At 38.3% G+C, this 522,852-nt stretch overlaps 131 protein-coding genes across 131 annotated transcripts; 62 read left to right on the top strand and 69 right to left on the bottom strand.

Annotated features, from left to right (window-relative positions):
* Positions 1 to 7,027: 7,027 nt before the first annotated feature.
* On the bottom strand, positions 7,028 to 12,945 carry GCK72_005200 (uncharacterized protein; the record flags this gene model as incomplete). Its single annotated transcript, XM_053725081.1, has 9 exons — positions 7,028 to 7,186; positions 7,820 to 7,884; positions 7,928 to 8,033; positions 8,113 to 8,217; positions 8,269 to 8,347; positions 8,642 to 8,793; positions 8,838 to 9,164; positions 9,216 to 9,380; positions 12,871 to 12,945. 9 exons carry the CDS (start codon positions 12,943 to 12,945, stop codon positions 7,028 to 7,030), a joined length of 1,233 nt encoding a protein of 410 aa, XP_053589275.1.
* A 906-nt stretch (positions 12,946 to 13,851) lies between these two features.
* On the top strand, positions 13,852 to 17,469 carry GCK72_005199 (uncharacterized protein; the record flags this gene model as incomplete). Its single annotated transcript, XM_053725080.1, has 2 exons — positions 13,852 to 14,030; positions 17,271 to 17,469. 2 exons carry the CDS (start codon positions 13,852 to 13,854, stop codon positions 17,467 to 17,469), a joined length of 378 nt encoding a protein of 125 aa, XP_053589274.1.
* Positions 17,299 to 18,448, bottom strand: GCK72_005198 (uncharacterized protein; the record flags this gene model as incomplete). The annotated part of the gene is made up of 2 exons (XM_053725079.1): positions 17,299 to 17,464; positions 18,360 to 18,448. The coding sequence occupies 2 exons, from the start codon at positions 18,446 to 18,448 to the stop codon at positions 17,299 to 17,301; spliced, it is 255 nt and encodes an 84-aa protein (XP_053589273.1).
* A 14,572-nt stretch (positions 18,449 to 33,020) lies between these two features.
* On the top strand, positions 33,021 to 33,672 carry GCK72_005197 (uncharacterized protein; the record flags this gene model as incomplete). The annotated part of the gene is made up of 2 exons (XM_003117129.2): positions 33,021 to 33,309; positions 33,413 to 33,672. 2 exons carry the CDS (start codon positions 33,021 to 33,023, stop codon positions 33,670 to 33,672), a joined length of 549 nt encoding a protein of 182 aa, XP_003117177.1.
* A 4,474-nt stretch (positions 33,673 to 38,146) lies between these two features.
* Positions 38,147 to 38,955, top strand: GCK72_005196 (uncharacterized protein; the record flags this gene model as incomplete). Its single annotated transcript, XM_053725078.1, has 3 exons — positions 38,147 to 38,238; positions 38,731 to 38,808; positions 38,865 to 38,955. 3 exons carry the CDS (start codon positions 38,147 to 38,149, stop codon positions 38,953 to 38,955), a joined length of 261 nt encoding a protein of 86 aa, XP_053589272.1.
* A 2,389-nt stretch (positions 38,956 to 41,344) lies between these two features.
* Positions 41,345 to 41,605, top strand: GCK72_005195 (uncharacterized protein; the record flags this gene model as incomplete). Its single annotated transcript, XM_053725077.1, has 2 exons — positions 41,345 to 41,429; positions 41,481 to 41,605. 2 exons carry the CDS (start codon positions 41,345 to 41,347, stop codon positions 41,603 to 41,605), a joined length of 210 nt encoding a protein of 69 aa, XP_053589271.1.
* A 167-nt stretch (positions 41,606 to 41,772) lies between these two features.
* On the bottom strand, positions 41,773 to 43,384 carry GCK72_005194 (uncharacterized protein; the record flags this gene model as incomplete). Its single annotated transcript, XM_053725076.1, has 2 exons — positions 41,773 to 41,988; positions 43,340 to 43,384. 2 exons carry the CDS (start codon positions 43,382 to 43,384, stop codon positions 41,773 to 41,775), a joined length of 261 nt encoding a protein of 86 aa, XP_053589270.1.
* Positions 42,988 to 44,053, top strand: GCK72_005193 (uncharacterized protein; the record flags this gene model as incomplete). Its single annotated transcript, XM_003117245.2, has 4 exons — positions 42,988 to 43,034; positions 43,077 to 43,213; positions 43,257 to 43,524; positions 43,576 to 44,053. The coding sequence occupies 4 exons, from the start codon at positions 42,988 to 42,990 to the stop codon at positions 44,051 to 44,053; spliced, it is 930 nt and encodes a 309-aa protein (XP_003117293.2).
* Positions 44,054 to 44,144: 91 nt separating this feature from the next.
* Positions 44,145 to 45,652, bottom strand: GCK72_005192 (uncharacterized protein; the record flags this gene model as incomplete). The annotated part of the gene is made up of 4 exons (XM_003117414.2): positions 44,145 to 44,961; positions 45,010 to 45,295; positions 45,340 to 45,548; positions 45,594 to 45,652. 4 exons carry the CDS (start codon positions 45,650 to 45,652, stop codon positions 44,145 to 44,147), a joined length of 1,371 nt encoding a protein of 456 aa, XP_003117462.2.
* Positions 45,653 to 46,075: 423 nt separating this feature from the next.
* On the bottom strand, positions 46,076 to 47,597 carry GCK72_005191 (uncharacterized protein; the record flags this gene model as incomplete). Its single annotated transcript, XM_003117423.2, has 5 exons — positions 46,076 to 46,874; positions 46,923 to 47,208; positions 47,263 to 47,346; positions 47,390 to 47,502; positions 47,548 to 47,597. 5 exons carry the CDS (start codon positions 47,595 to 47,597, stop codon positions 46,076 to 46,078), a joined length of 1,332 nt encoding a protein of 443 aa, XP_003117471.2.
* Positions 47,598 to 48,973: 1,376 nt separating this feature from the next.
* Positions 48,974 to 51,961, bottom strand: GCK72_005190 (uncharacterized protein; the record flags this gene model as incomplete). The annotated part of the gene is made up of 6 exons (XM_053725075.1): positions 48,974 to 49,496; positions 49,550 to 49,835; positions 49,882 to 49,953; positions 50,647 to 51,306; positions 51,405 to 51,701; positions 51,772 to 51,961. 6 exons carry the CDS (start codon positions 51,959 to 51,961, stop codon positions 48,974 to 48,976), a joined length of 2,028 nt encoding a protein of 675 aa, XP_053589269.1.
* Positions 51,962 to 53,162: 1,201 nt separating this feature from the next.
* On the bottom strand, positions 53,163 to 55,690 carry GCK72_005189 (uncharacterized protein; the record flags this gene model as incomplete). The annotated part of the gene is made up of 5 exons (XM_053725074.1): positions 53,163 to 53,937; positions 53,986 to 54,271; positions 54,316 to 55,169; positions 55,220 to 55,541; positions 55,618 to 55,690. 5 exons carry the CDS (start codon positions 55,688 to 55,690, stop codon positions 53,163 to 53,165), a joined length of 2,310 nt encoding a protein of 769 aa, XP_053589268.1.
* Positions 55,691 to 56,327: 637 nt separating this feature from the next.
* GCK72_005188 (uncharacterized protein) lies at positions 56,328 to 58,015 on the bottom strand (the record flags this gene model as incomplete). The annotated part of the gene is made up of 5 exons (XM_003116912.2): positions 56,328 to 57,135; positions 57,185 to 57,509; positions 57,600 to 57,722; positions 57,772 to 57,914; positions 57,960 to 58,015. The coding sequence occupies 5 exons, from the start codon at positions 58,013 to 58,015 to the stop codon at positions 56,328 to 56,330; spliced, it is 1,455 nt and encodes a 484-aa protein (XP_003116960.2).
* Positions 58,016 to 59,112: 1,097 nt separating this feature from the next.
* GCK72_005187 (uncharacterized protein) lies at positions 59,113 to 60,378 on the bottom strand (the record flags this gene model as incomplete). Its single annotated transcript, XM_003117161.2, has 3 exons — positions 59,113 to 59,884; positions 59,935 to 60,241; positions 60,309 to 60,378. The coding sequence occupies 3 exons, from the start codon at positions 60,376 to 60,378 to the stop codon at positions 59,113 to 59,115; spliced, it is 1,149 nt and encodes a 382-aa protein (XP_003117209.2).
* A 1,081-nt stretch (positions 60,379 to 61,459) lies between these two features.
* Positions 61,460 to 62,995, bottom strand: GCK72_005186 (uncharacterized protein; the record flags this gene model as incomplete). Its single annotated transcript, XM_053725073.1, has 8 exons — positions 61,460 to 61,577; positions 61,627 to 61,838; positions 61,881 to 62,096; positions 62,140 to 62,383; positions 62,427 to 62,536; positions 62,582 to 62,718; positions 62,776 to 62,871; positions 62,917 to 62,995. 8 exons carry the CDS (start codon positions 62,993 to 62,995, stop codon positions 61,460 to 61,462), a joined length of 1,212 nt encoding a protein of 403 aa, XP_053589267.1.
* A 362-nt stretch (positions 62,996 to 63,357) lies between these two features.
* GCK72_005185 (uncharacterized protein) lies at positions 63,358 to 65,301 on the bottom strand (the record flags this gene model as incomplete). The annotated part of the gene is made up of 4 exons (XM_053725072.1): positions 63,358 to 63,384; positions 63,431 to 63,538; positions 63,586 to 65,194; positions 65,240 to 65,301. The coding sequence occupies 4 exons, from the start codon at positions 65,299 to 65,301 to the stop codon at positions 63,358 to 63,360; spliced, it is 1,806 nt and encodes a 601-aa protein (XP_053589266.1).
* Positions 65,302 to 68,523: 3,222 nt separating this feature from the next.
* Positions 68,524 to 70,443, top strand: GCK72_005184 (uncharacterized protein; the record flags this gene model as incomplete). The annotated part of the gene is made up of 9 exons (XM_053725071.1): positions 68,524 to 68,594; positions 68,638 to 68,838; positions 68,887 to 69,128; positions 69,271 to 69,397; positions 69,446 to 69,707; positions 69,754 to 69,866; positions 69,912 to 70,139; positions 70,189 to 70,294; positions 70,339 to 70,443. 9 exons carry the CDS (start codon positions 68,524 to 68,526, stop codon positions 70,441 to 70,443), a joined length of 1,455 nt encoding a protein of 484 aa, XP_053589265.1.
* Positions 70,444 to 77,901: 7,458 nt separating this feature from the next.
* On the top strand, positions 77,902 to 79,255 carry GCK72_005183 (uncharacterized protein; the record flags this gene model as incomplete). The annotated part of the gene is made up of 5 exons (XM_003117234.2): positions 77,902 to 77,964; positions 78,013 to 78,188; positions 78,233 to 78,314; positions 78,364 to 78,596; positions 79,168 to 79,255. 5 exons carry the CDS (start codon positions 77,902 to 77,904, stop codon positions 79,253 to 79,255), a joined length of 642 nt encoding a protein of 213 aa, XP_003117282.2.
* Positions 79,256 to 79,581: 326 nt separating this feature from the next.
* On the top strand, positions 79,582 to 81,848 carry GCK72_005182 (uncharacterized protein; the record flags this gene model as incomplete). Its single annotated transcript, XM_053725070.1, has 18 exons — positions 79,582 to 79,655; positions 79,769 to 79,813; positions 79,859 to 79,939; positions 79,988 to 80,071; positions 80,187 to 80,255; positions 80,305 to 80,340; positions 80,387 to 80,434; positions 80,479 to 80,538; positions 80,584 to 80,676; positions 80,722 to 80,823; positions 80,869 to 80,955; positions 81,028 to 81,066; positions 81,120 to 81,281; positions 81,330 to 81,371; positions 81,416 to 81,472; positions 81,515 to 81,592; positions 81,637 to 81,738; positions 81,785 to 81,848. The coding sequence occupies 18 exons, from the start codon at positions 79,582 to 79,584 to the stop codon at positions 81,846 to 81,848; spliced, it is 1,323 nt and encodes a 440-aa protein (XP_053589264.1).
* Positions 81,849 to 82,364: 516 nt separating this feature from the next.
* On the bottom strand, positions 82,365 to 83,155 carry GCK72_005181 (uncharacterized protein; the record flags this gene model as incomplete). The annotated part of the gene is made up of 3 exons (XM_003117317.2): positions 82,365 to 82,740; positions 82,790 to 82,921; positions 82,983 to 83,155. 3 exons carry the CDS (start codon positions 83,153 to 83,155, stop codon positions 82,365 to 82,367), a joined length of 681 nt encoding a protein of 226 aa, XP_003117365.2.
* A 359-nt stretch (positions 83,156 to 83,514) lies between these two features.
* GCK72_005180 (uncharacterized protein) lies at positions 83,515 to 84,371 on the bottom strand (the record flags this gene model as incomplete). The annotated part of the gene is made up of 4 exons (XM_003116796.2): positions 83,515 to 83,709; positions 83,756 to 83,971; positions 84,020 to 84,209; positions 84,262 to 84,371. 4 exons carry the CDS (start codon positions 84,369 to 84,371, stop codon positions 83,515 to 83,517), a joined length of 711 nt encoding a protein of 236 aa, XP_003116844.1.
* A 2,819-nt stretch (positions 84,372 to 87,190) lies between these two features.
* On the bottom strand, positions 87,191 to 89,368 carry GCK72_005179 (uncharacterized protein; the record flags this gene model as incomplete). Its single annotated transcript, XM_003117137.2, has 6 exons — positions 87,191 to 87,244; positions 87,582 to 87,644; positions 87,691 to 87,834; positions 87,881 to 88,046; positions 88,094 to 88,176; positions 89,318 to 89,368. 6 exons carry the CDS (start codon positions 89,366 to 89,368, stop codon positions 87,191 to 87,193), a joined length of 561 nt encoding a protein of 186 aa, XP_003117185.2.
* On the top strand, positions 88,756 to 90,469 carry GCK72_005178 (uncharacterized protein; the record flags this gene model as incomplete). Its single annotated transcript, XM_003117416.2, has 6 exons — positions 88,756 to 88,860; positions 88,917 to 89,587; positions 89,639 to 89,742; positions 89,786 to 90,168; positions 90,212 to 90,361; positions 90,410 to 90,469. 6 exons carry the CDS (start codon positions 88,756 to 88,758, stop codon positions 90,467 to 90,469), a joined length of 1,473 nt encoding a protein of 490 aa, XP_003117464.2.
* Positions 90,470 to 90,923: 454 nt separating this feature from the next.
* GCK72_005177 (uncharacterized protein) lies at positions 90,924 to 94,248 on the bottom strand (the record flags this gene model as incomplete). Its single annotated transcript, XM_053725069.1, has 5 exons — positions 90,924 to 91,809; positions 91,854 to 92,160; positions 92,208 to 92,365; positions 93,158 to 94,030; positions 94,094 to 94,248. 5 exons carry the CDS (start codon positions 94,246 to 94,248, stop codon positions 90,924 to 90,926), a joined length of 2,379 nt encoding a protein of 792 aa, XP_053589263.1.
* Positions 94,249 to 95,022: 774 nt separating this feature from the next.
* GCK72_005176 (uncharacterized protein) lies at positions 95,023 to 96,496 on the bottom strand (the record flags this gene model as incomplete). Its single annotated transcript, XM_003117248.2, has 4 exons — positions 95,023 to 95,845; positions 95,893 to 96,178; positions 96,229 to 96,410; positions 96,456 to 96,496. 4 exons carry the CDS (start codon positions 96,494 to 96,496, stop codon positions 95,023 to 95,025), a joined length of 1,332 nt encoding a protein of 443 aa, XP_003117296.2.
* Positions 96,497 to 96,738: 242 nt separating this feature from the next.
* On the bottom strand, positions 96,739 to 98,304 carry GCK72_005175 (uncharacterized protein; the record flags this gene model as incomplete). The annotated part of the gene is made up of 5 exons (XM_053725068.1): positions 96,739 to 97,546; positions 97,597 to 97,882; positions 97,927 to 97,995; positions 98,049 to 98,197; positions 98,246 to 98,304. 5 exons carry the CDS (start codon positions 98,302 to 98,304, stop codon positions 96,739 to 96,741), a joined length of 1,371 nt encoding a protein of 456 aa, XP_053589262.1.
* A 432-nt stretch (positions 98,305 to 98,736) lies between these two features.
* GCK72_005174 (uncharacterized protein) lies at positions 98,737 to 99,859 on the bottom strand (the record flags this gene model as incomplete). The annotated part of the gene is made up of 2 exons (XM_053725067.1): positions 98,737 to 99,527; positions 99,670 to 99,859. 2 exons carry the CDS (start codon positions 99,857 to 99,859, stop codon positions 98,737 to 98,739), a joined length of 981 nt encoding a protein of 326 aa, XP_053589261.1.
* A 358-nt stretch (positions 99,860 to 100,217) lies between these two features.
* Positions 100,218 to 101,730, bottom strand: GCK72_005173 (uncharacterized protein; the record flags this gene model as incomplete). The annotated part of the gene is made up of 4 exons (XM_053725066.1): positions 100,218 to 101,031; positions 101,076 to 101,385; positions 101,430 to 101,578; positions 101,678 to 101,730. The coding sequence occupies 4 exons, from the start codon at positions 101,728 to 101,730 to the stop codon at positions 100,218 to 100,220; spliced, it is 1,326 nt and encodes a 441-aa protein (XP_053589260.1).
* Positions 101,731 to 102,150: 420 nt separating this feature from the next.
* Positions 102,151 to 103,743, top strand: GCK72_005172 (uncharacterized protein; the record flags this gene model as incomplete). The annotated part of the gene is made up of 5 exons (XM_053725065.1): positions 102,151 to 102,209; positions 102,254 to 102,369; positions 102,419 to 102,520; positions 102,572 to 102,878; positions 102,930 to 103,743. 5 exons carry the CDS (start codon positions 102,151 to 102,153, stop codon positions 103,741 to 103,743), a joined length of 1,398 nt encoding a protein of 465 aa, XP_053589259.1.
* Positions 103,744 to 103,847: 104 nt separating this feature from the next.
* GCK72_005171 (uncharacterized protein) lies at positions 103,848 to 104,483 on the bottom strand (the record flags this gene model as incomplete). Its single annotated transcript, XM_003117193.2, has 1 exon — positions 103,848 to 104,483. One exon carries the CDS (start codon positions 104,481 to 104,483, stop codon positions 103,848 to 103,850), a length of 636 nt encoding a protein of 211 aa, XP_003117241.2.
* Positions 104,484 to 105,554: 1,071 nt separating this feature from the next.
* Positions 105,555 to 105,947, bottom strand: GCK72_005170 (uncharacterized protein; the record flags this gene model as incomplete). The annotated part of the gene is made up of 1 exon (XM_053725064.1): positions 105,555 to 105,947. The coding sequence occupies one exon, from the start codon at positions 105,945 to 105,947 to the stop codon at positions 105,555 to 105,557; it is 393 nt and encodes a 130-aa protein (XP_053589258.1).
* Positions 105,948 to 105,949: 2 nt separating this feature from the next.
* Positions 105,950 to 107,507, bottom strand: GCK72_005169 (uncharacterized protein; the record flags this gene model as incomplete). Its single annotated transcript, XM_053725063.1, has 5 exons — positions 105,950 to 106,355; positions 106,404 to 106,725; positions 106,786 to 106,821; positions 106,868 to 107,004; positions 107,500 to 107,507. 5 exons carry the CDS (start codon positions 107,505 to 107,507, stop codon positions 105,950 to 105,952), a joined length of 909 nt encoding a protein of 302 aa, XP_053589257.1.
* Positions 107,508 to 107,566: 59 nt separating this feature from the next.
* Positions 107,567 to 108,714, top strand: GCK72_005168 (uncharacterized protein; the record flags this gene model as incomplete). The annotated part of the gene is made up of 3 exons (XM_053725062.1): positions 107,567 to 107,659; positions 107,888 to 108,061; positions 108,112 to 108,714. 3 exons carry the CDS (start codon positions 107,567 to 107,569, stop codon positions 108,712 to 108,714), a joined length of 870 nt encoding a protein of 289 aa, XP_053589256.1.
* Positions 108,715 to 109,045: 331 nt separating this feature from the next.
* Positions 109,046 to 110,850, bottom strand: GCK72_005167 (uncharacterized protein; the record flags this gene model as incomplete). The annotated part of the gene is made up of 6 exons (XM_003116931.1): positions 109,046 to 109,174; positions 109,219 to 109,521; positions 109,621 to 110,029; positions 110,408 to 110,597; positions 110,646 to 110,718; positions 110,797 to 110,850. The coding sequence occupies 6 exons, from the start codon at positions 110,848 to 110,850 to the stop codon at positions 109,046 to 109,048; spliced, it is 1,158 nt and encodes a 385-aa protein (XP_003116979.1).
* Positions 110,851 to 120,179: 9,329 nt separating this feature from the next.
* GCK72_005166 (uncharacterized protein) lies at positions 120,180 to 120,620 on the top strand (the record flags this gene model as incomplete). The annotated part of the gene is made up of 3 exons (XM_003117039.2): positions 120,180 to 120,338; positions 120,388 to 120,446; positions 120,542 to 120,620. The coding sequence occupies 3 exons, from the start codon at positions 120,180 to 120,182 to the stop codon at positions 120,618 to 120,620; spliced, it is 297 nt and encodes a 98-aa protein (XP_003117087.1).
* A 1,042-nt stretch (positions 120,621 to 121,662) lies between these two features.
* GCK72_005164 (uncharacterized protein) lies at positions 121,663 to 126,461 on the bottom strand (the record flags this gene model as incomplete). Its single annotated transcript, XM_003116806.2, has 8 exons — positions 121,663 to 121,942; positions 122,015 to 122,088; positions 124,846 to 124,962; positions 125,007 to 125,143; positions 125,190 to 125,330; positions 125,383 to 125,460; positions 125,507 to 125,662; positions 126,344 to 126,461. 8 exons carry the CDS (start codon positions 126,459 to 126,461, stop codon positions 121,663 to 121,665), a joined length of 1,101 nt encoding a protein of 366 aa, XP_003116854.2.
* On the top strand, positions 122,711 to 124,807 carry GCK72_005165 (uncharacterized protein; the record flags this gene model as incomplete). The annotated part of the gene is made up of 5 exons (XM_003117163.2): positions 122,711 to 122,848; positions 123,227 to 123,454; positions 123,796 to 123,923; positions 123,982 to 124,479; positions 124,522 to 124,807. The coding sequence occupies 5 exons, from the start codon at positions 122,711 to 122,713 to the stop codon at positions 124,805 to 124,807; spliced, it is 1,278 nt and encodes a 425-aa protein (XP_003117211.2).
* A 1,023-nt stretch (positions 126,462 to 127,484) lies between the features above and the next one.
* On the bottom strand, positions 127,485 to 129,734 carry GCK72_005163 (uncharacterized protein; the record flags this gene model as incomplete). The annotated part of the gene is made up of 5 exons (XM_003117055.2): positions 127,485 to 127,588; positions 127,646 to 127,757; positions 127,812 to 128,681; positions 128,735 to 129,220; positions 129,411 to 129,734. The coding sequence occupies 5 exons, from the start codon at positions 129,732 to 129,734 to the stop codon at positions 127,485 to 127,487; spliced, it is 1,896 nt and encodes a 631-aa protein (XP_003117103.2).
* A 34,527-nt stretch (positions 129,735 to 164,261) lies between these two features.
* GCK72_005162 (uncharacterized protein) lies at positions 164,262 to 164,663 on the top strand (the record flags this gene model as incomplete). Its single annotated transcript, XM_003117153.2, has 1 exon — positions 164,262 to 164,663. The coding sequence occupies one exon, from the start codon at positions 164,262 to 164,264 to the stop codon at positions 164,661 to 164,663; it is 402 nt and encodes a 133-aa protein (XP_003117201.2).
* A 995-nt stretch (positions 164,664 to 165,658) lies between these two features.
* GCK72_005161 (uncharacterized protein) lies at positions 165,659 to 168,833 on the top strand (the record flags this gene model as incomplete). The annotated part of the gene is made up of 5 exons (XM_053725061.1): positions 165,659 to 165,816; positions 166,999 to 167,142; positions 167,529 to 167,823; positions 167,900 to 168,562; positions 168,609 to 168,833. 5 exons carry the CDS (start codon positions 165,659 to 165,661, stop codon positions 168,831 to 168,833), a joined length of 1,485 nt encoding a protein of 494 aa, XP_053589255.1.
* Positions 168,834 to 169,155: 322 nt separating this feature from the next.
* Positions 169,156 to 170,003, bottom strand: GCK72_005160 (uncharacterized protein; the record flags this gene model as incomplete). The annotated part of the gene is made up of 3 exons (XM_003117389.2): positions 169,156 to 169,725; positions 169,774 to 169,886; positions 169,934 to 170,003. 3 exons carry the CDS (start codon positions 170,001 to 170,003, stop codon positions 169,156 to 169,158), a joined length of 753 nt encoding a protein of 250 aa, XP_003117437.2.
* A 402-nt stretch (positions 170,004 to 170,405) lies between these two features.
* On the top strand, positions 170,406 to 172,935 carry GCK72_005159 (uncharacterized protein; the record flags this gene model as incomplete). Its single annotated transcript, XM_003117172.2, has 6 exons — positions 170,406 to 170,525; positions 170,580 to 170,882; positions 170,931 to 171,423; positions 171,473 to 171,732; positions 171,779 to 172,478; positions 172,523 to 172,935. 6 exons carry the CDS (start codon positions 170,406 to 170,408, stop codon positions 172,933 to 172,935), a joined length of 2,289 nt encoding a protein of 762 aa, XP_003117220.2.
* A 297-nt stretch (positions 172,936 to 173,232) lies between these two features.
* GCK72_005158 (uncharacterized protein) lies at positions 173,233 to 175,333 on the bottom strand (the record flags this gene model as incomplete). The annotated part of the gene is made up of 8 exons (XM_003116709.2): positions 173,233 to 173,483; positions 173,533 to 173,612; positions 173,660 to 173,720; positions 173,766 to 173,861; positions 173,909 to 174,216; positions 174,266 to 174,589; positions 174,904 to 175,195; positions 175,243 to 175,333. 8 exons carry the CDS (start codon positions 175,331 to 175,333, stop codon positions 173,233 to 173,235), a joined length of 1,503 nt encoding a protein of 500 aa, XP_003116757.2.
* A 1,774-nt stretch (positions 175,334 to 177,107) lies between these two features.
* On the bottom strand, positions 177,108 to 177,865 carry GCK72_005157 (uncharacterized protein; the record flags this gene model as incomplete). The annotated part of the gene is made up of 3 exons (XM_003117188.2): positions 177,108 to 177,433; positions 177,486 to 177,653; positions 177,703 to 177,865. 3 exons carry the CDS (start codon positions 177,863 to 177,865, stop codon positions 177,108 to 177,110), a joined length of 657 nt encoding a protein of 218 aa, XP_003117236.2.
* A 175-nt stretch (positions 177,866 to 178,040) lies between these two features.
* Positions 178,041 to 179,478, bottom strand: GCK72_005156 (uncharacterized protein; the record flags this gene model as incomplete). The annotated part of the gene is made up of 3 exons (XM_053725060.1): positions 178,041 to 178,848; positions 178,894 to 179,206; positions 179,253 to 179,478. The coding sequence occupies 3 exons, from the start codon at positions 179,476 to 179,478 to the stop codon at positions 178,041 to 178,043; spliced, it is 1,347 nt and encodes a 448-aa protein (XP_053589254.1).
* Positions 179,479 to 179,683: 205 nt separating this feature from the next.
* GCK72_005155 (uncharacterized protein) lies at positions 179,684 to 180,614 on the bottom strand (the record flags this gene model as incomplete). The annotated part of the gene is made up of 4 exons (XM_003117331.2): positions 179,684 to 179,742; positions 179,789 to 180,214; positions 180,260 to 180,427; positions 180,476 to 180,614. 4 exons carry the CDS (start codon positions 180,612 to 180,614, stop codon positions 179,684 to 179,686), a joined length of 792 nt encoding a protein of 263 aa, XP_003117379.2.
* A 197-nt stretch (positions 180,615 to 180,811) lies between these two features.
* GCK72_005154 (uncharacterized protein) lies at positions 180,812 to 181,242 on the top strand (the record flags this gene model as incomplete). Its single annotated transcript, XM_003117426.2, has 2 exons — positions 180,812 to 180,956; positions 181,004 to 181,242. 2 exons carry the CDS (start codon positions 180,812 to 180,814, stop codon positions 181,240 to 181,242), a joined length of 384 nt encoding a protein of 127 aa, XP_003117474.2.
* A 12,747-nt stretch (positions 181,243 to 193,989) lies between these two features.
* On the bottom strand, positions 193,990 to 195,844 carry GCK72_005153 (uncharacterized protein; the record flags this gene model as incomplete). The annotated part of the gene is made up of 10 exons (XM_053725059.1): positions 193,990 to 194,033; positions 194,081 to 194,223; positions 194,269 to 194,476; positions 194,520 to 194,629; positions 194,680 to 194,884; positions 194,931 to 195,052; positions 195,097 to 195,313; positions 195,360 to 195,469; positions 195,522 to 195,625; positions 195,671 to 195,844. The coding sequence occupies 10 exons, from the start codon at positions 195,842 to 195,844 to the stop codon at positions 193,990 to 193,992; spliced, it is 1,437 nt and encodes a 478-aa protein (XP_053589253.1).
* Positions 195,845 to 197,884: 2,040 nt separating this feature from the next.
* Positions 197,885 to 200,525, top strand: GCK72_005152 (uncharacterized protein; the record flags this gene model as incomplete). Its single annotated transcript, XM_003116707.2, has 7 exons — positions 197,885 to 198,097; positions 198,145 to 199,028; positions 199,082 to 199,195; positions 199,246 to 199,384; positions 199,433 to 199,855; positions 199,911 to 200,241; positions 200,425 to 200,525. 7 exons carry the CDS (start codon positions 197,885 to 197,887, stop codon positions 200,523 to 200,525), a joined length of 2,205 nt encoding a protein of 734 aa, XP_003116755.2.
* A 258-nt stretch (positions 200,526 to 200,783) lies between these two features.
* On the top strand, positions 200,784 to 203,012 carry GCK72_005151 (uncharacterized protein; the record flags this gene model as incomplete). The annotated part of the gene is made up of 6 exons (XM_003116878.2): positions 200,784 to 200,982; positions 201,033 to 201,303; positions 201,347 to 201,730; positions 201,832 to 202,235; positions 202,283 to 202,722; positions 202,797 to 203,012. 6 exons carry the CDS (start codon positions 200,784 to 200,786, stop codon positions 203,010 to 203,012), a joined length of 1,914 nt encoding a protein of 637 aa, XP_003116926.2.
* Positions 203,013 to 203,134: 122 nt separating this feature from the next.
* Positions 203,135 to 203,824, bottom strand: GCK72_005150 (uncharacterized protein; the record flags this gene model as incomplete). The annotated part of the gene is made up of 4 exons (XM_003116919.2): positions 203,135 to 203,272; positions 203,321 to 203,442; positions 203,487 to 203,566; positions 203,622 to 203,824. 4 exons carry the CDS (start codon positions 203,822 to 203,824, stop codon positions 203,135 to 203,137), a joined length of 543 nt encoding a protein of 180 aa, XP_003116967.2.
* A 2,489-nt stretch (positions 203,825 to 206,313) lies between these two features.
* GCK72_005149 (uncharacterized protein) lies at positions 206,314 to 210,353 on the bottom strand (the record flags this gene model as incomplete). Its single annotated transcript, XM_053725058.1, has 9 exons — positions 206,314 to 206,352; positions 206,644 to 207,090; positions 207,147 to 207,833; positions 207,921 to 208,091; positions 208,151 to 208,324; positions 208,370 to 208,549; positions 208,597 to 208,692; positions 208,791 to 208,946; positions 210,207 to 210,353. The coding sequence occupies 9 exons, from the start codon at positions 210,351 to 210,353 to the stop codon at positions 206,314 to 206,316; spliced, it is 2,097 nt and encodes a 698-aa protein (XP_053589252.1).
* An 8,739-nt stretch (positions 210,354 to 219,092) lies between these two features.
* Positions 219,093 to 225,380, top strand: GCK72_005148 (uncharacterized protein; the record flags this gene model as incomplete). Its single annotated transcript, XM_003116981.2, has 8 exons — positions 219,093 to 219,510; positions 219,559 to 222,353; positions 224,026 to 224,091; positions 224,355 to 224,443; positions 224,508 to 224,835; positions 224,885 to 225,046; positions 225,093 to 225,215; positions 225,267 to 225,380. 8 exons carry the CDS (start codon positions 219,093 to 219,095, stop codon positions 225,378 to 225,380), a joined length of 4,095 nt encoding a protein of 1,364 aa, XP_003117029.2.
* Positions 225,381 to 225,879: 499 nt separating this feature from the next.
* Positions 225,880 to 228,033, top strand: GCK72_005147 (uncharacterized protein; the record flags this gene model as incomplete). Its single annotated transcript, XM_053725057.1, has 5 exons — positions 225,880 to 225,996; positions 226,045 to 226,204; positions 226,260 to 226,566; positions 227,809 to 227,890; positions 227,938 to 228,033. 5 exons carry the CDS (start codon positions 225,880 to 225,882, stop codon positions 228,031 to 228,033), a joined length of 762 nt encoding a protein of 253 aa, XP_053589251.1.
* Positions 228,034 to 228,395: 362 nt separating this feature from the next.
* On the top strand, positions 228,396 to 230,246 carry GCK72_005146 (uncharacterized protein; the record flags this gene model as incomplete). The annotated part of the gene is made up of 6 exons (XM_053725056.1): positions 228,396 to 228,499; positions 228,559 to 228,750; positions 228,796 to 229,389; positions 229,438 to 229,552; positions 229,597 to 229,890; positions 229,935 to 230,246. 6 exons carry the CDS (start codon positions 228,396 to 228,398, stop codon positions 230,244 to 230,246), a joined length of 1,611 nt encoding a protein of 536 aa, XP_053589250.1.
* A 467-nt stretch (positions 230,247 to 230,713) lies between these two features.
* GCK72_005145 (uncharacterized protein) lies at positions 230,714 to 232,751 on the top strand (the record flags this gene model as incomplete). Its single annotated transcript, XM_053725055.1, has 12 exons — positions 230,714 to 230,865; positions 230,922 to 231,087; positions 231,137 to 231,273; positions 231,316 to 231,540; positions 231,587 to 231,656; positions 231,703 to 231,809; positions 231,852 to 231,960; positions 232,004 to 232,158; positions 232,203 to 232,281; positions 232,325 to 232,399; positions 232,480 to 232,587; positions 232,641 to 232,751. The coding sequence occupies 12 exons, from the start codon at positions 230,714 to 230,716 to the stop codon at positions 232,749 to 232,751; spliced, it is 1,494 nt and encodes a 497-aa protein (XP_053589249.1).
* Positions 232,752 to 241,685: 8,934 nt separating this feature from the next.
* On the top strand, positions 241,686 to 250,271 carry GCK72_005144 (uncharacterized protein; the record flags this gene model as incomplete). The annotated part of the gene is made up of 12 exons (XM_053725054.1): positions 241,686 to 241,771; positions 241,843 to 241,903; positions 242,223 to 242,444; positions 244,501 to 244,716; positions 245,025 to 245,113; positions 245,292 to 245,379; positions 246,312 to 246,443; positions 248,824 to 248,931; positions 249,008 to 249,099; positions 249,144 to 249,213; positions 249,726 to 249,848; positions 250,137 to 250,271. 12 exons carry the CDS (start codon positions 241,686 to 241,688, stop codon positions 250,269 to 250,271), a joined length of 1,422 nt encoding a protein of 473 aa, XP_053589248.1.
* A 487-nt stretch (positions 250,272 to 250,758) lies between these two features.
* On the bottom strand, positions 250,759 to 251,268 carry GCK72_005143 (uncharacterized protein; the record flags this gene model as incomplete). The annotated part of the gene is made up of 3 exons (XM_003116852.2): positions 250,759 to 250,857; positions 250,957 to 251,160; positions 251,215 to 251,268. The coding sequence occupies 3 exons, from the start codon at positions 251,266 to 251,268 to the stop codon at positions 250,759 to 250,761; spliced, it is 357 nt and encodes a 118-aa protein (XP_003116900.1).
* A 3,087-nt stretch (positions 251,269 to 254,355) lies between these two features.
* On the top strand, positions 254,356 to 257,380 carry GCK72_005142 (uncharacterized protein; the record flags this gene model as incomplete). The annotated part of the gene is made up of 12 exons (XM_053725053.1): positions 254,356 to 254,404; positions 254,455 to 254,736; positions 254,781 to 255,030; positions 255,078 to 255,188; positions 255,239 to 255,363; positions 255,408 to 255,632; positions 255,680 to 255,950; positions 256,007 to 256,292; positions 256,338 to 256,546; positions 256,614 to 256,866; positions 256,919 to 257,146; positions 257,195 to 257,380. 12 exons carry the CDS (start codon positions 254,356 to 254,358, stop codon positions 257,378 to 257,380), a joined length of 2,475 nt encoding a protein of 824 aa, XP_053589247.1.
* A 3,826-nt stretch (positions 257,381 to 261,206) lies between these two features.
* On the top strand, positions 261,207 to 265,627 carry GCK72_005141 (uncharacterized protein; the record flags this gene model as incomplete). Its single annotated transcript, XM_053725052.1, has 8 exons — positions 261,207 to 261,879; positions 261,983 to 262,362; positions 262,492 to 263,663; positions 263,716 to 263,878; positions 263,958 to 264,089; positions 264,280 to 265,070; positions 265,120 to 265,444; positions 265,499 to 265,627. 8 exons carry the CDS (start codon positions 261,207 to 261,209, stop codon positions 265,625 to 265,627), a joined length of 3,765 nt encoding a protein of 1,254 aa, XP_053589246.1.
* A 751-nt stretch (positions 265,628 to 266,378) lies between these two features.
* GCK72_005140 (uncharacterized protein) lies at positions 266,379 to 267,993 on the top strand (the record flags this gene model as incomplete). Its single annotated transcript, XM_003117068.2, has 3 exons — positions 266,379 to 266,505; positions 266,559 to 267,318; positions 267,366 to 267,993. 3 exons carry the CDS (start codon positions 266,379 to 266,381, stop codon positions 267,991 to 267,993), a joined length of 1,515 nt encoding a protein of 504 aa, XP_003117116.1.
* Positions 267,994 to 268,576: 583 nt separating this feature from the next.
* On the bottom strand, positions 268,577 to 271,307 carry GCK72_005139 (uncharacterized protein; the record flags this gene model as incomplete). The annotated part of the gene is made up of 6 exons (XM_053725051.1): positions 268,577 to 268,778; positions 268,836 to 269,174; positions 269,226 to 270,150; positions 270,198 to 270,818; positions 270,925 to 271,161; positions 271,211 to 271,307. 6 exons carry the CDS (start codon positions 271,305 to 271,307, stop codon positions 268,577 to 268,579), a joined length of 2,421 nt encoding a protein of 806 aa, XP_053589245.1.
* A 3,084-nt stretch (positions 271,308 to 274,391) lies between these two features.
* GCK72_005138 (uncharacterized protein) lies at positions 274,392 to 276,066 on the bottom strand (the record flags this gene model as incomplete). Its single annotated transcript, XM_003117296.2, has 8 exons — positions 274,392 to 274,482; positions 274,633 to 274,732; positions 274,777 to 274,837; positions 274,884 to 274,979; positions 275,032 to 275,561; positions 275,609 to 275,704; positions 275,753 to 275,888; positions 275,941 to 276,066. The coding sequence occupies 8 exons, from the start codon at positions 276,064 to 276,066 to the stop codon at positions 274,392 to 274,394; spliced, it is 1,236 nt and encodes a 411-aa protein (XP_003117344.2).
* On the top strand, positions 275,921 to 276,139 carry GCK72_005137 (uncharacterized protein; the record flags this gene model as incomplete). Its single annotated transcript, XM_053725050.1, has 1 exon — positions 275,921 to 276,139. One exon carries the CDS (start codon positions 275,921 to 275,923, stop codon positions 276,137 to 276,139), a length of 219 nt encoding a protein of 72 aa, XP_053589244.1.
* Positions 276,140 to 278,472: 2,333 nt separating this feature from the next.
* GCK72_005136 (uncharacterized protein) lies at positions 278,473 to 280,744 on the bottom strand (the record flags this gene model as incomplete). Its single annotated transcript, XM_003117415.2, has 10 exons — positions 278,473 to 278,791; positions 278,843 to 278,919; positions 278,971 to 279,102; positions 279,146 to 279,361; positions 279,415 to 279,647; positions 279,691 to 279,853; positions 279,903 to 280,113; positions 280,159 to 280,307; positions 280,352 to 280,527; positions 280,681 to 280,744. 10 exons carry the CDS (start codon positions 280,742 to 280,744, stop codon positions 278,473 to 278,475), a joined length of 1,740 nt encoding a protein of 579 aa, XP_003117463.2.
* Positions 280,745 to 291,900: 11,156 nt separating this feature from the next.
* Positions 291,901 to 296,420, top strand: GCK72_005135 (uncharacterized protein; the record flags this gene model as incomplete). The annotated part of the gene is made up of 16 exons (XM_053725049.1): positions 291,901 to 291,969; positions 292,061 to 292,195; positions 292,247 to 292,476; positions 292,525 to 292,696; positions 292,747 to 292,869; positions 292,925 to 293,043; positions 293,090 to 293,375; positions 293,425 to 293,898; positions 293,958 to 294,455; positions 294,498 to 294,590; positions 294,639 to 294,800; positions 294,848 to 295,162; positions 295,209 to 295,682; positions 295,727 to 295,927; positions 296,027 to 296,262; positions 296,312 to 296,420. The coding sequence occupies 16 exons, from the start codon at positions 291,901 to 291,903 to the stop codon at positions 296,418 to 296,420; spliced, it is 3,696 nt and encodes a 1,231-aa protein (XP_053589243.1).
* Positions 296,421 to 298,622: 2,202 nt separating this feature from the next.
* On the top strand, positions 298,623 to 300,673 carry GCK72_005134 (uncharacterized protein; the record flags this gene model as incomplete). Its single annotated transcript, XM_053725048.1, has 5 exons — positions 298,623 to 298,775; positions 298,820 to 298,934; positions 298,990 to 299,156; positions 299,461 to 299,608; positions 300,432 to 300,673. The coding sequence occupies 5 exons, from the start codon at positions 298,623 to 298,625 to the stop codon at positions 300,671 to 300,673; spliced, it is 825 nt and encodes a 274-aa protein (XP_053589242.1).
* Positions 300,674 to 301,086: 413 nt separating this feature from the next.
* On the top strand, positions 301,087 to 301,514 carry GCK72_005133 (uncharacterized protein; the record flags this gene model as incomplete). The annotated part of the gene is made up of 3 exons (XM_003116960.2): positions 301,087 to 301,107; positions 301,181 to 301,318; positions 301,371 to 301,514. The coding sequence occupies 3 exons, from the start codon at positions 301,087 to 301,089 to the stop codon at positions 301,512 to 301,514; spliced, it is 303 nt and encodes a 100-aa protein (XP_003117008.2).
* A 1,105-nt stretch (positions 301,515 to 302,619) lies between these two features.
* Positions 302,620 to 305,038, top strand: GCK72_005132 (uncharacterized protein; the record flags this gene model as incomplete). The annotated part of the gene is made up of 7 exons (XM_053725047.1): positions 302,620 to 302,754; positions 302,801 to 302,854; positions 302,904 to 303,159; positions 303,207 to 303,748; positions 303,793 to 303,902; positions 304,313 to 304,590; positions 304,641 to 305,038. 7 exons carry the CDS (start codon positions 302,620 to 302,622, stop codon positions 305,036 to 305,038), a joined length of 1,773 nt encoding a protein of 590 aa, XP_053589241.1.
* Positions 305,039 to 305,406: 368 nt separating this feature from the next.
* GCK72_005131 (uncharacterized protein) lies at positions 305,407 to 306,814 on the bottom strand (the record flags this gene model as incomplete). Its single annotated transcript, XM_053725046.1, has 7 exons — positions 305,407 to 305,499; positions 305,546 to 305,617; positions 305,665 to 305,777; positions 305,823 to 306,223; positions 306,270 to 306,359; positions 306,403 to 306,727; positions 306,772 to 306,814. 7 exons carry the CDS (start codon positions 306,812 to 306,814, stop codon positions 305,407 to 305,409), a joined length of 1,137 nt encoding a protein of 378 aa, XP_053589240.1.
* Positions 306,815 to 307,087: 273 nt separating this feature from the next.
* On the bottom strand, positions 307,088 to 310,865 carry GCK72_005130 (uncharacterized protein; the record flags this gene model as incomplete). The annotated part of the gene is made up of 12 exons (XM_053725045.1): positions 307,088 to 307,306; positions 307,361 to 307,470; positions 307,515 to 307,706; positions 307,751 to 307,947; positions 307,993 to 308,091; positions 308,148 to 308,365; positions 308,410 to 308,528; positions 308,867 to 309,654; positions 310,146 to 310,443; positions 310,491 to 310,562; positions 310,612 to 310,757; positions 310,807 to 310,865. 12 exons carry the CDS (start codon positions 310,863 to 310,865, stop codon positions 307,088 to 307,090), a joined length of 2,517 nt encoding a protein of 838 aa, XP_053589239.1.
* Positions 310,866 to 312,079: 1,214 nt separating this feature from the next.
* Positions 312,080 to 315,125, top strand: GCK72_005129 (uncharacterized protein; the record flags this gene model as incomplete). The annotated part of the gene is made up of 14 exons (XM_053725044.1): positions 312,080 to 312,289; positions 312,336 to 312,450; positions 312,497 to 312,623; positions 312,667 to 312,744; positions 312,787 to 312,865; positions 312,908 to 313,014; positions 313,071 to 313,235; positions 313,279 to 313,593; positions 313,637 to 313,851; positions 313,895 to 314,407; positions 314,458 to 314,629; positions 314,679 to 314,798; positions 314,845 to 314,976; positions 315,023 to 315,125. The coding sequence occupies 14 exons, from the start codon at positions 312,080 to 312,082 to the stop codon at positions 315,123 to 315,125; spliced, it is 2,451 nt and encodes an 816-aa protein (XP_053589238.1).
* A 1,028-nt stretch (positions 315,126 to 316,153) lies between these two features.
* Positions 316,154 to 319,446, bottom strand: GCK72_005128 (uncharacterized protein; the record flags this gene model as incomplete). The annotated part of the gene is made up of 13 exons (XM_053725043.1): positions 316,154 to 316,256; positions 316,738 to 316,857; positions 316,907 to 317,078; positions 317,121 to 317,630; positions 317,674 to 317,888; positions 317,932 to 318,246; positions 318,291 to 318,455; positions 318,512 to 318,618; positions 318,661 to 318,739; positions 318,782 to 318,859; positions 318,903 to 319,029; positions 319,076 to 319,190; positions 319,237 to 319,446. The coding sequence occupies 13 exons, from the start codon at positions 319,444 to 319,446 to the stop codon at positions 316,154 to 316,156; spliced, it is 2,316 nt and encodes a 771-aa protein (XP_053589237.1).
* A 2,117-nt stretch (positions 319,447 to 321,563) lies between these two features.
* Positions 321,564 to 323,123, top strand: GCK72_005127 (uncharacterized protein; the record flags this gene model as incomplete). The annotated part of the gene is made up of 5 exons (XM_053725042.1): positions 321,564 to 321,634; positions 321,954 to 322,275; positions 322,325 to 322,671; positions 322,717 to 322,990; positions 323,040 to 323,123. The coding sequence occupies 5 exons, from the start codon at positions 321,564 to 321,566 to the stop codon at positions 323,121 to 323,123; spliced, it is 1,098 nt and encodes a 365-aa protein (XP_053589236.1).
* Positions 323,124 to 323,528: 405 nt separating this feature from the next.
* GCK72_005126 (uncharacterized protein) lies at positions 323,529 to 324,806 on the bottom strand (the record flags this gene model as incomplete). Its single annotated transcript, XM_003117411.2, has 3 exons — positions 323,529 to 323,670; positions 323,731 to 324,503; positions 324,552 to 324,806. 3 exons carry the CDS (start codon positions 324,804 to 324,806, stop codon positions 323,529 to 323,531), a joined length of 1,170 nt encoding a protein of 389 aa, XP_003117459.1.
* GCK72_005123 (uncharacterized protein) lies at positions 323,534 to 328,312 on the top strand (the record flags this gene model as incomplete). Its single annotated transcript, XM_053725041.1, has 6 exons — positions 323,534 to 323,666; positions 323,741 to 324,091; positions 324,188 to 324,455; positions 325,294 to 325,517; positions 326,708 to 327,095; positions 327,997 to 328,312. The coding sequence occupies 6 exons, from the start codon at positions 323,534 to 323,536 to the stop codon at positions 328,310 to 328,312; spliced, it is 1,680 nt and encodes a 559-aa protein (XP_053589235.1).
* GCK72_005125 (uncharacterized protein) lies at positions 324,959 to 326,403 on the bottom strand (the record flags this gene model as incomplete). Its single annotated transcript, XM_003116741.2, has 4 exons — positions 324,959 to 325,385; positions 325,433 to 325,591; positions 325,640 to 326,233; positions 326,327 to 326,403. 4 exons carry the CDS (start codon positions 326,401 to 326,403, stop codon positions 324,959 to 324,961), a joined length of 1,257 nt encoding a protein of 418 aa, XP_003116789.1.
* GCK72_005124 (uncharacterized protein) lies at positions 326,645 to 327,273 on the bottom strand (the record flags this gene model as incomplete). The annotated part of the gene is made up of 2 exons (XM_003116810.2): positions 326,645 to 327,159; positions 327,204 to 327,273. 2 exons carry the CDS (start codon positions 327,271 to 327,273, stop codon positions 326,645 to 326,647), a joined length of 585 nt encoding a protein of 194 aa, XP_003116858.2.
* Positions 327,557 to 328,631, bottom strand: GCK72_005122 (uncharacterized protein; the record flags this gene model as incomplete). Its single annotated transcript, XM_003117036.2, has 3 exons — positions 327,557 to 327,752; positions 327,801 to 328,451; positions 328,498 to 328,631. 3 exons carry the CDS (start codon positions 328,629 to 328,631, stop codon positions 327,557 to 327,559), a joined length of 981 nt encoding a protein of 326 aa, XP_003117084.2.
* Positions 328,632 to 329,047: 416 nt separating this feature from the next.
* GCK72_005121 (uncharacterized protein) lies at positions 329,048 to 330,764 on the top strand (the record flags this gene model as incomplete). The annotated part of the gene is made up of 5 exons (XM_053725040.1): positions 329,048 to 329,122; positions 329,168 to 329,475; positions 329,532 to 329,756; positions 329,802 to 330,200; positions 330,731 to 330,764. The coding sequence occupies 5 exons, from the start codon at positions 329,048 to 329,050 to the stop codon at positions 330,762 to 330,764; spliced, it is 1,041 nt and encodes a 346-aa protein (XP_053589234.1).
* Positions 330,765 to 331,883: 1,119 nt separating this feature from the next.
* Positions 331,884 to 336,194, top strand: GCK72_005120 (uncharacterized protein; the record flags this gene model as incomplete). The annotated part of the gene is made up of 7 exons (XM_053725039.1): positions 331,884 to 332,162; positions 332,215 to 333,106; positions 333,154 to 333,434; positions 333,485 to 334,615; positions 334,661 to 335,797; positions 335,844 to 335,911; positions 335,960 to 336,194. 7 exons carry the CDS (start codon positions 331,884 to 331,886, stop codon positions 336,192 to 336,194), a joined length of 4,023 nt encoding a protein of 1,340 aa, XP_053589233.1.
* Positions 336,195 to 336,821: 627 nt separating this feature from the next.
* On the top strand, positions 336,822 to 337,961 carry GCK72_005119 (uncharacterized protein; the record flags this gene model as incomplete). The annotated part of the gene is made up of 3 exons (XM_053725038.1): positions 336,822 to 336,828; positions 336,874 to 337,500; positions 337,546 to 337,961. The coding sequence occupies 3 exons, from the start codon at positions 336,822 to 336,824 to the stop codon at positions 337,959 to 337,961; spliced, it is 1,050 nt and encodes a 349-aa protein (XP_053589232.1).
* A 201-nt stretch (positions 337,962 to 338,162) lies between these two features.
* On the bottom strand, positions 338,163 to 339,356 carry GCK72_005118 (uncharacterized protein; the record flags this gene model as incomplete). Its single annotated transcript, XM_003117093.2, has 3 exons — positions 338,163 to 338,447; positions 339,062 to 339,198; positions 339,302 to 339,356. The coding sequence occupies 3 exons, from the start codon at positions 339,354 to 339,356 to the stop codon at positions 338,163 to 338,165; spliced, it is 477 nt and encodes a 158-aa protein (XP_003117141.1).
* Positions 339,357 to 342,332: 2,976 nt separating this feature from the next.
* Positions 342,333 to 344,110, top strand: GCK72_005117 (uncharacterized protein; the record flags this gene model as incomplete). The annotated part of the gene is made up of 4 exons (XM_003117002.2): positions 342,333 to 342,380; positions 342,705 to 343,057; positions 343,117 to 343,401; positions 343,459 to 344,110. 4 exons carry the CDS (start codon positions 342,333 to 342,335, stop codon positions 344,108 to 344,110), a joined length of 1,338 nt encoding a protein of 445 aa, XP_003117050.2.
* Positions 344,111 to 349,112: 5,002 nt separating this feature from the next.
* Positions 349,113 to 351,146, top strand: GCK72_005116 (uncharacterized protein; the record flags this gene model as incomplete). Its single annotated transcript, XM_003116805.2, has 8 exons — positions 349,113 to 349,154; positions 349,252 to 349,368; positions 349,422 to 349,590; positions 350,034 to 350,156; positions 350,203 to 350,290; positions 350,453 to 350,702; positions 350,750 to 350,959; positions 351,006 to 351,146. 8 exons carry the CDS (start codon positions 349,113 to 349,115, stop codon positions 351,144 to 351,146), a joined length of 1,140 nt encoding a protein of 379 aa, XP_003116853.1.
* A 687-nt stretch (positions 351,147 to 351,833) lies between these two features.
* On the top strand, positions 351,834 to 357,873 carry GCK72_005115 (uncharacterized protein; the record flags this gene model as incomplete). The annotated part of the gene is made up of 9 exons (XM_053725037.1): positions 351,834 to 351,910; positions 352,391 to 352,612; positions 352,816 to 353,143; positions 353,191 to 353,462; positions 354,671 to 354,731; positions 354,787 to 355,113; positions 355,212 to 356,130; positions 356,177 to 357,441; positions 357,490 to 357,873. 9 exons carry the CDS (start codon positions 351,834 to 351,836, stop codon positions 357,871 to 357,873), a joined length of 3,855 nt encoding a protein of 1,284 aa, XP_053589231.1.
* A 633-nt stretch (positions 357,874 to 358,506) lies between these two features.
* Positions 358,507 to 359,851, top strand: GCK72_005114 (uncharacterized protein; the record flags this gene model as incomplete). The annotated part of the gene is made up of 3 exons (XM_003116718.2): positions 358,507 to 359,093; positions 359,144 to 359,720; positions 359,768 to 359,851. The coding sequence occupies 3 exons, from the start codon at positions 358,507 to 358,509 to the stop codon at positions 359,849 to 359,851; spliced, it is 1,248 nt and encodes a 415-aa protein (XP_003116766.2).
* A 498-nt stretch (positions 359,852 to 360,349) lies between these two features.
* On the bottom strand, positions 360,350 to 362,935 carry GCK72_005113 (uncharacterized protein; the record flags this gene model as incomplete). Its single annotated transcript, XM_003117270.2, has 7 exons — positions 360,350 to 360,412; positions 360,458 to 360,838; positions 360,889 to 361,155; positions 361,316 to 362,248; positions 362,325 to 362,584; positions 362,633 to 362,736; positions 362,784 to 362,935. 7 exons carry the CDS (start codon positions 362,933 to 362,935, stop codon positions 360,350 to 360,352), a joined length of 2,160 nt encoding a protein of 719 aa, XP_003117318.2.
* Positions 362,936 to 365,115: 2,180 nt separating this feature from the next.
* GCK72_005112 (uncharacterized protein) lies at positions 365,116 to 365,358 on the bottom strand (the record flags this gene model as incomplete). Its single annotated transcript, XM_053725036.1, has 1 exon — positions 365,116 to 365,358. One exon carries the CDS (start codon positions 365,356 to 365,358, stop codon positions 365,116 to 365,118), a length of 243 nt encoding a protein of 80 aa, XP_053589230.1.
* A 2,563-nt stretch (positions 365,359 to 367,921) lies between these two features.
* Positions 367,922 to 368,710, top strand: GCK72_005111 (uncharacterized protein; the record flags this gene model as incomplete). Its single annotated transcript, XM_003117424.2, has 4 exons — positions 367,922 to 368,071; positions 368,154 to 368,355; positions 368,402 to 368,608; positions 368,661 to 368,710. The coding sequence occupies 4 exons, from the start codon at positions 367,922 to 367,924 to the stop codon at positions 368,708 to 368,710; spliced, it is 609 nt and encodes a 202-aa protein (XP_003117472.2).
* A 1,945-nt stretch (positions 368,711 to 370,655) lies between these two features.
* GCK72_005110 (uncharacterized protein) lies at positions 370,656 to 372,761 on the top strand (the record flags this gene model as incomplete). The annotated part of the gene is made up of 7 exons (XM_003117326.2): positions 370,656 to 370,702; positions 371,174 to 371,239; positions 371,310 to 371,802; positions 371,882 to 372,197; positions 372,250 to 372,348; positions 372,397 to 372,506; positions 372,561 to 372,761. 7 exons carry the CDS (start codon positions 370,656 to 370,658, stop codon positions 372,759 to 372,761), a joined length of 1,332 nt encoding a protein of 443 aa, XP_003117374.2.
* Positions 372,762 to 373,370: 609 nt separating this feature from the next.
* GCK72_005109 (uncharacterized protein) lies at positions 373,371 to 377,561 on the bottom strand (the record flags this gene model as incomplete). The annotated part of the gene is made up of 10 exons (XM_003117381.2): positions 373,371 to 373,466; positions 373,511 to 373,714; positions 373,779 to 374,130; positions 374,183 to 374,578; positions 374,633 to 374,766; positions 374,815 to 375,622; positions 375,670 to 376,111; positions 376,155 to 376,755; positions 376,805 to 377,389; positions 377,439 to 377,561. The coding sequence occupies 10 exons, from the start codon at positions 377,559 to 377,561 to the stop codon at positions 373,371 to 373,373; spliced, it is 3,741 nt and encodes a 1,246-aa protein (XP_003117429.2).
* Positions 377,562 to 378,191: 630 nt separating this feature from the next.
* Positions 378,192 to 378,868, top strand: GCK72_005108 (uncharacterized protein; the record flags this gene model as incomplete). The annotated part of the gene is made up of 3 exons (XM_003116907.2): positions 378,192 to 378,258; positions 378,315 to 378,552; positions 378,625 to 378,868. 3 exons carry the CDS (start codon positions 378,192 to 378,194, stop codon positions 378,866 to 378,868), a joined length of 549 nt encoding a protein of 182 aa, XP_003116955.2.
* Positions 378,869 to 379,355: 487 nt separating this feature from the next.
* On the bottom strand, positions 379,356 to 383,154 carry GCK72_005107 (uncharacterized protein; the record flags this gene model as incomplete). The annotated part of the gene is made up of 11 exons (XM_003117457.2): positions 379,356 to 379,493; positions 379,546 to 379,806; positions 379,858 to 379,986; positions 380,080 to 380,235; positions 380,289 to 380,532; positions 380,700 to 380,864; positions 380,917 to 381,167; positions 381,235 to 381,411; positions 381,786 to 382,143; positions 382,192 to 382,390; positions 383,061 to 383,154. 11 exons carry the CDS (start codon positions 383,152 to 383,154, stop codon positions 379,356 to 379,358), a joined length of 2,172 nt encoding a protein of 723 aa, XP_003117505.1.
* Positions 383,155 to 391,828: 8,674 nt separating this feature from the next.
* On the top strand, positions 391,829 to 393,853 carry GCK72_005106 (uncharacterized protein; the record flags this gene model as incomplete). The annotated part of the gene is made up of 4 exons (XM_053725035.1): positions 391,829 to 391,896; positions 391,945 to 393,553; positions 393,601 to 393,713; positions 393,757 to 393,853. 4 exons carry the CDS (start codon positions 391,829 to 391,831, stop codon positions 393,851 to 393,853), a joined length of 1,887 nt encoding a protein of 628 aa, XP_053589229.1.
* Positions 393,854 to 394,732: 879 nt separating this feature from the next.
* Positions 394,733 to 395,867, top strand: GCK72_005105 (uncharacterized protein; the record flags this gene model as incomplete). Its single annotated transcript, XM_003116783.2, has 4 exons — positions 394,733 to 394,772; positions 394,823 to 394,950; positions 395,009 to 395,287; positions 395,331 to 395,867. The coding sequence occupies 4 exons, from the start codon at positions 394,733 to 394,735 to the stop codon at positions 395,865 to 395,867; spliced, it is 984 nt and encodes a 327-aa protein (XP_003116831.1).
* Positions 395,868 to 396,891: 1,024 nt separating this feature from the next.
* On the bottom strand, positions 396,892 to 397,556 carry GCK72_005104 (uncharacterized protein; the record flags this gene model as incomplete). The annotated part of the gene is made up of 4 exons (XM_053725034.1): positions 396,892 to 397,150; positions 397,214 to 397,295; positions 397,360 to 397,423; positions 397,470 to 397,556. The coding sequence occupies 4 exons, from the start codon at positions 397,554 to 397,556 to the stop codon at positions 396,892 to 396,894; spliced, it is 492 nt and encodes a 163-aa protein (XP_053589228.1).
* Positions 397,557 to 398,977: 1,421 nt separating this feature from the next.
* Positions 398,978 to 400,531, bottom strand: GCK72_005103 (uncharacterized protein; the record flags this gene model as incomplete). The annotated part of the gene is made up of 5 exons (XM_003117484.2): positions 398,978 to 399,055; positions 399,474 to 399,591; positions 399,639 to 399,868; positions 399,916 to 400,341; positions 400,388 to 400,531. 5 exons carry the CDS (start codon positions 400,529 to 400,531, stop codon positions 398,978 to 398,980), a joined length of 996 nt encoding a protein of 331 aa, XP_003117532.2.
* A 1,319-nt stretch (positions 400,532 to 401,850) lies between these two features.
* On the bottom strand, positions 401,851 to 403,397 carry GCK72_005102 (uncharacterized protein; the record flags this gene model as incomplete). The annotated part of the gene is made up of 5 exons (XM_003117182.2): positions 401,851 to 402,163; positions 402,206 to 402,367; positions 402,417 to 402,560; positions 402,611 to 402,750; positions 403,311 to 403,397. The coding sequence occupies 5 exons, from the start codon at positions 403,395 to 403,397 to the stop codon at positions 401,851 to 401,853; spliced, it is 846 nt and encodes a 281-aa protein (XP_003117230.2).
* A 635-nt stretch (positions 403,398 to 404,032) lies between these two features.
* On the top strand, positions 404,033 to 405,441 carry GCK72_005101 (uncharacterized protein; the record flags this gene model as incomplete). Its single annotated transcript, XM_003117116.2, has 3 exons — positions 404,033 to 404,221; positions 404,270 to 405,172; positions 405,217 to 405,441. The coding sequence occupies 3 exons, from the start codon at positions 404,033 to 404,035 to the stop codon at positions 405,439 to 405,441; spliced, it is 1,317 nt and encodes a 438-aa protein (XP_003117164.1).
* A 1,288-nt stretch (positions 405,442 to 406,729) lies between these two features.
* GCK72_005100 (uncharacterized protein) lies at positions 406,730 to 408,390 on the top strand (the record flags this gene model as incomplete). The annotated part of the gene is made up of 4 exons (XM_053725033.1): positions 406,730 to 406,844; positions 406,889 to 406,978; positions 408,107 to 408,315; positions 408,361 to 408,390. 4 exons carry the CDS (start codon positions 406,730 to 406,732, stop codon positions 408,388 to 408,390), a joined length of 444 nt encoding a protein of 147 aa, XP_053589227.1.
* On the bottom strand, positions 407,256 to 410,113 carry GCK72_005099 (uncharacterized protein; the record flags this gene model as incomplete). Its single annotated transcript, XM_053725032.1, has 9 exons — positions 407,256 to 407,294; positions 407,348 to 407,436; positions 407,485 to 407,743; positions 407,823 to 408,428; positions 408,472 to 408,749; positions 409,315 to 409,432; positions 409,478 to 409,602; positions 409,756 to 409,985; positions 410,067 to 410,113. 9 exons carry the CDS (start codon positions 410,111 to 410,113, stop codon positions 407,256 to 407,258), a joined length of 1,791 nt encoding a protein of 596 aa, XP_053589226.1.
* A 619-nt stretch (positions 410,114 to 410,732) lies between these two features.
* On the bottom strand, positions 410,733 to 413,994 carry GCK72_005098 (uncharacterized protein; the record flags this gene model as incomplete). Its single annotated transcript, XM_053725031.1, has 7 exons — positions 410,733 to 410,918; positions 410,966 to 411,040; positions 411,087 to 412,229; positions 412,282 to 412,667; positions 413,138 to 413,240; positions 413,293 to 413,514; positions 413,884 to 413,994. The coding sequence occupies 7 exons, from the start codon at positions 413,992 to 413,994 to the stop codon at positions 410,733 to 410,735; spliced, it is 2,226 nt and encodes a 741-aa protein (XP_053589225.1).
* A 1,123-nt stretch (positions 413,995 to 415,117) lies between these two features.
* Positions 415,118 to 415,725, top strand: GCK72_005097 (uncharacterized protein; the record flags this gene model as incomplete). The annotated part of the gene is made up of 3 exons (XM_053725030.1): positions 415,118 to 415,391; positions 415,453 to 415,605; positions 415,682 to 415,725. The coding sequence occupies 3 exons, from the start codon at positions 415,118 to 415,120 to the stop codon at positions 415,723 to 415,725; spliced, it is 471 nt and encodes a 156-aa protein (XP_053589224.1).
* A 9,522-nt stretch (positions 415,726 to 425,247) lies between these two features.
* GCK72_005096 (uncharacterized protein) lies at positions 425,248 to 429,072 on the bottom strand (the record flags this gene model as incomplete). The annotated part of the gene is made up of 6 exons (XM_053725029.1): positions 425,248 to 425,351; positions 425,943 to 426,150; positions 427,060 to 427,184; positions 428,078 to 428,318; positions 428,374 to 428,597; positions 428,928 to 429,072. 6 exons carry the CDS (start codon positions 429,070 to 429,072, stop codon positions 425,248 to 425,250), a joined length of 1,047 nt encoding a protein of 348 aa, XP_053589223.1.
* Positions 429,073 to 435,553: 6,481 nt separating this feature from the next.
* GCK72_005095 (uncharacterized protein) lies at positions 435,554 to 438,907 on the top strand (the record flags this gene model as incomplete). The annotated part of the gene is made up of 5 exons (XM_053725028.1): positions 435,554 to 435,701; positions 435,755 to 435,936; positions 436,120 to 436,221; positions 438,136 to 438,684; positions 438,740 to 438,907. The coding sequence occupies 5 exons, from the start codon at positions 435,554 to 435,556 to the stop codon at positions 438,905 to 438,907; spliced, it is 1,149 nt and encodes a 382-aa protein (XP_053589222.1).
* Positions 438,908 to 440,697: 1,790 nt separating this feature from the next.
* GCK72_005094 (uncharacterized protein) lies at positions 440,698 to 442,315 on the bottom strand (the record flags this gene model as incomplete). The annotated part of the gene is made up of 5 exons (XM_003117460.2): positions 440,698 to 440,823; positions 441,076 to 441,306; positions 441,366 to 441,897; positions 441,947 to 442,138; positions 442,182 to 442,315. 5 exons carry the CDS (start codon positions 442,313 to 442,315, stop codon positions 440,698 to 440,700), a joined length of 1,215 nt encoding a protein of 404 aa, XP_003117508.2.
* Positions 442,316 to 443,730: 1,415 nt separating this feature from the next.
* On the top strand, positions 443,731 to 446,323 carry GCK72_005093 (uncharacterized protein; the record flags this gene model as incomplete). The annotated part of the gene is made up of 4 exons (XM_003117470.2): positions 443,731 to 444,128; positions 444,176 to 445,151; positions 445,206 to 445,924; positions 445,978 to 446,323. 4 exons carry the CDS (start codon positions 443,731 to 443,733, stop codon positions 446,321 to 446,323), a joined length of 2,439 nt encoding a protein of 812 aa, XP_003117518.2.
* Positions 446,324 to 446,645: 322 nt separating this feature from the next.
* GCK72_005092 (uncharacterized protein) lies at positions 446,646 to 448,663 on the bottom strand (the record flags this gene model as incomplete). The annotated part of the gene is made up of 5 exons (XM_053725027.1): positions 446,646 to 447,002; positions 447,049 to 447,132; positions 447,180 to 448,410; positions 448,456 to 448,586; positions 448,637 to 448,663. The coding sequence occupies 5 exons, from the start codon at positions 448,661 to 448,663 to the stop codon at positions 446,646 to 446,648; spliced, it is 1,830 nt and encodes a 609-aa protein (XP_053589221.1).
* A 607-nt stretch (positions 448,664 to 449,270) lies between these two features.
* Positions 449,271 to 450,007, top strand: GCK72_005091 (uncharacterized protein; the record flags this gene model as incomplete). The annotated part of the gene is made up of 3 exons (XM_003117158.2): positions 449,271 to 449,516; positions 449,561 to 449,743; positions 449,792 to 450,007. 3 exons carry the CDS (start codon positions 449,271 to 449,273, stop codon positions 450,005 to 450,007), a joined length of 645 nt encoding a protein of 214 aa, XP_003117206.1.
* On the bottom strand, positions 449,624 to 451,178 carry GCK72_005090 (uncharacterized protein; the record flags this gene model as incomplete). Its single annotated transcript, XM_053725026.1, has 2 exons — positions 449,624 to 450,278; positions 451,129 to 451,178. The coding sequence occupies 2 exons, from the start codon at positions 451,176 to 451,178 to the stop codon at positions 449,624 to 449,626; spliced, it is 705 nt and encodes a 234-aa protein (XP_053589220.1).
* Positions 450,155 to 451,444, top strand: GCK72_005089 (uncharacterized protein; the record flags this gene model as incomplete). Its single annotated transcript, XM_003117249.2, has 4 exons — positions 450,155 to 450,487; positions 450,536 to 450,880; positions 450,961 to 451,191; positions 451,241 to 451,444. 4 exons carry the CDS (start codon positions 450,155 to 450,157, stop codon positions 451,442 to 451,444), a joined length of 1,113 nt encoding a protein of 370 aa, XP_003117297.1.
* A 282-nt stretch (positions 451,445 to 451,726) lies between these two features.
* On the bottom strand, positions 451,727 to 454,832 carry GCK72_005088 (uncharacterized protein; the record flags this gene model as incomplete). The annotated part of the gene is made up of 6 exons (XM_053725025.1): positions 451,727 to 452,072; positions 453,100 to 453,226; positions 453,278 to 453,609; positions 453,667 to 453,941; positions 454,307 to 454,563; positions 454,715 to 454,832. The coding sequence occupies 6 exons, from the start codon at positions 454,830 to 454,832 to the stop codon at positions 451,727 to 451,729; spliced, it is 1,455 nt and encodes a 484-aa protein (XP_053589219.1).
* A 6,860-nt stretch (positions 454,833 to 461,692) lies between these two features.
* On the bottom strand, positions 461,693 to 464,282 carry GCK72_005087 (uncharacterized protein; the record flags this gene model as incomplete). Its single annotated transcript, XM_003117434.2, has 6 exons — positions 461,693 to 461,910; positions 461,958 to 462,159; positions 462,221 to 462,575; positions 462,621 to 462,815; positions 462,957 to 463,127; positions 464,146 to 464,282. 6 exons carry the CDS (start codon positions 464,280 to 464,282, stop codon positions 461,693 to 461,695), a joined length of 1,278 nt encoding a protein of 425 aa, XP_003117482.1.
* Positions 464,283 to 465,101: 819 nt separating this feature from the next.
* GCK72_005086 (uncharacterized protein) lies at positions 465,102 to 465,728 on the top strand (the record flags this gene model as incomplete). The annotated part of the gene is made up of 3 exons (XM_003117362.2): positions 465,102 to 465,226; positions 465,276 to 465,447; positions 465,495 to 465,728. The coding sequence occupies 3 exons, from the start codon at positions 465,102 to 465,104 to the stop codon at positions 465,726 to 465,728; spliced, it is 531 nt and encodes a 176-aa protein (XP_003117410.2).
* Positions 465,729 to 466,017: 289 nt separating this feature from the next.
* GCK72_005085 (uncharacterized protein) lies at positions 466,018 to 467,442 on the top strand (the record flags this gene model as incomplete). The annotated part of the gene is made up of 4 exons (XM_053725024.1): positions 466,018 to 466,079; positions 466,127 to 466,245; positions 466,305 to 467,197; positions 467,245 to 467,442. 4 exons carry the CDS (start codon positions 466,018 to 466,020, stop codon positions 467,440 to 467,442), a joined length of 1,272 nt encoding a protein of 423 aa, XP_053589218.1.
* Positions 467,443 to 467,602: 160 nt separating this feature from the next.
* Positions 467,603 to 469,902, bottom strand: GCK72_005084 (uncharacterized protein; the record flags this gene model as incomplete). The annotated part of the gene is made up of 7 exons (XM_003117062.2): positions 467,603 to 467,842; positions 467,891 to 468,185; positions 468,232 to 468,598; positions 468,654 to 469,053; positions 469,108 to 469,612; positions 469,665 to 469,769; positions 469,814 to 469,902. The coding sequence occupies 7 exons, from the start codon at positions 469,900 to 469,902 to the stop codon at positions 467,603 to 467,605; spliced, it is 2,001 nt and encodes a 666-aa protein (XP_003117110.2).
* A 313-nt stretch (positions 469,903 to 470,215) lies between these two features.
* Positions 470,216 to 476,377, top strand: GCK72_005083 (uncharacterized protein; the record flags this gene model as incomplete). The annotated part of the gene is made up of 15 exons (XM_053725023.1): positions 470,216 to 470,295; positions 470,364 to 470,534; positions 470,586 to 471,036; positions 471,083 to 471,318; positions 471,529 to 471,642; positions 471,693 to 472,050; positions 472,104 to 473,168; positions 473,214 to 473,455; positions 473,501 to 473,712; positions 473,763 to 474,450; positions 474,497 to 475,220; positions 475,271 to 475,728; positions 475,784 to 475,889; positions 475,939 to 476,130; positions 476,180 to 476,377. 15 exons carry the CDS (start codon positions 470,216 to 470,218, stop codon positions 476,375 to 476,377), a joined length of 5,295 nt encoding a protein of 1,764 aa, XP_053589217.1.
* A 217-nt stretch (positions 476,378 to 476,594) lies between these two features.
* On the bottom strand, positions 476,595 to 479,210 carry GCK72_005082 (uncharacterized protein; the record flags this gene model as incomplete). The annotated part of the gene is made up of 4 exons (XM_003117139.2): positions 476,595 to 477,128; positions 477,925 to 478,105; positions 478,762 to 478,859; positions 479,169 to 479,210. The coding sequence occupies 4 exons, from the start codon at positions 479,208 to 479,210 to the stop codon at positions 476,595 to 476,597; spliced, it is 855 nt and encodes a 284-aa protein (XP_003117187.2).
* Positions 479,211 to 486,430: 7,220 nt separating this feature from the next.
* GCK72_005081 (uncharacterized protein) lies at positions 486,431 to 490,819 on the top strand (the record flags this gene model as incomplete). Its single annotated transcript, XM_003091128.2, has 1 exon — positions 486,431 to 490,819. One exon carries the CDS (start codon positions 486,431 to 486,433, stop codon positions 490,817 to 490,819), a length of 4,389 nt encoding a protein of 1,462 aa, XP_003091176.2.
* Positions 490,820 to 491,543: 724 nt separating this feature from the next.
* GCK72_005080 (uncharacterized protein) lies at positions 491,544 to 493,812 on the bottom strand (the record flags this gene model as incomplete). Its single annotated transcript, XM_053725022.1, has 10 exons — positions 491,544 to 491,666; positions 491,711 to 491,823; positions 491,868 to 492,060; positions 492,633 to 492,742; positions 492,791 to 492,877; positions 492,921 to 493,100; positions 493,147 to 493,278; positions 493,322 to 493,433; positions 493,481 to 493,583; positions 493,724 to 493,812. 10 exons carry the CDS (start codon positions 493,810 to 493,812, stop codon positions 491,544 to 491,546), a joined length of 1,242 nt encoding a protein of 413 aa, XP_053589216.1.
* Positions 493,813 to 493,823: 11 nt separating this feature from the next.
* On the bottom strand, positions 493,824 to 494,117 carry GCK72_005079 (uncharacterized protein; the record flags this gene model as incomplete). Its single annotated transcript, XM_053725021.1, has 2 exons — positions 493,824 to 493,976; positions 494,022 to 494,117. 2 exons carry the CDS (start codon positions 494,115 to 494,117, stop codon positions 493,824 to 493,826), a joined length of 249 nt encoding a protein of 82 aa, XP_053589215.1.
* A 702-nt stretch (positions 494,118 to 494,819) lies between these two features.
* On the bottom strand, positions 494,820 to 497,583 carry GCK72_005078 (uncharacterized protein; the record flags this gene model as incomplete). Its single annotated transcript, XM_053725020.1, has 9 exons — positions 494,820 to 494,900; positions 494,945 to 495,328; positions 495,383 to 495,643; positions 495,688 to 496,188; positions 496,235 to 496,411; positions 496,467 to 496,574; positions 496,693 to 496,851; positions 496,899 to 497,063; positions 497,500 to 497,583. The coding sequence occupies 9 exons, from the start codon at positions 497,581 to 497,583 to the stop codon at positions 494,820 to 494,822; spliced, it is 1,920 nt and encodes a 639-aa protein (XP_053589214.1).
* A 1,406-nt stretch (positions 497,584 to 498,989) lies between these two features.
* Positions 498,990 to 500,585, bottom strand: GCK72_005077 (uncharacterized protein; the record flags this gene model as incomplete). The annotated part of the gene is made up of 1 exon (XM_053725019.1): positions 498,990 to 500,585. The coding sequence occupies one exon, from the start codon at positions 500,583 to 500,585 to the stop codon at positions 498,990 to 498,992; it is 1,596 nt and encodes a 531-aa protein (XP_053589213.1).
* Positions 500,586 to 501,082: 497 nt separating this feature from the next.
* GCK72_005076 (uncharacterized protein) lies at positions 501,083 to 501,596 on the top strand (the record flags this gene model as incomplete). The annotated part of the gene is made up of 2 exons (XM_003116874.1): positions 501,083 to 501,089; positions 501,136 to 501,596. 2 exons carry the CDS (start codon positions 501,083 to 501,085, stop codon positions 501,594 to 501,596), a joined length of 468 nt encoding a protein of 155 aa, XP_003116922.1.
* A 213-nt stretch (positions 501,597 to 501,809) lies between these two features.
* On the bottom strand, positions 501,810 to 507,792 carry GCK72_005074 (uncharacterized protein; the record flags this gene model as incomplete). Its single annotated transcript, XM_053725018.1, has 9 exons — positions 501,810 to 501,952; positions 502,011 to 502,861; positions 502,908 to 503,508; positions 503,560 to 503,789; positions 503,842 to 503,990; positions 504,040 to 504,094; positions 504,698 to 504,796; positions 506,629 to 506,897; positions 507,739 to 507,792. 9 exons carry the CDS (start codon positions 507,790 to 507,792, stop codon positions 501,810 to 501,812), a joined length of 2,451 nt encoding a protein of 816 aa, XP_053589212.1.
* Positions 502,026 to 506,369, top strand: GCK72_005075 (uncharacterized protein; the record flags this gene model as incomplete). The annotated part of the gene is made up of 8 exons (XM_003117060.2): positions 502,026 to 502,140; positions 502,225 to 502,344; positions 502,407 to 502,645; positions 504,525 to 504,603; positions 504,650 to 505,073; positions 505,120 to 505,425; positions 505,474 to 506,130; positions 506,180 to 506,369. 8 exons carry the CDS (start codon positions 502,026 to 502,028, stop codon positions 506,367 to 506,369), a joined length of 2,130 nt encoding a protein of 709 aa, XP_003117108.2.
* A 1,551-nt stretch (positions 507,793 to 509,343) lies between the features above and the next one.
* GCK72_005073 (uncharacterized protein) lies at positions 509,344 to 512,380 on the top strand (the record flags this gene model as incomplete). Its single annotated transcript, XM_053725017.1, has 5 exons — positions 509,344 to 509,508; positions 509,772 to 510,049; positions 510,601 to 510,866; positions 511,754 to 512,141; positions 512,191 to 512,380. 5 exons carry the CDS (start codon positions 509,344 to 509,346, stop codon positions 512,378 to 512,380), a joined length of 1,287 nt encoding a protein of 428 aa, XP_053589211.1.
* Positions 512,381 to 512,628: 248 nt separating this feature from the next.
* GCK72_005072 (uncharacterized protein) lies at positions 512,629 to 514,731 on the bottom strand (the record flags this gene model as incomplete). The annotated part of the gene is made up of 7 exons (XM_053725016.1): positions 512,629 to 512,850; positions 512,899 to 513,021; positions 513,069 to 513,368; positions 513,598 to 513,714; positions 513,758 to 513,874; positions 514,210 to 514,338; positions 514,627 to 514,731. 7 exons carry the CDS (start codon positions 514,729 to 514,731, stop codon positions 512,629 to 512,631), a joined length of 1,113 nt encoding a protein of 370 aa, XP_053589210.1.
* A 2,145-nt stretch (positions 514,732 to 516,876) lies between these two features.
* GCK72_005071 (uncharacterized protein) lies at positions 516,877 to 517,735 on the bottom strand (the record flags this gene model as incomplete). Its single annotated transcript, XM_053725015.1, has 5 exons — positions 516,877 to 517,056; positions 517,105 to 517,171; positions 517,259 to 517,330; positions 517,383 to 517,534; positions 517,583 to 517,735. 5 exons carry the CDS (start codon positions 517,733 to 517,735, stop codon positions 516,877 to 516,879), a joined length of 624 nt encoding a protein of 207 aa, XP_053589209.1.
* A 918-nt stretch (positions 517,736 to 518,653) lies between these two features.
* Positions 518,654 to 519,572, top strand: GCK72_005070 (uncharacterized protein; the record flags this gene model as incomplete). The annotated part of the gene is made up of 4 exons (XM_003116736.2): positions 518,654 to 518,792; positions 518,840 to 519,007; positions 519,055 to 519,462; positions 519,511 to 519,572. 4 exons carry the CDS (start codon positions 518,654 to 518,656, stop codon positions 519,570 to 519,572), a joined length of 777 nt encoding a protein of 258 aa, XP_003116784.2.
* Between the last annotated feature and the right edge of the window lie 3,280 nt (positions 519,573 to 522,852).

Raw genomic sequence — 522,852 nt, 5'->3', positions numbered from 1 at the left:
TTTTGAGTCACTGGTGGCTGCTGATATTGGAGATATGGACTAGCGGTCGGACCCTGAGTCATTTGAGTTCTAGGTCTAACTGTTGGCTGTTGTTGGACATAAACTTGTTGTGCTGGGGGTTGCACATAAGGTTGTTGAGATGGTTGACTGGGTACTTGTGGTCTAGGTTGTGACACCTGAAGTCCTTGATCTCTATACCTTCCCCAATCTTCCTCCAGAATCTGTTCAACCACTACTCTTGGTGCCAAAGTGGAAATTATTTTCTCACTGAAATATGGCAGGACACAATCCAGAAGGCATGCTGGCATACATGCTGGGATACATCTTGAAGATGCTCCACCGTTTGCCAGTGCTGGTGGATTGTAGTGTTGAGGGGTGGACGGATTACTTCGGAGATATTGATAGGCACACTTTGGGTCACAAGCTGGACGGCACGCTTCTGGGCAAGAGATGTAGAGAAGAACTTGCATGGCAACAATGCAGTTCTGATTGCAAGCTGGTTGACAGGCAGGAAGACATTGATCTTTTTGAGGTTGACCTGGTGGAGGAAGTGTTGGGAGCAGTGGTGGATTGGTTAGAGTGCTGGTGGTGAGTGTTGGGTTGGTGGTGGTGGTGATTGGGGTGGATGGATTGGTTGTGATGGTTGGGTTTGTGCCTGGGTTGATTGTGGTGGTTGGTGCTGTTGGTTGGTCATATTGTGGGTAATCATAAGGCTCTACAGTTGTATACTCTATTGGCTGAGGGGTCTCAGGCTCTGGCACCGGCTCATCAGTCTCTGGTTCTGGCTCATATGGCTCTGAAGTTGGTTCATAACCCCCCGGAGTAGTTGATTCTATAAGCGGTGTTGTTAGTTCTTCATCTTCATATTCTGGCTCAGTGCTAGTGCTGTCTGGATGCAGTGTGGTGGTTTCAAACTCATAAACAGGCGGCTCTTCGGATGATACCTGTGGAGATGGAGTAGTAGTTGTAGTAGTGGTCGTTGTAGTGGTAGTAGTAGTAGCCTCTTGAATACATTGCTGTTCACACGATGGTTGACATTGGGGAATACATTGGGGAGGACTGAGGGTAGCCACTAGTTGGGGTTGGATGTATTGTTCCAGACAGGTTTGAAGACATTGTGGTTGACACGGAGGGATGCATTGATTGACTACGGGGGCAGGGGCTTGAGTGGTGAGTACCACTGGTTGGGTACAGGATGGTAGACACGCTGGCATACAGCTGGGGACGCATTGAATACGAATCTGGATAGGGGCGAGAGTTGGGATGATTGGGGTTTGGGTGGTAGTGGTAGTGGTAGTGGCGGTACAGGACGGTAGGCATTGAGGCATACACGTTGGTGTACACAACGCCCTCACCTCAATTGGGGTTGGATTCGTGTTTTGTGGTGCTGAGGGCACGGAGGCTCCAATACTATCACATGAGAGTTGACAGGCGGTGGAGCATGATGGTGCACAGACGGAAGGCTGAGTGGCGGTACACGTGGAAAGACAACGGTTCTCGCAACGGGATTGACACGTGGCTGGTGGTGCTAGTGTCACGGGGACTGTAATCTGCACCTGTTGGGGTTGAATCTGTTGAACTTGAGCTTGAACTGGAGCTGTTGGTCGTTGAGAGCACTTGTTCGAGCATTCATTGTTGCAGGAATTGGAGCAAGATGCGGCAGCGTTTCCTTGAGAAATACATTGAGAATGACAGGATTGAGTACATTTAGGAGCACAATTGGAGTCGAAATAGGCATCGTTGATATCAAGAGTTATTTTGATCGTTGGTGGAGAGGTTGGAGCGGTAGCGGTGGGTACTGAAACTACTATAATCTGAGATTTCTGGGAATGAAAAACTCACATTGATCATTGGTAGCACAACCGAATTGACAGGATTGTTTACAAGTCTGCTGACAAACTGCCGGTGGAGAGTTTTGAGAGACGCAGGCTCCTTGGCACACGTTTTGACACACATTCTGGCAGGAGTCGTCGACTGTTGGAGCAGAAGCAATTGGCACAATTGGTTGAGGATTTGGTGGAGATACCTGGAACAGTTTTGATGAAAATCTTAAAATGTTTGGGAAGTTACCTGAATGTGAGCGATTGCATTCTGAGCTGCCGAAGCGCAAGTCTTGTCACACGTGCTCTCACATGTTGTGGAGCATGCGAATGTATTTCCAGTGCTTTTTGAGCAAGATGGAATGCAGGCTCGAACGCAAGTGGCTGAACAGTCAGAGTTCTGGAATGGTAGAGTTCATATACAGTTCTGAAAAAGGAAACTCACGATTTCAGATCGTGGACATTGTGGTTGACAGATTGGAGCTTGTTGACAAGAACATGCTGGCAGGGAGATTTGTGCAAAGAATATTGGTTGCTGTTGACAGTTACAGAAGTTGGAGCACCCACATTGACGTTTCAGGCGGCGACTCTGAAATTAGAATTATCAAAACCGTTTAGTTTCAAGGTTGCATTTTCTACTCAGCATCTGTTTCATTTTCACACAAACCCATCTAATAATTGTAATTCTTCTCCCTCTCTCTTTTCTTCTAATTCACCCCATCCTATTGTCTTTGCTTTCTACCGCGCGGAAGGCATTTCGTCATGTAAACATAAGCAAAAACGATAGAAATCTATGTGTTGTTTCGTGAGAAAAACCACTCGAACATATTGTGAGTACTCAACAGGGGGGACACACTCATATTTTTGGAGATTTTGTAGGTGCTGGAGCTAACACTGGAACATGTCGGAAGATAGTGGTCATTTGGATGATTAGAACGAGTGGATCAGAGATTAAATGTTTTTTTCCTGTTGAGCGGAGAGAAGGAAGATCAAAAGAGCGGGAAGAAAATCAAATCAAGATGATACTTATGTTGTTCCTAAATTGATTGTATCTTGCTCTCGATCCGGATACCGGCGAGAAATCGGGAAACTTAAAATAGTAACGGATGTTTCAAGAAAGGCCACCAAAACCTGGGGAGTTAGACTAAAGTTAATCTTCTTCCTTAAACTCATCATTTCAACGAAACCTCAATTTGATCTTGATGTATTATAACACCCGGAGCACCCCAATACTTTTCATCTCAAAGATCGCAGATTCCAAATCCGTTACTATTCCATATACGGAAAATGAAGTGCATTCACTGTGTGAAACTCCTTGAAAAGTGTGGGAGTTCATAAGTGGGTCCCCCCTTATCACTTCCACCACCACCACCTCAACAATATTTCCTTTCCGATATCATTTTCAATATCGGATATCCGATTTCCTGTTGGTTGGTCATTTATTGACTCTTTTTGACGATAATCAAACACAGAGAGAGGTGTAAGATATCGCAGAAAAGGTGGAGAGGGTGGGTTTCGGCAAGTTTTGAAATTTTTTGAGTTGAACGAAAAAAGTAATGAAAGAGAAAATGGCTGGAACAGGATTGGTTTTTGGAGGAGATAAGGTAGAGAGCGCGCAGGACTTTGAACTGATTGATTTCAGAAAAAGTAGACAAAATCTATTAGATTTGTTCTTCAATGTGAGAAAAAAGAGATTCTAGACTGCTATGTTTCGCAACTGCGAAATTCAGATAAACTTATCTAAAATGGAATCAAAATGTTTCATGTTTCGTTAACTGTACCCAATTTCTTTAGAATTTCGTGAGCATCAAAAACTGACAAAAGCGTAAAAAAGACTTATCGGACTATATAGCTCCAAAACATTACAGTTTCAAAAATCAAAAAAGTTTTGCAAAGCCAAGTAAATTTGGTACGTAGCTCAAAATGTATTTGATTTTTAGATTGCCTTGAAGTCTCGTTTTTCCAAATTAGCTCAATTTCTTGGATTACGGTATCATCTTGAGTTTCAAACTATCCTTTCCCGACCCATCTCCGTTTCCTTCTTCCCTCTTTTCATTTCTATTTCCGTCCTTTCACCAACATCCATCCCATTTTTCCATTTCTCTTTTGTCATCACTTGTCCCACCATCATGAAGAAACATTCTCAATTTTCGAAACCTTCCACCCAGTTTTTGTCTCCAGACATTTTGTGTGTTGAAGGTCATGATGTTAAAGAAATGGAAGAAGAAAAACCGAAAAAGAGGTGGAATCGTGGCGTGTTTACTCTCTGTTTTCATTGTGTTCGACCATTCCTTACAATGGAAACAAACTCTTGCGTCCACCCCCCGACACAGTGAGAGAGAGAGCTAGAAAATGAACGGTGATCGAGGAGGAGAAGAAGAAGAATTGAAATAGAAACCTTCGTCTGAGCAGGCTTTTAGATGAACACAGACTCAATTTGGAATTCGGGTCGACGAATGGAATGAGAAAAAATAGTTGGGAAAAGGAGGAGATCAACGAGAAAGGGGGGCGGGGTTTCGAAATTCTGAGATTTTGAGTCCTCTGAACTTTGGCCGTATAAGGAGTGAATCAAAATGTTTCAGGGACCGGTTTAATGGTATCATGTCAGTTTGACGGGATGGCCGGATTGCAGCGGTTTTTATTTAAAGATTTGACACTAATCGGGTCTGAAATTAATCTTCATAATTATGTTCTATTTTTTCAATTCACTAGAAAATAACTTGAAAGTTTGACATAATTGAAAACGACCGAAAAATAACAGAGTTCAAAAAGATGTATTTAAAAAGATTTTCTGGATTAGGGGCCTTGCTCATGACAATCATGACTGAATTATAAAATCGAAAAATAGAGTTTTCATATTCGTGAAAAACTTATCATTTCCAGGTGCGAGAATTTTGGAAATAACATAAAAATTAACTAGTAAGTTTTACTTTTTGGCAGATCATCAACTTTGCACCATTAACAGATCAGGGCTTTGGCGATCATTCAATTTTAGATCTACAAGAAGGTCACTTGTCAGTCACACCATAAAAATCTCATTGAAAACAGTTCTGAACCAGATCTCCAGCTAAAATTTGATTAATCAGCTCGTAATCAGCTTGAGAAGTTCTCTATGAGTGTATAGACGGAATAAGATTCTGATAAAGCTCTAGCTCGAATTATTTTTTCTGCAAAACTCAGCCAATGAAAAACAAAACGGTTTTGAATACGGTGGCTAGATGAAAACTCCCGACACACAGTCTCAAAATATACCGGATCAGGGTTACGGTAGGTTTTTAGATCATCAGTTGGAACTCTAATTGAGATAGTCAGGTTCGGATGAATTAATTTGACAGTGTTACACAGATCGTCATTTTCAAAAACTAGTTATAAAGTAAAATCACACGCAAAATTTCAACAAAAAAACTTACGGCTGATGTGGAAAGTGCAACGAGAAGGCAGAATAAAAATAGTAACCGAAGAGAAGTTGGACGTCCCATCGGGATAGAATTTCCAGAATTTTCAGATCAGTTACAGTGGAAATCTCTCAAAAAGGATCAATGGTTTGAAAAGAGATAAATTAAGAATAAGAATACGAAGAAGACAAGAAAACGAATAGAATAATAATTGATAATAAGTGAAGAGAGAATGGGATGGATGCTGCCTGTATGTGCTCTGTTTCTTCTTCTTATTCTTCTTCAAAATCTATTTCGCACTCTCTTTCTCTCCTATCTGACTGCTTACTGCTTGAAGAGCTCAGGGGCGGTAAAAGCCTCCTCTCGTCGTCGCCGAATGCGCTCAGCTCGGAGCAAGAGGCGGAGCATTTCCGCGCCACCAGCCGGCAAAAAGGACAGCCTGACGCGTTGCTCGCCCCCCTTCTCGAACCACAAGCGGCAATATTTTTCCTGTTTGTTTGTATTTCGCCATGTACAAAATTTCAATTTCTATGTATGTTCGAATAGAGGGCGCCCGGGCACCGACTACGCCCCCCGACGAACTTTTTCAAGAGAAGAGGAAATCGGCACTAATTTGGAGCTCTCCGCAGGCTCAGAAGGGGGCATCCTCTTGTCTGTTCTCCGAGAGATGAGAGGGGTTGTTTGTTTTTTTATGGGTTAAAGGCATGTTTTGTTTTAAAAGAGAGAGGGAGAAGAAAGGGCATTGTGTGATTAAGCCGATGATTAGCTGATTATTGATGAGTGCCCCGGAATGGCAAAAAAAATGGGAAAGGACAAGAAAAGGCAGGGGTGGATACGGTTATGGAATAGGAATGGCAGAGCTTTGAGGTATCAAACGGAACCTTTTATCATCAAGATCGCGGCTGGAAGTCAGCTTGGAAGTCAGGCAGGAATTTTTTCTGAATTCGGAATTTGATTCATAAAAACATCGACGATATCTTAGTTTCTCCGCTTGAGTAGGTATTTCAGTAAAATTCTGAATCCTTTATCTCCTTTCCCAGTCTGATTCAATCACCATCTGCAAGTGAGCCATCTCAGCTCTTCTATCTAAACCCAAATGGTCCAAAACACGTTTCACAAAAAAAAACATTCATTGATTACTATGAATTCAGAGTTCTCTCTATTCGGACTTGTCGGTTTCAAGAGAACCACGTGGGGAAGCAGAGCTAACCATTGACCAGATTAGAGGAGATCCTCGTTGGCAGTGTCGACGGAGAGTCCGATCCATGCAACGGCAGTGTAGGCGAGAGTGGAGGCGACAAGGACGGCAGTGTAGATGACGTTCATGGTGGCTTCGGTTGGTTGGATTGGATCGATTGGATCTTGTTCAAACTGACGATTTGCTCGGCTTAAGTACCAATCGATTTGTCATCATTTTGATGATAACATCTGAATATCCCACGTGGCTAGGGCAAAGTGGGAGGAAATGATGACAAATTAACAGGCTCTATTCAGCCTTGTAAATTTCTCCTAAATGAAGCGTATTAATCTTCTTCGTTGTCTCCAACCCTGGTTTTTTGAGTCGAAGTTCTTCCAACTAAAGAAATCACAATTTATATCTATCCAGTCAATTATGAATAAAAAGAAAAGAAGAGATGTTCAACTTTCTTTTGGACGAAATGAATCTTTAAGTTTATCAAAGTTTTAAAGTTTTATTTCTCGGAAAAAGAATCGCAAAGTCAAGAAAAAGCATTGACTAATCGGTCAATTTGTACTCAAATCGAAATTAAATTACTCCAAATTTACAAATAAATATTCAGAAAACACATGAATTTATTGACGATGACGACGAGCAAAGTCTTCGTTAAGTCGTTCGGACTTTGTTTCTTTCATACGACGACGCATCTTCGATTGGCATACTGGATAACACGTGGTTTGGCATGCAGCCATACAGTTCGGGTTATTTGGAAGACATTGGTGCTCACATTGAACCTGTAAGAAATGTATCATCATGTTGTTCACACTATCTGCAAGCTCCTGATTTATCAGTCACTCTTCTTTTGCTACTTTGTTCTCCGTCATTTTCTTTGACCTGAGTTCAGTATTTTCTCTCCAAGAAGGTGCTTCCAAAACCTCTTCAAGACCATTGTCTCAGTCTCGAAACAGATTGAAAAAAAGGCAACAAAAACAAGAGAAGAAACAATAGAATTATGAGAAGTGGTGTGTGAAGGAGAGGGGACTGGCGAGACGAAACAGTACATTGGATATTTTGTATTTGCACAATGTTCTTCGGTTTTCTTGCAATGAAAGAGAGTTTGTTTCCGAAATAGCTGAGAACATGTGAAACGATTTGGATGAGAAGGGGGGAGAAGAGCAAGATTTCAGAGCTCTCAAGTGGATGGCCACTTGGCGGGCAGAACAACAAAAACGAACATGGATTGGGGGATTAACAGCTGACCTGCATGGGTGAATCAGGTGGAGAACTTGGGTATAGTTCAGATGCTGTAAGGATATAGGGCTCAGATGCTCAATTTTTTTTTCAGTTTTTGAGATATAACCTAATCTAAGTTTTATTTTCTAGGTCAAGCAGCCCAGTTTCCGCGATGGTTTTTCCTTCAAACGTACCAAGCACTCGTTTCTACAGATAGTTCCAAGAGTAATCACTGCTGGAGCGGCTGTTGTAGTCGTGGCTGAAAATGAATCTAGAATTCTGACCGACTATAAAATACTCACGTTCTGAAACGACGATGGAGACTGGAGCGATTGGAATCAACATAGCCTGAGCTGGTTTTTCAGTCGTGAGGGGATTGGATGTAGCTTGGGACAAGGCGATTTGCATCTGGAATCAAGAGTAGTTAAATGTTTTGTTCCAATTTTTCAAATTTTAAAGTAGTCACTTTTTCTCCTAAATGACCTACCTGTACAGTAAACATGCATTGTTGAGTGCAAGCTGGCATACAAACGGACACACATTGACCGCCAGTCGATGACGCTGGTTGAATTTGAGTTGTGGCCACGGCGACCTGCAAACTTTGCTCTTTTTTGTTGTGAAATTTCGTTTGGCACGTGCTTACCGGCTTCACAATAGTACAAGTGTCCTCACAGGCTGGCGCACAGTTTGATTGGCATTCGTTGCCCGGAACTCCAGATGAGCTGAAATATAGTTGATGAATATGGGGTAATAGGGTAAAGGAAGGGGTTTGAGCTTGAAATTTTTGATTTTCTGAATGATTGAAATTTCTGAGCAGAGTGTCCTTATTTTATTAGTATCTTTAGACACATAACTTCTGAATTTCAATTAGCAGACACGAGTTCAGAACACTGACCAGAAGCTCCCAGATATCTTTTAAAAAATCTATTCATTTGAACAATATACCCCACATCAGTTTTCTTCAACCAGGGGAGTATCCCTCACTTTTAATTCCACCCAACAGCTTCAAAACTTACGCGCAAACCGACAGACAAGCACTGCTACAACTTGTTCTACACGTGGTCTCATCAGTCTTCGAATCAAACATTTGAGTGATCACTTTCAGTGTTGGACGCAATTTGGTGCATACGAAACTGCAAGATGGCTGACATTCAACAGGACAGGTGATCTGAAATTCCTTGATTGTGCCTCCATATTCCACCCAACTCCTACCTGAATCTTCTGACTCAAAATAACTGGCGCTGAAGTGGTTGTCGTTGGTTTCGAGAGCAATGATCCTGCAGGAATCACGAATCGATATTCCTGAATATGAGGTGGAAGTGGAATCATTGCAGTGGTTGCAGGAGCTTGGGTTGTGGTTGCAGTGGTTGTGGATCCTTGTTTGGCACAAGTGAATTCACATGCTTCGTTACAAACTGTTCCACATTTCATGTTAAAGTTCAGTTTGTTACAGGAATCCAGACAAGACGATTCGCAAGTGGATACACAGTTATATGGCTTGAAAAGGGCAGGGAGGGATGGACCGGTGATGATGTTTCTCTGAAAGTGAAATAAAGATTTCCGAGGAATTCGTCTATTTCAAATACTCACAACATTTCCTTCGGTACAAACACATTTCGGTGGTACTGGTGGAGAGCACGTACATATCATTTGTCCGCCACCGATATCTGGGGTTGGCATAACTTGACAACCACATTTTGGTGCTTCTCCAGGTGTACAATCACAGTTTTGTCGTTTTGTTCGTTGGGGGATTGCCTGGAGAAGGACAAGGAAATTGTGTTGATAATTGGACTTACAGACTTTTCTAATTTCAGTTTATGTTCATGATGTCTATGCATACTGTTTCAATTTTCAAAATTCACTTTGTAGAAAGAAAAAAAGTAAGTAGCAGAAATCCGAACTAAAATACAACAGCAGCAAATTCATTAGTTGTTTAAAAACCATATCTTTTCGATCTTCAAAAAATTGTTTAGAATTGGAGAATCTTTAGAATAGTAAATTACCAGTCGGTTAACGCAGCCTAACGGCTGCTCAACCTCCTTCTCTACACCACCCTTCTGGGTGTTACAGCGCCTGCGGCGCTTCTTAAATGGTTCAAACTATCGAGGTCTCAGAATTTTCTCCTTCTCCTGGATCGTATTAATTTTTTTCACTTGTCGGTAGTTTTTGTTAGCTAAACAGCCCGTTCCGGTAGAGAGCAATTAAAACATCTCTGCTTTTCTGATACGATTTCGACAAATTTACTCGGTGACTTTTCTATCCTGAGGAAAAATGGATTTCAATATGAGCAGTTTTCAATTCACTAATCGAAACTGTATTCATTTTTTCTGCTTTATCTAACACTATTTCAAAAGAACAGGAACTTTTAACTCTCCTTTCTCCCTCCTCAAGAGGCGAGTCATCTTTCAAATATTAATGTCAAACTTCGGCGACAATGCTGTCTCCCTTCTCTGAATATGGCAGCCTGAGACCATGTTTTAACAAATCCTCATCCTAGAAATTATTACCTTTTGAAGGTAACTGATCAACGACAAAGTTACTTATTCACAAATCACCACCACTCTTTGAGTAGTGTTTTTTCATTCAATTTATTTCTATTAAACTTCTGACTGTTGCAACTTCTTCAATGATGGAGACGTCCGAAGTCTCAGAATGAATGGTACTAAACACAGCAAATGACTTTTTTGGCTTCAGACTGAGAAAGCCTTACCAACTCTTTTACTGAAGCTTAGAAATTTGGAAATTGTCCTATTCACATCTTTAAAAAATTAACCTAAAGTACTACTTTTAAGTTTTTGACTGATCGGCAGCGATGCCGCCTCCCTCCCCAAAATTTTTCAAGATTGTTTCTCATATACACGGAAATCTTCTCTTCAGTCTGGTTTGATCTGAACTGTTCTGCTTTCTGATATTTTTTTTCTCTGAAAGACTTCAAAGCTATTCTACATATTTCTAAGTGTGAAAGTTAGACAGCCGGTAAAAATTGAGTACAGTCATGGCCATAAATCGAACAACTTTGACCGTTTCTCAGTTAAAAATGTCCAACTTTGAAAGGGTGTCAAGAAAAGAGACTCTATTCCAGTTTAGATGTCTTTTGAAAACTCGAACGTCCCTTAAAACACTTAAACGTCCTTTAAAACACTTAAACGTTCTTTGGGGTCCCAAAAATGCTCAGAAATGTTTAGACGTCCCAAAACCGTTTAGATGTCCCTTAAAATCCCAAAATTTTATTTAACCAATTAGTCGTTCAAAAAATATTTGGACGTCGCTTAAACTTTCAAAACCAAGAGCTTGCTGTGGCACCTGGAAGTAGTGATTGCCTAAAAACAAAAACGTCCTTGAATCTTGACATGATAATGGCTCAGCACCCGGGAAGTAGTGGATTCCTTAACACAGAGACATCAACCATCTAGCTTAAAGTTATGGAAAAAAGTGCAAGCAAGCATCAGTGTGTCTATGTTTTAAGGAAACCACGTCTAAACATTTTATGGAACTTTTAAACGTTTTTTGGAACGACTGAATGTTTTTTGGGACGTTTGAACACTTGAAAGGACGTCTTAACTTTTGGAAAAAATTTAGGGCATGACAGGGCGTTTAAGTGTTTTAAGGGACGTCTTAGTGTTTCATGGAACGTTCGAGTTTTTAAAGGATATCTAACCTTGAATAGAGCCGAAAAAATTGTTTTAAACCCACGCATTTTTCCTGACAATTTAAAGAAATGAATTTATTCGAAGAATGAAATGTTTCCATAACTATTTTTCCCGTGAACTCCTATTTACCTATTTCGAAAATTAAAGGCAATGAAAGGCTTGAAAACCACATTTTTTCACGTAGTGACCTGGTTTCGAACTATTCTAACTAAAAAAAAATGACGGGCATCATCCGGGGAAAATTTCCAAGCGATCTGTGTAAGTTTCATTAAAAACGGTTCAGTACAGAGGGCGCTAGAGTCGGCGACAGACGGACAGACAAACGGATCTGCTGAATATTATTAGTAAAGATCGTAAGAATCTTGGAGCAAATAATTTGCAGATGTTGGGGATCAAATTAAAAAGCCGAATGTGGGAAAAAATTTCGGACGAGTAGAAAAATGTGATATTGATTTGAAAAGTAAAATTATAAGATGCCAGAAGAACTTAATTTTAAACTTTAAAAATGCTAATTTAGAAGTTAAACTTGTTGATTTCGAAAAGAATAGATTATCAAATAAGTTTTTGAATACTGTTTAAAACTTTAAAAAGTTACCTGAACACTGTAAAATATGCAAATAGCCACTAAAAACCCAAAACTCCTCATTCTTCACACACCGACTGACAAAAGAAAATGTGCCAAACTGTGCCATTCTCTGTCTTATTTAAGCTTTTCTGGGCAGTCCACCCAGAGCGGCATCCGGTCGGAGGGACGTTTTTACCCTTTTGCCGATGTGAACCTTGTTATCGCTTTGTTAATGAACGATAATGCGCATGATAAACAGAGACGAATAGGCGGCAATTGGACTGAGAGAAAGAACAGTTGTAAGATGGGCAAAAGAGTCAGAACACAATAAGAAACATGAAAAAAGAAGAAGAAGATGAAGAACTCATGGATTATGAAAATGAATGTTTGAACGTGGAATTACATGTAGACAGCGAACTACACTCTTTTGCAGTCGACTATTGTATAAGAATTCAAAAGTTTGAAGTGAAGGAGTTGAGAAGAAGAAGAAGAAGAGGGAGGGAGGGTTCTGAAATATGAAAATTTCAAGGGAGATGAATGCAGACGGCATGTCTATGAACGGATAAAACTTAAAGAAAGGTTGAGGAAGTTCATTTTTCTGGAGCCAGTTCGGTTATTTCGTCGGATTCAATATTCACGAAGTTTCTGAGTTCATCTTTATGCTTTTGAGTGAAAACTCTCCCAAAGTTTCGCATATCATTCTAGTTTACTGCTGGAGTCGACGCTTTTTTTTTGAAACACGGTGAACAAAGTAATTTAAAACCCATTTTATTTGCATTATCAGTTAAATTACTGTAATATCAGAATCAAAACAAACCAGAACTGAATCTCAGCTTCCTACCACATATCAGGTATTATTTGAGAACTTTTCAGATAAGAATTGGGATTTCTTCCATTTCAATAAGTGAAATGTTTCATTTCAATAAGTAAAATTTCAATCTGTTCAATTTTCAATTCATAGAAGTTATTAAATGACAAGTGAAAGTTTGATGTCTTCAGATATTTCAAGTAATTCCGTTTTCTTTCTTACCAAGTTCCGATTCAACTCATCATCTGAGAATTGAGATTCACCAATACATATAATTATTTTGGGTCCCTCGGTCATGCAGGAAACATTTCAAGATTACCAAATACTTTAATTCTAGAACTCAATCGCAGCTTCTCATATCTAATTCTGACGCACGATTCCTACCTAAAAACTCATTCCTTTGTCCATCTGTCTTCACCGTTTCCATCCCGCCGTTCCTCCAAATTCCACGTCAAAAACGAACAACGACCCTGCAAATTGCCACAAATCGCCTTGTTCATCGCGATTCCTGTCTAGGCACAAAAGAAAAAAAGAGCACTTGAGTGTAGTATGATGTGTTGCTCAACGAACTTGCATGCAAACAATCGGTCAAAACTTTTCGGTCGTTGAGCTTATGAACAATAGAAAAACATGGAGGTATGAAGAAGGAATGTTTATGTGTGTGTCTCGATTTTCTACAAGAAAATCCTTTAAATATGAAACATGCATACATATGAGGATTATTTGAGATGAATTGTTTAAACACGACAACATTGTGAACCGCAAGTTGAGTAACCAGATGAGCAGGAACACGAACTTCCAGAAGTTCCTGATTGACAAGGAACTACTAATGTTCTAGCAGTGTTACATGTGGATCGACATGTTTGTTGACATGCTGGAATGCAGACGTTCAGAGAAGATGTTGATGAACATGTGGAACGGCAGCCACTGTTACAGGAACGCTCACATGGAGTCTCAAATAATTAAATTTAGGTGAATTTGTCAGTTTATGTGTCTTACCACTACTACTAAATTATTGGTATTACTACTGTTGCAAGATCCACTGGAACAAGAATTACAAGATCCAAGACAAGTATTCTGACAAGTTTGACGGCATGTTGTAGTTGTACAGGCGGATGAACATTGCTAGAGAACTCAAAATAAATTCCACTCTACAAAAAAGACTCACATTTTGACACGTGTTCTGACAATTTCTTCCACTCGATGGAATCACGATTACGATTGGCTGGCTTCCTCCATTTGAGCAAGCGTTTGAGCAGGAGTTTGAGCAAGTATTGGAGCAAGATGGAGTCGTGCAGATTTGAAGACACTGATTATTGCAACGAGATGTGCATGAGTTCGATACGGAACCACAAAGAGATGAGCAGGAATTGGTTTGACAGGTACGAATGCAAGAAGGAGTTGTGCATGCGGAAGAGCAAGCGGATTGACATGATGAGCAAGACGGACCGGAGGATATGGAGATGATTCCACATTGTTGGTTGCATCTGAAAAAGCTTGTAAAGTTGAACATTTCTTATGTTAGCATAAGACTCACTGATTTCCACACTGTTGCTGGCAGATTGGTGTGGTGCATGAAGATTGGCACTGTGCCATGCAAACAGGAATACAGTAGGAGTTTGAGGAAGATGAGGAACAACAAGAATTACTGGAACCTCCACAACATTGACGACGGACTCGGCTGACTTGAGTTAGTGGGAAGAGCTAGAAAATGGAAAAGGAGGAATATGAATTAGAGAAATGTTGAAAATCGTTTTTTTTTCTCGCTATTTATGTACTAAAATACAAAAGGTTTGGGAAACTACAGAAATAGATTTTTCGACAGAGTTTTAGAGATTGAATATCTCAAAACTATAATATCTCTTTGTTCTCAAAAAGTAACATCAATATGACATTTGTTTACATTTTAAAAAAGCAATTAAACCTGGAACTTACCTCACCAGAAACCATTGGTATCGCCAAAAACACAAAAATCCACATTGTCATTTCTCTTCTTCTCCAACTCAACAGAATTCAATTCGAATCGAACCTATTCGTATTCCCCACTCACTTCAAAAGCCGACTCGTTCACTTCACATGTTTCCCATTTTATACATTTTCGACACTTCACCCATCGCTTTCCGGATATATTTCAATGACTCCACCTCTTCTTCTGGTGGACTCTGGTGGGTCTTGGTGCGAAAAAGGAGAGCACTTCGAGGGGAGAAACAAATAAACACAAGCTTCATTTTTTATTGCTTTCCCGTGCGGGTGTTCAGGAAATTGAGCTTCCGCGCGAAAGGAGATGAGAGAGAAAAAGAGTGAAAATTCGAATGAAATGACACTTTTAAAAAACGTCATGACCGGAATAGGGAAATGAGAAAATATATGTGTGTTCAGGCTGTGTAGTTTGATATGTTGAATAGCTTATACAGGAAATATTAGATTTTTGGTCGCCTGCAAAAGGGAATTCTTTAAAGTGCAAATTGGTCTTTTCGTGCTTTGAATGTGTCCGTTTTCCAGTGTTGTGTAGGTGTACTGTAGCCGTCGATCCAGTTTTTCAGAGAGGAAAACTACTACTTGATGACGTGGCAAGTCTAGACAAGACAAGTATACAGGATTCCCGTTATGAGAGTGTCAGTCATAATTATTTATTTGAAAATAAAAACGGTCAGCTTTTCAACTGAAGTTGGAGCAGTCTGTGTGTTGAGGTTGACCACTTGAGTTGTTCGATTTTCCATCTGAAAAAAGAAAAGTAATTCTCGGAATTTGAAAGAATCTAAGCACCGGTAAGTGTAGTATTTTGATTACCAGTTAACAAATTATTGACGATTTTTTTGGCTTGTTGATCTATCTGATTCGACGAGTTAGCACCGAGCTGAAATTTTGTACGGTGAAATTGAATCATGTGAAAAACCAACTTTAGAATCCCACTTATCATACGGCGGACCAGAAGAATCCATTTTGGAGACGAGTGATTGAAATGGAAAATAGAAGCTCTAAAGTCATATTCTTTCCATTATACTGTAGTTCTGGTTTCATTGTATTCTGTTCACGTAGAATTCCTAACTTGAAACTCACGGAAGTATTGTTCCCATATAATAGTTTTTTGGGTTTTCGAATTCTGCAAAAATCTCCAAAATATTGTTCATTAACCTTTCAGTAAACATGTATTTCCGTTTCATTCTTTTCTTCTTTTTAATCAAAACATCACACCACTCCCAATCAAAATCTGTCAGGTGAAAATTGCATCAGATGTTCCCATTCAACAAACTCTAATTCCAGTAGATCGAACATCGATGAGAGGATATCTCCTCGAATTACCAATTGTCAATTTTTTATTGCGTTTTGACAGCAAAACATCTCACCACACACTTCCTGATTGCAGGAGGAGATCTTTGAAAAAGAATGGTAAACAGATTGGAGTTTTTTGAGTTCTAAGGAGACATTTTCAGATTTTTAGATATTCTTCATAAGTGCACCATTTCAGAAATTGTTTAATACGGTTTACTCTTGTCGGCTACGACAACTGAATAACAAGTTTTCAAATCGGAAATCTTTTTCAGACGACATTTCTCTTAGCTCAATTATCGAAATCCCAATCCGAGTTTTGAAACCAATGACTCTCTCGAAAACGGAAAATTCCTTTGGAAACTATGCCCCAGTATCGAAGTGATTGTCTGCAGTTGCTTTGTAGTGGCTAAAACCAAAATATAATAATTCCAGCCGCAACAATGCCTTTGTAAACACTTATAATCATGTTTTTTGCTCCATTCCCCCCAAACTTAATACCCGGAACCCCTCTCTTCTTCAAGTTCAATTTATTTTCCATATCACTTTGTTGTTGCCATTCACCCTTCACCCGTCTTCTATCATCTTCTTATTCAATACACTCCAGCCGCATGACCTCTACGATTACAGCATTGAATGAAACGTAATAAACATTTGGAGGGCAAAAAAAGAAGCAAACAAACACAAAAAAGTTGCTCTCTTATCTTTCTTTATCAGTGTAAAAACTGAGAAGAACTACGTCTGAACCCCCATGTGTCGACGACACACAAACGGGGAGATCCCCTCCTGACTCGTGTGATCATGTGGGAAAAACCGGGAAGAGACTTCTCTTGAGAGCAGCTGATAACACGGAGAGAGAAAAGGTTAATATTGATATTCGAGACAATAAAAAAATGTCCGTTTGAACTCGTAAACAGACGAAAAAAAAACAGAACAGAGATCATGGACAGAAATGTCTGGAATTTTATGACAAGAGGTTATGATTGACAGAGTCTGACCCATGTCATGTTTACGTGTTGAAGACAGAGACATACGTCAAAGAAAAGCTGAAAACGACGGAAAGAAGCAGTTATGAGAAGCAAACATGCATAAGTTCAAATAAAGAAAACCGGAGATGTTGATCGCCTTTCTGCAAATTATTCCAGAAAAAGAACATACTTTTGATATTGTTGCAGAAAAGAAATGTCAGCAATTGATAACCTGAACTTTTAGGAAACTCCCTTAAACATGTGGATATCTCTAATTTCAAACTAAAATATCACACAATTTCTAATAAACATTTCATTGATTTCTCTCATTACAAAAATTTAACATAAAGTTCCCCATGGAACGGTTGATAGTGTTGTTTCCAGCCAGAGGGGGACGACGATTTTGACCACATTAGAGGAGATCCTCGTTGGCAGTGTCGATGGAGAGTCCGATCCATGCAACGGCAGTGTAGGCAAGAGTGGAGGCGACAAGGACGGCAGTGTAGATGGCGTTCATGCTGGCTTCGGTTGGTTGGATTGGATCTATTGGATCTTGTTCAAACTGACGATTTGCTCGGCTTAAGTACCAATCGATTTGTCATCATTTCGATGATAAAATCTGAAGATTCCACGTGGAGAGGTTAGATTTGGAGAAGATTGATGACAAATACTCTTTTTTATAAACTCGCGAAAAATTGATATTGATATTCGAAATTATTGAAAAAAAAGTTATCATTGAATAGTTAAGAATTTACCATCCAAAAACAATGAAACGTTCTTGATTTGTAAAACGGTCCAACTGTAATAGAGCCCAGTCTATGGAAACGTTACCAAAGCATAGATGATTTAATCTCGAAGTTAGTCTATTCCCTCCAACTTTTTCTAGGGACAGTCTTAGGTTTTCAGGTTCACAAAAACTTTGAGCCCTCAGCAAATTTTTAATGTTTGTCAGATCTCTGATTGGAAGAATGTCATGCGAAATAGTTTGATTTCCAAAAATAACTGAACCAATGAAAAGAAAAGCTTGACAGGTGGAAACGAGCTGAAAAATGGAAATTAGAGATATGAAAATCAGTGCTGACCTATTTTGACCTCTATTTTTGGAAACATCTCTAATCCTGATTGTCCAGCATCTCAGAATTCATCACTTTCATCACCTTTTCCCTGATTCACGTCATTTTCTCTTCCGATTACCCCATTGTGCACTTTGGCCGAACCCTTTCTGCAAACAAATACACACGCATAACACCTGTTCTTTTCTTTTTTTCACTCTAAGATTGTTTGTGAAAAACGAGACGTGACTCAATTTGATCTCTCGCTTGGTTTTTTTTTTCATTTTTTCAACTCATTAATTTCTTAACTTTTTGTCATAATTCCTCTGGTTTATTGTCATTGTTTAATTCACATGACACCCCCATTTTTCTCAATTCAAAACAGCGGGAATCACCTTGAACTTGACCGCTAGACTCTTACCGCACACATGTGATTGTGCTCTCTTTCTTGGCGCCATGCCATATTTTGATAAGAAAGAAGGCGCCAGATGGTATTATGTAATGTTGCATTTATGGCTGAAACTGTGATGTGAATCCTCGTGCCTGAAACTACTACCGATCATTGGAACATTGGGTTTGAGAGGGGTCTACGTGGTAATGGGGTCATGAGAAACGAGTGATAAGAAGTGAGTTGTTTGCTGGGAAAGATGATTCTAGAAGAGTTCAATGGTGGCAGAATAATATGAAGAAGAGTTATTGATTGCATTGAGTTACGAAATGATGAGAAGCAATTAACCAATACGGTAGAACAGGAGAGAGGGAGAATCAGGAGAGAATGACAAAGTACAATACATTGATGATAATGATTTATGAATGTGTAGGCTACTGTTTTGGTAGCAAAGTATATGAATATGTGGGACAGAAAAGAAGAGTGGAGAAGATTCTGAGGAAAACAAAAACAAAAATAGAACTGGCAAAGTATAAAATTTGAATAAATAGTTCGAAAAGTTTAGTTGCCTGGTAGATTTTCCTATTTTTTACTGATGCTAGTGGTTAGTTTTCGACGGTTTCAGCAGTCAGGTATTTTGGAATTTTTGAATATTCGTTATAGTTTTCCTTAGTTTTAAGATATCTCAGTTTTGAAGTGATCTAGGTAAGTTTTAGAACTATCTAGCACCCAATGTTCTGGCATGTTTGTTGGATTGATTCAAATTCAGATTCTTTTTTAATGAGAGCTTGTGGACAGCTCTGAACTCTGAAACTTTCACCTCAAGTTGGCTGAATGTCGCTTTTTTATTTTTGAATAGTTAGATCTGAAATCTCTTAAAACTGCAACATTTTCATTTTCAGATTCCGATAGTTCAAATTTTTTAAATTTGAAACACGTATACTTATAGTTAGAAATTTCAACCAAATTTGACTGAAATCTGCCGAGTATTCCCGAAGTTTCTTATGTTACGGTACATTTGAATTCTCCCAATTTGATTTTGTATGGTTTTAGTAAATTTTCTGAAAAACCCTATAGATTTCTATCTTGATTATTCCTTTTCCGAAATTCAACAATTTTTCGCAACTTCCTCCAAAATTCTTCTCCAAAATATTTACCACACCTCCACGGGGAAAATCTAAAATTCCAAACACTCCATCTTTTTGACTCATATATATTCTTTTCCGTGTTGCCAGTTCTTTTTCAACCAAATACACACATGATGCATCAGCAGAAACGGGCCTTGTTGCCAATATCTGACGCACGTAGAGACACGCAACAAAACTCGACAACGTGTTCCCTTTTCCGGTGGAAGTGAGTCGTCTTTTCTGTCAATATTTGCACATTTATGGGGATTTGAAAAAATCGGAAAAGGAGAAAAAAAAAGAAGTGAAAACGGGAGAGGAGGAATCCAGGAGTGAACGGAAATACACAGTTTTGGATTTGCTTTTGAAACAAATTTAGCAGAGAGTTCGATATATATTTGAAGATTTAAAACTGTTTCTCTGCAAAGTTAACCTGGTTTCCAGCTTTCGTATTTGAACTGGATGTGGACGTAAAAATGATTGACTAGGTAGGTCTAACTGGTTGGGGATATCTAGAAGAAATTTTTTCATTCTGGAAATTTTGGAAATTGTAGGACTCCTTCCCAACACGGAGATTCTCCTAAATATCCATCCAATTGCAGACAATCCTAACAACTTTTCCTTTCAATTCTTTCCTTTCTGAGATATTCCTTGCTCTTTTTCCCAATCTTCCTTTTCTTTTTCTACTCCTTTCCCATTAATTTTTCATTCCGTCGCATCTCTCGTATTCACCCCTAAAAAATTCCCGAAAATTCTCTCTTCATGTTCCTATGGCTCGGAAAGTTCGTTTTCTCCTTATGTGTTGTCGAAAATATTTTCTCATTCATTTTCGATCTTATTTTTTTTTCCGTGTGTACAGGTGGCGTACCTTAAGAAGAAAAGTTCTGGAAAACAAAAAATGTTTACGGTGGATATTTTTTGGTGGAAAGTGGACGACGAGTAGGAGGGAATAGTACAGTTTGAATGAACTTTTGGGAGGAAATTGGGGCTGGGGAGAAGACTCGGAGAAAATTTGAGAATCTGGATTGTGATGAGAATGGAAATGATGGTTATTATCTGACTTATCCCGGACCGGCCCGCTCGGCCCGTTTTGAAAAATCTTGAATTTTTTTTTTGAAATTAAAAATATTTTTTTGAAAAAAAGCATACCTTTCTACTGAACATTCAAAATTCCATCAAAGAGGGGAATATTCATGCTAATTTATCCACTTTTACTCTACATTTTCGAAAATTTTCAAAAAATTATGTAAAAAATGAGCAGCCACTTTTGGATCCAGGTCGACTTTTACAAGTCTGGTTATTAATCAAGCTTGGGTTTTTCAAATTTCCCAGTAATTCAAGAATTCCAATTTTGATAGTAATGTAGGTTATTTCTGGAATTACAGGATTGTATGCACTAATGATTTTATTTCAATTCAGAATATCTGATTTCATGAAACCACTCCTAATAGAGTAGAGATGTTCACATTTTAATAGCTATTATCGGTTGAACCTAGATTGCAGATATCTGGATATCTGGACACATATGTAGGCCGAGTTTCAGAACTATTTACATGTTTGTGCTCAATTTGAGAATCCAGCGACAGGTTGTCTAGATTCTAAGATTATATTATAACTTCGAAAGAGACCAACTTCCCTTCTAACCCGTTTTGAGAATATAATTTTATCGTTCCTAGTAATTTATTCCAGTTTTAACTGACCCATTCTCTAAAAACTCTGTCGTCCCCAGTCTAGACAAACTTTTTCTTTCTATCTTCCATTCTTCTTCTCTTCTTTTAATTTTCCGAGAAAAAACAGAAACAGAAACCCGAAAGTTCGTTGTAATTGTCTCCTCTCTTAGTTTCATTTCGAGTCTTCCCTCAAGTAATTTCCCATTTTCTCTTTCCCTAACAAACTCATTATTCCGCCCCTCTTCTCATGGATTTTCTGTTGTAATTGTGTTCTTTGTAAACCACAAAATAACCACTGGAATATTTCGTCATTTTCTTCCGGAAGAACCGTACGTAGTGGATGATAACTCTCTTTTATCAGCATCTGCAACCTTCTTTTATCAGTTTTCCGTGAAACCTTTTTTTCCCGAAAGAACGAGGTCAAAATGCAAAAAAAAGAGAAAAGCAGACACTGTTTCGTCACGAAACTCATAAGTTTTTGGTCGTGTTACGTCGACTTTTTCATTTTTCCTGCCTCGAAGACTCTGCAGAAAATTTTGGGGAAATCTGTGCTCCCTCTTTTGCACCACGCATTTAATGTCATTATTCGAGTTGGGAGATGTCCGTCAATTGATGATGACGTCATTGTTTTCCTCATTCAGTTCGTGACGTTTTCAGTCCAGAATTCGGGAATTTCTTTTTATTTTGGGAAGGACAATAAGCAATAAAAACCCCTCTTGAAACTCAATATTCTTGGACTCCAGATCCCAGAATCCCACACCTTGTGGTTACTGAGTTTTGAGTTTTGGATTTCTGCAAACATTCGCAGATCGGAATGAGAATGGGAATGTTTATGAAAGGGTTTGGATGGTGCAAAATCTATGTAAACATTCTATGGGATCAACCACGTGGATCTGGTGGAAATCCAGCGGGGTCATAGGGCTGGTGTTTGGGATTCGAGAGACTGAAAAATGAGGTGATCGGAGTAGTTTAATTAGAAAGACATCATAGACATGTCAATATTATTGTGAACGGGTGGATAATGTAGTATAAAAGTGAAGAACTCGAAGGATCATTCACCGTTTTTTGAAATTTCGATGAAGATTTCGAATTATCAAATTTGTTCTTTCAGCTACGTGTTTGTAAAATAATGCAGTGTCTGCACCTTTAGTTTCAAATGTCATAATTAGAGCACACAAGTGAGACTTTAGTGCTCCAACTAGAGATTTTTGGGACTATCAGTAGAGCTCACTTGCAATCAAACGTTTTGATCCCTTCACTTCCAGCTCTCTATTTTCAACTTTCGAGAATTTTTAATTATTTCTTTAACTCAATGACTCAGAGTCGTTGTATTGCATTGTTGATTTATTTTTTCCTCTCTTTTTTCTCTGCGTCTGCTTTTTCTTACTGTTTTTTCTATTTCTATTTCTTCAAAGAACAACATCGCTTTGAATTAGACCATGTCCTCGTTTGTTTGTCTTTATTATTAGATTCGAAAGTTAGTCATCGCTGGATCATAGCTTTAGGGATCATATTTGATTTCGTCTGTCTGGGTTGTGACCTGAATCAGGACAAGATCAAGAAAATGGTGTCAATCTAGTCTTGGTAGTTTCCAGTATTCGCCACTTGGACGAAATCAATAATCAGAGTCCCTGGATTCATCCTGAGAGAGCCCTCTCACCGACGCATCTCACCTGAATCTCAACCAAAACACAAAACTTCCGGGATCCCTCTTTTTCACTTGACCACTATCAAATTCCTCCCATTATTCATCCCATTTTGCAAACTGGTCCTCCTCGTCGTTTTTCTCTTTTCAGAATAGAAAACCAATTGAAATGTCAATTCAATTCTCGATTACGCCCTATATCTGTTGTCTTCTTACGAGAGCTCTTGCTCTTTTTGCAAATTCTTCTCATCCCAAACCCATTCTGGGAGATTCTCTCTCTTTCTCTGTTTCGCAATACCATTATTCTAGTACCAATTTATGGGTACTACTCTTCTTCTGCTTCTTTCCGCCTTCTTCTCCGTTTCTGACGGCGTCGGAATGAATTCGTAATGAAAAAAGAAGAAGAAGAGGCAAAACTGGAAAACGAAATTAGTTTGTGTTGTTGTGTTGAGCTTCGAAAGACAGAAAGAAGATGGGCTCTCTCAGTTTTTGTTTGTGTTTTTACTGGGTTAGAAGAAAAAGAATCCTAAGAACTTAACATTGAGAAAAAAGAAAATAAGGAAATAGAAAAAGAACAAGATGAAGTAGCCCACCAGAAACAAGACACGGCTAAAATTACCTTTAAATAGGTGGTCAGAGTTCTTGACGCAATGGCTGGAAATGAGATTTTCAAAAAAAGAAAGAAGAGGAAATTCTCAAAAAACAGGAGTACGGTAGTTTCAATTTTTCAAGCTCTGGTGTTTATAACAATGGAGTGACAGTAATCAAACGTTTTCAAATGACTCTCAATGTGAATCCACATGATTCTCCACGTGTCAATCCTCTCTACGTCATCAAAAAGTTTGTCTAATGACACTTGATATTCCATTCCGTAACATAATACATTCTCATAACAAACCACGGACAAATAAATACACAAACTTTTAAAAGTCATAAAAATCAAATTGTGATGCTATTATTCTTTTTTCAAACAGTCTGAAATATTGACATGAGTTTAATGTCTCAGTTCGTCGACCATTTGGTGAAGTTTGAATTGATAAAAGAAACTGAAAAAAAGAAGAAAAAAGGAAGAAAAAGTGAACCAGTTTGGTCATCTATTTGTGGTCAGAATCAACAAAAGAAGTGCCTAATGGGGGTGATAAAAAGAGAGAAAAGTTCGTCATTTTTGAAATTGAAAATTCATTATTTATGTGACTGAAAAAAATCATTTTTGGTAAATATTTGAATAAGTTTGACTTAAAATAAAGAACAGAATTCTTCGATTTTAACGTTTGAGCTGCATGGTCTTAAAAATGGTTTCTTCTTCCATAGTTCCAGTAACCCGCCAACTAATAATCGTTATGGAATTCCAGATATTCGTGATTCCCAATCCTAGAACACTTCCACCACACCCTTACCTCGAACTCTGAATTCCCTACTCGGGCGTTTCCCTCTGTTATCTAGAAAACTTCTCCAAAAAAAATAGTTGTCCTTCCGTCCATTTTCCAAATCTAAATTTCTAGTTTCTTTGACCCCATTTTCTGTTTTCCGTTGGCCCCCATTTATACAGCTTGCACCCTTTTGTTTTGCCATTCCATCTTTCTTCTTTTTTTCTTCCCAGTGTCGCCGTCCATCAGACGGACGGACACTATATAAATTTCTGGACGATGCTTCTGTCGTTTTTTCTTTTTCTTCTTCCAGGCGCCTTATTTACGAGAAAATAGTATTACTTTTTCCTTCCGGCTGAGCTACTGCAATTCTAGGAAAACATGAATGTACTGACCTCAAGATGCTGAGATATTTGGGAACTGAAGTGGGGGTGGGACCAGAAATTGGTCCTAAAACAAGAGCTTCGGACAATGTTTTTATTTTTGGTCAGATCCCCAAAAAAATACTGAGGAAACCCCATTTTCCAATGTTTTAAAGTTCAGAATAAAATGATCAAGTGTACAAAGAGTGATTCAGATTCAAAAATCTCTTATCAATCAATCATTCTTCCCACTTCTCCGTTCATTTTTCATCAATCCGTGACTCATTTCTGCAACTCTCATGACTCAGAGATTTCCATTCTTTTTCGACATTTTATTTATTTTTTTTCTGTTCGTTTTTTCTCAATTCTGCATACTATAGTATGAATATACTCATTTGTAACGCAGCCATTTTTCAAGTATATTTGTTATTTTGTTTGTCTAGTTGGAAGAAGGGTATCAAGAAGAGATACAGAACAGATAGACGGATTCTAGTTAGGAGGGAAAGGGTGGGGAGTACAACTATACGAATTGAGAATCAGGGGAAAAATAAGAATTATTATGTTTGGTTAGTGGTTTTTTATACATACCTAGAAGAAAAGGGCTTATTATTATGTTTTGTTTCTTCTGAGCACGCGGTGGCAGTAGGTCAGTCTACAGTAGGGCCAGGGCCTCTAGAATAACGGATTCAAGATATTGTCGAGAATTCCATCTTTCAGTTTCCGGTCCCTTTTCCAGAACATCGCCCCTCGCCCTATTCTTCCTTCTAATCTAATTCAGGCTCCGTTTGCTCCCCAATTAGAAATTTGCGTACAATTGCAAAAGATACATGACTTTTTAAAATTTTTCTCTTTTCTTAAAAAGTCAAGTTAGCATGATTCTCTTTTCTTTTGATTAAGTTGTTAGTATAGGTTCTACCTCCCCATTTCTTCTCCTTCTGAATCCAGTTTCCTCCCGTATGTACATATAATTTGCACACACACAAACTCACAACCTTCGAACTCTGTTCATCGTTTCTTCCGCGACAAATATATTGTTTGACAAATGAAACTGTGCTCTGTCTTTCTCTGTCTCTTTCCGTTTCTAGGTTAGGTTACGTGCAGGTTTCCCTCTGCGGAGTTCACCCAGAGCTCCGCTTTTAGCTACTATTTTTGTTGCAAAACGTTTTTTTCTCAGCTTTTTCAAAAATTGTTTGACACTATTTGTTTGCAATTTCATGATTGCTAACAAACAAACAAACATCTTGTTAATTTGAGTAAACCTGTGTGCTCTTTGGATGAAAAAGAGCAAAGGTTGGTTGCTCTTTTGTAGTCTGCAGGTACAGTAGGAAAATAATACATCTTTGAAGATCGAATACTGTATGTTTTCGGTTTCAAACTTGTTCTAGACTGATTCTACAAAGAATTTCACGTGCATCTGAGAAGGTCTTTATCGGTTCGTCAGGCCTCGGAATACTGCGTGTAAATATTTTCCAGCCAAATACAGTAGGATTCTCCTCATGATCATGTTTTCCTATAATTTCAGATCTCTGTCATTCACTAACTCTAGACATCATAAATAGACCATCTTCGGGGGATTCCCCTGTCATCACGACTTCCGATGTTCAATGTTCTTCGATTTGTCACTCGCAAAGTTTGAACTTGTGTCAACGACATCTGATTTCCCCCCATATGTTTACGGTCTTGTTGTTCCCGACAATTTGAGAGTATTTTGAATCGAGAATCGTCTGTCATTATTTTGGTAGAAGATTAAACTTCGTCACTTTTTTTGTGAAATACTGAAAGAAAGGGAAAATGAGTAATCGGAGGATTCATAGGAAGGTAGCAGGTGACAGATGACAAAGTTGAAAGTTTAGGGATATCTGGTTATGGAAATGGGGGATATAAAGGGGATTGGAATGGGGTTCGAAGTACAACGGTGGTGGCAGAATTTCTATTTTTGGAAACGTAAGTCGGGAGTCTATGATATAATGTTAGGAAGGCTAAGAATCTCTTCGGGAGCCCATTTTTGACTCTTTTGGGCTCTAGGTTACAGTAAGACCCTGACAAAAATATACCAACGAAATCTGAAAAAATTTTCCCATTCTGTTCTATCTAAAAGCTAAAATAGAACCAGACATCTCTTCACCACCCCAAATTTCAAGAATTGAAATTTGATATTCAACTTTGATAGAGGTCAGATGAACCCAGAGAGCTCACTATTTTTGGAATTTCGGGCTCAAAAATTAAGTTGAGACCCCTCAATCCCTTTCATTTTCATTAAGATTGCCTAACAACAGTATTTGAATCTGCCGGATCAGTGAAATGTGAAGTTTATCTTCTCTTCCTCCAATTCTCAAATCGAAACTACGATTTCCTGTAGATCTGTATTCTTGCCACGTCATCAGAATCACCCCACGTCTACATTTCCGTATCCTTTTCTTCTCACTTCGAAACAAAAATAGTGATGTCAATTCTCCATAAAAACTCTTTGTTATCTTCTTCTTCTTCTTGTCCCCTCCATGTGTCCATTGGCTACTACGACCAGACCAAAATACGGATTCTGAAGTGACGACTGTATTTTTTTTTGCAGAATTTTCTCATGATCTCTAGAGTCTCTCGTAGATCAATACTATCTCATATTGATAGACATAAGGAATTATTTGAGTACACCGCGCACCCGACCATCTCCCTTTTTCACACTTTTCCGACAGATAACTTAAGTGGATAGTATGGGAATCAGAGAGTGTTTAGATACATTCTTTTTCGATATTGCGGTTGGTGGGTTCTCTTTTTCACGTGGAGAAGACGATGAAGTAGAAGAAGAAGGAAAAATGTCCAGTTGAAAAGAAGAAAGAGAAAAGTGAGAAGAATATGGGGATAGGTGCTAGGCAGTGGTGTGTGTAAAGTTAATCGAAACAGTTTTTGAACTTGGAGACGACAGAAAATGATTGGAATTCCAAAGTTATCGAAATGTTGTCTAGCCGAAAAATATAAAACTTTGCAAAGCTGAGGATTAGATGTGTCATGCCCAAACAAGGCTTCGGAGTAGTAGGCACACTTTTGAACTGGAACATTCCATAAATCTGGTTCCGAGATGTCTTGGTTTCAGAGTGTCCCATAAGCCGGACAACCAAACAGCATTAGCTCTGAACTTCTAGACCGTCAAAAATGTTCTTGAACATCTTTTTTTCTCAAAAATATTTTCTATTCAAAATCCCATCCAAAGATCTTTAAGGATTAAGTTAGTGTTCCCTTAAACCAACGCCAATTTTTCAAAACTACAAGTTAGAAGAAAAATAACGAATTGTATCTTTTCGTCTGGATGTGTAGGCGGTGGTTCTGGTAACTAGTCATCAAAATTTCTAGAAGTTATGAACACACAACAAAAAATAATTTGATGACAGGTTATCCCATCTGGATTATCTGGAAAGTTGTGTTTTTTTTCTTCTCTTGTGACGTTAAATTTCATACGCAGACACTTATCTTCTTGTATCATGATGCCTCAAAACCCGGTTCTTCTAGAATAAGTGATCGAAATAGAACACTTCTTGACACACAAAAGTTCACGTTTCGTTTCTAGGCCACCTGGGTTGAGTATGTCAAACTATAAAGAATATCAGAAGGTCGAGCAGCTCTAATTGAATTCTGAATCTGCTCTCTACCACGTCATTTCTCTTTCCTTGAAATGAGCAATCAAATTTTCCAATTTCATTCTTCTCCAAAGGTCGAAGAGAACCAGATAAGTGCATTTCTTCACCACCCCCACCATCCTTTTTTCTAGAATTGAAATTCGATACGTGTCCTTGATAGGGGAGGTCAGACATACCAACATTTGGTTTTTTGAGCTCAAATTCACGTTGAAAAACCAATTTTTCAGCAGCTGCCCTGAGAGTTCTTCTTATTGAAAATGACAATTATTCTCTCTTCTGACGTGTTCCTTTTCCTTTTCTTTCTCCTTTCCTCTGTCTAATCTGCCATGAACACACATAACAGAGACATAATGAAAAAATCTACGCATTCTATTTTGACGTAGATCCTATTGGGTGACGTCTTCTGAGGAGTTCCCTTCGAAAAAAATTGAGAAGAGTTCGATGTTTTCTGGTTTTTCCAATGTTCGAGGTGTGGATGCATGTGACAGTTTAACGTCAATGAAGAGAAGAATAATATGATTATTCAAAATCAATTCGGAAATAGAGCGGCATTATGTAAATCAGCGTAACAATTTTGTGATTGATAAAAATGTTTTGAATACTCCAATCAAAAATATCAAAAAGAGAAGAGCAAAACGTTCAAAATACGACAAGTGGCCTAGAATTCCGCTTGGGAGATTCTAGGTCACTCACAAAACCTGAAATCTTATTTCCCTAAATAGAACTCGAACTTTTCACTTCCTCTCCTAGGCACTTTGGGTACTAACTTGTGTTATTTACCCTGGTATCTTGTCCCGGGTGCGCCTGCCGTTAAAAGGAAAACGAGGCGAAATATAAAATGTTGATCGAATTCTGTAGTGAGTAGTATTACGGTAGTTGTTTGTAGATATTCCACGTCATCTCCAGACAGGTGAGAGACCATATTTGTTGTGTATTGAGTGGTTGGATTGGACGGATCGGTCGATGATCGAGTAGAAAAATAAATACTGGTGGACTAGAATTCTCGGATATTCGGGAATCTAGGCCACGTCCTAATCCCAGACATTTTTTCCCATCATTTATGAGTCATTTCACTTTTTGCACACCCATTACCCAGTCACAATAGAATCCATTCTGGAAACAATTTTCGCTTCATTTCCCCCTCCCTCTGAATTTTTACTTCTTCACGTCATGAAAGTTTTGATCTTTAAAAATGCAGTTTACTTTTCACTACTCATCAAATATTTTTCATTTTCTTCCTTTAATCCGACCTGATTTCTAGGACACCAATAATCAATCTAGTTTGATCATCGAACGGAGCAACCAATAAAGATTACATCGGTGACCCTCCCAATCAATGTATGCATACATAAGAAGACGGTCTTTCCCATAAAGGTCTTCCCTAACAATATGCTCTTTAAAAGTACCAGGTGTCCCCCACTCTCTCTGCGTCTCTCAACCTTTCTCTCTTTCTAATAAATCTCTCCGTCTTCTCATTGTGTGGTCCATCATCGAATGACTTCTGATCCTCCTCATAATCCATACTATTTCTTCACTTCTCTCTTCGAACGTTCCGCGTCGTCCTTTCCGCAAAACAATCCGCGTTGTGTGGAGGAGGAGGAAGAGGACACTGAGAGAGAGAGAGTGCGTTTCGTATATCATTTTATTGTTGTTCGGTTTCTCATAATTTCTTATAATTTCTCTCCTTCATAATTTTGTTTGTGCTGACGGGCTACCCTGGTGTAATGTGTGTGTGTTCCAGGATTTCCAGGATTAGGAAGGTCAGGCTCTAAGAGAAGAGACGGACTCTACAATTAGGCCTAGGCCGTGGCCTATGACCCACTCTTCTCTTCCAACTAATCTTGATCTAGTTTGTAAATTGCCCTGAACCAAAATATTTTCTGATCTTCTAGATTCCTTTCCCATTTTATTCTCAAAGTTCTGTTTGTCCCTGGGTCATCCCTTGGTGGTCTGATAATTGATCTAATCGTCTTCTTCTTCTCGAATTTTTCTATTTTCAAATTCCAAAAGTCACACATCATCTATTGTTTCATCGTAGTTTCTACCTACCTTCGCCCCTCCTGATAATGTTTTTCAAAGATTCCTCTCTTCTTCTTTGAAGATGATATATTCTAAATACGGAATCAACTGGTTTAAAAATAGAACTACTTCTTGTTCTCACACCGGTTAGCGATACCTTCTATTCTCAGATACCCCCACGTTCACACGTCATCTTAATAGAGTTGGCTTGGTGAGAAAGAGGAAATTCCCTCTCTTTTCGTCCCGACTCATTTCCATTTGAGCACGCACTTTTTGATGGAGGAAGAAGCGGAAAGTGTGTGTATTGGAATGAAGTCGTTAACGATTCAAGAAAAGGAAATGGGAATTGAAATTGACTTTTTTCCAGGTTTTCTCATTCCTTTTCTGAAGAATTCGGAGGTTCAGTAACCAGAGGAAATGGTGTCGTGGTCTTCGATAAAAGGAGATGGAGAGCTCCTAACGAAGTTTTCCTGTTTTCTATTTGATCTATGGAATCTGACGACCGGATTCATGATCTGGAACATTCCATCTGGAATCAGAAAGTTTAGTTTAGAAACGTCTCACTTTCCCAGTACAGTTTCAAAACAGAGATCACATGAATTTGTCAACGACTTCTTCTTTTTCTCTTCTTGATATTTTGTTTTTGTTTCTGTAAGCCTCACTTCTAAGCCTCTCATTTTTTATACCACGCTTCCTAGAAGACGTTATGAATTCTTGTGAATTTTCTGGAACACGTGAGAATTCTGAACTCAGAATCCACAATCGAGAATTTCCTCTATTTTCTTCCTGTTGATCAAAATACGTTCCTTGTATCTATTTCTAGGTACATTCCCTTTTCTAGCTTGTCTGTGTCTCTTCTATCTCTTCTCATCTCACCTCCAAATAATTGTAGATGGTGTTAGAAGAAGTTGTAGATGATAAAAGAAAAAGACGTTAAGAATGTTTGATTTCTAATCTTCTCTTCACAGATACCCGATTCTTTTCCCTTCTTTTCCATCTTCTTCCAAATTTCGAGTTGAACATAAATTGGTACGATATCAAAAACCACAAAAACCAAATGTCCAAAATCGTTCCGAGAGAGAAAACATTTGAAAATTCGCATAAATAGCCAGAGACGAGAATTCCTGTTTTCATATTCTCTGTTTTTTCTTCTTCTTCTTTTTTCTCATGTGTTAATATCACACCTGCTTTGCCTTATAAATCTAATCTTGCTAATCTTTTTTCGTCAAAAATGAATAAGAGGGAAAGCCTCAATTATTCATTTTTATCATTTTTATCAGCTTCCTACAGTACTCCTGGAAGTCAAGCCGCAGATTCTGAAAAGTCTTATTTGTTCCCGATACTTTCAGACCATAACAGTAATTTTTGATATTTAACCTATCCAACAAATCTAGAATTTCTGACTTGACTCACATCCTCTACGCCATTTGATATTTTTGTTTTTCTTCTTGTTCTAATATCTTCTTGACTCTCGAAAACATGATCTCATCAAATGTTTTCCTTAATTAAGGAACTCTCCCCGTTTTCTCGATATCCATTCATTCCTTTCCTCTTCTTTATTCTTGCCCCTTCAACCCCATTAATCCATTCCAATTCCCACTCCCTTTATTCACATCACCCCCGCGCAAGTGCTCTTTTCTGCAAAAAATGCTCTTTTTTGTGCTCCACTTGGCGATTCTTCACGTGAAAAAATTGAGAGAAAAAAAGGGAAACGAATAAAGAGAAAAAAGTTTAAAAGCCAAGAGAAAATTGGAAAATGCCTTTGAGAATCCACTCTATCCGGGACAAAGTACAGTAGTCTGAGGCGTTGATTCATGCTCTTATGAGCAACCGAACTAGAAAAATTCTCAAGTCTGAAAATGAGAAATGGCTTCCTTCTGTCTCTCTGATTAATTGAACTTTTAGACTTTTTCTGTAAATGTTTTCTGTAAAAACTCAAACCGAAAATACAAAATATCAGGTGACATAAGAAAAACCGTCAGGGTACTTTTAGGTTTTTGGCCTACTATAATGCATAATTACAACTTGTTGCTCCAGAAGGATGAGTGCAGAAATGATAAGACGTGTGACGTTGGATGCACACGTTGCAAAACAATAATAACGTTGGCGGTTTGATTAGTACAGAAAGTTGTACCCGACGACGTATAAGGATAGGGAGTGGAATTGGAATTTTTGGTGATTGGATTCATAAACAAGAACTGTTCTTCTCTCTTCTATCCCTTCTCATCTTATCACCTGTTCCCCCACCTGTGTACCACATTTCTTCTATGATGGTTCAAATTCCAACGTGATCGTTCTACCGTGGTTCTCTATATCCAATTCAGTTCATCAGAATCACTTCTTCTCTCCTTTCTCTCAGCTACAGTATGCATCCATGTGAATCCCATGCCTTCTGAAACCGTTTCTGAAACTCCTCCCCTTCTCTTCTTCCCACCTGTGTGATATGGCGACAAACAAACCGGAGGTCACATGCGGCGTCCTGGCGCCAGTAGAAGCGCCCGCCCCGTCTCACTTTGTGAAAAATTTCTTTCTCTTTCGTCAATGTGTCTAATCCTCTCTGGGTTTAGACGTTGTCTCACTCCAGGACTCCGCCCACTTTTTTCTCTTCTCTCCCGTTTGCTAGTCGTTCTTCTCTCCAAAGAGAGGAGCCAACCCCAAAGCACTCTCGCGTTCTTTTTTCTTACTCGACAGTATATATAGGAGTTCATTCTTATACATTTTGGATTGCAGTTTCTTATTTTTCTTATTCTTCTTTCTTATTTATTTGTTTATCTTCCTTCTCTTATCATCATCTCTTCCTCATAACATCCTTCCTCATATTCATATTCTTACAGTATCCTCCTCTCTACTCACTTCAAAATCTTCTCTTCTCTTCAAAATGATGGAAGTTGCCTCCTCCTCATCTGCATGTCAATTCGACGCCAGTAATCTCATCAATAATAACAATAACGACGTGAAGCCAATCCGCCCAAAACGTGATTTCCGTTTCAAAGTCATCGAGGTTCAGAACGGTCCAAAATGGTTTGTGTGGCCAAGCCGTAATCGTGGAAGCTCTGAAGACGTTGATGAGAACGACAATAAGAAAGTGTCACAACCACAGAATAACGGATACGGAGCACTGAGACGTAGTGTTATCCGTCAGTCGAAGAGGAAACAAGATCAAGATGGTGAGTAGACACTTTTCGGTTTTCACCTAGATCTGGAACTCTTCTGGTCTATTCTGCATCCTTTGACCAATTGAAACTCAAAATTAATTCTCTGATTTTTCAGCCATCGCCACTCGTACAGCCTCAGAACCAGCCTCCGCTCGTCGTCTTTCCACGAAAAAGGAGAAAGCAGTGACAGAACCACTGAATCAAGTCTCCTCAATGTTCAAAATCATCTCGATCGAAAAGAACTGGGAAAGCTTTGACGCCACGGATAACGAAGATAACGACGATGATCTTGAAGACGGAGCCCGCACCGTCTCAGTCATCTCACTCACCTCAGTCATCGAAGGTGGTGAGCGTAGATGGACCACTTCCATCTAGATCTAGAGATCTACCATTACTTTTAATCTTGTTTTGCCTTCTCTTCATCTCCTCTCTCTCTCTCTTTCGCTTCGGGTTATCCTTCCTTTTCTCTTTAATTTCCTTTCTTGTCTTTAATTTTTCCCCCTTCTCTTTCCTCCTTTTTCTGCATTTTCATCCCCATCACAACACTACGTGCTTTATCATTTTCAAACCGAAAACAAAACTGTTGGTTCTGCTTTTTCTCGCTTACAACTGTTACTTGTACAATTTGCCTGTAATATAGAATGTGTCCCTCCAATATTGGTGACAGAACTGAAAGTGAATTTCGATTCACATAAGAACCCACAAACACACAGTTTTTGCAGAAGGAAATATGAAAAACACGGAAATTCTTTCTGGAGGATCAAAGCTTGCGGGTGTGTTTTTTGGTGTGTTTGCAGTGGGGAAAAGCGTGAATTTTTGTATGAAAGGTGACTATTATTCGTTCAAGTTGGAACTGTTTATCAACAACTTTACAGTCTGTGTGGTAGGGCTTGCCGTGTGCTGAAAAGATGGCCTAGTATTTTCTAGGTCTTGTTGGCCCAGTCTAGAAAACATGAATGTCGCTTTTCTCGTGTGGTATACCGAATTCACTCTAATAATACGGCACCTATAGATAATGTATGGCTTTCAGAATATATTTGAAAACATTTTCAGCATTCTTCTCCAAATTCTTCCTATCTATAATTTTCAGATTTCTGTACATCTGTCTAGTTTACTTTGCTTCACAGCTGTGTTTTACTCGGAGCATACTGCTCCGGTTCCCTGATTGAAACTCTATACCTAACCTATACCCGCTGCAAAGAGGAAAAAAAATCAATTAATTAAATAATTCTCTCCTTTTGTCTGTCCTCAACACAAAAGTGCAGCCCCCCTCTCTCTTCAAAAAGTCAATGTTAGCTTGTCTTCTTTAGCAGCCAAAAAGCAGAAAAAGAACCATTGAGACCATCGAATTCTATCGAACACACAACGTCTTACATCAATTGTTTTATCATTTTCGTCGTTTTCTTCTTCTCCATTTTCCACTTGTCGTACATACACACTACGGGCCGACAAATGATTAATAATCGTTCGTGTGAAAGCGTGAGGCGCCTCTTCTTCTTCTTCTTCGACGCCTTCTGCAGAAAATTGAGATGAAGACGTACTTCTTCTTCTTCAGATGTCCTCTCTCATCTGAATTCATTCTTTTTGTGGGTGGATTTATGAGATCTTCTTCTTCTTCTTCTATTGGATTGGTTGGAATTGGAATTGATGATTCTAGACACTCTTCACGTTCAAACCCAGAAACCACGTGACTGACCCCTCAAGCATTTTTTGTTTGTATACACATATTTCGGGTGGCTAAATACAAAGAGCTCTTCTTCTCTCCGGATGACATCACTTGTCACTGTCTTATTTGAGAAAAAGAACACTTTCCAAACAAATGTTCACATGTTTTCCATCCGACTCTACCATTTCTTTTTCACGGAATTCCTATCCGCCGTCTCACAACCCACGCAAAACGAAACAAAATACGGAAGAAGACAGACAAATTTGGGAATTCGATTATTTTTGGTTTTTTGACCTCCCCAGCTTTTCTGGAAATGGCACGAGAGCAGCAACTTTTTCTATTGTTAGTCACCAGAAAACATTTTCAGACTGGGAGATACCATGTATGAATCAGAAGGAATTCTGATACGGAAGGAGGAGAATGTATGAATAATATCGCATAGTTGTGAAACAAAAAGAGGGATGGATTGGACAACTTGGAATTGACAACATCAGGCTAAAAATATCTTGCAAAATGTCGAAAGTTTTCATGACAGTTCGCAGTCATAAAGTGACAAAGTTTTATACGAAAAATTTCATTTTTTGACAGATTTTATCTTTCCAACATTTAATAGTTTGTTCTCCGAGAGTGACCTGACCTAAACCTCACACGCCCTCGAAAAGTTTTTATGCATAATAAATGGAGTTGGAAACTCAAAAACCTAAAGATCTGTTTCTTTTGATTCAGCTGTCAACAAAAGTTTCTTGAAATTCAGAGAACACAAAACACAGTAGAAAAGACACAGAAAGCTTATGTCTTCCAGAATTTCGGTATAAAAACCACAACGGTCAGGAATCACTGTAAATGAGTTACAGATTTTCAGGTAAACGAGGTAAAAATGTGAAATTTATCTTAGATTCGGTAGAGCGCAGCTGAAGGACCCAAGTCAAGCTCATAAGAAATACGGTGGCATCAACTTGCTATATTTGGTAGTACCGTATCCCTGTCACTCTTGTATTCACCCAAAATCTCTGAATTTCAAAGAACAGATTAAAATTAGTCACGATGAAAATGCTCATCAGAACAAACATCTCGTTACAAAACACGGTTTCCCAAACACTGAATGTCGAAAAAATAAATGAAAAATAAATGAAAAATGTCTAAAAATTGCGAAATTCATAATTTAATAGCAATTCTTCATTGTTCTTTCTCAACTTTTTCATTGCTCTTGTTCTTTTGTCTTTTCCAAATTTTGCAACTTTTGGTTATTTTCTCTTTTCCTCTTTTTTTCGCTCGCGGTCAGTGCAACACACCGTACTGATAATGTCTGTATGTATGTGTGTGTGTGTTGAGTATTTAAACAAAAGACACAAATCTCGGAAGGGCTAGACTTTGGTCTGAAAAGTAATAAATAGTTTTTCTTTGCTGCTAGTGGAAGAGAAGTGACAAAAACAAAAACAAAAACAGTTTTCTGAAATTGTGAAATGAAATTCCCCCAAAAATACTATTTTTAGACTCTCCATTTGACCCTGGCACCGAGCCAGAACACTTGATCTTTTGGGCGCCGAGAGGGGGCTCTTTTAGAGATAACATGTTTCTGTTTTTTCACCAATTCACCATCATTTCCGGACGGTGATGGGGGGCTTCCCTTGGCTAATTTCAAAAGTCAGTTTGTGCCTGATAACATAATCTTTTTGTCTTTTATCATCTGTGTTTGAGTTCATTAAAAGTGTGGGGGAGGAAGGAGAAGAAAGAAAAGGGAGTGGACAATAGATGGTGGAAGACGTGGCACGTCTTAGGAATGTGGAAAAGAAAAAGAAAGAGCAATTACAGAAATCAGGAGAAGTGGAAAAATATGAATATTTGTCAGGCGCCTTAAATAGTTTACAAACGAGTTGGAGATTCTGGAGAAAAATTTATACGAAATACAAACGAAGTCTGCATGGATTCTGAAGTCATTTCCAAATTTTGGTTTATACCGAAACAGATCAAGTACTTTTCTACACGGAGGATGACTATGAGACATTAAAATTAATAAAACCTCTAGCTTTATATTCTGAAAGTCTACTATCTAGATTTTTTATGATGCGAAGTACAATTGAGAGATTCAGAATTTCTACGTCGTCATATGAAAATAAAATCGGGACTATCTTCTTCAAACTCATTTGCTAACTCCCTTGCCAAAAGAACTCTGCAAACATAATTTTGCGTATAGCTATTCTCGGCCGATCCTAATCTATTCAAGCTTTCTACTTGCTGCATTTCTGAAGACATTTGCAAATTCGCTCAGCACAGATCTTGCAACTGCGCTCCACCGAAATGCCCTTGAAATATGTATATTTTTAATCTACTCTAGCTGCCATCTCAAAAATCAAACACCCCATATCTCAACGTTCTCTGACTCTCATTTAGGTGATATCAAACCAAACTTTGTTCTTTTTCTTTTTTTCTAATCACCAGTTATCACCTGTCACTTCATGCAACTTTTGATCTCATGCCATTCCAACACACATGGGTGGGACCCCTCTCTCTTCGGCCAACGTGACTTTTTGAACTTTACTTTTTTATCTCATTTTCGACGTCCGGTGAGTTTATTTTTTGCTACGTCGTCTTCGTTATCTTTGTTCCGAAAAAAGAGAGATAAACACACGAAATGACGTGGTGATAGTTTCATATTTCAAGTTTTGTTGGGTTTCAAGTTGCACCGAGGGAGGTGAAAATGTTGCAGATATCTTCTCACGGCTGATTTTTGAGACGTTCTCTTTCTTTTCTGTGAGGTAAAATAACTTGAGATTCTTTTTTTCTTGGAGTTGGGGGTTGTGAAGGAACGAGGTCAGAAAGCATTATCTCAAAAATTTCAATTTCAGCAAAAGTCTAATAAGATTAAATCAAAAACTGAACAGGTTCCAACTAATAGTGATAAAAGACTTGTTACAGACATAGTTCTTAACGTCTTCTCCTGATCATGTTTACATTCATCAAATATCAGAATTCATACATCTTGATACCACCTAAAAGTGCAGATTTCGCCAAGTACAAGTTCTCTAAATAACACTATTTATTTTCCAATTAACACTTTCTCATGACAGGAACCATTTTGCGAGAACCATCAGATCTCAACGTAATCGTCCGCTGATTTTACATATTTGATGCTTCGTCTGCAGGTAAACTGAAACGGATGGCTGTTTTCAGACAGTTCTTCGGATGGATGACGTTGGAGATGATGTGCTGAGGAGGAGGAATCTAAAAGAAGAGGAATTGAAATGTGAAGAAGTGAATAGGCAGGAAGTGGGATTGTGAGCCAGTACTGAAAATTCTTAGAAAGAAATTTAAAAAATCGTTATACACTCGGCAAATGTCGCCAAGTCTAGGCCCAACTCTGCGGCTGTACAAGTCTAGGCGCAACCTTCCACCAGTCTTGGCCAAACTTTGGGTGATCAGAGCCAATGATAGAGGGTCACCAAGTATTGGCCCAATGTTGGATATTGATTTTCTCTTTGGCAGCCACTCATTTAAATTTATTTTATTTTTCTGTTTTTACCCATTTTTACTAGTTTTCAGTATTTCCCTTGTTACATTTATCATTCCGAACTTTGTTTCCGAAATATTCAGATTTATATGTTTTGAAACTTGAGAGAAACTCAATGGGTTCACACCGGAACATCACTTTCAGTGAAGAGGACAAATTGTTCCCAAAAAAACGAAAACTCGGATTCGCAAAAGTAGCAGTATTTCTCGGTGAGCTAATAACAATTTGTAGTTCCAGAAACTTATAATTGTATTTCTAGAGAACCTAGAAAGCTGTCAACTCTGCTCAATCATACGGAAACAACGGAAGGAAATTTCAAGAACATCGCCAATGGAAAGTTAATAAATGTGAGAATTATTCTTGAAAGTATGAAATTTTATTCTTGAATTTTAGAGCTCATAATCAATCGGATTTCTGGACAACGTCTACATCACCTATGTTATCATCCCCATCATCTTCACCTACATCAGATCCGAAGGAATAATAACTGACTCGTTCGAAATATGTAATTTTTCTTTGTTTTTAACATGATTTTCCTTCGTTTTTTATTTTAATAAATCTAATAAATTTATGAGTTCTAATGAATTATATTTAAGCAAAACAGGAGAAAATCAATAAGAAGCTATTCCGGGGCCTGGATCGCGCTTTCACCAAGCCTCCCACCAGTCTCCCACAAGCCTCCCACAAGTCTTGGCCTGCTTTTACGTAACACTTGTGGGAGATGTGCGCCTAGACTTGTGAGAGGCTCGTGCTAGACTTGGCGACACTTGCCGAGCAGTTTGACATTTTCAACGGACAGTACTATGTTACTGGTTTCCAAATGGTTTCCCACATTCAAGTGATATCAGAACATTATGTTTCTTGATAAATTCCAAGTGTTCTCTGACATGAACAATGAACTCTGATAACTGAAATGTTGACTTTCCTTCCTTCTAACGGTTCATTCCTGTTTTCCAAAACAGCTTCTTCCTGTTCATTTTTCTCAACGGAGCAAACAATCTGACTTATTTTTGACACAGTACATTCCATATTATTTATTTACAATAACTGTTTTTTTCCTCCTCTACTTGATCTCTAATCATGAATGAATCGACCTCGTGGCTCCTTCTCTGCAACCATATCTTCCCTTATTCTGTGTTCTGATCATGACACTTGGCACCAATCCAAACGCATCACAGATCTGACCAAAAGTACGTTGAGTGAGAAACCGAGAGAGCCAATTGAAGAGCTCTATGCAGCAGGAGCAACACATGACGTGCTCTTTTTCCCGGATTCTCGTTGTCTCTAATCATATGGCGCCAAAACGGTTTAGCTGCGTCTCTCGTATCCTCCACAGTCTCTAATTGCTCGAACGGTTTGTGCCAGAGAGACACAGACACAAAAATCTCGGCTCATTTGTTCTCAATTTTTTGTTCTTTTTTTCTTTCGAGCAATGAGAAAGAGAGAAACGGGTGAGAGATTTGAGAAGAAAAATGCGGAATAAAAAACCATCATGGCGCCAATCGAATGTTGATTTTGGCGGCGATTTTGGACAGAATGTCGCGCCAAAATAAACATCAAAATTGGACTATCATCATCATTTTTCACCTGGTTTAGGATATGGGGATTTTCAGATTGAGAAATGGATGGATTTGATGTCGAGAGATGGGAGAAATCAGAATTCGCGGAATCTGAAAGTTCTTAACTTTGATTTTTCAGAAATTTAAAGACTCCTCAAAAAGACTCCTTCATATCTGTGGTTCCAAAAGGAAATTTCTTCAAGACGAACGTGTTTCAGACAATCATTTGGATATCTGCACAAATCGACATGAAAACAGACATGAAAACAGAAAATTTTGATGCAGATTTTTCTTTTTTTGAATACTAATTTTGAAGGTTTCGAATCATCTCAGCAAACTAAATACTATTTTGGTTCAGAACTTTGCAATTGAAAATTCCTTAATTTACCTTGTTTTGAGATCTCTCTGTTTTCATATTTTCCGAATCAAAACCATCTATAACTCGAAATAACTTTTGTCATCGTCACGAGCCAGGTCACAATTTTTGTGTCCCACTACAGTACCTGACTACAAAAAAAAGCGGATCTTTGTACCATTCTAGATCAACATCACATTTCAGACTGTCTCATCTCTCATCTCAAATCGTCATAACTTCTTTTTGCTCTCCTCTTTTTCAACACCAGATACACATCTCATATCTCCAGCAGTCATTTTTTACTGTTTCTGTTTTCCCACACTTTTCTCTATTTCTCTTCTGTACTCCATACTGTTTCTTGCTTCATATACCAAACCACATTCCCTTCATAACTTTGACGAGCGTCTGCCTTCCATTCAGTATCCCATGAGAAACTGTTTGTTCTCTTTCTCTCAAAATAACTGTTTTTGATGTCTATAACCCAGAATCTCTCGAATTCCTGTGCTATTTCATTGAGCTCGACCGCACCCTTTCTCAGTGAAGCTACCGTTTGTCTTTCTCTGCGTCTCTTCGGATCGAGAACTCTCTCAGATTTTTGGCTCCGCGAGGGTCAGTGCTTGCTCCGTGGCGAGCAACTACTAACTAGCAAACTGTTAAATTTTTTGGAATGAGGAAGACGGGGGTTTAAGATTTTCAGAAGATGAGTGTTAGCCTGGCAAAGCTATGGAGGTTATCCAAAGAATTCTACAGAGTTTTGGATTTTGTAACCGTAATATTCTGACGGAAAAATATTTCACTGGCTTCCAAAATCTTTCCTAGGTTTCAAAATACCCGGAACAACGTCATGTTTCTATTCCGTTAGACCAAGACACTCCAAAACAAAATGCATCATCTGAAAACGCACGTACAGTTGGTATAAAATGAAACATTTGCACCAGTCTCATGGATTCAAGAGCAACATGTCGAACTCCTCTCTGCTTATCGTTTTATCAATCATCTTTTTCGCTTCAGTGATATTGGCAAAGATTGATATTCATCAGGATGGTAGGTCATTCTTTTTTGTTAATCTCCTGAAAATTCCCAGAAGTATTTCAGGTTGGGGATGGTGTACCAACATCGAATGTAACAAATTCTGTGAAGATCAAAAATACAATTTTGGAACTTGCGAATGGTACTTGCTGGTTCGGTCAAAGTGTCTTTGTACCAATATCGACATCTGATCATTCCCGTCTCCATCATAAATAAGACTCATAAAAATGAAATATTTTTATTGACATCCGAGTTGACAACGTTATCATTCTCTCGTCACTAACCCATCATCTCTTGGAATAGTTTTTCATCATCTCCATCGCTGAAAAAAAATTGAAACCAGTTATTAATTAGTCAATTACCAGTAGAATCGTTTGATCTCAGTTTTGTAAGTTTTGCATGAAAGTTCGGAACTGTCAACATGAATTGAATCCATATTTTCATTTTCATAAAGGTAGCCGTATGGATATTTGGTGATAATCCATTTCGAATCCTCGCAAACAATTCCAAAATGTTCCACAAGATCTACATAGATACCTGTTTTATCAACACCAGGGGAATTGGCAATAATAGTCTGAAAGCGAAATTACAACTGATGATCCATTTGAATAAAATCAAACTATTCCACTCCACGAGGCCGCATCACTGGGTTTCTCAATACTTGTATTATCAAAGCTGGATACAAAATAAGTCATTGAAGACAATTGACATGTTAAATTCCTCGAACAACCCGGTCCGTCGGAAGCAAATAGACGTCCATCTGGATTTGGAGTACCTGACCATCCTCCGTTTGCTAAAATTAGTTTTTTACTGTTGTACAATATGAAAAATATTACAAACGTTCGTAATTATTTTTAATATCAGGACATGCGCATTCAGTGACGCACGAGCACGTGACATAGCTGATTGAAAAAATACAAGAGAGCAAGAAGGTCAGCTTCATTTCAAGTTTTACTTCAACTCTTCTAGACCAGCTTTTTCATTTTATAAAGGTTCTAAAAGTTTGAAAAAAATAGTTTCAATTTTCAAGAGTTTTGATGTTCAAACATTTGAATCCGGTTATTTTGTGATGCCAAAAAGTAAACAACCATTTTCAGAATAATGTCTTTCGTCCTGTATGAAGTCTTTTTTTAATGTTTCCATGGAATGTGTTCCGATAACATCAGACATCTACCGACTGGTTTCTTGATTCTCCTTCATGTAGAACTTTTTTTTCATATCACCTTTCGTTATCTCATCGAGGAAGAAAATCCCAATCAACACCTCGAAAAAAATGAAAAAATATCTGTCGAATGAATTTTAGATAACTGAATGGTTGGTCGTTTATCTTCTTCAGTGAAACGTTCTCGTGACAACAAAAGAAGAAAATGAGAGAGATAGAGACTCCAGGAAGACTTCTCTCTTATATACTTTTTCAATCAACTTTCTCTCATTCGACCAATTCATTTTTTGTAATAACGAGACTTTTACTTTCTGAAGGTGTTTCTCGAGGAACTTTTCGGTTTTTAGCAAATATTTTGCTGTCGGAATATCTGCATTTATTCCCTTTTACAGTAATCAAGCGCATCCAAAAATGGTCTACGAAGTGCTGGAATCCGTTGAACCAGAAGAGACTCCGAGGTACTGTAGAGGCTCAAAAACTTCTTGATTTTCAATTTACAGGACTCTCTGCCAACGCTTCAGATACTTCTCATTAGAAAGATGGGCATCTAGAAAGGAAACCGCTGGAAAAGTGGCTACTCTAGCCAGCGCCTTGTTGATTTTCCTCGCAGTCATTATGATATATGTTATATTTCATGGTGAATCTACATGATCCAAAATACAATGCAATTTCGTTTTCAGCAAAAGAGCCGTGCCATAGAAGAGTAGTGGCTGTGTTCAACAACTCCGACGTCTCATGGCGTATTTTGTCGCTGACAACTCACGTTGTGTTCTCCAAGCTCATCGTGGACAAGCATGGACTCGTCCATTTCGAAACTGAAGAATCGAAACGTCACTTTTTCGAGCTGAAGGACAGAATGGCATCATTGAAGCCAAAGCAAAAGTTTTTAATTTCCGTATCGGACTCAGGATTTAACTTAGAAAACATGAAGCCGTATCACATTATCGGGTAATTATTATAGAATAAAAAGCATAAAAACTATTACATTCTCATTTTCAGCAACTTTGCCAGCTCAACCGCGGATTTTGTTGAAAAGAATCAATTAGACGGTGTCCTCCTAAACTTCAAACTTCCAACTGATCCAGAAATATACGAAGTTCATTTATCGATTCTAGAAGAGCTCTACTACACATTTTCGAGAGAGCGTAAAGGAGATTATCAAGTTGGAATCACTTCATCCATCACTGACATTGAAAAATCTCCATATGAAATTGGGCAATTGATTGGCCACCTCGGATTCATTAACCTTCAAGTTCCAACGAAAGAAGTGGCTTCCAACTTCACTGAGACCTTTTCGGAAGTGCAAAGAGAGAAAATGAACATTCGATATCTCGAAGAGGATCCATCGCAGATATTGGATCTGGGAGTTGGTGGAGTGTGGGTTCCAGTAGACAGAAAAAGAGATCTTGTTACAATGGATAATGATTATGTATGTTATAAAAACCGTGAAAAAAGTCGTATTTATACTGTTGAATAGTTTACTCGCTTGAGTGGAGTGAAATAAATTGTAGTTGTTAACTCTTTATTACAAAGAACTGGAAACATAAAAAAATAGAAAATATATGAAATCAGCATTGATGTTTGACGTTGTTTCCACTTTTGGTTGAGCACAACTCCTTCGAAGAAACCATGTCGATAAGAGAGTTCTTATCGTCATCCATATCAATTGTCCAAATCCAAACGCCGCCCAAATTAGACTTGTTCACATAATCAATTTTCTCGGAAATGCTCTTTTCGTCTTCAAAAGTCAAATAGTTTTTGGTTTGTGGGTTGTAAATGTAAGAAGACTTTGATTCTTCATCCCACGTTGCAGGTGTCAATTCCCACTTTTGATCTGCTACAGTCCATCTTGACATATACGGATTTCCAACTGCTTTGTTGTTAGTCAATTTTGCTCTTCTGATGATTTCTTGTCCTGGGTCGACAGCTTCTTTCACATTTCTCCATAATCTTGCGAAGAAGGGAATGACAATGTTGAATCTGCTTGGCTGTTTCGTTTTGCACGCGAAATATTTCATAGTAGAGTCAACACAAAACTGCTTTCTGCTGTCGAGAGTAGAATATAATGGAGCAATTGGTCCAGCTGGAGTACCCCATTGGTTATCCCATGGTCCATGATAATCCATTGCGAACACATTGAAGAAATCCACGTCGTCCAATGATTCTTCCAAATCGTATGCCATTTCCCAATTAGCAATGTTTGGTGGAGGTAGAGTCAGAGAAATCAGATACGGCTTGTCTTCAGTTCCTTTTAATTTTTGGCGCAGTTCTCGAACGAACTCGATATATTTCCATTTGTCGTTTTCTGTAGCACCCTTCCAGTACAAATCGACTCCATGTATCTTGTGTTCTTTCAGAAATGACACGATTGAATGGATGAAAACTCTGAAATTTCAAACAGTCATTTATCCCAAGCCTTCCTATGAAACCTACTCTTTCTTTTCCGAGTCTTCTGTTACTGACGAAAAATGCTGCGAATTCTTTTGTCCACCGATTGAGATCATCACTTTTACATCCGACTGCACACTTCTCGATTTGTACTTCAAACTCATAAATCTATTCTTTGACATTTCTGTTTTGAATTTCAATTTCCCTTCGTGAGTCATTTCCACATATGCGAAAACTGCATGAGTGAGTTTCGATATTTGATGTTTCGTGATATCGACTGACTCGAATTCAGTGTAGTATCCGACTACTCGCTTTTCACATGCTAGTTGTTCTGAAATTTCAATATGTACTTGAGATTGTATTGTGTTTACTCACTGGGAGAAGTATCACGTTTTGATGTTAAGCTTTTCGGCTCCGCACGAACGAAATCATCTGCAGGACTCCGAGAACTCCGGTAATTTTGAGAAATAGAATAGCCTGCTGTGAAGAAGACTCCAACAAAGAAGAAAACAGCAACTCCATATAAATACTTGGTATTTCTAGACTTTTTTTCTTCGATTATTTCACCGTCTTGGTTTTCATTTCTGCAAAAAATTAATCATACAGTAACTTTCATCCTCTGAACTCACTCAGGAAGTTGACTGAAGACGACCTCCTTTTGAGGTGTCCTGTTCTGATGAAACGACATCTGTAAAATAAATTGAATTGATATGAAATCAGCTATTAGGAAAAAGTGGACAAGACCAATTAACTCAACTGATTGGTCTTTTTCATCTGATTGGAAATCAAATGACAGTTCTCATCGTAAAAGAAAAAAGTAGGCGTTGCTTCAGAAAAGATAAAGAAAAACCTTGTAAACAATCTATTGCTCATAGTTAATTTTGGAGAAGGGTACAAACCGGCTTTCTTGTTTGACTCATCCTCCAAATCGGAACAATCTATCTGTTTCGGTCATGTGAACCCAGACCAATTGAAAGAAGTTGTTGTTTACGGTCTGAAGAGAGAGGTCAACTTGTTGTGACAGCAAGGAATGAAACTACACATTGCATACGCTCAGAAATAATTTATTTAAAATATAAAGAATTGTTAATTTCAGTCGAACGACCAATAATCAATCGCAGTAATCATATTTAACAACATCCTCACTGCTAGTTTTGCAAAATTCCTCTGAAGAAACCGCATTCAGAAGACTGTTCTCATCGTCATCTTGATCTACGGACCAGAGCCAAAAGCCTCCCAAATTCATCTCATTCACAAATTTCACTTTTTCAGCTATGCTTTCTCTGCTTTCAAATGCAAAGTATGTTGCCGATTCGGGATTGTATATGAACGAACTTCTGGATTCTTCATCCCATGAAGCATTGCTTATGTTCCATCCATTTTGTTTCAAAGTTTTACGGCACATGCTGGGAATTCGATTTGACAGACTTTCCACCCTTCTGAATGCATCGTTTGTCGGCTCAACTGCATCTTTCACACTTTTCCATAACCTTACAAAGAATGGAATTGCGATGTTGAATCTACTCGGTTTTTTAGTTTCACAAACAAAATATTTTACTGTTGACGCCACATTGAAGTGTTTTCTCTCATCAACTCCGGAATACAGAGGGGAAATCGGAGCGGCTAGTACAGTTGAGTGATAAGGAGATGGTTCGTAATAATCCATTGAGAATATATTAATGAAATCAGCATACTTCAAAAGCTCATCTGGATCCATCAAAACTCCAAGTTCAGGTATTGGTAAAGTGATGGAAATCGTATATTTCCTGCCTTCTTCTTCATCCAGTTTTCGTCGGAGATCTTTCAGAAGATTCAAATGATTTCTATTCATTACAATTGGTTTCCAGAATAAATCAACACCGTCTATCTTGTATTTGTTTAGAAATGAGATCACTGAATTCAGGAAATTTCTGAAAGTACAATAAATTTGATTGAATAAATCATTACTTGCTCCTCACTCTTTTCTCTCTTTATTAATTGCAATGGATTGGAAATTCTTTGAATTCTCCTCTCCGCCAATCGATACCATCACTTTAACATCTGTCTTCATATTCTTCGATTTGTATTTCAAGCTCAGGAACTTCTCTGTCGACCGATCATTCTTCAAATCCAGATTTCCCTCCCATGTCATTTCCACATATGCAAAAATCGCATGTGTCAATTTTGACAGTTCCAATTTTTTCGCATCTTTTAATTCTCTTTCAGAGTAGAATCCAACAATTCGTTTCTCACAGGATAGAGGTTCTGAAAAAAAAACATTATTTCACGTTAAGAATGAATAGAAAAACCAGTGCTCACTAGTAAATGGAGATACCGTAACAGGGTATGAAGTACTGACCGTAGGAGTTTCAGTAGCGTTTGTAGTGCTGTCGGTAGATGTTCCTATTAAAATTAAGGAATGAAAAAAGGAAGAAAAAGTTATTACCTGTTGGATAAAAGAACAATATAATTGCTGATAATCCCCATGCCGTCAATCCGCAGAAGAACAAAACGAGTATTACTATTCTTGTGGTTTGACAACAATTGAACTCTTCTTGTCTGAATTTTACATCTTTTTACAATTAGCCAGAAAGATAGACATACCTGTTGCGAGAGTGTTTGTTCAAAGGACGTCTCTCGCTGTTCTTTGACATTTCTGGGCAGTTGTTGAAGTTACTGTCTAATTGGTTTTATGGCGTAATCTCAGAGATAAAAAAACGAAATGGAAGGTAGTTTGACTTGAATGGAACAAAACCGATACTTATCAGTTCGACGTTATGAAATTTTGTCAAAAAGTTTATAAATTAAAGTTTCTGTGATGAGGAATATCGGTGTGACCTAACAAAAACAACTGGGGGAAAGTGATTGTGAAGGTGAGATGAGAGGAAATCATTTCTTACAGACATGAGTCACATTTTTCTTTGAGAAAATCTAAGACGAAGTTATTGAAAACTTGTTTGGAGGAATTCTCGAAAATCGAAGATAAATATGAGATTTTATGAAGTTTTGCAACTTTCAGAGTCTACTTTTTTCTTGTAAAACAAACAATAGCTAGCTGAACTTTTGTTCTTTTTTGATAATCGGTTCTTATTTTTCTATCATGGGGGGAGGGGGGTCATCTGATTGCGAGTTACTTGTGAGATGTGGCTGAAGCGATCTCTTATCTTTTTCTATTTTTTGGAGAATTTTTCTTGGTTTTTATGTTCTTTTTTGGATACACTACAACGGGGATTTTCGCACGACCAAAACCATTCAATCCGATAGATTTTCTATATTTGAAATGAACGAAAATAAATAAAAACGTTCTGTACTGTCTCCAGATTACCTAAGGGCAACACAGAACTTATTACAATTTGGTTTCAAATTGAAAAGTTCAATGTCGAGCTCAAAAGTGGGTGTCAGCGGAAGGTCGAAGTGCCTACTAGACCGTTTTCACCCATCTGAAATATTCACTGTTTCAGAACTTCTAGAACTGCATATCTGTGATCCCATTACGTTTTCTGTAACTTTCCGGTAGAGTAGACCAAAGCTTCATAAGGAAAACTTGCAATGGATTCGTTGGAACATTGCTTTCCTGTAGAGTGACTCATTGATCGGGATAAACAAGAAAACAACATTTTTAAAATTGTTATTTTCGGTCTGAAGAGATAGGTCAGCTTGTTGTGACAGCATGCTTTATGACAGCAACTACACATTGCATACGCTCAGAAATTATTTACTTAAAATAAAAAGAATAGTTCATTTAAATCGAACGATCAATAATCAATCGCAGTAATCATTTTTAACAACATCCTCACTGCTAGTTTTGCAAAATTCCTCTGAAGAAACCGCATTCAAAAGACTGTTCTCGTCATCATCCTGATCGACCATCCGAATCCACACACCTCTGAGATTATTCTCATTAACGAATTTCACTTTTTTCAGCTATACTTTTTTTGGTTTCAAATGCAAAATAAGTCTCTGATTCTTGATTGTATATGAATGAACTTTTGGATTCTTCGTCCCAAGAAGCATTGACGATATTCATTCCTTATTGTCTCAAAGTTTTTCGAGTCTTCATTTTATAGGGATAGCCGCCGTAATATCTGAACGCTTCCTTGCCTTCCTCAACGGCATCTTTCACTTTTCCGTATAATCTAACGAAAAAGGGAATAACAATGTTGAATTTTATTGGTTTCTTCGTATCGCAAACAAAGTATTTCATCGTCGAGTTCACATTGTTGTTTTTTCTACCACGAACTCCAGAGTACAACGGTGAAATTGGAGTAGCAAAGGCTGACGTCTGTTCATAGTAATCCATCGAGTAAACATTGATAAAATCAGCTAAATTCAAAATGCCGAAGGGATCCATCGAAATTCCGAATTTTGGTTCAGCCAGCGTGATTGAAATTATAAAATTTTTATTATCACTTTTTCCTTCGTCGTCAAACTTTTGTCGCAGGCCTTTCAACAATTTCATATAACTTTCGTCCAATGTGTTGTCTTTCCAGTACAAATCAACACCGTCAATGTTGTGTTTTCTGAGAAATTCCAAACTGGACTCAATGAATTTTCTGTAATGAAAAATGATTAGTATTGCTAGTTTCAAGTTGACTATCACTCTCACTCTCGTTTCTCCTTTCTTTTTGTTATTTTATTGAACTCGTGTGAATTTTCGACTCCTCCAATTGATATCATCACTTTCACATCGAATTTCACACTCTTCGCTTTCTTTTTCAAATCTGTGAACCGATTCGTTCTGTTAGCACTGCTTAGAGTGACTACCCCCTCCCAATCAACTTCAGCATTAACGAATACGGCATGAGTAATTTTAGAGAGTTGCACTCTTGTTATTTCCTTCTGTTCACGATCGGAATAAAAACCAACAACTCGTTTTTCACACGATAAAAGCTCTAAATAAGTGATAGCAAAGTTGTAAATTGGAGTAAAACATCTTACTAGGCGTGGAAGTTGTAGTCGCCGGAGTTGTGGTTAATGTAGAAGTTTCATTTGAATTAGGAAGATATGAAGCTGTAAAGTATGAGAATTTAATTAATAGGAGAAAACATTACAGTATACCTTGTTTGAGACGAAGGAAATACAGTAAAACTTGTTGTAAACCAAATGCTATAATCGCAACAAAAATTACTTTAACAGTATTTTTGCATCGATCGTTTCGTCTTCTGTTGTTGTTCAACATTTCTGTACAAGCCTTATCTGATTACCCTCACAACGTCGCAGTCTGCCGATTCAACTGCTTGACAGATAAAGTCAGAGACAACGATGGAATTAGGAAGGTTATCAATTAGGGTTTTCAAAAAAGATGTTAGCAATAAATCGAATTGCTAATGATAAATTGTCAAAAACATCGTCATGTCTTTGATGTGATTTTTTGTTTTGTAGTTTTGGGAACCACTTTCTCGGTTGACGAAAAAACAAAAAGTCGAGTATTAATAGACCAGAAGTATGAGAACAATGTGTGGCTGAACTTTTGTCCCCGTCTCTCTCTTCTCTGTCATGTTGAGATAACCTGCTAGTGTACAGTATACGAAGCAATCAAACATTAAAAGTAATTTCATCAGTTTCATCAATCAGTAATACAAAATATATAGAAACAAGTCGATCGAAGATTAAATAAATCTTGAAAAAGTGTATTTTAAGTGAGCAGTAAATTTAGAAGTGTGTTATCTTCATCATCTGTATGAACAGACCAAATCCACACACCTCCCAAATTCTTCTCATTCACATACTGCATCTTTTCAGCCAAGCTTCTCTCATCTTCAAAAGTCAAAAAAGTCTTCGCTTCAGGATTGTATATATAGGACGTTTTTGTTTTTTCATCCCAAGATGCAGGTGTTAATTTCCATCCTTCATTCTTAGCAGTCCATCGATCCATATACGGTACTCCTTCTACTTTTCCATCTTTCAGTTCCACATCTCGATATACTTCGCTCTCTTTCAGTTTCTCTCCAACGTTTTTCCACAATCTCACATAAAATGGAATAACAAGATTGAATTTCTCGGGCTGATTTGTTTCGTCAATGTAATATCTCATTGTATAATCCACGTTATATTGTTTCCGAGGAGCGCCTCCTGAATACAAAGGCGCTGATGGACCAACTGGTTTTCCCCATTCATTTGGCCATGGTGCATAATAATCCATCGAGATAACATTTATAAAGTCGACATACTTTATGATTTCATCCAAATCGAATCCAGACTCCCAATTATCGATTCCAGGCCGAGGAGCCATAATCGATATCACATACTGTTTGTTGTCTAGTTTTCCTTGTGCATCTAATTCCTCTCTCAACGTTTTCAAAAATTGCGAATAATGGAATTTGTGGGTTTCGGGTGGTGTTCTCCAGAATATGTTGACTCCATCTAACTCATTTTTGTTGATGAACGATATAATTGAATTCACGAACTTTCTGAAAAAACAACTTTTTTCTGCAGTGTTCAAAATATTCACTTTTTCAAACTTTCCATAACCGATGGAAAGTGATTCGAGTTGTCCCATCCTCCAATTGACATCATGACTTTCAATTTCGATGATTTTTTCTTCATACTCTTAAGCTTGGCCTCAATATTCTCTTTGAATTCTAGATCTCCTTCAGAATTCATTGTAACACAAGCAACAATTGCATGAGTCAGTTTAGAAAGTTGAGATTTCCTAATATCTTGTGCATCGAATTCACTGTAATATCCAATCACACGTAATTTAGAAGACGCTGAATCTGCCTGGATAATGTCGAAAGTGTCAGGGGAAGATGTATCATCTGGAACAAATTTACGGTAGACACTGACAAGACACTGAGAAAATTTTGATCTAAAGGATGAGGGAATTACCGTTTCCAGGGACGTTACTATCCGGAGATAATCGTGTTTCCCAAATATCTACCAAAAAGAAAAAAGTGACAGCCATTCCAATCGCCACAACTCCACAGAAAAACAGAACAAAAAATATGATTGTTGTTGTTTTGATACAGCTCTCACTTTCCTCGTTGTCTTCCCTGTAAAGAATACGAGATTGTTTCATTATGAGGTTATTATGGGGTTATGACATGTAAAAGTGTATTTTTATACATATTTCTCCTTATTCACAAGCAGCAAAAAAATCTTTTTAAAATTTATTTTTCCCCCATTTTTCTACATAAGCATGTCGAGATGCTGTTAGACCAACAGTAAACTGAGATTTGTAAAAAATAATTTCTCGACGCTCGTAATAAGAAAAAATGTATTAAAATACAAAAAAACAAGTCCCATAAACCCCAAATCACTCTACTTGGACGTTTCTAAAAACGGCTGCCTATGTGTGGCGACTTCAGCAGTAGACAATGTTGAAGGCATCGATATGAGTGGAGCATATAGACGAGATCGTGACAATCAATCATTTATAAAGAGAACAATATGATGAGCAAGCTAATTTGATTGTTATTGTGTCCAAAACGTACTGTGTGTGTGGCATGAGACCACCCATGATTCATATACCGGTTCACCTGTTAACAATACATATCAACTTCCTAAGCGAGTTCAAAGGATGAAGGTTACTGTATGATTAATTTTTACGGAAGTGAAAACCAAGATCAACATGAAACCCCCTTAAACACATCTGTTCGGCACTTGTATGAAAAGCGCCTCCTGAAATTTCAGTTATTTTTTTTTAAATCAGTTATACAACATTATCCGTAGAAGTTCTGCATGCTTATCACTCAAGATTCTTGATTGGTGATTTGACTCTTGTCAATATTATTTCCGGCTTGTTTTTCCCGACGATGACAGTATTCCTGACTGGACACTGATCAAGGTTGACAAGAAAACCTTTTTTGTACTACTAAGTCATTAAATGTGAGCAATTTATTGTTGTTTTCATTATTCAAAGTTATTCCTCATTCTTCATGAAGCACCGCCCCCTTTATCAGATTGGATAAATACTGTCGCTTTATTATGTATCATTAAATAAGACCAATATTTGAAAGCACCAATCAAAGTACCTATCAAAACAACACCATCAGAACCAAACATCAAGAAAACGTTATTCATCATGCAATCTATATCCAGTAGATAGAAAAAAATCTTAATACTATGGATAATGATTATGCATGTTATAGAAACCTTCTAATCAGTCGTACTTATATTCATGAATAGTTTACTAGAGTTTGAGTGAAATAAATTGTGGCTGTTCATTTTTTATTATAAAGAACTGGAAACATAAACATAATAATAGAAAATATAAAAAATCATCGTTGATGTTTCACCATATTGATGAGCGAGTTCTTATCGTCATCCATATCAATTGTCCAAATCCAAACGCCGCCCAAATTAGACTTGTTCACATAATCAATTTTCGCGGAAATGCTTTTTTCGTCTTCAAAAGTTAAATAATTTTTGGTGTGTGGGTTGTAAATGTAAGAAGACTTTGATTCTTCATCCCACGTTGCAGGTGTTAATTCCCACTTTTGATCTGCTACAGTCCATCTTGACATATACGGATTTCCAACTGCTTTGTTGTTAGTCAATTCTGCTCTTCTGATGATTTCTTGTCCTGGCTCGACAGCTTCTTTCACATTTCTCCATAATCTTGCGAAGAAGGGAATGACAATGTTGAATCTGCTTGGCTGTTTCGTTTTGCATACGAAATATTTCATAGTAGAGTCAACACTAAACTGCTTTCTGCTGTCGAGAGTAGAATATAATGGAGCAATTGGCCCAGCTGGAGTACCCCATTGGTTATCCCATGGTCCATGATAATCCATTGCGTACACATTGAAGAAATCCACGTCATCCAATGATTCTTCCAAATCGTATGCCATTTCCCAGTTTTCAATATTTGGTGCAGGTAGAGTCAAAGAAATCAGATACGGCTTGTTTTCAGTTCCGTTTAATTTTTGGCGCAGTTCTCGAACGAACTCGATATATTTCCATTTGTCGTTTTGTGTAGCACCCTTCCAGTACAAATCGATTCCATCTATCTTGTGTTCTTTCAGAAATGACACGATTGAATTGATGAAAACTCTGGAATTTCAAATAATTGTTTATCCCAAGCCTTCCTATGAAACCTACGCTTTCTTTTCCGAGTCTTCTGTTACCGATGAAAAATGCTGCGAATTCTCTTGTCCACCGATCGAGACCATCACTTTTACATTTGATTTTACACTTCTTGATTCATTCTTCAATCTCATAAATCTATCCTTTGCAGTTTCGTTCTTGAATCTCAATGCTCCTTCATGAGTCATTTCCACATATGCGAAAACTGCATGAGTGAGTTTCGATATTTGATGTTTCGTGATATCGACTGACTCGAATTCAGTGTAGTATCCGACTACTCGCTTTTCACATGCTAGTTGTTCTGAAATTTCAATATGTACTTGAGATTGTATTGTGTTTACTCACTGGGAGAAGTATCACGCTTTGATGTTGAGCTGTTTGGCTGGGACCCTGTGTAGTTATTATCCCCCACTTGACTAAAACGGTTGTTCTTAACCAATGAATTCAAAAGTGTACCATCTTCATCATCTGTGTGAACAGACCAAATCCACACGCCTCCCAGATTCCTCTCATTCACATATTGCATCTTTTGAGCCAAGCTTCTCTCATCTTCAAAAGTCAAAAAAGTCTTCGCTTCAGAATTGTATATATAGGATGTCTTTGTCTTTTCATCCCAAGATGCAGGTGTTAATTTCCATCCTTCTTGCTCAGCAATCCTTCGAGCCATATTCGGTTCTCCTTCCACTTTTCCAACTTTCAGTTCCACATCTCGATATACTTCGCTCTCTTTCAGTTTCTCTCCAACATTTTTCCACAATCTTACGTAAAATGGGATAACGAGATTAAACTTTCCAGGTTGTCTGGTTTCCTCAATATAGTATCTCATTGTATAATCCACGCTGAATTCTTTTGGACGATCGTTTTCGCAGAATAACGGAGCTGATGGCCAAACTTTATGTCCCCATTCATCTGGCAATGGTCCGTAGTAATTCATTGAGAGAACATTTATAAAGTCGACGTTATCAATTATGCTATCCAGATCAAATCCACTTCCCCAACCACTTAATCTTCGTCGTGGAACCACGATAGATATCACGTACTGCTTGTCGTCTGTCCTTACTTGTTCAGACAGTTTCTCGCTTAGTGTCGCCAGAAATTCTGAATAACGAAACTTAGATTCAGCTGGTTTTTCCCAGAATATGTTGACTCCATCTATTTGATGTTCTGTGATGAATGAAACAATTGAGTCCACGAATTTACTGAAAATGATAGTAGAGAGTTGGCAACCAAAGGCGATTTTAGAGCTTACTTTCTCGAACTTTCCATAACCGTTGAAAAGTGTTCCGAGTTGTCGTAGCCACCGATAGAAATCATGACTTTCAATTTGTTTTCCATTCGCTTTGATTTATTTATTGTACTCAAGAACTCCCGCTGAGCAATATCATTTTTGAAATGAAGTTCTCCTTCAGAATTCATTGTAACACAAGCTACGATTGCATGAGTCAGTTTTGAAAGTTGACTTTTCCGTATATCGTCGAATTCGTTATAATATCCAATTACTCGAATCGGAGAATTCGTTGGAAATGGTTGAATGAAATCAACATTTTCGGAGCGGAGAAGTGAGGAACTTTCTGAAATAAAAGTTCGAAATTTTTTTTAATTGCAGAAGTTATTAGGTCTTCATTACTCTGTATTTTCATTACTAACCTCTTTCTGAGTATTCCGATTGTGGAGAAGCTGCTGTAATCAGCACATAGTCGTGATTGTTGCCCTCATTCATTTTTGAACACCGGCTTCGAATCGAAAAGAAAATAACTAAAAACAAAATGAGTTTACTACAAAAGAAACGAATGATAGAACTGAGGCGGGCTGAGCAAAGTAAACATTCTTCGGGACGTTTTATTTTACAAACAAGAGTGAGGAAATTTTGAACTTGAGATTTCGCTTACTTGGCTTATCACCATAAAAATTCCAAATGACAGCAGAAAGACCAAATGCCAAAACTCCGCAAACGAAGATAACTACAAGAATAATAGTTGTCGCTTTACAAAAACCACCACGAGAAAAATGTTCACTCTCAGCGAAGTCAGTCAGTCTATAAAACTATACATTGATTGTTGCTTAGAGGTGCAGCTGAGCTGAGTGCAGTTATTAGTGATTCATCGGATTGGAATCTGTTTTGTCTTGGTGCCATTGTTTCGAAAAAGAACTGTCGAGAAAAAAGATATATTGTGAAATAGTTGCGCTGATAAAGAGACAGAAAAACTCAAATGGTTTGTATGTTCTTGAGAGGAGTAAATACGGTTTGGTAGGTAGCAAGAGTTTATTTGATTAAAATATGTTGTTGTTTGAGAGATACAAGAAATTTCGTGGTAAGGTAGGTACATATAAGAGTATATTACTTTAAAAAGAGTGATTCAACATTTATAATTAACAATATTCTTCTCTACTGTCGAGCATTCTTTATGATTGAACACAGAACCCAAAAGACTATTCTTGACGTCATCTTGATCTACAAACCATATCCATACACCTCCCAAGTTCATTGATTTCACATATTCCATCTTTGCAGCTATACTTTCATCAGATTCGAAAGTCAAGTAGGTCTTCGCAACTGGATTCCAAATATATGAACTCTTTGTTTCTTCATCCCATGTTGCATTAGAAATCTTCCAATTCTCATGCCCTACAGTCCATCTTGACATGTAGGCGTCTCCTTCTGCTTTACTATTTTTTAGCTCGACGCGGCGGAACATTATATTTTCAGGTGATAATGCTTCTTGAACATTTTTCCATAGTTTTACGTGAAAAGGGATGACAATATTGAATTTGGAAGGCTGGGATGTCTCGCACACATAGTGTTCCATACTGTAATCTACATTCTTTTTCACGTCAACTTTAGAATACAATGGAGATGATGGTCCTGTTGGATTTCCCCATATACTGTCCCATGGTCCATAGTAATCCATAGTGAGAACATTGATAAAGTCCACATTTTTCAGAATCTCGTTTAAATCGAATCCGTTTTCCCATCCATCTATTCCAGGTGCTGGAGCAGTTACGGATACAATGTATTCTTCGTTTTTTAATTTCGAATTGTACTTAAATTCATTCAAAAATCTAGTGAATTCATGTTTTTGATACTCCTTTGGCCATTTCCAAAACAAATCGACTCCATCCAATTGATATTCTTTGAGAAACGATATGATTGACTCAATAAATATTCTATAATTGAATTCAATTGAACCACTTTTTCCCAAAATTGAAAACCTACCTTTGTTTCATAACATCCATGATAACTTTTGGAAAATTAACCGAATTATCCGGTCCACCTATGGAAATCATGATTTTCAGACTAGACTTCAATGTCTTCGATTCTTTTCTCAAATCAAGAAATCTTCGTTTCACTTCCTCATCTTTGAATTGAAGTGTGCCGTCAGCGTTCATACGAATGTAGGCAAAAATGGCATGAGTCAATTTTCGAAGTTGAGATTTCGTTATTTCGGACAGCTCGTTTTCAGAATAGAAGCCAACAATCCGTTGATCACAGTGGTTCGTAGTTGGATAGGAAACCGAGGCGCTAGTGGAAGTGACATGCTCTAAAAAAACACTTTGGAAAGCGTTAAAGACCAGAAACTAATACAAAAGAATTGTGTTTAAAATCCGTCAAATAATAGCCTTCAACTCACTTTTCAACACAACAACTTCTCCTGGGGGAGCGGAAGTTGACACGGTAGAAGAAGGTTGTGCTGTTAATTTTTCTGTGAAGACTTCTGAAGGAAAGTTTGAGGAACCTTCTGGAAATGATGAATCTGAAAAATCTTTTTAAACGAAGGAGAAAAATTCTTACTTTTATCTCACTTTTATCTAACTCTAACTTCTCGACTACAAAGAAAAAAGTAAAAGCGAGTCCGAGGGCCAATACTCCACAGAAAAACAATACAGAAGTAATGATTGTTGTTACCTTACAACAACCAGAGTATTCAATCGAATCCTCGTAATGTCTAAAGAAAGAGTTTTGTTAATAAATAGTAGCAAAATAATTCTACCTAGAAACTGGCAGTAATAACGGCTGTCTTCTATCCACACGTTCCGCAGAAGGCATCTTGTGAAAAATGAGAGAATTGTATCAATTCTAACAGAACAACAATTATCGTGAGGAAGATAGATAGACAATCGATTGAAATTCTCGATGAGTCAGTTCGTTTTCTGTTATATTTCTTTGTGGTAGTGATCGACATTAGATATTTTATAAAATGGATAGATTTCCCATGAAAAACCAACTTTATCATCTTCATGTAAAAACCAAAATATCAAAACACAAGCATCGAGAAAACTGTTTTTCTTCAATCCTAACCAGTTTATCTTCTTCACGTGATGCGTGAAAATAAGATGTACTCATTCATAGTACAAGGACGCTTTCAAACTTTTTGGGAGTTTCTTTGGAAATCATTAATTTTGTGTTTGTTTTAAAAATTTTGATCTTGTGCTTCAAATGAATAAATCCTTGATTACCATGTTGACTTCTGAATCGGATGGTTCCGTTTGATGTCATTTCGAGATACGCAAAAATTATTTGAGTCAACTGTTCCAATTGTACTATTCTTCAGAATTTTTAAAATTAAATTCAGAGTTAACAAAAATAAGTAAATTAATTCTATCACGAATCATTTATCCAAAATCATCACCAAACCATCACCAAAAAACTGACAGTATTCAATGTTTCGAGACAAACCATCAGTATTGAATACTGATGTTTCGAGTACATCTCCCAACATCCGTTCTAGTTTTCTTCTGAAAATGAAAACTGAATTGAATTATGGGTGTTCATAAAGCAACTCACTGCGACTCTGTTTTCTTCGATCCCAAAAGCAATAAATCGATTTGCTAATGATAAATTGACGAAAACATCGACATCTTCAGTATGATTTTTTATTTTGTAGTTTTGGGAACCACTCTGTCGGTTGACGAAAAAACAAAAGGTCGAGTATTAATAGACCGGAAGTATGAGAACAATGTGTAGCTGAACTTTTGTCCCCGTCTCTCTCTTCTCTATCATGTTAAGGTAATCTGCTAGTGTACAGTATACGAAACAACTGAACAATAAATTCCAAAGTAATTTCAACAGTTTCATCAATCAGTAATACAAAAATATATTTAAACAAGTCGATAGATTATTTCAAAATCTTGAAAAAAGGAATTTTAAGAGAGCAGTAAATTTAGAAGTGTATTATCGTCATCATCCGTATGAACAGACCAAATCCACACACCTCCCAAATTCTTCTCATTCACATACTGCATCTTTTCAGCCAAACTTCTCGCATCTTCGAAAGTCAAAAAAGTCTTCGCTTCAGGATTATAAGTGTAAGATGTCTTTGTCTTTTCATCCCAAGATGCAGGTGTTAATTTCCATCCTTCATGCTCAGGGGTCCATCGATCCATATACGGTACTCCTTCTACTTTTCCATCTTTCAGTTCCACATCTCGATATACTTCGCTCTCTTTCAGTTTCTCTTCAACATTTTTCCACAATCTCACATAAAATGGAATAACGAGATTAAACTTTCCAGGTTGTCTGGTTTCTTCAATATAGTATCTCATTGTATAATCCACGTTATATTGTTTCCGAGGAGCGCCTCCAGAATACAATGGTGCTGATGGACCAACTGGTTTTCCCCATTCATTTGGCCATGGTGCATAATAATCCATCGAGAGAACATTTATAAAGTCGACATGATCAATGATGCCATCCAGATCAAATCCAGACTCCCAATTATCGATTCCAGGCCGAGGAGCCACGATAGATATCACGTATTGCTTGTCGTCTGTCCTTCCTTGTTCAGACAGTTTCTCGCGTAGTGTCGCCAGGAATTCTGAATAACGAAACTTAGATTGTGCTGGTGCTTCCCAGAATATGTTGACTCCATCTATTTGATGTTCTGCGATGAATGAAACAATTGAGTCGACGAATTTACTGAAAATGATAGTAGAGAGTTGGAAACCAAAAGCGATTTTAGAGCTTACTTTCTCGAACTTTCCATAACCGATGAAAAGTGTTCCGAGTTGTCGTGACCACCGATAGAAATCATGACTCTCAATTTGTTTTCCATTCGCTTTGATTTATTTATTGTACTCAAGAACTCCCGCTGAGCAATATCATTTTTGAAATGAAGTTCTCCTTCAGAATTCATTGTAACACAAGCTACGATTGCATGAGTCAGTTTCGAAAGTTGACTTTTCCGTATAATAAACGTATCATAAAATTCACTATAATATCCGATTACTCGAATTGGAGAATTCGTTGGAAATGGTTGAATGATACCAACAGTTTCTGAAATAAAAACTGCGAAATTTTTTAATTTACAGATGTTATTAATGTCTGTATCTTCATTACTAACCTGTTCCTGAGAATTCCGATTGTGGAGAAGCTGCTGTCGACAGCACATAGTCCTCATTGTTGTCATTCATTTTTGAACACCGGCTTCAAATCGAAAAGAAAATAAATAAGAACAAAATAAGTTTATTACAAGAGAAACGAATGATAGAACGGATGCCTCCCGAGTAAAGTAAATATTCAACGGGGCGTTTCAAACAACAGTACGGACACTTTGAACTAGAGATTTCACTAATTTGGATTATTATTAAAAACATGCCAAATGACAGCCGAGAGACCTGAAGTTTTTAGTGATTCATCGGATTGGAATCTGTTTTGTCTTAGTGTCATTGCTTCGAGTAAGAACTGCTGATAAAAATATGTATTGTGAAATAGTTGCGTTGATAAAGAGACAGAAAAACTCAAATGATTTGTCTGTTCTTGAGAGGGGTAAAAACAGTTTGGTAGATAGCAAGAGTTTATTTGATTAATTCAGGTTTTTGTTTGAGAGATACAAGAAATTTCGTGGTAAGAAAAAAGTATTGGCCTCTCTCTTTACCGATAAAATATGTGTCTGTCGCCGATCCTACCACCCTTCCTACTGAACCGATTTTCTTCAAATTTGGACCAAAAGATCCGAAATTTTCTCTTAATGATGCCCGTCTATTTTTTAGTTAGTATAGGTCTCGACTAGGTCACTAGGTGAAAAAACGTGGTTTTCAAGCCTTTCAGTGGCTTTTGTTTCCGAAATAGGGAAATAGGAGTTCACGGGGGAGATAATTATAGAACATTTTCATTCTTCAAATGAATTCATTTCTTCAAATTTTCAACACGGGTGGTGTAGAAAAAGAGGTTGAGCAGCCGTTAGGCTGCGTTAACCGACTGGTAACCATACTCCCGCCATACTTGTGGGAAAGAGGGTGAAGAAAGGAAAGTGAGAAAGTGGTATGTATAAAAAAATTGAGCTTTTGACAACTTTTTTATGATACAATTAAAACATTCATTGAGAAGAGGACCATACGAAATATAAATGACAAGGCTATCATTATCCTTTATTCTCCCCAATCCCCAGACAATTCTTAAATTTATCAAAAATTCTAAACTCCCTTTGATTGTTTCAGTTTACCCCGAGTGTTGTTAAATTCAGAATTAACAAAAATTAATAAATTAATTCAATCACGAATCATTTATCCAAAATCCAACCATCACCAAAAAACTGGCAGTATTCAATGTTTCAAGACAAACCATCAGTATTGTTTCGAGTACATCTCCCAACATCCATTCTAGTTTTCTTCTGAAAATGAAAACTGAATTGAATTATGGGTGTTCATAAAGCAGCTAACCGCCACTCAGTCTTCTTGGATCTCAATCTTGGAATAAAAAACTTCCTGAATTTCCCTATGAACATTGTAATGGTTACAGCTACTATCATGATGAACAGATTGATTATAATGTAGATTCCTAGCAATGGTATTGATCCAGTTTTTGGAATTTTGTCAGCCATCACTCCGAGAATAAATGTCATTGTCATTATATTGGTAAGACCAACGTTGAGCTGAAATGTTTTTCAAATGGTACAGTTTTATGCATAATTTACCTTTGAAATTTTATCTGTGTTCTTCATAAAAACTCCAACAATCGACATAGCATTGATGACGAATGACGGAAATACTATCATATAAATGTAATACATGGGATTTCTTCGTATTTTAATCTCAAACGTAGCCAGTTGCATGTCACTCATCCCACCATCGTTATAACTCAAGACATCCATCCGGTTTGTCAAATTTGCGAGATCCCATTCAGAATTTCCCTGAAATCTGTTGAAGAAATACGTTTAGGAGGTGTACTTATACCATTTTCCCCCACATTGTCTTATTCTTGATTCCTTCATAAATTTGGCTGAACATCTGGATGTATTGAGTGAAAAACAATGGCATTGAGAACTGAATGACACAAGTTTGAGAGTCGAATGGAAACTTTGCAACGTTCAAAGGGCAGTTCAGAGAGACTCGAAGTGATAAAGATGTGTACACATGACCTGTGTTTTCTACAGTAACCATACGAAAGTCTTGGTCACGGAAGTCAGCGATATCGTTTCTGAAGTATTTTAAATCCCATGAGAAAGAATCTTACGTCTTACATCATGAACATGTTTATTGTCGGGCTCCAAACTCTTTCCTGTCGCATATGAAGCATTGAAATCTCATCGTATAATGAAGGATTCCAAGCAAGTCGGGGATCGTACCAATGCTAAAAAACTGGTTTACTGTAGCTAGTCAATCTTTGAATTCTAACCTCTGCCATTTCCATAACCACTGAAACCTTTTCCTCTGGCTCGACGACTTCCACTAGTTTCAGATAATAAAGAAAGATGGTGTAGTTGTATCGTTCTGGTGCAAGAGGGTTGTAACCGATTGGCTTAGTGATATCAACTGAAATTTGTTTAGAATTGGAGACGAAGTTTCAGAATCAGTACTAGAAAAACTAACTTTTTGAGTAAACTGGTGCAATAGTATCGTCGTATTCATCGAATAAATCTTTGATCAATATTTTTTGATGATTCAAAAAGTTACTCCATTCAGGAACTGAAAATTAGATTATTCAACCGGTATATGAGCCGGTTAACTTACCGTAATAAGATGCATTCTCATAAAAACATGTTACAAATCGGACAAGAAAAAGGGAAACATAGAAAAAGTAGTTTCTCATATTCCTTTTTATGTGAATGCACCATAAAAACGTTTCGCCGTCTGAATCCCAAAAAGCAGAGAACACAGTGAAATTCGATACTTCAAAAAAGGTTCGTTGATGTATATTGTGCTATTTGATCTGGTTACCCAAAAAGAATTTCATAACTTCTTTTTAAAAACCAGGTAAAATCATTCAGAACTCGCGATTTGCGAAAATTCGAACGGAACTGATAGCTAGCAGTATTCAGAACAAAGACAGAACAAATAGTACAATTTTATTTTATGACAATGACTTGAATTACAAAAGTTCATGAGCCACGAAGACAATTATTTGAATTGGAGAGACGAATCAGACGAGTTATCGGAGTTAGCAAAGTGATATCAAATTGGAGTCTCTCTGTTGTTGATCTGAAACAATATGATCAAAAATCATAAAAGCGTTTCAAACCCTTACGCTCTCCACAAGAATATCTCTCTGACGTTGGAGAACATCGATACGTTGAACGAGAAGGTTATGTTCAGAGATTGGACAAGATTTGCGAACGACCACTCCTCGATTTGTCTGGAAACTTAGGATTGACTTTTCCTAAAATCGTATTTAAAACTCACCATATCCATTACCTTTTCCTGGAGTGCCATCTTCTCAGTTTTCTCCGCCAAACACTTCTTTTCAGTCATCTTTCTGGAAATCTTCTCTTCTCTCAACGCGTCTTTCACTATTCTTTCCGCCGCCTTCACTTCATTTTCATATCTCTTTCTTTTCTCTTTTTCCAACTTTACTGAATTTCTCAGTGATTCCAACTGTTCGTTCAGCTCGTCAACTTTCTTCTGTTGCTCCGCCATTTCCAGTTGCAACTTCTGATTGTCTTCACTCTTCTCAGCCAACATCTGAATTCCACGTTTCTTCAAATTACTGTATTTTCTCTGTAACGTCTTTATTTCATCGCACTTCAGTTTTGATGATTGCTCGATTGCATTGAGTTTAACAGTAAGAGAATCACAATTTGATGTCAACTCGGCGATTTTGAATGTATTCTTTTGTCCTTCATCTTGAAGTTTCACTTTCAAATGGGAGATTTCTTCGTTTTGGCCAGATAACTTTTTAGAAAACTCTTTGATATTCTGTTCTAGCGATTTCTGTTCACCTTCAAGTTCATTGACTCTTTGTTGCTTATCTTCAACATCAATCTCCAATCTTTTTGTTTTCTTTTCCTCTTGCTCCAATTTCGTTGTCCACTCCTGAATGTTATCTTGGAGAAGTTCTCGTTCCGACTTCATTTTGACCGATTCCACCTCTGCCAGCTTTACCGCGTTCCCATATTTCTTCAACTTCTCCTCATAAAACCCGTCCAAATGCTTCAGTTTCTCCGTCAGTTCATGGATCTTTACTTCGAGAGCATCCCGTTCTGCCTCTAACTCAGCAACACTGGCGTTCTTCTCTTCCTCTTTTTTGTCCAACTCTTTTCTATGCTTCTCTTCTTGTTCCACCTTCATCATCAACTCTTCAACTACATTCTGAAGAACAATCTGATCCGAATCCCTCATTTCTTTCTCCTTCATTTCGTTTTCTAATTTCTTGACCAGCTCGTCATTCTTATTATACTCATCTTGCAATTTATTTCTCCAGTCTTGGATTTCTAGTTCAAGAGTACTGTAATTTCGAGAAACTATTGAAAAACACTCTTCCTGTTGTTTCATTTTATTCTTCCATTCTTCTTTCTCTTTCTCTTCTTGACTCAACTTCTTTTTGAGGTTTTCAATCACCTCAGCAAGAGCATCCATTTCAGATTTCAAACCGACTGTTTCCACCTCTGCCTTCTCCATTTCTCCTCTGTTTTGCTCCACCAGCTCCTCATTTTTCTTCTCCTCTTGCTCTAACTTCTTCAACAATTCCTTTATTTCTTTTTGAATCAATTCAAGTTTTGGATCCGATCCCTTCTTCTCCTTAGTCAATTCCTCCAACACCTCTTTATTATTCTTTTTCAACTCCTCATATTCAGACTTCAACTTCGAAATCTCCACATTCTTCTTATCATCTGCTTCCTTCTTCTCCTCAATCTTCTCCATGACAGTTTTCAACTGAACTTTCATTGTATTACACGTTGTAACCAGATCTTCGTACACATTTTTGTCAACCACAATCGTTGTTTCCTTACTTTGCGACGTGTCGTTATTGTCGACTTCACTGGAAATGTATGACTGTTCCAGGTTGAATGACCTACAAAACAACAAACATTCAAAGTTTTTTTTTTGTTCTTATAACTCACCATTCGTCTTCAAACTCGAATAAGCAGTCTGTTGCTTTGGTGGTTGATTATTTGACATTTTCGTTCAAAACTTTTATAAGTACAAGGAAAATGAGAATAATGAATGGAAAATTTGTTTTTGTGAACTTTCAGGTGCTACAGATGAAATGGTGCACGTGAAAAAGCATTTAAGTTTTTTTGGCGAGAAAAGAGTTTGCTTTTTTTATTCTCTGCAAAGATCCGGATTTGAAAGGTCCTGTGTTTAATTTGAATCTGAGATGAATTTTTCCAATTTTTTGTTTAATTTTCTGACCGTCTCAAGTCCTCTTAGCAATTCTTGCTCATCTTTTTTTCGACTGTTATAAAGGTTCTACTAAGCTAGATCAGAGGAAGATGAGTCATTTACTGTCCATTATTCCTCAGTGTTGGTCTATTTTTCATTCAGAAATTCAACGATTGCTTTAGTTCAGAGCAACTTTATTCAAAAAGTAGAAAAGGTTACAAGAAATCAAACGATCATTCTCTCGGTTTCAATTTCTTTCATCAAATCGTTTTCTTCTCCGGTCAAAAATTAGATTTCCTGTCATTTACGGTCTTCTTTATCAATCACGTTCGTATGTTTGTGTATGAGAAGATGTGGAGAGAAGCGAAGAAAACGATACATTTTCGATTTGTTTTTGTCAAATTCACTCTATTTGATTCACTTGTTATTTTCGTTTTTCAGGTGATTATCGATCTTTTTTCTTTTCTAGTTACATCTTCTTTTTTGTTATTTTTAAAAGTGTATTTTAGAATCATCAATTTTTCCGAATAAATGAAGTAATCAAATACAAAAGCCTCACAAATGATGTTCCATGGATTCTTGCTGTTTTTATTTTTCCTGATTATTGCTGTTTCTTCGATAACTACCAAGTTAGTAACTAAAATGTATCTGAATCAGATGAAGTTTTCCGTTTCAGAAATGGCACATCATCAGCATCTCGCAGATTCCTCCGGTCTACCTCTGAAAATGATACTGTAGAGAAGGAGCCACAAAACGGATCAATGTTCAAAATTCGAACAACTGTATTCTTCTTTATTTACGGTTTTTTGGTTCTTCTGGCTTTTATTGGATTTCTGGTCTGGAGACTGCGTAGATCGAAGTTTCAAGCACAAAAGAATAGCTCGTGAGGGATAAAATTACAAAAATGATTTCTTCAAATCTTGAGTTTTTCAGAGCTCTAGCCAATATCTACAATGACATGAGGGATACTGGAGAACCGATCCCTGAAGATCTAAAAAATTGTCCACTTAACGATAAACTTGAGTACCTTCCATATAAAAAACAATACGAAATAGCTGATGAAAATTTGGAGAAAAGTACTTTGTTAGGAAAAGGGAACTTCGGAATTGTGAGAAAAGGATTGTTGAAAATGGCGGATCCAAAAACCGAAGAGGAGGAGAAGAAGAGACTGACAGTTGCTCTCAAATGTGAGCTTTTCAATTTCAGAAAAGTTTAATTTCTGTAATTTTCAGCTGCCGCCAATCAATACGATATTGCTCAAACGAGCATGTTAGCTTCAGAGCTAAGATTGATGTGTGCAATTGGAAGATTTCCAAACGTTTTGGCTCTGGTTGGTGCGGTTACCGTCGATTTGAGAAAGTGAGTTTTTGATAGATGTAAGAGTTAAGTTTATATCTGTCAGAGGAAAACTACTAATTGTTACGGAGTATGTGGATTGTGGAGATCTTCACAAATATCTGAAGGATCACCGAGACATCTTTGAAGATCACTTGGTTGTGGATAAGAGTGAACCGAATAGTTACTTGACACCATTGAGTTCAAAACGGAAAACTTACATGTTCAAAACTGAAAATGGAGAACAGGAAAACATGATAAACGAGAGTTTGGAGTCACTGACGACATCAGATTTACTATCTTTCGGATTACAAATTGCTAACGGAATGCAGTACTTGGCTTCTATTCCGGTAGAGTATCTGACTAATTGCGTCATCCCCATCGTTATCAATTTTCAGATGGTTCATCGTGACTTGGCTCTCCGAAATGTTCTTCTCAAGAAAAACAAAACGATTCGGATAGCAGACTTTGGAATGGCTAGAAAATATGAAGATAACACCTCGTACTATCGGTAGCCACAATTCCAGTTTTCATTTTTCATACCCAACATTCAATTCCAGAACTAAAAAGACGAAGGATGCCCCGGTCCCAGTCCGTTGGATGTCTCCAGAAGCTTTCTACGGCATGAGATTCACCCAACAATCAGATGTTTGGTCCTTCGGAATATGTCTCTATGAACTTTTCACATTGGGTGGTCTTCCATATCCAGATATTCAATCAGAAGATGTGTATACCTATATGAAAAGTGGAAGACGATGTGAACAGCCTGATCATTGCCACGTAGAATTGTGTGTCGTGATATTTTATTAATTTCAACTTCTCTCGGTTTTCAGATATGATCTCATGAAGCTATGTTGGCAACAAAAGCCCGAACTCCGACCAACGTTCAATGTTATCGTGGAATATTTTATGGAGCATATGAAAAAGTCAGCGAAACAGGTACTCTACAATTGTCGCGGTTGTTCTATAAATATTTGTATTTCCAGCTCCTCGACTATGTGGAGGAAATGCTGCGAGTTGAAGCGGATACACAGAGGAAATTAGATGACTGGATAAGTACAGATCGATCGATAACTGCATTGTAGTTGTTATCTTTTTAAATGTTTGACACAATGAATTTGTATTTTTATATTGCAGAAACTTAATTGAGTTAGTGGGAAACGAAATAATACAAAAACTCGCATCATTTCTCAAAAATGCTCTAACATTAAAACAAACAAGAACACTCAAGAGAAACTACTGTTTCTCTATCTTTCCAATCGGTTTTCTCTCTGGTTTGCTCTCACTTGAGCCTTCAAATCACTCTTATGTTTGCTCGTTCCAATTTTACATTCACATCAATAAACTTTAATCACAAATCAGTTAGGCAACAACAACTATTTTCTCAGATTCTTCATCGCCTTTTTTGAAACAAGACAATACCATGAAATAGAAAAATTGCGAAACCGTTTTATTCATTTTCTGTGTCATATCAATTACGTCAAAAGGCATTGCTGATTACTCTCTTTGTCTCGACAAGGTTACTACAAGATTTCTTTTTTCTTTTCACTGTTTTCTATCTCTTCCTCTCTCAGTTCTCATGTTTTTGACTTGAAAATTTACTTTTTTTAAGACTGACAAGATCTAAAGTATCCGACATCAAGCGTGAATGGAAAACAGATCCTATCCCGAAACCACTCAATAATGAGGGTTTCTCATTTTCTCCTAGTTTTCACTATTCTAATTATTTATGTTTATTCGATACCAGTACAGAAGTGAGTTTATATTTATTAGCGTTCAAATTTCATATGTGTTCAGGACCCAAGAAAAGTCCGATTCTCCTAACTTTATCTCATCGCTGATAGAAAGATATCGAAGAAGTACAATAGTAGATGCACCAATGAAATGGAGATGGTTTCTGTTCATATTTCTATATGGTCTTCTGATTATGCTATCAGTAATTGCTTGTTTTCTATGGAAATATTATAAGTCAAAGAGGCGATCAGCTCCTCCTAATAGGTGAGTTCCCAAATAAAAAACTCACTTTACATGAATATTTAAATTTAGAAGAACCGAAGCAAGTGATGCAACTTCTGGTGGGCAAGAGCCTACACCTGATCAAATGTCTTTAATTTCAAATGATAGTTCAATTCTAGAAGAACACTTGAACAATGAGTTGGACCAAAAGGATTGTCCAGAAAACTTAAAAGAGCTTCCTATTCATGAAAGAATTTACTACCTGAGCTACAACTCCAAATACGAAATTGACGAGAAGAATTTGAAAAAAAACAATATTTTTCTTGGAAAGGGTGAATTCGGAATGGTATACAAGGATAGCCTCAGAAAAGCAAACGGAAAAAAACGAAAATGATCCGTCGGAGTGGATAGATGTTGCGGTAAAAAGTGAGTTTTTTCTTTCAGTGAACACTTTCTGATTCAATATTATTTTAGAGTGTACCAGTTATTTTGACAGGGAGAAAGTACAAATGTTTTATGAAGAACTGAAAATTATGTGTAAAATTGGAAGACATCCAAATGTTTTGGCTCTAGTCGGTGCGACAACCACAAAAATGGGAGCGTGAGTGTTTCTAGACATTTTATTTACTAAATGAATTACATTTTGAAGGAAAAGAACTCTCATTATCACTGAATTAATCGAAGGAAAAGATTTGTTGGAATTTCTGAGAAAAAAGAAAGAAGAAGAAAAATATGTGGATAAGTTTGTCAATTCAGAAACTGGGGACAGTGGATATTTGTTACCAAACAGCTCGAAAAGAAAGAAGGAAAGCAATATTCTGGACGACAATTTAGATGTTATATCTACTTTTGATCTACTTTCTTTTGCTTATCAAATTGCGAATGGAATGGAATATTTGGCGAAAGTCCCAGTAAGTGGTAATTCTTTATAAAATTCACTCAGAAACTCATTTCCAGTTAGTTCATCGGGATTTGGCACTGCGTAACGTTCTTATTAAAAACAACAAGATCATTCGGATATCAGATTTTGGATTGTCGAAACGTCACTTAGACAACAAGGAATATTACAAGTAATCAATTGCAACTCCCGACGAAACCAAAGTTTATGATTACAGACCAAGAGATATAGGGAGTACTGAACTTCCAATTTGTCACGTGTCTCCAGAATCTTTCAAAAGTAACAAGTTCACACAAAAATCAGATGTTTGGTCGTTTGGTGTGTGCTTATTTGAGATATTTTCATTGGGGAAAAAACCTTACGAAGGACAAAATAAATCTACATTAATCGAGTACCTGGATGAAGGGAATCGCTTAAAAATTCCCGACAATTGTCATCCGGATGTGTAAGCTCAAATAAACAAAAAGTATGTTTCAAGTCAAATCAAATTTTAGCGCTAACATAATGAAATTGTGCTGGCACTCTAATCCAGACATTCGTCCAGATTTTGCAATGTGCAAGGAATATTTTGAGAGTCATCTAGAGAAATCTGCAAGAATGGTGAGTTGATTTGAATAAGAAATAAACAAAAAAGATTGATTCAGCTGCTTACTGAAATAAAGCAAAAACTTCAAAACGAGGCAGTCGAACAAGAGAAGTTGGAAGACTGGATTAAGAAAGATGGTACACTTCACAACAATTCTAATTGATCTGAACATCTGTACAACTTTTTGAAAGTGATACTCTACTGATATTTTTGCTACAATTAAGAGACAATTTGCTCCGTCGGAAACATGTTTGAACTTGTTTGGATGGGTATGAAACTATCTTTTTCTCAGTTTTTTTTCATCACCGTTAGTCTCATTTCAATTTGAAGTACCGGTGGAACCATATCGTTATTTCCCTTTTCTGTACAAATGACATATACAGTCCTCCACATAAATATAGGTTCACCCCCCAAAATGACCCGAAGTTGAAAAAATTAAGTTTTTCAAAAAAGGTGTATACGGCAATGATAAGGAACTAGAAAGTCTATTTTGATGGTGAAAGTTAAAAATCTAGAAATTTCCAAGTTTTGAGAAATTTCGAAAAATTTCAATTTTAGGTATTTTCCATTCCACAAAATGATAGGTTCACTTGATGAAAATCTCAAAATTTTCGAAAAAGGACAACAAAAACCGGTATTTTTAGAATGGAACCGACCAAATAACTATTCCTAAGTAATTTTTTACTGATGAGCCACTTGTGTCTGTTGAGGGGATCTCGCAGCGAGTAGAATATCGCTAGTGACTACCCATTTTCCAAAAATCACACACCGTGGTGAAAATTTTTGGGAAAAACATCCGATTTGTCAGGGATGTGATGTGAAACACTTTTTTAGAGCATTTTAAATTATTTGGAGTCAATTTAGATTGTCGAAATTTATGGAATGTAGAAATTCTCCAATTTGAGGTTCGCATTGGTAAAATCGTCCGAGCTGTTTCTGACCTCACAAGAGTCTAGGCTCTTTTTTTTTGGATTTTCTCAAAAAATTAATTGTCACCAGCATTAAACACGTCATTTTCATTCATTTCAAACTCATGAAAACGCCGATTACCGTTGAATTCCTAAACCGAAAAAATTGATCTTCTGGACAATTCAACCTCTTATTGGCTAATCTGTTACTGGAGGATTGTGATGGTTGAGAAGTGTACAAGTGTCACATTTTGCATTGACGACGTAGTATGCATGATTTGAACATAAAAGTATCATGTTTGCATATGTCATGGCTACTTTACCCAGTTACTGACTAAGTCACCGATATCCAACGAATGAAATGAAGTTTATTTTGAAATTTAATGGCCCCCTCTCATAATGATAACTGAAAATTGAATGAAAATAACATGTTTGATGCTTGTGACAATTAATTTTTTGAGAAAATCCAAAAAAATTGAGCCCAGACTCTTGTGAGGTCAGAAACAGCTCGGACGATTTTACCAATGCGAACCTCAAATTGGAAAATTTTTACATTCCATAAATTTTGACAATCTAAATTGACTCCAAATAACTTAAAATGCTCTAAAAAAGTGTTTCACATCACATCCCTGGCAAATCGGATGTTTTTCCCAAAAATTTTCACCACGTGTGTGATTTTTGGAAAATGGGTAGTCACTAGCGATATTCTACTCGCTGCGAGATCCCCTCAACAGACACAAGTGGCTCATCAGTAAAAAATTACTTAGGAATAGTTATTTGGTCGGTTCCATTCTAAAAATACCGGTTTTTGTTGTCCTTTTTCGAAAATTTTGAGATTTTCATCAAGTGAACCTATCATTTTGTGGAATGGAAAATACCTAAAATTGAAATTTTTCGAAATTTCTCAAAACTTGGAAATTTCTAGATTTTTAACTTTCACCATCAAAATAGACTTTCTAGTTCCTTATCATTGCCGTATACACCTTTTTTGAAAAACTTAATTTTTTCAACTTCGGGTCATTTTGGGGGGTGAACCTATATTTATGTGGAGGACTGTAGTTTTCCAATACACTGCTCGACATAAGTATACAGCCACTTCATTTTTCAAATTTTTTTCATAAATGAGAAAGTCTCCCATGGAATCTCAAATGCAGAAAAATACTGCTCTGGAGGCATAAAATTATGCGATAGAAGAAATTAGATCCTTCTCTATTATCGGAATAAAAAAGTTCCGACATTTTTTACCGACGCACAAGGTTCGCGCCACTGATCTCCGGGAACGCCCACTCATCATAAACATTTCTTCTGCAAGATCAGGGCACAGTTTCATTGATTTCGCGGGTGAAGTTTTGTTTAAAAATACCACTTTTAAAATAAAATTTGACCTATTTCCTTTAAAATTTCATTTCCACCATGAAGTTTGAAGAAAAAAGATCAAATTTTAAAGGAAATAGGTCAAATTTTATTTTAAAAGTGGTATTTTTAAACAAAACTTAACCCGCGAAATCAATGAAACCGTGCCCTGATCTTGCAGAAGAAATGTTTATGATGAGTGGGCGTTCCCGGAGATCAGTGGCGCGAACCTTGCGCGTCGGTAAAAAATGTCGGAACTTTTTTATTCCGATAATATACTTTTCGAAAAAATTGATTTTTTGTGAAAAACAGCATTTTTCGACGCGACATAAGTATACAGCCAGTACCTGAAAAATGGCGTAGAAGTTCAAAACTGTGTCAAATTACCAATAATCATATTTACAGTCCAATAGTGACTGTTTTGATGCAGTTTTTGACATTTCAAGTTAAGAAAATAAAATATTTTTGGGCACAATATAGAGAAAAATGCAAAAAAGCTTGTAACGCATTTATGAATTTATTATCACAATGATATTTTTTGTTAGCAATAAGAAAACTACAGGATTTATCTGGAATTATGTTTTGAACCTGTTTTAAGAACTTCTATCACTCAATGAAATAGGGATTTGTGTCCTTTTATTGTTAATTCTTTGTTTTTCATGTATGTTTTCTCACTTTGGTTAAAAAAATAACAATCGAAGGTGAGATTCACGTTGGTCCAGTATAATTTTACAACTTTAAGATTCTTCATGAACATTTATTACACATCTTATCGGGATAAAACTTGGTTACTTGAGACCAGAGATGACATTTTTGTTAAGAATATTTGGATGTAAATTTGAAAACGGAGTCCTGGGTTAAACAACCGAATAACAACATTTTTATGGGTCTATAGGTTTAAAGCACCTATTACGCTATAGCTTTCTTGAATTACAATAATGTTTTAATCTTTCAAGACTCTTTTTTTGCTCATACTTATCTTGTCGTTTATCTGTATTTGTTGGCAGCTAGTTTCTTTTACTGACGCCTCTCCAGACATCGAGTAAGCAAGATTTATCCCGGTAAGATGTGTAATAAATGTTCATGAAGAATCTTAAAGTTGTAAAATTATACTGGACCAACGTGAATCTCACCTTCGATTGTTATTTTTTAACCAAAGTGAGAAAACATACATGAAAAACAAAGAATTAGCAATAAAAGGACACAAATCCCTATTTCATTGAGTGATAGAAGTTCTTAAAACAGGTTCAAAACATAATTCCAGATAAATCCTGTAGTTTTCTTATTGCTAACAAAAAATATCATTGTGATAATAAATTCATAAATGCGTTACAAGCTTTTTTGCATTTTTCTCTATATTGTGCCCAAAAATATTTTATTTTCTTAACTTGAAATGTCAAAAACTGCATCTAAACAGTCACTATTGGACTGTAAATATGATTATTGGTAATTTGACACAGTTTTGAACTTCTACGCCATTTTTCAGGTACTGGCTGTATACTTATGTCGCGTCGAAAAATGCTGTTTTTCACAAAAAATCAATTTTTTCGAAAAGTATAGAGAAGGATCTAATTTCTTCTATCGCATAATTTTATGCCTCCAGAGCAGTATTTTTCTGCATTTGAGATTCCATGGGAGACTTTCTCATTTATGAAAAAAATTGGAAAAATGAAGTGGCTGTATACTTATGTCGAGCAGTGTAAAATCATCGTTCTGTTTTGTTCATGTTTATTCTTTTTTTACTTCACACCAAACTAAGAATTCAAAAAAAAGAGAATAAGAAGAAGTACTAAATTGAATTTACAAGACAAGAAAAAAAGAAAAAAGTTTTCTTTTCACTCTCTTCGTTTTCCTTTTCAGATTATCTCCAACTCCCTTTTGGGAATTCAACACCCCAGAATTTTTTGTAAAATTCAACAAAAAAACCCGTCGAGTAGTAGGCGATGAAAGTTTTGCAATAATATCTGTGTCTTGAAGAAGTAAGAAGTTTGACCAACTAGATACGAGATATCTAGATCGTTAGTGGAAACGTATACGTGGTTTCTTAGTTTCTTCTATCTTCTTCTACACATTTTGTCCCCCGAGAGGATAGAACCCCGCCTTTCATTTCATCCAAATGAAGGATGAGCCATTAAACATTGTTTCCATTTCGTATTTCTCCTCCTTCATTTGCATATCTTGGTGCATTTTCGTTTTCTCCGACGGATCAAATGAGTTTTCTTTTTGTTTCTGGTGGTCTCGCCTAGTTGGGAGGTCGTGTTTTGAAATTTTGTTGGAACTTGAACTCGTATTTAATCAGTCTGAAAAGCTACAGTACCTCCAGATGATTTCCGATGCAATGAGAACTTTGAATCGTAGACTCTCCCTTCAACAACTCAAAAATTCATGAGCTTCCTGACCATCCTATTTCTATTTTTATTACCCATCTTTGTGAGACTCTGGCTGGTCAAAAAAGAACACATCTTCTTCTAAAGTGTCCCCCCGCCACTCAGTGCTCATTGAGCTCTCTAATTGTTAGAACCAATTGAGACGCTGACTCTGAAATAGAATAGAAATGGGTCGGGGTTAAAAGATGGGTCTTTGAAGGAAGAGAAGAAGAAAAAGAAGACGAATTGGTACTTTGTGAAATGGAGAGAGGCGCGAAAGCGGATTAGTGTACTCTTCAACAATGCCCCACATACACAATACAATCTAGTACCACTTCTCACTCGTTTCCATTTCAATTCTCACTTTTTTCGGTTTGAGACAGGGATTTATGTTGATGTTTTCGTTTTTTCGGGGGGTAAGAAAGTTCTCTTTTGAAACATCTATTTTAGTCATAGGAAAGATCCGGAACATCCAAAAAATGAGCCATATCTGTACAGTAAGGATTTGAAAAGTGCTGGTTTTTACAACCCAAATCGGCTCTTAATACTGAATATTTTTTATTGAGGCCGGCAAAGTAACAGCCAGTGGTTTTCTGTCCCATTATTTCATCTCATCATAGCGATTTATCCCTTCCTAATATTGCCCTTTGTCATCTGTCAAGTGTTAGTGTAAATGTCAATCGGTGCTTCTGCGGACCTCTTCCGTTTTTTTGTTGGACACATGAATAATAGTGGGCAGTGGTAAAAAAGAAAGGAAAAAAGGAGCCGAGAAATAGAGAATGGACGGAAGGCGTCGGACGCCAAAAACAACATGAGCCACCCACCCAACACACCATTCTCACCGACCTTCTGTTATTTATGTTCTTTTTGGCGGGAAGACAGAGGAAGAGAGAGCTTTTTGCAAGTTTCTGGAAAAAAGGAACCTCTCTTTTTGTTCCGAGGTGTAGTTGCTGTTTAGGAAATTTTCTGATAATGGTTAAGAATTTCGTATATTGTAACAATGCTAGATTTTTTAAAGATTCTACCAGGATCTTTTTTATTAACTTAAAGTTCAGTGTCCTCTTAATGGCTTTTACTTACGTCGTCTACATTAAAATCAGGTAATCCTACCGTAATCCTCCCTCTATTCTTTTAGATGTGAACCCCTCAAAAGACTTCGAAAATACCTTCTCCACCTTCATAACATCATCATAAGATCCACAGACTGTTTTCATCTCATTCAATCCATTGACAAACAAACTTCCTCTCTTTTTTTCAACGAATCGCGCAAAAAACGGGAACACAAACAGACATCGATATGTGTACTCAATATCGAAATCCATCAAACTCCTAAAATTTACTCTTCCAATATTTTCTTTTTTTCAAGCTGTCCACTTTCTCGTACTTTTTGTGAGAGATGATGAAAGTTCAATAACCAATAATTGCACGTTCCATTTCTATCCTGTTAGGCGGATCAGGGATGCATATGATTGGGTGTTGGAGATCGATCCGAATTGAGAATTCACAGGATAATTGCACTATTTCACACTTTCCCCGCAGTGTTTTCCGTTTTCAAGGTTGCTTTCTTCCTCTCTCGGCTGAACAGAATCTCTCAGTCTTCTAAACCTTTTATTAAAGTATTACAAAAAATTTCAGTTTTCTTGAATATCTCGAGAAGAGAAAAGACAAGAAATTGTAGCCAATTTGTCGGTTGTCGACGACAAGCAAAATGACAAATTTCCTCCATTTTTTCCGTTTCTTGCTTTCGGAACAAGAAAATCTTCTGCATTTCCCCCGTTTTGTTCCCTCTAGAATCTTAGACGGATTTTTGGTTTTTCGTTTGTTATTTGGTGTTCGGTGAAAATGAGAGTGAAGTCATTTGGAACCGGATTCTGTTTTCACAATAAAATTGAGAATTATTCAAGCTTTACAAATAGTTTTTACAGGGGTAAACTAACTGGATTTTGAAATATTTTGTCTTTAATACGTTTCGAATCTAAGTGTTTTCCAGTTAGCTGGCTTACTCAAATTACAGAATGTTTGGTTTTGTAATTTCAGGCTTGAAACTGTTACCTTCTAGATGAATATTGTATGATTCTTGAACATCGTAAAGCCTTGAGCCGGAGTTTCAGAAAACTCAATGTCCGATATTGCATGATCTAAACTAGAAAAAGATTTCCTAAATTACAGAAAGTTTGATTCAGAATTAATTTTCTGATAATGATGATCAAATGAATTAGTTTTAATGTATATTCAGTGATACTGATCGAAACCCGCTGCGAATAAAAAAACATGACTGAAACCAGGGTTGGGAAATCCCGGGCCAGGCTGACAGAAATTTTTTGGCGGCCCGGCCCGGTCGGCCCGGACGGCCCGGATTCAAAAAATGTGCACATTTTTTTCACACATTTTTTTTGAAATTTTCATTAAAAAATAATCAAAATTATCCAAAATTCTCGTACACTTCAGTTTTTATCGATATTCCTAAACATAATCGAAAATTCTACTTTTTTGCAAAAAATTCAAACTTTTTCTCAAATAATTTCAAATTTCTACAGTAGCCGGGTCGGGTTGAGGAAAATTTTTCAGTCGGCCCGGCCCGGAATTTCCCAACCCTGACTGAAACAACCAAGGTCAATCTCCATTAGAAGCGGCTCACTTGGTCAATCAAAAATGCCAAAGCGCTCATGAAACAGAGTTTGATTTGTATGTTTGAGCCGACTGTACTACATGAATACTATCTGGTAAACAGAGTATTCGGGAGTTTCTCTCCTCGTTTCTATTCTCCTATTTACACATAATTCAACACTCTTTTTCGTCTCTTCCTCCCGCCTGTTTCCTCCATCTCTTCCCGTTTTTGGGAAAGGCTGTCGACAGCCGTCCCGCGACATTTATTTGCATTTCTCCTACTTCTTCCAACATGCCCTTCCTCCTCTTCTTCTTTTTTTGTGCTTCTTTTTTTGGCACGACTCGAATTGAATCGAAAGAGCATCTAAAAGTTTTTCAGTAGACATCATGGGTGATAGTACGATAGGCTGGGTAGTCGTTGTGTCGCTTATGGTTGGTTTTGGAGCACAGGTGAGTCATCTGGAGACCGAAGAGAGACCAACTAGATGATCATTGCAGGTTACCAGATCAGAACCATCTCCATTCTGTGACGATTACATCAGATGCATGGAACAGTTGGAAATCAAGCAGCATGAATGTCTAGCATTGGATAAAAACATCAGGCTAAGGAGCTCCGATTCATGTAGTCGTCAGAAGTGGGATAAGAAACTTGAACTGAATGCTCTTCATATGCGGTATGTGTGAGTTTTCTGAAATTCTTCTTATTTAAAATTTTCAGACGAGCAGAAGTTGCACGAGATTGTGTTCAGAAAAATCATCGGGATGCATTGCTAGCAGAATCGACACTGGATGATGATACGGTAAGCATCAACAATTTCTGTTCAGTGAGTTATTTATCTGACCTTTCAGAGAAAATCCTGCTCTTCTCTTCATGAAAAGTTCCAATTTGCCAAAAACCTTTCATCTGAAGACTTCACTTCTTCTACAGTTTCATCTGGAAGTCGGAAGAAGAGATCAGCGAAAAGAACTAAGAGAGACGCTCGAAAGAACTCGAATTCGAAAGCCACGGAGTGCAGGAATGCAGCCAAATTATGGCATAAACAATGCTCGGCTCTAGCGAAATGTTGTCCATTGGTTGAAGAGTGAGTTTTTGAATTTTTATTTTTGAATAATATACAAAGAAAAATATGGTAACTTTGTTTTCAAGAAATTGACCACCAAGTAATTGAAAGCGTCCAGCCGGAATAATCAGATATTGTTAGATCATAAGAAAAGCATGAAACTTGTAAATCGAATTTGGAAAGAAGAGAAACTGTGGCCTAGTAAACACCGAAATGTAGTTTTCTGGAATTAGCCATGAATCCCAAAGTACTCCCCTTCTCAGTCCAAGTTTTGAAACTCGGATTTGGTATAAAAAACTATTCGGTAAATTTGTATTATGTCCTAAAGCTTCTGTAGCTGATCAAATCGATTAATGTACATTGAAACACAACAACTGAACAATTGAACTTTTGAACATTTTGTTCTTTTTCGGAAATATTCTTCAAAAAGTATAAGATATTTTGACGAAACTAGGATCGTCACTGACTGAAAGAAGCAAACACGGAGATATGACTCAGCTATATTTTGAACAAATTCGAATCAATTGTCCAACATTCACATCTGAATATCCTCAAAGTTTTCTTCCTTGTAACTCGAATTTCTTATTTTCAGCTGCAAACAATCAACGAATGAAATAATGGATCAAATCTACGAGGGTCGTCACAAACTTCACGATATGCACGTCAATAACTGTATCTAAAAACCTCCAAAAATTTTCCCCTGAATCCGAATTCCTTCTCCTTGTTTTTCATATTTTTTCTTCTCACTCCGCTTGCTCCTTCGCTAGAATTTTCCCTGTTTTAAGGTGCCAATATTTCTCAAATCACTTCACTTTTCCCATTTTTCCAGTGCTTTGTCTTTTCATTTTTTGCATGCAAAACCACATTATTCCAACACAATAATTATCATATTAACTGTGTAATTCACTGATTTCAATTTTCATAATGAAGCTATGTGATCATCAACCAACACTCAAAATTCGCAATATAAGCGGTGGGATCAGCTCATTTCAACCATCGTCAAGAGATGAAGTTCCAGAACATTCTATTCGTTTCCGCCACATTTTTGTTCACCGTCGTGACGGCTGATACCCTTCTCCGGTACGTGGATTACAGATTTAGGAAGCTCAGTACACTTAATTTGTTGGAAGTTATTGTAGTTTTGAAACTTTCAAGTGTCAATTTGGATTACAACAAGCAATTCCAATTTTCAGGTCACAACTTCTGAAGAAGATAGATAAACGTGACACACTTCTCAAGTAGGTTTCACTCCAAGATCAGAAATGAACAGAGCCAAGTTTCAGAGCTCTGCCAGTTAAGCAAAGGGAGGAAAAAAGAGTTATGATTGTTTTCAAGAATGGAGAAAATGAGAAAGCTGAGTTTGAGTGCGTTCACTAATTTTAAGGCACGGTCAATAAAAGAAACAATTTCAGAAATGCTCGTGGAAGACATAGAGAGGATAAAGCAAGAGTCATTGTTACTTTTAAAAACGGAGAAGTCTCAAAACAACATCATGAGTGAGTATATGTACATTTCTCCAAACGCTTATTTTTTTTTGGATAGTAAAAGTCTCATTAGAGAGACTAGGGTTTTTTTTATCTGAAAACCTCTCACTCTATACTTCAATTTCAGATCACTCCCAATCAAGCAACGGGAGGATAAAAAAGCTATGATTATCTTCAAGAATGGGATGGAATCAAAGTGAGTTTATTTTCTCTCAATAAAAAATGTGTAAGCAAATAATTTTCAGATTCAAGAAGATTGCCAAGAGAGACACACTTTTGAAGTACGGTGATATTCTAAATGAACCAATGATGATTATATCTTTTCAGATCCCTTCCAACCGGAGACAAGCGAGTTCAACAAGACGCTCTTCTCAAGTAGGAATATATTTATTTATATCTACACTAATTTCTTTATTCAGTGCTCTTCGTTCCCGTTACCACAACCTTAAAGGAATCTCCAAACGCGACACTCTTCTCAGGTACATCTTGATCTGTAGGTTCCCTTCAAACTTTTATATTTCCAGATCGCTCCACGGTTCTGACAAAAGAGCCAAAGTAATTGAGCCAAAGACATCTGTCAGAGTTTTTCTCAAGTCGGGTAAAGTTGATGAGAGAAAGTGAGGATGAAGATAAAGTATTTAATCGAAAATCGTGATTTCCAGACCATTGACTGTTGCTGAAAAGAAGAAGGATATCGAATTGAAAAGAGACGTAATGTTAACTTGGAGATCCGCCGAAAACAAGAATTTATCGGAAAAGCAGAAGTGAATCAGATGATAAAGCGCTTCTAGAAATTCAACTTTTTTCAGAGCCCTCCTCGCCGCTCGTCAAAGAGACGCCTTCAGAGCATTCTTTAAGAACAGAAGAGCCGTTGCTCAACATGATACTCTTCTCAGGTATTTAGTCATCTCATAAACATCTTGGGGTGACAAATGATTCTAGTTATTAACACGTCTTCTTAACTTTAGAGATGAAAATCAGCCGGAACCGCCACGCAAGAAGAGAGAGTGAGTCAGAAAGAGTACTGAATTCCAAACCATAAATCTAGAATAATTTCTAGCATTGCTGCCACTGTTGTCGGCGCCGCAGTCAGTAGTGTCGTTTCGAATTTGATGAAAAATGTGGAAGAGAGTGTTGTGAAAGCGGAGAATGACGCGAAGAAAGTGCAAGCTGATCTCGATTCCGATCAGGGCAGGATTATAGGAGAAGGGGAATTTATTGTGTTAGATGAATGGTTATTAGCGTCCTGCAAAGTTTTTTTAATTTACAGATCTCAAGACACTGCAAACTTTGCTCCAAATAAACCACCTGTGTAAGTTATTCCTTTTTTAGTAGAAAATTTCGAAGATATTTTAGAGTTCATGAAGTTGTTCCACTTCCGTTTGTTCCAGTCAAAGCTTATGATGCACCAAAGTGAGATGACCATCTGTTTTACAAAACTTGATGTAATTCCAGATCAAACGACATCGTGCCAAAACCAGTCGCTCCAGTTCATGCTGATGTCGAAGTCATCGCGGGAACCGACGTTTCAAGGTATGCGAATAAACCAATTTTAAGTCAAAGCATCTTATTTTTAGCAGCACATCCACTGCTAAACCAGCAACAGAGAGAAAGGGAGTCTTTGCAACTCTCTTCAATTCTATCAAACTTTTCTTCGGAACCGTCACTAATTCTGTCGGGTAGGAAGTGAGAGGAAACCACCATAGGAACAGATGATTTTTTCAGAGGATTCTTCATTGACATGGGATCGCGTATCACCAATTTTGTGGAGAAGCGCATCAAGGTCTAATTCTAATTGTATTTTGTTAATTCATTGAGTAATAATAAATTGGTTTATGGAAAGAAAGTGTGTTTATGTTTCTGCATTCGAAGTTTCAGAAAAATAACTTCTCAGTTTATCATTCTTTGAACTGAACCAAATAGAAAATACACATTTCTGAGTTGTCTGAAAAAAGAAACAAGTAAAGATTTCTACCAATACTCCTTTTAGCTCTTTTCAGATCTCCCTTAACTGATTAAACTGAAATAAATTCCTAACGTTTTGGAATTGGGTTTCAGCTCAAATCTCGATTCAGACCTGAAAAAACTAAGCAAACGTTCACAACTTTATTAAATTATTACTCGGGATGTTCGTTTTTTAAAGTTATTTACACGGTAACCACATTTCTAAATAATTATGTCTTGCATACTTATATCTACATTATTATTACCATTAATACTTACTATGTCGGAAATCCAACTTATTACAAAAAGATATGGCAAGGCGAAGTGAAGATTCACATAAAAGCTCAAAGGGGGAATCAAGTTAAAAGGCACGCTCATTAGCAATGAAAAGCATTGCGTTTCCAAGATAAAAGATGATACGAGAGACTGAATGAAGGGCTTTGGTATGGGTTTGGAATGAATTGATAAGGAGGAGGAAGGCACTCAGCCATGAGAGAATTGCTCCGATCAAACGAACGGTAGAGGCCTGACGAGCATCGTAATCTCCGTGTTGACCGTTCTGGCAGAGACTTGCAGAGGTGGCCAGGATGAGGACATGGGAGGCAAGAAGGATAGTGAGAATTGTGGCGAGGAATGGGATAGCAACGAGAAGATCTTGAATGAGGTGGAGAAATTGACCGAATGAAATGCATGCAGCAAGGAAGATGATTGGGGAGGACACTTTGGTAACGATGTCTCTGAAATACTTTGAAAATAAGGGTGAGACGGCATTTTTATGGAATTTACCTATATGAAAAATAATAGAAGACGTTGGCAATTGTGTAGAAGATTGCCGAAGTTGGTCCTGTTCGATTTACGGATTGGAAATACGTGGCAATGGCTGACATCAAGAATGACATAGCCGTCGCGAAACGGGTTCTGAAATTTATTGTATTGATGTATGCCCATCAATCCTGAAATTGAAAATAATAAAACTCACTTTGGATTCATCGTCGTCGCCAACGACAAGAGCGCCAGAATCACCAACGGAGCACTCAGAAGAACATGATGGTTCTTCTCGAACTTTGACGTTTCGATATACGCCAAAAGTGCTGACCCGCCGTAAATGGCCAGACACTGAGCAGGTGATAACATCTTTAAAAAGTTAAGCATGGTTGGAGAGTAATTAGAATTGTTTTATGGCTTTTCTGCTTTTTATAAGGAGGCGAAAATTGTTTTCCATATTTGTATTTTGAATAAATAAGGGATCAAACATTACTTCTGCACGTGAGAAATGATGCATTTTCAGTAGTTTTTGAGATGTGAACAATCATATGAAGGTATGTTAATAGGATCGTCTAGTACCAGTCATCAGACGTCTCTAATAGAAATAAAATTTTAGAAAAAAGTGTTTATTTTAATATAGTTAAAGCTTTTGGCAATAGTCTAGAATTTTTGGAAATTGAAAAAAGTTGAATAAGTAAAATATAAAGTGTAATTAATATATACATGTACAAAGATTCGAGTAGGTGTCAGTTGATTTTTACAGATTTTTTTGTTGTTTGAACTGCCATTGTGTTTCCATATAGGATGAAATATTGAGCAGTGTAGTAGGTGGAGAGTACACAGAAGGATGGAGCCAACTTCCAGTATCCAGTGTGAGAGAGCATCAGTACGGAGTCGGAAATGTAGAAAAGGAAGAAACCGATGGCACGGTATAAGAGACCCTGGAATGAGAGAATAGATTACTGTAGTGTATGCGGGGACTCTCACTTCTTCATTCTGAGATTTCGATCCATTCAGATATTGTGATACTGCTGTCAGAGTGCATGTTGATAGAAGTAGTGAGTAGGATGCAAATACAATAAGTGGTCCTCTGTGATCAGCGAGCATTGGTACGAAGCAAAGTTGTCCGATAACGAGTCCCCATGCCAACATTCCAAGAAGGAACTTGCTGTGGATTCTGGTGGGGTGGTTACGGTAGAGGCTCTGGAAAGTACGAAGTTCAGATTGGGAAAGTTAGATTGAATCACTTACCAAATAGAAAAGATGTCCAATTCCAAAAGCTAGAGCTCCCATAATAATTCCATCGTGTCTCATTCCAATAATCCAATCGCCTACTCCTCCAAAGAACAAACCAGCTGCCATCGTTTTCCGTTGCTCTTTTCCTAATCCACCGCCATTTAAATATGCGAATGCAGTCAGCAAAATGATTGGTGTTATTTTCCTGAAAAAATGAATGAACTAACTTTTCTCCAAACTAGTCCCCCTTCACTCACCAAAATGAGTAACTCAGTGTGTAATGATCATTAAATCCATTCGACTGGTAGTAGAAATTGGCGACCAACAGGAAGTAGGCCAATCCGATGGACGAGAACTGGGAACGCATCTGAAAAATGGAGACAGTTGAAAACAAATCATTCGAATTGAATTCACGATTAGGGTGGGACTATAAATTCACATTTGGATGAAGAAAAAATGATTCGAAAAATGATTTTTTTTTAATTCGAAGATGTATTTGAAGTGCGTAGTCACGTTCTAAGTGCACCAGTTCTTCAAGGGTTCAAGTCAATTACAGTCTTGAGTGGGTTGAAATAAGAAGAGGAAATGAAGCTTATGAGAAATGAATGACCTAGGTAACACGAACTAGAAAACAGCCTGATACTCAATCTCGAAAAAATAAAAAGACATCATTCTTGGAGATTCGTTCAAACTTGGTCATTGAGCGTTAGGGCGTGCTTGCCAAAAACGTGACAGATGTTGTAGTGTAGCAATTACTTAATACACAAGAAAACAGAAAGAAAATATTATATTTCAAATTACAAGCATTGAGATGAAAAACTGCGAATCCGGTTGCTCCTTTTTTGAAGAAAGTGAGAACTGAGTTTTGAGTTTCTGATTACGGTTCAAAATCTGTTATCACCACGATTTTTCTGTCAATGAAACACTGATAAAAGGAACCGAATTGATCAGGTCAGGTTATAGGCTATTGTCTAGTTGTGTGCAACTTGAATCTAGTAGTTTGTAGGAAGTTCGATCTTTTGATAATCGGTGAGCTATAGAGCGTAGTTGTATTCCCAGAGAGAACAAAAAATCATATTTTAGTTACAGGTGTAGGATACAATGACCATTGCAGAAAATGCGCTCTAATGACTATCACTCAATTCCACGATATGGTTCTCATTAAAGCACATTTAAAACAACAAAAATTCAAATTTCCTTACCTGCAACGACTCCATCTTCAAAAAAAAGTGAATTCAAATACAGTATCCTTCACTAAATTCGGTGAAGGTAAAGCTAGAAGTTCCAGTTGTGACCTCCTAACCTAATGACTTTTTGCAACCGAAAAAATGTTTTTTATTTACAAAAAATCCTCCCACCACTAAACCAGTTCCGAACGACCTCTTGCGACAAGAGGATAAAGCGGCGAGAAATTTTTTGAAGAAGAGAAGGAGGGGAGAGGTGTAACATGTAAATAAAGGTGTCCCCCAACTGAAAACGCACACCTTCTAGATACCCGTCAATAAGCTTCTGCATCACCGAGAAATATTACATGTTTTCAGTGAGACTATGTGACTTTTAATTTGAATATTCAGTGTGTCTTGGTGTCGAGATTTTGGAATCAGATAAATTGGAAAATTCAACAAAGGCAGAAGGAAAACTAGGTAGACTGAAACTCAATGCCTTCGGGTTTTATGACGTAGAAGTACTGAAGGAGCACTCTTTTTCTGGGTGGCCGTGTTATATCTAGACACGTGATGAGAGGTGAACATATGTTTGTTTGAACTTTTTCACTTTACTTCCGTGGTCACATTTTTCGTCATTTTTTTGTGATTTTTGCTCTTAATTGGCTGAAATTGAAAGTTGAAAATGATCATGTGACGGGAGTCAGAATATTTGGCTAAACAGGTTAGCTTAATTTCAATTCAAAACTTCATCTGATTGAAAATCAAAGACTCGTTCTTCCATTTTTCGATCAAATCAGGAAGAATCTTACTGTCACTTTTTAAAATTTTCCGTTACTTATTCTACTATTTTTTCAGCAAAACCGACACAGTAGGTGAATTGAAATGATTTCTTATCCGTTTCCAATATCAGATTAGTGAACTAATGGACATATCTATATTAGTTTTCCTGGAATTTTTCAAAAATTTGTTTCAGAAAAATGCCGAGTTCAAACGAAAACTGAAACTGTTCAAACAATCATATCAGTTGTCTTCCTCTCAAATAGGCATCAAATGACAAAAAGACTACAAAGCTCTGATATTCTTGAAAATATGTTTAAAACCTCCAACAATTCAATAGTAGTTTCCCGGAGCCACTTGAAACATTTTGTCCTCAAAACTCCAGAAAAAACTCGACGTCGTGCATGAAGCAGAATGAAGCGAAAAGTGGCATGAAAAAGATGAAGAGATGGGCGGTTCGAACAGAAAATGCGCAGAAAATGTGAGTGTTGTGTTCGAAAACATTGAATAAGACGAGACGACTAGAGCTCTCCCGCTTTCCACACCACACGCCGGATATAGACCATTTTTCAGAGGGAAAGCAGAGCAAAACTTATGGAAAACAACAGGAGATTTATTTTTCTCTATTTCTTAGAATATATTCTCTATCCTGGAAGTTCTTTCTATTTCACTAGTTAAAAATATATACAAAGAAGGGAAAGTTTCCTGAAAAGTGTAGCCAAGTCAGTGAGTAAGTGTAATGATGTAATGAACCAAACTGTTAATCGCAAGAACTAAAAAAAATAACCCGTTTTACCTCAATTTTCTGGTGATAATACGGAACCGCCCATCACCATCACCACTGTGTGTCCGGTTATCAGCTGTGTTTGGCCGTAATACCAAAAATCAGCTACGTTATGTAGCATTCTAAAATTTCTATTTGTTGAGCTGAAAAGGGAATCGAGGGGGTATGATTGGAAAAGATGTTGACAGGAGCGAAATGCCTGATTGACATAAAAATTTCAGAATAGACATCTGATAAAATTTACCTAAAAGTTTATCGATCTTCTCGTTCGCAGAACTTGTTATAAAACCGATATTTGAAAAGTATAAAAAAGAATAGACGAGAAAAAATGAAGAATTTGGGGATGGAGGTTTTCTGAGAAAAATACAAGTTTTGAAGAGAACGGGGGCACACACCTATACAACACATACTACGGTCGAAAAATATGAAATTTTATGGATTTAGACGATATGAAGACGTTCAATTCCCTTTGAGCACTTGTTGCCTGAAGTCGCCAACACATTTTTCGAACGCCTGGAAAAATCATGTTTTCAATGATATTTTTTGTCAGCTTTTCGGGAAATAAATAGTTTTTCAACATTAAATTTTGCTTCGTAGTTTTAGAAACAAGACGTTGTCTTAAAATATTATTTTTTTCAAGCCAGAAGTTTAGGAAAAGCCAATATATGTTGAAAATGAGTGACTGGGTTTTAAGGGGTTTTTAGGAAACAAACACTATTTATTCAGCTCAAATGGACAAATGTTATTTTCTGATTTTTCAAATTTTCCTATTTATTTGTTTCTTCACAGGAATTATTTTTAATCTCACAGACTTTTACTGAATTTCAATTTGTTATCTATCTTATCTTACCTCAGTAAGTGGTGCACACTTCAAAACACGTCCTGGGTTCTCCTGAAGACATCTCACGATTTCCTGCAAACCAAAATTGAATTCACTTTTCACAAATCTCGAAACTCACTGTTTCATTGTCTTGGCACACATTCTCACGATGATAAGCGAAGAATTGTTTCTGAACTCGTTCGACAGTTTCATCAAAAATCTTCTTTCTATCTTCTAAATCATTTCCGGAAAGTGCAACTTGTGGGGCAGAAACGCCGGCGGACTGGAAAATCGTTCATTCAATGCAAGGTTTAGAGTATAAAACTCACTTTCCTCTGTTGCAACTGGCTCAACTTTGCCATATCCTCCCTTAATCTGGCTTTTTCTTCACGCTCACGAGCCAATTCTTGCCTAAGACGATCACTTTCACCGTCGTTTCCGGCGACTCTGGTAGCATTGACACGTTTCACGACATCTGATGACACGCCGACAGTTCTGAATTAAAATTATTGAATTCTGAAGACAGAAAAGAAATTGTTTACTTGTATTCCTCTGGAATTTCGCTCCGATCGATGCGTACAACTTCGGGACGTGCTTCTTGGTCGGCACTCTGTGCGGCACCCATCTGCAAATATATCATTTAATAAATTTATTTTTAAGAAAACAATTAAAAAGCTAATAACAAAAAGCAACAAGCTCAAAAACGCTGTTTTTCGTTGCAAAATCTTGATTGATAAACAAAAAAAATGAGCGTAAAATAAACAGCTTGCGCGTTTCTCGGGCACTGGCCGGGTGCCAGTAATTCCTTGACGCATTCGAAAAATTCTCGCGAGAAATGGTTTTTGCTCTCAAAAACTGGCTTTTCCGGGTGCGAATCCGGTCCAAATCTACTAAAAAAGATCAAAACCACATGATGTTTCACTAGAAACTCTTTTCAAAGAGTGTCCCTTTTCTAGATTTTATCGAAAAACTAGTTGAATTCCTTCTTCTTACTGTTCCAAATTCAATCTAATCCTTTCGGGTCTTTTCCTCTCTCTTTGCTGGATAGAAATGATGACAAAACACAAAAAAGCACACGTTTCAAGTTTTGTCATCATATTTTCCAGTCTCACGTATTCTTTCGCTTCATTTTGTCATGTTTTCTCGTTGTGTTTTTCGTCCATCTCGTTATAAAACTTACCGAACATTTATGTTTTTTTCAAGAATGGCTCAAAAAGATGACCGGATTCTATTGTTGAATGCTCCCCGTCTTCCACTTCCTGATGATAAGGTGGCTGAGTTAATCGGTGATCTTCATGATTACGCTCATGTAAGATTTTAACTTGTTTTAAAGAAGAAATATTTAAATTTGAATATAGTTTTCAGGCTCATGGGCTCGTTATGCGGCTAGCCAATGACAAAATGAGCAGCGCTGTTTGCCAAACGACTCCATTGACACTTCTTCCTTCTCCATTCCCGAAAAATGTTTTCGATGATGCTGTTCGTATTCAGAATCTCTACGCTTCTCTCTACCATTACATTGCCTATGATTTCGATTTCCTCATTGATATTCACAAGAATGTAGTGAAAACCGACGAATTCACACGGAATATGGTAGAAATCTTGAAAAAAGTGAAAGCACAAGGTCTAAAACAACCAATTACTCTCGCGATTCAACGATCCGATTATATGTGTCATAAAGATCAGTTCTCAGCAGAGTACGGACTCAAGCAGATAGAAATCAACAATATCGCCTCGTCAATGGGTGCTCATGCTCAACGACTCACTGATTGGCACATCAGAGTCCTGAAAGCATTGGAAGTTCCTGATGACGTCATCAAAAGAGCGATTCCTGAAAACAAACCGATTGCAATGATTGCTGAGGCACTTTTCAAAGCTTGGTCTCATTTCAATAATCCATCAGCTTGGGTTCTTGTAGTCGTCGAGAATGTAAATCAGAATCAAATCGATCAACGTCACGTGGAATATGAGCTGGAAAAATTGGGAGTTCCAATGACATGCATTATTCGAAGGACTCTTACACAATGTTATGAGCAGTGAGTTTTCAATTAAAAAGATTTTAAAAATTGAAAAAAGTGAATTTTTAGATTGTCACTAAATGAAAGCAGCGACTTGATTATCGACGGACGACCGGTGGCTATCGTGTATTTCAGAGCCGGTTACTCTCCAGATCATTATCCAACTAATAAAGGTGAGAGTTCGTTTATTCTTTATTACTTAATTTTCATATTCAGAATGGGAAGCACGTGAACGCATGGAACTGTCCACTGCTATCAAAACTCCATGGATTGGATTACAGGTTGCTAACACCAAAAAAACGCAACAAGTTCTTTCCAAAGACGGAGTTCTCGAACGATTCGTCGGTAAACCGCGTGAAGCACGTGATATCCGAACATCTTTCGCTGGAATGTGGGCGTTGGAAAATAAGGATGAAATCACTCTGAAAGTTGTACAAGGAGCTCAAAAACATCCCGACGCGTTTGTTTTGAAACCACAAACCGAAGGAGGTGCAGCATTGCACACTGGAGACGAGATGGTTCAAATGCTTCAAGAACTTCCAGAAGAAGAACGTGGCGCTTATATTTTGATGGAGAAATTGAGACCTATGATTATTGAAGTATGTCAAATTGAAATAAGTCTGAATTAACTGAATTTTTCAGAACTATCTGGTTGTGGCCCAGAAACCTGTGGCATTTGCTAAAGCAGTCAGTGAGTTGGGAATATACGGATACGCATTTGGAGCTAAAGATGCCCCGGAACTCAAGACCGCTGGACATTTACTCCGAACAAAACCAGAAACTACGGCTATGGTATCGTTTTCTATTTTAAGAAAGCAATCAATAATTGTCTCTTTTCAGGGAGGAGTCGCTGCTGGGTACGCTGTTGTTGATACTCCATTCCTCTACGAATTCATCTGATAGTTGTGATTGTTTGTTCTTTTTTAACTTTGATACAATAACTGTGATACGAAAATTGATAAGTGCCGATACCTAGATGACTATAAATTCTAATTATATTGTAATTTATTAAATGTTGATAAACGGTTTTTTGGACCAAAGTGTTAGCAGTATAGGTGATTTTTAGTTTGGAAATGAAGAAGCTTTAAGCAGCCGAAAATGCTCATCGTCAAACCAAAATTCAATAATATTCTTAAAACCAGAACAAACATGGGAAAGGGAATTTTCGATGAATAGAGTCAGTTCTCAATTCAATAAGTTTTCAAAAATTATCTTTAAACAAAGACAAAAACTTCACAAGTATCAATACGCGAACTAATCCGCGGTGGCTCTTTCTCGTGGAATGATAACCAAGAACCTTGAAAACAGAAAATTAATTGAATTAAAATATTTCATTATTTTAAATTTTCAATCGTCAACATTTGTACATAATCTCGTTTTTCTTCTTTCCATCACACAATTCAGCAGACGATATCAAACTCAATGCTGAATCCTGCTCATCATCCATATTCAACGACCAAATATTGATTCCTCCCAGATTCTTCTCGATTGCATACTTGATCTTCTCTTGTAGTGTTCTCTTATTTTCATATGTAATCAGAATCCGATCCTCAGGTCTCCAGATGTATGCACTTTTTGAAATATTGTGCCATTTTTCTTCTGTTTTATTCCAAATCACTCCAACATCATCACTTTCCCTCTCATTCCAACTAATGAAACCTCCAAATCCTTTTCCTTTTTTCTTTTCTGCAATTCTCCAAATATCCGATATATCAACTGGATCCTCAATTCTACAGGATTCCTCTTTACACATCGTTTCCGTCTGATTTATTGGTTTCTCTTTCACATTTCTCCAGAATTTTCCATACAATGGAACTCCTAGAATCACTTGATTTGGCTTCCGCGTTTGACATGTATGAACTTTCATCGTGTCATCAATATTTCCACGTTTTCCTCCATAAATGGGTGCAAGAGGTCCAGTATATGCTCCCTCTTTTACATTCCAGGGACTATAATATTCATAAGAAATCAGATTCAGAAAATCAGCATGGTCGAGAATTCCTTTCAGATCATATCCATCCAATTGATTCCATATTATTTGAGGAGTCAGCATGCTTATCAGATAAGGTGTTTTGACTCCCTTCTTGTGTTCCAAATCTTTTAATGACTGACGGAGTTCTTTGAAAAATATTACGGTAGTGTTCTTGTCAACTTTATCGGCAAATGGATATGTCCAATCAATTTCGACTCCATCCACTTTGTGAGTAGAGAGGAACTCGGAAATAGATTTCACAAATGTTCTGAAAATAAGACCATTCACAAGAAATATTTCAAAATAGCTCACTTTCTCTTTTGAGTATCCGCAAATATTGAAGAGTAGAATTGGGAATTTCCTTTTCCGCCAACTCCAATCATCACTTTTATATCCGAATTCACCCGTCTCGCCTTCTTTTTCATATCAAAAAATCTTCCACTGTATTCAGAATTGTGGAATCCAATCTGACCATTTTGATACATTCTCACAGCAACAAATATAGCATGTGTCAATTTGCTAACTTGATTTTCAGATATCGTTCGACGTTCCCATCCAGAATAGTATCCAATTATTCGCTTCCCACATTTTGCTGCCGGTGGAAGAGGTATTGGGTATCCTTGAAAATCAACTGAAAGTGATATTTTCTCAGAAATGAAAACTTACTCGTGTCGTCCGAGCCATCAAGAAAATAGAAAAACACAGTTGATAATCCGAAAGCGACAATCCCACAAACTAACAAAACAACTACAGATACAGCAACATATTTTGAAACTCTTTTCCTTGTCCACGGTCTATCATGATGTTCATACTCATTGAATTTGCTGAAATATATCACAATTGTTTTTGGAATGAACACAGTTTACCTTAATTGGTATAATAGGAAATTATCCAAAACTGTTGACATCAGAATTCAGTCAAAGGGAAACATTATGACTTTTTAGGAAGGAATCAATATGTTTTCTTTTTTACCGTCATGATTTTTGAGAAGTAAAACGCTTGCAATTGTTCATAAAAATGGAAATAACCGGTTTTTTGGTCATTGATACTAGAGATTGTATTTGGTATTGTTCAGAAGGGACTATTGTCATTATTTATTTTATCCCGGGCTTTCGAATATACAGTACCGTCCAAAAGGTTGTGAACTTTGGCCGTTTTCAGTTGAAATTGTCCAACTTCGAAAGAGTGTCATGGTAATACTGATTGTCCCATGAAGTAGATTTTAATGAATTGTACAGATTAAAAGTAGAACTTCATTTTTGTAGTTGACAACTTTTTTGTACGAACACTCCCTAGAGAGTTGCGTATCGGCAAAGTAATTTCTCCCTCAAATCGACCAATTTTTGTGTAGAGTAGTGCAAATTTTGAGCTGTCGTCTTAAAATGACTATAACTTTTCAGGGAGTATCCGTAAAAAAGTTGTCAACTACAAAAACAAAGTTCTACCTTAGTTCTGTATAATTCATTAAAAATCTACTTGATGGGACAATCAGTTTTACCATGACACACTTTCAAAGTTGCTCAATTTCAATTGAAAACGGCCAAAGTTTACAACCTTTTGGACGGTACTGTATGAAAATCCTTTTATTTTGAAAAGAACGTAAATTCAGCAATTACAGCACATTCTGGCAATTATATTTAACTTCTTTGATCGGACTGCGTGAGCATAAATCAACAAACGACAGAAGTTCCAATAGAGATGACTCGTTGTCCATGTCAACAGTGAATCCACTGACTCCTCCCAGATTGAAGTCATAAGCATACTTCAACTTTGCAGTCACAGTTCTCATTGTCTCCAGAATCGACATAGTTCGCCTCTTCCGATCCCAGATGTATTCACTTTTTGATTGTTTATCCCAAGACGTTGATGTCAAATTCCACTGGTCTCGAATTAATTCACCATATTCAATATCAGATCCTTCAGGTTTTCCATTCATCAATGATACCATTCTCCAGATATTCGATGGTTGGAATGTATCGTTAGTTCTGCATTTTTGCATCGAGCATATTTCTTCGTACTCTGTCTGGTTGATTTCCTCTTTTACATTCTTCCAAGTTTTTCCATAAAATGGGATTCCCATTGTTAGTTTGCTTGGATCCATCAGTTTGCAAGTGTAATATTTCATCGTGTCATCCACATTTCCTCTCTTTCCTCCAAACAATGGAGCATTCGGTCCAACATAAATTCCATCAGAAGCGTCCCAAACTCCATAGTATTCGAATGATATCACGTTGAAAAAGTCGACGTATTGTACAAAAAATTCCAGGTCGAAACTATTCTGCATATCGAAAATCACTGGCGGCAACGGGATTGTCAGAATGTACTTCTCGCAGTTTTCACATACCATCGTTGTTAGTTTCTCTCTTACTTCTTTGATGAGCGAACAATATATTTCTTTCTCTCTTTTTCCGGACGGCCAAACCCAATGAATTTCTACTCCGTCCAAATTGTGCTTCAAAATCAATGAAGCAATCGAGTTGATGAAAGTTCTGAAGTCAGAGAATCATCAATAAATTAAAGTAAAAATCTGATTATTTAAAAATGAAACATACCTTCTTCTTGTGGTGTTTCTCAATATATAAAGAAACATTTCTGAATTATCGTAACCACCAATAGACGCCATAACTTTCACTCCGGTATTCGCTGCGTTGGCTTTCTCAGTCATTTCAATGAATCTTCTGTGTGCATCATTGGTGGGGAAACTCATAGTTCCTTCTTTTTTGAGTTTTAAAGTACTGAATATCACGTGAGTCATTCTTTTCAATTGGTCATCTGTTATCATTCCGGAGTTTATAAATGAATAGTATCCGACTACCCGTTTCCCACATTGTGCAGTTAGTAGATCACTTTTTCGTTTCTGATAAAAATGAACATTTTGAATGTTTGCTAATTTAATTAAAACTGACAGGATAGCGTGTTCTCAGTACGTTTGATGCCGATGAAACTCCAACTTAAAATTTGATATTTTTAGATTTCACACTCGATTTCTTACCTGAATCGTTTTGCGGAAAATCATAAACATACGATAAAACAAGAGTTATTAGCAATGCGAGAGCTCCACAAACTATCATCACTGCACAAAATATACCAATTATTCTGCATATTCTATTCCATGATGTATTGGAAACCTGATTTTTCAAAACGATTACAGAAAAAAAGTCACTCTTACCCATCTCAAAATCTTCGTTTCCATTGAGATCCAATAGTGGCAAAAATGTAACTTCTTGGACAAAAAATAAGTTGAAAACAGATAAAAACGGTGAAAAATCAAATAGATTCAACTAATCGAAGTATCAAGGTATCATTCTCTCTCCAACTGTTCACAAAAAGATAACATTCAACAGAAGTGACAGTATTAATCAATCAAAGTACCCAGCTGATGAATACGTTAGGTGAGACAACAAATGAAAAACACACATTCATGAATAAAATGTGTAAAACCACTTTCAGAAAACAACGAAATGATAATTTCAAGCAACAATCAACATTTATATTTCAATGTTTCGTCATTTTTCCCAGAACAAAAACCATTTGAAGTCAGAGAATTCAGCATACTGCTTTTGTCATCGTCCATATCTACCGTCCAAACCCAGAATCCTCCCAAGTTCATATCAATCACGTACTTCTTCTTCGCTTCTATGCTTTTCTCTGTTTCGAATGACAAATAGGTTTTGGCGTTGGAGTCGAAGATATAAGAACTTTTGGATGGCTCATCCCATGTAGAGTTTTTCAAACTGAACCCTTCTCTCTGTGCAGTTTGTCGTGACATATAAGAATTTCCCTCAACTTTGTTATCTTTCAATTCAGCATTCCTGTATACTTCCTTTCCATTTTCAACGGCACCTTCGACATTTTTCCACAATCTTACAAAAAATGGAACAACGATATTGAACTTCGACGGTTGTCTTGCTTTGCAAACGTAATATTCCATTGTCCAATCAATATTGAAATTCTTCCGGGCACCAACTCCAGAATACAATGGAGCAGTTGGTCCAGCTGGTGTACCCCATTGATTGGGCCATGGTCCATAGAAATCCATCGAGAAGACATTAATGAAATCAACAAATTCCAATGTCTGATCCAAATCGTATGCCACTTCCCAGTTCTCGATTCCTGCAGCAGGCAAGGTAATCGATATTATATAGTCCTTGTGTCCATTTTTATTATCTTTCAGTTTTCGTCGCAGTTCTCGGAGCATTGAGATATAATGCCATTTGTCTGTTTCAGCTGCACGTTTCCAATAGAAATCAACACCATCTATTTGATGATCGTCTAGGAAATTTGAGACGGATTCGATGAATGTTCTGAAAACTAATTGTAGGATACTGAATAGAAAAGATGTAATGCATACTTGAATTTGTCTGAATCAGCAGTCACCGGTGCGAAGAATTGTGAATTCTCCTCTCCGCCAATAGAAATCATCACTTTCACATCTGACTTCACACTCTCCGCCTTGCGTTTCAGTCCCAGGAACCGATTTTTCGTTTTTTCGCTCTTGAATTGAATTTTTCCATCCCATCGCATTTCGATATAAGCAAAAACTGCATGAGTCAACTTTTCGAGCTGGTTTTTCGTGACGTCTATTGATTCAAATTCTGTGTAATATCCAATTATCCGTTTGCTACATGATGGTGGTTCTGAATACAGATAATGAAGATAATATAAAGTTTGTGTAAATTTTACATACTTGCAGCGAATTTGGTGGAAGCAACTGAGCCTTGAACCGAATCGAGATCAGGTATGAACAAGAAAATGAAAGAAGTGAGTCCAAATGCTATTATTCCACAAACTACCAATACCGAGAGTGTACCTAAGGCATACTTAAAAACTCTTTTCGGTGTCCAATAGAACGCAGGATCATGATAATTGCTGAAAATTTGAAAATCCCAGTTTTCAGAGTTAATAGTAACTAACCTCAATTTATATAATAATTGGCTGTCGAAATAATTTGACATTGAATTTCAATCATATGGAATTGTTGTAGAGACAGAAGGTCAACACTGGACAACATGACAGTTGATACTAAGGAGAAGAATGTTTAGAAAAGACGAAAAGAACCTGTTTTTTAGATTTAAAGGAAATGATGATACCTAAATGATCAACAGTGTTTTGATAAATGAAAAATGCGAAATGAAGTATTTATGTATGAATTAAGCATTACAATCTTATTAAACGAGTTGTTTTTCATTGGTAGTAGTCAGCATTTATACTCAACAGTATCTTCACTTTCAACCGAACAAATATCATCCGATGTCAATGCATTGAGAAGGCTGTTTCTGTCATCATCCATGTCAACCGACCAAATCCAGAATCCACCCAAATTCTTCTCAACCACGTAATCCTTCTTGGCTTCAATACTCTTCTCTGTTTCAAATGACAAGTAGGTTTGAGCTTTGGAGTCGTAGATATAAGAACTCTTTGATTCTTCATCCCATGTGGCATTTGATAAATCGAATCCATTATGTTCGACGGTCCATCTTGACATGTATGGACTGCCATCAGCTCTATTGTTAGTCAATTCAACTCTTCTGTAGGCTTCTCTCCCTGGCTCCATTGCTGCTGTCACATTGTTCCAAAGTCTTGCAAAGAATGGGACCACGATGTTGAATTTTGATGGTTGTCTTGCTTTGCAAACGTAGTATTGCATAGTCCAATCAATATTAAAATTCTTTCGAGCACCGATTCCTGAATACAACGGAGCAGTTGGTCCAGCTGGGTTACCCCATTGATTGGGCCATGGTCCGTAATAATCCATAGAGAAGACGTTAATAAAATCAACGTATTCCAAGGTCAGATCCAAATCGTATGCCATTTCCCAGTTCTCGATTCCAGCAGCCGGTAAGGTAATCGAGATGACATAGTCGTTCCCCTTCATTCTTTGACGGAGTTCTCGGAGGAGTTTCAAATAGTTGAACTTGTCTTTCTCAGTAGCATGCTTCCAGTAGAGATCAACACCATCTATTTTATAATCTTCGAGGAATGTAATAATTGATTTTATGCACATTCTGTAAGTTTTCTCGTTATCAATGGTTTTCATCTCTTCTATCGAACCGACCTTCGTTTTCTTAAGTCCGCAATGACAGAGGCAAAGTACTGCGAATTCTCCTCTCCGCCAATTGATATCATTACTTTCATTGGGGACTTCACTCGTTTTGATATATTGATCAAAGACAAAAATCGGTTTTTGGCCTTCCAGGTTCTGAACGAAATCGACCCATCCCAACTCATCTCAACATTTGCGAAAACGGCATGAGTCAGCTTCTCGAGTTGAGTTTTAGTAATATGGAGGGATTCGAATTCTGAGTAGAATCCAATGATCCGTTTACTACATGGAACTGATTCTGGAAAACTTCTGTAATCTGTTAGATAGAGTGATTTGACAAACTTGTAGTCGTGGTTTCCAGAGCGAGGGATGTAGTTTCTTCGATGAGATGTACAGTATTCACACGACTGCCTGTAAATGAAAACGCGAATTAGGTATTTGACTTATTGTTTTAACAAATGCACTTTTCTCTCTTTGGAAGTGGAGCTGTTCCCCAATTGCCAAATGTTTCAACGTCAAAGCGAAGAAAGAAACAAAGAGAATCAAAATAAGAAGCACTGCCCTTGCGTAACTGATGTCGAGCTTTAATTGCTTACTGTTCCATGAGCCATACCTGGAATAACTCTTTAGTTTTAGATATCAAAACCTTTCAGATGGTTACCTTGGCGGAGAGTTCAACAAACTCTCATCAATTGGTGGCTTCTTTTCCTTGCAAAACATCAATAACCCACTGAAAAAATGAAGGTCAAGAAGAGAAGAGACAACCAAGTTTCGAAAAGAAAACAGAAACTGTGAACGGTATCATATTATAACAGTCGATGATGATGATGATATCTATCTCAAAAAATCAATCAAAATTGAATCAAAAAAGGGAGATGAAAGATAACAATCTTGTGTACCTGCTGACAACTTAAAATTAAATGTTCCGCAGTGAAACTAGTCGAGAAAAGAGATTGGTCGTTAAGAGAGAAATTTATGAGAAAAGTTATTGCTAAGCGATAGAAGAACGTGATGTTGACCAGAGACCTGTCGGTTTTTCCACAAAATTTGTCATCATGTGACAATATTGCTAATGTTATTTTAACAAGAAGCCAGGAAATGTAAAGTGATGGAGAAATGATTCATTCAGTGAGAAATACAGTGATTCGTTACTCAGCATTTGTAAACTGGTCTGCTTCCACTGCTATTCGAGCACAGTTCATTCGATGATAGTGCATTCAGCAAACTGTTATTCTCATCATCCATATCAACTGACCAGATCCATACTCCTCCCAAATGATTCTCATTCACATATTTCACTTTCGCAGATATACTCCTCTTATTCTCAAATGTCAAATACGTTCTAGTTTCAGGGACCCAGATATACGACGATTGACACTTTTCATCCCATGTTGCATTGTCCAGTTTCCATCTTGCTTGCTCCCCAGCTACCATCGACATGTAGGCGTTTCCCTCAGCTTTGCCATCTTTCAGTCCAACCCAACGAATCACATCAATTCCCGGTCGAAACTGCCCTGTTACATTTCTCAAAAGCATAGCAAAAAATGGTATTGCAATATTAAACTTGTTTGGTTTCTTTGATTTACAAACGTAGTATTGCATTGTATGATCCACATTAAAGTTCCTTCTTCCACCATATCCACAAAACAAAGGAGCAGATGGACCTGCAGTATCTCCATATCTATTCTCCCATGGTCCATAGAAATCCATCGAATACACATTTATGAAATCAACGTATTCGAGAGTCTGATCCAAATCGTATGCCAATTCCCAACCTTCTATTCTTGCGGCAGGTAATGTTATTGAAATCACGTATTGATGTTGATTTTCATGGTTCAATGCGTTGAACCTCGTTCGGATATCAGAAAGTAGATTGATGTAGTTGAACTTATCAGTTTCGTGTGCATATTTCCAGTACAAGTCAATACCATCGTACTCGTGTTCTTCAATCAAATTGATAACTGATTCGATGAATAATCCGAAATGATAAATAATTTTAAGAAAAAAACGTTAACAACAGAACTTACTTCTTCTTCGATGACTCTCTTGCCACTGACGAGAAGAATTTAGAATTATGCTCTCCACCGATGGAAAACATCACTTTCAAGTTCGAGTTGACACTCTTCGTTTTGTTCTTCAAACTGACAAACTTCTGTTTTGCCATTTCTGTCTTGAACCGTAGTGACCCATCCCAGTTCATCTCGACGTAAGCAATTGAAATCGCATCCTGGCCAGAACAGAAGTCTTCCTGTCTAGATATTAGGACAGTAAACATTGAAACACAACTTTATTTATAACCCACCGCCTTCTGCCTGTCTGCTGACTAGTATTTTTCCACTTAAGCATCAGTCAATTATTCGCGAAAAAGAGAGAAATAAAACAGTTTTAATTGATAAACTTTAGTCTAGCCAGCAATGATGGTCTGATATTGTCAAAAATGGGAATCAATCTACACAAAGTTGCTTTGAGAATTCGACCTGTTCTTATCATTCGTTCCATATTTTTCAGTGTTTATTTCATTTCCATTTATTAAAAATTAGGAATAAAGTAAAGCGTTTCAAGATGATATAATTTTTTTATTGAGACAATGTAAAAATTATACACTTCTTCGATGTTGCTATATTAAAAAGGAGTTAACAATTGTATTTAAAACTATCTTCAGTACTATCAGAGCACATTCCATCTGAAGTTATTGTGTTTAGGAGACTATTTTTGACGTCATCCATATCCACTGCCCAAATCCAAACTCCTCCTAAATTTTTCTCTTTCACAAAATTCATCTTTGCTGTTAAACTTCGTTCGTTTTCAAATGTCAAGTACGTTTTAGCATCTGCATCGTAGATATAAGAACTCTTGGAGTCTTCATCCCAAGTAGAAGGTGTTATTTTCCATCCCTCATGCTCGACAGTCCATCTCGACATGTAGGGATCACCTTCTGTTGTATTATCCTTTAAGTGCACATCTCTGAATGCTTCCTTTCCTTGCTCAACCGCACCCTTCACATTCTTCCATAACCTCCCAAAAAATGGGATCACAATATTAAACTTCTCCGGTTGTTTTGTTTCACATGAGTAATAATGCATTGTATAGTCCACGTTGAAGTTTTTTCTATCTCCAACTCCTGAATACAATGGAGCAATTGGACCAGTAGGAGTCCCATACTCGTTCAGCCATGGTCCATAGTAGTCCATAGTCAGCACATTTATGAAGTCTACAACTTCGACTATTTCATCTACATCAAAACCTGAAGTCCAGTGTTTAATTCCAGCTGCTGGAGCAGTTATGGATAGGGTGTATTGGTTTCCTTCTTCTTTCATAGTCTCTTTCAAATTCTTTAAAAACTCTGTGAATTGAAATTTATCGGTTTCTTTCGGCCATTTCCAGAATATGTCAACTCCATTGGTTTGTTGTTCTTTAAGGAATGAGATGATCGATTCTGTGAGTGTTCTGAAATCAACTATTTTGAGAAAATAAAACTGTCATAATCTTACCTTTGTTTCTTCGGGTCCATTATGACCTCTGAAAAGTGCTCAAAGTTATCCGGACCACCAATTGAAATCAAAAGTTTCACATTCAAGGTCGTATTTCTTGCTTTGTTTTTTAAACCAGAAAATCTTTGTCTTGCCTTGTCATTTTTGAATTGAATTGTTCCGTTCGGAAATAGTAGCATATAGGAAAAAACAGCATGCGTTAGCTTCTCGAGTTGAATCTTTGTGATGTCTTTGGTCTGGTGATTGCTGAAAAATCCAACAATTCTTTTATTGCAAACCGGAGACACTGGAGTAGTAGTTGTCGTATGGTCTGGAAGATGTTGTAAGATGTACCTAAAAATCCAGAACACTCACTTTTATCACCATCAAAATCATCATAAACTTTCCAAACGATTGCAGATAATCCAAGTGCCAAAACTCCACAAACAAACAGAACAATGAGAATTACTGTAGTTGCCTTGCAGCATCCAGCTCTATCGAGAGGGTCATTACTGGAACTGAAGCTGAACAAATTTCTGACTTGGTTCAGTTGTCTATAATTTAAAAATTATATCAAATGTTCGTATATTTTTTATCTGTCAATAATTTGATCAGCTTCATACCTGGTTCTAAATGGTAGAAGTGGCTCATCAAGTTGGTTTTCTCGAGTTGACATTTCAGTGGACAGTACCAAATTGAAGCAAATTTGAGAATGATAATGATACCAGAAGAGATTTGAGTAACAAACTGAAGAAATCTATTGCTAATAGTAAAATTAATCAGAGAGGAGAAAACCTGATTTGTGTTATCAATCACTCATTTCTTCCTTAGAGAACACTTTTGTTATTTGTCTTTTTCGAGTGGGTGATTCATTTTGACCTGAGATTTCAATAGGTAAGAGGTGAACGATTATTGACAAACTATATTTTCTTTTTCTAATTTTCGATGTAGACCATTTTCCTTGTTGTCAGCAAGTCGTAATGACTATCTTTCTTCGATTACTCTGGTCATTTATCATCTTTCATGACGGCCAACAATCGAATAGCACTTCAAATTTCTTTTATTTTCTATTTCTCTATTTCTCTCTTCAAAATCAATGCCATCTAGAAGAAATAATAACAATAGAGACAATCCATTGATCAACCGAACTGTTTCGTGAGTTTTTATTTTGTTGATGTTTTATTTACATGTTTTTTCAGAGATGATCAAAAATGTAAAAGTCGATGCTCAACTTGGCTTGTTGGTTTGGCGATTCTTGTCGTGTGTGCGCCGATTGATTTTGTGATTTCGGAAATCGTGATACATTTTTTTGGAAGTTAGAAGCTTTATTTGAAAAACTGAATAATTGAAATCAATATTTTCAGATCCTTTCGGATTTCAGGATAATGTAGAAACTGTTGCTTCTGTAATGCAGCAAGTAGTTATTCCAAGCAATGTTACTGACACCACATTGAGTTCACACACTAGTGAGTTCTTCTGTTTTAATATTTTATTAAAATTTATAAAAACAATTTCAGCAGCCCAACCAGACGAACCGCCTGCAGCTACATGTGGAAAACGGATTGTTGGTTACTATACTGAATGGGAACCTCGTAAAATAACAGATAAACAATTGAGAAAACTGACACATCTCATTTTCACAAACGTTACGATGAATGCTGCAGGAGAAGTGAACTATCACAGTAGTGAGCAGAGGAGAGACTTCTTGAATATGAAGAAAACAGCGAAAGGGAAGAATTTGAATATGAAGGTGATGTTTGCAATTGGTGGGCATTTGAATTCCCAATACTATTCGGAAGTTGTTGCGGATTTGGAGAAAAGGAAGTAAGCATGAATTGATTTTTTTGACTAACGAGTTATAATATTCTATTTCAGAACTTTCATAAATGGAATAATATCTTTCATCTCGAGATATCAACTGGATGGCGTTGACTTATTTTGGAACTGGCCAGAGGGAGAAGAAGATATATCAAATTATACTGAACTCATCAAGCAGCTCAGAACAAAACTAACAGAACTGTCAAAATCTAAATCTAGAAAAGATCCTTTTCTGTTGAGTGTCGTCGTACCAAGCGGGCCGAATAACTTTGAAAGTTATTTCAAGATCGATGGATTTTTGGATTATGTGGACTTCATAAATATTGTTGCTTACGATTATTATGGACCATGGGGTGGTCGAAGAGGTGCAATAGTCGGCCCAAACGCTCCATTGTATGGTGGACAACGAGGAAATGTGGATGAAACGATGAGATATCTGATATGTAAAACCAAGAAACCTAATAAGTTGAATATGGCAGTTTCATTTTATGGACGATATTGGATGAACGTAATTGATGACTCGAATGAAATGTGGAAGACTGCGGAGTTGAAGAATGGTGAAGCACGAGGAATGTTTGTTCCGTGGAAAAATTTGGGAAGAGAAGGTTGGAACAAGTCTGAAGCGATGTGGCATGAAGAAACAAGAATCCCGTATATCTGGAAGCCGAAAGAGAGAATGTTCTTCGTTTTTGAGAATGAAAGAAGTCTGAAAGAGAAAATGGATTATGCAGTTAATAGCAACATCGGAGGTGTTTACATGTGGGCTCTTGGAGCTGATGATGATGAAAATACTCTTTTGAATTTAGTGTCGTCGACCGAGTTATGCGAAGGAGGAAGTGGAGACACAATTAATTTCATTTGTGATTTTTGATTTGATGTTTACTGATCTCGTAGCATTTATTTTTTAATAAATAAAGTTATACAATTTACATTTGAACCAAGTTGTGGTGTAAAAAACCTTTAGAAGCGTTTCAACTAACATTCATATCTAATGTAATTTTTATCCTCATTTGTGCAAAACTTATAAGACGAAACAAGATTCAGAAGAGTGTCTTCATCGTCATCTGATCCAACTGTCCAAATAATGATTCCTCCGAAATTGTTCGTCTTCGCGTAATTCATCTTTTCCATCAAACTTCGTTCTCCTTCGAATGTCACAAATGTCTCTTTTTCAGGTATCCAAATATAATAACTTTTTGATGCATCATGCCATACTGCTGATGTTTTATCAAATGCTCCTGATTCAAGAGTCTTCCATGAAAATGTTTCTCCTTGAATTGTTCCATTCACTGGCTCGGATATCCTCCACATATCATCAGATTCTTCTATTCGTTCCTTGACATTCTTCCAATATCTGCCTACAAACTCCACTGCCATGTTCAACTGATTCGGTTTCTTCGTTTGGCATGTTAGATATTTCATCGTGTAATCCACATTACATTTTTCATTTCCTTTTGCTCCAGAGAATAAAGGGGCAACTGGACCGGTTTCTGGGTACCAAGTAGGTCCAAAATAATCGAAGGTCAGAACATTTAGGAAATCAGCATACTCCAAAACCTCATCTAATCGTTTCAGGTCCTCCAACAACGACGGTCTCCGAGGTATCACCATACTTATTACGTATGAGTTTGATCTGTTTTCCGACTGGGCTAGGATAGTTAGTCTCTCTCGCAGTTCTTTTAAGAATTCAACAATATTGTCACTATCTTTCCCTTCTGGCCAAATCCAGTAAATGTCAATTCCATCGATTTGGTGTATGACGAAAAAGGAAGAAATTGACTCGATGAAATTTCTGGAAATCAGAATATTTTCAACGAAGTTTGCTGAAAAATACTTACTTTCGTTTTCTGCTCTCTGATATCACCGAAGAAAAATGTTGCGAACCTCCAGCCCCTCCAATCGCAACCATTATTTTCAAATTCTTATTTACATTCCTTCCTTTTGTTTTCATATCCAACAGAGAAGCTCTCATTTGATTAGTTGAAATTGAGACATCTCCATTTGAGTTCATACTAACAAATGCGAAAACCAAGTGTGTCAATTTTTTGAGTTGTCGCAGTTCAATCGGAGCTTCCCATCCTCTTTGATAACTCATTATTCTCTTACCGCAAGCAACAGCTGGTATGACATAAGAATTCAGGTGTACATGTGATGACTGAGTTTCTGAAAATAGGGTTTTGCATAAAAAGTTAAGGTGTCTCGAACCTTGTGGATTCTACGCACCGGTTGTTTCTCCATAAAACAAAAACAATATTGCGGTTCCTCCAAGAGCAATTAGCCCAGCCATCACAAAAACAGTGCACAGAAAAGCGAGAGTACTGCAATGTTGGCGCAGAAATTTCATAGGTAGAGGGACATTTCTGACAAGAGAACAATTAATAGAAACCATTTCAAATATAATCCACTAACCTGGCCGGCAAAACCGTCACTTTTTCAGGAGCAGTATTCATGAGAACAAAAGAAAATAATTGTTTCGGTGGCTGTTTATCAAATAATCGGGTAATTTTGAAGATAATCAAACCGAATAACTGGTTTATTTTTGTTTTAGGTGACCAACTACCTTGAGTGTTGGTCGGAAAATTTCGATATGTTGTTCAGTTTCAGTCGGTGGTGTATGTGAATTGATACAAAAACCAAATAAAATTAATATATTGCAAATGAAAAAAAGTAGAAAAATGGAGTCTAATCATCACAACTATATTCCACTTCATTGAACTCCACTTTTAGGCATTTCGTCTCTTTGACAACAACATTCAGAAGAGTGTTTTCATCATCATCTTGATCTATTGCCCATATTGCAATCCCTCCTATATTATTGTCATTTGCGTACATCATTTTCAATCGTAAACTTTGTTCTGTTTCCAATCCGAGAAAGGTTCTTGTTTCTGTATTCCATATGTATGAAGTATTTGATTGTTCATGCCAAGAAATAGTGTTTGAAGACCATCCACTTCTTTTAAAATCTCTCCATGCTAGTTGATGTGCTGTGTTATCAGTCGGTGTCCATATATCACCAGTGTTGTCGAAAGGCAGTGATACATTATGCCAGTATGTTCCATAGAACAAGACTCCCATATTCAGTTTATTAGGTTTTTTGTTGTACATGCGTAATATTTCATCGTTTCGTCGACGTTTCCTCTATTTCCTCCGTATAATGGCGAAGTTGGTCCGATGAATTTTATTAACTTTCCATGGTTTAGACCGGGTAAGTTGTAGAAAAAAGGAGTGATAAAGTCAACATAGCTGATGACATTATTCAAATGATGTCGATATTCGTTATTTAGAATGTATGCAGGAAGAGCCAGACTTATAACGAATCGCTTCTGTAGTCCGTTTCTAACTTCAACTTTCGTCAGTTTTTCCCTGAGTTCGTTTATGAATTGAATGTGTTCAGATGGCCTCCGTCGCCATGAGTAAGTCCAGAATACATCAATTCCGTCGATGTCGTGAAGTGCAACAAAAGAAGTTATTGATTGTATAACTCTGAAATGAAAAATCCTCGTTTCTATCCATTCGACTACGACAACCTACCTTTTGGTTTCCTTGTTCTTGATCAGAGATGTAATTGAACTTTGAGATTGCCCTAGACTATCCCAATCACCTACTCCAATCATCACTTTTAATTGAGGATTCACCTTCCTGGCCGCTCTTTTGATCTCCGCAAATTTTTTGTCGGTTTTATCTCCGACAAATTGAATTGTTCGGTTTGGGTGAATTTTGACATAACGAAGTATGACATGAGTAAGTTTTCGTAGTTGGTTAACAGAGATTGTAGGGGTTTCCCAGTTGATGTGGTACCCCACGATTCTGTTTTTACAATCATTCGTGAATGGTTGATCTGAGACGACGCCGTCTGTAAAATACAGTAATACATATACATGACACAAAACCTTCTGTAAGAGAGTGTCGATACCTTCATAACTGATCTTCTCTCTGCTTGTATTGAAGTCTTAAAAAATAAAATAGGTAAATAGATTATCCATACATCAGAATACCTTCACTTTCAATGTATTTGAGAAATAATTGACCAAGAATATATGCTAACGGTGCACATACTGCCAGAATAATGAAGCAAAATATCAAATTGTTGTATTTTTTGAACTGAACGGCAGTGTTATGCTCAACATCCGAACTGAAATTATGTTTATTAGAACTCGCATCAGTGAAAACTGAAACTTAACAACTGGCTACTGAGAAGTGGTTGTGTTGATCTGTTCCTATCTGATGACATTTATCAATTGGAAAGCAGTGATTGATAAGAAGAAGAAGAAAAAAAAGAAAACGGTATCGCACAGTGAAAAAATGAAGATAAATGGCATACAGATAAATAATGCCACGGGGAAAGGAGGTCACAATAAAAACACATGACTCATCACGAACATCGGTTTGATTTATCAGATTTTTTGATTTATCACAAACTGAGATTTCTTTTGATTTATGTGATTTTTTTGATTTATGTGAGATTTGATAAATGAAAACATATGTGGAGAAAACTTTCAATTTATGACAGGGATTATGCGTTTAAGAACATTGAAATCTCAATAAAAATGTGTCAAAGAGTAGCAAACTATAAATTCATGTCAATCGAAGGATTGGATAACTACCATTTAGTAATTTTCAGAGTCACATTGCCATAGAACCACCAATAACTGACAATAAAAACAGGGATCTTCAAAAACAGAAGTTTTAAATAAATGAAAGCAACTGTGATCCAGGTCCATTTTTTAAGGAAGAAGCCGTTCGTTATAATATTGCAAGCTCAGAAAGAGAAGGAAGAAGCAGAACTTGTAAGATCTATTTCAGGTTTTTTCTGGAATGTTTTCAATTATTTTTTCAGAAAGCTCTACTTGATTAACAGCGTTTTCCGAGAATATGCAGACTTCCAAAACCAGAGAAAAAAGGTAAAAGAAGCAAAAAAGTGGAAGTAGTGTCATCAGATGAATAAGAAGAAGATCAGAACGATGAAGACTATGTGAGGAATTGTTATTAAAAATAATTCATTTTATTACCTTTAGGTATATCCAACTGCATATGGAAAACCTAGGAAGAAAGGTTCTGGAAAAAAGGAAAAAAATAGGAGAACAAGTTCAAAAAGAAAAGAAAAAGAGTCTGATGAAGTGGAACGTTATGAATCAGAATTCGAGGAGGAAAATATTCAATCTGACGAAGAAATGACAGATATCAGTAATGTATGAAATCTATCTTTTATCGAATAAACCTATTTATCTTTCACTTTCAGAATGCTCCGAGTTCTTCTAACTCCCAAACTCGACAAAGTCTGGTGAGTAGTTTAGCGGGTGACGAAGGAGCTTGTTCGAGCAATCCACGAGGTGAAAACTGGCAAAGTCGCAATGATGAAGAGCTCTACCATAAAAACCCTGAACCAAATCTCATGGATCAGCAACACCAAAACCCGCCACAACCAGTTTCTGTAGCTGAGGATAAGATAATCGACGGTGCTCTGATGGAAGCACACGGACGGAATGATCAAGTCGTCTCATCGGATCGTCGTCAATGTGAACAGTGTCATAAATCTCTTGAAAGTGAGGCTCTCGTTACCATGAACCGTCTCCAGGCGGCCGACAACCACGTCTACTGTCTCCAATGCTTCGTCCAAAAGAACAATCCGAAGTGTGCTGGATGCATGGCAACTCTCGTCGTCGGCAAACTCCTTTTGGCTCTGGATCGTTTCTGGCACCCCCACTGTTTCACTTGCTCGTCGTGTAAACGTCCACTTCCCAACTTAGAGTTCTATCTGATGGATGATAAACCATATGATTCGGATTGTTATAGGGTGAAATGTCGCGAGAAGAGAGAGCACATTAAGAAAGGGGAGCGTTAAAGAGGAATTAATTGTCATGGACCGATAAATGTCAAAAACATCGTCTGCAAATCTGCTGGTATTATTTTGAAAGTTTTGTTTTTTGATACCTTTTCCTCAACACTGATTTTGGTACTGTAAGAGGAAATCTGGCTGGAGTAGTATCTAATCGACATTGTTCTTCGTCAGGCTTTTATTATGATCCATTCCATTGTTCTCATTTCAGTTACCTTTTCGAATGATTAGTTACTAAATGTTTTCCAAAAGCGTTTATCGAAAATGAAAAAATGTGAGAGTGAGATGCATGCTAGATTAAAAAAACCAAGGTAGACGATATAATTCACAAGCAAAATCAATTGATGATCTTCAGTATTTTATCCAAAAGTGCTGCTTTAGTTGTGTCACTGATATTCTTAAACTCCTCTGTTGTCCGGATAGCTTTCACTTCTGCGACACTTTTGATATTTCGGAGACAGCTGTCCTGAAAAGATTGTGATAACAATTGTAGCCTGAGATTCTACTGACCTGCAGCTTTGCCAATAAATATTGATCCGCCCACATCAGTTTGGTGATTGGAACAATGTCTTCACTGCTAACAAGGAACCTTTCGCACTCATCCATCACGTATTGTATCTCATATTTGTCTCCTAACTCCAAAAGATATTCCACATTTTCTGCTGTAACTGGCTTATGACATGGATAGATGACATTGAGAAGCTCTCGGAATTCTTCAAGAATCACATCTTCAAGTTCGATTTGAGTTTTCTCTCGCTCTTGGAAATTGGAGAAGAACATTGCATAAAAGACGGGAGAGTAGAGAGCAAGGTACTGAAAGGAAACAATTAGTTGAGTTTATCAAAAGTTTCAATGGAGCATATTTACAACAGTCTATTCGTTCTAAATATGTAATTATGATTGCTGACTCACCGCCTTATTGACAAACAATTTCTGCTTATTGATAATGAGTGTCATGTCACAAATGTTCATTTGCATCTGCCCGAAGTCATACTTCGGCGTGTTCCTGACACCCAACACCTTTTGAACAACAACACGTGCAGTGACTGTCACTGTATCGTTCCGCACAAAATTTGAATTGTTCACTTCTTCCCAGGCCATGAAAGACGGAAAACCCCAATTATTTGAATTGTAGTTGAATTTGTTGGTGAATTGTCGAGAGAAAGCAGGAATTGTCCGATTCCGGGAAACTAATCGGAACTCCACGACAGCATCACATGACCAAAGTGTGGATTCTGAGTCAGGATTACAATCGATGTAAACTGAGAAGAACTTCGCGTCAGATGTCCGTTTGGATTTCTCGGTTTTGGCGGCAAGTCTCCTGTAAATATAGTTGCTTGGAAGAATTATTAAAAGTTGGACGTGTGAATGCGTACATTTAGGGAGTTTTCCTCACAGAAACAGCTACCCAACTAGATGTTCGTTCTGTACTATCAACAATTCAAAAGAATATTAATTCTAGGTAATAATCCGTTGCGTGACTAGTTTTTGTACCAGTTTTTTTTCTGAATTGTCAAAATATTGTTGATAGATTTTTAAGATGAAGTATACTCAAATTCTGAATATTGCCTGTTTTGAAAGATGTCAAGATTATAATTAGAACACATCAACTTGAAAAATTAGAAACATAATAGTTTCGAGAAAATCAGTTTTTTCCGCAATAACATTTTTTGTCTTTTTTATTTATAGAAAAACTCACCAAGGCAGACTCCCAATGTATTGAAAAGGTGTGCTAACTTTGGATTTCAAGTTTGGAAAACTCGGAATCTCCAATTTCAACATTCCTTCGGTCCGCGTTGTTCTTGGTTGAGTATACACTTGAAAATCGAATGCTGGAACATCAGCTGCACCATTATCGATCAGTTGGGGAGCACTATGCTTTGTGGGACCTTCAAATGTTTAGCTGAAGCTCAGAAATTGAAAAAATTAAATCGTACTGTCAAATAATCGGGTGGGAACAAGAGATGGTTGGTCACATGCACAAGAAATTGAGAGGGCGTCGAGTTCTCTCTGAAATAAATACATTTGTATTTTGGTTTTTCTTTTTTTCAATGATTCAATGCTCTAAATTGGAATAAAAATACTCACATCGAACTCTCGAATCTCCTGTGGATGCTCTGGCTCGGGAATATTATCGCTCATTTTGATTTGTTTACTTCTTGTTTAGCAAATGAATCAATGGATTACTTGTTGTGTTCTTTTATTGAGAAAGAATGTGTGACTCCCTGCAAACAACCATTCGTACTAGACGGAGATGAAGCGATTGGTACGAGGAGAGAGGAGTACGTAAACACTGTCACGCGCAAATACACAGAAGAATTGAGGAGAGAGAAAGAATAAGAAGAGGTGAGCTTTTAATTGATGAGTACGATTTTGGCATTTGGATGTTTATGAAAACAGGTATAGACAGAGCTCGAATAAGGCTAGACTATTGTGAATATCACAGCTCATATCAGTAGCTGAAGTATTTCTTAAAGTACCGTAAAAACTGTAATAGAAGCGCCCTTTTATTAGAGGCGCACCCTCTATTAGAAGCGCCCCTGTAATAGAGGCGCATCTGCAAACAAAGGTTGAAAAATAGAGGCGCAAGCGCCTTTATTACAGTTTTTACGGTAGGCTAAAACTGTAAATAAAAAAGGAAGTTTGAGGGCAGAGTTATATAGAATTATATTCCTATTTTCCACAAAAAATACTCACTAGAATGAGAATTTGAAAATGGTTTGCCTTATGTAATTCCAAACTGAAATCTGTCCAGTGTTTTGTTATAATTAGATAATTGAATTAAGAAGGTTGAGGAAGATTCTTGCTATAAATTTCATGTTCAGATTTTGCTGTGTTGATGAGTAGTGAAACAATAAACACAGTAAAATCAAAAACAGGATGAATCTACAAATAGATGCAATTTCATCCAAGTGCTCTCTAGAGAAGCACGCTCGTTTTTTCACAAGGTGTTATTATTGCGAGCATGCGGTTTTGAAGGCGTACACTGACACATGGGGATATAGAAAACAAGGAGTATTCAGGTGGGAAACTGCTCACTGAGATTTTGTTCACATACTTGAAATTAAAAATGCAATGTGATGCTGTAGAATGATGGGACCCGGAGTAAATAAAACTGTGTGTTTCAGAAGCCAAACTGAATGAAAAGTTTAGAAAGAAAATAATCTAAATGTTTGAAATCAGTTTTATCCACTTCGAATAGGACTGTACACTTTATTTGAAACACTGCCTAGTAACAGTATCCTACAGTCCTCTGATTTCTAGAACACTGAAACTCCAGAGAAATTTACAACATGTTACAAACAGGGAGCGACGGAAGAAAGTGAACGAATGTTCACGTTTTCCTGCAAATTGAGAGGCGGTCGGCGTTTAAATGAAATCGAAATGCGATTATGATAAAGATAAGAAAGGGTAATTAGTGAGAAAGGAGGATAGATTGGGTTGATGGATGTTTCCGTTATCCACAATCAAACGGGCGGCTTCTTTTCATTTTCTTCTCCCCAATTCCCCTTTCCCACATCATCATCATCTTTTAAGAATTCATGAGATTGTGAATTATAAATAAATCAAAAACGAAAGAAAAGACAAGAAAAAAGAGAAAGAATAAGGACAAGAATCTAGGACTAGACAGCAAATAGTTCTTGTTTTTCGAGTTCGACATGCCGAAGGAGAAACAAAGAAAGAGCAAGATTCTGTCCGATGAACTAAAAAAGAATGAGATTATCTTCTTATTCTAATCAACTTTTTATGAAAATCTTCAAGTTCTCACATCCTAAGTGCATGGGAATCTGGGTTATTTCAGTTTTAGAAAACAAGATCTTTGGAAGTTTCATTGAAAGATCTATGGTAGAAAAGAAGTACAAATGAAGGCTGTATGCAGCACGAGATTTTGAAAAGTGTGTAATTTCAGAATCTGTTCAAGACGTCATTCTGCCTCCCGTCAGGTAGTTTTACGAGCGGAAAGTTCTGCTGAATCACATGGTAAAGTCACGTGGAGCGCAGACTGTTTGATAGTTTCTTTAGTTCGGTGGGCGCGCCTGACTTCCGACTTTCAGATTAATTTGCACTCAAGGTGGTTACACAGTTTGTTATCGTTTAGAAGAACATTTGGTGCGGCAAAAAGAGAGGAAGACTGAAAGTTCAATGTTTATGATCTTATTAAAGTTGGCCGAATGATTTGAGTGGGACCATGACACCCAGCTCCAATGGGTCGGTTTAGTTCCTGATGGCATTCTACTTCCTCTAGCGATGTCTTGTAGATAATAGACCCGATCGGGAGCAAAAAGAACTAGATCTTAGTGATACCTGAAAGAAATTTGATGGTAATATATTCTTAACTTTGTTTGGCATTTTGTAGTTATCTACCCGGAATGTCAACATCCTCGAGATATCAGCTATTATGAGTTTTGATCTCTCTGACACATATGCTCTTCAAAAATTCCTCGCTATCCGCAACCATATGAACCTTTGATCTTCCCATTGGTCCGTTCTCTGAATTTCTTTTATTTCCTTCTTTATTCCATTCGAATTGCACGTTCCGATCCCAATCCAAACCCCATAGTTGTTGGTTTGTGCGGGGGGAAATTGTTACGTAGCAAGGCAATATAAATGTGAGAAAAAAGAATGTGCACCACATTAACACGATTAAATTTGAAAGCTGGGGATATGTTTTCTTGCTGGATACCTAGAAATGCATAAATAACATATTTGAAATGTTTCCTCTTCCTCCCACTTATCCCCAGTTTCCGTTTTCTAGTACAGTAGACGTAGAAGTTTTTTGCGGAAGAAGAAAAGTATTTTCATCTCCGTTGGGAGCATCGAGAGCAGTACACATCAATTGCTCCGAAGAACGGAAAGGAGAAGGAAAACACTTTTTTGGACCTTGTCTATTGAACATGAACATCTCTTCCTTTTCATATATTCCCGTCTCGAATGATGCATATAAAGAACTTATTCCAGGAATAGAAAAAGCTGAACAAGTAGAAAATAACATTGGAATTCGGAATTCTGTTTTGCAATAACTTCTCTTTATGGGTCAGTTGTAGTTAGAGAACTCTTCAGGTTTTCGGACGGTATACTTTTTAAATCCAAGTCGTCAAGTTCAAGTTCAAGTTTAATCTGACAACGGCAACCTCATCCATATATTGACCATCTCATCAACACGACGATCTATTTTTGAAAACTTCCTTATAGATTTTTGCACGTTTAACTACATTTTTAGGGGAACCGAGGCGTAATCCCTTACTTAGTTAGCTATTATCATCGTTATTCGGATGCTTGGATTGCCTAACTACCTGGTTTTGAGCTTTCATGAATAGAACTCATCTACGTATATTCTTTAGTCGTTGAGAAAAATGAAAGGTGTCTCGTCTTATTTCCAAAAGAGACGGTTCTGTGATCAGAACTTGATTACGGTATGTCCAATAACATGAATGACACACATAAATATGACTGATGGGCTTTGCAGCTAGCAATTCAACAATTATTTTTTATTGTTTCCTATGTGCCGTTTCCCGAGATAGTATAGTTATTCATATGAAATGAACAGTCTGAATTGTTAATTCTAAATAGAGTGAATTTTTCAACTCTGCCCTCAAAGGTCTCATTTGTAATTCACGTTTCGAAACTTCTTGAAACCTACTCTTCGATTCCTTATGAATCATCTTTTCTTCCTTTCCCCAACTCGATTCTAGATTCTTCATACAACTTTTGAATACCCACGTCGTCGTCTTTTTTTCCCCTACATCTTTTTCTACTTTTTCCACCAAGGATTCCATCATCATTCTTCATTCACTTCATGCTCGTAAAGAACTCAATAAAACTGTCCAACATCATCCATTCCACTTCTTTTTCCTCTGCGTATTCCCTTTTTTCAGTTTCTCATTCATTTTCTCTAAAAACTACCCATCCATTTGATTGTGCACCCTTCAAAAGACTCCGCCCATTTCCACTTTTTCGCTCATTTTCATCGCGTTTCTAGGTTCTTTTCTTGTCATCAATATATCTCGTTGACGCGTCAGAAAAACGAAATGTTCTTTGAAATTCATGAATTTTGACAATGAAAGTTTTGGTCTAGCAGCATCTCGGGACCACTCTCTCTCTCGTTTTTTTCTCGATCCGACCAAAAAGAGAAACGAAACAAAACTACATTTTTATGTAACAATCCACGACATTTTGTCCGTTCCAATAATACCAATAATAGTAACCAATTGTTGTTATTTATTAGTTACCCAATGAAATTGAACAATTCCTTTTGACGTCTTTGTTGGTTTTTGGAACTTGACTCAAAATAATAATCCGTTAGTATTTTTAGTCTTTTATTCCAAAAAGTGTCCGGAAATTGCGTGGATAATTGAAAAAGTATAGGTGAAAAGGGGGCGTGGAGTAACTAAACACCTATCTCATGATTGAAAAATAGGAGGGTTTGACGTTGTTAGGTGTTTATTGTCACGTCATCAGCTAGGGTCATTACTTATACGGGTAGGTCAGGTCTCACAAGCTTCAGAAGCTTACAATTTGGATCTGTTTTGTTTTGAGAATTATCTTTTTTGTTCATCAATTTCCAGAAATGTTAGAGTGCGTCTGAACAAATTCAGATCAAAACATCTCCATGAATGCTTTACTCTAACTGTAAGATACTGTAGGTTGCAAATCTTCGTTTGTGGCTGACCAGCCGTTTCCGATAAGTTGTTTCCAGAGTGATCTCGCACAGAAGATCTTTATTTCTAAACATCCTAAATCTTCCTTATCATGTTTCTGCATAACAGCTACAGTATTACTTCGCTTCTCCACGCCTCCTCGAGCCCCTCTTTCTCCCCACTTACTCCTAATTCAATTATAGGTTTGATCACAGTTTCTGTTCCAAGAATTCATTATCCAAATATCCGGTCCCGCTCCAGATTATCTCACAACAACCTGGAAACATGCCTTAGTCTTGAATCTATGACCCTTCTAATCCCCTTTCTGCTAATCCTTTTATGATTTTTCATGCTATTTAAGGAGAGTCTTATGCAAGATTATGCAGCATATTTAGTAAGGAGCGGACAGTAAAAAGTTGTCTGCATGGCGGACTAGAAATTCTAGTATTACCAAGAAGTCGTTCTGAAACCAGTCAATTTTACATTTTCAGAAATTAACATACAAGAGTAAATGTTCTTATTAAAAAAAGATAAATTTGAGGTCTTTTTTCGAATTACTTAATGGAGAGGTTTCGAGTTAGTCAATGATTGAGCAACAACAACTTTCCTCGAGCCGTTGCAAAGAATCCAGTTATCTTGAAAGAATGTTGGACGTAATATATACACTTTGTCGTAGTTTGTATTCTTTTTCTTGCAATGTTCGAACTCTGAACACGAAAGGTTAAGGTTCAAAACGTTGATTGATTTGTCCGTAGAGAGGTGACAACATGTACCACCAAACGAAATTTTGAACAATTGCCTCGTTTTTCACTTTCTTCCCCAAATGCAATGTTGTTCCATTTTTCTTTTTGTGTCGAATCAAATTGCCCTCTAAGGTTTCAAAGGTTCCCAAAAAACGTAGAAGACGTCGAGCTAAAAAGAGTTTCGTGTTTTATTTTAAGAGGGGTCAAATCCCAAAATAGTTGCCGTGTTTTTTAATTTCGTGGGCGAAGAGGAAATAGGCGAATCATCAAGAAGCAACAAAAATAAGAAGCTTTCAGACAACTTCCTTTAGAAAGAAATTACTATTTTTGAAACTCGATCCTTCTAATTTCCCCCAAGAGCGAACATTTGTTCGGATTCCATTTTTTCATTTCAAGCATCAGATATCAAATCTAATCTTTTTCGAGAACTTTCTTTCATAAAATCGAACAAAATTTTGATCGAAATAAGTTATTCTGACTTTCTCTTTTGTTATATTCTAGACATAATAAAAAATGGAAGAATGATGTATCTTCTTATCCATTCTTGGAGTTTTTTGTGTGCCCGAATGTGGATGAATGGAAAAAGGATATGGGACTTTTTTAATCAACGAAAAAATGAAAGAAGAATGATAGTTCTGTTCTTGGGAATGGTTTTAATATGATTTGAATTTCAAGTATTTTGATTTGTTTTGTTCGGAAATTTTGAAAATGGTAGATCGGCTAATCAAAGATCACTAAGAATATAGAGATATCTTAAGAAATGTATCACTGAATAAGTTTCCTTTTTTCTAACGAAAATAGTTTTAAAGTAGCATGATACTACTGTCCTTCTTCAATCGCGGTAATTGTCGCGGACTATCTCCTGATACCTTAAAAGTTAGGCCGTCGCCCTTTATCACTTTTCGTCATTTCAAAAGTATATTTTTAGACCAAAACAGGCCCATTTAACGGGTGCCCGTCTAAGTGATTTATTGCTGGTCAGTATTTCACTTTTTGCGTGACCACATACCAAGTTTTCGAAAGGAATTCGAAGAGCCATCTTTTTGGAATTCGAATTCGTTGGGGTTTTTCAATTGAGTCATGTGAACATTATGCAAAGTTAAATTTTTCTGAATATATCTGCCTTTGAGCTACTGCAAATATGGGCACACAGTGCACCTCCAGAGGTGCATTGTTTTATATCGTTTTCTTTTTTTTGCTTCGTCACCCTATTCATGATTGAATCTCGGCCAAATACCAAATCAGATACAATATGTCTTTCTCATATTTTCCATTTCCTCCATTAAGCCAAGATTACTTTATGTCACACCCCCTATTCAATCACCTCGCTAACACATTCTTCGGTTGCAATACACGAAAAAAAAGAAATCCTAATCTCCTTTTCCTCATAAATCCCAACCCAAATTCGCCTATATTCAATATGGAATTGGTTAGTATTTTGCATGCATTTCTGAACATTTTTTGTCTTTTCCAATTGTTCCTTTCGTCTTCTCCACCCATTCATTTTCTTCCTTCCTCCTTTCTGCTTATTCCGTTCGGATCTTCACTGTTGTATGATCATTTGACACGTCATACTCCTTAACATGTTTTGACCGTTTAGGCAGAATAGGAAGGTCATGTGAATAAGTTTTCGAAAACTTCAATGGGCGATAGTTCTTAGAGTATGGATATGGCTCAGAATCGAGTAGTCTGAAAGGAATTCTAATATTGAGTGTCTGCCAAAAAATATGTTGAATTATTACTTGTTTTTTTCAGCAGTATATAACGGAATGCGCCACAAGTATTAAAAAATATATCGAAGATCGATAGAAATCCCCCAACCCCAAAAATATTCCTAAAGAATTGAACCTCTCTCTCTCTCTCTATCCCATAATAATCTTTGTTTTCAGTCAGTGTTCATTGTATTTGACAAGGAAGTGAGGCACTCTAACAGAGCCCTGCAGAGAAAAAACTTTGCCCTGTCATTGTCTGAATATGACAGGGAAAATATAAAACAACATAAAAAGTAGACTAATATTATATGTCTAACTTTTCTTCTCTTCTAGATCATAAAGCTCATCGGAGTTTGCCAATTAGCGTGGGAGACTTTTGATCTGATCGTTCCAGGCTGGGAGGAAGCCCAGCTGTATCTGGTTATCAGAATGTGATCTTTAGATCTTTTGAGTGGAACTTTGATGGATCATCCCTTCCATGTAACCCATCAACTGACTTTTTGATGTCTTCTTCCTCTTTTTGTTCTACTATAGCCTCCTGATGGCTCTCCAACATTTCGACTGACGTCAAAAGACCTCCCACCCACATTTCCGATCGTCTCCGAAGATATTCAGAATTTAAAAGTTCAAGTGCCTTCTTCATTGGACCTCCTCTTCTTTCCTTCTTTTTCTCCCACTTGGTACCCCATATCGGATGTCCAATCAGTCCGGTATAATGTTCATTACATCTCATGTTTCACAACTTATTATAAAAGCGCCGCTTTCCCTTTTTGGCAAAAAAACGTCTCTCTGTATTTTTGATTCCTTATGGAGTTATTCAGGTCATGTAAAAGTGTATTTTAACACATTTTTTCCTTATTCACGAGCGTCGAGAAACTATTTTTTACAAATCTCAGTTTACCGTTGGTCGAACAGCGTTTTTCCCCTTTTTTTGCATTTTTCGACATGCGCATGTAGAAAAACTGTCAAAAAATGGGGGAGAAATGTAGAAAAATGGGAGAAAAATATGTGAAAAAATACATATTTTACCGTTCGTGAATAAGGTAAAACATGTATTAAAATACATTTTTACATGACCTGAATAACCCCATTATAAATTTTGCATTAGTTTTTAGTTTTTTAAAGAATAACAACACGTCTATAATCCCAATGATCCGATATAGAAAACGGATGATTTGGGTGCACTTATCCCACTCATAAAATGTGGAAAATTGTTGTCTTCCGTAGTGTTTTCACCGGTTTCTTCGGTGAGGTTCCTCCTCCACTTATTCGTCGGGAAAGGAAGATGTGCCGAGCACTTTATTCTTGGAAAAACGACAAAATGTTCTCAGAAAGTTTCTTGCATTATTGATAAACCTCATTTTTCAGTTTCATCCCACGCTCATCTCATTTTGCATGTGATTTCAGAAGTATCAGTTCTGCAGAAACTCATCTCTGTTCGGATCTAGATTGAAGATGAAATCTGAAAGGCTTACTTTAATTCTACAGTTAGATTTGTAAATATATATAATAGTCTAGAAATTCAGTCAAACCCTCGAGGCTGAAACTAATTATCGTTCTTTTCTGAAACGCTGCAATATCGAAAACGTAGGAGACTCTTTAACAGCTGATTCTCCTTCCTTAATGACATATGCATTGCTCTTGACATTTAAAAGTCTACATAAAACTTAGAAACCGATAATCAGTTTATCTTGTTTTGACATTCCCTTCAAAACCTACAATGCGTCAAAGCTCGACCAAACAGGATTGCCATTTACTTCCTAGAACCGCCTCCTTACTTATTTGACCGTCCTCCTTCTCCATGAATTTTAAGTTTTTGGCCAGACATTCTTCCCGAATGAAATACGTATTTATATTCTGGAAATGAATAGGAATCATATTCCTCTTTAATTATTCATACCTCTATTATTTTTGGTTTTTTTTGTCTTTTCTCCTTCTGCTTCTGATTTTTTCTGTTTGGAATGACTAGAACACATATTGCAAAAGAAAGTAATTTGATAGAATGCAGCGTTCTTTTCTCTTTGTTTTGTTGCTAAGTTTTTAGAAAAGTATATAGCTGGTCTCTGAATTTCTGGCAGATAAGATTTGATACAGTCTCAGATTTGTACCCGTCGAGTTTCAAAAACCAACCGTCGAGGCATAACTACATTACTCTCTGGAAATTATATGTCTACCAAATCTAAATATACAAAAATCGTTCTATTTTCACCCCAATTCGTTTTCTCACAGATTCGCTTACCCTCTTCGCTTCCAGTTACGTCATCTGAATAGGCTCCGCCCCCTTATTGTTCTTTGTCTCTCCTCCTTCTCTCTCTTAAAAGGAGCACCTGCCTTCTAACTTTTCATTCTATATTAAAGTTTTCCAGACGACAAACGACATGAACGCCTTCACCTCATCCTCTCTTAAAACCTTCCTCTTCTCGATTCTCTTTGCCACGTTGCTTGTTCTCACCGCGGGACAGACACCATCTTCTGGTGAAGACGTTGAGCAGATTGAGCAGCAGAAAGGGTTTGAAACTCAAGATGAGTACATTACAGTAAGTTGAAACTTGCCAAGAAGAATGTTTTTTATGGATTTCATTTCAGCCAGAGATCGTCGAGCAGACCAATAACTTCTGGCCCCCAGTGCATCTTCGTGGACTACGGTAAGTACTTTTTCGTTTTGGATTCTGAAATCATTTGTTGACTCTACTAATGACCCTAAATATCTTAAGATCAAGAAATCAGATCTAATTTTCAGATCATCAAACGGAAAGCCAACATTCATCAGATTTGGAAAGAGAGCCTCCCCGTCATTCATCCGTTTCGGAAGAAAATAATCGTCCTCCAATTACCATCTCAATTTTTGTCTGTAGTTTGATTCTCTCCTCACCCATCTTCTCATTTTTCAACACCACCATCCGCCATCATCACCACGTCACGTCTCAAAACTTGCACCCAATTTCATCTCATTTTGAAATAACTCTCTCAACAACTTATTCTCTCATGTCATTTTTCTATTCTCTTGTATTGATAAATGGACTGATTGTTATCCGAAATTAATTCGACAACTTTTTGTTTTTTTTTTCATCAAAAATTCAATTTGCGACAGACGAGAGAAATCAATCCCGGAAAAACCACGTAGACCCTTGGATCTACGTAATAGCATAATTTGTGCCCAGAGTTCACAACATTTCTTTATTATTGCAGGTGTTTTTGTCAAACAATTGTGGAAGAAATGAGTAGTTTATGACACATGTTGGACACCTGGAAAGCTGAAAAAGCATGGTTTTCAGATTAATTTTTAGTTTTTTTGTTCAGATTTTGCATCTTCTTATCTAAAAATGTTAAGACAGATGGAATTATAGAAGATAAAATTTAGTATCCTAGAAATTGGGATTTAGGATTGGTTGAACATTGAGACCGATGGTCTTTTGATCGGACTGAAACATCGCACAATTCGAATATCAGATTGAATATATGGAATGAGCTCAAGATCTACATTTAGTTGATTATATAAGGTGAATATATGACTGGCTAGTAGTGAATCCAGCCATGATAGCTTGAAAAAAGATGTAGTGTATTAAATTGACCCTTGAAGGTTTCACTATAATTAAAAATGGCTTGAAATTTCAATAACAAGGTTTCTGAATTTCCGAGATTTTTAGTCATGAAGTTTAGAATGTCACTGAATCCTTCCTGAAATAAATCTTCAAAACTTCCGTGATTGATAAATATCCACCTGCCAAAGCCCTGGAAGAATGAATACGTTTTCTATCCACCTGTATGTCTGAATTCCATCGTGAATTTTAAATAGCAAATTTCAAGATCTCACAGTAAAGAGGGTTGAATCTTCATTTAATTGAAAACCTTTATAAACAATCAACTCAACGACGGATACCCTTGTGACACTGGTATTGCGAATCTTCTCAACGGTTGTGACTTGGACGGTTGTGGAGGTTTTCTGATGGTTGACCTCCTCCCATTAAATGATATTTCACTTCCAGATCTTCCTTGTTCTGGTAAATGATTAAACGACTCTGCGAGTAGAGAGAACGATCCTTGAATTCCAGTTTTGTACTTCTGGAGGGCTCTATCAGATCCAGAAGTCTTGATCATTGAATCGAGTTCTGGTGGTGGTGAGTCAGCTGTTGTATGCGATCTAAATAAAGATGATGACGTAGTTGGAGGTGTACAGTGATCTGATATTTACAAATGGTGAAGTCTAACTCACCCAGTTCGTCTGTTAAATCGAGTATGTGAGGAGTCTGTCAGGATGCTCAATTGGCGATCATCCCCATCTGGTTTCTGAAAAATATTCTCTTGATTGCTGAAAGATTTTTAACTGAAATCAACTAATCAATAAAACTTTTAAAACTGGTTTAATCTGCCTATTTCTGTTTTTTTTCTTTGAAAATAAACATGTTGATTGCCATAATTTTTATTTTTATTGACTACTTCTCCGAAACTTTTTGATTCTTGATACTTCCTATCTTATTTCGTAGAACATTCCACGAAACTTTTCAACCGAAACCCTCTACCACTGTCCTTCTAATTCAATCATACCGAAGCAACGAAACATATCCTCACCCATTCCACTCGATCAATTTTTATGACCACCCTACAACTACATCATTTATCTTCCTTGTTGATTTTCAATACTACACTACATTCTGACTTTTGATCCCTTTCCCACCCACAACCCATCGGTACAACACACAAAAAGTTGCGCTGTACTTTCAATGATTTCACTATGAATTCTTTGAACGATTCAAAACCATCGAGATATTCTAAACTACGACATCGCACCAGATTCTTCATTCTTTTCTTATGTCTTCTATGTCTCGCAATATCTCAATCGAACACTTTGACACTGAATTTCACTATCATTTGTATGTCAACAAGTCACAATGTGACCTCCCCTTATTCAATGAGTGTACTGGATCTGATGTTGACAAGGATACTCCAGAAGACATATATCTACACAGCTTCTGAATCCAATTCATTATTTTCTGCAGTCGCAATCGGAGCGATGACTGCAGTTTATCCATTTATGTACATTATTCAGGTAAGAACCAACTAAAATTGTTTTCTTAATTGAGGGTCTAATCAAGTTTCGAAATTTTCCAGAAGCTTGAGAAATCTGACACTGCTACTCCAGTGCCCTTTGAAATAAGTAATTTTTGGAAGTGAACTACCTCCCAGCTGTTTTAGTCATAATCCCAAACACATCTGTATACGTTCTTTGTAGTGGAGGGATTTGTAGGAGATTTTGAAAATGTTAAGTATATGAGATGAGATTATGACTCGGATGCAAAGAAATTCTCGAAACGAATCACGATTTTTGCATGTGACTTTCGGAGATTTTTCGTAAAACAATAAAATGTGTTAAAACTGTGGAGAACTTCAAGACAAGAAGTTAAAAATAAAAGGTTTCAAATTTTAGAAAAAAGGATCACGATCCGTGGTAACTCTAGTCGGATTTTTCTCGGCAGCCACGACGGCTTTGATTCCGTGGATGGCATACTTGGGATTCTATCCGTTACTTGCTATGAGATTCTTACAAGGAATGGGATTATCAACAGGATTTACACTGATTGGAATCGTGACAAGGCAATGGTCAATGCAAGCTCAAGGAGCATTTTTCTTCGCTTGTCTCTCCTGCTTTTTCCAGGTGAGAGTTTGAATATTTCACAAAATTCCAGACTTGCCGAATCTCGGCCCGGTCGGCCCGGAGTATGAAATTTGCACAACTTTTTCACAAATTTTTTTCGAAAATTTTTGAAATTTTTATAAAAAATAGTCCGAAATCCTATATTCGTACATACGCTTGAGTTTTTATCGATAGTCGAAAACATAGTAGAAAATTCGAATTTTTTGTTTAAAAAATTCAAACTTTCACATTTTTGAACTTTGGGACCGGGCCGGGCGGTGAAAAATCTCAAATCGGCCCGGCCCGGCCCGGCCCTGACCTGCCCGTTGCAAATTTGTAAAATTCTGAAATCTGTTGTTCAGATAGGTCCAATATTCACAATGCCAGTCGCCGGAGCATTTTGCACTTCTTCTGTCGGATGGCCTGCTGTCTACTATGTTCACTCACTGGTCACTGTTCTCATCTTTTCGATGTTTTTTGCTTTCTACAGGTACTCAAGACAATGGAAGATTCAGTCGAAATCAATATATGTGTACCTCAAATTCCAGAGAAAATCCAGTATCCCACAAGTTTGTCACTGAACTAGAACTCTCGAAAATTCAACGTGGCAAAGGAGAGACAAAACGACAACCCGTCCCACTGTCTGAGATTCTGAGAGATCCTGTAGTCCTGAGTATCTGGACAACTGCTCTGGCTAACTTTATGGGAATTCAATTAACCATGCAATTCTCCCCGACATATCTACACAAAATCCTCGGATTTTCTGTGGAAGACACTGGTCCATTCAGTGCTCTCCCACAAGTTATCACTGCGTTTGTGAAGGTTTCTGCTGGATATTCAGCAGATAAATTGGGATGTTGCACTCCAAATATTTCAGTGAGGATATTCAACAGTCTAGCGTTGGGAGGAATGAGTCTAACATTCTTGGGACTCGCATTGATACCCACGAGCCAACCTTATTTCGGTTTATGGATGTTGGTAGCGTCGTGTGCTATTATTGGATTCAATTGTGGTGGATTCTTCAGATGTTCAGCGATTTATGCAGCGTGAGAAATTCTTTTTTGTCAACAAATGTCTCTACTTTTCAGCCAGCACAACCATTTCGTAATGGGGATGAACTCATTTCTCAATTGTCTCGCTGCCCTATTAGCTCCAGTCATAGTCAATTTCTTTGTGAAATATGACACTTGGGATGAGTGGTATTGGGTTTGGATGAGCCATTTTGTGATTTTGTTCGCATCGAATTTGGTATTCATGTACTTTGCGAATGGAACACCAGCTAAATGGACGAAACAAAATGAGAACTATGAGAAAATAGAACGATCTGACATTGGGTCGATATCAGGTGATGACGTCATTGTAATAAAATTTTAATTTATTTTTCTATTTTTATTTTTGAAAAAAAATCTCACTTTTTGTGCGTTAAAAGTCGCTCGAATCTTGTACCGATTGAAAGTTCTCTCATCTCGTTTTGCCATATAGACGATAATCGAAAAAAGTGCAGCCAGCTCGGTAAACAAAAAACTTGCCTGAAATATATTTTTATAAAGATTTCAGATCTTCAAAAACTGACCTTCAAACACCAGAATGAGAATCCATAAGACATATAGAAGAGGGGTTCGTCCATTTCACTTGCTGCGTGGATTTTGTTTCCGACTTCTTTGGAAACTGCTGACATGTAAACAATGATACATGAGAAATTGGCTATACCTAAAAAAGGAAACCGATCGTTCTTCGATTTTCTAGAAAAACAAACCTGAATTGATGTGCAGTAGAGATGAGACTAGCAACGATGCGTATGGATTTTTCAGACAATAACAAATAATAGCCATCATCAATCCGAATCCATCCAAAATCATTCCAACTAACATAAATAGGAATGCACGACGAACGGATTCTGAAATATAATTTTTTGTTGTTGTTTTGACTCCCAAAACAAGAATGATCACGTTGAACAGAAGTTGTTGTATCACTGGGATCCTCATCTGTCAAATAGTAAACTGTTGAGCAGTGAAACGGAGTGATAGCTGAACAAGTGTTCTTTTTTCATTATTTTTTAGAGTTTTGACTCACGATCCGCCCAACAAAACAGCCATGGTCCGATAGTGGCATTTTTAAAATAAACTGGCGCAGTGGCTGTCGAAGTGTCATCAAAGTTGAGTGTCTGATTCGGGAAAACGAAATACTTGAGCACTTCAGATGTGTAGAGCCAATGATTGGTGGATGAGCCTAAAAATAGAGAGAAAAGGTGATGTCATTTCCGGTAGTTTTTTGAACGGCTAAGAAGATACAGTTTCAGAATAAAAACTAGATTCTAGTTGCTCGATTTTCGAATTTTGACCCCAAGGGTACGTGACTTGAGAAGTTTCAATCGAAACTCAAAGACTCAGAGCTCAATTGAATAAAGTTGTTTTAGCTCAGAAAACATTATAGAACCTAACTTCCGGGAAGTTTTTTAAGGAAAGAGTGGAGAACTTTGATCAGAAAAAGTTAAAAAGAGTGGATTATATTAACCGGAACTAGTATTGGACGGAAGCCAATAACTCATTTCTATAATTTAAAAAGGTTTGACCAGTAAGCTGAAAGGCTGAAAATTTTGCTCAGTTTATTCTCAGTTTATTATCTTTAAGAGATTCGAATTGAATAACCGAGTTTCAGACTCATCAACTTTCTTTTCAGAGTTTTATCATCCCTTCCGAAATTTCTGAATTTTTCTGCCCCTCACAAGATAATTCTCTTTTTTGAACTTGAACTTCTTGTTGCAAGAAAAATTTAATCAAAAATTCCATTTTCAGATCGAAACTGCACTTTTCATATTTTCAGTCTCTTTGATTTTCTCTATTTCATTTTTCATTTGCCATCTCATTCCGTGAGAGAAAAATCAAATTACGTCACTACCTGAAAACTCACAAAGTGTATTACATCCGCATGCAATCGCCGAGCAAATCAACGCAAATTTCGTCAACCGATCACGATTAACTCGTCGAATTTTGATAAGTTTATGTTGACTGACAGGTATTACCATCATTTTGAATGTAATTGGAGTGGACTGGGGAGCTAATAAAAAATTCAGAAGTTGTAGAAGACGTGGCAGTACTAGATCAAGAAGAGAAGTGACTTCTTCTTCTCCTTCTCCACCTTAAGAATGCTCCGTGCAAACTCAATTTCGGAGACGTCGTTGTCGTCGTGAAGAAGCTGTGAAAAGAAAAGAAAAGAAAAAAAGTTCCATAAATATCCCTCTTTTATCGGTTGGGGCACTCAAAACGTACACATACATGTTGTCTCATAAATATCATTCCTTCTAGTAAGGAAAACGACAAAATGAGTAAGCGTTGATTGGAAATGAATGGAATTAAATAACAGATAAGAGACAATATATTATGAGGACTTGTTTGGGAGGGGGGAGGATTGTGATGATCAAATAAATTATTTTGGTTTTACAGTAGACTTGATGGGTAGTAGTTGATGGGGGATGATGAGGAGGTGATAGTGGGTGAAAGATTATTATTTGACAGATGAAAAAAGACCTAGTGAATGAGTATTTATGGCAGGTTGGCTTACTTTGGAAATTTATAAAAATTTGGAGTTTCAGAGGTTCGGGAAATGCTCAATAAATGCAGTGAAACGAGATCAAATCAATTGATTCAATTGAAATTTTCTCGCGGATTTTGGCTTCAGTTATAAAACATTTCAGGTCATCAGAAAGAGTAGAGAATTGGCATTTTCACACAATAAATTGGTTGAATTTCAGTTGAATTTTAGCCCGTTAGTAACTGGGAGAAAGATGGATGAGAGACAATCAAAAAGTTGAAAATTGGGAGAATTAATTTGAGTGTGAAAGAGGTTTGTGGGCGGCGCAGACTTTTACAATCGGAAAGAGGAAAAAGAGACATTCGGAGATCAAAAACGGGGCGAGGAAAGGATGAGGAGCACAAAAAATGATAAGGTTCTGGAACACTTTTTGTGGATTACCCATACAATAAATTGAGAGAATGATTCAGACTTAGATTCTATTTTATACGGGGGAAGAGGTACCACAAGTGGGACGGATCTAGGTTGATGCAGATGTTGGGAGAAGATCGAACACAATCTTTCGTGGTCCATCAATCACTGATCGCACTGGGAATTTGGCGAGGAACTCGGTAAGGAATTCACCTGAAAAAAAGAGAAAATCAATATTAAAAACTTGAGAGAATTTTAGTCGAAACTTACCACATTCGTCATTGCATCTGATCAAGAAGTTCTGTGTTGGGAACGGCTTCTCTGTGATAGCTCTGCTGACAAATGCTTCTGGAATCGATCCGGTTGGAGAGATGCTTCCGCTCTGAAAATAATAAATTAATTTTCCAAAAAATTTCTTTCAAAGATTTAAACTTACGGTATGTGAGTTTCGCTCATGATTCTGATTTCCAATCGCATTCTCCTCCTTAATTTCCTTCTTGGCCGAGTCATTCTTGAATGTCAGATTCAATGCAGCAGCTGATGAATCTCCATCGAATTGATTTTGATTCTGAACAACCATTTGAAGAGCTGCTTCTGTCGTGAACTTTAATGCGACGTCCTCATCCTCATCCGTCTTCATTTTTGCCTCAGACATCTTCTCGTGTCTCTCCTGATGCACTTCCATATTCTTTGGATCACGACACTTGTAGCTGCATTCTGTGCAATCCAAGAATGGGCTCAAATCTTTTTCTTCGCTGTTAGCATGAACTCGGTTGGCAGCTTGGTTCAGCATCGATAGAACTTGAGTCAAGTCTGGAGTTCCATTGGATCCTGCTCCAGCGACATTTCCCATGTGATCTTGAAGCACATGCAATCCCATCATGGCTGGAGAAACTCTCTTCTCACAATACTGACACTTGTCCTCGTTCATCGAGGCAGAGTTCGGAGTAGATGAGCTGTTGTTGGCTCCATTTGGCGTGGATGGGACGGACGTCTTATTCTGATTGTTACGTGGAGTTGATAGTGGCAACACTCCATGAACATCCTGTCGATGCTGACGAAGTTGATTTCTTGTCTTGAACATCGTCCGGCAGGTGTCACATCTGAATGTCAGCTCTCCTTCTCGCTCCTTGATGCTAGTGTCAATGTTGGCAATGACTGTCTTGTTCTCATCAATAACGATTCCGTGCATTTTCAGCATGTGAGTTCTGAGGAAATACTTGTTACACACTTCCTTGTTGCAGATGTCACAATAGTTCTTTCCATTTGATGAGTATTGTCTCTTGACTCCGCTTCCTTTGTTTGGCTGAAAATGATCGAAACGTTGGAATACCATTTTGTAACAGTCTAAAAACTTACTGTAGAGAGTGCAGACAGCGAATCAAAGTCTTGCATTCCAGCGAACTGCGAGTGAAGCTGAGAAGGGAACATTATTGGAAGTCCCATTGATTGTGGGAAGAGATGCTGAAGCATCATATCCTGGTTATCCTTCATCTGCTTCTGACTCTGCTGTTGAAGTGAATTCGGAAAACCCATTTGTGCCAAAAGTGATTGCATGAGTGCACTTGATGTCGGTGTCACTGGAGTCTCCTCTCCTGTCTTCTGTTTCTTTGCAGATGGTTGCGTCGAGATATCATCGTCATCTACAGACGACTGCTGTGCCACGTGTCCATTCACAATCACTGATGAGCCTGCCGAGTCGACTGAAGACGTCGTGCTGGCAGCACTGCATCCAGTTGAAGTGGAAGTTGTTGGGAGTACCATAGAAGCGAGGGTTGAGTTCAGGGAGACAGCTGGTGGAGGGCTGGGGGACGAGTCACGTTGGTCTTCAGTGTCGTTCTCGTTCTGAAAGAAAACGTTGATAGATGATGCACTATGTAAAAGGTGAGACTTTTAATCTACTAAAAATGTTTTTGATGTGTTCTCGCTTTTTGAGCATCCAAAATATTTCTCGAAACGGATTAACCCCATGTACGACACAACTTCTCAATCTGGGTACTCTAATACTATCTAATCTGGAATTAAGCGAACTTACCATTTTGTTATTTTGAGCGATTTGTGCGGCAAACTTTGCCAAGTCTCCATTTCCATTCAGAAACTCCATAATAGCTGCCGGATTCTGAATAATATCTGACAGCTCCGCCTTGGGTTTCGTTGGCGACGTCGCCTCTGTCTGCATATTCTGTTGCTGCTGTTGAAGAAGCATTGACATCCACTGGTTTCCAGCGAGCCCAGATTGAATCAGCTGATTCTGAAGGAACTGCTCCTTCTCATCAGCATCCGCCAGAATTGATGACGACGACGGTGCTCCGGATGAAGACGTCGGACTAGCGGATCCACCAGAGTTGGTCATCTTCATGACGTTGAACTGGTTGCTTGACTGAAAAATTGAAGACGTTGGAATGGGAAAATTCATGGAAAAGGATAAGATAGTTTGGAGAAAACATGGAAATTCGCTGCACTTGAATTAGGAGATAAAAGATCGAGAGAGAGCTTAGAAGGTGTCATTTGAATAAAATGTATTAAAAATATTTAAAAAGAAGTAAAGTGGTTTTCATCACGGATTATGTCTTCGACGACAAAAAAAAGAACTCGGATTTCTCTTTTTTTCCCGATTTCACATGACTTTTTGCTGCGAAATATATTCCCACACCCCTCCGAAAAGATTCCAAAATTAGATGAAAATGTTGCCAAAAAATCTCAAAATTCTCAATTCTCAGGATTGTTGATCAAAAATTCGAAAAAACAAGTGTTTGCACTCTGTTTTCTTAATTTTCAATATTCAATTTCGACAAAACGTCCAAAACAGAGCAAATCTGGGATTGAGACAAAAAATTATGAAAAGAAGGTGGAAGATGATCCGCCCATGGCTAGAGAGCCAATCCGATTGTGTCCCAGTTTAAAGAAATATTCTGAGCCGCCTAAGGAATGGTTTTCGTCCAATCTTCAAGAGTCTACGGTCACTATATTGTCTTCGAGAATTTCGAAATACGAGGAAACGATCAAGGTGAGAAGAGGGGATCAAATATACAATGGTACAGTAGGATTAAAGTGACAGTAGACTAGACAGAGAGAGAGAGTCCGAAATGACAAGGACCATTGTTTAATGAGGTGAGATTTCACAGAAGATTACACGTTCTACGTGAATAGAGTGGGGGAAGGAGAAGACGGGAGGAGGAAAAAATAAATAAAAGAATGAGGGTAATTTGGAGATTGAATGGTGATGACGGAGAGGAACTGTGTTTGCTCTAAATTTGGATCCTGGGAAGGCTCCTGGCAAAATAAGGGCGGAGCTTAAATCGAAAAATGAGTGATCTTTCAAAAAATCTTTCAAAAAAGAGAAAGACATTTCGAAAAAGTAGGAGATTTCAAAAACGAAAATGGGCGGAGCCGAGATTTTTGTAGGTCAAAATAAAGTTTTTAGTTTGAACTTTAGGCTCGCAAAGTTTTCAAAACTTTGATATAGATCTCATGTATCTAAAGTCTACAGTAACCCTAAACTTTGATCTACTTCTAAATCTAGCTTTACAACATCGAGGCCGACGTCGCAGCTACAGTATGCCTAACTTTCACACCACTCTTTAGTCTCCTATTCAATGAATTCTAGAACTAGCTCCAAGATCAAAAAAACAAAAGTTTTGAAGTCAGGTAAGAAACCGATAGTTCAATAAAACCTATCTTATCACTTCTACATTTCTGACCACTAAACAACTGTTTTATCAGTGATGACCACCAAGAGAGTACGCACAGGAACATCATAAGATAGAAAAAAGAAGAAACAATTGTCATTGAAAGGGAGAGAAAGAGAAAACCTCTCTCTCCCCCTTTCTGCCGGTCAACTGGTCACTCCCACCACTCCGTCGTTCGAACGAATTCAATGAAACGGACCAAAATAAAATGTGAAGAAGAGAGACACAGAGAAAGAGGTCCCCCGTTGCGGGAGGTCCTTCTCTTCTCGAGAGAAAAAAGAGGGGGAAAGATGATGTGTGTCGAAAAAAAAAGCGAACGTTGTCTTCGAGAGGGTCCCCTCTTATTTAGAAAGTGGAGAGAGAGAGAGACAGTACGAATTTCGAAGAGAGTCAGACACGAAAAGTGGGCGGGGAATGAAGTGTCCCGCTCGGGAAACGGGGTCGAATGGTCCATACTAACTAAACAAAACGGGAAGAGAAATGCAAAGAAGAGGAAGAAGAATGACTGTGAGTGGTGGTAGGTCAAATGAATGAATAGAATAGGAAAATGAAGAATATGAGCCTGCTATTACTTCGATTGGAACCTTCAAAATTGTTGAAAAGTGGGTGGAGCCTCGGTGGTCGCGGGTGGCTACCTACTCGTTTCTAGTGTCTCACTTTAATCGAGTAATCGTTTCCTGCGATTTTCGTTTCAAATATCGGAGCAACGAGGGCCTTGTCACACAGGCTTCCGCGTATTTTTACTAAAACTTCTTATTTTCTTCTTCCCGTTATTTCATTCCATTTCGAAGACGTGGAAAGTAAAAAGGAGTAGATGGAAATGGGGAGGGGGGACGTCGTCGTCTTCGAATCCAAGGAGAAGAAGATTATTCAACTTTTATGAAACGAAATGAATTATTTGCGAGGTGTGTGTGAACTCCAGAAGCCAGAAGACGTGGAGAGGAGGGAATTTAATGAATGGAAGTAATCTCGTTTTGAAGTCAACTCAAACTCACTCACTCACTCTCCCGTCTTAGCACCCAGTTTATCCTGAATCGGAATCTAAAAAGAGTCTCTCCAGACAAAAGATGGAAAGTGTATGAGAACCCCTCGAGAACTTATCTATTGGAAATCAAACCTTGACCACTATCGGAGGTATGGTCCGTCGAGTTTTCCCCCAGTTCTCTCTCTCTCGCTCTCACTATCGAAATTTTGTCTTCCCAAAGGACACCACTTTATGATCAATTAACTTGTCATATCTGTCATCGGTATCGTTTTGATTCTAGGGTTTTGTTTTATGATGGATTTTTGATTTTCGAAATTGATTTTGGAAAGAAGATGGGTATCTAGGGGAGATTAGTCTCTTAGAAAGTATCTTGATCTTGTTAAGGAAAGAAATATCCACTAGTGAGAAAAACTTCTTTAAAAAGCCCCGCCTCCCTGCCTACGGGACTTTCTACATCTACGGTTTGCCCTCTTCCATCCGTCTCTATTCATCCTATATCTCAATGAACTTTGTACAAAAAGACTATAGACTAATTAGATATATACAGATGTTCATCCAAGTCTCTACCCGTTAAGACGGATATAGAATTAGTGGAATTTGACCAAAAAAGAGGAAAGAGCACTGTGTTATGTTGGCTCACTGCCAACATTTGCTGTGTGAGTGAAGAGTGGATCAGATTAGCGGTATAGTGTCAAAAGACGAAGGAAAAAAAAAGAAAAGGATGAATAAATAATAGAATACAGTATTAAGTGAAGGGCAGATGTTTGGAATTTCTCAAAATGAGACGAACTGTTTGATTAGGTATGTGAAAAACGAGGGACAATTATAATCTCTTCTCTTTTGAAGAGACGACAGGGTCCGCCATTTAATGAGAAAAGAGACAGATTCATCAAAATGAATTGACAGGTTTAAGATGTGAAATCAAGATATGTGAACTCTAAATAAACTCCACATATTTTATGAGTTGTCATGGGAAACTAGAACACTAAATTCACCTCATCTCTGATATTGACCCAAATAGGATAAACGATCAGAATTGAAATAATCTGATATATTTTCATGAAGTACTTAGGCGGAATTGGTGTGCTTTTTCCTGGTTTTTCTAAGATCTCCAGTCTTATAGAGAAATTAAAATGGGAAGTGTCTCGTTTTTTGTATTGAAGAGGGTGGGGGATCATTCTAGATTTGAGAGTTTAACGAGAATGAAATAAATCTTGAGAAGATTATTTTGCAAAATTTCTACTACAGTAGCTAGACAAACAAAAACAGATGGTTAGAGATCATTCAGCTGGTTTAAATAGATTAAAATTATGAAAGGTATTGTTCTAAATGAAGGGAATACTCTCGAAAGAAAACAGCTGTTGCCGTCTAATTCTCATAATCGTAATCCATTGGACCACCCGGCTGCCCTAATATATCCTATCTGCAAACAGTCGTCGTCGTGGAATTGTTAACTATTCCAGAGAACTACAGTATCCTCTGTTATCTACAGTATACTCTATTCAACATACCGGATCCATTGACATCAGAAGTTGTTGCATCTCGACCGCGTTGGCCATCATTCGACACTCCACGATGTTTTCTTTTTTGTTCTTGTAGTCGAGTAGAATTGATTCTGGAAGACAAGTTGATTTAGTTTAGAATATTCTCTGGATTGTAGTTGAATATACGATTCAGAAGAAATATTAAGCTTCTAGACATCTATATACGAACTAATAAAATGAGAAGAAAAAAAAATTTCATTGAAATTTTGGAACTCTCAACGGGCTCCAAATTGTAGTTTTATTTTGCTCATTTCTTTTCATTTCCATTTTTCAAAAAACTGTTGATAACCGATAATTCTGAAAAACACAAAACACACAGAACTCAGAAATCAAAACGAATTTGTTTTCTTAGTTTTCAGATTTTCAGAAAAAAATTAGGACCGACAGCGAAATAGTTGGTGAAGCAGTGTTGTGCTCTCTTAATTCTGAGATTTTCGAAATCTGAATAACATGACTTCAGACCCCTTGCACATAAATATTATATATATTAATTTCAATTTCCAACTCCTTCGCCCCGGCCGCCGCCATGTAATCGTGTTTGGCCGTTTGCCAAGCACTTCTTCCTTTTTCTTTCAATATTTTGAAATCTAGATCAATCCCGGGGATACGTATTTCCGATTTTGAAATCCAGTGAAGGTTTTTTTTTCAAAATGAACGAATTTATTTTTATTTTCTCCAACTAGCCACCAGTGACACACACACTTTTTTCCACATTTTTCCAATTTTTTCCATTTCAATTTCAATTTCAATTTCAGCACCAGAGAGGGGAGGGGAGGAGTGAAATTGGCAGGTGTATGTATAACAATTCACGAGGATTTTTTTATATTTCATGCGAATGTCTGGAGGGAATTATCAGGAATATATATATAGAGGGTATGGAGAGAATGTTTTTTTTGAAAGTGGTCTGTTTTCATTTTCAGAAAATAGAAAGGTAATCAAAACAAGGTATAATAGTAGTGGTTTCTGAAATGGGAGAGGCTGAAATTCTGCATAAGGTGGTGTCGAGAACCGGGTTTAAAATTTCGGAAAAGTCTAGAATTCCACCTGCTTTCTGGAAACTAGTTTCAAAGTTGAAAAACAAAATGAACCAGGATCTAAATCTTATTTGAAGTTTGGGAGGACTAGGTAGACAGAATTTTGATTTCTACGCCATGGAGTCCTGATTGAATAATCTAGTTCACCCGCTAAGTCTACCAGGAGAGCCCGGTCAACAGCATTACAGGTTACGACGGTAAGACTGAATAGCCATGTCTCTAATCTAGAGGTAAATTACTTTGCAACGTTATAACTCGCTAGAACAGACTCCTACAGAAAAGTGGTCAACTACAAAAATGAAGCTCTGGAATTGTTCTACCAAACCTACTAAAACTTGAAATTACTAGACAATCCGTGAATTCGTAAAACGCTATCAAACTATAGACTTGCCCAGATTACTGTAGCAATTCCTAGAAATGTTAATGACTGAAATTCTTGCTAAACCAAATCCTGAATCACTAAAATTCCAAGAAGGAAGTCATAAAAAACTTTCGAGCATTTTATCACATCCGGAGCAAAAAAGGTGTGAAAAGTGTGGTGTTTTCGAAAGAGTTTGTCATGTGGTGCCTATGAAAGAAATCTAGAAAATTTGCTTAACAGAATTTTCAACGGTCTCTCCTTTTCCTTCTATTCGACTAATTCGAAAAAGTAATTCAAATCAAGTGACTGCTGGTCAGATATGAAAAGTGGGAGGGGGGAGAAACGAAATTCATTTTTGACTCTGTGCAGCACATAAAATCAAAATGGCCGGTGTAGAAGGGGCAAAAGCGGGGAAAAAACGGGCGGTGACTAGTTGAATTGGTGGAGGTGGAAATAATATTTTCAATATTTTCCACACCGCTTTCGGAAATATCAATTTAACTTTCATACCTCTTGACTTTACTGCCTCTAATTTCATTTCAGCTTCTAGTCACTGGCCACGCCCCCTTTTTGGAATATTGAAAAGTTCGTTGAAAATCCTACAGTAGGATTCGCTAATTTTTTGAAAGCCTTTTGTCGCCTGAGGGCAAGAAATACTTCTATTTGGAAATGTTTGAAGAAGAGAAGAGTCAAACTAATTTGGAGGATGAATGAAATTTATGAAAAATGACAAGTTTTATTTCTTCTTTTTAGTCGACACCTCTCGTATTTATAGGATCTAGATCAGATCTGAGAAGGATTTCTATTTCGATTCATTTAGCATTTTATCAACAGAATTCAAGTCAAAAACAAACGATACGTAACCAAGTCAATCGGATTGTCCTTCTGATCTGATCCAGAATTGAGTCAAGATTATGGACGGTTTGACTCGGAATATTTGGATAAAAAATGAAAAAAAAAGTGAGACGAGAAGAGGATAAAACTTGTAATCTTCTTAGCTTTAGCAGCTTTCGATTTTTGTTTTTACACTGATAAGTGAGAGGGAAAACGGGCAAAAAAAACGACTCAAGGGGGTAGAAGTGTGAGGTTTTTGATATGATATTTATTCCTAAATCTAATAAAATTTAGAAGTTTTTATATGAGCAAACAGAAGGGGAAGAACATACAAATTTCACTCATTTGAACATTCATTTGCTAAAATTTTGTACGGATTAAAACTTCTAGACTACAGTAGGAATTGACGACGACGACGCCAACCACGAGAAGATGAGGAGATAAAAGTATAAAAATTTGTTTGAAATGAAAACAAAACACAGCTTCAGCAGGATTTAGAGCGCAAGAGAATCAAAAAAGTAAGACTGAAATAAATTAGATCCGTTCTGTGGCCTAACTTTCCAAATTTGGAAACCTAGTCCTCGCTCCAAAACCGTTTCGAAAAAAGAAACGAATTCAGTTCATCATTTATCAATCAACATCAGTTCAATCACTTGTTTGGGGGGTTTTGATAATGTGAAATCGCGAAAAAAAGTGGTGATAACCGAAAATGATTCGGCGATCAGTGACGTCGTCGTGACAGATCCCTCGGTTTAAATTCGAAAATTGTGTGTTTCAACAGAATAAAAAAAGAAGACTGTACACAAAATTTTGTCTCCTCGTTTTTCGAAAAATATGCCCCGTCCATCACCATACACACATATCTTGCCGTTTATGCTGATGCCAATAGCGGCTTGTTTATCCGCTTCGGTGCGTTTATTTTGTCAACGAGATTAAAACAGCTTGTCGGATAGGGCGTTGGGTGGTGATGGTGATGGACTGAACCGGCAAAAACGATGATGTCTGGCCGATTCGGAAACACTTTTACGGTTGCAAAAGTTGTGGTGGGAGGAGAGAAAGAGAGAGTCAAAATGTGAAAATAAAAAACAATGCATGGTAATTTGTGTGTGAAAATCCAATGGCTTGCTAGCAGTGTTTATTATCGGTTCTGGGACCGCCCCCTATTCTATCCGTTCGAAAATTGTTCTAGTAGTCTGAATAGTAGTAAAGCCACTACACTACTTCCAACAAGTTTTTTTATATTTCGCGCCGTTCCTCCGCAATCATTCGGGAAAAAATGGGGAGGAACGGGTAATTTGCGTTTCTTTCTTGGAAAGGGAGGGCTACTCTCATAGAGATAGAGAGAGAGAGGTTTTGGAACATTATCCAGTTGGATAACGACTAATTTTTCGGAGAGAAGAGGCAGACTAAACCAATCAGCTGATCGTCAGAAGGAAAATAAATGAGTGAACGGAAGGAAAAGGAAACAAGTTGAAGAATTCAGATGATAGAGAATCAAATCAGAGTACTATCAAGTTTTGGAATTGTTTGGATAGTTTGGAAACTAACTGGGAGGTTTTAGACTGTTAACTTTAGACATCTTGGGAAACGGAATAAATGAGACAAGTAAAAACGGGATGAGTCTGAAAGGATAAGATAAGACGTAAAAAGTGAGCAATTAAAAAAATGAGCTAAGAGTTTGGAAAAAAGATGAGTAGATCAAATCCTAGGGTCAGATTTTGAGCGAACAGTGATCTTATTCCCGAGCTGATTCAATTTCAGAATTGAGGAGTTTAAAAACTTAGAGCAGAAACTAGGATGAGGACCTCCATAATTTTGAACTACGTAGATCAAAAGCCAGAAAAATCAGAATCTGATAAAAAACGAAAATAAGTATGACTCAAACATGAGAAAAATCGAAAAATCAAGAAGGAAAATTAAGGGAAACTGACGAAATCAGCTACTAGGAAAATCACTTGACGAAATGAACATGAATTGGAAGGAGATAGAGGAAAATCAAATCAAATTGGAAGATGTCGAAGGAGGAGAAGAAGCTTCAACAGGTTACGTCACCCGAATGAAAATGGCCCAAACCATTTCTCTCCTTTTTTCTCTTTTTACCCCCCTTTTCTTCCTATGTGTTCAAGTTTTAGGTGGGCTTTAGAAGAGGGAAAGGGCTAGATGATGTTGTCAATTTGACATCACCTAGGCAGAGAGAGAAGTCGTCGAAAAAAGATGAAAAAGGGAAATAAGCACTTCCAAAAACTGTCGGCTTCTCCCTTCTCTCCCACCGCAGGCTTCAAACAAATCATCTGTTTCAATGGCTAATCACCGAAAATCGTCTTCTTCGTTTTCCAAATTACAATCATCTCTATCTCCTTCTTAGCTGATTTTGTGATGGTTGGGTGTGAAATAAAATTGAATCACAAGCTGAACAAAAACCGGGTATTTCTAGAGAAAAAAATTCTAGAAGGAATGCGGTTTGCCTCTTTTTAGAATTTTTAGACTGCTTAGAGCATTTGATTTAAAAAATAAGATTCGGGCTCCAATCCGAAGATTCTGGGCTAAAAGCTCTCAATCCGAGAAAACTAAAACCATTAGAAGTTTAGTCAACTGATGATAACTCTGCCCTCCTCTTCATTCCTAAAAAAGACACGCCCCTTTCTCTGACGAGTCGAAAAATCTTGAAACCATTTGATTATCTGTTGTCCAATAGGATGGAGTTTGTTAAAAACAAGAGAGAATGATGAATAACTGGTCCATCTCCTCCTCATTTTCCACATCTCTCTCTATGAACAAATCGTAATTAGAATGAGAGAGATCCAAAATGTGTTCGAAAAATTCCAGTTGCGGTTTTTCGCAATGCCTTGGTCATACGCAATCCATTGCGGAGGCAACTAACAAAATAGAAGCATGATGTTCGACAAGTTTATATTATTGTTATTATCCCTAGACCATCCGCATACAATACAAAGCCACTCAAAAAAACTATACAGTAATCTCTCTTCATCGAAACCACGAAAAACTTTGCTTCTTCTTCTCAGTTTTTTCTGGCTTCTCCCCCCTTCTTTTTTTCGTTCGTCTCCTCCAATTCCATCATCACAAGGCTTGTCAATTAAGCGAGAATCAATCTGGTTTCGTGTTTCGTGGTGGTCTCTTCATCGCCTCTCCTTCCGAAGAAAAGATCCTCTCCAATTTTTTTGGAGACGGTTTCGGACATTCCAAGATACTTTTTCGCGCCCGTCTCGTCCGAATAAAGGGATACTGTCTCTCGAAATAGTCAGAAAAAGAGGGCTCTTGAGAAAGAGGATGACCGGCTCCGATGAGTCTACTTGAAACACTTTTTTGGGGGGTGATCTTCGGCAAAAAAATCAACGAAAGGTTCAATGTTCAAAAGGATATCTAGGGCTGGGATTGTTGAAAAAAGTTCAAGCATGAGGAATTAGGAACTATCTCAGAATTCTAGAGCTTTGAGATACAATTAAGGTCGCCTAGCAATTGAAAGTTGTTGACCTAGTTCCCCTAGTTTTGGTTTCCTAGGCCACGAATCACCTCTAGTTCCAAAACGTGTCTAATAAAGATTTGCAAAAACCAACAACACAATGAGAGATAGAAAATGAAAAAAATTAGGAATTACGGGCGGGTTTTTTCGAAATAAATAAGGTAAATACACACATTGCGGCGCATGTCCTGACTGATAAACCTTTCGTTTTTTATTTTATATTCTTCTAAATCGTCACACCGCCTCAACGAAAATCTTCTTTTTCTTTTTCAATTCTCTCTTTTGATTTCCTTTTTCGCACAAGGACAGTATCATCACAGTATCATTGGCCATCGCCGCGCCAGGCGGAGGCGTCTCCGAATATTTTTCGACACCTTCTACGATTTTTTGTTTCGGTTCAAATGATAACAAGGGGTGAATAGGAAATTGTGAAAATTGAACTGACTGTGCTGAATTCAGAAAAAAGAAGACGTGGGTGGTCAGAAGATGAGGAAAAATGAGAAGAAGGAGAAGAAGAAAATGAGAAGAATCGGTTTTCGAAAAATAGTTAGAGAGACATAAATCAAACGGTTGCATTTTGTATTTCTATGAAATCTGTGTTTTGTCTTTTTCGTCTTTTTTCTACACTAAATGATGAGAAATTGTCACTCACCGAAACACTCTTTATCTCCGGAAAATAACTAGTTTATTCCGGGAGAAGAAGCTACACCAATCGGTTGGGAACACTGTCAGCCGATCGACGATGATGTTGGACGACCGGAGAAAGTGGGCGGAGTCAGAAGGGGAGATTCTGAATCCGAAAGTGATCCGGCCTGGAAGAGTAAAAATTTTTGAAAAAAGAATTGAACAAAATTGAGGAAACGAGGGAATGAATGTACGAAAAAGACGGGGAAATACTGTGAAGAATAACAGAGAACACCGGGAATTGGAGCCAATTCGAAAACTTCACAACAGAGTTTTTGAATTCGTTGAAAGTTGGAAAATAAAAATATTTGTATACAGTTCCCTATACTTGGTCTCTGGGGTCTAGTCACCAATTCGTCCTTTCCTTATCAGTTTTCTCTTAGAACCCCAGCAAAAACGAACTTTTGTAAAAGTTCAGAACTGATAAGGGTAGTGTTTCGGGCAACTTCTACGTCACGTCTACAATATCTCAATGGAATTAGATCTGGTTTTAAACGGAAAATTGGCTACAGTAAGACTGGTTCGCAAAACTTGAGACCAGGAGTGAAAGCCTGAGCCAATGGCGTGTGGTGACTAACGTGGCACAGGTAGAGGGCACCCAATATAACACAAAAAACTCCCCCCTCTCTACACCACATACATCAGAAAGTAGAATAAGAATAAGAAGAGCCAATATACAAATTTCGATGGACCCCTCTTCCTACTTTCTAAGTCTCCTGCGCAGAATATACATAAAGGAAGGACCTCTCCCGCGCAGGAGGAGGTCCCACATACACATTCAATTCGTCTTTTCCTCCCCCCTCCGATTAGAAAAACGAACGGGGGTTAAGAAAAAAGAGATAGAAGAATAAGAATAAGAAGAAGAAGACACACATATAAAATTGCGCAACCCGTTGAACGAAGGACGTTTTGGAATAAAGAATCTACGGACCACTCACTCTCGAGAGAAACGGTTTCGATGGATTGGAAAACAGGACTGGCTCTCATTAGAATGTTCTTCTCTATCCCGCTTGTAAAAATTCAGACCGGGGGGTGAACGAGGGTAATTGAACCCTTTTGTATGCCTCCCCTAGAGTATAGAGCAGATTGAATTGATGGTGGCAGGTGGGAAAATTGGTGGTAGTGAAGGAGGGTGACATTGTGACAAGAAATGGATAAAAAACGGAAGCAGAAGGAGGAAGAGAGAGAGTCGAAATGAGCTCAGAAATGAGCAGTTTGACGGTGAGCGCGTCGAGGAAAAGCCTATTAGGGTCAAAATGGGGTTTGAAATGAGATTTGAGAAGGATTGAAATTCAAGGAAATTGGATAATTTTAGTGTAGAAAATTGATATCTCAAGAAGCCAGAAGTTCAAATTCATGGGGACTAGATTTCTTGAATTCTGAAGGTAGGAGGGACGGTTGCTAGGTGACGAAAATAGACTGTAGCTTTATAATTTCTAGGTTATAAGTTTTGGGAAATCCTTGAAATTTCAAGGAGAGGGATACAAGTATTCCGACCAAACTGTCAATTGATGGACAAATTGTGGAAGCAAAATTTATGAGCATCTGGCCAGATGTAGGTAATACCTTGAACACTTCACCCTAGATTCTTGCACTCACAGAGTCGACAATTTTGAACTGAAATTCAGGATCTACTCTGAATCAAAGATCTGGAACAAAACCAATCCCGGTCTAACCCTTCTCCTTGTTTCTCCAAAACCCAATAGATGAAATTTTTGGATTACGATAAATCTAGGCAATTCCATTTATCTCCTCTATACCTCGTCACCTTGTACAATTAACTTTCCAGATCTCATTTCTCTTTGTCCTTTCTTCCAGAGATTATTATCACTCAAGTTCATCATCTTCTTCTTCTTCTTCTTTTTCCCCGTTTTCCTTCTTTTCCTCCGTTGCCATTTGACCTTCATCACAAATTTTCTCTCTCTTCCCGAAACTATTCCGTTAGCCCTCCCGAGTGGACCACCCTTCCGCCACCCATTACAAAATGACATCATTTTTTGCCAATCGAAGAACGGAAAGAGAATCTCGTCTCCTTTCTTTCCGAAACAGAGGTCAACTCATCTCTCTCTTTCTCTCTATGTGTTCGTTTTCTACGTGGTCCGAACGAAAAATGCAAACACATGCGGTAGTGAGAGAGCGTCCACCCTCTTCTCCACTCACAACTGTTCAATGGCGGGTCAAAAAACTTGGCGGACTCTCTCTGACTCTCTCTCTTGGTCAGCAGCTTCGCCTAGATACTTTCTTCACTTAGGCACACATAGTGACCCGCAAAGAAAGAAATTGAAGAACGGCCGAACGGCAGTAGCCGCCTTCTTCCTCTATCTCTCTGCACCAGTCAATAGAGGAGACACACAGTTTTTTGATGGTGTTGCTCCAAGTTTGAAAAGTGCTCGGAGACGCAGAGACTCGCCGGTGAGTTCTCTGTCATAGGGGTCTCAAGGTAAAGAGGGTTGGCTCCGAGAGCAAAAGTAAACAGGTATAAGGAAAAAAGTGAATGGTGTAGTATTGAAAGGTGAGAGACAGAAGGGAATGGCGTGGCAATGTGTACATTTGTGTATGTGTATTTGTGCTTTCAACAGATTTTTTGATTGGAATATTGGAAGGGTCAGTGACGACGGTTCTCTCTCGACGGACCGTCGGAAAAAAGGAGAAGGTGAAAGTGGTGAGTCAGGAGAGAAGGAAGCAAGGAATGGAAAGGTGAGAAAATTGAAATATGCACAAACACATATGTGTGAAGGTGGGAATACGGTAGAGGAGAGAATGGATAAATAATGGATCGAGGAAGACAAAGTTCTAAAAGGGAACGATTTTGAATTGTTTTTACCAAGTATAAAATTCTCTGTGAAAACGGATTTGGAAGCCTACGGTTTCGAACCAGAATCCCAGGATCAAGGTAGAGAATCTCTGAGCTTTAGACTCTGTCAAATTCGTAAAGTTTTCATAGAAAAAGGTGTCAGAACGGCTCGAAAAAAGTTGTTATCGAGATATGAATTCGTTTGTTCTCCCTTCCCCTTTTTCTCCTAATCACATGAAAATACAATTTCCGAAATTGAGCATTTTTTATTGTTTTTTTCGTATTCTCACTAGTCGGTGTCTCACATCGAACACCGCCCCAGGTGAAGTCGTTTGGGAATATATAGAATTCGTAACAAACCAGAATGGAGAAATAAAAATGATTAGAGACAGCAAGTGGCTGTTCTCTAATTTCCGGTGGCCCATATAAAGTTAATATTACAATTTTTGAGAAGATCTCGTGAAAATAGAGAAATTTCATAACTATATAGTTTGAAAAGGGCTCTAATCAGGGGTGCTATTCAGACACTTTGAGAATTCGGAATTCAGAAATGAAAATTCAATCCAAAACTGGTGAATACCACCCCAAATTTTGAATGGCAGGTGTTCCTGACCTCACCTCAGGGAATCAAAAAATGCAGAGAATTTCCAGAAATAGAACTTCTTAGACTGAGTTTCAAGGGTGCCAATCCGAATTTTCTAATGAATATTTTTAAAAATGAAAAGAAAAGGTTGATTAAATTTTTCGTTTCTTGCAAAAACTGATTTCGTGTCCAAACTGACCTAAATTTCTTGTCCCGTCGCGCCTTCTTTCGTGTCGAAAAGTTGAAACGGTTTTGGAAACAGACAGAGGCGACACTCAATCTCTTTTTCTACCCTATCCCTATCATCATGACCTACTCCATTCTTTATCAATTGAAAAAGATTTCGAAGAAAAACGGGAGGATGAAGATAGCCGGAAAGAAGACAATTGGGGCTATCAGAGGTGGTCTTCATTTCATTTTAAAAGTACAAACGACACGTGTAGAATTAGAAATGATATGATGAGGGACGGGGAGGGAGTGACCTTTCTTTTGTGTCATTCGAAAATGGAATATTTTATTTTACCATGTCCCTCTTACCTACAACAAACACAGAAAGAGCCCACTCTCATATTCAAATTGATTCAAAAACCGATCACTGCGCAACGGTTTTTTTTCGCTTTTTTCTTTTTTCTTTTTGAATGGAAATGAGCCGGAGAAGGGCAGAAGAATGAGGGAGAGAGAGAGCAAATACAGTTTTATGCATGAACAATGAAAAGAAATATATATATGAAAAATGGGTATCGAGACAATGAGGTTTAGTTTTCTTGGACATTTGTGGAGAGAAGAGGAAAAGATCGAAGGGAATGGGCAGTGGAAAGCCTATTATATCCATATTTTCCAGAAAATTTCAGTTTTAAGACAATCCCATTTGAGACTATTTGTATTTTTAGATATCTCTTTTGCTCAAGATTCAATTCCAGTAGCGAACAGTTTTCCCAATCTATCAAAGTGACGGTTTCGAAGCGGGAAAGTTCTGAAACAGGACAGTTAAAAACAATTAAACCGCCTCAGCACGAAATAAAGGTAAACTAAATGAAATAGATTTTCTAAATTGTATTCCAAAAACAGTTTACAATTCCCACACTGATAATTACCATTTTGCAATTTAGTTTCTACTTAAAATTCAAATTCAAAAAGTCAGAAATCAGCCCGTTTCTAAACAAAAAGGGAACTAATTTTAGAAAATGTTTGAGAACTTGCAGAAAATTGATTTTGGTTCATAGTTTGGACCATTTTGAATACGATAATCACAAAATCTTTTGCCCATTCCTGCTCCGAAGATCAAAAAATGAGCTCGAAACTTGCTCCGAAAGATTTCGCATTCTCATCAAGCATTTTCTGAAATTAGTTCCCTTGTTAGTTTTACTTAATACCCTTCTGTCCATAAAGGGGTCACAGATGTATAAATTAGAGATGGAAACTCGAGTTCGTCCTCTCTTCCTTCCCCTACTTCAAATTCTTGAAATTAGTGAATAAGTTGAATAATATGAGATGAGGAGCATCACGAATATTTCGAAAACTCTCTCCTCGAGACTTCTCAAAATGCGAATAGAATTTACATGAATTTGCCCCCCGTTTACCTCACCTGAATACCTCCGTTTCTCTCGATTTTGAATAGAAGTAAGGAATAAAGAAAGCCTCGGATTAGAAGCGTTAGGTGAGCCCTCTTAAAATTCGCTATTCAAACTTATTATTTTTAAAGTAAAGAGATTAGGTTAAACACAAATGACGTCAATTCTAACGGAATTGAAAAATAACTTTTTGATTTTTGCAAAACACCAAAAATTTCAATTTTCAGACGGAACGAAAATGATGATGACTGTCAAAAAAAGACGAGAAACAGGCGGACAATGCGTACAAAGACTGTACAATTCTATAGGGCGGAGAAGTGGAATCGAAATTTAAAATTAAAAAATTGTTTGATTTTGAAAATTTCGAGATGGTCAGAAATCGTGGGCGGAGCTTGGGAGGAGTTTTTGGGTTTTGCTCACTTTTTCACTAAAGTCTAGATCTAGGGTTGTCTGAATGCTCGGTCAATACTGGATCTAGGTATAACACCAAGTTCAGACTAAAACCTTTTCAAATTTTCCGGTAGATGCCACATATCTATTCTGAAAACCGTTTCGGTCCTCCACATTGGGATCTCCAATTCCACTTGTAAGTTTCTGATTTATTAAACTCTAAGGTTCCCACTCATTTCCTGTTGAGTCATAAACTTATTTGCCTACTATCAATCCATAAAAATGTAGTCAATCACTCCAGAAAATAAAACAATAAAGTGCAAATAACTGTGACCCCTTTCCCTATTATTATTACCTCTACGATTACATAATTTCGACAGTGCTAAAACTGAAGACAAACAAACCAAAATTGTTACAGTACTCCTTCTTCTTCGAGATAAGAAACCCCAAAATTTAGTTATTCCCAAATAATAAAATGATCATCAAATCGAATGAAAGCTCACGAAAGCTTGGAACTTGGAAAACTAAAGCTTCATAATATTATTAAAATGAATGGAATTAACATAAGTTTTCCCCGTCTCTTCCACCATCATCAAAACTTAATCGTCATCAAAATGTGGAAAACCTATCATTATTATTATTAGTATTTCATAGACATGAAACTAAAGGAGGCACCACGGATTAAGCATCGATGAGGAAGGACCAAAAGATGAGACAAGATGTATGGAAGAATAAAGATGTTTCGGTTTTCTCACCTAATTATCTAGTCGAAATTTCAACGAAAGAAGAACCAGACACATCCCTTTCCACTGAACCACTTGACTACGTGTATATACAAACCTCCCCCCTACTGACTGAAGTCGCACAAATTATCTTCATGAGATTCTGAAGATTCTACTGGATTTGTTTTCTGCCGATGAAGACGACGACGTCTCCGGGGGCGCTCGTTGAAGAAAAATCAGAAAAAAAGAACCTTACGGCTTCATGTATACATATATTATTAGTCACTTTTATTACAGTTTTTTAGTCGGAGGGAGTGTTTCTGCCTATTGTATTTGATGAGTTTTATGAGGAAACAAATGAGAGAAAGAGGAAAGGAAATTAGAGGAAGTTGGATCAGATGTCGTTGCATAACTTTTGGCAGAATGGATTTTAAGACAAATGAAAGGGATTGTGGAGCTAGTCTGATTCTGAGAAGAGTCAGATTAAATAGAGTTCAGATTTAGAGGTGTCTAGAGGAGGGTTAAAACTTGGGAATGGATACTGAAATGAAAGGTGTACGAGCTAGGCTAATAAAAAAAAACTGATCTGACTGAGGTGTGAGAACTGAAACTTTACAAAGACTAGGATTCACCTAATTTGATTTCGAGCTCCGTTTCATATTATATTAGTGTCGAACAAGCGAATTTCAGCCTACACATTATCAGATAACTTTTTTAAAAGTTTGAATCTAGATCCAGATGTTGCCCGATTCTATATCGAACTCATTCAACTCTACCGTAAACCTTTTCTTACAGTAAGACTTCGGTTTGATCTCCAAGCTATGCGTCCTCGGAGCAAATCATGATATTCAGAACAGCTGGTCACTTGATCTACATCGGACTACCAATAAACTAGTAAGCTCCCCCCAGCGATACAATGGTCTCTAACTGTTTCCAGCTTCTACCCGAGACTGTACACTATGAAGTTCCGGTGTGCCGAATATTTGCCAAACTTTATTCTCCCTCTATTCAATTTCCTTCTCCTCCCTTCCATTTTCTCCTAAATGGCTAGACGGTTTCGGTCACTCTCAGTCTCATCAAAAATGGTCGTCGGACACAGAAGAAAAAAAAACGAGAGTCGGACAGTCAGTGCATGTTATGTCCGTGTTGTAACGAGCTGGTGGTGCTCCTGTTTGTCTGTTTGTATATTGTTTGTATTTCTCATTTCATTTTTCTCTTCCACATTTTCACAACCATTTTTCTCATTCATGAAGCAATGTGTGTGGCGGAGAAAAAGGTCTAAGAGAGTGGCGGCATTCGGGAGAAGCGGAGAGGATGGCGTCGTCATCATCTTTCTTTTTTCTACAAGCAAAACCAGCTGAGAAGAAGGAAAGAGACGAAGAAAAATGAGCTATTAGGAAGTGGCTCATTGATCACTTTTCAGTTTTTTCATTATTTTGAAAAAGGTTAAAGAAGAAGCCATGGAATACGGTTACGGTAGTTTTACGAGTTTGTGATAACAATAGTGACGTGGAACACGGATCAAAAGAGAAATCAAGTCAAGATCTATGTTCAGATTAATTTTGGAGTCTTGAAGTGACGCCACCTAGTATTGTAGGTCAAAATTTCATCAAATCAAGTCCTAGAAAACTGGAATCTGGGAACTGGTCGTTCAACGTATGGCCGATAGAGCCACGTGGCTCCCGGTGACTCATAGACCGTACGTGAAGGTAGGTTGCCATGTGGATTCGAATTGGCATAAGTGTAGGGACGATTTCCGACAGTTCAAAGTGTTCAAAGACCTCCCGCTTTTCATTCTTTTTCTAATGATGTAAGGTGTCTAGTCACACTATTCTTCTATTTCTGTACAGTCTCATTTTCTCTCTGAAGGCAGAGCCAAACTTGGAAGAAACACTTTTTTCGGTTTCTTCTATTTCCCTCAGTCGGCTCTCTTTCTCTCTCTATCTCTCTATCTCTCTCACAGTGATTCTCGTACAAACACAATGTTTGCTGAAACACAAACACAAACACAATGTACATACCTATTCTTATCCAAATAGAGGTCAGCGGTCACTCTCTTCAGGCGAGACAAACTCTTTCTCTCAGGCGGCAGAAACCGTAAAAAATCAACTAGAGACTGTCTAAAGTGAGTTCATGGGAAAGTGACGCTTCGAGAGATATTGGAAGATTTCAGATTTCAGAGATTTCGATTTCTTTTCAAACTGGGAACGGTAGTAGCCTATTGAGAAAAAAGTGGAGGAGGGTGTCTAAAGAAAACTAGAAAATGTTTGTCAATTCTCTATAATTGGAGCAAATATTTGAGAGAGATGAAGGAGAAAAAGCTCCATATTGCTTCTTGTTGTTAATACAAGAAGAAGAAGAGAAGAACAATTTCAAAAGGTATACAATTGCTTTTTTTGGTTGATTTTCGGATACTTGGAGAACTTGGAAGTGGGCGGTTTGAGCGCATGTGCCAGTGGAATTTTTCGATTTCGAAAATTAGAAAACTACGGTATCGGCTCATCTGGAATCTAGGCATCATTTTCTTAAAGTAACTGTAGATCAAAACAAAAAGGTAGTGATCTAACTTCTGCTAAGCCTAGTCTCTAGATTAGCATAGGCTCTGAGATGAGCTGATTAGCCCTTATGCAGAAAAAGTTCGCTTGAGATCTTTCTGGTCTGGAAAATAAGGTTTTTAAGTTAAAAAATTGGTAATCTAGAAGCGGTTTAACTTTCTCGTGGCATCGGACTCTACAACCTACAGTAAGATCAGTAGTTATTCCAACTAGCCCAGATTTAGAGGAAGTTAAATGAGACTCCGATTTTCCAAAAGTTGATCATCTAGGATCTAGGTCAGATTTCCTTTCCTAATTAGTAATGACCTAACTTTTCCAAGGTTTAGTAAAAGATAGGCCACCAGTATGTTAGTGAAACTCGACGAGAAGTGATTACGGTACTTTGAGATTTCGAAAATTTTAAAGTTTCAAATTTCAACGAAAAGTTTGGAAAGTTTCCAAAAGTGGAACAAGTATGACAACATCTTTGGTAATTAGAAATTTCTACAAAATGGAACTAAAACAAAATAAATGAAGCATTCGAATTGAACAAGGACAAAAAAGGGAGCAATGAGGCGTGAACAACTCGAGAGACGAAACTACGGTAGCCAATTCTCTTTTCGGGATTAGAGGAATCCATTCAAGAAAAATAGCGGCAGAAAGAGAGGGTCGAAGAAAAAGAAGAAAAAATTCCGAAATGGGGCATGGCGCGATTTTCTCGAAAAAGGGAGGGCGGAGTCAAGTCCAAATTAGGCATTGGCCAGTTGAAGGGGGAAAAGCATTGAAAGAGAGAGCAAAGAAGTCAGAGACAAGAGAGACTCTCGCTCACTCACTGGCTTCTCGCACGGTGAGCCAACCAATTTCCGAAAAAATTTCTGGCTCCACCGAGAAGAAAAGAAAAGAATGGGAAAAATGTGGTGTATAAGGAAACGAATCGAAATGGGCGGAGCCTATTTGGTGTAATGTCGGTGCCAGTTCGGCAGCCAATGGCGGCTCGAAGGGTGAAGTCTTTTTATATGTCACTCTTTTTTTGAAAGGAGACCACCGAATTGTTTGAGAAAGGAATGAGTAAGTTAAGGGAAAGCCGAAATTGTAGGGCAAGAGTTTAAAAAAGAGAAATTGAGTTGAAGGGGTGCCGACTAGAAGACGGGAAAAGGGTGACTGTATGACTCAGTAGACGGATCGTTCGGAGGGAAAGAGAGGTGTTGGTGGAAAGGTGGTAGTGCCAGGCGAAGGGTGAAAGTTAGTGAACTATACGAAACACTAATTTTTTGAATTTTCTGGTCTCTGATAGAGTGAGAAGATGGGAGAGGGAGTGGTATTGAACCTAAGGAAGGATTCTGGAGTTTCGGAGGCCGGGGGCAGGAATGATGATCCTTGGAGAGATATGTCTGTAATACATTATTAATTGTACGTTAATAATAAAGATAATTAGTTAGAACGGGAAACAGAGAGGATAAAGTTCAAACGGGAACAATAATAAAAAATTCAGAAAACAGTAATGGATTTCAAACAGTTTTGAAGGTCTCTAGTTAGGGAAATTTAGCGAAGGATTCTAACACTTCAATATCCCTGGAGAGAAATTTTTAGAATTTTTGATTTTTTGATTTTTTGATTTTTCGAGAAACCCTGATTTCTCCATATCCCCACACTGCATTACAGTTTGGGTAGCTCGGTCGAAAGATATGACGTCACGAGGAACTACCTTTTATGACAATTTATTATAAACGGTAACCAACCATCTACCCTCGAAGTTATCTCTTTTCCACGCTTCCTCACTAAATGCCGAATTCTCCGTACCATGAATCACCATTTCTCTTCCATTTCTCTTCTCAAAAAAACAAATAAATTTTCAGAAGTCTCACTCTTCTTAATCTATTATTCCAGGAGCATAGTTTTTAATATGTAAATCCTTTTCTCCCATTTGACACCGTCGATTCATTCCAATGAAAATAAGAAATAGAGGAATCCATATGAAACTCACATTGTGGCTTAAGGCAGCAGCTTAACTTCTTCTTCTTCAGCCTATTCATCGTCAATCGAATGACGTCAAAAAGTTCCAATTTCTTTCAACTAGTTTTTCATATAGAGATCTTACATATTCCTCATTTCCGAATCTACCGTAATCCCCTCATGTTCTCTTCCTTCCAATTCGAAAACATATGTGAAACCTGCCAAAAGGCATCCTCAAGAGTCACCAAAAACCGCTGGGATAGATGAGATCTGTGTCTTGAGACTCCGCCCAAAACTTGCCTCCCATCCGAATGAGCAGAAAAAAGTACTCGAGAAGAGAAACGGCGCGAAATATTTCCAATGCTTCTTTTCTTATCATTTCGGATTTCGTTGGAGGGAGGAGGGTGCACAGAAAAAGAAAAAGACAAAACGATATTTGTGTGTATCATTTAATAAATGAACCTCAATTTATCCAAAAAGACGGATGTACTTCACGGGTTCTTCTCGGATCAAAATGATCGAAAGAAGGAGGAAAATGAGTACACAATCGGAGAGAGACTCAATTTCAAGTGCTTTTCGGTTTCGATCGAAATGATTTTTGTGATTTTCGTTGGTTGGGATTTTGGAATTTCAATTCAGAGGGGTACTTGATTTTGGAATCGAACCATATGGAAATCAGAAACATCTTCTGAATGCGATTAGACATTGAGATCATTTTCATAATTTTTCGTTATTACTAAAAAATCTTAGTCTTTAAACTCTAGTGAGATTTGTTAAATAAATTGCTGCCGGTACAATGACGGTCTATTCGAGAAACTGATGCCCGTTCAAATAGAACAGACAACGTGTCTCGAACGGATAAAATGAAACCGAAATTTCTTCTAATGGGAGTTTTTTCAATGATGTCACCTACAGTAATTACCCAACCAAAATTCTCTAAAAAGGAGAGAAGCAGAAGCCAAATACCAAAATAAAAATGAATCTCATTGTGAAAAATCAGGAAGCGATATTGAACATTCTTTGACTTTTTGTTTATTTTTTCACATTTTCAATCACCAACACTCCCCTTCTCTTTCCATTTGTTTTCATTGAATTTCAATGAATTCAAAAAAATCTAAATAATATTTTCAACTGTTCCTCCTCTCCCCCATCCGTCACCAATAAGAGATCAAATGTCACTAATTTCATGTAATATTCCATTTACATATCGTACCCGAGTTCTCTTGTTTTGCTTGAAATTCAACACCTCTTTCTATCCTCTCACCTACATTTATCCCTTTATTTCTTATTCCTCCCCTCCTCTCAACTCAAATTTTGCTAAAATCCATTGGCGAATAGAAGCAAAGATAGAAAATGTATTTTCTTGTCTTACTCCCTCTCGTTGGATTTTGCCTGTCTAATTGGCACTAGTAAAATATTCATGATTTAACACGAAAGAAGACGAAAGGGTCCCTTCACTCTCTCTTCAATTTCTCCTGCATCTCCCTTAGTTTTCGCTCAAATTTCGTCCCCCTCGTTTTGCTATTTACAAATGATTTACTTTTACTTTTACCTCTTGAAAAGCGATGAGGCGAAGGCATTGGAGAAGAAAATGAAGGGAATTGGGGAAAACGAAAAACGAAGAAAATGGATTTGTTATTATGTCTTGTAGCTCAAATTTTTGGAAGGCGGGAAGATGAACTCTACAGGAAACACATCTTACAGGAGGACAATATTCTCGAATATTGTGGTCTCACTGTGGTAGTCAGGTTAAACAAGTTCAAGATTCTGAAAAAACAGACCAACTCAGGAGCCTCGAATTCCAATGAAACACATTCTCAGAGTACAAAACAATCGGTCGAACAAGCCATTTAAAGAATTTCATTATCTTTTTGTACAAATTCACTTGCCTTTGCGTCATAGATAACTTACATAAGGATAGGGTTAGCTTATCGAAACGGAGTCTTGAGTATTTTTGACCCTTTTAAGAGTGTGACATAAATAAATGAGGTAAACCTGACAAAATCCAAGAAATATCTCTTGTAACCTGTGAATCTCGTTTTCCGTAAACACCGAGACATGATGTGTTTATTTTACAAATTGTGACCCTTATCCTACTAAATCTTTACGATTTCAGAGCCACCTTTATATTTTAAGTCGGTTCCTCCCACATCTTTTTTTGCTTTTTTTTCGTAAGCTTTTTCTATCGGAGCGTCATTTTCAGATTATTCACAGCCTGCTTATCTGTTATAAGTTTTCTCAACTCGAACACAGGTAAAAGGAAACGATTCTCTGCGTCTCAATGTCCTACACACTCTCTAATCTCCCGTTGGAAAAAAGAATGAAATCCGGGGAAAAATCAAGGGAGAGAGAAGAAATGTCAATCAAAAATCAGAGGAGTGGACCTCGGAAATCCAAGAACGAAAGGTTTTTTGTTTTGTAGACAAGTAAACAAGAATGTAGGTCTAGGAGGTGGAGAGTTGAAAATTGAAGATTCTGAGAATAGATTTTGGAAGAAAACAGGTTGAAATGATGAGTGAATTACAGAAGATAATTCTAGTGGGGGAAATAAAAAAGGTCGATTGAGAGAGAAAATGATAGAGAACAAAACACAAAACTGTTGATTCCAAAGCATCATGATCTTTTTTCCACCAAATATTAAACTCATAAGAAAAAGTCTAGGCCTAGAAACCCAAAACTTCTAAAAAATTAGTCCCGCCCCTCCTACTACCATCATTCTATTTGCGGTCTAATTTTGGGTCTCTCAACAAAATAAGACGCCTTCTCTCCTCCTCCTCTTCATCCTTATTCAAGTCTTTACACATCTCCAAAATTCCAAATCTTCCATCTTTTTCTCGTGAAATTTGTCCATCATTTTCTTTGTTCTTTCAATTGAAGTTAACTCCATTTTCGGTTTTGAATTGAATTGCAATAAGAGAGGGCCACATATGTGTGTGTATGAAGCATGAAGAGGAGTGTGAGATTTTCGAAAACACAAAATTGAATATTCTTAACGAAAACTAAGAAGGAGGGAAAAGAGAAAGTATTTATGCAAAGAGGAGAAGGAATATGAATATGATGAAGATGAAATTCTCAATTTCTTTCGCCTCATTTTAACAAATTAGCTTTGAACACACGATTGACAAGTCAGGAAAAGGGGAGGGAGCATGGAAGGGGTGTCTAGAATTCCGGGGGGTCCAGGGACATATGTTCAGTAACTTGAGCAACTGGTCACTTTTTCGAAAAAAAGAAGGAAAGTTTTGCACCTGATTGATTGGTTTATTTACGAAATGCGGTACTACTGGACAACGGCTCTCCGATGGGTGGTTGGATGGATGGGACCAAGAAGAGAAAAATGAAGAAAAACGGAACGAAATGCATGGATACTCGATGGGATCTCAGTTTTTGTTACACACGTTTATCAGTCCGAGAGGAGATTTTTCGAAGAGGTGGAACGAACTAGTACTACTTGGCACCGAATGTTTTTCATGATGATCGAAATCTTTTCGAGATTGGATTGGAAGAAGAAGAAGATAAATTAGATGATAGCGGTGTGAAGGAGAGAGAAAGAATTCATGAACCCCCCGAATAGACTCTTATTGTTCTTCGGAACTTTAAGAAACATGACACTTTTGAACTGAGAAAAGAGTTTTGTTTACAACTGATATGTAGTGAAGCGAGGCGAGATGAACAAAGTTGAAAAATGATAGAAAAAAGTTCTGATGCTTTCGGGAAGTGCTCCGAAACATTCGGAAAGTTTGACAAATGGAGGTGATTCTGTGTGGGTTTCTGGAGGAAAGGATAACACAGGGATCTTTTAGAAAAGATGAAGATGTATAGATGGATGGGAGGAGAATAGAGAAGAAAGGGTATCAGAATTAACGGTGGAATATTTGAAATTCGGGATTCAGATTTATCGTTTCAAACCTGTAATAGGTGAGCATACATCTAGATTTGATGGAGTTCGTCATGAAGTTTAATAAAACCGGATGGAGCTAACGCAGGCTTACTGTAGTCTTAGAATAAAAACGAAATGAACGTTACCGGCAAATTGCTCAAAAAGGCGGTTCCAAAAGTCAAAAACTTTTTGCGAAATTTCAAGTCCAAAAAGTTGATTTTACTGTACTAAAGAAAATCAGTGCACCGTCAAACCAGGATTATCTGTCTTTTCTGAACCGCTCTCGTTAGATCAAAAACCACATCCTATTCTACAGTATCCCGCAAGCACCATTCAACTCCAAAACTAAATAAATCAAATTCCAAACAGATCAAAAGCGTTTTACTATCCTCGATTATCTCATCTATTAATGAAAGAACCCTAAAGCTAACAAATGAAGATTGAAGGTGGAGGATACTGGATGATAGAAATGTTCATTTTTCAATTTCTATCTCTCTCTTATCACTTATCTCTCTCCCACTTTTTTCCGAATGAAACGGCAAAAGTTGGCCGATCGGAACGAAAAACCGAAAAAAAAACCACCGGATGGCTTTTGGGATATGTAAGTGTTTCAAAATTAATGACTGCCACTTGGCTTTCTGCTTCTTCTTCTTCTCTTCCTGAGTAGGATTCTTGGGTTTCTGAAGGATTGCGGTCATAAAACACATTTCACATTGGTGATTTATCACTACCGAACTCTGATACTAAAAGGCAAGTGCCACGTGACAAAATGAAACTTTCAAAAGTTGAAACAATAAGAGATTCGAAAGTTTTTTCAACAATTTTTTGTCGCGTCTGATTTTTTTTCTTTCCTCAAAATTTCAAGAGCTTTTCGGAAATCACTCTCTCAACAATTTGAAGCACTTTTTGCAAATAGATAGTTAAAGAAAAAAGGGGGAATGAGGAGAGACAATAAGACAAAATTAACGGTAATAGAGAGATAGAGAGATGGGTGAGAAGAAATAAATGAAGGAGGAGCAATTTACCGAGAAGTTTTCAAGAGTTTCGAGAAGTGGGTAGTTGGATAAAGAGAGTAGTTGGGTGAGGGGGGAGGGGTGCCAACAGGAAGCAACGTGTTTTCCGATCAGATGGTCATTGTGACGTATGTTGATCAGTACTGTTGCTTTAGGAGAGGAGCATTTTGAGAGATTCTAATTTTGAAACTGTCATGGTCTTGGAAACGTCGGGAGGCAGGTTCCAATCGGTATGGGATGATCAATTTTAGCATACCCGATAATATCAAACTTGCATTTTTATAGGCACCACTTTTGTGTCTCTTTTGAAGTCCTGGATTCTTTAAGGATGGTTCTGTCATCTTCCAATAAATGTATAGCTAGCCACATTATCTTCTGATTCTACGTTTATGAATAAAAATTCCTTTATCCTTCCTAATTCAAATGAAAGAGTGTTTTCAGTAAATCCCATAGAATGGGATACCTGCTTCAGAATTTAGGGGTCGAATTCTGCGACGTTCTCAGAACCAAGGAAGTCCCAGAATTCGGAGACATGGAAAGTTGGAATGACACATGCCCTCCTTTCCAGAGGATAACCTTCATAATACTTTCCAAGAAAACCGAGTTTCCAACAACTATTATCTGTTTTATCTAACTTTCTTCCTACAGAATTGCCGGATGTTTTTGCACTGATATAATACCATGACGATTCGAAATCCGGATATGGGAATAAAGCGTCACAAAGCCGAACTCATCACCTATATGGTATAAGTCAGATTTCATGTTTTGACTCCTCTCGAGGAAATCGGATTACTGAAAAAAAAGCTTTCAAAAAATTGTTAAGCTAGGTCATGTAAATCTGGATTAGGAAATTCGCGTTTCATGATGTGACATGATTTGTTTCAGATATTTCGGAAATTCTAAATGAGTCGTCGAAGTTGGAAAATTCAAACTTTAGACTTACTTGATCTCCTTCTGTTTATATTTTGGTTTTCTTTGATCTGATAACCTTTCAATGTTCCTTTGTATATGTACGCTCGCAGCAGGAAACTTGAAAATTTTCAAATTTTGTCGGAACGATTTGAACAAAATCTGTCCTTGAAGACAGGGCTATCCAAAACATAAAAGTCTCGATGCTTGTAAAGAATCAGAATTGTTATGAATCTTGCATGACGAAATGTTTCTGTTCTTGATTTTCGAGAAAAAGATTTGAATGAGAAAGGTATCTAATGAAACAGGGGAAACGAAACGCTTACAAAACAGAGTTGTCCATTCATTATCCATTTGCTTCCTGGTCAGAAAACAAGGAATCAAATCTAGGATTTTGTGACATCGTCGCATTAATTTTCAGACAACCGATTTTTGATGTCTTTAATGAAGTCATCCCTGTTCTCAATTCGGGTTTAAGACCCAGAGACTACATAGCTCAAAAAAACCGAACACCTCGAAGAAAAATGATTTCATTTGCAACCTGTCCACATCATCATCATCGACATCATCCAATTTTCTGCTACCGCACGACTTGTCAATCGTGTCGAAAACATGCTTGGTCTAATCGTCGGATGTTCGGAATGACCCTTCTTTCGATGAAGAAAAGAGAGTTCCGGTGCACTTCCTGTATATTGAAATGATCTCTTTTTGGCTGAGAGCTCCTGTGGCTCCAACTACTTCAGACTTTTCTGCATGAGTTTTCAACAACTTTTGACAAGAAAATTGTCGCACAAATTTCCATCCAAATGCTCCGAGAAGGTAAACCGAAGAAATCGGAGCGATAAACAAAAGCGGGGACTCGAGTTCCATTAGCCGAGGAAAAGAAGTTTTGGCTTTTTCCTTCAATTTGAAGAAGTATGTGTCTTCTACCAGGAAAATTTACTTGACAAGAAAAGAAATTCAATTCATTCACGCATCAATAAGAAGAAGTCGTCTCTTCTGAAGTTTGGCACACATTCCCATTCAATAAAGCAAAAAGAAGAGGAGAAATGAAAGTAAATGGGTTTTACAAAATTGAGTCAGTCTGTTGGAGGAGTCGGTGCTCCGAAGAAATGGGGAATAGAAATCGAAAAAATAAAAGAAATATTTTGATGTCTAAAGGGATTGAGGGTGGCGGATTTACAGAAGGCGTCATGGTTCTCTAATGTTGGATGGATAGTAAAATTCTGACGTAGACGACACCTTCGCCATGTTTGTATTCTACGTATAACTATCTCTTCAAACAAAATTTAACTCGTTTTAAGCTGAGATGATACAATGTATTTTTAATGTCATCTGATAATCTTTCAAATCAGGAAAACAGTCTGATTAAAATGATTCGGTTTCACTTATGGCAAGATTATAACCCGACGGATCGGAGTATCGGGTCAGACATGACCTGGTTCTAAAAATAAGTCATTGAGAGACAAAAGGCGAGCGAGGAATTTTCGAAAAATTAAAAGTATAAAAATTTCACCAAAACGTAAAGTTGTGAAAATAATCGTAATAATGAGTATACTACTGCTGAAAATATTCTAAAAACTATCAATTCGAGAGCGGTTAGCTGAAATAAAAACCACTACAATCACTGTTTCGAAAGACATTGGAATATTTTGTGACTCAGATTTGTCGAACCAATTCTTGTTACCCTTGATTTTCCGTATGTCAATCTTATAAGCTCAAACAGAAAATCTGAAGAACATTCAAGAATTTATACAGGTGGCATGTGCACGGATTATTGGATCTAGTGTTACGCTATGGAGAAGCTACTTTTCCAATCAGATTCGTTGAACGGAATGAATATGATAAGTCTTTTAATAAGTATATGTTCAGTTTAGATTTCAACTAATGACTTTAATAGACGATCTTTCTAAATTTGAGTCGAGTGCGGTAAAATCAAATGCTTTCTATTCGGGTTTTTCTATTGACCTAGTCGGTTAGAACTCTCGTTAGACTGCAATTGTCTAGATGGTTAGCAACTCGCTACGAACTCAATCATTTAAAGTTTCCTTCCATAGAACCCTAAGAATAAATGATAAAAATTTATTTGTATTGCTTTCCGAGCCCGTGTCGCTCAAAAATCACATTGCTCAAATAAATAAATTCTTCATTTTTTCAGATTTAACGTGGGCGATTCCCTTTTTTGATTGGTCTTAAGTTAACCGGATAGTTGGTTTTGACGCAATCAAATCCATTCTAATCAGTTATTTTAGACGTTTTTTCACATCATCTCGTCTTAAAAAATAAGAGAAAACTTGATAGATTCCAATGGCTAAGCGGATTTCAACCACGTGTTGCTATAAAGTGATGGAAGTCTGATTTGCTCAAAGATACACTACTATTATATCAATTAGACATTGTTAAATCACGTTTTCCATTTAGCTGATTTTTAAATAGAAATTGTCAGAAGATATCCTTTTAACGCATCTAAACCAGACTAAGATATTAGCTTGTTTTATACATTGAATGAAAACATGAGAAATTGAATTCAGGAAATACTGTCAACTATTACATCTAGCAGACAACTTCAAGGAGATATTAGGGTGAAAGGAACACAAATGGAAAGAAATTAACGATCGAAAGGAAATCTATCAAATTTACTTACCCAAAATAAACAATCTGACTCTGGTAAAATTCCAAGTGTTCAGCCTATTTGAGGCAATTCTATTTTGCTAGAACTGTCCAAAAACAGTTGCAATCGTCTATATACCCCACAAATTTTGGTCCAAAACTACTTTTTCTTAATCCTCTTCCTAAGTAGTTCATACGACGAATCAGTCTTCGTCGACGTCAAAAATTTTTCAGATGCTAGATGGCAAAAAATGCTTTTCAAAAAATATAAATAAACCAGAAATTTTTACGTCAATATCGGCTAGGAAGAACATTCCGCCAAAGTAGAAAGTTTTCAGTTCTTTTCGAGATGAATAAAGTTTCGAAACATTTTCAATGAGACGGTGTACCATAAAACACTTCTTGGGACATTCCAGAAATAGACAGTAGACTGCAAAAGACACAAATCCTGCATGATCTGTGGAATATGATTACTCTAATCTAGGATCTAGGATCGAACCGGTAATCTTTCGTGACGGCAAACAGGTATTACCGTAAGTTTCTAAGCAAAATCTGTATGGATAAAGCTCTATCAAAGATGCTTAGGTGCTACTTTTAGATCGGGATATTTGTGCTTTGAAATTCAGAAAAAAAGTCGAGGGAATAAGATCTTGTAGTTTTAGAAGCATGTATTTAAAGACTTTTTGTGGAGCACGAATATCAAAAATTTAACTAGTATTTTCTATTGCTCCAAAGATAATGTACCTTGAAGTATAACTCTTGAATATCGATACAAATCAAATATCAAGAATTGTAGTTTTTCAACAAATCGGCGATGTAATAATGAGAAGTAGAGGCGAAAAAATGATTCAACAAATTACAAATTTAACATGAAAAGCTGGTTGAGATGCAGCATGATGATGATGATGATGAGAATAAAAGTGGGCGACAAATTGAAATGAAATGAACGAAGGAAAAGAAATGGGGGAAGGGAAAAAAGAAGAACTTGAAGGATAGAAAGAGCATAAAGAATAAAGAAAGACACTACTCAGAATCTTTTATTCTTTCTCTTCTCCCCCCGTCTTCACCACACCCAAAAATTCGACTTTTTCGAAATAGGAGTTCGAATCATCCCCCGTGTCCCCCTATTTCTCTTCCCATTCAGGGGTGAATTGGATTCAAATTTCATTGAAAACAGTGGCGCCAGGTTGGCGGGGCAGGGTGGTCCTTCGATGCTAAAAGGAGAACAGCTTGGAGTGAAAAAACGGAAACGCATTGAAGGGGAACAGTGAAAAATCGGAATGAGAGACCAAGGGGGGAAACGAATTCATTTTGTTAATTAAATCGACCGAGGTGGGGGTCGAAAAAATGACTCGGGTGTCAGGGAGTACCAAGGTAGACGTATTTTAATTGGGGTGAGGGGAGGTTGGGAGGGGGGCGAGCTCATTTCTGAATAAGGACGGATTCAAAATTCTGATGGGATGTAGATTGGTCAATGAGAAGACAGTAATTCAGAACGAAACCAGTTTCCCTTAAACTAATTTGAGCTCAAAGAAACTACTGTAGTCGACTGAAGGAAGCTTCTAAGCTCATCTATTTTCAAATTAAAAAATCTAAAACGTAAGGAGTAAGAGAATGGAAGTATACACCGGTTAAACCAGACAGTTTTTGCTTTACGAAATCTATATAATTTCAAAACTTTGAAGTTCAGAATCTTATCATAATTTAATAAATCAACGAGATATATTCCTGGAAAGTCGATGAATCCACGTTAGAATCAAAGGTTTGCACTGCTAAAAATGCTGACCACATACAGTAATCATCATTAAAAAGAAACAAATCTAGAACCAAAAACTCGTCGAATTCCCAAAAATCAAAAAGTTTCTAATATAAAGTTTCCCCCCACTTCCACCTTCTCCTCACTTCATAATCATCTCTCGCTCTTCCTCTCTCCTCATTTTCCAATTTTTCTTCATTTTTCCAGAAGGACCTCACACAAAGAGAAATGGGGCGACTAAACGAAGACAAAAGAGGGGCAGTTTGTAGAGGAGACGGGGGCTCGGACATTCAACGGACGACTGGAATTTTCCCACTTGAGAATGAAGAATGCTCGAGATTTGAGATTTCCGAAATATTTTTCGAAATTCGTTTTCCCTTTTCGGGTTTCCTACTTCTTATTTTTATTCTTCTCTTGTTCTTCTTCTTCAAAAAAGTTGTCGGACGTCCCATTTTTTCAGGGGGAATCCAACTTTTTTGAATTTTTTTGAAGGAATAAGATGAGATGAGACAAAGATACGAGGAGATTGGATTAAAATTTGAAAATCAAACAAAGGTTCTAGAAATTTGTGTATGTGGGAAAAGCTCAAAAATCGAGAGTTTGGTATTCGAATATTTTTTGGAAAACTTTGAGAACGAGAAAATAAAACTTCAAAGTTCCGAAATATGAAATTGTGACCTAGAAAAACAAATTTGAAATATAAGCCACCTTTTTCACATTGGTAGTGCTCCTGATGAGCTGTATCCGTGGTGCTTGGGAATTTAGGAACCCTTGAAAATCAAAAAATAATCCACTTGAAATTTCGAAACATTGTCTAGACGAAAAAGGCTATTTTGAAATCGCAAGTACTCTCTTCCACTCCAGAAAACCATTTTTCAAAGAATAGAATTATTCGTTTTCAAATTAGAAAGTGCATTATATCCTTATCTCGTATACTGTGATGGTAAGATTTAAAGTTTCAGAATTCAGATCAGTCTCAAATTTAGATTACAAAGAAGAGAAGAACCGAGGGAAGTTCACAAAAAGTTCTGGCTCCAAAGAACATTAGTGAGTTCCAAGTTCACTTTTTTCAATTTCGAAAATTGAAAAAGATAATGAAAAGTCTCATGTTCGGATGAAAGAGTCAGATGTAGTCGGTCCATCCTGAAAAAAAAGAGCACTAACTAATAAAAAATGCCCGAGTTGAAGTGAGGAGACGAGAGTGCGAAGAAATAATATTATATTATAAAAAGTTGAAACTTTCCCTTTCTCTTCATCTTCTAATTCGGTTTTCGAAACGAAAAAAACGAGAAAAGAGTTTTCATTTTTCACTTTTTCATCACTATTTCAGATGAAAATTGAATTGCAAACTCAACCGGAACACTCTTTTCTTCTTTCATTTCAATTTCAATTTTGAGCCAAAAAGCTTCAAGTTTCGTCCGGCCGATTTAATCAAATGAAAATCTCGTTTTTCTGGAATTGTTGTCTTCAGGCATTGTATATTGGCCTCCTATGAAGATGACGATGTTTTCGTATTTCAGTCTTTTTTCGAATGAAAACAATTTCCGATTTTGCCTTATTTCGAAAACAGTTTGTATCAAATGAATTGTTTGTCTCGTATCGAATTTCAGTGAAAAATGCTCCGGAGAAGTGGGAGGAGGAGTGGTTGTTTTGAGGATTTTGAAGAACGGAAATTTACTTTGGGAAATTTTGGAAAAGGAAGGAGAATGATGGAAAACACTCTTGCAGAAGATGAGCTTGGAGATGACCTGGAATTCTATTGTCAGTAATTTTATGTCAGGTTTGAGGCCTAGGGGTTATGGTATAGTTCAGTCACTTTAACTACTCAAGTCCTGCCAGGTGCCGAATGGCACAGTATTAGTTTCAAAATCTCTCGTGAAAAGAACTAGAGCAAGTTCGAGGGAAGACCAATTTCACTAGAATCGCAGAAAGGTTTTCTTACTGTAGAACTGCATTTCAAACGGTGCAACATTTTCAGAATCTTTTTCTGCAAATCCAAAGAATTCTCAAGTCTAGACACTACCGTAACCTCACTAACTTTTTGTCAAAACAATATCTTCCATCTGAGTTTTCTCAAAAACAAACAAAAAAGAGACACTTATATCTTATCTCATCGAAAATGTAGAAGAAAACGTGTTTCAAAAAAAAAGTCGAGTTTTGCAATAGACACACTCCATACCATCAACACCAACTCACCCCCAAATTTTGACACATCTTCTTTTTTAATCGTCATGAATATACTCCTTAGATCTCGGATGGAGGAAACACGAAAGAAAGAACCCGATATGCATTTTTTAGTGTCGTATCATCGAAATGTTTGGTGTGCGAAGGGGGTCCGAAACCCCGACGATAAGTTGTTGGAAATGTTTTTGTTCGGTTTCATTCCTCTCATAAGAATTGACTTTTTCCGGGGAATGACGATTATACGGTAGTTGAAATGTGGGGGCACCTGGATTTTCATGTCGGAAGAAAGCCATATGTCAGTGAGTTATGTATGAGCACTTGCTCTCATTTTCGACTCTGGCGCCAGAGAGATAGTGTGAAAGACGAAGAGACGCAGATGGAATACCGGATCATGGAAATCATTATTTGGAGTCGAGAAACCACTAAAATTGAAAGAAACGAAAAGAATTTGTGTGGAATAGAGGGACTCAGCAAAACCCGAACTACAGTACTCCGGATCTGAAGAAGATGAAGAAATGGAATGGAATGAAAAATTCAATTTCCGGTTTTTTGGTTAGAGAAGGAGGCAATAAACTCCAAAGGTCCAGATTCAATTCCACATTGAGCTTTTTTCTCAGTCTAATGAGCTTAACATATGTAAATGAGCCACGAAATTTATGTTTTAGTTGAGAGGAGAGGAGGTGTCTTCAAATGAAATTGGATTCGTATTAACATGAGATTCGGAACTTGGAATTCTATGGGATTGTTGGGGAAATTATGATGAATTTTAGGGTATAGGGGCTCACTTTAACTTGAAAACTGAAATTGAATGTTTATAAAAGACTAAATGAAAAACTAAAATGTTCTGTTCGACAGTATCTTTCGTGTTCTTCTGCACAGCCTTTAATTTCAGACTCATTGAAAATTCAGCACCCATATTCTCAGCATTTCAAACTTCAGTCAATTCTAGGATCAGATCTCAAAATCCAGTTTTATTAATGAAAATTCTGGCCCAACTTTGCATTCAAGCCTAATCTCTATTGTAATCTTTCCTATACCATATCGATAATTATCTAGGAAACCTGTGAATCTATCTAAATTTACAACCTTCATTGCTCTATTGTCATCCTCTCACTCGAATGACTTTAAAGAGAAACCCGTGATATCTGTCTGACCATCATAATTTACAACCGACATCTACCTAAACTGTAAAAACACTGCTCTCTGGGATACTCCCATTTGCTCCTGGGAAAAGTTGTAAACTATCAGAGCGAAGGGGCGGGGCATACAGGTCTAGGAAGGGTATATAAGGACAGGAGATTAGGTTCTTATTACCCATTCTGGCCTTCTTACAGTCCGTTCCCTATATTCCTACTCTCTACCTCACCTATTCGCTACCATGTCATCGACCACTTCATCCTGCCCTTCTATGGCGTTTTACTTCTTCAAGTATTTCCCTAGAAATCGCCGACTCTCATCATTCGAGAAAGCGTTTTTCGACGAATACTCCCGGTTCATGGCTCAAATGATGATCGAGAAGCAAGAAGATTTCAAATACTGGAGATCAGTTGAGAGCTCTTCAGCATCTTCTCCTATCTGCACCTCTGATTCTGGATTCTCATCTTCGAGAACTTCTGGCGTGACAACTCCAGTCAATCTTGTGAAGAACCCTTTCTATGATCCGGAATACGTCAAGCAGCACCAGTCAACATCATCTGGATCTCCACTCTCCAAACCAGTGAAGCTCATTGCAAACCCATTCTACAATCCAGCATTGGTCAAGCAAATGATTTCTCAATAATAATAATACTAATTACTTTTTACTTTTTAACTGTGGTGCTCAACTTAATAATTTTTCATTTCCTGTTCATTTTTTGATCTCGTCAGATTCATTGTTTCCAATTACGGTGTATTTTTTGAAACTTGCTCAATAAAATGTCTAAATTATTCCCGTCTTTCAATCCTCGAATTCCCAAACATGTGTTCACCCTTTCTGTCAGAATCCTTTTCCATACAAAGACAAATAGAGAAAGAACCAGATGCCGTTAGTTCTTGCAATGTTCCGAGATCCAGCTTATGAAACATTCCCGTTGTGAAATTCAAACATTACAAAAGTATACTTTTCGAAACTTTGTATTTATAGAATGAATTCTATTTCTGCAATTTTGCATTTATTACTTCAACCAACTTCAGTTTCGTTATCTCTGAACACATTCTGACTCATTCCAAACTGCTTTTATAACTTAAAATTGCAACGAACACATTTTTCGTCACTCTCTTCATTTCCCCTAATTGTAACCCTTGTACTATGTTGTCTGATTCAGCTGATAACGAGCTCTTTCTCTCCTTCGGTGTTGACTATGCGTCTCGTTTTCTCTTATCTCTGTGTACTGCCTCCATTTACCTTAAAAACCCTCGTTTCTCTAGCTTTTGCTCCACCTACTTCTGCTTCTCTCCCATTTTTTGAAAACTGAGTTTGGCGCATTTTTTGTGGTGAAGAGTGGTTGCTAGGCTGCTTGGTTTTCTCTTCTGGCCCTCCCATTATTACCAAATGATTGTTTTAAAACTTTGAAATATTTTCCAACCAAATAACTAACCACCCGTACACAAAGTCTCTCTTTCAACCCCTCGATCTGGCTAACTGGTTTTTCGGATACAATATAATTGGAATGGACTGTTGTCCTCCTTTCTCTCATAACTTTTTGCCACAGAAACCAGCAGTGTCGGATTATGAAAACTATAGGTGTTTCTTCTTTTTCAATCTAATATTGTTATTTTTTTCAAAATAGACGAGTGATGATCGAGGTGACGGAAGAGGACGATATGTCGATGATGGTGGAGGTAGTGGAGAAAACGGAGGAAGCGGAGGTGGAAATGGTTGAGAAGAAACGGGGCGTGCTGTTGCTGGAAACGGGTTCATTGCATCGACGTTTGTTGATCTACGGAATTGTTAGGTGAGTATCTCTATGTCACTTTCACCTATTTTACCACCTGGTCCCCATTGCTTTTTGCATCCATTTTCACGCTTTTTGAGACATGTTCATTTTTCGATTTTATCTCCAAGTCTATCTTTTTTCTAGCTTTAAATAGTGAATGTGTTAAACTATTTGTTACAGATGTTGATGTATGTTTCAGACTATCTGATACTTTGCTAAGTTCGCTTCCAGATTCTCTCATCTTTTCTAATTCCAAACCACACTGTACTTCTTCCTTTTTCAAATTTATTTTGTGTCCTGTTAGAAATACACATAGTTAGAGAAGTACTTCATACTGTTATCAGAGTATTATGTTTGCACATTGATAAGAATACAAAACGAACTGTCAATCATACCATTTGGCTCCTTTCTTTTTTTTTGGGCTTCAACGTCATGGTTATGGCATGTTATAGTCATGTGAATAACCAAGAGCTTCAGGTTTTTGGAGAGAAAATGGGGTGGTTCTGGGACGTGAATGTGGTGAAAAAATTTGAACAGGGCAGCTCTTATTCTTTCCTGACTAATTCTATCTCGAGAATTCAGAAATTATGAAGTGCTGACAGAAGGTGTTATTGCTCCCTTTTCAGGTGTGTCCCAGTACAAGAGATTGAAAATTTGTTAGGAGGAGCCAATCTTTACTTGATTGGAGAAATGGAATTCTCGGGATCAATATTCAGCGAAATCTAGCTTCTCCAGAAAACTACCTAGTAAAACCAGGGTTCCCTCATCTTTGCTCCCTCACTTTCCCGCCATTCCTACTACTCCCGTCAAATCGTATCCTGTTTTTCCAACTCAAAAGAAGTAAAATGTACTAAAATTGAAGATATGATTAGAAGAGACTGACTAATTGGTCAAAAAGACATACACGCATCATATGTAATTTCCCTTTTCCCTCTCCCCTTATTCAGCTGACCTTCGCTTTCTTTCTTCTTTTTATTCTATCGTTTTTACAATGTATTGTTCTGATTCTTCTCTCTGAAATGAAATGAAAAAAGGTGGCAAAGAATAATAGCAAAAAGGGACGCCAACCCAACAATAGCCCTTCATTAAGCATCATTTCAGAATGCGTGACCTTGAGAGTGGGGAAACTAGTCATCCTTCTTCCACTCCGCCCTTTTCCTTCCAATTCTCTCCCCCATCCCATTATTTCCAAATTTACAGTATTCTCGCAGTATCGGGGGCGTGGCTTGTGTTGGCGACCACAGTTGACACTCTTTCAATTCTCATTGAAGGCGGCGGAATGCATCTCGACAACCTCGTTGGACACGTGGCTCCTGGTTATGAGAAGGTGGAGAAGATTTTCAGGTGAGTCTGAATATTTAAATGGTTTAGAAATCTCTAGGCTTTAAAGAATCGAATTCAACCAGGCCAATCTTTAAACTACGCTCTTTTCTATTGGAAATCTTTCTCTGAAATCTAATAAGTTTTCTTTCCCATCTTCCCCTTTTCCGCCATTTGCATAGCCACTTTTCCATCGACTGTCCAAGGTCGGTTGTATTGCTTTTACATACTATCTCTCTTTATTCCACACCCAATTATACTCAAACATTCTGCGTCTCCGTCCTTTTCTCTTTCTGAAAACGAAGAAAGTGAGAATAAAGAAAAGAAAAGCAAATGAAGAATAGTGAATACAGTGTAAACAACTTGTCATTCTCCCATTTTTTCCCTATTCATCCTTGGTTTGTTTTCAGACGAAACTTCGCCGACGGTTGGGAACGAGAAGGTGCTTCAATTACAGTATACCATAAGAATCGAGTGATTGTTGATCTTCAAGGAGGGTATGCTGACAAGGCATCTGGAAGAAAATGGACTCCTGATACCAGGACAGTGGTTTTCAGTACCACTAAAGCTGTTGGAGCAGTTTGTGTGGCGATTCTGGTGGATCGAGGATATATCAGTTATGATGATAAAATGAGCAAGATTTGGCCTGAATTTGCACAAAATGGGAAGGAAAACATCACCATAGATTGGCTGATGTCACATAGGGTAGGTCAATAAGCTCTTTAATTCAAACTATAATCCAAACAGGTTATTATCAATTAATATTATCAAAATTTTCCAGGCCGGCCTCGCTGCTCTCGACATGCCAATCACCATCGAAGACGCAAATGATTTTGATAAAATGAGTGAAGTAATTGCATCACAGAAACCAAACTGGGAACCTGGAACCAAATCTGGTTACCATGCAATCACTTATGGATGGATTGTTGATCAAATCGTTCGTCGAGCAGATCCAAAAGGTCGCTCAGTTGGACGTTTTTTCAAGGAAGAAGTCGCAGATGTGCATGGAATTGATTTCCATATTGGTCTTCCACCAAGTGAAGAACACACTGTTTCTCGTCTTTCGATGCCTTCAACACTCCATCTTTTCCGTGAAATTGTTCATGATCCACGTGTTTTGATAGTGTTGGCAGTTTTAAACTTGCGTACTCCAAACTCGATTGCTAAAAAAGTCACCGCGAACCCAACTTGGTTTAAATTGGAACAGGATGTGAACACATTCAACAACCCGACACTTCATGCGATGGAACAAGTTGCTGCTCTCGGAATCACAAAATCGAGAGATCTGGCAAGATTGTTTTCTTTGGTTCAGCAAGGGAAGCTTTTCTCGAAAGAACTTCTTTCGAAGTTCCGTGTTCCTCAAGTTGAAGGAATCGATGAAGTTGTGATGACTCCGTTACCCAAAGGACACGGATTTATGTATGAGAGGCATCCGATGAGCGGTGTATGTTTTGATGTGATCATTCTGAAATAAAAATGTTTCCTTGCAGAAAAAGTGGCTCGTCGGACATCCTGGCTACGGTGGAAGCACTATAATGATGGATTTGGATGACGAAATAACCATTGCTTACGTTTCAAACGGATTGAAGACTGGAATGGGAGAGCTTACGAGAACCTACAGGCACCTCCGAGATGCTGTATTTGAGTGTCTTGAGAAGCAGAAAAGCGGGAAAAGTGTCATCATCGAGGATGCGATTCAAGCTGTTGCTGCTTGAATAACTTTTGTTTTAGAATTTTTGTACATAACGCCATAATTCGGGACGGGTTATCTTTCCCCCAGCGAACAACTTTTTTGCATAAAACATTATTTTTGTTCATCTGAGACTGTATTGAAAAGAAAAAGTTGAATAATACCGGGAAACGAAAAAAAATGAACAGATAAAGTTAAAACACATCCGGATGCAAGAAAGACTTCTTGAAGTCGATGAATCTGTTTGAAAATCTATAGTTGGATTCGTCGAGCTCAAGAAGTGTACCAGGGCAGAGATGGGAAAGGTGATAATAAATTAAAACTGTGAATAAATACACAAGAAGTATTCAATCTTCCATATCGTCCTCGTCGAGTTTGGCGGTTGCCCACTCTTCAGCAGCGGCAACAACCTCTGAAGGCACTTCTTCGTACTTTCCATCTGTGTGCTCTCCAACCCATCCCATTTCGATTTGAACGTTCTTGTCCTTGTTCTCATCACGGACAGCCATGATGATTCGAGCGGCTTCTTTCACCAACTGCTGTACATCAAGCTCATCGATTTTGAGCTTTTCGATTTCAGCCTTAGCGGCTTGACGATGCTTTCCAACAGCCCAAGCCTTGTATTCGTAGTTGAGACCGGAGGGCTCGACAAGGAATAAGCGACCACCCGTTTGTTTGTTCCAGGAGATGAAATAAGCCCCTGCTCCGAATGGACGACTGATACCAAGAGTATGGATATGAATGTATTCAGCAACAGCGTTAGCAATGTTTTGCACTGGCATTGGCTCACGGTAATCCTTGAGCCACTTCATAGCTTCTCCATAGGCGTAGTTCTTCAATGAAAATCCATCTGGGTAATTCCCGGAGACTCCGACACCAACGTTATCGTTGACATTGAACATTCTTGGGTTGGCATTCTGAAAAAAGCAACTCTTAGAACGGAAGCCTTTAAAGAAATTACATACGTCAGTGTAAAGCTTTGAGGATATCACTTTGTCAGCAACCATCACAATTCCGTTCTTTCCTCGAATCGCGATCATTGTTCCCGCATTGTCAACAGCTTTTTGAGCATACTCGACTGAAAGGAAAATATTGTTTCTCATTTTGAATGAATGCCCGACAAACCTTGGAAAATTCTTCCGTCTGGAGAGAATGTCGAGGCAGCGAGATCGTAGCCGGTACCAATGGAACTCATCTGAAAATACTTCACTATATTTACGAGATTAACTGCTTGAAGTTCTATTTCAACTGACAAAAAATTAGAAATAGAAATAGTCAACTGACAACGAAAATAATGAAGGAAATGAAACTTTGAGAGGAAAAATTCAAATGATGATTTCTTTGTGTCGATTTACGGGGGAGAGACGACGGCTGACGGGTCTCGCAGCGACGACGAGGAGAGAGTGTAAGAGGTCGTGGAGAAGTTAGACACGCCTGTGCGCCTTTAATTTATCTTTTTCTTTTTTTTGCATTTTTTCGCAATTTTGTTTGATTGTAATTTTGCTCCCGCTAAAACCTTTCGGTAACTACTTATTAAAAAGCTAAATCTTTCATTGGCAACAAGAGTTTTCATTTTCAGAGGTAAACCGGGTAAAAAATGGGGAAAATCGACGACAAGAAGAAAAAATTCAAGGGAAAGAAGAAGGTGAAGAATGTGTTGGAGAAAAAGGCCAAAGGATTGAAGCTCAACAAGATCGACAGAAAGAGAATTGTAAAGGTGTGTAGTTTTTGCGCTTCTGGTAAAGAAATTCATCTTGTTATCATTGTTTAGATCGAAGAAAAGGCTGCGCTGAAAAGCCAAGTCAACAAAGCTGTCAAAGAAGCATTGGAGAAGCAAGTAAAGAACTCTTCGACATCAATTTTTGATAACGACGGAACTCGTGATTCGTTATGCTCGGAATCCTCGTTCGGAAGTCAACCAGCTCCAAAAAAGAAGTCCAAGAAGGTGTTGTTCTCTGGAGAACTAGAGCACGTTAAAGTTTTCGACAAACGTGTACATGATCTTCAAATTGAGCCATCAAAAGCTTCTCCCGGCAGAGGAATCCTCAGATCTCCACTGGACAAGAAAGTCAAGGTTTGTAAATGATTTTTGCGTTCGATTTCAAAACGTTTTTTTTTCTAGAAGCTGCCAAAGACGGTAAAAGTTGTTGATGAAGAGGAATCAGTTGCCCCACCAAAGAAGAAACTCAAGGTCAGCACCAAAAAGGCAGTTGTTGCTGAACCAGCTGAGGAAGATAACTTGGAGTCGGTAGACGAGCAAACTGGTGCAGATGAATCTCTCGTCGATGTTCCAAAACTGAAGAGAAAGAGAACGCCAATTCAAGTCACAAAATCAGTAAAAGAGCAACTTTTGAATATGCCAAGAAAGGAGAGAAAACAATTCCTCAGAGAACTAAAGCTGAAACGAAAGCCTGAAGGGGAACGTGCTCAGAAGTGCAAAGTTCTCTGGGAAAAGATCAGAATGGGAAAAACACCGAAATCTGAGAAAGATGAAGCTATTCACGAGCTTTATGGACTTGTTAAAGGACACGCTTCCAAGTTGATTTATGCTCACGACACAAGCAGAGTTATTGAGTGTCTTGTTGCCACTGAACGTGAAGGAATTATCAACAATTGTGAGTGAAGTTTGAAAAGAAAAGTATTCTAATTATTTACGTTCTTCAGTGTTCAATGAACTCACACCAGAAATTGTGAGAATGTCGAAGAATGTTTACTCCAAATTCTTTGTCAAGAAAATGTTGAAAAATGGCACCAAAGAACAACGTGATCTTATCATCAACGCATTCCGTGGTCATGCTCCAACTTTTCTCAGAATCAAGCACGCCGCCGAGGTTCTTGAGTACGCTTACAACGACTTCGCCAACGCTCACCAACGTTATAACATCATCACTGAATTCTACGGAAAAGAGTTCATTCTCTTCAGAGTAAGAGTTGTTCCATCTTCACATTTATTTACTTTGAACTTTTCAGGAGGAAAACATCCGATCATTGACAGAGATCCTTGCCGAAAAACCTGAGAAAAAGACTGTTATCCTGAAGCATTTAGACGAGATCATTGGAGCAGTCAACGAGAAAGAAACTCTTCGACTCTCCATTCTCCACAAACTTATGCTCGACTTTTTCGAGAATTGTGACGAAGAGAAGAAAGTAAATCTTCTTGATTCACTGAAAGACAAGATCCCCGAGTTCATCCATACCCCAGACGGTGCCAGACTTGCTATCAAATTAATCTGGTTCGCTCCAGTGAAAGAGAGAAAGCTGATTGTCAAGAATTTCAAAGATTTGTCCGTTAAAGCAGCAATGGAACACTATGGTCATCGTGTTCTTCAAGCTCTCTTCGACACTGTCGACGATACAGTTTTGTTGAACAAAGTTATTGTGTCAGAGTTGGCAAATGAGATGAAAAAGTTGATCGAAGACGATTGGGGAGAGAAGGTTATCCACTATTTGGTGCATCCAAGAGACGCCAGAGGAATTGACAGAAGAGAAATTGCATTCCTCGCCGAAGGAGATAGTAATCCACACTCGAAGAAGACACAGGCAGACAGATACGGACAACTGTATGCTGCAATTACCGAGAACTTGTATCCATATTTGGCTGCTAACTTCGAGGAACTTGTCTTCGAAGCTAACAAACATAAGTTTGTTGCTGCTTGTCTCGAGACAACATGTAAGTTCAAAAAAATTATATCAGGTTTACTTCTTTTTTTTCAGCTAGCTACGATCTTTTCGACCGACAAGTTCCATCAGAAGCGCGCAAAAGCTGCAACGAAGCTATTGTTGAGCTTGCCAAAAAGGACTTCGTGCCAATGGACCAAGAAGGTTTCCACATTATCGAACATCCATCTGGAAACTTTGTACTTTCGGCTATTATGCGATGTGATTCGGCTCTACCAGAAGATGAACGATTGTCGGTTGCTCTTGCAGAAGGACTCACAAAACAACAGATCGGTTCATGGGTTACATGTAACAGAGGATGTCATATTCTTCTGAAAATGCTTCAAGTTGGAGGACCTAAAGTAGTCGAGAAGCTGAAGGCGTCAATCAACCGAAAACATTTGGATGGATACACCTCGAAAGGAGCCAACCACCTGAAGGCTCAACTTGATGGAAAGGTCACGAAGTAATCTCATCGATACACGGTAGTTTCCTTGTTTTTAATGGTATCCTCTCCCCTATTCATTGTTCAGCATTACCCGTTTTTTGTTCTCGTTGTTGTTTTGTTACCTTTTGTTTTATTTTTGTGTTGAACTTTTTAAAATGCCACCTTACGATAAAAACATAATATAACATTTTTTATTACAAAATTCTAATTAAACCAGCCAAATTTTGAATGCAATGGGAACATTACAAAGTAGGAAAGATCATCTTTTGAACCGTACAATTAATTTACAAGAGAAAACGGGTGCATCATATTCACATGATCATTTATCCATCGAGAAATCGACCATCTTCTCGACGTCTGTCTCTGGATCATTTATATACACGATACGTACTCTTGGATCCTTATCTCCAATATCTACAAGTTTGGCAAGAAATGTTGAAACAGCTTGGAAGTTGAATGGAGTCAATCCGACGACGATATTTTCATACGCGGGGGCATTCTCAAGAAGTTCGAGTGCACTGCATTGTCTGTCGTGATCTCCATTGAACGGATCAACAACAATTATTAAACCTGAAATTGAATACTGATTACATAGCTCTTTTAAATGCAATGAACTCACTCAACCCTTCTGAACAGACTTTTATGTCTTCAGTTTGTTCGATGATTCGAAAGAAATGATTTTTGTAGCGACGGACGTTACTGAAATTTAGAAATTGCTATATGATCGAAATAGTTTTTAAACCAACTTTTTACTAGAGACGAGAACACTTTTTTGATCAAGAAAGTTCATTGTCGCATTCGAATTGTCTGGAAATTGAAAGATGAATTAAATATGAGATGGCACATCTATACCTCGAATTTCCAATCGATACGCCGGTTTCACTTCAATTCTCAGAGGGTTCGAGGAAGGTACATGGACTATGCAATTAGCACAAGACGCTAATGCTTCTGAAATCATATTCGGGGTATCTCAGAAAGAAGCAAGAAAAACTCACTTGGATGCTTAACAGATGCTTTTTCGATTCTCTCAATTGTCATATCAACTTCCCATCTCAACTCGACTAGTTTACTGTTTGGCATCGCCATCAACCTCTCTAAACCAGCTTTATTTTTCCGAATCCAGTCGACATCGGCTTTCTGATTTGCAATTCTTTGATGTAGTCGATCGATTCTCTCCTCGATGGCCACTTTCATTTTTGATGCAATCAATTCGTCTGTCTCCGGTGCGAAATATCGGAATCTTTTCAGTTCTAGCATTTTATCACGATAAGGAGACCCGAGGAATGAGTATGTAGTGATTGCGCTGAAAAATTCGAATTTTTGAATATATTTTGTTTCAAAAATCCACTTACTCTTGAAGTTTCTCAATATTCTTCAGAATTAGAACTTCCTTTCCCTCTGCCACTTTCATCGATTGTAAAATTTTTTGCCGCATTTCAGCGACTTCTGATTGGAGTGGGACATATCCATGATTGAAGTGATAGTTATTCTTTTCGCGGAAACATACGTGACACATCAAGCGTGTCTGAAGCTTTTTGCATGATTCCACTTTGCACACGAACGCAGCTTTCTCTCCAATGTGAAACTGACAATCGGGTGATTCAATTGGTTTATCGAACATCATTGTTTTTTCGTGATGAGCAAGAATTGTCAAAGAATGAACCCAATCCCAGCATCTGAAAATTGTGAGGTTAGTTTCTAAAATTTGAAAATGAATCTTTGTCTTATTTTGAGATAAAAAGCATTGCAAACTGTCAATTGGCTTCGTTGGCGATGATCACCAACAACTGAATGTGAGAAAAAGCGAAAACTTTTTATTTTGAGAGAAAGGATTATAGAGCTTTTTCTTTTACTTGAAAAAGACAAATGTATTCTTCTTTCGTTACAAAAAGTAGCTGTGAATTTGGAATTTTTTAAATGAAAACTGGCTTTTAAGGAAAATACTGAGAATGTTGAGAAGAACAAATACAAAACACTCAGTTTTACTTACTCATCACACAAGTCGGCATCACAACTTTTACAGTAATTCGCCGCTCGATGCGCTGGATTCTCGTCACAAGTTCCATCGTTTCGTCTCGTTTTCTTATCTCGTTTCGTCGACATTATCTGCCATTTTCGAAACTTTTCCTCTTCTTTCATTTGTAGTATTGTGAAGTTTTTCTTGAGTTTTTTGGCATCTCCTTCTGGAACTATCGTCGAAATTCTGTCAAACGGGCATACGACGTTTTTGCCACCACTGCAAATTTTCGTGATGCATTCTGTGCACAGAGTGTGCCCGCATTCTGAAAATCGGGTGAAGATGCTGAAGATTCTGAAATGGAAAAAATACCTGTCAAAATTCGTGGAATCAAATCGTTTTCTTCGTTGAATTCTCGTTCACAAATCTGACAGAGCGCCGTACCCGCCCTCAGAGCATCCATCTCGACACCTGAATAATGGAAGAATATTTATAACGATTGTTTATGAAAAAAATAGAATAAGCGAAGGTAAATCAAACAATCAATAGACCGGAAATAAAGTTCAATAGTTCGATTTGTTGTGTTGAAAGGAAAGGTTCGATTATAGATAGAAAGGATATGCTGACTGAACATAAGTATAGAAAAAAACGAACAAAAAAGACATATCTTCGAGTGAATAGAAAAGTTCCGCCCAGTTCGCAAGATTTATGTCTTTTATCAATGAATGGATTGAATGTTCAGTCTTTTGAACAGACTTATCTTTATCATCGCATCACGAAAAAACTGTTCGTTGATGTATCGTCGCATTTTAAATTAACTACGAAAGCTCGACCGACATTTTTTTGAAGATGTGAAAGAGACACTTTGTGTTGATTTTTAAATTGAAATTAAAGTGTTATTTTGCATCGTTGAACATAATCGACAGCTGTTCGCAGCCAGCTAATCTGATATTTCATTACGAAGTTGGACCGAAAATTGAGGAAAAAACCAAGCGGAGAGAGATAGAAAAGTGGTCTGATATCGATGAGTGAGGGGCCAAAGTACTAAACTTTTCGTTTTATCAACAAATTTTGTAGAACGTGTCAAAAAGCACGAGTTAGGACGTTCAGAGTGTAGAAGTAGTTCGATAACGGAACAAACTAAAATTAGCTGTACACAGCTGTGCACAGTATGAAACAATTTCCTAAATGAGTGGTGCCACTTCATTCAGGCAAGAATCGATAAATATAGTTTGAAAATCCCAGAAAAAATGTGAAATAGAATAAAAATGATCGATAAATCTATCAGAGCAGAAGAATGTAGAAAAAAAGTGGGAGAAGGCGAAAAAAGAACGAATGCGAAATGAGGAGGACACACATTCGTGGCAAATACACTCACTCGCTCACAGAAGAAAAAAAGAAGAGAAGAGAGGCTCAATTTGATTGAGAAAAAATGAAGAGAAATAGTTGGAGAGAGAACGAAAAAAAAAATGAAAAAAACGCAATGGAGGGTTGAGAAGAGAAAGTGACAGAAATGGGAAAAGAAGATAGGAAAACAATGAGGAAGAGCGAGAGACGAGAAATAGTGTGGTGGAAAGTGAGAGAGACGAGGATTTGGGGAAATTAATAGGATGATAAATGGATTATATATTTCATTCGAAATGCACAAGTCTTTTGAGTTTATGGGCCTATTCTTGGGCAGCGAAAAACGTTTTTCGCTGGTTTTTTTCCGATTCACGGAACCAGAAAATCAGCGAAAAACTCTTCGCGCGCAGGCATTTTTTGCTGGAGTTTTCTCTTCCATATTTGGTATGTTAGGCCATTCACTTCGGGACCATTTTGTTTAAATCAGTGATCCTTTAATTGTCGATTTACGCTTCACTGAAAGTTAAAGGATCACTGATTTAAACAAAATGGTCCCGAAGTGAATGGCCTAACATACCAAATATGGAAGAGAAAACTCCAGCAAAAAATGCCTGCGCGCGAAGAGTTTTTCGCTGATTTTCTGGTTCCGTGAATCGGAAAAAAACCAGCGAAAAACGTTTTTCGCTGCCCAAGAATAGGCCCATTAGACAAGAAATTGATGAGAAATTGAATCAATCTGTTCTCCCACGAGAAAACTCAATCGATTCTTCTAATTCGCAAGAGCTGTGTTGCCTGTTTAGCCCTAATGGACGAGAATCAATATACGTACATGAGAAAAAACAACTCAACAAAACCAATAATTTATTCTGCATAACCAAATGAATTCTTTCCACTCATCCATCCTCTTCAATTGCTCGAACCCAATCATTAAATTCTTCGGACGTCGGGCCAAGCTCTGCAGTTGACACGTCTCCATTTGACGATGATTCGGATAGACCGATTCCTTCGAAAACTTCAAAATAGGGAACTCCCAGATAGACACGTGGATCGAAGTAGATGGGCTCGAGTGGTTGTTGAAGGCGTGTCATGCATTCCAGTGAATCGACAATTGCCACTTTTTTCTCATCACACACCATTTCAAATCCAGTGATTTTATTGTTGTTCCTCCAGACTTGAAGTGGAGAAGAGGGACGGTAGAAGGGATCTTCCAGGGGTTCATCTGAAATGTTTGTAGACCTAGATTCGTAACCCTGATACCTTTATCTACTTACTTATGTCATGAGACTCTTCTTTTTCACTAATCTCTGAGGCTGTGCTAAACGAGATTCTTGTATTCAATGATGGATCTGCGTGGGCATTCAGACTATCAGCAACTGTTTCTGCTGTGACTGCTGTATTCACGGAGTCACAACTCAATGATTCCTCTATCGCTGTTATTACTGAAAATTTTATTTTCTTAGAAGTTCTCAGGTCCAGTACTGGACTGACAATCATTGAAAATATCCGCTTCGTTTTTGGTATCAACTCGTCTCTGGTTATTTATCGCATCATCCAAATTAATCTCAGAACTGGTTTCCATAATTTCAGCGAAATCTGGAATCAGTCCTGGTTTCATAAGTAGTTGGAGAGGAGTCACCTTTGACGACATCATTTTGAGAACACTCCATGACTTGAAGATTTCTGTTTTTTGGTATAGCCTTTTAAATATTCGAAATAGACTTTTTGAAGAAAAAGGATGACAAAGATGGAAAACGACAAGAAAGAAGGTAGTGGAACACGTAATTTTTGTATTCGATAAAAATTCCAGTACTTAAAATCATCTTTATTCAATTCTCGCACACATAATTAACTGTTCTCCTATCGTTCTCATTACACAAACTGGCTGGAGATAAAACATTCAGAAGTGTATTCTCATCGTCATCCTGATCAATTGCCCATATTACGAATCCTCCAAGATTTTTATCTCTAGCATATTTGATTTTCTCCTCCAAACTTCTCTCGTTTTCAAATCCCAAAAACGTTTTTGTCTCCTCAATCCAAATGTACGAGCTCTTTGACTTGTCATGCCACAAAGAAGAACTCTTATTCCATCCATCTCCTTCTAATTCTCTCCATCGGACGGCATGTAGATCCGATTCAGTAGGCGTCCAAATATCTACAGAATCGTCATCCAATGATCCATTTAGATTGTGCCAGAATGTTCCATAAAATGAAATTGCCATGTTAATCCTTGTAGGTTCTCTGGTCTCGCAGACAAGATATTTCATTGTTTCTTCTATATTTTTTCCGTTTCCTCCGTATAATGGTGCCGTTGGTCCGGCCACTCCCCGATCCGAGCTGTACTGTTTGTTAAAGTAATCGTAAGTAAGCACATCAATAAAATCGGCATATTCCAAAAGTCTCTTCAAATCGTAACCATTTTTCAACTGAACTTTGAATTTCGGAGCGACTATCGAGAGGATATACGCTTCTGCTCGGTTTTTGATTTGTTCCATTTGAGACAACTTCTCTCGAAGTTCCCTAATTAGTTTCAAGTAGTACTTCTTATGTGTTTGTCCGGGAAATATCCAAAAGATTTCCACACCATCAAGGTCATGCTCATCAATTATAGAGGCGATGTCGCTGATGAGTTTCCTGAAAATACTGACTTTCAATCCACTTCAGGAACTCAACACTCACTTTCTCAACTTCGAATCTGATACAATCGGTCCAAATCTTGGAGATACCATATACCCACCAATTCCAATCATCACTTTCAGACCAGTATTCAACTTCTTCGCCATCTCTTTCAGAGTCAGAAATCTGCTCTCACCATGCTCATCCCAAAATTGTGCACTCCCATCCTCATATATCGCAGCGAATAGAAAAATGACATGAGTCAATTTTCGAAGTTGATTTTCTGTCACTTCTGGAGCTTCCCATTCTGTGTAGTATCCAACGATTCGTTTACCGCATGAAGCAGCCGACGGGAGAGTTTTTAGCAGAGTCGCATCTGAATGAGATAATATAAATTCAAAGAGTAAAGAAGTGAGTCACACTTTTGACAAATTGCTTGAATTGCCATTTAACTGGAGCTATTGTTGTGGAAGGCGCGGCTGATTGAGGTGATGAAGCTGAATCTTCCACTAAATACCACAACAAACTGGACAATCCTAATGCAATTATTCCACAAATGGCAAGAATAGATAAAGCTATCAGTGCTCTTTTCAAATATCTCTTCAAGATATTCCGATCAGAAGAATATCTAGTCCGATCAGAGAACATCAATCAATATCAAAGAGAAAAGTTAGTTTGATGAATTGGAGAAAAAATACAACTACAACGTGATAGAACCTGTCATTTCAAATAAATCAGATAATTTCCCAAGTGTAAAGTTCTGAAGTATTTCAAAAAGAAAAAAATGAAATCATTAAAATGTCTTCATATTGCAATAGACGGGGAAATGTATCCAGTTCTCTGAGCAAGCAGCTCAATGCTTGTGATGAATGGAGTTGCAGGAGCGGAGATGATAGTTCTCAGTTGATTTGTCTGGAATTTAGAATATTTTCAATGTTTTATTTATTCATGCTCCTACCAGTTGAATGCATTGCCATATTGAATGCAGCCGGTGCAGGCATCTCACTGAAATCGACAGCAATCGGGTGGAATTCTGCGAGATGCATCAGGCACTCATTTGAATCAATTATCTTCACAATATTCGAATTGCTGCATTCCAACCCAATCACTTTGTCATCTGGAATCCCGAGCTCATCCTGAAGATGCTCCACGTAAGCAACATGATCGAAACTGCTACCGATAGTTTTTGCAGTGAGCTCGGATCCAGGTGCTTGGTCGAGTTGTTGGAGTCCGTTGAGCACATCGCAAGGCTGGAATCCATCAGCCATAGTGACATCAGTTTCAGACATGAGAGCAGTATATTCGGAGAGAGTTGGAGCATTCATGGTAACATTGGTTTGGGATGGAGGGACGGAATAGACAGAACAGTCGAGCACTTTGTCCACTGAAATTTGAAATGTTTCCAATTTTTCAAATTTGTTAAACTCACAATCTTGGCATCTCTTGAACTTCTTATTCATTGTCACATTGGTCTCAGATTTCGGTTGCGAATACACCGATACATTGAAATGGTTCACCGCCTCACATGGCTGAAACGGATCGCTGATTGTCACATTTGTCTCCGATTTCGGAACAGAATAGATCGATACTTCGGCATCTGAAAACTCTCAATTCTCATGAGTACAAATAAAAAAAGAGCACTCACGATCATCTGTAACCTCATTGACCGCAATCATTTCTCTCGCCAATACTTCGTTAATTGAGCAATTAGTCTCCGATGGCTGAGCCGAGTACACCGAGCACATTCCATCTTGATCCATGTGGTTGTCGAGTGAGGAAGCCATGGCTAACCAAATCAAATGAGAAGATTGTTTATTCCCAGATGAGGGGAAACAATAGCAATGAACTATCTCACGTGGGAAAGGAAAAGAAAGGAAAAACGAATTAGGGCGGGAAAAAATAGACGGTAAATGTCACGGAATCTTTCCATTATGCCACGTATCTCACAGATTCTGCTAATCATTTCGTTTGACGTGAAGCGATGGCAACTACCGTAGTTTTGACGAGACCGCGTCAGGCGGAAGAGGAAGAAGAAGTCCAGGAGCAACAGCAACCGGAGCAACTTGTACTCCGTCTCAGAGCACCACGTGAATATCCACGTGTCACGTGGGGAGCTGGCGTTGTAGGTGAGAACATTTAAGATATGGAAAAAAACTTCACTGTGAAATTTCAGACAACGAACATATGGGTCGTCTGAAATCCAACTGCTGCTGTATCTACACCCCACCTCGTCGCTGGGATGATCCATCGACGTGGGAACCAGAAGAGCACGAGACAGAACACTGTAGAGGGCACACTCTTCCTGAGAAAAAGAAGAAACCAGAGGGAGAAGGAAATGACGATGAGAATAAAGAGAATGAGAAACCAAAGAAAGAGGAAGAAAATCATGGATGTGGATGTGATCATTGCTGAAATTGAGCTCAATGTCATTTTGCGAAGGAGTAGTTTTCGATAAATAAATTAGTTAGATTTCAAGGAATTATTAACACAATTACTTTATTTTATTTTTTATCCAAACAGTCCCAATCCCAAATCAGAATTTCTCCATATCATTCAATCTCCATTTCTGGAATCTCTTAGGTCCATTCTTCTCAATTGCACCCACTGGATCATATTTCAAAGTGTAGTTGATAACAGCCTGGTTACGGTATTGTCCTTGAGTTTGAAGCATTCTGTTGGCTCGATGATGGAGTAGGTTGACTTTAGCAACAGCGCTGTGGAACAAACGGAAGTCTTTTTGAGTGTCGGCAATTGATACAGGGGAAAAGTCTTTTGGTTCGAGAAGACCCAGACGGCGTTTGGTCTGAAATTCCAAATCTCTTGAGATCATGAACACCACAAGCAATTCATTACCTTATACTTGATGTGATCGATGATCTCATAGTCATTAGTCTGTTTTTCACTGTCATTACGAATCTCTTCAAACTCGAACATAATGATGGTGACATAGAGTTGAAGGACAAGTTTCGATCCGACTATCATGTAGATCATGATGACAACGAATGCTGAAAATAAATAAGTTATTGAGTTCTACAAAAACTCCAAACCGAATTTAGAAATCGGTTGAATTGAAACAACATCAAGTTTTCCGAGCATTCCAGCCAGAGCAGTTTGGAAAGTGGAGAGTAAGCTTCGGTATCTTAATTAAAGAAATTGAATGACGAAACATCCCAAATCACTACTCCTCACCCTCCCATTTTGTTACCAAGAACACAATACAAGACGGCGTTGAATGTCATACAGAAGAACAAAAATGCTATTCCGAACGACACAATTGCACTCAAAGCGTTATCCAAAGTAGCTGCCAAAACTCCGATTCTTCTGTTGAATCTGAGGATTCGAATCATTTTACAAGAAGTCAAGAAGACTGCTCCAGCAAGACAATAACTGAAAACTATTTCCCAGTTTCGTTGAATCGTCAAGTTGATGTATGAGTTTCCGTTGTTTGCATTGAAATCATCCATTGCCTCTTTGATATATTTTTGACGGAGAGTGTAGGCAACAACTGATGCAACTGCGAGTCCTCCACACACTAGATCCATGAATTGCCAGGGAGAGAATTCACTGGAAATAAGGGAACATTAATGAGCCTCTTTTTAATAAAACCGACCCCAGCACCAACTGATAAACTATTCTCAATGGATTCCTTGTTGGTTTCAAATTGGTTATCACTTTATATCTTCCATAAATGTAGAATATAATCTCCTTGGCAAAAATGAGAACCGAGAAGAAGATATACAGCATCTCATAATACTTGACAGCAGTACCATCGGATCCTTCTGACTTGATGAGTCTCACACATTCCACCCAACTATTCGGCAGATATATTCCCGATTTCGGGATTTCCACGAGTAATTGAACAACCGAAAAGTAGTTTATCTGAGCATTATACGCGGAGAATTCAATGATGACTGCTCGAGTACTATCATCAATCCATCGTTCTGCATCCAATTTGTTGAAGAGTGCAATGATTTCTGCTTGAGTTCCAGACATACTAACAGTGTATCCTCCACCACCATAACTTCCCAAAAATCCTGACACAGTTCCAGTTGCCAACTCCTTAGCGGTCTTGTAGGTGTATTCATCTGCAGCGTCAGTTCCATTTTCACTTTCAACAGCTGTCCATCCAGGTTGCATGTAGAGTGTTGTTTCTTCATTACTAAAAAAGAAATATGCATGTATGTTTCTTCAGCTAGACTCACTCTTTTGTCAATTCCTCTCCACAATTATCAATATAGTTCTTGAACTGTTTCACCACTTCGCACTGCGCACTTTTCTTCGTTCGAACCTGCCGTATTGTTCCTATTCCCATACTCCTCGATACCTTGTCATTCAGATACGCTCTCATTCCATACGCCGGATTTCCATCGTACCAAGAAGCCAAAAGAGCAGTCGCCAGTGATTCTCTCGCCCAATCCCAGAAGTCATCAGCGTGTTGGATTGACATGAAAGTGTTGTCTCCGTAGTTCGTTTGAGGGATGTTAAGAATTGTACTCATCTGGAAAGGCTTTGGTTGTGATACAGTGCTCCAGAGACATTTAAACTTACCTGTAATTGATAGTAGTATCCATTACGATCTTTGCAATAGAAAGTGAGCATAACCATAATGTACAGAGAGGCAAAGAAGCACAACATGTCACGAATAGTGATAAATAACTGCTCGTCTCTCATCTTCCTGTTTTCCGTATCTCGGAGTTTTGTAACATCGGCGATTTCGGTTCCAAGTCCTTTTTCAATCTTTCCGTATGGATTTCCTAGAACAAAATGATTTTATTGAATGCTGAAAGCCTTCACTTACTCTGGAATGTCTCCGCTGGTTTCACTCTCAAGAATGCTTCCTCCAACTTGTTGATTATTTTGTGGCTCTTGCTTGTTTTCAGAATTATAAATGCCCAAATGATTCCTTTCAATGGCTCGAACACCACAGCCCAAACAATCAAACTGATCAAAAATCGAATGTAGAAAGCATTGGCAAAGTCATCCATCAAACTCATTCCACAACCAGCAACGTACAGTAATCCAATGAGACACGGGAACGTGATGAAGGCACGAAGAAGTCCAGCAGCATAAACCGTCCATGAACCGGATGGATCTCTGAATCCAGGCTCCTCTCTTTGTCTTTTCTTGTAATAGAAATGTTCACGATGCGAACGAGATTTGCAGCACAACAAAATAGGAATCGAGCTGACGATGGTGATCAACAATGCAAAACAAATTCCGAAAATGATATCTTTTAAAGTGAAAGTGAATTCCGAAATACTCTTTGAGTCAGTGATGATCGAGTTATCATTTCGGAGAATCACAATACTCAGCACGTTAACCACAACAAGCGAGAAGATGATAGCAGACGCATAATCCTGTCGGGTCACTCTATCTCTTAACCGATTTCCTCCTCCGGTGAACATTGCGAACCAAGAAATCGTTTGAGCCAGCATATGCATACTCATCGATTCATCCAACATCTTTCTCTTATAATCAACTCTAGCCAACCGTTCAGTCTCTCCATCTCCATTTTTTGTTCCAAGCCAGTTGTTGAATGGGAAGTAGTAGATTTCTTGAGTTTGCAGATCCTTCACAATGATTCGGTTGCAATACCAAGACTCTCTGTGGTCGAGTCCAGCGTCATCGATCCAAATTCTCATGTATTCAAGTTCTCCAAGAGGGCTGAAATTGAAAATTATAGGTTAGTGTTGTTCCGAAGGAAAAAGAAACTCACAAAGCAGTAGTCATTACAAATCGATCAGTCGTTCCCCACGAAAACGGGTACTCCCAATCTCCATCTTCCTCTGATTTGAACGATCGGAATATTTGATCTCCCTCGTTTCCAGACAAATTAAAACAAATGGTACTGTCAGTTGTTGCGAACATTCTATACCCAGTCTCAACAGCAATCACATACATATATCCATCATGAGGTTCGTTGTCAGATAGGAATCGAAGTCTTCCTCTGGATGGATCCTTCTTTGCAGAAATGATTGCAGTGATGATGAGACATCCATAAAGAATGAACAAGAAGATGGCAGTAATCATCACTTTCACATTTTTCTCTATTTCGTTCACTGAATACTTGTAAGAAAAATCAGCATCAATAGTCGGATTGAAAGCTCCAACAGAGAAAAGCGTCAAGTGATCCGTGGTGCAATTCACAAACTGCATTCCTTTTCCATCAGTAGGAGTCATTCCTCCTGAATTGAACACGTCCGTGGAGTTAAGATAGAAGTAGCATCCTTTGCTGATTGCAGTTATCTGGTAATCCATTTGAACTGCTCTTGCAAATGACCATTGTTTCGATTCAAACTCTCCATAGTTAACGATATCCGTACTATTTGCACTGGCAGTTGACGTATTTCTTTTTCCGATTCCAATGTAGAACAATCCAGTGTTATTGATCAAGTTTCCAGCACTCACAAAGTAATTGCTCGTCGTGTTCAATGAGTTCAAGTCGAACAACCATTCATGATTCGAATTCAGTGGTCCCGGAAGACTTTGGAAAGACGAAAACATGTAGGTGTCATCATTATTTAGAATAACGTAGTCTTGAGAAGCAATGATTTCCAATTGAAGAGAATTATTCCAGTTGGTTGTTCGGAATGCGTGGAGATCCAAGATCTGGTAGCTGGCAAAGTCTCCTTGTTGCATCAGAGTCAACACGGCGTCGTCGTCACTTCCTCGTCCGCTGAGAGTAATTGGAGATGTTGCTTCAGAGATTCTAAAAATTGTAAGTGCATTCGTAAGACTTATAACTAGAAACCAACGTCAGAGTGTTCTGATTCTCATCCTTGACATGTGCTTCAAGCGCTCCCGATGTGATCAACATGTCGAAATTGTCCACATATGTTCTTGGATTTGTGCTGTAGCAGACCATTCCAAGTTGTATCAGAGTTGAATCCGTGATCTCTGCATTGTTCAAGGAAGATGCAGGTGTCGGTAGAGTGATATCCCATTCATCACAAGATTGAACCTTTCCAACAATATTTGAAGCATCGTCAATGACAATCACCATTCCAGTGCCATCCACGTAGTTCTAAAATGATTCTGAAAAATACGAACACGAAATAGTTTTTAGTTACCGAATAATCATAAGGCAAGTTTCCAGTCGCAATTGCTCTTGCTGCCAAGGTGTTCTCCAAAGTGTCCAGTGTACTTGCCAATTGATTTGCCAATGTCTTCGCAATGTTCTTCTGAATCATCTTCGTCACATAGGCCGCCCATTCCTCTTGAGTCATCTCTTCCACGTATACAATGTTGTCTGGATCACTTGGTAGCACATTGTAGAGGTCATCATAATTGTCAGTGGCATATTTCAAGTTTGCAGCAAGATCAGAAGAAAGTGGATTGTCAAGAGCAACTTTCAAAGCAGAAGTTAGAGAACTGGCGATGGAGAGAAGAGAATTAGAGGTCTGAAAACATTGAAATGAAGTTTATAACTCTGGTACACTTTGGTACATCATTGATCTGTGCATCTGTCATTGTCATTCCATTGTTCTCCAGAAACTCTTGAGTGTTGCCGAGGATGGTGGCAATTTGTTGTTGAGACTCTTGATTCATCAAACTTTGAGGGACGATATCTGAAAAATATCAAATGAAAAGATATTCTGTAAACTATTATTACCAATTTTAGTTCCCGAAACATCTCCTTCCGTAGTAATCTGTCCATTCTGTATCACATATCCATTCGTTCCATTTCTAATAATCAATCCTCCATCGATCTTCATTTTTTGAGTGTCAGAGAACTCCATCATGGTTCTAAATGAATATATTATCTTCGAATCCTATCAATAAGACTCACGTTGTGTGACCTTGAGATCCTGAAGTGTATGTTCCTGCGGTGATTTGAATACCGTATCCTCCGAGAGCCAACGAGACAACATTGTAGGTTGGAGAGCTGATGACCAGAGTAGAAACCGAACTTTGAAGGTAAATGGCAGTGGTATCAGCATAGAAACTGTATCCAGTCACATCGATGGATGAGGATTTGGCGAAGAACAGCTGAAAACCTGACTCTCATTTGAATTACAATCACGTCTTCATACCGTTCCAGAAATCGGAATAACAGTTTTAGAAGAAATAGCTGTTTGTAAATCTGCTTTACTGTAACTCGTTGTTGGAGAGAGTGTAGAGATAGAGACAGTTTGAGAGAGAGCTGAAACTTCCGGGAGGGAAGTGTCTTGAGGTGAGAAGACAAGTCTCATGGTGTAACTTCCGGCAGCTGAGAAGACAAGAGGAGAAGAGGTTTTGTTGAAGATATCCAGATTCACATCTGGAATTTAGATGTGAGAAATGAGATTCTCAAAAATATGACTCACTTTCAATCACAATCGGCATCTGAATCATTTTTTGCATTGTACTCGTCGAAGATCCATCTCCAGGAACAATTGTAAAACCACCAGCATTATAAGAGAAAATAGCATCAGCTGTATCGACTTCAACGAATTTCGCAGTTCCATTGGTACATGTGATAGTATAAGTCACTCCTCCATAGGTTGCAGCCACAACTAATCCCTGTGCAGATACTGATTGAGTTGATTGAAGTTTGACCATCGTTCCGGCTTCCATCTGAAAACTTTTGATATTTGAATCCTTTGAGCTTGTGGACGTACCAATAACGAGAACTGAACATTAGAAACTGGAACATAAAACGACATAGATGTATTCTTCTGGTTAGTTGTTCCAACTGTTGTATTATCATAGCTGACATTCCACGCAGTCACATACATATCATTATAACTGTACTCTCCCGATTGAACATCTCCAACTCCAGTCAGTGTTGCCATTATATTTCCAGATACAAGTGATCTTTTGTTCTCAATCTTGTCTTGATCCACCGATACAGTTCTTCCGTTTTTGTTGTAAGATCCTTGAACTCCAATGGCAGCAGCGAGCATTGTATTGGCCTGTGAAACAGATAAAGAAGTAACTACAGAGAAGAAAGAAAACTCACCGAAACAGTATCACCGGTCTCCTGTTTGTAAGATGCTCTTGTGTCTCCGGTCAAGTAGATTGTGGATCCGTAAATACTCAGCTAAAACTTTTTTGATTATTTTCCATTTCATTTACTAACTTACCGTGCATCTAGGAGACACCAACGTGTATCCATTTGCAAGAACATATCCAAAAATGACCGCATATGTACCATCTGTTGACTTCGTACTCGAAACTCCCAAGGTGTAAACCGTACTTCCTTTCAATGCCAAATCCAAAGAAGACAACACAGAATTCATTGATTGAGCGGATGTCATGTTCACGTTTGCCAGTTTTGTGATCACTTTTGTCATCTCTGCTGCCAAATCTGAATTCGTCGTTGCAATGTTTTCTTGGAGTGTTTTCAGCACATCAACACTTGACATGTTTCCAACTCCAGGAATTTTCAGAGTGTTTGCCAGTAGACTTTGAGCGACTTCAACAAGATCAGAAGTAGGCAATGTTGAGATTTGATTGAGAAGTGAACTAGTCGTATTCAAAGATCCTCCAGCTGCAGATCCATCAACAATTCCAGCAAGTTGGCTCAAAACATCAGCTTTTTGAGCATCGATCAGAGCTTGATCAGCTGCAGAGATTGGAGTGACAGTTGAAAGAACACCACGAGTTCTTGTTGTTTTCGTGGATCCTTGAGTCGTAGTGGTGGGGCCTGAGTAGACGGTCGAGGCGGAAGAATTAGAAGAGCCAGATCCTGAACCAGGTCCACCTGTAGTAGATCCTTGAGATCCATCTCCTCCAGAGGAAGACGATAAAGTTGTCGATGATTTGGACGAGCCATCATGATCTCCTATTCCTCCGGACCCTGATCCACCTGATCCAGTAGCCGATGTCGTTCCTGACCCTGACCCTCCAGCCGAACCATTTCCAGAAGTTGAGATACCAGTCCCTCCAGTCGCTCCAGTTCCACTGGTACCATCAGATCCTGATGATCCTCCGGAACCATCTCCTGTAGTTGTTCCAGCTCCTGAACCGGAACCGATTCCTGACGTTGTTCCTGATCCTGATCCTACTCCACTTGAACTTGATGTGGTGACTCCCGATCCAGATCCATCTCCTGAAGTTGTTGCACCGGATCCTGCTCCTGATTCCGAGTCCGTCCCGGAAGTGGTTACAGATCCAGTTCCACTTCCAGATGGATCAACTGTCGTGCTACCTCCTGACAAATTTCCAGAACTGCTTGAAGATCCTGATCCAGTTCCAGATCCACTCGTTGTTCCAGATCCGGTGTCACTAGTAGTTTCAGATCCATCAGATGCTACTGTAGATCCAGTTCCACCAGTACCACCGTTTGAATCAGAATCAGATGAGTCATCCGTAGAATCTGTTGGCACGTATTCTGAAATTTCAAACCATGTTAATGAACACTAATAAAACGATTCCTACCCGCCGTGGTAGTTGGCAAAACTACAATCATCTTGAAAATATGACTTGCAGATTCAGAAGTCACTCGATTGGTAACATTTATCAAGAACTCATAAGTTCCAGATCCTGGTACAAAACCGCTGAATGGATCGAATAGGATTGCTGACGAGTAGGATCCCATTTTTCCGGCTGAAAAAAAAAACAATTTACCAGTTGAAAATATAGTAAATAACTTACTTTCTGTTAGACAGTTGCTCTCTTTGATTGCCACAAACGGTTGAGTTGAATCATTTCGGCACTGATACGAAATTTGTGTCTGAAACTCATACAATGATCATTCACTTCAATATTTCTAAAACAGACGTTCATAACTTCTGGATTCTTGTTTGGCACTGGTGTGATGTTGAGTGGAGCTTCAGAATAATAAATCATCTCTTCCCATGAGAGTCCTGCAAGAGCAAAATCGTAGGGGACAGCCGTTGTTGCATCAGGATCCACTGTAGTACTCTCAGATGAACCACCATCTACAGAAGAAGTAGAGCTTGAATCGGAAGAATCGGAAGAATCGGAAGAATCAGAAGTAGTTGTCGAGTCACCAGATGAATCTGATAACCTTGAGGAAGCTGAGTCATCTGAAGTGGTGGTGCTGTCAGATCCATCGGAGGTTGTTGTCGAAGTTCCATCTCCACTGTCCGTCGTTGTTTCAGTTTCAGAAGACGTGGATTTGCTTGCAGATGACGTGGGTGTAGATTCAGAATCCGTTGATGACACTTCAGTACTTGTTGTTGATGATGATGATGTTGTGCTCGTGACATCTTCGGTACTCGACGTTTCTCCAACAACATTCAATGTAAAAATATGACTGACCATCTGGTTTGTGAGAGTGTTTGTCATATTAATCCTGAATTCATAAGTGCCCAAACCAACGAGAAAATCTGAAACGGGTGCCAAACTGATGTCCGTGACAAATGTAGCCATTTTAACCATTGGCTGATCTGAAATTAAAATAAAACACATATGGAAAATGAGAACAAGGTATTTACCTTGGTTCAAGCAAGTTGAATTTTTCAACGTTACAAATTCTTCACCGCTATTGCTTCTGCACTCGAATGCCACTTTTTTCTAAAGATTTGAATTGAAATTCTCAAAGTAAAATGTTTCAATTAACTCACATATAAAGGATCCAATGTAGTTGTCGGTTCTGGACTGATAGCAACTGTATCCGTTAAGTGCACGGTTTCATTCCACTTTAACACGGTCTCATTCTTCAATATAAAGTCAAAGACTGTGCTTGGATCTTCGGTAGATGTTGATCCACCACTTGAATCTGTAGTTGATAGAGAACTGGAATCAGAAGTAGAGTCAGCGTCAGAATCAGAAGTCGTTGTTGAAGAGGTATCTGATGAAGTTGTGGGAGTTGTAGTTGAAGTTCCTTCCGATAACGTGGTTGTGCCTTTTGATGACGTCGAACTGGCAGTTGTAGTGCTAGAAATCACAGGAGACGTCGTAGTGTCTTTTGATGTTGTAGGTGTTGTAGACGACTGTTGGCTAGTGGTTGAAGTCACTGAAGAGGTCGACAAAGTTGAAGAGGACGTCGAAGTTCCAGAAGATGTTGTGCTGGTTTCAGAAGCTATGGTGGTGGCGAGTATTTTCACGATAGCATAGGTCTTATACTCAGTCCCAGTGATGGTAGCTTCAAATGTGTATTCTCCTGGTCCAATGAAGAAATTGGCGGATATTGTTTTTCCTAGCGGAGGAAAGTCTCCACTGGCTTAAAAACCAAATTAAAGTACAAGTTTCTAAAAAAAAAAGAACTTCAATTACCTTTTGTGAAACAGGCTCCCGCTGTAGTAGTATCCTGGTATGCACCGTCACCAACTTTGCATTGAACATTTATGGTGAACTGAAGTATCTTACTTTAACAAATATTTTAGATCAAACAAACCCTATCAGTGCCATTTAAAGTGAGATCAACTATTTCTCCTTCTGAGTAAAAGACAGTGGTTTCATTAACGTTGAAACGGAAATTAGTTTTCACCGGATCCACTGTAGTTGATGAACTCGATCCAGATGTTGTCACTGTGGAAGTGGAGGATTGACTTGTGGTTGGTGTTGTTACAGTGGTCGAAGGAGATGTTGTAGAAGTGACAGTAGTATCCTTAGAAGTTGTAGAAGACACTGACGTTGTCGCAGTTGACGTGGAAGGAGTACGTGTAGAGCCAGTTGTTACAGGAGTTGACGTAGAGGCTGTTGATGACGTCACTGTCGAAGAAGGTGTTGATGAAGATGTTGATGCGGTAGATGTTGTGACTGTCGAAGAAGTACTTGAAGAGGTGGTGCTAGTCGAGGCAGAAGGAGTTGTTACAGTTGTCGTTGGTGTGGTCACAGTAGTTGATGTGGTTGGCAACGTAGTCGATGTAGAAGCAGTTGACGTGGTGAGAGTGGTTGATGGAAGTGTGGTCGTTACAGTAGAAGATGCTGGAGTTGAAGTTGTTTCAGTAGTTGTTACAGTACTGGAAGATGGCTCAGTTGTCGTGGATGTCAGGGTGGTTGTTACAGTTGTAGACGTTGTGGTTTCATCGAGATAAGAGCAAATGGCATTGGCAGGAAGGGGGGTGACTGTGGCTGAAATGGAAAGATTTTATTTCGATATGGAACGGTTTTCACTTTTGCGCCTAAATTAAATTTTTTGAAGACTTAGATTAACAGAAGTTCTGTGAAGCCCAAAAGTAAAAACCTGTTGGCTCAGTTCTGAATAGCTGCAATATGATTAGATTCATACTGATAATGATATTTTCTTTCAGGCCTGTGATATGTATTTCCGAAACTTACTGGTAGGTACTGTGGTAGTGGGTGAAGTAGTCGTCGTAATTTTAGTGGAAGTGCTCGGAGTGGTTGCCGTACTGCTGCTAGACGACGTGGCTTTTGAAGTGCTAGAACTTGGTGTAGTGACGGGAGTTGTGCTAGAAGAAGCTGTCGAAGTAGTGAGTGTTGATGTTGATAGAGTGCTAGATGATGTGGATAAAGAAGTCGTGGAAGTTGGTGTAGTCGAGCTGCTACTCGAGCTGGCAGTTGACGTGGAAGCGGTCGAAGTGGAAGCAGTCGACGTGGGGGCAGTTGATGTGCTGAGTGTACTTGTGCTTCCTGAAGTGGTTACCGTACTTGTACTTGTTGGAGTCGTAGTGACTGTAGACGAGGAAGTGACTGTAGATGTCATTGTAGTAGTACTCGGAGTTGTAGTGGAGGTTGACGTGGATTCCAGAGTATAGTCGCACACATTTTTATCCTGCTAAAAAGTGATAATAAAAATGACTTATTAGATGCTTTGCTTACAGGTTCCTCTCTCTTGCTTCTTCTCCTCGCCATCATCGAACTTGAACTTTTCAAGCTGAACTGTTTTGCTTTGACTCCCTTCATAACCTGTCCATCATAATACATTCCTTCATCATTACTTATTGCAACGCTTCTCTCCGGATGATCTAAAAATAATCTCATATTGAGTTTATGTAGTCTGAACGCCTACATGGCCTTTTGCACATTCTCCTCCCATCCTCCATCTCGATGTCTCCACTCTCACACGACGGATCGTATCCGAGCAACGAGATCTCGTTCCCGCCGACTTGGAGCCACCAGAGAGAGCCGTCGCATCGATCGAGTCCGTCTTCTGGAAATGAAGGAATATGAGATTTACTTTCAGAATATAAGATGTACCGTAGCAAGCCTCATATCTGGTTTCAACTGCAATCGTAACCTCATCGGTGTCCATTATTTCAGTTAATGGAATCCACGTGGAGTTCAAGTAAAGACCAACAAGTCTGACCTCGGCTTGAACACAGTTATGAATCTGAAAGTCGCATTCCTAGTCTAGATGTTAATTCCTGATCTAACAAACCAGTTCCAGACTTGAAATCTCAGTCAACTTATTCTCAATCGGCAATCTATTCAAACCGCATCCCAACTTGATTTGAACAACACCTCTGGAGTTTCTTGGAACACCACTGATAGTTGTATCATCATCTGACAATCGGAACGTGGCAAATCCTTTTCTTAACTGGTATTGTAGAGCATTAGTTAGAATCTTGAAATCAAAAACTTATACAGAAAACCTTTTAAAATTTATACCGCTGTTAGAGCGATCCACCAGAGGAAAGAGCCAAGCTTTCCCATCTGGAATTCAACGTTAGATCTTTGTCAGTAGAGAAAATTCGATAAGATTCTGAAAAAATACAAAAGAATTTAGAGGAATTCGGAGGTTTGGAAAAATGGAAAGAGTGAAATGAAGTTGTTGAAAAGCGGGATGGCGAGCCGAATCGGAGGCGCATATCCAGGCGACGCGACATTAACGGTGACTCAGTGTCATGGAGATTCGAGAAGTTTCGGAGAGAAAGAAAGAAGGTGACGTGGATTTAAAAACAAAAATATACATAAAGAAGTTTCTTGGAATTAAATACAAAAGAAAAATAATTGAAAAGCAATTAGAAATCACTCGAAACCTAAGGTGAGAATTACTCGTCAGTCTGACTATCAGTGTTTCGATTTATTCATTTTTCGAAATTTGAAAACTGTGGAAAATCAAGAATTTCTTGATTTCAACCTTTCAAAGAGAGTCAATGTATTAAATAAAATGAAACAGTTCAGTTAAGAGCCAGATGAAAATCTTGGAGCTCTCGTGCATGTCTGCCCCCATCTCGGGCTGCCATGGAAATTTGGCTGACTTTTTCTTTTTATGTCTGGCAAAAAGTGAACCATTTATTTTGAGAAAACATCAATAAAAAGAGAAAAGCACCAGTTTCAGAAGTGAAATCAACAAATCAAAAATTAGAATAATCTCCAAATTGACACAGCAATAGCAAGAAGGAATCCTGAAACGAAAAGAATTAAGGATTTTCAGTATATCGTTTTGACTTACCATGTGTCATAGCCGAGTTATGTTTATCGAATCGGAATGTAATCAATGGTCCAACAGAAGCGGATCCTTGAGATTGATAGTTCACAGAAATGAAGTCTCCAGTTGCCTTTACAAGTCCTCCTGGGTAGTTTTTAGTGGAATATCTGAAAATCGAAATGGTAATGTGAACATTCCAAGTCTTAACTAACGAGTTATCGATCACTGCTTTCTGATTCGATTTGATCATGACATTAAGTACTGAATTACCAACAATGGAAGACCCATCAATGGTGTAGCTGATGTCGAAAGTCGTAGAAGAGGAGATTTGATCGTTGAAAGATTGTTCGGTGCTATTTGTTGCATAGTTTGGTGATGTAAAGAATCCACGTCGACCCTCGAAAGCTGTGGACCATTTGGCTGAAATCATATTTCGAAAAACTGATTTTTCTATTTCAATTACAATCAATTGAATCTCCTGAGAACACAACAGTTGCCGTGCCCTGATCCAATACGAACGTTGTGAGTTTTCCATTGAATAATTGTGGAATGTTGGTTTTTGCTGTTGCCGATCTGAAGACATCTTATGATTATAATTAATGACTGAACTGAAAAACACGTACGTATAATCCGACAACTTGTTAGCAGTTGCCACATAATTAGTGTAGACTGAAAGAGTATTTGTACTTGGCATGGCAATGTTCTTCACATAGAAACGTGACAATCGAACAGCAGCTACAGGGCCGCCTTGAGTTGCATCCAGAGATAACTCGCACATATTAGGAACAATGCAAGCGATTGCTTTGTAAGATTTGAATTGTTTCACATCTGTAAAAACTTAAAATAAACGAAGTCAGTTAAACACGTATTTTACCTGAATAGTCTTGCAAAATAACCGGATTTCCAGCTGCCCCGATTCCCGGATAAAGTGAGAAAATTGTTAATGTTTTTCCAGAGGATTTGATGTTTTGTCCAGAACTCGCCATGTTATACAAGCTGGATTTTAAAATTAAATGTTAGATATAAAAGCTCCTACTCACTTTCCAATATTTTGAGAATCAATTGAGGGCCCATCATAAACTTGAGTTATACGCATAAAAGAAGTAAGCAGGATGTTTCCCCAAAACGGGAGAAGACTGACTAGAGTATCTGCTTGAATTACTGTTGGAAGATCAAAATTTCCTCCATACAGAATTAATGGAGATGACGCTGAGTGTACTTGATAAGTAACAGCGTTGGAAGTGGCGTTCGGATCAACTGAAAAAAGTGGATTCTACAGAAGAGAGACTACACTGAAACTCACTTGTGAACCACTGAACAACCATTCCAAATGTTCCAACTTGTGTTGATTGTAAGTCTACTCGAAACGATGGAGCTACCAAATAATATGTCTCCATAGTCACTGATGAGAATCTAAAGAAATTTAGTTTACATTGTTTGACACCCTCATTTTCAGATGACTCACGTGGAAACATATCCGAGTGAATCTGTCATTGTAAGCTTTGTTGTCGAAGATGCTGTATTGGCCGTCAACGAAAAGGATACAAACATTCCTTTTGGAATATTAAACTAAAAATCGATCATGAAAAGTAATAAATGATGAAGAAAACTCACAATCCATGAACAGTTTTGATTTGCAGCATATTGGGGTGCAATGTTACTATAGTTCCAAGTAGTTGGGTAGTACCAAGCGACACTGAGGTTTTTGGGTGGGTCGATTGTTTGAGTTCCAGCACAAACTAAACAAACATCGAATTGATGACAATATTTTGTGACTAAAGATGACATTGAAAACTGATTGAACTTTGTTTCTAACGTTTTCCTCAACAATTCATTTCAATTTCTTTGACTTACTATACGGATCCACTGCCAGAACAGCCGTCGCCACGAAACAACTCAAAACCAAAAATTGCAGACAGAAATTCATCTTTTTGCTCTCAAAATTGTTTCAACCGCGACACGAAATGATAAGTTTGCTGACAATGAATGCCTTCACTCCTATTTTCAGGCCAGGTTTTATAGATAATTTGTTATCATTTATTTGTACAGAAAACGTCATGATTAATCAAAAAGTTCAAGAAACTGAGTGATTACTTGTAATGAACACAAAATGCGAAATAAACTAATAGTTGTGAGTCAGAGGGAAAACATTATGATTCAAGCATTATGATTGGTGATGACGTCCTCGTTAGGTGTGCAGAATTTGTCAAGATCGAAAAAAGCGAAAAATGTAAAGTTTCAGAAATTTTGGAACGAATATGGCAAGTACGACGATCCTGGAACAAAACCTGTCCCTATTTACCAAAAGCCAAACAAGTTAAAGCTGGTTACGCCTTCATCACAGAACAGTCGCAAAAAAAAACAAAACAAAAACATATAATAATGGTTCTGGTTATCAATCCATCTTCGATATCTTTTGTAAAAGATATATTTTTATTGAAAGAGGAACACTTTTGGTTTTACAACAATCGCTTTATTATATTTGTTTATTTGAAGACCAACATGACCTTCTTATTCCTCCTCGTCTCTTTTCATAATATCGAAGCTATAAGTGCACAGTGTCATCATTCCTCTCCCCTTCTTCTTCTTCTTCTTTCCTTCATAAAGTGACGAAGAAAAAAAAAGTTGCGAAGGGATCCCCGAGAAATAATGTAAGAGAGGAAGAGAAGAAGACATAAAGAGTGGCTGGTCGACATCTGTTGGACAGCCGTCTCAGTGACCCGAAGAGAGGATGCTTCTTCAAAAAGTGTAAACTCGGCGTCGGTCACCTCCTTACTACCAGAGCAAAACGGACGGAGAAGAAGAAGAAGACTGTCCTATTCTTATACGATTTGCACGTAGAGTTAAGATTCTGACGTTCCGTTTCTTATTAAATCGGATTCTGATATTCTGATGATATGCGATGAGATCGTCGTGTAGTGTAAAATGTGAGAGGCGTGCTACTTTTGAGAAATTTCATCATTATTTTGAACTCTGGATTTTTTTGGTTTTATTTTTGTCTGAAAAGATTTTGTTGTTCGTAATTCCACTTTAAGTTCTGAAAGTCAATTTATGGGATCTGAACCTAAGCTCCGCCTACTTCAAACGAATTTATTTTGAAAAATAACTCAAACTGAAGTGGAAAATCCTATGCGGTCCTGCAGTCCCCACATCTCCCCTTTCCCATTAAAATTTTTGGAACTCTCTAACTTTCTGCACGTAGCTTTTGCCTCCTTCTCCGTTCTCTTCTATTCAAATCCATCAGTGTCTTATTGGAGTTCATCCCTAATGTTTATTGAGATCTGTCACGTATTCATCTAGCTCGCCACGCCTCTCAAAGCTCACCCCCTTCACTGACTTATTCATGGCAACCTGAACAATAGAATTCTCAGTTGAGAAGAGAATCAGAACTAGTAACTTTTTTTTGTTGTTTCTTTACTATTAATTCAGACATCATAACTCATAAACCGTCTTATTGCCGTTCTGACGGAGAACATCTGTATATTTATTCTATCCTAGAATCCTTCCACATCCGCTTTTTATATTCATAATTATACCTTCTCTCGTCTCAATCCATTTAATTTGATTCTCGCATTCATTCACACGAAGACGTTTCGAAAAAGTAGAAGAAGACGATGAAAAAGTACGAAAAGAGAGCGGAGAGGAAGGGATGAAATGAGTTAAGGAAAGAAAGAAGAGGACGATTTATTTTGACATGTCACCCCTGGCAATGTTTCCTTTTTCTGTATATTCTTCTAATACTCACACTATTTTTATTCTACTTTTCGTTTCTTTCCCTCAACTCTAATTATATTCACAAAATTTGTTGATTATTTTCAGAAAAAAGAAATGAGGGTTCTCCCTCTTTTGCCCTTTTTCCTCATTCCTGTGATTCTGGCAACCACTATCACAGATCTTCCGGAACTCGTTGTGGTCACTGTTGCAACTGAAAATACGGATGGTTTGAAGAGATTGCTGGAATCCGCCAAGGCATTTGATATCAAAATTGAAGTTTTGGCACTTGGAGAGAAATGGAATGGAGGTGACACTAGAGTTGAACAGGTTAGTTGATTTGAATCGACTCAAAGATTTTATACTTTTGATTTTAGGGTGGAGGTCAAAAGATCCGAATCTTGTCAGAATGGATTGAGAAATACAAGGATGCTTCTGACACAATGATCATGTTTGTTGATGCATATGATGTGGTTTTCAATGCTGACGCCACTACAATTCTCCGTAAATTCTTCGAACACTACTCAGAAAAACGACTTCTTTTTGGAGCTGAACCTTTCTGTTGGCCAGATCAAACTTTGGCGCCAGATTATCCAATCGTAGAATTTGGAAAACGATTCTTGAATTCTGGTTTATTCATGGGTTACGGACCAGAGGTCTATAAGATTTTGAAGTTGAAACCAGTAGAGGATAAGGATGACGATCAATTGTACTACACTATGATTTATTTGGATGACAAGTTGAGAAAAGAACTAAAAATGGACCTTGATTCGATGTCGAAAATCTTCCAAAACCTTAACGGAGTCATTGAAGACGTCGAGCTGCAATTCAAGGATGATGGAACTCCAGAGGCATACAACGCAGCGTATAACACTAAACCATTGATCATTCACGGCAATGGACCGAGTAAATCTCATCTGAATTACCTTGGAAACTATCTTGGAAACCGATGGAATTCCGAGCTTGGATGCAGAAATTGTGGACAAGAAGAAGAAAAAGAGACGGCGGATGACGACCTTCCAGTGATCGCATTGAATCTTTTCATCTCAAAACCAATTCCATTCATCGAAGAAGTGCTTCAGAAAGTTTCTGAATTTGACTATCCGAAGAACAAGATTGCTTTGTATATTTATAATAATCAGCCATTCTCCATCAAGAATATTCAAGATTTCTTGAAAGAACATGGAAAATCGTATTATACCAAGAGAGTTATCAATGGAGTCACAGAGATTGGAGAACGAGAAGCGAGAAATGAAGCAATGTGAGTTTTTATTCAAAAAATTTCCTTAAATTATTCAAAATTTTTATTTTCAGTGAATGGGACAAACAACGAAACGTTGAGTACGGTTTCTTCATGGATGCTGATGCATATTTCACTGATTCGAAGATTGTCAAGGATCTCGTTCATCACTCTAAAACTTATGATGTGTAAGTATATCATTCCTCAATAAATTTTATTTCATTTCCGGAAATTGCAGAGGAATAATCGCTCCAATGGTCGGCCAACCTGGAAAGCTTTTCACCAATTTCTGGGGAGCAATCGCAGCAAATGGATACTACGCAAGAAGTGAAGATTATATGGCAATTGTCAAGGGAAATCGAGTTGGATATTGGAATGTAAGTGACTTACATTTTATCCTTTAGCCGAATTTCTTGCGTATTCAGGTCCCATTCATCACCTCTGCTGTCCTTCTCAATAAGGAAAAACTAATAGCAATGAAAGACTCGTTCAGCTATAACAAGAACCTGGATCCTGATATGTCAATGTGTCAATTTGCTAGAGATCACGGTCACTTTATGTACATCGACAATGAGAAATCATATGGATACTTGATTGTCAGTGATGAGTTCTCTGAAACTGTTACTCAAGGAAAATGGCATCCGGAGATGTGGCAAATCTTTGAGAATCGAGAACTCTGGGAAGCCCGTTATATTCATCCGGGATACCATAAAATCATGGAACCAGATCACATAGTTGATCAAGCATGTCCAGATGTCTATGATTATCCATTGATGTCTGAAAGATTCTGTGCGGAATTGATTGAAGAAATGGAAGGATTCGGTAGATGGAGTGATGGTTCCAATAATGTTAGTTTTTTGTTGTATTTCCCAAAAGTTTCGAAATTTGAAAGTTTTTTTCCAGGACAAAAGACTTGCCGGAGGGTATGAAAACGTGCCAACCCGTGATATTCATATGAATCAAGTTGGATTCGAAAGACAATGGTTGTACTTTTTGGACACTTATGTCAGACCGGTTCAAGAAAAAACGTTCATTGGATATTACCATCAACCAGTCGAGTCCAACATGATGTTCGTCGTTCGTTACAAGCCAGAAGAGCAAGCTTCCCTTCGCCCGCATCACGATGCCAGTACTTTCAGTATTGATATTGCATTGAATAAGAAAGGAAGAGATTATGAGGGCGGAGGAGTGAGATACATTCGTTATAACTGTACAGTTCAGGCTGATGAAGTTGGTGAGTAATTTTTACATTCAAATGAACCAAAAAGCTTTTGTTTCCCGCTTTCTAATTTTCTGAAAAAAATCAAAAAACTTGGCGGTCGAACTTTTCTCTCCAAAGTGCGCCATCGCACACCTCTGTGTAGTCCTCTCGGACAAACAGCAATACACAAATTCTTACATTTTCCAACTTTTCCAGGTTATGCTATGATGTTCCCCGGAAGATTGACACATATGCATGAGGGTCTGGCTACCACGAAAGGTACCAGATACATCATGGTGTCATTTATTAACCCATAATTTATTTTACTTTGCTTTAGAATTGTTTCTTTGTGTGCTTTATACCTTCTTGTGCCTTTCTCACGGGACTCTTTGTTGTTTTGCCTTAATTATGTATTAAATAAGCGAGTTTAATTTATTATGTTCTAATAATAAATATGTTATTTCTTAAATCTCTGTTCGATGTTGTCTTTCAGCTTCAAAACTTGTTGAAAATCTCAGCAAAATTATCGGAAAACTAGAAAAAACTGTATGAAAAAAAGTAAAACTTACAGACAAATGTTGAGCAAAAGCTCTCGGTTACTACGACGATGCTTTCAGACAGAAGTAGATGTAATCGTTATTGGTGGTGGTCATGCAGGTTGTGAAAGTGCTGCTGCTTCCGCTCGATGTGGCTCAAAAACCATTCTGGTGACACAAAACAAGAACACAATCGGGGAAATGAGTTGCAACCCGAGTTTCGGAGGAATTGGCAAAGGTTTATTAACAAAAATCTGGGAAAAAACAAAATTTTTTAGTTCTTTTCAGGACATTTAATACGAGAAGTTGATGCTTTAGACGGACTTTGTGCCCGAATCTGTGATAAATCCGCAATCACTTACCAGGCTTTGAATAGAGCGCAAGGACCAGCAGTGTTAGGACTTCGAGCACAAATCGATAGAAAATTGTACAAAAAACATATGCAAAATGAGATAAATTCAACGGAAAGGTTAGAGGTTGTCGAAGGAGAAGTGGCGGAATTGATTGTGAAGAACAAAAAAGTTGTTGGAGTGAAAATGGCGAATGATACAATTATAAGGTAGAAGCACAGCAACAACTTCTCAATAAATACCATTTTTCAGCACAAAATGCGTCGTAATCACAACAGGAACATTTCTGAGAGCTCAAATTTATCAAGGAATGAAAGTATGGCCAGCTGGAAGGATAGGAGAGAAAAGTTCAGATAAATTATCAGAAAGTTTCTTACAACATGGATTTGAACTAGGAAGACTTCGAACAGGAACACCACCTCGTCTAATGAAAGATTCTATTGATTTCTCAAAGTTCGAAATGGTGAAACCCGATCAGAAACCGATTCCATTTTCATTTTTAACGGAAAATATATGGATAAAGTATGAAGATCAGCTGCCAACGTATTTGGGACATACAAATGAAGAAACGTGCCGAATTGGTCAAGAAAATATGCACGAGAATTATCAAGTTGCATCGGAAACTACTTCCCCAAGGTTAATTTGGACTACTTTCAAATCAAATTGAATATATTTTCTTTAAAAAAAAAAATATATATATGTATAATTCATCGGCGTTTTCATAATATAAATTTCAGATACTGTCCATCTTTCGAATCGAAAGTTCTCCGCTTCCCAAAACTTCAACATCGTCTGTTTCTAGAACATGAAGGTCTCGATTCCCCACATATTTATCCACAAGGAATGTCGATGACGTTCAAACCAGAAGTTCAAAAAGAAATCTTTCGAGCTATCCCTGGACTTGAAAACGTGGAAATCTTTCAACCTGGATATGGAGTGCAGTACGATTTTGTGAATCCAAAGCAGCTAAAGAAAACGTTAGAGACACAAAAAGTAGAAGGAATGTTTTTGGCTGGACAAATAAATGGAACTACTGGATATGAAGAGGCTGCTGCTCAAGGAGTTGTCGCTGGAATCAATGCTTCTGCGAGAGCACAAAATGAGCCAGCTATGGAGATTTCGAGGACTGAAGCTTATATTGGTCCGTTAGAAGTTATTGATTTCAAAATAAAAATAGTTGTTTTGCAGGTGTTCTTATCGACGATTTGACGAGTCTGGGAACGAACGAACCATATCGAATGCTAACTTCTCGCGCAGAATTTCGACTTCATTTGAGACCAGATAATGCGGATATTCGACTGACAGAACTCGGAAGACGTCACAATGCAATCAGTGACGAACGATGGTCGAAATTCTCGAAAACTAGAGATGCTCTCAACGATTTGACTGAGAAAACTGAACAAATGAAAATGAGTGTTGTGAAATGGAAGCGAGTGATTCCGAAAATGTCAGCAACGACACGAAATGAGGGAAAAGTATTGTCAGCATTCGAACTGGTTCATCGATATGATTTGGGAAAAGAAGATCTGGAGATGGGACTGGAAGATGTAAAAGTAGACGAAAATATTCTTGAGAGGCTGAAAATTGAAGGAAGATATCGGATGGAGCATGAGAGAATGAAGGCGAAGGTGAGCCATTTTGAATCAGCCAAATAATAGTTTCTGCTTGATAATAACTGGCAAAGAGTTATTCATTCTTTCAGAAACAAGAAATAGATCGGGAATCTGCCACCGAAATCCCGGACAATATCGATTTCTCGAAAATGCGCGGAATGAGTTTGGAATGCATCGAGAAGTTGGAGAGAGCTCGTCCACGGAATCTTGCAGCAGCTACCCGCATATCTGGAATTACACCGGAAGCCATTGTGGTGTTGATGAGATATTTAAAGAGTCCTGCTGTTGTGAGAGCCACGGTGTAGCATAATAACCCGTTTTTAGGTCGCTAGTTTATAGATTGTCAATCGTTTCGTTCTTGTTCACTTTTCTTTTTGTTTTTTGTTATTTTTGTAAGAAATTTTTTATTCAAAATCATATCAACAAATTATTCATCTTTCCCTGTCTTAACCTTCTCGAAAACTTCAGCCAACATCTTATTACACATTGCAGCATATGGATTCAGAGCGACCAGTTGCATTTTGGCGAACGACGATCCTAGTTCTGCAGCTGACGCGAAATCAGCCTGAAATCGTCATTGTGAGAAAAACCAGTCAGAAAATCGAAAACTCACTCTGGCTTTCGCATCATCTCCTTGTAATCTGTAGATGCTCGCTCTCTGAACATAAGCTTGACAGGCGGTTTTTGTTTTTGGACCGGCGAGACGAAGAGCTTCATTGAGATCGTCTAATGCTCCTAATTATGAACATTTAGTTTTTTTTAGAAATTAAGAAACTCACTTTCTGGTGAATTCTGAAGACGATATGCTTGTGCTCGATTGTTGAAGGCTGATGGATTCTGAGGACACACTTGGATGGCTCTGAAAATGTAGAAAATTCGATGATTATTTCTTCGATTTCCGCAAAAAAACTCACTGTGCAAACTTCTCAATTGCTTCAGCGACTTGCATGTTTTCTGCTAGAAGAACTGCTTCTTTCTCTAATTGTGAACTCAAAACATATCCTGGATGATCAACTTTATCTGCTTCCAGATGAACCTCTGCGACTCCAGAATCTGAAGTTGGCATCAGAGGATTCAGAATTTGGTTGAGGACTGCACGATCATGGGATGTCGTCATTTTTAGGTAGAGATATTCTAAAAAAAGAAGTCATTTCAGTTAGAGATCACTGTATTGTGGACAGATTCCAAAACAGAACAAAATACAAACATGACAAAAGGTCATCTTATCTCAAAAAGAGGAAAAATGAAGTAAATAAGAAGACAGTCTAAACTCAAAAGTAGGTACACAAAACCTTCAAAAGTCGAAAAAATGAGAAGACAAAAGACGAAAAGAGTAGTGTTTTCAGTCTTTCTTCTCACGTGTCTCTTCTCTTTTTATCGCTAATTCTGTTATCAATAAGAGAAAGAAAAGATTGCGACGAAATGACCCAATGCCTTTTTATGTCTGCGTTGAAAGAGGAGTGGACACACGGTACAATTAGAAGAAGAAGAAGAATGAAAAAAGAATCTGGAGAGTACCAATGATGTCATCTTATCTAGAAAAAGGAACTGTTCAGGTTATATATCACGTTTATTTTTGTCTCTGAGGATCTGATTTAATCTCAAATACGTCAGATGATGATCTCGAATGTCAGCGATGCAACCGGTTTTATGACCGGCATACAGTTGGAGTGAGTTATGAAAAGTGATGAATTAGAAGGAAAAAGAAAGCACTGGTGACCTGGAAACCACGTGCCAGAGAAACTTGAAACCCATTTGAATCCTGTTTTTGTTTATTTTGGGTTACGAGATGACCCAGATAGTTTTTCAAAGGAAAATTCAATGAAAAAAACAGGTTTTTAACAAATAAAATAAAAATTTTAAAAACTCGAATTCCGAGAACTTAATTCAAAATATCATTTTCAGTACTGCACGGGTTTCCAGTCTGAAAGATTTCTCCTACATAATAATTTATTTTTGCAGAAAAAATAATTTTAAATGCTAATTCATCTATTAAACTTTTTCAAAACTCCGTTCCGGTGCAAAAAATTGATAATTCGAGACAAAAAGAGTATATCGTACTCTAGTCGTTTTTGAAAAATCTACCGTAAATACTGTGTTAAATGGGCATGCCGTTATATTTTTCAACTGTATCCGAGAAAAATTTAGTGATTTCAGTAAGTCATTAAAATTAAATGGAACAACTTTTTTGGACATTCTATTTGCTGATTAAGAAGATACTAATCACCCTGCTTCTAATCAGAATCAAGAAAAAAACATCCTGATGATCATTTTCATGAATTCTACGTATAGATATGATACATGTGCCGTTTTATTACAGGTACCGTTATAATACAGTATTTACGGTGTATGATCCTAAAAGAAAATAAGAATCCAAATTATAGCCAGAATATTCTTAAGCCACTACAAAAACAATTTCCAACTCAAGATAATAATAGAAAACCCAAAAACCCGCAAATGAAGAGAAAAAATAAATGGTTTATCCACTTTTAAAGCACACCTAATAATCCTCCCATCTCTCTGTTCTCGTGCCTCAACAATGACAATTTTCCTGTTTATTTACACAGTTAGCCATCCATTCCTCCTGACGAAACTTCGTCATTTTTGTTATTATTCCATTGTTAGTGCTCCTTTTTCCCCTCTTCACTCTAGGGTCACATTTTGTTGTCACCTCTTCGTTCTCTTTTATTCCTAATCGTTGCTAAAACTAGAGACTGTTCCGGAATGTGGAAACAATAACAATTGCTATTTTGGTAGAAGAGAAGGGAGAGAATTTTGTTCATGATTTTTCAAAAATCACTCAAAAGGTTGAAAGTTTGAAAAATAGAGATTGTTCTTTGTTTCTTTTTGAAAAGAAAAATAGAAAAACTTCACTATTTTTCCGTCATTTCATAGTCTTGAAAATCTCCATATCCCCAAGCAATCATCCTATTCTAGCTGTTTCAGATGACGTGACATTGTTTCTTTAAATCTACATTACTCTGAATTTGAAATGTAAAACACCTTTTCAGATCAATCTTGTTCCCCTAACTAATTTTTTAAAATCTCTCATTTTTCAACTCTGATTCTCGGTGGAGCCCAATGGAGAAAGCCCTTATAAGGAGAAAACCCTTCAGTCTTTTCCATTATTCTTTTTCTTCTTGGAATTTCAGATGCCCACTACGAAAATACTGCAAGTTTTCCCACTTGTGGTTCCCAACTTCCCAAACCGGTTGACAAAGACATCTAAAACAATTCAAATCTTATATTCAACAGTTTTATTTTTAATGGAATATACTATCGGGGTAAAAGTAAAAAAAACACTGAAGGAGACAATTGAAAATAGAAAAAAAAGAAAAGTTAAAGTCAGAAAAATGATAGAAACGTAGGGATCGGCCTTGCATTAATATCTGACATGTCACTTGTAGAAAAAAGGAAAAAACTGTAAAAGTGAAGGGGAAAATGTAGAAAAATGGAGGAATTTATATAAAAAAAAAGAGATTTTTCACCGTTTGTGGATAAAAATAAATACGTATTAAAACGCACTTTTACATGTCATGAATAGTCTCATAAGAAATATGAAAATGACACAAAACACACTTGAAATCCTAGAAATCATTTTGTTGTTTAAATTTCATTTCTAATTTCCTCACTTCCTGCGTATTTCTACACAGAATCAAGTATTCTTTTATAGAGACTAAGTTATCCACGAATTTGCGAGGGGTTTGGCACAGAGACCGATATAGTATCTTTCTTTCAAACATTAAGTTATCCTTATCTTTACTCGTTATGACCTCCCGAATCCTCCTGCAGACATCGTGTGAGAAGCCGAGCTGGTGTCCCACTTCAGCAAACTGTTGGCTCTGCAAAACAGATTAATTGACATTTGTGAAGTTTGCAAAAAATAAATGCAACATTGTCAAGTAAAATATCATACATAATAAAATTAAAACTCACCGTCCAGTTTTCTATACTGAGACTCAGGTTTTGTGGTAGTTTTGTTTGCCGCTTCGGCTCAGATGCCAACTCGGCTCTCACTCGCACCCATTCAGGCTCATCGAAACCAAAATCAGGGTCGTTCTTATATTCCTCGACCATATCGATTTCTTTTTTGATGCTTAATCTCGGCCCGATTATTTCCACATCGGAATCACTTTCCTTTGATCTTGAGGTGGAAATTTCTGGAGTACAGGTTGAACTTTTTAGCTGGGAAGTAGACTCATTTCTTCCGATTCTTCCACTAAATGATGAGCTTTGATTAGAATCGAAGCCAAGATTCGTGATTGAAGAATTATAACTTCTTTGTGACCTCGGTTCATATTGATTTGCATTCATCAGAACTGCGGATTCTGATGGTGGTCGAGTTTGAGAACTTGCACCAGAACTTGAAGGAAAATCTTGAGCCTGAAATTTATTGAATCAGTTAATAAAGCATTTTCAGAAGAATTTCAAAAACCAACCTGATTTGAAGCTGACAGATATTGCTGGTTTCCTGCTAAGTCTTCTCCAGTTCTTTCAGCTCCAACTCCATATAAAACCGAGCCATACTCTCGCCCTGCCGTAGGTAGTCTAATGGATTGAATACCGATCCGTGGAACATCTCCTAGAGCCGCTCTTAAAAGCGGCTGACTGTTGTGAGATCTTTGCTGTGTCACTGTCATTTCAGCTCTTTGAGAGTCCATTTGAGATGATGGGAATTGTCTTGGGTAATTATTCAAAAAGCTTTGTTGAGTAGTCCCTCCTGGTATCGAAACCATCATCAGGTGCCGTCTTTGTGGGCGGCTCATTCGTGATTGCGTATTTGGTATCTGGACTCTCAGATATTCAGCAACAGTTTGTTCTGGTCGATCCAATTGAGCATAATAATCTTGTTCGACAAGAGGAGAATCCCAATCTCCTTCCGCATCCTCTTGATGGTGTTCGGGTTTAAATGAATCAAGTGGCAGCGCGCTAGGTGAAGTCAGAACAGGAGTATGTTGTGGTGTACGGGCGTTGGGTAACGCGTTGGTACGAGTGTTTGGGTTCGTTTGAGCTCCAGGAACCGCACTAGCCACGTAATCCGAATGAATAGATGAAGACGAGGGATTCATCCTCGGAACTTGATGATCTTCTTGGGCGCTTTTTCTGTGTTTGAACCATCTGTATATCTGAAAAATAACGATTATGCCTTTGTTTATTAAAAAATGTTTTCATTCCTTTGGAAGAGGTTTCGGTTTGCAAAAAAAATTACTCACTTGTGCAGAAGTTAATCCGGTTCTCATTACTAGCTCCTTCTTCAACGTGGGTGATGGTTTCGGGTGTTTTTCCAAAACTTTCAGCAAAAATGAATGGATGTCGGGATGATGTGTTGGACACCTTTTTGGGCATCTTTCATGATGTTGGGATCGCTTGGCGTCGGTCGGCAACTGAAAACAGACACTTGATAATTCCATAATCAACGTTATGAACTGAAAAATTAACTCACTTGACACTCGCAGACACGCGTTGGTGGCTTGACGAATGAGTCGAATATCTCACGAAGATCGGGAAATTCTTGTGGAATCTCTTCGGAGGTTCCCTGATTCTCACCAGCCAAAACTTGATTAATTGGTTCGTCGACAAGGACATCAGCTTGAGGGACTTTTGATTTTCCCTGAGCCTAAAAAGTATATAAAACTATTGAAGTACGTCGATCGCAATTTACCTCATAGGGAGGATCCGCATCGGAGTCTTGATCACTAGACGAAGAGTCTGATGACTCTTTTCCATCGTTCTCTGCCTCATCATTTCCATCAGACTCATGATCTACTTGTGGAGGATGTATCTTTTTTTTCTGCCTTGTTTGGCTCAACGACGATGAAGCGGCGGTGGCTGGTTTCTTTCTCTGAAAATTGTGAAGTTATTATATATTTCAATTAATTTCGTTCTTACTGGTGGAGACTCTCCTTCAGAAGAGCTATCTTCAGAGACATAATAATGTGTTTTACTAGCTTTCTTGTTCTTTGACATTTTTAGATTTGAAGGCGTCTGAAAAATTGAGATTGTTAAAGAAATAGTGGTACATCATGACATTTTAAACGATTTCTTTTAATTTCTATTGAACTCTCTTCGAATTTTCAACTTACCGAAGTAGAAGCCGTCGGCTTGGTTGTCGAATGTTTTCTATTGTCTAGCTGGGAACGAGTTTTCACTGGAGTTCGTTCAGAAGAAGTCGACCGATAAGTTGGTCTTTGACGAGTCTTCTTGCACGGTCTTCCTCGCTTGCGTTCATTAACATTCATCTAAAAAGACAGTTTTTTCACATTGAATATCTTCAGAAACACGGTAAAAATCGAAGAGACTCTGCTTTATATAACAAGGAAGTAAACATTTAAAAAAGTAAACATAAAAATCTGAGTCTACCTGAAACATGATTTTTTTGGATGCTTTCAAAACTAAACAGACAACGTCAGTGAAGGTTACATAAAACGCTGAAGGATTCTAATGTGCTTATATAATTTGCCTATTCGAAATCCTGATGTTTCCTAAACTTTCTTGAATAACAATAATTGATTATCTCATGGTAAAACGAAAGTTTGGATTATGGTAGGAACTACTAACTTGTCAAAATGATAACTGTGTTAATTCATCAAAATTTTTACGAAGTTTAGTCGAGCAAGTCTAGTGTCCTGTGGTGGGGATCTAATATTAAGAATTCTTAGAAGCATCTTGGGGCATGAGTATCAAAAAAAAGTGATAGGAGCAAGGTTGAAGTCACTGTACAGAGGTAAATAGGTTCGAGCTCAATTTTATCAGAGAATCAGATCGAATTATGAAACAATCAGAACTAGAGAAACTTTTGCTCACAAAAATATATAGAAAACGCCCGGCAAAAAGAAAAGTTGTCACTCTCCGGCCGATAGTGTAACGGTACACCCTCGTACGAGAACGGGCTGCATGATCGAAGAGAGTGGAAAGAGGAGAAATAAAAAGAAGAAGAAGACAGAGAGAAGAGAAGAGAACAGGGACAGCGGACCACGGTGAGAAGTTTGTGGTTGGCAAGGAGTATCAGAGTAGCAGATAGGTCAGATGGACGGAAAGGAAAACGGAAAGACAAATATTCAACGTTTCGACAAAAAGAAAGATTTTAATCAGAATAAAACATGCATTGACTTAGAGGAGAATGTGTGTTGAAGTTAGGGAGAATAGGAGACGCCAGAAGGAAAAGAGTTAGTAATCAAGAAAATAAATATACAGTAACTGCTCCTGGGTCTATACGGACATGGTATTTTGTATTTTATTTATAGTAGGAGGGACATGCCACTTATGCTACACCAGTATGAGGGATCACCGGAGAAAGACATGAATAAAAGAGAGGGGGCTAAGTAGAATTTAAACGGTAAGATTTTTAAAAAGATAGGGTAGAAAGTCGATAAGATAGAAAGTGAGGAGGCGTAGATATGGAGAAATTTTGAGCCAGACCACCAGTTAATGAGATTGTATGGAGATAGAGATAGGGTCATTTTACCGGAGGAAGGTACGACAAAATCTTAGACAATCACTTCACTCGTTTGAAGGAGAAGCTTGGCAGCGGCCGATCCAACATCAAAGCTACATTGAGAGATATGATGCCTTTGCTGTGGGGTGTTCAGAGCTTTAGACGAAGTGTTTAAATAGATTGCTGCAAGAATCCTAAAGCTACTTCGCATTCCTACTCCGATCACCTTCTGAGATTTTAGTTGGACGGTGGATAGTAGGAAAAATTGCAATAAGAATAATATAATACAAGGAGTTGAGTAAGAAAGTTACGTAGAAGAGACCGGGATGTGTTGATGGGTAATGAGGGCAAGAAAACGGAATGGTGCTAAGTGGTAATACAATAAGGCGGGAGAGAGGGCATGACAGAAGGATAGAGAGCTGAGGAGAGAAGAACTAGTAATTATGATCACTAAGTGTGAGATACTGTCATGGTTCTCCTATTTTTTCCGATTGATTCATTACATTACAAAGTTTTACGTCGTTGAACTATAGAAACTGTTTGGATCGCCGGCGTCAACTTTATGATAACTCCAATTCTGGAAGCTAGAGGTTGTAGACTTTCAAAAGAAACTCAACATCTTTCGCTTTTCACTGAGAAGGTTTTCTTCTCCACTGAAATTTCTATCAACCATTACCTAAGACGTAACGTTAGCAGGGAATGCAGGCTTTCATTGCAATGAAACTACTAAAATGAAGGAAAAGGATGACGTGATGTGACTATGCGGGAAACGTATGCAGATAGAGGGCAGATTATAAGGCGCTTAGTGGTCCTTTCGACAGCTGAATTCTGGAGGCCATATGTCCGACAGGTAAGAAAACACATGGGAATATTTACTCAAAGGAGAAGAAGAAGAAGGTTACAAAAAGACGTTGACGGTATTTGCAAGAATGGTCGCGTGACTGTGATTGACGAAGTTGTTGTATCAATGTTTTAGTGGTTTCGGAGTCCTGAGTGGAAGATGAAAGGGGTCATACAGAGTTTCGAGGGAACCTCCATAAACTTTTGAATGTTTATTCCTGGCTTACGCTGTATGTTTGTTCGGAATTGTGCAAGACAAAGTCTGGAATTTCAGTTTTGTGGTTGTCAACATTTTTTAAACTTTTGTAGAATTCAAGAACTATACATCGGTCGAAAAGTTTGATCTGAAATTTTAGTATCATTTGAATCACCCGCATAGGTTTTTTCGAAGCCTGAAAATTTGTTTTCAGTCCCCCATTACTTTATCTCCAGTTGATATTTACCACTCATCAGTTCCATCTCATCCAGCTACTAGTCATCGATAAACAAAAACTGCATTGCAAATCTGAAATTGGGAATCCCTCCGTCGTCTTCTAACCCCCTTTGCTTTAAATCTCTTCGTATCAAAAATGTATAAAATCCCCTTAACTCTATATCTTAATCCCGTCTTCCTTCTCTTCTGCACGTTTATTTCTCCATATTTGCATCTCTCCTGGTTGCCCCCGGACACGGTGTGTCGTCGTGTCTGGCTGTGGAAAGAGAACGAAAGAAGAAGAAGGAAAAGTGCATTTCTTGAGAAGAGTGTGTGAACGAGTCCAAAGAATGAGATCGGAGAGTTTGGAAAAGAGAAAAGAAATTCAGAGGAAAATAAGATTATGGGTACGCCAGGTACATTTTCGGAAGACTGCTTCTGACTTGACTATACGAAAAATATGGAAATGAGTTATCTCGTTAGAGAGTGCAGTGAAGGAGAATTATATGTTTATGGTTTACTATCAGTTCCTGTAAAATCTTAAACTGATAAACGCTTTTTTGGAAGGATTAGGTAAAAATAAGGAGAATGGCCGAAAAGACAAAACGTAGAATGAACATATAATAACTGAATCATAACAGAAAAGGGGAAACATTGGTTTTCCTGTTCAGATTAAATCTTGATTTACTGTCAAAATAAAGGTATTTTTTTCGTCTGAAAACTATAGATTATGAAAACGAGCGAAGGAGCCGCAAACTGTCAACCACTAATTCCGAAATAGATACAGTGCCGTGCAAAATGATACGAACTTTGTCCATTTTCAGTTGAAATTGTTCAACTTTGAGAGTGTGTTATGGTATTTCTGATTGTCACACCAAGTAGGGTTTTAATGCATCTTACAGATCAAAAGTAGAGCTTCATTTTTGTAGTCTCTCCATGTTATTCGACTCATCCCAACTATGCACATTATCCTAAAAACATCTTCTAGCTCTTCTCATGTTTCTCGAACTTCTTCTCATCATCCATTTTTGCCCGAAGGCAAAAAAGAAGAGGCAAAGAGCGGATGGGGATGACCGGAAAATGCGTGTGTAATACGTCTCAGCGGCGAGAAAATAAAAATTGTGCGGAATCGGACACCATCGATTCTGGGAGCTCTCGAATTTCTATATCTTGACTCACTAGAACACCAGAAGGATCATCATTATCTTTCTCTCTTCTCTTTCTGACCCACCCATATCATCAATCTTCTAAATGTCCTTTTGACGGATCTGACAAGATTCTGTAGGTCTTCTGGAGAGAAGAACAACCAAACAAACCGATTGCTCAATCAATCGAAACATGTCCGATCGGTTTGCCGGCCCAACAAATCCATCTCTCGGAACTCTGTCTCTAGATTTATCGGTCGGTGTCTCTCAAGATTTCATTATATTTCTTCACGTGGGAGAGCTCTTTTGCAGTAAAGGGGGAGCACACAGACACCACGAAACATCACAACATGGCAGAAGGAGATTGAATCGAGAAGGAGGAGAAGAAGAAGAAGTATTCAGTGTGTGAAGAAATTGAAGCACACTATCTGATCCTGATGAAGGAGAAAGAGCAACTTTTTGATTCAACTTTTAGTTTTTACGTTGTTTTCTTTTGAAGCTAGGTTTAGGTTTCGAGTAAGTTCCCATAAGGATCACAGTTTCAACAACAAGTATTTTAGATTTTCTTACCTGTCCGCCCGTATTTTTTGCTCATTTCTGGAATCCAGCGTGGTTACAGATTTTTTGCTCTTCTCATGTTCTTGACTACTTAGTTATAAGAGTTTGGTGATGCTATTAATTTTCACCAAAATGGGATGTCAGGCGGGATGAAAAACTCTGAAGAATGCCTCTGAAAGAACTTTGAAAACTTTTTAATACCTTTTTATCATTCGACCAACGTTAACATCAGCATTCTAAGAAACATGAATCTTGGTTATATCATGATCTTTACCCGATTTGCACCTGTTTCTATTCCACATGTTTTTTTCTTATTTTTTCTAGATTTCCCATTAATTTTCACCAAGCTCTGCACTACTACTACTACTACTGCTCAAAAATGCATAGCTTGGCAATTGACAATCAAATTTTCCATCAACTCAGTTTCTTCCCCTCTCTCCTTTTTTTCTCTTTGTTTCAATTTCCCATTTCGAGTAAAAAGTGAAAAAACCTCGTTAGTTGAGTTCTCATCTTCTTCTCCTCCCAAAAACTTCTTGTTTTTCGCTTCTTCTTTTTTCTTCGAAATTCGAAATTTCATTGCCTTCTTCTTCTATTTTTTCTTTATCGTTTTCTTCTTTTCCCAGCCATGCTTCTTGCTCACTGAGCCCAGAATTTCCGCAAATTGCGTGCCAACTCGTGAAAATTTGTCCTCGCATCCAGCCACCATTTTCTTCTTTTTCCCAGATACATGACTATTTTTGTGTTTGTTGTTGTTGTTATTTTTTGTTTTCTTTTTGGACTTTTGTATAGTTTTGAGAATGCGGGGATTTGTTCTGTAAATAATTCAGAGTTCCGAAATATACTTAGAGTCTGAGGTTCTGGAAAATAGTAGAAATAGAGGGAAATACAAAATGTTAGTGTACGCATTATGATGGACGGTACATTCTCGTTTTGTTGAATTGCATAAATCAGAATAAAATTCTGATCAAAGCCGATTTTCAGACTGACAGACTCCTCTGATCGGCTTCCTCATTTCCCCTCAACTTTTTGAAAATCTTTTCCCAAAAATTCTATCTGATTAAGACTGATTCCAATTAGAACTCATCTCTAATCCTCAAAAATCCAATTCCCTCAAATCCCTAATTCTTTGATCTGAACGCTATTCGATTCTTTCGAATTCCGCCTATTTGCCAAGACAAGACACCTCGTTTCTATCTTATAAAACTCAGGGATTACAACAATTTGAAAGAGCAAATATAGTGACTCCACTCTTCTTTTTTATATCAAAAGTAACTCTCTCTCTCTCTCAATCCTAAAAATTCTCTTTCATGTTCTTCTTCACGTAATACAATCATTTGGGTGTAGACTGAGAGAACTGCGGGGGATAAGAGAAGAAAAAGGGGTTTGTGTGTTCTTAGAGAAGAGAACGGAAACGAGAGAAACTGATAAAAAAATAGTAGAGCACAAATTGATAAGATTGATAGTTTTGTGTTTGCAGACCTGACGATAGGAGTTCCCGAGCAAAATTATTTTGGAAAAACGATAAGTTGCAAAAGAGAATTGAGGAATGCCGTACACCTCAGTTGTAGTTACTGTAGGGACAAGTTCTGCAAATTCAGATATTTCTAGGTCCTTTCACTCGTTCCCTAATTACACAGTTTCGCAACATTCATTTCCCATTGTGTGTAGCAATGTCGTTCTGAAAGTTCCATTCTCTGGATATTGACTGCAAAAGCTGTTCAAACGGATGTGTGTACGTAACCTATAACAATGAAATCCATGTGCAAATAGTGATGAATCAGATGAATCTGTTGAAAGGAGTTCGGGTATGTTGGCTTCTGGAAGCTAGGAGCATTGAGACCAAGTAAGGAAGTCTCATCTCGAGATGAGATGATCATCTGAATTGTCATCAATGTTGCGGTTTCCTTTTACACCGATGACTCAGCTGGTCTTACTGTATTTTTAAAATTTTTAACGTGATTCGGATTTTTGGTGTCTTCACCAGATATCTAATCTTAGACCGGACAAAAATTACTCTCGTTCTCGACCCCTTGCCAAATCGAAAACGAAAAAAACGAATAGCTGTCGAAACAGATTCCAAGAGAACTAAGATCACGTAACGATGACTTATAGATAGACACCATAAATCAAATTATAGTTCCCTATTAGCGAAGATTAGAACAAAATTCCGATTTTGTTTCTTTTCAAAATTCTATCGAAGAATTCTCAAAAAAGCGACCGACCTATCACTCCGAATCAAATCAAATTGCCAACCGATGTCACGTTCTCAATCTCTTATCATCCCACCAAATATAGACACTTTTGGTTCATTTTAGGGGGGCAAGTGTAAACTTTTTTATTTTTTCGATTGTACTGTTCTGCTGTTTGGAGGAATGTCAAAGAAATACCGACCATATGACCCGTGTTAGATGATAAATAACACCCGTGGTTAGAATTTTCCCTTTTTTGGTGGTTTTGGTCATCTGACACATGACATGACTCATAAACATTTTTGAATGTTTCATTTCAATTTTATCAGTAGCAGAAGACATTCTAAAAAGGAAACGGAACTCTACAGGAGCCCTTCGAACAGCTAACTAAACAGTCCCTGTAGTGAATGAAATGACAAGATGAGAGGTGACGACATAAAGAGATTTCAGTTCTAGTATCCCCCCTCCAAGCCATCGGAAAACTTTGTCATTCTATTGTGTTGAAATCGAAATTGAACCTAAACGGATTACCACTACCACCTCAACACATATATACAATACATGACAAACAAATACAGACAAATCGGAAAAAAGTGCATTTGATTTATGATCAGGTTCTTCTACCTTCCCCTAATAAAAATCATTAGGGAGTTAAAAGAAGAGGACTTGGAGGTGCAATTGTGGACCAGAGCAAATATTTGAGCCAGTTCTAGAGGTCACATGAGTTTTGAACCGAAACACAGTATAGCTTCTCGACAACTTTTTGTAGCATTTAGCAGCTAGTTGTACAAGACAGAATATAGCTGAAGACAGATGTACTTGAATAATATGGATAATATACAAAATTAGAATTCAGAAAACTATAGACATGTACAAACATGGATAGGTCTGCGAGATCTTAGTACTTTGATTCCTGAATTTTGGACATTTGGCTGGCTTTGTGAGGCAAGTTCCGGAGTGCAGGTGGTGGTGTGGAAGAATTTTATTAGAAGGACAAATAGGAGTTTTGAGAACTTTGGAGTTGATGACGATTGAATTTTTGAAGGTTTGGGAGAAATGTGGGTGACCTACAGAAATGTGAAGATTTCACTGTAATTCAGATGAAAACAGAACCGAGTCTCAACAGTCGAACATCAATATGTCTTCCAAATTTGGGAACAGTGGACTAGAGTTTTAAGTCTGACTCTTCACTTCGCATCCCTAAATTCACAAATTTTGCAATCCTCCTGTTCTATGGTTTAGTGAATCTGAGTCTCAAAAACCTTCGGATTCCCAATTTTTTGTATACTTCTGAAGAATTTCTAAAGATTCTCTAGTTTCCATTTTACAATCCACCCTCACTTTGACTGTACGATATTTGAAACTTTTTTCATGATCCGTCATCTGAGCTTTACATTTGAAACTCCACGAACCCCTCTCTTCTTCTATCCTACGTGTCCTGTCATATTACTTTGTGAAACTCTTTTTTGTCCCATTTCATTACCGCCACATGTTCATCATCTTCTCCCCTCATCATCACCCACTCCTCCGCTCATCTTTGGTTCTTTTTTCAATTCTTCCTGGGGGACTCTTCACTTTTCGAGCACATCTTGAAATCCGAGGCGTCGAAACGAGGATGTAAACTAAACTATTTCATGAGATTGAATGTTTCCGTCGTTTTTTTCTTCTCTCTCCTTTTTCTCTCTCACTTGCAAAAAAACTAGAAACCTAAAACATGTGGTGTGTTCTGTTCTGTCATAACCTTTGTGAAATCTCTCATTTTCTCCCGAAGTGAAATCATTTGGAAGATAAAAAGAGATAGAAAGTGTTGAACACTTCCACCTCAGGAATGCATACAAAGGGCAACGAAGAGAAATTATAAATAAACATTTGGGATTTAAGGAAGTCAGTCAGGGAGTCACATGGGTAAACAGTAACCATCAGCTAAGGGGGTTCTGATCAAATGACACACCTCAATTTCACATAGTTATCAAATAATGAACCAACTTTTCCGAAAGTCATACCGTATTCGATCTTTTTTCCATGATTCTGATTCGCCAAATGGTTGGAAGTCAAACAAGGTGAGCCTACAGAACCCAAGACAGTAGAAAAAAAAACCATGTCATTAAATATTTGCCAGAACTTTTATCAAGTTTTAATTACATTTTTACTTCTCATTCTCTACTGTTTGTATTAGTGTTCAGTTGTGTGGAGCTCCTCTCTTTTCTCCTGACGAAAGGTCAACATTGGAGTGGCGCCCGATGGGTGGGCGCCTTCCTTCGGTATACCGAGCATATGATTTCGGGAAGAGAGAACTAAAAACTGATAATGTTTGTACGGACCCATGTGAGATCATGTGACTCCTCCTCCTTTGCAAATTCAATTGAAATGAAAGTAAAAATAAAGGGAAAAAACCACTAGGAGCATGTGATGTCGGTTTGATTGGCAAAAAACAAAACACACAAAATTTTCCGAACTTCTTATCACCCCACTCATTGTCACCCGGAAGCTCTTCAATTCGAATTGAAATCAGTTGATGATTGTTTGTTTGAGAAACAAGTGCACGGAGTTTCCACCTGTTGCGTGGAAACTATTCTACTTTGGAACATATGTACATGTAAGAGGGTTTCAAGATATACATAATCCTTTCCGTTGGGGAGCACACCGTTCTAGAGAGACACCGGAAATACATGATTTGCATGGAAGAGAGAAGAGATTAAATGTAATCGGTAGGAGAGGAAATCGGATGAAAAATGTCTCAGATTTGAGGCGCCACGACACAGAAGGGAGGAATCCTTGAAGGATCGGAGCAGGAGTTCTGAAAGAAACGGGAAAAACAAGAAGAGTTGATGACTTCTAGATCTAAGACTGGAGAAGCATTTGAACTGTAGATCCTTGATGTTAGATACTACGGAATCTGAACTTCTCGAGTGCCACGTCACAAGAATCCAGCTATCTATACAAAAAAAGCATCTTATATATACACAGAGAACCATGTGCCAAAAACCATTATGCAAATCGGATGTGAATACATGACAATGAAATCAGGAAAACCATCATATTTCTCTTCTTCTTCCTTTTTCCTCCCTCCTCACACCGAACGAATACTTCAATCAAATGTTCCGAAACGTTTTGGAACGCCTCTTCCCTTCGAAATCTAGAGTTCTTACGGTAGGTCATAACACTTTTTATCCACGTCAGAATCTTATTACTCATGTAAAAAGAAGTAAGTAAGAGACGCAGGAAGAATGCAACGGAGCATTCTCTTTTCGTCTCTCCCAAATCCGGCAGCCAAGTGCACATTTCTCCATCGTCGGGTTTCCCCCAAAAAACAATTTTCTCTTCTCTATCTCTCTCCACTATCTCTACTTCATTTAAAAATCTCTCTTACCCGTATCAGTTTCGTCTCTACTCTCTCTACTTGACATGATATCTCATTTCCAGTGGTTTTTTCGGTTTGCGCGTCCCCCCGTATGTTTCTTTTTTGTCTGTCCAATTTCCACGCAGTGAGGAACGAATGAAGAGAAGAGAGTGCCCCATGGGGGCGCGTGCAGATCAGTCAATACTCATGTACACCTGTATGCGTCTCTTTGGCGCGGCGCCTCCAAACCTAGGCCACGCCCCTCCTGAAGCCACGCCCCCAAGAGAATGGAAATAGTGTTGGCTCTTGAGAGGTGGAGAGAAGAAGAGTGTAGTGCCTCCCTTCAAATCGGCCTGCTGTGCACTTTCAGACTCATTCCGACACACTCCAAGCCTGCAAAGAGGTGTGTGTCTCATTCTCTTTCCGCCACTTCTTCTTCTTCTTCCGTTGACTTCATCTGCTTACTATGGCCGATTCGTCATCGTTCTTCTCATCGGCCTTCAGCTCGGCAAAGAATCTGATTCCTTTCGCCAAAAACACTGAAGACAAGCCAATCGACTCTGATGCTTCTGCTGAAGCGAAGGATGCCAAAGATTCTGCTATCCAAGAAGCCGTTCAGAATGCATCTGCTGTGATTCAAGACGTCTTCTCTGATGCTGTTGACAAGTTGGAAGAGGTGAAAGATGCTGTCGTTGAGAAGGTGAATGGAGAGGAAAAGAAGGATTCTGTTGAGGAGAAGTTTGATTCTGTTCATGTTGGAGTTGATGGTGATTCTGCTGCTTCACATGAAGCAAAGGAGGATGATAAGGAGGATGTTAAGGAGGCTCAAGTCGTGGTCAAGGGAGTTTTGGCTGATGGAACACAGATTGTTGAAGGAGTTTCTGGTGAGACATTTCTTTATTCTGATTTGATTTTTAATCTTTTTGCTTCAGCTCATGCTGAGGAGCATGGAGAGCACAAAGAAGAGGTAGCTGAGGCTCATGCCGAGCAAGCTCACGCAGAGCCAGCTCATGAAGACGCCAAGTCAGAAGAGCACAAGGAAGCCGCTGCTCCAGTTGAGGAAATCGCTCAAGCCGTTCATGTCGAATCGGTTGAAGCTGCTCCAGCTCATGCTGAGGAACAAGAGGTTCCAGAGGGAGCCAGAATTGTTTTCAAGGGAGTTCTTGCTGATGGAACTGAAATCATTGAGGCTGTATCAGAGCATCCACCAGTTGTTCAAGAGGAGTCTGCTCCAGCTGATGCTGCTCACGCTCCAGTTGAAGAGCACAAGGATGATGCTGCACCAGCTACTGTCGAAGATCACATTGAATCAGTTCATGTGGTTGCTGTCGAATCAACACCAGTAGCTGAAACACATGAGGAGTCCCACGCTGCTCCAGATCAAGAACAAGAAAACAAGGAAGAAGCTGTTCCAAGTGTAGAGGCTTCTCATGAAGAACACAAGGAGGAAGTTGCTGCTGTTCCAGCTGCTGAGGAGTCTTCTGAAACTGTTCACATTGCTGTAAGTGACTCAGAACCATCTCATGTTGATGCTCCACACACTGATGATGCCCATGTTGAACATGCTGCTGCTCAAGTCGTTGAAGACGTCATTGAAGCTGTTCATGTTGCTGAGAACGAAGCTGCTCCAGCTTCAGCTGAGGATCACAAAGAGGAGGCTCACGCCGAACACGCTCATGCTGACTCTGCTGCAGTTGAGGAACACAAACAAGAAGATCACGAAAATTCTCAGGAAGTTGTATCAGTTCCAGTCGAATCTGCTTCAGCCGCGGAAGATCACAAGGAAGAGGCCGCAAAGGAGGAAACTCCAGCTGCTGAGCACAAGGAAGAAGCCGCTGCAGTCGCCGAACCAGCTCATGAGGAGCACAAAGATGATGCTGCTCCAGTCCATGAAACCCCAGCTGCTGAAGAGCACAAGGATGAGCACGCTTCAGAATCAGTTGAAGACGTCATCGAGGCTGTTCATGTAGCTGCCGCTGAATCTGCTCCAGCTGCTTCAGAAGAACACAAGGAGGAATCTTCCCCAGCTGCCGAGGCATCTCATGAGGAACACAAGGATGATGCAGCTCCATCGGAGGTTCACGTTGAAGCCCATGGAGAAGAGCACAAAGAAGAAGCTTCTGCTCCATCTGAAGCTGCCCCAGAAGCCCCAGCTACATCCGAGGAACACAAGGAAGGAGCTGCTCCAGCTGCTGAGTCAGCTCATGAAGAGCACAAAGAAGACGCTGTCACTGCTCCTGCCGATGTTCCACTCGAGGAAGTCTTCGAGGCTGTCCATCTAGCTTCAACCGAAGCTGCTCCAGCTCCAGAAGAACCCAAGGAGGATGCTGCTCCAGTAGTGGAGGCTGCACCAGAGGCACACGCTGAAGCTCATGCTGAGGAACACAAGGAGGAAGCTGCTTCATCAGAAGTTCATGCAGAAGAGCACAAGGAAGAGGCTCATGCCGAGCATGCTGACGCTGCTCCAGCCTCGACTGAGGAGCACAAGGAGGAAGCTGTTCCATCGGAAGCTGCTCCAGAAGCTAACGAGGAAGCTAAAGATGTTGTATCAGTTCCAGTAGAAGCCGCACCAGCTGAAGAGCACAAGGAGGAGGCCGCTTCATCCGAAGCTCACACTGACGCTCCAGTTGAGGGAACCATTGAATCTGTTCATGTTGCTTCAACAGAGTCTGCACCAGAAGCCCCAGCTCATGAAGAACATCACCAGGAAGTTGCACCAGTTGCTGATGTTGCTCCATCGGAGGTTCATGTTGAAGAACACAAGGAAGAAGCTGCTGCTCCTGCTGAAACTTCAGTAGAAGATGTCATTGAAGCTGTTCATGTTTCCTCCACAGAGTCCGCTCCAGAAGCTCCTGTTGCCGCCGAAGAGCACAAAGAGGAAGTTGCACCAACTGCTGAATCAGCTCATGAAGAACACAAGGAAGAAGCTACTTCATCCGAAGTTCACGTCGAAGCTCATGCCGAAGAGCCAAGTCATGAAGAACCAGCTCATATTGATGCTGCTCCAGCGCCCGTGGAGGAGCATCATGAAGAAGCTGCTCCATCTGAAGCTCAAGAGGAAGTTCACTCTGAGGAACACAAGGAAGAAGCCACTCCAGTCGCAGAAGATGCTCATCATGAAGCTCCTCTTGAGGAAGTCGTTCAAGCCATTCATGTAGCTGCAACTGAATCAGCTCCAGAAGCCTCATCAGAGCATCACGACGACGCTGCACCAGCTGAGACACCTGCTGCAGAAGCCGCTCCATCAGAAGCTCATTCTGATGCCCCAGTCGAAGAGACCTTTGAATCCGTCCATGTTGCCTCTACAGAATCAGCCCCAGAAGCCCCAGCTCCAGCTCCAGAAGAGCATCACGAACAAGCCCCAGCCGCCGAATCAGCACCAGCCGCTGAAAATCAAGTAGAAGAGGTCGCAGTTGCCTACCACGTCGAATCAGTAGAATCTGGACCAGAATCAACAGAAGCTCCAACACAAGAAGCCGCCCCAGAATCCGCCGTCTCCCCAGATATCCAAGAAGAGTCATTTGATGTAGTGCATGTTCACAGTGACGCCGCCCATCCCGAGACCGCCACTCCAGAATCCGGAAGCGAGGATACATTCGAAAAAGTCGAGCATTCACAAGTACAAGAGGCACCAACTTCCGAAGAGCCATCAAACCACTCTTCGGAGCCTGAAATTGTGGAAGACGTTATCGAAAAGCAAATCGTCGCCGCAGTTGCTTCAGCTCCAGTAAGTAGAACTTCTTGAACTCTTATTATATCTTCTATCTCTTTCTTTTTTATTTGAAACCCGCATCCATCCATCCATCATTAGTTTTGAAGTGTTTGTATGTGTAACTTGCTGATTGCAGATGCCAAACACTAAAAACACCTGACATTTCGGAGAGACTTCCGAAATTTCACTTGTCATTTGAACTTCAACTTCTACACCTGACATAGTTATGAGTGGGAGGAACAGCTTTCTTGCATCATTTCATTTTTCTCTAAGAGTTCATGGGTCACCCTCCGGAAGATCAAACATCTGGGGAAATGAGTCATTTGATAGTTTTGAAACAAAAAAAAACACAAAGCCAAAACCAAAATCACTTCCTCTTTTTTTCTTCTAAACCACCAATTTGTTTCACAATTCGTTGCCCTTTTCATCACAAAGTATAGGTAATTGTAGAGAGAGAGAAATGGGAGGAGGAACCGGTCCTTCGATCGTATATACATAAAGTGCGAAGGTTTGCGGACACGTCAAATTGTTTACTTTTAGAGAATTAAGGCATTTTTTGAGATCTATAGAGAGTGGAGTCTAGGTATCTTCTCAATCATTTGATCCAAAACTTGGACAAAGACTATCAAAACACGAATGCCTTTTCACCAATTTGTTATTGTTGTTATTGTCAGAGATAGCCATCTCTCTCTTTTCAACCCTTTCTACTCAACCAACCAACAAAAAAGATTCGGTGTGAAAAGAGAGAGAAAAACGAAATGATGTTGGCACGCCCAAAGCCGATATCATTCTATTGTGTGTGTGTGGGTATCTCCCTCTTCTTCGCCTTCACCTCTTTTTCGTTTCGATGCCAACAAAATGGACACATTTGTGAAGAGAGATTGAAAGATACAGTTTATTGTCTGTGTTGTAATATTGTCCAATTTTCTGCCAATTTTTTTGTTCTCATCTCCGCTTTTGGAGTGCTTGATAATAAGAGATAGAAATAGGTTTTCAGAGAGTTGATTGATATGAGAGTAGAGTCTAGAACGCATGAGATGACGTGACGATGCCGTACCACCACAAACCACAACGTGGAATCTGGACAACTCCCTAATTCCATAAAGATTTGGGATCGGATTCAGAATAGGATAGTCTGAATTCCAGATTGCCATCGATTGCTAACCTAGATTGATTTCAATACTTTATTGTTTCGAGTAGTTTTCCAAGTGTTCAACTGTCCAATCGACAACAAAAAACAACCACAAAATGAGTCATGTCCCCATCTCTTCATGTTTTTTTTCTCACATATCATATCTCTTTTCTCTCTCTTCTCTCCAAGTTTTCTAAAGTGATAAAATCGAGAAAAGATACACATATCTTTTCTTCTCTAATACCCTCTCGTCAATAGAATTCTCTTCGTTTCTTCAACTGTTAAAAGGCGGAAAACGAGACCCTCGGACCCATTCCAAATTTCGAATTTCGCTCCTTTCCTCCTTCTTCTTCCTATTTCCTTTTCAATTTCCGTTCTTTTTTTGTCCCCCATTCCAATCTTCTTCGAACCCTCTTGAATTGAATTGGATTCAATTGGAAGTAGAAAATGAAGAGAAGAAGAAGATGAGGAGAAGAAAAAAAAGCTAATTGAGTTTCTGCCCCCGTCATCCCATTACCGTATTCTCCCCCTTCTAAACCTTTTCCAATTTTCCAGGAAACTCAACAAGAATCGCCGAAAAAGCCGAGAACACTCGCTGAAATGTCGCACGAGTCCGCTTTCGTAAGTTCCAAAAGAAACCTGATATCAGATATTTTTCTTCTTTCTTTCTATCTGTCAACGCACCCATTTTTCGATCCAAATTTTTAATTGGCTTTCTTTCTTTTTTTCGTATTTCAAGTCATAAAAAATAGAGAAGATGTGATGACAAACAAGAATTTGTTTGTGAGTGTCGATACGACCAAGGTCACATATCATCTAAACAGGGGCCGTTGATAGGAGAGAGGATGATATGAGAATGGAATTTCTAAACAAAACATTTTCAGCCAGTTCCATACCGTAGCAAGCTCGTCGAGCCGTTCGAGCCGGGACAGACTCTCATCGTGAAGGGAAAGACTGGAGAGGACTCGATCCGGTAAGTCTTTATCCCAGATGATCGAAACGCCGTCTGAATCCTTCCTGACCCTCTGAACTTTCAGCTTCACTGTGAACCTTCACACCAACACCGCCGACTTCTCCGGAAATGACGTTCCACTTCACATTTCCGTCCGCTTCGACGAGGGAAAACTCGTCTTCAACACCTTTGCCAAGGGAGAGTGGGGAAAAGAAGAGCGCAAGTCGAACCCATACAAGAAGGGAGACGACATCGACATCCGCATCCGCGCCCACGACTCCAAATTCCAAATTTTCGTCGACCAGAAGGAGGTGAAGGAGTACGAGCACCGTGTGCCACTCTCCTCAATCACCCACTTCACCATCGACGGTGATGTTCTCGTCAACTACATCCACTGGGGAGGAAAGTACTACGTAAGAGAATGAAAAGAGAGATATCAGATGATATGTATCATGTTTTCAGCCAGTCCCATACGAGAGTGGACTTGCCGGAGAGGGACTTGCTCCAGGCAAGACTCTTTCTGTCTTCGGAATTCCGGAGAAGAAGGCCAAGCGTTTCCACATCAATCTTCTCAAGAAGAACGGAGACATTGCTCTCCATCTCAACGCTCGTTTTGACGAGAAGGTAGGGAACTTAAAGTTAGAACCTTTTGGTAATTAATATATTTCAGCACGTCGTCCGCAACTCGTTGATCAACTCCGCATGGGGAAATGAGGAGCGTGAGGGCAAAATGCCATTCGAGAAGGCCGTCGGATTCGACTTGGAGATCCATAACGAGCCATACGCGTTCTCGGTAAGCACCTCAGGTCAAAGTTGATCGAGATCCTAAGTTTCCGGATTTCAGATCAACGTGAACGGCGAACGTTTCGCTTCGTATGCTCACCGTCTCAGCCCAGACGAGGTCAACGGACTTCAAATCGGAGGAGACGTCGAGATCACCGGAATCCAAATCGCCTAAATTTGCCCCACCGCATTACCGTATTTCATCCATTCTGCTCCAAGCCCCCATTTCCCTTTTTCCCCAACCGCTCTTTCTCTGCAGTAGCTGAACAAAACCAAAAAAAATATTCGAAAAAATCCTTTTATTTTTCTTTTCAACCGCTAAAAAAGTTTCAAAAAACTTATCGCTTGCTTTCGCCAGCTACAAAAATACAAAAATAATTGTATATTTTCCTTCTTGTAACCTAGTCTTCCTGTCTCCCCGGCCCCCACTTTTCTCTTTGTGAAATTCTAAATTTCGCTTGATTGTAAATCGTAAATATACCATCAATACTGCAGAATAAAAGTATCCGAAAAGCAATTCGACGTGTACTTGGTTTTACAGAGAATGTGCAACCACGTGGAAAAAAAATTCCGAGTTTCAGGAGAGAATTGATTTCAATTTTTGGATTGTTCAATCGAAAAACGATTGGTTTTCGAAACGGAATGAGGTATAGACACTGCTGAGAAGTCATTTAATGACTATTTTTTCCAGTAATATAAAGGAATATCCACAAGACGCTCCGGAAATCCGTCAGCTTGTCGATAACCGTCGTCATTATCTCAACATTATCTATGCCACGTCGATTCTTGCGGTTTGTTCGGTTGAGCAGACTTGCCACTCTTTTCTTTCCCATTTTCAGACATTCCAAGTGAGCACATCGTTAGGATGGTACGTATATTTAGTAGAGGCATATGCTCATTTGGCTGGAGGGCTGGAAAATATCATTCACAATGTTCTAATTATCGTATTGATTCTGGAGTTGATGATTCTATATTTGGCGATTTATTCGAAAAGAAGTGGTCAGTACAGTTGACAATGAACATACATTTTTTAACCTCTGTAAACCATTTTCAGCTTTTCTCGTATGTCTCATCGTCATTTATTTCCTTCAATGCGCCGGTAAACTTCTCCAAATCGCCATTATGTACCCTCAACCAGCCGGATACCGTCAATCGTTCAAAGCAATCACTCGTTATTCTGAATATGATGCGATGAGTTTGACCTACGACTCTGTTATGTTCGTCACCTCGTTGATCAATTGTCTTATGTGTTGTTGTGCCACGTGGCATTTCACTCCGTTAGTCATTGTCAAAATGAACTACAAGCAGACAGAAGAGGATGCGGTTGCACGGGCGATGAAAAAGTTGAAGAAGACCAAGTTGTGAGTTTGATCTACGCAGAGGGATACAAGGGCCGTCGTGGCTTCCGTAGCGCAGTAGGCAGCGCGTCAGTCTCATAATCTGCACAGGTGGTTCGCGATGGAAGCATTGTGCGTTCGCGCGGTGTCGAATATGGGAGTCATAGGAAACTTATGTGCTAGTTATATGCCTGGTATATGGAAGCATGCGGCATCGAAAAGCATATATGACCCACGCGCAATCCGTGTTATTCTTGCGGTTAATCATGCCTACCGACAGCTCGTACGATGCTCTCGCCCACTAATTCCACCCATTATAATGTGTTGCTACTTTGCTATTCCATTCCGAGTCTGTTCAGCTCTATTCTTTATGACATATTCATTTTCTCCGTTTTCAGTTTTCATTGAAAACAAATTACGACTATTATACTTTCAGAAACAAAAACACGAATAGTTTTCGAGAAAGCACAAAAACTATAACTTTTTTTCGTTCCTTTTTCTTTCATTCTATTTCTTACAGAAAAACAGAAATCAATCAATGAATCAAAAAAGTTCAAATAAGCTAATCAATGAAATGAATGTTTTCCGAAAGCCGTTTGGCACAGTGCACAGTGATGAGCTTCTTACTTTTCTTACTTCGTCTTGACAAAAACTTACCGTCTTACCTTTTTCCATCTAAAAATGATTATTATAGCCAATCCGAAGTAAGATAAAGAAAGACGCTCTTACTTTCATGGAATAAGATAACTTTATCGTTTCATTTCATTGAGCTTTCCCTAAAAAATCGCGATTCAGCTTGAAAATTAAAATTATACTTTTTGGACATTAATTGAAAATTAATTTTTATTTAGTCGTAATTTGTTTTCAGCAAAATTTTACAGAAAGTGCATGAAAATCTTTGAAAACGGAGAAAATTATGAAAAAGTCATTGAAAAAAAATGCAGTTTCAATTACGATAAACAGCACGCCATGGTGCAATGGCGGAGTGTCGTTGCAAGTTTCAGGTTTACGGTGAAAACATGGATCCTATATGCGAGCTATATGGAAGCACGCAGGATCCGTGCCACAAGCACCACGCCTCGAAGCATATCACTTCCGCGCGCGAAGCACATCGTTTTATGCGAGCACATGGAAGGTTATATGCTTCCATTTTGAATACGCCCCATATAGCATCCATCGCGAACCACCTGTGTGAAGGTCGTGAGTTCGAGCCTCACCGGGAGCAATCGTTTTTGGAATTTCTTCATGAGAAGTATTTTGTTTCAGGACCACCTATGACGTATGTAGTTCCGACGAGGAGTCAGCTCACAGAATCTCTCGCGGACCCAATGGAAAACAGTTCATCTCGGTAGCCTCTACCGAATTTGGTTTTAAATTTATATACTTAAATTTCAGAAAAATCAACACAAAAAGACATTCAGCACTCAAATTACCGATAAGGCAGATGTTACTGTGACTACATCAGGAGCCAGAAGCACCAAGGTTCGTTGAATACCATATTGAGAAAAATTTAATGACAGTTCACTTTCAGAGCGAAGTCAGGGTCAATTAGTACAAGTCAAGAAGAAATTGTAAGAAACGAAATGTCTCATTCTTTGTATTTTTAGAATAAATTATAATTGTGTGAAAATTTCAATCAGCTTCACAATTGAAAATAAGATACATTTATAAAATACAGGAAAGCTTTTTTTAATTCTATCACGCGAATTCATCTTTTCCGTACTGCCCCAAATAATTAGTATGTTTTTCTGAAATTCCAAAAAATTAATTTTATTCTCTACTCGATTAGATCAAATTCGCCACCAAAATCGCTAGTTTTCCTAAATCTGAATCAGTGAAAAAGCTCCATCAAAATGAACATTCCACCTGGACAATGGCGTCTCGATGTGATGATTATGGCTCTTTATCAAATGGCTCTTTTCTTCTCGGCTCAATTGGTTTTTGTCATTTTTCTTGAGTACATGCCTAAAACTTACTGTAATACAGGTGATATAACACTTTAGAGCTCTTTTGAAGACAACTTTCAGAGCGTCACTGTTACAAACTGGAGAGCAAATGTCTGGAGGATTATGATCGTAACAAACCGAATATCTGTCTGGTACCGAATGGATCGAAATCTCAATTTGATGAATGTGTAGAAAATAACAAGTATCTGTACTTCAAGTCAGCTCAATATGATTATCAACAAGATTGCACTTCTTTGACACAGTGAGAAACAGATAAAATTGAAATGATTTTCTACCACGATTTCAGCTACTCCGCCTCTACCAACATGTATCTCGGCGTGTTGTTCGCTAATCTTGTACTTGGAATTCTTGCTGATAAACTTGGAAGACGTCCAATTTATTTCGCATCGATCGCTATTGGAGTTGTCTCTCTCGTCCTGTCTGCTGCCATTCCATCACTCACTGCCTTTTATATCTTCCGTTTTACAACTGGAGTTGGAGTTGCTGGAGCTCAAATCGTTGGATGGTCTTATGGGTCTGAGATGATTTCAGCGAAGAGAAGATTCCAATTGAGAACATTTTCGAATTGGGCGAATGCCAGAATTCTAGTCGTCTTTGTTGCATTCATCACTCGTGAATGGCACACGGCTTCGTATCTTTGTGCTGCAATATCTGCTCTCATCTTCCCGATTCTTTGGAAACTTCCAGAATCTCCAGTCTTTTTGGAGCAAAAGCATAAAGTAGAAGAAGCGAATGAAGCAAGAGAACAGATTGCAGATTTGTGTGGATTGGAATATGAACAGAAAGAAGCAGCGACAATCAATAATTTGAAGAAGATCACATTTATGGATATGTGGAGGAATAAGAGATTGCGAAAGAACTTTTTGGTTTTATGTTTCATGTGAGTTTCTGTGTATATTGACTTAGAACTGTGAGGATTCTCTTCTAGGTGGTTTTACGTTGGGATGGCCACTTACATCACGGATCTGAATGGCGCTGATATGTCGAAGAACTTATATGTTGGACAATTTCTATCCGGATTACTTCTTACTATTTCAAAAATTGTAAATCATGAGTGTTCTCTAGTTCCTGATAGGTTCTTTTCCAGATTTTCGGGTTTGCGGAGCCTCGATTTGAGTGGTTGGGTCGAAGGACGGTGTTTCTTTTCTCCCAAGGAGTTGCTATTCTTGCGTACATTTTGATTCTCATTGCTTTGTTTACGGATAACAAGGAAACGACGTGGTACCTGATTGTCTATCTCTGTGCTTACTCATTCCAAGCGCTTTCAACAGAGACTTGTTATCTGTCGGTAGCGGAGTTGATACCCACTGATGTCCGAGTTACTGTAGCAGCAATTGCGAATATATGTTTGAGATTGGGAACTATTGTGGCATCGTTGACGGTTTGTTGTTTCATGAGTGTTTGATCTCGCAATTTCCGTTTCAGAAACCATTGAAATTCTCGTTTGAACCTGGACTCTTTCTGATCAATCTGGTGGTTTGTTCAGTTGGAATCACTGTTGTCTATCTCTATTTGGAAGAATCTCGAAATGCGAATCTTCAAGATGTTGGACAAGACGAAGTGTCAGATTCTAGTGATAGTCAGGCGATGTTAGAAGAAGAAACATCGAAGGTTTCATCTGGAGACACGACGGCTACCGAGATCACTTCTGGAGAGACTGCGGAGGCAGAAGCAACTACTGGAACATCTGAAGCAGAGGTCGAATCAGGAGAAGGAACAAAGAGTAAAGTAGCATGATTTAGTATTGGAATGAAGTGTTTTTGCATCATCCCTGATTGAACTCTAGTCTTGTTTTTACCTCAACAATTATAGCCTCTCTATCTCTCACCCCAACTATCCCTTCATTTTTTTTTCTGCCCTAATTCCAAGTCACTCAATTCCAGTTCGTCGTTTGACCTGTCAATACAATAAAAGTATCAAAATAAATCCGCGCGGTCTGATGGAGAAAAAACGCGTCAAGGGGGTATTATGTTTGATAGAATACCGAATAACACAGTACAGACACAGAAAAGAGGTGGAGGTATAGGAAAAAAGTGAAAATTGAACAGTATCAAAGAGAGAAGGGAGGATGAAAAATGAGATGAAAGGAATATTAGTTTTCCATTTTTTCTCCATCCAAAAACTTCCGTCTCGTCATTGTTATTCCGTGTATTAAAGGAAAGAAGTTATCTTTTTTATTGGTGTTTTTCTCGAGAAACTGTGTGATGCCCTGGTTCTTTTTATTTATTGTGTTTATTCTTAAATTTGCAAGTGGTGATTATGTGAAGCTACCAGGTAATTCTGATATTGGTAACCTGAAGTTACAATCAGGATATCTGGAAGCGAATGAGAACGGAACACAGAGAATGTTTTATTTGTAAGTTTTCCGGTTTCATCTGGATTGAATATATTAACTACCGTAACAGTTTTTAGACTTCTGGAATCTCGTGATCTACCTTCTGAAGATGCTCCTCTGATAATCTGGTTTAATGGAGGACCTGGCTGCTCATCACTTGGTGCATTTTTTGAAGAATTCGGACCATTATATGTAAACTTTGATGGAAAATCATTGTTTGAAAATGTCAATTCTTGGTATCATGTGAGTTTCCAAAATTGAATTCGAATCCAATACTGAAATATAAATTCAGAAAGCTAACATCCTTTTCCTGGAATCACCCATCGGAGTAGGATTCTCGTATGACCTGGAAGTCAAGAATGTATCGAAAGGGGATGATGATGGAATTGCTGCACAGAACTTTAATGCGGTCTTGGACTTTTTTGAGAAGTGAAATTCAAGTGATAAGACCTATCTACTTGTGTTTTTCAGCAAACATTCATCTTATGTAAAGAATGATTTCTTCATTGCTGCAGAGTCTTATGGAGGAGTTTATGGCCCGATGTTATCTGCATTGGTGGCTGAATCCATTGCCAAAAGGGAATTCCCGAATGAGAATTTCAAAGGGTTGATGATAGGAAACGGATACATGAATGTGAAGTTATCAACGAATACCATGATTCTGTGGAGTGCATATCATGCGAGAACTTCTCCGGAGTAAGTTTTGTGATCGAAATTTTTGTGTTCATCTACTGTTTTCTAGTGAATGGGATGAGATAAAGATCAAATGTAAAACTGATGGAGCTCGGGATGTGGATAGTTATGATTTCATGGTAAGTCCAAACCTCTGAAATTTGTGATATCATCTTCTTTTTCCAGCAGTTCATGACAACCACCAACAAAATGGATTACATGGTTGACAACAAAACAGAGTGCGGTAGATTGATCGAACCGCTTCTAGGACAATTTACGGAGAACTGGGAAGGGTGAGTTGTGTAATGAGGATCACAAATAAATGGATTTTTTAGCTATGACTTTTTCAATTACTATCATGATTGTTACACGAACTTCTCACTTCCAAATACTACGGATCCGATTAAAGAGACTTTGAAGCTAGCACCTCGCAAAGGAATCTCTGTAATGAATATTCAGATAAACCATCAAAATTTTAAGTTAACAGGCTTTATGGAATAAGTACTCAACTGATGATAAAACATCATACAGTTGCTGGGATGACGTGGCTATTCATAAGTATTTGAAGTTATCAGAAGTTGAGAAAGCATTGAAAATTGATAGCGAGTGGTTGAAAAGGAAAGAGAAATGGAAAGTTTGCAAGTGAGTTCGATCAAAAAGATCCCAGTAACCCAGTCTAATTCCAGCATGGCAATTTATGATCAATATGTGATGACACATCAAGACATGACTCCATTTTTCACAAAACTATTCAATAATTATACGGTATCTTCTGTTATGGGTGGTGACTTGATTATATTAATTTCAGGGTCCTGCGTTCCGAGTTTTGATCTACAATGGAGATGTCGATACGGCTTGTAATTATATGGCAGATGGCTATTTTGTACGGGATTTGGCAAAGAAGAATAACTTGAGAAAGGCAAGTTTTTAGCTTGATGAAAATGAATATTTGGTTTTTTCCAGACAGTGAAATATACTCCTTGGTATTATTCTGATAACAAGGTGTTGGCTGGGTATTACATGAGATACGAGGGAGCAAATCGCTTGGGATCAAAGTTGTCGATTGATGTGGTTACTGTAAAGGTATGTCAAATATAAGAAACGGGTTACAGCGTATGCTTCAGGGTGCTGGACACTTTGTCCCACTAGACCGCCCGGGACCATCCTACCAAATGATTAATAATTTCTTGTCTGCTCAACCTGGAAAACTCGCCAACTATACCCTACCGATATAACATTCATTTCATATGTAAATCCACTACCAATTTCTTGTTTGCCACTGAATTTGAATAAAAAATTTAATTACTTCTCTCTTCTTCTTCTTCTTTTAGAAATCGGAATGGCAACACTTTGAAATTAAAATCATGTTCTTCTTCTTCCGTCGTCGTCTTCTGCTTCTTCTTATTCTTATTCACACTAGAAGCGGATCTAATTTGTGTGGAGTGCTTTCTTCTTCTTCTTCTTCTTCTTCTTCTTCTTCTTTTTCTTTCAAGTATCTAGTACCAAAATGGAAGAAAAAGATAGAGAGAAACAGGGAAGAGAGACAAACAAAATCGTAAAAGAAACGGAAAAGAGAAGATTTTATTGGTGAGATTAGAAAAGGAAACCAAAAGTGTACCACCTCTTTTTGGGTTTCCATTTCGATTTCACGACTTTCGAAAAAGTCATTCCGAGAAATTGGAGATAAGTACTTTGAAGTTGGGATATGGTAGTTTTACGATGGGGGTTGGGATCTTGTGGTTTTCTTTTTCTAGATGGTTCAGAAAACTTCTTGAGGAGCTTCTGAAAAACTCGAAAGTCTTTTTCTTTTTGGTTAAATTTCAAATGGTGAGCCCATGTTGTGTGTTATCTCCGAATTCAGACTAGACGTTCGTGTTTCAGAATGAGTTTATATAACACTTCAATAATCATATCAGCTGAAATATTGAGAGCATTCTTGAGACTTTCAATGCATTCATCTTGAAAACTGGAATTCTGGAATCTTGAGAATGGTAGAAGCCACCCGGATGACCAAAGGCCTTATTAGCTCAACACAGTTCTTACATTACAACTACGCTCCACCGAAACCCTCTTGAAAAATTTCTCTTTTTCTCTGAGTCACTCAATTTTGCACACAATTCTCTTCGGTTTCGGTAGAGCGCGGTTGTAAGAAGCGTGCCGTGCTAATACATAATTTATCAGATCCAGATTTTCATTGTTTTTAGCTCCTTCAAGTTTTAACATTATGATAAGCTGTAATTTGAGCATATCACTCTTCGTTCTCTGATCTTAACAATTTCAAATGATTTTTAGTTTATTTGAATCATAAATTCGCTTCTTTCCATTTTCAGACACACACTCATTTTCTCTCTATATAACTCTGTTATTTTTCTGAAAGTGTATAATACTTTAGCTTAATCCCCATCCCCTTCTCTCATCACCGGAACACGCAATCTCCTTTTCCTCCTCCCCTTTTGCTCATTTTTTTCTGGTAATCCATCTCTCTATTTATCCAACAAGCCACTCTCTTCAAAACTACTAATTTTTGTTTTTATTTATGTTGTTATTTTCGACTTTTTTCACTCATTTTAATGTTGTTTTGGTTACTCCTCGTTCCATTTTTTTTCTCCTTCTCACCCTCTACTTTTTCAGTCGTTGTCAACAAAACACCGTCGATTTTCTTCTTCCTGCTCCTCTTTTTCCTTATCCTATTTTCCTTTTTTCAGCACCGGCTCGTCGCCCCACCCTCAGTCGTAAATACCACTTTTCCAGTAACAGAAGTATTTTTTCGAGCTTAACGCCTTCTCATTTTACATACATTCTTTCTCTTTCTCTCTTTTCCTCTCACGGTGTTGTATAGTTTTTTTAGTTACTAATTTTTTCTTTCAAAGAAAGTCAGTTGGCGTGTGGTCTGTTTGTGTGTCGATTTGTTGTCACAAGTGAGAATTTTGACTTTTTTTCTGAAAAGTTTGGTTTATTGGCTCCTCGATTTTTATACCTTGAAAATGAGAAAGTGTTAGAGATTCTAAATTCTAACCAAAGTTTTTGGTGAAGTTCTAGAAATGATGTACGGGGATTAAAACAGAGAGGAGCAGATTAGAAGAACGTACCTCAATTAATTAAATTAATTTCAGCGTTGAGCTAAATTTCAGAAAAGTTGAATATTTTCTGTAATCCTCAATCAGAATGTTAACATTTCTAGACAACTTCTCATTTTAAGTTATAATAATTTATTAGATTGAATAGAGCACAAATACAATTCTCGCTGAAAATGTGATAGCCTTGGCTATGAAGTGTTGCACTTTTAAGCTGAATTATCACTTTAGAGTTCCAATCTTCTTATCTCTGCTTAGCTAAAGATGCTTTCTGTATCAGAAAATCTGAAAAATATACCTAATTAGGCCATAGAGGATTTTCTCTGAAATCAATTGTTCTCCGCTCGTCTTCTTTTCCTTTTCCATCATCATCATCATCTTCTCTCTCCAAATGTCTCATTCCGTTATCGATGATCAAAATCTGGAAAAGATGAAAAGAGAGAGCATGAGACCGGAAACACCTCCTTCTAAATCCCATCATCATTTTCAATTTCTCGTCTCTCGTCCCTCGTTTCTCATCAATCTCCGAGAGAATGTCACACTCTTTTCTACTTGTTCTCTCTCTCTCTCTCTATCTGAACCCACTCTCTTATTGACAAACACTCTCTTCTCGTTGGCACGGTGCCAACCGAATTCTTAGTGCATCTTTTCGTCCCGTCCGACCACACAGCAACTGGGCGGAGTGAGAGACTCTCTCACTGGCCATCTCAATTTCGCGTCCCACTTTTCTCTGACTTCTCGTGTTATGCAACACTATTTTCACATTGTGTTGTGTGCATGTTGTTGCAAAATAGTAGTGAGTGAAAAGAAATACGACGGGAGGGACCGCCCGTGAAGCTGTCCTTCTTTCTCTCTCTTTTGACTATTCAGAATTCACTACGTCCACACGGGGCACTGCGGTCAGCTATTCTACACTTCCACTACTACTACTATGTTATTCTGTTTTCTGTTTTCTCTATTCCTTTTTTCATTCCTCATAGCAGCCAGCCGAGTGTTGAAAATCTCATTTGTACGGCAGTCTTGGTCCTTGTTCAATTCCTCTCCCACGCTTCGAAAGAAGATTGACACATGTCAAAGTTCTTTGCTCTTCAAAAGTTTTTTGCTCATTTTGTGAAGGAACTTTGTATCTTTTTTCTGGACTCCTTGATTATAGGCTTCGAGGGATTAGGGGTTTCGAGAATTAGGGGTTAGGTGAAGTGGGTGCTTATTATGTGTTTCATGGAATTGTGGCACTCTATAATTAGCTTAGATGAGGAGAAGCGTTAAAAGTTGATTGAGTTGAAGACAAAGTATAATTTTGATAGTTTCCAGAAGATCAGTCTGCTGAAAATTCAGTGATAGGAAATGGCCTTAAATAGGAATCATTGTCTTCTTCTCTAATAGAATATCTGTAATTTCAATCTAATTCTTACTGTTGCTGAGGACTCATTCGAGATTGACCCGCAACTGGTATGAATCAGAATTTGATTAATACTGTTTTTCTAGAAAAATCAGCCCTTGCTCTCGCGGTTTTGATCTACAAACACCAGCCCTATTTCATCTATCACATCCTAACCCACACTTCCACATCACCTATAGTCATAAATTAGAATAAAACACCTCATCCATCTCCTCTTTTTCTCTATTATTTTACTTCAACTCATTCGAGTTTGAACCGGAACTCCCGGTTCTGATCTACAAACACCGACACAATTTCATCTATCACAGCCACCTTTTTATTCCCCCAAATATCCCATAACCTACTACTCCCTCCCTGCTAACCCACATTTCCACATCACCTACATATAGTCATAAATTAGAATAAAACACCTCACTCATCCCTCCTCTTTTTCTCTATTATTTCACTTCAACTGTTACGACCTTCTATTTCTAATTCACTCCTTCTCCATCTTCTATTTCTCCCGCTTCCCTATTTTTTGCCTCATTTTCCCCCCTCCTCTTTTCCGTTGTTATGTTGCCAAGTGTGTGCACCGATGCGGCAAAAAAATAGTGGTCGACTTTCACTTTTAGCCCCCCTTCTCCACCATTTCGTTTTTTTTGGGAGTTTGGATTAGTGTGGAAACGGTTTTAACAAACTTTTTATTTTCTTTTTAGACTGATGAGAGTGAGAAGTGCGCAGATAAACAAGAGAGTCTAGCTTCTCTGTGCTCTCTCACTCTCCAGAATACTATATCTTGAAAAACAATTCCAAACCTATCCGTTATCGTCTAGACCTCTTTTCCACACAATTATTCATTTCCGATGATTTCCCACCATTTTCTCTTCACTCTCCGTGGCTCCGCCCCTTTTCTTCTATTTCTCTCCCAATTCCCAAACAAAAACACCTGTCGCCATCCGTCGCAATTTTCAAGAGGTCAACCTCCAAAATTCTTCTACCCATCATCATCATTCCTCCTCCTCCGTCTTGTACTTCTATTCGTTTTTTGTTGTACTAGTACTCTTGCAAAACCACTTTTCTATTCCTGAACCCATATGTTTCCCATTTGGCACCGTGCCAACCAATTCATAGAAAATTAGAAAAATGAGAATAAATGGGAAACAGATTTGTACGTGTTATGGAGTGAATAAGATTCAGACGTCCTCTAGATTTCACAATTTCTCTTGATATTTCAACACTGATAAGATTAATTCTTCATCTTAAAAATATGAATATCCGATTGACTTATCTGAAATAACAGTTACGAAATCTCTTCGGGTATATAAGGTTGTTACACCGCTCTCCACTTTCTCGTCTTCTTTTCAAGAGAAAGAAGATCCAATTAGCCACAATCAGATTCTTTGATCAAAGTGCAATTAGGTTCAATTAGAGATTCGTCCTTTTCTTCTCTTTTTGTAAAAACTGGTTCTCAATTCTTGAGGTTTTCGCATACCTAGGTATGTCTCAATGTTCTTGACATTTCAGAAAGGCATCAATAAATTAATAAATGTAAAAAAAATTATATTCCTTTTTAATTCTCTCTCTCTCCCCTTTTTCAATATATCCTCCTCTATAAGTTTCCCGCCCTCCACACTCCCGCTACTAACCAACATGTACATGTATTTGTATACTTTTTTTATTTGCCCCACCGCTGTTTCTCGATTTTTTATATTATTTATTTGATGCGCGTTTCGTTTCTTTCTCCCAGTTTGCTCACTACGGCATTGTGCCAAATATCGAGAAGTTAACAAGGGAGAAGTTTAGATGCACACCTTTCTTTTATTGGACGTGTCTTTTTGTTTGGTGGTTTCGATTCTGGGTATCTAACCGATGGTTCTGAAAAATATCGGCTGGTTTAGTTTCATCTCATGGCTTTGCTTGGTCTTCTTCGACTAAAGAAAACCCAAAACGTTCATAAAACCTTCACGATGCTAGTGAATCTTCCGGATCTATTTCAGCTTTTTCGGTGAAGAGCTGGCCCGATTTCTCGTAACTACGGCCGATTTCAGATCACTTCAAGCTCAGTACTGTAATTTTCAACCCCCTCAACTACCGCTACCATCCAGAGCCATCTTTGTACTCTCTGATGACGTGGAACTATCTTCTTTTCCTCTTCTCCTCTTCTCCTCTTCCCATATTTCCATTTCACTGAATTTGCCTAATCCCTCCACCCTCATCATCTGTATTTATTTATTTATATTTTTTTTCTCTGTTTTCATTTTTCTTTTATCTCTCCTCTCCACTTTTCCGGACAGAAATTGTCCATCTCTCTGCTCGTTTTCTCTCTGATCCCTCAATTCTTTTTTCATTTCATTTCAATCGAGTGCCAAATGAATAGTATCTATGTATGCATGTACACGTATGCCAATATGAAATTTGCATTTTTCATAATCCGCACAGGACCTTGCAGTTTTTTTTGCAGTGCGAAATCGGTGGTGTGGAAGTTTTGAATTCGATTTGCAGCTAGTTCATTTTATTTTTTGCAGTTTAATCTATTAGTTCATCATCCAATGTTCTGAGATTCTAAGATGTATTCTAAATCTTGCTTCCACGTCATCTGAAAAATTGAGAATCCGCTGCCACATCGAATTTGAAACTTTCACGTCAACCATTTCTCTCCCCTCCCCCCAAACAAATCAACCATAAGTACCTGGGTACCCCCTGTACACAAAAACTGATAAAATAGTTACGACACACGACCCCACCGGCCAAAAATGCCACAGAAAAACCGGTTTTAAGGCATGAAACGCCCTGAAAATATATTGGTGAAAGCGAGTAGAACTATTTCGTCCTCTCGTTCGAAAAACGAAAACGAGAGGGTATTGTTTTTTGTGTTGTGTCGCATTTTTATGAGGTTTTTTTTTGTTTTTTGACGCGTTGGAATTGTTGAAAATAGTTGAGAAAAAGTGTCATTTAAAAGACGAAACATGTTCCTCTTTTTCTTCTTCTCGTTGGCCAATGGTTCCGTTTAGTCACCAATTTTTATGGGTTCTTGTCTCTTGTCTTTTTGTCACTTCTTCCGAGATCAAGAGTCTTTTGAATTGAGGACAATGTGAGAGAGGTGTCTGGAAAAATTGGAAAAGTCTGAAAAATTCGGTCAGTATTCTGTATTTCGATGTTTCCTCTAGAAGGTTCTATGTTGAATTCAGTTCAGTTTTTTTTTTCTGAATTGAGTATTTAAGATTCCAAAATACTTGCTGATTCAGTGTGAGTCATCACCTTGTGAATATTATATTCATTAAAAAATTCTTCAAATTCTGATTTTTCTATGAAATTCTGCATTTTTTACTCAACTCTTACAGTCCCCGTGAATAAAATGAGAAAAATCCCAGATTTCGAAAATAGTTCTTCTCTGCTGACAGTCATTTTACTGTTACTTTTGTTTTCTGTCTTCCAATTAGTACACCTTTTCTTTTTGTTGCTGTTCTTCTTCTTCCTTTTTCCAATTTTATTTTCTTCTTCTTCTTTTCTTTAGTTTCTTCTTTCTTTTCCAATTTTTAATTTCCCTCTCCAAAAAAGTTGTCATCCATATTTTTCTTGAGGGAGGAGAAAGATCCAAGGTGTGAACCGAAATTGAAACTTTTTCTTCTTTTTTCTCATAAAACATAGACCAACCAAAAAGAAAAAAGTAAAAGAGAAAAAAAAGTAGAAGAAGAAAAAGAAGAAGAAGGTTTGGAAACATATAGAATATCTTTTTTCTCTCACTTCACAACTGACTCATATGTTCTTCCTTCGTTAACGTTTCATTTCGGTTTTTTTTTGTTGCTCCTTGGCAATTTTTGAGTGATGGGAGCAAGAAAAGTGATCGGAGAGCAACAGAAGATAGATGTATATACATTTCTCACATAGGACAGAGAAATTGAGACTCCGCCCTGGAAGTTGTCGAGGCGGCTTTCTGTACAGTTGGTACGGTTGGTATAAGTAGGTCGGGAGCTGATCTTATTTTGAAATTTGTTTTATTAAGTTGGTCTGTGAAGGTTCAGTTAGATTGTGATTTAAAAGCTTACGAATTTAATTATTAATTAAAATAGATAAGACTGTCTAGATCTACTCTCTTATTTTTTTGTATATCTGCTCAATCACAACCTAGATGATCTCCGATAGCACACGTACCAGAAATCTGCCCCTCTCAGCTTCTGCTACCTACTCTTTCCAATCCCGCCGTTTCTCGTGATCTCCATGGTACTGTGAAGCTTTTCTGGCGTTCACAAAGTCTATTTTTATCACACCAATCGACGAGCAAGATTAAACTAAACTATATGAAACTGTAGGATTGAAAAATGTGCCCTCAAATCTCTTCACAAAATGAAAAATAATCATGACAAGTGTTTTCCCCGTCCTTCCTCTACCAACTTTCTATCAATTCTTCTTTTAACTATTTGTACTGTAAACTTCTTTTCCATCCTGCGTCTCTCTAGCTCCCATGATATATCTCTGATAGCAATAACCAGGAGAAAATAAAGAGGTAAACAAAAAAGATCGGCAGCAATAGCAGCCACCTGGTTAACTCGTTAACTTCACTTGGGTTATCACGGATATTTCTATTACTTTCTGATTAGAAAAATGTGAGTTTTGGATTGGAAAAAGTTTGATTGCATGTTGTGACTGGTACTACTTTTATTAATCTGAAAACCCCCAAGAAATATTGCTTTCTGAAAACATCGTACGATAGGTTTTTCAGAGACCCAATTCCTCCTATCCGAATAAATTTTTCAGGATTTCGACATAAACAAAATTGTTATGATGAGTAATAGATATTGTCATACAGGGTACATTGTTTTCTTGTTTTTCCTAGGGCACATAGTTTTCGAAACAGTTTATTCGTTTCGTTTAGAACAGTGATTCATAGAGTAAATAAGCCATTGGTTATGAAGTGTAGTGAGCTTTTACTGGGCATTAGTGAACTTGTTGAACTCTCACCCACATTTTCCTGGAATAAGTTTAGATAGCCAACTAACACCTCTAGATATATTCTGGCCTTGGATCTTTCTCTAAAACTAATTAAAGTTTCGCAGTCAAATCCCCGTAGACCATAGGAGAATCCTTGAAAACCGAGTAGCAACCGTTTTGGGAATCACCTAATTATTGTAGATGTTCAAGCCCAAGTTAAGATATTGTGACCTCATCTCCATTTTGTTATCCAACTCTCCAAATTGAATCCCTAGAGCCGATCCCTGAGATGATTTTTCTCCTTATTTTCCTCCAACTGTACGATTCTTTTCTTCTTCTCTTCTTCTCCCACTTACAGTAACCCTCATTTTCTTGCTCCCGAAACTTCCAGATCGAAAAAAGCTTTTATCACCACATTCCGCCCCTCCAAAAACCCATTCAATCTGCATTTTTATCAACCCCTCCCCTTTCTTTTCGTATCATTCCGTTCCCAAGATTCAATGAATCATACCTCCCCAGCTCCCGCCCCTTTTCTTCGCATCCACCATTCATTCTTTCACCTCCACTCTGTCACAAATCAATCAAATATACCATTTTTTATGTTATTCTAAACTCTTCTTCTCCCTTCTTCTTATTCTTTTCCTTCTTCTTCTTCTTCAAAACGTTTATGATGTTCAAATAAAGGAAAGATGATCATAGCCACATAGACCTCTTCAAACTCCAAACAAATACACTCTTACCCCTCCATATTCTGACAGTACTTATTTCAATTTTACGAAAGTTTCGAAATGTTTCGAAGTAGATCAAAAAGTGTAGCGATATCAAAAAGTTCTGATGGTAAAGGTGGTACTGTAAAAGCTGGAAGAGGTCATGGGTAGGTCACTCCCCACTTATTTCTTCATCATTTATATCATTCACTAACTCATATTACCTTTATATTTCCAGGTCCACCGTCCGACTGCCCGTCTATCTTCGTGAGCAAATCATGGCCGACTCTAAAGCTTATGTAAGTGGTTTTTTCTGAATTCTGGATTCTGGAGCATGCCATCCTTCCGGTCTTTGTTTTTTTCTTCTCGTTGCTTTGTTTTTTCGTTAATCTGTTTTTCTTGTTTCTATGTTTCCACTAGTTTCCTTCTCGAGTTCTCGCGTGTTCTTGACCCATTACCGTTTCCCTGTTTATCCAGTTTGGCTGAAATCTTTGGAAACAAGAAAAGTCTAAAAATAACTGGGGAAAAAAGAGCTGAATCGACCTGATGAACCATAAAATTGGAGGAGTCTTGAGCCGAAAAAGAGCACTTTGGAGCTCTTTTCTATTGAGGTTGAAGACAATGGAGGACGCGTGGATTCGATGTGTTTTTTGTGGGGGTGGAAGTGGAAAGCAAAGCAGAGACATCAGAGATTGGATTGAATTGGATGACAAATCTGGAAAGAATCTGAAATATCAAGATTCCGGAAGATTAATCAGAGCATCTGGAGCATGTGGATTGGGAAGATTGATTTCACGGTTTACGGAAGAGTCGGTGATGGAACAGCCTCAGCCGGCTACCGTAATCTACTAGGCTAGTCCTTGGGATTCTGGTAAAAACGACAGCAACCATACGGTTTTTGAGTGAAGTCGCTATAATTTTACAAGACGACAGTCTCGGTGGTCTCTTTAATGGATACAATACTCTTTCAATAAGGTGAATCCGTACTCTATACCTCGCCATCTAGGTTAACTTGTTCACCATTACTATACTGAACCAGAATCAGCTAGTATCTCATGAGCTACAGAATCACTGGCTTTTTATAATTTATTCGAGGTATTTGATGGAACATGCCTGGAGTCTAGAGCACTACACAGTTTAGGTTTTTAGATATTTTTCAAAAATCGAATAGTTTGGATCTCAAGATTAGCTCAATTTTTAGACTTCGTGATCTCTGTGCTCAATTCCAAGCGTTCTGACTTTCCGACCGCATTCTGTCCGTCCCTCAAGTTCATCCTACACTCAACTCTTCACTCTCTCAACCCCAATATTTCAACTTTTCTCCACATTCTCACATACTCCCTATTTCTTCCCAAATATACTTCCCCGTTCAGTTGTCTATTTTTAACCAGAGCGGCTCAATCTCTTTTCTTGAAGCTCCCATAGGGCTCAGCCCTTCTTTAGGTTATATGTGACCCACACCACGTCATAAATCTCTGGGCACTTTGCGAAAAGTTTCAGAACTTCTTGAAAGAGGAATTTGGAGTTCACGACAGTACTTTTTAGGGAATCCCAAAAGTGCACTGAAATTAATTCAGGACACTTTTCTCTCGTTTCAAAATTGTGTCCCATCAGTTTTGTGTTTCGGAGACAAAAGACAAGTTGCTCTTCTGGCTTCTCGAGGAGACAACGACGCCCCCGATTTCCATAAACATTTTATGTCCTTTTGCTCTTTTTCCTCAGCTCAGTTACTCTTCTTCTCTTAGATTTTTCGTGCGCAATGGCTCATGTCTTATTCTCATTTTTCAAAATTTACCCCTTTTGGGTTGTCGTTTTTAGACAACAAAAAAAACAGAAATCGTCCACTTGATATCAATTTCTGTTGCAACTTTGCAACATTTACGTAAAATCAGATGCGAAACGGAAATTCCGGGTGTAATTCAATATATCTGGACGGAAGTTGAATGGGGAGAGGAAAAAGAAACTGAGGATTTCCCCTTCTTCTTCGAATGTTTCTCCAATTTCAAGTCAAGTTTCTTTTCGAGTTAAAGAGATTTTTCATAGGTTAAATACGCTCCAGTGATAATATTTTGTAGAGTGTAGTCTAGTAATCATATCTTTCCAACAGTAACGTTTCGCAACTTAGTGATTATGGACGAATCGGAAGTTTTGGCGCTCACCAAAAAGCAGCTGTCAAGTCTCCTTCTAAAAAATTTCAGTTGTGGAATGGTGTTAGTTTCAGAATGACTAACTGCAAAGTGTAGTTTTTTTTCAAACATTTACCCGAACGCATCAAGAGAATTCTGAATTCTTACTACAGCTGACTATGAGGCCTGCTAAGATCAACCTAATTTCGCAAATTTAGATATACATTGCATACTGGGTATTCTATGCTCACTTATCGTTGATCTGTCCCATCCTATACCCATTCTCTCTGTCAATTTTCGTATCCCAGTCCAACTTCCCAAACCATTCGGAATCTTCAGTACTTCTTATAAACTACCAAACTTCCGAAATCGTTTCCGTCCAACAAGTTGACATTCGTACTCATCTTTTCCGAGACATTCTTCCAACTTTCTGTCCAACTTTTTCAACAAAAAGTCACATCACACTTTATGTGTATTTTTCGTTTCTCTGTCTTTTTTCCAACCCCTTTAACTTCTTCAATCCAGCTGGCAAGTGGCCAAGTGTCAAAACAATAGTAGCCTCTTCCCCTTGAGAAACCAGAAGACTCCGCCCCATTTTTTTGGGAGGGCTCTTCCCTCTTTTCTGTGTCTCTGTGTAAGAGCCGCCCTCCCAGAGCATTTTTTCTCTTCAGGCGTCTTTTTCTCGACCCCAGCAAATTCAACTTTGTCGCCTTCTTCATCTTATTCTAATATTCTTTTCTTCCTAATCCGTCAAACTGTTGTCGATCAAGAATCTCAATTTGGGACTTGGTGACCACGGTCAACTGAGTCCCAAGCAATGGCTTCAACAGTATCAGAAAAAGTGTCAAAAAGATCCGCCGTGTCTGCCGAGTTGTTCCACATCTAGCTCTTGCTCAACGAGCACATCGTCCGGATATCCCCTAGGCACGGTCTACGAAACAATCGGAGATGATATGCCGTCGGTTTGGCATTGCGCCAAATATATCGTATGCGATCTTGAAAAATTTAAACACACTCCTCAGTTTTCGTCCTTATTTTGACCTAGGTTCAGTGGTGACGTGGTTTTTCTGATTTCCAATGGATTTCATCTTCTTTACGAGGAAGGTGAAAACATTCTCTTTCAGTTAGATTGCAGTGTCTCCCTTAGTTTGTCCGTCTTTGTCCAGTTCCTTTTAGTTTGAAGTTTTTGCAGTACTGTATTGTCCAATTCCAGTTTTTTGAGCGGCTTCCTTTCGAGGGAAAGTCTCAAAAAACAATTACGAACTTCCCAGAATAAATTTATGTCTTATTACAGAACATCCCATACCGTTCGAAGCTCACCGAGCGCATCGAGCCAGGACAGACTCTGATCATTCGTGGAAAGACCATCGATGAATCCAAGAGGTGAGTTATTAGGTTTCAGAGGATGAAAACTAAGGATCATTATTTCAAAATGAACTCAGCGAATAAAAACAGTTTTGAACAACATTTTTAAAATCGCTCAATCTCAAAAAAATATACAGTTATAAAGTCTTGATCTTCAGACTATCCTATTTCAATCCTCCGATATTCCCATTTCCAGATTCAACATCAATCTCCACAAGGACTCTCCAGACTTCTCTGGAAACGATGTTCCACTTCATCTCTCGATTCGTTTCGACGAGGGAAAGGTAAGCAGAATCCAATTGTTTTATGAACTTTTTCTCCGCATCTCGGAACTAAAACAAGAGCAAAACTGAAAAAAAACGAGAGGTTTCCGCCCGATCAAATGCTCAATCAACCATATAGAGCTCCCCATAAAACACCCTTTTCCCTCATCCAAATAATGGGTTCAAATAGAAATAGGAAGAGTTAAATGGGGACCAGGAAGGACCTTCATGGGCACTCTCATGAACCCTTCTAGCTTTCAGACATCAGGAAATTGCCTTCTTTTCTCTTTTTCTCCTCTTGATTTCTTTTTGATGATGTTTACCCCTTCCCCACCTCTAGTCGTTTCTCAAAAAGTGTCGTGGTGAGCCGAGAAAATGATTGATCGGGTATTGGAAAATAGATAGCAGCAAAAAGAATCAGGTGATACATACCCCCGTTTCCACCGTTTCCAGATCATATTCGAAAAGTGGCAGCGAGAAAAAACGCTAAGATCAAGTGTAGGTTTCTGTATGTTATACATGGACTCCCTAAACCTCCCAAATCACCGAATAGACCTATTTCTCTATATGTATGTGCATGCTCTTTTTTCAACACAAACACCATTCTTCCTTCTTGTTTTTTCATGTATAGAAATCTCAGTTTGAAGTTTTTGAGGTTCTGAAAATAGATCTTTCGATTGGATGGCCTAGAATTTGAGATAGCCACGAAGGTTATGTCAGGCTCTTGGCCAGCGAAGCTCTTCTGAAAATGAAGAAGTATGGCCTAACTTTTCATGTTTGGAAACATAGGCCACCAATTGAGAAATTTTCCAAAAGCACAGTCTTTGCTGGCTGTCTGTCCAGGTTAAACGTATTTAAATTGGTCAATCTGAATTTACAGAGCTTACTTTAAAAAAATCTAAAACTTGAATTTTGATATAATATACTCATTTCCATCTGTAAATATATTCCAGATCGTCTACAACGCATACACCAAGGGAACCTGGGGAAAAGAAGAGCGTGCCAAGAACCCAATCAAGAAGGGAGAAGCTTTCGACATCCGTATCCGTGCCCACGATTCCAAGTTCCAGGTTTCGATCAACCATGTGAGTCTCGGGCTGCTATTTTCTGACCACATTCCCTTCTTTTCGACTGCTGACCCATCAAGTGCATAGGGGTTAAAAGTTTTCTGACAGGGTATCAAACGTCAGAAATTCTTAGTCGTTTTTCCCCCAGAGAGATCTTTGTAGAGACCCCGTGAACTCATTCCTCACAACCAAATAGTTGAGTTTTTAAAAGAAAAAAGACTTTTGAAAAAGGATTGGGGGCGACTTGAATTTCCACCAGAAATCTCAAGAAACAATGGATAATTATTGGAAGTTCAGTGAAACAAAAGACTGCTAAAGTGTCTAGAGAGATTGGGCGAACTCTTTTTCAATTCTTCTTCTTCTTTTTTTCAAAAATTCTGAAGAAATCGGCGGAAATGATGAGATGAGGTTTGACAGGTGTGAGGCAAGAAAGCACCGCATCATTTCGAATGGGGCCGTCTATCATCGCTTCTCAAAAATCAGCAAAAGGGATAGCCATTTCAAAAATTAGAACTTTGAACTGCAGGTTCAGAGAGAAAACAACTGAACGTGGGAGGGGAAGGGATCAGGGGAACTGTTTATTTAAAAAATCAATTTTAAAGAAAAACAAGAAGATTCTAGAAGTTCTAGGATACTGCGTCAATGTGATTGGGGCTTTCATAAAAATGAGAATTAGATTATTCATGAAAAATGATTGTTCATATCTAGCTTTCGGTTATTTATAACCATCCAAGACTATAGCGGATTCTAGAATTTTTTCTGAAGAGACTATACCAAACAGTAAATAATCTGAATCTTTTCTCTTGGTTCTCATTTCTTCTTGACCTGGAAACAACCACTTTCCTTGCAAAATTTCCTCATTTAATCCAGCCACCCACTCAGAGAACTTCTCCAATCGCTTAACAATCAAAAGTCGTTTCTCCAAAAAGTCCATGTGAAAGTGTTGCTATTTTTAGGCGACCCAGAGACGGGATGAGCTTTTCGGCTGACCACTCCAAAAAGCTCGAAAAAAGGAAGTGGTGGCAGTGGGTGATTCTCGATCTCCGATCCCTTCCGCCTCACAAATTTCTTGTCGCTTTTGGCACATTTTGTTTCGAGAGTAAAACCTACGAAATGAAATATTCATCATAACCTCTTTTCCCAATTTTTTGTTCTCCTTGTTCTCCAGTCCGATTGATGTGTGCTACCGGGTAGAAGAGAGACACCATTAGCCATTTCCAAACTCATCAGTGCTTTCTAAAAGAGCTCTTCTCTTCAGTGTGGCTCTCCAAAATCTGTTGGAACATTTATGGGACCTCTGGGAACAGTTTTTCGATTTGGAACAGAAGAAAAAGAGAAAAAAACGGAGCAAGTGAGAGAGATATGGGGGCAAAAAATGGAGTCACACGGACGCATCATTTATGTTTTTTGGTTTTTGCGGGGCGGTGCTCTGTTCCTCTTCATTCGTCTCTTTTTCCTTCCTTATTTGGAATAAGAATTCGGGAAAAGAAGAAGAAGAAGAGTTTGTGGGGCAACGATAAATAACAAAAACAAGGAACATTAGGAAATGTTTGGAATGGCGAAAAAGTGCATATCTTGATAGGGCGTGCTCAAATTGACATTAGTTGATAGATTGAGATGCTTGTTGTTTTTTCTTGGAATGGAAGTGGAGGAGGAAATTGAGATTTGACACATGGATAATAGACTGGAAATGCGAAAACAAAAGGTTACAGTTGTCTAGGGAAATGTGAACTTGGAGAAGGAAATTCTGAACGAGGGACTCATTAGGAACGATTGGAGACTAGGCGAATATTGACTTTTTTGTTGGAAATTGCCACAACTATAAGAATCAGCCGAACATTGGCATATCTGTCAGAAAATTACCAAGATCACAATAATCTTTCCTATCGAATCCATTTATTTTACAAGCTCTATCAAAAAAACAATGATCAAACTTTGAACTTTTTGAATGACGTAGATACACATAATCTTACTGCCCTCCCACTTATAAAACCCACTTTTTTTCCGGTTCTTCTCAAGAAATTTGTTTACGATTCTTGATCTATGCTTTCTTTTCTCTTTCTCTTCATGCTCCCACAATTATTAGACACAAACATAGCAGCAAAAAAAGCAGCAAAAACTATCGTAATTGTCGCTCAAATCCCCATATTTTCGTCATTTTTGTCGTGCTTCACGGGCAAACTTTCAGCAGAAAAAAGTGGCTCTGGAAGAGAAGAATTTGTTTTTTTCTCGTTCACTTGTCGCAAATCTTTTTGAGAAGTTGTGGGGTCTGAGGGTCAAATGTGGGGAAGGGAGAGAATTATAAACACTTGGAGATTTTTGAAAACAACACTAAAATATGTTTTTCGGGAAGGAGGGGAAATGAGGAAGTGATTTATAAATGAATATTTATTTTCAGAAGGAGGTGAAGAACTTCGAACACCGTATCCCACTCAACTCGGTCTCTCATTTGTCGATCGATGGGGATGTTGTTCTCAATCACGTTCAATGGGGAGGAAAGTACTATGTAAGCTATTTTATAATATATTGAATTCATCTGAAGCTCTGAGGCCAAAGTACTAAGCTGAAAATAAAATTTTCAGCCAGTCCCATACGAGAGCGGAATTGCTGCTGATGGTTTGGTTCCAGGAAAGACCTTGGTCGTCTATGGAACTCCAGAGAAGAAGGCTAAGAAGTGAGTTCAAAACAGATTGACATCTCTGAACCCCATTATTTCAGGTTCAACATCAACTTGTTGAAGAAGAATGGAGATATTGCTCTTCACTTCAACCCACGTTTCGACGAGAAGGTGAGCGTTTTTCAGATTCTGAATGATTTTTTCTAGATTCTAAACAACCAAAGAAATCTCTTAAACTAGGCCCCAAATTTTTCAGGCAAACGGATTTATGTGCGCTAAGCCGACCCCTGGAGTAGGTTCTTCCTATTGTGAAGTTATCTATTTTATCTATTTTGGTTATTGTGTTTGTGGCGTATCTCTTTCGTTATTAAACGGGGGGAAACTATTCAAATTGGGGGATACTATCCTATGTTCAGTTCTAACTTTTCTCATCCTAAACGACTCATTCCTAAAATTGAACCACATTTACAGAAGGATTACGATCCTTTTATTGAATCCAACGAGGTTTGTTTTCTATGTCTACGCTAGATTAGCCTGGAGATTCGGCCTCAAATCAAACACATTGGCCCTGGATCTCTTGGCTTTTTGAGCCTAGAGTTTGATAATTTTATGTTGTTTTTTGATCGATGTTCCTATGTTACGAGATGAATAATTGAAGTGAAACATGCTGAAAATTCTTACAGAGTGTCGTCCGTAACTCGCTCGTCAACGGAGAGTGGGGAAACGAGGAACGCGAGGGAAAGAATCCATTCGAGCGTCTCACAGCTTTTGATTTGGAAATCAGAAACGAGGAGTTCGCTTTCCAAGTGAGTTGAATCAGTTGACAGTTGTAAAGTCGACTCTGCCCCTCTAGTCTATTTTCGATAGTGGTCAGGAGAAAAAGTGAGAATTAAAACGAAACAAAGCACACACCATGTGATAAAAATTGATAAGAAGTTGACGGTTTTTTCTTCAAAGCTTGATTGACAGGAGTCACGTTTTTAGAGAAGAATGCAGTTCTAATCCGCTTAGCTTTTGGCGTAGGTGTAGGTATCTAGGTTAGAAGGACGTACACGTGTAATAAGACATCTGAATCCTAACTTTTCCGATTTCAGATCTTCGTCAACGGAGAGAGATTCGCTTCATACGCTCATCGTGTTGATCCACACGACATCGCCGGACTCCAAATCCAGGGAGACCTCGAATTGACGGGAATCCAAGTCGTCAACAACCAGGTGGCTCAGGAATAATTTCAAATTCCTGGATAGTTCATCAATTCTCTAGTTTCTTTTTCCTTCATTTCTTCAATCAATCCGCCTTCCCCTCTTTCCAAAATATCGTCACTTCATCCCTCCCATTTTCCAATAATTTTCCCCCAAAATGGTTTCCCCGGAACTGGAATTTTGAATTCCCTCTTTTCTTTTTGTGTCCCTCCTTTCCAAAACTCTTCCCATATTCTTTTGCTTTTTTACCATACCACTGCCCCCCATCATCAAAAACAATTTATCCCTTTCCCTGAAAAAGACCAAAAAAGTATTCGAATACCTTTTCTCTTTCTCTCGTATGTCCCCGCCTGAAGAACGCCTCTTGGTGTTGAAATCTTTTCTTTTGGAATGTTAACAAGTGAATGAAATACACACAATAAAGTTATCTATATATGGCCACATTTATTGATTTTCCAAGGGAGATGGAACATTTTTCAGAGTTGGAATCAGGGAAACCGAGTCGATTGGAGATTTAGAGTTTAGCCTTTAGCATCTTGGGGTCGAGGATGGTACGGAGCTTCATGGCCTTGGCGATGTTTCCCTTCAGCTTCATCTTTCCTTGCATGAATGCCTGAAACAGAACAGAATCGAAAGTGGCATTGAATGAAAAAGGGTCTACGCTATCCAGTGAAATCGTATACTTATCCTTCGACCTCGTTTAAAATTTTACCTGATCTGGCTTCAGTTTTCCGGTGGCAATAGCGATGAAGTCTGAATCCTTAATATTAATCTCAATCTCAACTGGACGAGAGCTGTCATCTCCCACATATGGAGTGTCTGACTTGGCATCAATTGTCCAGACTTTTGTGGCTCCATCGGCTCCGGCGATGGTCATACGGAAAGAAGTTCCGACCTTTTTGACCATTTCTTTGTCCTGAAAAGGAAATGCATGAATATCAGCCGTATCGGGGTCTGAGAAACAACTTACGGTCTGGATTCTCTCCTTGATCTCTTCGAAGACAACATCCGATTTGAAAGTCATTTTGATTCTGAAAATTTATTGAAATTTTTTTTTATCTTGCGATGAAAACGGAGTTGAGACAGACAAAAAATGAAAAAGTATGATTTATAGCGTCAGAAAAAGGAAAACTAAACCGAAAACGGAAAATCAATGATAGTGATAAGAAACACGGATCTTATTGATAAGAGTAAGAGAATTAGAGAGAAACGAAAGAAACAGAGAATCTGATGAAGGAGGAGAAGAAGAAGTGAGTGGAATGGAGAAATTAGCGATCGCCACAAAATTTTTATACAACGCAAACGGGTGTGAGACTACAATGAGGCAAAGAACTCTTCTCTTATCAGAGAGTTTTTAGATTAATAGGAGAAGAAAAAAGAGAAAAAGAGAGAAGAAGTGCATGTTGTAGTTTGATTGTAACTTGTCAGGAGCTATTTGATGTTTTCATTGTTACCGGGTTATTGAGGAAACAGTCTTTACTAAAACAGAGTTCAATGAAATGTTTTTTTTTTAAATTTCACCTTCTAGATATTGAATTCAAATGAGATGCGGAATTCTACAAAACTTCATTCAGAATACTGTCTTATTTCAGTGTTCCACTCCAACTGGAATAAAACAATATTATCCGCAATCAGTTCTCATTGAAGTGGTTTTGATACCAGCATGAGCAAGTAAGAAGTGAGAAAGATGTACAAAAGAACAAGTAGCTTTTGTTTGTTTTGGTTGTGGCACTGACCCTAGGGACTTTTTTGTTGGAATATTTGTATTTTTGTTTTTCAGACAACTACTATAAGTATTAATTATGTATAATACAAATATTATTCTGTGACACAACTATGTGATGAACACTTCTGAAGAAACTAGAAAAAACCGTTATCCCTAACTTGTAATTGGCGCTGGGAGAACATAAGCATCACGATTGAATAATCATTCCTGTGAAAAAACTGAGGACAATATACTAAAACTCGTCGACGGAATGTCTCTGAAAAATACACAAGAAAAGAACACTTTGAGCTAGTCAAAAGGATTTCAGCTCGTAACAATCAAGGTTTACAAAATAAAAACAGAAGATCAGACAAGTATTTTGGAGAAAGAGTATTCAGCTGTTTTGTAATCTGTCTATGTAGAAATTGTGTTCTGAAATTTGTGGACAAATCGATGACTTGTAGATGGGTTTTTAATATTATGCAATCATAATGAAACACTCAGCTTCTAGAAATTCTGAATTTGTAGAAGTTGGAGAGAACGCGGTGAAGAATTAGAGAAGAACATATTTCTGTAATTAATGTTACTTCGGAATCACCGTATTGAAGTTATAGTGGTTCAAGTTTAGTTGTTTGAATGTACTTTTCCTGTAACTCTTTTTGTTCTCAAATACATCGGTATTAGGTTCATTTTAGAGGTAATGATGATGTGGAAGATACCCTAAACGAATCATTTCATTTTGAGAATGAAGATAGACTTGAGGGCAAGATCCTGGTCCACTTTCGGAACCTTAAACGAAGGATTGGCGACTGACTGGGTTGGACTGGCCTGGAATATTCATAGAAGCTGATTAGCCATCCTGAATTTTGTTACCATTTGGGCAAGCCCAATGTTGAATTCAACACACTTGACCAAGATCAAACGAAACGAATCATTTATCATCTGAAGTAAAGTTGTGTTATTTCACAATCCAATTGTCTGTTGTATCTCCATCAAAATGCCAATTAAACTTCAATCATATTCCACCTCTATTTCTCTCCAACTTCTTCTTCACTCTCACTTATCAATCCAATCACAATCACACCTTTCCCATCCAATTACTTTTGCAATACGTCAAGTCACGTTCTCTTTTTCTACACTTGCTAACAGTTATTTTTTGTGGGTGTAAGAAGATATAAATTGTTTCAAAGTTCTTCTTTTCTCCGTTTTTCTCCCATCAAACTTTTCGAAAACGAGTGTTCACCAGAGCGTCAAATCCCCTAATTAATAGAGACGTAGTGTGTTGTAAATGAGGTATTCCGGAAAGGGGAGAGGACCGAGTGTCTCGCACCTTTTCACTAACCTTCAATTGATTCTATCAAACGAACGGAACGAGTTGAAAAAAGTGCGGAGATGGTAGAGAAAGAGAGAGTGAAAGAACATGGACAATGCATTCAACACCACTCTTCGGGAGACATACCAATTAGTCATCAACAACATCAGTTTTCAACTTTTTCAATCAGTTTACAACTTTTTTTCAAGTTCAAGGTCCGTTTCCTAAGTTTTTAGAAGTAAGGTAGTAAGCGGAAACGTTTCTTCTGGTCAGTAGTACTACGGTCTAACCAACCCTTCTTCTGGTAGTATCGCTTCCGTTTTTGCCTCGTGAATCTAACACTTTCAAAGCATTTTCCAGCCATTCAGTCTATTAAAATCTGGAAGATGATTGAACTTTCTTGAACTTTTTGTTTTCCAGCTAACACATCATCGATCAAATAAAAAACACTACAAACAGATGAACAGTATTTGGCATTCTTATAAATAAGAAAATGTCAAATTTCTTACTGATCGGTTTTTCTTTTTGTTCAACCAAAACCATTTTTGAAAGCTTTTGTTTCTAAATGTATTTCAAAATGTATTGCTCAGAAAATGAAGAATTTTAGAAATTTCAAAACTGAAAATTCTACTTATCTTAAATCATTTAGGATCAAAGTTCGAACTTTCATCATTTACATCTGATTATTTCACTTCATTTTTTTCCATCGAATCAACACAATTCTGTCTCCAACAACTACCGTAATCTCTACAGTATACCTCCCCCGTCTCCCTCTTCATTTTCAGATAATTGCACTTTCTCAAAAGGTCTAATTGTTCTTTCTCTACTTTTTCCTATCAATGTCAAGAGAGAATTAGATGGAGACACACACAATATGTTGCCCTTCTCTCACTCTCACTGTCTATCTTATCACTGATAACTAATAACTTTTGGAGCAAAAAACGCCGACGACACTTTGAATTGACACTTATTCGTCTAATCTGTTCACCCAACTATTCCTCAAACAATCGTGTAAAAATTTTAGTTGCTCTTTTTCCATTTTTTATTTGATACTTTGGATTTTATTGGAATTTTTCTAATTTCAGAACCACAAAATGGGTAATTTTCGGAGGTGGAAATTTCTTGTGGCACTACTTTTATCATGTAGGTTTTTGCAAAGAATGAAAATTGAGTAACTGAAAAAAAGTTTTCAGTAATCACAATAACAAATTCGAAATCCAGCTATAAGTACGATGGATCGTTGTTTTCAAGCAAAGAACTGGATTATGATGAGACTGATACAAAGGCTATGGGATCGGTTTTCTCGAAATATATGGCTGATTCGGATGCTCAATTGATATTGGATCTGGATGTATTCCGGCATTTCTTTAATTATGCAGAAGCATATAGAGATGGAGCTGAGGAGGGAAATCTGGAACTGATGAAATATGCAGTAGAGATGGTGGAGAAATTGAGAGAATTTGATATATCTATGGGTGAGAGGACAAACAGACACACAGATAGACTATCTTTGTTCCAGCGTGTGTTGGAGATATGATGCATTTGGCATGGACTGGAGTGGAATATGCAACTCATGTGGAAGAGCACAAGAACTGCTCGGATTGCAAGTGTACTCCACTGTTTCAGCAGAAAAAGAGTGAAAGACATTGGATATTCAATGTATTTGATGCAATGGGAAAGGTTCCAGCTGGTATTATGAGTGGAAATAATTTATGGGTTGGATCCTGGAGCACTTGTAGGAAGATTGATGTTGTGAAAAATGCACAAGGGTTAGTTTGAGATAGAGCTCTTTTGAAACATTGAAATATTGTTTCAGCCAAAAATGGAAAGGAAAATACTGCCTGGCTACCATCGACGCATATGAGCGTGACAATCCGTTAGTATATTTTGGAAATATGATGTCCGGAGCACCAGATCGTCATTGTTAGTGAGTGAATTTCAATGAGGGAAATGCGCTCTATTGAACAATATTTTTAGTGAGAAGAATGTGCAAAATGTGACTGATGATGGCTCTTGCTTTGCACTTTTTCCCGTTCTCAAGTTTGGAGTTTGTATGCCAAATACATGTACAAACCATGATGTGAAACGAATGCTGACTTTTGGTAATCCATGAATTATTACAAGGTTTCAGCTACAGTATTTTCAGCTATCAGAGCCACCGAGGCCGCCGTTGGCACCCAATCAGTTTGTAATGTAGACGTGGAATGTCGTGCTGAATCATATTCCGATGCTATGAGTCAGAATAGTTTGGCTATGTTTGCATTGTATTTCCTTATTGCAACAGTGGTTCTTGTTGCATTTGGAACCCTTTTCGAGTTGCTCATCGTAGCGAAAAATCCAGAAGAAGCAGAAGAGAGTAAAGCATTCAAACGTGAGTTTAAGGACACTGTAGCACCTGAAATTCTGAAACATTTTTAGACTGGTTCATCAAATTCATCCTAGCTTTCTCGATGTATTCAAATGGTTCTGAAATCTTGCAATCCAAGAAAAACGACAGAGAAATCAACTCTCTTCACGGTGTCCGATTCTTGAGTATGTGCTGGATTATTCTGGGTCACACCTATTATTACATTGGAACTTCTTTGACAACGGACAATCTTGTACCTACTTTGATCAATTTCCCAAAACAATTTCATACTCAAATAATTGTTCAAGCTCCACTTGCAGTTGACTCCTTCTTCTTTTTGAGGTATTTGATTACACTGGGGGACTAAGCAGACACCTATCAATAGTGCAATATTTTAGTGGAATGTTGGCTGCCTTCTCATTCTTCAAAAAATCGATGAAAGCCCATCCCGATCATCCACCAAAACTGAGTGCCCTCAACTTCATCACTTGGCCAATGTACTATTGGAAAAGATTCTGTCGAATTACACCGACATACGCTGTTGTCATGCTTTTTGATGTCACTCTTTTCTCTTATGTATCAAACGGTCCGTTCTGGAGACCAATTGAGAAACAGGGTTGCCGTATTGCTTGGTGGACTAACTTCATCTATATGAACAACTTTTTGTTGCAAGATAAAGAATGTGTGAGTTCTCAAGGAAGTATGTCCGCTCTACTGCTAATGTTTTAGTGTATGGGATGGACATGGTACTTGGCAAATGACATGCAATTCCATTGGGTATTAATGCCACTTCTCACAATCACCTTCTTGAAATTTGGAATGAAAGCTGGACTTGGATTGTCAGGTGGACTTGTTGCACTGTCTTCTTTGATTCGTCTAGCTATCACTCTCATAAAAGGATACCCGCCAGCACCGATTCTCACTGCCAAACTTCAGATGTAGGTCAGAGTGCGACATATCTACTCATAGTTTTCAAGAGGCATTAAAAATGAAAGATGTTTTCAGAGTTCACCAACTCAACGACTACTGGAATGATGTATACGTGAGACCGTATATCAGATGTACTCCATTCATTGTTGGTGTTGTTGTGGGTTATCTTCTGAATGCTTGGACTTCTCGTGAACAAAAAGATTTGAAAATTAAACTGGAACCGAAAACTGTGCTCATTGGATGGTGTTGCTCAACTGTGCTCGGACTATATGCAGTCTTTGGATTGTTCTGGTTTGCAAAAACGGGAGATATTTCGAAGCCGTGGGAGGTAATTACTGATTTCTTCTATTTAACATTTTTGTCTGATCAAATCATTCCAGATTCTCTACACTGTTTTCGGTACACCAGCATATGCTCTAGCCCTCGGCTGGGTTGTATTCGCGTGTACAACTGGAAATGGAGGCCCAGTTGACACAATTCTCTCATGGAGACTTTTTGTTCCTTTATCGAAAATTACATTCTGTGCCTACTTGCTTCACCCCATTATGCTGCAGATTTACAATTTGAGTCGACCCCAACCATTCCATTTTACAACTTTTGTGCAGATGGTATGTCAACTTTTCCTCAGATTTCTCAATTTATCCGTAAAAATTCAGATTCGGTACACAGTTGAAGCCGTATTCGCTTCCTACACTCTTGCATTCTTCTTCTCATTGGCATTCGAAAAACCATTCAATAAAATCGATGAGATGTTGTTTGACAGCAAGAAGATGATGAATGGAGAGAAAGGAAAATCCAATGAAATGGTCCCACTGAACAAACGAGTTCGAGATAGTGAATAACTTCTCTTTTTAAATTTTTTAGATGTTTTTACTACTCTTTTTTGTATTTTTGATTGATGGCGCAAAGCGCATTTCTCCACAGAATAAAGTTATTAGATTCTGAATTGATTGAAGTTTGAAATTCTTTTTCGAAATGATCATAAAAATACCCGCGAAACCTGAAAATTTGAATTAATTTACTGGCAGGAATGTGTGCTCCACCGCACACAATTCCAGCATTTTTTTCTGGAATTTTCATAATTATTCGCATGTTTATGTCTTATCATTGAAATAAAGTATAGAAATTCATCAATTTTCTCAAATAATCAAGTCAAAATATTTAGCATTTTTGAACTCAAAATAAGTCTTATTTTTCAAGTCGTTTAATGATTATCGCAAAAAAATGTCAAAATTCATGTTTCCAAAATGTATTATGAATTCATTTTTATCTGTGCATGAGAAGTCCGCGCCGCACTCACGCGGCGGCCACGCCCACCCCGATTTTAACGTTGCGTTCAATTTTTGAACACTGCCGCAAGAAATGGGCGTGGCTGCCGCGTGAGTGCGGCGCGGACTTCTCATGCACAGATAAAAATGAATTCATAATAATCAACTATCGCATTATTGATTGAAAATAGTTATTAATCTGCTGAAGTTCGTCAAGAAATATTTATATGCTTCAGTTTTTAATCCTTCGTTCTCAGAACCAATTTTCAGAAAATAAGTTGTTGAAAATTGAATCGAAAACCGGATTTCTAACATACTTCTGTTAGAACCTGAAAATTTATATAGGCCTAAGCCTATTTTAGTGCCCTCCTCAACTGCTATTTTTGGAGTCGAATGGTTTCAAATTTCCGGTTGAGCAGATGTTCCCTTGCACGGTGATTTTTTCCCTACATTAAATTTGGGTTTTTCTTCCATATTTTTGCTTCTCGCTAGGCCACGACCCCGTGAGGCGAATGCGCTCCGCCGGACAATGCAGTGTAATTTTCTCTGCCATAATCTTTTATCAGCTATATAAAAAACTAAAATCAAAATTTTCAAAAAACCCTTCCATAGGAAATTTCTATTTCGATCTAGTTTCTGTAGAAAAAAATTCTAGTCATTTTGATAACTCCTTCATATAGAAAACGAGATTCTTCTGAAGTCACAATCGTCAGTGTTAATTTCTCTTCCACAAACTTTGATGAGGTTTTAAAAAAAAAGAATCCATAAATTGAAAAAAACCTTCCATAGGAAATTTTTATTTAGATCTAGTTTCTGTAGAAAAAAATTCTAGTCATTTTGATAACTCCTTCATATAGAAAACGAGATTCTTCTGAAATTAAAACCCGATGGCCTAGTTTTTGAAATGGCCTAGATTTGAGGCAGCGCACGAAGAAGCTCAGCTTTTACGTGTAATTTAACTAGGGAAAGAAATGGAGTTATGGGTCGAGACTTATATCACTAGAACGGAAATTTTCCACTGATTTCAAATCTGTATTCCAGTTTTTCAGAACGAGTCTGTCAAAAAAGTTATTCAGGTTTTTGTGAGATCTCAGTAATAAAAATGGAAAAGTCACGAAAATCGTCCAAAAATCTAATTCAGTGGGATTGAAATGAACCATAGTATGTTTCAAACGACTGGGAGCATTTTCAGCCGTTTTATGAAGAATCATGGAGATTTTTTATTTTGTTTTCACAAAAACTGTTCTTGTGTGAGAACGTACAAATCGGGAAAGAACGGTCTATCGGGAAGAAACGGATCTGGAAGAAGCGAATCGAGAAGAAGCCTTTTTTGATAATTTCAGTGTCGGAAATAAGAAAACTGTAATTTGAAAGTGTATTATGTAATTATTTACACTTTTAATGGAGAACTTCACTCGATGTACCGTCGTGCCGGAAAATTTTCGCGAAGCAAATTTTCATAAAATCAGCCTGAAAAAACTGCGTTTAAAAGCTAAATAACTAAACTAAACTGAACATTATTTACTTTTCGTTTCTTTCAAACACTGGAACTTGCGAAAAAGCGTTCTTCGCGATTCTTCACTTCCCAATTTGCTTCTTCCCAATCCGTTACTTCATGATTCACCATTTTGCACGATTTGTACGATCTCTCCTGTGTGATTGTAAATGTTTTAGAATTTACAACATTTAATTTATCAGATTATCTTCCAGATGTCTTGAAAACGTAATTAGAAGGTGAATTGATTATAGAATTGCACTTTTTACGCTTCTTATCACCGAAGAACAGATGAATACAGTAGCAATCTCAAATTTTAGATGTTTTCCAGTTAAAACTTTCTGTTTTGATAACAGAAATTCGTTTTTCGAACGATTGTTGAGTTATCTACCATTTTTTGTTTCCAAACGAACACTTTTCATAACACTTTGTCTGCACTTCTACTGCAATTATTTAACCTCAGTTTTCTGTGCCGCGGGGTTGCATCCTTAGCCCCGCCCATTTTTCCGCGCACCATGGGGCGAAAATTTGTCAACGGGAAATGTAGCGAAAAAATCACCGTGCCTTGGCATATAAATGTGGTATAATAAGCGTTTGCAACAGAGCGTATTTTCTCCGTCTCTTCACTGGACAAAAAGGGGGACACACACACGGAGACACACACGAAAGCAATGACCAAGCGACCCTGGCCTCCCTGACTGCCTGCTGTCTCTCGCGGTCTGTCGATCAATCGCTCACACAGCACGCACACACAAAACACTCACTGCTTGGTCTGGCCTGCACTACCCCTCTGTTCCTTTCCTCCTTGGACCGCGACGCACGCACGCAGCGCTCGTAACCCGTTTCTGAAGTCTACAATCTCCCTTCTCCCTACTTCTTCTTTTTCGCAGGCCGGGGTGTGCTGCAGTGCAGGTATTTGAATTTTGCGGTTGTTGCCCGCGCGCCCTTCGCCCGCGTATCAGCACGGCGGGGCCCCACACCGCCACCCCGCTAGTCGCATTCATATGTAGGGGCACGCGTTCAAATAATTCTCTCGCTTCTCTCTTCTTCCCACTGACCCAACCCCGCCTCCTTCTTCTTTTCCTTCTCCTCCTCTATCTGTTCATTTTCCGCTTTCACACAAAAATACAGTTTGAAGAGTCGCAGTAGGGTGAGAAGGTGCCAGTTGAAAGAAGAAAGAGACGAGAAATGAAAGCAAGTGAATTTGAAATTCGCGGGGAGAAGTCCCAATGTCTGCGTCTCTCACACATTTTGAAACCTATAAGAATCTCACATCCGAATTTTTGTACCCAACACCTTGGCGTGAAATACCAGTTGTGGCTACCGCAGTCTGATATTTTTTGACGAAGAAGAAGATGATTACTTCTGAGAAGACCAGACTACCAATTGAGAATCGCTTTTACTACCACCACCTGTCCTCTATCCCCCAATTGCTGTTTATTCAATCTGCTTTCCGTTGTTTTTGTTCGTCGCAAAGGTGCTGCAAGCTTCAATGTGAGATTAGTATTTGCGTTAGTATATTAGACAAGTTATTGCATTCTATATTCCAAGACATTAGTTTTGAGTGAAAACATAGAATTTCTATGAAATGAAAATCTCTCTAATTTTGAATTCCCGCTCCGTGGTGTTGTGCGCATGTCTGAATTTCACTCGTTAAACATCTGCATTTAACATGTTGAACTCAAAAATAAACTGAATATGAAGCTTTTGAAAAGCTGCTTTTCCATAAAATTTAAATTTTACCTCTAAAATTACCTTTTGTTCTCTCAATCAAAAGTTTTCATATAAAATAGTTTTCGTGATTTGTTTCCCAGATAAAAGTCTTTCTCCGTTGTTACTTCTCCGTTCTTCATAATTTGTTAAATATTTCTATATTTCTTTTTTTTCAGAGCCACACACAGAAAAATGGAGAGTCGAAAACGGAAATCCGAGCTAGAGCTCTACATTGACAAATTGACAGATCCGCCGGAGAAACAAAGAAAGATGGCCGAATTCTACAACAGTCTCCGAATGTTTTATAAAAGGCGATGGAATGCACAACTGAAACTTCCACATGTTCAAGGAGTCGAAGTGAATCTCTATCGTCTTTACGACACCGTGATGGCATTGGGTGGTTGGCAAAAAGTGGCCGCTGGTGATAAATGGTCCGATATCGCAGAGATGTTTGGTTGTAAAGACGATATTTTGTGTGGTGATCATGCTATCAAAATTATCTATATGAGGTATTTATCAAAATTCGAACAAGTTGAAACTATCGGCGATGTTGATGATTATGTGGATAATGAAATGTCGAGAAGTCGTGGGAGAAATGCCACATCGTTCTTCGCCACCAATGACTGTCCGATCAGTTATAATCGAAATCATTTGGATCAGCAACTGAGAGATGAAAGAGGACAAATTATCAATGATCCGGACTATGCCAGACTCACAAAATCGTTGATATCAGGACTACCGAATGAAATTGATTTTGCAATGAATGTCTGTATGCTATTATCACACGCGGGTCCGAAACAATTGAGAATAAGTCATGCACCGACACTTCTTACCTTGCTGGTTGCGCATACGGGTGTCTATGATGGTAAGTTTTTTCTAACCAAAAAATAATATATTGATTTTCTTCATAAAAAGTAGATTGTTCGCAAAATTCTATTTGTGAATTTTCTGAAATTATTTTATTTCAGAAGATGACAAGACAATGTTGGAATTAGGACAAGACTGGAAAAGAAGCACACGCCATAACTTCCGAAGCTTCTGGGCGTCTTCTGGTGTTCCATTGGATTTGTTAATGACGTTTTTGGATCGAGAAATCGAATCAGAATACGTTGAAGACGACGATGAATTCTTCACTTCCGTCTCCAACGCATTTAATGTAAAAGATTCGAGATGTTGGCGTCTCAATCAAGTCACAACGATAATTCGAAACCTGTCATTTGAGTCTGCCAATCGAGTCACTATTGTTAAGACATGGCCGGTTATGAAATTCCTGATTATGTGCGCATCTTGCAAATGGTCTCCGCTTTATGTTGCTGCTCTTGATGCTCTTAGTAACTTGGCAACTGATGTGAGTTATCGATAAATTAACATTTTTCCTGATAGATTTCACACGAAAACATTTTTTCAAATGTGTGAGTCTTTGAAACCTGAAATGATTTATTTTTCAATAATTAATTGTTAATTTTTGAAATTTCAGATCGATCTCGCCGACAAAACACTGGTATACATTTCTCAACACGCAATACTTCGCATAATCACTGATGGAATATTCAGTATGGACAAGTTCAAACTTATACGATCTTTGGAAATTTTGACTGGCCTTTGCGGTTTCGAAGGCAACGAATCAATCATTTGTGACTGGTTGAAGCCCGAAACGATAGCTCATATATTTGAAATTGTCGGAGTGAAAGACATTATGATGTGTGTCTACACTCTCGAATGCCTCTACCAAATCTCGGAAATGGGTGACGCCGCTTGTGATATGTTGTCCGAGTCGGCGAAAGCAATTCAACAATTGGTCTCTATGGCAACACTGGAAGCTGTCTCATTCGGTCCTGCCGGTCTAGCTGGAATGAAAGTTGTCGAGTATCAACCGAATTTCCAACAACCCGCTGCCCATCCCCAGCAAGCACAAATTCATCAAGTGCCACACCCTCAAATGAATCAACAATATGGAGGAGGACATCATCCGAATGCTCGTATGCAGCCAGGCCCAAGTCACAATCACCATCCACAGCATAATCATCATCAACAAATGAGTCATCAAGGAACTCCTGCAGCACAAGCACCTCCGATGACTGTTCGGCAAGTTATACAGAATAATCTTGCACTTCAACAAGTACAAAGAGAGCAAATGAATCGAGAACAACATAGTCAACATCATTCTCAAGGTGGATATCCCCAATCGAATGGATTGAGGTTCGATCGTCGCAGTGGAAATATTACCGTCCGTCCGATTGCTCCATCTGCTACCCCGGGAGACAGTCAACTTGAACAGCTGACAGAGAGGTGGATAAAACAAAACTGTGTGTTTGAGCCAGCGATGTCGACTGCACGTGGAGAGCTGTATGCTGCTTACGTGGATGATCTCAGAAATCTGTATCATTCGATGAGTGGAAGTCTCGCGATGTTCAGTGGAGTTATGAAGAACTTGTATCCGGATGTGAATTTTCGAATGGCTCCAAACGGGGTTATGATTGTCGCTCAAGGAATTCGCCTAGTTCGGCCGCACCGTCTCGCTCCAGCAGGTTCTTCTCAAACACCGATGCCCACACCACAAGTAGATTCGAATCCTTTGATGAGAAAAATGTTGATGTCAGAGCCTGAACCACCTGTCGAAAATGGTGTGTTAGTTAATGGACACGCAACGTATGTTTATCTCGAGAAATTTTGAGAATAATAATTATTAGAGACATTTCAGGGAATCTACTGAACCAGTTGAGCAGTCTAAGCAGTCTACGAAGATTACCATTGAACAAAACAAAGAAGAGAAAAAGGAGAAGACACCGAAAGTAGAGGATCAGCAAGAATCGTCGGTAGATGTAGCTGCTCCATCTTCTGATGTAGAGAAGAAAGAAGAAAAGGTATTTTTGAATTTCTGTTGTCTCGAATGCATGTCGCATGAAATTACTGGGTTTTCAATGCCTCTCTTTTCCTTTCTAGGCACATCCGATGACGAACGGAACAATTGAAGTGTGTCAGGAACCGATCAAAGCGGCAGAACTGTTCGACGGAATCGAAAATACTCAAACGGAAGGAAAGGAAGTGTCGATTGAGATTCACGATCAGTTTGTGGTGTGTGCTTCTTTCAGTTTCTTTTTATTAATCTGGTTCCGGTGTCACTTACACCCCGCAACGAGTAGTGTGGTGATTTTTAGCTCCTGAATCCCTTTATCTCCTTCATTTTTATTTTCACTACTTAATTTTCAGTTTCAGTTAACAACCTTAAGAATATGTTTCAAAACCAGTAAAATTAATTTTTCAGAACGAATCGGACAACATGAAAGAAGAAACTGAAAAAGTGAACGGAATGTGCAACGGACACTCGAAACCAAAGAAGGAGTCTGTGGCAAGTCGTGCTGCTCATATTGTTGCGGTAGCGGCTGCGTGTAATGGTGATTTGGAGAAGATGAATGGAGATCCAGTATGTAATGGGAATAAAGAAGGAGAAGATAAAGAAGAGACGAAGGAAGATTCAGTGAAAGAAACAGATGAAGGAGAGGAAGTTGAAAAGGAAAAAGAAGAGGAGGCTTCAAAAGAAGTATCCACTGATCTTGAAACTACGAAACGAAAATGTGTCCCTGTCGCGTCGACGGTAACCGATTACATGTGTGATTGGGATTGCTGTTCATTGTACTATTCCTCCTCTTCTCATGTTCTCAAGCACTTATCCGAAGATCACGTAGCAGAGGATCTCCGTCTTTTGTGTCGCTGGAATGGATGTTGTGATCCAACACCACGTAATCGTTGGTCACTCATCACTCATATACAAGATACGCATTGCAATGAGACACAACTGAAATTAGGTGCTCAAAAGAGAAGAGATGGAACTGCTATTGCTCGACCTATGCAACGTCCGGATATTGTGCCACGTGACTTGAGTAATCATCCAGGATACGCTAAGAATGCAGCATATGAAGCCATCAGAAGACACGCTCTGAACTTTTTGACTCGTGAACTCACTGAGGAGCCTGAAGGACCAGTGACGAAGAGCATCCGGTTGACGAGTTGTCTTATTCTGAGAAATCTTGCAAGATACTCATCTGATGGAAGACAGTAAGTTAACTTTTGAAATACAATATACAAGTTATACTTTTTTTTTCAGAAAGCTCCGCCGTCACGAATCCCACATATGTGTGCTGGCGTTGTCCCGATTAGAAAGCTCCCATGCCCTTTGTCAATTGCTGTCCGAATTGCATCAAACCCCTTCGGCTGAAGAGGAACAACAGAAGTCATTGTCACAAGCTCCATCGTCAGCTTCTCTGTCATCGATGGGTGGAAGCTCCTCGCAGCTTCCCACTGTTCCTGACTCGCCGACTCCAACAACGACGATGAAGACACCATTCAGAAAACCGAGTGCGGTCAACAGGCCAATAGCACCTGTAAATCGGATGTTAAATTTCTCCTCATTTACGGCAACCCCTGATAAAGTTCGTGCTTGATCGCATCCTGTCTGGGATCACGTTTATTCAAATTGTTTTTAGCCGTCCACATCTTCTCCCGCACCATTCGTTAGCCCTTCACATCGCCATCAGACGATTCAGCAACACCTTCCAACACAACCATCTCCATTAGTTCAAACTACACCACTCCGCGCTGGCGCTGGAATTTAGAAGTTTTCCACGCGGGTTTCTTCTTCAAACTTAACCTTTTTCTACACCTTGTTATTCGCATTGTTTGTCATCCCATCCTTCTGTGGTCCATTACCTCTTTTTTCACTTTCACTTATTTTTGTGTGTGTGTTTTTCTGTTTATTTTTTTGTCAAATCTACATCATTCAACACGATCGTAGCGGGCAGCGCCACCGGTCAATTACTTTATACTTTGTACTATTAGGGGAAATCGCAAAATCAGTAATCTAATTTATCTGTCAATTTTCTGAACACACAATATTGGTGAAACATTGGAACATACACGGGTCGTTCCTTCATTCTCTCGTTCTCCTTCTCCATCTCCTGCTCCGTTTCTCTATTCCGGCTCTCTCTAACATTTTCTGTATTCAATATATTCCAAAACACGGTCGACTTGATTTTTAAGAAACCACAAAAGATCTTCTCTCTCAACATCTCCTTTATTCTCTCGTTATTCTACGTTATGCTTCGAGAATATGTTTGATTGTTTTACTGTATTTATTAACCTTAAATTTTCATGTTCATCAATCCACATATTCAGTCCTCTCTATCTCCTCGGCATCCAATAAAATTCCGACTTTCATTCTCTTTTTAATCCAATAAAATCTCAATTCTTTGCACAATTCGGACGATTTTTCAGACGAAGTTGTAGACTTTTTGGTTATACTTTCAAATCTAAAATGTCAGAAACATGAAATTAATGATAATATTTAATAGGGTGTAACCCTAAAGTATGGCATCAGAAAGGCCTATTTCACTATTCGACGATGACGATCAAGAGATCGAACCGGATGGTGTCGACGTTGTGAAAAGGAATGTTGCATATTATTTCCACCCAGACGTCGGGCATTTCCATTATGGTGTGAACGAGATTATCGACTTTTAAAACATTCCAAAACACTTGAATTTCCAGGTCAACTCCATCCGATGAAACCACAACGATTGGTAGTTTGCAACGATTTAGTTGTTTCCTACGAGATGGCCAAATACATGACGATAGTCGAATCACCGAAACTAGAAGCAGAAGATATTGCAGTGTTTCACTCACAAGATTATGTCAATTTCTTACAAACTGTCACTCCAAAACTAGCATTGACGATGCCCGATGAAGTATTACGAAAGTTTAATATTGGAGAAGATTGTCCACTTTTCGCTGGAATCTGGGATTATTGTACACTATATTCGGGTGGTTCTGTTGAAGGAGCTCGTCGATTGAATCATGGAATGAATGACACTGTTATCAATTGGCCCGGTGGACTTCATCATGCGAAACGATCAGAAGCTTCTGGTTTTTGTTATGTTAATGATATTGTTTTGGGCATTCTTGAATTGCTGAAATATCACAAACGAGTTCTATATATTGATATTGACATACATCACGGAGACGGAGTACAAGAAGCATTCAACAATTCTGATAGAGTCATGACTGTCTCGTTTCACAGATTCGGAAATTATTTTCCTGGATCTGGAAGTATTATGGATAAAGGTGTTGGACCTGGAAAGTATTTCGCAATTAATGTTCCACTTATGGCTGCGATAAGAGATGAACCTTACGTGAAGCTATTCGAAAGTATTATTAGCAGTGTCGATGAGAACTTCAATCCAGAAGCGATTGTTCTTCAATGTGGATCTGATTCTTTATGTGAAGATCGATTGGGGCAATTCGCTTTATCGTGAGTTATTCTATAAAGAATTATTGATTTTATTTTCCAATTTTTAGATTCAATGGCCACGCTCGAGCCGTGAAATACGTGAAAAGTCTCGGAAAACCCCTGATGGTTCTCGGTGGCGGTGGGTACACTCTTCGTAATGTTGCTCGATGTTGGGCACTCGAAACAGGTGTAATTTTGGGACTTCGAATGGGAGATGAGATACCTGGAACATCACTTTACTCTCATTACTTCACTCCGCGTCTTCTTCGTCCAAATTTGCTACCGAAAATGGCCGACGCTAATTCAGCGGCTTATTTACAATCGATTGAGCAGGAAACGCTGGAATGTTTGAGAATGATTCGAGGAGCTCCGTCGGTTCAAATGCAGAATATTGTTGGAATTCGATTAGATGAGATAGAGCAGATTGAAGAAAATGAAAGAGAATCGCAGTCGACAATTGAGCGAGAAGTATACAAAGTGTCGGAGAAAATGGAAGAAGAATGCATTGTGCAAGAACGTTCGAAATCGCCAGCCGCCGCATTTCCACCTGGACAAGATCCACGAAGAATCGGGCAATATTGGGGTTACGAAGGATCTGAATTAGCCCCGCCAAGAAGTCGATCGGATATTATTGAAGAGGAGAAATATGAAGATCAAGACAGGCGGAAGAACCTGAATATTCCCGGGATTCCTTGATTTTTGTGTAATTTGTTGTTTTTATATATTTCATTGTGGTATAATCACGTTATGTATTATTCGTTTCGGTGTTTTCCCATCTGTTTATATCGATCTCCCTTCTTTTCACATTCTTCACATCTCTTAAATTTTAAGTAAATTAACATTTTTAGAGTTCTAAAGTGTTCATTCACATTATAACTTCAAAGTGTACAAACTAGTCAAAAAGGAGATGAGCGGATACTCCCGAAGGTTACCCGCAAACTAATGGAAATGAATGAGAAAGTTGTGAGTAGTGGGGAGAAGAGTACACAGGAAGGAATCAGGAACAACCGATGCAATATTCACAGAAATAATCACATTTACAGTTAAACATATTACAGGGAAGGGGGCAAACGAAAACAAAATAGTGAGTTAAATGGCAATCTAATTGCGGAAAGGGACGAAAGAAAAACGGATAAAAATTGAGTGTGAACCCGTACTGAAAATTAAACATGTGGTTTCGATCTGACTGGAAAAAACCTGTAGAAAGTGGGAGGGATGGGACATTGAAAACGCGGGATAAGAAGATAAAAATCAAAAACAAACAAGAAAGTGAATAAAATTAATGTCGGGAGGCAAGGGTGATTGGGCTGGAAGCAGGGGAGGGGGTTGAACTCGACACAGAATCCGATGAGATGATTTCGACGATGTCTCTGGCAAGGTGGACGACGCGTATGTCGATGTTGTGAATGTGTCGAGAATTGCCACGTGCCATTTCTTCAACGATTGGGGCGAGTCCAGAGTCCATGTACATGTCGATGTATCTGAAATCACTAAAATTAGGTAAACTCTCATATATTTTTTCCAATATTTAAACTCACCCTTTCTCGTACGTTGGAGCATTGTTCTTCTCTCGATGCTGTAAGACGTGATGGACTCCCCACAGACACCACATGATCGCTCCATTCGATTTGGACTCTTGAACAATTCGTCGGAATGGGATGAATGATTTGTAGGAGACCATGGCCGAAGGAAGAGACGGGTATTGTTCGATGAGCTCCAGTAGCTTCTCACATGCATCCTCTCTTTGCTTTTCGCATTCCCATCCGTTTCCGTTTGTCAGAAGATTGGCGAGAATTCCGGCGGCGAAGTACGATCGTTCCACTTCGCGGTATCGTCCTTTCGAATCGACTTCATTGAACAAACCGTCGAGGCATGAGCTGAAAAATGAAGAAATGAGTTTTTCAAAATTTAGGAGTCTGAAAACATACATGAGAACAGAAATATACTCGTACTTGCACAATTGACCCATATGGAGCTCTTCGACTTCAGACAAATTGTTCAGAATACCGAGAACCTTCGTTTGTACATTTCCGTGGTAATCGAATGCTTTGAGGATCTTGAATGCGGTTTCGATACCATCGGCCTCCAGGAATGCTTTGCAAGTCTCCGCACATTCGTCAGTAAGATTCCAAAGAGCGCTCAAAGTGAACTTCAACGTGTAGAGAGCATTGTCGTTGTCTCGTTCATGTCCCTGTCGGTAGTCTCGTGTGTACGCTTCTAAGTAATCTCTCATGATTTTGACAAGATGCGAGACATATTTGGTGTCTGTCGTCAATGTCTTGGCTTCCGATGGTCTCATTTTCGGTGTGACAATTGACACAATAGCTATCGTCATTCTCTCAACACTAGCATCTCTGTTCAACAGCATCGTATCGAGAGCCACTTTACAAGTACGGTAGAAATCGATTCCTTCCAAATGGAGAAGATAGTCATTGCAGATGGTGAGCCACACGTTCTTCTGAAGTTGAGTCATTGTTCGATATTGCTCAGCGGCGTCAAGTGATCTCTCGATACAATTGATGACCTCCTTCACTGATAATCTCTTGATCCGTTTCATTTTGCAAAGATGATAGAGACACGCGCTTCCAGCGATTTGAACAGGCAACGTGGCAAGACCTTGTTGCATTGAAATACAAACGAGACGGAGACATTCTTTTAGCTCTTCTTGCGAAAACTTGTCATATCCAGATTGCAATTGATAGTAGACAGAGTGAAGTGTGTGGGTGATGAATGCTGGTCTATCGAGGCTTGCGTAATATTCCAATGCGTGGAGAATAGACTTCCGGGACACCGTATTGATCACTTGAAGGTTTCGATTTGGAATTTCGATGAGGGATGAGTCGAGTGGGGTCGCTGAAAATTCATCAAATTTATGAAAATTATTCATAATGATTTCTTACCAAGCAAACTGATCTGCTCCAATTTCGGATGAGCTTCGACAATCTTCTCAACGAAAGCCAACGCCCTATCGGTTCCAAACTGAACGATACTCAACCCAGACATGTCAATGGCTCTCAATTCTGCCCATGGTGTTGATGTTCCGCTTTCAATGGCTTCGACTGATCGATTGTAGATTCCAAGTGCCAAATCGAGATGAGCATCTTGTGATGTTTCTTGCAAGAAGTCTGTGTTCACTTTCCTTGAAATATCCAGTACTCGTAGCTTTGTTAAATTCGAAAGCGTCTCCGTCACGTCTCCTTTCAGAATATTCAAGTTATACATAATGAGAACTTCGAGTTGTTTGAGGCTCGCAATGCACGAGATATCGGTAACGCACGTGCTTGAAATGTCCAGGAAGCGAAGACTCTTCAGATTCGTACCAATTAGAGCCAATGTGTCGTTCGCAGTGCTTCTATTCGCGAATGCAAGACTCTCCAGCTGCGGAAGCTTCTTCGCCACGTACAACGGCCAGTTGGAGGTGATTCTGAGTTTTCCACTGAGATCGAGATGTCGAAGTTGTTGGCGTGAAGTTTTGTTGAGTGCCAAATCGAGTACATCTGCCACTTGAATCTTGTTTGTGTCTGAAAGGAAAGGAACAAATGAGTTTGGACATCTTGAAATGGTGTGAGAATTTCAGAAAGAAACGTCACTCTGATTTCTCGAAACTGGCAAAGAATTAAAACTCACTTGGGAAGTAATCAATGTCGCCAAGGCGGAACGAGACAAGGTTTTGATTTGAGCAAAGTTCCAGGTCTTCCAGTTCCACCTTGTTTCCCATCAAATCAATTTTATTGATTTGGAAATTCGAACTGCTGCACATCGTCTGAAGTGTTCGATGATTGAGCCTCTTCTTCCGGCGGAGAACCTCGAAGATGTCGTTACTGCACGAGGCTACCAGTTGGTGATCGAACTCTGGCAGAGAATCTGAAATGAGAGTTGATTGAGATGGATCAAGATAATTCAACCGATTTACCATTTTCAATGAGCTCTGCAATTCGATCGGTCGCCAACCTTGAAAGCCTCGGAATCGGTGAGGTGCTGCACGCCGCTGCGGCTACATTCTGATCCATATCAGATGAAATCTGGAAATGAATTAATGAGTATCGAGGATTTTAGGGAGGAGTGAACGAGCGACAAGTGATAGAGAGTAAGAGAGTATGAGGAAGCTAAATAAATATTTAGTGGAACTCCCATCTCTCTACTCTACGAGTTAGAAATGTAGGTTGCAATTTATAGAAAAGAGAACAAACAGTAGAAGAATTTGGCTGGGGGCACCCCTTGTGTGAAGTTTGAAAATAGAAGAGAATAGAGAGATGGAAAAGGGCGTAGAGAGCAGACTGGTTCCAGACACTTACACAATGAAAGTAGAAAAAAAGGAGAAGACGAGAAAAAAGGCAAGGGTACGAAGAAAGAGGAAGAGGTGAGAAGAAGAGAAATATCTTGGGGATATTATATATTCTGATCGGTCCTCACTCTCTCCTTCTCTTCTAACCCGCGGAGCGCGATTGCTCTTTTAATACAGAACTATTTTTTCTGCATAGCTCAAGGGATTTTAATGAGTTTTTCTATGTTATTTACAGAAAATATATTTCAACATGAAAAGGAATTCGAAGAACACTAACACTTATCGATAATCGACTAATTTTTCACCGTCTGCGTCTCTTGTTCTCGACCTTAACGTCTTCTTCTTCTTCTTCTTACTTCTTCATTTTCCTCCAATCAAGAGAACAATTACGTCATGAGAACAGTACGATGTTGAAGAAAAAAGGAGAAAAAAAAGAGTCACATGTCATTACTGGGGGGAACCCCTCTTCTATATTACATGTGACACTGGAAAGAGGTAACCTATCGATATCTTTTTCGGTTTCATTGCACGCAAACTCGTGTGCGTGTCTGTTGTCGTTTTGGTGAAGAAAACGGAGTAGAGGAATTCGAAAAGTCGATGATAATTGTTTCGAATACACACATAGAAGACGACGCATCAGGTGGTGGTCAACAATCCATAATGAGAAAAGATACGGAGGCAGAGAAGAGAAGTATGATCTACGCTCTTTGAATCGTCATAATTATTATTGAAGTTTTACATTTTTTGTTCTTAATTCTTAACTGACGGAAAAGAAAACGTGGCTCGCCGATATCAACGACATTCGCGTATAACTGATAACAGACTATGTTGCGTCGAACTTCTAAAAATCAACTTTTTCTTCGAAGTTGAAGTTGACTATAAAAGTTTAATTGTTTCAACGCGGACAACAACGCACTCTTTCATCGGAAACAATCCTAACGATTTAGGTAGAAGAGAGAAACAAAAATATTATTTTCGAAGAGAAATGGGTGGAAGTGAAAAGCGAAAATAGAAGTTATGGAGCTCAGTCGGTTGGTGGTTGGACAGGCAAGCAACCCAACACATGCCAACTGATAACATTCAAGATGGTCGGGGGAACCCCGGAGTGGGAGGAGAAGAGTCATGTGATCATGATAACGGAATGGTGAGAATCAGAAGAAGAGGGGTTTCCCCTTCATTGGGGCAGAGAGGGTGAAGTGTCCAAAGTGTCTCTTCTGCTGATTGTAATGAAAGCGCAGTTTTTTTGTGATCATAAATACTCTCGGAGGAGGACGACAAAGGGCTGGATGATTATATGTATTGATGATGATGTTGATGACGGGAGAATGTTGAAAATAGAAGAGAAAGCGAAATGAGAGACAACAGATAGGACACAGAAACTTCTAGTATCTGATCACAGAATCTGTGTATCGGTTAGCAGTAGTAAAGCTCAGAAACGTGCAAAGACAGAGGAAGAAGTAACTGAAGAACTGGACAACAAGAAGGTCACCTTCAAAACGAATTTCTGACATTTTAACACCAGAAAACTGAGTTTGGTTACTAGATGTTACATGCTTTGAACACAAAAATATGATCATTCAAACTTCAAAATACGCCAACTAATGAAACAAAGATCGGTCAACTAATAATTAAGAAAGCGGCGAAAAAGTATACGAAATCATGTGGTTGATACCTGAAACACTCTTCAACCCAGCTGATCGGAGGATTTGGAAAAGCAAACTTTTCATGACAGATATCTCTCTTTCGATATCATCCAAAGCCAACAAACTAGACGTACTCTCACTTTCTCTCTCGCTTACAAGTTAAAACAAAGGTAAGCAGTACATGGTATATTTGTACCCCACACAAGTTAAGCTTCCGATAATTCTCCACTTCATTTGCAAACAATTCTCTCTCTCCACTCTTTTTCTGTCTTGATTTGTGCACGCAGTACAAAATTTGTAACAGAAATGAACACGTAACGTCCCGACGGAAAAGAGCAATGACCGTGGAAAAAATAAGTTGAAAAGTCAGCTGGTCGCCGGCTTGTTGACACTAAATTCAAAGAGATTAGGTACGGAAAAAGTGAAAAACGAAGCATCAAAAAATGAAAAACTAGGGATAAGACGAGAGAAAATGGTCGGAATTGAAGGAAAATTAGTGTGCGGTGGCGACGACGATGACGTAGAAGAAAAGTTGAGAGAAGGTTATAAACAGTACAGAAGATGGTTATCTTTCTCTAATTTTCTTCGTTTTTTCCCTTATTTCTCATCTAAATGTAGACAGTCGACGAGATTTGTAGCGGAAAATGAGAAAATATGTAGCAGAAAGTAGCAAAAATATGGAGGAATTTATAGAAAATCGTGAAAGTTGCAGGAAAATTCGCAGAATTTCCGGGAAAAAACGGAAATTATTTAGATTGAAGAAAAAAATTACCGCCAACTACCGTAATCTCAATGGCGCATGCTTGGAGTTTTTAAGGGGTCTCGAAGCGAAATAGAAAAAGAACGAAGAAATGAACTTTGATTAGAGAAAAATACAAATTTATTAATAGAGAAATACACATATTGACATAAATATCCGTAGGTAAAAGTTAGCATCAAAACATCATCTGACTAGTTTTCGAAATGAATAGAAGTTCTACCGTTCAATAAGAGAACAGAAGGAGAAGAGGACTGTAACTTTGAAAAGAAAGTGTTTTCTCTTCCCATCTTCTGAACCTGTTTCTCTTTTTCATCATTTAATTATAAATTGGGGAAACACATAATGTACAAGTTGGCACGATGCCAAGTTATTCAATATTATTCACATTTTTACAAGTACCACAGATCTAGGCCATGATTGGAGAACGTGCATCGTTTGAAACAATTTCGAAGTGAGCACCGGGTAGTTTCGCAGGAACACTACACCATCCATCGGCTCTGAAAAAAACAATTTAAAAAATAATCAGGTGGAAAACATCTATCCGTAGAGTAAAGTTCAATAAAGTACAACAAAAGTTTATTGTTTTTTATTTGAAAGGGCGAGTGTAAATACGGTGTACTGTAAGTCCAGATGTCCGGATGTCTCACCTGAAACAAGCGAAATCTGGGTTAGAGAAACACCCTTCGGTACACCGGGAAACACGTGAGTGGAACGTGGATGGGATGACTACTTTGACTTCGCGAAGCTCTGAAATAAAAGTGAATTAGGAGTTTGAGAGAAAGGTAACTAACCATGAGCCGATTTTAAATATTCCAGAAGGTCAGCTTTATAAAGAACATGAGATTCATCGACCTGGAATGGAAGAGTTGAAATATTGAACTGTCAGATAAATGCTCACCTCAAAGTGCAACAAGTCATCAAAATGATCATTCTCGTGACTGAAAACTGGAGCGATCAAACCAATGTCATAGCAAATTACCAAACTTCGACATCTCTGAAATCAATGAAATATGAATAAGCATCTGATTTACAGTAACCCATCTCACCTTAAACTCTGGAAACATATAAATTGTCCTTCTTCCGTGTGCCATCACCAACATATACGGAGAGGCTTTTCTTTTATCCACCAACTCCAATTGATTAATTTGTAATGATAAATCCAGCATTGTCCTTATATAACAAATGAACATTTTATTCCGATATCTATTCAAATTCGCCGGCCCAGACCATCCTTGTCCGGATGTCGTGTTGTCAGTCAATCGGATATTCCAAAGGGTCGAAACACATGAAATCTCTTTCAAGAACCTGAGAAACTCTCGAAATCCGGCACAAGTGACATCTTCATTATCGGATAGAACTATATCCAAATTGATTTCATGAAGGGTTTTACACAGTGAAGAAGACGTTTTCAAATTTTCGAAATTGTGGGATAAAGTCAGACCACCACACTCTCCTCCGATTTGGATGGTTAGTTTTGAGAGATTCGAGAAGGCGACTCCCGGTTGAGGATGACGGAAACTGCATGCCGTACCACTGGTGGCAGCAAGATATGAGTTTTGTTCAAGGAGATGTTGGACTGAAAATCTTCAATAGACATGGAATAGGAATTGTTGGAAAACTCACTATGAGAGAACAATGCTACTGGAAGGACGATATCCTCCACTTGACACAGATACTTTTTGATCAGAAGAACCAACAGTTTATCAAACTTTTCAAGATCTGAAATGATTTTTATCAAAAAATGAGGAAACTATTCAATAAACTTACCATAAGTATTACGTGTCGTTTTATACAAATCCCAAAGAGGATCATGGTGAGCACAGAAATATGTCTTCGAGCAGAGATGACGATGAACAAATGTTCCGAACGACCGACTCACTTGATCCCATCCGTAAGCAACTATCTGAAAATTGATGAAGTTTTCCAGTTATCCGGATGTCCAGTTGTCCACTAACCTCTGTTGGAAGAACTTTTGATACAATAAGCTCTACGATCTCATCTGGAAGTTGTGGAAGATCTTCATCTGTCGCTGGAATTCTCAGAACTGGAAGACGTGCACAACGACATCGATTACGTGACATTCTGAAGGCAGTGGTCAATTGGTCTGATGAAGAAAAAAAAGAAGAGAATGATAAAAAGAAAGGAGCCGATTGAAATTTTAACATTCGGAAGGAGAGAGAAGAGGCGGAGACGGTTAGAGAGAGAGAGAGGGAGAAGACAACTGTCAAAAACAAAATGTCAGAAAACATTCACATTTTTTGAACAAAAACAAGCCATTCTTCCAAAAGGTGTGGCAGCAGAGACTTGTTTCAGTGAAGTTTTGGAAACTTTTGAAGGAAAGGAGATGATTGTAAACAAGCCCTCAGGGCTCAGGAATCATTTGAGGGGGAGATCTAAGTGGCAGATGGTTTCTTCTGCTCTGGTCATCGCTTGCACACTGCAAAACCAGTTGGTTCATTGTGGCACTACATCGGTTTAAAAGATTCATTCTGAGGAGGGACTGGAATGAGGTGCCTTTCAATAATTTTCAGTTCATCAAAGATGGGGAATGACAAGGATGTTTTGAAATAGAGACCTGCAACCTTGTAATCATAGGCATCAGGGAGGCAACTTCAAAAATAAAACATTGGACATTAGGGTACAAAGATACAGACCGCACTCACTATATTCTTTTCTTTCAGAAGTTATGAATTGTTTGATTATTTTCATTTTTGTAATGTGTACAGATGAAGTCTAGCACTTTCTTTTTACAAATTACTTTTTGTACGAGACCTCCATATTCTTCATTTTAGAACTAACTCTTCAAACAGAAGTCTTACAGAAAAGTTTTCAAAGCTTTGGGTTGCTAAACACAAAAACACAACAATGAAAAATATGGTTACCGGGTGACACCAGTAACGACGCTTCAATCTATAACAGAATTGATAAGTCAGTTTAAAAAAAGCTGATTCAACAGAAACGGTAAGTTGAACTTTCCTGCCAAAAAGATCTCCAAAAATTACAGAAATTCAGAAAACAATCAAATAGTCTCTACAGAAAACTGATAACAAATACTTTTCCCTCTTGTGAAAAGAAAGAAAGCCTCCCTCCCAAAATGAGAAAGAATCCACAGTTCATATTGTGAACCCGTGGTCTTCGTTGTGAACTTCATACCGGTTTCTTGTTTTTGATTTCTCCTATTTTAGAACTATTTCAAATTGAATTAGGCTTCTAAATTTGATTTGAAACGAAAGATTCAAGAGTTCAGATGTGGTAGTTTACTTGGGTTCAGAGAACATTCAAAATCTATTTGAAGAAGAGAAATTGACCAGTTGTCGAAGTTATCTTCTGACAAGAGCTGCACCCATAATTTTCAGGAGAAGAAAAAGAAGAACCTATTAAAATGAAAAAAATCAAAACACAAAAAAGATATTTTAACGAATCAAAGAACGAACGAGAGAAATGGCAAAAAAAGACAAACAAAGAATAGAAAAAGAGGGAAAACGAGGAGGTGAAAAACAGAAATCATGTGAAGAGTGAATTTTCAAAGACTGACTGTTTTTATGTGGAAGAAGAAAATAGGAAAAAGAGTTCACGATTTGTAAGTAAATAGAAAAATATCAGTTTATCGGTGGTGAAAACATTTTTTACATGTTGGAGATTAGTCACCAATTGGAAAAGGTATCTGAAAGAAGAGTGCAAACAGTGGACCCGAAATCATAAAAATAGGAAAAAATATCTGTGATTATTATTCAAAGCTCTGTTGGTCAGTACATTCTCGTATTGAGCCCCTGTCAAAAATCAATAAAGATCAAATCGTTTGGAGAAAATTACACCAAGCATTCACGTTTATCGGTGTAAATGCACGTGAAATTCGGATGATTTCACGATGGAATTTTTGGATTCTAAAATAACAAAACGTTGTCAACTGAAAAGTGTTATATTAAAAAAAAAAGACTTCCTTCTTTATATAGTTACAGGCCAAGAGCTCAAAGAAACACTACGTTTGAATACAAAACTTAAAATTCTTAAACTTAAAATCTCGAAAACCAGGAAAAGATATTTACTCAGTTTGTAAGTGATCCTCTCAAAAAACGAAAACCCATTGTCTCACGTCATATGACAGAATAAACCTGAGTTGTTTCTGATGTAAAATTATGTCTACAAGGTCAAATTTGTCACTCATGTTGTTCTTTAAATACCGCAACATTTATTTTTATGGTGTCTGAAATAGTCAAATGTTTTTGTGTCTATAAGTGACTTTAGTTTGGTATTGACACTTTTTGATCGAATGAAAAAAAACAAACGAGTTTGAGTTGTATAGTACTGTTTCTTTGGGAATGAAGAAGTTGAAATAAAAATGAACAAAAGAACATTCTAATCAATTGTAAAAGAAGGCTTCTCAGGGAAACCATCGTCGTCAATTTCATCATCTGAATCAAGAGAAGAAACCGAATCTTTGCGATGTTGTTCTGGCTGAAAATAATATTTTTAAGAAATTATTTCAGTCATTTTTTGATACTCGCCCTCTTCATAGCCTTCTCTAAGAATCTTGCCACGTCATTATGATTGAAGAACTTGGCCTCATCCAACGCATTCTTGCCCCAACGATCCTTCTTATCCACATCAACCTTTGCCACATTCACCAAGAACTTGATCATTGTCTCGTAACCTTCCGTCGCAGCAATATGCAAAACAGTTCTATCATCATGATCCGATGTATTCAAGTCCTCTCCCTGCATGTACAATCTTCTCATTGTGGGTAGGTCACCGGCACGAGCCACATGGAACACAGGGATAAGACGATCACGTTCTCGGATGTCACGTCTGAAATTATTGGGTTCTGAAAAGTTCCGAACGAAGAAACTAGACAGATACCTTCTCGGATCACTCTTCATATTTGAGTTGTGCACGAGACAGTCGTAGTTGTGGAAGTTGAATGTTGAGACGAGTTTCTGCAAAACATTATGAGTAGGTCTGTGTTATTTATCAAATTGCTTACTTACCTTACAGAATGAGACACCTCTACAACTGTTTCCAAGTGAATCCAGGGGCGGAGAGAAAAGACAAATACCCATCACATTTGGCACCACAACAATCATCGCACCAGATACTCCAGACTTAGCTGGTAACCCAACCTGAAATATCACTATTAGTTATTGTTTTAAAATATCAAATTACATTGAAAGAAAACTGTCCAGAAGCGTCATACATTCCACATGAGTACATCAGTGAGAGGACATCTCTACATGGATTTGGAGCCACACATGTTTCATTGGTTATCGGACAGACACCTCCATTAGCAAGGGTAGATGCCATCACTGCCAGCGATTCACAGTTGACTTCAACAGAGCATAATTGGAAATAGAAGTCGAGAGCATCGGTCAGAGACTCGGTCTGAAAAAAATGATTAGAAAAAAAGATTAGAAATACTCCAGAAATAAACGAACTTCTTTCGGGAAGCATCGATTCTCTTTCATGAAATACGACAACGCATAATTTCTGTCAGCAGTTGCTCTTTCAGACAAGAATGTGGCATTGTTGAATCCGATATACTCATTTCCAGCAATCTTTCTGTACTGGTTGAGAACGAAATCGAAACGATCAGCCATGTTAGTTTTGCTCTTTATCAGCGAAGTGATCACAATTGCTCCGGAGTTTACCATTGGGTTGTGTGGTTTGTCTGGAAATCATAGAGTAAATGAATGAATTCATAAGACACTAACTTGTAGAATCAAGACAAATTTCATTGAAAAGTCGTCCACTTGGCTCTTGTCCAACGTACGAATGGACTACATCTGCTCCGAGATCAGATGCGACAATTGCATAATTGAACGCCTTGGAGACGGATTGGACGCAGAAATGGTGTTTGACATCACCAAATGATGCCTGAAATACCAATTACTTGTTCTCACAATATCTTTGCTAGAAAACAAACCCTCTGCCCGTCCACAGTACACAAAGAAACTCCCCACAAATCAGGAGATTGTCTTGCCAATTGTGGGATGTATGTGGCTACTTGTCCATCTCGAATCTCTTTACATTCATTGAACAAATTCCTAATTTTCTCTACAAAAGTAACCCAATTTGGAATGACCATATCAGTTTGAAGAGCTCGAGATACGATGTCGATACTGGGGGCGATACATCTAAAAATTTACATATGAAAGTGATAACTTCCAGACATGTATTACTCTTTGAACTGTTCTTTAGTCAATTTCCAATGCTTCTGTTCTGTAGCTTCTGCTATTTTTTCTTCAGCGATTTTCTCGAAATCCCTAATCTTTTCCATCATAGGCACAAGACGTGGATCGTCATCTCGGAGACCCAGTTGGCGGAGAACCTAGAAATAACTCATTTGGCTTTAAAGGTTAATGGGAAACCAACCGTCAGAAGTTTTCCAATCGATGCTTCATTCTTATTCGGAATTTTGAATAATTCGAAAATCATATCCTCACTTCCTTCGCTCTCATCTCTTTCGTAAGGATTGGAAATTCCACGGAGAGTGTTTTTGAGCGACATTTTTGACATGCGGGAGCCTATCATCTCATGGAGACTCTCCACTGAAAATTTATTTAGTTTGAATTTCTGCTACAAAGCTGACTAAAGTTTTTCTGAGCTCATATTAAAACTAGCGGCATTCTGAAATATTTCCTAAACCTCTTTCACTGTCTAACGAAAACTTCATAAATGTTTCAATAACAACCAAAACTCACATGTCCGTTCAGAAGGAATTCGATACATTACACTCTTTTGAGTGATGTTCGAATGAGAAGTCATCGAACAGTATCTGAAATGATTGATGAGTGTTTCTATCTGATATCTCTTTTATAAAAGGAAGATAGTCGCCAGCCAACCAACACAACAGAAAAAAATTGTCTGTTTCAAAAAGACAAAAGAACGAGACAACTGATACGTAGAATTTGTCTCCTTCTCAATATAAAGAAAATGAAAAAAAAAGAATAGTGTCGTAAGGAAATGCATAAAATTCAGACAGTGTTTGGCCGACCTTTTATGAGTTCCCTCAGGTAACAAAAACGGTGTAAAACGATAAAAAAGAGTGTTTTGATGGTTCTGTCTCTCCAGATATTAGATCTAATTGTGGAAACTTGTTCTCAAAATTATTTTCAAATTTTACTGAAATAACAGAGAACCGAGGAAAAAAAAATCAATTTTCACAAAAGAACAGGTATATCGAAAGAATATTTAATGGTTTCTTAACACATTAAAGGGGAAGAATAAAGAAAATGTTATCTCTAAAAGGCGGCATATGATTGATCTCCGATGCTAGATGTCTTCGTGAAAAAAAGATAAAGAAAGATGGGCAGATCGGTGAAGAATAACAAAAAACATAGTTCATAATAACAAAGTATATAAGTACGTCTGTCTGTAAATAAGTTTGTCTGAACTGAAATGAGATTTGGTGGATTTCGGTTTCCTGAAAAACCAGGTGTTCTGAAAACGATGTAGACCATAGTTCTTTTACTGAACAATTTCTGTGAATCCGTATTGAAATTAGATCATGTCTACGGTTATTAGTAAATTTCTGAGCAAAAAGCAAAATCGGAGCTGTCCTTTCGGGATTCCCTGATGAGGATAGATATGTTTGAATTTACGAAAGTCGAGTGGTACTATGATCTTTGGCTGAGACTATTATCAGGCTAGAATTTGACTGTGCACCAAAGCTGTGCGGAATTCCTTCCTTCGACCTCCTTCTTCCGCCTTCCCTTTAAGAAAATTTACTTCCGACTTCCAAATTCCGTCTTCCGTTGAAATTTTTTTCAAAAAATTCGTTTTCAATTCACCCTACTTTTTCAATAACTTTGAAATATCTGACCTCATTTTGCATATATCAAAAATCCGTTTTCACAATTTCTTTCCTATGTTCATTGGCTACCATTTGCACTCTTTCATTACGTGTTTGCTTCTAAACTGACCGAGTTATGTCATTTTTTGCTTTGGCACTATTTTCTTGTCCGAAATGGAGTTGCTGTGATAACTCGGTCAGTTTAGAAGCAAACACGTAATGAAAGAGTGCAAATGGTAGCCAATGAACATAGGAAAGAAATTGTGAAAACGGATTTTTGATATATGCAAAATGAGGTCAGATATTTCAAAGTTATTGAAAAAGTAGGGCGTTTTCAGTTGATTTTTCAACAAAGGATAACTCAAAAGTTACCCAAAAGAAAAACACAAACAATTATAAGTGGGTTCATAACACGGTTTCGAACAAAACTGTGTGACAGTTTTTTGAGATTTGCCCTGGTTCTCGAGAAAATGGATTACCACTTCATTCCCCGTTCAAAAACTCCCTCACGTGTGAATTTTCAGAAATTTTTCATTTTTCGTGACATTCCACGATTGATGACGTAATCTGCCCCTAAAATCGTTCTAGGAGACCGTGTTCAATGATGAATAAAAAACATTTTCCTCGAATGGGTTATTTTCAAAATTAAACTCCGACTTCCGCTTTCAGAACACAATTTCCGATTTCCTTTTTCGAAAATTTTACTGATCTGCTGTCCACTTTCCAAATAATGTTACGGTTTTCTTTTCAGGTTACCACAAATCAAATTTTGATGTTCTCACAATTCCAGATATCTCAATTCTCTGGTATTTGGATCTCCATGTTTCATTCATCAAATCCCAAAACCAATCCGCCTATTCTTCATTGTTTAGAGCTACTATTTGAACAGATGCACATCATAAACGGTATGCATATATTTTGTTTCATCTCTCACGCGCGAAAGGTGCACCAGACACTTTTTCCCTCACTGTTTGACTAATTAGTCCCTTGAATATTTCTTCTTTCCCAGTCTTCTGGAGTTATCAATTTCTTTCATAAACATTGATCATTATATGGAATTAATTATTGTCTCTTTTCCCTCTGAAACTCAAATATGTAACATTTTAATGTTCAACTGAAGACATAACATCACGTGTAACTTCTTCTTCTTCTTCTTTTATTATCTATCATAACACACGCCGTCTCTCTCTTTCTCTCTCTTTATCTTCTCCAAATTGTACAATACTCCTCCCCAAAGACAAATTTCGATCGTTTTCTATGTGATTGATAAGAAGAGAAAAAGAGTGTCCAGTGGGTTCAGAATGTTTCAAAATCGTCGACCAATTCCACAATTATCATTACATACGTAAATGAATTCTTCTCTTTTCTTGCCAAATTGAGACAGAATCGGAAGATCATCAAAGAGTTCATTAACGTCAATGAGTGCTTAATTGACATGTCACATTTGAGATCTGTGATGTTGAAAGCGAATTAGAAGTGATGGAAGAGTTGCATAAACTTTCTGTCTGAAACGCGAAAACGGAGAAATGTGTGTAGTTTTATCGTAGGGAAACAGTATGATCATTACGCCCAGCTGCTCCTCTTATTAGAATTCCAAAGGTGAAAATTTGAAATTCCAAAGGTTACAATAGAGTTATGTACATATTTACAGTTTGGTCATTTAGCAAAGCACAATCATTAATTTTAATTTCGTGGAACAGTTTAGTCAGAGAAGGAGTCATATTTTCATGAGATGATGAATAGAAAAATTCAATATCTTTGGGTATAAGACACAAGTCACGGATTGTCAAACTGAATTACTTTCATCCAGGACAGAAACATCTTTTTCATGGCAAAACTATCCCAAATTCCAACGTAGCTACAGTACCATTCAAAGAGTTATCAACGTTGGCTGTTTTCAGTGAAAAATTATTACGTTTGGAAGTGTATTTCGGTGTCACATGATTGTCCGACGAATTTTATTTTGTACGGGCTGAAAAGACCAAAAATAGCAGATAATTTTTGTAGGGACACCATCTTGAAAGTTACAGGTTGCCAAAGTGAAAAGCTCCAAAATTTCGCTAATTTGCACATAAATTAGTCGGTTTCCTGATGAAATGATTTCTAGCTCCGAACTCTTTGAAAAGTCTGCAATTTCAGAGAAAATGTTTTTTATGCTCGAAGATTTGACTGTCGGAAACCCAGGCTTGTATGCAGCAGATAAAACCCGGGTCCGTTCCAAACAGATTCTGATTAGGGTCCGTTCTGCCAAAATCTGATGCATTTCTTTGGGAATAGAAGTCTAAGTTTTTAAGAGCCTAAAAGATCTTTGCAGTTTTGATAGTTTCTATTCTCTCGGATGATTGAACGCAGTTTGAACGTAAACTTGTCAGAGCCACACAGTTCAAATGTCCGGATTGCAACAATAAAAATTTAAATGACCACTGTGAAGTCTAGAAGTCGGTCAGCATAGAAGAACTCTGGAAAAGTACCCCTAAACTATTTAAATAACTACGAAAAATGTCCTAGAACTTTGAGAATAATAAGACTCCTGACCACACCCATCCTGCAACTGTAAAATATTTATTTCAAATTTTCCGTATTCAGCTTTTTCCATCAATTTTGACATGTTCGTCATCATCGAGAGCATCTGAAACCGTTCTATAACAAGAGAAAAAGCAGTTTTATCGTTTAGTCATCAGGTAACCAATTGTATTTTTGTGATGATAGTACAGTTCAATCTCGTGTTTTCTTTTCATTGTTTTGGTTGATATTGAAAGAGAAAACAAGAGAAACAGAGAGAATTTGATCTTTTGATTTTTTCATTTTTTGACGGAACACCTATATTTTCAGAAAAGTACCTTTTTTTGTGAGACAGGAATCGGTTTCACGTCTGGAAGGGTGGCTTTTTTCATGTTTCATTTCCAGGGTTACTGTGTGCGGAGTGAAGAAGAATTGAAGCTGAAAAATAATCAAAAAGTTGGTCGATCAAAGCTGTATTTCTAGTTTCTTTCATAACAAAACCCCTCATCTCTGAGACATTTTCAACATAAATCCACGAGTGTCGTAACATCTTCCTATCTCTCAAAATCGTTTTCATACATCATCTTCTTTTTTTATATCAAAAACTGAGACCGTAAAATATTTGATATTTTGATTCTTTAGTTTATCATCTGTCTACCAAAATAACACGACAGTACAAAATTGTTATGAGGATGACGTATTTCATCAGTGACCTGTTGGTAAATTTTTTTTGTTTTTTTGTTAAATTTTTTTACCGTAACTTTTCAGAAGGCGGTAGTTAGATGATCTATAAATATAGAATACTAGTCTGAGTCATTGGATAATAAGGATTTTTGATCGTTGCCTTATTTATCTAGTTTCAGATAGTTTATAAAGAAATGGATTCAACCCGTATTACTCATTGTTTCAATTTTGATGTTTTTTCTTATTTAGAAAAGATCTTTCAAGATTCGTATTGAGTACCAATGTGATAAAAATGGTTAGTACGATTTCCTAGGTTTATATTAGACCGTTCAATGGCTCCAAACTTTGATCCACAGTTCTAACTCGTTGCAATTACAGTATGTGAGCTCTATGGTTAGTTCTTTCGGAATTTTCGTATCAGAGTATGTAGCCTTATAAGAATTCGGAGGTTGAGTAGATATATCAAAACCGTTGAGGAAGAGTATATCCAGCTCACGTTGATTAGATTTTATCCTTTTCTGCATGCCACTTCTAATAGAAAGTTCGATCTGTACTTAATTTTTGAGTTCTTTTAATGACTGTTTAGCTGCCAGTTGTCATTAAGACTCCCTCTTCAAAGTTTTTCAATCTCACACAAAATATATATCATTCTGTCTCATGAAACTTAATTGCTCTACTATTCTATTTCATCTCTTTGAAAATCCGTAGATTTTGTGTATCTGTTTATCGAGCTATCTTCATCGAACAAGAATACTGTCGGTCAATTAGACACGTCTAGAGTACGATCGGATACGGTATCTATGCCTTCACGGACTGGATTCCAGGTCTCTTAATGGAAGTATTCCACGTCTTGACAGATCTACAAACTCATGAAAATTGTGTTCACACCTTTGTAGCCAATTACTTTTTTTCGTTCAATTTGTCACGATACTTTTAATTTTTTGCTCTCGATTCCTTGTCTTACTGACTCAATAATGTCACCCAGTTTGGAAAACTTTTTTCTTCACGTGCTCGATTTCTGTCGATAAGGTTAAATGTCGAAGAAAAAGTGGACGATTCATGGAAGTTCATGTTGGCAACAAATTGAAACACTTTCTGTAATAACTGGGTGAAGTGAAATTGAACTTTTGGTTAATTAAGAGGAAGATGAAAAATGAGAAACACGTGGAGTTTATCAATGAAAGCAAAAACTAGAATATTGTTTCAGAGGAATTGAAAGTAGTTTGGTGATGTCGTCATTTAGTTTCGGGTTACAGGAATTTTGAGAGGGGAACTAATAAATAGTTTTTAATATGAAAGGACTGTTGGTAGAGTCTGCGAAACGACGCCTACATTAATCACAGTAAGAAGATCTGATGACTGTAGAGGGTAACTGTGGGAATACATCGAGCGTGAGAACAACTCGTGGGCAACTCCATTTGTATTCATCAGTTTTACGGTAGTTCAAGAACGCAAAATGAGTTTTACAAGTTTATTTCATTCAAATCTAATCGGAGATCAGTTGCTTCTCCGTGTCTCCTTCCTGTTCGCCTGACTCTCATATGTTTAGTTAGAGCTTGTTTGTACCAAGTATGAAGAAGAACTAGATTACTGTAATGTACAACCTTTCAAACTCTAAAAGTTTATTCATCGAAAATAGTTTACATAATAATACAACATCTCTTATATTTCTTATTTTCTTCTTCCAATTTTCTATGAGTTCTTTCGTCGTGAACCCCTCTAGATTCTCCCATTTCGAACGGTTGCTTTGCCACAATCTTCCTATTCGAAATCTTCAATTTTTCTGGTTTCGGCTCATTTTTCTCCCAACTTTCTCTTCTTCTTTTGAGTTTTTTCTGTCGATCACGTTCTTCCATGTAAGCGTCTTCAATCTTCATGAGCAGGCGCATATCGGTAGTCCTCATCATCTGAAAAAAATTTGGAAAACTTTTTAGTTATTTCAGTCCTACCCAAAATAAATTCTGAAAAAGATATCATATTCAAACCAAAATTTTGAGAAATGAGCAAAACTCAAAGCCATTTTGTGAATTTTGACATTCAGAACACGTTGTAAATCAGACGATGAGAAGATTGAATTGTTGACACAACTAAAACGCGCCAACGAAACGCCAGTAACCGTATTTTCTGTCCTCACGATCTTTGCTCCTCTTTTTTCAGCGGAAAACGTACTAAAGTCCAAAAAGAAGAACCTACTTGACATGTATATTCTGACTCTATAATATTTAATCCTATAGTAGTCATGCCCACGTTTCAGACAAAATTCACTTTCCGATTGTTACATTTCCATTCGTGTCCCTTCGGATGAAACAAGAGAATGTTCTGAAAATGTAAGTGGGTTTTTGTGTGGATTGGAATGGATTGGTTGTTATGTTTTGCATGAAATTCTGAGTTTATCTTCTTTTTTCTTTTGATTTTTGTTAGATTCTGGGCGTGGAAGGGATGCCGTTCTCAGCATGGTAACAAAAAATAGTTGAATTTCGAAATTGGCGAAGATATTTCAGAACCATTTTCCAGAGCTTTGACAAAACCAAAATGGTCTCAAAATCTAGAATTTTCATAGCATGTAATCACAGATCCCGGTACGATAAACTACACATATTTTCTCCTCTTTTCGAATTCTAAATACCTGAAACTTTCTCAAATTCTTCATTCTAATTGATATTTTTCATATCACTGGTCACTTTCCTTATCAGGAATGACAACCCGATAAACAGTACACATTCCCTTGTTTGTCACTACCGATTCCCCTCTTCTTGGCTTCTTTTCGTTACCGTAACCTATCTGAAAATTGAGTGAACTCAATTGATTTTCGAACTAGACTTTGCATCATTACAATTGATTCCATATTTTGTGTTTCAGTCGAACAAATAGTATATAATTTCTTAAAGAGGATCATGTACACGCAATTTCATGAGAAGACCCGCTTATAGTTTCAGCGAATTGTTCACGTGTCAAATCATTCACTTTTCACGATTCCGAGTAGTTCGGAGCACACCGCTCACTCACTGCAAATATCAAATTCCTGAAGTTCTTGTTTGGAAAAGTGAAAATTATTATGCAGATAAAATTAGGAGAAACGATAGATAAGATAGGCTCCGCCTCCCTATTTTCCTGTGCTTTTGATCTATGTAACACTGGTTTTTGGGAAATTTACGTCACGATTTGTAAATTTTGGAGATGCTCGAAAACATGGTTGTAAACTCTGAAACCACGAAAAACTGGAAATAGTTTAGAACAATTGTCAGCCACACTGGATGGTATTGTGAAAGTTCTCGGCAGTGTTCCCAAAATCAGAATTCAAAATTTCAAAATTCCGTGAATCTTTTGCTGCAAGTGATGATGGAAATGCAATAACCGGAGAAATACTGTAGAATACAAAAAAGTTTTAGTCAGAGATGAGTACAGTTTTGAAGCATATATATTATAAAATTGTTTTTAACTGAAATTTAAGTCGGTCCCATGATGTCATGGGTTCTCTTTTTCGTTCAATGTTTTCTCAGAATGTAAATCTAATCTAGGTCTCCCTTTTCGTAGTTGATAACTATTTTGTGCTGGCTCTTCCTACGAAATTACAATACAATAAAGAGTTTGTCGAAGTTTGTCAGTGTAGGGTAAAATTAGTTTGGCCTGTTCGAAATACACTTAACAATTTGAAGAATCAGACATTCTGTGACTTTGAGACACAGAATTGAACATTCTTATCTGAAACTAGAAAAACTACTGACTTGTTATCCTGTTAAAACCACGATCTATTCCTAATTCACCGGATCTAAAGGCTCTCACAGTTCCCTCAATAAACATAGTTATCACAGAGTTCTAACAATTTTCCTCACTCTCTCTTTTCAGAAAACCTTTGCGTGCTGCTTCATTATCATCACCCTCTCACCCCAGAAAACAAAATAATTCATCTTTTGGTCTCTAACCGATTGCCTCCTCACTGACGTTTCTAGACCAGAAAACAACCGTATTCCATCGAAACTGTCCACGGTTCTGCAGCGGGGCGTGGGGTCATTAAATTCCCATGATACTGATGTTTGTAGACAGAGAAATATGAGTTAAGCTAAATAACAAGTTTTCAGAAGTTTCAGAAGTTTCAATGGACTTGTTTTTGTTATTGAGACAATATGCGTTTGGTCAAACCTCGATCAAACAATCAGACCACTTACCTTCAAAACGAGCGATACATCTATCAGCACTGCACAGTTGTCACAATTGCGCTCTACTGAAAAAGCAAAAAATCTTTTTTTTTTAAGTTTCTAGAGTTGCGCAGTTCGTTGAACTGTGCCGGTCAAACATAAGATATTTTCAGTTAGAAACTTTGTTCGAGTTGTGTAGTTCAGCAGTATAGGCTTTATCGAAACTTTCAGGTTGAAGTAGCATTGGAAGAGAAGAGCTACTGCTACTAACATTAGTTTTCGAATTCGGATTTCAAGGTTCAAGACCTGGAGACATTATGCTTTGTGTTATTTAAGAATTTGAACTCTTCTCTTTTTCGATTATAGACTGTATTATGTTTTGTGTAATGCTCTCACCTCTATCACTTTCGATTTCATTCGTTTCACTTTCATCACAAGTAGAAGAAATGTCATCAAAGACCTACATAGACTTCGATCATTTGATCGCCTCACTCGATTCCATCAGAACACATACGGGTCAGCTCCTCCTGAAGACCATGCTATGTGTTTCGTTGCCGTTGATAACATGAACCACACCACGCGCTTACGCGTCTGGCATTCCTTTTCTCACTAATTTGGCCCCGCCCACTTCTAGACTTGAATGAATGACCCGCCCATTGTAGGGGTGGGAGAGAGTGAGAGTACGGTAGTTTTGTATTTAATGGGAAATTGTTGCAATTTTACTTCGAATGATGACCACTAGATGCTCTTTTATTTTGCATTTTTTCGATGTTTAGAGTTGTAGTAAAATGAAATTTCAGAAAAAAAACTTGAGCTTCTAGCTAGTTTTCGGATTTTTTAAGTCCCAGTCACATAGGTTTTCCAGGTTTTTTGACCTACCGCTTGAGTACAATACTTCCAGATGAGTTCAGTCTAAAATTGTCAGACTCTCTTTTTCCCTTTTAGGCCTTGTAAGTAATTGATAGATAAAAATTTTCTGAGGAATCTTCCTTCCAAAATATGTAACTGATAAGAGGTACAATTTGGCTACCTCACTTTTCGCAAGAAAAATCCTAAAAATCACAAATTCTTTGTCACAAATTTAATTCTGTGCCTAATTAGAGGAAATGATGATGTCAGTGATTTGTGATCGTTAGTCAAGAGTTCTGAACAGTTTCGTGATTTATTCTGTAAAGCAATCGTTAAATGATAAAGAGCAAGTTTCACTCTAGTAGCCAGACCTCTAGGAAACTTAGACCAAAAAGCTGTATTGACCAATCGAATCGAAAAATGAAAAGTTCAAATTCCTCACTACTGTGAACTGTCACAAAAGTGAACGACGATTCGAAACACGTGATTCACCCATTTTAACCCATCCCCAATTAATCTGCAAATCAATCCTTCAAGTTCAATGAATTCGATTCAGTTTATTTACTTTTTTACCTATTGCCAATAATCGGAGAGAGGGAGAAAGGGGATGGACGATTTCACGCAAAACCGGGTTCATAGGGTAAATTATGTAAATATTTGTTGATTGAGATGATGAAGTAGTAAAAGAAGAAGAAGAGAGAAAATAAGATAATAACTAATAATAAGCCGCCGTCGGTATGACGACAAATAGTATTACTGTTTTCGATCATGTCACAACTTTATTGTAGTTTCGGCATCCTTGATCACTTTCATTATCTAAAAAGTATCAACTAGAAGCCTCAGAATTTGAAAATCAAAATCGGACAATCTTACAGCATTTTTCTTCTTCAGGAATTTATATCATTTCGAGGGCTTTCACGTTCACATAAACAGTTGTATCTAATCTAGTGTTTAATTTTATGTATTAATCATTGAGCTTCAATTTTGTAGTTGATAACTTTTTGTACCAAACAGTTACAGTACCGCTCAAAAAATTATCAACTTTGTCTTTTTTCAGTGGAAAATGACCAACTTTTACAGTGTATTTCGGTGTCATCTGATTGTCCGACAAATTTTATTCTGTTTGGGTTGGAAAGAACGAGAAAAGGACATAATTTTTGTAATTGATCATATACGGACACCATCTTGAAAGTTACAGGGTCTCAAAGTGAAAAACTCCAAAATTTCGCTAATTTGCACTGAAATTAGTCGGTTTCAGGGGGAAATGACTTTGATTGCCTGTGACTTTCCCGCTAGTGTCCCTGCAAAAAACGTCAACTACAGTAATTGTGTGCTATTTTTGCCCTGTCTAACCCATACAAAATAAAATTCTTCAGACAATTAGGTGACAGTTGGTCATTTTCCACTTTCCAGAAATGGCTCTTTCTGATAAGTTGAGAACTGCATAGCTGAGAATCCTGATGGGGTTTACATGTCCTGTAAACGCTGAATTTTTTTTCGATAATTCCTGATTTTGTGGTAAAAAATTTCAAAGGGAGGAATTCTGAACTGACAGCTGCAAAAACGGAATCCGTTCGTACTGTACCCTTCTTCTACCGTACCTGGATAATTCTCCTACTAGACCAAACTATTCGTTTCAATCATTCTTGTCACTTTCTCAACCTCAACTTGTCTTATGAAAGGTCACACTATCAACTACGAAAACAGTACTAGGTACTAACCGCCACAAAGCATTTTTACACCATAAGTCAACTATTTTTGACCATATGATACACACTCTTGCAAGAAGTTTACTAATCGAAAGTTATGATTTCATTTCTCCTCTCTATCCCTCAGTTCCGTTTCTGTGCTAACCCACTTCTCTTTGAAATCTTTCGTATTCCAGTTCGTCCAAAATTGCGATTCCACGGTATTTTGTGTACTCCGAGATTCTCGCGTCTCGTGAATTCTAACGGATAATGAAATGGATGCAAAAGTTGTGTAGGCCTACAGTGTCGGCGTTTGGAGATGAAAGTAAAGTAGCGGACGTGACTCCAAATATGCGTCGTTCATTGAAACTTATGGCAAGGCTTTTTTCAGTATTTTCGTCATTTCAAGTTTGAAATTCTTGTTTTTCAGGTAAAATTTGCAAAATCATCAGATCTTATATTCATAATAACTGCTTTAATTTGTGCATTATTGGGTGGTACCATTCAACCGACTGTATTATTAATCGGCGGATGGATTACTGATTTATATTTAACTAATGGAAATGTAAGTCATTCTGTAAATAGACAGCATATCCCCTACTTTTTCGAATTTCAGACAATAGGGGACGAAGAGTTCCTCAAGTCAGTTTTAACATTAATCTATGCTGGACTTGGTTTTGGTGTCATCACACTGGTTCTCGCTTTGATTCAAGGAATTTGTATTCAAAGGGGAACTAGTAGAATTCTGGATAATCTCCGGAAAGAATTTCTCGGTGCTATTTTGAGACAAGATGCGAATTGGTTGGATAAAAATCCATCTGGAGGAATCACTTGTCAGTTGAATGAGTGAGTTTTTTGAAGAGTGCTTCACCCGATTATTCTCAATATTTTCAGAAACATTGAAATAATATCTGATGGTCTCGGCAATAAATGTTGCATGCTTGTCCGTGGATTCGCAATGTTCACTTCTTCGATTATTGCATGTGCTTTCATCAACTGGCAGCTCACTTTCATCACATTCACAATGGGTCCAGTTTCAGCTTTTGTTTTGCACCTGTTGACAAAGGTATCTTTTTTGAATTCTGAATGAAACTATTTTGAAAATACAAATAACAGGTAAATGAGTTGACAAATAGTGAACTGATGACCTTATCCTCACAATCTCATGCAATAATTGAAGAATCAATTCTCAATGTGAGAACAGTTCAAGCATGCAATGGGCAGAATTTTATGATTTCGGTAAGCACACCATTTTCAAAATTTTTTAATTTAAAAATTTCAAATTATCATTCAGAAACTAAGAAAAGTGAATGAACAAATAAAAAAGTTCTACAACAAGAGCACTTTCTGGGCTGGATTCTTTGATGGTCTTGCACTATTTGTTATCTATTTTATAACTGGAATTTCGCTTTTGTAAGTTTTACTCACCCGTGTATTCATTCACAAGGATAATTTCCAGCTTCGGATGCCGTTTATACTTCGACGGACAAATTTCAAAAGCTGGAGATGTTATTTTGATCGTCAACACAATTTGTGTGACCGGATACTTTTTGGGTCTTCTTGGACCTCACATGTCGTCTCTTCAAAGAGCTGCCACGTCATTCCAATTGCTATACAAGACGATTGCTTCAGCTCCAAAGACAGAAGGGAAGGAGGGAGAATCGAAGGTTTTCTCGGCGAAAGGAAATATTGAGTTCAAAAATGTCAGGTTCAAGTATGCGACGAGAGATAAGGAAGTTCTTCGAGTGAGTTATTTTAGATAAGGGTACTGTATCTACTATCGAATTATTGTAGGGATTATCTCTTGAAGTTCTCCCTGGTCAAACTATTGCTCTAGTAGGAACGAGTGGTTGTGGAAAGAGTACTTCTATTGGTCTTCTCACCAAATTATATAGAGCTAGTGAAGGAGAAATTCTGATTGATGGACAGAATATTGATATGCTGGATGCTAAATGTTTGAGACAACAGATCGGAGTGGTTCAACAAGAACCGAAACTATTCGATGGAACCATTATCGAAAACATCAAATTGGGAAGGAATGTAGATCAGAAAACAATTCAGACAGCAGCTGAAATTGCAAATGCATCTAGTTTCATTGAGAAGTTAGAGAATGGATATGAGACAAGATTAGGTCCAGGAGGAGTACAATTGTCTGGAGGCCAGAAACAAAGAATTTGTATCGCAAGGGCATTGGTCACGTCTCCGTCGATTCTTCTGCTGGATGAAGCAACAAGTGCATTGGATTCTCATAATGAAGTCATTGTCAATGTGAGTTAAAATTATCTCAGAGATTTGAAATCATTAAAAATTAAAAAAAATTATTCCAGAAAGCTCTCACAAAAGCATCGGAAGGCAGAACCACAATAATTATTGCTCATCGTCTCAGCAGTCTTAAAAACGTGGATCGCATCTATGTATTGGATCAAGGAAAGACTCAGGAAATCGGAAAGCACGATGAACTAATTGCACTCGGTGGAATCTATGCAAAACTAGCAAGAAGTCAAGAGATTGAACAGAGTTCGAAGAAAGATTGGGAACGAGAAGAGTTGAGAAGAGCAGAGAAAATGAAGAAAAAGAGTAGGAATGTGGAGATCATTGAGCCGAATTCAACGATTCTTCAAGAACATGAACATAACTTTGTTGGGTCAATTATCACGGAAAACGAGCAAGAACAGAAGATTTCATTCAGTGGAATCGCGAAATTGATGAATTATCTTCCGAAGCATCCGAAGATGTTGGCCCTGATTATTCTTCTTTCCATTCCAAGAGCTATCGAATTGTGTTCTTATGGATTGGGAATGTCATTTGCATTCAATACACTTCAGGTTTGTTAAATCTTTGAAAAATAACCCAATTCAGAATTTCAGAGAACCAAAGAGGACTACATGACATGGAATTGGATTACGTTGGGTGAGCAAACGCTGGCTGGTCTCACGTTTTGGACACTTCAAGCTACTTTGGTAAGATATTATCATGGAATATCAGCAAAAAATCAATTCTGATTTCAGATGTATCTCTGCGGTTGGATCGCTAACGAAGTGATGAATGAAGTGAAAGAATCAATCCTCAATGAAGTTTTAAATAAACCAATCCCATATTTTGACAATCCAGAAACCTCTCCATCAGCTTGTGTCTCCAGAATCATCTCTCATGCTCACAATTGCTACGCGGTAAGAAAACCGTGACTGAATACATCTATTTCACTTCTAAATTTCAGTGCCTCGACCACCGAGCCAGTCGATTCATTATGTTCATCGCTGGAACTGTGTTTTCCCTCCTTCTCGCATTCCCATTCGTTTGGGAACTCGGACTTCTCGGACTGGGAATCACTATTCTATTGACCATTTTCAGCCTTCATTTTGTGAGTGTTGCTCACAAAGCACATAGTGAGAAATCGAAAATGGACAAAAGTGGAGAGTTTGCTGTGGAGATTGTGGAGCATATCAGATCGATCAAGTTGTTGGCTGTTGAAGGATACTTTGAGGATCGATTTGCAGATTATTTGAAGATCTCGGAACGTTATGAGAATAAGGTAATCATTTATCTCTGGTATAGAAATCACGCTTTAACATTTTCAGATTGGATTAATCTCTTCCTTGAACTTTGCTGTCACTCAATCTTATGTATTTGCCTGTGACATGCTTCTCTTCTTCGTCGGAACTCTTTTGATCTACCACGGACGTTACACTCCTGATAAGATCTTTTTGGCTTTCAACGGAGCTCAGATGTCTGCTTGGGGAGTTATGTACTTTTCTCCATGGTTCCCAGAGATTATTCGTGGATCTGCATCTGCTAATCAGATATTCTCATTATTCGAGAAAAACAAAAATCCTGAATTCAGTGGAAAAGAGAAACCAGAAATAAAAGGAGGAGTTGTGGTGGAAGATCTGACGTTTGCCTATCCAGCAACACCACATCGAAATGTGTGTGAAGAACTCTCATTGAACATTCCGAAAGGACATTCGATTGCATTGGTTGGAGCATCTGGTTGTGGTAAGAGTACAATCATCTCTATGTTGGAGAGGTTTTATGCGCCGAAAGCTGGAAAAATTGTAAGCTACTTTTGAGGGAAGGTTTCTGAAATGTCCTTTTTCAGGCGATTGATAAGAACGACATTTCTGTGATTGACGTGAATTACCTCCGTCAAAATATTGCTGTCGTTGGACAAGAGCCAGTACTTTTCAATGCATCGATTCGAGAGAATATCACAATTGGACTAGATGATATTCCACTGGAAGAAGTACAGAATGCATGTAAAGTGGCAAATGCAGCAAACTTCATTGAGAGCTTCCCATTGGTAAGTTACAAAGAATATTTTTGAAATTATGAAAACGACTTGCTCCTCTGAAAGAGAAGATTCGGTATTTGAAGAACCATCAATATTTGTTTTCTCCAGGGTTACGACACACCTGTTGGCGAGGGAGGTGCCTCTCTATCCGGAGGTCAAAAACAACGAATCGCCATTGCGAGAGCGATAATTCGAAAACCAAATATATTACTATTAGACGAAGCAACTAGTGCATTAGACACTCAATCCGAAGAAATCGTACAAAAAGCGCTTCGATCTGCAACAACTGGAAGAACTAGTATTATTGTTGCCCATCGACTCAGCACTGTACAACATTGTGATACGTGAGTTCTAGTTATTCGAGAAACTGAAACTCAATGATAACTGTTTCAGAATCTACTACATATCTCGAGGAGCCGTTGCAGAGTATGGAACACACGCCGAATTAGTTGCAATGAACAGTAAATATGCTAGATTAGTGGCTGCTCAGAGTTTAACCTGAATTCGTCTTGATTTTAGATTTTAGTTGACATATTTTATACGCTGATGTACATTATTGTGTTTATCGGGTTCTATATTGAATTCAATTCAACCGAATAAAGTCCGTTTAGACTTTGATTCGAAAGGATGTTAAAGTGAGAGGGATGACTGAAAAAGAAATAATGAGAATTTAGAGACACAGAGAAAAAATCTCCAGATTGATTTCGATGGAGCAAGATTATAGAAATCGGGAGAAAGGTATGCCAGAGAATCGTGTATTTATGTTTATGGGGTAGAAAGAAAGTTCATCTCTCCTGTTTTTCTAGAAAAATTTCTTTAAATGAGTTACAGGAAAAACTATCCGTAGTCCTGGGAATACAGGAGGCCTTTCTAGAAAACTTAGAAAAAGAAAATATCAAGGGAAGGAGATAATTTATGACGGTCCGTTAAAAACCCTTTCGGTGAGAGCCAAACAAGAAACAAACATTAAAATGACATCATCTAAATCTGAAACCAATCAAGTTCTTGTCAACATATTCTACTTCCTAACATATACGTAATCCAGAAAGAAAATGACTCACCAAGCAACTACTAGAAACCCTTCCCGGAAGAAACTCTTAACTCTGAAATTCACAAGTAACTATCTTCGTTTCAGCAAAAAATCCACTGGTGGCAATATCCAAAAAACCACCTGTTTTCTCCTTCCATTTTTCTTAAGTGAGTTCGACGTAACACTCAATTTACATTCAGTTCTGGTTCTTTGGATTCTGTTTTTTCTATTGTTCATGGCTTTTTAGAGGTTCTATCAACTTTTGTGATATCTGGGAAATGTGAGCTCTGTGATTTTCACTCATTTTCCCTCATTTTCTCATAAGTCAGCAACTCATAAAATCAGTCTTCCGGATCATTTGTAACAAACTTTTTCACTCCTCTTCTTTCTCAAAATTTTGAAGAAAAAATTCAGAAATCAGAGCTTGTTTTTGTTTTTCGCAACAGACAAACAAATTCAGGGTTTCGAATTCTGAAACTTAAAGATGTATTTATCACTTTTTGACTTCTGATCTGATATCAAATTATAGTTTCTGAAACTGGACCAAATATCCTTGAAAACAGCAATTTACATAATTGAAAATTCTGAGAAACTGATACATTCACTTATTCGGTGCCCTTGTCTCTCGACTGGAATTGAATTTTGACTTTTGCGAGATCTCGGATGAAAAAGAGGTCTGACCTCATTATTTTCAGGAAAAAAGAAATAGTTATTTATTTACCTGACTCCAGGATTTCCTCAGTTTATTATCTATAATTTAGTTTGGAATTTATCATAATCCAATTTGTTTTCATGGAGGTTTTTTAACTCTTTTCCCTCTTTGTTAAATCAGAAAAAGAACATTTCGAAGAATTGATCTGTTTCCTTTTTCAAAAACGAATCAGACACATCAAATAATATCAGCCATTCTTGTTTCACAGTTGAAAAAAGGACAAGCATCATTCTAGTTTTCAAAAGTGACCATAGAAGTTTCGCTTATTTTTTATTTTGATTTTCTAAAAGTTCCTGAGCATTACCTACTCTAGGAATAAATGGATAAAAAAGATAACAAGATGGTAAATGTTGTATGTCTACTTGTGTCTCGGTTCGTCCACCTATTCCAGTAGACACCCTATCGATTCCCAAATTTATCAAAGTGTTCTCTAGAAATCAGTTTTCAAAATTTTTCAGAAACTTGCGTCTGCACTTTCCATTCTTATTCCAGAACAGCTGACTAGACTCTGATTTCTGAAACAAGTTAGTCCTGAAGTCCAATTTCGTCTAACAGAAACTCCAAGTGCAAGCACAAGTTTTCTGTTTTTCTGATTCTCAACTGTATTTTAACATATTTTCTTCTAATACGTCAAATGTTTCAATAATCCAACTAGATACAAGTTCACTGTCCACTGATTTCAGAGCAGGCGGTCAGGGGAATGGCGAAAAAGAGAGGGAGTTTGAAATACAAAAGATCAGGTGTCTGATGGAGATGGAGTCAAGACTAATTTTTTTTTGGTGGTGTTCTGGAATTTACTTCCGCTTTTTCGCTTCATTCAATTAGTTTTCCATGTTTCATTTTTTTTCTATTATTTCTAGTTATGTTCTTATTAAATCCGCAATTAAAAAAAAATTTCCAGAGTTCGGGTTGATAGTGTAGATGAGTTCATGTCTGAAATCGTGACGTCATCACCTAGGTACATGAGATATGTACTTGGGAATTTCACACCAGCCGAGATGGTCACCGATGGGAATTTTATAATTTATACGGTTGAAATGGGGTTATTATTGATTGGAATAATTGAAAACATGCTGATGATTGGTGCTATTATTTCGACGAGTGCTTTGCATTTGGTGAGTGGGCTCTTTGAAAAGAAAAAAGCATCGGATCCTTCCAGAATCTTCGAATTCTGATCTGCAACTGTTGTATAGGATTCATATTAATGGCAGTGGGACGTGCGATGATTGCAGTTCCACTATGCATTGCTCACTTGCGTGACGTTGATATTTCCAGTCAGTTCTACATTTTCATTTGAATAAGATCTCTTACAATCCACATCTCTTTCAGGTCATGCGTGGTGTTTTGTTGCAAATGCTGTGCATCACTCCTCTGCTGATTCTGTTTGTCTCTCATTTGTATTTATTATGCTCGAGAGAACTGCGGGTACGATATGGTCTAAGGATTATGAGAAGACCAAAATCCACGTTTTTCCATGTGTTTTCGCATTTTTGCAGGTAAGTGGAGGGATAGGTTTGAGAAGCGAGAAATTGAGAAAATGGGGAGAAACACGAAAAATTTCACTGTCAGATTTGTTAATTTTTCTGCTAAAATGTATATGTTTTCGGTATTTTCTGACCTAGTTCGAAATGTAAATAATTATGGGATAAAGATAAATTAAAAGTTATTTAAACTAAAAATTCCTAAGCTGACACTAGTTTTTCAAAAGTTTAGGAACTTATTTAGTGTCACCGTTTCAAAACTTCATGGTTGTGAAATCTCGTGGATTAAATCTAATTTTCTCCTATCTGAGTATTTCAGTGGCTCATCCCAATGTCTATGATCCTTGGAAACTTCCTGGACAGTGCCAACCGTATGCAATATTTCCTAGAATATCCACATCTACCGTGTCAAATCGAATACTTGACACCGACTATGTTTTTAGTTACTATTATTATAATTCTTATAGGTTTCATTGCAAGTGTTGTAGTAGGTCAAATAGATTCTGTTGGAACTTTGAACCTTCGCTATTCAGGGGATGACCGTTCTTTATAACAAAAATATCAAAAAATACAACACCCGAGAAATCTGGTTTACAAATGTGAACTTGAGCGAGAGATATCAAATATCTGAAAATATAAGATCCACTCATTTACTATTTCCTCTCCTTACTCTCATGCTAATATTCTCTATTTTATCTGTTTCTGTTCTGGTGTACGGAGGGTATTGGGTTGGAGTGATGACGAAGGAGCCAGCGAGGTTTGAGGAGGTAGTTAAGTGGTTTGGAAGAGGTAATCATCTATAGTACCGGCCAAAAATATATCATGTTTTGGCTTTTTTTTGCAAATGTCCAACTTTGACAGTGCGTCATGGAAAAACTGACTGTCCCAGATAACAACTTTTTATGGGTCGGACAGACCGAGAGTAGAACTCCATTTTTCCAGTTAGCTACGTTTCTGTACGAGCACTCCCTAGCAAGTTACACATTGACAAAGTAATTTCTCCCTCAAAACGACGTATTTCAGCGCAAAATAGAGTGCATTTCGAGTAGTCCACTTAAAATGACTATAACTCTCAAGAAAGTGCCCGTACAGAAAAGTTGATAACTACAAAAACGGAGCTCTACTTTTGATTTGTTTGATCCATTAAAAATTTACAATGGGAATTTTTTTATACTATGACTCACTCTCAAAGTTGGAAATGTTCAACTGAAAACGGCAAAATATGATATTATTTTGGCCGGTACTGTAATCTAAAGTTGAAAAACGATAAAAATTCTGAGCGTATTTCAGGCGGTGAAGCCGCACAACTATTCGACATAATCACAGCCATCTACACCATATCTTTCCCTATCTGCGCATTCAAATGTCATCCTAATCTCTTTCGACGCGTTCGTCGAATAATTGGATGGAATAGTTATGCAGTGAGACCAATGAATCTCAATGAAATACCCGGATTCGAGTTGACAACCGCACCGATTCGAACTCAGACGGAGTACCATTTTCAGGAATTGAGTAGAGTGTGGAATGCATGAGTGAATTGGAATAAAACTTTCTATGAATCATAGACTTTTTATCCTAATAAATTTTTCCCTGAAGACGGAGAAGACAAAAAGTACCTCCCTCGTCTCGTCACTTTATGTTCTTTTTCGCCTTCGTTTTCTTCATGCCAGAGATATTTTTAGACAGTATTAGGAATTACACTCCCCTTCTCTTTCTCTCTTTCTATCCTCTTTCTCTTCTATTTCATCACCTTTTCTTCGAATTCTCTTTTCTCATTTCTTCCTATCATCTCCCTTATCAGAAGTTACTTCTTGATATTTCATTCCGTTTCTTTTTTATTTTGAATCAAAATATGGGTGTCAAGTTCGTGTGTGTTTTGATTCTGCTGATATGTGTGAAGGTTTCGATGGAGTTTTCTGATTTCCGACTACCCAGAAATGTAATTATGTGCAGTATTTTACAGAATGTGAGTTTTTTACCGTAACTTTGGTGACCTAGAAAGTTTCTGAATTTCGATAATCAATTAAAAAATATTCCAGACAAAATGTGAATGGAAACAAAACTGGACTAATGCTGATGGAGTCAAAAGAGAACTTGATGCCGGGAAGCCACCAATCCAATTTTTCTATTTTTGCAAAGGAAACCGGACTGAAAATTGTGGAATTTGGTTGGATGAGGTATAGAAAACACATAATTTTTGTACCAGTATTTACTTTTTCTAATTTCCAGAACCTGCAACCTATCGAAACCTCCAGTACAGCTGATCGACTAGCTGGAGAAACTTTCATTATCGAAAAAATGAGCATTCAAATTCTCGGGGATTATGTGAAGATTCCAGAAGAGAAAGGAGATAAGAAATTGATAATTGAGTAGATTTTTTTAAATAGATTTGTTTTGAATTTGTATGTATATAGCTAGTTTTATGATCTTCTTTTTCTAGTTCATTGACTGACCAGAGGAATTTGACCTCAATAAAAAATTTGTGAGTAAACCTTGACGTTTGATGATTGTATCTTTTTCAGGCGATGAATTGTAGCTACCATGTGATTCAGGAGAATTTAAGGCTCTAATCAATTTACCATATATCATATAAATGGGAACACAACTTTTTGTCATTCTCAGTTATTCCTGGTGTTCCATCACTTCCTCATCTTATCCACACGGAAGTTAGTAACCGAGAATACCAGAAAATTTCTGTGAGAGGAGAACAAACAACTGTTCAGTTTGGCTAACATGTCTCCCCAATTACTCATCATCTTCTCACTTTTATTCTCGTTCATTGTGTTACTTCTGTACGCATTTATCTTCTGTCTTCTCTCTTTCACTATCTTTTACTTTTTGCTGCAATCGAAAATCAAACGATCTTTGAAGATGTGACTACTTTACACAATGACCTCAACATTACATTTGATAAACGACGAGACGAAGATATCATTGTTTTACTTCGTTTCGGATGTACTGAAACTGGACTGAAATTTAGAGAAGTGAGATCGAGATGGTGTATTCAAATGGTGGAGAGGAACGGGTATCAAAGATCACGAAGGGAATTTGGATTTTATGTTCAAACTGAGAATTTCAAAACTTTTCAAGTTTTCTATAAGATTGGAAATGCGCCCTACCGAAACTAATAAAAACCGAGTTCGAAATAAAGAGACGGAAAGAAAAATAAGGCATTTGCTGCTCGATGAATTATTTTAAGTATCATAATTAGGATTTCCTAATGACGTGGATATAAAATCTTTTAAACTGTAAATGCATTTCCACGTGAACTTTTCAATTGGATATCCGGATCATATTTGTCATCATTTAGCCCCTAGTTGTAAACAAAACAACAAAAAATCAGTTCCAACTCAGCAAAGAGTGAGAGAAGGTGAGTTCCTGATGGAGGAAGATTCTGGATGTTGCAGAAGACCACAGATTCCGTACCTTCTAGAAATTCCCTCAAATCAATCGCTTTCAGGCTCTGTTCGAATCGAAAATGGTGATGAAACTACTCATCATTTGTAGTCTTTTGGTGTACGCCAACGCTCAAAAATTTGATAAGAGCTTCAAGGAAATGTGCGAAGTTTTAGATGGCAAAGACAGCTATCGCGAGCGAGAGGACATTAGTCAGGTAGCCATTCTATTGAGTTTCAAGTAAAAAATGGCTTAATTTTCAGCCGATGGAAGGTGATAAGTGCACAGTTGTTTTCCCGGTAGCTTTTGATGACAAGGTGAGAATGGATCAGATGATGGACAGCCAGAAAGCATGTAGTTTTTCAGAATTCTGCACAAAGATATTGTGAAGATAATGTCCCATTTCATATTCATGGTTCTGATTTCGGAAGAGAACCAGGAAAATTATTTTGTGATGCAGAAGCCTCGTTGATATGTAAAGATGGATGGGTTCAGATGTTTGGAAGATGCTATCAAATCACTAAAGAGATGATGACTCACCCGGATGCAGTGAAGCATTGTGGAGATAAGAAAGCGATAATTGCATTCATGCACAGAGAGGCACTCCCATTCAGAATCAATGGTAAGAGACTTGTGACTAGATGGAGTATTTGAATGTAAAAGTTTCAGATTATTTCTCCCGTGTCTCTCAAGTTTGGTTAAATGCCAGTGAAGCTATAACCAATGATTTGATCTACAATGTCGATGGAGGAAACGTTCTTCTGGCACTCGATGGATACAGATACGGACTTCCAAACATTGCTCTTGCTCGCGTCGAAACTAATGAAAAAGCAATGGCTCTGTGTGAATACACTCCTCCGATGAATCAAGCGGAGAGCAACCATTTGCTCAGAAGATACGGAGAAATCTATTATCCGACGTTGTTCACCAAAGACAAAGCCTATGTCAGATCGTTCAGCAGTCTTCAACGTAGTTCCGACAGAATGAGAGATCACAATTACTGCAAAAACGTATTGAGACCTTTCCTTCAAACTGATTCTGCTCAATCAGCTTATCCAACACCAGAATTTTTGGAATTATTGAATAGACACCGGGAGCCAACTATCATTCGAACCTCTGTCTACTCTGCGGATTCCAGTCTACTCAACCGTGTCAGCTCGAATTGCACAACTTCTACCTCTAAAAATTACGGATTTGACCGTACCAATTCTGTAAGTATCGATGGAATTTCCCCATCTGGAACTATTGGTTTTAGAACGGAAGCGCCTTGTTCACAACTTTAACGTTTGCTAAGAATATCTGGAGAAAAGATGAGCCTAAGGAGCAATGTGATGGCGCCAGTTGGAGTACTGGCATTGTTCTCAGGTAAACACTGTTGAAATCTGGGAACTGAAATAATATATCGGGGAAATGTGTTCATACAAATGAAATGCATACAATACCATCTAAAAATAATTAGTATTTCCCTCATTTACTTTACTTTTTTATATGGCTTTTGCCTGTCGGTAAAATTAGAAGGTTCATTTTTGAGAAATCTAGGATTTTAACAGTAAAAACGAACCCATGGAAAATTCTGTTTTTTGGATTGAAATTTAAATATATCACACAAACTATTGGATTTTATCAAGTTCTGCGAAATTTTGCAAAACGATTCCTTAAATTCAGCAAACCTCTTGAAAAACTGGATCCGGCCTGAATTCCAATCAAATTTCCAAAGTTCTGGATAATTAGAGATGCCGTTATATTAGTGTAAATACAATAGTTATATTTTTCAGCCGGGAAAAAGGCGAAGCTCGTCTTGAAGCGATGTCAGACGCCAGATATGCTCCAATCTATTGTCAAACAAACTTCGATACTTTCTATTATGGCAAATGTCCGGCTAGATGGCGCCCATACTACAGGAAAGAACGAGGGCAACTATGGTGTCATAAATTTGCTGAGGAGGAATGGAAACCAATCCGAGAGACGTTTGACGGGGCTGAAAAATGGTGCAAACGTCAAGGTGCTGCTGTCACGGGGTTCACGAATGCTGAGGAATTGTCTTTGTTGGATGGTAGACCATTTTATAACAGCATTATTTATTCAATTCTGATAACATTTTAGACATAGTCGTCGATGCCAGCAGGGTACTCAATGACTTCAATCCCGGTGTTAAAACATGGCTTGGAGCCAAACGACGTCCACAGTGTGACAAAGTTTTGAAGGGCATGAACGGATTTATAAGAGAAGAGAGCCACGCGTGCTCTCGTCTTCGTGTGTTCGAGTGGCTCAATGGTGTTGCTCAGAATCCACCAGATTTTGAAGATCATTGGGTGGCTCCTTCCGAACCAAATAACTATAGAGACAGTAAAGAGGGATGTATTGAGTTGTTGAAAGGAGATGAAACCCAGCGTTGGAATGTAAAGGATGCTTCCAAAAAGTTGAATGATAATGCCTGCGGAAATAAGAAATACTTCATATGTGGAAAAGAAGCTCCGATTAAATCGAACTCCAATGTTTGATACACTTTTGTGCAGATGAATTTTTTATAGAAACATTTTTAACTGCAATGTTAATGTCCCAAGAATTATATAGAAGTAAAGTTTAGAAATAATTAGAACAGATGATAAGGGTCCAGTGGATGTGAGTATAATTTACTGTTATTCTGAAGAGGATCAGTTTCTTCCAAAGTCATCACCAGAGAATTAATTTTGGTATTCAGCTCACTGATCTGTATGTTGATTATCAATGGATAATTGAAATCACTTTACTTTTTTGATAATCCCAAACCCACTATTGTGCTCCAAATGTTGAAAAATAATTTTAAATCTTCATGTTTCGATAAATTATAGAAAAAAACATAACTGTAATTATTGGAGGTAATTCTGATTCAGGAAGAATCACAATAATTATCAGTATCGCATGCAACAGCTTCACATAAAAAATTGAAAGAATTAGAGCAGCTGATTGGCGTCCAAGAGATCTGAAATAATTTTTGGTTTAACTTCAAGTTCCTATTGTCCACTTACAGATCCATCAGAATACTTGATATCAGCAACACATCCCGATGTAGTGCTTATTGAGCCAGATGACGGATCCAACTGATAAATATGTTATAAATAGTAATTATAAAACCAAAAGTACTCACCGGAATCATTGGTTTTCCCTTTGGCTGATCCCAGTACCAAGTTCCATTTTCGCTAGTCAACCCATTGTAATATGAGGATACTGTAGTACCGTCAATGTTGTTGTTAAGGAATTCTGAAGTTGTTTTATGAGAATTTGATTATGGAAATTGGTTATTACTGTAATTGAATTTCCGTTTTTCTTCGTTAAACTCAGTGGCCAGGTTACCGGGAATACCAAGTCCTCTACAATATTTGTGTGCTGCTTGATGTGTTCCTTTGACTCCAGGATTCAGCATACAAACACCGAAATGTTTGTATTGCGTCCAGGTCCAATAGTCGAGACAATGGCAATTATCTGAAGAAATTATACTAAATAGTTGGACAATTGACATACTTGTCGTTAACGCATTCTGAAGTGTTTCCGTAGTATTAGTTGACATTTTGAAAGCAAATCCAGCTGAAGCTACACCTTCTAACTGTTTCTCAACGGTTTTGTCTTTTCCTGTGTTTACAGTAATCACAGTAACCCCATTGGACTTCATTGTTTCAGCTAGACGATCTGGACGAGAATCAATGAAGCTGGAAATATTGAATTATGAGATTTTAAGCTAAAGTGGAGACTAACTCAAAAGACGATGTGAAAATGAGGACAACTTTCTTGTAATTCTCGCGATCGTCGAATTTAGTTAGGATGGATTGGGCACTGATTAGGCCTCTGAAAAACTGGATAGAGTGGAGAATAGAATGAAATAACATACTGATCAAGATATGATTGATTTCCAGAATTTCCAGCCTGATCCAGAGCAGTCAGTTGAGTTTTGAGTTGTTTGAGTGACTTAATTGTCCGAAAGTCAGCCACCGTAGTCGCATAGTTGTTATATGTTACGATGGCAACTCTCGAACTTCTTGGGTCTGTGTATCCGGTTCCAATTTGAGAATTTGGTCCAAAAATAGAAGAAATTGATTCATAAACATTGTCACTGATCATAGTAGGAGAGTTATCGATCACTAGAACTATATCCAGCCAGATAAAATTCGTGTCATTTCCACATTGTCGATCGGACACTGACTGGGAAAGAGGTACTGTAACTGAATATTACAAGTTCAAATCTCATTTTTAAATTTACCAAAAGCCATTACAATTACGGTAACCAGCAGCAAATACTTCATTTTTAGTGAAATCTGAAACTAAAAAGACTCAAAGTGCCCCTTTTTGAGCGCTCTTTGTTATCTTGAGCAAACAAAATTATCAGTATCAGAAGGCAGGAAATCACAAAATTCTAATTATCACCATCACACAAAATGATTTCATTTTGGATTCATGCATACTTGCTGATATTGATATCAATGAAACATTTTAAGTTCAAACATCGTTGAATGAAAGGGAGTACTGTAGGGGACGCGAGTTTTCAAGAGTAAGTGAGGGCATTTGTCATTTAATTTTTATTGTTCAGAAGATTTAAAAGCAGTAAAAATCAGTATCACAGGATCGCATCTCACAAAGATACGGTAGTCGATTTCCACAACTAATTGGTGTCCACGCAATCTGAAATCCCATGGATTAGGTGATGTTCTAAACATGATTCTCACAGATCCATCGGAATATTTCACGTCAGCCACGCATCCAGATTTGGTAGAAACGGATCCAGATGATGGGTCGAGCTGGAAATAGAAAAGTAGGTACTGATCTGGCAGTTCTATGAGAACATTTCGTACCGGAAGAAGAGGTTTCCCATCCGGTTGATCCCAGTACCAACTTCCATTTTGACTGATCAATCCGTTGTAGTAAGAGGCTACTGTTTTGGCGCCCTTATTGGTTATGACGTCTAAAAACGTCAACTTTATAAAATGCATCGCCCGAACCACTCACCATAATTGAAAGATCTCCTGTTGACATCAAATTCCGACACCAAATATGCATTCTTCGCAGCTGTGTGACAGGACTTCTGAGCATTCATTTGATATTCATTCTTATTCAAGTTTCCCACACAGATTCCAAAAAGATTTCCAGAATTGATTGGCCACTCATATTGACTCCAACCATCACGACAGAAACAGTTTGCTGAAAGAAAACGCGTCGAAGGTGCCCCAGTTTATGATGCCTACCCATTGCAGTAGCTCCTTGCAGTTCCTGTACAATTGGTGCAGCATCTTGCATGTGGAAATTCATGTTATAATTTCCGACAAACTTCAATTGAAATGCAGTATTCCCTGTGGTCCCAGCACCTGTGTATACTGTAGAAATATCGATTCCAGATTGGCGAATTGATAGGGCCAAGACGTCGGGACGTTGGTTTTTAAACCTGGAAATATAAAAGTGTATGAGCAAACAAGACCAAGAAACTGACGAATAATTGGAAGTGAAGAGAACGATTAACTTTTTGTACTGTTTTCTGTCATTTGCTCGATTGGCGGCAGTGATCAAATTGTTAGCAGCTGATAGACCTCTGAAAGGGAAATTCTTTTTTGGACTATAAAAACGAGAATGATATTGAAAACTCACAAATCCATGAACGCGTCGAACGAATCCGATTTTTGTGTTGCATTCAACTTGTCCAACTCTTGATTCAACGCTGCCAAAGATTTGAACTCGTCAAACCCCGCCTCCACTGTTGCCACTTCATTATAAGTCACAATGGCCACTCTGGTACTTCTGGGATCTGGATGTCCTGCTCCGATTCGAACTGATTGTCCGAACATAGCCTGAATTGTGTCGTAAACCTGAAAGAGGAACTTAAAATTTGACTACACAATAAGAAAATCACTCCATCCATCTGCATGATCCTTGTGTTGTCGATAACCAAAACAATATCAAGCCAGAGATTATTTATATCGGTGCCACATTTTCTATACGTCGTGGATGATGTACAGGCGACAAATGCCACTGAAATAACAAAATAAAATAGACTCAACAATTCCAAGAACTCACCATGTACGAGTAAAATCAATTGAAACAGATTCATCTTAAGACCAATTTGTTAATTTGATGTTTGGTGCTGTCTGACTATTTTGCGATAATTTATATATGTTTGATTTCTTATCTGGAGTTGTGATAGTGAACTAAACGTACCCAATGTGAGAGTTGGTTGCCGTTTTTCACAAAGTTGTGCAATACATCAATGAGTGGTTATCATGGAGTCCAATCAATAAAATATTCATTAACACCCGAATCCCAGGAATTCAAATATAGATAAACAATGCTAGTCATTAATCAATTATTACAATTATATTCCAAACTTTTCTTCTCTGTTTCCGAGCAAGCATCTGCTGAAGAAACAACGTTGAGAAGAGTGTTCTCTTCATCGTCCTGATCAATTGCCCATATCAACATGCCTCCCAAATCCTTCTCTTTCACATATTTCGTCTTCTCTCCAAGACTTTTTTCATTCTCGAAAGTTAGAAAATGTTTAGTCTCTGGAATCCAGATATAGGAAGTTTTTGATTTCTCATGAAATCTCGCTGAACTTTTATCCCATTTCTCACTGTCAAGTTGGTTCCATCTCACTGCGTATGGTCCTCTCGCGTCACCTTTCTCCTTCCAAATGTCATCAGAATCATCGTGAAGTGGCAGAGATGCATTTATCCAGAATGTTCCATAAAACGGTACAGCCATATTCAATTTATTTGGTTTTTTGGTTTTGCATGCCAAATACTTCATAGTTTCATCAATATTTCCATGTGATCCTTCATAAATTGGTGAGTGAGGCCCCACTCGATTTCCATTGAAATAGTAGTCATAGGTGAGAACATTCAAGAAATCCACGTGTTTTACTATCTCATTCAGATAATATCCACTGTCCAAGTGAGAAACCGAAGGAGGAACGATCACACTGATCAGATATTCCTCATTTCTTCTCTTCGCAGACTTCAAGTCATTCAATCTTTTCCGAAGTTCTCTAATGAATTTCGAGTGGTGCAGTTTGTCAGCACTGTTAGACCACACCCAGAAAATATCAACACCATCTAGATCATTTTCATCGATAAATGATGCAATTGAGTCGATAAGAATTCTGAAAGAAAACTGCTGGAATACATACAGTACCGCCCAAAATCTATCATAGTTTGCTTTTTTCAGTTGAAAATGCCCAACTTTGAGAGTGTGTCATAGTCAAATTAACTGTCCCATAGAATAAATTTTTATGAGATCAAGCAGACCAAGAGTAGAACTCCGTTTTTGTTGTGGGCAACTTTTTTGTACAGACACTCCCTAGGAAGTTATGTATCAACAAAGTAATTTCTCCCTCAAATCGTCCCATTTCAGTGCAAAATAGTGCGATTTCTTGCTGTTCACTTTAAATTATAACTCTCTAGGGAGTGTCCGTACAAAAAAGTGGTCAACTACAAAAATGGAGTTCTACTCTTGTTCTGTTCGATCCCATAAAAATTTATTCTTTGGGACAGTCAGTTTTACTATCTTTCAAAGTTGGGCATTTTCAACTGAAAAAGGCAAAATACCTTTTTGACCGGTACTGTGAATACCAAATATTTTTTGAGAACTCACTTTCTCTTCCCAACATCCTTCATCAATGGCGAGAACACCACCGAGTTGGCATGTCCACCAACTCCAATCATCATTTTCAGACCAGAATTCAACGTCATCGCCTTATTTTTCATGTCCAAGAATCTGTTTTCCGCACGATCACTGTCAAATTTGATTGTTCCGTCTTCTTGAACATTAACGAAAAGATAAATAACATGAGTCAGTTTTTTCAGCTGCTTTTCTGAAACTTCGGCTTTTTCCCATTCTGTATAGTAACCAATGACACGTTTTCCACATGAAGCAGCAGGAATATTTGGGTCTGAAAGATTGGAGGATATTAATTGTTGAGGTTTTGACAAGACTAACTTTTTGTAGTTGTGATAGGTATCTGTGTAGTAGAAGGTGTTGTTACAGGAGGTACGGTAGTTGTCAGTGAATCTGAAAGTTATTTGCGTCAAGAAGGAATTATGTTACAGCAAGTCCTCACCAATAATTTTTCCTTCAGTGTCATAAAATAACATGAATACTGTGGAAAGGACATATGCAATTGGAACACATATAATTGAGATCAGAATCAGTGTAACAATAACACAACAGATGTCTCTGAACTTTTTACTCCAGGTGTTTCGATTTCTGGAATTATTTTGTCATTAGAAGTGAAACGCAACATTATTCAACTCACAACAATGCTGGAGCAGAAAATAACGGATTATACTTATTGTTTATCGCTCGGAAAGTCATTTTACGGGAGTACTAACAAAGTGAAATAGGAAAATGAATACTTCCATAGACATAGAGTATTTTATAGATGATCGAAAAGATGATAATATATCAATCATTAGGAAGAAACCGGTTAATTGATTAGTTGGTTGAAGTTGATTAGGAATTTTTGGAATGAGTAATACTGTGACACATACGAAAACTATGTTGTGCATACTCAAGATGGAATAAACGGTTTAAAAAATTATTGAAAGAATTCATTTGATTTTTTGAGTGCAAGAAAAAACAAAGCGGAGCTGTGAATTAGGGCAGATAAATTGAAGAGTTTTGTTTATTATCAAAATCTTCAATAATTTCTTTTTTTTTGAGGCCAAACAATAAATACGAATTCCTCATATTACGGCCTTGAACGATGTCACTTTTCCGCCATTCTCTTGTTGAATATCGTCAGAACAGTCAATGTTTCCTGAAACAAGAGTAATGTCGACTACTCTAAAAGAAATTGACTCATCGAGAGATTGGAAATCAAACTGAACCTTGTATCTGTAGTTGACAGAAGAGTTATTCTCAGAAATTAGAAAACTTTTGAGTATGAAAGTGTCATAATTCCAGTATATGTTTTGACAGTTTTGAAATCCTTTTTTCAGAAATTCAGAACCACACACATCGTTTCCAATCGGAGTAATATCAATATATGAAACAGGAAGAGAATGAAACCTTCGTACTCATAAAAAAGAGGAACCGAACATTAATGTGCACATTATCTTTGCTTTCTTGATAAAAGGAGAGAATTTGTAAAAAGAAACAAATGAAATTGAAAGAAATGGTTCCCGACAATCGGAGAAAAAAAATCCACAAACTTGAATGGCACTGCTTGAAATCAATTAAAAATTGCCTTCATTATCTATGAACTGATTTTTATTATTCACGATATGTGTTTTTGTCATGTACGTCGTTGTCTTGGTCCTCGATTCGACAAATTAATTTAATGTATTATATACTATTGATATTCAGTGCCAGCTAATATGCTAATTAGAAATTATAAAGCCAACCGTGCATCGATTATTTTCACTCACTTTTACACTTTTCTAACTTCGATGATGTTTTCTTTTTCATAAAGCACCATCGGTCTCATGGAAGATTTTAACGACTGTTTCTCTCCAGTTTATTGTTTTTCGTCAGTTTCTTCTTCAACTTTCTATATCTTTTAACCTAAGCAAACTATAAATTGACAGATGCGGTTGATGAAACTAAACAAAATATTGCTTCTGATAGTTTGTTCATCTTCTGTTTTTATTACTATTTACTGGAGTGCAACAAATGGAATCAAGAGTAGCAGAAATACAAGAAGCAGTTCTGATAGAATCAATCCAGTGGCTGATGTGAAAAAAGGGAATAAATGGATTGTTGTCACAAGTGTGAATTATCCAACAGAAGATGTGAAGGTATGAAATTTCAGACGATGGAAGAGAAACTCTTAGAATATTCCAGAGACTCTCATCATTTGAAGAATGGAATCTGGTGATTGTTGCAGATACGAAAACTCCTGTTGACTGGAAACTAGAAACTGTTCATTTTCTATCTGTTGATTATCAGAAACGATTACGTGAGTAGAGACACAGGAAATCAGAACGTCATCTGTATATTTTCAGCATTTTCCATTGTTTCTTCGCTTCCTTACAAGTCGTATACGAGGAAAAATATAGGATATTTGTATGCGATTTCACAAGGAGCTGAGTGGATTTACGACACTGATGATGACAATAAACCATATGATAAGTCAATTAATTTATTAAAACTCTAAGGAAATCCTGGTTTTAAGATTAGGATTGAATCAGTTCGATTATGAAGATACAGTATCTGGAGTACGGTATCAAGTGAAAAATTCCAGTGAAATTATGTAAGTTTGCGACAGAAAAAGAGTATTGAGGTTGCCTTTCAGACAACGTTTGTTCAATCCGTATCGATTCTTTGGGGTAGATCAAATGTGGCCGAGAGGATTTCCATTGGAATATATCGAGGTAATCAGTGAATGAGAATATCAAGAGAATACACAATTACAGAAACATACAAACGGAAAAGAGAATCAAGTACTGTGTTATAAGATGAAAAGATCATCTGTGCAGCAGGGATTAGTTCATCATGATCCAGATGTTGATGCCGTTTATAGGTAATTTCTTATTAGCACACCAAACCAAAGACTTATTCAAATTGTTCCATTTTCAGACTCTTGAATGCAGATTCCAATAGCGGATTGGATGTGAAGTTCAATAAGTTCGCCCCGCCCATTGCATTATCAGTTGGAACATATTCTCCATGGAATTCTCAAAACACCTTGTTTCACAAATCAGCGTTCCATACGTTATTCCTTCCAACAACTGTCTCTTTCAGGTATTTCTCAAGAATTCAACCGGAAATTAAAATTTTTTTGTAGAACAACGGATATTTGGAGATCTTTTATCTCACAAAAAATACTTCATCTCTCTGGATTAACTGTTTCATTCGTACCCACAAATGCGATTCAATTTAGGAATGCACATGACTATTTGAAAGATTTCAAAGATGAACAACAGGTTTATGAAGATTCTGGAAAGATTATTGAGTTTTTGAATGATTGGAATTGTTCGAAAGATATTCATTTGGAAGATTGTATCAATAAGTTATCTGAAGATCTGGTTGAGAATAATCTGTGGGGAGAAGATGATTCGGAATTGATGAAATTGTTTTTGAATGATTTGAAATTAATGGGGTCAGTTTTTAAGAAAGAAACATTCTAAACGGCAGATTTCCAGATTCAAGTATCCTGACTTGATAGGAGAGGAATATGAAGATCCATACATTTCATCTGATAATGAAACGGATCGAAATGTGAATTGTAGGCGAATGAATTTGGAATTCGAACTGATTGATCCGAAGAAATATGGTCAGGAAAACATTCGGAAAGCAGAACAAAAATTGAATTATTTCGGAGATTTAGTTGATTGGTGTAATGAAACTGGATATTCTAGTAAGTTTTCAGGATATTTCAGGTTGATGAATTGAAATTTCAGATCTATCGAAATCGTTTCCATCAGCCAAACAGCTTTCCGAAAAACATGAAGAATCTTACGTGTTGCAACAAGATAAAAACAGTGTTTGTTCTCTGAATTGTTGTCTGTTTGAATCAGGATTTTCAATAATTAAGGTGTTAATTGCTGTGAATAATTACCCATGGAAATATGGAGTCGGACTGATTCAACGACTCTATCAACCATACTTTGCAGCTGTGATATTCTGTGGTTCCTGGTATTCTGATGAAGTAATTGATGTGGATAATTACACTTCAACCCTCAATCCAATCAATTATATTCATATGAATCCAGCTGAAATTCACAAAGGATATTTCGCATATCATTGTGTTACTCTGGTCAAAGAAATGCGGTTGAATAATGTGAAAGGATACTTTTTGGTGGCGGATGACACTATTTTCAATATTTGGCAGAGGATTGACTACTCAAGAGTTCATCATTTAATGGGTCCCGTAGCAGACCAAGATGGTAATAACTGGTGGAATGGTAAACACGGTAGGTTAATTGGAAATCTGAATATGAACTGATTTAAATTGAATATTCAGGTACTCCCGCAGCGAAAAATATAGTGCTCACAATAAAAAACAATACGGATCCAAAGATTGAAAAGGCATGGAAACAATTTGATGAGGGACTGAAAACATACGGTTACATGAAAGAGAATCAGACAGTTTTCGATGAAATTGCATCTGGAAAAGGGAAGAGTATTTCTGATTTGTATGTTGCTTTTCTCTGGAAATCAGTTGTTATGAGTTCTTGTTTCCAGCTACTACATTCCAACGTCTCAAAGTGAATATTATGCAGTTCTGATGAGAGTTTTCTATGAGAATCTGTTCTTTTTGGAGTTGGCTGTGAACAAATTCGTCAAATCAGTCGATCATCAAGTGTTAGTTCAGATAGGCTGTTAATTGAATTCTTCATATTGTTTTCAGAGCAAGAAAAGGCAGAAGAGCTTATCTTTGGGGAAATCGTAATAATTGGGATACCTATTATAGTAAACAAATGGTCGCAATGCATCCAATAAAGACAAGCCAATTTAGAAATGCCACTGAGAAAAGAAAAAAGTTTGTAACTTTTCTTCTTAATAATATTGCAACGTTTTATTTTCAGATACTGTGGATCTGTTCTTCAAACTTGGTCGGATATTATGTTTGGTGGATCTCAAAATTTCACGGTGAAAGCAGATGATGACCCAGATAGAACAGTCGAATGAAGATTTTTCGGCAAAATTAGTATACTACGATTACCTAGATCTCATGATCTTGTCAACTTTAAAGCACTTGTTTGTTTATATATAAAATGAAAATTGGTGTCTTAAAAATATACTAACCTTGTTTTTAGACGCTACTCGATAATTTTCTGTAATTAGCAGAAGTTATTCATCAAATTCTGAACTGATCATATACAACGTAATGTTACGTCCCATCTATGTTGTTTTTTTTTCTAAAAAGTGACTTACTTTCATTTTTTCCAGTACCCTTGTTCTTCATTTTCTGAAAATTTGTCACCTTTCGAACTCTTTTTTCTATTAAATCAAGATAAACAACTCTTCCTTTTTCGAAACTTAGTAAACTAATCTTGCAGTTCTAAACACCATAGAACTCCAATTACAGTTTATCTGAGAGAGTATGCAAGTTTTGACAATGTTCTTTGTTGAACATTATGTATTTTGTCATGAGGGCTTATTGGCAACTAAAACCAATGCATTGGTGTTTTATGTTTGGAAAGTTCCATTTCCTGATACCACTGGATTGGAAATGAAGTAAAAGTGGGGTTTGAGAGGGATTTTTATACTCTCACGCAGAGTGGTGAGTCTTCTTATCGTTCGACATGGAGTAATAAATGGGAGTCTGGTCTCAGGAACCTTGGCTAGGAGGGACCGCAGCGCTCATCGTCAAAGATACCTACACCGAGTGATCCTTCAAGAAGCCAGCTTATTGAACTTCCCACAATTTGAATCTGGATGTTTATAAATGAATTATTGGTTCCGAATTTCAGAAAAAACTATCAATATGTTCAACTCGAACGTACAGACAAACAAGAATGAACAAAAAAGTTTATCATCATTGGAAATAATTGTGAAAAAAGTGATGGTATTTCCGATCAACTGATTTTATTCTTCGTTCACTTCATTTAGCAAAACGACATCTCGACTTTCAAAGTGAGATATAATGAAAACGAATAGTTGACAAGACAGTGGGATCTAGCTAATCGTAGTATACTAATTATACAGAAAAACCATCATTCGACTGTTCTATCCGGGTCGTTATCTGCCTGCACTGTAAAGTTTTGAGATCCACCGAATATAATATCCGACCAAGTTTGAAGAACAGATTCACAGTATCTAAAATGAAAGCTGTGAAAGTATGTCAAAAATGGAAACGTCAAACTTTTTCCTATTTTCACTCGTTTTTTGAAATTGGCTCATCTTAATTGGATGCATTGCGACCAAATTCTTTTGGTAAACGACGTTCCACTGGTTACGTTTATTTCCCCAAAGATAAGAGCCATTTCTACCGTATCTTGCTCTATAAACAATATTAATACATTAACGATTTCTTCTGGCAAAAACGCTTCAGGTTATAAACAGAAAGTGGAGGAAATTCTCCCGATAAACAATGATTTCTCAACAAACTTTCATGGTTTTCTTGATACCTTTTTCACATTTTTCACTGAATTCAAAATTTCAACTGCCGATAAGAATCTGTTGAAAATTTGAATTACAAGAGTCCACTAAAGCCACTAATAGAAGCATACAACAAAGATACTCGAAAATGGAGGGATGAAGGATAGGGTAATTTGGCTTCCGTTTTGTCAAAACTAACACTTGATGATCGACTGATTTGACGAATTTGTTCACAGCCAACTCCAAAAAGAACAGATTCTCATAGAAAACTCTCATCAGAACTGCATAATATTCACTTTGAGACGTTGGAATGTAGAAGCTGGAAACAAGAACTCAAAACAACTGATTTCCAGAGAAAAGCAACATACAAATCAGAAATACTCTTCCCTTTTCCAGATGCAATTTCATCGAAAACTGTCTGATTCTCTTTCATGTAACCGTATGTTTTCAGTCCCTCATCAAATTGTTTCCATGCCTTTTCAATCTTTGGATCCGTATTGTTTTTTATTGTGAGCACTATATTTTTCGCTGCGGAAATACCTGAATCTCAATTAAAATCAGTAGATATTCCAATATAAGTACCATAGTAACTAGTCCACCAGGAATCACTATCTTCCGCTACGGGACCCATTAAATGATGAACTCTTGAGTAATCAATCCTCTGCCAAATATTGAAAATAGTGTCATCCGCCACCAAAAAGTATCCTTTCACATTATTCAACCGCATTTCTTTGACCAGAGTAACACAATGATATGCGAAATATCCTTTGTGAATTTCAGCTGGATTCATATGAATATAATTGATTGGATTGAGGGTTGAAGTGTAATTATCCACATCAATTACTTCATCAGAATACCAGGAACCACAGAATATCACAGCTGCAAAGTATGGTTGATAGAGTCGTTGAATCAGTCCGACTCCATATTTCCATGGGTAATTATTCACAGCAATTAACACCTTAATTATTGAAAATCCTGATTCAAACAGACAACAATTCAGAGAACAAACACTGTTTTTATCTTGTTGCAACACGTAAGATTCTTCATGTTTTTCGGAAAGCTGTTTGGCTGATGGAAACGATTTCGATAGATCTGAAATTTCAATTCATCAACCTGAAATATCCTGAAAACTTACTAGAATATCCAGTTTCATTACACCAATCAACTAAATCTCCGAAATAATTCAATTTTTGTTCTGCTTTCCGAATGTTTTCCTGACCATATTTCTTCGGATCAATCAGTTCGAATTCCAAATTCATTCGTCTACAATTCACATTTCGATCCGTTTCATTATCAGATGAAATGTATGGATCTTCATATTCCTCTCCTATCAAGTCAGGATACTTGAATCTGGAAATCTGCCGTTTAGAATGTTTCTTTCTTAAAAACTGACCCCATTAATTTCAAATCATTCAAAAACAATTTCATCAATTCCGAATCATCTTCTCCCCACAGATTATTCTCAACCAGATCTTCAGATAACTTATTGATACAATCTTCCAAATTAATATCTTTCGAACAATTCCAATCATTCAAGAACTCAATAATCTTTCCAGAATCTTCATAAACCTGTTGTTCATCTTTGAAATCTTTCAAATAGTCATGTGCATTCCTAAATTGAATCGCATTTGTGGGTACAAATGAAACAGTTAATCCAGATAAGTGAAGTATTTTTTGTGAGATAAAAGATCTCCAAATATCCGTTGTTCTACAAAAAATATTTTAATTTTCGGTTGAAATCTTGAGAAATACCTGAATGATACAGTTGTTGGAAGGAATAACGTATGGAACGCTGATTTGTGAAACAAGGTGTTTTGAGAATTCCATGGAGAATATGTTCCAACTGATAATGCAATGGGCGGGGCGAACTTATTGAACTTCACATCCAATCCGCTGTTGGAATCTGCATTCAAGAGTCTGAAAATGGAACAATTTGAATAAGTCTTTGGTTTGGTGTGCTAATAAGAAATTACCTATAAACGGCATCAACATCTGGATCATGATGAACTAATCCCTGCTGCACAGATGATCTTTTCATCTTATAACACAGTACTTGATTCTCTTTTCCGTTTGTATGTTTCTGTAATTGTGTATTCTCTTGATATTCTCATTCACTGATTACCTCGATATACTCCAAAGGAAATCCTCTCGGCCACATTTGATCTACCCCAAAGAATCGATACGGATTGAATAAACGTTGTCTGAAAGGCAACCTCAATACTCTTTTTCTGTCGCCAACTTACATAATTTCACTGGAATTTTTCACTTGATACCGTACTCCAGATACTGTATCTTCATAATCGAACTGATTCAATCCTAATCTTAAAACCAAGATTTCCTTAGAGTTTTAATAAATTAATTGACTTATCATATGGTTTATTGTCATCATCAGTGTCGTAAATCCACTCAGCTCCTTGTGAAATCGCATATAAATATCCTATATTTTTCCTCGTATACGACTTGTAAGGAAGCGAAGAAACAATGGAAAATGCTGCAACTATTCAAATGATATTCTGGTTTCCTGTTTATCTACTCACGTAATTGTTTCTGATAATCAACAGATAGAAAATGAACAGTTTCTAGTTTCCAGTCAACAGGAGTTTTCGTATCAGCAACAATCACCAGATTCCATTCTTCAAATGATGAGAGTCTCTGGAATATTCTAAGAATTTCTCTTCCATCGTCTGAAATTTCATACCTTCACATCTTCTGTTGGATAATTCACACTTGTGACAACAATCCATTTATTCCCTCTTTTCACATCAGCCACTGGATTGATTCTATCAGAACTGCTTCTTGTACTTCTGCTATTCTTTTTTCCATTTGTTGAACTCCAGATAAGTAGCAATAAAATCGTGGGTACACAGAACATCAGAAGTAAAGGTTTTTTGAAATTGTTGAACCACATCTGACAATTTAGATTTTGTAGAAAATTGGAACAGATGAAGGAAAACTGATAGAAAACAACAAAGATCAATGTTTTGCTCGTAAATTTCAGCCACGAGGATTGTTCGTGGATTAAGAAAAATAAGTATCAAAAAAAGTTAGCTGAAAAAAGGTAGCTGAAAAAAAGTTTGCTGAAAAAATCGCTTTTCACGGTTTAATTCAATTTTTCACTGAAAATCGAGCTTGTTCGCAGTTTAATGTAGCAAGAATCTGGCCCAAGCAATTTTGTACTTCTGGAACACTTCGTTAGACTTTTTTTTCTTCTGATATAGTTACTCTTGCCAAAAACAAGATACCTATTTGGAAAGATCCACCGATTTAACTTTAGTTTTGAACGCCTTGGAAGATATTTTGACCGGGAAACAAGTTGCAGGTAGAGAATTCAAGCAATTTAGAGATCTTTTAGTCATATAGGTAGATTGTAAAGAAAAAAAGATCCATACTTCACAATCGGTCGTATCGGAATCGGATGCAATAACATGTTATTATAATCTGAAATTCTGACAGTTGGAGAATGTTGAAAATCATGTTGATACGGAGTTGAGGTATTTTTTGCACAGAGTCAAAGTATTGGGTGAACGTCAGATCATTAGAAATAATAACTCCCAAATCTCTAACGCATTTGACGACTTGTATTTTTAAGGTTAAAGATGAAATTTGAATGATATTTTCTCGAGGAAGAAGCGGTAAAACGGATAATTTCGCTATTGTTAGGGGCGACTTTCATTTGCCAGTTTTGATACCATTCTGGTACTTTTTTTAAATCACGCTATTATGATTCGAGATGAAAAGAAAACATTTTGAGATCATCTGCGAACAGTATCGCTTGCTGTTTTCCTCACTTTCTATTCCGACCATGTTTTTATTATTGTAGCTCTATTTTGCTGTAATTGTTCTGGCATTCACTTGCTGAAAAAAACAAATTTGTTTATGGAAAGGAAAGAGTAATAAAAATAAAAAATTCCACTCGACATCATCATTTCCTAGCTTTTCCATACCTAGTAATATACAAATCTCTAAATATCTTTGTTCGTATTACAGATACAGAAAAACGGTTTTCACCATTCGTACGAGCATGTTTTCTTACATCAGATTCTATGGATTTCTAATTTTCTTACCCGTGTAAATCTGATTTGAGACCAAAAAAGTACTCAATTCCACGTGACATCTTCATTTTCTAGCTTTTCCAACCTAGAAATATACAAATCTCTAAATATCTCTGTTCGTATTACAGATACTGAAAAACGGTTTTCACCATTCGAACGAGCATGTTTTCTTACATCAGATTCTATGGATTTCTAATTTTCTTACCCGTGTAAATCTGATTTGAGACCAAAAAAGTACTCAATTCCACGTGACATCTTCATTTTCTAGCTTTTCCATACCTAGAAATATACAAATCTCTAAATATCTCTGTTCGTATTACAGATACTGAAAAACGGTTTTCACCATTCGAACGAGCATGTTTTCTTACATCAGATTCTATGGATTTCTAATTTTCTTACCCGTTTGAATTCAGAAGAAATAATAGCTGAAATGCTGAAAACCTAATTTTTCTGACTAGTGAGTCGATTTCTCCCCAGAAAGCACGTTTTTTTTGTCTCATTCGATAGAGAAATTTGTTTTCTACATTCACTTTTTCATCCATTGCGCCGTCTAAAAATTTAAAAAAGAAGAATGGATTTTCTGTGCAAATAATTAAAGAATTGAATTATTTAAAACGTGAAAAAATAGGCTTCGCGTTTCTTTCGCATTGTGGCAAAAAACCGCGACGTGGCAAAAACTTGAACTTCATTTCAAATTGCGAATTCTTTATTTTCGAGTTAAAAGGTTTTAATTCTTTTTTCTCATTTCTTGTCACTGTCCTCCACTTTCCTCTACTTCCTGATCTCAAAGTATTACGTAAGTAGGCTCGTTAGTGTCTCTTTTCCTAAATTTCCTTTTTTCAGAATGGCTTGTGAAATCACAGTAGGAAGGACATTGTGATAAGTCCTGCGACCGAGACGACAGACAGCAAAAGGAGTTACATTCTTAAGTACGAGACACATTTAAGCACACCAACATTGTATTGTCGATTCAATGATGAGATCCTCGCTACTTGTGATCAGAAAGGGAGAATCATTATTCAATACGGCAACACGAGGTAAGTGGTATTTCGTTATTTGTTAAGTTACCGTAAAAACTGTATTAGAGCGACATGTCGCTCTATTTTTCAACCGCCTCTCAGAAAAACTTTGTGGTTTCAGAAACTCATTAAAATTGAACGGAAAAACTTTTTTGAAAGTTCTATTCGTTGACCTAGAGGTTACTATTCACGCTGCTTCTAATCAGAACCAAGAAAATACACTGGGATAATCATATTCATGAATTCTAAGTATAGATGGGTGTCGTTCTATTAGAGGTGTCGTTCTATTAAAGGTGTCGCTCTAATACAGTTTTTACGGTAATTAACAAATAACTAATTTTCAGTCAAATTGAGTTTGCGCTGAAAGCGAAAAACTTGAAAGACAGAAATAAGAAACGAGGAGAGAAGGAGATCAAAAATGAACTACTTCAAATGGCGCTGCGAGTAGAAGAGAGACACGAGAAGTTGATTGAAGACGTCAAATGTCTGAAAATGAATGCTCCGAAAACAGAAGGCGAGACAGAGAGCAAAGAAGTTGGAACGGAAAACACGCATGGTCAGCTCAGTTTGGATCTCTTCAAATTGAAACGTACAATAGCTCGCGGATTTTTTGGAGAAGTGAAGGAATACACCTCCATCAGAACTGGTCGGTCATTCGCTATCAAAGTGAGTTCCGCGTCTTTAGAATCCGAAAACATCGCATCTCCACTTTTAGGAACTAAGAAGGTCACATGCTCTTAATGAGATGTTCATCAACGACAGAGAGATCCAGAATCGCATGCTCATCAAGCACAAGCACATAGTCCGCTTCTTCGGTGCTTTCAAAGATGAATCAACAATCTTCATCGTTCTCGAGTTGATGAGCCAGACGTTACGACAAGTGATGGAGAGCACTGGAATTATGGATGAAGCATCAAGTGGAGTTGTGGTTAAGGCGGTTGCAAAAGGTCTTCAACATCTCCATCGATTACGTGTTATTCACAGAGATTTGAAGCCTGAGAATATTTTGTTGAGCTATGAACGAATCAAAATTGGAGATTTTGGTTTGGCGACTACGAAGACGTGAGTGATTAGATGTCTTTTTCTTTCAAATAGTTCATTTTTCAGAGGTGAAACTTGGTGTGGAACGCCCGGCTACCAAGCGCCCGAACTGTTCCTTAAGGAAACGCATGGAACACCGGCCGATATGTTTTCTCTTGGAGTCTTGGCGCATGAGATGCTCGAATCAAGTCTTCCGTTCAGTGAACAATACTGGAAAAAGCACGTCATTCGGTCAAATACGCTTCAATACGTTGCTCCTGCAAAATTCTCTTGCCATTTGAAAACTTTGTTGGAAGGTCTTCTAAACAAATCACCGGTTAAAAGGATGACAGCAGATGATGTAAGCTTAAAAACTTTCAATCCATAAATACGAAACATAACTTTTTCAGGTGTTGAGATCGGATTGGTTGTTCGATCTGGAGGAAAAAACAGAACGGGAGGAAATTGAGAGAATTCTGCGAGAAACCCTCTAGAAGATGTTGTCCTCTGTCGTTCACCAGTTTATCGTTTTCACCTCCTCGATTTAGACATTTCTTGATCTCCCCCTCTTTTTTCACTCTAATCTGCCTCCTGAATAAAAATTGATAAAAATTTTGTTCTTTTCGCATCTTACTCATTAGCCGAGCATTTTTATTACAACTGCGCCCCACCGCAAACGAGAGAATCGGCGAGAGAAGCAGAGGGAAATGCAAACGGATGTATTTATTCTGCGGTAATTGTTCCGGCATTCACTTGCTGAAAAGAGAGCATTTGTTTATGGAAAGGAAAGGAAAGAGTAATAGAAATAAAAATAAGTTAAAATTAAGCACAGTTTGGAGAAAAATTGGAATGAAGATCTTTTCGATTCAGATAAATTTTCCTATTTCCGGAAGACTCAATTACGATGGCGGCGGTGGTGGTGGAATCATTCCATGACCAGATGGTGGTGCCGGTGGACGACTTGGTGGTGGAGGTGGGTACATTCCTGGTCCAGCGGATGGATAACGTGGTGGCGGCGGTGGTGGCATTCCTCCAGGGTATCTGAAAACAGGTGACATTTTTAATTGATGTTCTATAACAGTTCTATGTTCCATAACTTACCTCATTCCAGGCGGTGGTGGTGGTGGCATTCCTCCCATTGGTGGTCCGAATCGTGACGGTGGAGGTGGTGGTGGCATTCCAGGCATTCCTGGTGGCCCTGGCGTTCTTCCTGGTGGAGGAGGCGGTGGTGGCCACATTCCTGTCGACGGCGGCGGTGGTGGACGTGGTGTCATTCCTGGTGTTGGTGGCATCGGCGGCATCGGTGGCGGCATCGGAGTGACACTTGGTGGGGGAGGAGGTACTGGAGGATACTGTCCTGGATATCCGTTTGTCGGCATTCCCATCAATGGCGGTGGCTGGTATCCTGGGCGTCCTGTAGCATGTGCAGCAATGGCAGCGTGTACACCAGGAATTGCGAGCGGTGTGTTGGCAGGCACTCCGAGTGGAACATCTGAGAAGACTTGATGCGGACGATCTTTCGGGAATAATGGATTCTGTGCGGCCAACATTCTTTCAGCCGCTGTTCCGTGCCGTTCTCCTTTCGAATCTCTTTTGAATGCGTATGAAACTGTGATTGCCCGATTACACAAAAACTGTCCATTCATTGCTTCCAATGCTGTATCTGAGGCTTCGAAAGAGGCAAAATTGATGAAAGCGAATCCTTTTGATGTTCCCGAATCAACGTCTCTCATAATTTTCGGAACTTGCAAAATTACTCCGAAGGCACTGAATGTATCGTATAGCAACTTTTCATCGACTTCTGGATCCAAGTTTCCGACGAAAATGTTAGCTCCGACATCCATATTCTTTTCGTGTGCAGATGCTTTGTTCACCTGCAAGAGAAATTATTAAGTTAAATGAACAGAATAGTGTTATGTTACCTTGATGGGTTTTCCGTATAACTTGATCATATTCAAAATTTTGATAGCATAATCCGCATCCTCTTCACCCATAAACTCAACGAAGCCAAATCCTTGATGGTTGGCGGTGACTCGGTCTTTTGGCATATTTACACTGACGACCGGTCCCGCCTGAACCATCAGTTCCCATAGAATCGCTTCTGATACTTTTTCGTCGAGCCCGCCAACATATATTGTGGCATCCTGGTTCCTCTCCACTATCGGACCTGCTGACATCTGGAAAAAATGGTATGATACGTTTCCGTAAAGTTTATGAATACAATAAGATAACAGTAAGGTCGGAAACCAGAGAAAAGTGAAGTTTGGAAAGCAGCAAGAAAAAATAAGAGGGATATATTTTATTTTACAAGTTTGGCAAAATAAAAATTTCAAAAATCTTCGTCTTCTTCTTTCGGAGATTTTTCTCTTTGTTCCTCGAAATTGCGAGATTCTTTCAATTCATCTGATGACACAAGTGTTTTGAAAAACTTTGAATACTCTAATGATTCTCCTTTTTCTTCCCATTCCTTTCGATTAATCCATGGCACTTTAACATTCTGCAGAAGTTGCTGTCCGCACTGCCACGCATGCGTCTCTGGATTCTCCACGTCCTCAGACACATTGATTCCATATTCAGAAGGCAACATTGAACGAACTTCTTGTATCATGCGTTCACGAAAACCTCGGAAGCATGCTGATCCACCGACAAGAATGATGTTTTCAGCAAGACACGGCCTCAACGCTTCAGGACATTGAGACATACTTGCGATGACTGCTTCTGCTACACCACATTGATCGATATCAATATCCGAAGGACTGAAACGATACAATTGATGAATTATAATATTCTCATGAAAACCTACTTGAACAAAATTTCCGGCGTAGCGAAGCGTTCGACTCCAAGAACTATCGAAGGAGTATTGTCTGTTGGTTCTTTCGGATCTTTGAGTATTCCCTTGAACGTCGTATGGAAATCGGGCATGACGTACCGCATATCGATCGTGTTTTCCTCGTATCTCTTCCTAAAAACTTCAGTATTGATTTAAGTACAGCGGGAGGAGAGAGCTTACTTCGCATGTTTCATGCTTCTATCGAAATCCAATGTCACAAAACAAATATCTTCTTTGCATTCGTTGATGACATATGTCTCTTCACTCACATTCAGTTGTCGATATGATATCCAATCTTTCAGTTTATTTGTCAGTGCTTTACCTCCGACATCAATTCTGATAACACTGTCTTGAATGAGAACTCCGTCGACAAATGAAGCGACTGTCGTCATTGAAAAACCCGCATCTACTACAACGGCACACTTTTTATTGTTTATTTGGCTTGAATGCTCTGCAACCAACGTGGAAGCAGACGCTTTGTATACTTCGTTGAACCCGAAATACTCGAAAAAAATCTCATTGGAAACGTCTGGGAGAGCAGGAATCAAGTAGTTGTTGTCTGTATAGGCGATTCGTGATGTTGTTGGCTCAATGTCGAGATGTTTGAACGTGTTTTCCCAAATTTGTTGTTGTGTATCCCAGTTGACTACATATCCTCTTTCGATGGGTCTGACGTAGAATAGAGAGAACTTTTCGGAGCAGTCACTCTGTTCATGTCCGACGAAAACCCGCTTCTTCTCATGCTTTGCCTTTACGATGCTGTTTGGGATTAGGCTGAAACAAAACTTTATGATTAATGACTCATCAAAAGTGCGGCAAGCTGCTTCAAAAAATTAACTTCGTATACCTTTCAATAGAAAATCTCACCTGGGAGCTTCACAGTCGAGTTTCCCTATCTTCATGTTGTAAGCTCCATTGTCAAGAATGACTGTTGTGTGGCTCATCTGCAATAAAGTTTTAGTAATCACGAAACAGATTCGCATCATTTTAAATAGAGTAGGGAGCAAACCAGAATATGACAACAAGCAAAACAAGACAAGATTTAAATTTCTATCACAATTTACATGGCATAGACATTATAAAATACACGAGTAGCAACCCGGTTAGTGAAATTTGAATACTATTAAAAATCTATGCGGAATTAGTGAAAAGCTAAATTAAAAGAAAAACAAGAAAAATGAATTATTATGATCCCCAGGTGAGTCGACCTGTACCAGCAGCAGCGTTTCTTTGTAAAATTTGTTGAAGGCGTGCAACTTCTTCGTCTTTTCTGTCCATCTCCCCGACTGGTGTCCAACTTCTGTCATACTCCAATCGATAAGATCCGAGATATTCTTCTTTCTTCTCTTGATATCCCCATTCGTTTGGTGCCAGCATTGAAAAATACTTATCCATGCTCCCTTGTTTCTGATATAGATGATAAATACGGCCGGGTTGTTTCTGCATATTGCACGGTACGTTATGAAGCTCCTCGTCGCGTTGAGCATCTTCAAGGACTGCTCGAGCTGCCATATGAAGTTGTTCCATTTGATCTGCGATTTGTTTCAGTCGATCACACGCTCTTCCTTTTACTAATTGTCGGGCACTATTCAGTTGATTGGCAAGGGCTACGAGGTCATCAGCGTCGATTTTATCGGTTTGTCGTGCATTTGTCACCAATCGTTGATCTTCACTCCGTGACTGAACAAGCGGTACATTTACTGAAGTTTAAAACATATTTCAGAATATTCCACTTCAAGTATACCTCTTTCTCCACTTTGGGGAAGTTGGACTAACGGCAGATTACAGTCCATATCTACCTCATTCACTTCCATCTGAAATATATTGTTTTTTCTCTTGATTCAAAATGACTTCATTTTCTTTCAATAACGCCATTAAAAACATTCAATGAACATTCAAAAATAGAAGCGTACAGGCTACTGAACCATTAATCAAACATAAATCTGTATAACAAAATCAATAAGTAATATGCTTTTATTCGGGATGTTATCAAAAAACCATGAACTCATCCATACGAGAAATAAAAATCAATCAAAAAAGAGAATGACAGGCAAAATAAATTATTGAAAATACAAGTTTGAGGAAAATGAAGATATTTTATTCGTTTTGTGGATCTTTCAGTTGAAGCATAGTCTTTTCCGTATTGAGCTTTCCTCGCTTATTGCGAGCCTCGGCCCTCGTGAACGCGTCATTGACAAGGCCAACCAATTTTCCTTCTCTAGCGAGAATCTTCATCAACTCCATCACGAATGGAGTGTAATTGTGACGTCTGCGACTGTTCTCTTTTTTATACCTAAAATTTTAAGAATAAGATGAATAAAATGAAACGACAATATCTTACATTTCCATTTTTGACTCTTCATCTTTAATAGCATTTTCCAAATCACCGATCTGCTCACCGAGTTCATTATTTTCGTTGGCTTGTTTGAGATTCTCCAACATCTCCTGATACTGTTGTTTCCGATTTGGAACCAGCGCCATCAAATTGAACGTAATCTCTCCTTCACTAAATTTCTGCATTCTTTGCTGAATGATAGGCTTCACAGCCTCGACCCAGTCAGATCCTTCTGGGCGATCAGCAACTTCCAATGGAAGATCACGAAGTCCATCGAGCTCATAGACTTTGTCTCCGATTGGAACATATGTAACGAAGTGATAATTATCTTCTGCTTCACCTCCCTTAATGTCCAGCTCGAAAAGAGTTTGACGGGAAAAACTGTTGTGAACAGTGCGAATCTCTTCACTATTCGAAAGACAAAGACCGCGGGTAGATGGGTCCATGTCGATCGCAAACTCTTTGTATTGGCTCAAAAGTGGCCCGAGTTTCACTCCTGGATCCTCCACGTTCATTAACATGTTGATTAAAGCTTGTGTAGCACAAGCGTTCTGGATCACTTGTTGTGCGAAGAAGATATTTGGCTTGCTGCTCTGAGTGCCGTTTCCATCGTCTCCTTGACGCCATTTGAACAAAAAGATCAGCCCGTAAACTGGTCTTGAAGAACGTTTGTTTACAAAAACTTGGTTTTAACAGAACTTACTTCATGAGAGCCTTGTCATCGTCAAGTGAATACAGCTCCTCGACTTGTAACCCATCCACTCCAAACCCGCGGAGCATTTCGGTAAAAACTCCGGGGTCACTTTCGATGAGGCACCAGTTTCCAGCGTCGGCCATCTGAAAACCGCTGATTTAATTTTTTTTGGAACGAAATCAATATTAATTATGAGAATAAAGAAGAAAAGAAGGATAATTCTGATGCGAAAAAAAATCTGCTGGATTTGAAAAATCATGTCAGCGTGGAGCAGTGGCGCGTACTTGCTCAGCTTGTTCGGTTTTCTAGGCCACCATGTATATATTTAATTTTTCAAGACGTTTTCTTGGTTCCAATCAAAATTCTTTGCGAAGAATATTTATCAAACTAAAAAAATTAGAACGAAAGTCTGGGACTCCTATTCGCAACCAAATTTACACTTTAATTACAACGAGAAAATCTCAATAGAATGATGGCCGAGTAAACACTTATTCAACGTGGAATTAGATTTGTACCTGTAATTGACCGGTGCATGTTTCAGATTCGCCTCAAATGAAAAATGAATGAAAAATACACCAAAACTTCAACAAGTTCAAGTTTCATCACAATAAAAGCTCCCGATGTACAAGAAAAGGTGTGAAGTGTGTAAAGTTTCTGAGATTCAAACGAGTTCTTACAGGTGACCAGTAAACTTAAAAAGACGAACTCAAATTTCGATAATTCAACAACATGGAACAGTTTTCTTACGACTATCAGTATTCTCTCAGTACTTCTCTGTTTTCAAATCGCCATTTCATTGAATCCACATTCTGGAGAATCTCAACCACCAATGTTTGGAGATTATGAGGCACAGAGACACTGGATGGAAATAACATTAAATCTTCCAATAGAGCAATGGTATGTCAATGGAACACTAAACGATCTTCTCTACTGGGGACTCGACTACCCACCTCTTACCGCCTATCATCATAATCTTTTGGGAGTAATGTAAGTTTTCAAAAATGAATTTTGAGTGCTGAACGTTGATAATATTTCGTTTACAGAGCTTACAAAATCAACAAGTCATGGGTGGAATTGACGGATTCACGTGGATTCGAATCTGTTGCTCACAAAATGTTCATGAGAATCTCTGCAATTGTTCCATTCTACATTTTCTACCTTCCTCCTCTTATATTCTTCTATTTGAATTCGAAAAAAACTTCACCTATGTCATATGCTTTGGCTTTACTCTACCCGGCTTTGTTGGTCATAGATAACGGACATTTTCAGTAATTTTTTCAACAAAAAAACATTTTTAATTTTCGAAATTCCAGATACAACAGTATTTCTCTTGGAATGTTCCTTGCCACGTACGTTTTCCTGACTAACAATTTCACTATTCTTGGCTCGATGTTCTTTGTGGCTGCTCTGAATTACAAACAGATGGAACTGTACCACGCTCTACCAATCTTTGTATTCATTCTCGCCAGATCTATTAACAAAGCACAACCACTTGATAGTGTTTTTAAAATTGCAAAAATCGGAGCTGTCGTCATCTCAACTTTCATTCTTATCTGGCTTCCATTCATCTTGACAGGAACTGCAAAGGATGTGCTTCTTCGTGTTTTCCCGTTCAATAGAGGTCTTTACGAAGACAAAGTGGCCAGTTTCTGGTGTGCGTTCTCCTTCATTTTGAAACGATTACCATTCCAAAGTGTGCAAATATATTTAAGGTGAGAGTCTAATCTTGATATTTTGGTTTAAATAGATTATGTTTCAGTACCGCTCTTGTTCTTCTGTGCTCTCTACCATCACTGATATCCCTGTTCCGGCAGCCATCCGAGAGAAACTTTCGTTTATCGCTCGTCACCACCTCCCTATCATTCTTCCTTTTCTCCTTCCATGTACATGAGAAAACCATTCTTCTCGCAACAATACCATCTCTTCTCCTCATTTCAGACTATCCTTCCTCTGTTTTATGGCTCCTTAACATATCGAACATTAGCATATTCAGTTTATGTGTCAAAGACAATTTCCCACTTTCAGTTTTCCTTTTTATTGGCTACTTTTTAATTTCCTATTCCACCTTTCCTTCTTCTTCCCCTCTTAAAAGACTATTGCAAATCTTTTCAGTGTCAACTGGTTTCTTGATTTGTGTTCTTGAATTGTACGGGCCGAGCAACCAACGGTTTCCACATATTTATCAGTTAGCCAATGCGCTTTTCAGCTGTGTGCACTTATTATATTTTTTAGTTTCTTTCAGTCTTGAATCCTTTGAAAAAGTTAAAAAGGAATAAAGTTTATTTTTGCTTTACTCGGCTTTTACAAAAGCTTTTATATCCCTCAATTTCAAATAGTTTTTTCAAACGCGCTTTTGTCGGCTAAACAACACTCCAAACGACACTCCACCTCCACACTGCGTCTCTTCTCGCGATCGCGAGTTTTTTGTTCTCGTTTTTTGCCAATTTTGGTTTTATTGCCTTTGCTTGGCCATCCAACACATTTCAACAATATATCCCTGTTGAAATTGTTGCTTACTTTCCAAAATTCTCTCTGTTTTACGTTAGAATTGTTGTATAAATTCTGAAAACCACTACTGAAGGGTGAAACGACCTAAAACAGTTATCGGTCAGGTGCGAAGCTCGTGCTTTATATGTGCGTTTATAACAGAAATCGAGAGATAAGCTTGAGTACTGTTATTTCAAAGTTCTTCTATTGTAAAATCGATTCATATCAGGAAGAATTCTGTTGAAATTTTTATTCAAACTGTTTAAGCCGAATAGTTTTACTGATATACCCGTACAACTTATTTGGCGGACATTTTTGTAACAAAATGCTCTTCTTGTTTTTTTATTAGTTGGGGGAGGGGGTTAGAGGTTCTTCGTCTTTTGAGAACAATAATTTGTCTCATGATTACCTTTATTTTTGAAGCTGATGAAGTGGCATTGTGCAATATTTCTCAAGTATCTTATTCTTCCTTGACGTCATTTATTCTTTTCTTCGAGAGTCTTTTTTTTTCCAAAAAGGGGGTTTTGAAAAGACAAAAGACAGCACTTGTGTTTAATCCCGGGGTTTAGGGTACCGAAACAAAATAAAATGACACCGAAGAGACGAATGAGCCGAAAGAGATCATTCTCTGTCATTTTTCAACCCAAAACTCTTTTCACTCTTTCCTTTTAGGGTCCCAATAATAGACAATTTCCGGTCCTCTGCTTTGAGACGTGAAGGATGAGCAAGCATTTTATTAGTTTTTTCTTTGCTTTTTTGGGGTGAGGCCATAGCGTGCCTGTCTAGTACATCTTCATTACGTTTCTCAAGTGGTCCCCGCCTTCGTTGTCGCTCGTCATTTTTATTCATTTTACTTGTTGTTTTCTCAAAAAACAATTCTTTACTCATGTGTTCGTTTTCCAGGCGGTATGGTACGGGTCTCTGACTCAAACACAATACATACCAATTCCGAAGGCGAATCGTCAACGAGTTACGTGCGTTTGGCTGGCAATGGTCTCCCAGGCGGCGAGCAGCAACAGGAGAGCTCTTCGGGAGTAGCTCCTGCGCCATCCGGAGAGAACAGCCCTGGAAGATCGAATCAGCTGGCTCTTCCCTCTTCATCCACAGCTGCGACGACTTCATCTAACAGTCAATATACCATTCCATTGGATGAAAATGATCACAGATACGTCGGACTTGTCAATCAGGTAATTGCCAAATCAGAAAGACGAGTAAAATAATTCAAATTGAATTTTTCAGGCAATGACGTGTTATCTCAACAGTCTGGTTCAGTCTCTCTACATGACCCCGGAGTTCCGTAACGCGATGTACGAATGGGAGTTCGTGCAGCATCCAGCTCACGCTAAAGAGCAAAAGAAGAAAGCTGAACAGAGCATCCCCTGCCAACTCCAAAAGCTGTTCCTGCTTCTCCAAACAACAGATAACGACTCGCTGGAAACGAAGGATTTGACACAAAGTTTCGGATGGACTTCCAATGAAGCCTACGATCAGCATGACGTTCAAGAGCTGTGTCGCCTGATGTTCGACGCGTTAGAGCACAAATGGAAGGGTACAAAGCACGAGAAGCTTATTCAAGATCTGTACAGAGGAACAATGGAGGATTTTGTTGCATGTCTGAAGTGTGGACGAGAAAGTGTGAAAACGGATTATTTTCTCGATCTCCCACTCGCAGTCAAACCATTTGGAGCGATACACGCATATAAAAGTATCGAGGAAGCATTGAACGCATTCATTCAGCCGGAACTTCTTGATGGATCTAACCAATACATGTGTGAGAACTGCAAAAGTAAGCAAGATGCACACAAAGGACTCCGGATCACTCAATTTCCATATCTTCTAACGATTCAGCTGAAGCGTTTCGATTTCGATTACAATACAATGCATCGTATAAAGCTGAACGACAAGATGACCTTCCCAGATGTCCTGGACTTGAATGAATATATAAAGGAGAAGCGTTCTGCTCCCACCGTGGCACCTCCAACAACATCACCACCGTCTGCATGGAAGACAATCCCGCCAAAGAAGACAGAAACTGAAGAAGATGATATGGAGTTAGGATCACCGAATCCTAAACGATGCACTCCCGGAAATCAGTCACCTAACCGTTACAGTTATAGAGGAGATGAGAACGGTAAATTCTAATTCATCAATTTTTCACTTCTTTAAATTCTTGTTCAGTTGTCGTCGGTCAGCCAATTGACCATGAAGCGGTAGAAAGCATTATCAAGACGTCAGGAGACAACGTTTACGAGTTGTTCTCCGTAATGGTTCATTCTGGAAATGCTGCCGGTGGTCACTACTTTGCATATATCAAAAACTTGGATCAGGACAGGTGGTATGTCTTCAACGATACTCGTGTCGACTTCGCATCGACATCGGAAATTGAGAAGAGTTTCGGCGGACATCCAAGTGGTTGGAATCAATCAAACACAAACGCATATATGCTTATGTATAGAAAGGTTTGTTAGTTACGTGTGAGATTGAAAATGTATATATATATTTCTTTCAGATTGACCCGAAGAGAAATGCCAATTTCATCCTCAGCAACAAGCTTCCCCGTCACATCAGAGACTCACAGGAGAAATGGAAGAGGCTGGAAAGAGAGGCTGAAGAGGAGCGTCTACAGAAGTTGAGTCTCATTCAAGTTCACGTCAATATCAACTATCCATTCCCATCATATGTGACGCTTCCTGACAAAAGACAACTCGATTTGACACCACAGAAATATCAAATTGCTGATGATTTCAGTGAATATAAAATTGAAATATCGCGTGAAGAACCAATCCGGTTGGTGTTCGGGCCTGCTTTCGATTTCTTCAATGAACGCGCTCGTGCATATAGCCTGCCGTTCTCAAAAAGTAGTGCTCGATTGATTTATGTGGAGAATAAGCAGATGGTGATGGAATTTCGTAGCCCCCGAGATCTCGACAAGAAATTGAGAACTGTTTTCAATAGTTATCAGGGAGAACCTGGATCAATGTACAGTGTTTATTTCGTTCTTGACGTGAAGATTGCCAGCGGTTTCTTCCAAATAGATTACCAAAATAGGATGACTATAAAAGTGCAGCGAGTAGATGTTGGCAAGAAGACGACTGCAAACGAGTTGACGATTGTTGTACCCGGAGATGAAAAGATGGTGAAAGTCAAGCAATGGATTGGATCACAGTTCCGCGACGACATATATGAAACATTAAACGCACGATTAGTTCTCGAAGCTGCTTCGTCAAGTCGCGAGTTTGTATTAATAGATCAAACTCATAATGGCATGGACTTCCGACACATGATCAACCAGTACATGGGCCATGCCACTCCAACTCTCTACTATGACGGTGGTCTGAACACAATGACAAATGCAGAATCCAAAGAGGCGACGGTTGCCGATCGCAAACTTCCATTCGAAAAATCTTCCATGTGGCAAATTCTTGATAGGAAGTGCTTCTCGACATTTGTCAAAGTTCGCCTTCCATCCCAAGAAGAAGTTGAGAAAGCTGCATCAACCAGAAACGCATATCAAGGATTGAGTTGGGCGGAGACTGTTGCTATCATGAAAGAAGAGGACAGATTGTGGAATGAACCGCGAGGTGCTGTTGAAGTCATGTCGACAGTTTCGAAAAACGAAACATCGGATGCCGCTCTTGTGGTGAGCGATATTATAAATCAAACTGTATTTAGTCTAATTTTTCAGACCGAAGCGGATGACGAGCCGATTCCATCGGGAAGAGGTTCAACAGCATCGATGCGCTCTGTTAGTATGGAGGATTTCGATGGTGAAGCTGGCATATCTGGAAGTTTATGCAATAACACACCACAAATGTCCCCATGTGTATCGGAAGGAGATGACATCGACGAGAAGGAATTGGATGGAAAATCACAATTGATGAATGATTATATGCAAAAGTCAAATTCCAACTATTATTATAATGGAGATTCACAAACTCATGTTAATAAGAACCTGAAGATTGCTCTCGGAGAAGAAACTCCATCAGAGGCGGTGTCTGCTGTGAGCAGTGGCCAGTCGACGCTCGTCCCTTCAACATCGAATCAAGCTCTCTCTAGTATGGCTCGAAGTTCCGATGAGGCTATCGATGCGAGAATCACCACTGTTTTCTCACATGAAAACTTCCACAGACTTGATGTAGATAGCCGGATGCGAGTGGTTGATTTCAAGAAATGGGTTGCCGCTCAGTTAGATATGGATAAAGATCAGTTTGTTATTGTAAAACATGCGTCAGATGATGGTTCGGATAGTGGATATGAGGCAAACTTCAATGATGAGGAGACTGTGTCAAGTGCATTCCAGTCATGTTTCATATCCATAAAACTGCGAGCTCCGTTGAAACAAGACGAGAAGATGATTCAAATCATCTTGTTCGATATGTTGGAGAATCAAAGAGAGAACTGGAAGCAACTCTTCGAATTGCCAGTCTCACAGAGTACAGTCGTCGGTGACATACTTCTGCAGTGTATTCGCCTGTATAAGGAAATATATGGGGAAGAACTCACGCCCAAGATGGTGCGATTACGGGATATTGGTACAACAGGACACAGCAACTCGAAAGCAGTACTCAATCCTAATGACACTCTTGAAAAACGTGGATATAGCTGGTGCTCCCATATATACATGCAAATCGTCACCGATGAATCAATGATTGGAAAGCCTGGTGATCCAGTTCTAGTTCGACGGTTCCGCCCGTCTACTGTCGAAGTCAGTCCGACACATGAAGTTCTAGTTGACTCGAATGCTGAGAATCCGGTGCTCTCGTGTATGGAGGCAATATCCAAGGTGTCTGGAATTCCAGTGGATCGGATTGCGATTATTGATGTAAGAAATTTCACTGAAAACATTTTGTAATTTTCTTTTCTTCCAGCCAAAAGAGTTCGTGTGGCAAAAGTGGCCTTACACCAAGAGTCGTCTCGAAATGTTAGATACCAGCAGGTAACAATTAATTAGACGTTTTCTTGAAGTTATTGTCTTTTCTTTCAGTTCAAAGGCGGTATTTACCAACGACCTTCATCTCAACTTCCCCCACCCGCGTGAGTTCGTGGAGAAGGTTGGAGGTCGTGTGCTCTACTACAAAGATTCTGAAGAAGAACCGAAAGTTCTTTCCGAGGAAGAGCGTAAGCAGATCAAGATCAAAGAAAACGGGCAGTCAGCAAATGCGAATCGTCGGAAGGAGCGTCCGCTTCGAATTCAGATGAGCAGTGTGTGCGAAAACTGAATCCATGAAGTTTGCTCCCAGAATCTATAACATCTTCACAACGCATTACTATGTTTCTTTCATACTTTTTTCCCGTATCGTTTAATTATTTAAATTCATGTGTTTGATGAACTCTAGCAGAATTTGTTTTTATATATCTAGACCCCTCGCCTTCTAATGCCTTTTCCCCTATCTTTTCTGAACCAGTTTCCCCGAGTTTTTTGTCCCGAAAATTTTAATTGTCCCGTGAATTCTCTGATTCCCACTTTGTTTTTGATGTAACCCTGTGACGTATCCCGATTCATTTGAATAGAGAAGCACGTCTGATGATGCCGTTGTTTTCAACCTGTATAAGCCCTTACAGTATATGTTCCTTTTTGTTTTCTCAGGGACATGAATGAAAATGCAAAATTCATGTATTTTTTGGGAACACTTCACTTGTCAGTTTCCATTACATTTACCTTCGTGACATTCTAAGTTTTTACTTGGAGAGAGAGATCCGTTTAGATGACGAATAGAAAAGTGACATTCGGTGATGATGTGAAGTCACCAGCGATAAGCAAAGTGAGCAGAAAATCAACTCCTTTGAAAAATCGAAAAAAGACGAAAACACGAGTGCAAAAACATATTCAGGAGACATTGCAGAAGATGAAAGGTTGAAAAGAGTTCCCTAATAAAATTTGAAACGCGTTGCTTTCAGAAGAACAAGAAGCGGAGAACCAACAACAAATTAAAGATGGGAAGGCGGTGACGAACGAACCACCAGCAGCGGAAGCCGAAGATTCAGAATCGAAACCAAAAGTCGATAAGAAACGAAAGAAAAGTAATGGAGAGTCTGAGGCACAGAAGAAGTCCCGTGAAACGATTGGCGCTCAAGTGCTAGAAACATCTGAAGGCTCGAATAAGATGCTTGGTTTCCACGTAAGTGCTGCCGGTGGTTTGGAGCAAGCAATCTACAATGCACGTGCTGAAGGATGCCGTAGCTTCGCACTGTTCGTTCGAAATCAACGAACGTGGAATCACAAACCGATGGAAGAGACTGTAGTGGAGAACTGGTGGAAAGCTATCCGTGAAACTGATTTTCCATTGAATCAAATCGTTCCACACGGATCGTATCTCATGAATGCAGGCTCTCCGGAAGACGATAAACTGCAAAAATCAAGAGATGCGATGGTTGATGAGTGTCAGAGAGCTGAAAAACTCGACATCACAATGTACAATTTTCATCCGGGATCGACAGTTGGAAAGTGTGAAAAAGAGGAATGTATGACAACGATCGCGGAGACAATCGATTATGTTGTGGAGAGAACTGAAAATATTGTTCTAGGTAATTAGGAAATTAAATTATTTTCAACAAAATTGCATCTTTCAGTACTCGAAACGATGGCCGGACAAGGAAATTCAATTGGAGGAACATTCGAAGATCTCAAATTCATCATCGACAAGGTGAAGGACAATACGAGAGTTGGAGTTTGCATCGACACGTGTCACATCTTCGCTGGCGGATACGATATTCGAGATAAGAAAAACTACGAGGAGGTGATGACGAAATTCGAGAAAACAATCGGATGGAAATATCTGAAAGCGCTTCACATCAATGACTCGAAAGGTGATCTCGCCTCGAATCTGGATCGCCATGAACATATCGGAGAAGGGAAAATTGGAAAGAAGGCATTCGAAATGCTGATGAATGACAAACGATTGGATGGAATTCCGATGATTCTGGAGACGCCAAAGGGGAAGTATCCGGAGGAAATGATGCTCATGTACAAAATGGAGAAGAAATAATATTTTTTAATCTCTTATTGAATTGGTTCTCATTTAAATTTTATCAAATGTTCTCACTTAAAATACGAATGATTGATCTTTACTTTTAAAACCACGGTTGAAGAATGAAAATGAATTTGAAAATATTGCAATTCAGATAGAGAAAACAGAAAATAATAAATTAAAACACCCCCAATGAAATTATAAACGATTGAATGAAATCTAAACTCTGCGAGCACGAGCTCTCAAATGAGCGAAGATCTCGTTGTCAGACTTGAATTGGGTCTCGAATGGATCGTCGAACTTGCATCCGATACGGTAGTTGACGGTCGAGTTCAAACATTTTCCGGAACGCCAGATGACGTGCTCATCGTTACGCTTCTCGACTTGGTAGGTGATGAAGTTGAAGCAGGCACGATGTCCTTGATCGATGTAGGAAATGAAGACGGTGTGAGATTTTGGGCACACGATGTCACAGTATTCACGCTCCTCACCGTCGTGGTCCTCCTGAAAAAAGTTTCAGTTTTATTGGTTTTCTGTAGAAACGGGTTTTTCCAAACAATCTGTTTTTGAATCTGTTTAAAACCACACTTCTTCTGGCAGAAAATTCTAGGAAAACATTGAATTTCAGTGACTTTTAAAGCAAAAATCTATGGAATTCGATGAATTAATAAAGAAAAGTTGTTAACTTGAAAAATGGATCTCGGTTTGAACTAGAAAAAAAGGAGGGATGAGTTTTGGCTGTTCAAAGTAGCGATTTTTATTATCAGACTGGAAAATTCTCGTCTATTCTGACAGGAATTCTAAATTCTAGAAAAAAAATTGATGTAGTAGAAAACACAACTAGAACTAATCAGGATAAAGTACTTTTTGAATCGAAATTAACTGTTTTCCTATTAAAATTACGTTTGAAGTAAAGTATTTAGATTAAGATCCAACCTTAGAACTTTCAAACTTGGACAAATTTTCAGAATTCTTAAATCTTTCAGCTCTTATTCATTTCTGAATTAACAAATTGTCAATTCGTTCTGAATGATGAAGATGAATTTTAAAACCCTCTAGGTTTCAGAATACCTTCTAGACATTCCCTATCATTTCGAATATCAACTGATTTTTCATACCTGCCAGCATCCGAGTCCTGTTGGAACTGGTCTTCCGGTCTCAAGCTCCTCGGCCTTCAACACCAAATGACATTCAGCACGATCTGGTCCTCCACGGATTGAGTTGGTTGGAGTGGAGCATTTCAACTCACGGTATTCTGGAAGTTGGATTTATTATTACTTTTTCTCAATAATTACCAATTTTTGCAATTTCTAGAGGTAATGTGTCTGAAAAATTTCAAAAGTCTACTAAATCCTTACGATGATAAGCCAATACACATGAAAGAATAGTGAGAATCAGAATATGCCGGAACATGATCGGCTGACAACACAGACTCCTTATTCTTCTTCTGTGAATATGCAAATGCTTGGGCAATTGCGCGGCGACATATATGGCAAGATAAGGGACCGGTTTTCAGGATATTTCGACACTACGATCAGACCGTTATGCGTATATTAATAATAATTATTGTTATTATCCGCCCCTCTCTCTAATTCGTGTTTTTCGTGTCGACTTCTTCTTGTTTATGACGACACTGGTCAATTGTTGGCATGGTGAAGCAAGAAGAGGGGGGAATGGACTAGAATTGGCATGGTCAATGAACTACTGATTGTTATCTGTTTTTTTATTACTGATTCACAGAATATAGAACTAATAAAAAAAGAAATGCCAAGGGGGTGAAGCCGGGGATGAAGTCATAACGTTTCGGAACTTTGAGCATGTTTTCTGAAATTCTGGAAAGTCAGGAATTCATGGAAATATAAGAAAGTGTGATTCAATTATCCAATTGACAACCATTTGAGGAGCGCTCCGGAACCCAACAGAACCTTTTCAAATGAAGTCATTGAAATGTGTTGTTCTAGGCTTGAATTATAAGATCCAGATTTTTGTATATTTCTGGAATCCAAGTATTGGGAGGAGTTCGCTCTATGGAGCCCCAACTGTTATTATTCAAAAAGAAATTTTGTCAAATTCTGAATGCTCTCATACCTCCCTCCCCCATTTTTCCCTGTTTTCACACACCCTCAAATACAAAAAAAGTGAGAAGAGACAGCGATAAGCAAACACGTTCACATTTTGGTATGCAATTTAGAGTACACTTACACACACAAATATATTCATATGTACCATTGGAAAGTAAAAGAAATAAAGAAAAAAACGGAGAGACGGCTCACTTTGTGACGCAATAAAGAAACAAATGAAAGTGAATGTGAAAGGGGGAAAATTGAGGAGAAAAGGGGAGGGAAACATGGACATAGGTATTTAGGTGGAGGTGATATTTGATACGGGGATTCTACAGTAGCATTTGTTTGAATTTGTTGGGTTGGAGGGTCCAATGTGTTGTGATGAATGGTGTGAATAAAAGTGTGTTCTTCGAGTTATTTTGAAACTGATCGGCTGAAACTCATACTGTCTCATTTCAGGTTCTACAGCTATTCAGGGCCAATTTGTACGAAATGTGTCAATTAAAAAAATAAAGATCTAGGCATCAGGAACTGAAATAATCGGACTATCTAAGACTTCATGACACGATCTCGAATTTCGTATTTTTTCTACTGATAATTGTAAACTCTAATTCGTTGTTGAGAGGTACTGTAGCTTTGAGAAACTTCAAAGTTTCTTATAATTCGAATTTTAACAAAGGTCCTTCGCTGGAGCGTTTTCCCACATTTTCTTTATCTTTTCCCAACTGGACGATCCTAAAAACAGAGGATCTAATAGATAAAAGTTTTCCTTTTATACAAAAACTGTTCCAGATATTATTTTGAGATTTTATTCCAGTTCTAGTCAACTTTCATTTCTAATTATTCCCTTAATTTTCTATGGTTTCCAATCGATAACTCAGTTATTAAATATTCCCGCGCACATTCTATTTGAATATAGGTTATCTCCTCCTCCTCATCTTCCGAACCTTCTTCCATCCCAACTGACCTTTCTCTAATCTCTCTTCATCTCTCTTGCTCTTTTCTCTTCTGTCACTTCTCCCAGTTTAATGTATTTACACCATCTGCTTTCCCTCAATTCGTTTTTTGTAAGTATGTGACTCTCACTCTGAGTAAATGTACACCATTTTCTGAGAGAAAGAGTGCGTTTGCATCGTCGATACGACCAGACCCGCCTTTTTTCTGTGCACCATTTGACCGACGCAGAGTAGAACAAATACAATCTTCTCTCTATCTCTCTCACTCTCTCCCACTCTTTCTTTCTATCTTGGCGGGAGTCGTCTTCTGGGTGAACACGTCACTTTTTTGCCCGTTCGGTTTTGTGTTCACCATTGATTCTTCACCACAGAATTACTTTGCAGTCTTGTTCATGGAACTCTACTCTCCCTCTCTGGAACTAACAGATTCCAATTCGATAGTGCATTCCATGATTTCTATTTCTCTAAACTTCTAGATCCTTCGAATAATTTTTTCTGATTTGATTAGCCTCATTATCCAGATTACTAGTACTTCCTCCAGAATAACTTATTTTTGTCCCTTAGTAGAACTCATTCATTATTTATGAAATCTTGAACTTCTTCTTCTTCTTCTTTTTAATATATGACCTCATTGTCTGGAGTCTATACTTTTTTGAGATCCAAGTTTTTTTTGGTTTCAAATTAGATGGAAACTAGGCTTGAACAGTACAAAAATGAAGCGAAAGTTCAGCCTAAACTCATAAAGATTGGAGTAAAAATTGAATTTTTCAGCTAATTATTCTGACTACGGTATCTCAAGGGTAGGATGGTTGCATTAAGGAGTTGATAAGAGCTAGATAATTTAGCTCAGAAAATCTCAAAAACTTCAAAAACTTGGTAGTTTTTCGTTTGAATCTATAACAGTCAGATCCTATCTGTTTTCGGTTTAGAACTGATTTCAACTGATTATTTTCTTTCGAAAATGTTTACATGACATTTGATAGAATCTTCCCGATGAAATCAAAACAAAAAAGAACTAAATTTATATTTCATTTTTTGAAACCCACCAACTCTCTCTAACCTCACTAAGTGCCCCCAGAAACTGAGGAAAGTAATCAGCAAAAGTCTCTGTCATTTTCAAGATTTGAGTTATTGAACCCCCCGTTTTCTGTCCTCTCTCTTCTCGTTTTTTTCTCATTTTCCAACACTTTTTCCTTTATCTTTTTATCATCACCAACACCCCGAACTTTTTTGTTTCTTCTTTTCACTTTTCAACCCCTTCTTCTTCTTAAACTTTTCTCTTTTCGTGTTTCTCTTTACACTGTTAAGTGATAAGAGACGAGACGTTCTCATTCATTTTTCATCTTTTTTTCAGGAGAGATCGACTAGCGATGGAGGAAACGAACGCATTCTCGCCACTCAATCAATTCATCATGCAGGTAAGAAAATGAGGGAAAAATAGGGAAAAAAGCTCCGGTGGTATAGAATTCTCAGTAGTTTTGTTTTAAGGGACTTCAGCTTAGTTACAGTATCTTCTTTGCTATGAGCCGACTAGAAACATCAGAAATTAGATGGATTAGCTGTCCAACTCCATTTCCAGATCATAGAGTTTACAGATATCCCAAGAACCAAAAAGTTCAATAACTTGTCCCCCATAATATAGGATTACTGTAGTTCCACTACAAAAATTTTCAAAGCTTTAAGCTCTTCTAGACCATTAAAGGAATTGAATGGAATTAAAACCCAACTCTTGATTTTTTCAGCAAAATGCAATTTCCCCGACAAAAACACAAATCGACGAGAAACTGATGGAGTTGGTTCGCAGCTTTCAAAATCAGACTGCACAAAATATCCCGACTGGACTCACGGAGAATATGCCACAACTGCCTGTTATGATCCCAAGAAACGAACCACAAGGAGATCAAATGTTGAAGGCGTCGCCGTCCGCTTCGTCGGAGCTCAGCTCACCGGGAAGTGGTGAAATGACAGAGCACATGCTCTTGATGCAACAACATCAACAACAGATGCAGAAGCAACAAGGATTCCAACCTCTCCAGCAGTTGTCCATCGACTCTTCAGAAGCAAATATTGCGGCTGGAGCTCTTGCGAGTGCTGAGTGAGTTTATACATTTTGAGTTTTGGTTTTAAGATTTAATTTATTTCGTTTCTTTCCAGACAACGCTCTAACGGACACTGCGAAAGCTGGGCCGAGTGTTTCACAACGACGAGACTAGTTGAGTATGAAGCACTCCTTTTCTCTGTTTACGTCACCGAACGAAGCGATCGCAAATACGATGGATGGACTTATTTCGACTGTCTCCATCGTCTTCAGAGCAAGTGTCGTTATCGGGTTCGTGCCAAGAAGCAAGACGAGTTCTACATTGTTGAGGAGAAATGTGTGCACAATCATGGAGCAGTTGAGCCAGTTGGACAGGCTGGAAGTCATGCTGGATTGCCAAAGTGAGAAATTTAGTTTTAATTGAGTGAGGACTCAATAACTATTGAACTTTTTTCCAGAACGATTCGTGAGATTGTCGACCGCTCTTACAATGAGAACTGGCTTCTCGAAGAACGTACCATCAAAGTCGACGAGGAAATCAAACGTCTCGGATTGCCAGAAAATCCACGTCTTGGGCGTCAAATCGACAATCGTGTCGCCTATTTGAGACGTGTCAAGAACCTTCATGAGACTCGTCGAATTCAGGATCAAGTGAATGGATCGGGTATTCAGGATACGGATCAGCTGACGGAGGCGTTGTACAATCCAGCTGTTATGCAGGCACTAATGGATCGAAATGGAGGAAAATTGACTGTTGGACAAGGAGTTGTCGAGCAACTCTTCGGACCACAGACAATTGCGGATCTCGTTTCGTCAGGACCATCGACACAAGGATCGGTTTCTGAGGAAGGGGAGATGACGCCGTCACCGCCGTCAACGGAGATGAAGGGACTCGATCAACTTGCTAAGCCGATGGCAATCAACCCGACACCGGAATTCTTTCAATTCCTTCAACAACAACAACAGAATCTGAATGAACAAACAGTTGGAGCAGCTGTTCGAGAGAATATCAAAATGATTAATAAGAACATTGCAAATCTTCAAAATATCCAGAATACCCAGGGAACTCATCTGAATATCAACGGAGGAATGGAGAATATCCAAAACTAATTTGTTGTGTTTTCACTTTAAATTTCTGTAAAGTCTTGTTTTCTTCCCATAATTTTTGGAACTTTTAATGTTACATCTTCTGTCAAATACGTACCGTGTTCACTTATCTTGTCTCCCAAAAGTGCCTTTTTCCTCTCTCACTTTCATCGATCATAATACAGAAATCTCTATTATTACGAAGTATTTCTCTCTCCTTGACACTTTCCCTACCAGAATTTTAAAAAATGAATTTTTTCGTGTTTATGGATTGATTTCAATTTGCAAACAAGTGGGAATTGACGGAGACTTCAACACACATAAAATAAACATTAAGACATGGTAAAAGATTCAAATATAGAAAAACCGAAAAAAAAAATCTTTATTTTTGAAGAAAGACAGCTGATTTGAATAGAATCAACAAGCGAAAAAAAGGAATAAAATTCCGAGATTGGAACTATGGATAAATCCAGTAAGTGTATAGACGAAGAAAGTTTCAAAAATCAAACAATGCCAGGCAGAACACAAATTGCAGAAGTGAAATAAAGAGAGAAGTTTCAAAGTGGCTTCTCACAAAAAAGACAAAAACGATGAGTTGAAGTTTTCAACGTGGAAAATTTTGAAAAGGGCGAAACGTATTCAGCCACATGGAGTTGAAAATACGTGACTTATTTTTCATGTTTTTATTCTTTTTTTTCAAAAATTGTGTTTCAAGATTTCTGGAGGTTTCTAGTCACATCGCTTCATTGTATTTGAGAAAAAGTAGATTTTGGAAAAGGAAAAATTAGAAACGACATTCGATGATGAAAAGAGAAACTTATCTATCTTTATATTTCTTTAAATAACATTTCGCAGAAGCTGTTGTTTTTTTTTCTACTAGACTGAACGACTCTCCCTAACGGAAGTTGTAAAGAATCTTGTCTTATTCTTATATGTATTTCCCGCTACTAGTACATTCTTAGTTTCAAACTATTTGTTTGTCTCAGCATACTTTAAAGTAAATATCTACTATGTCTATGTTTCTCCATTTCCATCCAACTTTTAATCAATTTCGCCAGGATCCCACTCTAACTGAAAAATCTAAAAGGTCGAAACTCCATTATCTCATTCCAATCTCTACGTGCCAACTCTTCTTGTTCTCCTGATCATCAAAATAACAGAATCCAATTCAGGAACTTGACATCATCATCTTCTTCTTTCCTCTAGTAACTGACTCTTTCCCATGATGATGGGAAATTTTCGATTCTGATTATTTTTGCAATTTCCTTCTTATTTTCTCTCACGACTCGACGGATTCGATTCGTCGGCTGGCTCGAAACGGGAGAAAACGAAAACAGCCACTGGTCGACGGGGATGTTTTTACACTACATTCTCGATTGAGATGGTTTTGATTTGGATCTCGTTTTGAATTTCAGTTGTATTCACTTGAATCGTAGTGGTTTTTTTGGTTGGGATATTTCATGCAATTTTAAGATTTTGACTCACAATCAGAATAAGAACCTTGAAAAACAAAGATCAGAAATGTCATGTGATTTGAGATTCAGGCTGCATAAACATACTGGAATTCACAGTCTAGTTTTGGTGGCCTAACTATTTCTCAAATTTCTAGGCCACTTCTGTTGACACAAGGCACGTTACTGTAGCTTCAAATTTGACATCATAGACTGCAGACAGTTAGAGTGTCTGGTCGTCTGCGATCTAGCCTTCCAGCTGTACCAGACTCTTTCGGTGTCTCTAAATCTTTACTCTTACCTATTTTTTGTCCAACTGATTTCCTAAATAGCTCCATTCATTGGTCAATAAGTGATGTAGTTAGAAAGATAGAAGGATAGAAGGATAGAAAACACGAGAAATAGAGAGTCTCAATAAATAAATATAATAATGAAGTCTCTCTCACTCTGTGATTTTCTCTTTTATTTTCTTGACTCTGGACCTTATTCCAGTAGCCAAGAAATGATTAGATTGAGTGTTGTTAAGGGGTTGTAGAAACCCATTTCATAGAAAAATAAGAGAAAGAGACACAGGTGAGGTCGCCGCCGTTTTTCTTTTTCGATTACCTTTTTTCCATCTGTTTTTCTTTTCAGCTCAACACGAAAAAGATCTGTTTCTTCTGTTTCTATTCATTCTATTTTTGCAATCTCCAATCAAGGGAGTATTGCAAGTTGAAAGAATTTCCAGACAACTGGGAATCGAGGTCTCAAGATAACAATAATCAGATTCAGCTTACTCAAGAATCTGAGAAATGATATCAGACAGGATAATTTTCAGAGAAACCCGGTCAGATATTTTGGTCTGTGAACATTGGTGTTGAGATTTTCAGAAACTAGAGTTGAGGTATTCGGTCTATTTTTCTAGCAAGTTCACGAAGTGTCTGAATTTTTTCATTAGATTTAAATAAATTTCAAATAGCATAATTTCTGAAGTTTCAATATCTGCAATTTTATCGAAAGAAGCTGATTTTAAAGATTTTGACTATAGTCTTCAAGAAAAATGGTAGAATAGTCGAGCGGATTTTTAGATAATTTTCAGACTAATTCAGGAACTTTTTGTTCATAATTTACCAGAAATATACTTTTTTCCCTCTACTCTAAATACTCAAAATATATCTGCTATTTCTATAGACTTGAAATTGAAGAGAAGTATCACCAATACATCAGTATTACTAGTATCCCGTTTATAGAAATCGGAGTTCCTTTCAATATCCAAACCACCTCAACAGACTCGAGAATTTCATTTTTCTTTAGCAAAAGAACATGAGTTCAAACACTTCGTTAATATATCAATCTGCTAAGCACTTCTTCCTTTGTCGGTTCTTTCTTTTGCTTGAAAAAGCGCTTTTTGTCCTCGTCCTTTTATAAGTCTACCAATACTTCTTCTCCGGATTTAAACTAAATTCGAACCGCCCGTCCTCTTCCAGTAAGAAAAAAGAACACCCACTGACTGACTCATTTTCAAAATATTCTCATAATCCTTTCTTTATTTTTCTTCTCTCCATTCCATTTTCTCTCCTTTGTTCCCTTCTTTTTCCCTTCTTCCATCAGGCTCATTCAGAATCGTTTTCTTACATTTCCCTTCATCCATTCAACTGAATGACTTCACATTGTATAGAGGTTTTGTAGCTATACACCCATCCGAAAAGAGCTAAAAAAATGAACAAAAAATGGGCTCTATTTCTTCGTTTTCTTTTCAAGTAATTGGATTTCTATACGATGAAACTAGCAATTATTCCGATTTATGTCTTGGTCCAACTAGATGTGACGTGGAAATTGTGGTCTGTCTGTACGTCGTTTGGGTTCATTTTCAACCCCGAGAGTCTTTGAATGTGAATTCAAGAAGGAATTCAGTGAAAAAGAAATTTCAGTTTTATGAGAATTGTATAGAACTACGTATACCCAAATACAATTTTCATTCTGTTTTTTGTAGTGTTCTGGAATTTTCGATGTTTTTCGCATCGTCCCTTCACTGTATTTTATATACGCAGGCATACATTTGCCCTATTTTTAAGATTTTACTCTATTCAAGGTATCACACATAGATACAGTAAAATACAGTAAGATAACATTTTGTTCTATGGGAAAATATCTATTTTGAACACCATCTTAGAAAACCATCGAAAGTCATAGAATTACTATCCGATAATACTAAAATGTGATTTTTTGAAAGATAACTTTCTTGTGATAGTCGTTTGGAGCCTAATATGAAACATTAAAGTGAAGTAATGTCTCCCGAATTTGCACTCTACACAAAAATTGATAATTAGTAAAATAACTTCTAGAATTTTTATGGCTCTCACAATCAGTTGAATTTTGATGACTCGAAGTCAGACCTAGTCCAACAGAATTCAATGAAACCGTATACGCAGAATTGTCAAAATTGGAATTTTAAATTTTTAGTCGAAAACTAAACTTTTTTCACTTAAAAGCTCAAAAAAGGTCAAAAGAAATGTCAACATTTGGTTCACAACGGGCCGGGCCGAAAATAATTTTGATCTCGGTCCGGCTCAGCCCGTGACAAGTCTGGTATACGGTAATGCGAATCAACATCTGTTCGATTTTTCAAAGTAAATCTATTTGGAAGTTCATCTGGAAAAACTAGACATTTCGTCTCTATGAAATAGTCATTCCGTTCTTCCCTTTTCAGACAAAATGTTCATGTTCTTTCTAGATGATTTCTCATCTTTGTTCCACCTCCTCCTACTCCACCTCCTCCTCTTTTTCCTTGTCTTCCATTTGAGTCAGATTTCTATTCAAAATGATATCACTTCATATCTTTTTTTTGTTTTAATACCACAATATGATTCTACCACTTTTTGATTAATTCTTGTCAAAGTTATTCTCTGTAAGAATCACGCGACGTGTCGGTTCCACTATCCCGTCCGTTTTCTCCTAGAATAAGACACCTCTCCATTTGCTTATTCGAACCCAGTTAGAGCAGGTGTTTCGAGGCGAAAAACGTCAATATCTTGAGTAAATGTCCCTCTATTTTTGTTATTATTCCACAATTGACACCTCCGCTCAGACGATTTTTAGATCTAGAAATAAAAAATTGAGGTCACGGATTCATAAGGAATGAACTTCCAGGTTTGATTTTGACATTAATTTTGAATCTGAGAAATGAAGAATCCATTCTGATCTACGATCTTCTCCTTTTTCATTCCTATCCCAAAAGATCTCTTCCAAGTTTTCGGAACAAATGACCTTAAAAAGAGGGCATCCGTCTGCTCTCCCACTCTATTGACTCTTCTTAATACCCGGAATTCGTCCTTCTTTTTCCCTTTTCTTTGATTAGGTTTATTCATCGTTCTCTTTTTTCCTTTCTCGAAAAAAATGGGGAAAAATTGAAATAAAAAGAGACGAGGATAGCGGATTAGAAGCAAACGAATCATCGCATTGTATTTAGAAAAACGAATACAAAAAACAGAAAGTGACTCCCTTTTTCTTCTTTTTTCTTTCATTTTCATATTATTCGATCTCATTCTCTTCTGATTCGTCTTCTTTAATTTTTTTTTCCCAAAAACAATTGAATCATGTTTAAGGCATATTTGATGGCCGAGGAACAAAACGAACAGGTGAGTGTGGTGGTTGAATACAGTAATCACCAGAGATACACCATTTCGAATCAAAACTTAAAAAGATTTTTTCAATAATTAGAAAACGAAGTTTCAGGTACGTGACATTCTCCTACTTCCAACCACGGTGAATGAACAAGTTGGATCTTCGGCTGATGAACAGATCGCAGCTGTTGTCGACTTCTTCCATGGAAAACTTGCAGAATATAATGAGGTTCGTTTTATATCCGTTGCAGGAGTACCATTTTTCGATATTGAAAATTCTAGGTAATCCTCCAAAACAGTCGATCCGTTTTTGTTGCAAACTATGTTCAAAACCGCTTCCTCGTCACCGAATTCTGCCCGGAACTTGCAAAGCTTTTCGACGTCGCCAAAGTGAAGTCATTGGATGAATTGATTCAGAAATTGAAAGAATGGGAAGAGGATCCAGCAATGAGTAAGTGGAAGGGGGGAGGAATTTATTGTTATGAATAAAAACCTTATTTGAACTTTCTATGAGTGGGTTGAAGGTAATCTCGTTCGTCTGGAATTTGTCAGGAAGATATTCAGAGATCGTTTCATCCATTGTCTGCTAAATTTCATTTAAAAAGGAACTTCTAGTTTTCAAACTTCTAATCTCAATGACGTACTAGGTGCCTAGTTCCTGTTAGTCTCAAAAAAGAAAGACCACCAGAGAATCTTAACCCGATTTGTTGATATCATATAAATGGGTTAGAATGGATTATGTACTCGAAGTCCGAGCTAGTTTTTTCTTCTGCTAACTAATCGAAAATCTTTTTTTGGGGATTAACAGCAGACTTTTGGGGGAAAAAGTTATTCTGAGGGAGAGTATGATGTATTAAAAAAGGTATTTATAGAGAAATATAATGTAATTTTCAGAAGCTTCTGGAAAAGCTCTCTTGGAATCATTCGAAGCTTGGGATTGCTTCCTACGGGATATTGATGATGAGTTGGAGAAAACACATGGACCAGTCAAAAGTCATGTTACTACTCTGCCAGAAGGTAACAATTCTAACTTTGTAGTTCTCTGATTCCAATTATTTTTCAGATTCTGGAATTCTCGGACTTCAAAGCAAAACAATCTCGTACTACGTAACAGGAAGTGCTTTCGATTGTGTCCTCATCATTGTAGTTCGGTTAGTTTTTTGTAGTTTTTGTGATTGGAGAAATAATAAGAAGTACAAAAAATTGAAGCAATGAGTAACCGCATGGAGACTACTGTAGCTTTCAGGAAAGAAATTTCATATTAAAAGAAATTCTGAAAGTACTTTTGAAACTCTATTCAATTTCATTTCCAGCGCTTTCAACAAACCAGAAGTCAACGATCACATTCTGGGGCTATACAACCGAATCGATGAACTCCGAAAGCTGAGATGCGACGTCTTTTTACTCACAAAAGGACCCCCAATCGGTTCGAGCGGTGGTGCTTATATCAAGTTGATTGGAGTTCCATTCCGAAAATTATACGATATGAGTGAGGCTGAGGAACAATTGAAAAATAACAGAAAGTCAGCTTTGGAGTACAACGGATGGCGTACACTCTGTAAAGTAAGGAAGATTCAGAGTATACTGTAATTTATGAAACTTGTTTCCAGGTTGTGGAGGCATCCTTGGTTGAAGGTGACTATGCAAACACTGCTTCGAAAGAAGCAGCAGGATCCGAGGACTCAGTTGCCTACATTTCACAGAAAGGGGGTACTGTACTTGTGGATAAATCTGGAGAGATTCTTTACAAGCATATCGAAGATGATAAGGCAGACTCATGGCCAGACATTGATGAGATTGTGAAGTTGGTTGAGGCTAGAGTGAGTTCGAAAATATCAAAAATGGAAAATATATCCAAATTTCTAGAATGAAAAATATCTGGAGAGCAACAACAACTCAACAATCTCCATTCCAAAGGGTGGAAATCTGGCAAAAGTGAATTCCGAGATTTCAGTTACGAAAGAAAGTGCAACGGATAAGAAGAAACCATGTTGTGTAATTAGTTGAATAATTTGATTTAAGAATACTCTCACTTTGAAATGCTTTTAAGCTTGAAACCTTGCGACTTAATTTATTCTCAGACTACTGAAAATTACTGATACTCATAATTCGAACTCGACATAATAGTATAAATTGTTCATGAATAATTATGAACAATATAACTTTTATTTAAAATAAATGCTTTGCGACGCGTAGATTACTTCATTGAATTAACCTTTGATTACAAATCCTCCGAAAGGTACAGACGTTTCTACGAAAATAATTGAAACGTAGCATTCCAAGCTTCAAAGATTTTGCACTTTTTCAATTGCATGTTCAAGAAAAAGTTATAAAATTATAGGGGCTATAGAACTCGGAAGAATAGAACAGTGACAGTCAGTTATATTTTTGTCTGGTCAATATTGTCACAGTAATTTCAGAAGATAGCATGAAACCACATTCGTTTGTATACTTCGAAGGTAGTCAACAGCAACTCTGTGAAGTTTTCGAAACTTCCTGACAGTCGTTGAACATGATGTCAGAAGGCACTCTGTGCAACATGAAAAGAAGTAAGAATTTGAGTACTGTCATTTGACCTAGCGTGGGTGTCGTATTTATTACACCGTAAAATACCAAAGGGCTCCAAGCACACCAGCCGCGCAGACTCATCTCACTATTTGCCCTGATCGATAGAATTTCTTTCTCTTACTACTAATGAAACCCTTCGTAATTCTATTCACACCGCTTCTAGTATTCGAAAAAATCATAAAACTCATGGAAATTATTGATGTGTAAGTTATTACTTCTGTTCAAGAACTCAGGGTGGATCCACGGCTACTTTGCGACCACGCACGGAAAAATAAATTATCTGACCAAAGACCTGACCAAGAGTGCACGTGAGATACCGTAGTTTCTCTAATAGACCGGCATCGCCAATTGAACGGTAATCTCTAATAAACCGACTGTCAAATGGGTACTATGAAAAACATACCGGCCGATTTTTTTCTATTTATTTTTTTTCAGTAAATTTTCAAACAACGAATTGTGAGATCAAGACAGATATGAGTACACAAACTTGCAAACTTTTTTTTTGATTATCTTTACAAATGCAAACGGCTGTATGTTGCAAGAACTACAGGCGGGCCCTCTTGTTGACTAGAAAAAGGAAAGTAAAAGCCGTTTTAGGGGAAAGATCTGGAAAGACACATAACCCATTTTACGTGCCGTAAATTAAAAAAAAATTTATTGTTAAAAAATGTAAATAAGTTCAGATTCGAATTATCTCAAACATCTAATCGAGTATTGGCTTGCATCAAGTACTCGAGACGCCGAATCCAACCGATTCAGCTGCTTAAAGGTGAAAAGTGTTGGGCGATCAGTGTTTTTGAGAAGAAAGAGGAGAATGCCCAACTTGTGATAAGACTGAAAACGGAGAAAGTGGGAAACGGTTTGATGAGACTATTGAAAATGGAAGACTCAGTTTTACATGTGTGGTGAGTCAACAGCTGGTATCGAATTTGGCATTCGATTCGTATTAATGAAAAAAGATAGTAGTGATTTCTACTGACGAAGACTAACTTTCATACACTAATCTTTGATTTTGGTACTAATCAAAAACTCATGTCATAAAATGTCACTACAAGAAAAACTAAAGCCTCAAAATGAATTTAAATTATATGTAAAAGAAGTATTTCAGTGAGAAAGAAGAGAAATGCTTAACCTGCTATCTCCCCGGTGACTCAAAAGAGGAAGATATCGATATGCACTTGGTGCACCTCTTCAACTATCTATCCGATATTTTCAACAATAAGACTATCACACTCTGGATTCGACCATTTCGAATTATAAACTCTCATTTTTTGTTTTCGAATCTTCGATTCGAAAGATGTCAATTCGTCAAAATTGTCGGCAAAGAACCTGATATTCTTTCGAATGACGACGTTTCACGTCTGCTAGAAGTTCTGAAGCCAACGGTTGGAATAACTTTAAACTGTCGTGTCGAGAAAGGTTTTCAGCCAGGAAGTGTGAGTTAACACTTTGGCTCCTTCTCTATTATTCTCTTTTCTTACAGCTCCTGAGCCTGCCACGACTTCTCCTAGCTAATGCTAAATGGTTCAGTTTTGATGACTTGCTGAAAATTGGATGCGAGGTGGCATGTCTTAAAAATCACTCATTCATAGAGGATGATGTTAAAAAGTTTATAAACCACTGGATGGATGGAAATAATACAAAATTGATGCATCTCAGATTAGATGGTTTCAATTTGACGCCAAATTGGGGAGACATTCTGGAAGGGATAGAAGTGTGGGATGAAGGAAAGAGTAGAAGACCCAAAAGTGTCAAGTAACATTTTCATTCTCAATCTTTCTTAATTGTTGTTTTCAGAATTCATTATATCTACAGAGTTGAAGAAATCGATTGTCAGAATGGCTTGGATTTCAAGAGAAAAAGCGATGGGAAGATCGGGACAGTTATGCATCACTCTAATATTCTTGATTTTTTTGTGTGGCACGATCTACAAGCTTGATGATCGCTGCTTTATCAATTTCAAGATTTCTGTTTTTTTCACGCTTTTAAAATAAAAAATACATGAAAACTGTTCCCAATATATTGTCTATTTTTCCTGATTTTTCCGGTGAAATTTATCAGAAAACTACAATCTGTATGACAAGCACTAATCGACTGCGCTTGAAAATTAGAAGTTTTGATTGATTTCTTCTAAAGAGTTACCGTAGCCAGATGCGAGATGAAAAAGTTACTGTAACTTTTCGCTGCAGTACCAAACAAACTGTTAAAATCAATTTTATTCCAATTTCAGCATATCTCAGATTACAATACATTAAAATATTGTGTTTCAGTCAGTTCAACATATTTCTTAATTTTGAAGTTGTTTTTGCTATTTTCCTCTTCCAATCGATAAGTCGCCGAGGAAAAGTTTCGATTTTAAGCTCGACTATTAAAGTTGTTTCCATTCTACATGTATTCCAATACACCTGCACTCATTATTTTTATCCAAAAAAATCGGTTACGTAATGAACAGAGGCCGTGGCCGAGAACTGCAAGGGCGCCCCACTGTCAATGCGCTCGAGTCGCCGCAATGTCAGCGTCTTACTCGTTGCTCTTCACAATGGTTATCTTCTTCGATTTTCCACTATCCCTGCTGCGCGCGGTGCAAACGGTGCAAGTTTATTATGGATCTACCCACGAAGAAAACTTGTACCATTTAATGCAATTTAATTCTATTTACGAATGCAATTTAATGCATTTTTTGCATTTTTGTGCCATAAAAATGCATTTTTTTGCGTTCGTGGGCAGGCAAGTTTTCTTCGTGGGTAGATCCATTAGTTACTATTCAAACGATCAACTTCTGTTGATTAAAAAAAATTAATGATTTTTTCTTCACAATCCCAAATAATTGTTTCTCTCATTCAATTCTCAAGAATCTTCTCCGAAAATGTGTCTGTTATCAGGTCATTCAAAAATCATTTCGTCCACTCTCTTATTTCTCTCTTTATCATCCGTTGATCACGTGATAATCACGAATGTTTTAGAAACTCTAAAGACGGAGCGACCACTCTGCAACCACCGATGGATACCAATGATGTTTCGATGGTATGATTATTTTAACTTTTTGAAATTTCTCACACTTGATTAGAAATCATTACAGACAGATGTTACTGATGAGAGCAACAAAGAATTCCTTACGTCACTTTTTGATTGTGAGGAAAAACCAGATGAAAAAATGCTGCGATATGCCGACTCTATAATAGATGTTCAAAAACTGATGTTCGATGTATCTCCCGAGACATTGCAGTCCAATATTGCCGAAATAATCACGAAGTTTATCTTGTTGTCTGAAGAGGGATCAAAAACAGCGGCGTCTGGTCATTCATACAACTTCATTGAATCTAGTGATGTTGTCGGATGTCGTGAAGAAGATGCCACCGAATTTCTGCTGGCAACTTTCATTCGCTGTAATCATGAACTTGGAAAAGTGAGTTAAATTTCGTTTTGTAATATTTAATATTTTCATAATAAGGGTTGTAAATTAAACTTATCTCAACTTAATATTTAATATTCTCTTCTTTTCAGACCGACTCACATTACTCGAAGAAGTGCCTTGAAGCTGCCAAGAGAGCCGTTCTTTCTGTATTCATTATGATTCAAAGAGGATATCTCGACGATCAAGTTCGCAGTGAACAAGCCTCTCTAGTGTTCGTTAAACGTCTTTTGGAGGATACCGTGGCGTTCAGTTTTATCAAGTCTTTGGTAGAGTATGCGGCAAGTCCAGAAGATTGCGATGAAGATACCCTCAGCGACGTTTTCAATCCGATTTTCGGAATTTTGAGAAGTGGAGTCATCTGTCAACATTTCGAATTGAACAATGATGAAGTCTTTCAACAAATTTTACGTGTTATGAACTTATTACTGAGTATAAGAGTGGACACGAACGGACCTCGACCATTAAGTGATTTGCTTGTGAATCGAGAAGATTTCCTTCCTGTTCCTTCTGAGAAAATAAAAGGAAGAGAGTTCGGTCTTATGTCATATCTTGGTCCATTCTTTGAATATGGTCTCGAATCATCAGCTAGACGTCCGAACAACCGTGTCTTCATTGGTGTCGAAGAAGATGCACGAAAAGCCGATGGATCAGTTAACATCGAACAGAAACAATATTTCAATAGAATGAGCACTATTCGGTCTCTGCTTCATCAAGTGATGTTTCCATTAGCTGTTGATCAAGCCAGTCGTAACAACACTTTGAAATGGATTGCCACTATTATAAGTTCAAATAGTGATCGTACTCGAACTCAATACGATCCGGCTGATGTCGTCTGCGATCATTTTATGTCAAACTTCCTATCAGTCATGTACAGATTTTCCGAAAAGATTGATATTTCAAAAATTATCATGGAATATCCTTTCCTCCCTGGATCACTTGTTGATATTTCGAAGGAAACTCGTATCAAGATGGACGAATCTAGCGCTTTGGCGTTTGCTGCGCAATTCGGTAAATTTTAAAAATATTTTTCAGAAATAATATTTAATTTTTCCAGCTGATCGACCAGTCGACTATCACTTCTCTACAGTTTGCTTTTTCTTGACAATCGCTGCTCAACAACTTGTAATACCACCTCTTATGACCCAAATCAGTGACTATTCTCGTCATATCAAAGAACTCAAAAACAAGGTGGCTGCCACCAAAGAAAAATTGAAAACTGCGGTAGGAACCGAGAGGAAAGAGCTCGAACAGAAGCTTGCCCAGCAAGAAGAACACTGGAGACTGATGTCTCGACATTTGCTTTGTTGTAAGACTCAAGGACAAGATCCAGCACTGATGTCCTCAGCTTTGGACTTTGTGAATAAGCAGATGAAACTCGTGATGAACGCTCTTTGTGATAATCTGAATTTGATGGGTGACGATAGCCAATTGCCTGCTGAACCGACACCAATGTTCTGCGCATATCCACAAAACTATATTGAAGATGTACTCGATTTTTACATATTTGCTATCTATAACGGAGGAAAACTGCTCGTCGAGAGTAATACTGAATGGATTCAACGACTCACTGTAATGTTCACTCATTATCACTATGTCAAGAGCCCTTTCCTTATTGCTAAACTTGTTCGTGTTCTGACTGCTATTCAGCCACCGCTGTGGTTCAACGTCGTCAGCCTCCGAATGTCTCAAGAGAAATTGTTATTGTGTATGATCAGATTTTACTCGGATTTCGAAGATAACGGAGATTTTTACGAGAAATTCAATGTTCGCGGAAATATTCAGCATATGTTGGAGAAGATGAGCGATGATGTGTTCTATAAGACAAAATTCATGGAGATGGCAAGAGAGTGTGGATCCGAATTCATTCGTTTTGTCAACATGGTCATCAACGATGCCACTTGGTGCATCGACGAGAGTCTGTCTGGATTGAAGAGTATTCATGATGTTGAGAAGAAAATGGCGAACAGAGAAGAATGGGAAAGAACTGATCAAGAGGCGCGAAATCAGGATCTTGGAGTCTACGATGAGGCGAAACGTAAAGTGTCAGGATGGCTGGGAACTGCCAAGAATAATTTGGGATTGTTGCTCTCAATCACCGATAACTCGCCAGAACCATTCCGCACACCGGCTCTCGGTGAACGTCTCGCTGCTATGCTGAACCACAATTTGTCCCAGTTGATGGGTAACAAGTGCGCCGAGCTGAAAGTTCACAATCCTAGTAGCTACGGATGGCAGCCACGAGAGTTCGTCATACAGCTCATTTCGATTTATCTGGGACTTAATGTTCCAGCATTTGTGAAGTATATAGCATATGATGAGGTTGGTTTCCGTTATCCTTGACCATTTAATTCTAATAATTTTTTTCAGAGAACATACAGCCCAGACTTCTTCAAAAATGTCATCGAAAAAATGAGGAATAAGAACATTTTGGGTGTCAGTCAGCTAGAACGTTTTGTACACTTGGCTGAAGATGTACAAAAAGAATACGCATCTAAAGCAGAACTCGAGGAAGAGTATGATGATGTGCCGGAAGAATTCAAGGACCCAATTATGGATGCAATCATGGTAGATCCAGTCAAACTTCCATCCGGACATGTCATGGATCGCGCAGTCATTGAACGCCATCTTCTCAGTACACCCAATAATCCATTCAATCGTGCTCCGTTGGTTCATAGTGAGCTGGTTCCAGATGATGAGTTGAAATCGAGAATACAAGCATGGATTGTTCAGAAGAGAAACTCCAAAAAATGAAGAAGTTTCCGCATGTTTTATACTTTATTTATTCACTTCTTTATCATACCCATTTTTTGTATGTATACTGATCGAGTCGATCAAAAATATTTGTAAATCTGTTTGGTAATAGGGTCATTTTCTTTCGGTTTGAGTTTTTTTTACATGCATGCGTCTCCTCCATAATTGATTTGCGGAAAACAAAAAGCATTAATGTAACAAAACGGTTTTCATGTTTTCCTGCAATTCAATTTTATAATTTATTCAAACTTTTTCGGTGTTCTTGCCAGTTTACAATCAACACACGTTTAATCACGAGTATCTTACCCTTCTTTCTATCAAATGTCAATAAAATTTTATCCGCATTCTTTATTATTATTTTCCTTGTTCTTTCTCATTGATTATTGGTTTCTACAAACCAATTTGATTACCTCTATTATTTTTCTAATTTTCTGATTCCGAACATACTATTCCACACTTTTTAGCATTTTGCTTCTTCAAATGACAAAGTTTCTGTAGGTTTTCTATTCGAGAAAATGTCGTGTTGCTTATGTGATTTGTGACATGTCTTGGTTCTTTTCGGATCGAACTCATAATAATAATTTCCATCAATCCCCATCCTTGATTTTTATTTTTTCTGTTTTGTTTTTAACAATGCCATTTTTCAGTAGCTTGGTACAACTGGAACGTATTTGGTCGACAACAATGGCTCTGTTCGCGAGACAAATTCAATCGCTTACAGCCGGAGGACTCCGCACGCAGCAAGTTCGTCTTGCAAGCAGCACTGAGGTGTCGTTCCACACGAAACCATGCAAACTCCACAAACTTGACAGCGGACCGAATACCTCCGTCACCTTGAATAAGGAGGATGCTCTCAAGTACTACCGTGACATGCAGGTCATTCGTCGTATGGAATCTGCTGCCGGAAACTTGTACAAAGAGAAGAAGATTCGTGGATTCTGTCATTTGTACTCTGGACAAGAGGCTTGCGCCGTTGGAATGAAAGCTGCTATGACTGAAGGAGACGCTGTCATCACTGCATACCGTTGTCACGGATGGACTTGGCTTCTCGGAGCAACAGTGACTGAAGTGCTCGCTGAGTTGACAGGAAGAATTGCTGGAAACGTGCACGGAAAGGGAGGATCCATGCACATGTACACCAAGAACTTCTACGGAGGAAACGGAATTGTCGGAGCTCAACAACCACTCGGAGCTGGAGTTGCTTTGGCCATGAAATACCGGTAGGTAAAAATGCTTCTAAATGAATTCAATGGTAATATCTAGTTTTCAGTGAGCAAAAGAATGTCTGTGTCACTTTGTACGGAGACGGTGCCGCCAATCAAGGACAGCTTTTCGAAGCTACCAACATGGCTAAACTCTGGGATTTGCCAGTTCTGTTCGTCTGTGAAAACAACGGATTTGGAATGGGAACCCCTGTTGAGCGTGCTTCTGCTTCCACCGAGTATTACACCAGAGGAGACTACGTTCCCGGAATCTGGGTCGACGGAATGGACATTCTTGCTGTCCGCGAAGCCACCAAGTGGGCAAAGGAGTACTGTGACAGTGGCAAGGGACCACTTATGATGGAAATGGCCACCTACAGATACCACGGTCACTCTATGTCTGATCCAGGAACCAGCTACCGTTCTCGTGAAGAGATTCAAGAGGTTCGTAAGACCAGAGATCCAATCACCGGATTCAAGGATCGCATCATCACCTCTTCATTGGCTACCGAAGAAGAGCTCAAGGCTATCGATAAGGAAGTTCGTAAAGAAGTCGACGAGGCGCTCAAGATTGCCACATCCGATGGAGTTCTCCCACCAGAGGCTCTTTACACTGACATTTATCACAATACACCAGCTCAAACTGTAAGTTTTCAAATAAGCAAATCAAAAGTTGATGAATGAAATTTCAGATCCGCGGAGCCACCATTGACGAGACTATCGTCCAGCCGTACAAAACTTCTGCCGACCTTCTCAAGGCTATTGGAAGAGCATAAACGACTCGACTCTCATCTATGCAACAATATTGATCGATAATTTCTAACTTTTTCTTTTCTAAATTATATTTTTTTCTAGAGCTTTTCGTTGTAGTTTCGGTGACAGTTTTCAATAATATTCCAGTGAATTCAAATATGTCTCTAGTTCTAGTTGAATGTTTCTTCACTTCTCGTGTTGATTTATAATTTTTTATTGCATAAATCACATTTTTATCGGGACCAATTGTCTCAAACATTGAAGATCATAGAACTTTGTTCATGACTTCCTAGTCTACAAAATTAGTTCAAAAGGACATCAAAGCTCATCATTCGGAAAAAAGGCAATAATATTACGTTCATAGAAAATGAGATGAATGAGAATGCGTACTAAATTCAAGGATATCAAAAGAGAAGAGTATGAGGATGAAAAGAAGCGAATGAAAAATAAAAGAAGCGAATGAAAAAAAAGAAGCGAATTGATATTATCATGAATTTTTGTTTAGCATATTTGTAACGGGATTACTGCGTAGAGACCATGGGTGCAGATTGGAAACCGGTAATTGTCAACTTGTCAGTCAAGCCCTGAAAAATAAGTGTAGTTAGGGACTTCATCGGAATAAGTACTACCTCCACGTCATCTTCGTTTTCCTCCAACAGGGCTGAATCAGATTGAGTATTTCGAGTCAACTTCGCACTCAATGGTGGCGAATTGTTATTCTCCGAAGAAACCGGCGATGGAGATGGAGCTCTTTGCGGAGTGCTTGCTCCAGAGCAACTGAGCAACGCGCGCTTCTGTTCTCTTTCGACAATGAACACATTTCGGCGACGTTCCTCCTCTCCGATTCGATCGTAGATAACTCCATCGACTCCGAGCTCCTTTTTGAAATAATTAATGTTTTCTTTCTTGTCGAGATCTTCTCCCCAAACGAAAGTAACCATCCCAAATTCGTTGGCTTTTTTGACTGGCATTGGATCTTTGAGCAAGTCTTCCGAATTGAAATTGACACCCTGAAAAAACAAATTAGTGTTAAATATAGCTGGTTTTCTAGAATTCTTACTAGAAGATCAGCTCCAACAGCGAAATTCACGGCCGTCATCGACGTACTCGTTCTCTGGTCTTGGAACGGAGTGTATCTCTGAGTTTCACCGACACAAAGGAACAACACTGGATATTTATTTTGTTTTGAGGCAACCATTGAGCAGATATCCGGATCGAAACTGCTGAACATGATTCTTCGGTTTGCGGCGTGTTTCAAAACATCAGCGAGAATAATGTCAACGAAGAGATTGCGCTCGAAGTAGTGATCGCATTCGTGTTCTCCGTTCTGAAAAAAAAAACGAAATTAACAAAGAAAGAAGATAATTTTTTAAAGTTTGTCATAAGTAAGCTTGCCACAAATCCATTTGTTTTCACACGCTTGTTGTATGCATGTAGAAAAGTGGATTTGTAGAATGAAGACTACAAATCGATTTGCAAAATCTTACATTCTGCATCATCGGATACTTGACTTCAACATTGAATCCTACGTCCGGATCAACTTTCGTGAGAGCTTCAACAAGTGTTGGGAACGGTTTGAAGTCTTCTTCCTCCTCGCCAGTCTCCACTAATTTCTTCACGTTTTCTTTCTTCTGTGGGAAACTCAAATGATCCAACATCAACAGTTTAAGTTGGGAAAGCTTCAAATCCTTAACAGGAAGTTCATGGAAATCGAGATTTGATGAATCCAATTGAGCGCGAGTCATTGGTGGCGGGAGTGCGTGCCCATCTCTTCTTGCGACTGATACCAACACGTGGAAATCGTGATAGATGACTGCGATACGATCCTTTGTCAATTGGACATCAAACTCTACATAATCTGCTCCATTCTTTGCGGCAGTGTTCAACGAATGAACTGTATTCTCTCTTGCCATTGCGAACTTGGTGTATGAGTTACCAGCACCACGGTGACCAACTTCCAACGCATTGTTTCTCTTCTTCCAATGACGACAGAAAGTTTGATCCATAAGTTGTGGTTCCTCGAATCCTTTCAAAGCACGAACACATAAGTATTCAATGGAAACTTGTCCAATGGGACGACCAGAAGAGTTGATAAATGGCAAGTGAATTATACCGGAAGCGTCTTGAAGAGCAGAAGGAAGTGCGTAACAAGCACCAATGCGTTTTCTTTCTTCCGAGAATATTTCAATGTAGAAGGCTAGAAATTCGGCAGCCAAACAGTGAGTTCTGAACACCAGATAGTCTTTATTGTTGTTGAAGACGACTCCAGTTTCTTCTTGATCGTAGAACTTTGGACGAGGATCCGAGAGAACAGCGACATGAGTAACCGAATGAGTACACTTGTTAGATGGGGCCGTTTGATCATCATCTTCGTCTTCCTCGTCTTCTCCGTAACTGAAGCTGATGTGTCCACTTGGAGGCTGAAAAATCTGGTCAAAATTGTTTATACTGACTTCAAAAATGTTTATGCAACGAAGCTTTTGTTACAATACTTACCGCTTTGAAACGAACATCCAATGGCGTCATTTTAACGCGACAATTCTTGCGCTCCTTCGCAGTTTTATAGAACTTCAAAGCATTTCCATGAAGTCTCAGAAGAATTTGATTTTCATCGGGGTGTTGAAGCCAACCATCAGAAACACATTTCCGTCCAGCATAGTATCCGAATAAGTCGACACGATCGACACGACACTCGCCATTACGGCTTTCGGCAGAGCAGAGAGTTGAGCGAGGATGAAGGAAAGCTTCCCATTTATCTGGAATAAAAGGTAATTTATTTTTAAAAAACACAGCGAACAACTTACCAACGATAAGCTTCTCTCCTGAATCGGACATCAAATTGTATCCGATAAAATAACGGAATTTGAGCTGATCGTATTCGCTCATGATTGATCCCTTCCAACGCATGCTGAAATACAATTTTTGTTTATAGTAGAGTACAAATATACAACTTACGTTCTTTCGGGGTCTTGGACGAGCGGCATCGCCCGTTTGGCTTCCCAAGTGCCGAGCACATCCGACGATCCAACGACGTACACCGACTGATGCGCGAGCAAGTTTTCGACGTCGACCGCGAAGTGAACGCGGACGGGTCGCGCCACCGACATCACTGAAAAAGGAAAACTAATAAATAGCTATTTGGAAGAAGAAAGAAAGAGTTTCGCAAAATTTTTTTTGCAAAAATGCAATTTCAATGGAGAGATACTACGGTATACAACAAGTGTCGTCTGCAAACACTCAAAGCGTTTTCTTCATTCAAATTTTATATTTTTGGAAATTTAGACATCAAAATCATCAAAATCAATTTTGAAAGGTTGAATTTGTTTTGAAAAAATAGGAAAAGACTCGCATAATCAATCGAGCTAAATTCAAAGATGTTCGATAGTCATTGAAAACATTCCTTATGAGCAGAACGAAAAAAGTAAGCAACGAAAAATATAATTCTCAAGAATACTTGCATCACGCGAACATCTGCTATACATCTCACTGCGATTGAATTTAAAGGCAAGTTAGTTTACACTAAAAGTAAGTAAGATCGAGATAAAGTCAACGACAGCGATAAACGAGTTTCAAAAACGCACGTACAAAGAACCTACAACGAGGAACCTACTTTCTTCTTATCAATTGTTGACTATTCATTAAACTGATCATTAAAAAAGAAATGAAAGAAGAAAAATTGCAAGATTTCCTAGTCTTTTTAATTTCCAGTCAATGAAAAAAATATAATTTCGCACGATTTGATAGGACTTTGACCGAAAAAACGAAAGATAAAAAAGATAAAACCTGTTTTTCTTCAATTTCTCAATAGTATACCTTTTGAAAGTGCGGCGGTGGCGAAACGTAGCATGTCAGAGTCAGACACACGAAATAATTTAGAATCGAGGGAAAGAAATAGTTGAGACGACTCATTATTACCCGAATTATCACACGTGTTGCTTGCCGATTAATAAATGGGTTACGTGATAACTGACAGTGAGGAGAAAAAGGTTGAGAGATTAGGTTGAAATCAAAATATCAAGAAATTCAAAAAAGAATGAAAAAGACCGCTTTTCCACAGATTAAAAAGGAACGCCTACTGGTATAATCGCTTATCAGAGTAGATGCGATTCAGCGGAAGTGACTAGTAGTAAACAGTAACATAAACAAATGGTAGTTTCGATAAGACAACTAGTACGACTTTTCATTGCGACTATCTCTAACATCTCTAGTTCAAAAGTCGTTTCGAAATTTGAGAAATGAGCCATCACAAAATGTGCTCCTCTCTCTTCAAGTTGAGTGCATATTCCGTGCTGATGTACTCGAAATATCTTCTTTTTCGAAATTCGAAAAAATAGATTCTCGTTTTTTCCCCTGACCCTTGGATGTTCACTGACTTCGAAAATAACTAGATCAAATCAACTCATAGAGGAAAAAATGAAAAAGTGGCAGAATGGAACCAAAACTTTTGGGCCAAAGGACGACTATCGACTCTAAAGAGATAGACTGAGCAATGGAGATACGCGCAGACTGCTAGAGTGTGAAAGAAAAATGAAGCAAGAGGGAAGGGGTGATGGAAACGGAGAAAAAGCTAGAGCGGTGTGGAAAAAGAAATCCAAAAGAAGGGGACATGATGCGTCATGACACGTGGGAATATATCGGTGTAAAGTGAGACGACAGAAAATATGACAAATCGCACTCAAAAGTCTAGCAGATGATGAGGAAGTTGACGAACAGGAAAATAGATTCTAGAAGACGACACAGTTGTAAATAATAATATAAATCTGGTTGGAGTCATAGAACAATCAATATATCATCAACAAACGGCATCTCTCTTTCCCAGATCACCACTTAATGCAGTGACACTGTTGACTTTTGCACTGTACATCTCGTTCCATCGTCCGTTTTTGAAGAGCAAATATTGATATCGAAAAGTAGATCAAACAATCAGATTTTTTGATGAAAATGACCTGCACGCAGGTAATAGTTGAGAAGATGAAGGAAGGTCATACGAGGATGTGGAGAGGTTTTGATGATATAGAAACTGGGAAGACTGCTTAGATAAGATTATTAATTCAAAAGGAATAATGTGAAAAGAAGGAACACGAGATGAATTGATGCACATACAGTAACCTATTAGATTCGAGTGGATAATTCAGGTGAAAGATCTAGGAAATTTGGTGATGGACAATAAATTAGATTCAAATCGTTTGCATTTTTAGTTTTCTACAATGTCCATTTATTCAACATACTGTATTTGTGAGTTTCCAGACATTCATAGCTTCAGATCAAACCAAAATAAATAAATAAACTAACCCATACTGTCATTATCCTCTTCTTCCTCTTCCAGAATAATAGCTGGTATATCTTCTAGAATGGTCTGTCTCATCTCTTCACTTCCAAACACGAAGATTTCCTCTCCTCCTTCTTCTTCTTCTTCCTCCGGACACTCTGATATTCTTGGACGTCTTGATAGATGAGAGTTAATAGAATTAACTCGTGGATCGAACACAAATGACGCTCTTGGAGAAACTGCGCGACGGGTGAAGTGCATTTGAAACAATTCTGATTGTTGAGAGAAATTTCTTATCAGATTGAGAGCAACGAGAGCATCATTTCAATTCTTATCTATTGATAAGACAATTGGGTTAAGGCGCGAAAAAGGCGTGCTTATGTAGAGAGCGGTGCCTTTTGTTTCGAAGAGGTGAAAGTATTTTGTGTTTGGACGTAGCCTGATTTCAGTAATATAGGTATTACGAGTTTGTAGCATCACTGATGTAGTTCCATTCATATCGAAAAGTTGTTGATTGGAGAAAACGTGCAGAATGTGTTTACCCAAAATAAGAAACCAAGAAACCAAAAGAGAACATCAGAGTTCTTGATACATTTGTCATGTCAAACTCATTCTGTCAGAAAAGCACAAGTTTTGTTAGGATTCGAAAACCTTCTGAAAGAGTTTTCATGTGGAATTCATATGATTTGAAAATAAGTCTTTGAATGTGTTTCAACAGATTCTGGATTCAGAGATATTCTGCGACAATTGAGCCGAGAAGCAACCACTGAAAGTTATTTGTCTTGAAACTTAATTGGTTTTGAAACCGGAGAAATTTGAATATCGTCATCAGCCATTATCATTTAGTTATCATTAGTTGGACATAAGATCCAAGAAGTCTATATGCTGAACTCAATCCCTGCTTTTTGATCCAAACTTCCACCTGTGCTCCTGGAAATCCCGATGTCCACTGAACCGTTTACTCATTGACTGTAAATGTGGTCCACGATACCATTAAACTTCAAGAAATCTAAAAAACTTATAGGTCGCTATCTCTTTTCCCAAGTTACCCAATATTTCAATATCTTCTTCTGCATATCAGTAAAATATTCCTAATTGGTTGACATCATTTCCGAGTTTCCCATGTGCTTCCAGTTAATAATGATAACTTATCATGAATGACTAACGAAATTGCCGATTTTCAATAACTGGATTCTCTTTGTTACAGTTTGGAGACAACGTAGGGATACTGTCTGAAAACTTTTTGTTTATGGTAGCCACCAAAAGTTAATGTTATTCTAAGTCTAACATCTGAAAAGTCTAAATCAGTCTGAAAAATAAGAAAAGATTAAAAAGTTTATTTCAGTACGTTTCATGTGAACTTCCTCGGTCAGCTGTCCGTGTTACATGACAACATATTCTGTTTACAGTGTCAAATGGACTCTGACCTGTCTCGAACACTCAATAAAATCCTGAAAAGTCTGAAATTATCAAATTTTGCTGATTCTGAAATGATTCCAAAGTCGACAAAAGAAGAGGGAAAAGGTGATAATGAGGAGATGGGAAAGCGAGGAAGTCGTAAAAAAGTGTGATTTTATGATGATGATCGCGAACGAAACGAGGAGAAAGTTTGCCTCGTTTCGCCTGAATATTTGATCTTGAATCGAGACCAGACAGGGAACTAAATGTAAGGGAAACGGTACCAATTACACATATTATGGCATCAAAAATCTGGGGAATGACAGCTGATCGAAACGGGAAAAATGAGATGAAAATGGAAGAAAAAGGAACAAAAAATAGAATTGATGGGTTCCTGGGTGGGAATCAAAATAACATAACGATCTTTGTATTTCACAAATTTTTTGTGTTTTGGATTAAATCAAAGTTATTGAAAAAATGAAGAAAAAAGCAAAAAAGAAGAAAAAATGGCATCTTGGAGCTTAACACAGCCATTGTACGTTTAAAGTTTCAGTAGAGCGACGTTTCAGGTATTCAGAACCTATAATACCTAATCATAGCTACAGTAACTACGCTCCATTGAGAACAATTTTCAGTATACCAGTTTTTCTGACCGATTTCCTTACCAACCCGACCAGAAAAACCAAAATGAAAACAAAAACTAATTGGAAGATCAATTAGAGTTTCTGTTGTCACTAGCCAATCCACGTGTGCCCACTTTCGCACTTTTATCCAAAGTTTTCAAAACAATTGTTCAGACTATTTTGAATAGGACAATCCCCATTCGGCATGTCGTGTAGGGTGGTGGCCTAGAAAACCAAAGAGGGAAATCTAGGCCATCAACAAGATTCTCTAGAATTCTCATATTTTTCTAGATAATAAAACTTATTTTTTGACATTTCAGCTCAAAAACACGAATTTTTTGACAAGTTTCTCCCCCTCCTTCTCTCTCCACAACAGAGAAATATGTATGCCAACACGAGTCATCAGCAATTGTTGAACCCGTAGTCTAGTGGCTAACACAGCCGTCTGCTGTTCTGAAGGTCAATAGTTCGACTCTCCCCCCAATGCGTGAGTACTGGCTGTTTGTGTCTCCACCATTGCCAATCAGCTGTCATTAACCACGCTAAACTGAAATGGAGTGCTAAATTACCGTGTGAATACCATAACCAAGATTGGTCACTCGGAGGAGGCACTTCCACATTTTCAACTTTTTGTTTCCCATTTCGTTACGTAGATCTGATTGACGACCTGTTTTGTCTGTTGTTGTGGGGGTGTCCCCGCCCAGGCTGAACTTTGTGATGAAACACGATTTAAGGGAGGCACGAATTAGCGGAGAACCTTTCAATTCGATTTGTTCCATTTGATTTTCAAAAGTTTTTCAAAGATGAGATTGCTAATTTTATTCGGAATTCTCATTCCTTCTTTTATTAGTGGTGAGGCCATCAAACAATGTTTATGTCAACCATACGAAAAGTGTCTCATGAAAAGAGGAGCTGGAAGTGAACCAGTTGATAAATGTTTCACGAAATGTGAGGTAGGTTTTCCTATTAGTTTTCTAGTTCATATTTTCAGATCCATATTTTGAAACGAAGTCATCGATCAAAACTCTTTTTCAGAAAATCTTTCCCACTTGTAAATTCGTTTCTTGCATGAAGCAATTCATTCCTGATTTCAATCGAATCAAGCAGTGTTCATATGCAAGTATGTATGGATTTAGAGGATGTACATCTCAGAAAATGAATGTTTTGAGTAGGCGGAGTATGGAAGAATTCCGAGATATTATGATATCTACGATAGAAGACAAAATTGGAGATTTCGGTAGGTTGATGAAAGGAGACAACTCATCTCATTGTTCAATTTTCAGACGAAACACGCCAATTTATGAATAAAAAAGCAGCTCGTCAAGCGGAATGTGTTTTCGAATGTTTGTATCCTGGAAGAAATCACTGTACAAGGAAACTGAAGTGTGACGTTTATCTGCCTCCAGAGGATGAGTTCTTCAAAAGTTTCTACTCGTGTGCCGAGGAAAAACAATTATTTAGTAAATCTGAGCAGATGTATGCTTGCATTTGTGAGTTTATTTCATTCATTTGTCTTGAAAAGTTTATTTTCTGAAATTTCAGCAAATCTCTTTGTGACAACTGGGAAGGAAGAGCCCTGGAGAGCTTCATGAGAGAAGAAGTCTTTGAAATTAATTTATTTTTGTTAGATAGTTGCCAAGATTTTAGAATAGATTTTCCAATAAATATTTTATGTTTTTTACTGTGTTTTTAAAGGTTTCAAAGATTTAAACTTAGGAATAACTGTTATTTGAAATTCGAGAGAATGCCAGAACACACCAGTCTCTATAAATTCCCGCTGCTCCGTTCACATTCTCCCAATTCTAAAAGTGCAACAGAGCGCAATTAAACACATCATCGAATGTTCCCTACGGAAAATAGGTTATGGGTTAACCGAAAAACGAACCGACTCAACAAAAAAAAACAGACAAACGATCGAGTGACAAGCATTCATTTCTATCGGATTCGGCCATCTGCCACATACCTTCTCTTGTACTATTTCACATTCTTTTCTTCATGTTTTTTCATTTGTTCATTCCATCGAAAAGGTCATTCGGGAATTGAGAAATGGATAGGAGACAGACACTGAGACGACTCAATTTCACTCAATTTTACTATGCATTCAAACAGATTTGTGTGTCATTTAGGTTGGTTAGAAGGTTGTCTCGGGTTTAGTAATTTATGAGTGCGTTTCTAGAAATTATGAGTTTTCTATTGCTTTTTCTGTTTTTCTTACTATTAGATTCCAGAGAGATCTATAATCATTTTCATGGTAATCTGTTCGCCCGACAGAAATATTTTCAAAAACAAAAAAGAAACATCGTTACATTTTATATCTTTTGATTTGAAATCTGGAAATGTTTGTTTTCTTTTTCCTTTTTGATACATTATTTTGCTTTATGACGTCATCGGGTTACTGTAGATCAAAAGAGGATTACGGTGGCGGCATTGTAAAGATGTTGGTCGGAAAGAGAATCTCGGACACCGCAAGAAAGATAATATATAGCCAAGTTTCAGCCTTCTAGCTTCAATCCTGAGGGAGTTACTCCGGTCAGAAATTCCGATCCAAATCTCCTACTGACCCCAAATAGTCTGGTTGCACCAAACCCAATGGTTGCACCAAACCCATTTGTTCCATTGAAGCCAAATAATAATAACATTTAAAAAGTTTTTTTTCGTCAAGCATTGTTCTTCTCAGATATGCTAACTCGAATCCGAGTAATCAGAATAAGAACCACCCGTTATTTTTCTATATTCTGAATAGGCTAGCCTTCATTCTCCCCAGAGTCATCAGTCGAATGATCAAAATTTAGAAAATCTCGGTTCGTATCAGTTCCAATACGAGAAATTCTATTTCTGAAACCATGATTTTGGAATCTCTGCTCGCCCTTCTTTTAACGAACCTTTCCTTTTTCACATTCTATTCCCCCCCCCCCCCCTCTTTGCCTTTTCTCACCTCTCCCCTCCTCATAGATATCATGACATTGGCCTATCAGAAAACGGATGTAACAAAACTTGCAACTGTGTGGGTGAAAACTTATTGTATATCAGTGTTAAGTGTGTCCCCAATTCACTCTTTTTTATCGAACATTCTTCTACTTCATCTTCTAAAAAGAGATTCTCTCCTTCTCTCCGATCACTCATCGATCATTTCCTCCCTCGTCTACAATCCTTTTTCCTCGTCTTCTTCTTCTTCCCCCATTTGACTTCTTCCTTCTTTATTCTTTTCACAGAATCGAGGCCGTGTGATATGATAAGCTATCGATTTTATTTTTCTTCCCTCCTTTTCCCAATTCCTTCCAAAAATGGAATGCTTTGCCTCCTCGTTGCCTCCCTTTATTATCATTCACACTTTTTTGGAGTCTTCTTCTTCTCTCTTTTCTCTTTTCCCTCTTCAAATAAGACCGTCACATTTTCTCTTATCAGTGACGGAGTAAAAGGGAATTGACTCTTATTACATAGTCACCACTCATCAACATTTCAAAAATGTTTCCGATTCGTTTTTCTTCTTTTTTGTTTGGAACTGTTTTCTCATAAATAGGGATTTCTTTTTTCAGTATGGCAACCCGGTATGACTATGCATTACTCGAATTCAGTAACATATTGTGAGTTTTTTGAAATGAAATTTCTGAAATTGTTTGTCTAGTCAAGGTTCCTGTAAGCAAATGTATTGTAATTCTATCAGCGTGTGTAACCCATAAATGCAGAAATATTTGTTTTATTTTCAAATTCTGGAATCATTCTAATCAGAAATCGAAATTAGAATAGTCATCAATAGTAAACAGATTAATTAGGTGATAGACGGTATTAGGGGTTTGCAAAACGAAGCAAAATTCAAATTTCCGAACACTCGTTGTCTAAAAAACTCAAAAAACGGACAGTGAGTCTTCAGAATTACAGACAAACAAACAGATAAGACATACAGAGATACAAAGAATTATGAATAATTTGAAAACATAACTTGCCCCACGTGTCTCTCTGTAATTGCTTGACTCAAAACTGACATCACCGGAAGTTTTTTGGCATTGAAAGTTAACGAAATCGTGATAAAATATTGATTTTCATGTGGTTTTCAGAGCGGAAACTGAAGCAGCCTATGGTCAAAAGCTGCAATCAATCATTGACACGTTCTCACAATCGAGGTGAGAGAACATTTATTCTTTTCCCCACACAAATTGATCTGTCTATCACAGAAAACCGGTTTGTTTACAGACTAGACCTCCCCCTAAAACGACTATCAGAAATCGCAAAAGTGCACAGTCGGACTGCGCAAAACCTGAAAAAGTATATGGATCCAAAGAAGAATGAACACTTGAACTTATGGAAAATGTGTAATGTTTATTCGTGTGGAGCAGTTGATTTGGATAAAGCAATGAGGGAAACAAGATCCTCATTGAGAACAAAAATAGCAGTTGACGGAACTGTTATAGAGAAACCAAAGAGGAGAAACATATTTAATTCAATTCAAAATCATTTGAATTCATCGTCCTATTCCACGTCATCGAAGAATTCAGAATCTTCGGAAAAGACAGAAAAAGAGAGAAGATGGTTTCCAAAGTTACCAGATAGGAGAATTGAATTGAGGACGAGTCGAAAGAATACGTCATCTTCCGCTGAATACGTGGAAGTCGATGAGAAAACTCTCACGGGATCCAAATCAACACCGCCAACTCCTCCGATAGTCAGAGCTCATTCTCAGTTAAAGGTGAGTTTGGGATCTGTCTGTTCGTCTGTGTCAATGAGTATCTTTTTCTCTCTTTTCCTACTCAAATTCCAACTTTCAGTCCAGCACCTCCGTCGCACCAGACAGTCAAATGAAGCCACCTCGCCCTCCAATCCGTACCACAATTCCCGATCCTCCAGCCTCGATTCCTCCACCAATCCCATCGACTACCTCAATTCCACCTCAACCATATGCCACTCCAATCTACGGAGATTTACAAAAAGCGTCGAATCCATTTGGAATAAATAATAATAATAGGATAGGAATTGTTGAAGAGCATTCACTACGTCTTCAAGATGAATGCTCTCCGAATAAAGAAATGTCAGTTGTTCGAATTCGAACAGATGTCGATGTTTCAAGAGAAATGACTAAAAATGGTGAGTAAATGATACTGGAATTTGTCTGAAAATGTAGCAAATACAACTTCAGAAGCAATGATGAGTGTCTACGACAGTCCTCTGATTAACAAAAGTCACTATGTGAATATCCGACCGCCGATAGCTCAAAAGCCGAGAACCTTCGTTCCAGGTAACCTGTGATCCATCAAGCTTTCAAATTAAACACATATGTTTCCAGAAAGACCTTCACCAACGAAATCTGATATTGATGTGACGCCTACACTGATTTCAGTGGATGGTTATCAGAATCCAGCACCAACACCTTCCCCACGGACTTATTATAACTCGGTAAGAAATCTTCGTCAACGTCTTCTTCTCTCCTCTCAATTGTCCATGTTTCAGAGTGAGATACCTTCATCCCAACGTTCCTCATCCTCAGCCTACTCATCCAACTATTCATCCTCTTCTAATGTGACCTCATTCGCAGTTGACAACGTTGTCTCTTCATCTTCTGATTCCTCGAATAATCTCTATCCGGACGTCATCGAGAATGCACGATACGTTCGTGTGGTGTCTCCTGATGGTGCGCATCACCGGTTTTAATTTATGAAATTTAAAGAAAATTGCAATTTATGAATATAGTTTCTCTTAAAAAAGTGTTTTTTCTAATTCTCTTTACCAGAAATTGACAAGCAACTGGAATTAGGAATACATCTCAGACCTAGAAGGAAATATCGTTTTTTATACTCTGAAAACCCTTCAAATCTGAAAATAAAAGAATATAACACATATCGACAACAGTAGCTAAAATATATTTGTTTTATTTTACTTCGTTATCCGGTGTATTTCGTGAGAATCAACCAGCAAAAGGGCACTTAATTAAAGTCTAACATTCAAATGAACATTCTAAAATATTCTCTATAAACAGTGAATAAAAAACAATATATTTGATATAACAGACAGAGAGGGCAATGATTGCGATAGCACGTTTTCAGATTTCACCACAATTAGGACAATATATTTAACGAGAGGCTTTGGAACAGTATGTGCTAGAGAGAGAGACACATGTAAAAGAATATTTAACGTGGATATTTGTCATGAAAACACGGGATAAAATAATAGAAATGATAGCTGAATGGGATTAGAGGGACAAAAAGAACGAGCGGTAGCGCATGATAGAAAAGTGTACTGGGCAAAGCGATGTAATCATGATCACATGTAAGGGCTTGTAATGACAGCGACAATATCAGCCAACTGAGCATTGATTTTACTCTGCGTATTGCCAATTGAAATGCGACTTTTGTTAATCTGGAAAATGATAGTTTATTTAAGAGTCTTAAAATGAGTCTAACCTGAGTCATTTCGCTTTCTCCACTGTCCAATTCACATTCAGCTCCAACTGTTAGAGTATCCAGGGGGTGAAATAGGTTATCGGTTAATGCTGTCTGCATTTTACTGGCTACGCTCAGTTTTTCTTTGTCATGTTCCATAGCATCAGATGCGCAAATGAAGTCCAATTTATTTGATAGTAGAACGAACAATTCTTTCATATTGATCTGAAATGTATTTGAATCATGAGGTTGTATTTAATGGGATCAAGAAGAGATTATATGTACTTACATTTGAATTTGCAGGATCATGGCCCTCTAGCCCTTTCGACCATTTATGTACTGTATACAATCCAATACAAATCTCTTCGACAATGTTCTCAGTTAGAAGTGTTCGTCCGGTATGTGTCAACGTGATGTGTAAATCGTGGAGGTGACATGCCCGATTCATAAGGATGCTTACAACCATTCTGAATGATGCCAGCAATGCCAATACAGTACAGTCTTCAATATCCTGTTGAGTGATGAAGTAGATCGAAGGTTGCTCGAGAAAATCAGCGATCCGTCTCAAACTCATGTTCAAAATTCGAGCGTTTTTAGCACCAATCATTGCGTTGTACAACGTTTCGATTCTTTCCCGTGATCTGAATTGGTTAGAAACTCGGTTCACTAGATTGTTTAAATGTTCAAACTCACTGATTGAGTTCGACGAAGAAAACTTCCAAGCTCTCCCAGGAAATGCGACAATGAGCTGCTGACAATAAACTTGTATGGAAGATATGAGCCAACATTTCAGCGATTCTATACATAGTGTTTCCGCTATCCGATGAATTTTCCATATATCCCTGGATTTCCTTCTTCGCATGTTTCCCCAAAACACCGAGCTTGTCATGGATCATGGAACGGACTAGTAAATATCGAATGACTGGAACGTGAATTCTCGGAAGCTGAGCTACAACAAACACGACGAATCGAGATAGGTAGATTTTCTTCAGGTGAGCGACAGTGCCAATATAATTCGTGATGAAACTATTGTATACGCTTTCGATTTCATTTTCAGCGTCTTCCTTTAGTTCATTAATTGAGCATGAGCTGGAAAAAGATACAAATTGAAGAAGAAGAAGAAGAAAAGCTAAATCAACTTACAGATTTTTCTCAATGTATTCCTTTCCACCGTGTTCTCCGTCGATTGTTTCTAGAAGATGAGCTTCCAGAAGTTTCTCGGAGCTTACGAATGCGCTTGGATCCAAAAAAGTGATCTTGTTCCAGAGGAATGAAGTCTGAAGAAAAACTATAAATTTCAGAAAAGTTTATATCAAGCCACTTACTGTATTTTTCATATCTAAAATCTCATTGTCCCCAAGAACAGGAACTTGGTATGAATCCAGTCGATCCCTCAGTATAGATTCATCTGGATTAGCGTTCACATCGTGATACATATCATCCAATCCTCGATACCAACTGAACGACTTCAAAGATTTCGGTAGTGCAGGACTGTCAACCATCTGTGTAATATGAGGCAAATCAGTTCGGACAATCTGCCGTTGTCGGAAGTTTTCCAGACGTGTTTTGAACTCCGCACTCTTCTGATGAACCAACGATTGAAGATCAGATGGAAGGTTTGCTAGTGACTCGCTATGTGTCTCATTATCTCCAGCCATGAGCCAATCAGCACCAGATTGAACATAGAGAAGAAGATAGGCAGATGGATCATGAGGAGATCCTGTTCCATATGCTTCCTTCTCAATCTGATCGTATGAAACAGCAGTTGTTTCTCTATCATTCAACTTCTCCCATTCTTCTTTCCCGTCAATTGACTTGTTCAGCTTATACGTCCAATAATGTCCACGATTTATCTCTCCATCATGAATGATCATCGCATGAAGTTCGTATTTATGCTTCTTCAACTCATCCACATCATGAATTGAACTGATTTTCTCTTGCAACGCTTCCATTTCCTTCACTAGAACACTCTCCTCTTTCTTGAGCGTCATAATCGCTTCATTCGTTTTCTCAATGTAGCTGGACAATCCGGGGAAATTTTCTTCTGTGAAATATGGGAAAGTCTTTCCAGTATTTTCCAAGAAGTTAGTCCCTTCTTCTCTTTTCGATGGTTCTATCGAAGGAGGTTCACTTCTGAAAAATCAAGATTCAGTTTGGAAATAATATAGCTGAAAACTTACAGTCTCATATTGGAAGTAACATTCTTGACAGTCTCGAATGCATCAATCAAGTTGATTGTCTTTCCATTTCCAAGTGGATAACTTCTGACTCCTTGCAATTTCGCTCTATTCAGTGATAACTCATGCCTCTTTTCCAGAAGTTCCTTTCTTAAAACTCCACTGATTTCCAAACATTCTTTCAAGTATCGATCCATAAATAGTTCACGAGGAAAGGTGAATTTGTTGTGCACTTTTTCACCGGTTCTATCGAATTGGAATCTTGAAAGTGAGCAGAAGAAGACAGCAGGAAGGGTTTCATACATGTTACGAATGTTTACTCCATCATCTCTGACACTGAATGTAGATGCTTCTAGTGCATCATGCAGGTTACCGTACTCCACTTGGAGAGTGAAGCTTGCGGGACAATGAACTGTTTTATTCTCTTGGCCATATGATGATCCATCTGAAATAAATTGGTTGACAAATGGAAAGATCAAAATATTTACCTTGATGAATAGTCGATGTTGTCAATGTGGCTTCGAATATTTTCTTGTAGCTTTGTTTCAAATTATTAACAAGAGAAACAGTGTCTTCATTGACAGTAAGATCAACTGGAAGAGGTTCTTCTTCTCCATCTTTTTGATTCTCAAGAACTGGAGGCTGACTGCTACTTGATTTACGAGATACATCAGAAGTGTCCATTGCTTCCTCGACAGGTGCTAACTGGGGGATCGACTGTCTAGGAGACTTCGGAATACGAGCTCCTTGTGCATCACGAATCGGTTCTTTTTCTGTCGGAGTGTTTGGTCTTGACTCAGGTGGTTCAAAAATAGATTTCGTGGTTGATGATACAACAGGTGCTTCTTCCTGGTATCCAGGTGGAGCAGTGCCGGCAACATCACTGTTTGCTGGTTGATCTGTTGAGTCGGAAATGACCAAGTTGTCATCCACAGCGTTCGAGTATTCAGGATTTTCATGAGCATACATTGCTGCATCGATTGAATCTCCAAGCCATTGCATTATGAGAATGAGCATCTCTGAAGCATCCTGTTGAGTTCCGATCGTTGATTGGTTTGTTCCATTGGATGTATAGAGTTTATCGACAGTCTGAAACACACACACAACTTGAAAAGGTGCCTTTCGGTAAACAACTTACTCTCAGGATCTCTCCGGCACGAATGAACTTCTCTTCGGAAAACTGCATCTGGGCGAATAGAGCACGAAACTGTAGGAGAAGCTCTGCGTGGATCACAAACTTCGGTTTCACATTGACAATCGGAAGCTGATGCCAAGTGATAGGAGGAGAATGATGGAGAATTGATCGGAATTTTGGAATACTGTAGAGCATCTGTGTCAGGGAGTTGAACCAACACGAGTTTCCTTGGTTTAGCAGTCCTGTGGTTTTATTCCAGTCCCGAATCATTTCTTCTTCATTCTCACAAAAGTTCGTGTTGGGCGAGTAACTCATAGGAGGAACTGGTAATCGAATTGATCCATCATTCAATGAATTCAACATTGCCTTCTTGATTTGTTCTTCTTCGTATTGATTTGTGACATTCGGATGTTTTGCATCATAAGGAACCACTTCCATCGGCTCTGAAGATGTTGAGGCCATCTCCGGCATTCTCTCCGGTCCGAATGTTTTTCCCTGATCTTCCTCCGTGTAACTATAAAAACAATCGTGAAATACTTTGTTCATAAAATGTTCAGTTGCCGAAATCGTGTCGGTGCGACCATGTTTCTGAAAAAGGTTACGTTATTTATAGACAACTTATAATAAACTCTTTTACATGTATTGATTCCATTATGAATTCATCTGTAACGTGAGGAAGTGTTTCTTTGATGCCTTCCAGTACTTTCGCTATCACTAAATCTATATTGCTGTCTCGACTTGGTCCCGGTTCATCGTCCATGTTGAATTGACTAACTGAAAAAATTGAACAATAAAATGACGAAACGAAACAAATTTTCAGAGAATAAATTACGTAAAAACGTGTGAAAAAAGAGATGGAATGTTTTTGCCACAACGGAATCAGATGGAAAAATTGCAATGCGGCACAACTGCGCTCCACCGGCCAAGCCCAGTTGCAAGACCTCAGAGTGTCGTACTAATGGAGCGGAGAACGAAATGCGGGTTGGATAAAGGGCCGTTGTTTGGATGAAATAAAAAAACGATGACAGAATGAATGAATGAATCAGCAGAGAAAATTCGGGAACTGATGAATTGGTCAAAAATGCTTTTTCAATCAACCCAACTAGATTTTGGTTCAGATAAAATAACATTTTAAGACAATTTATCTAAAAATAATTTCGACACCCTACCGATGTTTCGAGTTGTCTTCTTCTTACTTTCCCCGTTTTTGATCTAGACCAAAACAAAAATGTCACGAGATTGATGTCAACTATGTTCTGCTTGCGTGTCCACAGTGCGCGCAAACAAAAGAGTATTGACAGAGGGAGATTCAAATCGGAATTTTCTCCCTATCATCAGTACCCAACCAATCAGAAATTCGTCTCGTATCTTTTACATAATATATTTCGGAATGCCTCCAAGAAAAAATAAAAATGTTCTTGAAATTGAAAGAATTGTTGATTCAATCGATACACCTCGTAAGTTGTATAATAGATCAATTATTTCTCATGATTTTTATTTTAATATTTTCCAGTTCAGCAGTTGGTTAGTGACTTGAAAAGAAATCTATATCTGGCTGCAAAGGAAACAGCAAAATCAGAGACAGACAGAGTTCTGAAACAGATTCCAAAAGAGTATCAAGATATGCCGATTGCTGTGTTTCTACAGTCTCCACCATCAGATCTTTTTGAATTTTTAGCTCCGACACTGGGAAATTTGAATAACAGAATGAGTACGTTGATAGAGGAAAGCAACGAAATAAGTGACAACGTGTAAGTTTTTTTTTCTGAACTTTCTGAATTGGTCGAGTCTCATAATTTTCTGAAATGTAATATATTTTTCAGCAGTGCTAACCCACCGAATCGTGATGAGATAATTAGTCCTACCGGACATGTTTTCTCAGTTCCTCCAATCTTGCATCCAGAAAAACCATTCCGTGAGCCACGTGAAGATGAGGAAATTGCATTTTCGATTAATGGAACTCCATTGGTTTTGGAACAAAGTAAAGGGATCCAGAAGAAATTTTCTCGGAAGAAGATTAGTTCAATTGTGACAGAAATAATCGATGAAAATGTCGAACCATCGTGAGATTTTAATAATTCTGTGAATAATTGTTCTGTCGAAAACCCTCATATTTCACTTTCTATCCTAAGAATCATTCAAATAAACTGTTTAATAAAAATCACAAGATCTATCAATATTACTTTCAATTTTATTGTTCAACGGTATTCGAAAAGAAGATAAAAAAGCCAAGAAAGTTAACTTTTAACGAGAAAATACTGCGTGACAAACGAAAATCGGAAGAAAAATGCAGAAAAAAAAACAATCTGTGTGACAAAAAGTATCGAGAGTGAAGTGGGTGATGGATATAACAGAACTCGGGATTGAATCATCAGGAATTTCAGAAATTAAGTGAAAAAAGAGTAAGCGAATGGGGTATTTGGAACAAAAAAGAGAACTAGTTTCAATACCCTGCAGGTCCGTTTCTTTCTCTTCTTCGAGGAATGAATGGCAACTTTTGAGGGGGACAAGAAAAAAGAATACAGTACTTTTTAGTGTATAATACAAATCAAAATTAGCAATTTCTCGAGTGAATGAGATATTTACAACAATGGGTCAGAAGTTGTTTTCCATTGATTAGTTGGTCATCTTGTCGTGTGTAAATATCTAATCCATACTGTCCTTCTACAGGGAAATCAATTTGGATGTAAACCTGGAAAACGGAATTTCGAGATCACATGCTCATGTTCCCTATTAAAACCCACCATATCTCCTTTCAATGCGGATCTTGTACAAGACTGTAACGCTCTGTCATCCGTTCGGTTTTTATGTAAAGAAGCCACAAATTCTGATAGTGGACGTGTCATTCGGAATCGAATCTCTACATATCGTCCGGTGTTGATGATAGCATCCGGATGGGATACTGGAAGTAAACCGAATAGACGAGTAGCTTTAGCAGGTCCCCACTCTCCAGAAGCACATTCCGGAAGGGGAACCATTATCACTTGGAGGGATTCACAGACGACCTGGAAATTTATTCGGTAATCTATCACGTTCTATGGGCAATCTATGCTCACCTTGAACTTGCAAACACTCTTGAATTTGATAGGTTGACCTGTCAAATAGGCTCCAGATGATACGGAGTTGGCGAAAATGTCAAGAAGAAGTGGGCGAGTGGATGGAGCATGAACTCGGAATGTGACAATCTGAAGGATTTCGTAATTATTTTTTGGCTCACAGGATTTCAATGGAGCGCATTTGTTATTCACATAAATTCAAAGCAAAAATGAACAACTTACATCCTCTGTGACCGATTGCATAACAAATCGTTTCAATGACATTCCACTTATCGTATTCTCTTCAGAATCGAAAAACTTCAGATTGTAGTGGAAAATCAGTGAATCTCCTTTGGGTGGTAGTCGGATGGAAATTGAAGCGGCGCCGGTTTTGTCGGTCTGAAATTGTAATAAACAACAAAGTTGGAGCTGAAATTACTCTGCCGACTCACATAAACAGTGGATTCCAACTGCTTATCGATAAAGGATAGATTATACTTGAAGAAAAGAGATCTAACAAATGGAATGCGTTCGAACTGTAGAAGAGAGAGTGGGCGGGGCAGAAGCTGCCAAGCTGGATCAGATGGAAAGAATTCATAGATGAACTCTTCTGGATCTGTCATGAAATAGTGATCATCATATTCGTATCGAAGGTTTCCATCAGTTTTGGCTTCATGTGATCCGTCTTTGGCATTTCTGGAAAGCGATAGTATTTTGAAGTGAAGGAATGAATGTTTTTTTTTGAAATTTTTAATTTATCAGCAATTCTTGAACATTATTTTTCTTATTAGTACGTTATTTCAAGGGTAAAATTTTCCGAATTGCCCAGTCAAAATAATTCACTTTTACGAATTCCAACTTACACCAAATGTCTTGCTCCCCAATTACACTGAACGAATCTCCATGATCCATCCAAAAAGACAGCATTCCACGTGTTACGGAAACGATGATCATCAAATGAATATCCAGGTTGATATCCAGCAGATTTAGAGAATCCTTTGATGACAACACAATGAAGACCAGCGTAACTGGAAATAATGAGAAAAGTGAAAATTCCTCTGAAATAAAACGAATAAATACCTGCACAATCTCTTGAACAAAACATGGTAACTCTCTGTTCCATACTTGATTCCTCTCAACAATCCCATCGGAGTATCACTTTGAATCGAGTCATCGAATACCATAGTATTCAAATTCTTAATTGTAATCCATCTATAAATGGCTCTTGCCACGTCAACATCAGATCTGGCTCCAGAAGAGAGAGTTCTGATAAGATCAGTGAATGAAGCCACTTCGTTGCGAGCACAGTGAATTGCCACTTCATCAATTGACTGAAAATGAATTGTATAATTTCAAATTATGACAGAGTATAAAGTAACGATTAGCTTCAACTCTTACCGAGAAATAATCCGTAGTTGTATAGATTTCTCTTTTGCTACAAGACGGTGGAACTGGTGGAGGAGGTGTAGATGGGTACTGTAGATTACTGTATTCCGATCGGGATGCTTTGAACAATTCCAGCATTTCTTTGGCTTGTCGGTCAACGAGTTCAGCGGTCTGATGACGTTCTCGTTCCTGAAATTTACGAGTGACTTACTATTAAAAATTTTGTTTTTTTCTTATTTCATTTCATAATACGGTGATCTTTTTTCATTCTTCCTCTTCTTACTGCGAGGAAATACCAAATAGAAAGAGGCGGAGTCTCAGCGCACGCAAAAGATAGACGGCGGCGGAACCCGCGAGATGTCGGCCGCTACGTTTGGAGTAGGCAACGAGGCTGCCGGCGAAGGACAGACAAATGAAGAAATTGCACCTCGGCCTGACTCCAACCCTGGAGGCGAAACGAGCTTTTTAACTCAGATGTCTCATTTAAAAAGAGTTACAGAATTTTTGGAATTACTTCTTCAAATTTTGAGAAGTTTAGAAAAGAGAAAAGAATCAAATAATACCTTTCGCTTTGTGTGCAAAGTCTCCAACTTCTTTTCTCTTTTGATTGTCAACTGCCTAATCAAGTCATCCTTCTTCATATTCGCTTGTCCCTTTTCATATTTCTTCGCGAATTCCGCCAGAGCTCGCTCCCATTCCTCTGTATTCTCTTTCTCAAATTCTGCAGCTTCTCGATTCCTTTTATCTTGGAATTCCTCATAAAGTTCATCTTCATCTGCACGATGCAGCAATTCCAACCGCGTCTGTGCATCATAATCCACCACATATTTCGCTCCTTCATGACTGATTTTCGGGTAAGGTCTCGCCACCTGAGTCGCTTTCATCGCATGGGCTATTTTCATGTCAGACAGTCCGGCGTCACTAGAAAAAAACTTTTTCAAAAAAACGAAAATTATGGGTAAAACTCACATCCAATTTCCATTTTTCACATGATTATTGTTCTCCAAATTCTTTCCAGATCCATTTGTCGATGCCATCGGTAAGTCATGGGGACCGGCGATCGGAACATGGTTTGAGCAGTAAACTTCTTTGTCATTTATGTCATTTCGATTGTTACAGTAGGTTTTCAGAGCCAATCGGGTTCCACAAATGTAGCATTTGAAGCAACCTGGAAGAAGGAAATTGGGTTGGGGCAAGAAGTTGAATTAGATCATGTTGTGAGTTTTGGGAATCGTCTAAAGTGTGAAAAATTATTTTTATACTGTAACTTATTCGAACGTTGGCGGATTGTCCTCTTCTAACTAGGGAAGGTCATGAAGTCAGTTTAGAGTTATAGAACGTGACCTATATCATTGGAAAGCTGAGAAAGCACTGATTTCAAATATATATTCAGTTTTTGCCCTCGAGATCTGGTATTCGAGAAAAACGAAGTCAAAGTTCTGAAAAATTTCAAATTACGCGATAAAATATTTGAATTTTTTCCAATTTTCGCTTGGAAAGAAGGTAATAATTCTCTATTTTAGCGAACTTTGACCTCATTTTTCTCGAATACCAGACCTCGAGGGCAAAAACTGAATATATTATTGAAATCAGCGTTTTCTCAGCTTTTTAATGATATAGGTCACGTCCTAAAAGGTCTTACTCGCAAGCCTTATCTAGTAAGACTATGCTTTAATTGTCTAATTCAGAACGTGGAAATTTAGATTATACCGGAAGATTTCAGATGAAATCTTTTTAAAAACTATGTTGAAAATTGTGAGATGAACAACATTTGACAGTTTTAAAATCATCCTTTCTTGATTCCGAAGCGAAACATTTAAACAATTAAAATAGTGTACCTTGATGAAAAAAAGTGGAATCCTTGAGTGGTCCAACTTTATCCGTCGGGTACACTTGTTTCCCACATCGATTACAATGTTGTTTCGAGTTCATTCCTCTTTTGTCAAGTGAATGACCAAACCGTTTTCTCCTCGATCGTTATTCAATTCTCTGTCTCCTTTTTGATATCTGAAAAAAGGTGTTCATTGGTGAATGAATGAGTCGAATTTCGAAAATAGTGAAGAAGTTTGAAATAGATGAACATAAAAGGAGAAAAAGAGAGGAAAATCAAATGTTTGCATAATATTCGTGAGAGATGAGTCATCATCATCATTTCATATAAATATAGGAATTTCGGAAAAGGTCAAAAGTGAGAAGAAGAAACACCTCTCGGTGGGGGGTTGAATAGAAGAAATGAATACGACGAATTCATATCAAAATGACAACCGTTTTCCCTATTCTTCACGATATTCGTATTCACGGCAGACGGTTTAATGGGTTCAAATGTGGCATGAAAACTATAAAAGTGTACAGAACAACAGATGGGAAAGGGGCTTATGGGGTAGGGCTGAAATTTGATTGTTCAATTCCAGAAACCATCAAAATGATTTCAGAAACCAAAAGTGAAAATTCGAGAATCGGAATCAAAAACAAAGTCATAAAATGGACAAGAGGAAAACTTCTTTGTTTTCCAGAAATAGGTTTTTTTGCAATGAAATATTCTGGTTTTGGATCCAAAATGTGAGGGATTTTCCGAAAGAAAAATTTTCAGGGATTTTCCGAAAGAATTTCAGTCTAACAAGTCTGGAAAACGTGGAAACAAAGAAAAAAGTAGATTTACATGTTCCTTTAATCAACATCGAATGGAGGTATGGGAAACTGTAGAAATTCGATATCGGCTGACTCGGAGTTCACTTTTAGAATACCTAACGGATTCAGATCCAACCATGCCATTTGTCTTGAAAATTTCAAATAACGAACAGTATTCTGAATAGAATGGCTTGATTCAGAATACTAGATCCTATAAATGACAGGAAGTCAGAATTAGTGGTATTTTCCGAAGAATCTGGTAAGAGCCATTTTTTATTTAATTGTGCCAATTTCGACATTTTTGAAACGGATGGTTTTGATTCTCACCAGCACTTTAATATCTTCCACAACACTCAAATCCGAATACAAGTTGTTTCAAAAACGGTCCCATCTCTCCCCTTAAGCACAGAAAAAGGTTGAAATGTCAAAAGTAAAGAAAATGTTTGTCTGTAAAACGAATAAAAGAAGCTTCTTTCTCTCTCTCTCTCTGCTTCCAGGATGAGGTTGCCTTCGCTCTTTTTCCGATTGAAAAACCGGAAAGGAGTCAGATGAAATGAAGAGAGAGAGGGCACAATTAGTTGGATAGGAGGGCGAGTATGCGACATAATAATTGGTGAGAGGGGAGACGTATTAGGCAGGTGTGTAGTCATGTTTCGAATGATCGAATATATATATTTCCGTAGAAAGAGAGGGAAGAGGAGAACAAATTGAAATTGACCATATCTAGAAGAAGGAGAAGAAGAACATGATCTGCTTCATGAAGAACATTTGGAAGGGAAATAAAAGAAATCAAGTGGAGGAAAAGGAGAAGATGAAAAGAAAGAGGTATTCATGATTGATGATCAGAAAAGAAGCAAACATGCAACATTCGGATATTACGTAGGAACGAGTCATCATGATATCGGCTAAATACAGTATCAAATGGAGTGTATTGGAATAGAACAGATTTTCCTGTAGGAATCGAACATTCACGACGACAGAGATCTCTCAATATCAAACATACTGAAATATATAGAGAAACCTTGCTGACAATTTCGGAGGTACCAACTTTTCAATCTATAAAACAAATTTTCTACTCAGATATTTGGCTCAACATCAACAATTTCGCTTAGTAACAGTACGAAATGCTGAAACGCAGTGCTAACTTTGCGAGGAAAGGCCTTTGGGGCCTGCTAGCTTTTGAGAAAAGGGGATGGTCTACTACAGAGAAACCAGGAGGAAATGTATATCCAGGTGTTTTGAAATGAAATGAATTATGATTGTAGATCAAGAAGAGTTTGAAATAAATCTAGTGAAAACTCGAGAGCTATGTACAAACAAATCGGAAGCCATGCCCACATTTGATTTGCACAATAAAGTTACAGTAAACCAACCTACTACTTCTAGAAGTTATAAGCTACAGTAATCTCTTGAATCATCTGTTTTGATTGTAGGTTTCAGTTTGGACAGCTAATACTATTGTATTCTTTTGACCAGACAGTTTACAGTAATCTTTAAGACTGGAAATATTGAAAAAAAAATAGTTGAAAACAAAATATATTTGAGGGTATTATCGAACACCAAAAACTATTGTGTGAACACCCTCCGAATGGATTAAACGACACATCAAACCACTCGGATGATCTCAAAAGTGAAAGTAATACCTCTTTCTCTCTGTGAATTCCGAAAGAAGTGTAAGTTAATAAACACATAAAGAGTGGTATCTCTCTCGCTGTGTGTGTCTCGTTAATTGGATTACTACCATAAACGAAAACGCGATGTTGAAAACTAAAAGAGAAAACTGTATGTACGGCATTTAAGCAATACAAATGGCATAAAGAAACATGATACATTGTCTCATTTTCTATTTGGACATGATGTCATCGATCCGGTTGAAATGAGAAAAAGAGATGGAGAGAGGAAGAGAAAATCGAACATGCGCGACGAACTTTTTATGGGAGAATTATAAGGGAGAGATGCATATATATACATACTGTGTCTAATTTCATTGTTGTGTAATACGTTGTTTAGAAGAATGTCTTCGAAGGGTTCAGGCTTGTAAAAAGAATCTGAAATTTGGAAAAGTAAGGAGGAACAGATTGACAGAGATTCAAAAGCGCCGATGGCACGTCAGAGTGAATTTCAGAAACCTCAAAGTTCAAAACCCAAAAATCTTTTTCCTCAGAAAAATGAAACATTTTTCGTCTGCAATAAAGAAATATCGAGTCAAAAATTCCACTACTATCTGAACGAAGAATCAGCGGATCGAATGGAGATGACACAAAAGGAAAAGAGGGAAGAATAGGATCGGCAGTTTATCAGAGTGGAAAATCGAAAGGAATTTTGGTTGAAATTTGAATACAAATACATTGAAATAAGGAAGGAACGAGAGGTGTGAAGTTGGAAAGGGGTGGAGATATTTGATGAGGGAAAAAATGTTGGAAAATTCAGGAGATGTGTCAGAATTTGAAGAATTCGGTAGGCGATGTTCAAACAAATGTGTCATCATACAATTTCAAACAGATTTCAGAATTGGACATTCGGACAAACAGAAGTGCAAACAGATTCAGGACAAGTTTCTGAATGTCTTCTGAAAGTTTTTAAAAATTGAATAGATTCTTGAAATCTTGAAAAATTAAAGTATTCGGAAGCATCGGGAAAACTCGGTTATTCAGAAAAAATCAGTACTTGAGCCAAGCGAGGTGACATCCGGACAAACAGGATAGTGATGGATTTCCCATATCTTATCTTTTTTAATAGTAAAATTCTCAGTTTCTCAGCAATAATAAGGCTCAACTGATTTCCGAAAGCTGCTGAAACGGATCATATCAGCAGGATACAAATTTCAGAAAGAATATCTAGAGCTTCATTTAGACATCTTAGAAGGGTTCCGATGTAATATAGGTAGTACGGTATGTCTTACCATTGAATTGACAGACGGATTTTAGTAAAGCACATTTAGAAAGAGCTCACTGAACATAACCTCAACGTAACATCAAAAGTGAAACCAAAAACCAAAAAGTGTTAGATCATCTTAACCATTCGAAATGATTGACTTCCCTCCTACGATTCCACGTAACCACACGTGAAATCGGGAAATTCGGATATCTTTCCCAAAAAAGTGACAGATATCCGGTCTCTCTTCCAACACGCAACACCTCTATAGGTATACGAGAAACCATGAGACATAAAGAGAGAGAAAGAGAAGAAGTATTCGATCCGGAGGCCGTTGCGTCTCGCTGCTGTAGAGGTATGGCCGGTGCTGCGCGGACATCAAAATGCACAATAAAACGCGTTTTTATTTGATGATGGAAAGTGTGCGGGGACGACGCGGGTATCGGCGTCTCAAATGTTCGGTGCACTCTTTTTCAGGTTGAGTTGAATGAAAGAGAGTGAGATAGAAGGGGAGTTCTGGACGCATCGGTTACCCGGAGAAGATGGACAGGAAGGATGAAAAACAGTCTATTTGGAAGAGGGAAATTGAGAAAAAACAAATGATGAGCATCAAACAGAGGAAGGGAAACACAATGGAACATATTTGGAGTCGCGTTGGACTATTTAAACTCTGAAAAATCTCATTTTCGGGAAACTTCTAAAGTCTCAACTGACCAGATTACGAGGTGGTAACTTAAGAGTCAAAATTTCTACTTCGTTGATTTCAAGAGATTTCAAAAAACTTCAGTTCTATCAGGATTCTAGATTTATATTTGTAGTTGGCAACTTTTTTATAAACCTTATTGAGTAAATCTTTTCCATTTTCACAAATTTCGGAATAAGATGATGAGATTGGTTGGACTGTTCAGGGAGATATAACTCCGTATCAAAAAATTGGCATCTAAAAAAAGAAAAGTTAGACTGGATCAACACAAGAAACTATCTATTCCACCTTTGACACCAGTTTCATTAGTAAAATTGCCTGGTTGCTCCTGGAAACAAATTACTCTATGAAAAGTTTTGAAAATGAAAGTTAAGAATGACCTAAAGTTCTGAAGCTTGGGTCTTAACTGTAATGTTCACAAAATATCTGAAAACCCTGGATGGCTGAAAGAGCTGATCTTGTTCAATTCTTGCAATTACTATTTCAACTATCAGATGAAAATGATTCACTCAAAACAATCAAGAAATACAGTATTTCAATTTTCAAAAATGGAAAATGTTTATAATTTCGAAACTCTTTCTTTTTTTTTGAAAACAACATAAATCTGACCACAACAAAACAATCATGACTCACTGTTTACAAAATAGTAAAACTAGTTTTCAAAAGAACCTTCTGGTACTGTAAATCGCAAACTCAAAAGCTGTGATAAATAATTCACAAAGAGAATTCAATGCAAATTCGCTCTATTCCTCAAAATCTTCATCCAAACTTTGACCGATGACCCTGAGAAGACACCCTCTCCTACAGAGACAATACAATCCGACCCTTCAGGATGCGGGAGAGAAAGAGATGCGCGCGCGCATGTTTTCGAGAACCTCTACACATGATTTCAATCGCACGGCTATGTAGTATTTAAGTGCCCTATTTTTTTGGGTTCTGGTGGTGGAATAAATTGGGAAATGAGATGACAACCTTCTTCTCGGGTAAAACAAGAAAATTGTTGGTCTTGACCCTTCTGGGTCAAGATCTCATTAATTAGATTATATAGCTTCATCTAACTGGTTATGAAGTATTTTGGAAAGTTTAGATCCTTTTCTGGGTAGTCATCTAATTAGGTACAAATCTATGAAGTTGTTCAAAAATTCTATCTGAGATTTGGACGGATAAGGAAAAATGTGGGAATGGGAAGTTTAGTTGACATTGTCAGAATTTAATAATCTATTAATACAGTAACCCAGAATAACCACTTTGGGACAAATCCGAATGATATAAAGTCGAAAGTTTCTGCTCCTCCCCCGGTTCTAATCTAGATTTTTCAAAATCATAATCTTGACAGGTACTTGATATCGACAGTAAACCTTCTCAACTAAATTGACCACACAGAATTCAATGTTAATTAGCACCATTTTTTCTAAAAGTTTCAGGAAAAATTGGGTCGAGTGTTCCGAGTGTGTGGCCGAAAAGTTGGTTGAGAATTGTCTTTTTTGAATTCGATTGGAAAACTGAATTCAAGAAAATGGAAGACTAGGGAACAAATTCGGATTATTTTTAGATACATGGTAAGATTTTGCAACTATTTTCGAAAAAAAGTTTTTAAAAAACAATTTGAAAAAGGAAATGTCTCTCTCTTTGGTCAAAACAGTCTCTTTTTGTTTTCCCAAATGTATTTTCTTTCCATTTGGTATTCCATTTTGATCTCACTGTCCTTTCTCTCCGTCCGTGTCGGAATACCGAATATTTCAATCGTTTTTTCGTCTTGTTGACGCGTCGGATTATGGTGGTCTGGCCACATTTTGAGAGGAAAAGGAGAAGACATAAAAAATGAGAAGAGTTATTTTGAAATCAAGAGAGGAGACGGTTTTTTTTTGGGAAATCAGGAACAGAGGAAAAAGAAGAAAAGAAGAGAGAGGGAGTGTGAATCACAGGAAGAAAAAAGGAAGAGAAAGTGGGTAGGAACAATTAGTGGAAAAAGGATATGGTACAGAAAGAAAAAGAGATTCAGATAGAGAGAGAAAGAGGGAGAGGATGCGAATTATTGGAACTTTTCAAAACTATAGGATAGTTATGAAGAGTTTCTAGAATTGGAATAGTCAAGAATGTTGGAAAATATCAGAATGGGAGGTCGGAAACTTTGAAGAGATTTTACTTAAACTGAAATCTCGAGTACGTCTGAAACATTTTGAATACCAAAAAGTGCGAAACCAGACATTTAGTTTCAAAAGCAATTTCTAGAAATGAACAAAAATAATAATTTTCAGTTTTCTCAAAGTTAGAGGTAGTTGTTGACAACTGGAATTTAAATTTCTAGCTTCCAAAATATTCAAGATAATATTTTCAAAAGGAAACTTCAGTTTTCGGGGTTTTTCAAACCCAAAATTTTTAATCATTATAATTCTTGAAAAGTTTCAAATCCAATGTAGTTCCCGGAAGTCAGGATTTAAGAAATTTCGAAGATTGCGAGTTTTAAAATTGAACAAATCGAAATGAAATTTTATGAAACCACAATTTTTCTAACAATTGGCTCCGAGGATCAAGTGCTTCAGTTCTTGAAATACAGTGATAATCCACATTTGAAAATATAGAATTAACAAGCCCAAAAAGTGTAAAGTTGTAACCAAAACATATACAAAAATCGTAAAGAGATCTGAAGTATTGGCCCGATATCAGAAGGTTTCGGTCTCTTTGCGGAACGACGTAGGAGGTGATATACTCAATTAATGTCAAGGAATCCCCAAATATTTGGATATGCATTATGCGCCGAAATGCTCTTTTCCCTCTCAATACACAAACAAATCGGCGGTTTTGGACTTTGAAGAAAAGGGAAACGAGGAGACAGTTTAGTTGATGCGGTGAGGAGAGAAATTCCCATATCAAGTACGGCTTACTCTCACCAATATGTGTGAATATTTTCAACCAAACAAGCATTTCTTCTCCCCCACTCTCTCTCTCCCAATTTCTTTGTTAGCTTTGGTCGCCGAAAAAAACGAAAAAATGATTTCGTGGTTGGGGGTGTGTCATTCTATACTGAATGTGCCTGTCCATATACTAAATACTGTACGAAAATTAGAAAAAAAGAGAATTGTGGTGGGAATAACAAAAATAAGTGTACAGTATTATTCATACAGTTACTGAAAGCAGGTCTAAATATAATGTTTGTAGCAAAATGGGAATTTTGAGTATTTCAAAAGCAGATGATGATGTTTTAGGACCGAAAAGCTAAAACCGACTTCAATTAAAACCATAAATACCAGTATAAGAATTGAGACGGAAGATGTCAGTATTAGAACCATACTGGTCTGTAACGCCTCAAAATCTCGGCATTTCTGAAGCGAGTAGCTCTGATTCAGGAAAGACGTATTGAAGAAAATACTATGGCTGAGAAGTCCAATTCAAAAAAGTGCGGCCACCATGAATCTCAGATACCGAATCTTGAATTTTAAAGGAAATTCTTTTTTTAAAAGAAGCTTCTCGAAGTGAAGCAAATCGATTCAAAGGTAATTATGGAGCAGGTGTCTTCTCCTCCTTCTTTCTTCATGTCTTGTTGACTACAGGAAGAGAAAACAGGCGGTGCATGATGTCTCAGGTTGACCTTGATGAGACTGCCAAACACCATACACATACGAAAGGGTTAACGGGGGGAGGTGAGGAAAGTGAGGAAAATAAAGGAAGGAGGAGGATCAAGGTAAAACGGAGGGAGACGTCATTTCGTGTCAAGTGTATCTTCACCCCTCCAAAAAGTGTCAGAGAAACCATAATGTTTTGAAAGAAGACAGTTGAAGGGATGGGTTGATTGGAATGGGGAAATGCATGGGTTCCAGTGTCAAGTTCATTTTTTGATCGAAAATTGAATTTACTAGAAATTCGTTTGTTCTTCCAACACCCAGTTCATGACTTCCCGAATCAAAACGATTTGAACGAGAACCGCATTCACAAAAACTTTCTCCATAAGAACTTCTGTTATCATTTCCCAATCAGAAGCTTCTGATTTTAGACAGCTACCGAGGTTACGGTATTACTGTAAAATGAGAAATATGAAGAACACATGAGTCATCATCATTCAAGTCTCCACTGACCACTGTTCCTCTCAATTTGTATTTTTGTATGTTCAGTTGGTTTGTCTGCAAACAACACAAGTATTTACTGAATCATCTGACTCGTGTTACAATATTAGCAAGCACGTGTTGTCATTCGAACGGCTCAGAGATGGCTGTCACACTTCATGAAACTGGGATTCTGGTACAAGTCTAGCAGATAAAACAGCAAAATGCTTCCGAGTTTACACACATGAAAATTGAGTTAGTTTCCACGTGTACTAGTGTCTAGTACTTTTTAAGTTCACAAAAACAAATTTTCCATTCATTACTCTCATTTTCCTGATACTTATAAAAGTTTTGAACGAAAATGTCAAATAATCAACCACCAAAGCAACAGAGTGCACCCACTGGCTTATTCGAGTTTGAAGACGAATGGTGAGTTTATTCAGTAAAGAAAAACTTTAAATCTTTGTTGTTTTGTAGGTCATTCAACCTGGAACAGTCGTACATTTCCAGTGAAGTCGACAATAACGACACGTTACAAAGCAGGGAAACGACGATAGTGGTTGACAAAAATGTGTACGAAGATCTGGTTACAACGTGTAATACAATGAAAGTTCAGTTGAAAACTGTCATGGAGAAGATTGAGGAGAAGAAGGAGGCTGATGATAAGAAGAATGGGGAAATTTCGAAGTTAAAGTCTGAATATGAGGAGTTGAAAAAGAATAATAAAGAGATGTTGGCGGAGTTGGCTAAGGAGAAGAACGGATCGGATCCAGAACTTGAATTGATTCAAAAAGAAATGAAGGAATTGTTGAAGAAGTTAGAGCAAGAGGAGAAGAAAAATGAGGAGCTGGTGGAGAAAAACAGAGGGGAAATGGAGAAGGCAGAAGTGGAAACAGTCGGACTGAAATCTGAAATAGATGCTCTTGCGGAGGTGATTAAAGACCTCAAAGAGAAGTTGAGTCAAAAAGAGAAAGAGAAAGAAGAATGGAAGAATAAAATGAAACAACAGGAAGAGTGCTTTTCTATAGTTACTCGAAATTACAGTACTCTTGAACTAGAAATCCAAGACTGGAGAAACAAATTGCAAGATGAGTATAATAAGAATGACGAGCTGGTCAAGAAGTTAGAACAAGAAATGAAGGAGAAAGAAATGAGGGATTCGGATCAGATTGTTCTTCAGAATGTAGTTGATGAGTTGATGATGAAGGTGGAACAAGAAGAGAAGCATAGAAAAGAGTTGGACAAAAAAGAAGAAGAGAAGAACGCCAGAGTTGCTGAGTTGGAGATGGAACGGTATGGTCTCGAAGTAAAGATTCAAGAACTGACGGAGAAACTGAAGCATTTGGACGGGTTTTATGAGGAGAAGTTGGAGAAATATGGGAACGCGGTGAAGCTGGCAGAGGTGGAATCGGTCAAAATGGAGTCCGAACGAGAACTTCTCCAGAATAATATTCAGGAGTTGACAACGAAATTGGAGCAAGAGGAAAAGAAAAAGAAAAGATTGGAAATTGATGTTGAAGATAAGAAACAAAGAGTCAATGAGCTTGACGCTCAACAGAAATCGCTGGAACATAATATCAAAGAGATTTCTGAAAAGTTAGAAATCCAAAACGAAGAAATCTCCCATTTGAAAGTGAAGCTTCAAGATGAAGAACAAAAGAATACGTTCAAAATCGCTGAGTTGACATCAAATTGTGATTCTGTTACTGTTAAACTCAATGCAATCGAGCAATCATCAAAACTGAAGGACGATGAAATGATGACGTTGCAGAGAAAATACAGTAACTTGAAGAAACGTGGAGTTCAGATGTTGGCTGAGAAGAGTGAAGAAAATCAGAAGTTGCAACTGGAAATGGCGGAGCAACAGAAGAAAATTGACGAGCTGAACGAACAGTTGGAATCACTGAGAAATTCAGTAAAGTTGGAAAAAGAGAAAAGAAAGAAATATGAAAAGGAAGTGAAGGCGGCGGAAAGAATAGTTAAAGACGCGTTGAGAGAAGAGAAGATTTCCAGAAAGATGACTGAAAAGAAGTGTTTGGCAGAGAAAACTGAGAAGATGGCACTCCAGGAAAAGGTAATTGATATGGTGAGTTTTGAATACGATTTTAGGAAAAATCAATCCTAAGTTTTCAGACAAATCGAGGAGTGGTCGTTCGCAAATCTTGTCCGAGCTCTGAACATAATCTTCTCGTTCAACGTATCGATGTTCTTCAACGTCAGAGAGATATTCTTGTGGAGAGTGTACGGTTTTTTAAAATTTTGTTTTAACTATTGATGTTTTATTTTCAGATCAACAACAGAGAGACTCCAATTTGATATCACTTTGCTAACTCCGATAACTCGTCTGATTCGTCTCTCCCATTCAATGGCTCATGAACTTTTGTGATTCAAGTCATAAAATAAAGTGTTCTCTCTTCTTTGTTCTTTTTAAATTTTGCATGTTAAGCTTTAATAACGAGATCGGAGACATAAATCTGTTCCGTTGCTCGGAATCTGTTATTATCAATTAGTGCATCTTAATAGTGGTTGTGCAATGTTCATAGAGTATTTACAAGAGCTTGCGATTCCAACGTTGAGATCTCAAAAGGGAAGTCTTTGGAGACGCGGCTTTCAAACGATCTATAAATTTTTATAGGTGTTTTCGACTACGGGGAGTCCTGCTAAATTTTTCTGCGAGCCGAGTTATGAGCTCTCAAACTTTTCCTATGGGTAAGCTGTTTCACAAGAAATTTTAAATCCACCGCAAATACGTCACCGCGCGGTTCCATATGTGTTCCCCAGCCGTTTACCTGTGCTCGTACGTTCCAAAAATGAGAATATCTTGCTTATACTATTTGCTTATTTTGAATTCCATGTGAAAAAGCTTGACCATATGAAAAGTTTTAGAGCTCATAGCTCGGATCGCTGATACATTTAGCAGGTTTTGACTGCAGAAATGGATTCCTCGTGGTCAAAAATTCCTATAACCAAATTTATAGATCGTTTGAAAGCCGCGTCTCCAAAGACTTCCCTTGCCAGAAAACTGGCGACTTGCTATATAAATGCATAAACGCATTCCAACGTGACCTGTCCTTTTTCGTTTTTCTATTAAAAACTCCCTCCCCATTTTCCACGTGGCACCCTCTCTTTTCTTATCTCTAATTTTAATCTTCCTCTTGCCTATATAAGCTCGAATTCATTGGAAATCTGCTCATTCTGTAACCAACTAACCCAACGATCTACTCGTCTTTCTACTCACTCTACTAACCTTCCCCCAAATCAAGTGATGTCCAACATCCCAAGTTTCATCGATCGACTGTTATCAGGTAGACCAATTGGAGAAAAGAAACCGAAAAGATTTCGGAATTATTTCTAGTCAATGACACAGCGAATCCCTCACTGACTCATTGCATCAAGGAGGCAGAAATTGATGACGTCATCCAGATGTGCACGCAGATTATTCTGGAACAAGCTACGATGGTCGAAGTGCAGGCACCAATTGCGGTATATAAAAGACTTGGAATTTAGATTCAGAATGAAATGTTGACCTACTTAATTCCAGGTCTGTGGAGACATCCATGGCCAGTACGTCGACTTGCTCCGAATCTTCAACCGGTGCAATTTCCCTCCAGATCAAAATTATCTTTTCCTCGGTGACTACGTGGACAGAGGACGTCAACAACTGGAAGTCATCTGTCTTCTCATGGCATACAAAATCAAATACCGTAACACATTTTTCATTCTTCGTGGAAACCATGAATGTGCTTCAATCAACCGAACTTATGGATTTTATGATGAGTGTAAAAGAAGATATTCGTTGCAGTTGTACAATGCTTTCCAGGTAAAGATTTGATCTACTTTTCATTGTCAAATTGATATTTTAGGACCTTTTCAATGGTCTCCCATTGTGTGCAATGATCTCCGGAAGGATATTTTGTATGCATGGTGGCCTGAGTCCCCAATTGGATTCCTGGAAGCAGTTGAGCTCGATCAAACGTCCATTCGATCCACCAAACAAATCAATTGCTATGGATCTCCTTTGGGCAGATCCAGAGAGTAATATGTCGGGATGGGCGAAGAATTCTCGAGGTGTTTCGTACATTTTCGGAGCAGATGTCGTCAAGGATTTCACTGAAAAGATGAATATTGATTTGATTGCAAGAGGACATCAAGTTGTTCAAGATGGCTACGAGTTCTTTGCCGAAAAACGACTCGTCACTATTTTCTCAGCACCAAAATATTGTGGAGAGTTTGATAACAATGCGGCGGTGATGATTGTCGATGAGAGACTTATTATTTCATTTGATATTCTGAAACCGGCAGTTCGAGAAGTGACGATTCGTGCACGTGGAACTGCGAAGAATGCGACGACGAGAAGTATGCTTTTGAGCAGTCGAGGACCGAAGTCAAGAATGGGATAACTGATCTATTGATTTATTGATGATATAAACTTTTATTAACATTTTGGTCTTATTTTGAAAAAAAACATGTAGCACGGTCTCCTAGTACGATTTTAGGGGCAGATTACGTCATCAATCGTGGAATGTCACGAAAAATGAAAAATTTCTGAAAATTCACACGTGAGGGAGTTTTTGAACGGGGAATGAAGTGGTAATCCATTTTCTCGAGAACCAGGTCAAATCTCGAAAAACTGTCACACAGTTTTGTTCGAAACCGTGTTCGGAACCCACCATTAATTTTTTGTGTTTTTCTGTTGGGTAACTTTTGAGTTATCCTTTGTTGAAAAATCAACTGAAAACACCCGACTTTTTCAATAACTTTGAAATATCTGACCTCATTTTGCATATATCGAAAATCCGTTCACACAATTTTTTTCATATTTTCATTGGCTACCATTTGCACTCATTCATTACGTGTTTGCTTCTCAACTGACCTAGTTATGTCATTTTTTGCTTTTGCACTATTTTCTTGACCGAACTGAAATTGCTGACATAACTAGGTCAGTTGAGAAGCAAACACGTAATGAATGAGTGCAAATGGTAGCCAATGAAAATATGAAAAAAATTGTGTGAACGGATTTTCGATATATGCAAAATGAGGTCAGATATTTCAAAGTTATTGAAAAAGTCGGGTGTTTTCAGTTGATTTTTCAACAAAGGATAACTCAAAAGTTACCAAACAGAAAAACACAAAAAATTAATGGTGGGTTCCGAACACGGTTCCGAACAAAACTGTGTGACAGTTTTTCGAGATTTGACCTGGTTCTCGAGAAAATGGATTACCACTTCATTCCCCGTTCAAAAACTCCCTCACGTGTGAGTTTTTAGAAATTTTTCATTTTTCGTGACATTCCACGATTGATGACGTAATCTGCCCCTAAAATCGTTCTAGGAGACCGTGTGTAGTAACAAATCTGCGGCTCACCGAAATTGGTAGAAAATAGAAAACTTTTCTGATTGAAAAATGTTATTCAAGTGTCAAAAATCAAAAGAACACGATTCCTTTCTTTCTCTTGTTCAATCCCATGTTTCTCATCATTTGATCATCCCATTGAGAACTCAACTTGGCGAAGTAAAAATTCGTTTCTTCACTCGTTGATAACATCTTTTTACTTCTGAAATCTTCTGGAAATATTCTTCCGAAGAATGGTTTAGTGAAGAATCGAATGACTTTGAATCTGAGGAAGTATGTTCGAAAGTTACGATCAGCAAGTGTTACGACAAAGAATATTACTTGAGCATATCTGAAAACAGACATCAGGATAAACAGGTAGACCGACAGACGTGCATTAAATATTCAAACTCACATCGCAATCCCCAAATTCAAAAGAGCATGGCAGTATTTAACCATAACTGGGTAGTTATCCTTCAAATATTCATGATTCGAAACTGAAAAAAGTATTGCTGAGCAGGTGAAACGAGTCTATGATCTTCCAATTTCCAAACAACTCACTTATCAAAAATCCAGCGAGAATCGTGTTGAAACAAGTGACCACAACAATACAATTTTTGAGCCACTGAAATGAAAATAGACTTGAAAATAGAAAACCAAAAATTACTTACTTTCATAATTTTGAGATTCTCATTTAACTGAAATCTCAAACTCAAAGTATACGATTGAGTGATTTCTCTCGTTTGACAGAACTCCATATTTGCCTTGTTCAAACTATATAATGTTATGAAGAGAACTATAGATACGATATTGAGACATAACCCAAGGAATATAGCCAATATCTTATTGAAGAGAAGTTCTGGAAATCCCAGAAATTGGAAAAAATTCAAAATAAGAACAGTACCATAATGAAAAATAAGGGAACAAGTTATTCCTGCTAGAATATTTGAGCCAACTAACAACAATGAAATCCATTTGTGTTTCTTAGTTTCATAAGTAGAAACCCATATTGTTGCAAAGTATCTTTCAACTGCCAGTAAGAGTGTACTGAAATGGACTTTGAAAAAAAAACCAATTAGAAAACGGTAGACTTACAGAGAGCAAATAAGAAACATGAAACTGACTCGATAGACACTACAACATAGCAAAATGATGAATGAGTAATTTAAATAGTTCCAGGGAAGTTTCAGGGATTCTTCGTCTATCACATCGTCATCTGAATTCGAGAATTTCACTCTGGGGACTTAATATTCGGAATTCATGACGAATGGTTTTTATATTTCTTCAGGGGAAACACATAAAATCAAACATGTAGCTCCAAATCTCCGAAAGTCCAGATGGCTAGTACTAGATAACTTTTTTCGAATATAAAAAATTTGCTTACCTAACCGAACAACTCCAATTTCAAAACCCATTATAACCGATCTTGCAATGATATCAAACCAATAAGCAATCAATGCATATGCGCAAATAAGTTTTAAATTAAAATGAAATTGAAATCTCGCCACATTCAAAAAAGTTGCCAGAAATGCGATAAGTTCAAAAACGAGAAGAATGAATTCAAATGAAACGATGGTCAAGAGCGGTATCCGATTCGTGTCATTAACTGTTATTTTATGATATTGGAGAAGCATTTGACACTCGAAAAGGACTATGAACAATCGATTAATTCTTTGTGTTCTGAAAATTTGTAGAGAAAATGAACAAGGGGTTTCTGATTTCAAAGACACCGGGCAGGTGGAATTGAGAAGAATGTATTATTCGTTTATTATCAAAGAAAAATTTTAAAATGAATAAAAAATCTGGAGTAACCTGGTTTCCGAGTCAGTGTCGAATAATCTTTATTCTTTATTCACATATCTGAAAATTTTGGATTATAACCCGCCACAAGATTCTATTTTAACATCCCAAACCTCTATGTTGTCATAACGAAGTTTTCCGGTCGGTTATAACAGAATGTTGCTCAATTTTGCCGGAGAGAGCTAAAAATATAAGGAAACGAATTTTTTTTGAAATCCGACAGATCTGATCAAGCAGTTTTAACACAACTTTTGAAGGTTCTAAATTCTTGGAAAGTTAAAAGGAAGAAAAAAGTTTCTATTTATGCTTCTGAATTCGAATAAACATTCAAGAATGTATTAATAGTTTATTATCACAACAAAACAAAAAAAATCGATATTTAGAGGCCCTTGTTGTAATAGAGGTGAGTTTGAGATGTCTTCTGTTGAAGTTCCGGCTCCAGAAGTTCTCGGGAGATCTGAAAATTTAAGAAGAGTTAGGCAAATAGAAGAGGCTTGGGTCAGAAACTTCTATCTAGGGAAGATCATGGAGTCAGTTTCGAGTTATAGGACGTGACTTATATCGTTGGAAACCTGAGAAAACGCTGATTCCAAATATATATTCAGTTTTTGCCCTCGAGGCCGGGTATTCGAGAAAAATGAGGTTAAAGTTTATCTTCCTCACTACCACCTACATATGCACGCCACGCTGCCGATATTTTTGACACGTCATCAGCTGTTCAAACTTTGACCTCGTTTTTCTCGAATACCAGGCCTCGAGGGCGAACACTGAATATATATTTGGAATCAGCGTTTTCTCAGATTTCCAATGGTATAGGTCGGGTCCCGTAACTCCACGATCACCTGGAGGGCTTCCCTAGTAGGAGTCTAACTTACAGCGCTTTCCTGCGGGAAAAGAGCCAATGCAACTGGCAAACTGACGGCGAACGATAGAGTACAGACGATGGCATTTACGAAGATATGACGGACTTGAGTCTTGGTTACCCATTTGAATCTGAAACAAACTCTAAACACTGAACACATCCTAGATCTAAATCTCACTTTTCCAAAAACGGCATAATACATGGAGGCATCAAAAGAAGTGGGACTGGAAGGAATGCTCGGACGAGAGTTGTATCAGTGACGGCTTGTTTCGCGGCTATCTTCGATACTCCAATCACTTTTCCTGTCTCTTTTTCGTATACTTCAATTCCAGTCTCCATTTCATTCCATCGCATGCAGATGACATTGAGAGATGAAGCGAGGGAGGTGGCTGGAAGGGGAACGAATCTCTGAAAAACAGGGTTTATACGAAGATGAATAAGGGACTTGAACTCACCTGAATAATGAGTCTAGTAGTTGGTGGCAGTGAAGAAGCCTTCTTGATGAAGTAGGTCAATCCTCCAGAAATGGAGCAAGCCGCTGTCACCGCTGCTCCGTATGCTCCAATATATTTAGAGAGTGGCTGTGGCTGAGTTGCATTTCTATTCGCGTAATTAACACATGCATTATGTGACTGATTCATCCATTGCCAGAATAAAAGAGTTGGCCATGAAGGGTTCGGAAGCAACATTCCAGTTACAGTAATCCATCCAAACGGTACGAATCCACTCATTCGGAATGGTGGAAGCACTTTCTCTCCGGTATCTGGATGCAGGACGGCTGATTTCAGTTTTTGTGCCTCCCACAAAGCTTTATCGGGTACATTTTGAGCGGTTCCGGATTTGTAGGAATCGAGAAGTTGCAGAGATTCTTCTAGTTTTCTCTGGGAGTCAGGGTTTATTCGGTTATTTTAGAAGGGAATGACTTACATTTGAAGCAAAAAGAGTTCTCGGATCAATGACATCAAGGCAATGAAGATATCTTCCAAGGAATGTGTCTTGTGGGAATCTAGGTTCTCCAAGTTTGAATTTCGGATATACCGGATACCCGAATAGAGTCTCGTCTTTTGACATGTTTTGGCTGAAAATTGAGTTGTGAGAGAGTAAAAAACGGTTAAACGGAGAACGGTTTTTAAAACAATTGAAACAGATTCATGCGGTATACAAATTATTTATAATAGTTTTGAATTCCTTTAGCTTTTCGAGAAATATATCAGAATTCTGGTTTTTATGACGAGAGTTAGGAACAGACATCCTAAAGCGAAGCCCAGCCCATATTTAAGCCACGCCCATTTGGCAGCTGATACGAACTATTCTCTACTTTGTCATTTTTATAATAGATACCTTATCCGTTTATTAGATTTTATGAACGCTTTGAATCTTTACTAGAATCTTCACAGCTTCACAAAAAACCAAACTAGAATCAAAAGAAAAGCAACTCGAATGAAAAAAAAGAAGTATTTATTTGATTAGCATCGTATAAAATAGCCGTGAAACATTTGATACCAGAAGAGAAAAGAGAGAAATAGAAACCAATTGGTCACTTGTCACAATACAACAAAACGAGTGTAAAATTGGAAAAGAAGAGAGAATTCGAAATACTGTGTAGGGTCATGAGATGTCAGACATTTTGACAGTTGTTGTCTTTTTGATAAACTGAAGAAAAAAGTGAGAAAATTGGGAAAGAAGAAGAAAAAGAGGAGGAAACGGAGTCATTTTGGGGTGGATATATATAAATTGTATATACGAGAGATGAAGAGAAATAGAGAACAAAAGAAGAAAAAGAAAAAAGGACTAGAGATCGATGAGCAGAAGCCAACTGGGAATTTTCACTTTTTTCGTTAAGTTGGATAGAGAGAAGTGGGGGATAAGTTGAGTTCTAGAGGGATAGGAGGGACACTTCAGAATTCTGGAAATGTGGGAAGTGTAGAAACTAATGTCACTGAATCTGAGAAAAAGTAAATGTTTCTAATACAGAATTTTCAAGAAACGTACTAGTGAGTCCCAAGTTTGGAAATTGTGCTCTAACGAAATAGAGACGATTTTGATGCCATGCTTATATCCAGTCGCATTTGGTATATTTTGGCAAAACTAATTGGTATAAATTTCGGCATTTCCAGATATTCATTACTAGTTTCTGAGGACTCCATGACATTCAGGAAGCAGATGTCGCTGAATTCGGTTATTTGAATCTCAGAAATCTCAAAATTGGATAGAAAATTTGAAGCTCTTTTAAGATTTCGCTTTTTTGAATGTTTTATTTCAGAATATCATTTTAATGTTTTATTCTCAAAATCGAAACCCCTGTACTTCATTCAAACAACATGAAAATCTACAGTCCGAAAATTAGATCAAATTGATATGGCATTTTTAAATTTACATATAACGAGCAACTAACTATCAATAAGAGTTCTATCAAAATCAAAAATCACAAAGTCCAAATAATAAATTCTCTTCAACCATTCCCTAATCGTTTTATCACTTTCAATCTGTTTCTTCACGACGTCATGTGCATCTGAATCATACGTGGCATGTTGAGTTTCCCCTTCTAATGCTGACTTCTCGATATATTCAAGTGTTGAGTTGGGTACATTGCTCTCTTTCAGAACATTCATCAGATTGTCCAATCCATTTTTTCGATCCTTTGGGTCTACTGCGAGTTTTACAATTTTGTACTCTTGCAGGTATTTTGAGAATTCGCAATTCCTGAAAGATAAAAAATATATGAAAAGTTAAAAACTCCCTCACCATGACAACGGAGCAGCATGTTTGTCCTCATAAGAAGGCCTCAACCTCGAGAATCCATCACTCGAATGTTGCATGAATCTCATATATTGTTTCTCAAGGAAACACGTCACATTCCCTTGACAATTATAGCATTGTTTCCTACTCGGATACTTCTGGGCCTCACTGCAAAATTTCAATATTCATAAACTCCACAACTTCAGTTAAAACTCACAAAATACACTTATTTGAGAAGAACGAAATAAATCTGGAAATTGGATCTCGAATGACTACAATCTTTGTGAATGTATGATGAGCGTCTCCCATTCTCCACTTCACTTCGTTCAGCCGACGATATTCATTTTTATCCGCACAGAATCTGGAAATGAAACATCAAAGGAACGGAACTAAATATGAAAAAGGTAATACCTCTGACTCCAAACTTCCAGAATACTCCGATTATTTCTCATGAACTTCCCAGTATCGTATAAAACACAAGCCACTCCTGACATCAAAGTGGACATTGACTTTTTGATTCGGCATATTGATAAGTTGTATTTTGGAGCTATCTGGAAGTTGAAGATGATTTTCAAAGTTTCACCACTTGTAGTAACGTTCCGATTATTTCAAATCCTATACTCCTACTTTTTGCAGCTACCATAAAACCTGTAATAGAGGCGCAACCGCTAGCCAGAGTTTTGAGCATCCTATCTCTGTTGTCTTTAAAGATATGAAACATTTTTCAACTGAAGAAATATTCTATGAGAATTAAGATATATTCCGTCAGTTGGCAGTTTTTTTATATCTCCTTTGGGAACCGAGATTTACCGCTGCGAACAGACACCGCAGGATGCACCTCTATTACAACTTTTACGGTATAACAGTTTTTTGGTTTCAAAAAGTTCAAACTAAAAAAAATCAAAAATCGAGGTTGATGTTTGTTGAACATAAATCAAAACGATTTCAGACAATGGGGGATAATCGATGGCATCGGTGACACACTTAACTAGAAAAATACGATTTCGATGTATGTTTCCCCAATAATTGTATATTTTGATCACATGTCGCAGCTGATTCACACCGGTATTTTAAATCAGACCAAAGTTTAGAAAGAAGTGGACAAACTCACTGCATATTCTCTATCAAAATTGATGAATGGAGGTACAAATGGCTTCCCAGCTAACTTCGCATCGTCTTGTAATCTCTCCAATTTCATTTTTGTATTCTCTCGAATCAATTCATAAAATCTTTTGTATGTATGCGTCTTGACTGTCTTGATCAATGAATTCGAAGTGAGTAAATAGTAAGATGAATATGAAATAGCACATAATAGAAAACAAGAAACAATGAACCATTTGGACATCTCGAATGAAAAAAGAGACGAATCGAAACTAAATACAACAAAAAAGTGGGGTGAATAGTGAGATGAAACAAAGTTCTCACCCGACACCCACATTTTTTCATTCAGTATTAAAACTAATCCGTCGGTAATCTGGCAACTTTAAAAGAGTACAGATCCATATCAAATGAACAATTTTTGCAATAGATCTATGTATGTGTGGACATCCGGATTGACAGATGGGCAGATAGTCAGTTTAAAATTTTCAATTCACGTTCTTCGTTGACAAAATTTTTAAAAAAGTGACCCTCCACGTGTTCTACTCTAAATCGATCAAAATGAAAGATAAGATGGAATCGATGAGATGATCGTCATGGAATCAAATCACTTCAGTTTTATAACTGCCCCCTACTTACCAACCTCTCCTTTTTAACAACTACTCGGTAAGATTGCAGCTCCTGATTTGCCCACCAAATCTCGAATCCTCTTAAAATTTCCAGAACTAACTAACCATGGGAAACAAAATGGCAATGCCCCAACAGAAACGTGAGAAGCCAACTCACGCGGCGATGAAAGTTGCGATGAAAAGTGGTCGTCGTGGAATCGAGAACGCCAACAAACTGCCGACTGTTGCCCCGAAAAGGCAGTGTCTCGTTCGGCTTCTGAAGATGAATCGCATTCACGACTATCTTCAGTTGGAGGTTTGTTCAATTAGAATACACTAGATCTTCAACAAGTTTTTGTTACAGAAAGAGTACATTGCCCGTCAAAACAGTCGTACCGGACGACCACTTGCTCAACAGAAACGTCGTGAGCAACAACTTGTGCAAAGTCTTCGTGGAACTCCAACAACTCTTGCTCGTATCCATGAACTGTTTGATGATGAGAAGCACGCTGTCGTAGTTGTGGAAGGATCGAAGAGAGAATGGTACGTACCGATTCTTTCGATCGTCGACAAGGATCTTCTCCGTCTGAATGCATTGGTTATGGTGAAAGCTGGAGGAATGTTCAAAACAGTTCCAACGGCTATCGTTGGAGTTTTCGACGATAAAATCGACAGCAATGCCAGTGGACATAAAGTGGAAAAGTGTCCGAAAGAGTCATTCGATGATATTGGAGGGTGTGAAAGTCAGATTCAAGAGCTCAAAGAATCCGTGGAACTGCCGTTGACTCATCCAGAATACTATGAAGAAATGGGAATAACTGCTCCGAAAGGAGTCATTCTTTATGGAGAACCTGGAACTGGAAAGACTTTATTAGCCAAGGCAGTTGCCAACTCAACATCTGCTACTTTCATTCGTGCGACTGGATCTGATTTGGTACAGAAAAATAGTGGAGAAGGAGCTCGATTGGTTCGACAAATCTTCCAAATGGCTAAAGATCAAGCTCCTTCGATTGTCTTCATTGATGAAATTGATGCAGTTGGAACGAAACGATTCGACACTTCTTCTCGTGGAGAGCAGGAAGTTCAACGAACTCTTCTTGAACTTTTGAATCAATTGGATGGATTTGAGAGTCGTGGAGATGTCAAGGTTATTATGGCCACTAATAGAATTGACTCGTTGGACCCCGCCCTTATCCGTCCAGGACGTATCGACAGAAAGATTGAGTTGCCAAGACCAGATGAGAAGACGAGACAGAAGATTTTCGGAGTGAGTTATCCGTTTCAATTCCGGAGTTAAACCTTTATTTTCAGATCCATACCAGTGGAATGACCCTCCAAAAAGCAGTAACCTATGACTCTGTCCTTGGAAAAGAGAAAAGTATCAGTGGAGCTGAAATCAAGGCAGTTTGTACAGAAGCTGGTATGATGGCTCTCCGTTCCCAACGCAAATGTGTCAGTACTGATGACTTTGAGAAGGCTCTCAAATCGGTGATGTTGAACAAAAAGGCTGGAGCTCCAGAATGTTTCTTCTCGTGATTTATTAACTTTTACTAATCTTTTCCTCTGAAATAAATATTTGTGTATTGAATTCTGAAATATTTTAAAAGAAAAAAAGCAAAATGGGCTGCTCAGCACTCCGGTAAACCGTATTATCATCAGGGATATCTGAGGACTGACAGATTTGAGTATGACATCATCGCCCGAAATTTGAACCAAAGAGCGTTTGACCACCGGCAAACACACTAACCACTAGGCCACGCGGCGTAACCAAGAAGTGAATGAGAGGGCGGTTATGAAGGGGAGAGGAATGGGTGGTAGAGACAACTTTGATCAATTGAGGAGGAAACTTTGGGATTGGGATCAGGGATGTGCAGAAATAAAAATTTCGGAAATTTCGGAAATCGGAAATTTTCCGAAATTTTTTTTCAGAAATTTCGGCAACGGTTTTTTTTTCCGAATTCTCCGTTTCGGAAAATTCGGAACTCGGAAATTTTCGGTAAAGTTTTTTCGGAAATTTCGGAAATTCCGGAAATTCCGGAAAGAATTATTTAATTTTTAGAGTTCTTGATAAAAAATCGAATTTTATTCAACAATAACAGCAACAGATTAAATAAAACAAAAACAGAGTAAACCATACTTGCAAAATATCGACCCGGCCGGCAGAGAAAGTTGCCGGCCCGGAGTCAAAAAATGAGCACAATTTTTTCACAAAATTTTTCGAAATTTTTTGAAATTTTCATCAAAAATAGTCAAAAATCTTATGTACATTTGAGTTTTATCGATATGAAAACATAGTCGAAAATTCGACTTTTTTGCGAAAAAATCAAAAAAATTCAAAATTTCAAATTTTTGTACTGTGACCCGGGCCGACCGGGCCGAGCCGGGCCGGTGAAAAAAAGGTTTTAAAAACAAAAAATATTTAAAAACCCAAAATTTTCATTATTCGCGAGACCAATGTTGTTTTTTCAGCATGCGCCTTCAAAACTACAGAACTGTTTTTTTTTCCGAAATTTCCGAAAATTCTTTTCGGAAATATCGGAAACGTTTTCTTTTTCCGAAATTATTTCCGGAAATCGGAAATTTCCGAAATTTCCGAAAAAACATTTCGGAAATTTTCCGACGGAAAAAGGTTCTGGAAAAAGTCGGAAATTTCGGAATTTCCGATTTCCGTTCCGCACATCCCTGATTGGGATGGAGGGAAAACATTTTCTTTTTTGCAGATCAGGCTGAAATGATTGTATAAAATGTTGGCATTGTTGAAAAACAAATTAGCAGTCAAAAACAAATAAATAAAGGGAGACAATAGGCTCTGAAAATTATAAATATGGAGGCATCTCTCTGGAAAAGAAAACAATTCCAAATGAATTTCTATCTGATTTTGATTCAAGCTCTTCTTATTTTTATGTTGGTTTCTTCGGAGACAGTGATAGAGAATGAAGGTGACATTTTGACCCTTTCTTTCATAAGAATTCATAGTTTTCAGAAGAATTCGAAAAATTTCTGAAATCTTCGAAAATGTCGCGTGAATCGAAACAGATTCTTCGGGAATATCAGAGGGAAGGACTGCTTCAATGTAAGAATTTTAGGTGGAAATCAGATCATAAAGGCTCAAAAATATTTCAGTTCCCCTGGATCCATTCAACTTCTTATCCCAATTGCAATCAATTTTCTCCCAACTTCCCAATTTTTTCTCCTCATTTTTCAAAATGCCAAGTCTTTTCAGTCCAGCTGACACTCGTGTTAGTGTGGACAGACATGACAGACATTTGGATGATTGAGTCAATAAATATTAACATTAACAAAGTTTTATTCTTGAAAAAAAGAATTTCAAAATTCAATCACATTTGAAGTCATTGACATTCCGTGCTCATTTTCAGTAGCTCCATTGACTGAAAATTAAAAAACTGAGCAATATAAAAAAAAACACAGAATTCTCACTCACCCGAATCTTATCAATTGCAGCTTCCACATAGCTCTCACAACTGGAATTTTTGATTTGGTAGCCAAAGACTGTAGCCGTTGAGATTGTATCTGAAATTCAGATGGTCTTCTAGACTTCAGATTTTCCTGAACGCTTACCATAATCACATCCAATTTTATATCTGTACAAGTCAACAGAATTCAACGAAATTGGTGTGGAAAACATGATTTGCGATGCAGTTCTCATGAAAGCGATCAGTGAATCCGGAACTGAAGTCATTGATTTCGGAGATCCCATTCGGATTCTTTGAAGATTCAAGTTCACAAAAATGTCCTCTCCCAGCCACTCCTTATCACTCAATGGGTTTCCAACCAAATTCAAGTCATTCAGATTACAGAGTCCTTCAAGTGACATGTTCTGGATTGATGTTAGTCCAAGATTTCCGAGATTTAGGATCTAAAATTTAATGCTTTTTGAGTATACGTAGGAACTGCACCTCCAAATTCTTGAAATCTCCCAAAAGTTGTCTGTTCTTTTTCAAGAAATTCTCTTGTCCACGTATATCGAGAGCCATTAGATTTGTGGGAGTAGGTACGTTAGGCATGGAATCCAAAATCAATCTAGTAGCTGGTGTCTTCAGATTCGCTTGACATTGCATAGACATCTCATTGTAAGTTTGAATTGTATTCGATGAGTTATCTAGAGATTTCAAATCCAATGTGACCAAGTTATTCAAGTTAATCAGCAAGTTCTCTGGTAGACTGACCAACCGATTTCCAGCCAAATTCAGAAATTTGAGTTGGGTCAAATGGTCGAATGCACCGGCAGCAATTGAACTGATTGCATTGCATTGGAGTGTTAGGGACAGCAATTTTGAGCTTTTGGCCAAGAATGGAGATTTGATATTCGACAGATTAGATTCCGTCAGAATGAAATGTTCGAGTCCAGGGAGATTATCCAATCCAGAGATGTCCGTTTCATCCGAAAGAGTGACTGAGAACTCAAGAAATTGTAGAAGTTCAGTTTGAATCCAGGATGGAATTGACTTCATTGTCACGTTGTAGAAACCAATTGCTTGCAGATTTCGAGTCATGTTAGCTGGCTGAAAGAGTCTAAATTTTCTTTTTCATCAAGTTCAAACTCACTATACTCTCCTGTCCTGTAATTTGAATCACTGCCAACGATAAACTTTTCAAAGCAGGAACATTCGAAAGAATAGTCCAAAACTTGGAAGTCGGAATGAATCTAGGAGCAATGTATTTCGATTGATTTCTATACGTGTCTCCGAAGAAAGTGATTTGATTTCCGAAAGCGATATGAATAATTTCCGGATGTCTATGGGTGAACGATTCGAACATTGACTCAATGTCAGACATTGACTCAGCCTCTTTCGCTGGATCGACCATCGGACGGATATGGAGACCTGGAAATATAGGGGAATGATCAAGAATAAAACAGATTTCCGCTGTACAGTACCGGTCAAAAGGTTGTAAACTTTAGCCGTTTTCAGTTGAAATTGTCCAACTTTGAGAGTGTCTCATGGTAATTCTGATTGTCCCATCAAGTAGATTTTTAATTAATCATACAGACCAAAAGTAGAGCTTTAGTTTTGTAGTTGACAACTTTTCTATACGTACACTCCCTAGAGAGTTATGGTCATTTTTAGACGACAACTCAAAAATCGTACTATTTTACAAATTGGTCGATTTGAGAGAGAAATTACTTGGTCGATACGTAACTTGCTAGAGAGTGCTCGTACAAAAAGTTGTCAACTACAGAAATGAAGTTTCATGTTTGATCTGTACGATCCATTAAAAATCTACTTGATGGGACAATCAGTATTACCATGACACACTCTCAAAGTTGGACAATTTCAACTGAAAACGGCCAAAGTTTACAACCTTTTGACCGGTACTGTAGGTTCTAATATCTCAATATTTATTTTTTATTTCGAAGTTTTTGGGCTTCCAACCACTCCCTGACTATACCTTTAATAAACATTCCATCCAAATACTCCATGGATTTTTCATCCAAAGTATACGGTGGCGTCAAATCTTTACCATCTCCTGATGCATAAGTTCCATAAGTAAATGTCAGCGATATTCCCTATAATTAACTCAATTAGTTCCCAATATGACTCCAATTAAATACATCCTGAACCCCTTTCTCAGTCAACGGCAGTGCCCAATCCGAGCAATTTATTTTTCGTTTTGCTCCGATAACTGATCCAGTAAGCCATGACGGTGGAGGGCGACGATCACCACATTCGAATCGAGCTAAAAACTACTAATTTAATCTAAAATTACAGTAGGAAACCAACCTGCATCAACGAAATGAGCACACTGTCTCTCACAAACCGTCGTCGCGAATTCTCCATGCTTGAAAATGTCTGAAACTCTCAAATAACTCAAAAACTTCTCCTCTCTCACCAAACATCAGATTCTTATAGTTATTCACATAACTCAACGAGAAGCACGGATGCATTAATTTCGGAATATTATTGTCTGAAAGTGAAGTGATCGAACCGCCTGTTGACGTTGACATAATCGGGAATTCATATGATCCGAGGACGAGATTTCCGGCTAATGCCGTATACTTTCCAATCATATCATCACAGAAAACAACAGGTTTTTCAGTTGAACAGAGGATCGAAGGGAGTCTGAATTTGTAGAAAATGATTTGAGGAGAGGAAAGTGCGCTCTACTGACAAATTTTCTGAAATATCGCAAAAAAAACTCACACCATAAGAACCAAAAAAATCCATCCGAATTTCAGAATGATCTCCATCTCGAAATGGCTCATTTGACTCTAGCTTCACCCCTCAATCCCCCATTTCCAATTTCCTGTGTTACTCTCCTCCTACCTGTTCTTCAGAGAGTCATGCATCTCAATTTCCTTTCAAAACACAATTTCCGGTGGATTTTTGTTAAATTTTAAAACGAGATTTATTCTTTGCTGAGAGCAAATACAAGAAAAGATGAATATAGAGGGGACCAGCATCGAAACCAATAATTGAGTTATCACATGTCACCCAATGGCTAAATACGCATACAAAAGAAGTTACCATTAATTTCGAATTATCAGATCGTGAAAAAAGTATTTTCTTAACCTGATTACAAAAAATGATTAAATGTGGGTGGTGGTAGGAGATCCATATAGATACATTAAAGGATTCAGAAGGGAGGAGAGAGATAGAAATAGAAATACATTGAGAGATAGGAAGGGATTAATTTACAAATGGACAACGTTCATGATTCTGTAACGTGGCAATTGGGGGAAGGGGAGGACACCGTTGGAATTGTTAACTACTCGACACATTATAGAGGTACAAGAAGAAATATAAAAACCCAATGATATATATTTTTTCGTATTATTAATTGATTCTCACTAACTGCAATAGTGATGTTTATTCGTTATTTTTCAGCTTCTTCTTATTATTATTCCTCTTTTCGGTCAATTTCAGAGGAATTCGTTGTTCAGTTGGAGCGCTTTTCGGTGATGCTCTTGCCCATACTTCATTCGCCATTTGCTCTTTGATTTCCTTTCGAATTCGTTCTTCTTCAAGGACGATTGGTAACATTCGGGCACGGACCTTAAAGAAAATATAGTGAGATGGCTCCCCAATCACTAAAAACCTACATCATCTGAATAATATCTGCGGAAAACTGCTTCCGAAGAGCAATACTCGGTGGCCTTGTACACATGGAGTAGTAACTGAAAATGATTATTATAATATAGCAATACAGAGCAATCTACGAACCCTCGGGAATCTAGAAGTGAAATAATGAAGGAATTGATCCGGAATATCGCCCAATGACAGTCTGACGTCTTCTGGCAATTCCCGATAGTGATGTTTTTTATTTCTCATTGCTCGAAGAAGATCACGGACTGAGAACGACTTGTACGTACGGAACTTCCTAAGATCTTCCTTCAGCGCCTCGCAAATCTTCTCTCTCCATCCACCACATACAACTGTGCGAGCATCTGTTTCTATTCTTCTTACTACCGGACTATTATCTTCTTCCTTTTCAACTCTATCAGATACATCAGAAAAGTAGGCCAAGCGTTTTTCGGCTGACCAGAAGAACGGATGATTCAGAACTGCTTCAGCAGTGGGTCGTTCGAGAGGATCCACGTGGAGCATAGATGAGATAAGATCATCAGCAAGAGACCAATCATCTAAATCTGCCAACTTATTCAGCGTGAATTCTCCATTGACGATATTAGCTTGACGGTGTAGAGACTTTCCGAATGGATGAGTTCCTGCAGTCAAGACATAATAAAAAATACATCCTAGTGAGAAGATGTCGACTGGATAAGATGTGCTAGCTGAGATCAAAACTTCTGGAGCAATCCATCCATCAGTTCCAGCCAATCCTGACGCAATTCCTCTTGATATCGAATTTTTTCCCGGTTGTACTCGTTTACATAATCCGAAATCTGAGATAACTGCCCGCATTTCTCCACGCTGGCTTGCCATCGTAATCAAAACATTCTGTGGTTTCATATCTCGATGGACGATTTTCGAGGCATGAAGATGTGCCAAACCATCAGTTGATTGTCTCAAAATATCTTTCAATGACAATGAAACATTCTCCTGAAGTTCTTTCCGCTCCACAAAATCATTCAACGAAGCGATACACAGCTCGAGGGCCAAATACTTGAATTGACTGTCCGATTCCATGCAGAAGTATCTGATGACGTGGGGATGTGTGTCACTTTCTCGAAGTAAATCTGCTTCTCGGTGGGCGAACTTCACGAATTCCGATACAACTCTCTTGACTGCAACTTCTCTTCCATCAAATGTTCCTCGATATACAACAGTTCCCTCGCATCCGGTACCAAGAATATCTGATGGACTGTACATCAGCTTGCTGCCAACAGCCATCCAACCCTCGGGAATCTGAAACTAACAATGGGGTAGTGAATTTGTTTTATCTGTCAACCGTCTTTACCTCAATCTTTCTCGGTCTCCATCCGAAACCTCCGAAACTTTCCCTATTCGACTGTTTCGATGTTTGTGCACTTCTTGACTCTCCTGGATTGTTCATAATCTCGAATGAATCCGTTCTCGACATATTCTTATTCTGATCCCATTGTCTTCCACATTGCCATATAACTGTCAGAAGAAGCACTATCACAGTGGCAACAGATCCGTAGAATGGAACTGGATATTTTTGTATGAGGAGGAGAATAAGTGAAGTGTCTTCATGTTTTGATTCCACTGGTCCAGTGATTTGCGGTACGATTTCTGGAGGTTCGAGTGCATTCCGTGGTGGCGGAATAGGGAATCTCGAAGGGATTATCATTGCCATTGCCATATTCGGCCGATCATGATATCCTGCAAATGAATTAATTTTTATAAAATTTTTCCATTATTTCCGACATTTCCGGTTCAAATATTATATATTGTTTTTGTAAAAAATCTCCTCCTCCGCCCGTTTCGCTTCCGTCATCCGTCCCACTTTTCACTCATCACCTTGAAACACTCGTTCTCCAAATCAAAGAGCGAATTTCAACAAAAAAAGAAAAAGGAGAGATATGCTGGTGGGGGAGGAGAGAAGGAGAGAGAGAATGATGTAGGAACAAAAGATAAAAAGAAGAAGAAGAAGAAGCACATACTAACGAAGAAATTCCTTCGCACCTTTATCTTCTCTTCTTTTTTTGTTATGAGTGCGAAATTTTGCAAGGAGAGATCGGGGTCCGAAGAAGAGAAAGGAATCAGAAGATTAATTGAGATGTTCTCTTAATGGGCTCTTGGAATTTTGGAATCTGTCTAATCGATCAAAGGAATACTTAGAGTGGACAAACCTAATAAAAGATATTCTCCATCGGAAGTTTTATGTGTTATCGACGGGGGAATATTCCGGATTATTGGACGTCGTGGTGGCAGATATTCCTCTCGTTCCAGATCCTAAAAACCAATTTTTCAGACTTTGAACATTTATAATCTTTACTATATTTACCGTCAACGCAATCGGCGCTGGACCTTCCAGAAGTGGCGGACCCAGAAGTTTTGGCGAGTATGTGATGGTCTGATGGTCAACGAGAGCCTCAATTGCATACAATCCGAATGATGATTCTCCCACAAATAGTGCAGGGAAGAATTGATTGGTGATTGAAGTTGTGTGAGGCTCGGCAGCATTCACTCCGAGTACTGTAGGCCATTGGTCAACGGTGAAGATGTTCTGAAAGTTCTGATGAGTATGTATTTCTGTCTGTCTAGATTTGTTCTACCTAAAAAAACACAACTGAAAAAATACTGCCAGCAAACTAGAGATAATAAAATGTGACAAATTCTTCCCAATCGTTCTGATATTATGATTTTCTTTCAACAAAAAGTTGTCAATCTTTTGTCATTTCTTTATCTTTCTGCCTCTCTTTTAACCTTAGAAAACACTGATAAAAATCAAGAGAATACAGAGAAATCAGAAGCTCAACGAGCCTCCTCGGCCCGGGGTGTCATCAACCACCACCTCAGCTGTGTCCAACTGTTGCGTCTTCTCGAATACCTCTGGTGTGTGTGTGTGTGTCCGATAGAATTCTGTGCTACTCACACATTCAACATACACACACTGAGAATAGAGATAGAAAAAAGATACATGGCTGTGATGTGCAAGGAGTGGACGTGGTGTCCTCTCTTGCTCCCACCCATCCACACTAGACATTGATAAGACCAGGAGCCGCCAGTTTGAGAAGAAGAAGGAGTCTCCCGGATGGATGAGATGGATGATGAGAAAACGTAAAATATGATGAATTACTATGCTTATGATTTTCGATATTTCCTATTATCTTTCATCCCAATGTTTTTATAAACTTTCATTTGTTGTTCATTACATTATTCTATTGAGTTGGAAGGTATTCCCTAACCAGATTTTCATCTGGAATTGTCTCGGAATATTTTTTTTGCAAACCGGAAAACGTCAGTTTCGAAGGATAAAATGTTTATACTAAAAACATAATTTCCTGATTTAAGTGAATCAAATTTTTCGAAAATCGGGTGCAGAATTATAGGTTTTTTGCTGTGATGAAAACTCTCATTATCAGTTCTATTTTTTTTCATTAATATATTTGTTATTTGGGTTTTTCATTCTCGACTTCTCTTCCTCATCCCACCGAGTTCCCTCACCGATTAGTGATTCCCAGACAGAATCATTGATCAAAAATGAAACCAATTAAGAGTTTCTCTTTTGATCTCCGATATCTGTCTATCAATAACAGATCAATCAATGAAAATTGATTTAGGAGTATTTAGCTATGTGGATGGACTTTTGATCCTATTGAAGAATGACGAGATTCAAGATTTTAAAAGTCGGAGATCTTTCAAACATAAAATGCTTTAATTTTCTTCAAAATTAGACAAACCTAACTGACACAATCTTCATAAGTTTATAATGGCTTTGGAATCTTTTCCGGTTTTTGTTGTTGAAAAATAGTAAGCCAGTAACAAGGTAACTTCGGAAGAGTTACCGTTTATTCCACATAATTCATCTCATAAGACTTTCCGTTTTTCGAAAGGAAACCCGAAAAGTTCTAGGATCCCTTCACACCGATCCCAATACTTTCCACCTTCTTTTTGTTTCTTTTTCTCACCACCTCACCCCCTCTTCTTCTCTACCTATATATCCTCTTCTATCATCTCAAACACAATGCACTCGGAAGCCATTAATCACAATTTCTCTTGTGTGAGATGTGTGAGATGATGATGCTTCTCCACCGGAGCATGAAATTGAATCACAATCAAATTGCAATTAGTCTTCTTCTCCTCCTCCACATCATTATTCTTGATGAATGTTTTCCAGACATTACGATCAGGAGGGTACAAATGGAAGAATGGATGATGTCGTGCCAACTCCTCAAATATCGATAGATGTTGAAGATGCGGATGATGCAGCAGCAACCGGATCGAAGACATCCGTACCTTCAGGACCTCAACCACCTGTACCCACACCTCATTCATCTCATAGTCATCATCCACATCATTCACATCATCCACCTAGTAGACAGCATCAATGGGCTCACGATCAGAATCGGAAAAATATGTCTTTTGAGAAGTCTGGACATGGTATAGACAAAATCATAGACGAAATATACGTAGTGCTTACAATGAAAGTTCGAAATTTCAGCTACCCGAAATGCATCCGAAGACAGTAAGAACATACGATTTCGAGCTGATGATGCTCCACCACGCGGTGCCCGAAAACGATCTCATAATAAACGGTTTCACGATTTCAAACGGAGATTATCAGTGACACCTGACCAGTTGAAGAAACTTCAACGTAAGTTTTCAGACTTAAAAACCCATAAAAACCTGACGAGAGCCGGTCAGAGCGAGATCAAAATCCGTAGATTAAGATGCAACTGACTTGGTGGCATTGCCATCTCAGCGTCTCCGCTAGCATTTTATTAGTTTTCAATGTTTTCTCAAGAGGTTCGTCACCAAAAAGAAAGAATAAGAAGAAATGACGAAAAAAAGTTATGACGAGAAACCCGGTGAGAGCGCTTTTCTAAAATAAAACGACAACCACGGCGAGGGCAGGCATTTTTTTCGTGTTGCTGCGTTCTTTTGTTCTGTGAGTGTTGTGGATGATATCCTCTTCTTCTTCTCACTTCATACATCATTTTGTCGTCGAGAAGGATCAAGAAGAAGCAACGGGTGCGACAAGTTCTAGTTGTCAGAAGATATGCTTCATCTTGTTTCCTCTGGAAATTCACCGCTCAATGCTAGTAAAATTTCAATATTCCCACAGAATGGTAGGTTTTTGGTTGGAAACTTTACACGGTAAGGTCCAAGAGTACGTGACCTTCTTGTCCAGTCCGTGAATTCATGAATTTCTTGTCGTAATAGGAAAAGAATCTCACCGAGGGATTAGACGTTCACGTTAGTTATCGAATAAATCTGAAAGAAATGATTTGGCCTAAAACGTCTAAATCTTCTAAGGGACCTGTATAGTCTTAGTTCGAACTAATTGAATCCGTCAGCACTGAAAATCACTGTAACATTCCAGTATACTAATCTGCGCTTAAAATAATCAGAGAAGATCAGACAGTCTAAATCTTATCAAAGTTAGAAACTGCATCAACAACTGTTGACCAGTTTCAGTTACAGTACTGACTGCTTGGTTACGGTTTTCCAGCTATTCATATGCTTGAATATTTTGTCTGTTCACACTGAACGGTTTCGAGAGAACGAATAAAATTCTTAATTTTGAATTTCACTATAGAAACCTTCCGGATCATTTGAAAGGTGATAGTTCATTGAAACAAATTCATTGAACACCTCCCCAATTAAATGTCAATTTGTAAAAGTACATATCCACCTTCTTCATCTTCTTCCCACACTTCGTTTATCTCTTTTCATCTGACTCCCCCAACTTCAGAAACACCACCTTCCACCTATCTTTTCGTATCGAACCCGTATAGATCATTGAATCTCTCTTCCACTCTTTCTTTCTCTCTGTTACGGATAGAGAAAAATCTCTCGGTGATGAGCACTTGAAGAGGTACCCTCTATAACACCATCGGCGGACAACAAATCAACCCGAACAACGGCGTGTTGGAAGGAGTGAGCGTACACGGATCATCCAACCAATGGGAAAACGAAGAGCATGTCTGCGTGTCTTGTTAGATAGAGAGACAAATCTAGGACTCTTCAGAAAACTCCACGATGGGGGCCCCCACTGCTTTTTTATTTCTTTTTAACTGCTCAATCAACACCATTCTTCCAATTGTATTTTTTCAAATAGCAACTACTTGTAACATTGTTTTATTATTTTGGTGGAAACGGCACAAAAACCTGAAGAAACCATCCTCATTCCTAAATTTGTTTCGGTACTGTGGTAGTCAAAGAAGAGCTCAAGCTTGAAGAATGTATACCGATTCTAATCTGATTGGAAAATTCTTTTGCCAAAGTTCACTTGGAATGAGGGTTTTTAAGGTTCGGTCATAGCTTACTGTATTACGACCCACTAATTTCAAATAATCCTATTAATTTTTATTTCTAAAATTATGATAAGCTAGATCTTTCTATTATTTTGGAATCGAAACCTTAGATTTCAATTTTTTGAATTTTCAATGATGAAGAAGCCGTCTTTATTGAAAACTAGCTTGACAATCATCTGAAGACTTTTCAAACTTAATAAAGAACTCTATTTGACTAAATGTTATCATTCTGAATCAAAAAAATCTCACTAAAGGTTTTGTTCTAAGTTTCGCATCTTGATTCTTTTCGATACTAAAAAAACTTGCAAACGGATTCAAGTCACTCACAATGTCAGCTATCTAACCATATAATGAAACTGTGAAAATCAAATGTCGCTGTACCACTAATTATCTAATTTCCCACACTAGATTAGTCCCCCCAATTGCTCTCCGTGTGTGTGTACCCCGGGTTGTCTAAGAACACCACTTTTTGCTTCTATTATTACACACATTCCTTCTCTCCACCTTTCTCTTTTCTCTCCCATCTATTGCGGCACTCATTCCAATCCAATCAGACAGATATTTTGTCACACGAGACACCGGGGAAAACGAAGAAGACACATACACAACAACTATCCTGAACCAACCTATACTTATATCATCCTACCACTACCACCACCATCACCTATATCACCAAGACACTTCTCTCCTCGTCTTCTCAAATTCTTCGTCATGCGTCTTCGGGATCAGACGACGTCGACAATAGAAGAATACTAGAAGAAACCTTCGACAAGACGAAATGGCCGAGGATCGCATAAAATCGAAACTACGCCGTCCGGCGTCCATCGAATCGAGCGTTTCGAATCGAACGAAGTCGCGACACAAGCAGTCACCGATGGCGATGCTCATGCCACATATTATAGTTGGAGAATCGTTTCGTAAATATCGACCTCATGGTAAACTTTCAGTTGTATATTGTAGACGGTAGACTGATATGCAAATGTTAAAAGCAACAAACATTAGTTGGTAAAAGGGAAAATCAATTGAAAACTAGAAAAAGAAAAGGTGTGAACTTCGAATTTCTAAAACTCAAATATCATCTTTTTTCTCATCGGGCCCCCTATCATCCGCCTCTATAGCACAAAAAAAGTTTTGCAGTAACCTGATATCAACAAAACGACATGACAGAAATGAGCACTCATTTTCTAAACTAGATAGCAGAAAAGTGAAGAAAAGAGCAACAAATATTTCTTCAGTGCAATCTCTACGTTTTTTAACTCTCTAATTCTGTAATTCTACAATTTTATGTAACTACTGTAAAAATGAAAGATTCTGAAACACCTCTGACCAATCGGTTATTAGGTTTTGATCTTTCAAATCATGAGGCTTCACATATTCGAAGGCTGAGCTCTGGTCAGGAAGAAATATACTTTTTTCTCATATTCAAAAATCAATTTCGAAAATTTCAGGCCTCCAAAACATTCGCATGCATGGACATCTGGATTGGAGGAATCTCAGGAGGAAGTGAGTGTTTTACTGAATTTATGAAAAATAAATTGATTGAAAAGTCAAAAAACTTTATTTCAGTTTCGAAAAACAGTCAACATTCCATGGAATTTCACATGCTGCGAATGCTAAAGGGTGGTGGAAATGGTAGTTTTTTTTTTCAATTTTTTTAAACACAAAAAACTCCAAAAACTTTCAGGTTTTGGTATATAGCCTTTACGATATGTCTCCTCGCTCTTCTCATTCAAATATTCTTTTTAATTTCAAAATATCGACAATACGGGAAAACAGTCGATCTTGATGTGAGCTTTCTTGAACTTTACTTTCCAATAGAAAATAATTTCAGCTCAAATTTGAAAATGCTCCGTTTCCTTCTATAACAATATGCAATTTGAATCCTTATAAGAAAAGTGCAATACAGTCGAATCCGAAAACAAAAGCAATGATGGAAGCGTATAGTCGACGGATGGGTTCTGGAGACAAGTCTGAAGGAATTGCTGCAGCATTATCAGCGTCTGGAGGTGGTCTACATGCTAAAGGTACGGTAGAAAACGTTCACTTTTCGAAGAAATTGAATAAAAAATTCAGTTCGTCGAGCCAAAAGAAAAGCAAAAGGAAAGCCAAGGTTACGAGACCGTCGTTATCACCAAGCTTTTGCTCAATGTCTTTGTGATATTGAACCATTGACTGGAGACCGGAAAGGTTCTTGTTTTGCCGCTTTCAAAGGAAAAATCGAGATAGATACGAATAATACTGCTGGATTCATGAATCTTCATACCTCCAGATGCCTTTGTCAATTGGATACAGTATCGAAGACACTTTGGCCATGTTTTCCATGTGAGTTTTTCTGAATCTCTTTTCTTAGTTTGCTCAACAGAAAAACAAATTCAGATTCGTCGTGGAAAGAGAAACTCTGTTCGGAATGTGTGGATAACACTGGACATTGTCCAATGAGATTCTACAAAGGGAATGAGTTGTATGATAATATCAAGGACCAAGTCGATCTCTGTCTCTGTCACAAAGAGTACAATCATTGTGTTTCCACGCGAGACGACGGAGTTATCATTGAAATCGATCCGAATGACGAATTGGGAAGTCTTGTCGTGACAATAATAGCCCCAGCTATATTGCCACAACTGGTACAATCTAACTCGTAGATTATTTCCACGTAATTTATAAAATATACAACGGTGAACTTATTGTTACTCTCAAAGGAGGATTACTTAGCCTACCAACAACGTGAAACGCACTCAATACTCTTATCATGATGACATTTGCCACGTTTCAATGTCAATATAAGCTATCGAATCGCTACCAATCAGTATCGGAAGTCAATCGTCTTCGTCTCGCCTACTGGAGTCTCTTCTCAACTGCACACATCGACAAGTCATATGCGACCAACAACGCCAATGGACCATCCACCATCGTCAATGCATGAAGAGATTCCTATAACTATGGTGTTTCTCCCATTGAGATTGCTCTAATAAACCGTTTGTATAATTCTGTGTTGGTTAACTTTCTAAGTTCACACTCTCTCACTCATTGCGGTCGGTTCGGGGTTCACCTGCCCAATAACCGTCGCAACATGGTGCATCGACCAGAGTTATTCGAACTTTGGTGGTGTGAGAGAATGCAGAGCTCGAAAGTTATTCAACTAGGATTACGTTGATCAAACGTAAAATCGGTAGAGTGGATCCTGGCAGATGACTTCTGATCTCCTTACTCGAAGGAAAACTTTCTCTTATCGTAGGGAATCTGAACTCTATCGTAGAGTTTCCAAACTCTTATTCGAAGAGTGCATCATCGTGAGCGAAGTCGTTGTTCACCAAGTGTCTGTATGGGTTCGGGTGGGATCCGAACGAGTGGCAACATACAGTTCACAGGTAGGACGTCATATCGTTGACGTTAATCCCAGCGAGACTAGAGAAGTTTCTCAATCGTGAAACAGACCTTATTCACGAACCACCACTAAAATCTATTGGTCATTCTCTCAAAGCACAGTCTCGTTCCTACCAACTATGAATTATCGTATTCATCCAATCAATGATTGCATTGAATCTTATCGTAGAGGTTCTCTGCTTATCCGTAGATACATCAGAATTAAATTCAACGGAGGTTTATTCTGATAAAGCCACAATCGGTGCTAAGAGCACAATCGGTGTCTAACGTAAAAGCCAAGAAAGCACAATGGTGCTCATAGAGAGTCATTTTTGTGACAAATTAGAGAAAAGATGTGGTGATGAAAATGTCAGATCGGAATCAAATAGCGTGGTCCGGATTCTGGAGATCAAACGGAAATCTCATATCGATAGCCACAGAATCGCCACCACCGACATACCACATCTTGAGGATGGTCTATCTCCAGTCGTATCGTTGAAACCGCGAAAGGGCCCAAAGTAACGGGATCATCGAGAAGACGAGGTTACAGATCAGGAACTTTGCAACTGACAGGAAGACGACTGCGCAACTTCCGCAAAAGTTCTCCAACGAGGACCTCAAACACATATGAATCCGTGAAACGCCACAGGAACCAACGATGTGAATCACCACAAGAATAGGAATCTCAGTTACGTTTTGATGGCTATAAAACGTCATTGATTCATACAGAATCCTAATACGAAAGCTGATAAAAGTGACAAGTCGAGTCATTAGGATGTATTAAACAACAGAAAGTGATACAATCTCTCGTGAAATCACTAATTCCACGGTAACACGTAACCGTATAATGAGACCACGCAAGTCTTATCTCTTTATTTTATCAAGGTTAGCAAACCAGAGCAAGGTCAGGAAAAAACAGGGCATGGATATTGGGTATATAAGGATGAAGGTTCGACAAAACAATATCAGTCTACATCGACTCGTCGACCATATCGGCAGCATCTAACCAACCAACCAACCATGGCTAACAAGAACAAGAAGAAGACTGAGCAAAAGAAGGAAAAGAGTGAACAATGGAGTCCGGTGACCATGAAAACAATTAAATGGAGTATCACCCGTGAGTTAACAAGAACCCGAACGCTCGTCTCTCTTGCTAACCGCTCTCTGGCACTTGAGAGAAACACCAATAACATCACCGTACTCGACGGGTATCTGGCTCAACTGCGCAATCAACTGGTTCTAATCGAGGACCTCCCGGAAAATGCGATCGATCTGCTCAAGACCAACAACAAGCTCTGTGCGCAGAATGTGTTTGAAGCCAATCGGGCTCAAATATCGGAACATCTGGCAGATCGTGGACACGAAGGGCTAGTCAATCAAATGATAACGCTCATCGGAGACGTGACAACTACGGTGAACAACTTCCGATCTGGACGCGTTTCGGCGATCCCAGGAACACCACCACCACCACCATCCGATGTTCTGGCTCCAGGAAATGCGCAGACAACCGATGGAATCGCTCCGAGACGTGCACATCCAGAACAACACATCCCTGAACGATCGGTTCAGAAGACAATCAATCAATCGGATCAATTGGATCCAGGATTCGAGTCGAATTCAGGTCGACACTTGCCAAGCTCGACAAAGGCCTGCGAGAGCACTCACAGTTCGGATTTCTCAGCTCACCCGCGGTCCAACATACTCAACCGTGGTTCATCCGAAGCCTCCCAAGACATTGCCGAGTTTGCGGATGATTTGGCTGTACGTATCGGAACAATCGAGCATACTCAGACATTGCTTTTGGATTCATCTGCCACGGCAAATCGGGCCGTCAAAAATCTGCAAGGCAACATGCAAGCAATCCAGGAAAGCATGCAGAAAATGCAGGAAATGATGTATGAGGTCGTAAACCGCCAACCAACGTGGCAAACCGCTGCGGACAAGAAACAGGAATCAGAACCGGCAACTACGAGTAAGGACAAACAAGTCCCGGAGCCATCGACCAGTCTATCGGAAACTCCCATCCTTCGTCAAAGCTCTTCAATGAAACAGGAGAACTCGTCTCCACCTCCACCCGTAGTGACGCCGAGGAACGATGCGGTGGACTCACCTAGCTTTCGTCAGAACCCTCCGGGCTCACAGGAGAGCTCGTCTCCTCTTATCACTAACAATACGGTCTACACAGCAATGAACACGATTCCAGTATTCGACGGAAAACCAGCTGAATATAATATGTTTATGCAGCTGTTTAATGCTCTGGTTCATGAGAACGATGAGATTCCGGTGACGCTTAAACACGCTTTGCTCATGAAACTTCTGAGTGGGGAAGCGAAGTCAATGTTTCGATCGGTGACTCTGTCAGAAGAAGACTACTACGTATTGAGAGACAGCTTGGAAAGACAATATAACAGAGAGAAGGACACTAAGCAAAACCTAATCCACCAGCTCAACAAGTTATCTTTTTCCGAAGACTGTTTCGAGGATATGGAGAAGGACCTAAACAAATATTGCATCTTAGCATACTCGCTTAGAAGTAAGGGATGCCGATTGGATGACTCCTTCTTCATCAATTCGTTTATTGGCAAGCTGCCCCAACAAGTCATGGGAACCGTCTTCAAGAAACATCACCAAAAAGACCGAACATTCCAAGAACTTGTAGGAATCGCCTACAAAACCATTTCTGAAAAAAGAGCTCTGGATCAAGCACTAAAGATGAAGAGAGGCAGGATTACAACCAACGAAGTGCATGATGACAGATATCCATCAACTTCACAATCTCGCAACTCCTCTCACCTTCCACCAGACTCGAATAAAGGCAAGATGACAGTCGGTCATAATAAAGCACTCGTTTCGTCGAGTGACAGCAATTCTTCCTCTGATTAATCAGAGGTATTCTGCAACGAACTTCCGTTACGTTACCACTACGGAAGTTCTTTTCCCAGCCCCCCAGTGTCGTGACAATAATAGCCCCAGCTATATTGCCACAACTGGTACAATCTAACTCGTAGATTATTTCCACGTAATTTATAAAATATACAACGGTGAACTTATTGTTACTCTCAAAGGAGGATTACTTAGCCTACCAACAACGTGAAACGCACTCAATACTCTTATCATGATGACATTTGCCACGTTTCAATGTCAATATAAGCTATCGAATCGCTACCAATCAGTATCGGAAGTCAATCGTCTTCGTCTCGCCTACTGGAGTCTCTTCTCAACTGCACACATCGACAAGTCATATGCGACCAACAACGCCAATGGACCATCCACCATCGTCAATGCATGAAGAGATTCCTATAACTATGGTGTTTCTCCCATTGAGATTGCTCTAATAAACCGTTTGTATAATTCTGTGTTGGTTAACTTTCTAAGTTCACACTCTCTCACTCATTGCGGTCGGTTCGGGGTTCACCTGCCCAATAACCGTCGCAACAAGTCTGGATATCGGGAAGAAAGTGGCAAACCAGTTGAGTGCTCGAGAAGAGAAACAGGCCGAAACGACGACGACAGAAGCGCCAGCAGTAACTCAGGCATTGGGGTTTGAAGAGCTCACAGATGATATCGCAATCACATCTCAAGCTCAAGAGAATCTAATGTTTGCTGTTGGAGAAATGCCAGAGACCGCAAAAGAAGGAATGTCATACGTGTTGGATGAGTTGATATTGAAGTGTTCTTTCAATCAGAAAGATTGTCAGATGGATCGGTAAGTCTTTTCACAGTGACAAGAGTTTCTAAACTAAATTCCTTTCAGAGATTTCACTCTTCATTATGATAATACTTTCGGAAATTGCTACACATTCAACTATAATCGAACAGCCGAAGTAGCATCACACAGAGCTGGAGCCAACTATGGACTTCGGGTCTTACTGTATGCGAATGTTAGTGAATACTTGCCAACAACAGATGCAGTCGGTTTTCGGATAACGGTACATGACAAACACATCGTTCCGTTTCCCGATGCATTCGGTTACTCGGCACCAACTGGATTCATGTCATCGTTTGGAGTGAGAATGGTGAGGTTTCAGTTGAAAATGCTTACAGAAACAACCGATTTCCAGAAACAATTCATCCGCCTGGAACCACCATATGGTCATTGTCGTCATGGTGGAGAAGACTCTCGAACATATGCCTACTTTGGATTCCAATATTCTGTAGAAGCTTGTCATCGAAGTTGTGCTCAGAAAGTGATTATAGATACATGTGGATGTGCGGATCCAATGTATCCAATAGCGGATATGTTTGGGAATGAAACAAAACCTTGTCAGGCTGTGAATATGGAACAGAGAGAATGTCTCAGGAATACAACGTTGTATCTTGGAGAATTGTATTCCAAAGGAAAAGAAGCGGTGATTCCGGATTGTTATTGTCATCAACCGTGCCAGTGAGTTTTTTACTTTGAAACTTTGTGAAGGATAGAATTGAAAATTTTGATGTTAAAGAGAAACCAACTATGAAGTGACCTACTCATCAGCCCGATGGCCTTCCGGCTCCGCAAAAGTTATGGAATGTCTACCAGGAGATTTCATGTGCCTAGAAAAATATCGAAAGAATGCGGCAATGGTTCAGATCTTTTACGAAGAGTTGAACTATGAAACAATGCAAGAGAGTCCCGCCTACACATTGACTTCAGTGCTAGCTGATCTTGGTGGTCTCACTGGTTTGTGGATTGGTGCATCTGTGGTGTCAATGTTGGAGATCGTGTCATTGATAGTGTTGGCTACGCAATCGTATATTGTTGATAAACGAAAAGCGTGAGTTTATGTTTCAAGTCTTCCCCAACTTGACTTCTGGAAAATTTCCAGATGGTTTTTCGATTGAGAACATCTTAAAGCATGTTCTGAAAAATATGAATTTATTTAGAAATTGATAAAACAATTTCTAGATCTTTTCCATTACCAACAAAAATTCTCAGTTCGCGAGTGTTTATAGAATAGAGCATGACCTACAATAATCCACCAACCCACCCAACCCAATCACTCCCTTTAGTTTTTGAATAAACCCAAACCAAAAAAAACGAGAGTTGCATGTTTTTGCATGGATACATCACATCACCACAATTCTACCACGAAACATCACCAAAAAAAGTGAGATGATGTCGTGTGTGATCCATGAAATTGCAGCTCGATATCGGCCCAATCACATCATTCCATTCCTGTCCATAGAGCTTCCAGAGCCTCATTGAATACACTTCACAAGAGTAGCACGACACAAAGTGTAAAACTCTCTGTGATGGATATTCGATCCGTCAAATCGTTCCACTCGAATCATTCGTCGAAGAGTAAGCAGTCAATATTAATTGAAGACTTACCGCCGGCTATACAGGTAAAATAAATGAAAAAAACAGTGCATTCATTTTTCTTGTAGGAACAAAGTGATGACGAGGAAGAAACGACGGAATCCTCTCGAACCAACGGATCCTGTCGATACTTGGCTCCTGGTGAAGATCTTCCATGTCTTTGTAAATACCATTCCGATGGTACCATCAAAGTCATGAAAGCGTTGTGTCCAGTGCACGGCTACATGGTTCGAAGGAACTATGACTATAGGTGAGTCTTTATTCTTCGATTCAAGTCTATTCTCGAGACTTTTCAGTGTGTCGAACAGTGAAGAAGAAGACGTCGAAGATGAGGTTCATCTGGAACCCGAGCCATTCTATACAGCTCCTTACGAACATCGCAAAAAGTGAGAGTAGAAAGAGAGAAGAATGGTTTGTTGTGGTACGCACCTTTTTACAATAGAACTTTCGCACTTCATATAGAAAATACTCGTAGTCGATTGAACCAGATTCAGGAACAGATAGATTCAGAAAGTTTTCTTCATTCCTTCCCCATTTTTCGGTTTGCTTTTGCACTTCCTTTGAAATTCGGTTTCTTTCTATCCTATGCTTCTATTTTAACACTTTTCCTTTTTTATAGAAGTGTTTTTGAGAGTTTCCAATTTGCTGGAAGTTTTCCATACAATCCCTGAATATTCAGAAGTCAACTTTCCAAAAAATCCAAAAAATCGACGGCGGGCTCTCCAACCCACGACGAGGATCTATCCATGGAAGCCCACAACGATCCAGAAAGTCAACGTCCAGTATCTCCAGAAGGACCATAAGGTCAACAAAAAATTACCTCCGTTATAGTAGAATTTTGTGTTTGCAATTGTGCTCTATTGACATTTTCGGACACCATCATTCTACTATATCCCTTTTTTCAATAATCTTAACTAAATGTACGGTGCATCTCACTTCAAATAGCATTATAGCTACGCCCCCCCCCCCCTTAAATCTATCAAAATTTTCATTCATTTCCCAAAAACACACCCAAATTGTTCAAGCTTTTCATGTTGTTGTCTTTCTCTCATTTTCTGATACTGGTTAATTTCGAAAAAATGTTTTTCGGTTTTTTGTCTTCTGCAATAAATATTGCTCTTTGTCTTACCTTTGCCACATTCTCCATCGTTTCTTTTCCCATAACTTCGAACGGAAGTTTGTGGAGACCATCGTCACGAAGAAGATACAATGCGACAACTGGTTGTTTCAGATCGGCTTCCCATTTCATTTCTCCTGGAAAAAAAGAATTTGAGCATTTTGAAAGATATATAAGGCAACTTATTCATTTTTCCTTAGATTCTAAAAGTTATTTTGTACATTATAACAGGAAACCTATAATTTTTCCGAATAAAAACTTGCTATCTATTTTCGTAATTGTACCGTTTTAAGAACATGAATTTGCACTGTTTATTGAGGTTTCGACACCAAATTACAGTTGGAATTGAGATTTTTGGCTGTAAATGGTATCAAATAGCCAGAAATCCAGTTTTATAACGAGTTTCTCGTATATTTCAGCCAATTTTGGCCATTTTGACAAAAAATGAGTCTTGGCTGAAATTTTCGTCTTTTGACCTAATTTCAAGCGATTTCCGCCCATTGTGACTCAAATTTGATCACAAATGAATCGGAAGAGCGTCTCCAATATTAAATTAGAGCTTAAGTAGAGTTTAAATTAGAGAAATTAGATTACTTTTATATTTTAAAAAGTTTTTAAAAGTTATATAATTCTGTGTAACTCTGTTTACTACAGACTTGTCAAAAATCGGGCCGGCCCGGGCCGAAATTTTTCTTGAGTTCGGCCCGGGCGGGCCGGGCCGGGCCGGGCCGGGCCGAAATTTTTCTTGATTTCAAAAAATGGGAACCCGTTTTTACCAAATTTTATTTAAAATTTTTCGGAAAATAAGAGTAAAAATGCTTAAATTATCATACATATTCACATTTTTCCTAAAATTTCCAGAAAAAAATCAAAAACTCAGAATGTTTCAAAAGAGCCGGGCCGGGCCGGGCCGGGCCGGGCCAAAATTTTTCCTGATTTCGGCCCGGCCCGGCCCGGCCCGTGACAAGTCTGGTTTACTAAACTATTAACTTTATCCAGTTTTTCAACCACAAATTCAAGAAAATTTTACCTGTTTCTTTATCGAAAGTGAGAATATATCCATGAGATGATGATGCATAATGTTTGAATGGCCAAGTATTCACTTCTGGAAGCAAATGAGCAGAATAGTCATTGAAAGTCGCATTCCAAGTTTTTCCCCGATTCTTCTCATCAAACATAGATACTCGATACTCCGTTCGACCAAGGAATATCGTCTGCTTCTGATTGGCTGGACAGATTCGATCGGCTGATGCGGACGAGAGAGTTTCCATCTGAAACTGATTGAAATTAGCAATTTTTTTTCGAATTACCAAAGAATTTGCTTACTTTTAATCCGGTTTTCGGATCAATTCCAAACCAGACATCTTTCTTGCTTCCCGCATATAATATTCCATCGTTTCCTTTACAAGGTGATGCGTGAACTAATTGTGGAATATTGAATGGAAGTTTCTTGAGTGAACTATTCTTCAGAACATAGAGAGATCCGTCGATTGGGTTTGGAAGGAAGGTAAATCCTTGTTTTACAGCTGATGGGGAACGGAGGACGGGTTCTGGAAGAAGAATAAAAATGAATTTACACACTATTTGTTTGATGAATTTTAATTTTTAAACTTTCTTTTCTTCTTGGTAATTTTTAAAGCATTGTTTCAGTTTAATATATTCAAATTTGTCATTTTAAGAGGTTCTATTCTATTTTCGATAAAACGAATGAATTCTGGGCATTTTTTAACAACTTTTGCCTTTTTTCGTATTAAGAAGAACTCGATTCTGACGATTTTAGCAAGAAAAACCACAAAATTTACATTTGGAAGTTTGACAGAAATTAAGCAAAGTTTTATCAATTTGTTCTTGATTTTTCTAAACAAATATATGAACGAAACCTTCTTGTAACGTCCATTTGACTTCTCCAGTCAGAGAATTCAAAGCTCTCAAACGACCATCGATTGTTGACACGAGTATTGTTTCCGCACTGTCATCTTCCACAGAATCGTCTTCCTGAAACAATTTTTTCAGAAAAAGTTGCATTTTCTTGAAGGAATAACTTAGAGAAACATTTTCTCCTGCTTTTTCTGTTATGTCCTACTGTTTTTTGCATTTAAAACATTTTTTAAACGTTTTTGTTTTAAAGTTTTATTGAAATTTCAATGAAAACTTGCATTTGGAAAGCCGGGAGTGCTACAAAATGTTCCAGATGTGAAGAGCAGCAAGAAAATAATGGTGCACAGATGGAATACCACTTTCATTTTTATTTTCGGCGTCGATGAATCTCCATGAAGACGTGAGCCGGGTTGCTAAGCTGCAAAAACCGAATAACAATCGATTGAAAGTGAAAAAGGAGCTCCAGCTGTTCAATTCCACATATTCAAATTTTACACTTCACCCACCGATTGCGAAATTTTCCTTTTTTATTTGTTCTGTAGTCAGAGAGACACAATAATAATGTATGTGAAATATGTGAATTAATGCAACGTTGAAAAGAAAGTACGGTGTGCGAGCGAGAATGCACATTGTACGCAATGACACCACAGCCCGAAATGCAGAAAGTTTCGCACCGTACTACTTTCTCACGCCTCTTCGGGGGGCTTTCAGATTTTTCGTTTTAAACTTTTGAACTTTTGAATTTTCAAGCTTTCTGTAAATCTTTCTACACTTTTGGATGCTCCGATTCTAAAATAACTTGTTACACTTTGTTTTCCCTAATAGTTCCTAGTATCTCGGCTAAAATTTCACTCTCATTTTTGAAAAGTTGAGTTCGAATTCGAATTCTTTGAATTCATCTCAGTTAAATCGTTTTCAATATTCTGATACTACAAGGTCTAGGGTATCAGTTTCATTTTTGACTTCTCCAGCTAGTTCTTCTTTAGCTCTACTTTTTTCACTTTAATTTTGATATTTCGGACAGGCCTCTTCATTCTGCTCTTTAGAATTTCAAGGTTCTTGGAAAGCAAGACGATGAATCACCATGTGGAAATCATATTCCTTGAAACTGTTGTTGAATGTTTTCGATGAGATATCTATTCTCTAATATTTTGGAAAGCAAAAGTTTGCTTTCTTAAAATTTTTTTTAGTTTTTACTATTCTGTTCGAGTTTCTACACTTTTATGCCTCTAAAAATGTTTATGATGCTTCTTTCATGATTTTTGCAGCATTTTATTGTCAATTTTTGGTATAGGAAGTTTCGGTATCATCGATCTTAAAAATCTAACCTATTTGTTAATTCATCACATTAAACTCTGAAATGGTTCGATAAATGAAACGTAGTGTTGGAAATTATTGAAAATTCAAACATATGATTATTTCTACCGATGGAGTTAACCAAAAAGTTTTGCTATCAGTAATTTTCAGTCTCTTGGCATCTTGCCAATCTTTATGAAACCCCCTTCATTGATTCAACTGGAAATTCCTTAGAACCGTGCGTGCTTTCCAAAACCGATCTGAATGCACTTTTAGACTGTTCTAACCTAAAACTGCGGTGTTTGTGTTGACGTTAACGCTGACTGACAAACAAATCGCCGAGAAAGAGAAAAAAGTCAATTTCGATGGGTCGCCAGTGCTGAGAAATCGGAGAGATTGGAAGAGAGAGTATGCACTTTTTAGCTGTACGCAAACTTTCTTTTTTGAAGAGAGACAGCAATTTGACAAACCACTTGGTCTCACGAAGAAACTCGGTTTTCACGCCTCTCACTCTTTTTTTGCAAAAACGGTCTTGAATGAAGAATGTTGTACAGTTCAAGCGAGAGACAATCGCTGTATCTTATAAGCTTCTGTGATTGATAGATGCTAGACGTATCAGTTTCAATTTATTCATTCATTTCGTTCCTTATCGTAGAAATTTGATCTTTCTCGATGTAACCGTAATTATTTCAAGGTGAAATTTGAATTCGATTAAGTTATCTGAATATCTTGATCTTGAATCAAGACCTTGGTTAGTCAACAAGGCCTTGCACAACACCATACAAATTTCTATCTTCTTCTCGGGACCTTGAACCAACTGAACTTTCTCCCCGTCGAGACTCAAGTCGAAAAGACAAGGAGAAAGTTTGACCTTTTGCACACTGATATTTCATGCTTCTAGTCTCATGTCGGGTTCTTTCTCCTTCCGATTCATCACCAAGAGGGTTTCTCTTTTGCAGCAGCGCCTCTGCTGCGACACGGACACGTATGCGCATGCGCTCAACTCTCTGGTGTCTCTTCGTTTTCCGCTATTTTTTCTCATCATCGCACCCCTACACACCCCGCTTCGTCCTATCGATTCATCCATCGCGGTGCCCTCGCCGTGTCGCCGCGTCGCCATTTTTTGCAATGTCCCTTCCTCTTCTTTTTCTTGGTGTGGGACGCTCACCCCCAGTCACTTATTCTACCCCCAGGCCCCCGGCAGCATGGACTTTTTTGGTCACCTAACAGAGCTCTCTAGCGACGGCGCCTTGCAACTCTCTGTGATCCCCCGTTCCCATGCGTGCGAGCCGCTCCACTTTTATCCCGGTAGTGTTATAGCTCACACTAATCTCATCTTCTAAACATCCGCACACACGGATTAGGGTGGAGTCGAACACGGTGCTTCCTCGGGATGCGTTGCGGCTAGGCGCAGCGGCTCAGCCCACTGTTCATCTGATAGCTTGGCGCAGGGCCAGCCGCTGGCAGCGTGCCAGATGACCAGGCGACCAAAGTTCTGAAACTGCAGAGTCTCTCTACTAGCTAAATCCCCTTAAATCGAGTACGAATGAAGAGATTTTTGTGAAGAGGATTCAGATGAGTTCATAGAATACTGTATACATTCTCCCTCAATTTCTTCCTCATTATTTGTCTGAAAAGTTTATCTACTCGGTAACCTCAGTTTTGTTTTTTTTTTAAATCCAGTCATTGTTTGCATTGCTAATTCCGAGAAACGAAAACAAAATCGAATGTCTGGTACTGTGAAGTCAAATGTTCCTTTGCTCTTTCTATCTTTATTTAAAAATAACACTCGCTAAATCATCATTCAATGTCTATAGCCCACTTTCTCACTCAAAATCTCATCTTTCTGCTCCCCTCGGAGCCATGGCACGATCATCTCTGAATTGCAAAATTGCAATATCTTTTCAACACCGCATCACTCCGCTCTCCCTCTCTTCCAACACGATGATCTCTTCTGGCGTCGAGCGCAACTGCCGCTCCTTCTCCTCCTCCCATAAGCTATCCGATTTCAAAAAGAGGTCAGCTGTGGTGATGGTGTACAAGCAGAAAATTATCATTTCCGTTCTCTTAACGTTATAGTGTGAGTCAAATGTATTGCAGTTTTCATTCTTTCTTTCTTTCTCTCCTGTGATAACCGTGTTGGCTCCTTCAACACCGCCATTTCTTCTCTCAATCTTTACGGTTTTTGTATTTTATATGACGTGTGATCAACAAACCACGATTGTAAATCAACATCATCCTGCATCTTCCTCATACTCAATCATATCTCCGATCTGAATACGGAGAGGGTATAATGGTGTAGGGTATTCCCCCAATATATCTTGGTTGATCAAATCCATTAATTCTTTTGATTTTTAATGTTCAACCAACTTTTCTTATTCTTCGATTCTTTCTCATTGATCCAGAACAACGAACACTTTGAAGGTTGAAGAAGGAGAAGGAGATTCAAAATTAGAAAGGTTTATCATCGTAAAAGTGCAAAAAACTTGTTTGCCTGTACGTCGCCTGCCTGTCCGGGCATGTCCTTAGAACAAAGGGTCATTTATTGGCCCCATCTAGTGCGCTATTGCACCTTCATTAATTATCAAGGTGTAGCTCTCTCTTCCTCTACTTCGCAACAAATGTATGAGTGCACTTTCGATATAGACAACTCCGCCTAATTTGTCGTCGTGTTGGTTATCAGAAATCGCTTATCATTGATTCGACCCAACTATTATCTTTGACTGCAATCGAAAGACTCGTCACAGGTGTGTACAATTCGCAACATTTTTGGCTGGTGAGAGCCCCAGGCCGTGATAACAGAAGAAGGAGAAGAGAAGTGTGTTATTTGTATGCGCACCCCACTCAACTCATCTCCCTCTCGTTTTCTCCCCCACCGTTAGCGGTAGGAGGTCCAATAAGATTGTTGCACTTTTGGAAACGGTCATCTCTCTTTTATCCGAGATTAGTATCTTTTTGGTTCTTTACTCGAGCTAATTGAGACTCTTTTTAAGTAATGTCTCATTTCTCTTTCTTACGGTAAGACGATACTCTTATTTCTTTCTTTTTGTTTGGCAATAATAAACCCTTAAAATAAATTCATGTCCTCTCAAACAATCAATCAGTTTGCAATATTTCAGCCCTTTCAAAGTCTAAATTGTTGTTTTCGATAATATGTTTCGATTCCAAAACAATCGTAAACTGTGTGGGTGCACTCCTGGTAGCTGATCAAATAAAAACATATTTTGAGCTTGATGTCCTCTTATTAGTAACAGATGTCAGCGAGTATGAAAAGGAATTATTTCATACCAGTAAAGCTCGTTTGCACTTTTACCGCACCACAACACTTTCGATTGTTATTTCTCGGTCAAATTTTTGATGTTTGTGTATGAGAGTTTGATCTTTTCCTATTCTCAAAAACACATTTTCGGCTCTTTGAAACCACATAATCATGTGCAATATTACGTAATCTTGCGCATGTTTTGAAGTAATTATCATTAGTGATATTCTGAGCTTCTTGCTGATTAGATCAAAAGTTTAACGCGATAAAATCTGATCTGAAGTTGTCACAAGACTTAGCTAGACTTGTCACTGTCTGGCTGCACGACCTCTTTGTCTGAGACATCTATCACATGTGTCTGTGTGAAATATTTTTGAGAGTGAGACAGAGAGAAGGTCGTTAACATTTCAAGGTTCTTCATCTCGAAAGATATAATTCACATGTACTTCGCAGCATCTGTCTCCATCTCCTCTCACCTTCCTATTTCTAAATCCGTTTCCTTGATTTTCATCCACACATCATCTCAAAAACTTCCTCGTTCCATTCCATCTGTATCAAACACATCTATCTTCTCTCGTCGTCCTTCTCCTGAGTTCATGATATGGATGAGATATGAATATCATCTCCTCTTCTCTTTTCTTTTCTTCATCTTCTGGAAAATCAGAAGACAGAGAGAGCCTCAATCCGGTGTCCCTCTCTATCTCTATCTCTTGATGTCCGTGTATTCGGCCCCCAGTTTCGTCCTTTACTCAATCGGCCCTCCCCTCCCTGGCTGCCCTCGTTCCTATCTCTCCGTCTCCACTACCCCCAGGCCTGATGTATGGCGGCGGCGGGCGAAGTAAGGCCCCGAATCGGCCTGGGGGAGGGAGAAAAAAGAGCGGGGAGAGAAGGACGGCAGTTGGAAAAGAGAAAAAAGGTCTCTCCCATTTGCCTCCTCCCCAGTCATCGTCGTCTCCCCGGCGCTCGATGCCACATGCGAGTGTGTTTTACCGTTCACTCTCCACTGTCTGGTTTTTTGTTGTATTTTGGCGGGCGCCGCGTGTGAGGCGCCAAAAACAGAATTTGAAATGGGTAGCACCTCTACTACTATAAAAGATCGAAGTTGGAGTATAGTGTTTCGTAATTCCTCAGAATCAATGCTAGATGTTTCCACATCCTCCTGGCAAACGCTATCATAAACATGACTTTCAAAGTTCACGTGCTTTTCAATCGTTGAGATGGTTTGTTCGGTCGTTTCGAACCTAGGTAGATAGGCAGAAATCATGTGGTAGCACCTGATCTGCGCTTTTGTTTCTTCTTGTTTGTCTCGAAACAAAATGAAAGGTTTCAGTTGTTTTCCACCCAGTTTTTTTGAATACTACGGGAAAATATACTCGGACAGAAACAAGTATGATCCTGTTGTTGCTGGTCATCCGCCTCCTCTACACATCAACTTCATACCAACAGGCTATATTCATCGTCGGGATAAATCGTCATTTCTAGTGCAAAGTATAGATTGTATGTTCTCTATACTCAACGACCTTGGATTGCATGACGGCTTGTATATTTTAGTAAATGTCAGACTGATCGATCGGCACTTCTCTTCTTATCTTTATATATTTAGAGCGAGTTGTAGAAGATTCTGTTTCTTTCTTACAATTTTTTCTCACATCGACTCCAAAGTTCCAATAATTCTTTTGATCTTTCTCTTTTTCTTCTTCTTCCGCGAACTCACTCGTCCGAAATACCACCTGTTGCCCTGCCGCTGACGCCACGCGCCATACGATTCCGAAAATCTAGGTCGCTCAATATCTTCGACTCCGGAGCCATTGGTTTTTTAGACTCTATCTGTCTCACATTCGCACTACTCGCGGAGATGGGATGCACTAGAAGAAGAAAATTGATCTTTTTTCGATTGGATCTCCTGATTTTTCTTCGATTTTTGATTTATTTTCCCTTCAACTCTTCTCATTCTCAAAGAAGTCTGTCAGATTTCTCGTTTTCTGTTCTTTGTTCCATTGAGCACTATTTTCATTTATTCCAGAACCACCATCCCTTGTATGTATTGCACGTAGTACATGAATATCAGTTATCATGGAAGTGTCAACGTCTTACTGTACACCTGCCGTCAATTTCAAGTACGGCAGCTTTCAAGATTCAGATGTCTCGATGCGGGAAGATGAATTATTTCGGATGGGAAGTTACAATTCTCAAGGGTACTACGTCGAAGGAACTCATCTTGGTACTTACTGAAACATCTAGGAACTAAAAGTTTAATGTATTGATAAGATTCAGACGGTTCCATCGGAGAAGAGGATGAAACGTCTTCAGGAAGTAATGATCAAGACCAACAGATGGATTTCGAGGAAGACGATTTCGACGCGGAATCTTCGATGACAGAAGATTTGGTAGATGATGAGGAAGAAGACGAGGAGGATAACGACGAATGGACAAATCAGAAGCGGCCTGAGAATCAGGTAATCAGAATGTCCCATGGGAGGAAATGAGTTGTTCTATGATGTGATAAGAGCAGTAATTAGAGTAATGATAAATATCTTTTCGGTTGCTCATAAATATCACCTGATTTCTGAGTTGCTGTTGGAATAAATGAACATTTGGAAAACAAAAAAACAACACTTCTCACTTCCATTATTTTACAGAATAGCGTCGCCTACTACGCAGCTATGGAGATGCTTCGTATCCGCTTTCCATTCCAATCAATATCCATTCGCATCTCAGATTTTTGTTGTCTTCAAGAGAAGGTATGTAATCTGCTCTTCACTCTCTATTCTTTTTAGTAGGAGATTATTACTGTGTACTCCACTCTCATCTAACAAGAAGAAGGGGGAATAGAGAGATAGAAGGCGATCACTATTTGCATACCCTTTTGTTGTTTTTGTATTGTTTCTCTGGGTCTCTTCATCTTTTTCGTTACCCTTGTCTAGACTTTTCTGGGCCTCAATATTTATTAGAGAGATGGTAGACGGGGCGATCTACGTATCTAGTTAATCGGTCTTTGTTGAATAAATGGACCGAGTGAAATAGAATGAAAAAAGTGAGAAGAAACGAATCCGGAAGACGTTGACGACGGGTGTGATGTTGCACTTTTAATGCACTTTTGTCGTTTGAAATACGCGCGCGCCCGGTGTCGCCGATTTTTTTGGTCTTTTTTGAGTCACTGTGTATGTTGCGGTTTTTGTTTGGATTGCTTTAGAATGGAGGGGAGAATCGAATTTGTTTGCGAACTTGGATCGTCTGAGTCAATTTTTGTATTGGATTTGTGTTCTTTTTTTCGACAACTAAGAGTACAGTAATGTAGAAAAAAAACATGTTGGGAGTTGACCATGGATCTCATATTAGTGGAAGTAGTGGTGTCTCGTCAAGGAATTATGTAAACTAATTTGTTTTTGTGACAGCTGAACATCCTTCAAAACAGACAATGCTTGCTTTTGACTCTTCAATATGACAAATATCCCCTTGTGCGCATCGCACCGCGGTGCGCGTGAAGTTGTTTATTGTGCACAACAACAACAACGACGATTCATCGCGTTTTGACGAGAAAATTAGTAAAAACGACGCTTTTTCACTCAGTCAACATCCCTTCCTCATCTACTCATCTCCTTATAGAGCTGTGTGTGTGTGTTGCATGGCTTCTAGTCCTCAAGGGTTGTGTGCACTCTCTCTCTCTCTCTCTCTCTCTCTCTCTCTCTCTCTCTCTCTCTCTATGTTGTCTCTAACCATGGATCTGATGGCAGCGCGCCAAGCGATGAGAGTTCAAGCAAAAGTAGGAGTGTTCGGTGCCAGGTACGGACAGCGCGGGCTCAGCCGCCGGGGGCTCCGGGCGCGCGCACGCAGAGAAACGAGAGTGTTGAAGGAATTTGTGTGCTTTGAGCAACGAGTTGAGATGTTGGCACATTGCCAAATTTCGTAAGGGATATAAAAGTGATGTATGTAACAATGATCTCCTGCACTATTTCGATAGTTACTGCAATTTGGAATTCAGAATCCGTGGTTAGAAATCTACATCTCTCATCTGATCACACATGACTTTGAACAAATCAGTTATTTTCGCATTAAATTCGCATCATAACATTTATACAAAGGCCGTTCGAGAACAGTTCTCCGATTAATTCGACAAAGAGGTCGTAGCCTTCATTTCTTTCCGATTTTCTTAGACCTCCGACGCCGCGCCATCATCGTCATCGTCTGCTTCGTCGCCTCCTTATTCTTACCCCTTTCTGTGTGGGCAGCTGCGGCAGTTCAGGGTCATCTGGTAGAGTAATGAACTGGTTTTTTTTTCGAATCTACCCGCGCGCACATTTTTCGCGCACGCACCCCAAATACTCCTTCTAGAAAATTTAGATGATTGAAGGATATCGTCTTAGGGTGGAGGACAAGTGAGCGAGGAGGAGAAAGAGGAGAGATGTAATTTGTGAGCGCATCCGATCGGATAATAAAGACTTGGGGGAACACCGAACGGCGTAACTCATCGATGAGCACTAGGTGGGCAACTGGTGATCTATGATCGGCTATTCTGGCAGGCGAACATATATTTATTACAACAAGAAAAATGAATGCGCGAAGAATGGGGTCAGACGATCTTTTGATCTGAATGAGAAGTAAACTCTGTCATAACAACGGGAGGTATCATCTATAAAATTGGTATTAATTTTCAGGATCTTCTCAACGACACAATGATTGACTTCTATCTGAATCACATCGTTGAGCACGTTCTCCCGGATAGCAGTGGATCAAAAGTGACTGTTCTTCCATCGCTCTTCTGGCACAACTTGTCACTGAGACAACACGCGTTCGATTCAGAAGACGAGAAAATGATGAGTGACGAGCAGAAGATGGATCTCAAATTTGGCGATTTGCACGATTTTGTTGCCGACTTCGATCTCCATGATTTCGATTATATTGTTGTACCGGTAAACGAGTGGGAGCACTGGTCGTTGGCTGTCATCTGCCATCCATTCACCTCCAAAGCTCGTACAGTGATATTCGATTCTCAATTGACAGCTGATTTGAATAATCTTCAAAATATGGCGACATTGATCGAATCATTCATGAAATATTCATATGAGAAGCGTACCGGAAGTGTTATGCCATATCCGTTGCAGTGCGTCTTGCCGCAAAGAATGCCACAACAAACCAACAACTTTGATTGTGGGGTTTTTATTGCTGAATTTGCCAGACGTTTCTTGTTGAGTCCACCAAAAGATGTAAGTTTAATTATATGAACTTGTCTGAAAACTCAACTCAATGCTTTGTTTTCAGCTCGACAACTTCGATTTCGCCAGAGAATACCCTGATTTCAACACCACCACAAAGAGAGCTGAAATGCAACGTGTCGTTCTTTCACTCTCCACAAATCGGGCTCGTTGGCGTCCACTTGTTGAGTTGCTCAATGGCTACAACACTGCTGCACCACACCGTGCACTTTAAAAAGCGCACACTTCGTCTCATTCATGCCCCGGTAAATGTACCGTCAGTCTTCCATTTCTTCTTCTCATCCCGATCCTGCCCGATTTTACACACACCCCACTTAATAGTCGTTCTGAAGAATCGTATCTTTGACGTCAGAAGGCTGATACGTGACGAGGGAAACTTCTTATTTGTTCGTTATGTTAACCCATTTTCACAAAAATCTATCAAAAAATCGAAAATTCTTATTGTTGCCCTTGTTACTCTGTTTTTCTTCTCCTAATTTTCTGTTGTTAACCACATTCACTTTGTATTGCTGCTGAAATAATATATTTATTCTCGGCTCTTTCTCCCCTCTCTCCCCTACAGTTTCCCCGTTTCATTCTGTCTCCCCCTTCCCCCTCACCGACTTCTAGACACAAAAACAGGTGTTCCGACAATATGCGAGTTCATTCCCTATTCGTTCCTTTACGATTCCATGTTTCCAACTCTGCGCTCTAATATCTGTAAGTATTCCATAAGTTGAGTCGTCGTTCTAAACGATTCTCAACCATAATCGGTTTACCTATAGTATCACGTCACCTTTTTCATCATCTAACACCTCTGTTTTGAATATTTCAAAAACCATATCTCGCTTTCCTGTTCCCCTCCACCTCGCCCAAAACTGTTCGTTCACATGGGTTTCGTTGTTTTTGTTCCACCTTGTAGTGTGAGAGATTTGTTTCCTTCAAAAAATGTCGTTATAAAGGTGTTGATGTTGTTATGTCGGCGTGTTTCTTGTTGTGGATTTCGATTGGCTCAAAAGAAAAGTCTCAAAGACTCGAAATTTTCCATCTGTTTGAAAAGCCCTGAAATCTTCAATGTGAATCACCCACCATTTCTCATCACTCCTTTTAAAACTTTTCCCATTCGTTTTTCAATTTGTACATTTTTTGTTGGGTACTCAACGTGTTATTGAAATTTGGATACCGAGTATTTTGTCGTGTCTAATTCCATCAGTGCTCTCTTCTAACGAAATCTTGTTTCTTGTTTTAGTAGTTATTAGAGAGCATCCAAACCACTCGACAAATTCACTCAATTCATCTTTTCTATTGACACTTGGTACATTTTCATTGTTATTGTAAATCAAATCTCCCGCCCTCTTTCTCGTTTCGATTCTTGTGTTTTTCTTTCGTTTTGAGCCAGCAACTATCTGCCCTGTGTCTCATTTTATTAATAGTTTGACTTTCAAATCCATGACAAAAGTTCCAAACTCTGGTTCCTGAACTGAAAACTGTTCATGTGAATGTACAATTTTAGTGATGAATCCAAAGTTCGGTGTCCGCTGGTTTTCCCCTTTCCCTTGTTATATTTATAATGTTCATTTTTCCTGTTTCTTTTTATCCCCATCTTTAAACTAGCGCCTCGGTTGATTGGATAATATGGGTCGTACCTTTTTTACCTTTTTTCTTTGATTTGGTAATATTATTTTCTTCCTGTCAAAACTCTTCAATGTTATTTCCCGTTTTCCTCCTTACTTTTATTGTGTGTGGTTCTCATTCTTTACTTTTTACTTTCTAGATTCCTAGGATCTATCCTCGTATTGTTCTTTAAAAAGCTCGCTAACAGAATCCTTCCATGTTGTGAAAGATTCTGAGCAAACAAAGGCAATAAACTGTTGATTGAAAACTTAAAAATTTGGTCGATTTCCCAAGTCTTTATTATTAATTAATCAAAACCAAGTTTGATATGCAATAGAAGAATCTGTACAATGATACAAACATTCAAAAGACAAAACAAAGTACGAAAATATTATACCTGAAAGAAAATGACTAGTCATTAACAATAATTGGATCCGTGGACTCCATTGACTCATTGTCAACATTATAGGATTCAGCATCACGAACAGAAGGATCAGGATTTGGATTGTCTACGCCGTGGTACTCGTTGTGGGGAACCTGAAAAATATAAGTTTTTATTATATTTCGAAAGATTTTGAGCCAAAAAGTGCACTTTTCAATTATAAGTTTGATGAGTTGAACATAATTTTGTTGGTCAGTACTTTTTTTGGTATTAAAACAGAAACGGACATTCACTGAACCTTTTTTAATTAAATACGACTCATTTCTTCAGTATTATTCTTCTGTTCCTGCAAGAGAATCGGAGCTATATTATATCTAAAAACTTCTGAATTCTAATAATAGACTCACCTCAACATCACGGTAAAGCACATAATGTTGAATCATGAAGATGATATCGAAGAAGATCGAAACGAATCCGAGACCGAATTTCACGGGATTCGCGTAGAATGCAGACCAATCGTTGACGTTGATCGCTTGAAGAATCATTTGAAGAATGTCGAGTGAGCCACCGGTGAAATCAAGCAATATGTTTCCGATGGACCAGCCAACGGTGCTCTGACGGGTGTAGTTGAAATAGGCCTGAAGGAAAATGAATGTTTGTTTAAAGTTTCTTTTCTAGATGCTATTTAATTTCATACCTGCGGGAAATATTTACAACACGTAACCGCCATTTTGATATATGAAAGGCTCGTGACAAACGCCAGAATTGTAATCTTATTGAGCACCGTGGCAACGACAGAAACGAATCCAAAAGAGATCAGTAGAATAATCAGTATTATGCATTTGGTAGAGACACTTTGTTGATCCCGTTCGTAGAAAATACATTGAAGAATTGTAACGAAGCAGGCCGCGAAGGCGTGCACAGCAAAAACCACGTCATTCAGAAGGACCGGTGGCGGAGAACGTGGATTCTCCATAGAATAGATACTTTTTACATGACTGTTATAGTACATTAACAAATTGAAAATTGCATAAGCACCAAATCCGACGAGATTGAGAGCCAGAAAGTCGAAATTCAGTCCAACAACACTTTTCCGTTTGAAGTTTAGATACATTTGGGGATAGAAGCTGACACTCCAAGCGGCGAAATAAGTCCATCCGACGATTTGGATGAGGACGGCGAGGAATCGAGAACGGATCACTGTGATTCTGGCGAACGCATCGTGAAGACTGGAATAAATTTTCTTTAAAATTTCGTTATGAGTTTCCGAAAACTCACTCCAAGGGACATGAAGTTTCACCATCTGTCGTACAATTTAGAGCTTCTAAAACCGCATTGGCCACCGGAAGATCTCCCAAAACTGTCACATTTGCATGCCAGTTGTCAACGAGAACAACTTCGGGATGTGTGATGAATGGAGATTGGGAGAGGTAGATTCGAGTTTTGTTCAGCGTTGGAGAAGTGTGATTTCTATAGAAAAATCTGTTTACAATTCTTGAGCTACAGAGTTTACCTGATTTGAAAATTGACGACAGTCTGTCCACCGAGTACAATTTCCACTTCCTGCTGCCGGACGACTACATTATTCAATGACCAAATGGGAGAAACCGAGATGAGAAGTGCAAGAATTGCCACCGGGAGATTCATTCTGGCATACTGAAACGACATATATGAAATTTTCGAACTTTTGAAGTCGAAAAGAAGAACGAATGAAACGAAAGACCGAAATTTTCAACGAATATCATCAATTTCTGTTATTTGAAACTGAATCGATACACCTGAATCAATCGAGAAGAGAAAGAGAAACAGCCATAACATTCGACGAGGAAGTTTCGGAGGAACATTTTGTAAACAATACGGAAATAAAATAGTAGAATAGAACAGCTTACAGCTATCATTTCGAAATATTGAAATACTGTTTTTCAATGCTTCGTGTTTTCCATTTTCCATAAACACGATGATCAGCTGACTCATATATGATAAGAGATCAGATCAACATCCAGTTTTTGAAGAGGAAAAGCCGAAATAACAGATTTTTACAAGAAGAGGTGTTCAACAACAAAGAAGGCATTGTTCAGAATGTGAAGTAAAGGGAGAAATGTTTCAATTCAGTCTTAAACTTGCTTTTTACCTTGTACTTGAATACTGGTTACTGTTTTTTTTCAGCCAAAAAAAGTGAAGCAACCGCGCCCCGCCGCCAACAAAAACCAGCGCGTGGTTCAAACTATCAATTTTGTCATCATTTTTCCAGAAATTTTCCGCTACTCCTTGCTCATCGTCAATTGTTTGGAGCTCGTTTCAAGTGATTTTTTTTAATTCTTGTGATATTTTATTGGTTCAAGTAAAGTTTCAAGTTTATTCTCCTCCACAGTTTATTATATTCACCAATTCCGATAGGAGTAACTTCTGAAATTCAATTTTTCGTTCCTATTTTGAGATTTATCTTGCTTTTTGCAGTATTTTTACTTTTTCTATTCCTATATATTTTTCATTGATTTTTATCATCTTGCTGCACTCTGAATTCCTATTTGTCTCCCACGTCAGCATTCCCACGCAATAATAGAATTTCCACATCATCTGTCATCACCCTGTCATTATATCGGACCACCAATCGGTTAATTTAGATTCTAATATTCCCAGAGCCCCAATTCACACTTATGAAATCCGCGAAAACCCCAAAGAACGCTAGAAAATCGAGGCAACCGCGCTCCAATGATAGATTCTCTTCAAAACGTCGCGTTTTGTCATCATGGTAGCGTCCACCTCCAGAGCTATTCGACGTGTCTTATTCATTCTCTTCTTAACTCTTGTAGTGGTTGACGTTCTGCCTTCCTCCTCCTGTCTACCTCATCAGACCCTTCTCTTCTCCCCCATTTACCCACAATTCCCTGATTCCCCTATGACTTATCGAGCGTCTTTCCGAATGGTTCTATTTACGTCTTGACTCTTTCATTTTCATTCATTTATATTCCTCTTACGCCATTATTATACGTGTCCTCTAGTCTTTGTCATACATTTTACGCCTCAATGTATTGATTTTGTTTCAGAATAACCTTCTAACAATGGCGCAAGTTCCCGTCCAAAAGGATGAGAAAGAAAAGAGGAATGATGAGCTGTCGACAGCCATCCTCAAGGATAAGTCCAGACCTAATCGTTTGATTATCGATCAGTCTGATAATGATGACAACTCGATGGTGATGCTTTCTCAAGCAAAGATGGATGAGTTGGGTCTTTTCCGTGGAGATTCAGTTATTCTGAAAGGAAAGAAGAGAAGAGAGACGGTTTCTATCGTACTGAATGCTGATAACTGCCCGAACGATAAGATCAAGATGAACAAGGTTGTACGAAACAACCTCAGAAGTCGTCTCGGAGACGTTGTGAGTATCTCCAGTGCCCAGCTGGAATACGGAAAGAGAATTCATGTTCTCCCAATTGATGACACCATCGAGGGATTGACTGGGTAAGCTTTGATTCATAAAATTCAATATTAATTTAATTTTGCTTCAGAAACCTGTTCGATGTATTCCTTCGTCCATACTTCACTGACGCTTACCGTCCAGTTCACAAAGGAGACATATTCACTGTGCAAGCTGCCATGAGAACTGTTGAGTTCAAGGTTGTCGAGACTGAGCCAGCACCAGCTTGCATTGTAGCTCCAGACACTGTCATCCACTACGAAGGAGATCCGATCAAAAGAGAAGAAGAGGAAGAGGCTCTTAACGAGGTCGGATACGATGACCTTGGAGGAGTTCGCAAGCAGCTCGCTCAGATTAAGGAAATGGTTGAGCTCCCACTTCGCCATCCACAACTTTTCAAGGCTATTGGAGTGAAGCCACCACGTGGAATTCTTCTCTTCGGACCACCAGGAACCGGAAAGACTTTGATCGCAAGAGCTGTTGCTAACGAGACCGGAGCATTCTTCTTCCTCATCAATGGACCAGAAATCATGTCCAAAATGTCAGGAGAATCTGAGTCTAACTTGAGAAAGGCATTCGCTGAATGCGAGAAGAATTCTCCGGCTATCCTCTTCATTGATGAAATAGACGCAATTGCTCCAAAAAGAGAAAAGGCTCACGGAGAAGTTGAGAAGCGTATTGTCTCCCAGCTCCTCACTCTTATGGATGGACTTAAAACTCGTGCTCATGTCGTCGTCATCGCTGCTACTAACCGTCCAAACTCGATTGACGGAGCTCTTCGTCGTTTCGGACGTTTCGACCGTGAAATCGACATTGGAATCCCAGATGCTGTTGGACGTCTCGAAATTCTGAGAATTCACACCAAGAACATGAAGTTGGCTGAGGATGTTGATTTGGAGCAAGTCGCAAATGAGTGCCACGGTTTCGTCGGAGCTGATTTGGCTTCACTTTGCTCTGAAGCTGCTCTTCAACAAATTCGTGAGAAGATGGAGCTTATTGATTTGGAGGACGACTCGATTGACGCAGAGGTCTTGAACTCATTGGCTGTTACCATGGAAAATTTCAGAGTAAGTTGAAAACATTTTTTTAATTGAAGATAATTTAAAGAATGATTTTTCCAGTTCGCCATGGGCAAATCTTCCCCATCTGCTCTTCGCGAGGCGGTCGTAGAGACACCGAACACCACATGGTCCGATATCGGAGGACTCCAAAACGTCAAGCGCGAGCTTCAAGAGCTTGTCCAATACCCAGTCGAGCATCCAGAAAAGTACCTCAAGTTCGGTATGCAACCATCTCGTGGAGTTCTGTTCTACGGACCACCAGGATGCGGTAAAACTCTCCTCGCCAAGGCTATCGCCAACGAATGCCAAGCTAACTTCATCTCTATCAAGGGACCAGAGCTTCTTACCATGTGGTTCGGAGAGTCTGAAGCCAACGTTCGTGATGTTTTCGATAAGGCTCGTGCTGCTGCACCATGTGTTCTCTTCTTCGATGAACTTGATTCAATTGCCAAGGCTAGAGGAGGAAGTGTTGGAGATGCTGGAGGTGCTGCTGATCGTGTTATTAACCAAGTCCTTACTGAAATGGACGGAATGAACGCCAAGAAGAATGTGTTCATTATTGGAGCCACTAATCGTCCAGATATCATTGATCCAGCTGTTCTTCGTCCAGGACGTCTCGATCAACTCATCTACATTCCACTTCCTGATGAGGCTTCTAGACTTCAAATCTTCAAAGCCAGTCTTCGCAAGACCCCACTCGCTGCTGATCTCGACTTGAACTTCCTTGCCAAGAACACCGTTGGATTCTCAGGAGCTGATTTGACCGAAATTTGCCAACGGTAAGTTATAAAAACCAAAAAACGTTATCAAGTATCAAAATTTCCTATTTCAGTGCATGCAAACTTGCCATCCGTGAGTCGATCGAGCGTGAGATTCGTCAGGAGAAGGAGCGTCAAGACCGAAGAGCTCGTGGAGAAGAGCTTATGGAGGACGAGACTGCTGATCCAGTGCCAGAAATAACCAGAGCTCACTTCGAGGAGGCGATGAAGTTCGCTAGACGATCAGTCACCGACAACGATATCAGAAAATATGAAATGTTCGCCCAGACTCTTCAACAGTCCCGTGGATTCGGAAACAACTTCAAGTTCCCAGGAGAGGCTCCAGCTGGACAACCAGTGGGAGGAAACGGTGGTGGTGCTGGTGCCGGTGGAAACGATGATGATGATCTTTACAACTAGGAAACCTCGTGAATTTGACAACTATTTATTGTAAATGCACCCCGGGAGGGTAATCTTTTTCTAATCAAATAAACAAATTGAAATTAAATCTACTTGTAGTTTTTTTCGTCATTTCAAGCAGATTTTAGGAAAAATTATCAGTACGCAAACACGAAAATTCTCATAGAGTAGAAGATGAAAAACTTTCCAGTACAGTCTTGATTGTCCTCTGCGAAACAAATAAACCAACGAATCATGTATTTTTTTCATTAATTTTTCACAGGATTAAAACAAAATTAACCGTAAAGCAAACTCGAACATTCAGATGGAAAAGATAATAAAATTACGCGTTAACAGGAATGACAGGGGTGGACGGTGGAGAGTTTTCCGGCGTCATAATAGTGAGAATCGCCTGATGAATAATTTTGAACCAGTGTTCACGACATTCATCCCAGATGAGTTCGAGTTCAACGTCTTCAGAATCGGTTGCAACGAGTGTGATTTCTCCGTGAAACATCTCAATTCCATCTTCTTTTTGTTGTAAGTGAGGATCATATATGAGTAGTTCTTTGGCAAGAACATTCCAGTCAATTCTGTTAACTTTGATGATTTCTGACAATGACAGAGTGATTGGAACACAGTCCGCATCTTCAGCGAGATCTTCTGATTCAGCGGTAGATAGAATATGAAGGTTTTCATTCTGAAAATATCATAATGATTTTTTGTGGGAATTTAATGAAGCTTACCGCTTGGTCGTAAACGATTTCAGCGACAAACGGACATTCGAGTTTTGATGGATTTGGATCGAGACTCAGGCTTCTGTCGATTTTCTGAAATAACACAAATCTCGAAATATCTACAAATCAACATTGCAAACCTCTAAAGGAACTTTTATATCTAGCTTCGGTTGTGCAGTTATCACAACAGTTTCTCCGTTTGCTGGCATATGGACTGGAACTTTGTATTCTTTCTCCACTTTTCCTTTCAAAAACTCCATTTTCTCAGCTTCTCCATGAACGAACATGACGTGCTGTGGTTCACATTGTCTAATCAATTGCATGATTCCCTTCGCATCTGCATGTGCACTGAATGACATGTACTCGACACCAAGCTTAATATCATGCATTTTTCCATCAATCTCAATCTTTTTCTCTCCGTTAATCACTCGAGCTCCGACTGTTCCAGCCACACAATATCCCGGCATAATGATCATATTCAGTGGATCACCACACCATTTCTTGAACACTTTCAGTGATTGTCCACCGTGAAGCATTCCTGGTGTTGAGAAAAGAACTTGTGGTCCGGGTTGATCTTCACAACCCTTTTCCATTGGTCTGATATGCTTGAATTCAAACATATTTCTCTCAACAAACGTCTTTTTGATATTTTCATTCGTCCAACTGATGAATAGGCGATAGTATTGATTAGCACGTTCTGCAAGTCCTTGGGAGAAGTAGATTGGAACAGACAACGCCATTCTTTCCCAATAGGATTCCAGAAGAATACAAAGTTCTTGTGCTCGACCCAATGCGAAGACTGGAATTATAACTTTGCCTCCTTTCATCACAGTTTCGTGAACTTTTCGAAGAAAATCTCGTTCTCTGGCTCTTTTCGAATCTCGAATAGTTGTTGCATAGGTGGATTCTGAGATGAGAACTGTTGGACGAACTCCTGGAAGAACACGGGCTGCTCCGAGATGTCGATCAGGTGTCATATTATAGTCGCCTGTGTAGAGAACTGAATGATCACCAAGACGGATTTCGAACATTGCTGCTCCCAGAACGTGGCCTGCGTAGAAAGCACGAATCGAAAGCTGATCGTCCACTTGAATTATTTCGTGAAGTGCACATCCGATTACTTTCTTCATACAATTTTTGATATCATCTGAGGTGAAGAAGTTTGATTCTCCTTTTATATCGCATTGAACTTTCCGATAATCTTCCAAAAGAACTGGACAAATTGCTTTTGTTGGATAAGTCATGTAAATCGGGCCATCGTATCCCACAATTTCACTCATATGAGGCAGACTTCCACAGTGATCAAGATGGAAATGTGAAATAATGACACAATCAAGATAATCTGTTAATCGACCTCCACCTCCGATGTATCTAAACATTTTGAGTTCAGTTATATCGTAGATTCAAAAAACTCACGAGAAATCAGGGAATCTGCGATCGTCTTGATATCCCATGTGCATTCCACAGTCGACCATTATATTTTTTCCACCAATAGTGATCAGAATACACGATCGTCCTACATCCTGACCAGCTCCTAGTGGCACAATCTGAGAATTAGATTCTTGAAAGTTTTATTTCGGGAATTAATTCCACAAACCTTGATTGTTGGCACTTTGTCGGCCATTCTGGAGAACAAGCTGTTGTTATATCGTTAAATAAGGTATGTTTACGATTTCTGAGATACCAATCGAATGTTTCAGTAGAAATAATATCAAATAATACGATTTTCGAATTCCCCTCTTTTGCGAACTTTTGTCGAAAACTACGGTGCGCAAATGTCGTAAACTTCCACACATTGTCTGAGGTACACCACTCGCGGTGAACATTAGTCAACAGACAACTTCCAATTTTCTTCTGGCCTAAAATTTAGTTTCGATTTTTTGCATGAATTTATGCTTCTTTTTCGGATTTTCAACTTTTCACTTGTTTTTGTTGATTTTTCTATTCAATTTTCACTAAGGAAACCACCCACTCTTCAATTTTGTTGCCGAAAATTCAGCTGAGGCTGTTTTAAGGTTTTAGATATGTAGAAACTCGATCTTGTTATATATATTTATTTTTTCGTTTTTCATATACTTCTTGGATGTTCATAAGTTTTCTGTAAAATTTCACAATAATGATGACAATTCTTCCTCGTGATGATGACAATTGCCCGTTTTTTGATCTTATCCTTTATGAATCCTTTATAAACCCTCGGTTTTCATTATTAACAGTCTTCTTTGTTACAGAACATGGGTAGACGTCCAGCGCGGTGCTACCGCTACATCAAGAACAAGCCTTACCCAAAGTCTCGCTTCTGCAGAGGAGTTCCAGACGCGAAGATCAGAATCTTCGATTTGGGAAACAAGAGAGCTAATGTTGACACCTTCCCAGCATGTGTTCACATGATGTCCAACGAACGTGAGCATCTTTCTTCCGAAGCTCTCGAGGCCGCCCGTATTTGCGCCAACAAGTACATGGTCAAGAACTGCGGAAAGGTAATTTCAGTTTTTGAGTACTAGATTTTATTTTTGCTTTTAAGGACGGATTCCATCTCCGTGTTCGCAAGCATCCATTCCACGTCACTCGCATCAACAAAATGCTTTCATGTGCCGGAGCTGATAGACTCCAAACTGGAATGCGTGGAGCTTACGGAAAGCCACAAGGATTGGTCGCCCGTGTCGACATTGGAGATATCCTCTTCTCCATGAGAGTCAAGGAAGGAGTAAGTTTTAAGAGTTTCAACGGACAAGTTTTTATTTGAATTTTCCAGAACGTCAAGCACGCTATTGAGGCCTTCCGTCGTGCCAAGTTCAAGTTCCCAGGACGTCAAATCATCGTCTCCTCCCGCAAGTGGGGATTCACCAAGTGGGACCGTGAGGACTACGAGCGCATGCGTGCTGAAGGAAGACTTCGCTCTGACGGAGTCGGAGTTCAACTCCAACGTGAGCATGGACCACTCACCAAGTGGATTGAGAACCCAATCTAATTTGGTTTTTTGTTTTTTGTTGAAAGCAAATAAATAATTTCCTATGTTATCGGTGTCTTTTTTCTTCGAATTGAATGTAAAGCTCGTTGAGGTATTGGGTAGTTGATAGATCGATAGAAAGACATTAATCGAGCTGTAAACAAACAGATGAGTGACAATACCGCAGTTCTTCTGCAAGCGATGCGAATGGGTGGCTCTCTCCCACCGGAGATTGTCGATTACATGTACCACAATGGTGCGTTTCTGCTCTTCCTCGGCTTTCCACAAGCATCTGAATTCGGAATCGATTACAAGTCATGGAAAACAGGCGAGAAATTCATGGGATTGAAAATGATTCCTCCTGGTGTTCATTTCGTATACTGCAGTATCAAATCAGCACCAAGAATCGGTTTCTTTCACAATTTCAAAGCTGGAGAGATTGTCGTTAAAAAGTGGAACAATGAAACCGAAACATTTGAAGATGAGGAAGTTCCAGCAGATGTAAGAAGAATCATCTTTTGAGAAACAAGCTAATGTATTGAATTCCAGCAAATCACAGAGAAGAAGCGACAGCTGAAGACTATGGACAACTCGTTGGCTCCATATCCATACGAAAATTATCGTAGTTGGTATGGTCTCACTGACTTTATCACAGCTGCAACCGTCGAACGAATTCACCCGGTTCTCGGTCGAATCACTTCACAAGCAGAGCTTGTAAGTCTAGAAACAGAATTCATGGAGAATGCCGAAAGAGAGCACAAAGAGACACATTTCCGAAATCGAGTCGATCGAGAGAATCCAGTTCGAACTCGATTTGTTGATCAGCACGGCCTTCCGATTATGAAAATTCGTGAGGGATACGAGATTCGTTTTCAAGAAATTCCAGCGCTATCGGTTAGTAGTAAGAATAAAATCAGTTTGAACAGTTTTTGTTAAGATAAATTCTTTCCAACATAAAAAAAACCTTTTTTCAGGTCAGCACAAACCGGATAGGCGTCGAATACTCCGATCGTCTGTATCGTCTTCTTCGAGGACTTGGCGGTGATTACAAACAACTGTTGGCTGAAATGCAAATCGCATTCGTTTGTTTCTTGCAAGGTCAAGTGTTCGAAGGATTCGAACAATGGAAACGAATCATTCACCTTATGTCGTGTTGTCCGAATTCATTAGGATCTGAGAAAGAGTTGTTCATGGCCTTTATCAGAGTAAATTCACAAAGTAACTCTCGAATAATTCACACAATTATAATTTCAGGTTCTCTTCTTTCAACTAAAAGAGTGTCCAACCGACTTCTTCGTCGACATTGTCTCTCGTGACAATTTCCTCACCACAACCCTCTCGATGCTATTCGCCAACGTTCGCGAGTCTGCTCATGCTGGGGACGAGTTGAAGAAGAAGACTGCGCAGTTCAAGCAGTATCTGACGAATCAATTCAAGTGGGATTTCGATTGTGAATAAGAAATAATGATCTCTATTGCCTTTCTTTGTTATGTTACCTGTGTTAACTTGCATCTCAATTTTCAATTTGTAATTTCAAATTTATTTTCATAAACAAAGTATTTCAGACGGTTAAAACAAGGAAGGCACTTGGTATTAAGTAGAAAGAAAAATTGAAGGGAAAAAAGAAGAAGGAAAAAGGGATCACATGATGTGGTGCACAGATTCGTGGTTTTTAGCTAAAGCCCTAATAATAGGAAAAGTCATGCTTTCTGAAAATGAAAAAATATTAAGAAGATCATATTAATTGGATAACGGCGTATTCAAATGAAGCATTAAAGACTGATCAATCAATGGCTTAACATCTAAATCACAATCCGTTATCATTGGTTCTCCGTCACTGCTACTCGATGTACTTGTAGATGTTTCAGATGAATTATCAGCAAGTATTCCAGAGCATTGAGCCAATTCTTGGGTATGTTGCATTGCTAAATGGATGAAAAGAAGGTCGGTGGAGTTGGTGGAATACGTGCACAATGAGCATTGAATCGGAATATTTCCAGCTGGATTTCCAGTCGTCGGTCCGAAAATTGAAGTCGTCGCGGGAACACCGATGACGTCAGAAGTCATTGTTGGAACAATCTTTTTTCTGAAAATATCTTTATTTGATCACTTAACCAGAAATCATGTTTTCATCGCCTCCGTTTTCCCAACTACTTTCTCCCAAATATATTACTTCCCCGTTCTGTTATCCGAATGAAACAAGAATTGAAATCCAGTTTTGTCTTCTGAATTCACTCGTTCCGCGATATATTTTCGCTAAAAAACTGAAAAAAACAGACAAGAAGAGGAGTGGAAAGGAGACACACGCTAGAAACAAACATCACTGGAAAATTAAAGATTGGTTGAAGATTTTTGGGAAAAAGTGAATTATGATGCATTTCAGAATGAAGGTTTGGACGGATTGTGACGTGAATTTTTGAAACGATCGAATTGGGAAATGAAGTTTTATTTATAGATCGTCTGATCTTGTTTCGATATCCCGATGTCTGAAATCTCAGAACAGACAATTTTCAGACCAGATAATCTTGAACTGAAAACTGAGATTCTTGACATCGGAAAATCTTATTTTCGAAACTCTATTTTTCGAAAAAACTGAGTATTCAAATGCCGAAACATCGAAGTGTTTACAGTTTGGATAGATTCGAAACGTCTTGAGTTGATTAACAATATGTCTGGCAGTGCGTCCAAATATCCAGATGTCCGAAGTTTACTATTCTTGGACAAGTCTGTTAAATCTTCGACGTTGTTAGTCATCGAGAAATCTCAGTATTTAAATAACATAGTTTCAAAACTTTCCGGAGTCGGATTCCGGATTTTTCTGAAAGCTCGGAAGTCCTCTCCACATCTAATCTTCTTCATTCCCTTCTCTGCTCCGAAATCCCTCTCCATGTGAACATCCCCACTGCGTCATTACTACCTATACTCTCTATCTCTCTTCACTCCCCAACTCATTACTCCCCATTTTTCCCATCAATTTATTCAACATTTCGAATGAAAAAGGTGCATTACCGAGACCAGTCAATAAAAAGAGTCGTTCACAGGATATCTAATGACCTTGTACTTTTTCGAAAGTACCAATTCGAATCCCCCTTTCCCACTACCGTACTACTCACTTGCTCTGTGCTCTTTTCAGTGCTCCCGGTGATCCATTGGTTCCCTCGGTTTCGTGTCGAGCAATATGCTTCTCCAACATTGCTGGACTCTTTGACACGTGTCTACAGAATGGACACTTTCGGGATCCTGGAAAACAAGTTGATAGGGGATTGAGTTCTGGATTCTAGTGGTATCTACCTAGGTCAATATTCTCTGGAAGTGGGATATGATGACGATAATATTTATGAAAATGGATATATCTTGCTTCACGTGTCGAGAAGTTGCATCCATTCTCCTCGCACTTAATCGGTGGATTACGGTGATAGATTGTCACGTGGTAGGACACAGAATTGTACCGCCCGTAGATCTTCCGGCATACAGTACACATGAATCCACCGTCAACTTTCTCAATATACTTCTTATTCCTGCACCATCCTTCCTTGTCGTCATTCGGCACAATCTTTTCCAGATCCGTGGTGGGTGGAGTTGCAGAGGAGTTGGCGCGCGGAGAACTACCTTCTGATTGAGTTCTGAAAAGAGGAGTTGTTTTTTTTCTGGAATTCAGGGACAGATCTGTTTGAATCTACCTGCTATTTTCCGTGTCAGATTGCGGAGAGAACGTCAAGTTCGGAGCTCCTTGTGATCCACCGAAAAGTGCATTGAAGAATGGATTCGTCCATAAATTCAGCATAGTCGTCAGATAATTGGGTATCTGTTGTGAGTTGGTATACTGTAGAAATGGACTCGAACTCTGCTGGGAGCATTGAAGAATGTTGGCAAGGGTGACTGGAGGTGTGGATGATGATGCCAAGATTTTCTGATCAAGACCTGATATTTGGCAGTATCGGCAGATGGCAAGGACCTGAAAATGGTGAGTAGAGTTTTGAGTGGGATAACATTATATGTAACATGGGAACCTAGCCTCATTTGGTGGTGATACCAACTGAAAGTAATTGTTTTGTTGCCTCCTTAATCAATCACGTGGATCTAGAATCAATGACGAATTCCCCCCATAGTATTCTCGAATGATCTGTTCCCCTCTTCTCCCCTCCCCCCCCCCAAGTTTCCAATTTTCCAACGTGGCTAACCAACTTGAAAATGAAAATAAGAAAATTCTCTTATCATCATCGTGATTCTGTCATGTTTTTCTCTAGGTTTTTTCCTTTCCAAAATACTGCTCTATTACCCACAGAAAGTAGGGATGTTTACTTTTCGAACTGCTCTCACCTCGTTCGGTTGGACACTTTTCATTTTGATATCACCCGAATACATCGACTCGAGTATCACTTTGAAGGCAGCCAGGGCGTTGGGAAATATCGAAAGATCCAGTTTGATTGAGGTGATTGATTCATCTGCGGATTCTGAAGAGGTGGAAGAAGACGTGGATGAAGACGTGGAAGATGATGACGTGGCGTCTTGGATGAGTTGATGGAGAAGTGGAGAGAATGAGGAGAGGACGATACGATGGCCGAATAGAGTTTCTTCTGGAATATTTGGAATGATGGCCTAGAAAATAAAGAACGGGAAACTAGTCCGCGTCGGGATAATTTGCAATAGAGCGCACTTGCAGCATTTCATAGTTCAAATTGATAGCCGCAACACACAAGTGATCACTCAGAAACATGAAATTCTTACCTTCAACACTGTCATCATCTGTTTTGTACTTCACATAAATCTTCGTATCGAAATCAGTTCGAATCGAGGAATCGGAATCGTCGAGAGAACTAGGAACACTCGGATTATCTTCTTCCATTCTTCTGTTTTGATCTAGAAGTTTCTTCGATAACGAATAGAAAATAGAATATTCAAATGAAAGAAACAAAAGGGAAAGTGAATGTTATGAGAGAGAGAGCACGGTAAGTAAGCAAGCAGGAAGAAGAGTGGGCGGAGTTTATGGAGAGAGGTGAACGGTAACAGAAAAAGGGAAAAAGAGGGGATAGATGACCAAGTAGAGGAAGAGAATATTGGGAATGGGGGAGAGGTTTATGAGTTTCTGTTTTGAACGGGAAATGGATTGGGAAAGAGGGATAGATGGGGGGGGGGGGGGGGAGGTTTCGAGTGAGAGATGCGGTGATTTATCTATCTTTTGTAGGAGCATGGCTCTGCTTTCAGTCTCTTTTTCCAGAGAAATGATCGGACTTTTCTGAATTTTTGTGAATCTACAGTAACTTCATTTTTGCAGTTTACAACTTTTTGTACGCTATTTTTTGAGAAGGTGTTCAATTGTGGAAGTGTGGGTTCCCTGGGTTCCCTGCAAGCTCCGCCTTTTTCTCGGTTATAATTCGTCACGGAGAAGTCGTACAAAAAAGTTTTCGACTAGAAACATAAAGGACTAGGTTTGATCTACAAACGTTGCAAAAACTGAAATCAGAAAACAGTTGGTACCAAAGTGAAACCTTGTCAAGGTCAGAGCGTCTCAAATGAAAATGAGAGAAACTGTTTTTGTTTTGAGCATATCGGTTTTCTGTTCAGATGTGAGTCTGTCCAGATGGTTAGGTTGACCGAGATTTTCTAGACACAGTTTCTTCTTTTTCTGAGTTTCTGTGTATCTCAATATCCGGATGTCCGAACATCCAGAAGTACTTACGGAATCTTATGGATCTCGTCATTGAGGCGGTCCTTACAGGTCTCGTTACCATAAGACCTGAACTACTGAGAAACATTTCCTTCTGTTACAGGTATCGATATCACACACTGAAAATTAAACTAAGGAATATAAAATGACCTATTGCATCTTATCTTGAATCTCTCAAAACTTCCTCTCCTAAAAACTAGAAAAACAGTTACAACTTGAACAGTAGTACAATTAAATCACAAGAAAAAAGTTCGTCTTGAATCAATAAAGTCGAGAGAAAAAGAAAAAGTTGAGAAATTTCGGAAAACATGGAGGTCGGAGTACACCCGACCTGTTTTTCAGGTGTCTCTCGAGATTCGAAAAACACCGTCTCTTTTCTGGCTGATCGTTCTTGAATGATAAGAAAAGTAGAAAACGAAGAAGAAGTGCATTGCTGGAAATCGTGTTGGCCACGACCACCTTAACCTTTCAACGATAAAATATATGTATTCTCAATGACCTCATTATGTTTTTTGTTTTCAGGGGAAGCTCTTCCTGGCACCCGATGGTACCGTACCCCTGAGTCATGAAGACATTTCCAATGGTCTCTTCTTCTTTCTCTTCCATAATGTTTGCTCCCGATCGGATCATTCTTTTTTCGACAGTAACACAAAAAATATTGAGAGAATTTCCTTTTTTCTTATCATAAATTGGAAAAAAAATAAGAAAACAACCAAAATAAATGAAAAAGATAAGACAAGTAGTACTAAAAAAGTAGGAGTTCCAGCTCTTTGGCAAAAGAACTGTTCGCTATTTTCGAATGGGAATTAGGGCGGGGAGTAGAAGTGGGGAAAACAAGTTGGGAAATAGGTTGGTGTCCAAGTTTTACAGTAGTGATAAGGAACATAGGGAAGTGAATAAAATTGGGGAAGAGAGAGGTTTGTTTTGAAAAAAATGGAGGAGGGAATGAGTGAATGGAAAAAGTTTTGGAGAAATTCTACAGAGATACTAAAAGGAAGAGATGAGTTACTAACCATGTGTACTGAAGACTTAAATTTTCAAAAAAAAACTGACGAGAGCCATAACCTTCGTAATGACGAACCCGGTTCCGTTTTCACTAACTCTTAATAAGACGGTGCTGACTCGTTTCAGTTATGATTTCGAGATATGTCAAATCGAGATATGCCGTGATCAACTTCAGTTTCTAGACTGCTGGATTACCCTTTCGAAATGGAAGAATCTGATGCGCCTTACGTGAATTACTTATTGACTTCATGTGAAAGTTAACCTAAGAGGCTGTATAGAATTGCGAACATCTGGATACTAGACATTACAGATAGAATACCCTGAGGTTTTGAACTTAAAAATGCGATTTTTCTTGTTGTCTGATATGAAGGATTTCCGAAGTTTCTTTTAATGAGCTGAGACTGAGAAAAATAATAAATTCTAGAAAATACTCTTGAAATTTGAAAATAATCAACAAAAAGATAAATCCGAATTTGAAAACCTCAAACGTATAATCTTCGAATTTTAAACACAAAATGAACTGAGCCTGTACAAAAAAACTGTTAAGGATACAGAATACTGAGTTTAAAGACATAACCAATAAATAGTGGATCATGAAAAAGGAAATGGTAATCAAAGTAGAGAATCATCTGAAAAATTAAAGAAACTGAAAAACACATGTTCCTCTTTTTCATCTTCTCCATTTTCAGAATTTCTTCTTCTATATGATAGAAGACACGGTCAGAAGAAGGGGGCGGTCCTCAATCATCTAATTACTGACCCCCCGACAGTCCCTCCCAGGGCGAGAAAAAGTGAGAGAGAGACGGGGCGAACAGGGGACAGAGATTATTTGAATTGGTTCCAAAATGTTTTAAGAAGTGTAAAAGTAGTAGAAGATGGAGAGAGAGAGTAATAACAAAAACTGGATTCATTCTCACCTATTTTTCAAAGATGGGAAAAAAGGAATTGGATGAAAAAATAATGAAATTACAAGTGTTTGTTTTTTTCGACGAAGAACATCTCGAGTTTTCGTGGGTTGAGAATTCTGAACTTTTCCGAACTTTCCAATGGTTTCCGGAAAACGGTAGACACTAAAGTTGGATTAAAATGGAATAAACAAATGTGAGACATTGAAATGTGGACATCCGGACAGACAGATAAAAATATTGAGGACTGAACCAATATCAGAAAGTGTCTACATTACACAACCTTTGCCGCAAGTTCTGACTCATACGCAGTCAACTTTTCAGATAACGGAGTAACGGACAACAAGAAAGAGAGGGTCATTAGGGTAGGGAGTATACTGTGCATCGAAAGATATCTGATGGCACAGAAAATAGAAGAAAGAAAAGTTAGTCCCGACCTTAATTGGGGTCCGAAAAGCTTTGGTTACTGTAGTTTCTTGAGGAAATCCGGACGAAGAGACATACAAACAGACAGACGGATATTTAACAACGCAAAGAAATCAGGACCAAATGCTCACAGAAAAGTTATATTTAGATATCCGGGCATCATGGAGTACATCCAGGTATGCTGAAACTCGGATTACAGAAGTTCGAACAGAAATTGAATTAATGTTATACCTGGACACACAGACAAACGCCTAGACTATCCAGAAATCTCAGAAATCTCAGAAAACTCAGATTCAACACTCAATGAATCCAGAATCCAGAATCCACTTCCTGTCCAACTAACTCCTAAAAAGTGAAACCTAGAGCTTATCTGAGCCCATCGTACTAAAACTAACTGCCTCCTCCCCGCCTCTTCGTCCTCCGTCCTTGCCCTCTTCCCATCTCATTTTTTTTCTGGGAGATGGCTCTCCCCGGAAAAAGGTAAATCCTATTCCCACTTAAGGTACCCTCTCTCTCTCTTTTCAAGATTTGACCCAAATGGATAAACCTTTTCTCTCTCTCTCTCTCTTACTTTTCAGTCCTTCTGGAGCCAGGAGGCAACATACAAACACACGACAAATTGAGCTCCTTCTCGTTTTTTCCTTTTCTCCCCGTGCCGAAGCTCATTTCAAGGTTTCCGCGAAATTCAATTTCGTGTCCATGTTTGCCCATCATCATCCAGTTGCTCTCTTCTCCTTAGCCCCCTTTTTTCTTGTCACTGACCGCTCCTTTTCTCTTTTTTCTTCTTCCTTCTTATTCTACTTCTTCTTCTTCTTCTTCCTTTTTTCATATATTCCTTTCTCTTTTTTCTTATTCTTTTCTCTTTTTTCTTTGACTCATTTTCTCTGTTTGTGTTGTCTACTTCTTCTTTTCTACAGTAACTTTACACACACAATAGCTTCACTCTCTTTCTGGTTGTGACATTAACAATGGTCACTATGAGAGGTGAAAGAGCAAGAAAAGAAGAAAAAGAAGAGAATTATTGGAACGTGGAAAGAGCATAAGCATACAACTTTCAAATATGAAACATTGTGTTTACGGTAGGAGGTTGGGTTTATTCGTGTGGGAGAGAAAAGGACAATACCGTAAAAACTGTATTATAACGGCATGCCGATATATTTTCGAACTACCTTCCAGAGAAGATTTGGTGAGACTCTTAAAACGTCACTAAAAACTATTCTAAATGTTCTGTTTGCTGTTGAAAGTGCCAAATTTTAATAAAAATCACGGAAATGTAAAGGGAAATACTAGTGGTAAATTAATACAATTGCGGTTCTATTACAGGTGCCTTAAAAATTCAGTAGTTACGGTATCTTAATTTGTTTCAGTGGTGGCAAGAAGATGAGAAGGTTCCTGTGAATTTTATAAAACTGATTCATCCAGACGTCCAAAATCCGAAAATTGAAGCGCCAACTTATTTCAGGGAGTACTGATTCCAGGCTACTCATTTATCAACTAACATTCTACTCTCTTTTTTAATTTGAATTCGAGTTCCTGGTATGCACGGGAACGCGTTTTGCTGAGACGCGTGAACGATTAGTTTTACTCAAATCCGAATCGAAGACTTCTCTGAAACTTGATTTCAAAATTAATGATCAATTGGCAAAAGGATCTTTTATTCGAAGGTATACAATAAAAAATGAATAATTCAAACATTATCCTGAATTTTCCAACTGTTCAGATGGTTTCTGAATTTCTCAAATTTTCCAGGTACACATTTGTTTCTTTCGTAGTTAAAATAACCAATATTACAATACAAGTGACCAGCAGAAAAAACCACGCTAGACCAATAAAACTGAAAGAAACTATACGAAAGAAAAAACAAGAAACCATTAGTTCGTGTACTACATGTTGTTATTTTCTTCTCTGTCTATCTCTATATTGGGTCAAAAGAGAGAAAACAAGAAATGAAGAAGAAGAAGCGTGTTAATGTAGTAATACTAAACATTAAACTTCAAAATAATTTTATTTTACAGTTTCTCTTATTTTCTGTTTTTTTTCTCGTCCAGTTTCAGTCAAAGCTCTTACCCTTTTTCGATAGCATCTTGTAAGGGTAACCTGTTCCGAATGTTTTGACCGTCACTCAAAACGTACTAATTGAGAAAAAAAGTACTTGAAAATATACATGGAAAGAAGCTGGTCTCGAATCGAATTGAACTGTTTTCAGGAATTGACCATTGTCCGAGGGATCGGGGGACTATTTTGGGGAATTTCGTCAGGATGATTCTAAAGATTGAGTATATAATATTGCATCCGAAGTTAAAAAAAAACCAAACCGCCACCTGTGCTCGTACGTTGCAAAACGAGAAAATCTTGCATATACTTTTTTTCGATTTGAAATTTCATGTTGTCCATATGAAAAATTTGAGAGCTCATAACTCGGCTCACAGAAACTTTAAGCAGGTTTTGACTGCAGAAATGAACTCCCGATAGTCGAAAGTACCTATAACTAAATTTATAGATAGTTGAAAAGCCGCGTCTCCAAAGACTACCCTTGTTAGATATGTGTTTCTCAAAAACTCAATATGCGAGCTCTCGATTTATTTGGAGATGAGATGAAGAATTTTGGTTTTATCTTAACAATTATTTGATTATCGTGAATGGTCAGACGATTACTATTGCTTTTTTGTATCACCAATTATCCTCCAGAGAGATAAAGTTTAGAAGACACGATGCAATTTCGAGTCTTTTTTCTTCAAATTTCCATGAATCACTGATAGACTTTTGATTTGTAGATTAAGGGGCCTTATTTTTCTGTTTCAATTCTCCAAACTACAGTTCAAATAATCCGAATCTTCTCAAATCAATTTTTTATTCTCTGTGCCTCATATCTCATTTCCCAGTTCAGCTTCTTCCTTATTCTTTAAAAGTCACGAAACCTTTCGGAAAAGATGATAAGTCACTGTTCCCCTTCTACTTGGTCCCCCGCCCATATAATTGTTATCTGACTCATTTCCAACACAAGCGGCACCGTCTTTAAGATTTCCCTTTCTTTTGCCGCCGAAACGATGCAAAAGTTGTCCATTATTGCATTTCTGTGTGCAAGATATTTATTTGTTCAATAGGTGGGTGAATTATGACAATTGATGATGATGTTGTTGATGAACGGGGGAGAACAAGGAAAATGACAAAAAAGTAAGGAGAGAGAAAGGGAATTTGGGAAAAAGGACGGAAAACATCACAGTGTGAATTTATGATTTAAAACTTGATGGGGTGATGGAATTCAGGTGAAAATTGATGGGAGATTTCAATTAGAGTTCAAATAAAGTTGAAAAAGTTGAAAAGGAAGAAGAGAAGAAATTGAAACTTAGGGATAGTTGAAAGTATACTGTATGTTTGCTAGAACAATGTTTTATGACCGGTGGCCGAGGTTTCTCCCGGCCACCAATCATAACACTTCCAGACAAAAATCATACAGGGAGGAGATCATAAATATAGTGCCAAAACGTCACGAATAAATGTAGACACAATAAATAACCAAGGATAAATTGACATATATTGACATAAACTTTCAGGAATCTGAAACTTATTTAATTTTGAATTTGGAATAATGGGAAAAAGAAGGTTTCTTATTGGTGATTATTCGATCTATATAAGCTGAAATTTTAAGAAAGAGGGAATTTCTTTTTGGAGGAAAAAGTGGACCTTCAAAGTGCAAGAAAATCATTCACATGCAAGTTTTCCGTGGAAGCTAGTCATCGCAATTCCGAATGCTTGAACTGCTGAAAGTGGATATCTGAAGTCCATTGTGAAGTCGTCGTCAGAGATTCTTCCGAATTGCATCACGATGTATTCTGGAGAGCTTTGATGAATGATTTGGAAGTTTTTGACAGACGCCTGAGTGACACGACCATGAAAATTGAGCACGTACGATTGGGTTTCTGGAAAAGACAAAGTTTCTGTAGTTTTCATTTATCTAATCCCTCACCATCATTCCACTGTGGACTCTTGTTGCTCAAAACCTTGAGAGAATCCAGCTCATTGAATCGATATCTCTCGAGAAGTGTATGCTTGTCCTGAATCGGACGGACCGTGCAACGAGTTGCTGGTTTATTTTCGGTGGGTGGCTCGATTCCAGGCATGACAATGGTCATCTTACGAGGTCCCTTGAAGCCGAGCACATTTGTTTCCTGAAAAAATAACATGAGATTCTAGTTACAGATCTTGTTTTATTTTCCAGATGGTTCTTACATAAATAACTGCAGCAAGCTCTTGACGAATCGACAATTGATTACTAGTTTTCTTTGGATTCTGTCCCGAATCGTAGATTGTGAATTGAGTTCCGAGAGCATTCGATCGAACCTTCGCAACATATCCATCGCCTTCACGGGACAAGTTAGTAGGATCCGTGCTCAAAAGATAGTTGGCTGTCGTGCTCTTCTTTCTCTTTCTGGCTGCCAACAGAAAAATTTTTTGTTTACGATCCTTGTCGACTTCTTCCAAATGAAGATAGTAGGTTGGGAACATTCCCTTATCAACTCCGCTCTTTTGACGACTAATTGAGCACTTGTAGAGGCAGTGCTCTTGAGCTGGATCCTCCACGAATCTGGAATGATTTTAATTAACTCGGACAGACAGAGAAATCACTCACTTTGCCAAATTACTCTTGATATAGGCATAGTTTGGAAGAAGTTCACTCGGAATCTTATCCGCTACCACTTCATTGTGCCATGGACTGTCTGCGTAGCTTCTTCGATCGTCTTCATCGTCAGAGACCACACATGGATTCAAGTTGTTCTTTGATAGTTTCGTTGAGATGTCATTGTCAGAGAAATCGTTGATGTTTCTGGAATACAAGAAATGTTCACTTAGTTCCCTTCTAACCTATAATTTGAATACGAATTCTGTTTGTCTCTTCTAATGCTCACTCTGAATTACTTCACTCTCAATACTTATAATCATCATCTTCCTCCACTAATCAACTCACATGAGCGTCTCCTGAGGTATCGAGTTATGACGTGTTGTTGTCATCGATTGAACACGTGGCGGAGCGACTGGGGCTTGAGTTGGAATCAATGGAGCATTCATGTTGGAAACACCGTCGGTTGAAGGACTAGTGAATGCATTCGCATTGTCAAATGATGGATAGTCCTTCATGCTGAAATTGATTGGAGAGTTTATTCAGTGGTGGATGACATGGAATCTAGAGATTGTGTCTCCGTTAAGTGATCAAGAATTGCCCGTTTTAGAACTGATACTAGTTAGAACTGCCCTTTTACATTCTGAAAACATGCCTACGAACAGACATGCAGACAAACCAACTTACACATTCGCGAATCTTAGAAGGTCCTCTTCCAGTTTTCGGCTCATGTTGCCGGAGAGCTCTACTCCCGAAACGAATTGATATATCTAACAAGAGGAGGCAGAGAATCGGAAAAGTGGGCGGCGTTTGGTTTGGAATGTTAAGCTGGTTTTCGTTGATTGGCAGGTTTCGAATTGGAGAGAGAAAGTGGATTGAAATTGGGAGAAAGGAGAGGAGAAACATCATCTGGGGGTGTGGGAATGGAAGTAGAAGCCAAAAAGACGAAGAGGTGGTAGAGAAATGCTCCGAAGCTCGATGCAGGTTTGGTCGATAAACATTACCACTACGCCATCTGGACGCACGGACAAACATACTGACAGACAGAGAAAACCAAGACAGAAAGACAAAACACCTGGCTCATATCAAGAACTTTTTAACTTAAAAAATAATAGTGTGTAAAACATACATATCATCGAAAACAATCAGATCAGACATTCCGCTGACGAGTCACAGGTCTCAAGGGCGAATAGTTTCAGCAGAAAAATAGAGATGAATAGGTTTCTGGTCAGTGGTTCACCTCCGAAAATACTGATATATCTAGCTTCAGAGCTCAACTTATATATGGTGTGTCAATTATCATCACCTTGTGACAGAATGGCTAGACTATGACTGGAAGCCTCCCAGTGGAATACTTGAGCTTTCAAACTTCTGGCTCTTCTCTCGGAAAGACTGATTCACTCAGTTGTTGATCATGGCTACCGTAGTCTCAAACTATCAGTTACAACCCCATAATTTTGAGAGAACAATTATCTTGTTTTCTCCGAGATTCCTTCCCTCCCACGGGTTTTCGAAAAGATCTACCCCCGTAACGAACCTATTCAAACTCATCGCTGTCGATGTGGTTCTCACACTTCCAGCACTTTGATGTCGTTTCTGTTTCTGTTTGTCCTCCAACATCTTCCGTTGACGTTGCAAATTCTGCTCGATCCATTGAGAGTTCGTATCCGTCATTTTTACCCTGGAATCGATAGCGAAAACAAATTAAAAAAGAAAATAAAAAAGTCCAAAAATTCAACAATTGTTTTGAGGTGAACAATCGGATTTCCGGGAGTTAAACCGGATAAGAGGGAGATAAGAAAAATAAGAAGAAGGAGACGAAAAGAGAAGAAAACGGAGCCAACAAGTGTAAAAAGAGGGCCCGAGCAGACGGAGGCGCATGCGCTCATTCGTCCTCACCACGTTGCCATGGTGATTATTTCGGGGAGAAAGAGAAGAAGTGGTGGAGAGCAGGGGGCTCTCCGTTCGATATATTCAATGTTTATGTCTCTTTCTTCTCTCGTTTTCGGAGAAGTAAGTGAGGAAAGATACTGCGTCTCCAAGACGACCAAATACACCCTTCTGATATTTCTCTTTGCTTTTTTCTCCACGTATTTTGTGGCTTATTGGCGTGTGAGTGGACGAGTGGGAGTGAGAAAAAGGGGAGGAGAGATGGCTGAAAGTTAGACAAAAAAGATCAAAAGATAACAATTAGGTTAGATGCGAATGGGGAGGAGAGAATGGAAGAGAGGGAAAGCGAAGAGTTAAAGAGAAATCTGGAATCTTGATACTACCAAAACCTGCAATAAAATGACATGTTCACCAGACTGTAAGACATCCGGACCCATGGATAAATCTAAATTAACTTTGAAAATCAATCCTCTAATTCAGTCTCCAAATTCATATTCGTCCTGAAGATTTTTTCGTTTGAAATATCGATATTCCAACTGAATGTCCTTACTTCTTTTCTTCCAGATCTCTTTACACTTTTCATTTTTCAGATTCCTTTCAGAAATGGCGTCATCCAAGTATCCCTATGTCCTGTCCACTCAGTTTCTTATGCTGTCAATTGACATCTTTTTCAATGCACTGTCAGTTCTCTGCTATGGGAATAATATGACTCTTTTGATGATTTATATGTAAGTTTCCTCCTTTTCTTACTCTGAATCTTTCAATATCTTGTTTTAGACTACAAGATACACTTCTAATTATGTCAGCATTGGTACTTTTTGTATCATTCACTGCCACTTTTGTCTTTCAACTCGGGTTGATTCATATCGTGATAATTCAATTTCTGCCAACTATCATCATTTCAATATTCTACGTTTTTGTTTCGATTGGATGGCATTATGCAAGTTTGGTAAGTTACCTTTTTCTTTCTCTTCTTCTTATTTTGTTAATTTTCAGAGCTCCACTTGGGAAGACCAAACTATCAACATTTTCATGCAAACCCCTCTTGAAATATTCTATATTTTCCACAAAGTGATCGCCTGCATATTCTATTCATATTACAAACGAACGGCTCTCCAGATATCTGATCCGAAATACAATTCTGATTCTGCATGGCTTCGAGAACTTTTCATCAAACATATGAATGAGAAAGCGGCGAAATTGGAAGCGAGAGCAGCAGCAGCTAGTTGACTCCATTCATTTTATTTTCTTGATGGTTTCTCTATTTAATCAAATAAAAATTCAATCTTCTCTGATTTGTCTGACCGATTTTCAGAACTCTTGAAAAGAGACAACGATACTCCGAAACTACGCAAAAACTAAACAAGGCGCGCCACTTTGAGCGGGAAGTAATTGGTTTCAAATGAATATTTAATTTTTTTTCAGCTTTCTCATGAAATTTCTGTAAATTTTCATTGAAATCTTCTGAATCCTATTAAATTTCCCTACTCATCTTAAAAACCAGCTTTCAGGCTCCAAAATGCACGATACAAAGAATCCATCACAAAACTTTAAAGTGGAGATAAGGCTCAATCAGAAATTGTAAGTTGTTTAAATTGAAAATAAAATTTCAAAGTCAACTGTTTCAGCCCAAAGTCTACAGTTCAAACGAGGCTTCCCGAGTTTGAAGAGTTTATCAAATCACATGCAACGAATGCGAGAAACTGGAAACCCATCGTGGTGAAGTCAGAAGAATCACCAGCTTCAGGTTTGTGGCTTTGTCACAATTTTCTCATCAAAAATCTAACTATCATGTTTTTTTTCCAGTTACCGAACTATTCGAGAAGCTTGTCATTGGAACTTGCCATCTGAAAGACGGAGATAAACTCAGCAATCTTCTCGACGAGTTTTCCATCAACCCATCAAACATCCACGTCTACAAACTACACAAAGACGGTCCACTCTCTCAAAATATCGGAGAAGATGACAATGAGGATAGTATCGTCGGTTCCCAACTGTGGCAACTTCCATGTGTAGAATTCGATTCGATTTGGGAAAACTTGATCTACGACTCAAATCTGAAGAATGAAATGATGTCGTATGTAAGTGCACTCGTTAGCCTATCTGAGAAACATGTCAATACAACAATCATCAATGTCAATCGGCTGATTCTTCTTACCGGACCGCCTGGAACTGGAAAGACTTCCCTCTGTAAAGGTCTCGCTCAACATTTGTCGATTAGCATGAATGACCGTTATCCAAAGTCAGTAATGATGGAAATTAACAGTCATAGTCTCTTTTCGAAATGGTTTTCCGAAAGTGGAAAGTTGATTCAGAAGATGTTCGATCAAATCGACGAATTGGCGGAGGATGATAAATGTATGGTGTTCGTGTTGATCGATGAAGTTGAATCCCTCGGAATGTGCCGTGAATCATCCTCATCCCGCTCGGAACCTTCCGATGCGATTCGTGCTGTCAACGCATTGCTAACACAAATCGATAGAATTCGGAGGAATTCGAATGTACTGATTATGTGTACATCGAACCTTGAAAATTCACTAGACCGGGCGCTTGTCGATCGTGCGGATATTGTCAGAAATGTCGGAGAGCCATCCGATTTCGCCAGATATGCGATTCTGAAAGCATGTATTCAGGAATTGGCAAAAATTGGAAAAGTCATTGTCGACGACGAAGTTCCAATGCCACAAGATATCGTTAATGTAAGTCAGGTTTTCTGTAAAATCATATTCAAAAGTTATACTTTCAGACCGAGGATTGCCGGAATTCCTCTACCGAAACCCTCTTCCACATTGCTCAAGAAGCACGAGGCCTGTCAGCTCGAGCTATCTCGATGCTTCCAACTCTTGTTTATGCCAACAGTTTGGGACAGGACCTCTCCGTGATTCATTGCATGGATCTGTTCCGTGACGCCGTTCATGAGCGCTTGAGTCGCCATACTAACTGATTTTTTTTTTTGAAATTTTACCTGTGTTATGATTATTTTTCACAATTTTCAGTGTCTTATCTAAATGAAATTGCATTCAATTTATTCAAAGTAAGACAAACACATTCATTAAATTAGTGGAGGAAAAATAAATAGATAGATAAGAAAAGAATAGTACATTTCACAAATCATCGCCTTCATTCATCTCGACCTCAAAGCGGTTTGGCCGCGTTCCTCCTTCTCCTCGTTCTGCTCGTTCAGCCTGACTTCTTGTTAAACGTGCTCTCAACATTGACATGAATGGTTGAGAAGAGGAAACGATCGATGGTACCACGAAGCCATCATTTCGAACTTTCCGAATTGCACAACGCGGGACAATACTTTGACCTTCAAATTGATCAGGATTAAAAGCAGGTGGCATCTGAAATTGAAGAATAATCATCATAGGACACTTTGCTCACAACATTACCGTATGTTTATCGATATTAAACTTGCTTTTGCAAGAAATAATCATATTCGCGAGACACTGTCGAATCGTCTCATTGAATGGATCGATAGCAAGAGCTCTGTTGAAGAATTCAGTCGCTCTATCAGTCTCGCCAAGAACTGCATAGCAAAGAGCCATTGAAGCAATCGCGTCGATGTACTTCGGCTCCATTTTGATAGCTTTTTGATAGAAAAGAATAGCTTCTCGTAGACGACCTTTGTGTCGTGATATGTGTCCAATATTGTTAAGCATTGGACGCCAGAAATCGTCGATTGGTCTGAAATGGTTTATGATGCGTTTGAACTTAAAAACGAATTTCTTACTTTTTGAGAACGTCTTCCAATGGAGTATCCTCTTCTGTTTCAGTAACCATATGTAGAACGGATCTGAACAAGCCATCAGCTTCATCGAATTGTTTCGCTGAATATGCGACACATGCTTCTTCATGTCTAATCAATGGATCATTTGGAGCTCGAGCCACAGCTTCCAACATAAACTTCTTGCTCAGTTTCTGACTATGAGTACAGTATTGAAGGGAAGTGTACAAGAATGGTTCCGAGCTTCGATCAACCAGTTTAGAGGCACGATAATAGCAACTCATTGATTGTTCATGTTCCACTTCGAAGTGAAGAATGTGTCCGAAAGCTACCCATCCTTCAGCGAACGTAGAATCCATCATTGTGCATTTACCTTGAAATAAAACTCGTTTTCTTTGCACAAGCTTTTGCACAAGAAATAAACTTACTAATGAAATTTCTAGCCTTTGCATTAGATCCTATAGTGTAGTAATAGAGAGCGACGCAATACCAGGGAAGAGGAACATAAGGATCATCAGTAACCAATTGATGCCCTAACTCCAATAGAGATCGAGAATCTTTCAACATAGTTAGACAGTGAATTCGAAGAAGAATGCATTCGGGATGTGGTCCGAATAAATCAAAAATCTCGTCAGTCAACTTTTTAGCCACTCCAAATCGACCCATCTCATAGGCATGTTGAGCGCGTTCGATTAGAATCCGTGGATCATGATTTCCTTCGTGCAACTTCAATTGTTCTTTTCGAACTTTCTTGTAATTTTCCCATTGAGCAGGCTCAACGAGATTGTATTTTGTCATCACCCTTTCGATGTGGAGAGTTGTGCTGTCCTGCAAACAGAAAAAAAAAAGAACACCTCACAAAAAATGTTCTATGATACTTACAAGGCTCATTGCATAGTTGATACATATCATGGCGGCATCTCGATTCATTAGCTTTAGAAAACTTTCAGCTATAGTTATCATCAATGCTGGAACCATTTTTAATCTCTTGGATATATTATCCAACTCGGCCATATTTGCGAATGAGTACTTTGTTTTCTCCTCCTCTACATATCGACCCGTGACTTGTGAGAGTGTTCTAATTGGAAGTGGACCCGTGTGTCCAATATTTGGAAGAAGATGTCCAACAGCTAATTCAGTAACTTCATCGTACATTTTCCGTTGAAATAATGCAGTGGCTGCGTAATACGCAAATACCACGTGGATTTGATAGTAATTCCGTCGATTAACTAGATCACTGACACGACGCCATTGTCGAAGAACTACGAGAATTTTGATATACTCGGCGATACCGACAATATCGAGTTGTTCGTCATCGATTATATTGGAGTAGAGGGTATCAGCGTAAGCGACGGCTTCTTCTGTACGCCCCAGCTCAAGCATTTCTCTGAAAATAGTCGAAAGATAATCAATCATTTCAGAAATCAATCAGTACATACAAGACTTTTTCCATGCTAGCTTCATCGTAATATTCGGAACCATCAATTCGGCTTGCTAGCGTTTTGATCGGCTTGAAACGGATTGGTTCGTGTTTTGGAAGGTCTCTGAAGCGATGAAAAATTAATTTGAATAAAAGTGATAAACTAACAGTGAAGGTACTGCTTTTGATGATGAAGGTCCTTCTCCAGACAGGGATGGAACCGCAAAACCATCGTTGTCTGTTGCGTCTGAGTTCATACTGCAAAAAAGAGGCTATTGTAAGGAAAAAATGAGTAAAGCAAGAGGACGGTGAGAAATTTTAGTTGTAACTATAACCAAGTTGTATTCTATAAATTTTATTCATTAAAAGCTAGCTTTTTAAAGCTCAAATAAAAGCATATATGAGCACAGAAATCGAAAAAGCCGTCAAAAAATTCAAAAAATTGGGCGGAATATCGGAGCGTCGTAGTCACTTCTTTCGGCTGAGCGCGCTTACACTTCTGAAAAATAAGCCGCGAAACAACTTTTTAACATTAAAAAATGTGCTGAAAGTGATGTTGGTTGACTGAAAATGGCAGAAACCGCGAATCCTATTGATAACGGAGAACCGAGTGAAGAAATAATTACAATTGTGAGACCAAAACATCCAAGGTTAGCTCGCAATAAATGAATTCTAAACAGAAACAAATTTGCAAGTGGAAAAATTCATATATTTTCAGAGGTGTACCACAAAGCCAATCTCAATTTCCACGTGGACGCTCTAATTTCTCATCGGGAACATTGCCAAATCGAAGATTGGAAAGCACTCCCGTAAATACTCTGGCTACGGGACATTCTAATAAGATGCTTCTAACAACGTTCAAAATGGATCGAACTGCTTCGAGGCCAAGGTACTTTCATTTTCAGTTCAAAAAATAGTATTGTTTATCGATTTTATCTAGAATGGATTCTGAATTCCCTGACAATCCTGGACCGTCTACATCTACAGCAGTACCACCACCTGCTCCAAGTCACATAAATAATTTCTCATGCCCTGTCAATAGAGGTTACCTGCACGACTACCAGTTACATCCCCAGAGACCATCTAACCCTCGAAATATCGACTATACATCTTTGAAGCGACATTCGTTGCCATCGACCCACATTCTGTATGAGAAGACGAAACACAGAGGAGGACCTAACGTCGAAGAACAAGAGAAGGTCGTCAGAATGTTGCGTGCAGTCGCCGAGGAATCCGAAGCCATTGCTAAACCAAAAATGACTTTTCGAAAACAACCCGTTGAGCTGAGTTTTGATGCCAAAATTATTGGATCTATGAATAATGACGCTTTTGGATATTGTCGAGTTCATATGGAGACTATGAAGGAGTTTTTCTCAGCAAAGCTGAAAGAGGTAAGTCGTCTAATTTTATTTTTTAACAGTGTCTATTTATTTTCAGTCAAATGTCGGTGAGGTGAACTGGATCAAGACTGGAATGATGCCACGAGCTGCTTATGAAGAGAAAGCATATGTGATTGAAGGTCATATAATTTTGACGCCGAATGATGAAGTGGAGGATAAAGCTGAACTTTTCTCCGAATTCGTGACTAAATTTAGCTCAAAAATTACTGGAATGCTTCAAGATCAATGCTTCCTAGAAGTACCCAAAATGCAAAAACTGTTCACCAAAATAACGTAAGAAATCAAAACTTTTACTGTAAAACTCATAGCTGTCCGAATGCTAGCGTTAATAAAAGTCAAATTTTCGACTATGATTCCGGATTTGAAGAAATTCTGAATAATCATTGAAAATGCCCTTATTTTTTATGAAATTCGAAAATATTGTAATTTTTTGAAACCGGGCCTTGACAACTATGGTAAACCTTAATATATTGATTCTTTCAGCCCTCAACATGTAGATATTAACGTCTCGGGAATGGCTATTGGAAATTGTGTGAATCCTGGAATGTTCCTGGTGCGAGGAGACTTTATCAGCCAGGAAAATACAGTTTGTAGTGTGTAAGTTATTAGAAATTACTTTCAGCTTGCTTCAATTGTTTGTTTTCCAGAAAACTTCAAACTCAACACAATCAAGATGTGTCTCGTGAGAATAGCTCATTCAAAGTTGCTGGAACTAACAAATATATCTCATTTGCTCGTTTCGAACATGACAAACGAGTCGCCATGCTGTATTTTGGAGTCCGACTCAGCGAGTTTGCTGATGACGGTCTAGATCACGCCGGTTTTCGTCTCAATCTGTATTACAACAATTTCGTTCGAATCGTTGTGGATATGTCTCAGGAAAATATGAACAGCGTATATATTCAACTGAAAAATCCGCCGCATTTGTGGGAAGGAATTCCGAAAAGCACCATATTCCATCCATCAAAATCAAAAGTTTTGAATTTGGAAACTTGCACAGAATGGGTGAGTTTCTACTTAAAAAAGGAACATTTATATTCTGATTGAGTTTGTTTCAGGTTCGAGTTCTAACCTGGCCAGGAGACGCAGAGCAACGTGGAATCGGGTGCACCCCAGACGCCTTCTCACAGAGTACATGGATTAGGATAACATTCAGAAAAGATGACGGAATCGATTCAGTGCCTTCAGAGCATTTAATTAGTGTTATAACCAGACTCGCTGCGAGAAGTAATGCTCGAGTAACATTTGGATCTATCTTCTCAGTCCGCAGAAAACTTGCACCGTCTCCTGCTCTTGCTTCTCTTGGATCTTTCCGAGCCAACTATGCTCTTCAAGCACTGATAACACGTGGAAGTGTCTTCATGGATCAGTTGTTCGATTGCGCTGACAAGAATATTCATGTTCCGGATGATGACCAAGAAGAGAAGAGGCCAATGGAACTTGAGCATGAGCCACTTTTCCTGAAGTTGGTTAGAAGAGGAATGAGAGAATGTCCACAAGCTGTTGAAGAAACACTCGAACAACTTCTAAATGCTTTTGATGAACGGAGAAGTTTGGATGTACTTTTTGCGTTTTCGACAATGTACAAAGCGAGAAAAGTTCAATACGAACGGCTTCTGAGTGGTGAAAGTCTTCAGGATGTTGGTCTCGCTAAACCTCTTCCAAAGAATTGTGTTTCTGTTGCGAAAGTTATTGTTTCACCGTCAAGAGTGTTACTAATGGCTCCAGAAGTTATGATGGTGAATCGAATCGTCAGAAGATTCGGACCGGACTATGCTCTTCGTTGTGTATTCAGAGATGATAATCTGGGCAGACTTGCTATTCGAGATTTCTCCGTTAACAACATTGATCATATGTCGAACGTCGTCACAGAAGCCATCTACAACACTTTGAAAAGTGGCATCAAAATCGCAGATCGTGTCTACAGTTTCTTGGGATGGAGTAATTCACAAATGCGAGATCAAGGATGTTATCTATATGCACCAAGAGTCGATCCAATAACTGGAGCAGTGACTGGAACTGTTGAGGACATCAGAATTTGGATGGGGGATTTCAGAGACGCAGTTAGTGTTCCAAAAATGATGAGTCGAATGGGACAGTGCTTCACCCAAGCTCAGCCAACGGTAAGAGTCTCTCCGATTTTATTTCAACTTAATTTTCTTTTTCAGGTCAAACTCCAACGACACCATTGGATAGTTGAACCAGATATGGAAGGAGGTCCAGACAATAAGTTCTGCTTCTCCGATGGTTGTGGACGAATCTCATATAAACTTGCCGGTCACATCTCAAAGATTCTTGACCTCAAAGCCATTCCAGCTTGCTTCCAAGTTCGATTCAAAGGTTTCAAAGGGATTCTGGTGATCGATCCGACTATCGATGACATTATGAACATGCCGAAAGTAATCTTCAGGTAAGGAAGTCAATGTTATATGGCTTTAAAGCATACAAATTTCAGAAAAAGTCAGCAAAAGTTTGGTGAAGGAGGCGGAGATTTACAAGACGAATATCTGGAAGTTGTTAAATATGCAATGCCATCTCCCGTCTGTTTGAATAGGCCATTTATCACTATTCTGGATCAAGTATCGGCGAAGCAATCGACGGCATCCCATCGAAGAATCACGAAACGAGTGCATTATTATCTGGAAAGAGAGCTTTGTTCTCTAAGTAGTGAGTTATTTCCGCATCGATTGAATTTTCAATGGAAACTCCTTTTTCAGATATGCTCCTGAACGAAAATCAAGCTGCAGAAGAACTTGTAAACCGAACAAATCTCCCAATCGACTGGAATCTCGCTAGCAAACGTGCTGGTTTCCAACTCAGCACAGATCCACTCGTCCGTTCCATGCTATTCGCCATCTACCGTTACAACATTATTCATCATATCTCGAAAGCCAAGATCTTCTTGCCACCAAATCTCGGGAGATCCATGTATGGAGTTGTCGATGAGACTGGACTTTTGCAGTACGGACAAGTGTTCATTCAATATTCTCCGACTATTCGACAAACTAGTGACATTCCTATTCTGAAGACTGGAAAAGTGTTGATCACCAAGAATCCGTGCCACGTTCCTGGAGATGTTCGAGTATTCGAAGCGGTTTGGCAGCCGGCTCTAGCTCATTTGGTTGACGTTGTCGTGTTCCCTCGACATGGTCCACGACCACATCCAGATGAAATGGCTGGATCTGATTTGGATGGAGACGAGTATTCAATCATTTGGGATCAAGACATGCTTCTGGATTATAATGAGACTGCAATGGTTTTTCCAAGTAGTTCATCACAAGAAGAGGACAAAGAGCCAACGACAGATGACATGGTTGAGTTCTTCCTACGGTATCTCCAACAAGATTCGATTGGAAGAATGAGTAATGCACATCTCGTCTATGCTGATTTGAATGGGCTGTTCCAGTGAGTGATTGCATTGTAATTTTAAATTTAAAAATGCATTTTTCAGTGAAAATTGCCATTCGATCGCTTTGAAGTGCGCCGTTGCTGTTGATTTCCCGAAAAGTGGAGTGCCTGCAGAACCATTGACCAGTCACGAACAATGCGATGTCACACCTGATTATATGATCTCTGGTGGAAAACCAATGTACTACAGTGCCAGATTAAATGGGCAATTGCATCGGAAAGCAAGAAAAGTGGAAGAAGTTCTGGAAGAGTACGAATCACGTGGGAGCATTTTCGAAGGAGAATACGACAAACTCATCTGCCCTGAGAACGTGGATGTGTTCTTTGGAAGTGAATCAAAGCTGGTTCAAGTGATGACTCTTCGAGATGAGTATATCGATCGAATGCAGCAACTTCTCGATGAATACGGAATTGAAGATGAAGCATCAGTCGTGTCAGGACATGCAGCATCTATTAAACGATTGGCTGGAATGGAAAGAGACGACTACTCATTCTACCATACGGATAAAGTTGTGGAATTGAGATATGAGAAGTTGTATTCCGTGTTTCGTGCAAAGTTCTTCGAAGAGTTTGGCGGTGAAGAAGCGAATACAGTACATGATGGGAAGGATACTCGTATTGCATGTACTCCTGCTATGCATGAGAAGATCAGACAATGGTATTTCGTCGCCTACGTTCAGCCGAAGAAGAACAAGACTGGAAGATATATTGGGCAGAGCTTATCATGGGTCGCATGGGATGTTTTGTGTAGTTTGAGACGACAATTGGTTAGTTTTCCACTGCCCTTTAACGCTTACTAATATTTTATCTTTTTCAGATGCTCGAGAAAAACGATGCGATTCCACGTGTGAAGTATCCAATCGCTGCTCGTCTTGAAGAAGAAATGGAGAAGACCATTGCAAGAAATCAAGAAAAGTTTGATGAATTCGAAAAAATGATGGAAACGAGGAAAGATACATTATTCATAAGAAGATACCAGCATTTTTATGGTAAACAAATCGTTCGACTATTATTTATTCTACACGGATGGCTCGAACGAGAAAACGTCCTTCCATCGATTTCCCTTACCATCTGGCAAATTGGACGTCTTCTGATTCGATTCGGTCTGGGAGCTCTCCGAGGAAATCCAACAATCGACTTCGAGAAGAGCATTTTGGCTCCGACGATGGTATTTCCGGAGTGGATTTCAAAGAATCCCGGAGACGACGAGGTGCCGATTCTGAACCAGTTTGATATGGGATCCATGATGATTGAGTTTTTGAGATACTTGGCAAGGTATAGTTGTTAACTGAATACAGATTTTAAAAAGTATATGACTTGTCATCTTCAGTCAATCTTTCGCCCTTGCCGACTCTATCAGTCTTCGAGTTTTCAAAGATAGAACCATTACCGAACCGTCACTTCTGAAGAGCTATCAATGGACTCCTCTCCATCATGTAAGCAGTTAATATCTGTTTTTGTTATGAGTCATTTCTTCTGTTTCAGGTCGCATACCGTACATTCCATTCCGTCGCAGTTTCCGGTCGTTTCGATGCGCTTCATTTGGACGAAGACGAGATTGTTGAACATGTTTCAGAGAGCAAGGATCCAATTCTTGTCAATGAGACACTTTTCTCTTCAAAGAATTATAAAGAAAACTGTCCGATTACCAGAAGTCGAATTTTGCAAGCACTGAAGGTATTTTGTATTGAAAAGTGTAACTGTTTTCAAATATTATTTGTTTCAGGATTGGTCTGGAGTTCAAGAAATCATCCCTCGTGAAATAACGGGTAGCCGAAAAACAGATCTCGTCTACGTGACTACAGTTGGAACAGTTCTTGCCAGACAACGACTCGCTCGACTTCTTCTTCTCAGCGGAGAAACGATTCGAGATGCAATTGCCAACGACGTCATACCTCCAGAAGTTCGTGATGAATTTTTGTAATAACTTTTCTCTTTTTATCCATAATTCATCTCCTAAAACGTGTATAGTTTATTGAAGTTTTTCCTTTTTTTTATCATGTTCCATACTTGTTCCTTTTCTTGTCCTATATGTCCCCAAATACGTGTTTTAGTGATATATTTATTGACTTTTGGTTCCGGTTGTAATAAAATTAAAATTTGTAAGAGATCACATTTTGTTAGGAAAAAGAAGAAAAGCTTCAGGCATCAACTGAGTATGGAGACTTGCCTCCTCTCGGTTTAGTCATCAGATAAAATACGGTAAATGTTCCGAATACGGCAAGAAATAGCATAATAGTGCAAACAATGATTGAACAAAGAACAAAAGTAATCGACCATTCCTTGTTAACTGCATGTGTCCATGATCCCTCTGGTTTCGGTTCACTCGTACTGCTACTCACTGTCGGATTCTTTCCTAATGTGAATTTACTCCATTTGTTTGCATCCACTGTTTCAGAAGTTGTTGTAGTTGGAATTGGTGACGTGGAAGGGGGTGTTGACTCGAAAACTTCTAGAATTCGTTTAGAAGACGCAGATCTAGATGAAGTCACAAATCTAGTGGATACAGAAGTGTACGCTTCGAGATCAGCGTTACTGAGGAATAGAGCACGTATTAGGCAACAGGCGACACTTTGGGGAATCAGAATTTTGATTTTATGAAGGGATGAATCGAATGGACGACGTATTAGTTGATCATCGATTTTGAATGTTATCGTGTCGTTGGAAGTACGGATCTGAAAATTAAATGTGAGTTTAAGAGTATTCAGAAGTTGTATGTAAATCTGACTGGATGTATGTACAGTACCGCCCAAAAGGTTATCAACTTTGGCTGTTTTCAGTTGAAATTGTCCAACTTTGAGAGTGTGTCAAGGTAATTCTGATTGTCATACCCAGTAGAGGTTATTGATGGATCATACAGATCAAAGGTAGAGCTTCATTTTTGAAGTTGACGACTTTTTTGTACGAGCATTTCCTAGAGAGTTATATATTGACAAAGTGATTTCTCCTTCAAGTTGTACCATTTCAGTGTAAAAAGTGCGATTTTTGAGCTGTCTTCTTAAAATGATCATAACTCTCTAGGGAGTGTCCGTACAAAAAAGTTGTCAACTACACAAATGAAGTTCTTCTTTTGATCTGTATAATTCATTAAAATCAACTAGGTGTGAAAATCAGTATTACCATGACACACTCTCAAAGTTGGACAATTTTAACTGAAAACGGCCGAAGTTCTTACCCTATTGACCAGTACTGTAACTGGTTAGGAAAGAATCGTAAAAACAAGTTATCGACTACAAAATTGTAGCTATAGACTTGTTTCAAAGACACACCAATAATTGGGATTCCCTGACAATTATCCTGGAATGCATATCTAAAAATAGGCATTTCCAACAAAAAATCCGAGAGTGATCACGTAATTTCTGTTTTTCTGTATCTGTCTGAAGCTACCGTATTTCTGTTTTTTCAGTCCGGATGTTTTTTCAGTTCTGTTTTATCTTTGAAATATAATGTCCATCTTTCCAATATTCTCACCTTCGCCCTCAAAATCTTCCGATTATTCTCTCGGCACGATCCGATCACTTTCGGTGTCTCTGGTATGTGTACTTGATCTGTCATCACTGATTGAACATCTATTTTTCTCAATGCAATATCATAATAAGTGAACTCGAATCGACTCGCTCCCTCTTTTTCTGTGGCGAACAAAACGGAGAATCTGAAATGAAAAAAAGTGTGGAGAAGGAGGAGGAGAGAGTTGGGGATGTCAGCTGTTATTTCGTCTGGTTCTGGGTGAGAAAGAAGAAATCATTTGATCGAATCAATACTAACTCGATATGAAATTCCTTTTCCTTATTCTTTTGTTTGTGGCTTTGATCGTGATAAGCCAGGTGAGGAAATCTCAGATTTTGGGGTTGATTTTAAGGGATGAAATTCGATGGGATTACTGTATTTGCTCGGCACAGTTCTTACAACTGCGCTCCACCGAAATCTCCTTGAAAAATGTCTCTTTTTCTCCGATTCTCTCAATTTCGCACATAATTTTCTTCGGTTTCGGTAGAGCGCGGTTGTAAGAAGCGCGCCGTGGTATTAATTTGAATCATAGGATACTGTACTCATTTTGTTTCTGATTGATTTTTCTGGCAACCAAGTGCTGGAGATTACTGTGATACAGTTTGAGTTACTGTAATATTTAAAGTTGGTCAGATCGGGCTTAGAACGAAACTTGAAAAAAGCCAACTAATCACTTTCTAGGCCATCAAAACGATGGACGTTTGCCGTACCAATTGCAACACCTACATTGACGCCGACTCCAAAAAGTTGTGTATTGAAAGATGTGGAATTATCAATTGATTTTTCTCCGTTTTGACTTACTTTTCACACGTGGCAAATAAATGAAAATCAATCAATGCTTCTTCATAATCTGTTCCAGCTATTGGTATTTCGTGCCATTCGTTCACACGGATTAGTTTCTGAAAACAACAAAATTTGGTAATCTGAAAAATTCAAAATGTGAGCATAGATGCAAAAGCTAGAAGTGTTCTGTATATCATAAGCTTCTGAACTCTAATCTGTGAATTCTAGACAATGAGCTGGCTGGCCTAGAAACCCAGACTCATAAGCTCGGCCACTAATTAGACAACTATTAATTAGAGAAGCAAACTAGAAGCTAAATGCAATAAAACAATAAAAAATGTTAGAAAATACCTCATTTATCACATTTGTCTGAAAAATTGAATTTTTTATTTCGAAAAGTTGGGGAGAACATCGGTGAAACTGACCGATAAAACGACATTAAACAGTAGAAGAATTAGGATAATCATTCTGATTATATCAGCAAATTCCAGCCAGTTGCATTTCTGAAAATTTATTTTTTTAATTCCACTGAGTTCTTGGTGATTGAGTATATAAAAGCGCGTCAGATGAAATTTCAACATTTGAACTAATAATTCTGTGGAGTACTATTGCAAACGTTGAGATTTTTCCGATCTTTGAAGATCGCAAAAATCTCTAAGACTAAACGAAAAAAGAAGCGTGCTGTATAAAATTTTCATGTTAAAAAATGGACAAATCGAAAAAAAGAATAATTCGACAAAAGTTACTCAAGCAATAATAGTAGGCGGGTGGTCCCTCTTTCTCTCGCATGAAAATTGGTCTCTGAGAGGCAAGTCAACAGGAAAAAAGAAGAGGAAACTACTTTTTTTGAACAAAAAAAGGTGAGTACATGTGCATGTACTTCTGAGTTTTGAAGAGGGTGGCAGGAGAATGAAGCGCAACTTTTTGGGAAACTTTTTTTTTTGAAAAAATCTAGAGAAATTTTTTGGTTTTTTGTAGAAATACACTTGGAAACGATCTACATATAAGACTAAACGAAAAAAGAACAACAACCCAATTAGAGAGGAGAAGAAAAAACACAATTATGTATGGCTACACCAAAAATAGATCAGTCAATGCAAGTATGCTCTGTTGCCACTTTTTGCAGAAGCGTGGGTGCAGGTACCAGCATTTTTGACGTTTGGAGGAACAAGCTTTGAAAATTCTTAAATTTGAAAGAATTCTATAGAATATCAGTCATATTAGATCTGCGGAATCTCACGGTATAGTTCTCAATCTCTGGTTTTTCAACTTTGGAAAAATTGAATCTCGGGAATAGAATTTCCAGAAGACCAGCGCATTGGATTTTGAAAAAGAAGATCTTACTGAATTCTAGTTTGTCAAATTAGCTCGGCCCCGTCCTTACAACTGCGCTCCACCAAGAAATATCGGTAGAGCGCGGTTGTAAGAAACAAGCCGTGCTAGTAGCTCATTAAAAATAGAAAAGGTCCACGTGACTAAACAGAGCAATTAACTCGTTTTTTGTTCCTTATTCTTAAGGAACCACTCAAGTAAACCTAATAGAAATAGTCAATCACTAACAAAAAGTGCATTAGTCATTTTTTCTGAGTTGGTGGCCTGGAAAATCATAAAAAAGGATCTGGACCATCTGCTAAAGTTAGGAAAATAAGACATCAAATTTTCAAAAAAACACGACTGAAATCTGTCTTAAAAACATCTCGATTATATATTTTGTGTTCTGACAGCTGTTGGTTTTTGATGCAATTGTTTGATGTATTCCTTGATTCTCGAACTCTGTTTCTCTCGAAAAGAAACGAGAGGAGGAGCAAGTGGGAAATAAAAAGAAGAATAAAATGGACACTTTCTTTTCCTATTTCGAGAATGAAAAAAGCGGAGACGAAGAAGGAAATTTAACTTAGAGTGCCCCGCCCACTTCACTTTCGATTGGAATCGAAAGAATTGGAAACAGAAAATGTTTCATTAATTCTATTTTTAGAGAAAATTTCGAAAGGTTTCGATGATAGGATGCGTTGGATAATTGGGGGAGATCTGAACTTTTGAGTTTTTGGAATTCGCATTCGTTTCGTCATAAAATTTCAGAAAGCCTTCTTGAATTTCTATTGTATTCATCAATCAATAAGTAATTTCAAAAACTAAAACATGAACCTAGATCATAATCCTTCAACTTTTCGGAAAAATGAAGGTGGCCTGATAGCGGAACGTATCATATTTCAGACTATCTTTTGTTGTTTCTCTGTCTTGTTTCGGGAGATGAAAGTTTGAAATTTTGGAAAAATATCAACATGGTGAAAAGATAGTGAGTAAGAAATTCTATAATAGGATACCGATGGTCTATTAACTAAATTGCTTTATTATAATCTGGAAACAAAAATTTCAGAATTGAATAAATCTTTGCTGTTCTGGGGGCTTCTGATGGTCTCACAGGTCAACCATAATTTTTTTAAATACCAGAATAAATCTGAGCACATAACTGCGAAAGTTGCAACTGATAATTCATTCAAAAATTTCAGACCTCAGTTTATTTCAGTTGTTTGCTGAATATGAATTCAATATCAGAATTCTCATAACTCGGAATAAATTATAGATACAAACAACTCATCTGTCCAACAAAAAACATTCGGAAAAAGTTGCAAAATGGCCTGAACTTTTATGCTTTCTATTATTCTGTTTGTATTTTCCAAGAAAAAAAAACCGGCAAAAAAGCCGAATAGACCGGGTCTCTGTTTCCGGTTTAGAATTGAAAACTTAAAGGGTCTCCACTTGAGAAAAATGTTATTTTTTCAACTCTATTTATTTCTTTTTTTCTCCAGTTACTTCCTTGATTTCTTCGAAGAAAAAAGTTGATGAGAACTGATTAGTCGCAGACACGTATCACCATTTCACGGATCATTTTTCTCACTTTGAGATAGAAAATATCAAATTGTTTTATTTTTCAAAAAGAAATTTCAAGAAAAGAAATTCCATGAAAACACAAAGAGCACAGATTATTTGCGGAAGTCTAGTCTGTCGGAGACTATGAAAAAAGTGAGAAATCCTAAATCGTAAAGTGTGTTTCCGAAATTTGCGGGAGGAAAAAAACGAGGTACCGCCCGTGTGTATGTCTCACTCGACACAACACAATGAATATTAGAGTAAAACAAAATAGGGGGGCGTACTCACTACTCACCTATATAAATTTATGAATTCTTTGTTTTTTTTTGTTGTTTGTGACAAAGAAATGAAATCCCGGTTCCGTTTTCGATTTGGAGTGGAGAGACAACGAAAGACAATGGAGCAGTTGTAATGGAAATCTGGAAATTATGAGGTTTCTGGAAATTCTGGAATCAGTCATCAACTTTAGATCTAATGGTATCTTGTAGGTTCATTGATACACGTTTCGATTCGTCCCGAATTTCCGGTGACTCTTACCTTTTCTATCTTTCTGAGCACCTGGATACCCACCCGAATTTCAGATATTTGATCAGACCAAGCCGTAAGAAGATGAATGAAGAATAGAGATTACTCTGAAAATGGGCAACATTTTATTTGGGGAATTCTTTATTTTGTTGGTAACAGTTTGGACCGCTTTCAGAAAAGCATTCAAGTCACACAATTACAAATTTTATAGAATGTTTCGTGGATTCTGTACTCCAGGAGTATAGTTTTGTAAATTCAAAGCTTGTCGTGGAAATAATATTCCATCCATATTTCCCCAACTGGGTCAGTCTTACTCGAAGACACCTTCACGTATAATTAAAAAGATTACTTCGGTAAACTTATCGTTACCCTCAAAGATTGATAAACTACCTTACCCACTGACCGAATGACATGCACTATTTCTTCTCACCGGAACGACCTCTACTACGTGGCAAAGTCAACGGAAGCTCTCGAGAAACATCTAATCAGTATCTATCAGTTATCGCAGCTACACCGCCGCCACCTCTGAACGTCTTTCCTCGCCATGCCTGCTTCTCGATCATCAAGTTCGTCGTCTACTGGAACCGTACGTTCTTCGTCGTCAGGAAAAGGTATCTATCATCTTAAGTGTAACTATAATAAACCGTTTAATCTATTCCTCTTTGTCTTGCCTTCTAAGTAACCGTACCTTTCACTTCTTGAGTTGGTTTGGGTTCACCAACCCTATAAACCTCCTCAACATGGTGCATCGACCGGGAACCTCAACATGGTGCATCGACCCGACTGCCGTCCAGACGCCTGCCGTCCAGACGCCCGCTGCCAACAACACCGAAGCAAACTCGTCCCGTCTTCAAGGAAGGGTTACACCAAAAATCGCACAACCGGTGCGCAAGGCTCCAAAAGAAAAGAGACACCGTTTCGTCAAAGGATGCTTGTTTTGCCTGCTCCCTGGTCATGCAGCTGAATTTTGCAGCAAGTACAAGTCAATCAAGGAACGCATGGAAGTGTGCCGCCAAAGGAAATACTGCCAGCTCTGCCTATATTCCAACCACAGCTTCGCAAAATGTCGCTCGAAGACAGCTAAGAACGCCTGTCGCTACTGCCATGAGATGCATCATAAGTCAATCTGCCCACTCCAATACGGAAAGATGCCATCGACAGTTCAAAAACCAGAAGTGAAAAGTGACAAATGAGAACTCGTCTCACCTACTCGTTCGCGTCATTCAACTTGTCTATAATCTCAACCCAATAAAAGGTTTCCCGTTGGTCTTATGAGAATATAAAAATAAACAATAGGTTTAAAAACGGATAAGAGTCAATGTGAACACTAAGCAGAAACTACTTTTTCGAAAAAGAGATCATATAACTATTTGGGTTACTCGATATCATCAAGAACTTAACACAAGCTCCTATAGCAACACAAAAGAAGAGCTCAAACAACTCAAAAAACTAAACACATCATAAAATTGTATGACACGAAAACAATACACAATCGGTGATAATCACGGTGCGATGATACTCAAAACAGTCAGAACTCGGACAGCGAAGATCCAGGGGATGTATCGTATAGCTCACATCATGGCACCTGGAAAACTCCACCGAAACATCGCACTGATGACATTCTGAGGATGGTTTCGAAAGTCAATCCTATTTGTTGTCTCATGAAAGGGCCCAAAGTAGTGGTACAGCAAATAAGAAAGATAGACGGACCAGGAGCACTTTGCACCTGACAAGGAAGGCTACAGATATCAACTTCCGCAAGTGTTCTCCGATAAAGGGACCTCATTAAATCAACAAGAGGCTCGGATATTGCAGTCATCAATAACCGAACACCTACATAAGAACTATAAGCGATAGAGCATACAAATATCTGATCATTTCGTGATCGTGGTCAGAATATCTAGGCTTGCAACCACAAAAATGCTACAAACGGTCACTCGAATATCACATCACAAACATCCAAACGAGATGAACCATACCGGTGGTCACTAGTCCAGTCGTAGGTCAATAAACCAAGACAAATGTCACTAAACCAGAACAAGAAGGACATCTCAAAAGGGAAACAAGAAAATCGAATTCAGTCCCAATCGATTCAATCGAATACTACGACAACTCTCCAACTACCAACAACCACCCATCATGACTAAGAAGAACAAGCAAGCAAAACGTGCACCCATCGAGATGAAAACGATCAAGGGGAACATCACCCGCGAGTTCACAAAGGCTCGCACGCTTGTAGCGCTAATCGAGCGTGCCCTCACCTTCGACAGGAATGAGGCTAATATTACCGTACTCGACGGTTACACCAATAAGCTATCAGACCAACTGATGCTGCTCCAAAACCTTCCGGACTATGCGGAAGAGCTCCTGATGAACAACAAAAAGCTATGCGCTCAAAACGTCATTGAGGCTAATCGGGCTGAAATTAAAACCCATATTGAGTTTCGTGGACTCGACTCACTGATCAATCAAGTGTTAGCTCTCGAGGGGGAGGTCAAACTTGCAATCAACTTGTTTCGAAACAATGCAACTCCTCCGGTGACGTCAGCGAATTCGTCACCAGCTCCTCGAGTTGTCTCAACCAGCTCCACGTCGTCAACTGAAAGCAACGGGCATTCGGCCCAGATAGCCAACACTGGACATTCGGTTCAAAAAACGGGAAAGAAAGCTGAACCAACTTCCGGTAAAGCTGCAAAGGTTCCTTCTAACTCAGCCGAGTCGGAGAGTAGCGAGCTATCTCCAGTGGCAGCCAGCTCAAACGTTCTCGAGCATGGATCCTCGATGTCTTCACAACAACTGATGGAATTTGCCGAGATTGTGACTTCCCGATTCAATGGATTGGAAAACTCACAACGGATCCTATTGGAATCGAATAATTCTATGCAACGAAAAATGAATACGATGGAAGCAAAAATGGATATGGATCAACGTGCGAAGGGTGCAAACAACAACAACCCTCCAAATATGCCGAAGAGCCACAATCCGACTCCTATCCTCACTTCCTTCGACTACCATACAGGAAGGCCAGTATTCGGTACGGAGCCTATCCATGGAAGCCACCAAGAGCGAGTCGAGTTCCCGAGATCTAAACATAACCATATCCCGGAAAACATTAACAACTCGTGTTACCAGGAGAAACCGTCTCCTCCCCGATCAGCCGATACTATGCAAACCGTAACCAACACTGTCCCAACATTCAGTGGAAATCCCGAGGAATACGCAGTATTCAAACAACTGTTCGATTTATTCGTCCATGAGGATGATGCGATCCCAGTTACAATGAAGCATGCCCTGCTCCTGAATCTCTTAACCGGAGAGGCTAAAACTATGATGAGGTCTACCAAGATATCCGAGGCAGATTATTATCTTCTTAGAGATAATCTAGAACGCCAGTTCAACCGCGAAAGCGAGAACAAACAATACTACATCGACAAGATCGACAAGTTCTCGTTTTCGGAGGAGGACTTCAAAGAAATCGAGAAAGAGATGAACGAGTATCGTATTCTCGTGAATGCGCTACGAAACAAAGGATGTGCCGTAGATGATCAAATATTCATCAACAACTTCATCAAGAAACTTCCGGAATGCATCATGGCTCCCGTCTTCAAGAACAATCATGAGTACAACAGGACATTCGATGAGCTAGTAGGAATCGCCTACAGAACACTTGCCGAGAAACGGGCATTGGAAGAGGCACGTGAAAAGAAAAAACAGATGGTCCGGACTAGTGAGGTGTACGCACTCAATACAGCTGACAGCAGCAAAAATACCAGAAAAGGAAAATTTGGAAACAAAAATTTCCGATACAAATTCTGTCGCTACTGTTTTTCAAACGAGCATTCGGCTATTCACTGCAACCTCAGTTTGAGTCAAAAACTGAAAATAGTGGAGAACAAGAAACTGTGCACCAATTGTCTGCTCGCGAACCACAAAGTTGAGCAATGCAAGTCACAAAATTCGTGTTTCAAGTGCCAAGAACGACACCATACGGCACATTGTACCAAGGTCGGCGGAGAGCAGAAGAACGGTGAGGACATCCCCAAATCCAACGATTCAAAGTTTTTTCGTGGGAAGGAGGATGGAACCTCCGATCAATAAGCCGCTTGGCGGCAACCTAACGTCGAACACGTCGACGAATCCACTAACAAAAAACAAGTTGAAATCGCCAACTTCTCAGCAATCTATATCAAATAATGGTGCTATCGAAACCATATCCTATTCAACAAAGACAAGTATAGCTAAAGACCAATTTCGTCTAGTTGATAAAAAAGAAAAACCGAATCTTGAAATCATGGACATCGGTCCAGAAAACAATAAAGAACCACTACTTATCTATGTCAGTCGAAACATAGCAGAAGATAACAAGTTGCCTTATATGACACTAAAAACCCCACAAGGAAACACACTATTAGCCTTGGTGGATTGCGGAGCGTCTACTTCAATTCTATCGACTCAAACAGCAGTCAAACTCAAACTGCGGATGACAAATCAACGTAACATCGCGTTCGCAGGATTCAATTCAGAAAGTAGGCCGGATAAGAGCAATTACTTCGACTTGGAAGTAGTGGATCTAAACGAAAACTACTGGATAGCAAATATGCCCAGCTATGATAGAATGAACATTCGGTTCACATCGCCGAAGTTAACTTCTCAGGAAGTGGAAGATCTTAAAAACCTTGAAATCGACATGGCACCAATCAGAAAATTGTCAAAATACAATGGTATGCCAATAGATCTTCTTCTCGGGAACAATGTGCTCGGCAACATAAACCAAGAATTGACCACACTCTCGAGCGGTCGAATGGTGACTCGCACCATACTAGGTCCAATCATCTTTCCGCCAAAGGACAAGAACGCCTTGGTACCAAGCCAGAACATATATTCTATCTTGGTTATAGACGATAGCGAACATATCGATGTTTTCATGGTGGATACCCAGAGCCTCGACATGCCTCAACAAAAACGCGTCAACATCTCCAATCAACAGCTGGCCAAACAAGTTGAACAACACTGGAATCTGGAGCTACTGGGCATGGAACCACCTGAAATCGTCAGCAGTAAAGCTCGCATAAACGAAGAGCTTATAAATAAATACAAGCATACATCTATTCGAGATGAATTAAAACTGTTACAAGTACTACTACCATTCAATGGGAGAGAACATCTACTAAGTAATAATCTACCAGTAGCAACACGACGACTAGTGATACTTACGAAGGGACAAAGACGTGAACGACGTCTAAATTATCACGCGATTATCCAACTACAATTAGAGTCTGGGATCATCGAGCTGGTAACACCTGACATGGTACCAGATGGTCCTGTATACTATTTTCCGCATCGCGACGTCATAAAAGAGGACTCCAACAACACAAAGACGAGAATAGTATTAACCGCATCATCGCATGAAAAAGGGAAATTGTCCCTCAACGATTGTCTACACCCAGGCCCCTCTATTCTGCAAAAAATAATGGGCATTTTAATCAGAAGTCGTCTGAGTAAATATCTTATGATCTCGGATATCGAAAAGGCATTTCATCAAGTACGCCTACAAAAACAATGCAGAGATGTCACACGCTTCCTTTGGTTGAAGGATCCCGAGCTAGACGCAACCCCGGATAATATAGTGACATATCGGTTCACACGTCTCCCCTTCGGAGTAACCAGCTCACCATTCTTGCTGGCAATGACAATCTTACAATACCTGGAATTCGATCCAGATCCTATCAACGCAAGAATAATCGAAAACTTGTACGTTGACAACGTGCTACTCACAACTAACGATCCAGTCGAGCTAGCATCGTTGTACACGAAACTGAAGGAGGTGTTCCAAAAAATGCACATGAATCTTCGAGAATTTCTGTGCAACAACTCTGAAGTGATGAAACTCATAAAACCCGAAGACCAAGCCCCAAAGATGACAAACAAGCTCCTGGGACATTTATGGGATAGCGAAAAAGATAACATCACTATCAAGATAGCCACACCACCAGCTGGAACACCCACAAAACGCGAAGTCGTCGCATTTCTAGCCATGAACTATGACCCAACCGGTCTTATAGCGCCTATCGTGGTGCCAATCAAAAAGTTCATCACACTTTTGTGGAATCCAGACCTGAAATGGGGAGATCGCATCCCTGACATACTCATGCCAATGTGGACCGCCATAACTAAGGTATTCACCGTTAATACATACACAATTCCACGCCAACTGGTCACAACATACGACTACACACACGTCGACTTGGTCGTCTTCTCAGATGCCTCTCAAGACCACTATGCAGCAGCAGCATACTTGCGATACGATTACCAAGGAAAGCATTACCAGTCACAACTGATTTTCTCGAAATCAAGGATCAAACCAGGTCGCAATGGAATTACGATCCCACAACTAGAATTGCTAGCCCTGCAGACAGGCACGAATGTTGCCCTCAATCTAATCGAAGAACTACATATGCCGATTAGAAAAGTAACATTCTTTTCCGACAGTACCTGTGTGCTACATTGGGTCCTACAAAAAATAGGAAATCATATCGGATTAAAATGGGCGGCCAATCGGGTCACCGAAACTAGAAACAATCTGAAAAAGTTATCCGAACTTAATCTCCATCCAGAACTAAGATATGTGCCAACAAATATCAACCCTGCTGACATCGCTACCAGAGGATGCTCGGTCACAGAACTTCAGAACAACGAACTGTGGCACAAAGGTCCAGCCTTCCTTCAGCGACAAGTAGAAGATTGGCCTCAAACACTGGAGACAACACCGAGTGATCCTCAACAGTTTCACGTTTTCGTGATGAGGGATCGAGAAAAAGTTCTATCTAGAGAACATCACGTTCAACCGGAACCATCAATACCGGAATCTGACATACTCGTGAACGTCTTGGAATCTGATAAAAACGAATTCCACTCAATTGTTCCCTACTCGAGGACTAACAATATGAGGAAGCTGATTACAATAAGTAACTATGTACTCAGTTTCATACACTCATGCATCAAGAAACGGAACAAACGGTTCCCTGGTAGATCATACAAATACCAATCGTCAACTATGCAGCAATACGAGCAAGCGGATAAAGATGAGGACGAGATCGAAAAACGTAAAATCACCAGAACCTTCATCATTTCGGACCATTATCGGGATGCCAAAGAACGATTTCGATTGGATCCACCTGCAAAATTCAACCCCGTGTTATCAGAAGACGGATTGTATCGACATACCAGACCATTTGTCAACTCGAGACATCACAGGCATTCAGATGAAATGAAAGAACCTATCATCATCATCCATAAGCATCCATTAGCTAGCCTACTTATAATGGAATCTCACATAAGCCTGCTACATCAAGGCATAAAAGACGTCATCTCGGACATACAAAGAAAATATTGGATAGAGAAAATAGGAACACTCGTAAGAAAAATGAGAAGAGAATGTGTCACCTGTCAAAAAATGCATGCTCGACCATTCGCCTATCCTTATGCAACAGCTCTTCCTCAAATTCGAAGTCAACTCGTGGCTCCATTTGCATTCGTGGGACTAGACTATTTTGGCCCCCTCAGATACAAAACAAAAGAAGATAACGGAAAAATCTGGGTCTTGTTAGTCACATGTCTCGTAACACGTGCAGTACACCTGGAAATCGTCCAGGACAATACAACTCATAGTTTCATACTAGCCCTGAAGCGATACTTTGGTCGCAGAGGAGTACCACAATCCATATTGTCTGACAATGCTCCTGCATTCAAGTTAGGGTACAATATTATGAACACGGATATAAAGAGTCTAATAAATACGAGTATGACTCTGACGTCATTCCTAGCAGACAAAGAAATTGACATTCGGTTGATAACACCATTCTCTCCATGGAAAGGAGGGATATACGAGCGTCTTGTCGCTCTAGTCAAGAATATGCTCCACAAAGTTCTTGGTAAAATAACAATTCCATTCCTGGAACTTGAAAGTCTGATAATCGAATCAGAAGGAATTCTTAACTCTCGCCCAATCACTGCAAACAAGATCCACGTAGCAGATGCTAAACCAATTCGACCTGTGGACTATTTGATACCAAATGCAGCATTGGCACTACCAGAAAAATCAGGAACAATCTTTGGATTGATCAAATCTGGCGAAACCGAGATGTTAACAAGGAGATTGCTCGAATCTACCGCGGCTGTCCGAGAGAATTTATGGAATGTCTTCTCGGATGAATACTACGCACTGCTGAGAGAATCGGCCGCACGCCCAACAGCTCACTCGAGAGACTCACCCAAACCAGGAACGACCGTATTCGTGGTCACAGACAAAGTCGCCCGTTACAGATGGCCCATCGGAGTCATTCAAAAACTAATTCCTTCAAAAGACGGAAAAATACGGTCCGTTGAAGTAAAAATTGGAAAAAGGATCTTGGAAAAGTCAGTCAATCACCTCATCCCATTGGAGTTGCCACCAGAGGATCAGAAGAGTCCAGCCTCGGAGGCAGCGCCACAAGATACAATCCCAAATGTTGATTCTAAAAGGGACGAGCCTACAGCAAATCCGACACCTCCACAAGCGTCCGAAGTACAATCGGGACGTACTCGTCCGTATCTTCACCGAAAAGCAAAAGGAAACAATACGACGGATGGTCGTAACAACGCACTCAAATCGTCGAGTGCAGACTCAACCACCTCTGATTAGTCAGAGGAATTGGGACGAACTTCCATTACGCTACCACTATGGAAGTTCTATTCCCTCCCCCCAGTGTCGTGGAAATAATATTCCATCCATATTTCCCCAACTGGGTCAGTCTTACTCGAAGACACCTTCACGTATAATTAAAAAGATTACTTCGGTAAACTTATCGTTACCCTCAAAGATTGATAAACTACCTTACCCACTGACCGAATGACATGCACTATTTCTTCTCACCGGAACGACCTCTACTACGTGGCAAAGTCAACGGAAGCTCTCGAGAAACATCTAATCAGTATCTATCAGTTATCGCAGCTACACCGCCGCCACCTCTGAACGTCTTTCCTCGCCATGCCTGCTTCTCGATCATCAAGTTCGTCGTCTACTGGAACCGTACGTTCTTCGTCGTCAGGAAAAGGTATCTATCATCTTAAGTGTAACTATAATAAACCGTTTAATCTATTCCTCTTTGTCTTGCCTTCTAAGTAACCGTACCTTTCACTTCTTGAGTTGGTTTGGGTTCACCAACCCTATAAACCTCCTCAACAAAGCTAGTGTTTTAGAGTTGCACTCTACCGAAATTGATTCTGATGGAGTTAGGAAATCTAAGCAAAAACTTATTCATAGGGAATTACAGTGGATTGACGTTCGAATTAAACGAAAAAATTTCCACTTCTAACTACCTGAATACCTTTTCAACCAAAAAACTCACGAACTCACCAAAGATAATCTATAAATTAGCAATAATATGAGGTACAATTAAAACACAAGTAATAGCTGTGATAAATGCAGAAAACACGTAAAGACACAGCCTATCCACTGCCATTGCAGCGAATCTCCACTCGGAACGAAGCTGAAAACTCAAAAGTATAGAAGAGAAAAAGAGAATGCAATAACCATTTCTTCCTTCGAATCCTCCTCAATCTTATTCACCATCTTCTCGATATCTTTCTCAATAATCAAGAGTTCCGAGCATATCCGAGAAGTGTTCTTTATAATAGCCGGCACTTCTGCAATGGATGTAAAGAAACCTTTAAGAACAGCGAAGAAATACCATGATACACAAAAACACTTCTATCTGGGAATGCAGTTTGTGAAACTCTCGGTAAATTCAACATCGGGATAGTTGATAATCGGTGGATGGGGGCGATCGATTTACCAAGAACCTTTGGTTTTGGAGTCTTCGGATGATCTGGTTTACACATACACAGGATGTAAGGAAGCCAGTCGATGAAGATTTTTCGCATCTAGAAAAACGAAAGGTTTTGTTTTGCAGGAAATGTAGATTTCTATGTTAGTCTCTTATAATTTCGTCTTCATTTCACTTCACTAATGAGTTAAAGTTTTCAGAAGACCTTTGAAGAAATGTATTACAGTACTGACCAAAAATATGTATATCATATTTTGCCTTTTTCAGTTTAAAATGATTAACTTTGAGAGTGTGTCATGCTAATACTAACTGTCCCACAAAATAACATTTGATGGGATCGAACAGACCAAAAGTAGAGCTTTATTTTTGTAGTTGACGACTTTTTTGTACAGACACTTCCTAGAGAGTTACATATCGAAAAAGTAATTTCTCCTTCAAATCGACCCATTTCAGTGTAAAATACAGTGAATTTTGAGCTGTCCACTGAAAATTACATCAACTGAAAGTTGTCAACTACAAAAATGAAGCTCTACTTTTGATCTGTACAATCCATTAAAAATCTAATTGATAGGACAATCTGTATTACCACGACCCACACTCAAAGTTGGACATTTTCAACTGAACTCCGATACATCACCGACACATAAATTCAATTTCCAGGGCACTCACCGTCGGGCTCATCTCATGAGTTTCTGGTTTTCGATGATGAAGAGATAATGTTAACACTGTGAATACACAGGAACATGCCACCAACATTAGACAACAAGAGAAGAAGGCGGCTGAAAAAAACAATATTTGGAGAAACTAGAATTCTGAAAAGAGCTCACCTAGGATAGGTACACTTTGAGATTGTGGAGGACTAGTGTTAGAGACCATTTGAAGGAAAAAGATGACAGAGAGGAGGACGGTGGTTTCTGGAATAGAACAAAGTCAGAATTATTTACAGATATAACTAACCTAGTGTAATCTTCTCACAAGCATCTGGTGGCAGAGTGAATCCCAGAATAGTCATCATCGAAATAACAAGAGATGGAATAATCAAATTGATTCCATAAGCCAAAGTTCTCCGTCGGATATGAATATAGAAATAGAGTTCATGGTATTCATCAGTTCCAAATTTCTGAACCACTCGTTTTCCTGAAGTTTTGAAGTTTTGAAAAAAGGTTAAAGTACTCTAACTGACCAGGAGTTCCTTCCAAATCCCATTCTCCATTTTGCAAATAAACTTGTAGATCAATAGATTCATTCACAAAATATGACGCTGGATTTGTAGAGGATCTTTCCGGTTCCACAACGATTGGATTGCCATGAAGACCTACAGACGAGGGTTTCAGAATTAATTTTCGAAGAAGGATTACCAATAATTTCTCTCAATAAAAAGTCCAAATTGATATACTGTCCGTTGTATGTCCATGAGCCGAGTTTCAGAAAACATGTCTGACGATCGAATGGGTAATAGGTGACATCGATCTGAAATTTTAATAAATTAAGATTTCCTGAAACTCGAGCAGGATTACTTGACAAATAAATCTAAATATTCCAGGTGGATTTTGCTGAACATCTCCATTTGAAGAAACTATAAATCTTGATGAATAAGTGGAGTCGAATGATTCAGATACACTGAAAAACACCGATATTTTAAAATGCTTTAAGCAATAGAGAACCTGTTAAACAACAGAACATCTGGCCTCCATAACTTGAAACTGGCATCGTCGTCTCCTGTGAAACGGAAATTAAAAATTTCAATGAAAAAAAGAAACCTGAAAATCGGACATCTCGGATTCCTCCAAACATCTTTGGGTCCCATTTCAATTTGTAGTCGTTCCAATGCTAGAAAAGGAAGAATCATGACCTGGAAACTTAGAAAAATAGTCTCACATAATCCATGTAGGCTAGAATCGACATCACTTGATTCTTCTCATCAATATCCAATATTTGATTAAGAAGAAATCGAACTTGCACATCTAAAGGGGCGGAGCTATTCTCCACGGGTCGCTCAAAAGAGTCATAATTCTGAAAATTCAAGAATCCAAAATTCAAGATGTTCAAGAAACTCACTTCTTTCAAATACTGCAATAGTCGATACTCATCTACACTTGCTTTTACTCCACAAATATACAAAAAACCTATTAAAATTGAAACAAAAGGAGCCATTGACCTCCGTTTAGAAAAGTAAAGAGGAAGAAAGAAGAACACATTGAGAAGGAGAAGAAGACGATTGAAATGGAGGATTAGTGAAGTGATCCCCCCAAGGGACCGAAAAGAAATAGAAGAGGAGAGGACTCACTTGACAAATAGATACTTACGATGTGTTTTGTCGCCGTTTTCGAGAAAATTGTTGCAGTCAGTAAATGTGTTTCTGGGAGAGGAGTTCGCTCTAATGAGAACGGGTTCATTAGTTGACCGAGAAGTTGTTTTGGAGTTTGGAATCTTCTATGACGTTTTAAGTTTTTTTCCAGGAAGACCTCTTGAGCCAACTTCTGATACACGCTGAATTTCAGCTCAATCGACAAATGCCCACAAAAGTTGACCTATGATACAAAACCGACATATTTCAGTCTCCACTCGAACACTTTCCCACATTTTTCCTGGTGGTTTCAGGAACTGGATACTGAGTTTATAGTTTTTCCAATCGATCAATAACCGCAGTGTTTCGATGAGATGAGTTAGAAAAAAAGAGTAATTAGAATTTTGTTAAATCAAAAAACTTTTATAAAAGTCTGTTTTCAAAATAATCTATCATCTTTATTAACTTATTATCTTCTCAAACCGTAAATGTTCAATATACTCAAATACAAAATCTCAGAAAAATACAATCAAGAAGGCGACCCGTTTTGAAGCAATCATCTTTCCATATTATATCTGTCCATAAACTGCATATCCAGTCGTCATATCATCATCCGGGTAGATTACTGTACTTTGGTAGCGAGGGAATTCCTAGAAAATTACTTCGCTCTTGTGTAGATATCTCATTGTCTCACCTGTTGTTTGGAGAATTGTCTTCCCGCAAAGTTATCCGCAGCATTCCAATAGAACTCACTACTCATTCGGAAGTAGTATTTGACCAATTTAAACATTGCAAACACACATGGAAGCAATGAAATACATAACAGAAGAGATGATAGAAGAAGTGATTGGACAGGTGCCAATGATCGAGCGCAGTGATTTGTATTGATTGAATAATTCTCGATGAGACTCTGATGATTCGTGTCGATTAGTCCTCTGGCTTGTTGGTTTTGTAGCTGGATTGTAGCACAGAGAAGTTCATGACAATGAGTGTAGAAAAGGGTGAAACTGGAGAACATAAGCATACAAGGAGACATAAAAAGGAAGATTGAAGCGTTGATGGAGATGACTTGACCAATCTGAAAAGGCAAGATAATGTATCTATGAATTTCAACAAGAATCATATTAATTACCTTATTAGAAACACTACTTCTATTCATCGGATGATCACTGTAAATATAGCATCCAGTTCCAGCAACCACAAGAAAAAATGTTGGAAGGACAACGAAGACTAGAGCCAGAGCAACAAAACAAAATGTCAATCTGCAGACAAACACTAAAAATCTAGAGTGGAGACTGAAATATGTCAGTTTTGGATTATAGGCCAAACTGTTGTCGACAGGCAGTTCTGGGTGATTTTCAGCGTGAGTTAGGAGTTGGTCGAGGACGTCGCCCTGGAAATAATGTTACGTTAACTTGAGACGATCACCTAACTCACCGAATTTGTCTCCTCGATCTGTTTCCAGCTGACTTCCGGAAATACTTGAGTTGTAGAAATTGTTGTAGGATTGAATGTAGTTGTTGTTGTTGTTGTCGAGGCTGAAGTTGTTGTTGTTGTTGGTTTAGGTGTTGTAGTCGTGGAAGTTGTAGATTTTGTAGTAGTTGTAGTGATTACTGTAGTCGTTGGAGGTGATACTGTAGTAGTCGTTGAAGTCGTACTTGTAGTCGTAGCCGTTGTCTCCTCACTCTCAACATCTTCATCGTCTTCTGAATCCTCTTCTATAGTCATCGTCCCTCCAGTCACTACCAATGATTGATTTCCATCCATGTCATCATCATTATTTTCATCTGAAGCTCCTGGACTTTCTGTCGAGTCTTCTGGATCTTCAGAGTTTCCAAAGATTTCTGCGATGCCTGGGATTCCAGAATGCTCTTGGACTTGATTTTTGATCTCCTCTTCGGTGGGGAACTGGCGAGAAACAAATGATTCAGGTAGGTTCTAGAAAAATTAAGATCTAGATTGTGACCTAACTTTAAAGACTCACTATGACGTCATCAACTTTTTCTTCCTCGGACACCTCATTCATATTTGAATTCAAATCTAAAACCGGTCGATTTTTGGTAATAAATTTGTCAGATGTTCCAGAAAAAGTGACTTCTGCCAATGGTCGAATTGGGATTTCAATTCGTTTTCGGAATGTTTGAAGTAGTGGTTTTCGATGCTGAAATATCAGGTTTTTGTGTTCTCTTTTTTTTCAAAACATCCTCAAAACTCACAATATGAATCCTTTTCAAACTCTTCTTCGGTGTCTCCGACACATTTTCAAAGTCTCCCTGGTAGTCATAACTGGCAAACAGGTCGCTTATAGTGCTTCGGGAGAGTCTCTGGAAATTCCGAGTTTTTTTTGGAGAATCTGAATTGAAACGGGATGTTTTAGATTTACAGTAACCCGTTTTCTAATAGAAACTATAAAGAATTGTTTTAAAAAAAGGAGAAAACCACTAAAGAAGCATTGGTGAACGGCTTCCTTGCATCCAACTTTTCACTCCAAAATCCGATTCCAGCGAGTACAAAATAAGCGGATGCAGAGGTCACAATAAGCCAGGAAATGAAGAAAAGCATTAGATATATTGCATAGTTGGTAGAATTTGATGGGTATTCCTGGAAGAACGAAGAATAATATTTGGATCTTCTGGAAAGTTACCAACTTGATATTTCTGTGATCCACATTGACCTCTAAACCTGCAGACGAGAAACACTATTGCAAAGATTATGAGTCCGATGGAGCAGGCGATGAGTGAGAAAAGACTGGCAGCCAGTAATGGTTGACTTGCAATGTGTTCTTCTATTAGGCCAGAGTCGAATAGATCCTTCTGAGAATTGGAATTCAGTTGTGAATAGTTCGTGGCCGGTAAAATTTAGAAGCTACTCCATGGCATAGGCCTCAACCAGGCTATCTCTAAACTTGTTTTAAGAAACTTACATTTTCCATGTCGACGAAAAAATCGTCCATTATAGTCATTAGCTAAATACAATAATAAACAATTAATATTCCGGAAAAGTGAAAGAATAACAAAAATCGTCTAAGCCTTTTCCTTCAGATTTCTATCTTATTTCTCTCAGTACATAGTTCAAATTCAGCGAGACTAGGTCATCTTCAGCCCTTTTTTATCCCCCCTTTCATCCGTTCAAAAACGGGAACGACGACCCCGGCTAATCATGCGGAAATAATCGACGCTTTCTCGACATTCGAATAGTTTCTTTTATGGGAAAGAACTTGAAGATAATTTTTAGAGGACTGTGACTTACCGTATCCCAAAAGTGATGTAAAGTTCTCTCGGCTGCGTCATGATCGTGACGAAAGGTGAGAGCGTTGAGAATGTAAGAGGCCATTAGGACATAGTAATATCTGGAAGTAAAGATGACATCTGGATAAACAGACATACAGACAAGACATATGAGGAAAATAAAGGCTAGGTTTTAACTCTAAAAGTGACTTGGTACAATCAAATTCAGAACGCATCAAATATTCTGAAAAGACAGCGAAGAAATCAGATTTGCCACAGACAGATTGCCATAGATCTCCGTCAAGATTACAATAAAATATTTATCAATGAAAGAGTGGAAGGAGGGGGGATAAGTGTTAATGACCGGCTCATTGACAAACAATTATGATATGGGAAAAGGGAGAAAAGGGAGAGAATCAAATGAACGAACCGGAAACACTTGGAGATGAAAGTTTTAGTGGTTGGATAGGTTTGGTGGCGTGGTTTCTGTTGGTGGGATGACGTAAAAGAAGAGAGGACAAACAGAACAAGCACAGACAGATGAAACAGTTAAGGAGAGATTTTTTCTGAATTCACACAATTTTTGAACGATTTTGTTTGAAACATGTGAAGAACGTCAAGATACTTTTCAATAAGTTTTCGAAAATTGGAAAACGGAAGATTCAGTTATGTACATGCGAGCAAAGGGTTTCAGAGAGCTTGAAAGAATGTATGTAATAACTCTCCATTCAATATGAACAGCTAAATAAAACATTTCAAAATCTCAAACTTGGAAAAGAAAACAAGGAAAAAGGAAGCGAATCGAAAAATTATCTCGATGGCATTTACGACCAGACACATTTTCCTCCCTCCTATTTCCGTCTTCCACCCAACCCACCGACGAGATTTGTTGGCTCAACGACCCCTGCAAACATGTCAAAATGTAGTGAAATACGGAACGGCTATTTGTGTTTGAATGTCCGGTAGGGTGATAATAAACTTTTCAGTTTCTGTATAGTAGGGAAATTTTAACTTTGATTCAGTTCGAGTGGTCGTTGTTTTCTCCAAGTCTGAAACTCCTTTATGCCAAACACTGGATATTTTGTCCCCACGGGGACTGGGCCGAGCCTGGCAGCAGTGCAACGCCAGGACGACCCTTGGAAAGTCGGAGCAAGCTCCGAGTCTTTCCTAGATTCCAAAAATCATATAACCTTTATTACACTCATTCGAGTGTATACCGTAGGTTAATACGATAAGAACAGATACTACACTTTGATCTTAGCTAATAAGCCGAAGAAGCGATACTTGTGAAGAAGGGAAGCTGAGGTACATGAAACCAGTGTACCGACAAAAATCGGGTTCGCGACGGCTACTATGGCATCATTGATTCAAAATAAGTTGAATATATTGAAGAGGTAATATTTAGAACAAGAGAAAAAACAATTGAGGGTTTTGAAAAGATTTATTAAAATCAAAGCTCGAAATGATAACCGATGGTAGTTAGATTCAAAAATATTATTGAAAATTCAATTATCAAAAAGTAGTTTGAACAGAACCTATTGAGTTGAAGGCGGTCCTTGGCTTCTTCACATCATCTCCAGATTTTTTTGTCGTTGGTCGCTTTCGGTTGGCATTCTCCTTCTCCGGCGATGTTTCCTTCTTCATAAACTTTCCTCGTTTTAGCTCAGCTGCAGAGATGTACGTGATCAAGTTGCTTCTTTTGACATACACCGCATCGATTTGGACAGTTCCGATTTTCTCCTTGGCTTGATTACCAATAATCTTCTTGAATCTCTTGATCTCTTCGGTCAAATCCAAATTCTTGGCCTCCTGGATGAATTCCAATCCAATGAACCATTGGGATTTTCCAGGTGAAGAAGATGCTTTGAACTTTCTCGTATTGACTTGAGCAATCTGTACTTGTGAGTTCCTCTCCAGAAGTTGAACCAGCTGTCGAATACGAGATTCAAAAAATCCAGCGAATTGAGTCTCCTCTTTCTCCTTTTCAGCATTGATGGAGATTGCAATGAAGTGTTTGTACTTGCAGAAGAAGTTGGTTTCTTCCAGGAGATCCTTCCATGTGGCTTTGCCCTTCTGAATATCTTCACAGATTTTGAATGCTTCTTTCATCTCTTTCTGAATCACTTGGAGCGTCGATCGGGATACATTGTGTGTCGAATTCTGTTCCGGGAATGAAGGGGTGATGATAGGCATCAAGTGGAGTCGATCAGCGAAATTTCTTCTTGAATCCCAAACCAATTGTTTCAAGTTCTTCATATCGAAACGGTCTTCCATATGCTTGAGAATTACTGGTGATGGCCAATTCCAAGTTGAAAATACGAAGAACACCTTCTGGATGAGTTTAGAAGGAGCTGCATTTGGGTAGAGTTGACAGGTACGAGCAACCAGAATTGCCCAAGTGATTCCTCCAAAGAATCCCATGGCGTTTGAGTAGATTCCATGGTTCTTGGCCCACAACTTGACTGCACGGAGTGTTTCACAGAATGTTAATTGATTGGGCACTTGCTTTAGAAGTTGCTCGGCGACTCGGCATCCGTTGAGACTTCTGACACTTTCTGGATCCAAGTTCTTGAGAATATTCTCATCCGATAAGTCGATGTTGTCTGGAACAGTTGGCATATCCAGACGAGCAAACAGCAAATCAATTTCGATTCCGGAGTATTTGAGAGTCATTATTGGAACAAATGCAGTCTCCACTGCCTGCAAATCCTTCACTTCCGAATCCTTCAACAAAATTTTCTTGAATGAAGAGAAAAAGTCCATTCGAGTGACATGACGAGGAGCCAAAACCAGAGTGTCGATATCCGATCCAGAGCTGTGAACACCGAGGCGATACGATCCAAAGGCAATCAGTTTTCCTCCAGCATCAACATCCATCGGGATTCGGGTGATTGTGAGCAGGTGAATCCATTTCTTGACGAGGAAATTCAGCTTGTTCAGCACTTTCACTCGTTGAGATGTCTCTTCAGATGGTTCGAAGCAGTTGAATGATTTCAGAGTTTCGGTGAGAGACTTGTTGAGTAGCAGATCCTTTTTATTTGGAAAATCCTGAGAAATCGGTTGAGAGATTCCGAAGGTTGGGGCGGACATAGTATTAGTAGACGACATACTTATAGTTGTTATAGTAAGCAGAGTAGACAAGAGACAAGAGACAAGAGACTTATGTGAGATTGAGGGTGAGATGACTGTTGTGAGCCTCCTTATATAGGTTGACCCAGGCGCAACTTCACATTTTAAAATGTGAGGATACAATATCTTATCAGATTCATAATTTTTGTTGTGTGGGAAAATGTTTGTTTATTTAATAAGACATCAATAAGAGGCAGTTCTGTGGGAAGTTGATCGTAATCATTTGGGAAATTATTAGCTCGGCACAGTCCTTACAACTGCGCTCTATCTAAATGCCCTTAAAATGACTCTTTTTCTCTTTGCCTCTCAATTTCCCACGCTCTTTTCTTCGGTTTCGGTAGAGCGCGGTAGTAAGAAGCGTGCTGTTGAAGACTAAAAACGTGAAATTTTTTCTTGTTCCTGATATCCTCACAAATTCAGAAAATTTCAGAAAATGTTTATTTTCTTGATTTTTCAAAAAGTCTCTTTCCCTTGAAATGACTGGTGATTATCTCATAAATCTTCAATAAATTCGAATATTTTTGTTCAGATACCTCTTCAGTCTCATCCACGTCATCTCACAAACCATCTGTCGAATCAGATGACAAGAAACTATTGAGAGCGCTAATCGAAAAGAAGAATAAGAAAAAGAACCAGAAAAAGAAGAAGGCGTTCTCGAATGCAGAAGAACAAGCGATTGATTTGATTGTTCAGAAGACATTCGATTCTGTAATTGGGAAAGATCAATATTCACCATTGAAAACTACCGAATGGATGAGTAAAATTATTCAAAAAATTTCAAAAGCTCTCGTGAAACGAGAAGAAACTCGGAAATTCGTTGTCCAGTGTACAATTTGTTCAAAAACTGAAGAGCTATCCATTTGTTCTGCCAATATGTGCTCATGGGATACGTCGAAAGATGTCGCTGTCTATTCAGAATGGATTTCCAAAACTGTCTTCGGCGCTGTTCAAGTCTTCTTCATCACGCATCGATTCTCAAAGAGAAATTAGAAGGGAAAAAGAAAGCATACATTTTTCAATAAACAATCACAATGTTACAAAATTACAGTAGTTAACTAAATAAATACATAATATAACTGAGCAAAAAAAGGGGAAAAGGCATCTGAATATTAAAATAAAGCACGTCATAGTCAAGGCGAGAATCGGTAAAGGCAATGTTTTCAGTGGGTACAAGTCAAATTAAAAGGCAGCTACTGGCATGTGTTATGTCCGTAAAATACGCGATTTGCTATTATTCTCCCCGTCGAAATCGTGGTTGATGATGTTCTGTGATTGGATCGGAGACGCTGCTAGAACCATAGTACTGGACAGAGGTGTCGGTGGGGGCCCTCCAATACCACCGCTTCCTGGAATTTGTAACTGAATTAGTTGAGAAAAGTACTGCGAGAGGATTCAGTTTCTCACCGTTTGTCAAACTTGATGTCGTCACTTGTGAAGGAGCGGGCACTTGTCGATTGTTTTTCGTCGCATAAGGATTATAATGACCAGCTGGATTCATTCCTATTTGACTCTCTCCAACCATTGAAGCATAGTCGTTCGTCATCGGGCTTTCACAATCTCGACGCCTCCTTAACCAAGTTTGATCATGAGCCACCGGACTTAACGTAGTCGTTTCTAGACGATGAGGAGGAATATTTCTACCTATCCTTGTTGCCAAAGCATGTGGAGCAGGAGATCCAACATATGTTACTTCTGTTGTGGCTTCTACACGCATCGTCGTCCCACTTGTTCCAGAAGTGTCAGTTGAATTACGATCAGTGGAAAGAATTCCATCCCCGAACACATAGTAACACTTTTCAGTGAAAGTCAGTTTACTGACAACGTGTCGAATCAGACCAGCAGCTAAAAGTCTCGCTGCATACAATCTTGCATGCTTCCGGCTGTGTATATCTGTCATATGTTCAACTAGCCAATCGATTAGATCACAACCAATGAAAGACATGGGAACCAGAATCTTCAACCACTTTCTGTTCTTCACAACTAATCCAGAATCGGGTCTTGCCATTGCTCGAACAACAATGATGGGATCAATGAGCTCTGTGAGTTGTTCTGCTTTCTCATTCCGCTCATTCTCTTTTTTCCTCTCTGCTTCTTCCAGCAACGCTCTTGGAATTCCATTCCTTCTCTGATCATAAAGAATTCTCTCTTCATCATCAGAAGCGGTTGAAGTGAATGGAAGTGTTCCGTCATCCACTGATGTCATTGTTTGTTCTTGTGGATCCAATCCGAGTGCTTTCATCTTTTCTGTATTTTGCCTAAAATAATTTTATTTTTCAAAAAACAAGAGTTTATTCCACTTACACTGCTGTTTCCACCCAAACCCCGACATCTAGCGGCATAGTTTCTGATGCCATGGAGGCCAAGGGATCATCATATTCACTGGGGGCTCCTCGAGCAAACTTGCTAATGTACAATGTAATCGGCCGCTTCGAGGCAGCAGCATCTCTCAGAGCTCTGACAGCTTGTGGACCACTGAGATCTTCGAAGGAAACTCTATTCACTTGCAAAATTTGATCGCCCACATTCACTCGTCCGTCTTTCTCAACAGCTCCTTCTGGTGCAATTTCTGACACAAAAATATGTCCATCCATAGTACAAACACTCAATCCAAGATATGGAACGTTTTTCATAGGCAAATAAATCTCCAAAATTCTTGGCAAACCACTATTAACACTTGACTCTGTTGCAGAACTGATAGTACTCGGTACATAGGGCCTCCTGAATCTTTCTTTCTTTTGTTTCCTTTTTCTCCTATCATCGTCATGGAATTTATTCATGTCGCGAGTACCGAGTGGTTCATAAATTGATGAATCATCAATTGTACGTCGTGTATGCTCATCGTATTGATATGGATCTTCCGAATTAGATGTATATAACTCGGCGAGATGTTCACCAGCTCTCCCTGAATACCAACGCTAGAAATAAACAAAAACTGAATAATTAAGTTACTTACTGCTCACAATTGTGCTCGGCGCAAGACTGGCATCTGAATAGGGCGTGGCATCGAAATCAGCACTTCGCCGACGTCTTTTATCAAGTGCTGTCCTTTGAGTTCTCGTCATTGTTCCGGTGTTTCGAGGAAGAGTTCCATATCCTGGCGTGCTTACGAGAAACACTTCGAAAAATCCATTTTGAGATTTTCGTAAACGATCGGAGTCTGATGTCAATTCAACTTTCACTTCACTGAAAAGAAACAAATAATCGAAAATAAACATTTGTTAAATTGAAAACAAACCGCTGAATATCCGGGTCCAACTCCTTTCCATAGTACTTGTAACCCCTTTTTGTAAACGAATTTTTAAAGTTTCCGAGGGTCGCCACGCCTTCTCGAGTATCAATTACAGACACATAAGGCGTTGTCTCATCGTCCAGATAATAGAATACCTGAAAAAATCAAAAAATACAGTTGAACTTGTGAAACAAAATGACTCACTTTTATTTGATTGGAGTCCGATGTGCATGGCGGCTCCATATAGATTAGTGGCGGGCTGAAAATTGAAATATTTAAGTGATAACGGTAGATTATTTAAGATATATTGAGATGACACTGAGAAATTAGCAATTATTTGTGAGAAAGCCATTAAAAGTGTAATTTATCGGCAATAAATCGGCGGGTGGCAACTTCGACGCAAGCGCGCTCTGTTGACAATCGGCGTGGTCTCGCCGCGATTTGACTCGGTGGATGCCCAGAATACGGTTTTCGCCAAGAAACTTCTACACGAAATTTCAATTTCTATTCAAAATTCAACTGCTGCTCTTGCTTCTGGAAAATGTTTCCAATTCATCCGGTTCTTCCAGATTTCGAGAGTAGATTATTGCTGCAGTCTCGTTGTGTTTAATGTGTTGTACCGTTTTTTAAACGTTATTGGCCATTATAAAAATGTTGAATCTCTAATTTTCAAATTTTAATTTTTTCAGGTAATGGCATCTGCTGGAGAATCGATTTTGGCTCTCACCGGAAGAAGAACAACCGGTCAAAGCATCAGATCTCAAAATGGTGAGTATTTCAAACATGAATTCTGAGAGACAATACCAAATTTCAGTTACTGCCGCTGTTGCTATCGCCAACATCGTGAAGTCATCTCTCGGACCTGTTGGTCTTGACAAGATGCTCGTCGATGATGTTGGAGATGTTATCGTCACAAATGACGGAGCCACTATCCTGAAGCAACTCGAAGTTGAGCATCCAGCTGGAAAGGTTCTCGTAGAACTTGCACAACTTCAAGATGAAGAAGTCGGAGATGGAACAACATCTGTTGTCATCGTAGCTGCCGAACTTTTGAAGAGAGCTGATGAACTAGTTAAGCAAAAGGTTCACCCAACAACAATTATCAACGGATATCGCTTGGCATGCAAAGAGGCTGTCAAGTACATCAGTGAGAACATTTCTTTCACTTCCGACTCTATCGGAAGACAATCAGTTGTTAATGCTGCTAAAACTTCCATGAGCAGTAAAATTATTGGACCGTGAGTTGATTAAATTGGATTTTAAAGTTCTACGCTGTTTTCTCAGAGATGCTGATTTCTTCGGAGAACTTGTCGTTGACGCTGCTGAAGCTGTTCGAGTTGAAAGCAATGGAAAGGTCACTTACCCAATCAACGCTGTCAACGTATTGAAGGCTCACGGAAAGAGTGCTCGCGAATCAGTTTTGGTTAAAGGATACGCTCTGAACTGTACCGTTGCCAGTCAGGCCATGCCACTCCGTGTTCAAAACGCTAAGATCGCTTGCCTCGACTTCTCACTTCAAAAAGCCAAGATGCATCTTGGAATTTCCGTGGTTGTTGAAGATCCAGCCAAGCTTGAGGCTATCCGCAGAGAGTTAGTTTTTTGGTTGCTATTTTAACATGGATTAATTGATGTTTTCAGGGAATTCGATATCACAAAGAGACGTATCGAGAAAATCCTGAAGGCCGGAGCCAATGTCGTTTTTACCACCGGAGGTATCGATGATCTTTGCTTGAAACAATTCGTCGAATCTGGAGCAATGGCTGTCCGCCGCTGTAAGAAGTCCGATTTGAAGAGAATCGCCAAAGCCTGCGGAGCCACTTTGACCGTTTCATTGGCCACTTTGGAGGGAGATGAAGCTTTCGATGCTTCACTTCTCGGATACGCCGAGGAAGTCGTTCAAGAGAGAATTAGTGACGACGAGCTCATTCTTATCAAGGGACCAAAATCTCGTACCGCCAGCAGCATTATTCTTCGAGGAGCTAACGATACTATGCTTGACGAGATGGAACGATCAATTCACGACTCTCTTTGCGTTGTTCGTAGAGTGTTGGAGAGTAAGAAACTTGTCGCTGGAGGAGGTGCTGTTGAGACTTCTCTCAGTCTTTTCCTCGAAACATTTGCTCAAACATTGTCTTCTCGTGAACAACTCGCCGTTGCTGAATATGCTTCTGCTCTTCTGATCATTCCAAAGGTTTTGGCCAGCAATGCTGCCAGAGATTCAACTGATTTGGTCACGAAACTCCGTGCTTATCATTCAAAGGCTCAACTTATCCCACAACTTCAACATCTCAAATGGTAAGAATAGTTTTTGATTGTTTTTATTCTGAAATTTTTCTTATTACAGGGCTGGTTTGGATCTCGAAAATGGATCTATTCGTGATAACAAGGAAGCCGGAGTTTTGGAGCCAGCTCTTAGCAAGGTCAAATCTTTGAAATTCGCCACTGAAGCTGCAATCACGATATTGCGTATCGATGACCTCATTAAGCTTGACAAGCAAGAGCCAGCTGGAGGACATGATGATTGCCACGCCTAATTTGTTTCGTTTTTGCCCTTTTCAATACCCCTGTTTTCCGCGTGCTTCTCACATAATACCGATCTGCTGTTTCTTTTCCCAAATTCTCATTTTTCAGCTTTTCTTTGTTTCTTTTTGTCCCCCTACCCGATAATTTTTGACAATACTTTATTGAACGAAATGTTGTAAGTTTTAATGTTTTGATTTCAAAATTGTTTGTATTCATTTCTTATTATCCACAAAATGAAGAAGCTTTGCCAACTTCTTCATTACTCGTCACCTCCCAGCGAGGTGAAATCGCGATTCTTCTGATGGAGCAGTTAGTTGAGGAGTCAATGGTTCCGAAGAATCAATCGATCCGGATTCAACAGAGAATGTCCGTTGTGACATAAGTCTCGAATGAGCAGATGAGGACCGTTTCACCATTTTCAGATATTCTTTTCCGGAGGATGCAGCTGTGTTTTTCGCCAAACTGTTGGAAATCTTCTCGCGACTCAACTTCTTGGCGACGACGCCGTGACCAGAAGCAGACGATGATTGACGGACAAGCTGAAAGAATTATATTTCCATAGTCTCTCCCACGCCGCCTACACCCCATGGGAGTATACTATAAGTCTGAAAACATCTCAAAACGGGAGGAACGAAGACAGAACAAAACAATTTATTGTGTTATACAAAAAGAGATGAAGTTGACAATATACGCAGTTGACAATATGAGACGATATACGTGGTTCTTTACTTCTATCTTTATTAAGAACTGAATTCTAAAGGAAATGAATACTTAGAATAACCGGGGCACGTGACTAGGGTTTTACGTAGGCGTTTCTATACAGCAATTATTAAGTTTTCTGAAAAACGAAAAAGAAGAAGAAAATGCTGAATTCTCTGAACAGAACCGAAACAGTAGCACCAACAGAACCGAAAACAGTAGCAACACTTGATTAGGTTTTAAGTGTTTCGGTTCTGTTCAGAGAATTCAGCATTTTCTTCTTTTTTTTCATTTTTCAGAAAACTTAATAATATTTTCTCTTTGTTGAATGAGATTTCAAATTTCAGAAATCTCCATTCTCAACATACCGCCCGATCCAAGAAATTAAGTTTTCAATTTCCACGAACAACGGACGAGTTGGAGCTCACGGGAAAAATAACAAAATGTATTTTTTCTGTCAAAATTTGTAAAATACGGAAGTTTTGATTAAATCTTCTAAGTTTGGATTTTCTCAAAAAATTGTTCAAAAAATGTTTTCTGACCATAACTCGGTAGATAATATTCCCAAAGCTTTGAAACATTGTGAAAAAAACAATCAAATTCTATTCAATATATGCTTAAAATTTCAGCTTCTCCCGATCAATTTTCAAAAAGTTCATTTTTTGACCTATGAGCACCTACCGTACTACAGTAACCCGGAGCTGGGATACAATATTGTGCGTTTATGCTGTTCATGTTCTCATATACGTTCTTGGAAAGTTTCAAAACGTTAGCTACCTTACACGCCCTAGGCCCCTATCTACATTGACCACACTCGAGTCTTACAGAGAATGAGTTATATCCACGTATCCACTCAAAAAACTTATGAAAATTATTATGGCTGTGAATTTCTTCCCTAAAGATGTATGAAGAACATATCAATTTGTTAACCGAGATTCAATCTCAATTTTTCGTGTATAACTCAAAAATAACTCCACTACTCTACTAATATAATAATTTTAATTTTTTCTGCTTTTTCCCCACATAACTTCGTAATCATAGTTTCCTGTAGTTTTGGTATAGCGATGTTCCAGTTGGATCATTCTTTGCTTTTGAGGTTCTGGATCAAGTTCCAAAGATGAATGATTGAAGTCAGTTCCCGTTGCAACTTCTTCGATTTCTGACAGAAAGTGTTTCTTTTCGGAAGGCGGGAGAAAACAAATTTATGAAATCGAACAAGGCGATAAAAATTGGAGGTGAGAGATATTGACAGTAAAGAGGGCTTATGAAATAACAATACATACATAGTAGAAAAAATAGATAGAGAGTAGTAAAATAAAATAGAAAGAATCTTTTACTCATATCAATATCTGCTATTCCTAATGCACGATTACTCTTCATATCAGTCTAATTTCTCACCCTTCTCCCACCACGGACATAGTGTCGTATGACAGAAGACAGTAGTATGCCTGTAGACGGTTCTGTTAGCCTCCCAGTCCGTCAGCAGAAAGGGCAGATGCGTAAGACGCAAACGGGATGCAGACAACGTTGTGAATCAATAATTGCTGCCTTTCTTCTCTACTCATTGTTTGGAGAATTGTGAAAAGTTCATTACATAGAGTTCATAAAGCTATCAGAATGTGTTTTTGGAATATTGACACATCTATTCCAAAACACAAACCGTTTCTCATTCTGAAACTTCCACTAGTGCCGTTTAAATTGGTTACTGAGTTTATGGACTCAAATGAAATGTAAGTTATAGGATATCCAAAATTTGTTCACTATCATTCTTCTGTTCGTAGTTCAAGAACACTGTAGTTTCTTCTGTTCGTAGTTCAAGAACACTGTAGTTCGCAGTTCCTCGTTTTATTCAAAACACAAAACTGGTATTTTTTACAGAATAAAATTATCAATGTGCTCTTATCGTCTGGAATCTTTTCTCAGAGTTTCGAAATACAAACTGAAGGAACTCCATGTTCATTTGGGTAACCAATGTTCACAATACGACTTGGTCCAATCGAATACCATATTATGTATTTTTTTCCGAAAAGGGAAGTCTGAAAAACAGTTGGAGTCAGTTTCGAAAATGCAGCAGTTATGTGAAAGGTTCGTAAGAATCGTTAAGATACTTTATGTTAATGAAGCGCATTCGTTTGTTTCAGATACGAGAGTGAAGATAACACATTTTTGAAGATTGAACATTTTTCATCTAACACGGTTTTTGACTTGTTTAAATGCATCAGTGCCCTATTTTCTTGTCCTTCGGTGGGATGGAACTTTTATTTAAACAAACTGAGCACTGAAACTATGATGCATTACTTGAACTTACCATTAGCAGAGAAATGCACCGAATTCTCATTTATGAGAGGCAGTTTAACTGCTACACTGTTAACCGAACTGATGGACAAAATACCGGTGTCGAAGCGACTTGAAATTGATTCAGATATTCCAATAGATTTTAAGCATCAGAATGTAAGTTTTTTATTATTCCAGCTGAAACTGTCGCTCCGCTTCAAGAATCGAAAACACATACAAATTTACTGTGTCTCGAAACATACCTTCATTTTCTCCGCTGTAAGCAACAAACCGCACACAACCCTATTTTTGAAATTGGATGCACTTGAGTTTATAATGGTTTTGTGAGTAAGCTTCCAAGTTTAACCAAAATGCTTTCGTTGTTAATTCCCGAGAATTATTATTATTATTATTATCTATCAAACTTCAAACTTTTTCAGGCCTTGAAATACTATGTCACTAGATATAACAATGGTAGATGGATAACTCTGAATGATCTGAAATCAATAAGAAATGTTGGTTGGATAGAGTTAAAGTCCACAATTTTCGATTGCTCTGATGTCAACCAATTTTTGAATTATTGGGTGAACTGTGAAGAGGATATGCTGGAATTACTGAAGTTGAAATTGAAAGAAGGCGCAATAATCGACAAAGATGTTCTTACTGATCAACTCATCACTGTGCATGTCGAAGGGGCCAGTTCTACTGATTTTTTCATGTAAGTTCACAAAAAATATCTGTGAGCGGATCAATCATCCCCCAACGGTTCCGATCCTTTGGCATTTTTTTCATGGATACCACCTGAGGGGGCCTGACTGTGAAAGAGTGAAGTGAGTGAAAAATGGTACCTGAATTTGGGCTCCGCCTCTTTTGATCTACTGAAAACATATATGTAAGTCTTAAATGTTCATCAATTTTTGAGATATTGTCATTTCCTACTTAGAATTGAGCTTCTAGTGTTTTTGAAACATTTTTGTAGTTGACCTCGTTTGTAGCTTCTAGGCAATAATATATCCTCAAAATTGAAGAATTAATTTAACTTCAATCGATACTTTCTGTGGATCAAAAGGACGGAGCCTAAGTTCTGATACTATTTTTCACTCAGACCCCGAAAAAAAGAAAACGTATCTGAACATTACTTAATACGGGGGAATTTTTCCGAGTTTCAGTTTTGGAAAAACCGTGTAATTGGGTTTTCGTTGGCTACATCTTCACCCTTTTTAACACTTTGAAATTTATGAAATCCCTTAAAATGATAATCTGTTACAGAAAAGCAAAGAATCACAAACACAGGAAATTCGTATTAGGTCATTTGGAAATAGGTGAAGGCAACTCAGTCGGATTCTCTGCTTGGGAGGCTATGGGAGAGTCAACGCATCTTTTTGAAATTCTCGAGTTGCTCGAGAGGAAAAAGGAGTTGGAAGAAGAAATATCAATGATAGAGAATCGAGAAAATCAGGTCGATATTTCTGATTTCTCAGAAGAAATGAGACAAAAAAATTATAAATATGAGGAACTACGGCGTTTGAAAGTAAGTTTGAATGAACAGGACCACGCCGGATATCATTTTGAAATTTAATATACTGGCTATCCAAAATAATCTATGGCTTGTCTAGGTCGTAGTGGATAATACCGCTTTTTGGTATCTATTTTTGTCAAAATTTAGGGTTCACTCAAATTCTTATAATTTATTTCTGTCGATTTCAGAGATAGATTCAAAACATTTTCAGAATACGTTTCAAGTTTTTCGAAAAACATTCCTGATGTTAACACCAAAATTTTCTAGAAATTTTGAAGTAATTTTGAACAGACTGTTTTTTGACTGAAGTGACCAAATTCTGAATACTTGAAATTTTTGCATATGTTTCCCATCCCTCTAACCGTGCCACAGTGCACGATGTTGATTTTGTCATGGATGGCAAATTTTTTTCAAATTCAATCAAAATTCGAGATTTGGGTCTAAACTTTTCTTGGGACTTCTCCTTTTTAACCGATACTGTTATTTGGAGAGCCCAACAAAGAATCAACAGTTTATTCAACATCATCAATCATATTTCTTTGGTTAATTTTATCAAGTGTTTCGTTATTTGTGTCCCTCTATTAATCTTACTCATCTTACTTTTAATCACTCGAATATTTAGAACTTTCACCTCTTGATCATATATGACTTTGAATGAATCAGTTTTATTGTACAGAATACTTATTGTTAAAGAAAAATTATTTATACTCGACTATCAATTTTCAACAAGTTCATTTGTTGACCTATGAGCACCTACCGTACTACAGTAACCCGGAGCTGGGATACAATATTGTGCGCTTATGCTGTTCATGTTCTCATATACGTTCTTGGAAAGTTGAAAAACGTTAGCTACCTTACACGCCCTAGGCCCCTATCTACATTGACCACACTCGAGTCTTACAGAGAATGAGTTATATCCACGTATCCCCAAAAGACCAAAGTCTCGTACCGCCAGCAGCATTATTCTTCGAGGAGCTAACGATACTATGCTTGACGAGATGGAACGATCAATTCACGACTCTCTTTGCGTTGTTCGTAGAGTGTTGGAGAGTAAGAAACTTGTCGCTGGAGGAGGTGCTGTTGAGACTTCTCTCAGTCTTTTCCTCGAAACATTTGCTCAAACATTGTCTTCTCGTGAACAACTCGCCGTTGCTGAATATGCTTCTGCTCTTCTGATCATTCCAAAGGTTTTGGCCAGCAATGCTGCCAGAGATTCAACTGATTTGGTCACGAAACTCCGTGCTTATCATTCAAAGGCTCAACTTATCCCACAACTTCAACATCTCAAATGGTAAGAATCGTTTTTGATTGTTTTTATTCTGAAAATTTTCTTATTACAGGGCAGGTTTGGATCTCGAAAATGGATCTATTCGTGATAACAAGGAAGCCGGAGTTTTGGAGCCAGCTCTTAGCAAGGTCAAATCTTTGAAATTCGCCACTGAAGCTGCAATCACGATATTGCGTATCGATGACCTCATTAAGCTTGACAAGCAAGAGCCAGCTGGAGGACATGATGATTGCCACGCCTAATTTGTTTCGTTTTTGCCGTTTTCAATACCCCTGTTTTCCGCGTGCTTCTCACATAATACCGATCTGCTGTTTCTATTCCCAAATTCTCATTTTTCAGCTTTTCTTTGTTTCTTTTTGTCCCCCACTCCGATAATTTTTGACAATACTTTATTGAACGAAATGTTGTAAGTTTTAATGTTTTGATTTCAAAATTGTTTGTATTCATTTCTTATTATCCACAAAATGAAGAAGCTTTGCCAACTTCTTCATTACTCGTCACCTCCCAGCGAGGTGAAATCGCGATTCTTTTGATCACTGCTGCCACGACGACGGAGATTCAACGGTGGTAGGCGGCCTCCGTTAGACATCGCGAAAGAGCTGTTCACCGGCTTGTCTTTGGATCCCCAACGGAACAATCCGCTGTTGGTCGGCGCTTCAACTGTTGGCGATTCCACCGATGAAGAATGCTGTGGAAGCTTCAGATTATCGTCCTTAAAAATCTTTGTACATGAAAAAATAGTGAATTTTAAACAGCGAACCTCGAAGTTACTCGTCGCAGAAGCATAGGAAAGAGGTTTGGTGGAAACGGAAGAAGATCGGACAGACGGCGAAACTGCACGATCGGATTGAGCAAGTGAGAGACTTTTTGTGTGGAGTGGAGGCTGAAATAGAGAAGTTATTTGGCCAGGTTCACAATGCGAAACTATACTTTCTTCCCGAAAATACTTCTTATTCTCTCTCCAACACTCGACAAAACTCCATGATCTGCTGGTGGAGCAGTTAGTTGAGGAGTCGATGGTTCCGAAGAATCAATCGATCCGGATTCTACAGAGAATGTCCGTTGTGACATAAGTCTCGAATGAGCAGATGAGGATCGTTTCACCATTTTAAGATATTCTTTTCCGGCGGATGCTGCAGTGCTCTTCGCCAAACTGTTGGAAATCTTCTCGCGACTCAACTTCTTGGTGACGACACCGTGGCCAGAAGCAGACGACGATTGGCGGACAAGCTGAAAAATTATGTTTCCATAGTGTCTCCCACGCCGCCTACACCCCATGGGAGTATACTATAAGTCTGAAAACATCTCAAAACAGGGGAGGAACGAAAACAGAACAAAACAATTGATTGTGTTATACAAAAAGAGATGAAGTTGTCGTTCAACGACGTCAATCTGTGTCTTCTGTTTACAACGATACAAAACGGAAATTAGAAAACGAACGGTGTCTGGGCGAGCTTACCTCCTTAACATATTTATCATCGAATTGCTCGACCCCTTTCGCTCCCAAAAATGTGAAAGTGACGTCTTCTACGGTAGTTGGCATCGAATCGAATTGCTTCTCGGTTTCAGAACGTGGCTGGAAAATCATAAATAGTATGAGAGGAATGAAGGGTACGAACCCGATGTTTGGCATATTCTCTGGCCACTTTCGTAATGAGCATTGCACATGTTTCACTTCCAGCTCGAACTGCCATATCAACACAGTTGAGACGCTCATGGTTACGCATGTCGATGACCTGGAAGAATGGATTTGGAGAAAGAAAAGCGCGTCGCAGACGCACCAGACACTATTCTGTTTCCTGTTTTCATACTATAACTAATCAGTCCTTATCTAGCTCTTCCAAATAGTGAAACCATCAATTATCTCTTCTTCCGAAACCAACCTATCTATTAAAAATCGTCATATCTAAAGGTTGTTTTCAACATTCTTTCCGCACCGCCTATTTTCAGCTTACTGACGTCGTCACATTAATATGCTTCGAAAGTTTCGAGCCTCATTAGCGGAGTACAAAATAAGTGAATGATCAGAGCGGTCGGTGATCTGTGTGACATCACAGAGAATGATGCTTACCTGCCACAACTTTCCACTATTGATTGCCATAATGAGGATTCCCTTGACTTGTTGGACACGATTCTCAGCGGATGCCAGCATAAGAGCAGAGTTTCCATGTTCATCTTGCCAGAGAATGTCCATGAATGCCTGGAAAGTTCTGGAATTGACTGAAGCGGACTGACTAGGGAAGACCTCCATGTGACCGTGGGGCTACGGGACGTGATCTATATCATTGGAAAGCTGAGAAAACGCTGACTCCAAATATATATTCAGTTTTTGCCCTCGAGGCCTGGAATTCGAAAAAGATATAGGTCACGTCCCGTAACTCCACGGTCACCTGGAGGCCTTCCCTAGTCAATAAAGTATCGGAGGAAGATTACAGTTCGTATTTCGTAGCATACAGTACCCCTGTACTACAGTACTCTCTGGACCTACCGTAGTACACAGTGATGGATCTTCAAAAGGATCATCCAGATTGAAATCAACTCCAGCATTCTTGATTTCCTCTCCAATTCTCGATATCATTTCGTTGTGATCCATTTTATTGTTCGGCTGAAAGTAATATATGTCAGTAGACTGGGGGGGGGGGGGGGGGGGGTAATAAACTGCAAAATAAAAAATAAAAAAGTAATTGAAAAAAGAAATATATGAAGAGATAGAATGAATAGGGGGAAGTTTTGAGGGGAGCCTCGCCCACTTTTTCAATATGTTATCACAGAAAGAGAGAGAGAGAGCCAAACTGGTTAGTGTATCCCATAGCAACACGTGGAAAAAGTGAAAAGAAAGAGTGAGAGAAAAAAGAAAAAACGGGCGGAGGGGGGGAATGGCTTTGATTCAGTTATAGATAGGGGGAGGAAAGAGCAAAAAAGGAGATGTATGTGTATAATTGAATTGGAGAAAAAACATGTCAGGTGAGGGTGGGAATCGGGGGAAACAGGTGGGGAAGGTGATTCGAGTTGAAGGGTTTCCTGAAAAAAGACTGAATATTGAAAAGTTCGAAAGCAGGTCGAACGGATTTTCAGATTAATTTCAAGGTCTGAAAAACAATTGACTCGACAGCTGACTCATTTGTTTTAGGCATTCAGATTCAAGAATTTGAGGTAGATGGACATCCGGATACCCTGACACAAAGGTAGAAAAATCATTAGTATACCTTGAGTAATTGAAAACTCGTAGTTAGTCGTAGTTATCGTAGTAAGTGCAGTTAGAAACCTTTTTCTATTAAAAACCCCGGCTCAAGAACATTCAACGTTCTGAATTGAGACAAAATTTTTAATTCAATATTTTTCGTTGGGGCCCAAAATGATAAATATATCTCAACTTTATGTACAACTGTTTACTAGAAACGGCAGGTCAAAATTTGACTTCCTTTTTCATATCAATCACAAGACATGTCAAATCTGAATAACAATTCTTGTCACCTAGATTGATTTTAAAAACTAGAAAAAGAAGACGCTGTGACAATACTAGCATAATGGTAGATTACGTGTGAGAGAGCAAAGTTTTCAGAATTCAATTGGAAAAACTAAAAATTGGGGGAAGAGATGTCTGTGTATCCGGATGTTCTTCACCAAACATCTCCACCTAACATCACGTGACTTCTTCGATCAAAACTCATTTTTCGAAAAATTTCCAGAAAAGGAAAGCCAGCTAACCTTTCTGATCTAATTTTCAGAAGCCAACTCTTTTTTTCTGCAAATGCACCTGCTTTTTGTGTCCGAAAAGGTTGGCTCAAAAGACTCAAAAGATCTAGAAAATGATAACAATAAGAGTGTTTTGGATAGACTCTGATTCATCTAGCACCACCTGCATTGTAAAAGAAAAAGAGACCAAAAGATGAGATAAGAATTCAGAGGAAAAAGGACACTAATCCAGTAATTTCTTATCCCTGCAATTGAGTTTGCATATAAGAGATCAGCTCCAAAATTCATGTGGAGTTAATGCTAGGGATATATAGTTGAGGGATCGAAGTTCAAAAAATGTAAATATAAATTTCAGGAAATGGAATTTGAAATTGTGCTAATCCCTCTTTGATACACCAAGTTTTGAAGAAGAAAATGATTTCTGAAATGAAGAGAAATACGAGTTCTATGTTTCCAAGCTATTCGAGATTTGCCAAGTCAAGAAACCATCAAGTCCAATTCCAATCAATGTGACGAGGGCTGAAAAAATATCTCAAAGTTTTTGAAAAAGGAAAATTTCGAGAATCCGAAAAAACCTTTATTTCGAAACTTGAAACGCATACAGTACCTCTCAAAAGGTTATCAACTTTGTCTTTTTTCAGTGGAAAATGACCAACTTTGACAGGGTATTTCGGTGTAACCTAATTGTCTGATATACTCAATTTGGTATGGGCTAAACAGAGCAAAAATAGCAAATTGATAATTTTTTGTAGGGACACTATCTTGAAAATTAGAAGTCATCAAAGTGATTTCTTCTTGAAACCGAAAAATGTTAGTGCATATTAGTGAAATTTTGGAACATTTCACTTTGAAAACCTGTAACTTCCATGGTAGTGTCCCTACAAAAAATGGTCAACTACAAAAATGATCATTTTCTACTAAAAAGCAGCCAAAGTTGATAACCTTTTGTGCGGGTACAGTATAAAGAAATGGAAGCTTTGTCACATTTCAAGTGTATTTCAGTAAAAGATGTGTTCTAAAAGTGGGCGGAGCCTAGTTTTAGTCAACGCAAACAAAGGATTCCATTCAAATACCGAAAACCCTGTTTTTCATTAAACCAACCAAATCCAGCGCCAACAATAAACAATTGCGTTGGCACCCCATCCAACAAAACTTTTTCTGGGGGCTCACATGCATTCTCGTTGACACTTTGTCTGGCATCCTCACTTTTCTTCGATTTTCTCTGAAATTCCAAAACTATAAAAAGCGAAAATTAGAAAAGCAAACGCACCAAACGATGCTGAATTTCAACCAACTCGTCAATAATGACATCCTTGCTTGATGGTTTAATGGAAACCCTTGAAAAGGGAGAGAGAAAGATTGAAGACTTTTAAAAACAAAATGAATAAGGGAAATTTAAAAGAGAAAAATAAAATAAAGGAAACCTTTCAAAAGCCAAATGCTCACACCCCAGAGTTCTATCCGAGCAACACGACCAGGGAAGAGTGAATAATCGTCTGGAAGACGGGAAAATGTTAAAAATTTATATGAAAATTGGTAGTGACTGACCTTGCTTCATCAATATATTTCTCATCAAGCATCGTATAATAGAACCATGAAGCCAATGGGCTATTCGGAGAGATCGAAGTCTGATTCCAGACGGTTTCATTGGATAATGGAACACCACAGCATTGAGTGGATTGTTGGAATTTGTGGAGCGTCTGAAATCACCATCTGGAAACTCAAATGTTTTTTTCTACTCCACTAACCTTCAATCCCTTCTCCGAATGTGCATTCAGTACCTCCAGGAACTCTTTTTGAAAACTCTCCGCACTTGAATTCCCTATAGATTTATATATGCCAAATGTCAATCCCAATACAATAATCAAACTGAGAAAACATATTGCATTGGAGATAATCATGGCTCGAGGAGATTCTAAAACGACAGAAATTAAAGAAATTATTTAAAAACAAAAAAGAAATCAATTACTCAATCTAGTCATAATGGCTGTTATCATCCCCATCAAAATCGAGAAACCACAAGAAAAAGGAAGAGAAGAGGCAAGTGTTGATGTGGTTGATCCGAGGAGTAGCCTGAAAACTTATTTTTGAATCCAGAGGTTTAGAAGGGCTCACCGATTTCTGAAAACTGGATGAAGAACTGCACAGAAAACTAGTGAACCGATGATTTGGAAGAATATGAGAACATTTTTTGAATGTCGATGGATTTTGAGATATTCAGCACTGATTTCTTAATAAATTCAGAGTTGATTCCAGCGCAGTGGGTAGAAAAAAACTCACTTTGATTTGACATTTTGTGTGTAGGAGGGAGGAAAATAATTAAAATGACTATATGAAAGTGAGAAAATGAAGAAATACGTTTCACGCTGATAATTTACAGCCACTAATCAGCGTCATCGGACAAATAAGCACACAAACGTATAAAAATTAAATTGTGTGGATCTTTGAAAATCTGGAAATATCGAGAACCCTGAGTACAACCAAACATTCCGATAGAATGACACAAAATCAGCTGGATTTTATGTAATTTCCGAAATTAAACTAGGATGAGATGGAGTTGTGAAGACACTTTTGTTCATTTACAGCTGAATTGTAGATTTTTTTGAGTTTGGACAACCGGATTTATGGAAACGGACAGAGATTTATTTACAAAAACATAACATTGTCTCGTAACTGCACACTCTTTTTTTTTCATTTTCCATATGATATGGTCCACATTTTCTTTTTATTCCCTTCCACGTTTCCAGCAATTCATTACTAAAAGTTTTCCCATTTCTTCTCCACAGAGAATAAAATCTTCTCATTTGATTTGGTTAGCCATGGCTTCCTCACTCGACAACCACTTGGATCAAGACGGAATGTGCTCGGTGTACTCGGCTCAGCCATCGGAGACGAATTGCTCAATTAACGAAGTATTGGCACAGGAAATGATGGCGGCTAATGAGGTGACAGATGATCGTAAGTAGATTTTGTGAGGGATACAAGACAGGGTTTGATATTTTCAGATGCCGAAGTATCGATCTATTCCGTTCCAAAATCTGAGACAAACGTGACAATCAGCGACCCGTTCCAGGCTTGTGAAGCGATGAATAAGTTCAATGTATCGGTGTATTCCGCGCCAAAATCTGAGACCAATGTCACGATGAATAACAAGTTCGAGAGATGCCAAGATTGTAGGTTTCTTGAGATTAAAAAATAAAATAGACTATTTCGATTTCAGTAGCAAACGTGCTCGATTACTCTGTCTATTCCATCCCTCCATCCGAAACCAACGTTACCATGAATGCCCCAACTCTCTCCGAATACACTGCTCTTATGTCTGAAACTGATGTCACCATGGCTGATGGATTTCAGCCTTGCGATGTTCTGAAGAGTCTTAATCAAGAAATCGAGTCCTCCGAGCTCACTGCAAAATCACTTCGTTTCAACAACTCCGCTTACGTCGAACAACTCCAAATGGAACTGGGAATTCCTGATAAGAAAGTGATTGGACTCGAAAGTAGCAACTCGTCGATTGTGAAGATAATTGATTCGAATGAGTGTCTGGTGAAGCTCGAAAAGTTTCAGCCAGTTGCAGTGGATTTTAGTCAAATGCCAGAGCCTGTTTCTTATAGCAAATCGATAGCTGGTGAGATAATAAGGGAAGTCGAGTGAGATTCGAAGTAAATATTTCCAGAAAAATCCATCGAGAGCTATCTTCTTCGTTCCACAGCCAGTTGCATTCAACATGAAATTTGAATATAGAGAAGATATGTGGCTATTGAAATTTTTAAAATGAACGAATAAATATGGAGGATCATAACTGGTATTTGCGACGTTTTGAAACTATTCAGAATTGACTCTCTCCCTAATTTCTCTTCCCCTTCTCAAAAATGGTTTCTTCCGGTTCTCTCTTCTATCCATCCAAAAAGAGATATCTGATCATTTAGATTGGCCTTTAAAACTCTCTCTTTCGGGATGGTTTATTTTATCCTTGAACAACAAATGTCTCTCTTTTCTCCCCCCATCATTGTCGTTAATTCGATGACGGTAAAAAAAGAGAGAAAAGTAAAAAGAAGAAGAAGAAGACGTCAAATGTCTCCGGATGAAAAGAAGTGAACAAGAGACACAAAGTGGGTTAAATAGGTCGTCAAGTTGACAACTGTTTGGCTTCTTTGCGCTTTTTACCTGTCGCACCTTTGTATATTTTATTTAGAGACATTAAATTGAGATTTACTTTCTTGTCTGCTTTTTCGAACCACACCTCGATTTTCGGGTTTTTTTTCCGGTCGAATCCTTATTTGTTCATAGTTTTTATTTGGGTTCGTATCATCTCAAAGCTCCTACCGTACCGTAAAGCATTCTGTCTTATGTATATTTTTAGAGTTTTGATCTGTATATCCAGATGTTTAATTTTCTCAAAATTTAATTTATCTGACTTGATCAAAATCAGTATTCAAAATATGAGCTGGTTGCACAAAAATACAGTAATCTCAATTTCAAAAACAAAGTAATTCTCTACTTCTGATTTCATATAGTCGGCGGAAAACGGAGTTCTTCAAAATCTACTTGTCCTATTATAACGGCAGTCTCAAAAAGTTTAACATCATGACACACGAAAAACTGTATCCGAGAAAAAGTTTCAACCCACTCAACCCATATCATATCTCTTTTTCGATTTCTCCAATCCTAACTGATCACCGAAAATCATATGTTTTTGAGTGTTGAAAGAAAGGAAATGAAATAGAAATTAAAAAGTATGTCACCACACGAGAAGAGATTTCTTCAAGTGGAATGAATCTCTTCTCTTCAGTTTCTTTTTTCGACTCCCAATCATGAATTCGTCCTCGTTTTGTCTTCTCCACCTCCTTCTTCTTCTAATTTTTGACCCCGTTACATTCCTTCGCTTGTTACTTTTTCCCTGTTAGATTCCTCCAGAAATCGGTGTTATGAAAATTGCGGTCCTTCCGAAATAGAGGATAATCGTTGTCTGTCGACGACGACGTCGAGAGAAGATGAAGGCGTTCCATGTACTTTTGTATAAACTTCTTTTGTTGAAAAGAGGATTACGGTAGATGGATTATCTTCTTGCGTCAGAGAGGGATTCAGAAGGTGTTCCTTCCGTGTCAAGAAGAGAGAAGAAGACGTTTGAGCCGTTTTACATGAACACTTTATGATGTTGGTCTCTATTTTATATATTCGTGTGTCCGGAAGTCCGGATGTCCAGATGTCCAAATTTTCAGTAATTTTGAAAATAATTGTGTACGCTTTTCGTTTTAGGCTGTCTACACATTTGTTTATCCCGCTATCTTTCTGTAAAATCTCTGATATACTCTGATTTCAGTAGGTCAATTATTTATGAACTAATTGCGGTCTAATTAGATTAAACGTTATTTCTTATTGTCTGTCTGTCCAGATGTCTGATTAGGAGGTCAATTTTCTAACAAACGGTCTGTATGCTCCGACTACCAGAGTCAGTTGCTCGGCAAATTTTTTTCCCACCAGCTCTTCTTTTCCGTTATAAGAATTTAGGTGACTTGATCTTGACGCGCTTATTCATCTTTAGCTGCTGTCATTGTATCAGTATGTCCAGACGTTTAAAATGTTGAAACTAGAGACATCGAATTACCAATTTATTCCATTCTCCTGTTTAAAGCTCATTCACTTCTCAACCTTCCAGTTGCCCCTACAGTACTCCCTACCGTATCCTCCCTTCTCCACCTCAATCTATCATTACCTATCTCATCCTCGTCCTCCCCCACTCTGTCCATATCCATTTCATCAATCCTTTTCCTTCCCTTTTCCTCATCATTGCCCGTTTTAATATCTCCTCTCAATTGCTACATCTCTTTCCGTCATTCCGTCCAACAATCCCGACAATGAATATCCAACATAAAACAACGTCTTCATCCATTCCATTCAGCTTCCGTTTATTTTTCTTTTTCTCTCTCTGTCTTCAATCTTTCATATTATGATTGATTTATAAGATTCTTACACCTTCTTGTCAATTCGTTTTATTTTTTGAAATTTCTGGTAGTCGGAGCTTAAACTGATTTGAATTCAACTGAACATTTTTTGCATGTTTTTAGTTGCACAATCTCCCACTTCATAATTGTAATTTTTCCAATTTTTCAACTTTTTAAAACCATTTCTTAAATAAGTTTAGCTTACCCGCCCTCTCGGCCCCTAATTTCTGAAGTTGTCTGGCGCGCTTCCGACGCGGGTCGCCATTCTCACAGTGATTTTATCTCTCTTGACTTTGAGCCAACTCTCAACCCCTCTCCCGTTATCCCAACTTCAGCTGTAACCTGAATGCTTCTTCTTTTTCATCAGTTCCCTGTTTCGTTAAATGTTTCTCAATATTTATGAAGTTCCATTTTCCATTTCAATTCAATATTCCCTTCTATCTTCTAAATTCATCTATCTGGTATTCCTGCTCCAAATCTCTCCAAAATCCAACTCCATTAATCAAAAATTCCTGATTTCCCGCTCTTTCATCTGAATCATCTCAATGTCTTCTTCTTGTTCTGACATGATTTGTTTCAATTGTCCCATCTCTCTCCAAATCGTTACGGTCCATTATTCATCTCGCAATCCGTTTAGTTCGTTTTCACATCCGTGTACTATTAACAAAAAAGGCGTCGCCTTTTCGTCGGCGAGATCTCTCCTCTGTATCGTTCCGAAGGAGAAAGTGCAAAGAGGTGAAGAAGAAAAAGAACTTTCCGCTTCTCATACCGGCTAAAAAATGAAGAAGATAGTTGTTCTCACCCTCTCTCTCTCAAATCCAGTCATTCGAGACATGTATGTCAGACAATTGACTTCTTCTTTTTCTTCCGAAAATGAAAATGAGAAGAAGGGGGAGACCCGAGATACCCTTTTACTTGAAAAAAAAAATAGTTCTTTCGGAAAAACGAACTTGCCGAGAAAAAGGGAAATTTCCATCTGGATAAAGGAATTTCGAGAGGAAACGAGGAGGAGATGGTGTCCAGTTCTCACCTCATTCCGGCTAATGGCTAGTGCCAAATATTTCGGCTGTCTA

This window comes from Caenorhabditis remanei, chromosome II, assembly GCF_010183535.1.
Source record: "Caenorhabditis remanei strain PX506 chromosome II, whole genome shotgun sequence".
NCBI classification, from domain to species: Eukaryota; Metazoa; Nematoda; class Chromadorea; order Rhabditida; family Rhabditidae; genus Caenorhabditis; species Caenorhabditis remanei.
This window is presented reverse-complemented; position numbering and strand designations above follow the sequence as displayed.